Raw genomic sequence first — 531,636 nt, forward strand, 5'->3', positions numbered from 1 at the left:
ACTGAAAGACTTACAGTTTTCTAGTGAGACCTATTGGTGTTTACTTATGAACCCTCTTCATGTCCTCACATATGCTATGAAGGACTTGGTGCAATGAATGCCATGTCTGGTGATGCAGAGATTATCACCCTAACTGGCTTGTTCTATATCTGAGATATAGGGGCAAACAGGGCATTGTACACTCCTGTTTCAGAGCATTTTCACCACTTAGCATGGCATTTTACTTTTTCTCCTTGACATAGAAGTTGTTGGGCAACTACAGTGCAAAAGGGTGTCCTTTCTACCTAGCTGCCCATTGTTTTATCCCAGCCTTTGCCAAACAGGTAAACCTCAGTTCCCATCAACATGTGCTGGTTGGAGCTGATAAGAATTGTAGTCCAAAACATCTCAAGGGTGCCAGGTTAGTGAAGGCAGTTTTGTGTTCAAAATCTCTTTTTCAACTTGCTGTATCCAGCAGCAGCATGAGCCAAGAACCTGTTTATCAGTCCGAGAATTCCACTATGAACAAAAGCACATTTTGAAGATATAATTCTCCTCTTGTATTTGAAACCACAGAATAAGTGATGCAGATATTTGCCGAGGGAACAGGCAATCTGTACGTGGGAGGAGGTGATTATGTACAGCCTGCAGCCTTATAAGTTGCTCCTTTGCTTTTGCCGCTTGACAGTTTGCATACTTGGCTCATGGCAGCTCTGAGCAAATTTGTCACCCAAACTGTGGTTGTGTTTTGGTCACTATGGCCCATATACTCTCACTGTACATCTTTTTCAGCCCACAGCCATAGCTCTGATCATAAAAGACCTTGGTTGCAGAAGGGACATTTGGAATTCAGACTGGCATCTAAATTGTCTTCCTGGGCATTCTCCCATCGCTAAGTGTTTCACTAATGGGCTGGAAGGGATGAGTTATTGTCTCAGGCAGTTCCCAATTCTCTCTGCTCACACTGTAAAATAAGAAAATAAGCACCTGTCCATCACAACCGGAGTTACGAGCTGCCAATAAATTACCAAGATTGCTGCGTGTGAGCGGGCACTCTCTAATTATCCTACCCACTTGTGACAGCAAATCCATTTTGCTACATTGGAATTTGAGGACAATCAAAAGCCCAGTAATGCAAAGTGGTTCCTCACATTGACTTTACTCAAGCTTGAGGGTGAATAAAAATGGATATGTGTGTGTATGCATATATACATACATAAAATCAAAGTTGTAAAATGGAAATCAAATTATTTTCATTTAAATAAGTGTTTGTTTTTTAAAAAACAACAACAACAGTTATGTCAGTGTCCCAATAACCTGGTTTAATGCAGGCAAATATATTCTGGTCTGCTCTGTGCTCATGATCTCTTGAAACAGGTTACCTTTCTGTGCAAATGAATGAAGAATCTAGAAGAATATGCGTCTTTTGAGGTCAAGCATCTTATTTATTATTGTGGTTTAACAATCAATCCATTTTCTCAGGGAATTCTAGAAATTGTAGCTCTGTGAGAGGAATAGCAGTCTCCTAACAACTATTGGGACCCTTAACAAGCTACTGATCTCAGGATGCTTTGGGGGAAGCCACAACTGCATAAATTGGTTCGATAAGACTTTACGTGTATAGTGCAGATGGGGTCTTACTACCACACATTCTGGCTGTCTTTTGGTAACTGATTGGTCACTGTGAGAATCAATTTAGCTATTCTAGGGTTCTTTCCCCCAAGGCTGACTCTGATGGTAGAGGTGAACCATGCTTGTCAGAAAAGTGCCTGGGGAAATAGGGAAGGAAGGCAGGAGAATATTCAGTGCTCCTCACACAAGTACTTCTTTTTTCCAAAATATAGTCCGGCCTCCCACAAGGGCTGAAGGAGAGTGGACCAGCCCCCTGCTGAAAAAGTTTGCTGACCCCTGCTCTATGTGATGCACAGGTACAGTGGTGCCCCGCTAGACGAATGCCTCGCTAGACGAAAAACTCGCTAGACGAAGGCATTCGTCTAGTGGAAGGCAGCCCCGCAAGACGAAAAAGTCTATGGGGCTGCCTCGCAAGACAAAAATTTTTCGTCTTTTTTTTTCGTCTAGCGAAAACGCGGCTTGCATTGCCACTTCGCTAGACGAAAAACCCACTAGACGAAAATTTTCGCAGAACGAATTATTTTCGTCTAGCGGGGCACCACTGTATATGATATCAGCTCATGTAAGAAGGCACAAGTCAGGGTACAAGATTGAGTTTGTTGCAATGGCATACAATATCATAATCCTCAAAACACTTCCTGCTTCTTAATTCAGAGTGAGTTTTCAGGGCAAGCAGACATGCTGCACAGCCATTTGAAGGGCAGAGAAAAGGACATTGCTAGAATCTTCCTACGCCTAAGACCATCAACCACAAGGTTTTCTGAGATCGTTGTTTAAGACAGGCAGAGCCAGCTATTCTGGCTTACTTTGCAGGCTACCCAAGGAGAAAGGAATCAATAGTATGTGGAAAAGAGGCATGAATGGTGGACTGAAATGAAGAAGATAGGCACAGGAACAAACTGATATTAAAAAGTGTGCCCCCGGTGCCACCTTAGTGTTCAGGGTTTCTCTTTCCCCACTCCAATTAATTGGTTGCTCTCTGCTGGAAGTAGAAAAACTCTCGAGTGTGATGGCATCAAGGCACATGTTTCTTTTATTAGATATTTATTGGGAGAAACATAGAGGGAGATGTTGGTTGGCAGCAGCAGTGCCCCCTCATAATGCCCAACTTCACTGTAGCTCCTATCGCTCTAGAGACTGATGATCAAATTTTCCTTGCAGATGCCTGCTCAGAAATCCAGGTTCTGATTGCATGTTGGTTTCACTAAAGTGTCAGCATCCCAACACCCATACTATGAGATCTGCACTGTGAACTCCTCCTTTGATTTGATTTGATTTTTTAAGAAGGAAAAAATGTGCCGATGAAGGCTGGCAACAAGCACAACACAATCCTGAAATGCTGTTTCAAGGGTGCTATGGTCACACGTCTCCTTCCTGCTTGGGGGTGGGGTAGAGTAATTTTAATCAGGCTGATTATTATTATTATTAGTATTAGTATTAGTATTATTATTATTATTCCTTTCGAGCTCTGTTTACTGCAAAGCAATGAGTTTGTGTGTCACCTGGAGCAGAGAAAGGTTTACTGCTCTGTTTTAAGGAAAGCTGACACCTCACACTGTTGGCTAATATATTCTCAAGTGAAATACACCAAAGCGTATTGCATCAATAAATCATCCTAGGCAGAACAAGTTGGCACTATAAAATTGCAGGTTCTTTTTTGGAAGTATTAAAAGGCTGAAAGCACCTAGGTGTTTTCCATGCCACCCCCAGTCACCTCCCCCAAATCCTTCAAAATACACTTTCCTAGAGATCTGAGGATACTATCTGGATTGGGTACAGCAATTGGGACTATTTCTGCTAGTGTATCTTATCTCTTCACTACAATCCCAACCTAATTCACTGGAGAGATGTCTAAAACAACTCCACACCAAGGCCCCTACCCACACTCAAGCCACACGCCATTGCCACACTGCTATATTTTAACGAGAAGGCTCTGCTACTAATTAACGCCTACATGCCTCTCATGCCCCAGAAATCTGATATAAAAGCCAGATGGGGCAAATTGGAAGAGTACAGACCTTATACTGCAAAACCCAAGCTCAATGGTGGTTCTGGGAATGAACTAAATGCAAGACTAGGCCCAAACAACCAGACCCTATGTATACGGTTAGGTTACACCCCCCCCCCATATGAAGGAGGCGGAAGGCTCTCTCACAATGCAAGACTCAAAAGATCAGATGGCGAACTTTGCAGGTCTCTGCCTAACACATGAATGAACACCATCAAATTTCTAATTCTAATTCCAGACTGGAAGGTGAACTCAGCTGGGTGGTCCTTCCTAAGGCACTGTTTAGAATGTGAAGACTCAGTTTGAAGGTCATTAGAATGAATTAGAATGAACGCCATCGAGAAGAGAAATGAAAAATAGAATAAAAGTAGGGGGAAATTATAGATAAATCACAATTAATAATGGAAAAATTTATTCAATATTATGAAGAACTATACAAAAAGAAAGAGGAGAACACGGAGGAAATAAAACAATATTTGGAAATAATATAAAACAAGAGGTGAAAGAGATAGATACCCCCATAACAATACAAGAACTAAGAAACGTATTTTTAAAAAAGCAAATCAGGAAAAACACCAGGCCCAGATGGGCTTCACATAGAATACTATAAGAAATTAGAAGAAACGCTGGTTATCCCTTTGCAAGAAATAATGAACCAAATACTAGAAAAAGGAGAAATTCCAGAACGTTGGAATGAAGCGTACGTCACACTTCTTCCTAAAACTGACACAGACAACGAAATAATATCCAATTATAGACCAATTTCATTATTAAATAGCGATTATAAATTCTTCGCTGGAATAATAGCAAACAGACTAAAAGAAGTGGTAAAGAAAGTTATATACCCTGATCAAGCAGGCTTTATACCGGGGAGACAAATACACAACAATACAAGAAATATAGTAGACATAATAGAATATCTGGAATTTAAGACTGATAAGAAAGCAGGCCTACTATTATTAGACGCAGAAAAGGCATTCGATAACGTCTCATGGGAATTTATGAAAAAACAGATAGAATCAATTGGAATGGAAGGGAAAATATTAAAAGCCATAGATGCAATTTATAAAAATCAGAGGGCAAGATTGATAATAAACGGAAATCTTACACAAGCTTCCCAGTTACGTAAGGAACAAGGCAGGGATGCCCACTCTCACCCTAGTTATTTGTACTAACACTGGAAAGGCTCTTACAGAATATTAGGAACGAGAATAAATTAAAAGGAATAACAATTGGAAAGAATGCTTATAAAGTATGTGCCTTTGCAGATGATATAATAATAACTACCCAGGACCCATTAGAGAATATACCAATAGCTTTAGAAATAATTAAGGAAAGTGGCAGGCCTGAAAATAAATTATCTGAAAACAACATTACTAACAAAAAAAATTAGAATCAAAAGAGAAAGAAGATCTTCAACAAATAACAGGAATAGAAATTAAAGATAAGGCAAAATATTTGGGTATTTGGATAACCCCAAAAAGTATAAATTTGTATGAGGATAATTACATCAAAACATGGAGAGAAATTAAGAAAAATATGGAAACATGGAATAATTTACATCTCTCACTTTGGGGTAGAATTTCTGTTATTAAGATGAATATAATCCCCAAAATGATTTTTTTGTTTCAATTGATACCAATCTTGGGGGGATGAAATGTTTTGGAGATTGGAAAAAGGAACTCACTAAATTTATTTTGAATGGGAAAAAGCCTCGGATAAAATATCAACTATTGACTGACAGAAAGGAGAGGGAAGGGTTCGCTTTACCTAATCTTGAATTATATCATGTGGCTGCAGCACTACTATGGGTAAAAGAATGGATAACATTAAAGAACCCCAAGCTATTAGATCTTGAAGGATTTGACAACAGGTTTAGCTGGCACTCCTATTTGTTATATGATAAAGTTAAGGTCCACAGGGTTTTTTTTAACTCATCTAGTAAGAAAATCACTTTATAACACCTGGCTAAAATATAGAGGAATATTGGAACCCAAGATACCCCTGTGGACCTCACCAGTACAAATAATTACGGTTAAAAAAACAAATATTGAGGGAAGATGGGCCACTTATGAAATGCTATTAGAGAAAAAACAAGAGGATTGGTCTTTGAAAAAATACGAAGTGATAAAAGAACACCTTTTTGCAATACTTTCAAATCCACCAAAGATTTATCATAGATTAAAAAAATGGATCTGGCTAAAGAAAAATCCAGATTTGAAAAGGAATTGATACAAAGTAAAGGGAGATACATTTCATGCATATACAATCTTTTGTTGGAATGGGATCTTAAGGAGGAAGAGGTGAAATCTGTAATGGTGAAATGGGCCCAAGATTTGGCCCATAACATCATGATGGATGAATGGGAAAGGTTTTGGTAGGTAGATATAAAGTTTACAGTCTGTTACAGCCTTAGAGAGAATATATTAAAGATGATGTACAGGTGGTACCATACACCAGAGAAACAAGCTAAAATGTACAGGAATAGATCTCCATTGTGCTGGAGATGTGAGAAAGAAAAAGGATCGTACATGCACATGTGGTGGTATTGTCCGGAGGTTTGTGTTTTTTGGAACAACGTATACGAAGAATTGAAGAAACTATTAAAATGTACATTTAGGAAAAACCCAGAATTATTTCTATTAAGTATGGTGCCAATAGAACTCAAAGAACCAAAAAGGATATTAATTTTGTATGGCATAACAGCTGTCAGGATATTAATAGCCAGAAATTGGAAAAACTAAGTTACCAAGAATTTTGGATTGGCAGATATTAATGATGGAATATTTACAACTAGCGAAGAGTACCGGAAGAATAAGAGGACAAACGAGACAAAAAGTCCATAAAGAATGGAAATTATTTAAGGAGTATTTGGTAAATAATGGCGTAGGTAGTTTCCTTATGGCAGATCTAGACTGAACCCGATGGAAAATCAAGATAGAGTAAATTAAGAGATAAAAAAGAATAAAATAAAATTGAATAAATGTGTGATACTGTAGAAAAAAGAGTTATATACAGTGAGATTAATTGGAAGTCATTTTTAATTTTTTGTGAAGATGCGGAACCAATTGTAAGTTGTGTATAATATGTAGATTTTTCTTATTTTCTGTTATTTGTTTTGTTTTGTCTTGTCTTGTTTTGAGTTGCTTGATGTTTGTCAATTGTCTTTTAGTGTTATTTGTAATTTTTTAAAAATAACAATAAAGATTTATTAAAAAAACAAAAAAATAGAATGAACGCCATCAACTATATCATTGTCTCTGAGAACCTTCTCCCACCTGCAAAGAACCTAGGGGTCATATACCAAGATTTGAGAGCAACCATTTCCTGGTCTCACTCCAAGTAGAGGAGCTAACTCAGAAGGTTGTTACTGTAAACAACTGTAAGACCTCTCAACTAAATCAAAAACTAGTGAGAGAGAAATTACTGCAAGATCTGCTTCTCTCTACCTAATAATAGGGCCGGCCCTGAAGATATTATACCCCAGAGCCTGAGAGTATCTGCAGAAGTGTGGTGTGAGTACCTGGAGTGAGAGAAGCCAATTATTGGGTGGATCCCAGAATATTATTTTTCCTGCAAGAGACTGTAATAGTTTTACCAGAGTTATATGGTACACAATTTCCAACCTTGGCAACCCAGTTTGGTTTGTATATGCATATAAGAAACACAATTGCCTCAGTCAGAATGTAGACTGAGGGTGCCTCCAAATGGCTTCTGTTGTGTTCCAAAAGCATATTTGTGAATCAAAGAAACAACACTTTTGAGATCCCATAAGGAGAGGCAAAGAAAGAGCTGTACTCCCACTTGCTTCTCTGCTCTATATAACTCTCTCCCAAAGCTTGTTTTCATTTTAAGAATATATAAAAAATATATGTGTATGTATCATGGATTATTCTGAGAGAAAATAGTAGGATAATTCACTACAGGTAATGAATGATTCCTGTCATTTTAACAATGGCTTGAACTCCCTGAACAGATATTATTGTTCTGCAGCCTTATGACAAACCCGACAAATTATGCACAATGGGCCAGCCCACTTGCTCCCCCATCTCCCCCTTTTAGTAAGGAACATGAAGGGCTTGAGATGAGTTGTGTCAAATATAATCTTTCCTGTGTGCCCCAATTCACAATATTCTAATAGAGCCTTGAGCAGTTAATGGGGAGCCTATACCAGAGTGAGATGCTGCTCCGTGAGGGATGAATTTTGTCCCAAAAGTAGAAGTAGCATCCTTCTCACACGAACACATCAGCACCTTGGGTGACACTGCTTCCCTTAGATTTTGTGGGTGAATGTATGTGCTAAACACATGTAAATTATTACCGCTCCTGCTTCTCTTCCTGTTCCAGTGTGTGTGTGTGTGTGTGTGGAGAAAGAGAGTGTGCAGAGGGGAATCTAAATCTTTCCCTCACTAAATACAGCTCCCCAGAGGGTGGAGCAGAAACAGATCCCAATGAGGGGCAGAGGAAGGGGGGCGGTGGGGCGGTCCACCCCGTGTATCTTCACTGACGGGGGTGACATTTGGCGTGTGGCCCACCCATGACTCCTGAGCCTATCCCGAGCCGTCGAGGGAAGGGGGGAGCTGCGCCGCTTTGCCAGTGGCATTCCCCCCTTCCCCCTTCGTTTTGACAGCTCAGGGGAGGCTTGGGAATCGCGGGTGGGCCGCGCGCTGAATGTCTGCCATCAGCTCGCTCCACCCCCGGCTGCAGGGTGCATGCACCGCTCCATGCACCTGAGCGGCTTGGGAGAGCACCCTCCGCCCCCCACCCCCCTCGGGAGTGCACATGCTCTGCAGCTGATCCCAATGCTTATCTCTTATTATCTCTTCCACATGTCCTCTACCTCATGAACTCTACAGCTACAGAAGCTCTCACACTCTGGAACCTTTCCACCTGTGAAGAGGGAAATGGCTACTTTTGCACAGGAGCTGAACTCAAAATGCTGGCCATGGTCTTTGGCTTCTGCCTTCACATTTCTGCTGCCAACTATTGAGGCATTTCTACAGGCTCACAATAGGGTAGAAGTGGAAAGTTTCCATCCTTGTCTCAGTGCTAGGAAGGGAGGTTTTGTTTGCTCTTGAATCTTGGCGTAGTGGGAGACTACCTCTTCCAGCTTCCTAAATGCCTCATTCGTCTATATGTAATTAGGAGACCCTATATCTACAACTAGACACATCTTTAACCAGAAACAACTAATTAAAAGTAAGGGGAGGAGCACACAGCAGCGGTGCTCTTCGTGCTGACAGGATATGCCAAAAGAGAGAGGGAGAGAGAAATCAGGGAAGGGTGTCTCCGTGAGTTAATGCTGTTCTCTAACTCTTCCCCTCTATTTTGTAACATCAAGAAACAGGAAAATGGAGATTAATATTTCTTTCTTTCTAGGGTGTGTTTGTGATAGCCGTAGCTTTGGTGCATGCTTTGTAGATGGAGCCAGAGGAAAGGGAGGGAGGGAGGGAGGAAGGAAGGAAGGAAGGAAGGAAGGAAGGAAGGAAAGAAAGAAAGAAAGAAAGAAAGAAAGAAAGAAAGAAAGAAAGATGGAGAGAAGGAATATTTATTTCCTGTCAAGGTCTCACAGAGCTGCACACATGGTCCACAGATTTTATCGGTAGTAGAGGCACTGGAAATGATTGGATAGTAGTTTATGTGATCCTCAAAACTGGAAACACAGGGAATATTGATCTGAACTGTATCAAAATGTAAGCAGCTTCCCATCTGCATTGTTGCTGCAGAGCACTGTAACTTCTGCAGGAAAATATGCTCTATACTCTACATACTTGAAGAGAGGCCTACCTGTCAGTGAGACAGGAGCCTTCGGGTCAGTGATGAGTTGTGGTTTGCCTTGTTCTGGACTATTACATAATCTAAAAGTGAAAGTGTGAGGGAGGAGCCTGTTATTATGATGACTATTTTATTATTAGGCTGTCTGTTAGTATGATTTTTATTACGTTTTTATCTTTGGCATTCTGTTTTTTTAAATAATATTTTTAATTTATTTTCAAAAATATAAACATACAACATAAAACTATTCAAAATCCAAATATTGAGATTTCTCTGAATCTTCTGATTCCTTTGAGAGCCAGTGTGGTGTAGTGGTTAAGAGTAGTATACTCGTAATCTGGGGAACTGGGTTCGTGTCTCCGCTCCTCCACATGCAGCTGCTTGTGGAGGGTGACCTTGGGCTAGTCACACTTCTTGAAGTCTCTCAGCCCCACTCACCTCACAGAGTGTTTGCTGTGGGGGAGGAAGGGAAAGGAGAATGTTAGCCGCTTTGAGACTCCTTCGGGTAGTGAAAAGCGGGATATCAAATCCAAACTCTTCTTCTTCTTCTTCCTTGGGTCCTTTTGATTCTATTTTCAACTGCATATCAATACAGTACTTCTCCATTTTTTTCATCTTCCTAGGTTATCTATACATTCTATTACATTACAAGTGTATTTAAAATCCTGCTAATGTTTTTGACCTGCTTACAATGATTTTGTATATACATTATAAACATTTCCCATTCTTTTTATAAATTTCTTCTCTTCTTGATTCCTGAGCTTCCTAATTAATTTTGCCATTTCGGCATAGTACATCAACTTGATTTGCCATTCTGTAATGTGTTTTTAATGTTGTACACCAGCCTGCGATCTTTTAATAAAGAGTGGTATATAAATTGAAATAATAATAATAATAATAATAATAATAATAATAATAATAATAATAATACTTGATTTGCAAGCCATTTAGGGCTTTATATGCTAGCACTATCACCTTGAATTGGGTCTGGTACCTCACTGGCAGCCAGTGTAAACACTTTCAAGGCAGGAACCAACTATTTTCACAAGCTGCAGTTCTTGCCTCTCTACTCTATGTATCTTCCTAGGAATATGTAGCTATACTAAGGGTGCATACAGATGTACATTGTCTGACTGCCTTGCTTACTAGCCTAGCAGTCACATTCTGCACTTTCTGCAGCCTCCAGGTCAGCTTCAAGGGCAGCGCCATGCAAGGATGTTCTAGGTATAGGCTTCTAGTTCCACTGCAAGAGTTTGGCCTGGAGGGCTGCTCTCTTAACTCTTCCCCAGCTTTCTCTTTTTATATTCTCCATGTTATTATTCTAAGTTGTAGTCAGAGTGCGAAAGAGTGGGTGGGAAAGATCAACAGAACATCTGAGCGAGTAAAATCCTTGCCAGCATTTCATTATTCTGTGGCAATAAATTTTATATCCAAGTGTTCGTTTTTATTACCGTAAAGCGTAATGGGCTGTTTTCAAGTGGAAGCTGAGCTACAATCCAGCCAGTAGGTAATAAAGCAAAGTTGCTTTGAAGATTCCTTCACTGCCTCAATCAAAGCATTAGCTGCCTCCTGCTATATGTCACCGGCTCCCACTCTGCCAAACATTGCTGAGTCAGCTTGCCAAGAGCTGCATGCTTCCCAGCACAGGCAAGAACGCGATGGAGGCATTTCCTCTTCCCAAATGAAATGTATGAGGACTGATCATTCAGGGGCTGGAAGGCTCCCCTGGGAGAAAGGAACCAACAATTTCCACAGGCTACAGCTTTCACCTCCTGCTATGAATTTCTAGCTATACTAAGTGTGCATACAAAGCTACATTTTCTAGAGAACCTGGCACAGATTCTCCCATAATTATAGGGGGACAGGATCCTGGAGTAAGAAAACCACAAAGCTGATAGTTAATCTGGGCTGAAAGTTTTTTTTTGCAACCGCTCTTAGGAGTGATGAAAAAATGCCTCCCTTTGTAAATGTGCTTCCGTATTTGTTTGTGTTCTCATCCCCTGCTCTCATTCTTAAAGTACTTCAATTGATGGGTTATGACTGGTGTGACTTATCTAGAAAGGGAAAGAATGTGCTAAAATGTGTCCATTTTTGCCTTTTGCATTTCCCCCCAAGATAATACATTGTTGTATGTTATCAGTTTGCCTGCACAATTTTTCCTAATGTTGATTTTATTGTTTGGTTGGAAAACTGCATTGCAGAATTCAGAAAAGTGCGAATTTTGTTTCGCTTCTCCTGTTGTTTCAAAATCTGAATTAAATTTCTGCCCCAACCATAGTAGCTAACATGCCACAGAAGGTTTCTGACTCTTATGGCTAGTTAATTAAGCAAATGGGGCTCCTCTAGCCAGGTACAGAGCCATTAAATCAAATATTTGGATTCTACAGCTAAGACATAATAATCTACACTTAGCACTGGCAAGGCACCACCAGGGGAAATCCCATACAAAAGGAGGTAGATGTCCATGCTAATTAAATTCAAATTACATTTGTCATTGCTAAGTTTCCTGTTGAACTGAATTCAGAAGGGAGAATGTGGGTGTGCTTGCCACTACATGCACCTCCCCTTTTTATTATTAAAAAGGGGAAATCAAACAGGCTTTCCCATCCGCTGCAAGGCTGTCTCCACTGCAGCAATTCCTCCTCACTTCTGCAGCACATTTAGGAAGTTAATATTGCAATACCCATTCAGTATTGGTGTCAGTGCCATTGCAGTGCAAAAGGAAAAGAGAAGCAAGTCATTTTGATTTTGGGGGAGGTGAAGAGTGATAATGGTTTTGAGTCCAAACAACATAACATGGCTGTCAGCCAGTGGGGCTGTGGATGCAAAGGAACCTCACCTAAGGGGCTAGATCAATGTCTTTCAAGCTTCTTTTCTAGGGATCCTTGATGTTCCTGAATGAGAAGATCAGTTACTGGAATCCAAGCTTCCCTGTAAGATTGCTTTTTAGTCCATCTCCAATAACGTGCAGTCGAAGGGAATGAAGAGGGCACGATAGGTCACATTCTCAGTTCATGCAGGGAAACACAAGTAGGAAGAGTGCTGTTGCATTCAGGTCCTGCTTTTGAGCTTCCCAGGGGCTTCTGGTTGGCCACTGTGAGAATAGGATGCTGGACTAGATGGGCTGAACCAGTGGGACTCTTCTTATGTCCCAACAACAATGAAACCCATTAGGCTTGGCCAGTGCACCAGGTCCGCCAAGTGAATGCCCAAATGTACCCCAGAAACTTTTGCAATACACTGGGATTCTGTAGCAGATGTGTGTGTGAGAGAGGGGGAATCCTCAGCAATGGAAAGGGTTCCCTGGAGGGTGGGACATCTGAAAACAGCTGGCTAAATGACATCACCCCATAAGGAACACAGGTCACTGCCAAACATAAGAAAATACAGTGTCGGACCACTGGTCCATCTGGCTCAGTACTGTCTACACTGGCTGTCCAGGGTTTGAGACAGCGGACATTCCCAACCTTACCTGGAAATGCCAGATAGTGAACCTGGGATCCTTCAGCATGAAAAGCACATTCTCTACCACTGAACTATGACCCTGCCCCTAGGAAGAAATGGGGGGGGGGACTGCCAAGCAGTGGCAGGGGTCTCATAAGACGTACTATTTCATTAAGAGCTATTGTGCATTCATACAAGGTATGAGCTTGGGCATTTGGCAGGGCACCACCACATTCTTGTACCCCCCAAGACACTCCTGCATGTCTAGTTACTTTAAAACAAACAGGGCCTGTTAACAGCCCCTCTGGCATCTACTGGGGTATAGATGAATCTGTCAATTTCAGTTTCTCAGTTTCTGCACCAATTTCTGAATTTTTTCTTTAAAAAGCCTGCACAAAAATTCAGATGCATTTTTTGTGCCCATTTCTCCTGATATTTGCAAAAAAATTGCACACAATTTTGCCTAATATATACAACTTTTTTGCAATTTCCCCTAATGCGCTGTAGTTTTCTATGTCATATTTTTGTTAATAAATCCATTTTCCTGCACACAGTTGGATAGCTGCATCACAAAGTTCAGAGAACCACACACTTTGATGGACAGCAGTGTTTCAATTTGCTTGTTGGTTTGGGAAGTACACATTAGGTACTGAGCAAATAATAATAATAATAATAATAATAATAATAATAATAATAATAATATTTATTTATTTATACATACATACATACATACATACATACCCCGCCCATCTGGCTGGGTTTCCCCAGCCACTCTGGGTGGCTTCCAACAGAACACTAAAATGCAATAATCTATTAAACATTAAAAGCCTCCCTAAACAGGGCTGCCTTCAGATGTCTTCTAAACCAGTGCCATGGGAAAAATTGTGTTTATTTGATTCCTATTCAAGAGAATTACTTTATATAGGCACAGAGTTAATTTTTTTAACATTTTCTAATGGTGGTGTGCCTCGTGATTTTTTTCATAAAGCAAGTGTGCCCTTGCCCAAAAAAGGTTGAAAAACACTGTTCTAAACATCTGGTACTAGTTTTTCTCTTTGACATCTGGTGGGAGGGCGTTCCACAGGGTGGGTGCCACTACCGAGAAGGCCCTCTGCCTGGTTCCCTGTAACTTGGCTTCTCGTAGTGAGGGAACTGCCAGAAGGCTCTTGGCACTGGACCTCAGTGTCCGGGCAGAACGATGGGGGTGGAGACGCTCCTTCAGGTATACTGGACCGAGGCCGTTTAGGGCTTTAAAGGTCAGCACCAACACTTTAAATTGTGCTTGGAAACGTACTGGGAGCCAATGTAGGTCTTTCTCCCCCACCCCCATTGATAGCTGCTGTCTGTCAATCTCTGCTATCACCACGCCCCTTGTCTTCAGTATAACTAAAATCTACCATCTAGATCCTTGGAAAGTGCAATCTATACAGAGAGCATGATTTTCATTTTGAGTATTTCCCAACTGCCCTATCTGGAGACTATGTATGGCACCTGCTAACTTTTCCTTCCCCTTTAGTGTCTCTCAAGGTAAATTCCAGCCATGTTTGCACTTCTCAACAAACTTCCAACCAGGGGGTGCGTGGCATGGATTTGCTGACAAAAGATGCTAAAACTTTGTGTCTTTAATTAGTCCTGGGAAGTCCTAGGAGGGAGTTTTAGTTTTCATGAGATTCTTCAGCATCCACAGAACAGGTGTGAGCTCTTTATATCTCTTAGCAATAACAGTACAGCTGCACCAAGTAGTTTTGCTTCTTAGACTGACTATTCCTCCTGTGTGCACGAGTGGTGGTTTCACCTTAAAATAAATTACAGTGGAGATGAGTGTTCTACAGTAAACAATTTCAATGCAAAGGCACTGGGGGAAGGAATATTCCCCACCCTTCCCAATTGTTTGCCTTTTTGCACCCACTTGCTAAAGTTCATACATGCCTCAAATGTTTGTTTCTGTGGTGCCTTTTTATTTAAAAAAATGTTTTCTCTTCACACAAGAAGTGAAGTTGTCACACATAGCCAATGAGATTTAATAATCTGATAACGTCACCAAGGGCAAACAAAATTTATACAGAGTAAGGGAATTGCCCTTAGTCTGAATTATCTTGAATGAGCTTCATTTGTCCTCAGTGACATAATTGTGTAGCTAAATCTCATTGATTGTGTGACAACTTCACAGTTTGCAGGGAGAAACCAATCGAGAAAGCAAACAAGCAATGGAACTGAAGCAGCAACCAGGGCTCTGAAAAGGCTTTTATTCCCCAGCCTGTTGGGGAAAGGTACATAAACTGGTGGAGGGAGAGTGGTCCCCTGTTGCTGCAACTGCTCCAGAGAGTGCAGACTTGGGAATAGCTTCGTAGCCATTAGGTTGGTATGCATAGATATCCAGAACTGTAAGTTACAGGTGGGTAGCCGTGTTGGTCTGCCATAGTCGAAACAAAATAGGAAATTCTTTCCAGTAGCACCTTAGAGACCAACTGAGTTTGTTCTTGGTATGAGCTTTCGTGTGCATGCACACTTCTTCAGATACACTGAAACAGAAGTCACCAGATCCTTAAATACAGTGAGGGAGTGGGGAGGGGTATTACTCAGAGGGTGGTGGGAATGGGTGATCAGCTGATAGGTGTGGAAAACCTGTTGACGACTCTTAACGGCTGCAATTAGTCTTGCAGGGAAAGGCAAGGGGTGAAGAAAGGCAAATGGCTAAAGATAGCTGTGTTAAGTATAATGAGATAAGAATCCAATGTCTTTGTTCAGACCAGGTTTCTCCATGGTTCTAAGTTTGGTGATTAGTTGCAATTCAGCCACTTCTCTTTCCAGTCTATTTCTGAAATTTCTTTGTATTAAGACAGCTACTTTGAGATCTTTTATAGAATGTCCAGAACTGTAAGTGTTATTTTTGATAATAAATACTTAACTATCTGCCTTGTGCATTCCTTTGACTGGGAAATGGGTAAGCAGACCACAGTTCATATTAAGAACATAAGCGACCACTAAAGATTTTGACTTCTTGTTTGCTTGGTGTTTGTGTTATGTTTAACAAGACTGAAAACAGGCAATGCCCATGCCAACTTGATAAAACAGAGACACTGTTTCCTGTGGGGTTCACATGAGTTTCTTTTGCTTCTTTTTACTTCTCTGGTAAAATAAATTTTACGCATTATTAAAACACTACAAAAACCTGTAAACAGAAACAATAGTCAGATGAGTGTGGATACCATTTAAGATAGGGCCTCTATTAGGCCTATAACACCACCCTCTCTCTCGGAAAGCTTTTGTATGGATTCACCCTAAGAATCAGTCCTATTCCAGAGCCCTTGGAATGTGGACGGCAAAGACAGATCATCAATATTTCTACCCAATGCTAAGTTAAGAAACCCCTCAAGGCCTTCATGAAGAGACCGGAGACAGTCTTCACTTCAGCGTCCTATCAAGAAACCCAAATCTCTACAGTGACACGTCGGCCCAGCAAGGCATAACTGCTTCTTCCTGGTTTTCTTTGCCGTGTAGCTATGTCCCTCGCTAAATAGTTAATTTACATAAGAACATCTATCTCCTAAATTGTGTGTATCAAACAATCAATCATTCGAAGGCGGCAAACCTCCCGAATCTGTAATTATGGTGTCGCAGCTGATTGTGATGGAAGTGGAGCTGTCAGGGAGACGCCCGTGAGACAAGCAGACTGGCGCAAAGCCCTCACCCAAAGTGTCTGCGCAAGCGTTCCTGCCATATGGGGCTGTGATTAATAGGCCGCCTCCATGTAAATATTTAGCTGTTTAGGAAGTAACTGGATCCAATTACCTTTAAATGCGTTTCTCTCATCCCGAGAAAGCACAAAAAGACTCGGTTTTTAAAAATGATGACTTCAGCCCTGCTAACGATGCTAGAAATGTTCCTTGGCAAAACCAAGGGAGAACAGACACGAATATGCACGTGTGCATCTGTTTCATGTGCCTACGTACACATTATGTGGGGCTCCAGTTGTCGGGAGCCCCAGTGAAACAGATCTACTTGATTTCGCATTCATGAATCTAGTACTGGATTGTACAAGGCAGGCCAGGGGACAAAGTGCAACTTGGCTGTCTAGCTGAAGCTGGTGTTCTTGAAACTGCAGCATTTCTGGAAGCCATTGAACTCACAAGCTCAGTTCCTGCGTCCCAGCTCTTCTGATGCAAGAAGAGCTGCCTCGTGATACGCTTCTTTTTCTACCATTGGGCCCTAGTTTGCACAGCTCAGGTGTTTCTGGCATTGTAACATGCCAGAATGACCAACTCTTTCTGCAATGAAAGAACCATAAGGGCAGATTTCAATGACACCCTTATTCTCCCCCCAACCTTGTATATTTTTATTGCAAAAATTTGAAGCTCACAGAAGAATCAAAGACTGCAAACATAAAATTGTGATAGCTCAATATGGCAAATAAGATTCACCAGTAACACTCAAAGTAAAAGTCCCCCCCCCAATATTATTCTACCTTGTCTTCAATAATCCTACAATTGCCCCTTGGAAGATTCTGTTGTGTCATTCTGGGACTGGTCCACAGAGCAGGTTCTTCTCCCCTGCCCCAGCAAGAAATATCTCTCACTGTATAAAGGAGGCCCTTTTGATGTGGAAGTGACCAATGCAGCATTTCCTGGCCTTTCCCTAAAGTAAGCACAGCCTACACTTGAGAGATCAAGGGCAAATAAACTAAAGTAATTTAGCTAGCAATGTGTTTTGAAGTTTATTTTCTCTGCTTGCCTAAACCCTTCTCCCATTCTGCCTCTGGTAAATAAATGTCTCCTTTGTAAGGATAAGTGTTCTGCTCTGCAATTATTCTTGAAATAGCTAGCTTACCCACAATGCCTTACTGCCTAGCCTTATGCTATGAAGTGGAATAGAGAAATGAATCACCTGGAGGCTTGAAGAGCAAGAGAAAGGCAGAGTTCTTTCGCCAAAATAATTACCCCCACTGTGCTGTTAGGATTACTTGCTTGCTTGGATGTTGCACAGCTCAATGCAGACTTGTGGCAGGGGAAAAAAAAATCCCAAAGCTTGGACACTGCTCGTCCCAGGACACTCTCTATGCCCCACATCCCATAATAGAGGGTGTGAAAAGTCATCTTCCACCTAGTGGTGGTTTGATGCTTATATTGAGCCATAGTGAAAGCTGTGCAGTTACAACAGGAGCCACAGAGATCTAGACATGAGGACGCTACAGGTAGCTCTGCAGGCTGTCTTTCAGGGTGGGCTATCTTCAGAATGAACCACCATTGCAGCTGCATCCAAATATAGTTAGATGACTGTTCTCCAAATCACTGAGTGTGCTAGCTGAGGCTGATGGGAGCTGGAGTCCTCTGACATCTGGAAAGCCAAAGGTTGCTCACCTTTGTTCTAAGCCCTCAAACTGACAAATGACTTATGGGATGCATTGCTTGAAATATGAATTTGTTACACATGTTACACTTTGTTTCAGTGGGGTGCCCCATAAGTATTTTTTTTTAATGAGCAACAGTGCAACACCCTCAGCTTCTTAATTCACAGATTGTGACATGGGTCTGCATCCTTTCCAGTTAAACGCAAGAGCTTGAGTAAGTGGTGTTGGTTAAAATGGTCAAGAAAAAGTTCAGCCCTAAGAGGATATGGAACAAGTTCAGCCACTGGGAGTGTGGGCTGGGGTAGACATGCTTGATCAGCTTGGGCCATAGTTTCCTGTGATTTCCTCATTATTCCAAACATGAATTGTTCTGCTTGTTTTGCCTCCTTCAAAGTGCAGTACGGGAACTTTCGACGATCCTTGAATTCCCTGTACTTCTTCCCAGCTGTTGTCTATATTGCAAACTGAGTGATGTTATTACAGAACATGCCCTGCAGCAAGATATGAATGAGCATCTACCCGTATGCTCGCCAAATATTTACTGCACAAAAGGAGAAAGATATTATTTCATAAATCAAAAAATTGCTCCCCTGGCCCCTAAATGAAGTTTAAGAGCAGGCTCAGTAATTGCACTCCATGTTGTATAATGCAGAGCTGATTGAGTACAAGGGCAGCCTGTTGCCACCTGAGGGTTCCCTTTCCAAAGCGTTGGGCTCATTTGCAAGAAAATGGCCAAGCCATTGAACTAGGTGGAGGTGCGACATCCATCTTGCATCTGTCCCAAATGGCTTCTGTCAGCTGAGAAAGTCATTGAGAAACATCGAACTTGAGTCAGAAAAGATGTCCTACCACAATGGGAAGATCCACGTCATGAATTTAAAATATATTCAAATGCACATTTAAAGCTCACTACTTTCCTCAAAGAATCCTGGGAAGTGTAGTTTGTTGGGGGGAAATAGCAAATTCCATGCTAGGGATCCTTAAGAACGCAACTGAAAATAAAGCTGCAAATATCTTAATGCGAATCTATGGTATGGGCATATTTTAAATACTGTGTACCTTTCTAGTCACCTACACTCAAAAGGGATGTTGTAGAGTTCAAAAAGGTTCAGAAAATGGCAACCCAAGTGGTCAAGGTGCTGGAGCAACTCCCCTATGAGGCAAGGTTACAACGTTTGACTTCTTAGTTTGGAGAAAAGGTGTGTAAGAGACGACATAATGTATGATTATAAAATCATGCATGGCATAGAGAAAGTGGGCAGAGAAAAGTTTTTCTCCTCTTCTGACAATACAACTCATGGCCAACCAATGAAGCTGAATGTTGGAAGATTCAGGACAGATAAGAGTGTTGGAGATTCATTCCCCGTGTCTGCAGTCATGGGATTGTTGTCTATCACATGACGGTGTATGCTTTCATTCCACAGAGTGGGAAGTGATGGAGACACGATGTTTGTGTTACTGTGTTCTGTGAAGTGGGACTATTGTCCTTTATTCTTTCTCTTTGCTGTCTGATGCTAGAGAGAGAGGGAGCCATGTTGCAGTGCTCTGTGTAAATAAAGTAGATTAGCCAAAATGCTGAGTTGCTGAGGTCTGTTACGCATGCTGTGAAGACTCTGCGGATCCCTAAGTGTGCTGATGCTTTTTGGCATTAGTCACTGCGATGTTTGGGCAGAAGAAAGCTTTTGAAGCTCCCGAACGATCGACCAGGAGGGAGAGAACATTCCAGCCGGGCATGTGTCTCTGCCAGGGTCCTACACAAGAGTAGGATGCTCCTGCGAACAAAGAAAACATACTTTTTTATATAGCATATAGTTAAACTATGAAACTTGCTCCCACAGGAGGCAGTGAGGGTCACCAATCTTGATGGCATTAAAAGAGGATTAGACAAATTCATGGACGAGAGAGCTATTAATGGCTACTAGCCTTGTGGGGCTTTGATCTTCCTCCAGGGTCAGAGGCAGGGTTACCAATAATGGGCATTCAGAAGCATTATGCTCAAATCTTGCTTGTGGGTTTTCAACAGGCATCTTGTTGACCACTGTGAGAACAGGATACTGTTTTAGAGGGCTCTGCTGCTAATTCCCAAAAGCAACTCCATCTTTTGGAATTCTGATTTATTTCTGGTGGCTCAGAAACTTCTGTCAATAATTCCATATCAGTTCCACACCTACCCTCCACCCTGCCACCAACAAAAGGGTCTTGTGCACTATGTAATGCTTTTTTCCTTATGTGTTACTCACCTTAATCCTGCCATCAGGACTGTTTCCTGCCTCTTTCTTGGACTGTCTAGTCCCCATTACTCCTTGCAGCCCAAATCTACCACTGGTATCTAGCTCTATGGACAAAACTGGGTGTAACTTCCTGCTGCTTAGCATCTGAAATCTTGGCTGTTCATCTTATGTCATAGTTCTGCCTCTGCCTCTGCCTCTGCTAGGTTACACTGAAGGTATACTTTGGTTCACCTGACTCTGTCAAGTAAAGAGATATAGGATAGCACTGGAGTTCTGGAATAGGATAATTATCCAAAATGTACTCCTACTTTTGTATGGCCACTTGTTGCATACTGCATACTGATCTCATCACATCTAAGTGTTAGCAACAGATGCACAGGGGAGATGTGCCTGCAGAATGAGTACTGGATGTCTTCCAGGAGACAATTTGCATTCTCCCTCTTTCTGCATGAGATTGATATTGGGCTCATTGGATGGAATCTTTTGAGTGAACTGCTTGATTCCTCAGTCTGTTTGCCTGTTTTATAAACTCCAAATGCCAATGAAATAGAACAGCAGGGAGCATAAATCCACAACCTGGTCAAATAAAAGCTGGGTCTTTAGAGGGTAGTTTGCAGTCCATTGCTACATGTTCCTGGACACTAGCATTGCTGCTGATCTCTCTGTGTGTATTGGATATCCTTTGTGCACACTGGCAGAACATCCAGGTGATAGATCACAACACAGATTCAGATGTGTTCCAGAATGTAGCAGCAGAAGAAGAGGCAGTCCAACCCAAAGACAATTATTTACCATAACTGGGATGCCATATGACCAAGGATGACTACTCCAGAATTGGCTCCTGCCTTAGCCAGTTCATATCAGTGCAGGGCAGCTCAACAGCAGGTATCTTAGAGGAAGGATCTTCCTGTCAACATCAAACCACAGTGTCATTTGACTACAGTCCTATTCAGGAGTGCTTAAGAGCAGGGTACTGTGCACTGCCCCTGTACCCAGCATACACATGTGCACTGTTTCCCACAATTCCTACCTTTGTAGTTTTATCAGGAACCATGTTAAATGTGTGCAGGTGAGGTATGGAGAGAGCTGAACCACTGCTCCCTACTACATAGTTTGTGTTAGTGCATGTTCCAATGTTTCCTCTGAAATCCAGTTTGCCGTGTCAGAGGAGGGCAAGTCCAAGCCCCTGCATGCCAAACGATGTGTTCCATCAAACGTAGACAGTGCAAAACCTGTTTAAGTGCAAAATTGATATTTAGTACAATGATTCAAATCTCAAGTAGTTCCTGCAGGTTGCAGGGGAATTGCCAAATGTCTTGCCAGATGCGAAGTTGCTATACATGTTTTATTTCTTTCCTTCACTTGCGTGGCAACTCTCTGCTTGATTGCAAGCAATTCAATATCCTTTCCATCACCACCTCCAGTTACTGGGACAACCCAGGATGCTTCTCTCCAGTATCTAACAGTTCCATAGTAATAATCTCCAGTTCCCTTATTTTGTAGTTGGGTAGAATGCTTGAGTTACATACTTAGGCATATGTGGGCCAATACCTTGTATGATCACTTGTACGTCCTTGCATCTTCTTGACTCCATTTTTTGAGATGCTTTAGAACTATGTCCATGCCCCCTGGAAAGAACCTGCTTTTCTCTACTGCGATGAAATTGCTACCACTTTCCTCCTTGCTCTTGGCCCCAGCCAGAAGACCTCAGGGTTTCATCTGCTTGTTTGTTTGCTTGTTTCAGCTAATCTTTAGATTATTTATCCGTCATCGCAACAAACCTTTGGAAGCCCAGCTGCTCTCTTCTAAATGCTTGTTTAAAAAAAGAAAGAAAGGAGCAGGCAGAAGAATGGAGGGGGCAACTGCTCTTCAATGGAACCCAGGCTGGCTTCCCCATCTCCCAGGCTCACTTCGTCACAGGATGTAGCAGACATGATATAGGTGAATCTGTGGGGTACCGAGGAACACACTGCATAAAGCTAGAATGGCAGAAAATGTATTCTGCATTTCCCCAGACCACAGCGCCTTGCAAGGCTCATCTAATCATTAACTTGCAAAACTGAATTTAGAGGGTGATTACAATCCCACCTACAGGTTCTGGGTAGCATGATTAAGCATTGCTGCCCAAAGAGATGCTGCCACTTGCTTCCCTGTCTGTGAACAGCTGCAAAACTTCAGAACATCTTGGCTTCCAGCTTTTGCATCCTGCTTCCCAGCTGCAAGGGTAAGATGAGCCCAGCCAATTGCAGAAGTTCAATGGGTTTAGTCAGAGCCGTCTTAAGGGGATCTGCCGCCCTGGCGCGGCTATCCCTCCGGCGCCCCCGCCATGCCGCCTCTCCGCCGCCTCCCTCCCGCGCTTGCCGCCCCTTGGGAGGGGGGGTGGGCGAGCGGGGGGTGAGGGGCGTGGCGCTGGAGCGGCGCGGGGCTCTGCGCGCCCTTCCAGCGCTTCCGGGATGGGAGGCGAGGGCGGCCGGCTCGCGCTCCCTCGCAGCTCGCGCTCCGCGCGCAGCTGGACGGCGCGGCGCTGCTGGGCAGCTCGCGCTGCATTGGGCGGGCGGCCGGCTGCGCGCGGGAGCGCGAGCCGGCCGCCCTCGCCTCCCAGAGCCCCAGCTGGAGTGCTGGAAGGTCGCGCAAAGCCCCGCGCCGCTCCAGCGCTCCAGCTGGGGCTCTGGGAGGCGAGGGCGGGCGGCTTACAGCCCGCCCGCCGGCGCGCGAGTGCCCGCCTGCCCGTGGGGGCGGGGGCGGGGGCGGGTTGGGGAGGAGGAGCCCGGTATGCCGGCGGGCTCGCGGGGGCGCCCCTGGGGCGCCCAGCGCCCTGGCGCACCGCGCCACCGGCTTCTATGGATGAGACGGCTCTGGGTTTAGTGAAAGAAGAATGGTTAGTTTTAAAATAGAAAAAAGAGAAGTCAGAGGCTCAAGCACATATGGAGATCTTCAGAGCCTTGAACTTAGAACAGAAGCCTGGAAGTTGTCCACAGGCCTTTAGGACCTCTCTGGTTCCTGAGTTGCATTCACCTTCGGCTGTGTCTTACTTGAAGGCTGCATTAGGTAGGTTAGGCTAAGAGACAGTGACCAACCCAAGGTCACTCAATGAGCCTCATCGCCAAGTGGGGATTTAAACTCTGGTCTCCTGGTCCAACAATTTAGCCACTACACCACTTTGGCCCAATATGGTTTGGGATCTGGGATTTCTCTGGACCAGATGTGCAGTGTCTAGGCAGCAATCACTTAAATGTTCAGGAAAATCTGGACGTATGGCAACCCATGTCGATGTTGGAAGATTTTGCCTCAATGACATTGTGCCTTTTTAAAATATCACAACCAAACAAGCCCCTCACTGGATCTGATAATGCCTCTTGCTCATCTGCATGGAACCTGGAGAGGGACATGTGGGTGTGTGTAGAAACTAGCTTACTGCACAAAGACTAAATTTACATTTGTGGCTCCACACACTTTGGCCTCTGGCTCCACCCACCACCAGCATGTGGCCCTCAGAAGGTTGCTCCGAAGGGAATTTGGCCCTCAGGCTCAAAAAAGTACTCTGTTCCTGCTATAGAGGCAATTCAACCCCCACCCAGAGTGCCCTTCTCTCCTGTCATCCCCCCCATTGCTAGTTGAAAGCCTTGACGGCATATGAAAATATGGGTGTGCGTTTTGAGCCTGGGATCTATTTTATCTTTATCCTCCTTTTGTTTTAAATATGAATGGCACCTGTTAGATAGGAGTGTTTATCTTCCTGAAGATTCTCTTAAGTCTCTGGGAAGACTCGACCCTATGAATCACTTGGTAGTTCATTGAAACCTCCATGAATGCCTGCTGCCAAGGGGTAAACTGCTCCCATCAAGAGCACATTATGCTCTAACTCAGTGTAATAAGTATTTGACCACTAGAAAAGCTGATGCACCAACAGAAACACCTTTGTTCTTACTTCAGAGGTGTTGGCTGTATTTGCTGATGTGACAGGAAATGCAGATGCAGATTTTGCGGATGCAGATGTTGTGAGGGAGGAATCGCAGGCTGAGAGCTCTGTTGGGAAACGAAACTCCCAGGATTAGCATCTTCATTCATCTCTCATCCCAACCTTATTGCCTTACAGAACGTTGTGAATATAAATGGATGAATATAAATCTGCCCCGCTCAGTGCGGAAAAAAACAATTATACAGCTGATGGTTTGTTCCCTTTCAGTCAGTGGCACCATTTTAGTGTTCAGAGGAGGGGTGAAAGCTATTTCACTGAGGATGGGGCAAGGGTTCGTGAATATATTCATGACTAAATTGCCCACCGAAGGCTAATTTTAAGAACACTTGTACACACAGACACAGACACACAGACACACACACACACACACACACACAGACAAATAATAATAATTATTATTATTTATACCCCGCCCATCTGGCTGGGATTCCCCAGCCACTCTGGGCGGCTCCCAACAGAATATTAAAAACACGATAAAACTTCAAACATTAAAAACTTCCCTAAACAGGGTTGCCTTCAGGTGCCTTCTAAAAGTCAGATAGTGTCTGAGAAATAAATACATGTTGTCTGAAACATGGTGCTGGTGTTGGGATATAACTTCCCCACCAACCTACCCCAGCCGTCTTGAAATGCTCCCTTAATTTTTGGTTAATACTTCCATCGTAGAGTTGTTTTCTTATACTGTCTCTATGTTGCTCGTTCTGAACGCTCTTTGCCAATAATGTAACACATATTAACATATGATCTGAGGATGGAATATGTTGCCTTGTTAGACAATGATTATGGATGGCAGGCACCATGACCAATGAGGCAATGGTCAAAGTTTGCTCAGGATTTGTCCTGGCTTTGCAGTTATTCAGGGCTTTAGCAATGAAGCTCAACAGCCACTGCTCCCCAGAGACCTGAATTTTGCCTAGGTGCCCATAAGTCCCGAATGATGTCTTGCCATCACAACTGATTTCTCTCTTTGTCATTGTTCCATAATGGAAGGAAATAATATTCCTGTGCACTTGGTGACCCTTTCTGCTAACCGGGTATTAATGCCATTAACTGGTGTGTCTGCTGAGTCAGGATTGATTACACCATGGCTCCCACCTAACAAATGTGGACAGGCCTTCAGTATATTCATTAGCAAAGGTCAGAGTGTGGGGGACCCTGAAGGCAATAAAACCTGCAAAATAAATGAGGGAGAAAGAAAGCTGCAAAGATTTTTGCTCCTATGTTGCAAGTTGCTGGCAACTTCCTTGTGTTGGAGTCGTTGCTCCAATCACTCATTCCAATTGTTGCGCGTAGTTGTCTGAACTATGTGGAGATAAAGCACACAGCAACCTTGATGGGAGGAGGGGGAAGTAGCATGATTGATTCATAGAAACAAATGATGAGAATGATGAGAATTCATTTAGGCTGAGCAAGTTGTCATCTGGCTCCATGCTGAACAGCTTCTGTAGTTATTTCAGCAGCTACTCCACTCAGAACTCACCTTGTCTTCACCACACTGCTGAGGCATATAGTTTTCTGGGGAATATAGTGCATGATCACACTGTGCCCATTCAGAAGTCTAGTTTCATGTGATAGATATTTCCCAGCAGTGGGGAAAAGGCTCCATGCATCCATTCTATGTTACATAGCATCTACAAATCTGCTTTTCTGGAAAGAGATACTAATGGCTGTTCAATAAACACCTGGAATGCCATTTTCATGTGGGTTGGCCATTGTACTCTCCTCCCTCTTGAATGTGTCATCTAGCTCTTCTTTTCTTGTCCAGTGAAGCCTCAGTATCAACAAGCAGGCCTTAAAGATGGCAGTAGAACTCAGTGGGAAAAGGAGCATCTTTCCGAGAGTTAGAAGCCCACTTTATTAAGCACTGATCATTTTACAGCAGGGGTGGGGAACTTGTAGCCCACCTGAAGTTGTTGAGCTCCCATCAGCCTCAGCCAGCCTTGCCGGTGATCAGGGATGGTGGGAGTTGTAGTCCAGAGACCTCTGTTGGACCACAGGTTGGTCACTTCTGTTTTTTTCATTTTGCAATGGCAGAGGTAGGCAATTAATTTCCATGACTCTCCTGAAAGTCATGACAGCCGCAGTGGTGGGATTCCAGAAAATGGTTATCTTACAACCGGCAAGCACCTCTCTGTGACATCAGAACATCATCACTCAGTCGACAGTCTGCAATCCACGGACTACAAGTCTGGATAGGGATTCAATTACCCATATATTCACTGGGCTGGATTCAACTAGCCTGTTCTGCTAGTGGAAGCATGTGCAAAGGCAACAGAGCACTCCTGCCCTTGTACACCCCCACAAGCGCCCCCAAATGCACTTTGGAGGGTTGGGACTCCCCCAGAACAGGATGTGTGGAAGGAGAAGGGAGATTGTTTTGCACGGTGAGCAGAAATGCGTGCACTGATGGAATAAATGTCTTAGCACAATGCTGAATTCATCCCCTTGCTCTTCACCAGCAAAAGAGAAATACATCTCACAGGATTCATCACTGGAATATGCTCTATTTTTCTCTTCACCCCCATACCCTTTTCCTTTTCTAAGGTCAAACGCCAGCTCCATCAGCACTTCACCTGGCCCGGGAGCACTCTGCATTACATTACTGGGAGTTTAGAAGGTGGTACTTGTCTTCATATCATGGCTAATAATCAACTTGGAAGTGCATAGTCAGCAAGGAAGGGAAACAAGCAGCTAATTGCTATCCCAAATGAGCTTTCTGAAGTAACTTTCCATGATTCCTGTTTTCCAAACTGATGAAAAAGCAGAGAGACAAAAGTGGATAGGTAGAGCTTGGGTTTTTTGGATACCTGTGATCAGGGCCATGCAAAGCTGGTAGTAGGCTCAGGCTAAATGGAAAATGTAGGCCCCATTTTGGTAGTAGGCCCAGGTCAGATGGGAAATGTAGGTCCCATTTCAATAAACTCTATCGGGGAACTCGGAGTAGGCTCCCTCAAAAGCATAGGCCTATGTCAATTGGCTCCTCTACCCCCCCTCTGTTCTGGCCTGCCTGTGATTAAGTGTATTATGTGTTGACAAATAGATTCAGACACCCCAAAGTGATTAAAAATGTGTGTGTGTGTGTGTGTGTGTGTGTGTGTGTGTGTTTAAGTTTAAGTGGGCATCTGTTGTTTTCTGGCTTCTGAGAATCCCTACTTTTCTTTCTTTGGGGGGGGGGGATAACCAGGAAAATTAGAAGCTTGAAGTTTTTTTGCTTAGAAAGTTTTCGGGTAAAGGGGATGCAACTTGGATGTTTACACATGTCGCCATGACTCTGGCCATTTCAAAGTAAACCCTTGAGAGCTGACTGGTTATAAAAGCCCCCACAGGGTAAATCTGGGCAGTCCATTTCTGTGCCGAGAACAAAGTTGTCTCCTAGCCATTTCAATTGTACAAGGCTTTAACAAAGCTATTTGATGTCCTAGAGATCTTTTTGATAAATGGCTGGGAAATTACAGGCATTCTGGGAGATCTGCATGGAATATCTTTCTTTCTAAAAGAATGTGTCATTGTAGCAGGACTGTGGTTTGTCCAGGATTTGGTAGTTAGAATTGACAGTGTATCCCAGCCAGTATCCCAGGCTACTTTTGGGCAGGGAACAAAAGTCTAGAAAAATGGTACTAAAGATTAGGGAAATGGCCAAAAATGTAATTTGAAAAACAGTCAGTTTTAGTGATTTGAAAGCAACTTTCCACACTGATTTTTAAAGCAGACAATATTCTTCCTTATTCCTTTGTTTTTTGGCCCCTGGCTGCTTAGTTATTTAGTGATTTATTATGTTCAATGCAATACAAACCACTTGGGGAAGTTGTTTGGGCATCAATGGGCCTATTGTCCTATTCTAATGAGGATGAGCCCATGGTGAAGTCCGAAGGAAGGAAATCTGAACAGGTAGTTAGAATAAGGACCAGAGAGAAAGAGACTCAGAAGGTCAAGAATGGAATTGGACTGAAGACTAATAAGAGACACATCCTTCAGTACCCTGGACAGCTTCCATGGAATATGCTTGTTCTCAAAACTGTTGGGTGCTAATTGAGCCCTTATACTATTCAATACAATGAACTTCAAACTTTCCATATGAATATGCCCTTAGAGACAACTGACCTGGGTCCTTGTCATTAGTCTTTGGATTCATCTTCAGTTCTGGAGCCAACACCCTTTGGATAGGTTGCTTAATCTTCCTCAGTATTTCCACGAATCTCATTGTAGTTTCAGTGCAATATCAGAAAGAGGTGTATGATTTTGTTAATAGCCAGTTGTGTCTCCAAGAAAACACACACACACACACACACACACACACACACACACACCATGTCAGAATGCAAACCCCATTTTAGGGCTATAAATTGAAAAACCAGTTGGTCTGCTCACAACCTATCGTTGCTTCACAAAGACAGTCAAGGACAGTCACCTGTAATTGATGCATTTGGCACATCCATTCCTTTCTTCCTCTTGCTCATTCAGTTTTCTAGCCAGATAATTGCTAGGCTGGTTAGGACTGCCAGGGAACAGTGTATTCCCCAAATTTCTTTCTCATCCCCACTGTGAAATCAAGTATAGGGTTTGTTACCTGTAGTACGTGTGAGTCACAATCAGAACATTATGAGAACCTCTTGGCTCTAGACCCAAGGGAGGCCTTCCTCTCATGTTATCTTTCTACTTTATTAAGGGAAGTCCCTGGAAGGTAGAAATTTTTATGTTGTCTTACTGCAGAAGAAGAATCAGCCAAGAGGCTTTGTTGTTTCTGTCTAATAAAGGATTGTGGCATTTGGGACCCAGATCTTAGGTAGCCAAGCTTGCTGCAGCTATTATTAACTTCTAATTCAATAACATAAGGAATTGTGAGTTTCCTCTTGCCATTGGGTGATGCAGCAAGCATAGCCTGCCATAGATCATATGGCAAGTGAATTAACTAAGAAGGTGTTTTAAAGACTCTTTTGTCTTATTGCCAAAACCTTTGTGCTCTTCTGTCCTTTGAAAATGAAAATGATTTTGTGTAAACCTAAGCATTATGCCTTGCAGTTATCCTAGCAATAGCTACAGTAGCTACCCACATGTCCTTAAAGCCCAGCTTTTTACTGCGAGATAAAATACTGTAATTGCAGTGTAACAAGAGAGGTTTGGGGCCATATAAAGATTCAAATAGCAAATGAAGCCACAAGAATTAACCTCCTTGTACAGTAAACTCTTGATCAAACTAAGCAATAAGGAACCAATCAGTGGACAGAGCCAAATGTCTGCATTAAAGACTGAAACTTCCCCCCCCCTCTGTTCATGCTTTATGTATGTATATATGTGATTCCAGATTTAGAATAGGGAAAGGACTTTGCAAAATCTCTAGTCCCTATGACAAGTGCTTAGCACAATCAACTTTAGAAGCAACATACTTTTTAGAATGTTTTCTCCAGTCTCAATTTTTGGTTCCTTTGTGAAAAAAGATGCGCATATGGAACATGGAAGCATAGAAGCAAGCTACAGTGGCAAAATAAAAATGGGGTGACAGAAATATGCTCTGAGTTGTGACTTATGGAGTTTATTGCTACCAGATACAGCTTAGTTAACTTAAAAGTGGATTATTACACAAATCAATGGAGGACAGAAATTTGAATGGCTATTGGTCATGATGGCAAAAAATGGAACCATCCTACAGGAACTGCTCCAGGTTTCAGTGGTAAGAGGAGCCCTTGAGCAATGTCCTCAGTGTCCTCCCTTGAAATGTGAAGTGAGTGAAGTGAAAATACATACGACAGCTATTCCTTCTCCTTCTCATCTACCAACCCTCAGTGGGAGAGAGGATGAGTGAGTCATCTTGTGCCAAGTGCAGTACAACTCCTCTTTGTTGTTTGCTTGCTTGCTCACCCACCCTCTGCCCCAGTCAATTAGAGGGCAAGTAACCAAAGAGTGGACAGTGAGAAGGTGGAACAACAGCATCAGTAGCTAGGATGGAGGAACCAGCTAAGCCCTAGCAGGAGCCTAATGAAGCTCAACTCTAATGCTGGGTCTACCTCCATAGTCTGAGACCTCTGACTGCTTGATGCTGGGACTGGTGGGAACACACAAAAAGGGATGGCTATCTCCTTCTTGACCTGCTTTGAACTTTCTAGGGACACCTGGCTCACTATTCCTAGGGAGCAAAACACCACCTTTTACAACCCAAGGAAGAAATTGAAGCGGAAATTTTACAAAGGAGAAGCAGAGCTGAATATGATGGATGGGCTGCAAAAGCTGCTTACTGTTACCTTTCTGGACATCATAATTACACCCCTCAGGGTAGGTCTGTCAAGCTTTGGTGATGCCAGTTCTTCTGCTGAGATTAAAGCAAAGTGCTTAATTCAGAAAGAAAAAGCTGCAAAAGGGAAAGTGGATTGAGAATTACAGGAGTGGTAGAGAAAGGGCCTGTGAGGTTCCAACCACCATCCCTTGCCAGCACCTGATACTTGTGTTCATTGAGAGACAGGGTTCTAGGACCATGTTCCATATCCCTACTGTTACAAACAAGCCAGCTTTTGGAGTGCCTTCTGTGAACACATAAGGGCTATATATCATAGGTTCTGGTCGAGCTTTTCCCTCTCATGACTTCCCTAACTTGAGAAGCACTGCCTTGAGAGTTTTAAATAAAAGCTGCCCCAGTCTTTCTGGGGATTGAATCTGGGATTGAATCGGCATACAATGCATGTGCTATTCATCTGAGCTACACCTCTTCCGCAGACCTGCTCTGTGATGTCTGCTACCGGCTGAGGAGTGTTTACTGGCAGTACCGAAACAGGTCTTATCTACCCTGGGGCTACCCTCAGTCCTTGCTGTGAAGAACATAAGAATGTTCTTCCAGGTCAAACCAGGCCTGGTATTGTGCCTCTGAGGGTGGCTAATTCAAAACAATCGAGAAATTGTTAAGCACAGGAGCATGCAAGTCAGACAACTCCAGGTAAGGGCCATGCTATTTATTTACTTAATGAGAACCATAGCTCTGAACTGCAAGCATTACAAATGGATAATGGCATTAAAATGGAGTTCAAGCTGTTGAGGGAGGGAGAGTGGGATGGAAAGTCTGAATAGAGGCTGTTTCCATCCAAACCCTCCATTACAGGTGCAGGTGGTATAACAACCTGCTGAGGTCATGTGGCTGTGCAAGTTTTCCTTTGGAAGGCTGTACAATAATCACTACAATGACTTTCTCTCTCACACCACTTTGGAATCAGGTTGCCAGTGGTTCCCTCTAAAGGTGGATAAAAGGCATTTTAAAGTGCAGAACAAATAAGCAGGAGGGACAAAGTGAACCTTTCCGCCACTTATGTTTCTTCTCCTTTCCTTACTTCTTTCTGTTTAGCCATTTTTGGCCTGGTCAAGCTCAGTAACTGGAAGCAACCCTCACCAGAAGAAAAATAACTGGAGAAAAAAGCCCCAATTTGGGGGGGGGGGGAGAAAAGCTTAGGCAATTATCTGTGAACTTTACCCATATTGTATCTTGTGACTCTCTCATTGGCCCATCGCTCATCCCCAGCTGTCATCCACTATAACTTGCGTCTCATTATTACACATACACAATCCATTTCTTCTCATCTTTAGCGAAAGGTGCTGCTTGTTATGCCCATATGAGAAATCCACTTACAATACGGAAACATCAGTGGGGCGGGGGAACGGGAAAAGCACAGATCTCAGCTTTACTGCCTCCTCCTTTTAAATTGATCTGGAAGAAGATGCTGAGACACACAGCGACACTTCCTGCCACCTGGTGGCAAGAAGGAGTAAATCAACCCCCTTTATCGAAACCATCCTGTAAAGTTGCTTGGATTTTTTTAGTACGTTTATTTAGTTATTGTAGGCCCCTTAATCTATACAAATCCTAAAATACATCACAAAAACAGTTTGCACAGTGAATCTCTCTTCTCCCAAAGACTCATCATTGTCCATTGCTCTGGTTGTTTTGGCAAATTGAAAATAACTGTAGTACACAGGAAGTTGCTTTATACTGACTAAGACCATTGATGCATCTAGCTTAGTATTGTCAACCCTGACTGGCAGCTGATCCCCTGGGTTTCGTGGAGATACTGAACCTGGGATCTTTACTCCACCACTGAGCTATAGTCCTGCCTAGGGATACCTGAGAATGTTATCTGGTCCACATTTTTAAGTGAACGGGCCTGATTTGCCTTTCCTGGACTTAGTGCATGGATCAAAATGCAGCTAATGCAGTTTTCACACCTCTCCACATTTTGTAATACACTTCTCAGCTTAAAAAAGAGGTATCAAAATCTTTCAAGATGGAGGGTTCTCCACCTTCCTCTGCTTCAAAATTAATGATGCCAGGGATAGGGGAAAGGCAGAGATGGTAGCAAGGTGTGAGGTAAGCAGGTGCCTTGACCTCAAATGCTCACCCCAAACCTATTGCAAAGATTCAAACTGCTCTCGAATCCTTGCAACAACCCTAACCAATATATGGAGCAGTTTCAATATTCTCACCCCCCTGAGCTTTTTCTCTAGGTTCCATTTCCTCCAGCCATTCAGCAACAGTTTAAGATTCGTTTCCCTACAGGGGCTGTTATCTCTGGCTGACGATGTGAAATGTTAAAGTCATTGCCTTTCAATCAATACAGGGCAACTGCTTTGATGACGCCAATTGCGCCTAAAAAAAAGAGAGTAGAATAGGAGCAAAAAGGTTATGCAGGCACACATCCAAAATAGTGGCTTTGTGTTTACCAAGGGCCCACTGTGATACATCCAGCTCAGAAAATCATGTCTGTTGTTGCTTGGCAGATCAGCAGCAATCCAAAAGTTGCCTTCTTTTCTAATTTCTGAAGTGTTGGATTCAAGGAGGAGCTGGCCCTACCATTAGACAAAGTGAGATGGCCACTTCAGGTGACAGCTGCTGGAAGGCAGGCAACAGTGGCGAGGACACAGCTGTGTGGCCCCTAACCTAGCATGTTGCCTTCATGTGTGTGGAAGTGCAGTGTCCTATGGCCAGTATGGAGGTAAAAATTCAATTGCCTGCCCAGTTGACTTCTGAACATAGACTGGTGGCACGGTGGGTCCCAACCTGTCCTTCACTTCAGGCTGCAAAACCTTTTGGGCTGGCCCTGGTGGAAAGGGTAAGTTACATCCTCCAGGGGCCCAGTGCAGTCCCCAGTCAAGATGAGACAAAACTGAGTGTCTTCTTGACTGTGCTTCCAACTGAGCATCGGAGACTCATGATCAAGGCGAGACTTCGTCAAAACCTTCATTGCTATTCACACTGTAGAGTGAGAAGTGAATGAGGTCTGGCCTTGAGGAAGATTGTATTCACAGCATAGCTCATGTGGCAAAAGTCGTTCAACTCTTGCTTTGTTCAGAAAATGGACCCTGTTTAAAATCAGTTGCCAGCTGAAGAACGATGGGATGTGCCTCCTGCAAAACGCCTGTGAGATGTACGCTTTCGAAAGCAGAATTGCATTTATAAACTATTGTTCATTAACACATGCAGACATTCCCCATAGCACCGTGAGGTTTTAATAAACAGTATTGTAGGGGCCTCGAGAGATTTTCTTGAGGGAGTCCGGAATGGCTTTCTTCATTATAAATTCTTGCTCTGGGAGCTTACACGAAGAGATAAACAAACCAGCAGCCCCCTTTTCTTCCCAAAGCAAATATTTTGGAATAATTGTGAATCTGCAACAATAGGAAACATTATGTGGATGGCAGGTGGACTCTTCACTAAATGTATCCTCTTTGGAGCAGTAGCCTTTTATTGCCTTGGCGCAGACCACTCTCTCTCTCTTTCTCTCTTCCTTGTTTTGTCTCCTTCTTTCCTCTCTTTAAATTTAAAAGCAAGCTTGGAAGGACAGGAGGGGCTTGAAGCGAAGATAAAAAATATTTAATTTAATGGTGCACCAAATTTTCATGAGGTTTCGCTTTTGTTTTCGTTTTTATAACTGCCATTGCAAGGGAATTTGGGAGAGTAAAAGAAACCATGTTCCATTCTTGGACATGGTTTCTTTTACTCTCCCAAATTCCCTTGCAATGGCAGTTATAAAAACGAAAATGAAAATGAAACCTCATAAAAAATATGTTCCATTCTTGGACATACATTGTCTATACTATAGAAATGTATATATCTTGTTTATTCATGTGCAGTTACACATAACAAGTTGGGATTGTGGAAGATGGCATCTCCCATGTTGGATGGGAGTGGGGAAGAGGCATTGAGATATTCTCAATGAGGATTCACCGGAGAGCCAATGTGGTGTAGTGGTTAGAACATCAGATTAGCTGTGGTTTAAAACCCTAGCCAAGCAGGTAGCCTTGGGCCAGTCACTACCTTTCAGTCTAACCTACCTCACTGGGTCGTTGTGAGGACAGAAGAGTTGCAGCAAGGGTGAGATGTAGATGTCATTAATCCTTTGCATACTGAAAAGCTCCACAGTATGCTTGGGAATCTTTGAGAAGCACATGGCTCTTCCCATGTTGCTATCTGTCTATGTACCCCCTGATATCAAACGAGAAAAGAAAGCTCTTTTGTGTGGATGTTTTACATGCTGAAGAAAATTGACCGAACAGGAAACATTTAGGCATGAGTCAGTGGTGCAGTGGGGGGGGGGGGAGAGGACGACTACAGGACAATATAGGCTTCAAATTCTGGGGCTGCTTGCAAAGAAAACCTAGCATAAAACAGAATGCACATTTGTTATGTAACAGAAGCAAGGTGACAATGCCCCATGGAAGCATTTTGAGCTTGGCTGCACATGTGTACAGGATGCTTGTAAAAAGGATGCAGCAATAACAAAAGCCCAGCAACCAGCTGCAAGAGGAAGGAAAAGCACACTGAAAGCACACAACGTCCCAAAAGAAAGGAAAAGCACACTGAAAGCACACAACGTCCCAAAAGAAAGGAAAAGCACACTGAAAGCACACAACGTCCCAAAAGAAAGGAAAAGCACACTGAAAACACACAACGTCCCAAAAGAAAGGAAAAGCACACTGAAAGCACACAACGTCCCAAAAGAAAGGAAAAGCACACTGAAAGCACACAATGTCCCAAAAGCATCCTAGAACCTGTAGTTTAAGTGTGCTGGTAACCGTAGGTCTGTGAGAGGGCAAATGAGAATGCAGGAAGCCTTGGGCTTTAAATATATGCTGTGGATGTTTGTCATTATCAGTTCTTGGAAAGTTCATTTTTGAAAAAGGAATTAGTTCCAGTTCCAGTTTGGCCCCTCCAGAAAGGAGCTAATTTGGTTCCTGTACAGAATATATTTGTATATTTGAGAAGACTTCATTATATGTGTGTGTGTGTGTGAGAGAGAGAGAGAGAGAGAGAGGCAGGGACATCACTCACTATCAAAGTCAGCACATTTCTTCCCTAGTTACCTACTTGAGAAATAGAATGCAGGTCACACCATTAACCTAATCTCAGATTGCCAGCTCAGAATAGCTTATTGCAGGAGGCCCTGACTCCTAGTGCTTGCCCATTTTGTCAGAAGAGTGAGGAAAAGGCCACATTGACACCATACATATAAACCACTATGATCCCACTTGGAACAAAACTAAATAAAAAAAAAATTCCTTCCAGTAGCACCTTAGAGACCAACTAAGTTTGTTCTTGGTATGAGCTTTCGTGTGCGTGCACACTTCTTCAGATACACTGAAACAGAAGTCACCGGACCCTTATATATAGTGAGAGAATGGGGAGGGGTATTACTCAGAAGGGTGGTGGGAATGGGTGATTGGCTGATCGGTGTGGAAAACCTGTTGACGACTGTTAACGACTGCAATTGGTCTTACGGGAAAAAGCAAGGGGTGAGATGGCTAAAGATAGCTTTGTCATGTATAATGAGATAAGAATCCAATGTCTTTGTTCAGACCAGGTCTCTCCATGGTTTTAAGTTTGGTAATTAGTTGCAATTCAGCAACTTCTCTTTCCAGTCTATTTCTGAAATTCCTTTGTAGTAAGACAGCTACTTTGAGATCTTGTATAGAATGTCCTGGGAGACTGACGTGTTCTCCTACTGGTTTCTCTGTCTTGTGATTCCTGATATCAGATTTATGTCCATTTATCCTTTGGCGTGTAACCCACTTGGAACAGTCATTGTTTTCCTGAAAGGAAAGGTGTTGTTTGTTAAGAGTGTGGAGAGTTGCTTTGTTGTTTAGTCGTTTAGTCATATCCGACTCTTCGTGACCCCATGGACCAGAGCACGCCAGGCACTCTTGTCTTCCACTGCCTCCCGCAGTTTGGTCAAACTCATGTTAGTAGCTTCCATGGAGTTTTCTTGGCAGGGATACTGGAGTGGCTTGCCGGTTCCTGCTCCAGGTGGATCACATTTAGTCAACTATGACCTGTCCGTCTTGGGTGGCCCTGCACAGCATAGCTCATAGGTTCTCTGAGTTATTCAAGCCCCTTTGCCACGACAAGGTAGTGATCCATGAAGGAGAGTGCTAGGACATCCCTATTTTCCTCACGGAGCTACAATCCCCACAATTCCCTGTGAATAGCTCTGGGAGAGGAATAGGGGTCTCTTAGCAACTCTGTAACGAACTAGACCTTCCCATAATTATTTGGGAGACGCCATGTCGTTTAAAGTGGTGGCATGGTGCCAGAAATGCATGGTGTGAATGTAGCCAAAGGCAGTTCTGGCCTCTATGTCCCTATTGGTTGTCCAATTGTTGAAGTTATTTCTCAAACAGAAAAAAAAACACACGAGTCTGCTAAAGAGAAAGGCTTGCTTAACTCAGCCTACAGGAGCTGAGAATGCACTCCTGGCTTATTAACTTAAAAAAAAAAGCAAGGTGGAATGAGATGAACTATTAGGAACTACTGGGTCCCTTCAGAAACTCCAGAACATTGTAGGTATATGTTTTTAAACAGACATTCTATACCAATAGAGTTTTATCTTTCCCAGAGGTGGGGGAAAGGATGCAAATCCAAATGACAATTTCATTTGTAACCTGGAGGTCTATAAGCTTTTCAACATTAGTTCAGTCAATACACAATTACCGAAAGGGGAGTTGTTGCTTAATTGTCTATACAGAGGAGTGGCTGACCATCTTTTATAATGAAAACAATAACACCAACTTGTGATTGTCATTATCTTTAAGTGTGAAGAATCCCAATTTAATCCTTTGTTGCATAGCTAAGTGGAGTCTTCATATCATCACAGCCACAATGATTACAATATAAGTTCTCTCAGACATACAGTATGTTCTCATCTCTGTACATTTTAAAATTACTATATATCCACACTCATGCAAATGTACTAATCCCATGAATACAAGTTAGTTCTTGTTCTTGTATTTTTTTAAAATTCATGTTCACACATTAGATTTAGTGACACTTCCCCTTGAATTGCTGCACACTCCAACAGCACAGTCCTATACAAGTGTTTTGAGAGCTAAGCTCCACAGAGTTTTACAAGACCTACTCCAAGGTGAGTATAGGGTTGCAGATTCACTAACTTTGCTTGGATTATAGTTTTGGTTTTCTGTCTTATGAACTATTTCAAGCAAAGCAGCTTCTTAAATAAGTGTTCTCGAAGCTACCAACATGAGTCTGACCAAACTGCGGGAGGCAGGGGAAGACAGGATTGCCTGGCGTGCTCTGGTGCATGGGGCCATGAAGAGTTGGACACGACTGAACGACTAAACAACAACAACAAAATAAACTCGTAACTTTATAGAAGCATAGCAGTGCTGTCAAAGTTCATAATCACCTAATTAGGAAGATGAATTTGTACAGTTCATAATACTTGGTAGTATTACAGACTGAGCAACACTTCCTCCCCCTTACATGGAAAGTAAAATGAGATTCTGAAAATGGATGGTCAGTGTTCTGCAGACCAGATAGCCAAAGTGAGCTGTTTTGGAAGCCCGTGTTATTTAATGGTAAATTCCTTGTTCCTACTGAAATGCCCGCCAGCTGCTGTGAAACTGCATGAACTACGAAGCCTGCTGCTTTATTTATTTTTTTTCCTGTTCTGCCATTTGACAACAAGACCTTGTAGGTGCATTTTACAGGATTTCTTTCATTTACATTTCTCTTCTCACTGAAGTACTCGTGGAGTGCTCTGAACAGAACATCCAAGCAAGCAGCCTTTGATCTGCTGAACATCTTCTCTGTTTGCTCAGTTCTCTCACTTGTTTCTTGTACGCGGTTGTTGCCCACCATCACTAACCACTCTTGGTCATAGCGGGGTGTTTGTGTGTTTGTTTTGAGAGAACAGGTGGTTGACGTTCCAAGCAGCTCTCTACCGCGATGGACATGGGAAACTACAACTCCTAAGGGACAATAGGAAAGGCCACATGCATGCAGCACTATCAGTGAACGTATATCAACAGTAGAAGCCTGGCAAGAAAACAGATGACCCCACCCCCCACCCCCGCCCAAAGCACTTCCAAGAATTTGCAGTTACTATAGAGCTGATTCTGATTTCAACCAAAGGAGCTGTCCATCATCACACAACAGCCAAATTGTACAAGTAAGCTATCTCAACAACTTATTTTTTTTAGAGGGAAGCAGCAGTTGCTTTTCAATAACTTCAATAGTACGAAACCTCTATTCTGTTTCACATTAATTTTGATTGGCTGAAAGCTGGGTGTGGTGCAAGATACCCTCCGCCAATAGCTGCATTGCCATAGCAACACACAGCTGCTCCCTGTGCATCTTCATGCTCCCAAATTCCATTCTCCATGGGTGTTGAAAATGGAGGGTAAGCACATTTCAAGGGATTTAAATTAGTATTTACAATTATTTTGGTGAGGCCTCGCCTCTCCAATCGATTATTGCTGGCTAAGCCTTGAGAGGACAAGGGAGCAAGAAGGATTTCTGGGGCTTGCTTCCCTAACGAGCCCAGCCACAGCTGGGGAAGGGGAGCTGAAAGGGCATTCTTCGAATGCTGTGTCACATCAAGGGAAGCAGCTATGGGCTTCCTTCTTCCCTTCAGAACTTACACCAGGGAAGATGAGGAGAAGGGTTTGGTGAAGGCTGTGAATGTAAGAGGAAGAGAGGGTGAGGGGAGGAAGTCACACAGGTGCCGGCATCTCTGAAACAGGAAAGGGTCAGATAGACTGTGTTTTTCCTTGGAAACACATGCATCATAAGGATCAACCAGGCTTTGTTTGTGTGTGTCTGTGTGCTTGGTCTTAGGAAGATTTGCTGTATGTACATATAAAGGGTTGGACTGGAAATGAAATGAAACTATTTGGCAGAGCCTGCCATTTCATAATTAAAAGCTTAGGCTGCATTCTGAAATTCGAGTATCACATCTCAAGAGATGTTGCCACCTAACTCTGCAAAAGCAGAGACTTCCCAAACACCACCTCCCTCTCACTGCTTCTGAGAGTGCACCTCAACAAGGCAAAAAGTCCTGTTCTCACTACTCTCTCTGCATATGGCACCCATAGTTTTGAGTCAGTTGGTGATGAATTGCAGCAAAGGGTGCCACGAGCACAGACCCTCATTGGAATGCCTATGCCACACTCAGAACCAGTAGATGGTGGCAGGGTGGGATGGGGGCATCTCACTCCGCATTCTGTTCCCCCGGTAGCCAGCCAGATGCCTATGGGAAGCCTACAAGCAGGTCCAGAATGCAGCAATGCTCCATCACTTGCCATACTAAACAACTGGCCTTTCAGAGGTCTACTAGCAGTGGAGATACAACATAGCCATCATAGCTAATAGCCATTGGCAGCCTGATCCTCCATGAACTTGTCTAATCCCTGCTTAGTAAGAACTATCTGCACAAGCTTTTCACATCTTCCATGCCCACATTGTTCCTTCTTTATTTCCACTCGGGGACTGAGACTAAAATCAGTTGCTTCTCTTCGATAATATCCACTCCCTCCCCTGTCAGATGCAAGCCCTTCCCCAATGCTCGATGGTGCAGTGTGATTTCCCAGCGCCATCTTTGTTTCCTCCACTTTCCTTCTTCCTTTCATGAACTCATCCATTGCACTGAGTGGCAAAGTTTTGTTGTGCACCTCAAACAATGTCAGGCTCGGCAGAGTGCTTTGCATTACACACATATAAAAAAATTCTTCCCCGATACACAAGAGATCACTCACAACCTGACAGCAGAGAAAAAGATGTGATGCATCTTGCAAACAATGGAGTTGTTGGGGAGAGGGGTTGCAGCATCAGCGGAAAGCTTAAATTGGCTCCCTGGTGACAGCGCACAGAGCTGCAAGCGCTCCTCGGCTTCATAAGAATTCTGGTCTGGTCTGTCCTCTTCGCATGATGGGGTGAGCGGAGATTAGCCTTATGAAGGAAATGCCCCATCCAGCACATCTGCATTCATTACCAAAGCATTTATTAGGGATAAAGAAACCCAAATGGACGTGCTGTGGAATGAACATTCAAAGGGCTTGAGCAGATGAAGTTAGCAGATAAAGATGTATCCCCTCTCCAGGGCTGCTGTGCAAACACATGTCTGCCCATAGATGGTTCTGCCAACATGGCTTCCAGAACAGATTACACACCTCAGCATCCTGATGGCAGTGAATGTACTGCCTGTGCTCCATGGGGGTTTGAGACAGGGCACCACTCCCAGAACAACACCCATGGGATTGGCAGGAACCAGAGCATGACTGTCAAGGTCTCTGCTAATGCTCAAAGAGTCCATGATTGCAGTGACAGGAGAAAAATTCAGAGATCACGATCTGCCAGACCGTAAAAGTGGTCCATTGGGATCCTGCACCCGGGATCAGCATCTCTACTTCAACAGGAAGCTTTCGTAGGCAGGTCTTGAAGCCAGCATATTGCCTAGCATATAGGGTATCACTAGTCTCTTCCCATTTAGGAATGCAGAGTGGATCCGGTTTGGTTCGCATGCACACACACACACACACACACATGCATGCACACACTTCTTAGTAGCAAACAGTGACCCACATGCAACAGAACTTGGGGAAGATGGGAGAGACTCCTGATCCCAAATCTACAGGTTATCAACACAAATCAGGAGACACAAATAAGTGAGAAGCGGGTCTGAAACTCAATACTCTGCCTCAATATTTCTTACTTACTTGCTAATTGACACACTAATTTTATAAAAGCAAACATTTCTTCTCATTGCTGCAGTATAGTCTGCTTGCTCAGCACAACTGTTACTTGTTACTTTGGCCCATTAGCAACATTTTGCAAGGAGTCTAGGGGCAGAGAAGGGCTCTTTGCTAATTGATTTGGGAAATGTGCCTAATGCATGGCATAGTCAGTGGAACTTTGGCTGCTGAGCAAGGCATTGGGCAACACAGGAAACTTTTCAGCTCCCACCCACTGACCTAAATTTGCCGCCTGCATTGCTTTGCTGGTTTGTTTGAATGCCAGAGGCCTTCAGAGATGAGGGAGATCTCTAGGTCCACTCTTTCCTTGGTATCTGTCTCTTTCTTTGAGTGCTTCCAGGGTGTTGCCGTTTTCAGGTTCCCCCGTGTGCAAAAAATCCACTTCCCCCTAAAACCAGACATTTTGTGATAAGGAAAGCAAAGGAGAAATGTACTTAAAAGTGTAGGATGGCAATTGCTTGACACAACATTGAGTAGGGATATAAGAAGGTATTGATTTCTGTTCCAATGCATGTAAGTTGCATGCAGCACTGTTTCCGTTCCACTGCAGTTTGGCTACTGTCAAAGCTATGTTATTTGTCTCACCATTCACTGTGGCAGAATCTTAAGTAACTAATTACGTTATTGTGATGTTATTCTACACCATTCATTTCATTGCAAAGGGAATGCATTTGTGTGCCTTTTGAGGACTGAAAACGGCAACAATAGCCCTGGGAGACCAGGGCACAAATCCATACTCAGCAATGAAGCTCACTGGGTGACCTTGGGCTGTTCACATACCTTCAGCCTCTGTTAGACACCTTTTGCCCACCCCACCCCCCGTTTACATATATATAGTAGATGACTGTGAATGCACAGATATATACACAGGCCTCAAAAAGTCTCCTTTTTCATTGTTTGTCTCTCCTCTGTTATGGGTAGCCTGGCATTTTATGTTCCACCCCCTCCCATAAAGCAGGAAGGAATTACAAAGGGTTCAGCATAAGTCTCTGCCTGGTGGCACTGGAGACCATTAAATGCATAGCATGGCATTAGGCTGCTGCTTCTGGTAATAAAGAACAAATGTGTGAGGGTTCTGGCGAGAGCTGGGATTTAGCAAACACAGGGCTGCTAGCGTCACAGGCCTGCTTGGCTATTATGATTCAGGGGTAAATAATTCCTGCGAATCATTTGTCTACATTGTCTGGAGAGAATGCTGTGGAATAATTTGAAGACGGGAAATGTTCAGGATGTGAAGCATGCACCGCCGAGTGCATTGTACCCAGCTTAGCGTCTTCTCGCCTTTGTTTGGCCCTCGTTACGGAGAGATCTGCATGGTTTGAACTTAAAATATGAGAGTGATTATCCAATCCAAATAAAAACCTCCGCAGAATAGGAAATGCTATTTCATAGCTGCCTGCCTAGAGCAAGGCTATGAATGGCTTCTCTGGAGCTGAAGGAAGGGGTGGGAAGGGGAAGAGGGTCTCACAAGGAAGTGTCTCCTGCAGAGTCACAAATGACACTCCAAGAATAGGCAGCACCACATTTAAATAAGCCAAGTCTTGTTTATGCAAAATCAGGACTGAATTGTGTGGCGGGTCTTTTTTTGCTTGCCACACAGAGCTAATTGGGGATCTATCATCAGTCAAATCTGCTGCATGAGCCTTATCGGTATAACAACTAGTGAGATTTTCAAAATAAACAAAACACTACCAAAGTGCAAATTATTTACCTCCATGGTGTCAGAAGAAAGTATCCAAAGTAAGAAGGCTGCAAATGGGAGAGAATTCTTCTTCTTCTTCTTCTTCTTCTTCTTCTTCTTCTTCTTCTTCTTCTTCTTCTCTCCTCCTCCTCCTCCTCTTCTTTTTGGTAGGTAGACATTTCAATAGTAGAGCGTGGGGAGCAATATCCTGCGATGCCTTTCACCACATGACCCTGGGAGGGCAGTGCAGCAGTCCTGCTGACTTCACACACCATGGCTGGCAGAAGACATGGAGGTGGGAGGAATGATTAACCCTTTCCTTCCTCAGGCTGATAACTTGAGGAAAATCTCTCCTTGGATGTACAGGATTATTTCCATTTTCTTCATTATTTTGTACTGCCTTTCTTCTGGGTGGCACTCTAGCACTTGTCCATATTTAAACATCAACAAAAAACACATAGATTCAACACAAGGAAGCATTCTTTGTTGCTGAATCTTTTGATTATTAAAACATTGCATTTTTAAGGATTTCTGTTTTACTAGCCATTTGCTGTTTCCTCTTCCAAGCCTGTGATCCATCAGAATGTCATGCTACAGACATTCTGACAGAGGAATGGATGTGCATCTAGGTTATTAAAACACACACACACACACACACACACACACACTCCCCTTTAAAGCCGCAGTGCAATAAAAGAAGGAATAACATAGAATTAAACACTGTGAATGGGAAACACCTGTTTGAAGGTGAGCTTTCTGCTAACTCCTGGCATGGCCAGCCATCTCTGTCCACGTGGGAAGCTATTTGTGTGCATGTGATTGTCTGTCATAACTTTCCTTCCACATGTCACTCATCACAACTCCAGGGAGTCCCCATAGACTCCTGATTCTAATTTTTCTTTGCAAGGGCAAGGGCAATCAAATTCCATGTTTTAAAGCTCACTGTTCAATTTAGATTCTGATGCTGCCTTGAACGGAATAAATCCCAAACTGCATTGGCTTCTGCTTAATTTCCAAGACAGATTCAAGAAGCCAGTTATTGCTTAAATCATTTAGGAGTGAGGCGTTTAAAGGGGCACCCTATCCTGGAGAAGCTGCAACATAAACCGAGATGCAGCTGTTGGGGGCTGAGATGCCTGGGCTTCAGCATTCCCTGCTTCATATGTTCCTTTCCTTGTTGACGTTCCAGCATTTTATAAAGACCATAGTGTTTCAAAGCACATTTGAACAATGATTGAACTGCTAACCTCTCTATAATAATGAGGCTGCGCAGATTGCATTGTTTATTTTTGCACTGTTCTTAATGATCTATTGTCATAGCCTTGAGCATTCCTTAAATGGAAGGGACACTGCAGGATATAAACATTTAAATAAATGGATGGATGGATGAAACCCAGTATTTCAGATAATCTCTTGCGTGCAGAATGCTGTTCTGAGGAACTGCGAGCACAAGAAATATAATGCAATCAATAAAAGAGGTAGATTTATTCCTGCAACATCACTATGCAGCCACACTGTCATATCTGATGCATCGGCTGAGGAAAAGAAGCTGTCACATTGCCAAAGACAGACTTGCCAAATGAGTTTCCATTTGGTACCTTGGACAGTGCCTGCCTTCTAAGGGATAGGGCTTTCTCTTAGCCACAGGAAGGAGGCCTGCTGAATGCACAACAACTTCTACTGCCATAACTCCCCAAAGACTTAGCTTTCTGCCAATTACCTCCCTTAAAAAAATACATTTAAGGAGCAAAACTAAAAATATACACTACTGCAGAAAGCTCCCAGGACTCCTATGGATGTGTGCAGAAGTTTATTTCCATGAGAAAAATGGAGTGGTTCCCCCTTCCCTCTGCCATGGTCCTAGTTCTCACCCTGCACTCATCCCTTGAAATCACCTAACAGAGAAGAGGGAGTTCAACAAGGATGGAATAAATCTCTTCTGGAGTCTATTTCACTCCTAAAGGGAACTCCTCCATATAACTGCAATAACTTAAACAATTGTTCATCCATATTTCCTCTGCAACTTTGCCAAAGAGAATAGATTTCACATCTTCTGCTGGCAATTTGTTCCATTGCTGAAATGTTCCCACAGGTAAAAAGCTGCAAAAATAACTTCCTGTAACTGAATGCATCTGTGATTTATTTATTTCTTGGAGTGGGGGACACAAGTTTGAAATGACCCACCCTTTGACAAGAAGTCTGGTTAGGGATATAGAAAACAAACGTCAGAGGAGCCTGATCACATAGATTTTCAATGTTAAAAATATGTGACCCTTATAATTTACCATAAAGTAAGACCCAGTGGGCTCTATGATGCTTTCCCAGGAAACATGTTTATAATTAAATGTTCTTACTAGAATACCAATAGCGAAGGCATAGGAGTCAAAATTCATGGTGGGCACAAGTGATGCCTACCTACAGGTGTGCTGATCTCTACTCTTTAATCCAACTGCTCATGAAACTAAAAGACCAGCAACAGAATGTTCACTGAAGAAATGCCAGTTTGACTGAAAATCAAACCTCACTCATACCTGAAGTATGGAAAGAGGCTTGCTGAATCTTACTGAGCTCTGGAAAACATGCTGAGCTCTGGAAAACATGAAGTCTGGGACAGCAGAGAACCAGTCTCTATCCTCTTAGGCATTAGAATAAAGCTGTCATGTTGCTCTCTCAATCTTCTTATCTCCAAGCTAAGCATACCCTGTCTTTGCCATCTTTCTTCAGAAGGCTTGTTTTCCATATTCCTAAACATTTTTTGTTTATCCTTCTCATTGTACCCTGTCCATCTGGCTGGGTTTCCCAAGCCACTCTGGGCGGCTTCCAACAAAGATTAAAAATACATTAAAACATCAGTCATTAAAAACTTCCCTAAAATATCCCTTCTTAGCATAGGGCACCCGGAAGTGGGCACAGTATTCCTGATGAGGACTTCAGAATTTAGGAATAAGGGCCATGGAGCATCTGGCTTGCTTGGGTCTCAAGCTTCAATCCGTTGAAGGTTGAGAAGGTCTCAAGCTTCAATCCACTGAATCTCCAGGTAGGGTTTGGAGAGACTCCTTCCCTGGAGGACTTCAGTCAGTGTAGATAATATTCAGCTAGATGGATGAATGGTCTGACTCAGTACATTGCAACTTCCAATATTCCTAGAATCATCTGAAAGAGTTTTCAGCTTCAGTCTTAAACATACCAGGGAGGAACAGAGTGGATCTTACTTCTGAATAAACATTTGATAGGATTAGACTGACAGTGTTTTATGACAAGAGTTGCCAATATTTTATGTCCCTAACAGCTGCATCACAAGCATAAATTAGTGATGGCTTTTTCCAGCGCTGAATCTTCATGCAAGGAAAAGCTGCTGTTTTTATGCAAGTTGTTAAAAGCACAAGAGCTCTGCCAGAAAATAAGTTGGCAAACTCTTTTATGACACAACAGTAGCTCAGGCTATAATGCACCATAAACATGGTGGAAAAGGGAACACGACAATAAATCATCATCATCTCATGACAGTGAGAAGAAACCAACTCCCTGTGGGACTATAAAAATTTAAAACATTAAAAGCTGGTCGACTAGCTTTTAAAAGAACGGGTTGTAGGGTAGGGAAGGCATCGCTCAGAAATGTCTTCAGCGTGGTATTGTTTTCTGGATTTGCTTGAACTATAGAACAAACTGCCAAAACATGTTTAACCATTAAAACCATTCATGTTGCAATATTTATATGCTCTATTAATCATACATCAATAGATAATGGCTGAGGAGGCTGCATGTTTCTAGGACTGAAGGAAGCAGGGAATGTTGCTCCTTCATAAAAGAATGACCTTCATTCATCCGGGAGCATTCATTTATAATCTTGCTATATCCATCGTCAACTTTAATAAAGTGTATATTTAATTATCAAGAGTAACGCCAGCTCTTTGAACTCTCCTTGATTGAGTTATGGCTGACAGCTGATAATCTGAGCACTGCTGAATGGCTCCTGAGCAGGTCAAAGAGAAGCTTCCTATTGACTTAGGAGGAGCAGGACAGCTTCCTTTCTGTTCAACTTACTGAATTTTACAAGGAAAACTAATCTGATTTCAGACCTAACTTGTCTCCTTAGTGCTCAAATGCACACACACTTATGATCGTCAATGTCAGTTGAAACGGCCTAGACATGCAGCTATTCATACCTTTTGAAGAAAAATAAATAAATCAAGCACTGTAGGAGAATTCACTAGGCAGAGTGAAAAAGATGCAAGATAAAATGTGAGGATAGTAAAATCTTTTCTTCCAGAAAAATACTCCATTCTAACTCTCGTCGTATTCCCTCAGCTTGCTACGTTTTGTTTCCAATTCCAATTTAACCACATCTTCAGTCCACAGGAAGAGAATAAATAAATCTTCTAGTTATTTATTCAAAATATTTTCATCTTGCTGTTCCAGAGTGGCTTACAGATGTGAGTGATAAGCCCCTGCCCTCAAGCTCACCACCTGAAAGGCAAAACACAAGAGGAAAAGGGATTGGGAGGGAGGAGGGGGAAAGTAAACCCAGGTAACCCATTCTCAGGGCTTATCCACATCTCTGTTTGCAGTTTAGCACTGAATCCGAAACAGCAACAAGGTTTTCCATGGATTGCCATTTGTTCTGATTTAGCGCTAAAGAGCAGGTTTTCCAGGAGAAAGTGGCAGGGCAAAGGCAAAGCTACCCGAACCCATGCTTAGAAAGCACTGCTCAGACCCATGGTTTCTAGGCATGGGGAAAGCAGAAGTTTGAGTCCTTAGTTACAGAGTTCTTGTGGTGTCTAGCTGGAATGGAATGAGTTTAAGAAGGGAAAGAGCCAGAAGTTTCTGGTCTCTCACCAAAGCCATTGATGGAGTGATTGTAATAGTGGAATATTGAATGTCACTTTGTATATCTAACTGGGCAGTGGAGAGCAGAGGAAGGAACTTCTGAAGGACCTTTAAAGATCAAAAGCAGTTCTAGCCTCCCCTTTACAAACAGCATGAATTGCGTCTACCCAATCGGTCACTTTCTTTGGTCACTTTATTCTTGGGAATTTATTGCTATATCCTCCCCCATTTTGTCTTCTGGAGAGAGCCAGTGTGGTGTAGTGGTTAAGAGTGGTAGACTCGTAATCTGGTGAACTGGGTTTATGTCTCTGCTCCTCCACATGCAGCTGCTGGGTGACCTTGCTAGTCACACTTCTTTGAAGTCTCTCAGCCCCACTCACCTCACAGAGTGTTTGTTGTGGGGGAGGAAGGGAAAGGAGAATGTTAGCCGCTTTGAGACTCCTTCGGGTAGTGATAAAGCGGGATATCAAATCCAAACTCCTCCTCCTCTTCTTCTTCTTCTTCTTCTTCTTCTTCTTCTTCTTCTTCTTCTTCTCATCAGTCACGGGATGTAGGTTAAGCTGAGGGACAGACCCAAGGGTAGGTCACTCAGTGAGCTTCATGTCCCAATATGGATTAATATTTTGGCCCTCTACATATTTTGGCCCCACAAGCTTTCATTCATAAATAAACAAAACCATAGAGAAACGCCCTCTAGCTACTAGATTTCACCAACATGGCAGCCTTCATATATTACTGGACTACAACTCCCATCATTCCTGTGCATTGGCTGTGCTGATTGGGCCTAATGGGAGTTTGAGTCCAGCAACATCCAGAGTGCACCATGTTGGCTACCCCGGTACGAGACCATGCCAAGATGGTGAGCATGGATGTCTTGAGCCATAGTTAGAAAAGGGTATCTGATGGCCTTGCAGCCTCTGGGAACAAGAAGAGGCAAGACCACTTGGCCCAAGCTCAAGTGAATTACTGACTGTCTTTCTTCCCCCACTCTCATAGCTCCACCACCCGTGCCTATAACCCCTGCCTTTCATCTTGGCAATTTCTCCTTTGTGTTGAATAAATTGAATATGTAATTTCATTTTCTCTCTTAGAGCATTAACAACCTTGGGATTGTTCAGATTCACAATGAAGACAACAAACAAGTAATTACTGACAAACTGATATTGCTGTCGAGAGAAGAATGCAATTGATTTTAATTTCTTGTCAGTCCTGTTTACACTTCTGTTGCATTAGATATAATAAAGTGCTACGGTAGATTATGGTCTGCAATAAAACAGTGTGCGCGCGTTTTTAAATAAAAGTTAGGCCCAACAAACTGTCTCCTGTACGAAAGAACATGCCTTCCCCCACAGTGTGCCCGCCTCCACTTAATTCACTTTGGAGCAGTACATCCATTTCACATGGCTCCTGTGGGAGCCGCAATTCATACTCAGGCACTGAGAATTCTCTCTGGGACAAGAATTAGGCTAAGGTACCATCCTTTCTGTATTTGCCCTTCAAAAACTAGTGTTCAGCTCTGATTATGGGCTACTTAAGTCAACTGGCATCTATGGAGGCAAGTACAGTATAAGTTCCATCAAGTGACTGTAGAAAAGAGGTTTATTTGCATGAGTTCTGCACTGCACCAATCATATTTGTTGCTATAAACTTTGTAAATGGATGCCATAGGAGAATGGAGTACAAAACAAAACTTATGAGCAGATACTTCTTACTACAGTTGATCTCTAAACAGCTCCTCCTCTTGGTTTCTATTCTTTTGCGGTGTCCCTTGTAACTACCGGTACTTCCCTCCATGCACCCTCTCACTGGTTCCTTTCTACATGCAATAAGCAAGGTGTGGAGTGCTACTTCCTGCAGGTTTGTAGGCATACTTTACCAAAGACATTTCAAAAGATACAGTCTTCAAAACAGACACAGCTCTGAACACATCCATTGATGTTTAACACCTGACTCTCAAAAAAGCATACAGTTTCAGAATTCTGTACACACTAGCAGTACCATTGGATTCAGTTCCCAAATGTCACTCAAAATTGGTGCAGCTGGCAGTTAAAGTCTAGGATTAGGAACCAAATCAGTACACATTATAAATCTATTCAAACAAATCTCCAGCAGTGTAAAATCCTACTGTCTCCAACAGTGGTTGAATTACCAGGGGATGGGATCCTTTGGTGATGGCCCTCTTGAACAATGTTTTTTAAAATAATAATAATAATAATAATAATAATAATAATAATAATAATAATAATAATAATAGGAGGAAGGCATGATTTGGTTAAAACTGAAAGGAGGAAGAAAGTGGTGCTTGAGGAATAATTCAGGGCCCCCTACTTAACTTACTCCCCCTAAACTGAGCACCCTGCTAACTTTGAGGCAAGCAACTCGGATTCAAGAAGGTGAACCTGTCTCCATGGGGTGCCAAGTCAAGGTTAAGCACTCTAAAGTCTTACTGATTTCAATGGTTAATTCTCATCTGGGACTCAGCTATACAGCTGCAAATAGAACATTTTAAGTGTGTTTAAGTGCATTATACAAATGTGACACTAGATGGCGCTGATGAGCTAATGGTAAATTCCACATATATTTTACAATGCTTTTTTATATCTGTGTACATCCACCCCTACTGAAGTCATTGGAGCTCAGAGATGCTAACCTTTTGGCTTGAATTGTGCCTTGCATGTGTTTTCATAATGTTTCTGCTTTCAATATCAAGGAAGTCTCATTGTCCGTATGCCTCCCTCCTCCCTGTGTTCCAGCATCCTACACATGCATTAGATTTACTTATCTAATATTAAGTTTATGTCTAATACGAGATCGCCAGTATCCTAAGCCCTGTAGTGTACAGCCACTTTGAAATGCATTGGAAAGTTGTTTATTGCTGCTGTTATTGAAACAAGCATAGTTTCTCATCCGCCAAAACTAATCAGAACTGAACCAGTCAGTTTAAGAGCATTGAACAAGGTACTGAAATTTTATTGGGACTGAACTCAAACCCAAGCAGAACAAATTTAAGTCGCGGGTGAACTGGAACAAAATCTGAACATCTACTATCTTACTCCTTATGATCTGGAAGGGGTGCTGTTGAGAGCCAGCCCAAATCCTACAGGGATACTTTCATCAATTAATCAGGATTTCCCCCCTCCCCTATTCTATGAGTGGCATTTATTCCTGCCATCCCTACTCCCCATGATCTTTGATCCTAATTAATTTCATTGGCACTCACTGCGGCCCATGCGATGTGGTGCTGGCATTTGCATTACACTGTTGGGCTAGAGAGCACACTCCTCACCTGCTGAGACTTCTCCATAGAGAATGGAAACTCTGTGACTCTCCAACCCCATCAAACGGATGTGTTATTAATTGACCGGGCTTTCTTTCCAGCCGCCCCAGGAGAGCTCTCATCTCGGCTCTGCTAAGGATTGGAGGCTGTTAGAGCTAATGCACTATTGATGAGGAGGCAACGGGACTACAGAAGTATCTACTTAAGCAAGAAGTATTTTTAGACTCTTGCAGGGTCTGGACAGAGGGAGCCACCAAGACAAGGAACTTGCCTGACTGCCATCTAGCACATGCCACTGCTTTCTGGATCCTGGCAACACCAGTGGCTTTGTCTAGAGAGACTGATTCCCACCCCCTATAATTTTTATTAAATTTTCTGTTTTACATTTTAGAATATTCATTCAATCAATCTTAAGATGTCAGTGACTTCGCTTCTACTCTTTCCATGATTCATTTTACAAAATGTAAACCCTTGCATATTTTATATAAACTAAACCATTCAGTATTTCATTATTACATCCATCAGAACTTATTTACACTGTTGAATTTATCTTAATGCTGCCCACGTTTTCAAATAAACACAATTTTCCTCTATATATTCAACAAACATTTTCCAATCTTCTTTAAACGCATGTTCTTCTTCTTCTCTTATTCTATATGTTAGGTCCGCATCAGTTTAAGTTGCCATTCTTCTTTAGCTGGGACTTCACTCGATTTCCATTTTAGAGAGATTGATCCTTGATTTCGTTGGTTTGCGTGTTACCCTGAGTGTGTTTGTGTGTGTAGATGAGGAAATCTATAACCCTCTTTTCCACTGTACATGGTGTCTGACGGAAAATTAAAAGCAAAATAAAGCAATCCCACAACATAACTTGATCAAAACAAATACAAAGAAGAGAGTGGCAGCCGGAAAAGAAAAAACAACCCAGGCTGCATCAACAACAGTGAAACAATCTGCTAACCCAGCTAAAGAACCATGTATTTAAAAAGACAGTGGAAATATAGTAGTGTGGGGGCCATGCAGATCTCCCAGGGCAAGGAGTTCTGCTACCAAGATGCCACTATAGAGAAGGTTACCTCTTCAGCATTCTCACAAAACACACTTCAGAAAAACATACCAGAGAACATTTCCAGGTGACCTTGGGGACTGAGCAAGTTCATATGGGCAGAGGCAGTTAAAAGTGTAATCTACCAAATCCACACTTTCTGAAACAATATATGACCTGAAATGCAGTCATCCTTCAAAATGTACCTTTATCCAGATTTTGCAATGCAGACCTCCAACCAAACCGTGTTTACAAAAGTGCATATATTAGGGAGTGGTATGCCTAAGAATGAATATATTAGTGAAAAGAGCATACAAAATGCATTATGTTCTGGGAAATGGCTTGCAAAAATATGTACATTAGTCAAAACTGCATGTAAAATGTGATTATTCACACTAGAAAGCTGGTGTATTTTCATAAGGATGTAGAGGCACCTGCAAGTTGCTGCAGAGACACAGAGAACTGAATTTAAGATTGGGTGAAATGAGAAAATGAGAAAACCATCATCCAAAGATCCTTCCATCCCTACTCATGGGAGGCATCTGTGTTGTGGGAGCAACTTTGACATGTGGCCAAAGGGGAAGAAGCAGCCCATGATCTTTTCTGAAAATAAGTGAACAGCTTGACTGTTTTCCCTGCAGCATCCTGTGTGGTCTTTATGCATAGCGCCCAAACAACCCCTGGGAGGATCTTGGCAGGAAGGGGCCCAGTTTGGGTGGAAGGCAGAAGCAGCTAAAGAAACATCTCAAGAGGTGGGTGTTCCTCCTTTCAAAATGACCTGTTCTTCTCCAACCTCAGACTCAGGTGCATGCTTTATGCTCTGCTGACAAACCATAAGAAACTCATCTGCAGCTCTCTGTCTTGCTGCAGCACAGTCAGATCAGTTTGCAGCTGTGGATAGATTCTCTCTCTCTCTCTCTCTCTCCTCTCTCTCTCTCTCTCTCTCTCTCTCTCTCTCTCTTTGGAGATGAATGTAGAATCTCCCACAAATCTCACAGAGCAGAGAAGGTGTGGAAGTGGCTATAAAATCTGCTATAAAGCAGGTGGAAGTGTACAAAAAGGGTGCAATAAAGGCAGAGATCGCTTCCATCTGTCACGACACTGACTGGGTGGTTTATTCAGCTAGAGAACTGGCATGTCAAACTGAATATATGTCAGGATTCATTTAGGATCCTCCTGTCACATCACATCATGGTTAGTAGGACCACTGTCAATGCCACTGTAGAAGGTGGCCAGGAAGGAAAGATGCTATCCTACCTACCACCTTGAGGAAGGTGAACTGGGATGGTGGCAGAATAGAAAACAAGTATAAATTAGTTACAATGCCACAGGGTAATTCCATGAAAATGTCAATCTACAGACTCATTTTTCATTTTTATAGTAAACGTGTTCTCTGTCATTTCAAAGATAATTTCCCAAAGTTTTATCATCTGGCAACAGTTATTCAAAACAACATTTTACACATGAGTAAAACAAACAGAAGCATGGCATGCAAGATGACTCAGAATTTATCTGTTCCCCCCCCCCCCAACCCCAAAGTTCAATGAAACACCTTTCCAAGAAAATAGAGAATAGGTTAATGGATCTTTATTGTACTGATAGTTTTGCTTTCTCATTTGGTGAACTGGCAAGAAATTTTTATGCTAGGAACAAAATAAGATGAGGTTAGGACAATGACGCTTATGTTGATTTATACATTTCTCATAAACACAAAACCACAGACTTCCCTGTCCCCAGTACAAAGAAGGGCTTCAGATGATGATTGCTGGGTCTGCCGTGGTTGAGATGGAGAGAGGCAGGCAGACCTTCAGGCATTGGGAGCTGAAGGTCTCTTGTCTTGTCCCAGGGAACAGTACATCTCTGAAAAACATTGAAGGCAGTCTTGAATACAAAGTGTAAATAAATGCTAACATGAGTTAAAATAAATACCACACACACAGGGAATAATGTCCCCATGGGAAATGTAATTATAAGTATCACATGCAGAGCATCTTGCTTTGGAGGCGTTTATTTGTGGGTGTCTTATCAGTAAATTTTCACATATTATATTGGTCATGTTACATTGGTCACAGGTCATTTGCCAGAAAACATTTTCTCCACGGATAAATTCTTGAGGTTGCAAAACTCTAACATAGGTCACAGCTTTTAAAATGCAGTAATAAGAAAGCATTTGAACTACTTTTTGAATATTTATGTACAGGCAATCAAGGCAGTTAACAAACAAACAGTTTAATGTTAATTGGAGTTAAATAATAGCAGCTGAAACACAAAATATTGTGTAAAGAAGCTTAAAATGTTACATTGGTCACTATGGAATTACCCCACCATCCTATGCAGATCAACTCTGCAGTCTATCCAGCATCTTCCCTGATAGGTGTGTATATGATTGCAACCTTATTTGCACCTACCTCCTCTCTCTCTCGTCTCTCTCCCTCTCTCTTGGAGAGCACTTGTGGCCGAGTAAGATTGCCTTCCATGAACACAGCCTTAGTGGTGTATCCATAAAAGACTGTGGAGGCCAATTCTGGATCCGCACATTGTTCCACAGTGGGGACATAGGTTTCCAGGCAGGAGTCAATCATGATGAGGATTTGCCAAACTCTCAGCTCTTTAGTCCCTTTCGTCCTGAATTCATGCTTCTTCAAAATCCATGACGCCTTCAGTAGAGGCTATTCTCCAACTGGAGCGGTCACAGGCTCGTGTTTTCCAATTATCGGTGCTGGTACTACATTTTTAAAGAATTGCCTTCAGAGCGTTTTTAAACCTTATTTGCATCTACCGCCAAACTATCATTGGTGAGGTGTGAATGCTGCACCAGTAGGGGAAATATTAAGCACTACAAAACTCGACCATTGGGGCATATTTGTTACAAGAGGCAGTATTTCTGCACAGATGACTCTTGTTTGTTCTGTTAGCGGATCTGTGTGTGTGTGTGTCTTGGTGCATCCATTCCTATACGCATATTCACAGAAGCACAAATTTAGCGATCTTTAATCGGGAGACAGTTGTGTGTTACAGTATTATTTCACTATGTTACTATGGATTGAGACATCACAATACAGTGGTACCTCTGGTTAAGAACTTAATTCGTTCTGGATGTCTGTTCTTAACCTGAAACTGTTCTTAACCTGAGATACCACTTTAGCTAATGGGGCCTCCCACTGCCGCTGCGCAATTTCTGTTCTCATCCTGAAGCAAAGTTCTTAACCCGAGGTACTATTTCTGGGTTAGCGGAGTCTGTAACCTGAAGCGTCTGTAACCTGAGGTACCACTGTATTGTTATGCTGACTTGGAGGAATTAGCAAGAACCAATAAATGTACATATAAATGCAGAAAACATGTTTAATTACACAAAATGGCAGACAGTAAGTAAAACAGCTTGGGGTGAGGTTGTTAAAACACCAGTACAGGCGTATAAAATAGCAGGATGGCTAGCTGTGAAAAGTTACAAAGGCCAGCCCACACCGCTGTTGACAAAACATAAGCTTCTATTTTAACAGTTCTTATAACACAGATAGAAGGCCTCAGGTTCTATGGCACAAAAAAGCAGGATAAAAAAATCTAAGAAAATAAAATACAAACAAATGTTGGGAGTCCTAAAATTAAATATGTGGCTCACTTTCCTCCTCATATCTAATGCACTCCTCAGCTTTCTCACTCTACTTCAGTGTACCAAAGAAGCATCAAACAAAAACAGGGAATGGAACATACAGAGGTGACTGAGAATCTCCTGCACAGAATGCGCAGGAGAGCTGGAGTCACTATTATGGGGCCTAAACTGATTTGCAGCAGCTCTGGGAATGGGTCACTCTTGCTGCTCTATAAACCAGCCCCAGCTGCCATTCTGGGTCTACAGCAGGTTTGCAGGGCTACAAACTGTGAACACCAGCCCTCTACAAACTACAAATTAACAGCAGCCTCAAGAGCAGCGCAGTGGCAGGCTGGCTTCTACTGCTGAGGAGTCTCAAGCAGGCGGAACAAAAGGAGCCGGTGGCGTTGTGCTGATGCCCACAACATCCAAGGAGCTGCAGCCATTCTTTTTCCTGCAGAAGCACTTCCTATCAGAACAATTTGGTGCTAATAAGCTCCATTTATAACAGTAAGCAGTGGTTTGGCAGAATAATTGTCACTAAATACCATTCAGGGCTTTCTTGCTTTTTTTCACTGCAAGTCACTAATTATTCTGCTGCTGAAATAGCATCCAGAGGAGCCACTGAATACCAACAAATGGGGAGCTCAGCATTGATTCAGCAAAGCGGTGGCAGGGCCTGATTAGGAATTATAGCAAGGCCATCATCCCCTGAACAATGCCCCTTGTCGTCCCATGCATGTCACGTGCCGCGCCCAATCACAGTCCCCTCCACACAAGTGTCTGCTTCAGCTCCATTTGCAACTTGAGAAACAGAGCCTTTTAATAAGCTGTGTGACCCAGGGGAAGGAAAAGGCTGGCGATGAGAGGAGCAACAGCAGCACCACCTGGGAGGAGAGCTCCCAGTGCCCTCTATGACTCGGCTGTCGGGGCGTTGCAGCAAGTCCGTGACACACATTTGTATAATATTTGCGAAGCGATCAATGTGCCTCCGGGAAATTAAGAGGGTGGGTGGCTAGGTTCACATCAGCACTGTGCTTTGCCAGTGCACACATTCACCCTATAAGCAAAACAAAGCAAACAAACATTGGGGGAGGGAAAGAGAGCTGCTTCAAAAGATTCAGGGTCACTGGTGCTCTGGACCACAAGCCAGCAGCACCCCTGCTTGGCTGGCTGTAGAACATAGGTAGGTTCCTCTTGAGGGCCCTCTCAGTAAACGAAGCTCTCATGTTTGGTGCGCTTTTGAGACACCGTTCCCAAAGGTAGGTACAGTGGTACCTCTGGTTAAGTACTTAATTTGTTCCGGAGGTCCGTTCTTAACCGGAAACTGTTCTTAACCTGAAGCACCACTTTAGCTAATGGGGCCTCCCGTTGCTGCTGTGCCGCCAGAGCACGATTTCTGTTCTTATCCTGAAGCAAAGTTCTTAACCTGAAGCGTTATTTCTGGGTTAGCGGAGTTCGTAACCTGAAGTGTATGTAACCTGAAGTGTATGTAACCCAAGGTACCACTGTATTAGAAGTCTTGTCTTATTTGTATTGAATCTACCCCTTAGCCAAATTGGGGGAGGGGGAGATACAGGTTTTTGTTTTTTTTTTTTTTAAAGCACAAAATTCAGGTGTGCTAGTTTAAAGTTTGCAGATGGCAGCTCCAGTGTGGAGTATTCCCTTACTATGACCATCACTACAGCGATGGTGAGTTCCCAGGCAGTTCTGCTTGAATTGGTATGTGTTGTGAAGTTCAAATTTGTGAAGTTCAAATTATTCTGGCACCCCACTCCCTCCCCCTACCGTAAACTTTTCTCTCCTCTTCTCTACTATAATTTTGCTGCTTTTAAAATATGTTTCCTACAATGCCTTCCTTGTTCCTATGCAAATCATAGCAGCTCAGACGATTTCTTGCAAGGTGAAAGCATCTGGTTCTTGGGGAAAGTTACTTATAGATAAGCATTATGATCATATAGTGGGTCATAAACCCTGTAAAGAAACACACTTTATGGGGGGCTGAGATACTGTTGATTTATAGGACATGGGGTTTTTTTCATGAGAGATGAAACATGAGGTCAGAAACAATTTCAAACTGCCCTCAAAGCTGCGCAAATTATCTTCAAATAACCTTTTAAAATAGCTCAAACTATAATAGAATCTTGAGAAAGGATAACACACTACCTTTGGGGAAAATAAAGAATATTTTATTATTGATTTTAATGCCAGAGGGGATGTTTGTGATTACTTCCTGGTTGTATGACTGCATTCATTTCCTTTGAATTGACATCCACAGCAACCTGAGAACTCCTCATTCTAAAAACATGTAATCATTTGAGCTGACAGATCAGACCCTAGTTTTTAGTGCCTGTTTATTTTTGATGCCTATGGTATTAAACGTTGAAATATCTAGCACTCTATCTTAGCCGCATGTCGGTTTCTCTTGCCAAAGAAAGGTGGAGTTTATATATTAGGCACAAATATATCGGTAGCATAATGGCATGTCTGTCCTGACATCATATCACCAGACAGCACCAAAGAGGAAGAGCACCAGAATCCCTCTAGGGTTTCAGATCCAATAAGGAGGAAGGGGTTCAGATAACAACAAAAAGAGTCATTTGAAGCTATGTTTGAATTTCAGCATGCACATTTGTGAATGGGGAAATAATTCACATTTGTAATTGTTTAGGCAGAAAATTAGCTGCAGCTGAACTTTGCTTTGAATATTCTCTGCAAGTAATGGTTGACCTCCCCCCCCCCCCCCGGAGCCCAATTAACAGTGCAATCTTATGCATGCCTACCTAGAAGTTCAGTGAGACTTCCTGCAAAGTAAATGTGTCTAGGATTGCAGCACAAAGAACCTATCCTGCAAAAAGTTTGAGCACTCTGAATTCCCTCTAAAATGTACAACACTTGAGGGCATGGCACATCTCTAGGTGTCACCTGAGAAAATCATTATTACTGCCAGGAATCTCAGGGGCAAAAAAGAGTCAAAGTAGAACAAACATCTGTTTAGACTTCCCTGTGTCAACAACATTTCACCTTCGGGTGGTTATGAGAATGATAATACTGCTTATAATTCTACTTATTCAGGTACTACTGTGAACACAGTCCCATTGACCCAATCTTTTCTCTAGCAATAAAGCTCTCAGGAGCACACTCTCCAAAGAGGGATAGCATCTCCATGGCAGGACTCCCTGAAAATTAAATCATTTCTCTTTCTACACCATGCAGAGGTGCCAGTGCTCTGTCTTCCTTGGCTATATAAAAGCCAATAGGGTTCTGTCCTTTAGTCAAACATCTGACACAACTCTTGTGGCTCAGGAATTGGTTAAGTAGCAAGAAGCAGAGAGCAGGAATAAATAGACAGTTTTCTGAATGTAGGAATCTAGAAAGTGGAGTCCCCCAATGATTGGTTTTGGAACACAGGTGGCGCTGTGGGTTAAACCACAGAGTCTAGGGCTTGCTGATCAGAAGGTCGGCGGTTCGAATCCCTGCCACGGGGTGAGCTCCCGTTGTTCGGTCCCAGCTCCTGCCCACCTAGCAGTTCGAAAGCATATCAAAGTGCAAGTAGATAAATAGGGACTGCTCCAGCGGGAAGGTAAACGGCGTTTCCGTGCGCTGCTCTGGTTCGCCAGAAGCGGCTTTGTCATGCTGGCCACATGACCCGGAAGCTGTCTGTGGACAAACGCCGGCTCCCTTGGCCTATAGAGCGAGATGAGCGCCGCAACCCCAGAGTCGGACACGACTGGACCTGATGGTCAGGGGTCCCTTTACCTTTACCTTTTTACTTTTTAATTTGTTCATATACATGCTAGAGTTTGGAGGGAACAGTGAGGTGGCCACGTTTGCCAGTGATGCTGAATGGTTAAAGGTCATTAAACCAAAAGGAAATAGTGAAAAGTGTTAGTGTATAAGAGTTAATGCATGCAGGGACGATGACAAGAAAGGGTTAATTTAGGTGTGCTTGACCTGCACTTGCAGCTAGTTAAGTGTGAGTCAGCAAACTTGTGAGAGTGAGTCAGAGAGTGACTCAGCACAAAAACAAAGTATAAATACCCTTGTGGCTATAGCCACTTGGCCTGGGTCCCCCGCTCCTCTGCTAGAACCTAATCTGTGTTGGAATGCAGCAAGGAGGACATGATGCTGGAAGCACCTTTCATTACTTTGGCCGTAAGGACAGGCTGAAGTAGGATTACTTTATGCTACAACTATACATAGCTGCTAAGCTTGCTCAGCCTAGATAAACTTCCAAGAAATATCTGCCACCACTGCTGGGCCCCTTCCTCATTTCAGGTGTTAAGTACAAACCAAGTGCCTCCATTCATCCGAACTGGAAGGAAAACCAATTAGTTGCTGGCCATAACCATATATTGCTACAATAACCTTGTAATTGACATTTCTGGGGTATTATGGAGGCTGAAAGTCATAAACTTAATGAAAGTATGTTTATTGCACTTCAGCTTCATCTCTGATTAAATCAAATTTGCATAATGGAAAGTTATTAAATTTCCATGTTTCTAATTTCCTTTAAAAATAATTTTTTAAAAAAATAGCAATTCAAAGACTTTGTTTATAGAAAAGCTGGATGGTGCAGAGGGATGCTACAGAACACACGCCTTAGCTGAAAAATGTTTTTAATAAATTGCCTCAGATGGAGCAGGCATGTTGCACTGTTCCCTCTTTGAAACGATTCTCTCTTCCCAACAAATCGCAAAGTGTCCCTGCTCATGTCATTAAACTGTTTCTGGGTGACAGTGTGAAGGTGTGCAGCGCTGGGAAAGTAATCTATCAGTGCCAGACGAGCCATACCTCTGCTCTCCCTTGGCCTTGCCATCCTGCCACATTGGCAAAGAATGTTAAGTAGTAGGCATGTTTATTATTTTCAAAAAAACAAGGGAGCATTAAAAAAAATTTTTTTGCTAAAGGGTAAATTATTCCTGCTAAGGGTTGAGTTTGGAGCAATTTTTAATCACATATTAAACAAAACCTTGTGGGTTGGGACTGTGTGTGTGTGTGTGTGTGTGTGTGGGAGGTCAGATTGCTCTTCTTCCCAATAGAGCATTAATGTAAACTATGTTCTCTGACACAGCAGATCATCAAGCAGCCTCTGTAGAATAAAAGACATTATTGTCTGTTTGGAACACAGCATTCAATAACTTTCCAGATTTCCTTGGTTCCCCTTTCTTTCCTAAGCTGGACAAAGCTGTTGAAACATTTCAGCATCAGTTAGTTAAAAAATGCCCTCATTTGAACCTGTTCTCTCCCTTCCTCCTCTGTGTAGAGCTCTCAAAATCTAGCTACGGTATTTCTCACATCCCCTTTGCACTGGTGAGTTTGGGATGCTCGGCTAAATGCACCTCACCCAGGGACATGCCCACACTCCTCCAGGTCTCTAGAACGGAACATTTCAAAGAGCTTCCACTGACAACATTCCCATTTGGCACGGAATAAAACAGATGCCCACCTCCATGCCTGAGTAGAGGTGCCTTCCCCACCATGCAGGAATTGTGAATCCAAGCAATTTTCTATAAGCCCTCATCATCAAAGTCTGAGTTTAATATATTGATGGCTCTGAAGACCTGGTACATGCACCACAAGTGATTGGTTTTTGTTTTTATATATTCTGTATTTTTATTCCCCCCTCTCCTTCAGTAAAAGTTGCCAGGGTTGCTGGGTAATATTTATTCAACCACGTGAACAAGCCCCATCTCAAAGCCTATTAACAGTGCAAGACTATACGTGCCTACAGAGAACTTAAGTCCCACTGCGTTCAGTAGGACATGCTCCAATATATAAGATTTCCAGCTTAGCCACCCAACAACAAACTTCTTATTTAAGGGCCCTTGAATTAAAGGAAAAGATCTCCAGGGTCATTTAAATTCACCAGTGCATCCCAATCTAGGGTGCCAATTCTTCATTTTAATTCTCAGTGGCCCACCACTCTGGGTCTCTGGGTCGGAATATAACAAGCAGAGGAAGATTATGACTTTTAAGATTATACTCCACTTAATGAAGTAGATATGAAATTGCAATGTACATTTTGTGTCAATGGAAAGATTCCATCAGCCTCTAATTTGATGTACCCATCTGTTTATTTAATGCACCTGAAAATATTAAAAGAGGCTCCAATAAAATATTCAAGGCTTGAGAGAAATACGCTTTGACTTCTAGCTTTCCATTCTATCCTTTTTGCACCAGCTTTGCTCCTACTTGGATGATGCCCATGCGCTTATGGGAAAGGATTCATTAGCGCTAATCCGAGTGGTGGGCACATGTGGTGCAGGGTGGCTAACAGGGAATCCATACCGCTACAGAGTGCAGCTGCTCCTTTTCTACAGTGCTGTGCAAGCACTAATTTATGAGCCCTGAAATGGCAACAGGGGCGTTTTTAAGCCAAGCCTTTTACGGCATAGATCATAGCAGGCGGGGCGTATGACAGATGTCTTCATTAGGAAGGGCCAGAGAGCAGCCCCAGCCCTAGTCAGTCACGCATGGACATCCATGGCTGAGCGGAGGAAACAGAAGCAATAAAACTTGGGCAGAGCGGTGACTCAAATGCACAGAGAAGTTCCAGGCAGAAATGGAGCAGCATGCTGGAGGGGCAGCAATGGACTTCATCCTGCTGCTCCAGATTCTTCACTTTAAAAAGGGAGGAGTCAGCAATGAAACGGAGAATTAAAGGCAGCTTTCTCAAGATGCACGTGCTGCTATAAAGCAAGACAGAATAATCAAAGGAAGAAAGGACCTCCCAACTGGATCATAGATCTCCACCTTCTGGCAAAGGACTTCTGGACCTTTTATTGGCAGGCAAAGACCAACCAACAGTCTCAATACTTACATCTCTGGACACAATTTCAATGAGAAGAATACCTGCGTAAAGCTTTCAGTATTGACATAACATAATAAACAAAATGGGCAAGGACAAAATTACCACTTTGTTGTTCTCTCCCACCCCACCCCACATCCAGGTTCTCCCATAATATAAAAGCAATTAATTAATTTCAAATGGCATGACCCTGTGAAATTTTTAAAAATGCAAATAAATATGGCCCAAAGGACATTGGGCATTGGTTGGGCAAGTGTCTCAGAACAGGATAAAGGTCGTAGCACCCTCAGAACCCTGCCATCCCTCTGCCTGAGTGTCCTTGTTTTCTCTAGTCAAATGATATACCTCTGTTCATTCAACACAGGTGCTTGCTGAAAGCTTGGTATGAGCTGCAAAGCAAGGCTGAGCACAAAGGCCTCCCCTTTCTTCTTGAACGTGCACTGCTGACATATGGATAGCTTTTGCTTGTATCCCCAGTGGTTCACACAGTGACTGGTTCCTCCTTGGCTGCCCCAGCCCTAGTATTTATCCAACTCACTGGACAGTCAGATTGTCATTCCCAGCAGGCAAGCTGTTAAGAATCACAAATTTTAGCCTTGCCATGTAAATAGCAAGGGACAAGACACCTGGCGCTTCCCAAATTGCTTGGCACAGGCAGAGGAGACGGAAACAGCAGACAAGGAGGTTTGCTCAAATTTCTACATATGAGCTCAGATCAATGGCAAGTCATGAATGAACAGCTGCAAGTGGAGGAAATGAAACAGTGGCACTCTGCATACAGAGAGCATCCATGAGAGAAATACACAATATCCAGCAGCTGAAAGGGATGGGAATTTAGGCTGAACCTAAGAGACAGATACATAGTCACAGAACAATCAACACAGTGGAAATTCAGTCACCATGGCTGTTCCCCACATGCAGCCCCCATAACTGTGTGCATGGTTCTGAATCCTAGACATAGCATGCAAACATGGCAGCAATCTTCTGGCTGGTGTGATCGCTAGTCTGGGGAGGAACATAATTCAACCAGATCCCTACAAATACCCTGTCCATGAACAGAAGATTGGTATAGCCTGGATAGCTCAGTTGGTTAGAGAATGCTGCTGACAGTGCCAAGGTTGCAGGTTTGATCCCCATATGGGGCAGCAGCATATTCCTGCATTGCAGGGGGGTTGGACAAGATGATCCTCAGGGTCATCTGCGATTCTATGTCAAAGCTATGTTTTATTTGGCGCCAGTGGGGGATTTCCCCTCAAAGGAAATGAAAGGGGACTGCAGCGGCTGTGTTGGGGGCTGAAAAATGAGACAAAAGCAGGGTGATTCAGGCTACTTTCCTCCCTTCTCGTGCTGAAGCCTGATGTCTATAAAGCACTCCCAAGTCAGATCTGTATTCCCACCAAACCTCCTGTTGCTCTGTCACTCTGCATTTCCATATCTTATAGCTCAATGCTTTTCTAAACTGGCCTGAGTGTGGAGATTACCATTACCAGTCCAAGTTGGTTTGGATTCCTGCCATGATATCCTGCCAAGAAGTGCAGGCCCAAACTCTGGCAGCTGATTGCTGTGTGTGCGAGTATCATCAGCGCTTGGGTGTTGAGTCCCTTACGGCTGCATACAAGGAGGATACTATTTCCCCTACCTCTGTGGCTACTACTGCACTCTTAGGATTCTACCCCTTTAATCAGCAGTGCCAAGCAAGCTTAATGTGCTTTCTGAGATAAAGCACATTAAGGTTATTTATTGCTAATAAAGCAATACACACACATATAAATTAAAGGCTGCCTGCGCCTTGCTACCTTCCAATCATATCTGCGAGAGGCTCTCTGTGACCTGTTGTGATTTATGCACTCAGAGAATAGGCTGGCCAATAACCAAGAGGCAAATGGTGTCATGGCCATGATATCTAAAATGGAAACACCACATTCAGCTGCAGTAAACCTCTGGTGCCCTCTCTTGTATGTTCCCAACATTGGTCATTTCACACCCTGCTTGTGAACTTTAATAGACTGGCTTCTGTTTAGGGGGGAATGCTAGACTTTGGTGTGATCCAAAAGGTAATTCTTATGCCTTTCTTTGCTCCTGGGTACCACTGTTCTATCAGTACCACTGTCACAATGTCTGTCTCCTCCCCAAGTGACTGCTTCTAGAGATTTAAGGGTATTTCTGATGGGCAACCATTCCTATGGACAGCATCTTTTCGCGATCTCATGCTTTACATGTTGGACACAGAAACATCCTTCAGTGCTGTGTAGGATATAGGAAGGTAATGAAAACACTGGGCAGTAGCGATTCAAATCTAGACAATAGAAAGAAACACCTCAACATAATGAAATTTGTGAAACAATCCAGCCTCATTCAGCAGATCTACTTCTGCAGGCAGAATAAGCAATGTACTATATTAAGCAGAATCAAGCCTGTTAATCTTAATGGATTTTCCCACTTATGGAATCCAATCCTCATTGAAATTGCCAATACATTTGCCCTGGGCTTTCACCACCTGACCAACTCTCTTGGTAGTCTGTGTTATGTAGGCTGCTATGTGGGAGCTGGGTTGGTAGCTGATCCTATTTTCTACAAGGAGGTTGGGCTAAAAAGCCTTTTGCTCCCTCCTACCCCAGGGGGGTGGCGCTGTGGGTTAAACCACAGAGCCTAGGGCTTGCTGATCAGAAGGTCGGCGGTTTGAATCCCCACGACACGGTGAGCTCCCATTGCTTGGTCCCTGCTTCTGCCCACCTAGCAGTTCGAAAGCACGTCAGAGTGCAAGTAGATAAATAGGGACCACTCCAGCAGGAAGGTAAACGGCATTTCCATGCGCTGCTCTGGTTCGCCAGAAGCGGCTTAGTCATGCTGGCCACATAACCCGGAAGCTGTACGCCGGCTCCCTCGGCCAGTAACACGAGGTGAGCACCGCAACCCCAGAGTCATCTGCGACTGGACCTAATGGGTCCCTTTACCTTTTACCCCACCCCCCAATCTCTACATACGGCAGCTGTGAAAAAGGCAAATCCCATGCTAGGGATCATTAGGAAAGGATTGGAAAATAAAACTGCCAATATTGTAATGGCATTATAGAAATATTTGGTGCAGCCACATTTGGAATACTCTGCACAGGTCTGGTCACCTTCATCTAATAAAGCTGAATGTTGGAAGATTCAGGGCAGATAAAAGGAAGTAGTTCAAAGGGCACAGTGGATTCTGGTTGACTTCTGAGCACGATTTGCTGGTGCTTAGTTGAAACTTTGAACAGCTTTGGACCTGAAGAACCATCTACTCACATATCAGCCTGACTTGCATCAATATCAAGGTTTTCCCTAGCATCTAAAATTAGGTGTGCAGTGATTGGGGAAAGGAATTTCTCAGATGGGGCATCCTGCTTATTTGGTTCTTTCCCCAGGATCTGGCACCTATGTATTAATTCCCCTGGTCTTTAAACTTGAAGTATCATAGATCACTGTTTTTTTTATTCTGCTCTTCTATTGGTTGTCATCATGTATTTATTGTTTTATATCTCCTTTCAAAGGGTGGTCTACAATTCATTAAATACATTTTGCCCTCCTCCTCCAAACATTTTCCCTTTTTCGTTGCATAATTTAGATGGTAAGCCAGAGGGCAAGGATCACTGGGAGCTACTCTGGGAGCTTTTTTTGTTTTGTTTTTTGCCTGAAGAGCAGGCTAAAAATACTTTAAATAAATAAAATGTAAAACAACCCATTGGAACAGAATTGTTGTGCTGCTCACCTTTCAGAATCATATTAATGCAAGCCAATAGAAAAATTACTCTTCCACATTCTATTCAATGGTATAATAACAAGGTTTCTTAGCTGTGGTGATTTTCAAAACCCCATATTCTAAAGAGGCAACCACCCTAGATCTGAAACTTTCCTTGTTTTAGATTTTAGCTCTAGAACCACATCAAACAACAAGGGTAAAATTACAAGTTTTTCGCAATCTCCCTAAACAGATATTAATAAATATACCCAGTCCTTACTGAACTGCCAAGGGAAGGCAGTTGTGGAGGGATGCAGTGGCTAAAGAGGTTTGTCTCATTGAACATCCATCTGTGTCCAAAACTGAGGAATCCATTCTGCGCAATCTAAGGTCAAAGGCTCACATCAGCCCCTTTACTATGGGAAATTGATAGGAGCAAAGGCCTCTGGTCAGGCCAGTTGTCCATCTAGCCTAGCATTTTCTGCAGGCAGAGGACTTTGCTACAATCTGATTCTAAAAGAGAACTGTGCCAAGGTTTGGAGCTGAGAAGGATCTTTTGCATGCACACTTGCACCTAGGATGCTGAGTGGAAGAGAAGGGCATCTTCAACATTTCAGAGAAAGGCTCTATTCTGAGTTACTTATCTTTACCAGGTTCTTCCATTAGTACCAACAGGACACACAGCAGTAGCCTGAGTAACCACTGCCCCCTTCCCCCAAACAGCAGCAGCAGCAGCTGTTCTGGCAAAAGGAGAAACTTTCTGGATCGCAAAGAAATAGTTGCTTATGCTAGGTTATCATATCTGCAGGGAAGGAGGAACTCAGCAATGAAAAGCACAAAGCAGGCCTCACCAAACCACTGCTTTGGACACAAAGCAAAGAGGAGCAACTTGGGAAACATAAAAGCCTGGTGAAAACCTTCCCTTCCCCTGCACTGCTTTAACCCAACATTGCCATTCCTCTGTAGTCTGCATCTGCCCTCTAGTGGCCAACCCTGTAATGGGCTCGAGAGGATAAGAACACTGATGCTTGCTTAGGAACCCTTTGTTGTTGTTTTTGTTCAGTCGTTCAGTCGTGTCCAACTCTTCATGACCCCATGGACCAGAGCACGCCAGGCACCCCTATCCTCCACTGCCTCCCGAAGTTTGGCCAAACTCATGCCAGTCGCTTCGAGAACACTGTCCAACCATCTCATCCTCTGTCGTCCCCTTCTCCTTGTGCCCTTAGGAACCCTGTTGCCAATAAAGGACCAGTTACCGGTATGTTGTTCCTGTTCCTGTTTAATATATACTGCTTATATGTCAAATTGCTTCTAAGCGTTTACAGCTATAACATCTATCCATAAGGACACTACAAAAAAGCCATGCACAATAAAAGCTGCTCTCCACGAGACACACCAGAAAACCCATTGATCTCCTTCCATAGGTCCAACCCCCTACAATGCAGGAATATTTTGCCCAATGTGGTCCAGAGAGTGCTGTTCAGGAGGCAGACTCCCAACACACCTCTGTGATTCAACAAAGTGTCCTTTCAGCTCTCTTTGTCACCATCAGCTACTGGTTGTGATAGCTGTACACTGCCTCCAGGAAAAGAAACTGCATGCTTTAAAATACCAGTCACTGGGGAACAACGGTGGGAAAGAATTACTGCCCTCTTGTGCTGCTTGCTGGCTTCTCATAGGGGAACCTGGTTTGCCACCATGGGAAAGAAGGAGGCTGGGCTAGTATCGCCTTTGGTCTGTGGCAGGCAATCTGCCACGCATTTTCTTGGTGATTTTTTCTTTTCTTTTGCAGTATTCTGTAAGTGCCAAATTATCAGCTGCTGTACAATGCAGGCAACTGCTAAGTGGATGCTAAGCTGAAATCTTCACCATATAACTAAATGTTTCTTGAAAATTGAAAAAGAAAAATTACCTGTTTTTACACATTACACACACACACACACACACACACACACCACATTAAAAAAATATGGTGATGAAAAGAATTAAAAGAAAGCCAAAAGTTGCAAAATGCAAATATTAATGAACAAAGAACCAAGAAGATCACACTGTGTCTGAATGTCCTGGCTTTCCTCATCAGGCTTTAAGGTTCCAGTTACAGGTGGGTAGCTGTGTTGGTCTGCCATAGTCGAAACAAAATAGAAAATTCTTTTCAGTAGCACCTTAGAGACCAACTGTGTTTGTTCTTGGTATCTGAAGAAGTGTGCATGCACACGAAAGCTCATACCAAGAACAAACACAGTTGGTCTCTAAGGTGCTACTGAAAAGGCTTTAAGATTTTCAGTTTAGTCTCAGAGAAACAGCACCTCACTTGGTCAGTCCACACATGCCTGAACTTTCTTTGTATCACTTTCACAGGCTTAGCTAGGGCCTGTAAGAAAGCTGGCTTTCATTTGATGTCAGAGCACTGGGGCTCAGGTCACCTGTGAGACTCTGCTTGGCTTGGCTCAGCACCATCATCTGTAGCTTTTGGCCCAGGTGACTACAGAATGCCAGCACTCTCCAAACTGCATTTGTGGGTGTGTACTGTCAAGTCTTTCCCTGAATTGGCTCTTTGTGAAGGCACCAAAGAGGAAGATTTTCTTATCCACTAGTGTTCTATAATGCAAACAATCTTCTGATACCAGTTTGCTTGAAAGTCAGGCATGCAGTCATTTCAGACAATTCCAATTATTTTAGAAAGCACAATTCAGAGTACTGAAAAGCATAAAAGATCACTCAGCTGTTACAGAAAAGAAGAGAATTCACTTTTAAACTAGAAAGTTCCTTATAAAGTTGAATTTTGTTACAGGATTTTGTCTCTGCTTTGCATTATTTACACATATAATGCCTTGTACAAATTTTTTCTCAGTTTGGCATGAATTAGCATTCTGGCATTTTGGTTCTGCAAAACAAATCCCACTGTTCTCTGTGAGCCTGGTGTTAGCAAACAGTCTGAGGAGTTATTTCATGTGAGACCACTAATATACCTTTAGCCCAGCTCCTAATTTAAACCAAGCTTGCAACTCTTAACTAAATTTCCGCTTGTGTATATTCAGCAAGAGTGCTTTAAGTACCTTGTAGAATATGGCCCATTGGCTAATAAAATCAGATAGAAGTTTGTCTCATATCTTGCGTTTTCAGTAATATCCTCTCCATTATTAAGGATGTTTTGGTCCAAAGGACATCGCCCTTCCAAATTAAGTACTATGAAATGCTGTATTGTGTGGCTCTTCATTTCAGAAATGCTTTTCCAAAGGTTTCTACATATTGGGTCACAGGCTCCTTACAATTTCATGCATACTTTCCTCTGAAACAGATCTTAACAATTTATAACATACTTAAGCTTGAGCAGATTCTCTGGCCTTTGTAATGTAAAACTATGGAGCAAATATGTTGCTGCCTGGAGCATTAATCATGTGACTGTGCCCAACAGTCTGTATGTGTCTACTCGGAGGAAAGCTCCACTGGCTTCAATGGGGCTTACTCACAGGTAAGTGTGCATGGAATTCAAATTTTATATGGGCACACTCAATTCTTCAGTGGCAACTCTTCTTCTTGTGATTCTGTGTTTCAGAGGATAGTAAGAGAGGGACTGCCTGATTTATCCCTAGATTATCACCTCCTCTTTATTCATACATCTTGTGTCAAGCTACCCTATAAATCAGGCATGTCCAAAGTCCATTTTGGGCACCTAATCTGGCCCCTGTGGCAGTATATTATATGTCCTGGGGTAAAATTGAAAAAAAAAAAGCCCAACAACTTCAATCCTAAAAAAGCTCAACAATTTAGGGTTTAAATCCTTAAAAAAAGCACAACAACTTTGGTTGGCCCTCACACACGTTCACTTCATCAAATCTGGCCCTCTTTGAAAAAAGTTTGGGCACCCCTGCTATAAATCAAACAATTCCCTTGTTGCCTTTTGCTTGCCATTCATCCCCTTTCCTCCTGCCTCCTTTGTTAATGGGATCCAGGCCCAATGTGGTCCCTCCCTTGAAGTCTCATTGCCTGTTGTCCAGAGAGTGAAGATCATAGGCACAGCATTATAGCAGCATCCCACAGATAGGGTAGGCAAAGCAAGCTCTGTTGGAATGGCAGGGGAAGTTGGGGTAGTAGCAGCGCCCAGCTGGTTGAACTATTCTTAGCTAACCATCTCTTGCTCAAACTAGATCTATGCCTCTGTGCAGAAATAGCCATGCTCTGCCCCTGAATTGCATGAATTTGTTACTGAAAGGTGTCTGATGACAGTCTGATTCAGCTCAGAAATCACTTGCTTTTGAGACTGTGGTGGGCCCCACCCCCCCATTCGGTCAGTGGAGATGTGGAACTGAAGCTGCCTATATTGCAGAACATAGATACGAAGTGAAGTGGGAATGTGATCTCAGTCACAGAAGAGACATGATGGAGGGGATACTGAACAGTGCCGGCCCAGCCATTAGGCAAGGTGAGGCTGCTTCCTCAGGCAGCAAAAGCTCCAGACAGCACCACGTAGGTGCCCCCGCCTGCTCTGCCACCTCCACCAGTGGCAGAGGAGCGGCACCAGCATCAACGCCAATTTTGGGTGAGGTTGTGTCCATTTCGTGTGAGCTCTCACCCAAAACAAGGCTCGATCTTGCCTGAAATCAGCACCAATGGTGGTAGCATTTCTCTGCCAGCAGACTGTGGTCCACCAAAGAGTAAGGTCCCACAAGGAAGAATGCCAGATATAATAGAAGCCCAGAGAAAGCTACCATTGGCTATACGTTCTGGGGCTGATGGATGTTGTACTTGTTTATTCATAAAAATATTTATATACCACTATTCGGGGCGGGGGGGGGATCAGTGTGTTTTACAACAATACTATGTAAAACCATATGATGGAAACCATATAAAGAAGTTAAAAGTCAGAATTCAGATAACTATTGTGTAAAGATGTATTCTTAATTGCCAGCATAGGCCTGATAGAATAGAACTCTTTCCCCCCCCCCTTTCTTTTTCAGGACTATGCCAAGACATTTTGCTACCTGAAGTGAAGAACTTCTCCCACTTTTCCAACCACAGAAGCTGGCGGAACTGACATCTTATTTCAATACTAGCAACAGAGGTTTCCTCCACCTCAACCTGAGGACAGTGGGCTCATGGGACAGGGCACAAAGCAGCACACATCGCTCTGCCCTCCAACAGAAGGGTCCAGCCGAGGAATTCAGGAGAGGAAGTTCCGGAGAACAGACAGAAAACAGCTGCTGCCTAAGGCAATAGTCTGCTTAATGGTAGGTTTAGCCTGTTTTTTTGTTGATTTTTTTAATGTGAGAAAAGTAAAGGCTTTTAAACTGCTTTTAATCTGGCTTCTAAAGTTCTCTGTTGCTCTTACTGTACTGTTTACATGATTGTTACTTTATTTTTAAAAACTCATGTAATTTAGGAAACAAACAAACATACCGCATTTTTGCATGTATAAGACGCCTCCATGTATAAGACGCCCCCTGTTTTTGGGGACCCCAAATTAAGAAAACACCCCCTCAGCACTACCCGTGTATAAGACGAGCCCCAATTTTAAACCTATTTTTTTGGTTAAAAAACACGGTACCTGGTGGGACTCAGCCATAGCTCCTTCCTGCTCCACTTCTACACACTGCCAATGGATCGAGAAGGTGACGTCACCAATAAGGCTGTGGGAAGGATGCCTGTAAACTCCTGCAAATCCAGTCTTAACAGATGGTTGCATCATCAGTTGAGGGGAAGCAGCATCTGGACCTATTCTCCACAACAGACCATCACTATGACAGTCTCTGAAGGGAGCATTATCACAGCATTGATCATCCGTTCACCAAGTTTTCTGAGCTAAACTGCTGTACACAGTCTCATTACCAAGTTTCTGCGCTGTGGTGCTGCAGGTGGCCTTCCTTAGCACATATTTAAACAGCCAGTTATAACATTACAGAAGATAGCAATAGTCTTTCAGTAATAAATATGGTGCTAATGTCCTGTGTCAGGGCCACCAATGTGGCACCCACAGAACCTCCTATGGTACCTACAACCTATCTCAGTATATATCTCCTCAATACACCAGAGATGCTTGGCTTTTCCTGCTCAGCTCTCTGCACTGGCTCAGGCTCTCCTACATTAAACATGCACTCTTAGATTTGCCCATATATCATTGGATGCAGGACTGGATGCCCACCCTCCCTTCTGTACTGAACAAAGGAGAGAAGAACTTCTCTTTGTGAGCAAGCATGGTAGTAGGTGTCTTTTCCTCTCCCCATCTATGGATGTGATGCCTACGCCTTTTGTGGTCCTGTGTCTTTTTCTTCTCTTGGAGATGTGGCAGCCATTTTGTATTGTGTCATGTTCCTACACTGTCATGAACTGGCAGGACAACGAGGAGGAGGGGGGGTAGTTGGGACTCAGAGACACACCGGGGCAAGCAGGGGATGGAGAAGGAAGTACTCACAGGGTGATGGAAAATGGCAAGGGGATGGGGGTCAATGCACAGGAACCAGAGCAGCAGGACCCATCACCAGAGGGGCCGCTGTCTCCACGAACACAACAGGCTATGAGGTGTAGAGAGCAGCAGGATGGGCACTCTCTAGGAGGCTGAGGCAGGCAAGAGCCCCAGCTCCCTAGCTGGCCAGGTGGGGCTCAGTAGCTTTGGAAGGAGGTGTGTGATTTCTCACTGCAACAGACTTGGAACAGGTGAGGGTCACCTGCCTCATCAAGCCCAGATGCTGCAATCAGCATGCAAAGTCCCAAAGGGAAGCAGAGCTGAGGTGCTGTGTCTGCTCAAGTGTCCATGTTGATGGATCTGGGCCTCTACGGGACTGTGCTTTGGGTTTGATTCTGGATTGCTGGAATTTGGACTTGGCTTAGTAGAACTGACCCTGGACTGTGTTTCCTGACCTTTGGACTTCGGCTTGCATGGGTTGACCCCTGGAGTTTGAACTTTTGACTTGACCTACTGACTTGCTGCCAGGTAGGCCTGGGGTTCAGCACTTTTTCACAATTCTAAACAGGTCCCAATTAGCAAATCCTGTTCTCTATAAATAGTATGTTTCAGGTTAAAAGTTTTGTAAAATGATTTTCATCTTAACCAAATTCTAGATTGACCAGCACTGATTCAGATACTAACCTCTGTGTACTCTGTCTTTTCTTTACTTTTTCTTAAACTTACCTAGAAAATTTTCCATCAGCTGCACTGGGCTGTGCAAAGTAAAAAAAATATTCACAATTAAAAAGTAAAAAGGAAAGGAAAGACCATTTTGTGTGAGTGACTGATACTACTTCTTCTGTAGCTAATGCTTATTTTTCTGCATCTCCTGTCATAACCAGATAGTAGTGCCAAAAATCTGAACATAGCAGAAAGCTATTCAAACTGTTGAAGAAAATAGGTCTTTGTTGAAACATCATTCAGTGAGATCCAGTGGTCCATTTCACACATAATTAAACAATGACTTAGTGTTATAAGACTGAGGCACAGGAAACCTTGGGCTTATGAGCTTCCTTCCCCCATCCTCTGGTAAAGTGCAAGGAGTAGATTGGAAGCTTCAGTCATTTTAGATTAACCACAGTTTAATTTTATGTCTGAATGAAAAATCATGGTTAACCTTAATCATGGCTTGTTTAATGCAAACCAGCTTCATAAACTATGGTTTGAAGGTGGCTTGTTTCCCCTAACCATAGCTAAGATTAATCAGTTTCATATGCCATGGCAAGCTATGGTTAATCTAAAATGGCAGTAAAATCTTTTGAATTTATTGCAATAATACCAGAGGAGGAGGGAGAGTTATGCAAGACCATGGAGAGGGTAGATAATGCTAAACTATGGTTTACTGTTAGGAGGGATGGAGGCCTGTCCATGCAGGTCTCGTACATGGAACAGAAACCCTTCCATGCTGCTCCTGAGGAAATTGTGATCAGGTAGCACACCTTGTGAAATCCTTTCTTTCGCTTTATTTGTGCACAGAACAAAGTAATGTTGTCACAGGTGCTCAATGTTACATCAGTTAAGAGAAGCTGTCCCACACACAGTGTAAACTGCAGATAATATAAGCTGCACAAAAATGGTTAGACCTGCCTTCTGCTCAATCCTACACAATTGAAAAGAAATTGCAGTAAGCCATATCAAATAAACACCTTCATTAAATGCTTAAAGTGAAGCCATCGGGATTAAAACAAGTGTGTCAACAAGTAAAACAAAGACATCCAGATATAATCTTGTGGCAGGATGAAGCAATTACTGAGGGGGCACGTAAATAAAGAAATGCAACAAATCCCTTTCCTTTTATGCATTGACAAGTAAGCAGTAGCAACGAGAGAACAATTAATTAATGCACAAAAGCTAGTTTCAGCTAGTGGCATATTTTGGCTGCCATCCCAAGAACATAAGCAGAGCCTCTACAGACCCCAGGCCTAGGAAGCTGGATCACAGCTGGAAGAAAGCAGGTACCTACTTGGTGCTAAAATAGCACTACCAGCTCCAGCAACTTCACCACACTCTTCATAATGCCACCGTGAGGTGAAAGCCCTTAAGGGAGCACTCAGAAGGTGAATGTGGGGCCAAACACCCCCGGGAGTCAGAGTGGTTTGGTTTCTTGGTTCCCTTGAGCTTGTCTTGATGCTCTGTGGAAGAGAAAAGTTGGTGAAAGATGGGAAGCTCCAGTCAATAACTGGAGTTAAGAACTGCTGTTCACTTTTTCAGATTTTAGCAGATGTAGAAAAGTTGTTGAGTGGTCACATAGTGATGGTAATATGTAGTTCGGTCCAAAGGTGGCTGGTGCCCATTGTGACTGGTAGAGTGGAAGGCAGGGAGGCCAACAGTAGGTGGAGCCAGATCCAATGACAAGAAAAGTCAACTAATTCTAGTTTTCTCCCCATCAGCCTCCTTGCTGAGCTGGACAAGGGCAACACTGGGCTTAAGGAGGAGAACATTGCCAGCAAGGGCCACCTCCCAGTCCATAAAAAAGCAGGCAGGGGCTGGCTGAAGGCTGACTGAGCTTGGTGGGGCAGCACCCTATTTATCCTAATAGACTAGCCTCCAGGTGTTTGGTCCTGTGTGTGTAACTCATGCAAGTGGTCTCAGCACAATAGTCTGGAATTTTGGGACTCCCATACATGTTGGGCTGAACTCCCAGACTACGGCAGACTCTTACATGACATTTGCTGCCTCGGGCAAAGGACAAGATGGCACCCCTCCCATTTCACAAACAAGTGAACCAGATTGGCCGGCTCTTATTTCAACAGTCATGGTGGGGCAGCATCCTGCACTGAATTGGAGGGCAACAGGGCAGGTTAGGGGGCACAGAGCAGGCTGCAATGTGGCATGCTCATCTCTGTTCCTCCAATGCCTCACCACCACTCCCTGCCCCAGAGCACCTGCCGCCTGAGGCAGCTGCCTCACTCTGCCTAAGGGTAGGGCCAGCCCTGCAAGATAAAAAGATTCATATCGACCAGCAACTTACCTGGATTTAAGCAATCAACACAGAGCACAGTAATGTGAGCTGGAACCCTAAGCAATGTCTTAATTCAAACTCCTGGCCCACTTCCCCTCCAGGCAGCATTTACAATGGAAACATTTAACAAGTGTATGTGTGCAGCCAAATGTCAACCAAGGTTGAAAGGAGCCTTTTGCTCAGTGCCTTGGGGCTTTGAGCTCCAATTCTTTACAAATATTTGTTTGATTTTGGTGGAGGAAACAAGAACATTCCTGATAATGAAGAGGAGATAATTATCCCCCAATCAGGGAGGGAAAAAACTTCAAAAGGCTCTGCTTGATCTTACATTAGAGTGAGCTGGGCTGGGTAGCTCCCTTGTGGCTGTCTCATATTTACTGCTTTCCTTAAAGGATAATGACAGAAGCATATTGTCCCTGCTAGCTGTGTTTGATTTACTGGACCTGAAAAAGAGTGAAGCTAATGGATAAAGAAAGGAGCAAAAGGGGTTTTATGGTGCAAGTTTGCACCTTCACATTCCTGCTTTAATTGGTCAACTCATCCTTAGCACAGTTTTCAGCTCTGGACTTGGGCAATTTTTACTCAGAAAAAAAACATACAACATTGCTCCCTTTTAGGAAGGCCAGGCCATATGCTTCTCCTCCCCTCATTCTCAGTCTTTGGCTGAATCCCAAACAGTAGTTCTTCAACCACCATACATAAAAGCTGCTCTCTCTTGTGTGGAGTTTATGAAAAATATAAAACTGTGAAAATATGCATGTGTTTTCAGTGCCTGTTATTGGATAGACAATACCTAGGTTTTGTATCCCCATGATGCTTTACTGCAGCCTTCTTCCAAAACATGCTTGTCTCCTACAGAAACACCACTACTCATAGCAGCTCTGCACTGAAGGAAATAAAACTCTAGCAGCTTCAAGGCATGCACATGGTGGAGTTTTTATCCCATCCACAGAAACAGCAGCGATAATAATAATAATAATAATACAGCAGTTCCCAGATTCTGAGCAGCTCTACCCTTGGCCAGACAGCAGTGTGGTGTGATAGACCAGCACATTCACTGCCACATCCACAGCTCTACTGCTCATGTTAGCCATGGTGCAAGGCTTCATGCTATACCAACCTGGAGTTGTTACAGCAACTGGGTCTGATGGCATCAAGTAGCAGCAATAGGGTTGGCTTGGGATCCTCTCTTCCACACCTAGAACAGCTGTTCAGCAGTACTTCTGCATATTCACACTTTTGGCAGGTGGAACAGGAAGCTCCATGCTGGAGAAGTGAAATCAGCATCCATGGCCAGATGTTGGCGAAACTGTGGATTGGATGGAAGTAGGTCCTCCATCCTCCACCATCCAGTATTGCGGGGGTTGGTTGGTTTGCAGCTTATTATTAATATTAAAATGCTAAACAATATTTGAGAGAAATATGGACACAAAGAGGCCTCATAAGTTTTGGATATTAACAGGCTTCGCCCAAGACATGTCGCTACTTGTGGTGAATGTCAAGATGGTGACTTCTGCACCATGCATGGAAGCCAACTGGACCGGCAGTTGAATCTTGAACACCACCCCAACCCTTTCCCCAACATCTGCCCCCTGAGGTGGCTACCTCACTCTGCCTATTAGAAGAGCAGGTCAAGGTTCTAAAAACCAAGCCTTGATAGCTTGCATGTCATACTCTTTTTTTTCCTTCACCCTTTTCCTTTGAAATTCAGCCACTTCCTAGACTCTCCCGGTTCCCTTCTCCCTATTTCCCTCTCTTTTGTCTCCTGCTTTCCCAATTGTTCCACTCACCCCTCTTTCAGCTCAGGCACTGCCTCTGATTCCCCCACATCTGGCCCTCTGTACTGCTGTAAGGAGTCTTACGAGGCTTCAAACATCAACCAGCTGCTTTGCAGCCCCACTTCTAATCTGCCAGGGTCTGTGTCCAGTAGGACCAGGTAGGAGACAGTGCTACAGCCAGACATAGGGCTCATCCACACTTACTTTTTGACCAGCGCTTTTTAGGTACAGGTCTGTGCTTTCCTGGTCCATGTCTTGAGTGCTTCCCCCCGTCCAGCGCTTTCCCCACAAAACCCAATCTTTGCCGCTGCATCAGAGAAAACGGCAAATTGAGTTTTCTGTGAATTGCCATTTGCTCTTAATCGGTGGTAAAGACTGGGATTTTGTGGGGAAAGTGCTCGGGCAAAAAAACACACAAAACAAAGCAAAGCAAAACCAGTCCAACACAGGCTGAGAAAGCCCAGACCTGGACATGCAGAGCAAAGGTAAGTGTGAATGAGCTCATGCATTCTATGCCCTCTCGACAGACAATTCCTTTGATTCCATCTCTCTTCCCAACTAAGAAACATTCACATCTTTAAAATATTTTGGAATGCTCTAAATATTTGCCTATAATTTGTGCAGTGCATTCAGGGTGCCAAGATGTGCGTCAGAAACCTCTTGCTTAACACTGTTTGCTGTTGTCCACAGTTACTGTTTCTCCTCACAGCTGCAATGTCTGCACCACCTTTTTAAAGGGTTGCGTCTCCTTCCTTGAGTGATCCCAGCCTATCTGGGGAGTGTGCTAACAGATTTAATGATGTAATGCCCAGGGCAAGCTGAGCCAATTGCCCTAGCTCTAAATGCACACCTTCAGTGCCGCCCAACCCTATGCGGGCAGCTACACTTCAATACACTTTCAAGTCACCTTCCAAGAATTGTCAAAAGTGAAGGCAATTTTCAGTGCTGCTGAAAGTGTCCCTGAACAGCAAACCTCATTCTAAACTCATTTCTAAAAATATTATCCAGTGGTTTGTATGGATGTTACGGAAAGAAAACAGGATAAAAGCCAAGAGAAGTGTCATAGTTATTTGACTACCAGGAGTTCCACCCAGATCCCTTATAGTTCCCAGCAGCCTAATCAACTGTCTTTGGGATTCTATGAAGAGTCCTTAGGCTGGGGTTGCAGTAGTGTCCAGCAGCCAAATTGCTTTTGGGTGAGAGTGAAAAGGTAATTAAAGTTACAATTGAGATTACACTTCATAAATTTGTTTAGTAAATTATATTCCCCCCCCCCCAGTGTTTATGAAGCGTAGGTGTTAGCATGGACAGTGTCAGTTGCCGCTATACATTTTTCAGTGTTTTACATTATACTGCATAATATATACCTCTCAGCTAAGGTTGGCCATTTAAATTTTTGTGTCTAAGTTTATATTTTATGTGTTCCAAATCTGCAGCAGCCCTGAAAAAGCTAAAGGGTTATTCTCCCATCCCCATCATCAAAATGCGCTTGGGCCACTTACAGGTATCAATAAATCATTACCTCCGAGTACCAGCTTGAGGCTTTGCCTCTTCTCTCATTCTGTTTAAACCAGCAGGAGGATCTGTGACAGTGACAGGTTTGCCCTCTTGTCATGGATCTGGCCGCTTAGCCTCCGCTCTCTGCTAACCAAGGACAGTGACAGAGCCAGAAAGAGAAGTTCATAGCTAGTGACATCTCCTGTCGGTGGGAAGCAGAGTGGCCTTGTTATATCAGGGCCAAAGGGAGAGCATCACTGAGGTTAAAGAGTACATGAGACTTAGCAGGGTACCTGGCCCAGGCAAAGGAAGGGGACACTGATAACATCTTTCCAGAAGGCAATTGTGCCACATGGAAGGTGCACAATAACCTATTTGTTCACCTAGGCAGAGCCTTCCTTGGGTAGAGAATAGTCTTTCCTGCCATCACATGCTACCTGATCCTTTCAGCTGTGCTCCCTTACTGAGCAGGGGTGGGGAACCTTTGGCCCACCAGTTGTTGCTGAACAAAATCTCCCATCAGCCACAGTTGGCATGGTCAATAGTCAAAGCTAATGGGATTTGTATTCCAACAACATCTGGTGGTCCAAAGTGCTATGGAGCCTTCACAAAAAAAAACTTCCCAGCAGCCTTTCATTTTGCAGACTGAATGAACTCCAGGTTTCTTGGGATTTTTTCCTCCCGCCCTCCCATATGGATCATTAGTCCAGGAGAACAGGAGGGATGGGAAAGAGCCTGCACTCAGAATCTATTGCAAATGTCCAAATCCAACAATATTCTGGGAGAACCATTCATGTGTAGAGCCAGCCCTCAAAAGCAATACAGATGTTTGGTAGTGGCTTGCATGGGAATAACTATGTGCCCAACCACTGCCTGGAAGTAGCTCAGTGAATCACACTGAACATAAATGTGTGTGATCAAGACCAGAATATTAGTGAGATAAGCTAATATGGCACTGTAAACTACCGGTACTTTGCGTTTTCATGTTAGAATAACCAGTTTAGTGGTGTAAGGTTTTGAGAGGTTTAGCCTATTTTATATATTGAGAACTGTTGAGCATGTCTAACCTGCAACGGTTGAGGATTAAGCACTCTGAATGAGGCAGTGGTTCCCCATGTTTCAGATGACATACACGTTTGCTCAAAACAAAATAAAATAAAAAATTCCTTCCAGTAGCACCTTAGAGACCAACTAAGTTACCTGTAACGTTTGCTCAAGTCCAGCAGGGAGATAGAATGAAGGAGCTGCTTCACACAGGGTCAAGTGTGTGTGTGTGTGTGTTGAGAGAGAGAGAGAGATGTATGCCCGAGATGAATGTTTTGTTTTGTTTTTGAAATGTGGGGAAATAAAAGTTTCTTACTCCCAAAAGGAATTTTATGAAATTTATCTTTGAAAATTAAAGTAAATCAGCTTGTAATCAGTTTTAGGCATGAGAGTTTGTTCTCCACCAGCACATATTTGTTTTATAATTTACAGACTATTGATCCAGGGCTAATTCGCCATTTAAGAAGATTGGCATTAGCAAGTTCCATTATAGCATGCTGAGAATTATTATGGGTATTGGCAGCTCTGCTTCATTTACATTTCGCAGACATTCACTTTGATGCAGTGTAAGTTAAAACCCGTGATGTAAGGAAACTATATCAATTTGAAAAGGCAATTAATAATAATAGGTCACAACTAGCCATCCTTTCATGGACATCACTGGACTCATTTTTTCCATACCACTAACCATTTTTGTTTCTATTATCCTGTGGGGTGACATTTTTCTCTGGGAAAGAGACATCCTCCACCAATCTACAGAGTCCCCCCTCCTGGGGCAATTCTGTGTGGTGCACAGGTGTGGTGTATGGTCTTTTGCTCATTTTCACTCTATTTAGCTTTGGCTTGTTAGCAGTGTCTTCACTGTTTACTTTTTGCCAGGTGTCAAATATTAATGTCATAAGCTATCAAATACTGACAGTTCTAGAGATGGTTGCCAAGTACCAAAAAACAACAACATGCATGCCAACAACCTAATATTGCCAAAAAAGACAAAATAGTATTGGAAGTATGTTACCAAATGCTGTCATATGGACTTAAGAAGAGCCTGCAGGATAAGGCCAATGACCCATCTAGTCCAGCGTCCTGTTCTTACAACCGCCAAACAGATGCCTGTGGGCAAGCTGTGGGATGTGAACCACAGAGCAAATACAACATCCCTAGAGTGGACATAAAAAGGGGATGTCTGGACCAGCCAGTCGGAACTTCCTGTTTCCTCCTGGGCTGGGACGGACTTCCTCTGCATGTGACTAGAGGTGAATAGAAGAATTCAATTAAGAGAGTTCACAATGAAATGCCATTGTTTTGCCAATATTTCACCTGATATAAAATCTGACTACCGGTACTTTTTTTTTTTTAGTGTTTTCAGTTTCAGGATTTTGACAAAATATTCTGACACCTGGACTACAGGTTTATTGCAGTGATTCACACAAATAGATTTTTCTCAGTCTTTGAAACAGCAAAGAGATAGTTTCTACTCAACGAAGTTACCGGGTGGTCTTTGTTTTGCGGTGAAACTGTAATAGATAAAAAAAACCATAAATAAAGTGAATGACTAGCAATACTTGCATTGACTGCTTGCAAAAGTCAAATGAAGTTTGTTGCTGGATTAAAAGCCCTGATACACTCAAAATATGTGAGGCACGTTGCCCACAGGCCTCTCTGATTTTGCTCTAGAATTAGTAAACAGTGAGAGCATTTTTTCCCTCCTGTATTTTAGAACCAGCCCACCTTCTTTTTCTCAACAAGACACCTGTTTGCTTGATTATTCTGTGCAATGTCAGAGTGCCTAAACCTGTGAAAAGAACTTCACTGCTTCTACCTACACCGCCAAACTTTTAGCACTTTCTATGACTATTATTTTCTGGCCTTTGATTTTCCGGGACCCAGGAGGCCCACGTTTAATTTCAAACACCAATACTTCAAACTTGTATATTATTTTTTTCTTTACTATCTCTCTCTAGATCTGTCATTTTCTCCCCCTCTCTTTTGCCATCTATTGCTGTCTGCCACTTTCCACCTTTTTCTCTTATGTTCTTCCCTATCCAAAGATGTTTGCTGATGCCACTTCCTTTACATAAGGCCACGAACCACAAATCAAAGTTTAATGTTCTATTGCATGGGGCATCAGGTTTATGTAGCCATCTGTACTCACTCATGTACTCAGGATATGTCCAAGCAGTAAGGGAAAAGGACACAGGTGCCCTCAGCTTGCTTTAAGGTTGACAGCCAGGGAATGTTTAATTCCAGAAATTCAACTTTTCCTCTTGCAAAATACAAATGTTATCATTAAATGGGGCGTCTTGCTCTATTTACCCCTAGCATCAACAACTTGCAGATGTTGTGTCAACCTGCTTCTGTGCCTGTACTATTCTGATGGGCTGGGGGAATATTGGGATGATACCCCAGCCCCAATCAAAATACACATGGAGAAGGCTTGGGGGGGGGAGGAATCCCCTCCAATGGCTCACATTTTGAGAACCTGTATCTTAAACATGACCATCTTTCTCCCATCTTTCTTATTATGCCATACATCCAAAGTCCATGGCTGGTGCTCTGTTCTAAGAGTTCATCTGCCTGCTGATTCACATCGTGGCCATCCAAACCTCTGTAGTGGTGGCTTCCACAGCTGGGACACTTTGCTTTGGGCTTGTCAGATTTTTGATGTCACAAAAACAACCAGCAGATCCTGTGTTTAGGGGATGCTTTCAGGCAGCATTCCATTGGGGTCTGCTCTGGATGCATTACTGTTCCAGAGTTTCATTAATGGCTTATCTTAAAGAAGCAGCAAGTACGCTCAGATCTGACGATGGCTCAAAATGGAGGAACTACAAGCACTAGAGGGCAAGATTAAAATTCAGTGTGATGCTTAAAATAAAAAAAATTAAAGAAATACAGAAATATTAACTGAGGGAAGACTGTCTGGGTTTAGTATATTCTGTGACAAGCTTGGGAAAGGGACAGTACACAGTTCTTGCCTGTGTTTGAGACACACACACACACACACACACACACAAAGTGAGATCACCAGCAGCTTAAGACTCTACAGGCTGCTGTGCCAAAACCAGGCAGAGCAACTCACCTAGACTAAACCTTCTGCTACTGTCAAATCATCAGGATTTAAATGAAGCCATTTGTGTCCGTTCTTCTACCAGAGTTTGTTCTCTGCCATCAGAAAAGAGGATAATTTGTCTTGATAAGGGAGAGATTGGTAGTGGTTCAGTTCATCAGTGTAAATTAATGCTGCCAACCTACACACTGCCTGTTTCATGGACTTTAGTCCCTGCCTGTGAGAGAACTCAGGAAAGGCATTCTGCAATTTTAAAGTGGGGTGTGTGTGTGCGCGCCTGTGGCCCTCCACATGTTATTGGATGATGGGAGATGGAGTGCAACATCTGGAGGGTCATAGGTCCTCCATCTGTAAGCTAAAAGCGTTGGAGGTGAGCCACAAAATCCAGTTCTGAGATCTAATGACTAAATGGGACGAACGGGCTTGAAATGAATGCATTGTTGCAACACATAACCATTACAGTTTGGTAGGTGCCCTGTCTATTTCCTCCATTTTCAATTGGTTACTTCTGTTGAAGAATCTCGGTTATGTTTCCATTATTTTTCTCACTAGAGATTAACAGAGATAATCAATAAGGATAGTGTTTGAATCTCTCTCGAGGGTAGTAGGGTAGTGAAGAAGAAATGATTGTTTTCTCTGAGGTACATCACCTGGGCTTCTTCATCATCTCTCTGCCCTCCCTTTTGGAGTCTATAACCTAAGTCATTTGCTAAAAACTCCCTTGACTGCAGAATGCTCCATGAATGACATAAGTATTGATGCATCAGGGAGCAGAACAGGATGCACTGCACAGCATATGCACCTGAATCTTTTAGCATTACGTGGGACAGAGACACAGTTCATCTGTTTCAGTTCTGTTTAGAAAAACCAGATGGTGTAGTAGTATAACAATCCCCAATACAGTTTTTCAGATATTGAAGTGCTTTGTGTTAAACATTGACATCAAAGGACTTTGAAATGGCCACGCTAAGCAGTCACCATGAAATGTCATTGCTTCATTAGTGTCACTTTAAAGGCATAACATTAGATTTCCAGCGCTGCTGTGTGAGTTCCGTAGCCATATTATGCATAGGGCAGTTTAATTGCCAGCAGCAACAAGTTTCACCCATTTTCTCTTTCTTCTGTGGTTAAGTAGTCACAGTAGCACAAGTACTAGTGTAATCAGACTTAACATGTTTCCATAACTTCAATATATCCCCTACCAACTCTTTGTGTGTGTGTGGTGTGTGCATGCACAGCAGCTAAAAACATATGACATTGCGTGTGGAAAATCTTTTAAAAGCCATAGCTACTCATAATGGGGTTTTCAACTTAATTTATGTGTATATGTATGTATGTCAGTCAGACTAGTCAGAGACATTGTGCCCAATTTTATTATTCTAAACAATTTTAGGGTGCAAAAGTACCCATACTTAGTTGTCCTAAGTTGAGCTTTAGTGATACAAAGTAAAGCTTTAAAAACCCCAATCCTGATGCACAGTGACACTGAAGTAAATGCAAATCATACTAACACTAACCTTTTATGAATAATTCATTATTATTTTTTACAAAAAAAAATCCCAAGTGCAATGGTAATCTTAGTGAAAATTCAGTGTCAAAAATAGCAAGGAAGACTCAAATTCTAAGAACACTATGATGATTACTAAATGACTTGCAATGCCCTTGCAGGTAGTAAGGAGAGAGATGGCCCAAATTATTCTAATTAGGAGTTTTGCTGAGTCAGACAGAAGCTACTGAGCATGAGGTTAACTGGAGGGAGAGTCTTGTTTTCTCCCAGAAAGCTCCAGCTTTGTATTCTCAGGGCTGTCTAACACAAGACTATCTTCTTCATGAATATTACCTCAGTGGAGGAAAGCCATGATAGCCATGTAGGAAAAACCATCCTTTATGGAGTGGTGAGGAACCTTTGGCCTGGGGATCAAATAAAGCCCTCAAGGCTTCTCTGTCTGGCCTAAGACTGTGCTCAGACTATGCACCTTTCCAGGCCACACTTCCTCTCCGCAGGCTATAGCCTTCACTGACCCAGTTCCATCCTTGAGCACTTCTGCATAGCTAGAACATGTCCTTGAACTTTGATCATGCCTGTTTGCCTGGATGGAGAAGTATGTGTATGTGTAGAAATCACTGGTTTATGCATGGCTGAAATGTAGCCTACTGGTCAAAGGTAAGAGCCACATCCATTGCTCTGCCCACTTTTGCCACTGACCATCCCATTTGCTTTTGGTCCTCACCACCAACAGCTTGAATACCTTTCTCCCACCCCACCCACAGCATGCTCACAAAAGAATGTGGCCCTTGGGCTAAAAAATATTCCCCATCCCCTTACCTAAAGGTAACCAGATATTATTGGTAACAAGATATTATTGGACTCCAGCTTCCATCAGCCCTGCACAACATGGCCAATGCTCAGGAATGTTGGGAGTTGTAGTTCAATATTTAAAGGGCACTATATTGCCTACTTCTGGGACTCTAGTGTGACCCAAACCTCTGCCAGAGGGATTATGTTGTCCACCCCTCACCCCATGTTGGTCTTTATAGGAAAAGCTAGTGTTTGCTACTCAGTGAATAATCAGAGCAGAATGTTCTGAAGGCAAATGAAGCAGTTCTACTGTGGAAGCTAAACAGGTTTGGCTCTGGAAGCTGTCTGGATGGAAAAGCAGTCTAGAACAGGCATCCCTAAACTGTGGCCGTCCAGATGTTTTCGCCTACAACTCCCATGATCCCTAGTTAACAGGACCAGTGGTCAGGGATGATGGGAATTGTAGGCCAAAACATCTGGAGGGCTGAAGGTTGGGGGTGCCTGGTCTAGAAGCCATTCAGAAGCCACTCTGAGCTTTCTGGAGGAAAAGTGGGAAATAGTTTGAAAAATAAAGTAAATCATCAGGAAGTGACCCTCAGACTTTTCAAAAAATCTATGTTGCCATAGAAACCCCTTTAGAAAGATAAGGCATCCCAAGGGTCCAAGATTAGCATTTTGTTTGTTGACTTGTAGTCCTAAGATGAAAAAGACACAACTCTTTGCTGCTTTCTAAAATATGCTAAGCAACAATTCTGCACCTGAGCCACCAGTAGAGATGAAAATGTTGGTAACAGACCATGAAGGCAGGAACATCCCAATGAAAAGAGCATCTGCTGTTATGTTTCAGAGCTTTGACATGTGGCTGATGCAAACTTTGTCAGAGAAATGAAGACTATCGTGGAATAAATAGTAGCCTCTTTCCCTTCTGCATTCATTACAGCTTGAATTTATTTATTTAAAGCATTCTGCACCACACTTCATAAGATCAGGTTCCACAGTGGAGTACAATATAGAATATTTAAAACAAAATCTAGTACAATAAAGTGCTAACAGTACAACCCTCTCCTCACAATACTTTCTGATGGCTGTGGGTGAGTAGGATACTGCTTAGTCTCTTCTCCACCAACCTCCACTGGTAGCCAGCAGAAAGCCCTGAAACAGAATGGGGGTACCATGCTGGTGGCTTTGGATCTACTGGATTGCTGAACCCTTCAGCTATGCCAGCCTGCAGCTATAACGGAAGGATGTGGGCAAGGCACTTGGATCAGTGCGGGAGACTACGTGGACTCTAGACTCTTGCCCCTTGTGGCTGATTAAAATGAGCAAGGAGGTGATAGCCAGCTGAGCTACGGAGATGATTAACATCTATATGAAACCACTGAGTGATGTTATCCAGAGATTCAGAGTATTTTGTCATCAATAAGTGGATGACCTGCAGTTCCATATCTCCTTCACATCTGCTGTATCAATGTCTGGCTGTAGTAACGGACTAGATGAAAGCTAATACCGGTGAACTGAAGCTCTATCCATGCACAGTTAGTGGTAGGTTCCCTAGACCAGATGGGTGGAGTCCAGCCTGTTCTGGAAGGAGTTGCGCTCCCCCTAAATGAGCAGGTGTGCAGTTTGGGCGCAGTTCTAGATCCACAAGTAGCACAGAGTGCCCTCCATCAGCCTTGGCTGATGTAAACAGATGGTATCTTGACAAATGCATGTGGCCCCAACCTCACAATTTGTGATATAATAGGGGATACTATTAAGGGCATTTACTTACAGGAAAGGAGAAGTTGGTGGAAGGGAGGGTAATTAGAACCTCTCCCATGACTGTTTTGTAAATCCTCCCCTCCACCAGTTCATTTTCAGATGTGGTGAGAAAGAAAGAAAATCCAAACCACCTGAAAATCACCTGTAGGGTATTAGCAGCCCCTTATGCTAATATTATGAAGGAAAAGCAGGGCTAAGAGCTGTGTGTGTTTCACTCCTTTTTGACCCTCAGACTCCAGTCTTGAACCAATAACAAACTGTGGGTATGGATAGCTATTGCCATCACAACTTGCTTATGAGCAGAGTGATCTCATTGGCTGCTGCTGATGACAGAATGCTGAGTTTGATACACCTTGGTCTGATCCACCAAGGCAATCCTTATGTTCTTATTCTCATTTTTTGCTGAGATGAGGATTATTGATAAAACAACCAAGACATCAATCAATATGTTTGTGGGCCTTGCTTTGACCAAGTGGCTCTTGTTTCTTGGAACGGTAGCTCAAGGTCATAATCTGAATGAACTAGATCTTTCAGCCACATTCAGTCCATCATTTGGAATATAACTTTAGAAAAACTGAACTAGTCCACTGTTTGCTTTAATTTGCTTTTCCTTTGTCCTTATCTGAGAGAAGCACTTGGGGTCAGGGCAAAGGCAGACCTACCAATCCCAAAGCTCTCTCTCCTCCTCCACTCTATTTCTCCAATATTTTTCTGGGAAATGTGCCTATTTCCTGATTCACTAGATTTGAGATCTTTTCTCATCATATTCAACCTCTTAAATATCCCATTGAACCTCTAATTTGCTGAACCATTTATTAGAGACCAGTTACTTATTTTGTGTTTACAGGTCCAGCTCTAATGCAGGTTTTATTTTTATTTTTTATTACATTTATATTCCTTCTTTCCTCTGAGAAGCTTGAGGTGGCAAACACTTCCCAAATTTATAATAAATAGCAATCATCTAACAATCCCTTGAGGTATCTTAGGTTGAGAGTAAGTGACCAGCCCAAGTTCATCTAGTGAGCTACAAAGGTGAGTCAGGATTTGAACCCTGGTCACCCAGGTCCTAGTTCAACATACTAACCCAGGGTGGCCCAACTTTTCATAGTATGTTGGCCACAACAGTACTTTGACATGGAACCCCTAGGCTGCACAGTCTTGTAATGGGGGAAGCGACACACACACAATCCTCCTGCCTTCCCAAAGCTGGCTAAGTGAGGCGCTAGGCTTTAGGAAGGGGGCCCAAGGCTCTGGCAGTGTCCTAGAGCCCTTCCTCTTCATTCCCCAAGCTGGGAAAGTGCTAACAAGGCTTTGGGAAGGAGCAGGACGACTCTAGGACCCTGTCACGCCTCCTTCCCAAAGCCCAGTGGCCTCACTTTCTTGGCTTTGGTAAAACAGTGTGAGGGCCAAATGTTGTTAAGGGCCACCAAAAATGCTCTTAAGTGCTGCATGTTTGACCATTATGCTCTAACCACAACACCACACTGCCTACATGCAATTAAGATTGAAACCTTATACATACTTATCAGGAAGCATGCCACATTGGACACAGTGGGACCTTTTTTAAAAAAAAGCATACAAAGGATTGTGCTGCATGAGATGCGTTTCAGTTGCATTCTAGCTCATTGGGAGGGAACACCTCTCTGAACCCGTTCTGGGGTTTGGGCTCAGGCTTGGGATGCCTCCTTGCTCAGTAGCTTAATTTGCATTAGCAATTTGACAAGACCCTCAGATTTATTTATTTTTAAGTGGATCGTGATGGCGATTGTAGCTATGGAGTTTAAAGCATCCTTCTATTATATGCCTGAATTTGGATCATAATTTTGCAGTATCACTCATTTTCACCATTTGTTTGTTTGGGATTTGCTGACAGCTGCAAGGCTTCTTCTGTAAGGCCTTGGGAAGCCACTGCCAGTGGTGGACATTGCTGGGCTATGTAGACCAGGACTCCACATTCTCTTATAATAGAGCTTCAGGAAGTTGATGGTGCGAACTTCTCATTCCAGGGGCATCACCTATCTATCATACGCAAAACTCTCAGCTCTCGATAATAAAAATGTCACTAAATTCTAACAGAGAGGATTTTGGTTCCTTGCAGAACCACAGAGTTTACCTTGCCCTCTTGACAGCCCTTCAAGCATAACCATACTCCCCACTCAAATCTTTTCTTTTCCAGGCTAAACGTACCCAGTTTGTTCAAGATTTCCTCACAAGACTTGCTTTCCAGATCTCTGACCATCTTGAGAGGGATGTTTGTTACCAGTTGGGTTATAATGCATGCAACATTTACTTTAAAAGTTAGAACTTTAAAAGTTAGTTAAATTTAACACAGTAGCGAAGGGTGAGTGATTACAGGTCAGGACGGAGTACTGCTGTTGCATACCAGATTCATGCTTCACCGTTACTCCCTGCGTACAGCCTCACATGAAGGAAGATATCAGAGATATGCAAAACCCACCCAGCCCTTTTCAGAAATTTCACCCATTCATCAAAATTGTTTTAACTCCCCAATCATACCTGCAAAGGCTGTGGGCGAGCAGAGCAGGACTCTTCAGAATTGCCTTGAATTTTGTTTAACACATCTGAACTAGATGCAAATGCAACCTTTAGCAGAATCCCAGGATGCAAACTCACGAATTAGGTGCTTCCTAATGCTTTTTCATCACCCTATTGGGCAACAATTCTACCATTTGATGAAATAAGGTGGTAGGCAGAGGTGGTGGAATTCTGTATTGTTCCATTTCAGACTATAGTTGGGTAGCAGTGTGGTTTTTTATTATTATTAATGCTCCTGGTCCCCTGCACATAAAACACTCTCTGCATGAAGCAAAACCATCAAGGAGATGGCTGTGCTAACACACTTTCCCTGATGTGCTCATTTACTACAAAAAAAGGATACCCTTCTCCTTTGCAGTCTTCTCCCTCCTCTTCTGTGGGGAGCATTCAGAAATACAAGCTTTCACCTGCAGAACGAACTGACCCAATGCAGAATGCTATCACTTCGGTTTTGCTGCAGTCGTTTTCACACATTCACTGAATGTGGGGAGGGCAGAATTGCATCCACTGCCTCCACTCCATGCTAGAGTATCAAATGTGAATGAGTGGTGTAGGCTCTGTCTGCATAACCAGGGGGGGGTTAAAAAGAGAGGGGGGGGTCCTGAGTCCAGCGTACAAAGCTATGTCTGACTGCACATTGCTACCCACCTGGTTCTGCTCAGACGTTTCGCTGCATGCATAGAGAGTCTGTCCCTCCACAGGTTCAGTGAAGTGCTGGTTGTTCTGAGAGCATGGTATGTAGAGAGTTAAAACGGGGGGGGGGCACAACCTGGGTGGCAAATGGGTACCTTTCCCCACTCTTTCAAAACATGATTGAAGATGAAGTGGGAGGAGTCTCATACCTGCTCCTGAGATTGAGCGGGAAAGTGCAGCGTCTTCATTCACCTGGCTTGCCAAGGTGTGCTCGGCTCCTGCATGCGGCACGGCACAGACGCCTCTGTTTCCACAAAACAGCCTCCCCACAGCCACGCCCCGAAGGTCCAGGCCACAGAGCAGCGCCCAGGTCCAGGACCTCACAGGGCACCTTCTTGGGGCTCTTTAGACCAGCCCTCCCCCTCCCCGCCCCCCTCTTTCAGCTCCGTGACAAACCCATCCCGATATAACTTGTGGACACGCGCTCCCCGCCCCCCTCTGCTTACTACCATTCAGTTAAGGTGGCTCCGGCGAGGGGGGGTTACGCCCGCCTTTTTCCCGCCTCTGGGCGCTGAGGGGAAGAGGGGGGAAATGAGCTTATCTCGCCAGTCCTGCAGAGGGTGGCCTCTGTGTGAAGGGAGCCCGAGAGCGGGGCAGGGCAGGGGTCTATGGGCCTCGCCCCCCCCCCCGAAAGGCGGACTCTGTCCTGAGCTCCCCCCCCCCACCCCCAGCTCCCTCGGCCGCCGGCCCCTGGCGTCGCGGGGCTGCGACTCCTTCGCAGGGGGCCGGGACTGGGCGGGCCTAGAGAGGGAGGCAGGCGGGAGAGGCGGCGGCTCCTCGCGCAGCCTCTAGCTGTCCCCGCCCGCTCGACAGCAGCAGCTCCTCTCGAGCCCGTGTGAGCAGCGGCGGCGCAGGCAGCTCCGGCCAGCGCTCGGCGACGAGGATGCCCAGCCCGGCACCTCCGCAGTGCTCCCGCTCCGCCCCGGCATGGTGAGTGAGGGAAGGCAGGCAGGCAGGCGGGGGTGCGCGCAGGGTTGGCGGACAAGGGCGAGGGAAGAAAAAGAGGAGGGGACGGAAGGTGGCCGGCTAGGGCTGCGTTCAGCGCAGCCTGCCAGCTCCTGCCCAAGGGTCGCTGCTGCTGCTGCTGCTGGTAGTGGTAGTGGTAGTGGTGCTTCTTCTCGCCAGAGACGGTGCCAAGGGAATTCCCTGCCCGGTGAGCTTCTGGGAGCTGTTGCTGCCCCGCTCTCCGCTTCGGCGCTATTCTGTCCGGGCAGCAGCCACACTTGCCTGCCCTCCTCTTCTTCCGTGGCACCCATGCCAGCTTGGGCGGGAGGTTTTCCTTCCTTACCCAAGGCGACCCTCTGCCTGAATCTCTCCCCCCACCCCCACCCCGCTCTTAACTCTCTGGCCGCTTGGAGTGGGCCCCCCTTGGAGGGGCAGCTGCTGCAGCACCCGCTGGCACGTCGACCCCCCCCCCCTTTCCCTTGCTCATTTTCTCCTGGGCCAGGTAGCCTCTGATATCCTCTTCTCTCTTATAGCACATCACAGGAGGAGCTGTGATCAGCTCGGGACTTTCCGGGTAAGAAGAGCCCATTCTTGCTCCGAAGCAGCCAAGTTGTGCCTCTTGCTTCTTGCCGGGATGAAGAGGCAACTCCAGAGACGGAGGATGGATCTGGGCTGCTGCCAGTGAACCGCCACCGAGGAGCTCCTGATTCCTACCCCTGTTCACCATCCATGGAGTGGCAGAGCCGAGATCCTTGATTGGGCTGGGCAGAGCCCTCTGCCTCCCATCTTTTGCTCCTTCGGCTCACCATGGGGTGGAGACATCTCCTGTTGCTCCTGCCTCTTGCCCTGTATGCCTTGGCGCTGCTGCTAACCACACAGGCAGCTGGGCCCCTACGGACAACCAAGGGCAACCGGACACAGGGGGCAGCAGCCCCCCGGCGACCATACAAACCTGCCAAGGAGCAACAGAACCAGACGCTAGCCAGCACACCACCATCTCCTGTGGCAGCTGGTAGTGGGGGAAACCGTGGGCGCAGTCCAGCAAGGGTGCCCTCTAATGTCAGCGCAGGCAGCTCTGTGCCAGCGTATGAGACATGCATGGGCTACTACGATGTGAGCGGGCAGTGGGACAAGGAGTTTGAGTGCAACAATTCCCAGAAGGATTTCCGCTACTGTTGCGGCACCTGCTATTACCGCTTTTGCTGCAACAAGCGCTCTGAGAAGCTGAATCAGGATAGGTGCCGGAATCAGGGCCCGCGCCCCAACACAGATCTAATGACCCCTGCCACCAGTAACGATGGACCTGGAGGTATACCCAATGGGTATGACCCAAATGAGGACAACACGAATGCCACCGTCTACATTTCATGTGGTGCCGTTGCCTTTGTTGTCATTGCAGGCATTTTTGCCAAGGTGGCCTATGACAAAGCACGACAGCCACCGCAGGAGATGAACATCCACAGGTGAGAACAGGGTGTGGATTTTGTACCTATTTACTTCCCCCACAACCTATGCAATGAAAATGCATTAGTGAGAGTGAAGTATGAGCACTCAGTAATGACGGCATCCTACAGCATGGGAAGAATCCCCCTTTCTCACAGAAACACAGCTACTTCCCTCACCTTAGGTGATTAACAGTGGCCCAACTTTTTTCTCCTTATAAATGGGTTGACTGTATTCCTTGATCTTCCATAGATCTCTGCTGTCCTGCAGGGAATGGAAGAAATAGTTCTCTTTAGGGCACTTGAGCCAGTCCTTTCACCTGCTGTACAGCATAGTTCCTTCTGTGTCCCAAGGAGCTAAGTACAGATGTAAAACTACTTTCTGGAAGAGATTGCCCCATATCCAGGCACCATACAGATCCCAAAAGAAATTGCTTTACAGACAAGTAAGAGTAAGGAGTGGAGAGAAAGAGCCAATCTTTCTTACCAGGACAATTGCCTCCTTTGCTCAGAATCTTCTTGCCTCCATGTGAAGAACCATATATAGAGTCTTGCATGTTATACCATACATTCATATTTCTTCCCTTTTGTATTCTTGCTTTGTGAACAACAACAAAATAGTATACCATTTTCGTAACAAGGACAGGACATGCTATTGGGAAGTAGGTTTTCATTTCCAATTCTGGAAAAGGAGGTGGCTTAAAACACACACAGTTCTCTGCTCCTTTAGTTTAACACTGGATTAATAAAACAGACATAATGAACAGAAGTTAATTGGTACTGTAAGTGCAAATGTTTAAAATGGGTCTTCTAGTAAGAAGACTGTAATGGATTCTGAACTAGTTACACTGAGACATGTATGTGGAGAGGGAGTTATGTTTTTAAAACTACTTACTCAAACTCAGATTACAGAGAGTTACAAAGGAAAATGTATGCATCATCACTTATAACAACTGTGGTGGAATTTACTCTTCAAAGAAATAAGTGTTTTCTTTAGGCTAGCTAGGCTGGGGAGGAGAAACAGAGAATCTTCTTATCTGAGATTCAGCTATCTATATCTTGCTGTAGTTGGGGGAGCACCTTCTAAATGGATGGTGTAGGTGTCTCAATTCTCCAGCAATTGTGAGCATTATTTTATAGGCCAATTACCGTAACCACCTGGCAAGTCTTACTTCGTAGGCTTTGAATCTAAGACCTTTAAATTTACTCCTTCAAAATCCAAAGACCTTTAAATGTGCTAACTGCAACAATCTTGATAAGGTCCTAAAATTAACAGGTGTTTAACCTTTTGTAATCTACCCCCATCTCTGACGTGTCCTTCAAATCCTCCATTTCTTCCAACCTTGTATGTTGTATCTACCTTTCGGCCATTTAGATTATTAACTTGCATTATCTCCACAGCAAAGCACAGACTTACATAATAACAACCAGGCCTTAAGTAAGGAAATAGCTGCCCACAGACAACAATGCTGAATGTTTTAAAAGCACAAATGAGGGAACCCCCTCCTTTCACATTTCAGCACTGCAGCTAAATATTAACTCTACATGAATGCACTGTTTTCTATGTTGCTTTTGTTTTATATTAAAACAGACTTCACTATCTTTTCACCCTCTTCAGACACCTTTTCAGATAAACACAAAACATGGACAGGGATTTTCCTTGCACCCATCCTAGTTTGTCTGTTCAGCACTGGACAGTTCCCTTTATATTGGTTAAGTTGTACAAGAAGCTCACTGGGCTTCTGTTTTACATCTCACATGGGTTCCATCTGTTCTCCCCAAACTTAAACAACTGTTGCTGTCTACTATAACTATTCCTCTTGTTCCTCTTTCCGCCCTCCCCGTTGCCACCTGTTCATCCTTCATCACTCCACAGCCCACCCAACCCTTAGTATCTTGGCACAAATACATATCCACTCCCTGGGTTCTCTGATCCCAGTGTCCCCCCCCCCCCTGCCGGTACTTCCTTGTGGCTGGCACTCTGTGTGCCCAGTTACTTCTTGTTTGTAGTGATCAAAAGCTAGAGAAAAGGGAAAGTTTTCCTTCTCCCATGTTAACTGCAATAGGACTCACCTTACTGTGTCTGTTACCAAGCTACTCTTGTCACATACCCCATGATATTTTGGGAAGGAGACCCACCACTCTGCATTTTGATAATTTGTTTTTATATTGTTTTAATTCTACTATAGTTTAAATACTTTAAAGCTATTGTCTTTTATATGTTTTTAGCTTTCTGTATTTTATCTCCGTTGTTTTGATTTCTGTAAGCCGCCTTGAGTCCCAGTCTTGATAAAAGGCAAGATATAAATAGATTACAACAACAACAATAGTAACCTTGTATTCCTCCCTCATTAGGGAGCAACTATTCCAACTCCTTCTATTTTCCAGCACTTCTGGGGTATTATAAAGTACCACTTGAGTGCCAAAGATGACACACAGTGTTTTTTTCAAAAAGAGAAGGGTAGGGAGTGTTGCGTAGCAGGAATACATTTGAAATGTGTAAAGTCATATGTGTGCCCTTCATTTTACCTCTGTGAATGGCTACCCCCTCTCTCCAACTGACATGCACCATTGAGGCAGGACCCCAGAACCATGCCAAATTATTAAAGTTTGGGCATATGTGCCTCACAAATGTAAGCATGTAAAATAATTTATATTGAGATATATTTTTAAAATATGCAACAAGAACAATCTTCCTAACAGAGAGAAAAAGCTGTCATTGCACAACTATCATTCATTTAAGTCATCAGTTAAAGACTGTTTTGTCAAAATACTTGACCACAATTTTTAAAGTGAAAGACAAGTGTCCTTTCCCTAGTTGAATGGAATACCAGCATGCCTATAGGTAAATTCTCAAGACAGCCCCCATCCCCGCAAAGCCTCCATTTATAGTCTTTTTTCTGATTTATAAGACCTAAAAACAATTTCCTTTAATTTCTCTCTTTTGCCTACTTTCTAATATGCAGAGAAGGGCAACTAACTCATCAGTTGGTACAAGTTATCACAGCTACACATACACCACACACTGAATCTGAACCTTCCTGCCAAACCTTAGCTACAACTGCAATCTTAAGGTTTCTATTCTGAAGGGTTATACCAGGACAGAGTTTGAATCTAGAACACCCTTGGCTCTTAGTCAATACATTATGGTTGCTCATACTTATGCCACACACCCCAAAATTGACACAGTCAGAAAATGGGGGTCAAAAATTATTTTTATTGCAGTTTGGATAGAGTCCTGGTGGCTAGCAGGAGCTGAGCATGTGCATCTTTGGCATATAATACTGAAAGAGGCTCTTGTTTGTTTCGATGGCTGTTTTGTTGAAGCCAGCATGTCTCAGTGAACAAATGACATCTCTGATGAATTTGGAAACATAGCACATGTTCCTCTTTCCCACATGTTCCTTTTGCTACATATAATGCCAGGGGGTTGGAGACCTCCCATTAAAATCATAGGGAGCCCTGTCAGCCCTGTCTAAACACCTCTTGTCATTTCTATTCCTTTGAAGTTCCCATTTGCTTTTTTAAAAGATGAATTCTAAATTGTGAAATGAATCACCTGTATGCAGATGAAGGGCATGAAAGAATGAATGACAGAGTGAGCGTTTGGGGGGGGGATGACTTCAAATATCTTTGAAAAGAGTTGATTGACTTTTATTATTAGAATATAGTAGATGACAAAAGATTATGCCTTTCAGAGACGTTTAACCTAAATTTGATCAACAGTGGCACAATGGTTTAAATATTGTGAAGCACTGATCCAGCTTTCCGGATGGGGTGGGGAATCTCTTCTAGCTCAAGGGCCGCATTCCCTTGTGGGCCACATGCCTGTGATGGGCAGGGCTAGAAGTGTGAGGAGCAGTGGATTTGACTCTTACCTTCATATAGATGTTCCCCTAGATTCCATCCAGAGGCATTGCACATGTACAATGTTTGTTCATGCTACATCCAGGCAAGCAAACGGCACTATTACAGTTCAGAGATACATGGCATTCGGCAAAAGCACTTGAGGAGGACACATAGTAAGGTCTGGGGAGGGTGTGGCCTTATGACATTCCCGAGAGAGAGGGGGGGGGGGGTTAGATGGCCACATATCTGAGGTTCCCTACTTCTGCACTAGAGGCTGCACGGCCTGTTGTTTGTCTCTGTTTTAAAAGTGACAAAACTACACTTGTCAAGGCATGTCAACTCTTGATACCATGACTAGTATGCTCCTGTATCCCAGAGTTATGCAGAGGTATTGGGTCTTTAGAGATGACTAAATGGTGAAAAGTTGGGGGATAGGAACAGGAATGTTGCATCTGTTCGTATGAGCTCTGATGGAATGTTGGTGATGCAGATGTAACAGGGAAGACAGTAATGGTTGGTTGCATTCCAAACTGGGTTGGGGACTAGGCAGTCGTCCAGCAATTGCAAGCACCTTTCCAGATTCAAGTGTGTGATGAATACAATACTTGCAGCAAATAGCACAATGGTTTAACTTAAAACTGTTTTCTTAAAAAATAAAAAAGCTCATTATATGCCCAATGCTGTTTCTATGGATTTTAGTGGGAAGGATATAAAGCCCTAAATTGTAATGGATTTCACTTAGTGTAGAATTTGATAGAGGGCATGTAGGTACTGCGACAATTCTTATTTAGCTCTTTGAGGAAGCAGCATTAGCTCAGTGAGAGGAACTTCCAGATGGATACCAGGCCTTTTAGTTGCTTCTGACAATGGCAATCTCATCTGTGCATGAAGAACTGCCACTGCTGGTGGGTCTTGTGAAGAGTGCATTTCACAACTAGAAAGAAAAAACTTGTTTCTGTCATTTTCTTTCTCAAAAAGCAACACTATCCGTGTTCTTGGAGGGTGGCATTGCCCAATGAACATTCAATATGATTTTTTTAAAAAAATAGTTATAAGTGAGATTAGAGTGGCTGGGGAGACCCAGCCAGATGGGCGGGGTATAAATAATAAATTATTATTATTATTATAGTTGGCATAAGTCTATGTGCATATAGTTATTTCTATATCCAGGAAGGGTTCCAATCTATAGAAAACATAATGTGGCTAAAGTGCCAGGCAAAGCATGGATTGTAGTTTTGAATTGCCTACAGCAAAACAAAGAACTTTTAAACAATACTAAAATTTATTTATAAAGGCAAAATTTCAGGCATATTAAAAGAAACATAAAAAGCATCCTGAACATTTCACCAATTTCATCTACATTTTTTTTAAAAAAAATACTTGGGGCTCCTATGTTAATTGCATAAACATAGATACCTTTTTTATTCAGTCAGACTGGATGTAAAATATATGGGGAAGAATCATGTTTGTATTGTCATAACAGGTGGACTCTACAGTTTTTCTCTTCTTCTGGGGCATCTGTTCATAGAATTATAGAGTTGGAAGGAACCCTTTGGGTCATCTACGCCAACTCCCTTCAATGCAAGAATCACAACTAAAGGATCCCTGACAAATAGCCATCCAACCCTGTTTAAAAACTAGCACCACCTCTCGAGGTAGTCCCTTCCACTGTCAAACAGCTTTTACTGTCAGAAAATTATTCCCAATTGTTATTCAGAATCTCCTTTAGTCAGAATCTGTTACGGTTTCTTGCTTAACCATATTCATATATTTTATTTAACTTACTTCTGACTACACAGGTACTTGTGGCAAGGTGAATTGTAGAAGTCTTTTCATGCTTGTTGTTTGGTGAGCACAGATCGTGCAACCATGAAGGTTTCCTTTTAGCCTTCATGTTCTGCAATTCCGAACTCTGCTGTTAGACTTTCCCCAGAGCTTCCCCCTCCATAAAACGATCCGCATTCTAAACTAATTCTGCTACTGAGGCATGTAGCCTAGAAATAGCTGTGCAATGATCTTGCCCAAGTAAAGAAAAGATTTGCACTTGTTGGCTCTGCCATTTCTGCCTCTCTCACACGTGTTAGTTTAGATAGTGGGACTTCAGCCTTGAGTGGATTATTGTAAACAGAGTTGTTCTGCCTCAGAATCAACGAGTGTGTATGTGTGTGTGTATACCAAAAAAGTGCTCTAAATCAGGCCCCATATATGTTTAAGTCTGCACCCGAAACACACAAAACACCCGAAAACTCTAAGTGCATACTTTGATCTCACCATACTCCAGTGATACTTGGTGGAAATTTCAGGGTATGCTGCATATTTTTTGATGTGGCTATGGATGGAACACTGCACACCTTATCTGTCTTCCTCCTATCTAATTAATTTCCCTGAAATCTGGCAACTTTATATTTTGCTGTCTCTGAAGTTAGGTTTTCATTTTCTAGTACTTACCAATGTTGCTTCTTTTTCTCCTGCTTCTGTTAAATTCATATTGAAACTCTTGCTCATGTTGGCAGATGCTTCTGGGATTCCTCCAAAGCACGGATTCTTCTGTGCCATGAGCTTTTGCTCACATTTGCATTAGCCTGGGCTAGTGCAAATCCATAGGTCATTTTTATATTAGATGTGCACTGCTGCACAACAGACCCTGGTGATTTTGCATTTAACTGCAACATCCCTATTTTCACTCTCAGGAACAGTGTTGGCAGCTGGCTGCCTCACATCACTCAGCATTCCTAACTGGGCATGTATTGTATTGTTGGATCAGCAGGAGCTAACACTTCAGGTGTATCTTGAGAGAACTGTAGTATTTTTCTACCCAGAAATAAGTTTGAACTCTACCTTTTTGCCACATAACAATCAAATTCGCCTGTAAGTGTGTTACTCCTCTAAGCCATACCTTATGATTCTTAGCCGCTGTAAGTCATATGCTGATTTATTGTTAGCAATGATTTGGATATGTGTGACAGAGGAGATGTTGGTAATTTACTGGCTGTTGGACTTACCTTTATCGCCAATTGTAACTAGATATTTTTTTTTGGGGGGGGGACAGAAGTCCTTTGGCCATGCAGAAACACCAACATACTTTTATTTCAGGAATGTGACCCTCGCCTCCTAAACATATACTGCCCACAGCCATCACACTCAGCTGAGATAATTTTAGTTGCCAGCTGTGTTTTCATTTCTGTTGCTAGAGTTTGGTTGTGTAATGTTGTTGTGGACCTCTGAATTAGAGTTGCATTTCTGCGATGGTCTGTGTACATCTCTCCACAGCATCCCTTACTTGAGACTCTAGTTACAGAGAGGATCCAGGAACAAGAGATACTACAACAGAAATGCTACTAATTTTGTTGAGCCTGCATTTTTGTTTTGGGTCAGCCTTGATTTTCCCCATCAAATTATTCTTCCCTGTCATGCACAAGCACCTACATACGAGAAGTAATGGCGTCTAACCATTAGTGAGGTGCATTTCAATGGATTTCTATTAATTTCCTGCCTCTGTATAGTGCACCAAGCTAATAACATTACAAGCTGGAATTCATTCAGAGCTTTTTGAAGCTTTGCTAATTAGGAGAAAACCTGTCAGTGCCAATGGGGCTGTATTGGTGTTTTAAAGAAAACTCTGGCTCCATCCATCGCTTAAGCTTTGCTGAGGTCTACACAGTCACAGGAATGTTCCTCTCTCACACCCTGACTGAATTTTATAGTATAAGTTAACGTTCCATAGCCCTTTCCAGTTTCCTAGCCAAAAGCTGCTATTTCTACACAGGAACACCATTGACACATGATGCAGAGTGTGTGTCTTTTGTACCCAAGAATTTCAAGTAGAAAATGTATTAAAAAACAAAAAACAAAACAGTCAAATGTTTGGAGCTAGCAATGCTTGATGTCAACTGGCCATACTTGCATCTCCACTAGAAAGGCAGCTGCTCTTTCGCATGAGGTTCCCCTGGGTGTCATGCTTCAGTCTGTTTGTCTTCTTTACTAACCCCCCTTTCAAAGTGACAGTGGCTCTTCATTTTGCACGCTTATTATGATACATGAATGTGAGTAATCTCAGTACTTGAACCTGCAGCCCACTCACTCGGCACGTACATTGTGAACCACCAACGTATGCCCTTCTCAACAGCCATAAGCAGGATACAATAGTACACAGACAGATTCACAAACAGACACATGCATGCAGAGCTCTAAAGCCTGAAACATGCACCATTCAGTTACTTTTTATTTTTATTTTTACAAATGACACCTGAAACATTTTATAACATGTGCTTCCAAATCCTCTCTAGGAAACTCTCTGTAACACCGCAGGAAATGCATAGACGTTTGGGTTCTGGAGGGGAAATGGAAGAGATGGGCAGGGAAGTGGGGCATTGAACTGAATATCTGCTTCCTGTGAAGTGTGGTGTAACATACATTCAGGAACCTAGGAAGTTTTCAGTACTGTGCTGTTAAAACCGATGAGTATATAAACCAGGCCAGAATCAATTTGACAAACGGGCTGCCTGCTTGGATAGCATTTTGAACTTTCCATGACACTCGGGCAGCCTGAAGATGGTTACCAGACTGACCGATGAATGGCAGATAGTTCAGCAAAATCCTGACAGCCTGTTCCTCATCTTCCCCTCCCTCTGTTTCCCACGGGAGATGCATCCTTTCAGGTGAGCTGCCCGGTTGTCTGCATGAATAAGCTCTGACAGCCTCTTGCCTCTGGCCAGGCAGCATAAAAAGTGAGTATAGGAAGCCACTGCTATCTCTTGGAAGGCTGTGATGGATTTCAGCAAGATCACCACCACATAGGCCCAATTCCAGCACATAGATTTGAATGAAAGGACTCTTCCTACTCAAGGAGGGCTTGGTTTCAAATGAGAGCAGTTAGAATACTTTGTCTTTGGGCCTTGGCTTTTCCTGAAGTCTTCTTCACAAATTCACACAAATAGTGGGAAGTCTTCTTCACACTATCGCTACAATTGAGCAATCTCTCATGTCAATATAAGGTGTAGATTCTCCCTTAAGGAAGCAGAATCTTAGTGGAGCAGCTAATGGATGCCCATGCAAACAATAGGCAGACTATGGTTATTCACAGAAACAATCCTGTTCCTCACACAGTTGCATGGCAAAGCGGAGTTGACCAGTGATAGCTACTTAATAATAATAATAATAATAATAATAATAATAATAATAATAAATTTTTTATTTGTACCCCACCCATCTGGCTGGGTCCCCCCAGCCACTCTGGGCGGCCTCCAACAGATATTAAAATACATTAAAAATACTTATTTCATGTGCATCGACGATACACTAATGATAGTCATTGGTGCCAACTGCTCACATGTTTTGGCAATGAGCAGAAGGTGTCCTATGCACTGTCCTTATATTAATCTATGGCTTCAGTCATGGGTATATGAGGGATGCAGTGCAAATGTTATCATCCACCCAGATCTGGGTGACTTTCCACTGAAAGGGCTGCCGCAGAATAGTTAACTGTTCTGAGAAAGGTAGGAGCAGAAGAAAGATATTAAACTATGGCTTGTGGGTTTTCAGTGTAAACAGCTGGTAAATGGCTACATCTGGACTCAGAAACTGCAGCAGAGTTCTGTTGTACAAAAAGGTTACATCCCTCTCTGTGGGACCCTTTGGATTGCTAATAGGAAGAGATTAGCTGGCCTGGCACCCTCTGTAAAGTACCCTGACTCATCTTGGGGAAAACAACAAACATGTACCAGAGGTGGGAGAATGGAGTGAGAGGCAAGGAGGGGATGCTAAATATATTACACCTGTTACCTCTGATTTGTCACAATGATAGGTGTACTCATTGCTCTGAGCAAGCTAGATCACACAAACACATAGCCTTGGGGGCATGTACAAAGTTCCAGCTGAACTGAACTTCTCAGCAACAACACCCCAACTTAAGTCAACATAGTTATCTTGCACCCCGGCATTAGAATTCAGCTCCTGAGGACCTCGCTCAAAATTGGATGTGTCATGATGAGCTATTATCTGAAGAGATGAATGTGCATCTACGCCAGCCTGGCTCTCCCATCTGCTCAGATAGGTGAAGCATCCTCTTAGGCAAGATTTGTTTTTCTGATCTAAGATGTATTATTGGCACAAAATGCCTTTCAGTTGTGTCATAGCTCAAGCCTGCAGCGCTTACGCAAGTAAGTAGGCTGCCTTTGGCTCCTGTTGAGATGAGGTTGGCAAGATCAAGCCCCTCATATTTGGTTCTCATTCCCACTGCTCTCTCCTGCAGTTGGGAAGCAATCAGCTGAAATGTTGCGTGTTGCGTGTGTGGTAGAATAGACGTATCCATCAAGCGTGCATGATATCATACCAGGGAGGAGTTTGCTTCTCTTACTTAAGGTTATTGGTGGCAGGGCGTGTGTGTGTGTGTTGGAAGTTGCTCACAAACATCATTGTGATTTAATTAGAAAGCAGCTAATCATCACGCGTTGGGTTTGCATTTGTGGTTCTGTCTTAATGCCAAATGATACAAAGTGAGGAAGGAAGTGGCACAGGGAGAGCATTTCTTATTGGCTGGGCTACAGAATGAGCATGTGCAGTTTGATAGGTTATTCCTATGGCTGAGCAAGCCCGAACCATGGTTTTGTTCATAAATGTGGAATTCTGCTGACACAGGCGCTGTGCTCCCTAAGCTGCTTGGGACAGCCTCACTGCCTTCAGTTCAGATACCAAAACAAAATGTAGACTGCAGCTGTAGCTCCACTTGTGTAATCTAAAGTTGAATGGTGCAGCAGAAAAACGAGTATTACAGGGAAAGTACTTCAATAATCAAACGATCTTTTCCCGAATTAGGCTCCTCTCCCCCTTTACTATCTCTGTCACCTTTGGTTAGGCAGCTCATCTCCCCAATCATCACTTACTTTCCTTTCCTTTTATTCCATAAACAGACTAACATACTATTTTTTTCAGAAGAAGGGTGCAAAAACGAGCTTTCCTCCCCTTTTTTTGCTTAGCACTAAGTGATGTTTATCTTGTTTACAGCAGTGGTTAGTAAATTGTTCTATTTCTCCTGTAATAGTATTGTGCTTCATGTGAGAACCAGCTCCTGATGCATAGCTTTCTCAACACAGGCACAGAGAGGGAGAAAATGTGAGGGTTTGGATGTCAGACCATAGGATTCTACTTTGTGGACAGACAGTAAGCAAGAAAAATGCCTTGCTTCTCAGTGATGCCATGCATTAGTATTCCCTTTGCAATAGTTATTCTTGGCAAATGCAAACAGGCTGTCCAGAAAGACAATATGGGATGGAACCATACAGAATCCAAACGCTGTGATCTGCCACATACCACTGCTGCTCTGCCTTTACCAGCTAGGATCCTCTTGCCAGTAGTTTATATTCTCTGGTTTAGCTCCTCAGTGGATCACTTCTGCAACCTAAGTTTTAGTTCTCAGCCAAGACTGAAGGCCCTATTCCCAAGAATACCATTATAATACTAACTTGATGGGAACAACAAAAGTCATAAGGAATCAGATTCCATAAATTTGTTGCATTCCAATGTCTGTTCTGCAGCTACTGTGCACTTACTTCAACCCATGCCCTTTTTCTTTCTTTTTTTTGCATCATGGCAACTGCCAATAATCTTATCTTGCTCCTCAGGTACTTCTTCATCCCATTGTTAGTCTACTTGGGAATTAGTCATGCCGTACATCCAAAGACTGGGCATGCAGTGTTAAGGACTTACTCAAGCAATCACTGAAGATATGCTCCAATCATATTTTAGCTTTTGTAAGATAGTCCCACAAGCCCCATTCAAAGTCAAGTGTATGGGATGGTATACAATCCATGAAGAATGGCTGTGGTGATGATCTTGTTGTGAAGGATAGGCATATTTCTGTTCACTCCTTCCAAAGATAAATCAGGATAGAAGAGTACTCCAGATTTGGAGAGGAGAAGTACACCATTGTTAATTACATAGAAGACACTCACACAGACTCCACAAACAGTGGGGTATAGGGGGAAAGGAACCATTGCCAAGGAGAAGGAGGATTGTTTTAAAGACTAGTTAAGAGCTTGTGTGCTGGAGTGGCCGAGCAAGGGAGTGCTCAGACTAAAATTGTCAAGGAAAACTTTTGAAGAGACACAAATTGGCAATCATAGGGAAGCAGTGAGTTGTGTCATTGGCACTATTTATAACACAGGCAATGCCAAACAGGTGCCTATGACTACTTTCATGATTAGATTCCACACAGCGGTGACAACTGATATAGGGAAGGGATATGTCTTTGCAACAGAAGTGCAGCACCGATGAGAAATTGAGGCTGGTCTGTGCACCACTGGTGGGAAACAATCATGTGTTCATTCTGTTAAAAACAGATAGTCATCTAGAAATTCTCTAAGGCTGCAATCCAATGCACACTTATGTGTGGGAAAGCCTGATTGAGCACAGTGAAACTTCCAAGTAAACATGCATAGGGTCAGGCTGCATGACCACACTTCTGGTACTGATGAATATAGTTTATTGACTGTGATTCCTGCATTGTAGGGGGTTAGGCTAGATGACACCTGGGGATCCCTTCCAACTCTGTTCTTCTGGTGGACCCATCTAATCCTCAGGGTTGTTGATTTTAAAGATCTGGTCTAAACTTGACTTGCAATTGCCTGGCCTTGGCCCTCAGTGATTCCCTAAGGCAGCTTTGGGAATGGAATAGCAGGAGGAAAGGGGATACTTGGCCTTTCCGTTCCTGCCATTTATTTGTTTCATATGAACCCTCTTAATTATTTCTCTTCTGTTAAGGAAAAGATACAGCCCCAATCTTTTCCTTCAACATTAGGAAAGCAGATTGGGGGTGATTTTGAGTAGAAAAGTGGAAGGAAGTGGAAGGGTTAAGCAGTCCTTTCCCTAATCCATTCCTCTGCTCTGCTTACATCTGCCTGAGGCTGCTTTTCATTTAAAAAAACACAACCACCACACAAACCACTAGGGGAAAGAGGCACACAACTACATGTCACGTGCAGTTTGGCCCTGCGATTCTAACATCTCATGGGGATATTTCTAATTAAACCTTTCCCCTTCTGGAAAGTGTGTCTTATCAAATATGTGCACTTATAAATAAATATATGATGCAGCTCAGCATGGTGCAGGTGTGGGATGTAACTCTCAATTTTCCTTCAGGTTCTACAGCATTCATTTCAGGTTTGTTTTTTTTTTAAAAAAAGAATCCTGCATTTTGGGACACAATTTGTTTTTTCCTCTGTTGCTAGCATCTATGGGAAAGTTTCACAAGAAAAAATGCTTTACATTACACTACTCTACAAAAGGTGCTGTCTGCTCCTCAAGGTCCTTGGTTGTCTGCTCCTCAAGGTCCAGTTTGTCCTTGGAGGATTCTTTGCCTGGTACCAGGCTAGGCAGGAAACAACCTGGGTGAGCATTTACCCCAATGCCAACATCTCTTTCCTGAGCAGCCTTTGCTACTTCAGACACTGGTAGTTTATATGTGAAGTTAAGATTTCTTTGCTCCAGGGTGCATAACTTTACACATGCTTACATTGACTCACATTTGCCATTTTAATACCCATTCACTCAGTTTGAAGAAATCATTTGGTGGTTCCTTGTTATCCCACCCTGAGCAATTTGGTGTCATCAGCAAACTCAGCCACCTCACTGCTCACCTCCAACTTCAGATAATTTAAAAACCAGCACTGGTCCATATAAAAGCACTTGTCCCAATTAGGCAAAACCTTCAGATTTCACACATTTCCAGATTTTGTGGCAGTTCTCATCTCAAACATGCCAAACTGCATTAAAAATGTTTTAATGTAAAATACATTTAGAAATGCATACATATAGAGATAAATATCTCGTAACTACTAAGCTTACTTGGATCTTTTGATGGACTCTGGGTTGTTGTTGTTTTTTTAAGTCCAAGTCCCTATCCACATGCTTATTGATACTCTCAATGAACTTTAAAAGGATAGTTAGGCAGGAGAAAAGTCTGCCTTCTACCACTAAGCTATAGTGCTTCCCCTCTTAATAGCTTCTCCTCAAGACTGCTTCTCCTTCTTGGCTCTCATCATTTCCCACTAGTTAGCCTGCACTCCCAACACTGCATATTTGTGGGGTAGTATCCATCATAGCTTGTCTTCTCTGGATTCTCTGCCGTGCTCTTGCACCCAAATTTATATGTATCCGAAGAAGAGATGCTGACTGGCAATGCATCCTTCAATACAAGGGATGCTTTCTTTGGTAATAGAAAGCTTGTTCTTTTGTGTTCTGCTCAGTTATAGTATTTCTGTGCATTCTCAGGATTTTGATGCCACAGATGTGTGGTTTTGATATGAATGGTTTTGATATGAACCAATGCACAGAACTGGGGTTACTGTGGCACAGATTTTGATTCATAGACTTCACGCAACCAACACAGCTGATGCTTGCAATTTACTCTCATCTCTCCATCCTGCTGTGGACAAGTCCCGGCACCATAGGACACCACCCTACTGCCATATCTTATCATTATAGAATGATAACAGTGTAAAAAGGAGACATTAAGCTGTCTTTTCCTTCAAGGGCATCAGTGAACACAAGGCTTTGAAAAAGTTGAAGGAAACTACTCTTGTTATTTGTTGCTCAATGTGCATGTGGCTGGTGCCCGAGGAAAAGAGTGATTCATAATCTTGAACCAGTCTAAGAGGGATTTTTTAAAAAGGAAAAAGGGGTGGCTAACATGTTCCACTCTAGAAGTTGCTGGACTACAGCTCCCATGATCCTTGACCATTGACCATGCAGGAAAGCAGTTTGAGTCCTGAAGCAGCTGAAGATCCAAAGGATCCCAGCCCTGATATAAATGAGCTGTTTCTCGTACAACTTGCAGGCTGCAACAATAATGCATGCATTAAGGAATCTGATTGTTTCCCATTCTTCCATTGGTAACAGATTGACTCTAGGCCTGTTTCCCCACTAGAGAGAACAGAGCCCATTACATTGTATTAGCATTAAAGTCTCTCCTACTCCTTCCAAGCCAAACTCTCTTGCCCTCTCCATGTCATGGAAGAGTCTTTGTAGATCTTGGCTACACAAAGAAAGCAACCCATGTGTTTCCTTACACTCTTGTTCTGCGGAGTCTAAAATTCTCACAGATGAAATATCATTCAAACATCCACAAAAGCATCTCACTGTGGGAAGAGTCTTGATGTATTTTATTTTATTTTAAATTTTTTTAGTGCTGCAGCACTGAATGCAGATGTATTTTTCACAACGAACCTGGATATCTTGTTCATCACAGTCCAGGTCCCTTATAGGCTTGTGTTTGTTAGTTACTTCAGAACTTTTCATTTAAATCAGCATCTTCCGAAAAGCGGAACAACTGTTACAAAATAAAAATAAAAATAAAAAATTCAACAATTAAATAGATATATATTCTGCATTTTCTTTTAACCCAGAGTTCTTTCTCTTTTCACCACCTAATTTCTTGTTCCTGTCTTGCCCCCATACTCCCTCCCTCCTTTTGCCATTCTGTATCTTTTTCAGAAAGATTTTCATGTCAGCTGGAGCAAAGAGTTTGGACACTGTTTTATCTGTGTAAAAAAGAAACAATGGGATCAGAAACCCAATAGGAACTATCCCATTTGCAAATCAAAATGAGATCTAAAGAATCACTCTGTTTGAAAGCTTGCTGCACAGAAATTTAAATTCATGTGTTCTACATTATTTGCTTTCTTAGCAAGCTTCTGAAATGGAAGAAGTGATGTATTGCAATACAGCTCTTGTGCAACTCCTATGCATTTCAGAGGGATTCATACTACAGGTCTAGTGGATTGTGCCCAAGGTATTATTCATTTAATGCAGGATTTTAAGATGCTTTCAGAATAAAAACCCTCACAAGGTAGCCTACAATTTATAAAACAATTCATAAAAAATAAATAGAACAAAATCCAACAATGATTTAAAACACCATAAATTGACAGCAGATAATAGCTAATTACAGCCAAAATGAAAGGTCTAAGAAATACACTCCATGGCATCATCCTAAAACAATCAAGAATATGCAAGATGGTTTTAAAGCTTGCTTAATAACCTGAACAGCAGCATCAGTGGTGCATAAACAGGTAAAGCAGTGTTTTTCAACCTTTTTTGGGCAAAGGCACACTTGTTTCATGAAAAAAATCACGAGGCACACCACCATTAGAAATGTTAAAAACAGTGGTGGCGAACCTTTTAGAGACCGAGTGCCCAAACTGTAAACCAAAAACCACTTATTTATCACAAAGTGCTCAAACTTGTTGAGCTTTTTTGGGGGGAGCTGCCGACCAAAGTTTTGGAGTTTTGGGGGGGTGCACAAAAGTTGCTTTGCTTTTGGGGGGGCGCCCCAAAGCTGCTGGGCTTTTGGGGGGGAAGGGAGTCGATGTTGCAGGGTGCAACGTTACCGTGAGCTGCATCGAGCGGATTGGAAAGATCTGGGGGGGGGGGGGAGAAGATTGCCACCGATTGTGCTTTGTGTGTGTTTGTGTTTTCTGACCGAGGGGTGGAGGAGAGCCCGTCTTGCTGAATCAGACCGAGGAAAAAGTGTGAGCTTTGTGGCGGGCAAGGAGGAAGCAGGAGTGATGAGAGAGCAAAGGCGAAAACTAGAGGAAGGCGCTGTTGCTGCGGGGCTCTGCCGGGAGGACCGTTGCCTTCGCCACTCACACTCCTGCGCTCGGGAAGGGCTCGAGGAGCCTCAAGTGTCCGCCCCTCCCTGGCGTCTTCTTAGGCAGCCGGGACTATGGAGACTTTGAATGGCACCAGCCTCGGCGAGCCTCTGAAGTCGCCGCAGAGCCTGCACCACTCCTTCGCCGAGAAGAAGGGGCTCCACCGAGCTCCTTCCCCAGCCAAACCTTTCCTCAAAGACCTCCACGCCCGGGCAGCTTCTGCCAAGCCCCCGCCGGTGCACCCCAAATTCCCCAGCCTCTCCAGCAAGCCGCAGTCCCCGCAGGCGGGAGCCCACCCGCAGGGGCGTCGCTATGGGGGGCGGTACGCTGCCGGCCCTTTGCTGGTGGCGCTCGAAGAAGGCGAGGCAGGCTGAGGGGCGACGCCTGGCCCCGGGGGCAGAGCGGGCGCTAGCTGCGGCTGCTCGCGTTCCCGATCGCTGGAGCCGGTGCTGGATTCCGCATCGCTGCTGGCGGCCTGAGCCAGCCTCTGCTCGTCGGAGAGCGGCTCGGACGGGCAGTCGGACAGGTCGGAGCTGCTGTCCATGTGGCTGATCCTGGCGCCGGATCCGCTGCCCAGCCCAGCGGCCGGTGCCAGGGAACCCGGCGGGGCCAGGGAACCCGGCGGGGCCAAGGAGGCGCATCGCTTGCCCTTCCTGCCTTTGCTTGGCTCGCCACCGGGCTGCCTCCCGCCGGCCTTGGCGCCTGCTTGATCCGGGGCCCGGGCTGCCTTCTTGCTCGAGAGGGTGGATTTAGCACTGCTCGCCTTGCCAGGCGCGCCGGCAGCGAGGCAAGCCGCCGCTGCCTTCGCACCCTGGGCGCAGCTCCGCCGGGAGAGGCGGCTCTGCGTGGCCAGCAGCCCCAGCGAGTGCAAGCAGGCAACAGTGGACGCAAGCCTGGGGAAAAAACAACAACAGCAGCACAGATGGGCCGATGGTGCGCGTGCTAGCAGTGAGGGCTCTGCGTGCCAAATCTGGCACGCGTGCCATAGGTTCGCCACCACTGATATATAAAGTAATTTTTCAATTTTTGCCGCGGCACACCAGGCAACATCTCGCGGCACACTAGTGTGCCGCGGAACAGTGGTTGAAAAACACTGAGGTAAAGAATGCTATAAACCTGGGACCTTTACCTCACCTGGAGAGAATGAATAAGCTTAAAGATGTGGTGTTGCATATTTCACTTCTATACTATTTATAGTTATTGATTCAGCCCCCTTATGGAATGGGAACCTTGGGAAACACTTTGAAAACCATTAATGCTACCCGGAAGGAACCATGGTTCATATCCCACAGGGATATTTCTTCAAAAGGCACACCTAGGAGAGAGAGAAGGAGATGCAACTGAGATTTTCACATAACTAACGTTGTGATCTGAAGCCACCTTATTTGAATCCCAGCTTGGTATGGACAACACCAGCCTTTCGAAACCCAGTGGCCTCCAGAGTTTTTTTTTTTTCCTCCTCCCTCTGGGTTGCAACTCCTACCATCCCTAGCCATTGCCCATGCTGGCTAGGACTGATGGGAGTTGGAGTACAACAAATCTGGAGAGCACCAGGTTGGAAAAGGCTGATTGATATAGAGTAGCAGCAGTTGTCAAACAGATGCCTTGTGAAAACCACACCTGGAAACACCAGGGATTGAAACAGAGAACTTTTCCATGCAGAGTTTGTGCTCAGCAACAAAGGTATGCCACCTCCTTTCCCTTTTGTAAATAATATACTGTGTGTGGCAAATTACAGATAATGGGACCAGGTTCAAATGTGTCAGCAGAGGCTTCAAAAATATATATTGTAACATAAAGCACTGTGATCACGTTACACAAATGTGTGTGTGTGCGTGCGGTACCAGCCAGTGTGGCTGAGCAGAGCCATGGAGCTGCTTTCTTGACACCAGCATTACCACAGCTTACCTGGAGGAAGATGAGATGGGGCAAGGTTGGCGCTGTGTGGAGGCAGCAGCATGAACACAAGATTGTCTCTGAAAGTGCACTAACCACAGCCCTGATCTTGCCGCAGCAGCATCTGTAGTGGCTAGTGCTGGGAGTGGGTTTCCTTGGCTGTGTCCCATCACATCAGCTGCTACTGTGTGTGTGTGTGTGTGTGTGCGCGCGCGCATGTTTTTTCAAGCAAGAATACATACCATGCAGGAGTACGCATGGCATAAAGTTCAAACAGCTGGCATACATTATATGTGTTAAGGAGTTCTACTGTGGCTTCTACTTACGATATTCTGGCTCTTGTCCATGCATTCCAATCTTGACCCATAGACAGTGCTTCAAGTGAATGGGCAACCAGCAACACAGAGAGTCCTGCTGGGAACTTTGACACCATCCTGCTTCTGCCCTCTCTGTCTATTGGTTTTTCTTTCTCCTCTTGTATCTCCATTACATCTAGTGTTTATACAAAAGAACACATTCACACACACAAGAAAGAAAATGTAACTCCCACAGTATATTCTTTTTAAAAAAACAAACAAACAAACAATGCATCGTATCACATAGAGACAAGTTCTCTTACGTTCATTTTGAGTTGTGAACACTTTGTACTGTCTTCCATCCTTCCTTGCAGGGCTCTGGCCGATATCCTCCGGCAGCAGGGACCAATCCCCATAGCACACTGTGAAAGAGAGACTATCTCGGCTATAGATACCTCCCCCAAAGACAACACACCAATCAGAACATCCTCCAAAAATCACTATAAGCCAGTGCGCACCTCCAAGAGCAACCCAGGTAAGTGTTGCGCTTCTTCAGTACTTATAAAATCACACTGGTGATTTTATTGGGGGGGAAATGGGTCAAGATGGAGGCTTAGTGCCTGAGGATTCTATGGAGCAGCAGCAATGGCTTGCATTTGAAAGTGCATTTGTGACCATACTTTAAGAGATGCAAATACTTTTCTTAATGGACTTACTGAGACATGTTTAAATGCTCGGGGAAGGTATAAGGTGAAAACAGTGGCATTTTGCAGCAATGGACTACAATAATGAGCTGTTACAATAGAAAAGAATAATAACAATAGACAAACAAATGAAATCTGACAAAAATATGTAGGTGGGAGCACTACAAAGGGCAAGTGAATTGTGACACAAGCTTTCAGTCTTAAAACATGACCCAAATCCTCATCTGAGCACTGGAATCTTCTGCTAACTCCACTACCCACCTCCTGGGAAATAAGACATACTTTGTATTATCCATTATATGAACTGTTACAGTCATAATGGGATACTATGTAGAGCGAGATGCCCCAATTCAGTCACAAGTGATTGAGTATGACACAGGAGTCATTGGGTAAAGCCTTCCTGCCTCTGGTTATTTGAGAGGTCAAAGCAGGTGACCTTAAAAGGGTAATAACTCCATGAGGTGCTGAGGCAGCTCGTTTCTTTTGCCACTGCAAACTGCAGATTCCCAGCACAACACACAGGTAGTGTGACTGGGCCTGTCTTGGGCATCTTTTCCTCTCTTTATCTTATTGATTGCATCCCAAGGGATCTTCCTTCTGTTGAGGCAAAAGGTAAAAGAGGCGTTTCAACAGAGAAGTGGAAGAGGGGAGGGAATACCGAAACCATCTGTACCTGCAACACCTCCCAAGCACCTTTCTCCTCTATGGAATTCCAGATCTTTGTAGTTCCATGGGTGTGTGGGTGTGTGTTAGAACCAAAAAGATTCAGATGAATGTGGGCTTTCAGTGAGGAAATGGTGGGTGAGGAAATGGTTAAGCGCTTCTCTCCCACAGTTCTCCTTCTGAGCCTGCTTTTCACTAAACAGAAGTAGCCACCAACTTAAATATATGTATTTGCATGTAATGTGAAGTCTGGCCCTAAACAGGGCAGCCTCCTGAGGATCATCATAACTAGGAGGCAGGACTGCCAGATATTTAAAAAAAAGATGCTATAAGTGCATTTTGATAGAAGAAAAATGAGGCGAGAACTGCAAGTTTAAGTTAGGTGACAGACTTTGCTTTGTAAAAGAAGGGTGATCTCTGGCAGAAAAGTATCCTATAATGATGAATCGTAGAACTGTGGAGGATCATCTAGTCCAACCCCACGCAATGCAGGAATCGCGACACGACCTATTTGAAACTACCCCAGACCCTGCCTAACTTTGCAAATGTGCTAGCAGTTTTATTGTTGCACCACTAGGGAGAGCTTTTGATGGAACAAGCTCTTCCAGTAGGGGAAGAATGAGACTGATAAGGGTGCAAGGATGGATGGGAAACGTGCATGAAGAGAAACAGATAGTGATTTCTGCCATAACTTGAATAGATGCATCAACAGTGTTCTGTAGCCCCAATACAGGCATTCCCTCCAAAACATGGATGGCAGGTAGTGTGTGTTGTGGGGGGATAAATGAGTCTTTGCCATGCGTGTCTATTTTGTTTTGTTTTAAATGTATCTGCTGTTTTTGTGTGTTTAAGTGTTCTTTGCTGCTTTTGTTTATACATTGCCTGAGAAGGCAATCAATAATAATAATAATAATAATAATAATAATAATAATAACCATATATTTCTGTATAAAGATAGTTGCACAGTCCTGCCAATTCTGACCAACCAATTTAAAAGATGTGCCTCTTTCTAAAAACTCCCACTAGTTAACAGTGCAGAACAGGCAAGAAAAACAAAATACACCCCCCCCCAAAAAAAAACACCTTAAGTATTTCTTATATTAAGAAAATCATACTCAGGCCTTACGTAACCAGCTGATCTTAGGGCTAATCAACATTTCCATTTTGTGTCATGTTTTCTATGTGCAGCTCTGGGATTTCAAGGTCCATGTCCAAGCACCGCAACAAAGGGAAAAAACCCACCACTCAGACATGGACCTGGAAATCCTGGACCTATGCCTAGAAATGCAACACAAAAGGAAGTGTGGACGAACCCTTACACTATGTCCTGATGGGAGTGCATTGTGAACAGGCAAAGAAGCCCAGCCAAGGAAGTGTGAGTTTAAGTAGCCTGCCAAGCCCCACCCCATGCCTGCGTTACTGTACTAACATGCCCTCTTCACACTACACCTGATTGGTTTCACCTCCATCTGGGGCCCCTGCAAAGCTGCTACTACCTGAACCCTCTGTGGCAAGCAAGGGAGCAGACTTCCGGTTCTAAGGCAGAATGTAATCCATAGCTGTGCCTATAATCTATAACCACAGAAGCTAGAGAAATAATTGGACAAAAGCCAATGTTTCCTGCATTTTTTCCTCCCTAGCTAGTATGCCGGGCAGGTAAAGGAGATGTTTAGCAACTATAAGTTAAGAAACCACTTCAGCACTACCAGTTCATTACCAGATAACTGCAGCATTAAGTGGTGCCCCACATGCGTGAATTAGTTGTTCCAGCTCACCTATCACAGACAGAGATTTCGCATCCTCTCAAACCACAAGGCTCTTGACTGAAGTTGATGTATGCATGCATGCATTCAGCTGTGGCTGATTTGTACAGAGGAATCAAGTTATGCACAAGCATGTGTGAATGTCTTGAGCTCCCAAGCTCCTATAAAAGTGCAGTGATGGTACTGCAGGGGCAGGCTGTTGGGAGGAAAGAGGAAATTAGTTCTGTCTAATAATAATAATAATAAATGAAGAGGGAAATTGTCACTGCAGATTATCTGGGATATACACTTAGCAAATGAAGAAGCTGCCTCACACTGTTGGCCCATCTAGCTCAGTATTGTCGACACTGACTGGCAGCAGCTTTTCAGGCTTCCGTGCAGGGGATTTCTTTACCTGGAGATAGATGCTTGGGATTGAACCAGGGACCTTTTGTGTGCAAAGCATATGTTCTGCTATTGAACTATGACCCTTACCAAATTCTGATGGAATTTAAATGCTAAGAGCCAGTTTGGTTGCAGGAAGAAATGTGGGTTTAGTGGGGTCCTGGGCTTTGAGTCCATACGGACAAAACTCTCATTTCATCAGGAGCAATCAGCAAAGAAAAAGAGGCTGCAGTTTAAGATAGTTTTCTCATTCATCTGCAGAGTTTACAACATGTTAGGGAGATATGGTTGCTGAAACTATTGTTTCAATGACAGCAGTTTTGAAACAAAAAGATGTGTTCAAAAAGGGCTTTTGCAAATATCATTATTTCTTGCCTCACAAAGCAAAAGTGACATATTTGCTGATATGGATAAGTATTATAAGTAAAGCAATAGACTTCTGAGTTGTTACTCTGAATCTAAAGAGAAAGAGTGAAATAAAGACCCCTCAATTAATGGAAAAGGTGAATAATAGACCATAGTTTTGTATTTTGGAAGAAAAAATGGGAACAATGTGGTCCAACAGCGACCACCAGGGAATTGCAAAAATCATATTTCTACTGGAGGTGCCCTGAATATGCAGTGCCATGATTTGGGGAGCTAGAAATATCTACAGGGGAAACATAATGTGATCCCTGCTATAAATTGCAAAGGCAGCAGCATGCCTAACATATGGATGTCAGCAATGGGTCTCCTTTGAGGAAGTGGTTCCTCTTCTCTGCATGGCCATCCAGGGAATTCACCATTTGCTGTTGTGAGTTAGATGTAAAACACGGTATGCCTAAGATTACAAGAAATCTCCCTAATTGCTCTATCTATCAGTATTCCTTTGGTGCCATCACAGAGACGCTAATTGTTCAATCTCTGCATTAAAGCTCTGTCTCCTACTGTATGTTTTTGAGCTTAAGGTACTATTTCCTGCTATCCCTTCCCTGTGTGGTGGGCAGTTCAAGGCAAACTCAGAAAAAAAGGAAAGAGGAGGACAGATCCTGACGTTGAGGCTCCAGTACTTTGGCCACCTCATGAGAAGAGAAGAGTCCCTAGAAAAGACCCTGATGTTGGGAAAGATGGAGGGCACAAGGAGAAGGGGACAACAGAGGATGAGATGGTTGGACAGTGTTCTCGAAGCTACTAACATGAGTTTGGCCAAACTGCGGGAGGCAGTGAAGGATAGGCGTGCCTGGCGTGCTCTGGTCCATGGGGTCACGAAGAGTCGGACACGACTGAACGACTGAACAACAACAACAATAATATTATGAATGACTTGTTATTTGTACAGATCAAAGCACACGCTATTTCAGTCATCCTTATTGGGTGCTCTGGTGAGCCAGAATGTCAGTGGGCCCTCTGGTGTCCCCAGAACCTTGTTGTCCTCTGGAGCTAGTTCTGGATTAGCAGGGTGGGAGAACGATGCTGAAGCACAGTAGCTTGCTTACATCTATTTAGTGAGTCCAAGCCTGAGGTGTGGTTTGCTATAGGTTTGTGGTGGAGCACATGCATTCCGTACAATCCCTGGAAATGAGCAGGTAGCTGGTGATTTGAAAGACTTCAGCCTGGGAACACCTGGATAGCTGGTGCCAGTCAGAGTAAGGAATAGTGGGTCAGATGGACAAACGGTGTGACCTGATAAAAGCTAACTTCCTATGTCCAATCAAGATTTGAACTAAAGATATCCTGGCACACACCTCTGTGTCTTCTTAACTACCTAGACTAGTTGTAGGAGAGGGATATGGGGATTTAGGGCATCTTTGCAATCATCTGTATATTTGCAAAATATATAGACTAAGCATTTACTGTGGAGCTGCAGAGTCAGCACCAAATGCAGAGCAACATCACTTCAGCCCCTCCAAAATCTGAACCAGCTGTTAGCACAGTGAAATCCAAGCTGCCTCTTTTAGCTTTCCCTCTTTCCCTCTGGTCAGGCAAAATGGCAAGCATGAATGACTCAAGATATGTTCCAGATGTTTAGAAACAATTGGGGTTTTTTTCTGCTGTGGTCAGATTGTTACCAAAAGTCAAACCATATATAACAGGACAGGATGCCTCATAGCAATATGGACAGGGGAGATGACAGAGTTCAGTGAGATATCAGAGCGAGCACTTGCCCACCATATTGTGCAGCAGTCAGGTGGACTTGTAGAGTTAAGCAGTCATGGTCATTCCTCCTGGGAAAAGAATGTTCAAAGTCCACAGAAGTCAATTGCCAGATTCTTTTCAAATGGATCTCATGCCGGATTAATACCCAAGGTTATGAATTTGTTAAACCAGGAGCTCTGTTCACAGAGTTTGCAATAAGCAGAGGATTGCTGCAGACTTCTGAAGAGGGGTTGCTCGGGCAGACAGTTCTTCCTCCCATCAAGCAGGGAAATTATGGATCTGGGTTTTCAAATATTCATCAGAGGCAGAGCTGGCTCTGCCATTAGGCAGGCAGAGGCAGCTGCCTCAGGCAGCAGCCCCACAAACACCCTGCCACTGGTGCAGAAATGGGAATCTTGTTGAGCTCACAAATACTCATGCCATTTGGGTGCAATCTCATTCCAAAGTGTGCTAGTGCCACTTCTCCACTAGCGGTGGAGGTGGCAAGGTGGGTGGAGAAGCAGCGCTGGCAGCAGGAAGTATAGTGGTGGCAGCGGCTGGGCAGGGCAAGGCAGCACCACCTCAAGTGGTGAAACAGGACACGCCACCCCTGCTCAGAAGATATGGATTAATGTTGCCTATATTGTAGCCCCTGAGCTGTGCCCTGTGGTCTTGATGGAGTACAGCCTCTTCTTTGTTCTGTTCTCAAGAATCCTGCTCTGAGCCCCTCCTGCCCTGCATGAGGGGGGGGGGTGAGGGTGGAGGGACAGTTTTCCACCATCCAAGGGGAGAGAGCAGGGACATGCAGTCTCCCAAAGTCTGTGTCATGTGATAGAGGAGAGGCTGCTTCCTGCAGAGAGACCACTGGGTGGTAAGTACTAAGATTTTAAAAGGCTAGCGCTGCCCTTCCACTTACATTTGCAGTGCAGATCAGCAACTGCCCTTTGATGGTACAAGAATACCTGCTACCTCTTTTGTGGGGCTGGTTAGGAATATTTCCTCCTTTGGCCAGGGAGTTTGTGGTGAACATCTACTGTACTCTGCACTGCACTCAAAAGATTAGGTAGTAATGTATTCAAGCTTAGCTGAACCTGCAGTTAGTCCTCGCTGGCAGGGTCAGTGCAGGTAAAAAAGGGTGGTATAAGTGCAGGTAAAAAAGAGTGGTATAAGGAAACTGGTAAGCACCCTAAGACATCAGATGAGTGGCAATGGGGGCTTCCGTAGACCAGATTCTCAAGGGGGAATGGCCCAACTCACTCACTCACTCAAGGCCAAGGGATTGTGAACTGTGACGATGACAGGACTCCCTCAGTGTAGCTGGGAAGGAGAGGTGCTATGGCTGATGGTAAAATTCCATACGCAAGCACAAACCAAATAGCTAGCCCCAATGGGAATTGAAATTTAGGTTTAATTGGGGTTCTTGCCTCTGTACCCAAATGCTCCTTCAGACTACAGAACCTTTTAAGGCGGTGTAGCACCACCTGGATGAAACAGAAAGCTTTGCTTCTCCTTCATGGCTGGGATTAAGCTGACCTTATTCTCCCACAACATTCCCTAAAACATCCTTTAAAAGTGCTCAGCAGTGACAACAAACAACAACAACAACAGGCCTTTGGAAGGCAATCCTAGATTTCCTAGGAGAAGTTCAACTCCTGTTTAACAATAATGGTAATAGACATTTAAAGATTTGTAAACATGGAGAACCTGGTTTGCTTTACCATTCCCAAGAAACAGTTTTCCCTTCCATCTTATGTACTACCATGGCAAAAGTGGTTCAATGAGCAGGTGCCTTCTGCACCTTTGTGTCTGAAGAACAACCTATTGATGCAAATTCAGCTTTGAATGCAGCAAGCTACACAGGTTAGTCCACTGATTAGCTAGATATAGCTGGGAAGGCTTTTAGTAAGCCATTTAAGTCAGGATGCTTCCAATGTGAACACACACAAAGTGCTGTTTTCAGCAACTCCTTCTACCTGGGGGCATATTTTGATCTCAGTCTGCATGCAAAACGAGAGTGGAACATGCCCTCAATCTTTCTCTTTTCCTTACCTTAAAAAAAAAAAAGTTTTTAACAAATGTGTCCAGCCAATTTCAGAGTTCAGCAGCATGGGAAACATTTCACCTTTTAAACCTCCTTACACAGATGTGAAAAGATTTTGAAGCCAAGGCCAGCTGCCTCTGGGTTGGCAGATGAAAGAAGAGAACTATTTTGGTTAAGAGTTTTTTCTGACCCATGCAGAGAACATCTCAAAGTCGCAAGTAGTTGGTGTCTAAATAGACCAAGACCAAGTTTGGAATCTCCCAAATTGTTTCATCATCATCATCACCATCATCATCATAAATGGAAGGCAAAAGGCTTGATGATGAAATATAAATTAATCAATATATCTACATTAATCTAATCTATCCATCTGTCTACACAATCCTGTAGGCTTTTTTAAAAAAGGTGGAGCAAATTTGTTTCATGATTTTGTGAGAGTTCACTATTCTTGCACACTCTTCAATGCACACACTTTTCAAAATGGGAGCCTGAGTGGATGATGGACCCCCCCCCCACAACATTTATTTATTTATTTATTTATTTATTTATTTATTTATTTATTTTGTACATTTTCCATTTTTCTATTTCCAGAAACAGATTTTTTGGTGCAGACTTCCCAACCTTACCTTCTATGGCATTCATAACAAACCTGGCTTTTGCTGCATATCAGTTTGTTATTCCACCCTAGTTTTTCCTCCTTCTGGTCCTTCACTGTGTTTAACAGTTTGTAGAATTACCCCTACTTGTAGGTTGATTTTTGGTATCAGATTTAAAAAAAAAATATTCCCCAGAGCTGTCCCATTCACCCTTTTGCTTTTTTTGTTTTTTCCATCTTGATTTCCTATTTTTGGCTGTAAGATTTGCGTGTTCTGCAAATTCTGTTAGTTTGTTCAGCCATTGTTCTTTACCCCCCCCCCCATACTCATACCGTCTTTCTATGCGTCTTCATGTATGTGAATCTCACTTGTATAGTCTGGGGGCATCCTCCTTAGGCATGGGAAAATCCACTGCTGTCTGTGTATGCAGAATTTTCTTATGATTCAGTAGCAGTTGAAAAGAGCAGGTGTTAAGTAGTTGCAAGCGCTACCAGCTGACTCTTGTGTGAGTTTGAGCTGTGGTCTAGGCAACCCCTTGGGCAACCTTGAGAAGTAATTTTTTTAAAACATACAATAAGTAGAAAACAGAGATGTGGCTAGTGCTCCACATATCCTGCAAAGTAACACAGAGAGAAAAAGACTGCAGACTGCACAAACTCATTGTGGAGCAAGTCATCTGGCAGGGATAACATCAATACGTGTTTAGTTGGTTGGTTTTCTAAAGGAAAAATGCCTAAGAAATAATAGAGAAGAGGGACTGAGCTCCTCGTGGGTGGGTGTGGAAACATTTAGTCCTGATTCAGAGAAAACAGAAATGTACTCGGTTCACTATTTATTTAAGGCATGTGCTATACCACTTAATTATTTCTATTCCTAAATTGTGCATATAAAAGCAATCCACAGAAAATGAAACAAAACAACAACAAAAATTCGTCATAAAACCAAACACTACCCCCAAATGCCTGCTGGGACAAGAAAGCCTTAATCATGAGCTTGAAGTTCAGCAAGGGGGGTGGCAGTCTAATCTCAGCTAGCAGGGAGTTCCACAGGCTTGGGCCCACTATGCCTCACCAAATGTGCTGCTCCTAGTAGTTAACATTTAACAGAAACCACAGGAGAGCAGGCCAGGAACGGCTCCTCAGAGCTTCTCCTCGGTGGCAAATGGTGTGTTCTGCAGTGCCCATGGAAATGAATATTTTTTTGTGTTGAAGTGACAGGCTTTGTATTCAGTAATAAGTGTTTAACTGAGACAAGTTGGAAGAGGTGCCTGTGCAAAAATGCAGGTACATTATTAATACATAAGTGCTTGCATACTCAGATAATCTGTTAATTCAGGCATAGCTAGCTGCATAGGAGTCTCCCCTGCTTTCAGTTTCATGCCAAAGAGCAGAGCTGGAAGTGTGATACACGAGGCAGCATGGATGTGTTTGTCCCTCCTCAGTGCAGCCTATGCAGCTCCCAGAGCTCGACATCCCCTGCATCTTGTGTGAAGGCAGCTGGGGTAAATTCTGTGCTGCTCCGCTGGAAGTGGGTGTTCAAAATGAGCAGAACATGAGATGCCTCCCCACCAAAATAAAATAAAATAAGGAGGATGTATGGTGGGTATCTGCTCCCTGATGCTTTGCCATTCTGGGCTGCCTCAGTGTAAGAGGCATGCTGTAGCTGATCCCATTTTGAAAAACTACTTGACATGACCCCGTTGGCTTTGCAAATGCCCCCAAGCTGGGCCACGCATCCTTTCCACAGTGTCTCTTTTGGAGCCTGTGGACTGAGGGGTATGCGGCCAACCTAAGTCCACCTAGGAAGGCATTTAGCATTCCATCTGCAGAGTGTGGTCCCAAAGCTGTGAAGCCTGGCATCACGACTCTTATCGTCCACAATGATATCAGGAAATTGTGAGTTACTATGGTAACAATATCTTCCTTTTTATATAAAAAAGAGAGACTAATAAAAGTAGCAAGAGGGTGAGCAAGAGGATTAAGAATATAGATTTCCTTTGAAACAAAACATCACAGCAAAACTCAGCTGGCTCTGTGCAATACAGCGGACTGGAGAGAGCACAGGAGGTGAATGGGCTTCGCTGACAAAGGGAGGGAGGGAGGGAAGGAAGGAGGAGGGAGGTGCGTTGTAGGCAGGGGCGTAGCAAGGTAAATTGGTACCCGGGTGCAAAAAAAATTATTGTCAACCCCCCCCCCCCCGCCAGGCATGGGAAGGTCAGGTGGTACCCGGTGCAGAAAATTTATTGTCAACCCCGCCATTGATCCCCCCCAAAATGGTTTTAAGTTATTTCATATTTTCTTACAAAGGAATAATAACAAGTAATAATAAAAAAACTTTTATTTATATCCCACCCTATCCCCAGCCAAAGTCGGGCTCAGGGTGGCTAACATAAGATACGTAACATTGGTGTAAAATCAAACAATAATTAAATTACCTCCTGAAAACATCTCAAAATCAAATTAAAGCCTAATTAGATGGCTTTTCACAGGGTTAGGGTTGGGAACAGTAAGTGTTCTCTGAACTGAAAGTTCAGCCTTCATGACATAGGAAAACAGCCAAGTGAACAGCTGTTTTGGTGGAGGAGGGTCAAGATATTAACCAATATGCATGAAATTTCATATATAGCTATATAATCCCTACTATAGTAAGGTAAGACCTTCGGAGCAGGCATTTTCAAAAAAAAAAAAAAATTAAAAAAAATTGTTCCTTGATAATTTGTCACCCCCTCCATGATGGAAACAGGGGTGGAACGCCCCCACCCCCCTTGCTACACCCCTGGTTGTAGGGAAAGAAAAAGAATGCTTAATGTAAAAGGGAGCCTTTGAGACAAAAAAGGGGGCTTGTTTTCAGCTCAGTGATAATACTATGTGGTGGACAGAGAGACGTAGAGAGAGGGGGGTGTACAGTGCTCCTACTGGTGTGGAGCTGTTTGCTCGCTCACTGCACAGAGTGATCCTTTCCACACAGACATGCAGAAGAAGAGAGCCTTTGCATCGTAGTCTCAAGGTGTAAGCGTCAGATGTTAACCTCAGTGTTGCCACCCCAGGAGTGACTATGAATGAACCCACACCCTCCAGCAAGAAGACGGAAGAGCACAGGAAATGAATGAAGGGGAAATCGAAAGGTTCGCCCCAAAAGTTGTGAGCCCAGTCTTTTGTGCCGACCCAAGGCCCTTTGCTACCATAAGCTGAACATCAATTGATGCCAGCTGCCTCTCTCTGTGCTAGGGCCAAAGTGATTTACTTCGCTATTCAGACATCAATTCCTGCCTCAATCATCCCCCTAAATTTTGCCGCCTGAAGCTTCATCTTGCTGCGTGACAGAGGAGGCCCTGCAAGTCTTCTATACAGCCAGGGCTGTGACTCCACCACTGCCCTGAATGAGTATGGAACTTGATCCTAGGCCCCTCATTTGACATTTGGGAATCTTAGTTTTCTTTAAAAGCACAACACAGAAGCAATTTTCTAGCTCTGTTGACTATGCTGATAGACAAGAGTGTGGAGGCAATGTCTGGTGGGATCTCAAAATTGACAGTGCATTGCTGGAGTGGCTATTGGCAGGGCAAGAGAGCAAGGCTGGCCCTTTAATTTCCACATGATTATCAGAGACAGAATGAAGTCGGGGGGGGAGCTTCTCTTATTTGCATATATATATATATATATATATATATATATATATATATATATATTGCAGAATTCTGCTTTCTTGTGATTTGTTTGTTTAAGTGGATAGTATGCACAGACTTTTCTCTAGTCTTAAAAGTCAGCTTGTGTATTTCTTTCTTTTGTTTATTTGCTATAAAGAAGCACAGTGTGTTTGTTGTGAAGGAGATTAGTTCCAGTGGGGGGTGGGGGTGGATGCCACCCCACTGAACCGAAAGCAAATGCCACTGGAAGGTTGAGAGCTCAGAAGCTCTTGATGTATAAAGTGTCCACTATTCCTTCTTTCTTGGTTCCTGTCTCCTATAATGACAGAAACCCCCAAGGCCTCTCCGCACCATTTTGCTGTAGCTTTCTCACAAGTGAGGCAGCCAGAAGGCAAGAGTTATGGCTCTGTAGGACAGGCTGAACTCTGAGCTGCAACTAACTGCATGCCTTTTGGTCTGTGGGTTTTGCAGAGGAGGCTGGGTGTCTCTGCCAGGTCTTGTAGGAATAGTTTCTAATCTGTATTCATAGTAACACACTGTTTATGCACCACCTGCTCTAGAGCCCTTATGGCTTTTCTAGCTTCAGCTTGAGTATGTAGGCTGTGAAATGCACTATGTGTGTGTGTGTACGTGCCAGTCCCTCCTTACCCAGAATAGGAAGGCATTGGTGGTGATGGCAATCAGAAGCTGGCCATGCAGGAGAAACAGGGGTAGGAGCAGTCTGAAGGACAAAGGAAATGGCATCTCTCTCTCTTTCTCTCTCCCCACTCCGCCCCTATCCTCACATACAGAATAAAAGTTGACAGCGACCTGTAGCCTACCGGTACTTCTCTTGTTCAGACATCCCACTGTAGGCTGTGCAATTAGATCTTCCCGAGGTTCTTCCTGATTGCAGGGCTTGGAGGGAAATGATAATGAAATTAGTCTTCACTGCTTTCAGAAACCTAGATGGTTGCTTGATAGTTCTGCCGACCAGTCAGCCAGAATTTGGTCACTGGCATCACCAGTTGAATGCCTAACAACAGGGAGTGCAATTGAGTGAGCTTAATATAGCTTAATTTGCAGGATTAGTAGGATAGGTGGTGTTTCATTCATTCATTATAAGTGTTGGAGTTTTTTTTTCATTCTGCTTTCAATCGTGTTCCCTAGCAATTTGTATAAAAATGACAATAAAACAATCAAGATATGAATGCAAATAAGCATGCATGCTGTGGATCTTACTCAAGATTTAAGCAGGGTACATTGAAAGGTGGGTGGGACCCTTTATTCATTCCCTGTAATGGGTGAATTTGAGAAAGAACTCAGCGTGGTCTGCAGTCCCTTCCTCTGTGTATCACATCTGGTCGCTGGTGACATCACAATACATGACTCATTTACCAAGACCTGAGAACTTGGGCTAGAAATGCTGTTTCCCCACAGTGGACTATTCATCTGCTGAAAGTCTCAACCTTGATGTTGCCAACGTGTCTGGGTAGGCCTTTAGAAGAAATGCAGCATTGGGGTGGAGCAAATCCAAGGTACTTGTCCATAGGACTTTGACCAGGTTTCTTGGGCCCTAAATTATTGCCCAAACAACCTGTGCAACTTTAACAAGATGTACTCAGGGTACATGTTCACAAACACTTACACACTCCCCACATACCATTGTATGCATGCTGCTTATGGATGTACTGAGTGTTCTTAAGGACAGTTCATATTTTACACTGTGAGCGTGTTTATAATGCACACGCCAGCGCTTGCAGTAGTAAATGCAGCAAAGTGTTTAAGTGGAGATTCCTAAATGAGCAGGAGACACATGTCAGGAAACTGCAGCCAATCCGGAATCCCCAGCATGTTTCCACTGCTGCTTGTCCCTGAATATTTTCAAATATACATCTGCGCTTCACCATTTTATGCTGTTTACGGCTCCAAACACCTGGGTACATGTGACAAGCGTCGGCTCTGTGCCACTACGGGGATTGCTAGTGTAGAATTAGGGGTGGCAAACCGATTTTGTTTTAAGCAGGGGTAGATAACACATGACTGCGCTCTTGTATATGTGCTGCTCGAGTCACCTTTCGTTGGGCACATTTCTAATTTCCCCTTCTCTTCATCTAACCCACTTTTTCTACCCTCCCCCTTCATAACAACTATGCTATTTCTTCTGTTTCCTCTCTACTCCCACATCATGACCTAATTCCCTTTCCTCATAACAATTGTTTGCTTAGGGCTGCTTTCCTGCTGTAAGAGGCCATCTCTGATTTGTCGGATACCAGATGCCCAGTGCTGGGAGATCTGCCTGTCCAGTGGAGGACTTAAAGATGGGTTCTAGGCTGTGTTTTGTGTGTGGCTTCCGGTTTTGAGCAAATCCAAGGCACGGGGGAGAAACACACACACACCCCAACCATGTCCCTTTTGGTATGCATTGAGCTACCTCTCCCGTGACATTGCCAGGGTTTGACCCTGACTATATTCATTTGGCACTGTCTCTGCCCAACACCCTCTCCGTCATTTTAGAGCAAGTACGCAATTTGGGCTGGTGCTTCAATTGGAATCTGATAGGAGGAGGAGTGGGGGCCAGGCATCTCTTACATGTCATTTCTCTAACGGTGACATGCTGGCTTTATCCAGCTTGTGATAACCCCCAGGCTAGGCACCAGGAACAGAATAGTCTCTCCATTCATTGATGTTTTCAGTTTGCTGCATTTTCCAGTTCAGATACTGTAGGCTGAGATCTCCGGTGCAGCCAATTATGCAGCATGTGTGTAAATGGAATGCATTGGCGGGGGGCAAAATTCCTAAGCTTTTGGCCCCCATGCTGAATTCTTTGGGGGACCCCCCCCCATGCTGAGAGCTTCCCCACCCCAGCCTCTTCTGCTCCTCCACCTCTCCCCTAAAGCTCACCCATCACTTCTCCCACCCCAGCACACCTAGAGTCCCCATCACTCCCTCCGCATCACACCTCACACAGGTTGTCCCATAGCCATGCCCTCCCCCTCTCTCTTCTCAGGCCCTTCTCCTGTTGTGCATATGACTGGGAGGGAGGAGGGCAAAGTTAAGGGCAAGGTTTCTTCTTGGATTGTCTCGTCCTTGAAATGTCAGGGAACAAAAAGAGAGATTGAGAGCTGCTGGTAGGTCTTGTGTCACAGTTGGTCACTCGTGGAATAGGTCCTGCCTTCAGGAAATGTGCAGTCCTGGAAAAGATGGCTTATCCTGAGGACCAGCATGCATGGAAGATGGGAGCTAGATTCAGGGAAATTATGGTTTTTCTGAGTAGGAGGAGGCTCTGGAAAAAGCCTTTGCTTTTAACTTCCTTGCCTGGCATATCTGCTGTTTAGAATTACAGAGAATTTCTTGAGAAATGGTGAATTAATTATACTGTGGTTGCTCTGCTTGCTTGTTCACTCACTGTAGATTTTGCCTTCGCTTATCTGCTCCGGAGTTCTGATTCATAAGAGGGAAGTGACTGCGACTGAGTTCTGGAGATAAGGGATAGATGTTTGGTGGCTGAACACTGCACAGCAGGCAATCAGATGCCAGGGACATCAGGCAAGGCAAAGCCAGCGCTGACCACCCCACTCCCCCCCCCAAAAGAAAGCATAGCAAAACTAATCCCTAATACGGAGTTTGAAAATGAGCTAAAATAAGTTTCTGCCACTATCAAGTTAAATATTTCTGGACTATAGCAAGTACATAGGATGCTGGTCACTTGCAGGGTGGGGGCATGGAGAGAGACTTCAGGTTAAGCCTCTGGCCCAGCATATGGGATGCAGGGTAAAGAGTTCAGGGCAGTTCCTCGGAACAGACTTCATGGGTTAGGAAGACTCAGATTTAGGATGAGCTTAAGCAAAAATAAATAAATTGCATTCACAATAGAAGGGCTATTCTAGTGCATGCTGGTTCCAAAGGACAGAGAGAGAGAGGAGAGAGAGAGAGAGGAGAGAGAGAGAGAAGACTTGCAGAGCATGGAACGTAGGAAGCTCTGCTCCTGCATTTATCCTTTCATTGAAGTGTGTGTTTGCATGCGTAGGTGCATTTCTAAACAGGGCAAAAAGTATTGCCTATTCAGAGTGAGGGCATGAATCATTGACCACACTCTGAATTGATTTTGTGACGCTGTTGCATAGATAAATCAGATTACCTGCATGGCATGACACCATAATGCTACTGCTAATGAAACCATTACTGTATGGGATCACCCATGCAGAGTAAGGATTGAAAGTATTGCCCTCACTCTGACCTGAGTTTTCTGACATAATCCCATGGCCCTTTTGATTGGTTACAGGGCATTTTAATGATCCCTACTTGGGTGGGTTCAAGTTGCCAGCAAGAAGGCTTTTTTTTTTTTAAGAAGGAAAAAATGAGACTTCAACAGTTGCCAGCAAACAATAAAAATATGGGGGGGGGACCATGGGGGGGGACACACCATGAAAATGATTGGCACAGGTTCTCTGGGAGCACTGAAGAGCCCCCATGACCTCCTTCATACTCCCTCTTCATATTTAACATGGCCCTATATAAAACTAAGATATGGAACCAGCAGCCCACCCTAACTGGATATGTGTGCGTGAAAAAGAGAAGTTGATCTCTTGTACATAAGAATGCTTCATGTCCCAGATAAAACAGTTGGGCAACATCTCCATCCTAACCAAATAGGGCTGCTTCATTGATCCAACCTATGGCAACGAAGCCCCAAACTGAGACAGAGCCAGTGAAATGTAATGTAAAATCTGGGTCCCAGCAATTGGACACAGTTGGGTGCATCTGAGGCATGATTCATATGGCACAGTCTGCTTGTCATCTCCAGCACCTTGTTCTTATCCTGCTCTGGTAACATTTACATGGCTGAATCACATGGGGACATTAGCACACAGGTCCCAGATTGAGGAAAATTGGGGGTGTGAGTGCTGGCCCACATACCTACAATATCCTAGCAACTACAAATGATTCAGCCATCCAAAAAAAAACCACCCTAAAAAACCCCACAGAACCACAGTTAGAGGGAGCCTTCCAGGCCATTTACTGCAACCCATTGGGTGGAATCTACACACGTATTAAAAAAATTCTGAAAATGTTTTTTTTTAAGCATTAAAAAAATACATTGAATTTTCCATAAGGCTTATCACTGCCACCTAGTGTCACATTGTATATTGCACTTAAAACACACTTTAAATGTTTTATTTGCTAGATTGTTCCAACAGATGGCTGCCTGGCCTCTGCTTCAGACATCAAGCAAGGAGAGCCCTTCACCCTCCTGCACCATGTTGAATGGTTCTAGTGTCAGACCATTAAGAAGTTTCTCCTAATGTTCACCCAAAATCTATACTCATAGCTGTCAACCCTCCCTGCTGTTCCCCACTGCTATATACATAGCTGTCACCCTCCCTGCTGTTTCCCAATGCTATAATAAGGGAATTTCCCGCAAAAAAGGAAAAGTTGACAGCTATGTCTATCCTCCTGGGATTTCAGTGGTGGCTGGTTCACCATGGGATGGGTGGGGGTAGAAAGCAGGGAGACCAGCAGCAAGCAAAGCTAGAGCCAAATGGTGGGCAAAGCCACTTGATTCTAGGTTTGCCCTTATCCTTCTCCCTGCTGAGTTGTACTGAGACTGAGGAAGAGAGAGCTGGCAACCAGTTGCCATCCTCTGGACTGGTTTGGAGTAAAAAAGCAAATAGGTAGAGGCTGGCTGAGGGCAAAGTGAGGTTGTTGGGGGCAGTGCCCATTTCCCCCCTGTAGGCTAGATTCCACTCTGTAACTGAAGCCCATTCGACCTAGTCTTGCCTTGTGGGACAGCCCTAGGTGTGACACTCCGCTAGCATAGAAACCAAGCTTGAATAGTAGCGCAGGGAAGGGGGCAGGATTTCAATTCATTGCAGAATTTGGAACAAACCTCCCTAATCTGCATTTGATGAACCATGCTTAGATTGGAGCACAGGCATGTGGATTAAATAGCATGCCCACAAACCTTTCCAGAGCACACCGTCAGTCCAATTTCCTTTTGGATGCGGTGGGTCCAAAGCCGCCTTCCCTGGTTCTGTCTTTTTTTTTAAAACAGTACTTTATAGCTGCTTTTAGCACATGCCACATTTGCTAAAATCAATCAATCAATCAATCAATCAAAAACCTTTGAGTGAAAAGCCCCTGGAAGTGGTGGTACATTATAACATGCCATTCCTTCCTTTGTAATTGTAGAGCGAATCACATGGCTGCCTCCGCAGGTACATTTTACCCTTTATGCAGGAAGGGATAGCATGTCTGTAACACACTGCCATTTTTAAAAGAAAGAAAGAACCAGGGAATCTCGCAGAGACCATCTTGTAAATTCTTCTAAAATAATTTAAATATGTTGAAAGCATGCAGATTTGAAAGATGCACACAGTCCACTCATGTGAAAAGGACACGGACTGGATCAAGGCTGTTTCATCCATCCCTAGATTAGGGTGCCATATGAGTCATAATGAATCTGTGAGGTCACCACAGGAAGCAACTTTTCATTTCTCTCTATTCTGCCCTGAATGTTTCAGGCTTGCCCTGGCTCAATCGACCCTGGAGAAGACACAGAATTTCTCCTCTGGAATTGCACATAATATTTGCATCATAGATAGATGCAAGATAGGAAGTACCCTTCCTCAGCTCCAGATTCTTGCACAGCATTCCATGGGATTCCTTCCTCCTCACTGTGAACAGCAGCAGCACAATCCCATTTTCACAATGAATATCAGGACACCTGAAAAGTGTCTCCATAATGAATGGGCAGTTTAATTCTGAGCTGTATCATCATGTGGGGATAGAATGGAGTGGCCAAGTCAGAGGTAAAAGAAAAGATATGCCTCAGGCACATGGTTTTTTCAAGTAAAGGATGTCATCAGAGGCACTGAGGGAATTCTGTGCTGTTTCTCAAGCTGAACACTAGAGGGCACAATGCATACTATAATTACCCATCTCGCCTGGTTGGACTGCTAAATGATTTTTTCCCCATTTTGGCTTCTTGGTGCCTGTGTGAACACAGATCGCTGGCTGATCCTTGTGCTACTTGGCCTTTTTGCTTTACCCTGCTTCTAAGTGAAGCATACTGCAGTCCCTGCCTGTTGCATAAGCTATGTCTAGCCTGTTGCTTGAATCCGTCCTCAGGCTTGCAGTGCTCTGCTGTCCTGGTAAGTGTGTTTTACAGGGCCCTATCATCTCTGCCCATTTGCTGATGTTGATGTGTAATGTGCAGAAGTATATAATCCCTGGATGCAGAAATTTATGAGGACTGCTAGAGGGGAAAGTTGATGGAGTTTCGATCAGCTCCACACGTCACTCCCATAGCAGGCCCTGCCTTTCCCATCAGACAGTGTTTTGGTTTGTGTACTGTTTATGAAAGTCCAAATTGGGTAGGTTCACTATTACATATGAACTGAACTGAGTTTCTCCACCACCAATACTTGACAGCCACCGAGGTATAACACTGAGGAGCTCAAAGTGATTAATCAGCTTGAAGAGGAGGAATCAATCTCTTCCCCTTCCCAAATATGGCTGAAATACATTGCCAGAGAAGAGTCTTCTGCCCAGTGGAATGCCTTAGTAGAGCCAGATTAGGAATTAATGCTTTGCTAGATCCTTCTAAGAATCCCTTGGGTAAGCCCACAGTGATGGAGGCAGCTACCAGATACAGTTTTTAGCTGGCAAAGCTCAACTGTAATTAAGTCACCTTGATGAATTGGCTCCCCATCAGTGGAAAATTATGCTAGCTACTGGGAACTGAGAGGAGAGATTTGCAGTTTGGTTCTGAGCCACCATTGCCCTGATGACAGGTGGCATTATCAGGCTCATATATGCTTTGTCTCTTTGGCTAAGAGGGAGCTAAAAATCTGGGGTACTGCAATCTCATCTCCCTATTGTGTACGTTGCTCGCAGGATAAATAACTTTTATTAGTGTGTAGCCTTGCTTGATGTATTTGAGTCCTTCAGCTTGCTTGCTGCTTTTCTTATTCTGTCACACTTTGAAAATTCAGTGTAACTCCAAGAACAGTGTTGGAAGGCGGGCACCCCTCTGAAGGGTTTTCAAGCATACTCTAGTGGCTAGCCATAGTCACAGGCTCCTAGCTACCTAACCCCCCCCCCCTTACACACAGACTCACTCAGTGATGTTGAACAGCCTATCACTAGGTCCCTGCATATAGTTCTACTGCAGTTTGACAAGTCATCAACCCTTGCTTTCAGTTCTACCACTCACCCACAAACAGGAGTCAGACAAATACCATGACGTCTTTAGGCTGTGACTTGGAAAAGCAAATGGAACATTTAACTTTGAGCAGCTGTCAGAACCTTAATGGGTGACCCCCCCATTTTACAGTGACTGGCTTCCAGGACTAATTGTACTGCCCCACACCAGGTTGATTTCCTAATATCACAAGAGGGCATCCTATGTGGCATCGTGTAGGCACTGGGTGCAATCTTTTCAATGTGCGCATGTAAATCGCACAACTACAGAGATTGGATCAAAAGATGACAGCCCCTGCACCCCTACCCTTTTAATGACTCAGTAACCTAGTTCCTGTGTCACTATCAGAAACTCAGAGCAGCAGTTCCCAGGCATCAAGGGAGATAGCCCAAGTTCCAATGCTGCAATGTAAATATTGCTCTTGTTAATTTTGGGCAGTGTGATGCATCATTGCCTGCGTGTATAATTTATAATCTCAGCAGCCTGAGAAACCTTGGCAGTAAACTATTAAGTAGCTGAAATATGGGGGTGCATACTTGGCTGGCTGCATGAGCCTGTGTTCAAATGGGTTTGTTTGATTCAGAGAGCTTGTTATGATGAGCACATCTGTGGTGCTCTTGGAAATCATTCTAGGGTCAATATTTTTTAAGAAAACATATACAGCTAGTTTAGCCTTGCAGTCTGAGAAATTAGCTACAACCAGAGAAAAGGCAGTTGAGTGAAAAAAGGTAAAGGAGGGAGACCAGTTGAGGATGCCACAATGCCAGGGTGAATTGTGAAACAGGCCTTTAAACCCTGTTCAAGGCAGGGGATCTCCTTGCTGGGATGGAAGGGTTGCAACCTCCCAGTGGTCCTCTGGCCAGATTGTGACTTTCCCTTGCTACTGAAACCTCAGTTCAGCACACAAATCCATGTCTTGACTCTGCCCCGGGGCAGAGTTTCTCATCATTAATGTCTAACTATCAGGGCCGGAGCAAAAGCTCACCTGCTCACCAACACTTCCCCCACCTCTCTTCCCTCCCCCAACATGCCCCCATCCCCCTCAAATTGGCTCGGGGGGGGATTAGGAGAACCCCCACAACAGTGCATTGTGGGAGGGGACATTGTTCCATCTTGCTAGCTGATATGCTTGTACTGACAGAACTGTCTGTAATAGAGTGATGTAGCTCAGTGGTAGTGAATCTGCTTTGCATGCAGAAGGTCCCAGGGTTCAATCCCCAGCATCTCCAGGTAAAGCTAGGAGAGACACCCTATCTGAAAACCTGGAAAGCTGCTGCCAGTCAGTGTAGATAGTACTGAGGTAGATGGTCCAATGTTCTGACTTGGTATATGTTTCTGTGTTTGTATTCCACCCTGAGTGTTTTAAACACTGCAGCGCTGTGTGTCCAACAATGGAAGGTTATAGAGAACCCCCTCCCACCTTTTCCCGCCAGGCACAAACACAGAGGCCCCTTCCCAAGCTGGCACATGCCTTGGTTTGCAGTCAAATTCCTGTGCACAGAAGCAGCTGAGACACTGCCAAAGAAAATGTAGAACATCCTGTATGTGGGTTGGCAACAGCTCTGTAATGTTCATTGTATCCTTGCTGCATGGAGCCAGGCTTGAATAATCCCTTCTGTTCTCTCCTTCATAAGGCGACAAGCAGCAAAAAGGGACAAGATGCCTCTACTTCTAATATTTATGTGTAAAAGGGAATTCAGCAGGTGCAACTTCTCTCACTCCTGCATAATATGCACCTGCTGAAGTTCTATATTCTGTATAGCATTTCTCAGATCCAAACCTTTCCGTTTCTGTCTGAGAAGGTGCACCTGCCTTCAGCTCTGTGTCATTTAGCAGTAAGCACATCCCTGCTACTATAGCCTCTTATGTTCTGCTAGTTTACACTTGGCTCCATACAGCCATGATTTCTCTTGCTCTTCCAGCTCCAACTATCTACCTCTACAGGGTGGGGAACACTGAATGTGGATTAGTGCTATATTTTTATTAACGAACCAATCAGTAAATTATGAGATTTATATTAAGTTCTTTAGGCAGCTCACAAGGGTCATGAGAAGATAAACAATAATATTAAATACACACAGCAAAGCAGTAAAACACAACAATAAAAGCCAGTTAGGCTAGGCAGCCTGGACAAATAAAAAAGGTCTTCACTTGGTACCAGAAAGCCATCAGGTTTGGTGACAGATGAGCCTCACAGCACTGAAAAGACCCTTCCTCTGATCATCGCTCAGCTAACTCTCGGTATCACCACAGTATCATTCCAGAGCCAGCCCTGCCGTTAAGCAAAACAAGAAGGCTACCTCACCTAGGGGATGCTGTGGAGAGAGTGGCAGCCTACCCAGCTTCACCCATCCTCCTGTGCCTTGTTGTTGGCCTGGGCTAATAGGCTGTGACATTGGCAGCTCTGTCCTTCAACACTTCATGAAGCTGAGTAGGTGAAGCAAATCACCTGTCCTCAGGCATTGCAAAGGAACACTAGCGAACGAAGTGAGAGTTGAACTGCCCACCTGGTCAGCTTTTGCACATGGACTGGGGTCTGGGAGGATGTCATCTTGTTGTTCACCTTAGGCAGCAACGGTTCTTGCACTGGCCCTGCCTAATAAACAATTAACATTGAATATTATATATGAGAAAAATCTATTGTCCAGCAGGCCACTCCCACTGAGCTGTCAAGCTTTGCCGCTTTCCATACCCACATGTATAGGAGCAGCCCTATTTTCACCTGTAAAAAGGTTGAAGGATATGTTGCTCCTGCTGCCTCTCTCAGAATCCGATAGAGCAAAATGTTCCAAGGCCTCCTAATGGAAGGATTTAAGTAAATCAGCATAAATACTGCTCTGGAACAATTATTGCATAAGCCATCTAGCAGAGCCCACCCTAACCTGGTGCCTTGCAGGTCTTTTGGACTAGAGCTCCTGTCAGCCACCTGTCAGCCATGGCTAAATGTCAGGGATGATGGGATTTGGAATCCAAGAACATCTGGAGGGCACCAGGTTGAGGAAGGCTATCTTCAGAGTTAAGCGACAGAATTCTGATCTGTTTCTGAGTGACTCTGAGTGCATCTCCCTTCAGTAATATATTCAGCTCCTGAGCCGCTCTGTGTAAAACAAAGCCTAGCAAAACTCTATGTTCCTCATTCACTATAACTGAGAATCGTAAGAAACAGCGTTCACCTTTCCCTCTTTTAGCCAAAGTGGATGAAATTTATAGGCACAGGAGCCTCCCCAGCATGGATTAAGCCTGTCTAATAGGTCCATGCGTTTGAGAGGTAATCAAGTGATGTGTATTGTACATTTTTTAAAACTTTGCAGCCCGTCTTTCTGCAGGTAGTATGTGTCCTTTGATAGGCTCTACTGGTCTTCCTGTGGAGATCTGAAGAGCTCTGGGTTCTTTCTTCTTTTTCTTTTTGTTAAAGCAGAAGAAAGTAGGATTTAAAAAAAATAACTTTAAAAAAATCATTCACTGCTGTACTTTAACAAACTAACAAACAAAATAAACCCAGAGCTTTTCAACTGCTCAGCAGGCAACATTTTCAACAGCCTGACTTATTGCAAAACCCTTGGACCTAGAGCCACATGGAGATTTTACACAGGAAAACATATAGCTGTATAGGCACAGATAAGTATAGAAGCCTAGCAGCAGAGCACTCTGGTGGAGCATGTGTTCCAACTCATTGTGAGAAGGTGTTATTGATGTTGCACTTAAACAAGGAAGGGAGGGGGGACCCCTGAATCACCTTGCTGAATTTTCTTGTTATTTGGCCCCCATACAGAGCTGATGCAAAGTCCATATTCAATTCATCTGTTGCTCTTGCCTCTCCTATTCTCCACTTCCTCTGCTCCCTCCCTTCTATTAAATTTTAACTGTAAACTCTTGGGGCGCAGAGAATTGTCTGTTTGCTTGTTTTTTTCATTGTTACATTGATTGTGTAATATACAATGGTCCATAGGTACCAGAATCACAAGGTGACATCAGTGGAAATAGTTTAACTTTTAAAACTTTTTGAGCCCCACAGACAGCAGAGAAAAGTCTGAAGATGTAACAGCAGCCTATCCTAAAGCTAGAGAAATGAAAATGACATTATCTTTATGCTAATTCTGGGTTGTATCCACAAAGTCATCCCATCAGTGCAAGGATTTCCCCCTGACCAATGAAATTCCTCTTCCTCTCCTCTCCCTGTGTGCCCCTTGCCTCCTGCAAATCTCTGGAAGACTGGGAGAACCAAAGAAACAGATCTGAGGGTGCACTGGGGCATTCAAGAAGAGATAGATAAAGTACCATTGTGCAGGCAGAATTCCTTTAGCTAATGAGATGACTTCATTGGCTTCAACCCTCCATCTTTTTCATTTTAACATGTTTAATGTCTCTATTTAAGCTTTTGGGGTCTGGCAGCATTAGGGTTCTCCCGAAACTCAAGCTGACCTGCACAGATAATATAGGTAAGTTGGATAGAAAGTCAACACACAATGCTGTGTCATACAGCTGAATTGTACATCCAGTGTGCAGATATAGTGTTAGTCTGACTTCAAACATGCCGAAACAAAAACCTGAATGTACAAAGGACTAATCCACAAGCACCTCAGAAGTTCAGGTGGTGGTGGTGTGGGTGTGTGTAAAAGAATTAAGTTCCACCTATATCTGGCAGTGGGATCTTGTGAGTTGTCTCCGCATTTTACACTCACATACTTCATTGCAGGGGAAGAAGGGTTTGTCCCCCATCCCTGATATTAGAGGGAAACCTGAAATGCAAATTCACTTCCCTCACTTCAGCATTATATCTGAAGCCACACTTGGAGCATGTCCCCCACGCAGCTTTTACATTGGGAATCGGACACCAAGGGTGGCAGGGATAATTACAGGACCAGCCCAGACAATGGCTGCTCCCACACTAGTTCCTATACTGAGGCACTGCTTTCAGAAGTAAAATGGAAAAGATTAGTTCATATCTGGCAATGCCAATTGCAATGGCTAGAGCCTGCTGTAATGTCTACTTAGAAGCAAGTGCCATTCAACATAGGTCTCCCAAAATTGACTCTTGAATTAGAAGCTTCCTCCCTCTGGTTTCTGCCCCAGCTTTACTAGTAGCTCCTTGGTTGTCCCTTTCGGGGGATGTACTCACTGGTTTCCAGAACAATTGCTCCTGATACCATATATACCAGTGCTTTTGCAGGGTAGAAAATGAGGTAAAAGTGCTATGGGTGTCAACATAAAATGGCTGCCTTGGGCAGCAGCAAAAGAGGTGACAGTACTCTGTACCATACTATATTGTCACAAAAAACCATCAGTATTTATTATTGGAATTGTGAAATTACGTGCCTTTTAATTAACAAGCACTTGCTCTGTAATTAACCTCCAACCACTGCAAGTAATTAAGGAGTATTTAAGGGACAATTCAGTAATACTGAGACCCTGTTGAGCAGGAAGCAATAAAGGAGACAGGCTGCAAGAAGGAAACTTCAAATTAAAGGACAGTAGCCCTATAAAACCTCACTAACACTTGCCAGGTGGTATTGGACAGGGTAGCATTGTATCCATCTGAGGTGTTATCCACACTTCCTCTTGTCCTGTTGCTTTTCCCTGGAGAAAACCACTCTTTGGCACTCAATTGGAGCAAATGGCAATTGCCATTTGTTCTGATCTATTGCTAAAGAGTGGAAAGGAGCAGGGCAAGAGAAAACCCACTCAGACCTATGTCTAGAAAGCATGGTCAAGGAAAAAACACTTGGCCCTGTGCTTTCTAGGCACAGCACAAGCGGAGATGTGACAAGCCCTGAGAGAGAGAGAGAGGAGAGAGAGAGAGAGAGAGAGCACAATATAATCAGCGGCATCTCAAAATGTATGCATAGAGAAGGGTACAACAATTCATGGTCTTATGCAAAGCAGGCTTGTGTATCCCAAGAGGTTTTTTCGCTGTCATTCAGAACCCACCCTGAGGTTGAGGACTAACATACTAATTTCTGCCTGAGAAAAGTACTTCCATCCACAGACATAGATAACCTACTTACCTACTTTACCCCCCCCCCCCCCGCTTATTCCCTGGGACAAGCGTAACAACCATATTCACTATTTCAGCTTAGGACCCTCCAGCAATCTGATTTATTTTTAGTACAACATTTGACCTTGTTCCAGTTCAGCACTAGTAGTGTAATAGCCCACTCCCACACAACTGATGAGGAAGTATTACTAAATGATTGCTTAAAATCTGGCAATCATTTATGAGATGAGGATGATGAGGATGAGGATGAGGATGAGCAGGCTATCATTATCATTATCATCTTCACCCTGAGGTCCCAGGTGGGTTAAAAACATTAAAACGTGTGTGTTGTGTGTGTGTGTGTGTGTCCCCAACACTGCAATGGGATAGTTATAAGTGGAAAAGAAGGATTTTTCTGGAAACAAATGATGTCGTGGGAACTATCCCACAACTGTCTGTGATACTCGTACAACCAAGGGAACAATATTAACAGTCCACAGTGAGCACTGAACCCCCTAACTAGGGTGGAAATAACATCTTCTCCATTTCCAAAATGGAGAAGTATATTCCAAAATATCGTTACTTTGGAACAAGAAGTCCTTGCAGCAGAAGCATGTTATATCTGTGTAAAAATTGTCCGTGTATCTATCTATATTGACATTGGCTTTGCCACTAGGTTAACTTGAGGAATTAACAAAAGAAAGTTTTCTTTTCCTTGCTGTAACAACCTGTATCCCCTAAGGAGCCTCTCTGGAGGGGTCAGGAGGCCTCCTGAACAATGTAGGATGAGAGAAAATATTGGGGTGATTCTCCACTCCTCTAGCAGCTCCCACAGCCTATACGGCATTATTCAGGATGGCCACCAAACCTTACAGAGAGACTCTTCTTGGTGTGGCTGTGTGCAGGTGACTGTGAGCAGAAAGGAGGAGATGGGAAACTTTCCGCCATAAACTTTTCAAAGTTTTCTTAGCATGCAAAGCATTATCTGGAGAGGCTTTTGACATGGAGGACACTCATTTTATCAACATACATCGGCCCACACTTGCTTGCTCCCTTGCCTATCGTGCATGAGGTAAAAGTTATCTAATTAATCCTTAAAAGCCACAGCAGGCACAAAATTTATGCCCAAACCTGGGGTCATACGTTGCAGTTCAATTCATATACTAGTAAGAGCATCTCTTTAATTGTCCAACTCCTGTCTGTCACTGATTTTTGGAGGCACGGTTAACATTTGGATAAATGGAAAGTCTCACCTGTGAAGTAGCCCTCCCCTACCTCAGAACTAGTATAGCATGGGCTGCCTTCTAGTTGCATTTTATTTTTTTATTTTTTAAATGACATGGTATTTCCTCCTGGCTCATAATAAGGCAGCTTTCAATAGGAGTGATAGGAAAGTTATTAACAACTAAGAACAATTTTGGGGCTTAGCAGAATTTAATTGGACATGCCGGCACGTATTTGGTGAAGCAAACCTGACAAGGCAGTTGAGCTAATTGGGGTAGTGTTATTGTGGCCACGTTTGCCACAGAGACTGCTGGCGTAAAAGCTGCTTAAGATGGGAGATAAGCCTCCTAGCTCCCCCATGAACATCTAAAAAGCCCCAGCACCATGTCTTCTAGAAACTGCAGGAATACTCCAAGAAAAGCCTTAAAAATTGCAGAAGGGGATTCAAATTTTGGGAGCACAGCAGATCAACTCCGTCCACTGCTTGTATTTTTCCTCTCCATTATCCATTCATTTGCAATATTACTGAGCCAGTCTTTCTTTGCTAAAAACAAAAACCCAGGGTAACTTTAAAACAAAAGTTACAATAAAAAGGATTAAAATGGCATTTAAAAATAAAAAGCATTTTATGCAATGAAATCCAGCCGCATCAATACATATAATTCACAGCAAGCCCCGCTAGATGACATTGTGGAATGCCTCAGCAGATGATGAAGTTTTCACCTGCTCCTGAAAGGATATGAGGCTTGGCATCATGTGAGCTTTCCTAAGGGGGGGGGATTTCAAATGTGGGGTGCTCAAGGACCGTCTCTCCCCATATGAACCACCCCGGACCCTGTGATCATCATCTGAGGCCCTTCTTCACATGCCTACCCCACGAGAGGTCTGGAGTGTGGCAACATGAGAATGGGCCCTTTCTGTGGTGGCTCCCCATTTGTGGGATTCTCTCTCCAGGGAGGCTTGCCTGGTGCCTTCATTACATATCTTTAGGCACCAAGTGAGAAAGCTTCTGTATGACTTAGGCTTTTGGCTGAATGGGAGGGGGGTTATTGGTTTGTTTTTGTTTATCTTTATTATGTATTTTAAGGGATGCGGGTGTCGCTGTGGTCTAAACCACAGAGCCTAGGGCTTGCCGATCAGAAGTTCGGAGGTTTGAATCCCCGTGACGGGGTGAGCTCCCGTTGCTCGGGTCACAGCTCCTGCCAACCCAGCAGTTCGAAAGCACGTCAAAATGCAAGTCAATAAATAGGTACCACTCCGGTGGGAAGCTAAGCGGCGTTCTGAGCGCTGCTCTGGTTTTGCCAGAAGCGGCTTAGTCATGCTGGCCACATGACCCGGAAGCTGTCTGCGGACAAACGCCAGCTCCCTCAGCCTATAGAACGAGATGAGCGCGCAACCCCAGAGTCATTCGTGACTGGACCTTAAACGGTCAGGGGTACCTTTACCTTTACCTTTTATTATTTATTTTATGCTCTCATTTTGAATTTTTATGTTGTAAACTGCCCTGTGGTCTTTGGATGAAGAACGGTATACAGATTTAGCAAATAATAAATTATTTCATTATATAATGCAGAGGATGGTGACCAAGATGATCTAGCGTCTGGAAACCAAGCCTTATGAGGAACGGTTGAGGGAACTGGGTATGTTTAGCCTGGTAAAGCGGAGACTGAGAGGAGATAGGATAGCCGTCTTGAATATCTCAAGGGCTGCCACATGGAATGTGGAGCAACCTTGTTCTCTCCTGCTCTGGAGGCTAGCGCACGAACCAATGGCTTCAAGTTACAAGAAAGGAGATTCTGACTAAATATCAGGAAGAACTTTCTGACAGTAATAGCTGTCTGACAGCTCTTCCACAAGAGGTGGTGGACTCTCCTTCCTTGGAGATTTTTTTAAGCAGAGTTTGGACGGCCACCTGTCATATAGGATCTAGTTGAGATTGCTGCATTGCAGTGGGTTGGATAGATGACCCTTGGGTTCCCTTCCACCTCTACAATTCATACAATTTCTATGAGAACCCAAAGGAGTGCCTCTGACGAAGAACATAACATTCAAACAAGCTTGTGTAGGAAATGTCAGTGCTTTAAAAATATGTTGCTGTCAGCCATTGTTCACTCTGTTGGTCGTGGGTGATAACTGACATCACAGTTCCTGAATGAACAATTAATCTACGTAGGCTGAGCCAAAATCCTGCTCCCAGTTTTGAGGAGAGTCATTTAGTGATGAGACGAAAACAGGCAGAAGGCTGCTGAACGTAATGGTTATGACACTCCATGGAGTTACCACGAAGTTTTATTCTGAACCAGTGAGGCAATGCTTTTTGCCCACACAAACTGGAATTTTTATTTATTTGTTAAATGGCAGCTGCCAGCCACTGGGAGGAGTGCTGTCCTGATGGCTCTGGATAGGGGAAAGCAGTATCATGTGAGTTTGCTGTACACGCAGAATAATAGAATTATAGAGTTGAAAGGGACCAGAAGGGGCATCTAGTTCACCCCCTGCAATGCAGTAATATTTTGCCCAATGTGGGGCTCGAACCCACAACCCTGAGATTAAAACTTTCATGCTCTGCTGACTGAGCTATCCCAGAGGCTCTATTATTCCTGCACTAGGCTAATTTATTATTATTATATTTCTGTTCAGTTTTTGCACTGAAGGATTACTTTATAAATCTGAATGTCTGAGAATCTGGGAGATATGAGCTGCTTCGTGTAAAGGTTCACATGGCAGCCTGGACTGCCACCTAATATTGGAGGGCAAAATGTAGAAAAGAGGGGGTTCTGTCCTTCTGCTAATAATGCTGTATACATATATATGAAAACTCTCCATGCCTCTGAGAAGAGGTGTGAAACCTGTTGTTGTCACAGCAAGAGGCCTTACATGGAACCATCAGGTATTAGTAATATACATACAGGATGGTAAACTATTAAGCACTGCGTAAATCCTGAGTATTATTATTGCAGTCATTGTCGTGATTATCTTTCGCATTCAATCTCATTCAGAAGAGAATACCTAGATAGCTTGCTGATCAGCACAGCTTTACTGCTGGCATGTTTAATGGCCAGCCACTACAGGTGCATTTAGCAGAGGTGGGGAGGTGCTTCACAGTGCTTCCCTCATCCATCAAATAGCTCAGTTGGGTTGCCTGCCACCTACACAGCTTGCTTGCTTGCCTGCCAGCAGTTCCTCACACTGGAGTTGGCATGGTCACCTATAGGTGGTCACCCAAACTGCAGCACGACAACGGACTTACACTTTATAGGAAGATAAGCCATGATGTTGTCAGTATCTGACCTGCAGTGCACCACTTAGGCTGTGCACACACCATGCATTTAAAACACATTTTACTCATACATACACCTAGGAATGGTAGTTTACCCCTCAGAATAGCTACCATTTCCAACACTCTTAACAAACTATAGTTCCGAGGATCCTTGGGGGAGGGCTTGAAATGTAATGGTGTGTACGCATCCCAAGACAGTTGCTTTTTACTGGCAGAGACGGTTTTAGAGCAGCACGACAGGTGCAACCACACTGGGCGCCACAAAAATGCAGTAGAACAGAGTGCAAGGGGGCTTGCCGAATTTTAGAGTCATACAGGGCGCTGCTGAAACTTGAGAACCCAAAGTCTGCCACTGTTTTGGTGACCTTATACCCTGGTAGCATTGATTTTATTGGTGTTAGCCGCCCTGAGTCCGGTTTGGCGGGGAAGGGCGGGGTATAAATAAAATATTATTATTATTATTATTATTATTATTATTATTATTATTATTATTATTATTATTATTCACCCTGATTCAATTACCGGCATGTATGTGTTCCCTGTGTCTTATCCTCTGCATTTCAAAATAAAGATGCCACATGGCAGGCAGATTCTAATGAAAATCATGCCTGGGGTTACAGAGAAGGATTTGGGGTGAGGGTATGGATGAATGAATACGGAATAGCAAAAATAAAAAATAAAAAATAAGAATCCATCCTTGCTCTGCTATTGACTTCCATTGTATCCTTGAGTAATTGACTCTCCCATCCTCAGCCCCATAGTGTCCCCTCTCAGCAGCCTACTGGGATGCTCTTGATAATGCCTGTCACATTAACTAGATCAGGGGTTGTCAACCTGGTCCCTAGTGGGAGTTTCAGGATTCTAAGTGGGTGGTAGGGGGTTCTATGGCACAAGCTGAATCCTCCTTCCATCAAGCACTGGTGGGCAGTAAGGAAATTTTACCGCCAAGAAAGATGCATTAGTGGGCAGTAGGCATAAAAAGGTTGACTACCCCTGAACTAGATAGTCCCTGAAGAATGGAAGAGTTGGGTGATGCCAAGGATGGGTGGTGAGATGTGAAAGTGAGAAAATTAGAGCTCATTTATAAAATGGTGAGCAAGTCGAGGTAGGGAAGAACAGAAGTGGATGGGTACATGTGAAAGAAGCAGGTAGCAAAGCAGAGAAAAATGGTGAGTGGAAAAGATGTGTGCATGACCATGTGCGGCATATAGAAAATATGTAATGCATGGTTCCAATTACATAAACACAGACCACGCTACAGCAGTACCTCTGGTTATGAACTTAATATGTTCCGGAGGTCTGTTTTTAAGCTGAAACTGTTCTTATCCTGAGGTGTGCTTTCTCTAATGGGGCCTCCCGCTGCGCTCACGCCTCCAGTGTGCGATTTCCGTTCGCATCCTGGAGCAAAGTTTGCAACCAGGAGCAGCTACTTCCAGGGTAACGGAGCTCATAACCTGAAGCGTTCATAACCAGAAGTGTTCGTAACCAGAGATACCACTGTATTAAGAGAATGTATCCCTATTTCTGCAGCTGCAAGCTCAGTAGGCATCTCCTATAGCTGTCAGTGTTCTCTAGTAATGGTTGTATCACAGAAATGCAAAGTGATAGTGGATGTTGAACAGGGCTCGTGCATTATGCATGTCTGCAATATATTTTCAAAATCTCATATTTTGTTCTGGTTTTGTTGTTTTAATAAATAGGGTGGTATTGTTTTTAACCCTCATGGTTGCAGGATGAAGGGAAGGAAAAGGCTTGCTGAAGGGTCAAAACCTAAATGGACTTCTAGATGGAACATCCAAACATAATTTCTTTTTCTTGCCTATAGATCGTTTCCCCTTCTGTTCTTATAATTCTGGCATCTCAGACCTTTCCTCCTTTGTCTTTTACACACACACACACAAACACACACACACACACACACACACACACACTTGGGGAAATGATTCTGAATGCTGTGAAGTGCTCTATTATATCAAATGTCTTATGCATCTTTGAATAATCTGAGTACAAGATTTGGTTAGCCTTGCTGAAGAATTCAGAATTAATACTGTAGACTGCAGGGTATAACCACCCCAAGTTCTGTTGCCACCCCATTTCTAAAGGTGAGGCTGGAGGAGGCAGAACCAGCATAGACCAAGCTGGATCAGTGACAAATCCAGTAGGATGGAGTCAGAATAAAAGTTGGTTGGTGTACAGTGGAGCCAGAAAGAACATAGTAGGTTTGGGATGCAGGGTAGCAAAATCTTGAAGCTGCCAACCTTTCAGACTTCCAATACTGGCAACTTAATAGAACCTAAGGTGTTTGACAACCCTACCCCCACCCTCACCCTTAGGTTGAGTTTCTGAAGAAGTTACAATCTATATATATAAAATGCAAGTGTCTCTGCGTCCAGTCTGTGTGTCTCTGGGTTTGCGCAACTGAGCATGTGCCCCAGGGACACAGGGATTGGAGCAGAGAGACACCGGGCCACGAGCAGCGTCGGCAGTTCAAGCGGGGCGGTTGAAATGGAACGCCGGCTGCAGAGGACGAGGGGAAGCCGAAGAGGGAGGTCACGATGCTGCTCCCGCCGCTACAAGGAGAGCCTGTTGCTGCTGACCCCCTCCTGCCCCGTTGGCCTGCATGGCGCTGCTGCCTCTCCTCCACCCCGCCCCCCCACCCGCTAAAGCAGGCTTTGGCAGGGGGGTGGGGGGCGGGGGGGCAAGCAGGGCTTCTCCGCTTTAACGGAGAAGCCCTGCTTGCCTCTCCTCCACCCCCCGACCACCTGCTAAAGCAGGCTTTGGCAGGCGGGCGGGGGGCGGGGGGCAAGCAGGGCTTCTCCGCTTTAACGGAGAAGCCCTGCTTGCCTCTCCTCCACCCCCCGACCACCCGCTAAAGCAGGCTTTGGCAGGCGGGCGGGGGGCGGGGGGGGGGGCAAGCAGGGCTTCTCCGCTTTAACGGAGAAGCCCTGCTTGCCTCTCCTCCACCCCCCGACCACCCGCTAAAGCAGGCTTTGGCTGGGGGGTGGGGGGCGGGGGGGCAAGCAGGGCTTCTCTGCTTTAACGGAGAAGCCCAGCTTGCCTCTCCTCCACCCCCCGACCACCCGCTAAGCAGGCTTTGGCAGGCGGGCGGGGGGCGGGGGGGCAAGCAGGGCTTCTCCGCTTTAACGGAGAAGCCCTGCTTGCCTCTCCTCCACCCCCCGACCACCCGCTAAAGCAGGCTTTGGCAGGGGGGTGGGGGGCGGGGGGGCAAGCAGGGCTTCTCCGCTTTAACGGAGAAGCCCAGCTTGCCTCTCCTGCACCCCCCGACCACCCGCTAAAGCAGGCTTTGGCAGGCGGGCGGGGGTGGGGCGCCAGCCCCCTCCACATATATTCTAGCCCGTTTTTTTAACGGGCTTAAACCACTAGTATGTGATAAAGTTCTACCCTTTTGCCCAGTTACAGCCACCAAATAGTTATTCTTATGGCTTCCTATTATTCAGGTGAATGGAGAAGCCACATCAAATCTGCACTGGGACAGAGGCTTCTTAGCCCAAGAGAGAGCCTTGGATGCCCTCATAATGCCATGTGTCTGTCCTGTCCCTGTGTATTTATATAATTGCCTGCAATTTGTTCTTCAGTGAAACAGTGCTTTCTGGATCCTCTGCCTCACGTACCATTTCTTATCCAGGCAATCTGTGCTAATTTATACTCCCCATGTGTAGCAAAGGCAAAGCAGAAAAAGATGTTAAAGCTGACGGGGAAATAAAGTCCCTGCAGGAAAGGATGTTGCAGCATCCAGCCCTCTCTAGGCAGATCATTTTCCTCAAGCTGAGGTCATCCTTGGTAGTCAGCCGTGATAACAGTTTTGCCTCTGAGCCCCTCTGCACTTGAAATGCCCTTCCTTAGCCCTGGGGGATTCATTTACCATAGGCTGTGAGCTGCAGCTGTCTCTCTACAATCTCTAAGGTGGCTATGCTTGATTGACAGTATAAATAGATGCTCCTTCCCTTCCTGGGGCATGCAGAGAACCCACACCTTCTTAGGACTGCTTGTTTGTGCTGTTTGTCTCTCAAGTCACTGAAATTATCCAAACAATGGGAAACGGAAAGAAAAAAACCATCAGCTGAGCAGGCAGCTGAAAGCACAGGGCATCTCTTTTCTTCCCCTAAGGTGACATTTTGTGGTAAACTCAAATTCAAGTCCTTCATAGGTACATACAGCCCTGCAATAGCGGAGATCCGTCCTGGAATGTTAGTACCCAAAGAGAGTTCACTGTTTTATAACCTGTGTTTAGGAATAACATTTCTGAAAGGTGGATAACAAGAGCTTAGTTCAGCTCTAATAATCCCATTATTCTCGAGCTGGGAATATAAATGACATTTGCAACCATGGTTGTTCCTCTTGCAATTTACTTAGGGTGTGTTTGCAGTGGAGTGCTTCCCTTTTGAGCTGAATGCCCTGAAGAGCTTGGCTTTTGTTGTGTAGTGAGCAAAATATACATCCATTTGAGGGTTTGTCTGGCCTCAATGGGGCGGGAGTCATTTTCCTCTGCGATTTACTTCCATCTCTTGAAGGATAGCAGAAAGATGTGTGTGGTAACCTCTTCTTTTCCCAGTGTGGCACAGCTGTCTTCCAGAACCTCCTTATTTATTTTATTTTTTTTGCCTTTTGAAATGAAAGACAGAGAGAACGGAATTGATCTCAGGAGAACCAACCATAGCAATTGGAGCCAGCCCAGTTGTGAGTAATAGGATAGACCCAGGAGATGCAACCTCAGTCAAGTAGCACTGTAGAAAACCACTTTACTCTCTATAGACACATTAAAAGAGCTGGGAAGCTACTCTAAGTTGGAAAGAAGAACATGCCAGTCCATTTAAAAACAATAATATATAACTTTCATTGCAGGGCAGCCTTGCATGCTCTATAGTGGAAGCTGGAAGTTTCCTTAAGGAGGTGAATTTTTTTTTAAAAAAAAAAAGGTCTAAATATTCACATTCTGAGAATTCTAAGAATCCACATGCTGAACTAGTGGAAGATAAGGCATGTGGGAAGAGCTTTAATTTAAAAAGAAACACAATGGAAGTCTTGCCCATGTCTGGATTTTCATTTTTTCATGTGATTGCTTCCTCTGCTTCTACTCCTTGGATCCCTTTGTCTCTCACATCATGGCCAGAGGCAGAGAGCAGCAGAAGCTATTTACTGCCAATCTACCATGGGATGATGATGATGATGATGATGATTTAAAAAACCCTATATAATACCTGCTGCATTTGGCCCTCTGGTGCCCCTCCCAGCCCTTCAAAGTAAATGCTCATGTACCAAAGCTTTACAATGAAAAGAATGGTAATTGAGGATTAGGTAGAGAGGGATATATATAATTATTGGAGCATATCCTCATATGACGCTTCTAAAGGAATATGATTTCAGCTAGAATGCATGTAACAAATGATGTTTCACAATGACCCTTTCCTGAGACTCGCAGTTGGGGAAAGGGATTTGGGGAACCAACTGATTTATTTCCAGTATATCTTTGCTCAGTTCTTCTGTTTGACCTCCAATCTACCTGGTTGTTTGGGGATGGCTGCGGTTGCAGGGGTTGGGGAGGGGAGCAACAAAATAGAAGCCACAGTATTTTCTCGAAATGCAAGCTCACTGTAGTACTTGTCATTTATTCCCACTCCCAATATCATTTCATTTAGTCAATTAGTAATTTAGAAAGGTTCATAAACCTGTTAATCAAAAAGCTTTCTAAGTGGTGTGCATAATGAAATTGTAAACAATGTGCAGCTGAAATTCAGATAACAAATATACATAAAATAATTATTATTAAAATGCAGATAAAATCATTAAAACATTTTAAACAAATATAGGTAATGAAATTATATGCCTGGGTAGGCTTGCTGATAGATTATGGCTCACTTGTTCAGGTTTCCACGCTGCTCCCATCTGGAGTGTGGCATCCAGAACAGTGGTTGAGATGCTGTGATCCCTGAGCCAAATCTGCTCCCCCAGTGGTCTACTTCTCCCATCATTTATAGCCAAAGCGTAAAATAAAAGCATGACTGTAGTTATGGGCCTCCACCCCACCTCCTTCTGAGTAGGGGCACTCTGTTAAAGCTTATTTACTGGGGGTTCTAGGATTACCGGTATATACCATATTTGCTTCAAGGAACACAATAGAGGAAATGCCCAGGAAAGGGAAGATGGTGTTTCTTAAAGGGAGCATTTCAGCTCAGTCAACAAACCACAAAATATGTGACTCTTCTGGTGTCAGGATTCAACATGAGGGTTGCCCACAAAGCAGCATCAATCAAACACAGCCTTCACCCAACTAGAATATGTTTTGAACTTAGAACCATTGGCCATGCTGCCTGATGGGAGCTGGAGCTCCCCTAGCCTTAACCTGCAGCTCCCCCAGCCATATCACCCTTTTGCCTTACACCCAACCCAGGGAGGGCACCACTGCTATGTTTCTAAAACACATCTGAGCCAGGAGAGGCTGTGCACAAGTTGAACCAGTGCCTCAAAGCAGTAGAGGACTGAAGCTGAATCCTGCTAAGACAGTGAGACGTTGTGAGTGAGTACTTCCCAGCTCTGAGAATTGGGAACTTGTCCCTCTGAAGGAACAGGTACAAAGTTTAGGAGTGCTCTTGGAACAGGGTGGGCTCCGTGGCAAAGAGCACTTATCACCAGCTTTGGCTGGTGCATTACTTGGACAAAGATAGCTTGGCTATTATGACTCATGCACTTGCAAGCTCATATTTGGACTCTGCAATGCATACTATTAGTGCAGCATGGATAGCTCAGTTGGTTAGAGCATGTTGCTGATAACGTCAAGGTTGCAGGTTCAATCCCTGTATGGGGCAGCTGCATATTCCTGCATTGCAGGGGGTTGGACTAGATGATCCTTAGGGTCCCTTCCAACTCTACAACTCTATTTGGCACTTCTTTTGTGGCTAGTCTAGAGGCTGCAGCTGGTGCAAGATTCTACAACCTACATAGTGCTTTGCCAGTGCTAAGGTATCTGCTGTGGCGTAAAGCCAGTTTTAAGGTCTTGTTACTTACATATAAAGCCCTAAACAACTCTGGACCAGGTTAAGGGTGAAACCAGGTTAGCCATACCACAGTCTGATGATTGTGAGCTTGTGGCTTTTTCACTAGTAGCACCAGTGTTGTGGTGCACTCACTGGTGAAATGCAAGAGGTCCAGTTTAACTGACTTTTGAAGACATACCAGTTTACACAGGCATTCCCTCAATCTCTTGACCCAGTTGCCCTGTTTTAATTGCTGTGGATTTAATGGGATAGTTTTACTGTATATTTTTAATCATGGATGCTTATGTTTTAATGGAATGGTTTTATTATGTATTTTTTATTGTGCATTCTTTGTTATAATGTGTTTTAACAATGTTGTTTAGCTATCTGTGCATTAAGTGGAATAAAAATTAACAAATAAAAAAAATGGATAGTAATGTGACATGCTGTTTCTCATCTTTCCTTGACAGGTCACTATGGAAAGGATATTTATCGAAGCGGAGGTCCAGATTTCCATAATTTCATCTCCTCTGGGTTTGTCACGTTAGGAAGAGGACACAGCAAGGGTACAGTGGAAACCATTTTTTGCTAAATAGAAAAGATGAGGTTGAGTCAGTCTCTCACTTGGAAGTTGGTTTGTGTATGATTCCAGATAACAGTAAGAGTGTGGAAGACCATTGGTTTATGCTGGAACATGGAGTTACAAGTTCAAAAAAAGTGCCATTGGTGGGCTCTGAAAATCTGCAGAGGGGCAGGTGGCATTTTGGGTCTAGGAGAGGTATAGACTGGCAGGCAGACATGAGCCAATTGCTGTTTGCAGTCCAACAGGATAAATTGCTCTGTGTTTTCCTGTGTAAATGGATGCAAAATGCCTTCCTTGCCACCATTTCCCCCCAAAACAGAAGGGAGTGTAATGCCACCATAGCCATGTATTAGAAAGTGGCACCATTCAAAAACTGGGATGCTGCCGTAGAAGCAGAGTATACTCCACTTATACTGTACATGTGTACCACATTTGGGGGGGGTGTTTAGAGCAGATTAAGCTAATGGTTTGGTACAGATGCAAATAATTATGAGCAAATCTAACACAAATGTCTCATGCACAAACCCCACTGAAATTTCATAATAGGGAAAAGGTTTTGCAGCTCCCACGGCTATATTACACAAGCATATGCATTCTTATACTTGCCAAACATTATCTTGCAATTCTTCCAAGGCCATCTAGCCAAAGTTGGATGGATGTGGATGGGGGTGTCCTTATTCCTTTTATACAGATCAATGGGAAGTGTTTTGATGTTGGACTAGGGGCTTCCCTGGTCAGATTGTCTAGCAGTCTCGGGAGCTTTGTTTTGTTTTGCCTTGCTCTGCTCTTGAACACACCACTGGGCTCTCATGCACCTGTCCTTTAGAGATGTTTCCTTTGGCAGTGCCTTCTGTGGTTCACTTGCTCTTTGCTTGTGACATGGTGGAACCTGACTGCACAAACTGGTCTTTAGAGTGTCCATGGATTTGTGGTCCAGACAGGATTGATGGATCAATCACAAAGCAGATCACTGGACTACATGGCCTTTGTTCTCCTCTACTTCTTGTCCCCTACACTTTCAGTGGGATTTCTGCATGATATGCTCCTTGTAGATTGTGCTATAAGGTTGCTGCTCATATTATTCACTACTTCTATTGAATGTGCATCAGCATATTCAGTTTAACAGGAGTGCACTGTATTCAGATATATTTTCCCCAATATTATAAGTATTTTATAAAGTGATTTCCTTAAGGGTCAAATATTTTTGTGTGTCTACCTAATCTGTGAGAGATATAAAGATAGATAGATATATAATACACACACACATATATATAATATGCTAAAATAAGAAAACATGTCAGTATTCATATTCTGCAATATGTATGTTCTGTGTAACATTATATGTATATGCAGTTCAATCTTGAGTGTGCTGATGTGGTGATGTCAAATAGCAAATTATACCATCTAGCATCATGCTGATGCTCACAGCTGACATTCAGGAACTTGATGACTCGTCTTTTAATCACTCTGTTGCCTATTTGGGTGGGTTTTCCATTCAATATAGTGTGAATTATTATTTTTAACTTTCTTGTGCACATTCTGTTGCCTTCGGATTGTTGAAGAGTGAGTTAGCCTCCTTGAAAGACTTGAAGGGGGAGAGGGGCAGCCTATTCTGTGCTGGGCCACTCCCTGGTTCTAAGACATAGCTTCTAGGCTCACTGACCACCAAGTCTCTTCCAGGGTCCACCTCACTCTGTGGCACATTTAGCGCATTGTTGGTGGTCTGTACTGCTGGGCAGGCACAAGCCACATTGATAACCCAACATTGTTTCCTGCTGATTCACTGTGAGATTGTTGTACGTTTATATTATAGATGTATATGGATATATTATTTCTACAGAAACAATGTACTGTATGTGGAAACATGCTGTTTCATATATACCCATCCTTGTTGCTGTTGTTGTTCCCATGGATGCTCACCATTCACAAGTTGTTAAAAAGAAAAAAAAAAGAAGAGAAAAATAACACCTTTATTTTCCTGACATTTCTTGCTGTTTAACTCAATGGAAGAAAATATTTCTCTACAAGTGTCATCCAAAAGCAGTATGAGTTCTGTGGAACTGTCACAGAAGAACCAATATATGTGTGTATTGTCTGTGTTTTGTGTATTCAAATAAAGTTTACTGAGGTGGAGGCAGAGCCCATAGGATTATGCTCTCCCGTTGGGCAGGGTGGTATGCAGAAGCGCAGCACAAAATTGAGAGGAAAGCGAACACTACATATGAACCAGGAACAAACCTTCAGAAAAGGGACTTACGTAAACTTCCTGTGAGCCTGCCCTTTCAAGGATTTCATTGGGAGACAGGTCAGACAGGAATGGAAAGCACAAAGCACTGAGTTGAAGGTAATAGCCACTGGGATCTGTAGCGAGATTCTCAGAAGCATCTCTTCTTATGTCCCAGGCTTTTCCATTTTTTCCCTGACTGGCTACATATTATTGTCATTTCCACTACTCCAGAGGAAGTTACGGAGGATTTTTTGCTTAGATATGCAGGCCTGGTTTGACAGGGCAGGAAGGCAGAGGGGAGAAAATGGAGCATAAAATTGATAAGTGATAGCGGCCATGTGCAAGGCAGGAAAGTGGCGAATGAGCTTTCGCTATCTAGCTTTATCCGGTTTTGCCAACTCTCACTGTTTAATTAGGAGCCTTCCTAGAATTGATTTCCCCCCACAGAATGCTGAATCTTCTGCAGTAATGTAATCAATTACAACTATTCTTTATTTTCAAACATTATTATTTTAGAAAAGCAATTTTCAGGTTTTCATGGCCAGTGAAGGCGGCTTGAATAAATATTGTACATGAATGCTTAAATAAAAGGAGCTGTGGTTATTTATTTATTTTAATACACTCCCCAATCCTAAATGTGTTTACTCTGAAGTAGGCTCTACTGAAATGAATGGGACTTATCTTCCAAATAAGTGTCTTTCAGATTGTAGCCGAAAGCTGTGCCTTCACTATTTTGAAGGCCAGGTTCATATATTTGAGCTGTTTGAGACTTGGCAAAGCTCCTCGCATAGTTGTACCTTAGTGTGTGGCAGCTTTTCGTCCTGTGTCCAGTTGGTTTGGCCTTTTTAGGTTAATTTAGGTTAATTATTTTGAATGTTTACAAGTAGACTAGCTGTGTCTTTGGCCTGATTCAGCCATGGCATTTCTTATGTACTCAGCAATACTTAAATGTGTGTAAAAAAAGAAAAAAAGAAAAAAAAAAACCTTTTGCAAGTGAAGATGCACTGGTGGGTTTGCGGAATGCATGTCTTCTTAACCCATTAATGAATGCTGCTATTTGCATGCAAGAGCCATAACTGTATGTATACATGTTTCTCGCTTATCTGACCCATCACCGCTTTCGATGCTGTAAGTGCAGGCACGTCTCTCATATATATATATATATATATATATATGCTGCAATATCTGAGTAAGTTTACCTGTAAACAGATATGGTGCTATCTAACCCAGCTTAATTGCAGCTTCATGAAATAAGCTACTATCATTGCAATTCCCTGATATAACTCCCTCTGAAAAATTGCATCTTCATGCTATGGCTTTATCACTGGTGGCTTTACTTCGCATCAGTGTATTGTGTTTAGTACTGTGTTAATTGGAGTTGTTTGTGATTTTGTGTTCTTGTGTTGGTTTTTCTTTGCACTAGGATACATGTGCTCCCCCCCCCCCCGCTGTCCTTTGTGGTGTGGTTGTGCTGCAAGGGCTAAGTACCAATTCACTGGGAGATTGTTTGGGGGTGGCAGCATAGGTACATGATACGCTATATACCATTGAATACCAAATAGGTGAATTGAGGTTTTTGACATTCCGCAGGTTCCTAGGCTTTGGTGATTTATTTTTCTGGTATGACACTCAGCTGGATGAGTCATCTCAGCCTCACATTTCAGTTTATAAAATAGTGGCAAAGCATATCCTCCAAACTATGGGATGGGAATGTGCTCTTGTTTCAGCATAATCAACGAGAGCTCTCCGACCATAGGCCTACTCATGATGCAGGAGTTCACTGTGCCAGGATCTTCCTCACAAATGCTTCACACATTGTTCCATTGCTTTGTTAAGTTTGCTTGCACTGCTTTCATTCCACTGAGAATGCGCAGTACAAAATAACACCCACTTAAGGGAGTTTACCCTGCTTTTGCCAGATGCTCACCATTTATGTATCAAGGAACAATAGGCACACTCTAAGCAGTTAATTCACATGGCAGTTGTCTGTGCAGATGTATAATCCATTTTTCTCAGTCTACAAGCAAAGTCACCTTCTTTCTAATTATCAGGTACAGTTCTGACATAACTGCAATGTTTCCCACTATGTGAACAAGCTTGCCCTCAGGCTCATAGACCCACCTCCCCTCTCACATGCTACAGGAGGAGGGAGAAAGCTGCTTCTTTTGCTTTTAAGCAAATCATAGTTCCCTGTGATGCAACCATGATTTCAAAGGTGGAATTGACACCCGGGGGGGGGGGGTGTCACGCTCTGTCCTGGATCTTAGGCAAGTCAATTGAAAAATAGTGGTTTGGGGACATTTTTGTAAAGAGAGAGAGAGAGAGAGAGAGAGAGAGAGAGAGAGAGAGAGCTCAACAACTTTTGAGTATGATCGGAGAACAAGCCAGGATCTGAAGCCATGGTTCTGATAGTAGCTTTGTTCTCACTTACCATATTTTAAGCAAACCAAAGTTGGGTTGAGTTTCTGGAATGACAAACTGAGTATCTATACCAGGCCTGCACGTTTTGTGATGCACTAAAGCTGAACACAGCCCACCAGCAATATACTGTGGTCTGCTTTGGGTATTTGACAATCTCCTGGATTTTGCCGTACCTGGATAATAGGGGGGCAGGGACCAGGCCATTTATTGAGCCCTATTAGAATGTTTTAGGTGAATGGTGGGAATGTTTGGCTTGGTGGGTCACAAAACATACAGGTCTGGGTAACAGCTATGTACACGCATAAACACAAAAATGGTCTAAAATAACTGTAAACTTCCCCCCCCCAGAAGATTGCTTCTTCCCATTCCTTTCTTCTTCTTAGCAAAACCATGGATGCAGGTGTTCTTTGTGCCAAGCTACCCTTGGACAATCTTTGCAGGATTCTGCTATTAAGTAACAAAACAAAACAAAAAACCCCAAACTAGCATGGTTGAATATTGACAGCAGGTATTGCTCAGGTTTTGCATTTCCTTGCTCCTTTTCATTTAAATTGTGTTAACCTTATTCCGTAACTCTGCACAGTGCAATTTGTTTTGACCATTGAGATTCTTTGTTTTTGAAGAATCAGATAAAGTGCACAATATATAGCCAATGTGTTTTCCTGGTGATTCATGAAACCAAATGAAGGAGTTTATCCCCATTGGAATACTGTCAGTTAAGACACTTAAGTGCTCATCCACATTTCTGCTTGTCCCCTGCTTTCTAGGTATGGGTGCAAGCAGTTTTGCATTTCCCCCACCGGTTTCCCTGGAAAACACTTTGCCACTGAATATTTTGTTGGAAGCCACCCAGAGTGGCTAGGGAAACCCAGCCAGATGGCTGGGGTATTGATGATGATGATGATGATGATGATGATGATAATAATAATAGTAATAATAATAATTTGGTCTAATTCAGCTGTAAACTGTAGGTTTTCCTGGAGGAAAGTGGGGCAAATGGAGGTATGGACAAGCACTGTCAGAATGCTTCATTTCCTGCTTCCCCCTCACACCCTTTACTTCGCCTCACATAAAGGTTGCCTCTTTTCATTGCCCCTTTCCACTGTCAGGGGCAATTCTGCAACAAATGTCTCTAAGAAGCAGAGTCCATACTCATCCATATCCTCCCTCCCCAAGCCACACATTTCAACTGGCCTTGCTCCACACCGTCCTTGAGTTTTTTTGTGTGTTTTTTTTTGTTTGGTCTGGCTGGAATATGTCCTTGAACTCTGATAATGACTCTTGCTTACCTGGATAGAGGATAAAGCAGGCTGTGGAGGTGAATGTAGATGCTAGCCTATAGTACAAAGGTAAAATTTGCATTCATTGCTCCACCTGCATCTTCCTCTGGCCTTGCCCACCACTGGCATGTGGCCCTCAGAAGCTTGTCCAGAAAGGAATGTGGCCCTCAGGCTGAAAAAGATTTTCCACCCCCACCCCACCCCTATTAAAAGTTGTATAAATATTCACAATGGGAGGACTTGGATCATATATTATTGTGCTCACAACACTTCCAAATAGTATTGTGGTTTCTTAAGAAATATACTTTGTGAAATGAGGAATGTGTATTTCAAATTCTATTTTATATTGGGGGAATATTATATCAGGGTCTGCATCTAATCATATATAAAATAAACAACCCTCAAGTTTCTTGCTCTCTAACATCTGCTGCTTAGGTTGTAGGTTAGTGTAAATGGTGTTAGGATCACAGGAATCTCATGTGAATGGATACAAACATCATACAAGTCCTTAACTATTCAACAGCTAGCACTAGTGAGCTATAAATGAGGCAGCCCCTTTCTACTAGAGCAATCCTGTAACTTCCAGAAGTCAGTTATCTCACTGAGGATGCCTGCCATCTATGAAAAATGAGCAGGGCAATATTATGAGAGAGAAACACAAAGAACAGGAGGGAGTTGGAGCAGGAGACTTGAAAAATATAGAGTATTTTCTGTGTGTTTTGTATTGCATGTGTATATTTTTATTGTACCTACCGTAATTGAAACTCTTTTGTAAGCTGTTTTGTGTGTGTTTTGATAGGAAAAGTGGATGATGATTAAGTCAAATGAAAGTAAGCAAAGAGAAGACAGGGACGTGAAGACAGGTAGATGGGAGATGACAAGAGTCGGGAAAATGAGATTAATAACATGGCAATACACATACCCCACATATGGTGATGGCATTTGTTCCAGCACAACATAAGGAGCACATGTGATGGCATGCAAGTAAAGAGTTGCATTAGACATTGCTTTTTCAGCCAAAAAAGGATGTTTACCCTACATGCTTGTCTCTGATACACATATCCTATTCATTTCAAAGTGTAGTGGTTAACCCACAGAAACCTACACAAAATTGTAAAAACGGACAGAAAAGCTAGAATGTGGGTGAGAGACTTTTCTTCAGGGTCAGCCTGTAAAATCCACAAAGTCATGGATGGCACTCTCCGTTGTCTTTCTTGTTCTCCCATTTTCTCCCTAAGTGTTGTCCAGGGTCCTGATGTCTTCTTCATGTCATCTTCTAGTAATACAGACTTCCCCCCTTTAGATTGCAGTCTCAGTGTTGATTGCTCCTCCGTTGCATACCTGAAATAAAATAAACCAACTAAAAACCACTGTGTAGATATGATTCTGTATAAATGCATGTGTGGCTATGTCCCTCTTTGTGTCCACCCTTACCATCAAGGTTCTGCTCATAGGAATACATGATAGGCTGTCACACTTTCAAAGAGTGCAGTTAGGACCCTCTTTCGCTGTGTCACTCCATCAAATGTCCCTGTGTTCTCAAAATGGTTCATTAAGCACTTCATGTGCTGCCAGTTAGATATAGTTAAGGAAAGCTGGAAGGGGCACATAGTCTCATAGCAGCAGCCAAAGTTCTCCATGAATAAGCAATGCAAAAATTGAGATTTTGGCAAGTACACTCCCAGTTATCATTAACACTTGTTAGCAAGATCACATTGGCATGGGGAGAGCAAATTGCAGTCATCTGCATCCCAATGAATTAGTTTATTGTCACCCAATATAATATCTATTCATTGTGATTGCATGAAGTGTGTGTACCCTGTTTTCTGATTTGTTAATTAATGGAAGATTATCCAGATTCTGCAGCCAATTATATATGCTGCAGACAGAACAGCTAGACTAGGGAAGGGTGATTCACAGTTAGTGAGCATTACTGAAGAATTCCTGCTCTAGTGGAATTCTTATCACTTGCTTAGTATGGGGCAGCAAAAGGACAACAGGAAGGGAGGTCTGTTTCAGAGACAGGCCAAGGACCCATAAAGATGCTTGAAGCAAGACATGTGCTCATAAGCATATTATAAGGCATAGAAAGATCTGAAGCAGAAGGGAAGAAACCACCAACTATGTGCCAGCATTATATATTTCATATGCTCAAGGACAACAAACTTGATAAAGGGAAATGCAAAACTGAACTAAACCTAGCACCATAAGCTATCACTGTTGCTATGACTGTATTTTACAGGATAAGTAAAACTGTACAAGAGTAACAAACATGTCACTGTACCATTGTGCAGATTTTGTTTCACTGAGTGGTCTTTTTCAGATATCCTATCACAAGGCAGAACTATCATTGTACCTGTATAGTTAGCAGGTAGTGTTAGAATTTTCTCTGTTTCCCACCATTGCACTATGTAATACCAACTCTGCACTTGGAATTTCTGGGTCTTATCACTTTCTATTTTTATTTTGAAGTTGTCCCTCTTTAGCAAGTTACTGAAGATGCCAGCAATGAAACTCTGCTAGCACGTTCAGCTTTGGCATTGGGGCCAAAGGTAAAATTGCAATGAGTGACAGCTATTAATAAGAGATAGGGGGAAGCGGGCACTGGCAATTAGGATGAAGATTGTAACCTAAAATACTTGACCTGTGCACAGGCAGCATCTGAATTTCCACTGAGTGATCCCAGTAGGCCAAGGAACTCTGAGGGTGGAGCCAAGGGAGAAGTTGGATTATCAAGGTGTATGGGGAGCACCCATTAATCCTGAAATGTAGCAGAGAAGCTAAATGCAGCATTTCCAGCTGCCTTTACACAAATATCAAAGAGAAATCCACAGTTGCAACTATTATTTTTCAGATGACAAATTCCACAAAACAATTCTAGTCATATAGTAGGATACTGTCTAAACAACCAGGTAGGCAGGTAGTATTCTTTCCAGGTTTATTGGCACAAATGTTTCTGAGGCATAATTTCTTCAAACATGTCAGTACATTAAACCTTTAAATAAAGATTGGTCAAATGCATTACCACATTCAGCTAGTGTCCAGTGATGCAGCAACCAGAAGGGAGAACTGCGTTATTAGAAAGGGGGAAAGCAGTAATGTACAAAGTCTGTATAAATAAATTGTATGTCTTCAACTCTCTGTTGAAACAAATATTGTACATACAAATGGAGAAGGCATAGATAGGAGGAATAAAATGGACTGGACACAGTGGGACTTACTTCCAAGTAGAAGTGCCATGAGTTTTCATTGAAACCAAGAGATAAGCTAAAGGGCTATTAATTAATTAGTTAGTTAGTTAGTTAGTTAGTTAGTTAAATGTCTATACCACCCTTCATCCAGGGATTGCATAGTGGTTTGAAATATAAAAACACAAAAATATGTAACATGGCAACAAACAAAAAACAACACACACCTCAGTATAAAAGGCCATAGATTATTTAATTAGCTAAAGATATACAATATGACAAAGTGTTTCAAAGTTACGACTTGAGTAGGAAAAGATGGTTGAGGCCCTTCTTTATCCTTTCATATAATGAAAGGATCACCAAATATAATAAAGACACTGGTCAGAATGCAACAAAGAAATATTTGGATTTAAGCTTTTTGAAGTCAACACTCTGCATCGGATTGTGGCTCCTCAGTTTAGAGAGAGAGAGAGAGAGAGAGAGAGAGAGAGAGAGAGAGAGAGAGAGATATTGAGAGATGCTTTTGCATGCACCACACAGCACCCCTTTGAATTATTCTCCCATTACTAAGTCTGGTGGAAGATAATATCATAATTCAGGTGGTGGAGAAGAGATACCCATAGAAGACAATAACTTGAGTGACTATCATATAGCTCAACTGGGAAATGCATACTGATGTTGATGGTATTCTTGTCATCTTAAACTTGGTGAGACTGGAGGTGATGGCAAAGAGTGATGTATTCTGGTTGTAGACACTATTGTGTGCACTATTGGTTTGAAATTTAGCAATTATTTTCTTGCTAACTTTAAGTCACTAGTACAATGATCTACTGCAAATATCTATGCAGAAAGAGAAAGAGGCAAGAGACAGGATTAAGAAACTGTATCAAGTGGGGTATACAGAACTTTTCAAGCAAGTTTCTGCAAACATGGTGATTTTTAGGACACCGGTAAAATGATGTCTCATATAGATAATGCACAAATGTCTATATGCTGGAAGAGGAAGAGACAGTGAGGAATTATATTGAGTTGGGTAGATAGAACTTCCCAAACAAGAGCCCATAAACTATCATTCCCCCCACTCGTCCTTTTCATCCTTTTATCCCATACTGGGGAAAAAAAATAGCATCAGAGGCAGGTCAATCTTAATGGCATAAGAAATAGATTCAGATTTAACTTACATTTACAGGCCCATCTTATTTAAATAGTTCGTGCTGATAAATCAGTATTTGCACCTCCATAAACCACCTTGGGAGGACATGGGTGGTACTGTGGTCTAAACCACTGAGCCTAGGGCTTGCCGATCAGAAGTTCAGCAGTTCGAATCCCTGCAACGGGGTGAGCTCCCATTGTTCGGTCCCTGCTCCTACCAACCTAGCAATTCAAAAGCATGTCAAAGTGCAAGTAGATAAATAGGTACCACTCCGGCGGGAAGGTAAATGGCATTTCCATGCGCTGCTCTGGTTCGCTAGAAGTGGCTTAGTCATGCTGTCCACATGACCCGGAAGCTGTCTGCAGACAAATGCCGGCTCCCTCAGTCAATAAAGCAAGATGAGCACCGCAACCCCAGAGTCATCCATGACTGGACCTAACGGTCAGGGGTCCCTTTACCTTTTAAACCACCTTGGGAGATGGGAGTAAACCATCTTTGTCACAGTCTATAAAGCTATGGTTTATATGTAGGTAACTTGCACTAACTGGTAAACAGTTGTCAAACCCAGTAGGCTTCAGAAAAAGCAACTGAGGCTACTGATTGGCTTTCTTTTATAGCCATGTGCCACCACTTTGTTGCAAACCTGTGTCTTTAAGGCATCCCTTTCTTCCACTTTCTCTGCCAGTGGCTTTATTTTCATCTTAGCAGTTATGTAGCAATCTATTTCACCCTAATGAATTCCTCTTTCTTTGCCTTGTGTATTATGTCAAAATAAATCACACAACTCAAAGGGAAAAGTCAGTCTATTATTGAGTGCCCTTTCCCAGGAAGGATTCTTCCTACTGAGCTACATGGGCTCTCTATTGTCACTAGGCTTTAAGCGTGGGGATTGTGGGCTGCCTCATCACATTGCTTACATGTGTGAAAGAAAAAAAAGGGAGAGGGCTGCTTCAACATTGTCTTGGAAAGGGTTTCTCTTTCAGTATTTATTGATCAGTATTTGGTCATATAAGTACATCTTCTGCTCCTGCTTAGATCTCATTTAGTACCTTAAAAATGGTGCTTTACTCACAAAGGATTTTTATGAGAAATTCAATATTCTCAAAAGGAGGGTGGGGAATCTACCGGTAATGTCTTTTCCACTGCTTTGTTTGTAATTAATCCAAACTGGACTTCACAAGTAGTAATTCTAGATATTATAGAGTCCCCCACCCCTGCCTCTTCTGAGATGTCTGCTGTGGCATGTGTTTGAAAAGTGTTTTTTCTTCTTCAGAGATAATGTTTTATTCATACGCAGCTTTAAGTCATGTTAATAAAGTAATTGATTAAGCAATTAAACATTCATACAATCAACAGATTAATGTTTAAAATAACAGTTCTATTTTTTTAAAAGAGAAAATCCACTTTGAGAAGGGGTGTCAAAGTGGTAGTAGGCAGGAGGTGCTGAATAATCCCCCCCCCATCTTCTGAATCCCAAATTGCCCATCCTGAAGTGGCTCTTCTTAAGGGGGCGGGGGAGGAAGCAGGCAGCCTTCCTGAATTTGCTGCATATTTTTGCATGCCATATTTTTGTTAGACCTTGATAATCCCAAGGAAGAGAGAGGAGACTGGAAATCTTCCAAGCAGCAGCCTCACAGGAATAAACACAGGCAAAATCAAGGGTTTGCTTGCTTGCTCGCTATGGTAGCTTCACAGCACAAACTCACAAACAAATCCATGAGCCTGTAATGCTGCCTTCAGTAGTTTTCATGGCTGCTCCAGATATAATTCTTCATCTTAAAGGCACAAGTGAGGAATGTAAATAAAATGCATCAAACATATTGAAAGCATCTATGTAGATCAGGACCAGACACAATCCCCAGGCAAAGAAAGGGATTTTGCACTCCATTATGCACACAGTTATGATGTCACAGGACTAAGGAAAAGTAACCGTCCTCACCAATAAACCCAGATAGAGACTAGAGACAATAAGAATATTTACGCCAATGGTGGAACCTCTTAGACACTTTCCTGCTAGTCCCCAGAAATATGTTTATGGTCACCACCTGGCAACTATTATCTGTGGACTCCTGATCAAGGCTCCCATTTTAATGAGTTTTGAAATGTCCTGGAAATGTTATTTTTAGGTGCTGCCAACAGATGATACCTATCTCCATTCATTTTTCCTAAGCTAAGCTGGCCCAGCTCTGTAACCCTCTGAACACAAAACGTTTTGGGTCCCTACTTATCCTTCTTGCTATTTTCTGCATTTGTTCCAGTTTCAACATATTCTTCTCAGATATGAATGACCAAAACAATGCATTATCTGAGCTTAGTATTGGAAATGCATACTCTAATAATTCTGAATGCTGATCATAACTAGCAAGTCAAGGATCTCTTCAGTGGCTTATAGTTACAGGTGAAACTCGAAAAATTAGAATATCATGGAAAGGTTCATTTTTTTTCCAGTAATTCAACTTAAAAGGTGAAACTAATATATGAGATAGACTCATAACATGCAAAGCTAGATATGTCAAGCCTTTATTTGTTATAATTGTGATGATTATGGTGTACAGCTGATGAGAACCCCAACTTAACAATTTCAACTTTGGGGTTTTCATCAGCTGCACACCATAATCATCACAATTATAACAAGCAAAGGCTTGACATATCTCGCGTTGCATGTCATGAGTCTATCTCATATATTAAACTCCAGTAACTAATGAAAACAATTGCTTACATAAATGGACTTTTCCATGATATTCTAATTTTTCAAGTTTCACCTGTATTTTATGGCCAGGATCCCATCTCCAAATGCTCCACTTCACTTGTCATTTCCTGTTGACCACAACATTATGTATTTCCCAAATGCATAACTAACTTTGTAAACTTTGGGAGAAATTCAACATCACGCTTAAGTGATTATTCCATTAGGGAAGCATTTGGCTTCACTGTTCTGGGCATTCACCTGAGCTCCCGGAGTCAATATTAGTGGGTGCTGGGGAAGAAGGGTGGGAAAGCTGTGTTTTATATTGTAAATGGCAAGATGGGTCACACTGAGGGTATGGACTCCACTCTTCAATTAAAGGGTAAAAAGATAGTGGAATATTCCTGCCTCTCCCCCTCTCCAAAAGAAAAGTTCACAGGCTTTAAGTTAGTGGTACAACAATGGAGGCTGCCTTGTTTTATCTGAAGTGAATAAAGACTCATGGCTCCGTTAGTTTATTTTACCTCACTAGTACTCTGGCTGCAGACCATAATTTGTTAACTGGAATATGGGGCTTCCATATATTTTGTCCAGCTGAAGGGCCTTGTTCACCATGGAATTTTTAAATTTTCCTTGCAGTATTTTGCTGCATATAGCTATTACATCTCATGTTTCTTCAGTGATGTTGTGGTAAGCGTTGTGAAATCAGTGGTCTGCTTCAGCCACATGCAGTCACATGGGAAAGTTGGAAATAATTTGTCAAATCTTGTGCTGTTTGACTCTTGGCCTGCCATCATCACATAAACAACTCAGTTTCTCAGGCTGTGAGCGTGTGAACATTTGACACCTTCCATGGCACATTCAAGTTGCCCAGTTTATCAATTATCAGTTTCAAGAGCTGAGATCAGACACCTGTGTTTCTGAAGCTGAACACTGGCTAGTTTCCCCAGGTCATTTTGTACCTACAGAGTTGGTTGAGGAAGCATGTCTCTTAGCAGTTTCTATAACAGCTACCTATTACTTACTTGTGCAGTTTTGAAACACCAGTCAGATAATTCACAGGTCCCTGAGGACAGTGTAACACAAATCTTCAGGGAGTAGGTGAGGGAGGCAGCTGTCTTGTTTGGAGTGCTTTTCAGGGATGTTTCTTATTTTATTTTTAAAATCTTCTTCCTCTGCATTGAGACAGATTTTTCTGCTGGGATGTCCAAGTGACAATCACAATACTCATCCTCCTCTGGGTTACAACGGGAATGTAGGATCTAGTCAAATAAAGGAAAAAGCCTTGATGCTCATTTTGTCCAACCTTTCTGTTATGCTTATGGCCCTCAAATGGGTTAAGGCTGATTTCAGCAGTCAAATGTTCAAACATGTTCCAGGTTTTATGGAAACTTCAGGTTTCCTGTTTCTAGGGACCATTTCCTATCCTACAATATTTTTGCTTAATCTTGTATGAGGTTCCATTCCTAATTTTTTTTTTTTAAACTGATTTCCTTCCAATACATTTTCTGCTCCTCCAATATTCAATGATATTGTGGGTATCACCTTCTGTTAGTGATTGAGTTTTAACCAAGAAGCTTTTACTGGCGGAAAAAAAAAATGCTCAGCATTGGTACTTTCTAGTAATATTGTAATCTGCATATACTTATATCTGGTAACATGAAGTTGGACACACCTCTTCAGTGGCATAGTCAATGCGAATGTGATGGGGACTTACTTGGTATTAGTGCGGATAAAAATATGTTCCTGTTAGCTTCCCTGGTGCCATGAAGGACCCCATTGCAGAACATGCTACAATTATTCAAATCTCTGATGAGGGACATGAGTAATCATCATGCTTTTTTTCTTTCTGGTGGCACCCATGCTTGTCCCAAGATACAAGGTGCAGCCCCATCGATTTCCAATGACTAAGGACATGGCAAGCCTAGAGAAGAAGAGCTTATGGTACAGTTAAGAAGTATTTGCTCCATCAGGGTGACAGTGATGAATCACAAGATTGCCAGCCTTCTCCATAAGTTTCAATTCCTTCTCATCAAGCACAGTTTATACCAACTTTCCTGGGTCCTGCTGTGGTGGGAGATCTTTTCTACTCGTTTAGGCTACCTGCACACTTGTGAACATTGGGCCTCCGTGAATAGAAAATGTTTCCTGCTGCAGAAGTTATTCTAGGGGAAGCTGGCACAAGCTGCCCAACAATGGAAGTGGGGCTAATGGCCCTGCAGCCCTTTACTACTTACATTGCCGCTTTATAGCTCGAGTGCTGGAAAATGGCTTATGCTTCCTTCAGCACAAGATTGACTTATCCCTGTCTGACTTTCTGAGCAACAATGCAGGGAAGTTAAGGCATGATACTGCAAGCATTTTTATACTTTCTATTTATGTAATGAATGCTAGCTGTGGTAGAGCTAGTCCAGGGGTCAGCAACCTAAGGCCCATGGGCTACAAGCGGCCCATGGGGGTCTTTTAACTGGCCTCCGAACTGCCCCCAAACCAAGCCACCTGCTCAGTGAGTCCCCGCGTGCTGCACTAAACCGGCGTGGCACAGGGACTCGCTTCTGCGGCTCCAGAAATCACGTTTGCACATGCGCAGACACCGGAAATCACGTCTGTGCAGATGCAGATGCCGGAAATCGCAGGGATGCGCGTGAGCGATCTCGCCCACAGAGGGATCTCCGCTGGAGTGAACCGGCCCAGGCAAGGTAAACCTTGCCAACCCCTGAGCTAGTCTTTGAATGGAGCTAACTCTTCATGGAATAGTCATAGGGCTGGAAGGGACTAGAAAATCATGAAGTCCAACCCTTGCTACATACTAATACCCTTCATACATCATCAGCCCCCTCCCCCCAGAGTAAGTTATATCATTTGAACTGCAATGAGCCACAATAAAATACCTGTCTTACAGGTGGCAATGACTACTTTATATAGTGTGGGGAGAATACTCAGATAGCCAACAGTGCCACTGTGTGTCAATCCACACATGATGTTTGCCTCACCAAGAAGAGCATCACCTAGATGTACAGCCTTGGAGCAGCGAAGTAAAAGCCAAGAAGGTGTCTGCCAAAAGACTCAAAGGACTAGTCTGTTGCGTTTTTCAACTGGCAAACTTCCTTGTAGCGCTGCAAACCATGTTTTATCACATCCATTTTTCAACTGGCAAACTTCCTTGTAGCATTGCCAACCATGTTTTATCACATCCATTTCAGTGGCTGAGATGGGAGGAGATGCTCCTGTTGCACACTTTGGAAAGACCTGTCACTGTGCTAGGTCCTTTTTGGCTCACAGTCTGCAGCAAGCAGAAGCAGGAGACTTTGGAGTCGAAGTATCAGCTAATGTCATTCATAAGGAGGACAAAGGTGGCGAGTGCGGAGGTACTTCTCCCTAGATGCACAGTTACTGCAGGGCCTTCCAGATACCTTCAGGGCAGCTAGAAGCAACATTGACACACAGGGGCCTTCATTGTTGAATATCAATTTAAGTTTTAAATGTAGGCCACTAACATTTACACCAAGCCCGATCACTTAGCCATGTGCTCTTCATATGGCCTTGCTCCCAATGAGCAGGAAGCAGTCTCAGAGGTATGGATTTCCCACCAATACTTATCACAATGCACAGAGGCCAACAGAATGATTCTAAACCCCTTTCCATTTCAGAAACAAGCCTTCTGTTTTAGAAGGTGAGTGAGTCAAAGGTTGTCACTCTTCCATCCACATAGATGGGATCTCCAGAGGAATGGCAGCTTGAAACAGAAAGCTGCTTCTCCCCTCCTGCCAAACTCTTCTTGTGCAAGCATGTTCCTAGTTGCCGTTGCAAGAAAACCTATGGTGACTAGTCCAAACAACACAGCAAAGTCGGGGAACAAATCCCTGCAATACGAGAGTCTTTGCTACCAGACAAACATAACATAGGAACATGGCTTCTTTAAACTCTTTCTGAAGTTTAAAGATAATCCCTTGAGGCAAACCTTATCCAGCTACATTGTAGGTGGCAGACAGATGGGTGTGTGATGCAGCAGAGCTTTCAAGGAACAAATTACATACTACAGTATATGTTTATGGGATAGCAAACTGTGGAGCTGTCAGGCAATGGCAGAACATTTTCTGATGATAGGAGAGGTCCCCACACAATGTGATAAAAGTTCATGTCCTCTCTTATATTGTCTTGCATAGGCTAAATGTTCCTAGTCCCTTTGTCCTTTCCTTATAAGGTCATGCATTCTAAATTCTTCAACATCTTCACAGCTGCTTTCAGAATCCTTTCCAGTTTGAGTGCATCCTACTGAAAATATGGTAATCAGGCCTGGACACAATATTCCAACTTTTGTTGGTGTTGTTCCAATGTCATGGTATTGACTCTGCATCCAGACTATGATGCACACTAATCACTAAAGCCTTCTGAGGAGTGCTAGAAGCTGGCCACTGTCCCTCCCTTTCTATAGTTACATATTTGGCTTTTCTTTCCAATGGGTAATGTTTTGCCATTTCTCATTCCTTAATTGCATTCCATGACATATAACCCAGTTGCTCCAATGTCATTTTGAATGATAATCCTGTCCTCTGTAGTGTTTGCAATTCCTCATATTTCCCGCATGTTGGATGAGTATAATCTTCACTTCTTCATCCAAGTTATTAATGAAAATGTTAAATAGCCCTGGATTCATGACAAACATCTGCAGAAACCATCTTTTACAGAAACATATTTTGAAACAGAACCATATTCTTATTAAAGGGATGGGGAAGCAATTGCCATGAGCAGCACATGGTGAAGGCCTAGGCCTGCTTTCCAAAATCTGCCCCTTCAAAATTAACGTGAGATCCAGGCCCTGAGAAGAGGAAGGAAAATGGCTTCCTTCTACTAACTCAGGAGCCACATTCCACTCACTCCTTGTCTTGAACCTGAATTAGGGTGGCCATGTGTCCTACATTATAGAGGCCAGTCCTTTACTGGAATGCATCCTTTATTTGAAGGCTGCCAAAGCCTGGTTTGAGGATAAAGATCTCTAAGAAGGGAGAGGAGAGGCTTTGAAACTGCTCATCAACAGTTGGCAGGTGGATACACCAGTCACCTGGCCACATCCTTCTCCAAGGTATATTACAGTCTTATTTACTTTCTAGTAATTTCTAAAATTGCATCTAGACATCTAAAGTAAAGCATGCACATCTTATGAATATCTGTGTCCTCTGTTCTCTGCTTTTTGGTAATATGTTTCATTTACTTTTCTGTTTTAAGTCATGTTTCAAATGGCCATCTTAACCAGGCTCCTTGTTTGGGCGAGGTCTTGGCCATGGGAGACATTTCTCCCTCCTTCATAACTCAAGGAGTGAGTCCTCTTAGAAGAAAAGGGAGGCATTGCATTCACCCACCACCAAGCAAGTGTGCAATTAAATCTCCAGGTGAGGTGCGGGGGTCATATTGGTTCTAATGCACATGCATTGATCATCATGCCCATGAACACTAAGGTACTTTGTAGTGCACACAGCCTGTGGAGGAATATTTTGAGCTGTGGATAACTATACAGCAATATAAACTTGGGGGAAGTGGAAGGGAAGGGAAGTTTTTTTGACCTCTTGGCATGCATCTCACTGACCCTATTGGTAACCTGCAGAAAACCATAAATTGTCAGGGCATCAAGGAGACCATTTCCCCTATTCTCAGGGGAAATACATTATGCAGCTGCATTTGGAATATTATGTACCGTTCTGGTCATCTCACCTCAAAATGGATATTGTAGATCTGGAAAATGGATATTGTAGATCTGGAAAAGGTTCAGGAATGGGCAACCAAAATGATCACGGGGATGGAGCAAATCCCTATGAATAAAGATTACAGCATTTGGGACTCCATGGCATGGAGAAAGTAGATACATTTCCCCCCTTCTCTCATAGCACTAAAACTCATGGATATCCAATGAAGCTGAATGTTGAAAGATTGAGGACAGATAAAATAAAGTACTTATTCATGCAGCACATAGTTAAAACTAAGACTTTCTTCACCGCCTCTATTGCATCTGCAAAAAACAGCAGAAGGAGACTCTTTCAGGTGGTTTGCAATTTAGCGGAACCACCTGCTCCATCAGGGCCCAGTATGGGCCACATGATCTCCTGCAATGATTTTGCAAAGTATTTTGCAGATAAAGTCGTTCAGATTCAGGAAGAGGTAGACTCCACCGTGGGAGCAAGGCCAGGGCGGGAGAGTGCTAGAGTCCTGTCTAGTCAAGTTGCATAGGATCAGTTCCAATCTGTTACCTCTGAGGATGCGGACAGGCTGCTTGGACTAGTGAAACCAATCACCTGTCTCCATGATTCTTGCCCATCCTGACTTATAAAAGCTAGCCGTGAAGGGCTGGGCGATGGGCTTTGCGGGGTGATGAATGCCTCTGTGAGGGAGCCTTCCCAGACCCGCTGAGAGAGGCTGTTATCAAACCGCTTCTTAAAAAACCATCTTTAGATGCGGCCAATATGGCCAACTATCGCCCAGTCCCAAATCTTCCATTATTGGGCAAGGTGATTGAACGAGTGGTTGCTGAACAACTCCAGGCACACCTGGAAGAAGCGGACCATTTGGGTCCCTTCAAGTCGGGATTCAGGCCTCATCATGGGACTGAAACTGCCTTGGTCACACTGGTCGATGTTCTCCAGCGAGCTAGGGACAAGGGTGAGAGCTGTTTCCTAGTTCTGTTGGATCTCTCAGCGGCTTTTGATACCATCGACCATAACATCCTTCTGGACTGTCGTCTAGAGGGGCTGGGAGCTGGGGGCACTGTTATACAGTGGTTCCGCTCCTTCCTCCTGGGCCATGTTCAGAAAGTGGGGGGGGGATGAGTGTTCAGACCCCTAGGCTCTTACTTGTGGGGTGCCTCAGGGTTCTGTCCTCTCCCCCATGCTTTTCAACATCTACATGCAGCTGCTGGGAGAGATCATCAGGGGGTTTGGGCTGGGTGTTCATCAGTATGCTGATGATACCCAGCTCTACCTCTCTTTCAAATCAGAACCAGTGAAGGCAGTGAAGGTCCTGTGTGAGTGTCTGGAGGCAGTTGGAGGATGGATAGCAGCTAACAGATTAAGGTTGAATCCTGACAAGACAGAAGTACTGTTTTGGGGGGACAGGAGGCGGGCAGGTATGGAGGACTCCCTGGTCCTGCATGGGGTAACTGTGCCCCTGAAGGACCAGGTGTCATTTTGGACTCACAGCTGTCCATGGAGGCACAGGTCAATTCTGTGTCCAGGTCAGCTGTTTACCAGCTCCATCTGGTACACAGGCTGAGACCCTATCTGCCCGCAGACTGTCTCGCCAGAGTGGTGCATGCTCTAGTTATCTCTTGCTTGGACTACTGCAATGCACTCTATGTGGGGCTACCTTTGAAAATGACCCGGAAACTACAACTAATCCAGAATGCGGCAGCTAGACTGGTGACTGGGAGCGGCTGCCGAGACCACATAACACCGGTCTTGAAAGATCTACATTGGCTCCGAGTACGTATCCAAGCACAATTCAAAGTGTTGGTGCTGACCTTTAAAGCCCTAAATGGCCTCGGTCCAGTATACCTGAAGGAGCGTCTCCACCCCCATTGTTCTGCCTGGACACTGAGGTCCAGCACCAAGGGCCTTCTCTGGCGGTTCCCTCGCTGCGAGAAGCCAAGTTACAGGGAACCAGGCAGAGGGCCTTCTCGATAGTGGCACACGCCCTGTGGAACGCCCTCCCACCAGATGTCAAAGAGAAAAACAACTACCAGACTTTTAGAAGACATCTCAAGGCAGCCCTGTTTAGGGAAGCTTTTCATGTTTAACAGACTTTTAATATTTTGTTGGAAGCCGCCCAGAGTGGCTGGGGAAACCCAGCCAGATGGGCGAGGTATAAATAATAAATTATCATCATCATCATCGTTATAAAACTATGGCAGTCACTCCCACTGGAGGCAGAGATGGTCACCAACCTAGATGACTTTAAAAGGGGACTGGAGAAATTCATGGAGGAGAGGGCTATCAATTAGTCAATGGCTATTAGCCATTATGGCTATGCTCTGCCTCACAATTGGAGACAGTAATGCTTCTGAGTACTAGTTTATGGAAACCACGAAAGGGCAGAGTGCCCTTGTGCTCAAATCCTGCATATGGGTTTTCTACAGGCATCTGGTTGGCCACTGTGAACACAGGATGCTGAACTAGATGGGCCATTGGCCTGATCCAGCAGGTGGTTCTTATGTTCTTACATTCCCACTCAATTTCCCTTCATTTTTTCAACTAACATATTCAATATTCCACAAGTCAACTGTGGACTTAATTGATAGACTCAAAAAGTTGGCCCAACAAATGGTTCTTCTAGACCTCCTAGTTTTCCTTCCCCCTCATTCTTATAGTGAAAGTGAAAGTTGCCATGGAAAATAATGGATAAATCTAAGATGTTAGCATAGCTGTGATTGGGCTACCACATTTGCCACCCCCCCACCCCCCACCCCAAAAAAAAACTTCCCAAAGGATAGCAGTAAAGTCAGCAGTTCCTGTTTTGGGCGTTCAGTATGAACCAAGAAGTACCTTCCGCAAACAATGAGTTGAGCTACTGGGTTCTGGAAGCTCACGAGGACATTGTTGGGTTAAAAAAGAAAATCCTTTCAATTTACAAACTTATACACTTCTGTGTACTCAGGAGTCCCCTGAATATGAGAAAAAGACTAGCTTGTTTTTGGATGACCTTGTTTCTGTTCCAGACTGAGAGATATGTTAGTTGTTCCTCTAAATTGATACAGTTAGCAATCTTAATGCATTTACTGCTTGTAGTTCAACCAAAAGGGAAGAGACATAGCTCAGTAGTGAAGCAGCTGCCTTGCAGACAGAAAGTCCAAGGTCCAAACCCCAGCAGCTCCAAGCAGGGCTGAAAATGTTCCTTGTCTGAAACACAGGCAAGGCACTTCTAGTCAGTGTTCTGTATTAGATCTAGCTGACTTGGTATATCTTACACCCTGTGTTCATTAGGCAATCAAACCACAGTATCTCTCACAGGCATGAAGACAGACTCTGGCAATTTAATCTCAAACGAACAAGTCATACCCATCTGCTCATTTTGGTGCGAAGCAGGCAAAGCAAAAAAAATAAAAAAAATGGTGGTTCGCAGACAGAATGCAAGTATGTCAAGGTCAAGAACACACCTTGGAGTAGGAGAACCAAAAAAAAGTCCCTATTGAAAGCAATACATAAAAGGCAGGCACCTAAAACTGTGAAGTGCTGTTGACAGATTCTGTTTACCCTCTCCCCAGGTTCAACTGAAAGTAAATGTTCAGCAAAAGGATCAAATCCAAAACAGATCCCAGAAAATGTATTGGCAGCACATCAACACAATCCAGTATAATGATAGGCTGTGCTTCAGTTAACTGGTTCCTATAGATTTAAGTGCACACAATGTTTTGCCAGATTGCAGAAAAAAATACATTCTTGAAGACAAGTGTTGCAGCATGTTTGAGAAGAGCAGCAAAACCTTCAGTCGGTAAAAAGTCTTTCCAAATTAAATCATGAAAACACTGTTTGAAATATGACATGTCCAATTGTTTTAGGCCCAGTTACAGGTGGGTAGCCGTGTTGGTCTGCCATAGTCAAAACAAAATCGAAAGTTCTTTCTAGTAGCACCTTAGAGACCAACTGAGTTTGTTCCTGGTATGAGCTTTCGTGTGCATGCACACGAAAGCTCATACCAGGAACAAACTCAGTTGGTCTCTAAGGTGCTACTAGAAAGAACTTTCGATTTTGTTTTAGGCCCAATTCAATCTCACACTGACTGTGAGGTTTTGCCTTTCTGTGCAAGGACTACTGGACATTCTCCAAGAAGGCATTCTGTACAGCAATCAAGTCAACTAGGTCAAGAAGACCAGCAATACTTAATAGTTAAGCAAGCATCTTACACCAGCTATTTAATTTACTTAAGATACTGCAAGACAGCAACCCAATCCAGTACATGTTTACTCAGAAGTAATTTCTACTGCGTCAAATGGGCATTTCCCCCAAGTAAGTGTTTGGGGTCTTTTTGTTTTTGTCATTCTAAAAAATTTCCCATAGGGCGTATGTTTGTTCTGCCCCTTCTCCCAGACAGGGACCAAATCCATATCCTCTAGTTTTGAAACATCCTTCATTGAGGGAACAGTACTGGGACCAAATGCAAGGATTGGAGAAATTGTCCCATCCCCATGCTATTTCAAATGTTACTCACTGTGGATAGAGTGAAGATGAATTCCACTTGCTGCAGTCAAGTTTTAAAGTCTGGGGCCAACATAGAAATGTTGCTGGTGTCCCAGTCTTTCTTCAGTATAAATAAGTCCTCTCAAGAGGCAGATCTTTAAGGATGGTGCCCAACTTCAGAAGTAGCTGCCATTCATGTTTATCTACTCAATCGTCTTCCAAATGAGTCCCAGAATCAGACTCCATTGTGCACTTGAGCTGGGCAGAGGTACTTAAATTTTCACAGGGCTTCAATGTGGCCTTAAGGCCTTTCTGTAGATTTTCTTCCCAGCTCTTACAGAGCAGTCTTTTGTTGGTTGCGGCACTGCTTCCTGTTGTTCCTACCATTTTGAATGCATTTAGACTGAAATATAAGCACGCTTCTGTAAGATAAATGAGTAACTTATCTGTTCTTAGAGGATGACGGGAACAGGCATTCACCAAAACGACCTTTTGCCAGCTGAATTTCCACCTCGAATACTTGGAAAAGGCGCAGAAGCACAGGAGGCCAGGCACTATCTCTGTGCTGCTTCAATGCTGCTTCTTTTAATAGGTTGGCTGTCCAGCATTTCAGCACCACAACATCAAGGTGGGTGCTTCGCCTCTGATGTCAATATGGCTCCAAAATGGACCTGGGGTAAAACTATACTTCCACTGCTTTCAGGCCACTGGCCTCCTACAATAGGCCCAGCCCTATTGCATGAGTTGATACAGATCTCGACGTACACAGAAACATGTGGCCCACTTGCATCCCATCTCACAGCTGAGTGATCCCCACGCCGCTCCGTATTCGATACCTTCATTGTCTGTTGCAACAACATGTATTTCGGGTAGCCGAAAGTGAAGTGGTGATCAATCAACACCCTGGCGGCTTTCCACAGTTACCCCTCCTCTCCCTTCCCCTCCCCCCAAAATGCTTTTTTTTTGCTGTCTATGGCTCCTCTGTTCAGGGCTATAGCCGAGTAGCTGTTGCTGCTGCTCCTGCAGCAGCAGCAGCAGCAGCAGCAGCAGCTATTGCTGCTGCCGCCGCCGCCACCTCTACTGCACTCTGATGTCATCCATTTATTGAGCTGCATGCTCCAGTGAGAGACGGTGTAGGATCCCTGGTAATTGCCGTCCTTGTCTCTTTGCTATACTTCCAGCCACAGGATGAGCAGCTCCGAACAAAACAGCTTTTTTGTCTTATTGAGCAAGATCCTAGAAGCGGCTTGCGATGCTTAGAATTCCATGCGTGTGTGTGTCTGGGATGCAGCCCTGACAGCCTGTGAGTGATGGGGATAGTGATCTCCAGCATATCAGAGGAAGCTTCTGGTGCAGTGTTTCTGTGATGTTTTCAGAAAGCACCGCCACCTGTCTCTCTCCATGCCACTGCCACATCCCATTTTCTGCGCCACATCAGATCTGTTAGCATCTTTATGGAGGGTCCAGATGATAAATGCATATAAACAAAAGGTCACCAGGATGTTGAATTTCTCCCTACCCATCGCTGGAAAAAAAACAACTCTTCTCCTCCACCAGTGACCTTTACTGCAGCTTAAAATGGGGGCATTTTCAAAATTATTATTTAAGCTATTACCAAAAAAAAAAGGCTTCCTCCAAAGAATGTGCGGTAGAGAAGTGTATGCACAGTCTGAGTTTGTCTTGCTGTTTTCATCACAACCATTCCTACTGCCAAAGAAGCAATACGCTTTCCAAAACGATTACAGCAATAATGTGTATCAGTTCTTTTCTGTTGCACAATAAACAATTCACTGAAAGCTCTCGGGGAGCCTTTTAGGTGCAATATAATCCAGCAGCAAAGCAGATATTCTATATGAAGTTGATCACTCAAGGTTAATATCTGCAAGAACTAGTGATGTGTGGGAATGGCCACTTACCATCTTACTGATGAGCAGCAGTTGCGGCCCGACGTGGTGCCTCCTCTCTCCCCCCGATCTGCAGCGCCATTTTATATTGTTTTCCTGTCCCCTACCACCACCGCAGAGACTCGTGGGTTCTCGCCTAACCCATCCTTCAAATCAGCCAGTCCGTGGTGCCGCGGGGGCGGGGCATGGCCATCTACTTAGCCTGGCCGACCACTCAGCACAGCATCCATTTGATGTCTTAATCACTTCTATATGACTTTTCTAAATGCAAACTGTTTTTATTTTTCAATCAGCACATTCACAATTACAAATATAGTCCAAAAAAATCTTTAATAAAAAATACTTTTAAAAAACCCCACAAATATAGTCCAAGGGATCCAATTGCACACACTTTCTTGCCTGATGAGCCACACTGTGTTAGGGGAGAACAAACCTGAATGTGACCAGCTGCTAGTTTAAAGGACACATGTGGAAAGTAACTGGTTTACGAAAGACCACATTCTGCAACCATGGTCAAGTATCACAAAACCCCGTGCCAAAGAGCATAAGTTGCTGCAACAATATCCAAAGCATTGAGTGATCCATTATATTCCCAAGCAGCAGCAGGCCTGATGACACCCCTCAGATAAGTGCCACACCTTTGAATACGCTCAGACTAGAGATGCTTTTCTCCTCCACTAGAGGAATGTGGGTCTGTGAATGTCACTGCAGATTCCTGAGCTGAAAAGCCTTCACTATCAGTCCCAACAATAATGAAAAAAGACCCCACTGGATCATGCCAAAGGCCCTATCTAGCCCAGCAGCCTGTTTCTCAGAGGGGGAAGCTCCCAAGGAGGCTCATGCATGACTAGTAGCCATTGATAGCCTAATCCTCCATGAATTTGATGCCTGGTGGTCTTAGTGGGTGAGCAGAGAGTTAAATCTGATACTCTGGCCAGCAAGTCACCAAGAGAAGCTCTGCCACTGTCACAGCTATACAGGGTGTCCGTGTGTCCGTGTGTGTGTGTGTGAGAGAGAGAGAGAGAGAGAGAGAGAAGAAACTCTGCTTGTACCTCTGCTGCCACTGCCAAGAGTAACAACCACCACCCCATCACACAAACTTTTCAAATGATTTCACTTACTTACCTGCCCCTGTTTGGGAAAGGTAAGTTCTGAGGTTAGAACTTTTGACTCAACCTTAGTAAGATTTTGGAACGCATAAATAAAGAAAACCATAAAATCTAACATGCGGGGTACCACTTTATCTAAATTATCTATCAATTCGGTATTTGAACAATTGGTATTAATAATTGTATTATAAATTGGTATTGTTATAATGAGGCTATTATTGGACTGTAATTGAAAACTAATAAAAAATTATTATAAAAAAAGAAACTTTGGCTCAGCCTTAACGTGAACATAGCTTTCCTCCTAAAAGAAGTAGTGGTTTTTTCCTTGCTGCATGCTGACTTATGCTTCCACCTGATTGGGATGTCATTGTTCACTTGCCAAGGGTTTTGCCACTTTCTTAAGAATTTAAAATGCTAAGCAGCCCAGAGTGGCTGGGGCGACCTAGTCAGGTGGGTGGGGTACAAATAATAAAGTTATTGCTGTTGCTGTTGCTGTTGCTGTTGGCACCGTGTTTTAAGCATCTGGTTTTGCAATAGCATTTTCCCAGATGTAGCCAAGTCAAAATTAGCATGCTGTTTTTGTGCTCTTTTTTTTTCTTTTAAGCCTGATGTTATATTATATTCTGCTTTAACATCACGGTTTTGCCCTGGCTTATTCTAAATCTCTGGTTCACCAGCCAATGGTCCCTTATACTACATGGTGGTACTGAGTATCAGATTCCCAAGTCACTGAAATATTTTATAAGTTTTAAAAGAATAGGTCAGTACAAAGACATCACCGTTGAAACATGGTTGCTTATTGCCTCTGAAGTGTAAAAATGCCATTCTCGGCTTGAATCTGCACATGAGAAGCAGGCTTGTACTAATACATCGGCTCTGTAATATCAGTTGGACCTGTGCTTTATAAATGAATTCTATTAATCTTTGAAGACTCTTATTGGGGAGTTTTGCTGTTTAAAAGCAGCTGCTAGTTTGTTGGGAGCCATGTCAGATCTAAGATCACACTGATCATACCGTGTGTACAAATAACAATTTTGTAAAGCCACGAGGCAGCATTTTGATCCTCCACCTGCCAAATTCTCTTAGAACACTAGTATCTTCTTAAACAGGCATAAACAACTTTCTGGAGTAGGGGGAAATAGTAGTCTACACATATGTGTGTGTATTAAGAATATTCATTAATTTATCGTATACTGCTTGATTGCCAAAGTAGCTTTTCTCAACAAACCTTGGTTACATATAAATATAATTTCTGTTGCTTTTGTTGGTTAAATGAAAAATTAAGTGCTACAAACAATGTGTGCATAGTGCAAAGCAGGATGGGGGCTTGGGTGTGTGTATTATAAACTATAGAGGGTGCTGTGTGTGTTCTTAAAAATGCACAAATACTTCCTTCCCTAAAGGAATGAATGCAGGAGGGCATGCCTTAAGGCTCGTGCTTCAGGGATCCCAACTCTCCAGAGCCCTAGCAGGTGCTTTGTTAACAAGATGTTCCTATAGTGCCAATTTAGAAAGCAGATTCTTCTAAATAAGCTTCGTCTCTCAGTACAATAAACATTCAAAAGGATGGCAGCATCTGTATTGCACAGAGAACACAAAAGCATCCCTTTGCTGAGGCACTTTCATATCTGCTCTCATGGTCAGGAACTATTCCTGACAGCGAATCCTACATGCAGAGCAATGTTTCACGCAGAGGACAGCAAATTCTGCAAAGCATGCTCTGCAGCTTCCACTTCTTCTGATCAGGTTTGACATGGGAATGAAACATCAATACTGCTGCTTAAACAGGCAGGGATCAGCACTGTTCTTGATCTCCTATTGAGTGGCATCGCTCCATGCAAGTGTGCTCAGCCACCTCCCCATTAGAGAGGCTTGGAGGAATGCTTGTTTCAGCTTATGCCAGGCATAGGCAACCTCAGCCCTCCAGACGTTTTGGGACTACAACTTCCATGATCCCTAGCTAACAGGACCAGTGGTCAGGGATGATGGGAATTGTAGTCCCAAAACAGCTGGAGGGCCGAGGTTGCCTATGCCTGGCTTATGCATGCAGCTGCTCTCTGGGTGTATTTTTTTGTTTGTCTTCTCTCCCCGTGTGAAATGTGACTTGGCTGGCATTGAACCACGTTGCCTCAGATTTCTGTTTGTGGCCCATGACAACCCACATGGAGACTGGCTCCAATCCTGTCACCAATTAACTTATTAAGATGGGGGTTTTTGTTTTTTGTTTTTAAAAAAGAAAAGTGTGGGGTGGGGAGAGAATGTGACATTATATGTAATATTTGTGCTTAACTACTGTGGGGATGGGGCAGGTAGCTAGATATTAAAGTGAGTAAAATATGTAGGGCAACAATTTCTGATAGTAGAAGGAAAACATTGGAAGCCCCTTTCCATGGGTGTTTGTGAAACTAGTCGGGGGAAAGGCAAACCTGAAATCCCTTCAGGGTTGGTGTTGTGTATCCTTGCCAGCATGTGCAATGGAGGGACCCTTGAGCACTATGGATTGCTCCTGGCACCAATTTGCAACTGGGTACTGTTTGGCAAATGCAAGTCATGGCAGACAAAGCAATAGCCACATTCACCTGCTTCATCGTCTCTTATTCTGAAATCAGACGAAATCCAGCTCTTTCCTCATTGTGTGCACTTATAAGTCATCAGCAAATTTTTCTGGGGTTTTAAGGGATGTTACTTGTCTTCACTGATTCATTCTCTCTGAACATCAGTTGGTCAAAACAGCTCGGTGTACTCCCTGAGTGAAAAGGTCCTCAGTTAGTCATACTTACTAATGAGAAATGTAGATCTCTTCCCCTCAAATTGGGGGAATAGGTGTGGTTTGCCCTGTGCAACTGAAGCTCTTCCCCCCCTCTCAGCCCACTTTTGTTGATTGGGCATTCTGGAACATTCTTTTTAAGATCATTTCATGGATGGTGGCAATTCTTTACATAAGAAACTCCCGGACACTTAGAGCAGTCTTCAATGGGAGTCATACTCAAGAGCAGGGCAAATGACATCAGTAGACACAAGTTAATCATGCATTGTTTTCATTGGGTCTACTCTGAGTAAGACATTCTCAGATGCAACCCTTTAGGCTGGAGTAACAGTGCTGCATGGATGCAGGTGGCGCTGTGGTCTAAACCACTGAGCCTGGGGCTTGCTGATCAGAAGGTTGGCAGTTCGAATCCCCGCAACGGGGTGAGCTCCCGCTGCTCGGTCCCAGCTCCTGCCCACCTAGCAGTTCGAAAGCACGTCAAAGTGCAAGTAGATAAATAGGTACCGCTCCGGCGGGAAGGTAAACGGTGTTTCCGTGCGCTGCTCTGGTTCGCCAGAAGCGGCTTAGTCATGCTGGCCAGATGACCCAGAAGCTGTACGCCAGCTCCCTCAGCCAGTAAAGCAAGATGAGCGCCGCAACCCCAGAGTCGTTCGCGACTGGACCTAACGGTCAGGGATCCCTTTACCTTTACCTTTAACAGTGCTGCAGCTGGATCAGTCACTGGGATTTAATTAATTAGTAAACAGGCAAGGAGAAGGACTCATCACCCATAGAGAACCAAGGTGCCAGAAACATTTTTGCAAAGGAGATAAGGACTGCTGAGGGGAAATAGCAAAGCCTTCATGAAGACTGGGTGTATATCACCCTGGAAGCTAAATTAGAGTCTATCCTTTCAGAGCATCCTAGTCATGTTTAAGTTAAGAACACACCCTGAGTGCATCTCCTTCATGCTGACTAGCATGGTTGTCACTGTGATTTCTCAGCATGCTCAATTATTTCTGCAGAGGACACTAAATTCTCTCCCTTCAGCTCCCCCACAACACACAGCTTTTCCTGCTGTGACCAGCGGTCACCAAAGACCAGCTAAGGTGAGCATTTTAAGCAGAGTTCATATTAATGCTAACAGCTTACAAATACAAATAGTCCTCTTTCACTTCAGGCTTTTAATGGTAAATCCTGAAGTGCACACTCTCTTCATAACAACCCCCATAGCCACTCCTCTTCTGAGACTATGCTGCAAAAAAGACATTTTAACAATGCAGATATTAAGACCAAGCAAGCTGTCTTTCTTACCTAATGCAACAAGTTTCGTTTTAATATCCGGTGTGATGAAGACTTCTAGTGGACTCAGAAGCTTACTATTTATTTTGTGACTTTTTGGTTGGTCATAATTAGGGGATGAGCTAGTATCTCAGTTTTGATTTCAGTTTATCTTTTTTTCCTGTCTTAAGTTTGGTTCTCTCCATTCAGTGGTGTCAAGTATCCCGTATTGGCCGGGATTCTCCCGTTTTTAAACACGTTTCCCGCTGCTCTCCCAGATTAATCAAAAACCCGTATAATCCCGGGTTGTCGGGGATGAAGATACTCTTAGAGAGCTGCTGCTGCCCTCAGCAGGCCCGCTGAGGAGCGCACGAGAGGGGTAGGCTGCCGTTTGCGCTCCCTCCGGGACAATCGGCGAGGCTTAGGGGAGGAGGAGGGGAGGGGAGGCGGCCGCGCGATAGGCTTTTGCCTGGCATTGCTGCGTGTGCGCGAGAGTGCGTGTGTGGCGGGGGCGGCAGGGCCAGGGAGGGAAAGTAGCGGGCGGGGTGGGGGGAGCAGCTCTCCCAGGCTGCACTTCAAGTGACATTCAGGGCAAACAACACACTTGCTTGGAGGGTTGCGGTCTTCTGTGCTTAACTGTGGAATTAATTTCCACCGCTGTACTTGAGATGCAGGTACGGTATGTGTGACTTGATCTGGATGGCTCAGTGTGAATGCAAACTATTTTTTGAATGGCGGAAGTAAACAGTATATGCCTGGTCCACATGTGTGTGAGGGTGCGTGAGTTCTTTGGCACGCGGAGGGCGGGCGCGTGGCTGGGGGGCGCGCACGTGGAGCAGCCCGACCGTCCCAACAGCAAGCCTGGTCCCAGCCTCGGGGCGACGGCAGCAGCGCGCCGACTTGGTCCCTGCCAAGCGCATGCGCCCACCACAGCCTGGCCCCTAACGACCCTCGCCAAGCAGGTGAGGGGAGAAGTTGCGTGCGCGCAGGGGGGGTGGGGGTCAGAACGTAGACGGGAGGCGGGTGGGAAAGGGAAGCCCCATCTTTGCCACCGGAGTCCCCGTCTTGTTCCTGAAGACGCTGAGTGAGTGAGCCCTTCTGCAACTTTTCCTCCTCCTGCACCTGTTCCAAGAGGGCTCCACGGTGCCAAAAAGCTGCCCGGGACTCTCTTCGGCTCTGGGCTGTTCGCTCGTTTTTGAAACATTACACGAGAAAGACAACTGGGAGAAGCGAAGGGAGCCTGCAGTCAGGCTATTTCGCCCCTCACCCCTCTTGGTCTCCTCTCCTCCTCCTGAGAAAGAGGCTCCTGACAAATAGGAAGGACGTGCCCGGGCTTTGCCTGCTGTACTTCCCGCTGAAAAATGGCCACGCAAAAGACGGTGCGGCGGCGGCGGCAGCAGCAGCCCAAAGCAGCTTGATCTAGGGAAGAGCGCGGACGCCGCGTTCTAGCTGCTCCGCCCACTTTTGCTTCTGGCTCCGCCCACCACTGCCATGTGACTATCATGGCATGATCCCTTATTTTCAAATCCAAAAGTTGACAGCTATGCTCTCCATTTCCCTATCAGTTGGGATCCTCATGAAAATTCACCAGCATTTTAGACCAAATTTCATTTAATATACACATTTTCTATGCAGTTTTGCCTAATATACACAGTTTTGTAAAGTGATTTTCCCTAATGCAATACATTTTTGTATGTTATTTTCACTCATATATGCATTTATATGCACACTTTACCCCCACTATATGCATTTTGCTCACACTACTTGGCTGGAGACGTGCATTGCAAAATTCGAAGAAGTGTGAATTTTGAAGGATGGTTAGGTTTCAGTTCCCATACAGTTTCAAATTCGCAAATTCTCCTTCAAATGTGTGCTGAACCAAATTTCTGCAGAATTTTTCAAAATAAAAGTGGCAGCTTAACCCTTAGCCAATCTACTTCTGAGCTGAATTCAAGGTGCCTATATTAACATATAAAGCACTACACAACCGGGACCCAAACATCTGAAAGAGCAACTCCTACTATATTGACTTGCCTACGGCAATCCTGCCTATGGGGGAAGCTATGGGGCAGTGGCACTGGATTGGCCTCCTCTGTGGGGGTGCCCCACCTCGGGAGTTACTGAGGTGCATCAAGTACCAGCACTATTAGTTTTTCATCAGCAACCAAAGATGTATACAGTACTTTGGAAACTTGGTGTTTGGAACCCCACAGATAATTTTCATCACCTGCTTTCATATCCTGATGGTGTAATAGTGTTCACATTTTATTTTATGGTTCTTGTGCAGTGTACTTCTGCCCTGGAACCATATAGTGAAGGGCTGACTATAAATAAGGTAGGTAGGTAGGTAGGTAGACAAACAAACAAACAAACAAACAAATGCTTTCGGTTCTGCTCAGTCAAGCAATGCTGTATTCAGCACTCACTTCAGTGGGGTGTGGGCAGCAACTTGCACTGTAACACCATTCACACACACACCCCACTCACCCCACCCCGTTTTCTTTAAATCAAATTCCTTTTCAAAATACTCTGATATGTTCTGAGAAATGCAGACTGGATGGCACAAAGGGAGAAAGCAGAAAGCTAAGGCTTTGAATAATAGGATTATGCAATTCAGGCATCTAATCACTCATGAAAGAATAAGATTAGTTAAAGCACCAACCATTGTAATCTGGGGAAATGCCTGTTAACAGAATGCATACCTGGATTTATTAGCTTCTGCTAATGGGCATGTAGTTGCTTTTAGCCTGGACTGCTGTTTGTTGTGTCCTAAAGGCACCATGGCACGTGTAGTCCAAGGATGAGCACCCTGTGGGCCTCCAGGTGGGAAAGGCCATAGCTCAGTGGTACAGCCACTGGTCTGGAGGCAGAAGGTCCCAAGTTTAAAACCCAGTGAGAGACCCCCTGTCTGAAATCCTCGGATACTGCTGCCAGTCAGTTTAGACAACACTGAGCTAGATAGACCAACCGACTGCTGTTCATGCTGGATAGGGATAGTGGGAGTTGGAATCCAACATCTGGAGGGCTACAGGTTGCTTTGCAAATGTGTCATTGATTGCTGCTGCCCAGTTATGAAAATTGCACTAGTTGCATATGAGAACCATTACCAGTGCCTCCTTCCTGCTATATGGAATATATAGACTGCAAAACATGAACCATTATCAGCTTTATTGCACCAGACACATAACCTATAGTATAAAGTAAAATGTGACCCAATTACCGCACACGATAAAGTACAGCAGGCGTCTTTAGCAGCAGAAAATTGACAACAGTTTCATTTTACTCATTTGTCTCCGACACACTCTGTGTAGGATATTCAGTGGAAACAAGTGACAATGGAGTATATTGCTTTTCATGAAAAACAAACCCTTAATCTCAAGGATATTCAGCAGCTCTCTTGAGCTTTGATTTTCTTCTTTGGATATTCCATATAGCCTTAATAGTCAAAGTGTTTCATTAGCTGTTTACACATACATTCCTACCCTGGCCTTACTCTGAGAAGCACAAGGAGGTACATATAGTCCTAGTCCACCTGTTGCACCTATTTTACTTCTATGACAATCCTGTGAGGTAGTTCAGGGTGAGAATGTAATTGACACAAGTTCACCTGATGAGCTTCATAACTAAGTGGGATCTGAATCTGACTCTTCCTTGTCTAGTCCAGAATTTTAACCACAATATGCAGCCATCCATCCATGCCACAATATTTTGCAAAGGTCCTGGGCCATACAGTTTAGGGTGATAATCCTAAGAAGGGAATGACACAAACTACAGAAGACGGTATGAACCTTAGTTATTGATGTCAAAAATCTCTTCACCCTCCACCTTGGTGAGCTGTTAGCCAGGAGCAATAACAAGGGTTATTCTGAAGCCTTTCCTCATTCCTTATCCGCAGTATGCAAGTTGGAACATTCCATTAGATAATGGCATTCACATAGAAAATTGCCTGCAAAAGCTCTGGCTTCCTGGATTTAGCTTTTGAGTTGACACTTGCCATTCCCTTAGGTGCCTGGCAGAAAATCCCAATTGGAATAGGGATTTCCAGACCCTTAAGCTTCATTCCTGCTTTAACAATACATGAATGTAATATGCACAGTTACTCATTTCCTGTAGCGATTTTTTAAGTAAAAAATAATAGGAACGTATATAGCTATCTCTTGGAACAAACATGACTTGAGGTTCCAAAAAAGTTGGGATGCTCATAAAGTGGTCATGGGTCATCCTTTACAGGTGACAGTCCACTATTTGCAGGCATCCTCTGTTTGAAGGGCTATCTGGTGCAAGTCCCATTTAAGGATAGCCCTACAAAGGGAAAGCAGCTAGGGCCTTGAAGTTGGTCATCAACAGGTAGCACCTAGGCAGCAGACTGAACAGGCACACAGGTATCACCTGGTCATGGTCTTCCCCACTATGGTGCGATGTACTGTATTTCTATTTAAATTGAAATAATCATTTTTAAATTTGCATCTCTAAATATAAATTAACATGTGCAAATTTCATAGAAATTATCCTCTTTTTTTGGTGACATGTAAGTGGCCACCCTGGAGGTGCAGTTTATTTTAATGGAAATGCAATATCTGATCTTGCCCTCTACTCCTTTCACCCAATATACTTCATCTAGCCAAGATCCCTTTGACCCATGTGGAAAAGGAATGCTGCCCAGCAAATTTCTAAGATTTTTGCACAAGTCAATGCCATACAGGCCCATTTCCACTTAGCGCAGTTGTTTCAGGGAATGTAAGTATTGATTGCTCAGCAGAACTGCTGATCTGTGGCTGTCACCTCAGTGTTCTCACGGGAGATTTTGTGCCTTTCCTGCCATAATTTTTTAACACTGTAAGAACTTCCCCGTAAGCCATTGTCTCTCTGGGACCTTCTGTTGAGCACACCATTTACCTGGGCTCCCAGCAGACACTAACCACAGATCAAACATCTCTCTTCTGCTTAATAGAGCCTACTGGACCCTGTCACCATTGTTAGGGCAGGCTCCACTATAGAAGCTTCACCTCATTATGCTGGTGATTTATTACCAGCCGCAGCAAGCCAAAGGTTTTCACTAAAATGAGTGTTGCACGGATGGATTTGTTGAAACAACTCTGTGACTAGTGGGATGAATGATGAGAATGAACCCTGGGCTCCAAACAGCAGCCAAAGCTCTTGCTGGCGTCATCCATCTAGTCCTCTCTGTGGGACTTTGCCCTAATTGGCACAAAAAGAAGCTAAAGATGACATTAACACTTCCCGCAGACAGATTGCAAAGACTGTTATAGATTTCTTCCCCCAACTCAGTGACCACTTTAAATGCATAGAGGAGACAAAGTGGCGTGAGCCACAGAGAGGATCCTGATAATAGGCATAAAGCTAGCGTCAAACTGAACCGATACATTGAAATGTCAAATTAACCTTTCTTTGGCACAAGTCTTCACAAGATGGGCACAAAGCTATGCAGATGGCAGTGCTGTAAGCACAAGCCGTGTAGGTTTGACACAATGGACAGTAATAGGACTTTAATAGCATTAAGGAACCAATCAGCTCAGTTGAGCCTGAGTGACAAACAGAAAGTCTGGTATCCAAGAGATTAAAGTATCAACAACATATTAGAAGGCAGCTGTGAGTTTGGGTCTCAAAATGCATGGCTTGAAGTACCTGACTTTACAATGATCAAGTCCTGCCTCTGTACATATAAACAAGCTTGGCAGTATTTTACAGATATGCAGTATTATCAGATTGGAAGCAGCCGTCACCTCTGCGGTGTGCATTAATGGCACCAACCAGAGAGCTTAGAATTTACTTTTATTGTGCATACAGTAAAACAACGCCAGGCAGAAGAAAACCCTGCAGAAGTGGTCAGTGTGTTGGTAAAGTGTGTTGCTGCTGCTCCCCCTTCAAAAAGTTAATATAATTACCAATGTGTTAGTATCAAACTAGCTGTGATGGTAGAGATACGTGAATAGAGATACACACTCTCTAAATGGGAAACCGTGTGGGAGGGGAATCTGAATTTGGTCTCTAGTGGGAGAGGGTTAACCCTTTCCCCCTTGCTCCATTTTACCATTGCAAATAACACAAACACACACACACACACACCTCACAGCTACTTAACTCATTAGGAACACATTGGTAAAAGCTTAATCTAACCTACCTCCCCAGAATGGAAGATCAGCAGGTTTCTTCTCCACTTTTGCAGAAATCCTATCTACCACAAAGGACTCTTGCCCATCTTGCTGTTGGGGTGAAAGCCCAAATCAAGCTGTTGCAAGGGCTTCCTTGATCCCACCATTAGTGCTGGCCCCTAGGAGCCAACCAAGCTCCAATAGTGTGTGTGTGTGTGTGTGTGTGGAGTAATCTGCCTCATAATTTAAGGAGGGCTGTGGGTGCCCCTCCTTTTCCTTACCATCTTGAGCTTCTTGAGTTCTCCCATGTCTTAAACTCATTTTTCCTTGGCTCTCTCATTGTGGCACTCCACAGTATGAATGAACATAAGACTATATTCTTGCAGTCTATGAGATCCTCTACTTTCAGTAGTTACATATGAAAGATCATTCCACAGTACCAAAAGTTTCACTATGCAAGATTGGGATCCATTGTAGACTTACAACTCTCATGGTTGTTTTAACACATAACTATTATTTAGAATAAAAAAGGAAAGCAAAACATTAGTCACCAGCAATTCAGTATCAAGGCTTCTTGCCATTTTTGTCCCAACAATATATATGAAATAAATTGTAAGCTACTATTTATTTATTTATTTTTTAATTTAACTGGGACAGTTTGAGTAGTCAAAGGGTATGTCAGCTTTCCAATAATACTGTACTGCTTGGGGGGCAAAATCAAATGGCAAATCATTGCCAATTCACACGAATTTGCATGATCAAGCAGGGGTGCTTGACCTGTATTACATTTTGCCTTCATATTGCTCAGATCATTGTTAGGTGTACTATAATCCAATCCACTTTTTGAGGTTCCTGACTATATACCAAACGTTTGCATTGCTTTGCCTGAGGCCAGCATAACTGTTTTTGCCAGAGATTAGGACTTCAAGGATTCATTTCCTCTCAAATATTAAACTGTGACAGGAAGCAGGGCTGCTAACATTGATTAGATATGGAACGGTAATTACTGTACTAGGAAGTCATGCATAAATATATATTACCCAAATTTTCAGTATAATTAACTGATTGGCATCTTTTAAAATGTTCGTTCAGGTATGATATTGTGCAGAGCTTATGATGTGGTGTGAAAGCAGGCACCCACCAGTCAGATGCAATTAAAGTGGATGTACTTACATTGAAGTCAATGGGGCTAAAGGCCACTTCAGCCCAAAGTTATTTAAAAACAAACAAACATGGAAATCACTTCTGTGCAGGAGATCTTCCTTACAATGGGGGAACAAATGTAAAAGTGAGTACACCTTCTGGGAAACTATGACTGGTGGTTAGTTATTCGTCACTTGCGCATGCGGCAAAGTATATTGAGTGTGGTATTCAACACTAGTCCTACTTAGAGTAGACTCATTGAATTTAATTGACACGGCTTAGCTTCATTCACTGTAGAACTTATTTGAATATCGTCTAGAATGAATACCATTGACATTTGTAAGAAAATTACTATGTGTGGAATGGCCTTTAAAACCAACACTACATCCCAGTTGCTCCCAGTTGGGGAAATTCAGCCATACAATCTGACCTTTTGTAAATACTAACCAGATACCATCAGTTAGGCTTGCAGGTGGATGCATCTCATAACAGCCATGATATTAGGGTGAAGAAAGACCAAGCCGTTCCAGTGGCATGCATCAGAAAGAAAGTTCATCTTTTTAAAAGAAATACCACTGAATTAAACTTAATTACATGGAAGGCATATATATGGGCCAAAGTAGGCATGAAGGCTGCAGATTTGTGTATGTACTTAAATGTTGCGTATGGGATGTACCACTTCAAATTGGATGTTGTGAATGCTCCCCATACAAAAAAATTCCTGGCAAGGCAAAAATATGGCAAGTCTCTAAACCGTTATCCTTGACCTCTAGTTTGTTTAAATGTGGATGCTATTTTTTTCATGTGGGAGTATCCAGTCATGTCACATGAGCCGACAAGCAGCCTGCAGTTGTACATGAGGTTTATCAACTTCATAAGAAGACATATTTGGGGTGTGATGTGGTAGAAGCAGAAGCCCAAACTACACATTATATCAGGAGTTAATGTTTGATTTTGATTTTTTTTAAAAATAACTAAAAGACATGAATGAGGGCTACCAATTTGATCTGAGCAATGGTGTGGGGGAAGGGTGTATTTAAAACTTTCATTCCAGGCAGCGTTGTGTAGTGGTTAAGAGCGGTGGACTCGTAATCTGGTGAACCGGGTTCGCGTCCCCGCTCCTCCACATGCAGCTGCTGGGTGACCTTGGGCTAGTCACACTTCTCTGAAGTCTCTCATCCTCACTCACCTCACAGAGTGTTTGTTGTGGGGGAGGAAGGGAAAGGAGATTGTTAGCCGCTTTGCGACTCCTTAGGGTAGTGATAAAGTGGGATATCAAATCCAAACTACTCCTCCTCCTCCTCCTCCTCCTCCTCCTCCTCCTCCTCCTCCTCTTCCCAATGTTTACCCACCCAGCTGTTTTTTGCCCCATGGAGGGGAAGAGAGAGAACCATGCAATGATAGACACCTGTATATTTTCCTGCACAGAAAGAATAGGTTTTTTTGGGGGGGGGCAACGTAGAAACAAGGCAAAGTAAAAGGTTAAATACTGCAGCTCACCACACTCATACTGCCACTTTCCAATCAAATGAGGGCTTTTTCTTCCCTACATCTGTATTTAATTTAGGGGAGAGGTGGGAACATTGGAAGCCCAATCATTGATTTCCTGTTGTAACCTTTTGTTTGTCCCCAAAGTGTTTGGATATATGGCTTGTAGTATGTATAATTATGTCTAAGTCAAGCAATCTTGGTAGCTGTGAACCAAACACCCCTTTCTCCAATGTAATGCATTTCAGAGGGAAGAGGGATTCTATATAAGCTGTTTCATAAAACTGAGAGAAAGGGCTTGGATTGATGTGCTATGGCAGCTTAGGATATCAACACTGAGCTTCCACTTGACAGTCCATTACTATGCTTTTAAAAAAATGTTGCTTCAATTGTAGTTTTTGTTACTTTGTGAAAACTGAGCTGGTGACTTGAAGCATTGCAGTTGGCAAACAGTGCGATCCTACGTGTGCGTCTGTGTGTGTCTACTCAGTTCCATTGAGTTCAATAGGACTTACTCTCAGTATTATTGCAACCTAAGTTCCACTGAACTCACTGGAACGTACTTCTGAGTAAACATGCTGTATGGGACCTGGCTGTATGATCTTCTGTGCTACACCTATATGTGTGTAAGCACCAATGAATTCAGTGAAAGAAGCATAGAACCAGGCTGCTTGGACATTTATGTTACTGTCTTACAGAACAATCAGACACTGCACAATGAATGTTCATGGAATGATGGTTTGCTTCAGGCATACATATTCTAAAGTAGAAATGTTTCAGGCATCTCATGCTATTATTGCTCATGCCATGAGTCAGTACTGATCAGCAGTTTGTATTTAATTTCTTAAATGGAGGAGAAGAGTGTTTAATGATCAAATCTGTAAGTGATGAAAATCTGGAAAGGGTGACAAACACACTCTGGATCAGACTGAATTAATAGAAATGAGGAATTGCTTTTCCATTTCCCCCGTGTTGTTAAATACTACTACTGCTGCTATTAACAATTCAGCCAAAGTTAAGTACCTTTAAGCCTCATTGATATCATTGAGAGAAATCTGAGCACATTCTAAACGCTTCCACTGAAATCAATGTAACATAATAGGATTTATATTTGGCTTGATTGTGTCTAAAATTATACTAGGATTGGGATTCAAAATCACATTGATTCAGTGAAGAAGTGGATTTAAAATAATGCTAAAATGAAAACCAAGGAAATAAAGTATTAGCGTTAAGATATGACCAGGATACAAAACGAGGGATCCCAAAAAAATGCTGTGGTGTCAGAGATGTGAGTTACTGTAGTTGCATGATCTTTTTCTAGATTATTTTCCTAACAGTGCTATAATTCTGGAAAATCACATACCACCCTTTGCAATCATGTGAACTGCTGACAACCATGTGGGTATGCTTCTGTGCACAATATATGTCCTTGGAGCCTTTTGTGGGGGGCCCTCTCTGTAGTTTGTGTGTCATGTATATGCCCTTACAATATATAACAATACAGTATTACATGCTCACCTACACCAATGTTTAAGGGGATAAGTTTGGTTATATGCTTTTCTCTCTCTTTCTTTATATTTGTATTCTACCTTGAAAATCAATAAATATATACTTTTAAAAATGTATACACCCTTGAAACATTCATGTCACCTGCAAAGAAATGGCCACTCTAAGCTCGTTTTCCTTCCCCAAGGTTATCACAATAAGCTCTTTTTAATATGCTGCCAAATAAAAAGTTGGCTGACACCTTCTCCACTCCTCTCATCCTTAATTTGGCATAAGTGCCTAAGTAAAAGTGCCGGGATTCTGCAAGGGTGTCATGCAGCTTCCGCTTTATTTGCTATTATTGTTGCTTTCAAGTGGAAAATTGATATAATAACAGCCTTCTTGCGGCACACAGCAGTCTATGCTTTTGTACAATGCTCTGTAAGGATGATCAGCATCCACTGGCAGGACGGGGGTGGGGGAGTGACAGATGCTGCCTGCAAATAATGAACTGATCCAATTTCCTTTGGAAAGGAACTTTGCAACAATCTCTTGAGCTTGGCAAGTTACAGTGCTGTCCAGGGCTGCTTATGTGTATGTTTGGAGCAGTGGGTGTTTCCCTAGCTCATTAGGTTTGACTATTCCATTAGAAAGATGGTAGAGGGGATCTAAATATATATAAAGACCCTGATGTTGGGAAAGATGGAGGGCACAAGGAGAAGGGGACGACAGAGGATGAGATGGTTGGACAGTGTTCTCAAAGCTACTAACATGAGTTTGGCCAAACTGCGAGAGGCAGTGAAGGATAGGCGTGCCTGGCGTGCTCTGGTCCATGGGGTCACGAAGAGTCGGACACGACTGAACGACTGAACAACAACAGAGGGGATCAGCTTCCCGGCAACAATAGCTTATCAAATGAAGAATAGGCAAAATAAGAAGCTTTATATAATACATGCACACACATTTGTTAAATACAAGATGTGATGAAATAACTGCCAAGTGCATGAATTTGCTGCAAACATCTTAGGCCCTTGCCTGAACGTCTGTCTTGAAAAGTCATGAGCAAGTTGAAAGTCCAAGACATTGCAGAGAATCAAGGACTGTGGAGTAGGAAAGTAGACTTATGCTGGTATTGATATTTGTATCTCTTCTTAGCTGCAGTGACACCAACGTATCCAAAGCTATTCCTTCTGCGTGAGGCTTTGGAAATACCCATATCAAGGGGTATTCTGCAAGTGCAGAGACATAATGGTGTAAGTGTATTAAGTGTAGAAAATTCAGTCATATTGTATTAGTAATGCTGTAGCCATTTTACTTTATTCCTTCATAGCCATTTGCATTGTGCCCAAAGATTAAGGCTGCTATTATAAACATACTTACTAAAGAGTCAGTCTCTTTGAATATAGTGGGAATTACCTCTGAGTAGACATGCTTGGGATTGTTTTGCAACTCACAAAGACCTAATTGGATAGTCTCAGACAGTCATTCAAATATATTGAGCAATATTTAAGTTGCAAACCTGCTCTTTGATAATACTGCATCTTGTTCCTTGGCAGGTATGTGCCATTAAAGGCCAATTAAAGGCCTGTGCAATATGAAATTCCCCACCAGCCTCTCAAAGAGGGAGAAATTGTTATTTCTTATCTTCATCCATCGTTGCCCTAATGCACAGCACAATTCAATGCAATTTTACTCAGAAGAAGAAGAAGTCCTATTAGGGTTAATAGGACTTAAGACTGAAGCTGGGTCAGAGTGATCCTAAAGTGAGAGAGGGGTTGAGATTCCATTAAGGAGAAGCCACCACTTCCTAAGACTTGCTAGGTGGTATTTTCCACCACCAATACCCTCATTCACCCTTTTGCCCCCCCCCCACACACACACAGAGAGGGGGGGGGAGGGAGGGAGCGCTTTGCATTGACACCAGGGCTAACATGCTTTTTCAGCCTTTATGGAGAGTGTCAGGGAGATGAGTCACAACAACCACAGAGAGAGAATGCCCCATTATTGACTTATTGGCCATGCAATACAGTAACAAAGATAGGGCTTTCCGCTGCACAGGGCTCTATCTATAAGTGTCCCAAGGTGGGGGAATTTCAGTCACCCCTCAGCTGCCCTCTTTGGAAGCTTATTAGTGCACTACCCATGTGTTCTCCAAAGGAAATATATTGAGATTGAACTCATTGCACATGAGTTTGATGACATCTCAAAACCATTTAGATGTCTTTCGATTGGCATAGCTAATGAATAACTGACTTGTGGATTCTATGGTGCCAATTTCAGCTGATTTGTAGAGGGAAGTTTGCAGGGTTCTTTGATTTGTCCCAGAGAATGGAGACCTGAGAGAATACTAACAGGAAACTAATTGCGTGTTTAGACCTTTTACCCTCCCCAAATAAATTTGGACGGGAGACAGATATTTTGTTTGGTTTTTGGCAGAATTTAGGCCACAACTTTATTGATTACAATCAAGTGAGTGGTTGCACAGGTTCTCGTTCCATTAGCTCCTTGCACCGTTGCAGGCATACCTGTCCCAGAGCCACGTTCGTAGGACAGGCAAAGATGAACACCAGGGACAGCTGCTGGGAGGAGTACCAATCAGCCGCCCTGATGTCCCCTGGACTCAGGCGCAGGCAAGACCCCATTCGGGGAACGCCAAACCAGTGAGTCCCTGGATTCCTTTACCGGAATATGCTGCATTTGCATAGGCATGGCCACATCACGTGCCACGCCTATCACCTGAACCAGAGCCTATCCACAACTTACAAGTTGTGACGATTTGCTACGTGGCAGGTGAAACCCAAGTGGCACCAGCCAATCAGCCAAATGGGGAAAATTCCTGCCGTGCCCCTGCCCCTGCCCCTGCCCCAACGGCAGATGACACACAATGGCATAGCAAGGTCAAGCGCAAACCCTAAATATAGGGAGAGGTGGGCGGGTGTTCCAATGTGAAAGCCCCAAAGAGGAAGCTCAGTAGCCTCGCATGGGCTTAAATAGGTCCCGCGTTGCTGCTTCTTTGAGGCGCCCCATTGGCCAGATTACACCCCAGCAACCCAGGACTGACCTATCAGGGGTTGTGGCTATCTTTCCAAATTAACCACCCACAACACTGGGTCAGATAGCCAGTCACACCGCAACTCATGCACTCTTTTATGGAGGACACACTCTCCGGCACACAGTTGTGAAGTCTGCCAGTATCAGGTGATGAGATGTTGTCTTTCATGGACATACCAGGCCCAGGCACCTGCAAGTGAGTGGGGGTTAATTTAGCAAAAGTATTCAATTAGTCCCTTCCCAACCCAAAGGATGCCAAGTGTTGGGGAGTTACTGAGTTTGCGAGGGAAGTGGGCAACTTTGAAATGGGACTTCTGAGAAGATATACATAGGATTACACCAGGTGTGAGGAACCATTGGCCTGTAGATATTCCTGAACTACAACTCCCATAAGTTCCAAAAAGCATGGTCAAGGATCACGGGAGTTTTAGTTCTGCAACATCTAGAGCAGGGTTTCCCAAACTTGGGTCTCCAGCTCTTTTTGGACTACAACTCCCATCATCCCTAGCTAGCAGGACCAGTGGTCCTGGATGATGGGAATTGTAGTCTAAAAGCAGCTGCAGACTCAAGTTTGGAAAACCCTGCTCTAGAGAATCAAAGGTTCCGAACTCCTGAATTACACTGTAAGATATATGCTTTGTTAACAAGTTCATTAAGTTAGTTAAGTGTTTAAGTCTAAAGGCATTGGCATGGGTTTTTCTGCTTATACATTTTAGTGATTTCTCTTGAATTAATATCTGGTATTAAAGTACGGTGACCAGATGAAAAAGAGGGGAGGGCTCCTGCTCCTTTAATAGTTGTTTTGAAGAGGCATTTCTAATGAGGAAGCTGGTAAAATGTGGGTTGAACAAGGTAACTGTTAGGTGGATTTGTACCTGGTTGACTGACCAAACCCAAAGAGTACTCATTAATGATTCCTTGTCATCCTGGAAAAAAGTGACAAGTGGGGTGCTGCAGGGTTCTGTCCTGGGCTTGTTATTGTATACCATCTTTATAAATAACTTGGATGAAGGAATTGAGGGGATGCTCATCAAATTTGCAGATGACGCCAAACTGGGAGGGGTTGCTAATGCTGCAGAAGACAGAATCAGAATTCAAAATGACCTTAACAGATTGGAGAACTAGGCGTAAGCTAACAAAATGAATTTCAGTAGGGACAAATGGAAGAACCAGATGCACAAATATAGGATGGGGGACACCTGGCTTACTAGCAGTACATGTGAAAAGGATCTATGGGTCTTGGTGGACCACAAGCTTAACATGAGTCAACAGTGTGATGCAGCAGCAGCAAAAAAAAAAAAAAAAAAACCCTAATGCTATTCTAGGCTGCATCAACAGAAGTATAGTGTCCAGATCAAGGGAAGTAAGAGTACCACTCTATTCTGCCTTAGTCAGACCACACTTGGAATACTGTGTCCAATTCTGGGCACCATAATTTAAGAAGGATGTTGACAAGCTGGAACGTGTGCAGAGGGCAACCAAGATGATCAAGGGTCTGGAAGCTAATCCATATGAGGAGCACTTGAAGGAGCTGGATATGTTTAGCCTGGAAAAGAGGAGACTGAGAGGAGATATGATAGCCATCTTCAAATAAGGGCTGTCACATGGAGGAGGGAGCATGCTTCTTGCAATAGCTTCAAGTTGCAAGAAAGAAGATTCCAACTAGACATTCAGAAAACCTTTCTGAGAGTAAGATCTGTTCAGCAATGGAACAGACTCCCATGAGAGGTAGTGGACTCTCCTTCCTTGGAGGTTTTTAAGCAGTGGTTGGATGGCCATCTGTCATGGATACTTTAGCTGAGATTCCTGCATTGCAGTGGGTTGGACTAGATGACCCTTGGGGTACCTTCCAACTCTAAGAGTCTATGGTTCTGAGATTGTTTGCCATTCTAATTAGATGCTAAAGGTGGCATTTTAGCTCCCTGAAGATACTTTGTTAAAGCTCAGTGTGTTTTACAAGTTGAACCTATGAAGTCAGAAGTAAGGACTACTCAGTTAAATGGGGGTGTACTCCTATGAAACTTAAGTTTGCAGTGATGCTGATCCTAATAAATTGGGTATTATGCTATGCACTGCTGCTTCTTTGCAGTGTTTGTATTTATTTTAGTGGGTCAACATAGCTATCTGCATTTCTCTACTCTCCTTGGCACTGTGGCTATGAAGACTGCCATAATAAGCTCCTGTACTACACCCCTGAATGGCACACAGCAATGGCATATCACACTATGATCCGAATATCTACTTTCTTTTTCCTGTGTAATCTTTTTAGGTGGCAACCCTGTACCCATCTATAATACATTTTACTTAGTTTCTACTACTTCTTTTCAGGGGGAAGTGATATGTAAACTCAATAAATCCTAATCTCCTCATCTGAGAGGAAGAGTCTTATTGCACCTTTAAAATGAACTAATTTATGGTGTCATAAGCTTTCATGGACTGCATTCTACTTCATCTGTTGTAGTTTATGGAAACATGCCATAATAATTTATTAGTATTTAAGGTGCCACGAGATTCTTAGGATGTAGCAGCAAAAACAGCAAACATAGTTACCCCTCTGGAAACTGTTAATTAAGTTGATTACACAAAACAAATAAGGTATCAAATATCTAATGTAACAAACGACACACTGAGCCAGAATTTATGAAGGTAGCAGTAACGATCTTGAAATGGAGCCGCACTCAGTAAATCTACACAGAACTCAACTCATGTGTCACACCAGCAACTATTTTATAAGAGTTTGATACATTATCACTCTGCTCACCCTCGGTCATTTTGGGGCAATCCAAACAGGGGTTTCCCACAATTCAGCCTAGGAAATACTCTGTAATAAAATGTATAATAACTATCTAAAAATATTTTTATTAGGGGATACTGACAAGTAGTAGTAGTCGTACATACATACATACATACATACATACTTTTCATTAGACAGCTATGAGCATTTTACTATACCACCTAGAGATAACTTTTAAAAGGGGAGGAAAACAGAGTTTTCTGGCACCTTAAAAACAAATTTATTGTTACATAAACTTTGGTGGACTTCAAAAGAAACATGGATGGCATCCAAGAAAGCTTATGCAATAATGAATTTGTTAATCTGGAAGCTGCCACAAGACAGACAGCCTTCACAACAGCCAAGTATTCCTTGTGGAGGTACGCAAAAATCCCATAGGGCCTGCACAGGACAATGATGTCACATCCCTTGAGGCCTGCTAGATGCCTCTGTGCAAGCACAAAGCTGCAGCAGCTACCAGCCATGGCATGTGAAAACTGCGGCACCTACCATTGCGCAGGCCACAGCTGTACCTAGTGTTGGAATGGGTTGCTTGTTTCCACGAAGTGAAACAGTGGACCCATAGAGTTAAAATTGCAAACACTGTTTCCATTAGGAAAAACGAAAGACACTTATAGGATTGTTCCATGGAAGGAATATTTACATATTCTTAAGAAATTACAGCATTTTCAACAACAAAAATCAAACACAACCATGTGGATAAAATTCAGGGTACTGGATGAGTTATTTCAACAGACAGAGGGTTTGCCAAGCACGTGGCAGAGGATGTGGTAAGGTAATATATCCTGCTCTGCAGGCCGGGGGCTGTTTGGTATGCTAATCACTGTTCTCTGCATTTTCCACAGTCATTTCTGAATCTCTAAAGCTCTGCCCATTGTTCCTGGACTAGCAGCTACCTGGTCAGGCGCTGGTTAACCACACAGAGCAGAAATAATCTGAAATGCAATCCTTACCTTACATGCCATGAGAAGGAGAGCCTGCATGGAGGGAAGATTACATAGGAGTGGGCCCTTCACTCAGCAGACCTCCCAGAGAGCTAGCACTTCATTTACTGCAGCATCACTGACGCTGTTGGAATGTGGCTCTCTGCAGCAGCTTGCCGGAGGTGTGCAGAAAACACACATTCAAGTCACAGAGCCAGCCATGTAAAACCGCTGCAAACATCTCAACTAGGAATGGGCCAAGCAGGCTTTCTTTCCAGGAATAAAAATGCCCTCCAATCCAGTTCTGCAGATTTTTGTGCTCATTATCTCTTCTCCTGATTGTAGCACTGCCACCCCGCAAGGCAACTATCAGCACAGCTGGCTGCCAGAGATGAACCAAGGGGATCAATGTGTTCAGCTCTCCATTCTCTTCTCCATAGTGTGAATCAGAGCCTGCGCCTCAGTGATGGGTGTGAGAAGAGACAGCAGCTCTGGGATATTGATATCGTGTCACTGACTGTCTCCTTGCTTCAGGAGGTTATGCTGCCTCCCTTGCTCCCTCCCTCTCTCCCTTCCCAACCCCACTCCCCACACTCACTGCTTGTGTGTAATTATTGGAAGCAGGGTACATTAGATTTGATACACCTTCCCAAGCAGATGGTTCCCAGCATTGAGATGTGGAAATATGTGCCCAGGGCAGATTGTCCCAACTACTTAAAAAGGTGGAGAGATCATACTGTCTCTACCCCCATTCATTTGATGAATAAAAGAGAGGAGATTAACGCTCAGGGGGGATGTGTGACGTGTGTGTCACAGATTTAGAATTTGATCACTGAGCTCCACAAGCATCTTTTGTTGTTAAATTAAACCACTCCATCTTAGTGTGCCACAGGCTTTGAATGTTACCTTGCTGTTGCAGATCATTTGGATGGCTCTGAATCTGTCCTGCTCTTGTGTGTGACTACATGATTTTATTTGACATCTGAATTGCTCTAGCTATTGTAATTAGCTTCAGTGTGTGATCACTGCTAACAAATCAATTACATATATATAAAAAAATCTTCTCATCCCTTTTACCCAGGGAGCTAAATAGGAAACATAGAACAATAGAAATGCAAAATACCTAGTCTAGTCCCACAACAAAAGCCTGTTACCCAAAACAAAAAAGGAGAACTGCCCACCAGCCCCTTTTACTGTTCAGTGTCATAAGCAGGGTGTAAGTCTGCTGGTTTGTTTTTAAAGTGCCTGCAGAGTCCAGGCAAGTGAACCAAAGTGCACACACTACATGGGAAGGTAACAAAAAGAAAGAAAGAAATGTTCGTGGAAATCTGAAATTATTTCTGACAGATTCTGAATACCTCCACCAAGTCTTCCAAAAGGATTTTTTTTTTCATTTAAAAGATACACAGCTTCACACTACCCAACATATTGTCTCAGTAACAGTTCCAGAGGATCCAAAATGATATTGGATGAATCTGTTCTGACCTCCACAGAGAACCAGAGCAGAAAATTACAAGGTAGCCTTTACAAATGTTATCTAACATGTTTGACTGTGTTATGTGAACCCTGTGCAGGCTGGTGACTCACAGGGAGGGCAGAGGGGTCAATCGTATAGAGATTCAGTGTGTCAGTACAGTGCAGTCAAGGCCAGAGTATGAGTTGGGACTTCTGAAATAATGGCCTCTTTTTCACAGATTTTGTCCAGGTTATAATGTGCTAACTCCTCCAGTCCCCATTGTTTCCACTAACAGAGGAAGGTCAGGTTTGCAGTGAATACAATACAGGAAGATGCTTCTTATATGCAAATGAGGAATTGTAATATTTTACAGACATAACTACAGTACAAGGAAATCAGGAAACCCTGCTTGACTTGGTGCGGGGCGGGATCATTTAACGGTAGTGAATAAAAATGACAGTAACTGAAAATACAATGTTGTTCCCTAATGAGTTTGATGGTTGCATTGTCATGAAAAAGCGCTATTACATCTGAGGAAACCTGAGATCACTTCTCATTAGCATGAGACTCGTATGTATGTGTTAAATTATTATTTCCCCCTTAAGTAGCACATTTCTAGTCGGCCTGGCGCAATGTCCTACATTAAATGATGCGTTAATAATAGTTTAACAGATGTTGCACAATACAACATTGAGAGGCAGTTGGAAACATCTCACATGTCCCTGTGTAAGTATCCTGGGACTGTCTCTGCCCCTCTACAGCTTTTACATTCCTGCTAAACCAAATGAAGACCAGAGTTCCTATTCAAAAGAGCTACTATGATTCCTCAACACAGCCATGGCTGCATCCGGAGTCAAGGCTAGCACAAGACAGCAGTCCTTCCTGTTTGAGGGCTGCAGGCATGGCCTGCATTCATCTAGCATCAATTAGCACTTCAGGGCCCCAGCCAACTCCCATAAAAGTCAAGGTGATTATTTTAATTAGCTATTTTCCCACTTAAACCCCTGACTTTTCTTGCTTATTATGGCAACTGATTTCAAAGTTAAATCATTAACACAAATCGCAGCCCAATTATAAACTCCAACATTAAATCTTATAATTTTTTTAGCATCTTGGCTTGAGATAATTAACATACACTATAGAATAATAACCATAAGTCATTATCCCCACTGCCATATGCACATCTTTTATGGCACACTCACATTAGGAGATGTTGCTCGCAGTTCTTTCTCAAACACAGAAGGCACAAGAAGTTATGTCTTCACTGCAGGGGTTGCTAACCCAGTGTGGGCTACTGAGAAGTGGCAGTGAGATTTATCAATTGCTTAGATTTATATTCCACCCTGTGCAGGAGTCTCACAATAGGGTTAATATCTATTTTATTACATTTATATCTTGCTTTCCTCCATGATGGAACTCAGGGTGGCATACTTGAGTTTCCAGGTAGTCTGCTATCTAGGCACTGCCAGAACCAGACTTACTTAGCTTCTGCAAGGTGGCTGCATCATGTGACATATGACATTGTCATGTTTAAATAGGCAGGGGAAGAGAGAGAAATGGCCCACATAATTTAGGGCCATTTCATACATTTCAGAGAGTAGATTGTCATGGAATATAAGCTCAAAAGAGAACTGCATCCAAGCACAGTTATCTGGTAAGTGTATCTGTATGATGCATGCATTTGCAATCCTTTGCTTATTACGGTACATTTATGTTTCTAGGTGTAAGCTGTAGGTGTAGGCTTATAAATACAACGTGTGGTGTGCTGCTTACAAAATAAAGGAAGGAAGGAAACCCTGCAGAAGTGACCAACTTGGGACAGGTTGAGCCAGCAGTTATTTTGAATCTCTGGCTTCTTAGCTGACACCCCCCAAAGCATCTGAGCTTCCCTGTAACCCATGCTGGAAGTCCTGGGCTCTCTTTGAAATGGGAACCTGTGGTAGAGAACCTGTGGTCCTCCACATATTGTTGGACACCATATCCAGTCAGTCTTAACCAGCATGGCCAGTAAGGTGATCTCAGTTGCAATCCAGTGACATGTTATGGACCACAACTTCCCCATCCTATCTGTAGATAAACAACCAATATCTGCTCCTCTCTTCATATACTCCTTCATGCACATAAACACTCAAATGCAAATGTGGTACAGGCTCAAATGAAGGGGAAGGACCTGGAGCCACCCAAGCTTCACCAGGTGATTTCCTTACAGCGTGCATAATGTAGACATTGCTGAGCTTTCTTGTACGTACTCTATTCACTAGCTTTGAAGCTTTCATCTGCTGCTAGTTGGAGATGCTTGTTATGTGTGAGTCAAGGCATCCCAGCAAGTTAGCCATGCACAGCAACTTCCTTCTTGCTGCCATGGGCACAGAAGATTCATCGCTATGACTCTGAAACAGCACCACCTGAGATTAAATACAGAATAATTAATTGGCCACTGCAGAAGCTGAACAGCAACACTCAGAGAGATGTTATCTGTTGTCCTGTTTGAATTAAGAATTCATAATGGCACAAATCACTCTGCTTACTTTGTTTTGCTTTGAGTTGTACTGTACACAAATGAACTTGCTAGAGAAGTTGATTAATGAGAGGAAGTCAAGAAACACAGAAAACGATCCATTAGCCTATCTCTCCAATCCATCTTATCTTTCTCCTCAGCAGCCCGCCAAGAGGATGGCCAAATGAACAAGAAATCAGGTTAAAATCAGGCATCCTGAGATTTTCATCACCCTAACAATATCCTGTTCCGTATATACCTCATTTGCTTTGTCTATACTGTACTAGAAAAGGGGGGAAATGAAGTGCAAAAGACTAAATACACATACACACAACACACCATGAGAATATAGTGCATCATCAAACACATGGAAACACTAGGGGTGAATCTTTCAGTTTCATTTCTCTGTTTTTCATTTCTCCAGTCTAAATCCACTTCCCTACATTTCTACAGTAGTTTCCATTGCCGTTTTAAAAAATCCTCATGATAATCTGTCAGCAATTTAGTGCAAATTTCTTCTTATATATACACTTCTGTATGCTGTTTTGACTAACGTACACATTTCTGAGAGCAATTGTTGTTTGTTATCTGCACTAATGTTTTATAAACTCTCCAGTAAAATATGCTATATAGGGTGTGTGCAAGTACACAAAGGGATGAATTCAATGCAGTGCTAAGGAGATCGTACTGTCGCCACAAGCATTGTTGCTTGCCTGATGGAACAACCTTCACTCTCCTCCCCTCACATGCTGTTCTGGGCATTTTCCCAACCCACCCTCCCCTGCAAGCCAATTTGAGTGGGCACGGGGAGAGGGGAATACCATTGCATTAGCAGAACTCCTTGCAAGGGCTTCAACTACCAAGACCAGTTAGTTGAATCCTGCTCACATTGTTTGGAGAATTATACTGAAAAATTCAGAGAAGTGAGAATTTCAAAGAACACTTATGTCTCGGTTTTCATATTGTATTGCTTTGAAAAATGAGAATTAGATAGTGTCTCATTAAAATGCAAACCAAAGCAAATTTCTCCCCTATCCTAAGGTAACCCCCCCCCCACAAACATATTAGATCCAACTGACTGACTCATAGGTTAGCAAGATGTTTAGGATGTTTCTATAACAGATATTTGGTGTATTTGTTTGTTTGTTCCAAGGTGCTGTGCTGGAAAAGTCTGAAAATGAGACATTGTGGTGCCTCTCACACAATGCTTGAGACATCTTTGTTACCATGTAATTGCAGCCTGCCAGTGCACCAGCACAGAGCAAGCCAATACACTTCATCCACTGTGAACCACCAAATTACCTCCACTGGTTTCTGTTTTTAAGTCTCCTTATTAAGACTTTTTTGTTCCTGTATCTCAATAAGCATTGGCTATTTCATAATACTCATTTTCTAGAGGGAAGATGCTTTGATTCAGAGTGATCAAAGTCAGAAAGCCATGCAGGACATCACCAGGCATAAAACATTGGCTTAGAGTTGTCCAACAAAGTTGACTAATGATAGGCAGCTTATATGAAACACAGGGACATAAGCAAGAAGACACGTAGTGTGATTAATTAGTTAAATCACCACCAGGATTGTCTACAGGACTGTCCTGCAAGAAGACTAGAATGTGGACACGATTGCTCTCAGTAGAACAGGGATGGAGAACCTCAGGCCCAGAGGCCAAATGCCATCCTCCAGCCCTCTCTATCTGGCCCTCGGGACTCTCCCTAAGCCACACCCCTTCCCCAGGTCTTCTTTGCAACCTCCTTGAGTGTATTTGCCTGGCTAGAGTGTTTCTGAACTTTAACAATGTGTCTTGCTTGCCTTGATGGAGTAAAGAGAGGGGTGTGTGAGTAAATTAACACTAGCATGTGCCTCTCAGACAGTTGTCAAGGAAGGGAATATGGCCCTTAAGCTGAAAAAGGTTCCCCACACGTCCAGTAGACTAACTCAAGCCTAGAAACCTCAAAAAATTGACCTGATATAGGTTTGGCAGTAAAGATGGATGTTTTTCAATTTAAGATGGCTCCAGGCTGGATTGCCATATTTCTATATTTCCATTGCATGGGAGCATAGTAATTATGGACCCAATATTGTTGATTCCCTAGCAACACAATATTCCTGATACATACAGCACAAGCAGAAGTAAGTCAAGAACGCCAACATAGTAGTACTATTGAGAATCACTCGTGGCATGCACCATGTTTGCCTGATTCTGTGATTCAGGGGAGGACTGAAATGCAGGCGTGACAATGGGTTATTGTTAGTCCAAGGTATCACTAACAAACCTTAGTTTAATGGATTCACACAACTTTAGTGTTGCTTGTCTAGGTGGCGTCAGTGTTCCGTGACACCACCTAGAGAAGCAACACTAAAGCTTGCAGTTGCTTCTGGAGACTTTCCCTGGCAATCTTGGGAAGAAAAAAAAAGTGATGGCAGAAGCTCTGCTCTTGGCAGAGAGGACATGGTGGGTATGTGCTCTTCTTACAGGACTGCCAAAGTAATTAGTTCAATAAATAGAAAGCATGAGTTATCCCTGCTGGGTGACTAAGTTAGAATAAAAGGGCACGAGGGAAGCTGAAGTCAGCTATTACCTCTCCAATTTAAAATTAAAACAATTAATCAATTGGCCCTGCTGGAATTAATAGAAAAGGCAATGTACCTGCAATATAATACATAAAAGTTAACATCTAGAACCCTGGTTATGGATATGCCCAGAAATATAATAAAATCATATTATATGGTAAATAAAATCATCTAAACATGGTGTCTAGCACATTTTTTTATAATGGTGAGCGCCTTATGTTTCTACAACATGATATAGTTTTTAAAAGAAAGAAATTTCCAAAGTTGTTGTTACTTTGATTTGAGGACCCAAGCAGTGGTGCTGCATCTGGCAGAAATATTTATTCAAGATTTTGTGGGCAGATGAAGGAGATATAAATCTCAATGTATTTTTTCCATATTGATGATTCGATTTTCACATGGTTATTGGAGTGCTCAGCACATGGTTTATGCCCCTTCTTGATTCCCATTTCCTCCATGCTCTCCACCCAAGCTGTGTAGATTGATCAGGTTGCCAGAGATACTGTTTCGCCTAACAATGATTCTTGCTCATCCCAATATATTTGACTGTTAGTTTGAGACTGGAGCCCTATGCAAACCCCATGTTAAGTCCCAGGTTCATGGGAGAATGTTCTCAGATCATCTCCAAAGGTACCTGCATAGTGAAATCTTAGGTCAACATATAGACTGCTTTAAAATAATTACCCACATTTTTCCAAAGCAGTAGAACATACAGCAGGCGATTGGTGTCATGCAAGAACCATAAAGCCAGCATGAAGATTGAGTCATGTGACTATTTACTCTGTGACCATGGGTTCTGATGCCCATTTATCCAGCGAGATGTATTTGAAATGCAGGGATGGTGCAGCTTATCATAGTGCTGAAGAAGAAAAGGAGCAGAAGCTTTTATTTCCCCCTTTTTTGCTGCAGTCAAGTTTATACTACAGAGTTCTCGCTGTATTAAGGCGTTTATTCCCTGTCTGTCTTTCAGCATGTGCATCTCCCCGCCCCACAACAACAGAGACTCCCTGGAGACAGCTAGAAGATCAATTTTGTCTTGTAACTTTCTGGTATAACAAGTGAGATTTATGAGAGCTACCTATTAATAGAAAGCTCGGAACACCAGGGGAACAGAATGACACGCATGAAACTATCATGGTTTATGGGTCCTGCTTCATAGTTGATAGTGCCTTTCCAAGGTCAGACACCTTCTTGGAGGAGGACGCATCTCCTGCCACTCCTGCCAATGCTGTTCTAGAGCAATGTAGACCCTCTTAAATGTGGAGTCCCTTTTAGCCATCAAAGCAAAGGATGAAAGCATGCAATGCCCAGTCTTATTTAGTGTTGTTTTTATTTGTTCTTAATATATTTATTACCCTCCCTTCACCAGCAGGTCCCAGGACTTAGCTCAGCTCCAAGCAAGGACAAACTTATCGAAAGGACAAATAGGCCATTATCTGAAAATAAGTTGTAATTTTGAAGCCACTGGGGTAGCTCTAAGACAGGAGATTCAGTATAGTGATAGAAGACCCAACAGACTTGACAGAGGGCAATCCTAGAGCACTGTGCCACTGTGACTACAGGTAAAATGTCACACCACTGGCTCATTAATTGCCTCCACTTCGGTACAAAATCTTCATAAAGAAGATATAGAATGGCATCACCAATGAGTGATCTGCAGATGTGCAATATACTCTTCTCAAAGCCTGAGCAAATTCTACGGCACTGTTAGAATGTCCTGTTTGGAATTAATTAGAAGATTAGAGTTACCTGTGATTTTTATCTGTTTGGGATGTTATCCTTGTTTTACACATTCCAATTCCAATTTTGGATTATGAGTCTAAGTCAAATACGTTGTGTCTGAGCTCTTCAGATACAGCAGATGAAAATGTGAAATGACAGAGTTCTTCAGAGTTTGAGCTAGATGTTGCATTGGGTACATATTTGCTTTAAACAAAATGGCAAGCTTTGTGAGAAATCTTCAGACTAAAGGTTATCGCAATTACACCAGACATTTAAAGATATGCTTGAATAGTTTGGATGCTTCCTTGCTTGCTTCACTACGTAGCACCAGTACAGCTACCCTCCGTATGCAGTCCCACAAGGTGGCATGGCAGAGGCACACCCTTTCCTTTAAAAAAAAAAAAAGAGTATCCAGTGGTTGTTGTTGGCATCTGTTTGTCTTGAGAGACAATGGAGTGCACCTCTGGGGGTGAAGTCGAACCACTGTGTTAGCAGCACCGAAGTGATCTCCCTGAGGCACAAACCTGGGCAGTGTGTATGGAGATCCTGGCCTTCCCAGACAACAAGATCTCCCCCTCTCCAATGGTGGCAGCACTGTATCTAACCAACAGCCCATGAGCGACCCAAATCTAATGTCATAAGAAAAAAAATCTGATTTACATGCTGCTTGCTAACCTTTATTTGAAACGCTTGCAATGGCATGTGAAATAACAGTCTGCGCCTATGATGAATGATTAAGATAATCCACTCAACTCATTTCAAGAACATGGTGCAATTGAGGCAGAAAATAAGTAGCTGAAAGACCCTGATGTTGGGAAAGATTGAGGGCACAAGGAGAAGGAGATGACAGAGGACGAGATGATTGGACATTGTTCTCGAAGCTACCAACATGAGTTTGACCAAACTGCGGGAGGCAGTGGAAGACAGGAGTGCCTGGCATGCTCTGGTCCATGGGGTCACGAAGAGTCGGACACAACTAAACAACTAAACAACAACAACAAGCTGGCTGTGTGAGCTGTCCCCAAGTCCCCTTGAACCCTCAGTCTTCAATGCATGCAGAGTGGAGTCATACTGCAGAGCCAAATTTATCCATACCCCGGGAGAGTAGTAAAAATGAACTGTCGGACACTCTTCTGTCCTCACTACCAACAGTCAATTTTCTGTTGATTTCCAAACCATGCTTAATGTTGCAGAGGCTTCCTGGAGTCTATGGCAAATGTACTAAATAACTGTAGATTGGTTGGTGACATACCCCAGCTCTTTCCTTGACTCCTTCCCTCAGTGATATGTGAAGTTCTGATGTGACACCACAGCTTGTTTGCAGTAGGTATCAAATCATAGTATCATAGAGGCATGTTGAACTTTGTGTCTCCTGCTTTCCATCTCAGGTGTTCCATGATAGTTTGGCATACTATCCTCCTCAATGAGAAGTGTAACATTTACATTGAGTTCACATGGTACATGGCTTGGTAGGAAGTTAGGTCTCCAGTAGAGCACTTTTATTTTATTTTTTGCAGTGGTCAGAGTAGCTGATCTTGTAGAAGGTACTTAGTAGAAAGAAGAGGATCATTAGTTTGTGCAGGCAAAGTTAGTATATTTTAAATGCAAACACTATGTCAGTGTTGGTTGTGACAGGATAAGCCTCCCTGGGATAGTAAAGAGAAAAGGGAAAAAAAATCAAAGCCAACAAACCACACATTACAAAAGTCATGCCTAAAGCAAATAACAAGCACGGCATCATTGCACCTCACTTCCCATGCCAGCATCTAACAACATAGTAATTGTAATATGTAGATTTGGCCTTATACAGTCCCTTTAGCACAGTATGAAGAATTTTACATTATACTGTACTTCTGTCCACAGTGACATGCCAAGAGCTTCATTGTAAACTAAGCTTATGGGTGAGCATGTACTGAGGAAAGACTTCCTGGCATCGTCTCAGACCTCCCAATGGATTTTGTTCTTCACAGCTGTCAAATATTGATTGTCACCATTATGTTTAGTACCACTCGGACTCTGTATACAGTGCAATGTCTTCTTGCAAGTAACTGAACTCCACGCATCTGTAATCTAGACCAGCATTTTACATTTCTGCAGAAATTCCACATATAAAATCTTGCATTGAGCATGGGTGCACATTAGTGCAGGAGTACTATTTTCACATCCACTGATGTGACCAGTTCTCCTTCAGTGGCCTCCTTATTTTGTATCATCGTCTTCTCTAGGGCATGTCAGAGCATCCGATCTAATATATGAACTGATTGCCTCTGGCACAGCAATGCCACCATGAAACAATGGCAGCTGCGTGCAAGCCAGAAGCCATGTACTGCTGTGGCCTCTGCATTACTACCTTTGTGCAGGGCAGACCCCAGCAGCTGACAGCGTATCCCCAAGGTATGACATATCTAAGGAGAAATAAAGCCACCTGTCTTGCAAAAAGGACAAGGAATCATTGAAGCAAAGCCTTTAGTGCAGAATGATCAACAACAAATTTGTAGGTTTTTTCTCTCCCATTCTGCTCCAGTTTGATTGCTATCATCTGCTTCTTTCTGGTTTGCCCCTTCCTCAACTTCATCTTCTCTTTTCTGTTCCGCCTGTTTGGCACCCAATTCCCACTCCAACTTCAGTATCATGCTTTGGCCATGTACTGTATTTCCTTCATGATGGACTCCATTCATTCCCGTTTCCTTTTTTTGGAAAGCAACTATCTACTCCCAAGAAGCAAATGCCCCTTCCCCTTTGCAAAAGTTTAAACTGTGCCTGGAAATGTCTCTCTCCTCCCAAGCCACTGACTGACTCCCAAACTGCCTCTCCTCCTCTTCCCTTGTTCTCCATTCCCCCTTTCCTAAAACAAAAAACCAACTTGCATTTCTTTAGGTTGCAAGCCTGCAGGCAGAGTTGGTTTGTTTTTCATTGAACTATTGTACAGCATCTGGTGTGGTTGTGACATTTTATTTCATTTATTTGTTATTTACTGTTTGATACAGGAATGGCCACAAAAAATACTAACTGAGAATTGGAGGCACTTGTCTTCATTTATTCCAGAATAAGGGGAAGAAAATGGGGACCTGGTTTGACCCAATTTGAAAGTTTCCAAAGGAGCCAGTATAATAATAATAATAATAATAATAATAATAATAATAATAATAATAATAAGTGGGCTTGTTTTCTGGGCTGGAATGTGCAAATATGCTCATTTGTTGTTCACATTGCACAGGAGAGTCCCTGATCTCTCACCCATATGAACTTTCAGTTCTGAAAGCTGACAATTAGGTGCTCCCAGTCCAGAAGGTTAATTGCCTGGGTTGCTTGACACTGCCTATCAATTTGATTGGCATTAATTACCTGTGTCAGTGGAGAGTTCTATTGTATAAAGATCTGGTTGCTGTGCATACCATGGAGGCCTCCACTCTCTTCAGTCCTGTCCTCCATTAATCCACAGGAGCTAAAGGGCAGCAGCAAGCAGGGTGGGGAGGAATCAAAAGGCAAAGCTAATAGATGCACACTCTTAGCCTTCTCCAACGTTATGTGCAAAATACAGTCTCCTCCAATGTTATGTCCAAAATACGGCGTATTGCAAAAATAGCTTTAAAGTGTGTGGGGGGGGGCAGCGTAATTTTAAATACTGTCATTGCCCAATGTATCTTGAGCCACAACTTTCTTCATCAAGGAAGGAGCGAAACAGGGAGTAGGAATCTATAGATATGCTGATCCCCAGGCTTTAGCATGCTTAGTTCATAGTGTGTTAATTTTCTTAAAAGTGGCAGGTGCATAATGAAATCTGGCTGCAAGGGACTCAGAGTTGTCATTTCAGGAAGGTAGGGCTGTGGTAGACCAGCAATGAGCACTCAGTGAAAGCAGATTTTTCACAAGTATTACAAGGAGCAGAAATGGAGGTAGAATCTAAAAGCAATCAAAGAGCAGCCAGGTGGCTTTTGCATGTAGCCTGTTGCTTGTTAAAGCTGAACACCTAACCAAGCAGAAAGATACTAGTTTTCTTGGTTTCTTGCCAGAAAAACAAGTAGCAAGGCTATGTTTGTCTCTTCCCTCGCCCCACTTAAATGTGGAGGCAGCTTTGCACTGGGCTCTACCTCAGGATCCAGAAGAAACGGCTGAGCTTCACCCTCCAAACCTGACAGAAACAACTAACCTCTACACCAGGCTCTACTATGGACCTGGTAGGGCCTCTGTCCTAGGACCCTTTGAGTTCTTGTACCACCAAACCTACCTAAGCACAAACATTTTTTAGAAAGAAAGAAAGAAAGAAAGAAAGAAAGAAAAGCAAGAGTTATCAACCTTACAAGTAGTTCAAACTGAAAAATAACTGCAGGTGCTGAGGTTTAGATAGAAAGAAGCAGGAGATGACTGATTCCCTGTTGTCACCTGACTAGCAAAAAGGGTTCTACTACTCAGCTTAAAGGACTTTAAGTTTCCCTTGGGATTTTTAGAGCTCCTGGAATGATGCCTATGCAGCCATAACTTGCTTTTTTGCAGTTTATGGTGCCTCCTGATCTTTTACAGTGTCACCCAGGCGTTGTCAAACTGCAACTCCCAGCAGCAGCAGCAAGCACGGTCAATGGCCAGGGATGGTGGGAAATGTAGTTCTGCAACATCTGGAGGGCCAGAGTTTCTCGCACCTGGTGTAGCTCATCCCTGACCACCTGTACAAATGCCTCAGGCTAATTCATGTCTCAAAAAACTCTGAAATTACCTTCGCTTATCCTAGACTTGGTGGCTGAGAATTCGCACAAAGTTGTAGCTGCACTTTTGTTGTTGTTTTTTGAATCCTTTTACCAAGGTCAGAGGCAAGGCCAGGACTCCCGGTTCCTTTGGTATTTTAGGCGGAGAGATTTATTGTATGGAGCAACTACCCTAGTGTATTGTTAAAAAAGAAACCCAGTTCCTGTAGATGGCTCTTCACATATCTTTGTGAGTTGCTGGCTGCAATTTTCATAACCAGATTGAATGCATCAATCTAAATGTATAATTCTCTACTTAAGCACACAGGCATTTGAGCTCACGTGTCATATTGTCTGGTTTCTGAATTGGCAGGTAATTGGAAATAGCTGGCATCCCAATGAGCTGAACAGTCAATCATCACAACATTATGCAAAACTCATTAAAATGTGCGCTTGCAACTAACTGGGACAGGCTGAGGCATTCTAGCCTGTTCCCATTCCCTGTGAGGTCACTCAGATGTTCTCTGATTATTTAGTCTCTCTCTCCCCCCACCTAACAATCTACCATTGTGGAGATAATGTTCCACTTTATAGTAGTTTACAAGAAGATCCGTCATTCCCAGCCTCATGTTCTTCTTCTCCAATGCAGAGACAACATTTGTTAGATGAAGATTTGCTGCTGTTCGTACATATTTCATAATAACTGGTAGAAAACATTTTTCAGACCAGGTCACAAAACATTCATTACAAATAAAAGGCAGTTTTTGCTATATTTCTTTGAAGCACTCTGCAGCTGCAGGTATTGATTAGCTGGCTTTTTGAAGACTGCCAATCACTCCATCCAAAAAAATAATGTTTTGTCTATATAAGTGACAAGACATTACGCCGTTTATATCCTAAAACAAATTTGTGAGCAAGACGGGCAAATTTCTCAGCTCTTTCTTTTATTGGAGGTTTGGGGAGTGGGATATGATGGCGCATTCCAAACCTGGTTACCCTTTAGATGAGATCATGTTGAGTAAGGAGCTGAAACAATTGTCAGCAACAGGAAGCAGTGATCCTTGTGGTGATCAGAGGTGCTTCGTGGAAATCAGAGCATTGGAAACACTAGTGGATGGGACTCAGTGGATGTTTCCAAAAGTGTTTCTTAGAGGAAAGGGCTCAAATCCTGATTGTATTATTTACTGCAATATCCCAACTGCTTGAACAATTAAGATCTTCATTTGAGGCCCTTCTTAGAAAGCCCTGTAATCAAAGTTCAGGCAGATGGCCACAAATGAGAGGCTTTCAACCAACCGAGTAACACCCTCCTCAGGAAGGTTGCCTTGCACCCATTTCATTATTATTATTATTATTATTATTATTATTATTATTATTATTATTATTTCAGTTAAGGGTTCCCCCCCATCAGGCACTTTAGTGTGTTTATACTTCAAAGTATCACCTGAAGTTCAGTTTTCCACTCTGTTCTTTTATTGATTTCTAATTGCTGTGTTCATATTTTATTGCTCCTGTTTTGGATTTTAATTGCATTGTAAACTGCCTGAGATAAATGTTTTTAAAAGGGCAGTATATACCGGTAAATGCCTTAAAAATAGGAGAAGCCTTTCTTTATTGGACTTTTATATAATTTCTGCACTTCTACTTTCCTCTGGGAAGTTCAAAGCTGCTGAAATTTGAAATGGGGTTCAAAAATGAAACCCCCCCCCAATTTAAATGACAAGAATCCCTTATGAGCTGAGCCCAGTCCTCTTATAATGTCCAGCACCAACCCTCCCCATATCTGCTGTTCGTATTTATCATAGCTGGTCCCTCCTTCTTTCCCAAAGCTTGCAAAGTGGCCAGGGTGGGATGGGGAGCTTGGAAACAGTGGCAGAGGCTTCAACTTTAAGGTCCATGTGCTAATATGAAGGATCCATTCATGCCCAGAAATAAAAGAAATAGAGATTGCCAGTGCCCTTCAGCTTAATGGTTTCAGCAGTGTGTGTTTCAACAAAAGCTTTTCCGTAGTCCACCCTGCTCCCCTACAAACACTTTCGGTAAACCCCTTCTAGGGAAAATAGGCAAGACCAATCATTGCTAGTGTTCAAGAGGTATTTAATAGCATTTGTATTCTATTCTCTGTTTGGCTAATCGCAATGTGCTGTGCTTTTTATTGCTGCTTATAAATTAGTACGGTTGATGGGGTATTTCATTGTTGTTATTACATTATATGTTTTAACATTTTGCAGGCCACCTTGTGAGAACAATGTGGCCTGAAAGGCATGTTAGATTTTTTAAAGAAAGAAAGAAAGGGCAGAATTCAACAGACTGCCTTTGGTTCCTGCTTTTCTTGGTGAGTATATTAAGGTAACCAATCAGTGAAATGTCACTATCAGCCAAAGCCTGGCTGCAAGTAAGGCACCTCCTGTTATGTACCCATCTGCACTAGGCACAGCAGAGACTAAGGACTTTTTTTCTCCTTCATGCTCACAATCTCTTTGGGTTTCCCTGCATGTATTTCATGGGTTCATAGGTACATTATAGAGCACAGCACAGAGTAGCCTGCTCTAGGCGGCAGGATCTGCTCTCATGAGAAAAGCATTTGAGCATTTCCAGAACAGCAAGCAATTGGGGGGGGGGATTCCTCCTGGGGGAGATGGAGCGTCTATGAATGTATCCATCTCACCCACAGTATGAAAACGGAGTGAAATCATGTTATCTCAGCTTTGACACTGAGAGAACAGGCATGAAGCTTTGCATAATTGGCAGGGTTCCAATATGCTAACCAAGCCTAGGTGCTTGGTAGCATCAGTGTGTCTATGAATGACATAAGGGGGGGGAGGCAGGACTATATATATATATGGGGAAATAACACATATCTTGAGTGCTACCACATTCCCATGCTGGGTAACAGAGCTATGGGCCACTGCCTTGACCCTAGGCTATAATTACAGGAGATAATACTGTGTCTGATAGGAACATACTTTCGATAGCAGACCTCTCCCCTGCCCATTTGGCCACCATAGCTCTACAGCTTTTATTTGTACAATTTAAGTAGTTCTGAGCATTTAGTACCTGCTGAACAGGCTTTAAAGGAGCCTATTTCTGAAGAAGTGTGCATGCACACGAAAGCTCATACCCAGAACAAACTCAGTTGGTCTCTAAGGTGCTACTGGAAAGAATTTCCTATTTTGTTTCGACTATGGCAGACCAACACGGCTACCCACCTGTACCCAGAACAAACTTAGTTGGTTAAGTGCCCTGCTGTGCACAGTCCCAGCATGCAAGTTTCATCCACAGTGGGTAGCAGACATGGGTCTTGGGCTTCTTCAAGCTGTCCTGGGCTCCTTTAAGAGGAAAGGGAAGATAGAAATTTGAAGGAGGAGGGGGAAGAAGAGGGGAGTGGGGAGAAGAGCCATCTTCACATATTCTAGCCATTCACAGTGTATAAATTTCCAGCATAAGATTGTAGCCTTGTACATGGGGTTGTACTCAACTGCATCCGTCTTTGATCCACCAGGCGCTGTGGCAATGGAGGAGCCAATTTCTCCCTGGATTTCTCTTTCCTTCTGAAGCCCCCTTTGTCCCCACCCACATCTGCTCCTTTGGAACAGTGTGGTAGCCACACATAAGAGACTGCAAAAGAAAGAGGAAATATATGAAAATTGCACACACACCCTTCCATTCACGGAAGCCTCTGCTGGATCAAAGAGCCATCTATCAGCAGAGGGACACAACTGGTTGCAGCACATAAGGGGGTTAGAGTTGTTCAGTTGAATCTCTGATCTGGATCTTGTGTAGGGATTAATTCTCCCCACCACAATATTAAGTTTCAAAGTTTATTACTGCAGAACAGTCTTAAATACTAGTTAGAATATGATAAACATTACAAAGTAACAAAGTAACACACTGCAGACAAGCAATGGGTTCAGTCCTCTATGCAATCCCTCTCTGGTCCCAAGCTTATTCATCATCTTGTTCATGTGTAGGCAAACTAAGGCCTGGGGCCCGGATCCGAATGTGTGCTTTTATTTAAAATGCATCTCTGAGTTATTTGTGGGGCATAGGAATTAGTTCATTCCCCCCCCCCAAAATACAGTCTGGCCCCCCACAAGGTCTGAGGGACAGTGGACCGGCCCCCTGCTGGAAAAGTTTGCTGACCCCTGATCTTGTTCCTCATCATCCTACTGCTGCTGCTGCTGCTAGTACTGTACTAACAATCTCCAACAAAAAAACAACAACAAACAAACCACATAGGCTTCTCAGGTTTCAGCTTCCTGCTGTGAGAGTTCTGCAGTTTCTGTTTTTTTTTTTCTGATGAGTCATCAGGTGGTTCAGCTCATTGAAATGGAAAAGTACCACCCTTCTCTGCTGCTTTTGCCATAGTAGAACCTCCCACCCAAGGCAAACATTCCCTGTACAGCATCCCAAATACAGTGCATTCAAACAAAGCATTTTATCTACATTAAACTTATAACTTTAACAAGGCTGCATGTGAAGTTTCAACCAGACCTCAGTTCACAGCATTTAATTTGGCAAAAATGAGGTTTTCTGTTTTAGAACTCCAGTTGCATCATGGGTTCTATTCTCCCCACACACCCACACATCCTTTAATCTCCAGTAATTGTGCTATCTCTCCCTCTCTCTGGCCCTGTGTGTATGTGAGTGTGCATGCAAATCCTCACACAAAGTACTGTTTCTTCATTTGTGCAATTGTTCAAATCAAGGCAAAGACAAAGGGGAGGAGGAATCAAACAACCACATAGCAAAACCACCCAGTGATTGCTTATTTTTCTTTCTTCTTTCTTTTTAAAACATCTCGTTATACTGACTGTTGAGGGCTGAAGTTTTGACACAGTGCAAACCTCTCTTTTCTAAACTAAGGTGAATTGGTATTTCACAGAATTTCTGCCGAAAGAAAGAAAAGAAAATTGCCCCTCTTTGGTCCAAAGCAGCCCACAACATCATTTATTGTCAGCTGGACATTATGGTAATAGCAATATAGGTTCAATATATGCGCAGCCCATATGATAGAATTAGGGACTTGTGTAATTAGCATGCATTGTGGACATGCTCTAATAGCTACAGGTCCCTTGGCTCTATTGCAGCAGAACAACATACTTATTGGAAAAGGGTTCAGAAATGTATAAAGATGCTTCAGAATGTTTACAAGGAAGAGGGAAGATGGGATAGCAGTATTGGTGGTGGTGGGGATAAATGTAAATAAAATGTGTGGGTGGTGCTGAAGTACACGTTTAAATAGATACTAATGAAATGTCCTTATTCATGATGTATAGGATGAATGGGGAGTGGGCATGTATGTTATGGATCTTTGCATGACATCTCTGTTTGCTTAGCATACAAATATACTTTGGACTCTCCACCATGGGATCCCCAAGTACATCATTTCACTTTACAGTGAATGACAGCCATTCATTTATAGGGAGAAAGTAAAGGGATTGCTGCTCTGCCCCTTTTTTAAAAAACATAATCATTGTTATTATTAAACATACTAGTCACTTGTTCTCTAAAAGGCCTCCAAGGTGCTTACATTTAAAAATATATGCATACATATGTTATTCCTGGGGTGGGGAGGAATAAATAAATAAAACATTAACCGCTCGTACAGCATTTCATGCAACATATAAAAACAAAAAACTGTGCCCCATAACAATTAATTATTAATAATGCAAGCCCCTCACTATTGTGACCAAATTTCTGGATTTTGGTTGATGGTACCTCTGTTGTTCTGTAGGCCTGTAAATAGACAAAAGAAGCCCCCAAATATGAAAATATGCTATATTATGCTCAGTGTGTGTGTGTGTGTGTGTGTGTGTGTGAGAGAGAGAGAGAGAGAGAGAGAGAGAGAGAGAGAGAGAATAAACAATACAGGTAGGAAATACAGGTAGTTACTTACTGGAACTCAATTCTGGCACCTCTCAGGTGGGCACCATTGCCATTCTAAGAGAACGAGGGAGGTGTTCATGGCACCTCTTTTTTTGTAGAAAAATAGCACTAAGTATTATACATAATAAAAGACAGAGCAGCATAATTATTAATAGCTGTGAACCTGCTGCCCCATGAGAATAATAATTAGGAGTCAGAATTCTAATTATTAGAATATATTACTGGAATGCTGATAGGTCAAACTTATCCTGGAGCCTGTTAGGGGAACAGCATGGAACCAGCCTGGCTAGTGAAGCTTCTGCTGGGAGCTCCTTATTCATACTCCATTGTGGTGCATTGTCCCTGTTTGTTTCCTGGGGGAAATCATTGGGATTTTGAGATCTTTGGAGAGTTGCAGGTTTTGGCCCTCCCCACAGGCTTTTCCCAATTTGCAGCCTAATTTTATCCGAACAATTAGATCAGAATGATAACAAAACGTGAGACATCTGGTTGGCCACTGTGAGAACAGGATGCTGTACTAGACAGGTGGGATCCGGCAGGCTCTTCTTGTGTTCTTAGCCTTTATTTGTCTGCTCTGCCTCCTGTGAGGGAACATCTTGTGGTTGCTCTAGACTGCACCTTTGACCTTACAGATCACCCAGTTCCTTATCAAACGGCGCTTTCTTGGCTTGCTCCTTCTTCCCTTACCTGAGCTGGGCTAGGAAATGCTAGTGATGCAATCAGAGTTCTAGTGCATGAGCTGCTTGAGAAATGTTTAATTCATCTTTGGAAATCCTGCTGTTAAATTCCCTTGATTCACTCGGAGAGATAATAATGCTCTCCTTTATAAAGGGAAACCAGAATCTGATTGTGTCTTTATCATTCTTTTAATTGTGACTTTTGTTCTTAAACAAAGGAGTAAGGATGAAAGGAAGCAGAGAAAAATATATATTTACATAAAAGTAATTCCAATAGATGAGTGAAATCAAACGAACCAATTTACAAGGCAGGAAAGGTTACTACTGATTAAATGCCCTATAATCTTGAAAATCTCTTTGGAACTCAGCTTGCTCTGCTCAGCAGTTACTGAAACAGAAATAGCTTCATGGTTTAAACCTCCACATCCTTTTAAAGCTATTAAAATGGCTCTTTTATGCACTTGGGAAATGACTGGTTTACATTTAGATTTGTGAGAAAGGGCCTGGAAGAAAGGTATTATTACTTTTGTTGTTATCACCACTGTGTATACCATTTTCAACATTCAGAATCTTTATAACTTTTTGTTTGTTGGTTTGTTTATCCTCACAACAATACCCAATATCATGTCACTTTAATTTACCTTTTCGCAGATGGGGAGTTGACCAGCCCACAACTACCCACTGAATCTTTGACTGCATTTAAGAGCACAGTTGCAGTCCTGATGTAATTCCAGCACAGGTAGTCAGACCTCATCCCCCCCCCCCTCAGTTGTATCTAGTTTTACAAATCTTTGATGGAACTGTGTATGCATTCACTGCTTATTGGACCCCTCACACATCCACCTCCAAGAGCAAGATAGGACCTTAGCTGAAAATGTGATGAGAACTTTTCTTAAGTGTGCCTGAGTGAGATGTGACCCAAGAAGATACAGACACACCCACACCCAAAAACTGGAAAAGGAAACCTTAATTTATTGAAACTAAAGAATAAGAACAAATAAATAACACAGTGTAGTGTTGTGACTAAATTATGTGTGGCGGCACGGGCATACATAATATTGCAGGCGCATTTGATTATAATTCTAAGACATCCATTCTAGACTGGATAATTTAAGATGCCCTGTGCTAGGAGAAGGAAGATAGGAAGATGGGAGGGTTGGGAGTATGGGAGTCTCAGAAAATAGAGATAGAGTATTAAGATTTAGCTTTTTCTGGCTAAGATTGAGGAACTCCTTGACACTAGAAGGAAACAAATGGGTGGAAAAGAGAGCTCTTAGACAGAAACAGTAAGTAGTACCCCATGCATGCAAGGTTCTCCCTCTCCCCCCCCCCAGCTTCAAACCTGAAGCATCAGAAACCCCTCTCTCAGGTTCCAAGCCCCTAAGTCCCATGAAAGCTGTTCTTGTGCGCACAGAGTGAAGGAGCTGAGGTGGAGCTCAAAAGCCAGCTCTAAATAATTCGAAGACTAACTACTTAAACACACTTTCAACTCTAGCTGTTTATAAGTGTTGTTTGATGTTTTGGTGACATCAAAAATCTGTATTTCTTTAATGTAGTCAGACCTTACCAAGCAGTGGGGGGGGGGGAGTACTAAAATAATCCACACCCACAGGTCTTGTCCAAGATATTCTGCGCCAGAACAGCAGACAACGCCCTTCTGTGCATACACACATGTCAAGGTGCAAAGAAGCCAAATCTGCTCAAATTATTTTGGCTTCTGGGGCATAAAATTCCACATGTGTTTCTCCCTGAGCATAATAATGCAGCGGTTTGTATCCAGTGTGGTACTAAGTAAGCATCCTTTCAGCATAAGCATTCCTGCTTGCTCAGTGGGACTTCTCCCTCTCCTCCCTCTGTTCTGAGGTTTTCCACCAAGACTCCGGAACAGATTTTTTTGGGGGGGGCACACATACAGGGTGAGGGGAAGGGGTGAGTCTGTGCAAGCAGGGATCCTTTAACTGATGTGATTCTTGCTTAGCACGGCATTGGAAACAAGCCAATAATAATAAATTAAATAACCAGCCATTTCCTACCCTTTAGATGACGCTAATGTCAGCTGTCTTAGGTAGTCACTTCACTCTTCCTAATTATAGGACCGACCCTGCATACCCACTTAAAAATAATTGCACTTCTGGCTGAATTTCATAGGTACACTACGCAGCATTATGAGAACGAAACTCCAATAGGGAAAGACTGTGTATGCTCATTGCCTTTGGAATGGAGCTCCTAAGGCTTTCATGTCAGGAGTGCATTTTCTGGGATCCTTGAGAAAGAAGGATAGTTCACAACATTCAGGCTTTTAACATGAGTACTGTGCTATAGAAGCCTTCTACAATTGTACTCCCTGCTTTTAGCCCCTCTCCTTTGTTTAGCTAAGTTTCCTCTTTACTAGGTAACTTTTGAAAAGGAGGAACCAGCCAGGCCGCAACTCACTGTTTTATGAAGTGGGCAAATAAATCCCGGAACCATTCAAATTACAAATTTCAGTGCCATCACTATTAATAGGCCCAGCATCTATTTTATACTTGTTGTACAGGTTGAACAAGGTTTATGCTTAATATTTGAGCTCACCTCTCATCTCCAGATGACTTGATACTGTCTTACTTGCCAGTTAGGTCATCTTGCAATTTTAAAAATTCCAAAAAGTTTCACAACAATTATTTTTATTTTTATTTTTGCTAATAAATGTACCAATTTGTTACCCAGCACAGTGACACTTTCTATTGATGTACATACAATTTATAAGTGATGTTCTCATCAGCCCACTGACTAATGAAGCAGCCATTTGAATAACAAGCAATTAAGAACTTCATTAAATGATGCCGCTCCATTGAGGCAAATACCATAGAATATAGCAAGTGAAGGAAAGTATACTCAGCAACTACTTTGAGGGAGGATGTAGGATTGTAGTGGGGATGGTTCAGTCCAATGATATAGCACTGCCTCCAATCTAAGTAGTACCTTGTATTTTTGTCGTTGGCATCCACCTGTCTCAAGACTTCATGGGGATGAAGTCAAACCACTGTGTTAGCAGCACCGAAATGACCTCCCTGGGTATGGAGGTCCTGGGCTGCCCAGACAACAAGACACCCCCTCATGGCCTCACTGATGTGGTCCAAAGGAAAGCTGAGCAATATGTTTGGCTGCAAGAGTTGTTGGAAGGAGGCATACAAGGTGCCATCCAACCGTCTTAGGGACCCCGATCCAGATTTGTGTTGGGTTTACTCCTTGGGCTTTTCTTCTCCTGAAGATATCCTGTAAGACAGTGGAGGTTTAGGATCAGAGCTTTCCTTCTCCTAGATGGGCTACCTCCCCAGGTTGACGAGCGTCATCTGTCCCTCACTCCTTCTATAGCATGTGCAAAAACCACCTTCTTGGCCATTGAACCCACTATTGGCCTTCTCTGCTCAATCCACCAGACCCTGTCTTTGTATGCAGGGGAAGTCCCTAACTCACTGAGGCTACCCTCACCTGGGCAGTCAAAGCAGTTTCCTGGAACATGGCTACCGTCGCATGCTGAGAGCTTCTAGGAGCCACAGGTGAGAGCTGAGTGCAGGGTGGGGACAAAGGTGGACAATGTACCCCAAAAGGAGCATGACATGTCCCCACCAGAGGTACTACACTTCCCCTAACACTCCACACACCCCAGTACCTTGTCAATCTGATTTTTTTCTGCAAAAGAATTTTCCAGGTGAAAGGGAAACAGTGTCTTCTGAGCTGTTTCTTATCTGAATCCTGGTATGGCCTGTCACTAATGACACATCCAAAACCTTGCTGGAATGAGACTTTTTAATATTGAGAAATGCCTAATGTAATAAAGAAGAGATAAAACTATGTGCAGAAGTAATGCTCAGCCTGGTTGCCTTCCCTTATTTGAGCTGCTGCGTGAAGTCTACACACACACGAAAACTCTCCTTGAAAACTCTATCCATTGCACACTACCACAGCAACTCATTTTATAATATTTTATTAGTGAAATAAACAGTAGCATGCTGGCTCCCTCATTGCTGCTGCTGCTGCTTCCAGTTATATTGTGCCACATCTGGAAAATTAGAAAAAGTCTTGGCAAATCAGCCTATTGGGCTAATCAGCATCCTAAACATGCTGTAACAGGAATGGCTTAAAGGAGCCATGGAGGAGCATCTTCTCCTATGCCTAGTTAGCTGTGCAGGCTTTGGCACAACCCCTAACTTCAATGCAAGACTTCATAACTGCCTTATCGGGTCTTCCCCTCTACATCTCCTAGAACTCTTCTCCTCCATGTAGGAGCCATTCCTGCTTCTTTAGGTCAAACTGATCAGCATATTTTGGGAACGGACAATTTTTTAAAAAAGGAGTGGGGTGGGTGGGAGAGGGAGGGAGGGAGGGAAAGAGAGAAGTGAAGCAATGCTGCGGCTTGCCTTCTGATAGGAATGGCTTCGCACTTCATACCAGTGCTCCATTGCCTTCTCTATTGCTTCCAAGCTCAATTGAGGGTGCTGGTTAAGATTTATAAAGCTTTAGGTGGCTTGGGCCCAGCATCTCTCAGAAACCATCTCCATCCCTATGGTCCACTATAACTTTTAAGATAAACTAGAAATACTGACTTAAGTATATCATCTACACATCGTCAAAACTACAAGGATATTTGGAGAAGTGTTCTTTGTAGGCTTCCACTTTGGACTGAACTGCCCCAAAGACTCATCTAGAGTCTTTGTATCTGTTCTGGAAAGCTGTATCTATTCTGGAAAGCACTGAAAGGCTTCGGTGTCCACATGTAGGGTGAGTTCATGTGTATCAGATGGTTATCTGTCCCAAAGCTTAGGAATGTGGTGGGCTATACATCTACGTAAATAAAGAAACAGTTTGAAATGCAACAAGACGTAAAAGGAAACATTGAAAGCACTGGGCACAATCAGCCCAGAGAAACATTTAAGGGCACACTGGGTAACAATCTCTAAACATTAAAAGTATAGAGTGGGTTAAATAATTGAAAGATTTCAAAATTAGTATCTATGAAGCTCTTCACTGGGTTTGCAGCCCTTAATCCAATTTACTCTGTAGTAATCCTGGAACACTCTGGTTTGAGTAAGAGTTCTCCAGAGAAACATCTGGACAATGAAACATGTTATGAACAGGTTGTACAAAAGCCGTTGAATCACCTGCGTTTGTAGGATTTTGAGAATAATGTGGATTTGATGGCTTTGGAACAGTTGATCTTGAAATATAAGCCTTGGGAGGACTTTCAGACGATTATGATTCAACAAGTAGAAGGCCATGACATTTCATGATAATAGGATACCACCCCATTGGTGGTTTACTGGTGTAGAAGTGTGAGGCCTCATGATCTCATTTCTGCATTATATGTTTGTTTGTTTGTTTGTTTGTTTGTTTGTTTGTTTGTATGCATGCAGCTTATCCATGATCTACTAAAGACCTTTCTGCACAATTGCCTATCCCTTCCTCCTCTAGTCCCAGGAATAAAAAGCAATACACCCCAACCTCATTCATGGAAAGGGCCATTTTTAAAATTTGCTCTAACTAATTAGTCTCTTTACAGTGTCCTGTTCCCTATGGAGTGCCTGAAGTGTGCAGAACCTTCTAATCAACTTGCTCCAAATTCCATTCTAAGTCTCATTAGAGCACGCCAGGATCTTTCATCTTTGTCTTCCTTGTTAAATTTCTAATGCTCTTGAACAGGAGTAAAGTGCAACAGGAAAAGATGGCATAATATGAAACCTGCAGGTGGCTTTGCCATGACAGGGGTGGAAAAGAATAGAAAACAAATATGTTAATTTAGTAGCTTTTTAAAATTAGGTATGAAAATGCCCAATGGCCACATTTGTAAAGGAGTTTGATGCTGGGCTATATGTTCTTCACATATATTTAGATTCGACCCCAGGTTTTGGGGGGAGAAGAATGTGGATCAGCAGGCAGGGTGTTCAGAAACTGCTCACTAACTGAAAGTGTTTATATTCCACTCATTTTCAACAGATAAATGTCCTATTTACATACAAATTTGCTCCTTGCATTGTTAACTCTAGATGTGGCTGCTTTGTAAGGGAACTCCATGTAGACATTTCTTGCATCTCAGCATCTTAAAATACTTCTACTCACACAAAAGAATGGGAGAAAAAGTATCACAAGGTACATAATCCCCCCCCGAAAGGTGGAATAGGGACACACAAAGCAACGGGATTGCAACAAAATGCAATGGGTGGGATTCAACTAATGAATGTCAGCACAAGCCCTGTGCAATGACTTCCATTTGTGTAATGGGGTTTCCCTTGTTTTTCCCCCATGTGCCCTCCACATACCCTAAAATTGGCTTGGGGGATTGGAGAACCCACAGAATAGTAGGGGGGAGTGGGGGATTGTTTCATCTGGCAAGCCAAAATAATTGTCCTGATAGAACGATAAGAAAAGCATGATGTTTCCATTCAAGGGGTAGAGATTCACTGAAATTAATGAGCATAACTAAGTCAGGCCCATTAATTTCAATGGGTCTACTCTGAGTAAAATTTAGTTGATTTGATTTCTCATTGAACTGGCTTTATGGATGTAAAATCCAAAGTAGCATAACATTGTCCAAAACACAGGCCATTAAAAGTCAGCAAAGCAAACTTCATTGGGCAAGACTTTAAATCTTTCAAATGTCCTTTTCAGCTCATGATGACTGTAGGGGTGTGTGTGTGTTGATAATCCTTTGTTAACCTGCTTATCATGTGACTATTGCCTTACCACAGTCTGAATGAGGCTTTTGCACTCAAAAGAGAAGTGGTTGCAACTGAATGCAGAAGTACAATCAAAGATTGGCTCAGTGCCTTGTGGGTGGCAGTTCCACCAACTGCTCAGCCCACTGTTTATTTTAAAAATTGAGGCCATCACAGGCTGAAACAGTCCTGTGAATGAAGATCAGCCAGTGTGATCATTTTATGCTGTAGCTTCAAGGTTGTCAAACTAGCTTCTTCAGGCGTAGTTCTCCAAGCAGCCAATTAAGACAGTGTGGATAACATGGGATTAATTACTTTGTGAAAAGAACATTAGAGCCTAATAATGGACAGAACATACTATGAAACCACTGCCCATCTCATATCAATTATATTCTCATTATTCTGTGTGTTATCATTATTTGTGTTCATTTGATTTTAACAGCATTGTTTATTAATTTGCAAAACAACAGAAGTACAATTATTACTTTTTTTAAAATGACAGGCATGATTAATTACCTTGTCAGCAGGACATTTTCCATTTATGTAATCAGTTAATATGGTACGCTAAAGCAGCAGTGGCCATTCCATTTTTTTGATAGTTTTTGTGGGTTACCTGTGCCAAGACCACACTGGAACTTTCAGGTGTTGGTCTGTCTCTGATGGCTACAAACAGGCTGCACACAGCTGCTGAAAAGAAGCAGGGACTCACTTAGCATGGCAGATATTGTAGATGAAATGATGGGGTAGGTGTACAATGTACACCAAGGTTAATAAGAAAGCTTAGCACTTAATTTGTTAGTGCATAAAGTGTGTCCTTCTCCATAAACACCGAAGAAGAATGGGCAGAGAAGAAATGTCTTCTCTCATTAGGAGTTGGAGGTTCCAAGGCTCTCTCCATTGTCCTCACACAGATATGCTCAGGATCTCATTGTTACCTAATAAGAACACAATCTGTCACTCCCATTCTGCAGCTTCCTGGCAACCGTGTTTCATTTCCTTTAATTTCCCATTGAGGAACAGAGCAAGTTCATCATGATGTGAACAATCTAGAGGGGCCTTCAGTTTCTGTATATGCTTCCAGCAGTTTCACATGGAGCATAACAAAACTATAACTGCCGCTCAGTGCAGAGTGAGCAAAATGAGAAGCCTTTTGAAAACCAACACAAAAGTTCAAAGGGCCATTGGAGAGCAGCATCTAAGTTTACAAGATGTTGTTGTAAACCACTTGGATATATTTTTATGATATAGTGGTATTTAAATATTTTAATAAATTATTGAATAAAATGAAATTGCAAACTTTAGTAGAGAATCGTTTCACAAAATGCAGCATAGTTAATAAATTTGGTCTTCAACACAGGTTCCTAAATCAGTGTATGGAGCTCTTCATTTTGTTTCTGTCAGTTCCAAATCTTAATTTTCTTAGGACGTACACCAAGTAATAACAAAAATAAATCCCCAATCTAATGCATAAAAAACCCAGCAGCTACTTTTTCATCATATTAAGAAAAATATGTCTGCACAATGAGCATTTAGCTCCTTTAAAATAATGCATCTCAACTGTCTCTACCAGGCTTCCTCAACCTCGGCCCTCCAGATGTTTTTTGGCCTACAACTCCCATGATCCCAAGCTAGCAGGACCAGTGCTCAGGGATGATGGGAATTGTAGTCTCAAAACATCTGAAGGGCCTAGGTTGAGGAAGCCTGGTCTCTACACTATCCCAAAACAGCTGGGAGGTTCAATTTACTGTTAGCAACTGAGAGTCTGGGTCTTTCTGGGAGATGGGTTGTTAGAGCCATGCTCCCCAAGTAGCTTCTTTAGCTCTATACCCAGTTCATGCCTTTGTGTCTGTCTTTTTTTATTATTATTCATTCACAGAGAGACACACACCCTCACACCATGCTCTCCCTATCTGCATATTCAATTTGTTCAACTGCGGCCAAGTTCAAAGCCATCAGTGATGACACCATGATGCACATCCTTGGGTTAGTAATCTGACAGCACTCACAATCACTGCAAGGGGTACACACACACACACACACACATAGAGAGAGAGAGAGAGAGAGAGAGAGAGAGAGAGAGAGAGAACATTGTGAATCATCACAGTTAAATAAACATTTTGTTGTTGTTCAGTCATGTCCTACTCTTCGTGACCCCATGGACCAGAGCATGCCAGGCACGCGTATCTTTCACTGCCTCCCGCAGTTTGGCCAAACTCATGCTAGGAGTCTTTTAAAAAGAATCTGGTAGAGGAAAATGGACTCTGAGCCAGCATAGTCAAATCTTAAAATCCTATGAAGGAATGATGTGATACATGCCCATTTTGCTCTGCAAAAAAAGAAACAGTCTAACTGGCATGATGACAAGGATTTGAATGCAAACTTGGAGACTGTGAGGTTGGTGTCACACCCACAAATATATAGCTTTCAGACAAAAGCAGTAATGATAAACTTCCCTTATCAAGAACTTGCCAACCATTGCTCATTGTCTCCTTCAACGCACAGCCAAAGAAGCATGTTGTTTGTATTCTATAGAGCAGAGCTTTCCAAACTGTGTGTCGCGACATGTTAGTGCGTCGGCTGCAGTGCGTAGGTGTGTCGCGCGAATGTTCCCCGCACTCCTCCCGGAGCTGGAAAGGGATTAGTTAAACCCCCGGTTTGCTAGTGAAACTGAATTACTGTGTCACGAAATGATGGATATCTAAAAAGTGTGTCACCAACAAGAAAAGTTTGGAAAGCTTTGCTATAGAGTATACACAGGACAAAAGCGCGAGTCAGCACTGAAGTCTGTGAGCAGCATTTAGGGTAAACTGTGCATAAGCAAGCTCCAGAGTCCTCAGCAATATATAGGGATATAGTAGCAATCAGTGTGGTATAGCAGAGCTGCCCTCCAAACACTGGCTTAATTAGTGCAGGGCACAGTAGTTGCAAGGTTTGGGGCTCCACAGGCATGTTGATGGAGCCAATGCCACCAGTGTGTCCATACAACCCTGAAATCACTGACGCTCTGCCCCACCCCAGTGCCATCCAGGAAAGCTGTAATGATACAGATGTTGAGAAGGCAGCTATGCTCCACCATGGCAGAAGCTGCTATATGGGGGTAAGATGGCACCCTAGAGATGGGAGCCCCTCAACCTCCCCCCATCAAGATAGAAAATCTGAAAGCCACTGATTTAGAAAGAGCATGTTTCAGTGATGTTTTCAGTGTGATCCTCTTTGGCGAATTAGCATTTTGTACGATGAACCAGGGATGATGGTGTGCTTATGCCTTGCAAGGAAAAAAGCTCCTAAAGACACCATCTCATTTCATGATTCCCCAACAGCACGGCAACGTTATCACAGAAATGTGTAATATTGCTTTCTTGGAAAATCAATTAAAAATTAAAGATACAAAAGCAAATTAGTCTCATGCTGACTCTCAGGACCTCTTGCAGAATTGAAATTTTACGGCTGCTATAAAACGGAGTTTATAGGATGGCATCTTCACGAGTATTGTACTTTACAGAAGATGCTACATTTTCATGGAAATGAGGCTTGTGGGAAGGATTATGGGACAGGAATGTAGAATGGAAGAAACCGTGATGGGGGTGAGAAGGCTGCAAGAGAAGGTTCTACAGAGTGGAACAAGATGCCGGGAGAAAGTGGGTTGCAGCCTTAAGCCCCTGGTGTTCAAGTTTTCAACATTGCACTAGCAGTCAGTTCCAATAAAAGTACAGATTCTTGCAGAATTAGAACCAAACATCAGCTGTTCACTAGTAACCTTAAGAGGTTTATCATTTCTAATAACTTAATTTGCACTTTCTGAGCATCTTTCCCTGCATCCTTTTCCTTTCTTTGTTTTTTCTCTTTCAAAAATAGATAGCTTTTACTTTGTAGATAAAAGCTTCAAAGCTCTGGCCTCTGATAACTCGAGCACCGTAACACCATTATTTTATCATCTAATGGACAAGGGTTATTTAATGAATAGTTTATTATTTTTACAAAGGACATTAAAAACCTGTCATTGCAGATACCTTGCAAAAAATCTACACAAGTCCTCAATGGAGAGTTCAATCCACAATGATTTTGTCCCTCTCCACCTGTGAGGCATTTAAGACAACTAATCCTAGATGCCTCAGAGGTTAGGAAGGACTGCATCTATGTAGGCTGAGCTCTCTACAGAGGGAAGGGTGAAGCCTGTTAAAGGGGTCTTGAACATCTGATTATTCCCTAAATTCAGAAACAAAATCACAATGTTTGGGTTACTGGCAATACTTCATCAGATATGAAGGGTAGTATTCCACAAAATGTTACGCGAAGGAAACCCACTGAAATAAATGAACATGACTAAGTTAGGCCCATTAATATCAGTAGGTAAACTCTGAGTGAAAGTTCTATCTCACCTGTAATCAGTAAAACAATGGGTGTTATTCCAGTTATGCAACAGGACTCCCCCCGCCCCGGCCACACATGCCCCATACTCTCCCCAAATCTGTTCCAGGGGGTTGAGCAACAGATTTGAGGAACAGGTTGATAGAACAGATTTAGCAGGCACGCAGGGGGAGGAAAGTCACATTGTGCAAGTAGAAATCTGATGGGGCCACAACATAGCGCCATTTTGGATACAACTCAATGATTTGGGAGAATTATGATGGGCCCTTAACTGCAATATGATAATTTAGAAGGCATGATGTCAAAGAAAAGATACAAAACCAGCCAGAAGATTTCACAAACATTTAAAGACCATGCAAGTTCCATGGACAGAGCATGGTCTTATGAACACTGGAAGCTGCTTTATAACAAGTAAAAGTGATGGTCTTAGTACTTACAGACTGCCACTTGCTCTCCAGGACCTTAAGCAGAAGACTTCCCCAGCTCTACCAAGAGATGCTTGGCACATTTTGCATGCAAAGCATACACTCTGCCACTAAGCTTTAGTCCTTCCCTTCATGGACAATTGCCATTTGTTAGAAAAGTGTGTCCTTGTAGGAAAATAACGTATATTCAACCAAGTAGCGGGTAATAACATATATTGCTGAATAAAAAAAACACACACTGGTGTGTTGTAGGACACATCAGGGTTTTTTTTAACCTTCCATGAAGTCATTGGGCTGTTTCACACCTGAAAATTCATCATTTAGTCACTTGCAGCCAACTAGGAACACAGAAAGCTGCTTTATACTAGGTGAGACTGTCTTCTCCAGCTGGCACCTCCCCAGGGTTTCAGTTTTTCATGTCACTCTACCACCTAAACCCATTGAATTGGAAAAGCCAAGGATTAAACCTAGAGTCTTCTTTCTGTAACGCCCTTGATATACCACTGAACTATGGTTTTCTCTCTGCGTAAACTAACAACATTTTTAAAAACAAATAATTCTGCAGCCAACAAGAGGTGAATATGGGTTGGTCAGGGCTTGGTAATAAGAACTGTCCCAGGAACCAAAGGACAGCTCTAGCCTGGGAGATTTTGGTCATATCCACACCATACATTTAAAGCAGATTGGCTTTCCCTCAAACAATCCTGGGCACTGTTGGTAACCTCCTCACAGAGCTACCTTTCCCAGCCCCCTTAAACTACAGTTGCCAGGATTCTTTGGAGGAAGGCGTGTGCTTTAAATGTATGGAGCGAATGTGACCTTTGTTGGGTGCTGCAAAATCATTTGCAACCTTACACATGTTCTTGATACAGGCAACCGCTGATTTGCAAAGGGGTTGTGTTCTGGGCCATTGTGCATGACAGCGGAGCACGCATAAGCCTGCTCCACCCTGTTCCACCCCATAATGCCCCTGCCCCACCCTGCCTTTGTTGCGCCCACTTTTCCAGCCATTTCCAGGTCGTCGCAATGTATGCATGCGCAGTCACGGACATATCAAACATGCATAAATCAGTTGTTGTCTGTATAGAAAAAAAAGTGCTTTAGAAAGTCTTGGGAACAAATTGCTCACACAGGCATGCCCCATGCTTACTGTTTTGCTTGCAGAAGTGTGAGAAGTCTTCAAGGAAATATGGGTTGCATCCTGTGCCCTGTGTGGCACATGAAATATTGATATCCCCCCCCCCCTTGCGCATGGTCCAGCATGCTCCTGCTCACCACCTAGCCAAAAGTGCCTTAGAAGGCAAGTTCCTATTTTATTTTTCATTTAATTGGTCAAGTTCCCTTCTTCTGAGCAAGTATCCCCGAGTCTCGCATGAAGCATCTCTTCTTAGAGCCTCAACAGTCTGTGTCATAAACAGAGGAAAGTGAAGGGTTGCATAATGTTTGAATAACCTGAATTATTTCCTTTGGTAAACAAGTAGGTTTTGTAGTTCTTCCCAGAACTACAGAAGATTTTGACATTATCTCCACACAGTAATTGCACATTTCAAAGCAGAAGGCTCTTTTAGAATAAGGCAGGATGCAAGGTGACCTCTCACAACAATCTTTCACGAAAATTCTGAGGAATGGAGAAACAGGCTTTATTGATGCGTTCTCCTTGAATGGATTTGCTTGTGGCAAAAGATGCCTCTTTTAAAGAATCTGCTTCGCACACTGGTCCTCTTGGTGCTCCTCTGTGCTTTCGTGGGGGAAAGGGTCCATTTTGACTGCTCAACAGTTGCTTCATAATGCCACATCACTAACTCATCTTCCCCAGAGGTGTCTATCACTGCGATTGCTTTAATCCCTACTTTCACCTCCCACTTTCTTCCTTTGTACAGCCACCCACTCACAAGGTTAGGCCACTTTGCATTATACTGACCAGAACAGGTTCAGGGGTGGCAACAGGAAATTGGAACTGCAGCAGATGACAGGATCTTAAGTTGGAATGGATGCATCTGTCAATTTCAGTTCTCTCTGTTTCAACATTTCTGCAGTGGTTGGTTGGTTGGTTGGTTGGTTGGTTTAAAGCAGAGTTCTCATGAAAATTCTTCAACATTTATGTGTGGATTTCTCCTAACAAACACATTTTTGTATGCAGTTTTGACAAACACACATATTTTTGCACACAATTTCCTGTGATACAATGTTATTTTCACTAATGCATGCATTTACATATGCACGCCTTAGCCTAATATATGCACTTTTGTACACATTGCTTGGTTGGAGAAATGCACTGCCAAAATCAGAAAAAAGTACAAATTTCAAAGGATGGCTACATTTCAGTTTGTATATTGTTCTGTAAGGTGTGAATTTTGTAAGTTCACCTGGGGATGAATCACCTACCCAGTGGATGTTCCCCCTCTGCAAACCCTGCCAGAGAGGAAACTCTCCTACGGCAGGCATTCTGTCTTGCCACTTTCTTAGCTGTATTTACATAAAAGTCAGTGGTTTGCAAGGTCTTAACGAGATCAGGAGAGTGCCCAAGGTTGTTAATATTATGTTTGCTGGAGAAGCAAGTGCTGACTCCTCTGCATACATAAGTTATCTTTATTTTAATGCCAGACTGGTTTTTAAAAGACAGCAGGTCCCATTATTAGAACTCTGGCTGTGCAATTTATGAACTGTCACATGCTGAACTATGCACAGTAGAGTTTCTACAAAGCTTTGACTTTCTGATGCATATTTAATGCTAAAAGCCCACACATGCCATGATTGGGCCTGTCATGGAAAGGGGATTTCCACCCCCCACCCCCCCTTTCAGGCTAGGAAGGTTACATTTTTCCTATATAATTAAAACCTTGCTCCCACTGGAATATTAGCAGCCACCCAATATTATTATTATTTGAAAGCTGTGCAACACCCTAGATCTTAGGAAGTTGTCATACACAAAAATATAAATATGAACTGCTCTTATTTCTAGACAGAAAGGTTGGCTAAGAAACTCACACCATCACCAGAAGCATTCAAGCTCCATCCAAAACGATGTGCATGCCTGCCCCCAAGAAAAGCTGATATCCTAATGGAAGTGAAATTTCTACCAACATTTTGCTTTAGCTTGACTTTCCAAATTAATCGGGCAGGAATGTCAGTTTAGGGCCTAAGGGGCAGAGAGCAGGGCTGAAGTCACTACCCATTAGATGAGCGGTGAATTCAAGCCTGCTGAATCCCCATAGGGAACTCAATCTCTGCAGAAAGGAGCTTGGCCAGCCCTTGGAAAGCACTGAGTGTACCACTGACCAAGTCCCTTGCACTGCAGTTCACAAGCACCTGACAACCAGCTGCCTGCATAAGGGACTTAGGTAGACAGGGCAACCTGTCAATCATCTGAGGACACCAGGTGATGGACAGGTGAGTTGTCCTGTGGGGATGGGAACCGATAAGGAACTGAGCGACTGGGCCAAAAAGTTTCCCCACCCCTGCTTTGCACAACATGATTGCACTGGAGATGTGAAAAACCACTTGAGATATACTGTTGATATTATTAAACATACTATTTTAGCTTCTTCAGAATTCCAGTAGAAGTGTCATTTGAGCAGAATCCTCCAGATTCATGGAGTGTTCAGCTTCTCTGAAGACACAAGTTCAATTCTCCATTCAGCCACGAAATGTACCTTGGGACAGTCACCATCCAGCAGGCTAACCTGCCTTGCAAGGTTTTGTGAGGATAAAAAGGATGGGGCATGTGTGTCGCCCTGAATTCCTTGGAGTGGCAGGAGGAAACTGTAATAAATAAATAGAATATCATCATCATCATCATCATCGTTAATTTATTAAATTACTATCCCATCCTTCCTCCCAAAGGAGCTCATGACAGCAAATAGCAAGTAGCAAAGCAATACAATTAAAATGAATTAAAATATGATTAAAGCACTTTCACAAACATCCAGTGACATTTTAAAACATTAAGAACATCTAAAAACATTTTAATACAGTCATGTATCCTCACAGCTAATAATTTCAGGGTTGCTGATGTTGTGTCTTTCAGGCATCAAATGCCTGTGTGAACAAGAATGTTTTAAATGCCTCCTGAATGCTAATAATGGGGCACAGGAACATCTCACCCAGCGGGCCATCTGCAAACATACATTCATGCAAAGAGGTCATGTATGTACAGAGGCGTAGGAAGCCATAGCTCGGGGCATGCCGGTGGAGTGGGACAGGGCACCCAAGTGGCACCCACCTCCCCTGGAACCCAGGGCGGACCGCCCCCCTCGCAACACCGCTGTGTATGTATGTGTCTGCAAATGCATGTGTGCAACACTTGTATACTCAATTGTCTGCAGCTCTCCAGAAGTCGTACAAACAGATTTGCTGTCAGATAATGGGCTTATCCACAAATATATATTTACCCCACATTTTCTAGGCACAGGTTCATGCTTTAAAGTTCTGTGTCCAAGTGCGCTTCTTTTGCCCTACTGCTTTCTCCAGGAAAATCTGCTGAATTGGAACAAACAGCAGTTGGGGTTTTCTACAGATTGCTGTTTCTGCTGATTCAGCAGTAAAGAGAGAGTTTTTGTGGGGAAAGTTCTGGGGCAAAAAAAGAAAAGAAAAAGCAATCAGACACAGAACTTTAAAGTTCCTAGAAATCAGCACAAAGGGAAGTCTGCATGGGCCAAATGTGTGAACTGGCCCCTAGAGTACTGAGAACAGAAAAGCTTGTAAAGAGAGAGAGAGAGAGAGAGAGTTGGATCTCTGCTTCCTATTCCTTGAAACCTCACGCTTATTAGCTGCTGGAGATGTTGTCCTGCAACCACCTACTGAGTGTGGTTTGGGAATGGGAGAGAGGCAGAGGGAATTGATAATAATATTACAGAAATAAGATATTAACTTTTTGAAAGGCAAGAAGGAGGGAGATTTATTTGTTTACTACCAATTCTCCTACCTTCCTCTGTCAAGTGGATTCCAGGTAGTCACCCATCAAGGCACTGACCATACCTAGACAAATTTAGCTTCAGCACAAGGTCATAGCCTTAGATCCCTTTGGTCCAAACCCTGGAACAAGAGCCAGTGGCTTAAGGCATTAGTGTCATCTGTGCGACTGTGCACCAAATGCACTCTAAAGCACTATTATCGCTGTGTTATCAAGCATCTTTCACATTAAAATACAGTGTTCTACAGGAAGGAAAGTGAAAATCAGAAAGATAAAGGCAGCTCCAGTGTTGATAGGAAAAGCTGCTGCTGCTTCACTCTGTTCCCAGTCCCTTCTTCTCATTTAATTGTTTCAACACAAAGTAATAGCAAAATTTAATTAGACATTTTCTTTGCAATAATTCATGAGGCTGGATTCTCACTTCAAGGTCATCAGAGCAGTAGCAACCTCACAAGCTCTGCTTCTCAGCCAGTGTCCAAGGCCCCCCTCCATCCCAAAGGGTGTTAAACTCATCCAGGCTCCAAGGTGTATGGAAATCAGTTGCCATGGGACATCACACATTAAGTAGTTGAAAGCCCCAGAACAGGTAAGGAAAGTTTGCTTATCATGAGATAAATTGATGTTACAAATCTGTGTTGCTGAAAGACAATCTCATTACATTGTTGTCATATCTAAGAGTCTCTATTCTTTTTTTTAATAAAAATTTTATTGGTTTTTTTTACAAAACAAAGAACAACAAAACACATACAACAACACAAACACAACAATCAAAACATAATGAAAAACAAATACGAACCACCACTAAAACGCCAATAATTCTTTTTCTTGTTTAGAACAAAAATAAATAAATTCTTGTTTGAATCTGTACTGGGTGACTTCCCCCGTTTTCTCTCCTTTGGTTCCACTTCTAATTTACTTTAATAACTTCTCATCTCTAAAGTTTAAATCATCCAAAAAATCTAAACATACTTCTTAATATTTATTTTTACTTCAAACTAACCTATTACTTCTTAACTCACATCATACATCTTATTTCACTTAAACTGCTGCTAATAAAGAAAATCAACATATCTCTTCACTAGTTCAAAATCTTAAATTCTTAACACACTGACTTCAGGGTACCATAATAAGCCATCCTAATTATATTTTAAATATTTCACCCTATCCCTTTTCTGACTATTTTCCTTCGCCATCTCGGGGTCTCCCCCCAGACATTTCTCCATCTCCCACCAACACCATTGTCCAGAATGTCCTCTTTTTCTATAAATCCACAGGTCCAGACGCAGTCCATAAATGTCCTTGCAGGGAGCTTCAGGATACACAAATCATCACCTTCCAGCATCTCCATTTCAAAGTTCCAATCATCTTCTGATCGTAGATTCACAAATCTTCTTCCCATCATTTCTGGGCTCTCACCCCAGAAATTGGATATAAATTGTCTTCTAATCCTGGGTCTCTCACCCCAACAGGATTTTCCATCTTCTCGGAGTTGCATAGACACTGTAATTTGCTTTTCAAAAATTTCCTTAAGTTCCCTACCAAGGTTTTCTTCCAGTTTAACAAAATTCTCAAGAGTCTTTCCTGTGGGATATAACTTTCCCTCGACATCCTGGTTCAACAGATTTAATTTCTGATTTAGCAGTTCTAACTTCATAAGAATAATCCTTTGTTCATGGGTCAGTCCTGAGTCTAAAGCCAATTTAAAAACGAAACCAAACATGGTAGAAGTGGGCATAGGGTATCAGGTTTCAGTATTTTTCCATCTTTAACCATAAGTTTCAGCAGCCATTTTCCCCGGAGTCAGGGTGAAAAGATTGCATTCCAACAACTTCAAGAAGAAATATTTCCACCAACTTAGTTCCCCTAAAAGGGATTCAGCCAGTCTCACTTGTCAAAAGAAACACTCCATCGAAACTTTGTATCCACTACTACAGCAGTAGTCACAGTCAGAAACAGTTATTTTCTTCTTTAAACAAAGAGAGGAACGGGCTTCCTTTTTAACATACCTCCCGGAGCGCCAAATGTCAAAGAATTTAGGTCCAATTATTTCCGTACTCACGGCCTGCGGGTTTCTTCTTTTTTTCATCGGAATCAGGTAGAACAAACTCGCTCAGTGCAGGCGGCGGCCGCCGCTTCACCAGCCCGGTTGGGGCATGCCTCCACAGCCCGGCGCCGTTGTCCCTTCACTCCCGCGCCCCTTTTACAAGGGGAACGGGAGAAGGGTTCAGCGCCATAGTGGGCTCGCTGGAGAGCCCATGCCGTGGGACGCTCGACCCGTGGTTTGACGGAGCCCCACTGTGCAGTAGCGGGGCTCCTACCCCCGGGCTGGCCAGGGTCGTCTCGCTACCGAAACGACCCACGACCGCCCGCAATGGCGTCCTCGCCGGAAGTCCTAAGAGTCTCTATTCTGTCCTCATTTCCCTTGAATTTCTACTCCTGTTTCTACATCTATCAATGCACCTGTGGGTTTTGTCTGTGGCTGGAGACAGACCTGGGTAAAAGCTGCTTCTTGTATTCCCAGAGATAGGAGGCCAACGCGGTTATGTTTCACCACTGAGCAGATGATGGTGCAGCCTGAACCCCTCGTAACAGTTAACAGAGCTCTATCTGAATGTCCGCTACCCAGTAATGGTTGATGAGATGAAGTGGCATGGCATACCTGACCTCCCTTCACTACAGTAGCACACTGGAAGAGCAACAAGGAGAAATGGGGCAGTGGTAAGGTCAACATAGTGCAAACACACTGGCAGGAGGGTTGGATTGCCTCTGCTGGTGTATTTGCCCTTAATGATTGGTCCCTACCAGAGGTGTATGTATGGGTGTGTGTCTTGTATGAGTGTGTGCTGTGTGGTGCATGTGTGCATGCATGTTAGCTTTGTCCCAGCCCCTTTTGCAACCTCCTTACCTGAAATGTAGCCCCATAAGTTTGGCCATGAGGCTGTAGTAGAATCATAGAATCATAGAGTTGGAAGAGACCACAAGGGCCATCCAGTCCAACCCCCTGCCAAGCAGGAAACACCATCAAAGCATTCCTGACAGATGGCTGTTAAGCCTCCGCTTGAAGACCTCCAAAGAAGGAGACTCCACCACACTCCTTGGCAGCAAATTCCACTGTCGAACAGCTCTCACTGTCAGGAAGTTCTTCCTAATGTTTAGGTGGAATCTTCTGTCTTGTAGTTTGAATCCATTGCTCCGTGGCCGCTTCTCTGGAGCAGCAGAAAACAACCTTTCTCCCTCCTCTATATGACATCCTTTTATATATTTGAACATGTCTATCATATCACCCCTTAACCTTCTCTTCTCCAGGCTAAACATACCCAGCTCCCTAAGCCGTTCCTCATAAGGCATCGTTTCCAGGCCTTTGACCATTTTGGTTGCCCTCTTCTGGACACGTTCCAGCTTGTCAGTATCCTTCTTGAACTGTGGTGCCCAGAACTGGACACAGTATTCCAGGTGAGGTCTGACCAGAGCAGAATATAGTGGTACTATTACTTCCCTTGATCTAGACGCTATAGTACTTCCCTTGATCTAGCTATAGTACAGCTTGAGCCATAGGCAGAATCAGGTTTGTTCAGCATGAGGCTTTGGTATGGTTCCTTGGCATATTCTTACGCTGATGTCAAGGCTACCTACATCCTAGTTTAGGGCTGGCTTCAGGTTTGAGCACCCCATTAGCACATTACCCTCTAGTGGCGCCCCTGCTACATAAATGAGACTGTCTCTGCAGGCTTACCTGTTGACAGAAGCATCAGCAGTGCTGTGGTCTGCACTCAGTTCCCCATCATTTTAATTTCCCAAAATGCCTAGAGTGATACTATGTTGGGGGCATTGTGAGTAATTAAAATGGTTGGGGGCTGACTGATGCAGCCACTGGTGTGGGGGATTCAAGGTTCGGTCCACATCCCTGCTAGACCCTGTTGGGGCCTCAGCAGTTGCCCAATGATGCATGTCCTGGCTTATAACTGAAAGTGACTAAATTGTACGTTACAGGAATAGTGTGCAAATCTGGCACAGCCATTAGGCTGGATGAAATGGGACGTGCCACCCCTGATAGTTTGGTTGCTTCTCCTGTAGTCCCCTCCCATGCCACTCCAGTAATGTAACAATGCAGAATAAATTGTATTGGGTCACATTGCAAAAACCATGCTAATGTTGCCTCGCTGCCTTCACCTCAAAAAAACCAACAAAAAACTGGTATCGTCATGCAGCATAAATATTTTAACAATAAATAAAATGTAAAAAATGTATGAGCAATCAAGCATTTCCTAAGTGAATGTGTAGAACTAAGCAGTCAGATTGTCATTCTTTCTGTGGTTTAAAAGCCTTTTTACCAGGAGTAACTTTTCCAAATGGACAAACAGCACAAAAAGCAGCTTTAAAAAATGGTCTCCTGAAGGCCACCCACAGGAAAGAGAAACTATAATGCTGTAGGAGACAGGGCTGGAATTGCATGTTTAGAACAGGGGCAAGTTCTCTTTTGATATTTCAGTGTTCCTGGTATGCAGCCCAAACAAGGGGAAAGTACAATCTACTGTGCAGCAGGTGTCCTGCCTTCTACACCATTGGGTGGTGTGTGTTTTTTCCTATCGCTTGCGGCAGAAACAGCAGAGGAATGCAACCTTTTTCAGCTTAATCCTGGCCATAGAATACGTCCAATTCACAAAGACAGCTTGCTAGCAATTCACCATGGGAAGTGAGGATTTAAAAAAAACCTGTGACTACAGAAAAGATATCTAAAGAGTGTTGTTATTTCCCTACAGGGGATCTTGTATTGCGACTGATGTACCACACAGATTGAATGGCAAGTGCTGTGGTGAAGGAGGGTGGGCAGGAAGGCTACCCCAATCTGAAGCTATCAGGTGATTCACAAATACATGTGGATGAGTTTGCAGCAGTAATCACAAGTGCTCAGGCCTTTTGTGTTCCTCTCTTTAGCTAACAAGGAAGTGGTAAGACTTCAGCCTTTTGCCTGCAGTACATGGAGGCAGGAACTGGCAATGGTTATACAATTGGGTACCCAAATCTAGACTCTGGATCTGCAGCATTCCGTTTAATACCCCGCACTTGTAGTTAGTGCACCTGGATAATTGCTGAGTATTCATTGAAGCTAGGTGCACCATTAAATAATTTTACAGTTGATTCCTCAGGGGAATGCAACTTTATATTTCTGTGCAGGGATGTAAATATGTATCTGCATCAATGACTTTTACACACAGTGGCAAATGTTGTTAATATACTCACAAGTGAACCCCAGACAGAACTGTTTCAGTAGAACAGCGGCTCTTGCTCAGAAATGCACCCTTTGAACAATCAGTAGAGAAGAGTTGAAAGGAAACAAAAACCAGAGAGCACTAGATCAAGAAGTGCTACTTACAGGTTGCAAGTTCCACGTCATGAGGCATATATAAAAATGTAGACTTGAACACTGGAATCAAGTTGAAAACATTCCGCAAACCTCCAAAGAGTTGTTCATGTAATAAAACATTAGTAATAATACTTAGTATTCAAACAGTATCCATGCATATCACTAGCCTCGCAATAACCTGTAAGGTAGGCAAATATTATTATCTCTATATTAGAGGTTTGCAGCGGGGGGAGCAGAACTGAGAAATAATGGTCTGTCTATGCCTAAAGTCATCCTGTGAATGCTTGATTGAGCTGAGAGTTGATACCAGGGTTTTCAGCTCACAGCTTAATCAATCTTAACCACTATGGTAAACCAGCGATTGATTGATTGATTGATTGATTGATTGATTGAATTTGTATCTTCTCTCAAAGGAGTCCAGGGTGGCAAACACCAAACAGTACAATTTAAAATAAAATAAAAACATATTTAAAATTAAAAAAACCAATTTAGAAATATCTAAAAACATTTAAACAATTAAAATATCTGAAAACTTTTAAAAGAAACTACATACCCTGAAACACTCACACAAACAAGATCAACAAAGAAAAAGAGAGGTTGGAAAGACATACCCATGAATTGCTATCTCTCTGGGCTTGACCAAGAACAGCATACCTTTTCAGCCCCAGTGAACAAATGGTGCCCAGCAAGACAGGCAAAGAAGAAAGATTTCCTCTCCATCCTCAAATCCTTGGGGTCCCTTTTAACTCTACAATTCTATGATTCTATGAAATATAACATAATGCAGAGGTTTTCAACCTTTTAAAGTCCACGGCTCCCTTGACCAACTACATTCTCTCGGCAGCTCAGGAGCCCAGTTATGTCACCCCTTGCCTGCAGAGCTGGCAGCCTCTCACCCCCTTTCAAACACCCTCCCTTGTGGAGAGTTCCCTCAGCCTCCTCTTCTCTCCCCTCTCCTTGGGAGTCCTCTGGGCCTCTGAGCTGCCCCCCACCCCCACCTCAAAGAGAGGTGCCTCCTGACATTGCCTCATAGGGGCCTGGGACTTGTCTGTCCATTCCCAACAGCAAGGGGTGGCAGGCTGGCTGGCTGGGCTCTCTCGCCTGCTTGCTTGCTTACTCCAAGCCTGCCTCAGCTCCTGGCAACCAGCAGCCCCTGGCCAGTCCCAGAGGCACCATTCTCCTGTGGAGCTTGTAGCCAAGGCTGCTGCAACAAACAGCTGTGCAAGCCTTTGGGAGGCAGAGACAAGAGAGGGCATCAGAGGAGGGAGGGAAGGAAAGAGGGACAGAGGCCACAGGGCAGTGCTGCCCACGGCACCCCTGACCATCATTCAACTCACCCCAGGGTCCCACGGAACACTGGTTGAAAACTACTGGCCTAATGGAACAAAATACAAAATTTGCTCTTTTTTAACCTCCAGAGGCTCTCAGTTTATATGTCATTTTATCTAGTGGTGCTGGTTCCCATGCCTTTGTGTACCAGTGAGAAATATCTGCTCTGCCCTTCAAAACCAGGCTATGGTGGCTCTGGCTGCAGTTAGCATATGGATAATCAGTTCCTAACAGTGTAATCCTTTATCATTCTCTTCAAAGAACCCATTTAGGTGAGATGGACCTAAATGGGGGTTTGTTCCATATTTCCCACCATTCATCTTCCTCCAGTTTCAAACTGAGTTCTTGCTCCCACATTATTTTAAGGCCTCCTGTACCATTCACTTCTGATTCCAGTAAGATTTAATTGCAGAAATTTTAATAGCCGATGCGTTTCGAATATGTTGTTCCTCAAGGCTGCCTGGGTGCACATCATGTTCATTTTGTTATAAAGCCCTGTTAAGGACATAGCATGTGCACCCAAGTGCTCCTGAGGGAGAATATATTTGAAACTAACCAGGCTGGTAAATCTTTTGCAACTTTAAGTCTCCATCTCTCCTTTGTTTTCCTCTGGTGTGGGTGCCTTCCCTCCTTTTCCTTTTTTGAGTGCAGAGGAGTGAGCATTCCTCACATAGGAGATATGGAGCTGGGGACTTGGCTTAATTGAGTCACTAAATATAAGGTTGAAAAAGAAGCCATTTGTGCTCCGGGGCCACTGAGACATGTCATTGAATTGTACGTGGAAACACATTACGCACTGACTGAATTGCATGACTTGTCACCACATCCCCTGCTGTATCAGAGATGAGGGGGAAGCCATTCCTGGGAGTTGCTCACAAGCTATAATGGATGCCAGATCAAATGGAGGTCAGCACAAGCTGTGTAATTAGACATCAAGGAAGAGACGCGTTCTGATCATAGAGGAGTCGATGACAGGTCTTCTGCATGAAAGCACAGAGACAGGACCAATGAATAGGCTACTGTGGCTGCAGTTATATGCACATTTTCCTGGGAGTAAGTCCTACTGAACTCAGTGTTGCTTACTTTGCAGTAGACATGCAGTTGTAAGGCTGCAGCTTGAATTATAGCGGCATCGCCCACTCATAAATGTAAAAGTCACTTAGCAGCTTGCCCCCAGTATGACATTTCTTAGTGATTCACCCAGATTTAATTCATTTTCCCAATATGCTTCAGTCTTACTCTCCAAAGCTGCAGCCACAAAGGTATACAAATAATTCTCTTTGCCATGAACATCCATTGTGGAGCTTGTTAGCGTCTTCCAGAAATTCTCAGCATTTTTCATTGATATATTTTCTGACAAAGTGCTGTCATTTATAACAGCGTTTTGTCAACTAAATCTCCCTCTTGGTATTTTGTGAAGTGACTGATTCTCAGATTGTCTGAACAATTAACAGGATCTGTTGCTTAGTATGCTGTACTGTAGTTTTGTACAGTTTCATATTGCAATATGTTGCTACTACTTGTGCCCCCTTTCAGCAGTCTGCTCCTCTTCCTGCTAAGCTTTGCTGAGCTGCATTTACACCATACAGCTGAATCCTCTGTGGAGGAGCTTCCTTTTTCGTTACGCTGCTCATCTATTCATTTGGTATGGAGGAACATACAGAACAGACAGCACTAGTTTTGTCAAATGGAAGGATATGAGTGTGCTTGGAGCAGGAAAGTGTCCGCCTTTGAGATTTTGGGTACCAGTAAATATTTTTTTCAAAATTGCCTGCCATTTCACTTGCCTTGGTTTGCTGTAAAAGTCCAGCTTCCATTACAGCTTTACCAACTGCCCGAAGAGGTATAGTCAAAGAAAAGTTTAGCTGCTTGTTTTTCACTTGAACCAAGTATTACTACTGGAATGTGTCTGCTAAACAGGTCATTTGAAAAATGATTAAGAACAGCATGTTATGCCTGTATGCTCTGTAAACTTGGCCCCATAAAAGTAATTGCCTTTTTGTTTTTATCTCCATGCTTTTGGACAAATGTAATTACTTCTGCATATCAAACCATACAGATCTGGCGCATTCCTCAGACTGTGTTTCTATTCAACTCTGTCATAAGGGACACAAGGAGGAATTTACTTGAATTCAGGTAGCATAATAGGTTGAACAACATTATGCAACTTGCTTCCTTTCCGAAGTCCCTGTCATCTTTTCGGTGCTGAAACTGCTTAGAGGCTGTGATAGGAGGTTAATCTTTTAATGGGATTTTAAGTGTTATGTTGCTGATTTCAAGGAAGTAAGTAAAAAACTCAAGATCATCCTGTATTAGTAATATGTCAACGATGTCCAAAAAATGCAGATTGTAGTTGTTATGGAAAACTTTAAAAACCAGGAGCAAACATCAAGCAGATTTGGGTTAAAGGTGAACAGAGCAATGATCATCCCACTGATATTTCCTTTTCCCATCCTAGGCTCTCCTAATGCAATGAGATTAGTGTAAAGCTGGCCTCTATGCCGGTGCATGACCTGCTTTGGGATGTATTAAAATGGAAATGCTTTGATGCAAGTATAATATGGGAGCTACTATTAATGCCTCCTAACTAATATATATGTAAAGTTATGAGCATGCATGTAAACAAGGGTACATTGCAGAAATAATGTTGCGTTCTTAATTACAGGCCCTGCTGCTGTCAGCAGACACTGCCTGATGATATCAGATCGCTATTTCAGAAGCAAAACTAATACGTCAATGTCAAGGAAAATGAGTTACTTACCAACAAGTGTATGAGAAGAGTTGGCCCACGCCATTAATCACACCAGGCATTTGGTAGCTGATCATATAATATCTGTATAATAATTTGTTATTCCTTGTTGTACTATCAGATGAATATATTTGCTGAATAATTTGGCAAGCTCCAAATAGGCTGTAATTCCTTGGAGTGACATATATTTAGGATCTGTCTCTATTTCCTTCAGTCCTTGCTGAAAGGACTGAAAAAACCCAGACACTGTGCTTGCTTTTTCTCTGGCTGTTGCTTTGAAAACATGGACTATACAGAGATATGTCCAGCTGATTCCAGCTGCTGTCTGAAATTTGAAAGCCTGCAGGAAAATGCAGCTCCCTTTCATCACCACCTCCATAATTTGTCTCTCCATATGAGAGACTGTAACCCATTTGCATCCCCTGTTAGCTCTTTTATTAAGTCAGAGTCCTGAAACATCACCCACACATGCAGGAGTCCAAGCAACCGATCCTCAATCTTTTTACTCAAGAAGTCCCCTCTGTTTTCAGTTGTCCCCTCTGTCCCAGAGGCCAGTTGCCTTTCCCTTCTGAGGAAGAAATCCTTAACACATCAGCTTGGCCCTTTTATATACCTGAGTAAGAAATGGGGAAGGGCCACAGTTCAGTGATAGACGACACACTTTGCATGAAAAATGTCCTAGGCCTCAAACTGTGGCATCATCAAGTAAGGCTGGGAATGACTCATGCCTGAAACCCTGGAGAGCCACCTCTAGTCAGTGTAGACAATACCAAGCTAGATGGATCAATGGTCTGACTTGGTATGAGGAAGCTCCCTATATTCCAAACCTGCTCCCATTATTTGTCCCTGGTTAGGTACAATAACTATGCTATCAGTCCCCACTCTTCATCCTGCTAGCAAGCCATCACCCTCGCCCAGTGATGACTGCCTTGACTGCCTCACCTTAGAGGATGGAAGACTCCATCCTGTGACTACAGGCCCCCTCATAGTCCCAAACAAATTCTACTTGAGCTCATTAATATTATTAACTGCATTTATATCCTGTTTCTCTTCAACAAATGAGCCCAAGGTTAATAGGGATGGTCATTTGATGTTTCCTGAATATACAGGGATGATGTAATGCTTTCCTGGATTAACAATTTATCTGCCAAGTCGAGTTTGAGACCAGTGGAGATGGTGTGGGAGAGAAATAAGAATAGTAACCATTTTTCAGCTTTGAGTTGGGAAACACTATGGCGGACAGACATTGAACTGGGAGGGGTTAGCTGGGATTGGCTAAAAGCGCAGCACTGTTGGTATTTAGTTGCTCTCTTTGGAACTGATGCAGGATTTGTGGTTTTGCTGCCTGCTCTGAAACCCCATTTGCTTCCATGCATCCCCAGCTTGTGCATTCTTTCAGGTTAAGAATGGACCTCCAGAATGAATTAAGTACGTAACCCGAGGTACCACTAGAATAAATCTGCCAGAATAAATATAACCATAGGAGTGTAGGTATGAAACTGCCTTATAGGAGATCATACCATTGATACATCTAGCCCGGTATTGTCTGTACTGATTGACAGTGTCTCTCCAGTGCCTTGGCATCTTTTTCATCAGTTGCTACCTTATCTTTTTAACTAGAGATGCCAAGACCTGAACCTGTGATTTTCTGCACACAAAGAATCCATCCTCCCGCTAAACTATGGGGTCCTTCACACCAATGGAAAGGGTATGCTCTGGCATGGTAAACACCAGCTCTTACCATGAGTCACTGCATTCAAACAGCATTTTCATCACATGAAAAACAGCATTTTCATCACACACACACTGCTCCTCCCTCCAACATGTAGTCATGTGCTCACAGTTCCTTTGCTTTCAGTGTGACCTAGGTGCACTTAACTTTCTCTGATCAGTCCCTTTCAACTTTACTGCATACATATAAATAACTGTTATTGTTTTAGTAGGAATAGATGGGGCTAATTAGGCGTATAAATTTTAGCAAAGGAACTAATACAGCTCTACAATAAGTTGTATAGTTTGGGGCAAGGGGTAATCGGTTTCATATTTCCTCTCTTTTGGGTGTCTACTGTTTGGAATGTACCAGTATTTTGTTGTCTTGGTTTCCCTCTGCCAGAATACATGACCCAGGATGCTGTTACTGGACAGATCACAATATCTTGGCCTTTGGTTATGTGGCCCTGTTCAATTATTTTTCCCTTCTGATTTCTGGTGGATGTTTGAATCAAGGGTTCTATGACATGTACAAGACAACATTTACAGCTGCCACATCTTAATGTTCTTTCTCTCCGTGTGTATATTTGGTCTGTTCCAAATGCTAGAAGAAATTTAGCAGATACAGTGGTACCTCACAAGACGAATGCCTCGCAAAACGAAAAACCCGCTAGACGAAAGGGTTTTGCGATTTTTTAGGTGACTCGCAAAACGAATTTTTCTATGGCCGTGACTTGCAAAACGAAGCATTCGTCTTGCGCGGTACCACTGTTAGAAGAAGCCGGAACCTGCTGCTGGAAGGAGAGCGGCAGCGGAGGCGGGAACCGGAAGCGGCAACTCACCTCCTCCCACCGCCGAGGCTCACAAGTGCCAAGGTGGAGCAGCTGAGCCTGCCCTCGGCTCCCGAGCCTGCCCTCAGCTCCCCGCAAACCCCAGAACACTCACCGCTCCGGGAGGGAGGAGGTAGGTCCGGGGCCATTTTTTGCCTCGGCTTCTCCCTGACTGCGGCCCCTGCTCCCCACACCCAGCTTCCTCCTGCTGCCACCTCACCCGCGATCCTGCACTTGGCCGCTGCCACGCCCGGAGCTCACGCCGCCCAGCCCGGGGCAGGCTCCGACCCCCGGCAGGGCCGCTTCTCTGCCCCGCTGCGGGCGGGTGGCTGCGGGCCTTTGCGCCTCGTCACCCGGAGGAGACCTGCTCAGCCTGTTGGAGACTGGCGGCAGCAGCAGCCTGCTGGAGGCTGGTGGCAGCAGCAGCAGCAGTCGGGCCCGGCCTTGGCCTCGGCGCCCTGCAAGAGCTCGCCGATCGCTCTCGTCGATTGTCCTCCCCGCTCGCCCTTTGCCCTCCCCGCTTGCTCTCCCCGCTAACCGATTGCCGCTCGCCCTCCCCACTCCTCTCGCCGCTCGCCCTCCCCGCTTGCTCTCCCTGCTTACCGATCGCCGATCGCCTCCCCCACTCCTCTTCCCGATCGCCGATCGCCCTCCCCGCTTGCTCTCCCCACTCACCGATCGCTCTCCCCGATAGCCGATCGCCCTCCTCGCTTGCTCTACCCGCTTGCCGGCAGGAGGCTCCGGCTGGGCCCAGCCAGGCCCAAGCCCCCCCCTGCTGCTGCCGGCAACAAGCCCAGACTTTTTCCCATAGGAACGCATTGATTAAATTTCAATGCATTCCTATGGGAAACCGTGCCTCGCAAGACGAAATTTCCGCAAGACTAAAAGACTTGCGGAATGAATTAATTTCGTCTTGCGAGGCACCACTGTAATGTTTTTCAAGCTTGCAATATAAAGCTGGCTCAAGTCATTTTGCTACCTGAAATGCAACAGGAAATGGTGCCCCTCCCTCAAGTCAAGGTGTGTGGTAGCCCCAATTATTTTGGTATAACAAAAAATCCACAAGCACCTCTTCGTGGGAATAAAAATGATACATAACTGTTTTGATGTCCTTTCATGACACCCAAAATCAGCTGTACCATTTTTCCTAATACTGGGGCTTGCCTTGCATGAAGATACAGTGATTTGAAAATATTCACCAGCAAAATTTCTGCAGGTCACATATCTGTTAAAGTACAGGAGTGCAGCCAGAAGAAAATATTACACCAGCACTAAAAAAAAGCTGTCAATCATCTTCCCTTTGTCCTCACCTAGAGCTGCCTGAGCATGTGGGAGCCAGACAGAGTTGGTTTGGATTTCAGAGAGGACAAATCCTGCAGATGCAAACTGGAAGGTGATACAGAAAGGCATGGTGGGATTGTAGTCATGATGGTTTTGTTATGTTAAAGAGAAATTGAGTAAGAACCTGAAACAACCCCAGTGTATTTGTTTTATATATATATATATATAAAGAGGAGGTGGAATTCTGCTTTCCAGGAGATTAGAGCTAGGGTTGTCAAAGTGCTAATTTTACTGAGGATTACGAACAAGGAATCTCCATTGATTGCTGGCTTGTTTTGTTTCCCCCCCTTTTTTTCTTTTACAGAATTAATAGAAGCCTGCATTGCAGGGACTCACTAGCTGGTAGGGATGATAAGGCTCTCTGCAAACATTAACATGAAAGTTTCACTTGCATAAAATATTGATTTCTTACAGAATCACTTGCTGGCAAGTGTGGAGAGATGTGGGGAGGGAGAAGGAATGAGTGAGTGAGTGAGTGAGTGAGTGAGTGAGTGGAGGGGGGGAGAGAATATTGCATGATAGTTTAAAAAATACTAGGAGGCCAAGGCAGTAATAATAAAAATAATAATAATAATAGCAACCATAGTTAACTTAATACTTTAAGTTTATGTATAGTTGTATATATTAGGGCTGCACTAGATGTTATCCTTTTCCATTTCTGGGTCAAAGTACTGCTTCCATGGAGAACCAAGTTGTTGTCGTCTCGCCACAAAACGTAATGAATGAGAATTGTTTTTTAAATCATTTGTTGCCATTTGTTTCCCCTGTTACTGTTTCTTCACCATTGCCCCCATACTAGGGCTTATTTCTCTTTTTTAAAGTGATCCTGACTAATCAGGAATCACATACAGAATGTGTAGCCAATCAGATCAGGCTATATGTGATTGTTGTTGAGAGCAAACCCAACCAATTGAAGGTGTGTTATGGGGCCCAGATCTGGGTTAGGTCAGTTCTGGGTCATCCTGGGTTGAGGTCCTTTGAACTCCCAGATCAGACCTTGGATGAGATGAGGAGGGGTACAGAGCCCTTGAGATGAGCCAGCTGAATGAGGCTTCTGTGCAACTTACTGGAGGAGTGAACCACACTCCTGTCACAAAGCTTGAGCCTGGGTACAAGCACAGGACAGGGCCCCACAGAACTAGAACAAAAACGACCCCCTGAGCCAGATAAGTTGACTGCCTCTTGAACTACTATGCCTGTCCAACAGCTCAGGGAGTGGCCACAAAGAGGAGGAGGAGGAGGAGGAGGAGGAGGAGGAGGAGGAGGAGAAGAAGAAGAAGAAGAAGTCCCCATTTTCAGGCCATGGGATTGACCATTTAAGAATGTCCATTAGGGTGTAATTTAGAAGGAGTTGGCTGAAAGCAGAGGCCCATAAGGAGCCTTTGCAGTGCCTTGTTAGGAGCTGTCCATAGTGCTGCAACCGCTGGCTAGCCTTGCCTCTTGATGCTGTGGATACTGGCAACACAGAGATCATAATAATCAGATAGCTTTACTGTAGCATTTAACTCTGCACCTGACTCCGCTGCCTTTCCTTTCAGAAGAAGATATTTTGATTTATTTCAAATCTAAAAGAACCTGGGGCGGTATTTGTTACTTTTGACTCAATTTTCATTCTTCTTTATTTAAGCAAGATTTATACCCCTCTTAATTAACCAGAACCTCTAATAAAGCAGCGTAAAATAGTTGTGAAGCCATCAAACCAAAGGATGCAAAAATCCTCAAAGCACCAGATCCTTGCCCTGAAACCAAGTTTGGAGTTGTGATCATAGGATCTCTTCTTAACTGAAATTCCTCCCACTCAAGCTACTATTACTTAAGAATCCCATATAACAAACCTCCGTCCAGCACCTGCTTCTGGCCTCAACCCTGGGCTGGTTTATGTCACTACTCATAATTCATTATTTCCCCCTCTAACCCATCAGAAGTCCATTTGGGATAAGACTTTCCTGATTACTTCTGGCTCCCCTGCCTTTTTCCTCCCTCTGCTCCCTGGCAACCTTTTCCATGCCAACTTTGCTTTATTTATCTCTTCTTCTTCTTCTTTTATCTCTGTTCATCCCTTCCCGGCTCTGTGAGTTTCTCCCTGGAAATGCTCAGCTTCACTTACACTTCCCTCTGATGGTGCCCCAAGTTCTCCTTCTTCTTGTCCTTAATCTCCCAGGGACCTTCTGCAGCTGCTGCTCTGCATGCTTTGCCTTTATCTAGCTGCCAGCCAGCCAGACTGCCTCTGCTTCTTCTGCACCGTGGCACTGCCCTGCCCCCTCTGATTCCCAACAATAGTCACTAAAAATACCAATCAAATCAAACCCTGAGAACAAATTAACATAAAATTTGTCAAAATATAAGTGAACGCAACCCTTTTAAAGCAAGTATGCATAATAAAATTATATGTTGAAATTGCATGTTGAAATTGCATTATTCCACTCTTCTTCCAAGGAACTTGCTTATTAAAAAAAATCTTTCTAATCAGCCCTTCATTGCAAGCGATTCAGTCCACATTTTTGCACATATCCCTCAAACAGTTTGACGCAGGTTGAATCCACTTCTGAAGGATTTTACCTAATTCACGCCTGCTTCACCTTCAGCACCTCGTCCTCTTTCTTAGTGAATTGAGTTGTAGCCTCTCCTTCTTGCTAAGAAAATTATTTCTCTAGGGCAATCCTAGGGAAATCTGTTTGAAAGCCCTCCCTGCTAATCCTGCATTTTGTTTGTTATCAAATTCTTTTAATGTTTCAATTAATTAGCTTTTGCCCATATAACAGCAGCTCCAGAGGCTACAGCCATCTAATTTGTCTCATCATGTCAGCATCATATAGACTTCTCAGTAGAGCTGAAAAGGGTGGGGCGAAAACAAAACTACTGCCATCTAGGGGACTTGGATGCGACCTGTAGGGGTCACTTGTGGAGGGGAAATGACTTGCAGTAAAATCCTATGCATCTTTCCTGGTGTGTTTAGGATTGCAGCCTTAATTTCCCCAACAGGAAGTGATGATTTACAGGGGATTTTTTGATGCCGTCCCCCTGCTAACTCACAAGGACATTGATGCTTAAAAAACAACAACCCAGCAACTCCTGATGAAGGAAGAAAAGAGCTTATAAAACTCCAAATAATGATCCTGGGAGCTAAAGACAGTAACAGCAGCACCCACAAAATCTGAGTGAGAAATTTTCTTAAACGTATGTTTTAATCCATACATTTCTTATCTAAATTAGACCCTTAGGATCTAAAGCACAGTTTTAAAATTGCAGCTCCTGTTTAATATTTTCATAAAGGGGTGGTGTTTTCCAAGGCAGTCAGCAGAGATAGGTTGTCTAAAAGGCTTCTTAGTAAATACTCATGATGCAGTAACAGTAGTAATAAAAATAATAATAATTTTAGTTTAGTTTTTATTTTAGTTTTTTTCCTTCCAAAGGGGCCCAGGATAGCAAAACAAGATATTTAAAACATTTTTAAAACAATTCCAACACAGATGCATACATGGGGAAATCTCAACTAAAAGGGTTGGTTGGAAGATGAAGCTTTTTAGAACCCAACAAAAATACAAGAGGTGGGAATAATGTAATATTTTGTATTATTCAATACAATACAATACAATACAATACAATACAATACAATACAATACAATACAATACAATTATTCAATACAATACAAACTTTGTAATATTTAAGAAGTGGGAATTCCAAAGCATAGATGCCACAACACTAAGGACCTAATTCCACCACTGAGCAGAACAGACAGTGATTAATTGGGTATATAAGGGGTGAGGAGATGTTTCAGGAGATCTTTCAGCTGTCCTGGTTCTAAGCTTTAATAGTAATAATGATTTTTTAAATTTTTTTTTTTAATCCTTCACATATGTCAACTCTAAAAAATTTCCTCCCAGTAGCACCTTAAGAGACCAACTAAGTTTGTTATTGGCATGAGCTTTCGTGTGCATGCACATTTCTTCAGATACCTTTCTTCAGATTCTTTCATGTGCACGCACACGAAAGCTCATACCAATAACAAACTTAGTTGGTCTCTAAGGTGCTACTGGAAGGAATTTTTTGATTTTTGTTTCGACTATGGCAGACCAACACAGCTACCTACCTGTAACTAGAAATATGTCAACTCTGTAATTCATGCGGCAATCTTGCAAGGTATGCCAGTATTTTTATCCCCATATTACAAATTAGGGCTGAGGCCAAGAGACAGTGTTTGTCTAAGGCCATGCAGTGAGTTCATGGCAGAGGTGACATTTGAACCAGGAACTTACTGCATTATCATAGAATCATAGTATTTCCTCCCATGCATTGGCAAATGAATTCAAAAATGCAAGCTCTTCACTCAGAAATTATAGCCATTACAGGCATTTGATCTGTATAGAAACAGTGTGAATAAAATGCAGCAGCATTTCAGACCTCTGCCCCCTATGTATTCATTTAAATATCTGAAGAAAGGCTATGTTTTGCAGGGTTCCCAGTTGGCGTGGATTGGTCACCATGTAGGAGCGTATAGACTCTCTTCTGCCATTCAAATGAATGCATGCTAATTTCTGAATAAGATAGACTTTTTCCCACCATGTATGACAAATATCTGAAGACCTGTTTGCTTCCTGAAAAGATCTGCACTGTTCACTATGAGCACAACAGGCAGCAGCATGAAAAGCTTGGGTGGGTTACAGCTCCTGCCTCTCTTTTATGATGCCTGCAATGCAGAACAATTGCAATTATCCCTTGTTTTCCCTGAACATATTTTCATGTTTTCTTAAGGAAAAAATCCGAGTAAATCTGAATCATAAACAGGGCCAGGAGTGCTTGGTGGCTTTAATATATACATTGTAATGTCCTCTGCTTTGAGAACTTGGCTAAGAAGCGGATTAAAAATCAAAGAAGCAAGTAAATAGTTAATCCCAGGCATCTGGTTGTCCAGGTGTTTTTTTTTAAAAAAAAATGGGTTTAGGAATTTGATACATTTTTTAAATTCTGCCCACAGCTGGCACCTAATAGTTTAGTGTTGGCACCAAACATTTATTAACTCAATCACATGTGTTTTGGAAAGAACCTACATGAAAGAGAGGTTATATTTCCCTGTCATATTTCTGAAAAATCAATTTATTTTGAGTTGTGGTCACAATGTGCAGAAAGTTCTAAATACTATAGTCCAGTGTTGGTCAGGCCAGGTATGTGGGATCTGCTTTGTTCTTTAGTAAAACCCTGAGGTCTACGTACCAGAGCCATGTGTAAAGCAATGACTCAGGGGGTGGGATAGTGCACTCTTACAATTAAACTACAGGGTGACCCTAGAATTTGTTTTAGCAACAGAACTGAGCTTGTAGCCCCTTTGAGCAAAAATCCGCTCCTAGTTTTACCTCAAGCTAACTTAATTTCAGGTGTTTATTTTTAAATAAGTCGAAGAATTGATGCTTTTGAATTATGGTGCTGGAGGAGACTCTTGAGAGTCCCATGGACTGCAAGAAGATCAAACCTATCCATTCTCAAAGAAATCAGCCCTGAGTGCTCACTAGAAGGACAGATCCTGAAGTTGAGGCTCCAGTACTTTGGCCACCTCATGAGAAGAGAAGACTCCCTAGAAAAGACCCTGATGTTGGGAAAGATGGAGGGCACAAGGAGAAGGGGATGACAGAGGATGCGATGGTTGGACAGTGTTCTTGAAGCTACTAACATGAGTTTGGCCAAACTGCGAGAGGCAGTGAAGGATAGGCGTGCCTGGCGTGCTCTGGTCCATGGGGTCACGAAGAGTCGGACACGACTGAACGACTGAACAACAACAACAAATCTTAGCTGTTGCTGTTCTTAAGTATTCCAGAGTCAGAAACCTTTGCTGATCTAATGCAAATTATCTAGAAATTTACTAGTAGATTCTGACGTACCTTCTGCTCATTCTTACTACAGCCCTTTTCTAAGCAGGCAGAACAAATGTGTGTAAGCACGGGGCGGGGGGGGGGGGCATCAAGGCAATAGCCCCCCTGCGCATTCATTTCAGCATTTGTATGTTGTCACGCGCTGACAAGCACAGAATCTCCAGAGTGAGGAATTAACTCTTTATTGTCAAAAGTACACTTACAAGTTAGGGAAATTCATGTCTGTCCGTTCTGTGACTCTCAGCTACTCCTAGGTGTGCACTTGCCGCAGCAGAGAGAACCCACCCCGACCTTGGCTTTCCCCTATTTGAGCTGCGTACAAGCAGGCAAAGACTCCACCTGCATGTAACCTTGTGCTCCTCCCTCTTCAGTCCTCTTCTGGTCCTGTGAGACAGTGGAGCAGGAGAGGTGAGGGCAGGAAGAGGTGGGGGAGCCCTTGACTCTACATCAGCTGGTGTGCCTGTTCTTCACTCTCCAGTACTGCCACTTCTGCTGCCTCTGACTCTAATCTCCCAGCTGTTACAGCACCCCCCCTCCCATTCACTGATCCCTTCTTTCAAGTCAGTCTCAAGTACTGCTTCTCCCAGTGCCCACTCCTCAGTGTCCAGCCATTCCCTGACATCTCTGCAGGTGCTCTAATGTTTAAATCAATGTGTGCAGGTTGAGAGCAGAACCTGCCACACGCCCTACGTGTGTTACCTAATCAGAATATTTGAAAAAGGCTCAAATAGAGCTGTGTTTCTGCTGCTGTAATCTTGAAGCAGCGGAAGAGTAATGCAGCTGTATTAGAAGTGCTAGATTACTCTATGGTAGTGGATCCCAAATGTGTTTTTTCCCTCCCACGGACCACTTGAAAATTGCTGGGGGTCTTGGAGGACCACTTAATTATTCCCCCCCCCCGCCTTGTGTATCAATTGGATTGCATGGTGCTAGATGCTGTGCAATTTTTAATTGTATTTTTATTGCTTCTTTTATTTCCTATAAATAAAATATAAAATAGAAGGAACAATGAATAATAATAATACTAATAATATATTGTTATTATTTATACCCTGCCACTCTGGGCAGCTCCCAACCAAATATTAAAAACAACAATATAGCATTAAACATTAAAAACTTCCCTAAACAGGGCTACCTTCAGATGTCTTTTAAAAGTAAGATAGTTGCTTATTTCCTTGACATCTGATGGGAGGGCGTTCCACAGGGCAGGTGCCACTACCGAGAAGGCCCTCTGCCTGGTTCCCTGTAACCTCACTGCTCACAGTGAGGGAACTGCCAGAAGGCCCTCGGAGCTGGATCTTAGTGTCCGGGCTGAATGATGGGGGTGGAGACGCTCCTTCAGGACCGAGGCCGTTTAGGGCTTTAAAGGTCAGCACCAACACTTTGAATTAGAAATTATTATGAATATTTAATGCAATGGATACGCTATTTGTTGTCTTCAGTCACAAATAGACAGACATGCTGTGGGCCACCTGAATGAAGTTTGAGGACCCCAGTTTGGGAACCCCTGCTATACAGCATTAAGTTATTGTTGTTAATTTTTATTTTGTTGAGGTTGTACGTAATTTGAAATCCAATCCACTCCAAACCCCCTTTGCACCAGTGGAGCAGGTGGCTGGGATTGTATTAAGCGCAGATAACCTTCTGCCTAGCACTGACAGCCTCTGCCGACCTCCTGCTGGATGCTACCTGCAGAGAGACGCTGGAATCACCCGAGGCATCTATCATGAAGCAATTTACACATGCTGATCGCAACCCAGCACAGAGTTAGATGTACTTTAAGCCCACTTTGAAATCATTTGGTCTTGTTCTGCCTAACCTGTGCTAAAGTGTGGCCTCTGCTATGTCCCACTGTTACTAGGCCCAAGCCACATCTATCCTTTTAGCCGCTTATCTCTGCAAGCTGCAAAATCTAGAAATAAACCAAAGTCACGGAGAGTTGGGCGTGGAAAGTGGGTGAGACCGCAACAACCTGCATCAGTGCAGCTTTACTTGAAAGCCAGGCTTGGTAGGTCAGCTGCTTAGGCAGGCCTGGTATTTGCACTGAAGCTACAGCAGAATTTGAAAATGCTTTGAAGATAAAAAGCATTTCAAGGGCATTTTTTCAAAAAAGGAATGAAAGGAGCTGTGATCTCCAAAGCCTCTCACCACTCTAGCATCTCTCCAGACAAAGAAGAAATGCACAAACGCGCACACACACAAGCAACAGACCCCCTCAGTATCATAATCTGCAGCCCAAAGCCTGCCACAAAGTAGAAAGTTCAAGATAAATGTCACAGATGGTTGACGTAGTTTAGCGGTGAGTGTGTCTGACTAGGGCTGTGGCAATCCACATTCAAATCCCTACTTGGCCATGGAGGAATTTGGACCAGTCACTACCTCCCAACCTAAACTCCCTCACAGTTGTGAGGTTGTTGTTGTTAAGAGGAAAAAAGGGGAAGCTCCTTGGATAAAGGGGGGCGGGTTTGAAATGTAAAATAAATAAATGAAAAATGGACATCAGTCAAAGAGAAATGACATTTGCTTCTTTCTAGTTACACTGCACATTTTCTTGCCCGTATTGCCCATATAACAGACGATAAACTGTTTTCCTTTAACACACGGTTTATCAGCAGCCATCAATTCAACAGCATTTCCTTTCCAAATAAATATGCAGCTCATCTTGTGAAGGAAAAACTTTTTGGAAAATTGATGGAACATTTAAAAGCTGTTATTAGCAGAATAGTACCAAGCAGATACCTGCTGGGACTTCGGGAATCTGAATAATTTATTCTGGGCATGTTTCTAATATGTGAACAATATTGTATGCAAATTTATATTGTATGTGGATTTCAAATCCCTGCCAAGATTGCAAGATGCAAGTAGGAACACTGGTGCATGAGTGGACATTACTGCTTTGGGGGAGAACATTGGTCCCATTTTATAACTGAAGAACACTGAGGCACAGCAGTAAATATTTAGCAGTCAGTGAATGCATGGCACACAATTCTTAGGCAGAAATAAGAATTTAGTTATTTAATGGAGTGTGCATCTCAGCGTATGCAGAGTGCTATCCTCTCACGGCTGAATATTTGCAGCCTCCCCTTCTCCACGCTGTTAGAATTGGTGTTTATGCATGTGTGGAATGTCTCCCATGCAAATTAAAGTCTAGATGTTCTTTCTTTATAAATTATTAAGCACTGACCCCCCCCCCCATCCTCTCCATTACTAGAATGAGGTTTCATGGGGGGGGCGGTGTGCATTCACAGCACACACTTTTGTGTGAGAGATGAAGTCACTTACTGAGAGGGGGAAGCGAAAGAATGAAAGAATGAAAGAAGAGTGCGCTGAAGTTATAAAAGAAGAAGAAGGCTGTACAGTATAGCCAATTCCCATACTAGGAGAAGCTATAATTCTAGGTTCCGGGATTGCTTTAATAGGGGACAAGCCTTTTTTCTCTATTAAGGGAAGGTGGTTTAAATATGTTATCATAGGCTAAGCTGTTCCTTTGCATCACTTCTTTGTGTCTGTCCAATGGCATCTTCATATACCTGTAACTTTCTTTTTTTTTTTTTATTTATTTTTTATAAGAATTTATTGGCATTTTTCTATAACAACATATACCCACACCCACACCTACAATTAAACAAATGCAAAACAAATAAAACAAATACAAACAATGTCAAGTTTTCTTATTGCATCTTTCTAGAAAAAAAAAAAAATTCTATTTCCATATCTTGACTATTGACTTCCCCTGCCTTTTCACCTTCGAGTTTATATCCTTAATCTATTTTATAACCATTTCTCCTAAAAAAGAAAAAAGAAATTAAATTCAGTTGTATAATTACAATCAATTATATCTTCAACATTTTACTAAAAATACATCATCATAATAATACCTCGTCATAATTCTTCTTCATTTATTCTTATCGATTTCTTATCTTAATCTACATCTTGATCTCAATCCTCTTAATCCATAAACTTAATCCACTTAAATTCACTTTACTTATACTCCCCCTCACAGATCTTCACAACTCATTCGATCAAATCTATCTCTTCTATCCTTAAGATTGCTGCTAATAACATGATAACTTGAAATATCTCCTTTCATGTTCAAATAAAAAATATAACAGAAAATTGTTGACAGTATTCACCCTCCGATTTCAGTTTACCATATCAGGCTACCTTAAATTTTACTTAATGCTTCACCCCACACCCCCTCTGTCCATTATTCTTCTCCTGGTGGCTTCAGCACTAAACTTCCATGTAGCTTCCCTCTCCAAACGTCCACAGATCCAGGCACAGTCCAAATCTCTCCTTGCCACGAGATCAGAGGTATCCATCTCATCATCTCTCAGCTTCTTCGGTTCTTTGTAACATTTCTTTTCTTCTTGTAAATACCTTAATTCTCTGTCCCTGGCCCCCGAGCTCACACCTCGGGGACTGGATATAAGAAATCTTGACGTCGCCTTGGGGCTGCCACCCCCAGAAAGCGAATTTCTTCTCCGAAGTAGCTCACTCATTTCTCTCCAACTTTGCATCAACCCTCTCAGCTCCTTGGCAAGGCATTCTTCCAAAATGTCAAAAGTTTTAAAAGCCTCCTCTGTGGGCAATTGGTTCCATTTCAGACCCCCACACAAGACTTTGACTTTTCTACAAAGCAGTTCCACCTTCAAGGCAGTGAGTCTCTGTTCATCCGTTAGTCCAGAGTTCAATACCAGTTCAAGGACGAAACCCAACATACTGGCAGAGGAGGAGGAAGTGGGTGTCATATTTCTACTCCCCTCTTTGTTCGTCGCCATTTTCCTGAGCTGGAGCGCAAATACCGCAACTTTAAATGGAGATATTTTCCTCTAGTTAACTTCCCGAAAGAAAAGTTTGCCAGTCTCATGTGTCGATTTTAAATACATTGTAACCAGTTCTGTAGCAGTAATCACTCAAATTGGTTAGATTCTTGAGCTCGAAGGGAGGGAGGCAGGCTGCCCTTCTCCTTCCCCCCGGATCGTCCCAAAAGCACGATTTCTACTCAGATTCTTTACTCACGACCACCGGGTTCCTTTAGCTCCATTCTTCACAGGTAGAACTTAGACGCTCACCGCGGGCTCTGTCGCCGCATTTGCATCCCGGTTGGGGCATGTCCCCGAAGCCCGGCTCCGGTTGTCCCTTCACCCCCACTCCCCCTTTACAGGGGGAGCGAGGGAAGGGTTCGGAGCCTCCGCGGGCGCTGCCGGGGAGCCCAGGGTGCGGGACGCTCTTCCCGCACCCCAACCGGAGCCCCGCTTTGCGGTAGCGGGGCTCCTGACCCCCGGGATGGACAGGGCGCTTCGGACCCGAAGCAGCCCTCGACCACCCGGCGATTGCGTCGCCGCCGGAAGTCCATATACCTGTAACTTTCAATCCTTTGCGGGCTCCTTGTTTGAAGCCTCGGTTGTTGTTTTCTGCATGGTGACTATGATCGTGTCTGTCTGATGCATTATAAACCACATGTACATACTCACACAATTCTAGCTCTCTTTGTATGTTTCAGATTCTGAAATGTTCCCATCCATCTTGTGACCTTTTATGTTCACAGCATCCCCTATCTGATAGACATGCCATTTTGGGACTTTTTTTTTTTTTTGCACAGCTACAAACTACCTTCCCTTTCCCTGTTTCCTACATTGCATACATCTTGCCTCAGAGAACGACATATGTTCCTGACAATCTCTCATGCAGGGCAGTCAGGAAAAAGCTGTTCCTTGTGAATGATAGTGAGGGTGATGGTTGAAGACGTGGTTCTCCAGAATTCAACCCTTGCCCACCTCTGAACATTGTTGTTGTTGTTGTTGTTGTTGTTGTTGTTGTGCCGCCCATCTGACTAGGCTGCCCCCAGCCACTCCGGACAACTTCCCTGGACAATTTATAAAACCACAGTAAAACATCAAACATTAAAAACTTCCCTATACAGGACTGCCTTCAGATGTCTTCTAAAAGACAGATAGTTGTTTATTTCCTTGACATCTGACAGGAGGTGTTCCACTGGGCGGGCATGACTACCAAGAAGGCCCTCTGCCTAGTTCCCTGTAACTTCACTTCTTGCAGTGAAGGAAGCACCAGAAGGTCCTTGGAGCTGAACGATTGGGGGGGGGGGGTGGAGACGCTCCTTTAGGTATACAGGGCGGAAGCTGTTTAGGGCTTTAAAGGTCAGCACCAACACTTTGAATTTTGCTTGGAAATGTACTGGGAGCCAATGTAGGTATTTTAGGACTGGTGTTATATGGTTCCAGTGGCCACCCCCAGTCACCAGTCTGGCAGCCACATTCTGGATTAGCTGTAGTTTCCAAGTTGCCTTCAAAGGTAGCCCTGCATAGAGCACAATGCAGTAGTCGAAGCAGGAGAGAACCAGAGCATGTACCACCCTGGTGAGACAATGCACAGGCAGGTAGGTTCTTAACCAGTGTACCAGGTGGCTATGTGCCATCTGTGTGTTCATAACAGAGAGCATTTCATAAAAAGGGGGGCAGAGCACATCTCTATTTGAATATTATGCTTTACATTTTCTAAGTGGGATACATGAAGCTGCGTGTCTTCTGTCAAGTTTGCAGCCACCTAAAGGAGTCAGTAACAGCCCTGAGCCATTTGTGTCTAGCACCCCTCCCTCTTTTCCCATGCAAGCACCTTAGGCAGGTGTAAACAGTTTATCAGTCATTTTGGGATTACAAAAAAAGACACTGAAACATTACATCAGAGAATTAGAACAGGGTTTATCCACAGATAACAGTGAGCGGGATTGCATGCAGGTGATTGTAGAATGGGAAATCAAAGAAAAAATATTTCCTTCAGGAAATAATATTTGTCTAAATCTCCTTTGATTAATAACCCCCCAAAAGATCATAAGAAACAAAGGAAGTATTTCTGCTTGAAAAGCTGGCTTTGAAATTCTGCCGTACAAAATCCCTTTCTGAAATGACTTTCTGTTTAGACCCAGTGGTGTATACTTGACATTTTGAAATCAGAGGATCCATCCTGGTCAATTTCACAATTTTTCTCCTTGCAAAATCTCATCCAAGGCTCATATTTCAGCAGCTAAAAATAAATCTGTATCCCAAAACTGATTCTTCCTCTGCAAACAGTGAGTGAGAATATAGGCTACTCCTGTATTAAAAGTACAGATCCAGGTCATGGAGCTGACCTACTTAGGGGATATTTTAGGGCTTCCCAAAAGGTTTTATGCCCTCTAAATGTCAGTCTTATTGCTGTTTGTAGATCAGCAGAACTCTGCATACTATGAAAGAACTGGTTATTTAGATGACAGGGTTTGTTTTTAAAAAATAAAGTTTTCATTAGTACAGGATAAGAAGTTTAAATAGATCGAAACCTATTGCTCAGCATAAGGATAGGGAAGTGAAGAGAAGATCAAGTCAGCAGAAAGTCTGGATGTGCCAGGTCTCTTCATGCTCAGTGTGCAGGAAATTACAAATTCTACCAAGAGACACCACTGGAATTTTATGCTCTTGTCTAAATCTATATATGAATATTGGGGGAGGAGACAGGTTGAATGGAAGAGTTTAACTGGATTGCAGTTACGTATACCAGTAACTAAATGCCACTTCAAGCTGTTTATTCCTCGTAGGTTCAGTGTCAGACCTGTTGTTTCCTAATCTAAAAATCCCTATTATTCCTATGTAAGATTTTCTAGAGGAGGACGACTCGTGTTAGTCTGTTGTCACAAAAGCAGAGTCTTGGAGCATCTTAAAGATTTAACAAATGTATTGTGGCATTAGGTCCTTCCAGTCCTCCTCTGGCTGATGGCTGGATCTAAACATATCTCCTCTTTGCTGTAGTCCTGCTCCTGACAGAGACCTTCCATTGGGTCTTGGGCCTCTGGCACTGTAGTCACCAGGCAACTCAGTGGCTGCCAAGAGGTGGGAGGTGAGGCTTGTAATCTTCCCGTGTGATAGAGAATCTACCCTTCCATAAGCAGCATCTACACTGATCATTGGCCATTATAATGTTATGGGGAAGCTCATTTTATTTCAAATTTAGGTTCCTGTATACCAAAGTCTTTGGACAACTCCATCAGAAACAGGAGTGGAAACCCTGAACAGAATAGACTCATCAAGACATAGCCCAAGCACTAAGTGCAATTTCACCCATTTTTCCGAATTACACCAACACACTCGACCGTGGAGTTATAGTGTCCATTTGCAATGCAGCACTGCATTTAAAAAACAAAGACAAGTTAACGCATAATACTGAGACCAACCCTAGCTTAGCATGAGTGTGCAGGTTCCTAGAGATGAGATCTCAGTCACTTTGCTCATCCTCCAGTGCTCCTAATGCTAGGCATTGCTGGGAGCTAAGCCATGGTTTGGACTAGTGTGCTGTGCAAATGCAGGCTTGTTTGTCTTTTATGCACATGAGTGCTGGAAGAAAGACCTGCTCCCTGCTGCAAGGCCCATTTCCACCTGGCTTAGGGAGCGGGGGCCAGACTCACCCTGAACAGCTAACAGGGACATTGCTGGAACTCTTGGTTTGTGGCAACTGGCTAAAATGTTTTAAAATGTTTTGAATGGTTCTAATTTTGGTTCCTCTGTTTTGTTTTTGTCGCGTTGGTGTAGGTTAAATGTTTGGTTGGAGTTGGTGGTTATTTTAATTTGGGTATAACTGTAAACTGTTTGTTGCTGTTGTTATCAACTTCTATTGATTTATTGGTTTGTTAGCTGCTTGTAGAAGATATTTTGTTTTTTAATGTTTGATGTTTTGTTTTTATATATGTTGTAAGCCACCCAGAGTGGCAGAGGAAACCCAGCCAGATGGGCGGGATATAAAATTTAAAAAACAAAACAAAACAAATTCCAAGTGGTTTGCTTAGAACATGACACACCCACAAGCTGAGGTTCAGACAACATGCCAAACCATAGTTCTGTTCACAGTAGTGTAGCAGCAAAAGGACCCGAGATGGAAAGAAACAGCTGCAATCTCCTCCCTGGGAGCCTGTGCATTTGTGATAAACTGTGATTTGGCCTAACGTTACACGCAAACCAGTCACAATGTGAGAGGTAGCCTTCCAACAGTGCTTCTTCTATCATGGCTGCGTTCAGAAACAGAACCATTCCTCAGCTGTTAGTCTTAGATGCTATGTTAATAATACTTGGCAAAGCTATTTTCTTTTGAAGTGTTTAAGGGCACAGAGACCACAATAGAAATTTATATATAAATATAAAAAAGTCAAACCAATTTTTGACCATGCCCTTTTCAGTAGCAATAATGGAGTTGTTAAACCTGAACTGAAATCTTTATCTGAAGAGAGGAATGAATGTTTCTAGGGCAACACTCAATGTGTTAATAAAAGGTGATGGCAGATAAAAAGTGTGTCAAAAATACCAGCCACAGTTGTATTGCTAGTTGGTACCGAGTCAAATCTCTGCTATACTCTCCCTGCGGTTTGAGTTACTTGCAGCAACTTGGATCAAAAGGGCCACTAAAGAGTGTCTCCATCCTGATAGGTCACCCATTAAGCTTTCCTTACTCATTCCAGCTGAGTCACATCTTCAGACAGAATAATACTTTAATAAGCCCTTTGCTGGAATGGATTTTCTTTATATGTCAGAAATTAAAATCAAGACAAAGTTGGCGGGAAGCTATTTATCAGGGACTAGGAATTAGCAGAAACCTTTCTTGTTAGTCAAAATTGGATTAATTTTTGTGTGTGCGTAATAATCAAGATCCATATGACATTTCATCCATTTTATTAACCAGGCTCAATTTGCAGCATCTGTAGCAATTTTTTTCATACTAAGATTCATTTCAACACAGGCACTATTAGGATGAAGTAGGTGCATGCCAGCACACTCCATTTGTATCACAGCATGGGGCAGGTATGTGCTAGCAACAATGCACTAAAGAAACTATTAATAGAAAAGAAGAAATAACAAAATAACTGCCTCAGTGGTGTCACCCCAATGAGACACCACTCTGGGGTGATTACAGGCAAAAACAAAAGCTTATGCTATTCAAGTCTGCATCAAAAGAAGATCAGGGGAATCATAGTACCACTCCATTCTGACTTGGAGTACTGGGTCCAGTTACAGGCTTCACAATTAAAGGATATATAGACAAGCTGGAACGTGTGCAGAGGAGATCAACCAAGATGATCCATGGTCTGGAAACCAAGCCTTATGAGAAACGGTTGAGGGAGTTGGGTATCTTTAGCCTGGATAAGAGTAGACTGAGAGGAGTTATGATAGCCATCTTCAAACTGCCACATAGGAGATGGAGCAACCTTGTTTTCTCCTGCTCCAGAGAATAGGACCCAAACCAATGACTTCAAGTTACAAGAAAGGAGATTCTGACTCAATATCAGAAGGAACTTTCTGATGATAAGAGCTGTTTGACATTGGAACAGACTCCGCTGGAAGGTGGTGGACTCTCCTTACTTGGAGGTTTTCAAGCAGAGGTTGGGTGGTCATCTGTCATGGATAATTTAGTTGAGATTCCTGAATTTCAGGGGGTTGGACTATATAACCCTCAGGATCCCTTCCAACACTACAATTCTATAATTCTATGATCCCAAAGATGATGCATGATCCTTATTCTTATATTTGGCATTGGGATCTAAGTTGGGAGGCAGTCTTCTGGTCATTGCCCAGTTCCTACTACCACTACTATGTGGCTTTGATTCTGTTCTTATATGTCAAAGAGGTCCAGAAGCAAGAACAAGGGAGCTTGCCCAACAGGTTACAGGGAGCTAGGCTAGATGAGGTATAGCATAAAGAGTAGCTAGGCATCTGCTAGGGACTTTATAGCTGCCCCATCCCTTTATTGAACATCAGCTTCACCTTCATCCAGAGCACACACTGGCTTCTTCTTCCCAAGTACGGCTGCTCAGGATGGGAAAGAAGGCCTCACATGATCAAGTGAGCTTGGCACCTTCTGGTCTGTGCAGTTTCCTTCAGCTGTAAATGTTTCTAGCGCTTAAAATTAATTCCACCCCACAGTGGGTCCTGCCAGAGCACTGGGGTGATGGCAGCTGACCAAGGATGGCAGGTGCTGATGCTAGCCCTGGCTACCTTAATTACTTCATTTATCAATAAGCAAGCAGGAGTAATATTCTACCCTCGCCCATTTCCAAACCAAATTTTCTAGCAGTATTCAGCCAAAGCAAAAAAATACCCAAAGCAGGAGGTATCCTCACATTATTTTGAACAATGTGAATCAGAGTTTAAATATCTGATGCTATGGGGGGGGGAAACTTCTGCCTCTCTCACACATAGAAATATTTCACTCCCAGAATTTTCCTCACATGCAATGAAATCTTTTCTTCATAGTTTAATCTCATTGATTGCCAATGTGAAATAATGGTAATTGACTATAGAGCCATTTAGAGCATCTCCTAAATTAATACCAAGCTTTGTTTGAAAACTTGCTATGTCCTGAGAATTTAAATAAATCGCTTAAATGGTCCAAAAGTTAAAATAAGTTTTAAAATGTGCTTGCCTGCTTCAGAGGCATTTTAGTCTCAGTTTTCAAACAGAAGAATAAAGCTGACTATAAAGATAAAATTTTATATTGATGTTGTGCTCATTTAAAAAAAAAAGTGACATCATTCGTTATCTTTCATTTTTAAGTAAGATTTTGGTGCAGAGAACATATCTTAAAGCTACCTTTTTCTTAATGGGTGCTTTTTTCTTATTGTTCTTCATAAAACTGAGGGCCTGAAATGCATTCAGCGTATATATCCAGACTAATCTGCCTTTTACCTTTTCTTCATGCCTTCCTTCTTTGTGACTACATACAATTACTAAAGAATGGGATGTTACCATGCACAATTGTGGTCTGTCCATCCCCTTGCCAGTGCCGGATTTATGTATAGGCTAAGTAGGCTGAAGCCTAGGGCCTCTAAATCCAGGGGGCCTCACCAGTGTGCCCTCTCCCCAGTGTTGTGGTCTCCCCTCTCCCAAAATTGCAAACTCAAGACTTCATGCGAGGGCAGGGCAACTCAGGCCCAGCAACTATGAGACTCAGGGCTAGCCAGCGGGGCCCAATTTGAAGCAGTGGGGCCCAACATTAGGGTTTTTTGTGGGGTTTTTTGGGTAGGGCCCCAGTTCACAGCCAAAGTCTGCAAAATCTTAGAGATATAAATAAAATCCATCTAGATTGCCCTGTTGCGGGGGCCCAATTAGACAATGAGCCCAGCCACCTTTTACTCACAGCCGCATAAGCACTACACTACAGCATGGCCATAAACCTGTACGTTCAACCACTGAAATACACACCCAATATGTACCGTGTTTCTCATAAAATAAGACGTGCCTATAAAATAAGCCATGGCAGGATTTTCAAGCGTTCACAAAATATAAGACATACCCCGAAAATAAGCCGTAGTGCTGGGCTGTTCTGGAGGGCGCCAAGGAAGAGGAAGAGGTCTGTCGGGTTGGCGCCCAGAACCGGATGTTGCTGCTGCTGCAGCCCCGATCCAGCGGGACCCAGCAGGAGCTGCAGTGTGCGCCGCATGGAGCCCCGATCCAGCGGGACCCAGCAGGAGCTGCAGCGCGCGCCGCATGGAGCCCCGATCCAGCGGGGCCCGGCAGGAGCTGCAGCACGCGCCGCATGGATCCCCGATCCAGCGGGACCCAGCAGGAGCTGCAGCGCGCGCCGCGTGGAGCCCTGAGCCAGCAGCAGCCGCAGTGTGCGCCACGTGGAGTCCCGAACCAGCGGGACCCAGCAAGAGCCACTGCGTGTGCCGCGTGGAGCCCCGAGCCAGCGGGACCCAGCAGTGCTCTGTACGGTAGCAATTTGAATCCTCCTCCTCCTGTCGCGGCTCGGGGCGATCTGCGCGGCGCTGCTGGGCGCTTTGTCAACACTTCAGCAGCAGCAGCAACAGCCAGTTCCGGGCGCCAAGCCATGGCAGGAAGAGGAGGAGGCTTGCCAGGTCGGCGCCCAGCAGCCCCCCGAGCCTCCGGGAGCCAGCAGGAGGAGGAGGTGGCCTGCTGGGTCGGTGCCCAGCAGGGCCGCGCGCCCCGAGCCAGCTGGACCCAGCAGCAGCAATGCTGGACACAGCAGGAGGAGGCAGGCGCCCAGAACCGTACAGTACTTAATAAAAAAATAAGACACCCCCGAAAATAAGCCATAGGCTTATTTTCCTGAGTAAAATAAATATAAGACGGTGTCTTATTTTAGGAGAAACACGGTAGCAATGGAGATTTATATTACTGCTTTATGAATGAACACTGCATTTTATTAATGGACTCTGTATTTTGGAATTACCTAAGAACCACCAATAGGGAGCTCTAGAATCTGACAGCTAACCAACTGGGTACAACCAAACAGATCAGCCTTTACACTGTTGACTGTGCAGATAATGGAGAAAGCTTGTAAATTGTATCCCTTCTGGTGTCCTGGCCAACTCTATTACGCTGGTGTAAACCCTGGTGCACCAGGAGCCCAGAATAGCAGCAAATAAAATACACTCATATGTAAGTGACTGATAAGACTTGTCAACCGGTTCTTCCAAAGTCTTCCTAAATGATAAAGCTCCAAAATACAGGTCAAAAGAGAGCAGGTCTGGGGAGAGCAAGCTATACAATGGGTACCACCAGTGAAAAGGCCCTGCTTCGTGTAGCTTCTGCCCTGTCATTTGATAGGGTGCCCACCTGCCCTCCTTCTTGACATGGAATGCTCTCTATTGGAGTCTCCAGGTCCAATATAAAGACCATAAGAAGGGAGAGCAGGGACCTTGAAGTTCCCAGCAGCTGTTAATCAAGCAAGCACACACATCATCTTGTTTTTGTACAATCTTGTTTGTTCTCAGTAACCATAAATACATTATCAACATAAACAAGCAGAAAAGTTGTTTTCCTTCATTTGCAAGGAGTCGTACAAAACAAAGGGGCACTAATAAAGAAAAGTTCCAGGGTGGCAACAGAAAGCAAACTAAAAATGCTTTTGCAGTTCATCAGAACTATCCAGCAATATCAAGTTATAGGAAAACTGGTGCTATTAACAATAATCCTTCTAGTTGGTTAATTGATTTGGCAACTTCCATGTACATGATGTCTGATGCTAATTCCACCCCCGCCCTTCCGGCAGAGAGTTAAATGATAACTCATCAGAGGCAGCTACAGTTGCAAATAGAAACAAAATATCTGTGAAAGGAAGAGGAGCAGGGTTGCTCAAGTGTGTTGCAGGTAGAAATACTGTTTGTAATGAAGTGAGAGCAGTAGTTGCTCAAATTAACAAATAAGAAAGTCTTGAGAATTCACATGCTAGATTGAAATTGATCAATTCATTGAGAATGGGGTTGTAAGAAAAACACTGGCACCTAATTTGAATAATAGAGTGCCTGGTATCTGGTGGGAAATCTCTTCCTTTATTTCAACACTGTGGCTGCAGACCAAATCACCTGTCAAGAGAGCTATGAGATTCAGGTGAGGGCCATATGCCTTGTCAATCCCAGCAGGTATATAACAGGAAGACCAGACCTGCGGCCTGCCCAGGGCCTCTCTTCATTTAAATCTGGCCCTGCCCCTTGAATTGCAATCACACTTAAGTAATAAAATGAGAATTGGGTCTTCGGCTGCAAACCTGTGCCCACTTGTCTTGGAGTAAACCTCACTGAATACAGTATGGCTTTCTTCTGAGTAACAGCTGTTAACACTCACTGCACTTTACTGCAGCATTGAGTACTGTTGAAAGCCACAGGACACAACAATCATTTTGAATTTCCTGCCACATCTGGCCTTGTCAATCTGCTTCTTTACTCCTATAAAAGAACATTTTTCAAGAATCCCTAAGGTGAATCCTGTAGGTATTTGTCCCTGTCTTAAGCAAACATGGTTACTTGGACACAAATTAGATATTTAAAGTGATAATGTTCAGAAATGAGGGCAAGCTGCAGCAGATCTTTAGAAATCACCAAACTTTGGGGGGAGGTGTTCTTCAAAGAGACATCCCAATGTGAAGTTGCTGAGTAAGAATTCATTAGCAATTATGATGCTATGAACCCGACAGTGCAATCCTATGCATGTAACGTCAATTACTATTATGTGTAAAAGTGGATCTATAATTTATGTGCATTCTGAATATGCGTACTTCTTATTTAATTAAATCTTTTCTACTCAGAATAATGTTTAATCTCTGACCAGAAGGTATATAACTGGATACTGGTGTATAATCTAAATTGGGTGGCAGAGTCCAAAATGTATTTTGTGCAAGGGCCCACAACAAAGTACGGCTGTCATTGTGACATTATCTATTGCCATCTTTTCCACTGCTTGGCATTGTTATGGCTGTGATCTGTGCTTTGGAAATCAACTCATTTTCTCATTTTTCACTAAGCTATGGTTTGGCTTAGCATTACACGCAAATCAGGTCTTAAATATATTAGTCTTTAAGGTGCTACTACACTGTTATCTTCAATGAAGTGTTTATAAAACTAAAATGGTACATGTGGAATGTGACAGAAAGATATCAAAAAAGCAAAAGCAGAGGCTTTGTATCACTCAGCAATTTAAGTGATCTACAAGGAATAAAAAGGAGGTAGGAATCAGCGAAATGAAAACAAGAGCGTATGAATAAAAGAAATACATCAGAAGCAGAGTCAGTCCACGAATGGTGCAGATCCCAAATGTAGAAACATTAACAGTGTGGTTCGCTGTCAGCAGTGGGTAGGAAAGAACATGAGATGACCTAGAAGTTGCCCTCTTCCTCCAGCTCCTCAGCAAAATTGTAATAGATATGTGTTTTTGCAGAATTGGGGACTACAGTCATATCTGTCTGGTATTCATTAGGAATCTAATTAGCATCAATTAGTCAAAGAGATAATACTGAGTCGGATTAATTTCGCCCATTGTGTGTGTGTGTGTGTGTGTGTACATATGCATGCTTTTTTCCTCCTGTAATATTGCTGAAATATTTGGCTGTTCTGAAACACTTCAGAAGGAACAAGAAATGGAATAGGTATAGGTTCAGCGTGTGCTGAAATAAATAAGAACATCGAAAGTGCTTAACTTTGGATGGGTGATTATAACCAATGAAATCTTAATTGGGGATTTCTACAGAAAATAGTGGAGAGAGCTACTCGTAAGCTTTATTAGCTGGTTTTACTTTTGATTCCTGATTCCTGTATGGGGCTGGGGCCTGAATTCTTAACCTGCATTGAGCAACATCTGGCTGCTTCCACACTAGATGTTTGAGGTGAAACAGTCATGCTTTGTAGAATCACTTCTTGGCGGCACCAACATGAAGTCAACATCCAGCCCTAGTCATCATATGTACTTTCCATCTTTCTTCAGACGGCAAGAAATCTGACTGTTTTTTTCCTGGAAGACAGAGCAATAGCACTTTGTTTCCCACCTTGTGACTTTGAACCTCTTCGAGTTCTCATCAGCCCTAGTGACAGCATAACATTGGTTCCACCTACACTCCATTAATTTTGTTGCATTTACCAAGATTTATGTACCGCTTGATTGTAATGAAACCTCTAAGGGATTTACACTTGGTTTTCTTCTTTACTGGTGATGTGCATTGTTGTTGTTGTTCAGTCGTTCAGTCGTGTCCGACTCTTCGTGACCCCATGGACCAGAGCACGCCAGGCACGCCTATCCTTCACTGCCTCTCGCAGTTTGGCCAAACTCATGTTAGTAGCTTCGAGAACACTGTCCAACCATCTCATCCTCTGATGTGCATTGGGCAGTGCATTTTGGTCTCTTCCTATGCTTTAAAGAAAACTGAAAGCATGACTCGGTAAAGCCAATCCTCCATCTAATGACATACTCCAGAGGTTTGGCCGCATGGAAATAGAAGCATTAATCTACGATCAGACTATTCCAGACCTTATTTGGGTAGCCCAGAGTATCCCCAGTGTTTCCTACTAGGTTGAAAGCTTGCTTAGAAAGGGATGTTGGGGAGCCAAGAAATGTTGAACAGCAAACCCAGCAGAGTCATTCCAATAAAGGCCTCTGGTTTTAATTGCACTCCATAGTACTCTTTCCACTAAAGAAAACTCCAAGCTCACTTGCTCTCCCTTCTGAATTTTGTTTTCTTTTGCTAAAACAACCACAATAGGCAGGGGTGTAGTTTGTTGAAGAAACAACCTGGACTGAGTTAATAAGGAAATTGCTTTGATAGCAGTCCAATTGTTGGGCCTGGGTGGCTGTGTATGAATTGCACACCACTTAAAGAGCAGGGATTATTACACTCATACTTCAGCCCAAGACTGCAGTGATGTTCCTTAGACCAGCTGCCAAAGAGTTAGCTCTGCACGTCTCTCTCAAGTGGCCTAAAGGTTTTTAGTACAATAAATGCACAATAAATGTCTACATATTTTGTTGAGGGGGATCCAAATGTCTTTCCTTAAAGTAGCACTTCTTATATGGAGGCATCCATATATATATTTTTCCGGCACTCATGCTGCAGCATTTTGTCACTGGGAAAGTGCAGCATCTCCTGCATTTACCATGTCTGTGTGACAGTTGTGTCAAGTGTAATTGTGCCAATGTCATGTACACCTGCTGAATAGTGTCTGCAATATCACTGAAGGGGAACAGCATAACTGTACACACAGAGACCAGCCCACATCGTTTTCTGACATTTCACATTAAAATGGTTAAATATTTTTTATAAACTTGTAGAGCACTCTCCTAGCCTTTTAGCATGCACCCCTATTAACAAATACCAGTAAGGTCAAGCCAAAGATGGAAGGGTGGGTGGAGGTAATAAAATAGCTTAAGAGTGTTTCTAAGCTTTCCTCCCCTAACAGTGATGTGCAGAGATTTCTGTACCCATCAGAGCACCCATCCCTCCACAAAGGAGGATCCTGCCAGGCTATATTGTGGACTTTCAGTAAGTGAACTAGGAAAGTCTCTACCTGACATAAATCAGTGGCTGCAGCTCCTCATTAGTGCCAGCTTCTCTGCTTATCTGGCTGCCACTTCAAGAGTTGCATTGACTCTCGGATAACACATAGTGTGCAGCAGGTGACAGTAGTGTGAGCCAGTTCCACACTAGTGACTTTTCTGGGGTGGTTTAGTTCCAATCTGACATCTGCAGACAGAGCCTGGATTTAGTGTGTTGCAATTCTTACTGTCACCAACTCATGCAAAGCCTGGCAACAGCTCTGATCTCTTGCAGGCAATTGGAGCAGTAAATGGTGTCTTGTGCTTCCCTTTTTTGCCCAAATAAATGATGGTCACACAGAGCCAACAAGAGACACTGGGGCAATAAAACAGTTCACTTTAGCCTTCTTATGCTCCGGTTGTCAGCATCCTTACTCCCTTCTACGAGTAGTTTCTCTCTCTCTCTCTCTCTCTCTCTCTCTCTCTCTCTCTCTCTCTCTTACACACCCACCCACCCCACATGTATTAGTGTATTAGCTGACAAACAAGTAGTGTGACACAATCTAGCCAGAAAGACACTAGGTCCAAGGCATTGTGGGGATGCAAAATGTTGGCCAAATTGTAGCAGCAGCAGGGGTGCGAACTTGAATAAAATATTGGATGGGGGCAGGTGAGCCCCGCCTGCATAATTGATCACATCCATGACATGGTGCACACACACACCATTTGAATGGCCCCCTAAAATATTTTATTGGGGGGCCCAAAGAAGTTGGATCCTGTGAGCATTAGCAACTACAACAAAAAACATTCAGAATAATAGAAAGAATTAAGCCATGCTACTGCTATTGGTAATGTCAAGCCCTGTCTGACAAAACTGTTGGATAATTTCTCCTCCCTCTGGAATTCAGTGAAATGGTCAGCCCCTACACACATACGCACAGAGAGACAGAGAGAAAGGAGAATTTCCAGATACCATTTCTGCACAGGCCTGTCAGCCAGTCAGGTGGACATTTTCACTTTCTTCCTATATTTCATTTGTTTACTTTAAAAAAACCCTATGATTTTGCCCCTGTTGGAAGAGACAAAAACCCATGAGGATGTTATTGATGTCATACACAGTTAGTGGGGCAGTGCCTCATTTGTCCTAATGGACCAGCCTACAGTAGGCGCAGAGCAGGAGACTAAGGATTTTCCAGTTGCCTATTTGAACTGTAAAGCCGGGGATATCATTGACTTTACAGAGCAAGTGGTGTTGGGGCTCTCTCTGGGGTTTATTGCAATAAATTGGTCATGTGCAATGTGCAAACTGATGGGCAAGATTACCCTTAAAGCACCTTCTGTCTTATGCTCTATGGTTCTGTAACACAAGCAGACTGCATCTTTCACGTCTTGTGGCTAAATGCTGCTTGCTTTTCCAAAGGGAGGGGGATTGGCATGAAGCTAGGAAAAAGTAGTTCATTCTTTACTGCAAGGTTCACACACACACACACACACACACACACACACACACTTCTGCTGCCTCCTTCATCTTGCTTCAAGTGCATCTATGCACTCAGCAGGGAGCTCAACAAACTTCAAAGTCCTCATCCCTACATTGCTTATCCACACAGCTTTTCTGCTTTTCTTGGCTCAAGCAGACCAAATGATTCCAAGCTGAATCTCCTGCTTCAGGCAGTTTCCTGATGTTCTCAAGCTTCAGCTGCATTCATCCTTGAGGGACCAAGGCTGCCTTTAACCTGTTCAACAGAAGGTGCATACAGGAGGGTGGGGTTGTGCATCCACTCATGCCCACTGGGCCTGCCCCATGCACACATTCAGGTGAGGATGTGAAAAAGCCTATCTCTGTGCAAACCATACAAACCATTAAGGATCAGCAATTGCATGGGCGATGCCTTTATACTTACCATTTGTGTGCACATAGTTTCTTCTGTGCAGTCGCCTGAACTCAGATCAGGGGCTCTCCCCTCCGTAGCCACATTCAGCTGAATGTGTGAAAGGAGATCAGTTCAGTACTGCCAACAGAGGACAGTCCAGTCTTTATTTGAAAGGGCTGTCAGATTACAGCCTTCTCTTTGAAGACAGCCTCTGTTTGAAGGGCTGTGTAGTCAAAGTCTGGTTTAAAGCTAAGGAACCATAAAAATGGGGAGCCTTGAATTTGCCCATCAACAGACAGAAGCCCCCTGGTCAACCGAATGAATGGGCGCACAATCACCCAGTAAAGTGAGATTTATTTATTTTTTTGTATTTCAATTATAGTAATTATTTTTTAAATTTGCATCTATACACAAGTTGCCATGTGCAGATTTCATGCAAATCTGTGTCTTCTTTTGTTCACTTTTGGGTGTGATGCATTTTCTCTTTTCTGACAATGGTCACTATACTTACATCCATAGTGATACTTGACTGCCTATGGCCATCAGGTAGGACTTTACCTTCCCACCCTATACTCCCAACTGCCTCCTGTTGATAAGTTAATCACAGGCACAGCAACTCCAAGAATGGACCCAGTACTGGCTCAAGGCATTTTGGTGCCTGAGGCAAAAGTATGAAAGCCAACTGGATTAACATTTGAATCTTATTTCAGTAATGTCAATGGGGCAATGTCCCAAAATTCTGAAGAGTGTAAACCAGGCATAGGCAAACTCGGCCCTCCAGATGTTTTGGGACTACAACTCCCATGATCCCTAGCTAACAGGACCAGTGGTCAGGGATGATGGGAACTGTAGTCCCAAAACATCTGGAGGGCCGAGTTTGCCTATGCCTGGTGTAAACAGTACCGAGCCAAGTGGGCCATGAGTGACCATCAACAGGAGCGAACCAGCCATTTCCATAAGGCAGGGTTGGGAAACCTGTGGCCGTCCAGGTGTTATTGGATGATAGTTTCCATCATCCCTGACCACTGGTCTTGCTGGCTGGTGCTGATGGGAGTTGAAGTCCAACTGCATCTGGAGAGCTGCAGTTTCCTCAACTCTGCCATATTTCATTTCCTGAATGAAATAACTGCAGCAGGCTGGGTTCATTATTCAGTAATGGTTAATTAAATATAAACTTGCTTGCTTCTTGCCTGCATTCCCTGAGCTTTATTGTTTTTATTTCCTGGTGGATTATTTATTTGTAATATTTAGAAACCATGCTCTTTCTTTGCAAATCTCATGTACGGCAGCATAAAATCCGAAATGGGTGAGAATGAATGTGGAGGCACATACATGCACATGTACTCATTTTTATTCCGTATGGGGATCCTCAATAGGCAAAAGAGAAACTTCCACATACCCTACCTGCAAAAGAGGAGTTTTCTGCATGAGAGAAAGAGTCCCAATTAATGTTTTGTTTTGTTTGATGTTATTCCCCTTCCAAACATTTCAGTACACCAAGGATCATGGGAACCCAAGGGCTTGTAGGAACAGAGATCTGCATTTTGTCACCCAGAGAAACCTGTTTGTGCAACCACTGACCCTGATGTGCAAATCTGCATTTGAGGTTTGGAATAGACTGTGTTTTTCTCCCTAGTGGGAATTTTAACACTTTTCATGAGTGATTTAGACTATTTTATGGCTGCCTTTTAGTTTTACTTTACTGTCTGGCTGGTTTCCAAAAATGAAAAGGGCAGCGTTGCCACACACACACACACACACACAGTGGCTGCCAGTTGTGCATGTTTTGTATTTATTTTTGAACATCTTTTGTTTGTTTAGATGCACATGAATGCGCAGCACACACACACGTTTTACTGAGCAGGGGGAGATACTTACTTGTAAGGTGTGGGGTGGACCTGATGTGAAAGCATTAGCTGGAGAGTAATGCCCCCTCTCTCCTGTTCCTATGAGTCCCATGTCTAGGCTGACATGGTGAGCAATAACAGCACAACTTTCTGGCCATGTGAGGAGCTTTGGACAACTGTGGCAGATGGTTGCCAGCTGAGGCAGCGTGGCTATCATGCCCAGGGTCAGGGCAGCTGCAGTTTGCTGGCTGATGACAGCAGCAGAAGCTGTGAGAACCTGCGGCAGACATGACTGAAGGCTGAGGCATGGGTACACCCAACAGCCTTGAAGGCCAGTCAGATCTCAAGCTACTGTAAACAGGAATGGATGTTTTATAAGTCCTATATGCTTGATCCCATGGACATCTATTGCATAATGTGTGCCTTAGCCTGTAGTCAGAGGCTTGACTCTCTTTCTTGCAGGGGGGTGGTTTCAGATGGCATTGCTTCCTGGGACATGATTAGTAAGGAAAGCAGCAGGTCAACAATGTTGTGGGCAATTCATTAGGGACACTCATAAAAGCAAACCCCTCTGCTTGCAGGTTGCAATTAGCAGCGCAAACAAGGCCCTGCTGGCCTGGATCCTATGAGCTGCTGCCACCTGACACTTCCTTTGCCCCAGTGTCTTAGAAACTTAGCCCAGGGTGGAGAGTGTGTGTAGAGGGACACTCTCCAGGGCTCAGTAGAGTGTCTTCCCCCCTGGTATTAGGGACTACAATTCCTAGAATCCTCTGTGAAACTGCACACAACATTTCCACCAGGAATTCTGATGACAGGTTGATAGTCAAAGTCTTCAGTAGGAGAAGACTCTCTGCTAGGGCCTACAGAGTTTCCCCTATTCTTCAGCCTCCTCCTTCCCATGCCAGCCTAAGTTAAGTTTCCAGGTGCTGGGGGCAAGGGAAGGGGAAGGTATTAGAGACAGGCACATTGGCTGTGAGCTTTTGCAAGTGGCCGCATTGAACGCTAGCCAAGCCCTTGAGCCTTTGTGCAGGCACAGACTTTGGTCTTTCAAATTTCACCAGCGCCCTGTGCGATGCCAAAATTCAGCACCCCCTGCCTCTTGTCTTCCGATCTGCTAGATTCACTACGTCATAGTTGCGACTCCCCCTAGGCTTGGCTCCCAGAGCAGTGGAACCAGTTACGCTGTCCTAAATCCACTACGGTTTTGTGAGTGTTCACTTGGAATGCTCACAAGGGCTCAGTATCTTTCACAGTGAGCAGCAAGATGCTTTTGTGTCCCTAGAATAAACAGGTTTAGTCCTGGATTCTGCCCGATTACTTGCCCTGGACCTACTTTAGGGCTCTACCCAAGTATCAGAATATTTTTATTTTGTGAGCTGACAATGCTACTAATTTGGGGTTTATAGGTGTTAGTCTGTTGGACGTCTGTGTCCCTCTTAATCACTTTTACAATCTGTTTACACACTGTTTCACTTTAAGTATTGATAGCAGTATGTGGCCAAAGTTCACTGTAAGAGAGAACACCCCCCTTCTTTTGCTTAGGATTACATGTTCTCAGCTACTGTCTGGAGAGCCCAAGAACTTGGCTTTCCTCTGCCTTGTCAGTTAACTGGAGCATGGTGACCTTTCCTTCAACAAGCATAAAGTGCTATCTATCCTGTGACATCCTGCTCAAAGTGGAGAGGTGACTAAGTGGCATCACAGTGCATGAGCCACTTTTGGAGATGCTTCGGGCAGCAGGAAAGCAACCAAACAGCTTTAGACATAATGCTGGTCTATACAGTCTTCTTATTCACCAGAGCAGAGAGTGCATGCTGCCGCTGCTGCTGCTGCTTTGAAAAGGGGAAAGTCACAAGACTTTTACACCTGAATATAGAGATCCACGTGAGTGGCGCTGTAGTCTAAACCAGTGAGCCTTTTGGGCTTGCCAATGAAAAGGTCGGCGGTTTGAATCCCCGCGATGGGGTGAGCTCAAAAAGTGCAAGTAGATTAATAGGTACAGCTCTGGCGGGAAGGTAAACAGCGTTTCCGTGCGCTGCTCTTGTGTCGGTGTTCCGTTGCGCCAGAAGTGGCTTAGTCATGCTGGCCACATGACCTGGAAAAACTGTCTGCGGAGTGGACAAACGCCAGCTCCCTCGGCCTGTATAGCGAGATGAGTGTCGCAACCCCAGAGTTGTTCGCGACTGCACTTAACTGTCAGGGGTCCCTTTATCTTTACCTATAGAGATCCTCTCCCATTAGTGTCTCAATCTAGACCTTGGTACTAAGTATCTCTTTCTCTTCCCCTATCTCCCTGCTTTATTATTATTATTATTATTATTATTATTATTATTATTATTATTATTATTTTATTGTCTTTGGTCACGAGCTGCTCACCTGAATGAGTTTGATCAGCCTTTTTTAAATTGTGGAAAATAACGTGGAAACAGAATGAAGCAAAATTATGGGCAAAAAAGATGTACAAGCGACCCAGACTGGAAATAGGCCAATTCCTCCACCTTTAGTTCCAGGTCAGTTTCTGTGGATTCCTCTTTCTCCATCATTGTTCAGCATCACATCGGCCTCTGTGCAATCTGCCAGGCTTGTCAATAACAGTCTCATGTCCTCTATTCCATAAATTATTAATGGCTTTGTGCAGCTTTGTCCCATTTGCATTGTGCCCATTTGCAAAACCATTTTCCTGGGCACGGTGTTTTGACAACGGAGGCACTGATCTCCATTTAACAGAAGGTATAGTGCTGCCTTGTACAATGGGCAGCACACCAGGCTCCTTATAAATAAATAATATGTGGCCTATTGATTTTGCCAAATAAAGTTTTTCAGCGTTAAACATTATCCCTGTGTTCAAGATGATCTTACTTATCTTTGCCCTCTTCTTCCATCCCACGGGAGTAGTAAGGGTCAAGCTAGATGTGACGTACAAGATCCGTGATTCGACTTCTCGGTATTTTCTTTAAACTTAAAAGTAGCTGCAGGAGTTTTATCAGAGCAGCAGCAACAGCACTGGGGAGTGGTCTTTGACCTTTCTCCCCTGCACCATTTTTCAGAACTGAGTTGTCTTCCAAACCTGATGTTAGCCCTACTGAGGGAAGGAGAGAGGAGCGGAGGTGGGCATTGCCCCCCCCCCCAAGCAGGGCTAATAGCAGCATTGTAGGGAAGTGAAGGGAAACACACACAAAACAGGATAAATAAATGGGTCCCCAGTGGCTAGTGCCACTTCTCTAATTGAAAGTATAACACTCCCCACCCAACATCTGCTTTCAAGGGAGAAAGCAGTCAAGGGATCTGATCATGGATCTGAGGCATTACTTCTGTTTTGTCCATAAAATGAATGCAAATGTGCAATGCACAGAATTCCTCTGTTATGCCTTCCCCTTCTGCTTTGCTTCTGAGAATCCAATTCATGTTCTATATACTAATTCCGCCTATGTTGCAGACTTCAAATTTAAAGTACATAGTAATAAAAATACCAATTCATGCACAAAGAAAAGGAAGGGAGAAGTGGTCAGTTGCAGCCTGGTTAGTTGCAGCCTGGTTAAGGAATGTTAGGTAAAGGTAAAGGGACCCCTGACTGTTAGGTCCAATTGCAAACAGCTCTGGGGTTGTGGCGCTCATCTCGCTTTACCGGCCGAGGAAGCCGGTGTACAGATTACGGGTCATGTGGCCAGCATGACTAAACCGCTTCTGGAGAACCAGAGCAGCGCACGGAAATGCCTTTTACCTTCCCACCGGAGCGATACCTATTTATCTACTTGCACTTTGACATGCTTTCGAACTGCTAGGTTGGCAGGAGCTGGGACCAAGCAACAGGAGCTCACCCCGCCGCAGGGATTCAAACTGCCAACCTACTGATTGGCAAGCCCTAGGCTCTGTGGTTTAGACCACAGCGCCACCTGAATGATACCTGGTCTCAAATGGAACACATGTGCCGTAAGCTTCTTGGGCTAAGTCAACCTGTGTGGCCTATTCATTGCCAATCTTTAAAGGGGCCCCTTAAACATATTATTACTGGGAAGGAGGGAGGAGTCTACAAATCCTAGTGGCCTCCTAAATCTCCAATGTGCCCCTTTGAAGATTGCAACAGAACCTTTTATCTGCAGTTGTGAATGTTTATTTACAATTGGGGGGGGGTGGAGCAGAGCGATACCCTCTGTGACAAAATGGGTAGATGTGGCACTGGAGAATCCTCATGATCAGTCACAGGTACACTGAGGGAGGCCCACTCCTGATCCTTGGGTCCTAAACCTCCACTGCCTTGTTGTATATCTTCAGCAGAAGAAAAGCCTAAGGGGTAAACTCTACACAAATCCAGAGTAGAGTCCCCAAGACAGTTGGATGGCACTTTGTACGCCTCCTTCTGGCAACTCCTGCAGCCAGGTTGGTGCCAAATGTATTGCCCTGCATTCCTTTCGACCCCATCAGTGAGGCCAAGAGAGGGTCTTGTTGTCTAGGCAGCCCAGGACCTCCATACACACTGGCTAGACTTGTGTCCTGGGGGAGGTCACTTCAGTGCTGCTAACACAGCAGTTTGACTTTGCCCCCAGAGCTTGAGGCAGATGAATGCCAACAACAATTAACCAATCCTAAGAGTCCGTCCCCCCACAATCAATCCTTAAGAGTTTTTCCCTTTCCCTAAGGCTGCAGTTCTAACCAGGTCTACTCAGAAGCAAGTGCTATTCAGTTCTGTTGGGCTTACTCCCAGGTAAATGGGGTTAGGATTGCAGCCTAACTCTCCAATGCAGAAAGGGCCGTGTTGCTGTAACTGTTAATAAAATATTTTTGTTTATTTATTTAAAACATATTAACATACATAAATTTTCATATATTGTTACAAAATTGTATAATTTGCTTTAATGCGTACATCACATTTGAACATATGCAGTGATAATTAAGCATATAAATAATAGATCAAGACTTCTTATGTACTTTTCTTACAGCACAGAACACAAATGACCTGTCCTTGGATTAAATCTATTAATTCTGTCACAAAATCTGTAACTATGGGTGTATTGTTTTTTCTTTCCGCTGCAGCTGATATATAATTACTAATTTTTAGTCCTCCTCCTCCTTCCATTCCATTAGAGATATACCCAGTGAAAACCCCTAGATAAAAGGATAAAAAGAGCCAGAGTTGGGAAAATAAATAATTTGGAAGAAGAACGCCTATGAAAAGAGAAAAGTCTTTGGGAGCTATCCTAAGCTTCCTGAGAGGGCAACTGAGGGGCTGTGGGATGCTGTGAACTTCCTTCTGGACTCAACAGGGGGATGGAGAAGTCCGAGAGCAGAGAAGTTTGACAGTCCCAATGGCAGTAAGAGAAGAAAATAGTGGATTGGGAAAAGGCCTTGGATTCAAAGCTCTCCTGTTCCTGCAAGACACTCCACATAAAGGGGAAAACCTACAGCAGTTCAGGAGGTGGCAAAGTCACCTTAGTGACACCAACACGAGAGGTTTTAGGAGGGGGAGCAAAATGGAGGAAGATTGAGAGAGAAAGTTTGTCCTGGCTAGTACAACCTTGGAAAGACCCAGGTTGTGGTGGTTCCTTCACCTCCCCACTGTAGAATTGGTCTATTTGTAAACTGGCAGAAGACCATCAGAGAGAGGGAACGTCATGGAGATTCACAATCTAGGTGCAACTACTTCCTGCTTCCCAGACCCTAAGGTAAATTTCTGGGCTGCAGGGGGAGGTGTCAGTAGTTTCACAGATGTTCAGTGAGCAGACAGGCTCACAGGGGAAACACTTTATTGGTGCAATAAATTAACCAGAAGCTCATAAGTCTGTTGCCAACAGTTGTTCACCTTTCTAAGATAAATCACTTAATTTGGTAACCTGCATGACGCCCTGGTTGTTCAAATTCAACATGTGATCTCAGCACTAACCATGGACAAAGTTCAGCATTTAACACATCTCAGATAAGCAAGGAAAGAAATGTATGGCCAGCTAGAAATGAATACTAGGACAGAGGATTTTTTTTGTGCCTGTGGGCTTATTAGCAAGCGGGAAGGGGAAAGGTCTATGGTACATCCTTCACCTTTGATACAGACAACCAGGCTTGTGGGGGAATTTGGTAACATTCCTTTGCTGAGTGTACAAGGAGTGCCCTGGGCAGCAGAACATCTGGACCAGACGGTGAATGCTGTGAGTTTGATTGCTGGCAGTCACCAACAGTCTGTGATGAAGGTGACCTGCACACTTGTCCCATTAAATGTTTCAAGTCCTTAGGGTGTTCTCATCATACAAAGGAATTAAAATAGGTTCTTGGTAGTTGACAGGCGGCTTCAGGTGCATCAGAAAATTAAGCCCTGGCAATTGAATTAACTCTTTCTTTCTAAGCTTCGCTTCCCATCTCACAAAGTAAAAAAAAAAAAGGATGCATTCGAAAATATGGGCACAGAGACTAATTTTTCAGAAAGGTAGCTAATATGTGTAAATAAATTATGGTGTGTGGGTATATGTGGAGAGAGAAGCAGAGACACCAGAGCAAAATTATCCTGGATGCATTTCGTTGGGTATCTTTAAAAACGATCACTGTTAAAATATTGCAGATACAACACATCAGGGTGGTACTAGGTGCTGTACAAAGTATAGCACTGAAACAGCTCTTGATTAGATCTATTGTATCTACAATAAAATAGAGGACAGGCTCAGGATGGGCATCTGAGTCACAATGACTGATACCATGAGTCAGAGGAAAATAGAGAGTAGTGCCATATCACTGCTTTTTTTGCAACCAAGATAGTAATTGTTTGGAGGGAGTTTATGTAGATTCTTAGCTCAGCGCTGGACATAGGTATCAGTTAATTTGAACCATACAGCACTGTGAAAGCATGCTTGTCTACCAGTGATTGGGGGGGGGGGGCACTTGACAAGTTCAACATTCTTGGAAAGTTGCCAATTTGTTTTTCATGTTCCAACCTTCATTGTCAGCACAGACTACATTTGAGGGTAGCTTGGATGCTGTTGAAATTAAGGTTCTGCCTGGTGTCTGCATGGTATTTGTACAAGAACTCTGATTTAAATATATGGTGTTTGTATTTGTGATGTACTATGCTTTTAGGGCTTTGAAGGGGTGGAGTGCATTATGACTCTGCCAGCCTGGTGGGAAAAGACAGTCGCAACTACTAGAACTGTTGTAGACTTACTATCTTCTATAAATATGCAAGGGTTTTCTGTTTTTATAAACTGCATTTTCAACTGAATTTTTTACAGTAGCCCAGCAATGGAAAGTTAATTGTAACAACACTGAAGTCCCTATTAGTTGCAAAGTTAGAGAGATGCCTGGATATTACGACTTTGCCTGCTCCTGGGTTAGCAGCCTGACTGACTGCTTGTTCATTGGCTCTCTGACTGGCAAGCAAAAAGGTGGTAGCAGTTATGAGGAAGAGGAGCAGCAGAAGCACCTGTTGATAAGGGCAGTAAGGAAGGGAACCCGTGGAAGGTGCCTTGCCCAAGGTCCCTCCTGAATTTAGAGCTGATGTTAAAGGACAGACCTGTCCTCCAACCTCAACCCAGCACTGGCAAATGCCACTCCAGCAGATGGTGTCATCAGTGCTGCTGTGAAAAAAATGAGACACACGCCTCCCCATTCTTGCTCCCATTGTATTTCTTTTACCATTCGTGAAGGGCATTAAATGGCTCCCACTGTAGTTCTGTTTTTCTTGGAACAGCCAAGATTGGAAAGCTCAAAGGGAAAGGGAACGTCACAAGGAAGCAGGTGGCAACAGGTAAAAGCAAGGAGGGGGTTATAAGTATGCCCATGCCAGAGCCTTAACTGGAAAAGGCCAACTGGTGAGTCCGGTTGTAAGGGTGCCTGTTGGTGAAGGCTGTTTGGCAATAAGGGTGAAGTGGGAGGTGAGGTTACTTGGTGGGTCGCATATACGTACTGCTGTATGCCTAACCGAGATTTGAAATGGGTTCTGTAGTATTTCTAAATAAAACCAAGTGTTTTCAGTAATCTTATCCATATGTGTGAAAATAGCATTGGGCTTTATGAAGCTGATAAATTTGGCTAAGGTCGTTTTGCAGAGTTCTGTTTCAATGACTCACCGAGAGAGTGTTTGCTGGAATGCATCAGTAAATATAAACTATCGTGCTGGCAAATGTAGTACGGAGGAGAAGTTGTTATCAGTGCTTCTTTGCCAGTCTCCCCCCCCCCCCAGTTTTCGCACACCCATTCTGCACTGGGAAAGAGATCCAGAGATTCTGAAGCAAATGCAGTCATTTAGTTGAAGTTAATTAATCCTTGCTGCTTTCCATAGTGACATGCTGGAGCTATCAATTGGGCAATAAGGATAACCTGCAATTCTCCCACATGGGGGGAGGCCCCGAACTTCCCTCTGAGACAACCCTACTCCCAGTTCTTTGCTAAATACAGCTTTGACTGCCAAAACATTGTCTTTAATTAAATACATGGGGGCTCTCTGCACAGCTGGTGAGGGTGGAGAAAGCTGCTCTCCTTCAAGCTCCCACTAGAGCGCTTTCTACATCTTCCGTCCCTGGTGAAAGAGGGGCATGTAGTTGCTTGCTCCTCAAGCACAGCGCAAGCATGTAGATAAGCCATCTGCCACAGGAAAGCAGGGTGGGTGGAGAGAAGCAAGTGCAGCCAGCCAGCCAGCAGCCTCTGGCTTAAGCAGAGTATATTTGCCAAGATGTTGGGTTTTGTTTTGTTTCCCCCCCCCTCTCCCTTTTGCAGGATCCTCAAGAGATACTGGACGAGCCTCCCAATTACAGTATATCCACGTTTATCTCTAGTATGCACTTGCACATGTTTCAAGCATGACCCAGTTCACTTGTTAATTCTTTGGGGTACGTCAATTCATGAAGGAAAAGATAGGCTCGGAAAGGAAATAAGGCAAAACCCATGACACTCTCACAGCCTGCATTCGCATGCAACACTAAGTCAGAACATGGTTTTGGCTTGTTCCTGGCTATAGACTGTGGCTAAAGAGGAGCTTAACCAGGATCCCGGGTTTGGCCAATATGCTCAGCCAAACCTTGCCATGTCAAGCTGAGAGGAACGGAGGAGAGTCAAAGTGGGTGTAAGCTTCACACAGCCCCAGTAAACCATAGTTTGGTTTACCATAGTGGCCTTCATCCCTTCCCCAACCATTTACTTAATATTTGCCTGTTGAAGAGGAGCCAAGAGGCTCTGTTTTGCACGCCCGTCTATGCTGTGCTGGGTTCTCTTCTTTGCTTCTTTGTTTTACTTAGTGTATCTGTTATAACAAAGAGGAACGTGGGGTGCTGCAGGGAGGATCATTTGCTGTTAAGGTGCAAAACTGAGTGTCCCTTGCAGAATAGATCTGCTGTATGGCACATGTGCACATTAATGTTGCGTTTGCCCCTTTGCTCAAAGGGAACAAAAACAAAATTCACTGGTCCTAAGCAAGAAGTTTAAGATTGGAGTTGTTGGTTCAATCTTCCAGAGCAGGCAATATATTGGTGGCACCATGACATGTCATTTCAGAATGCTTATAAAAACAGTTTCCCTGCTGGAACTCTGGGCTAAAACATCTCTAAATAGAAATAGGCCTGGGCACAGGAACTAGGATGTCTATTTAGATCTCTAATACTTATGTTCTAGTGTTTAGGATGTGAGGGGGGAGGTGTGGCTCAGAATAGAATTCAGAACAGTAGAATCCCTGCGTAGCGACAAAAGCCTCCAGCAGCTCCTGCTGCCTTCACTGCTGTCTGCCTACAACCCAGCACCATGCTTTCCATTATTAATACACATTTCTAACAGAACCCAAAACATGGCAAAAGCAGTAGGAGCTGGTCTAGAGGGAACAGGGGAAAACAGACGGCCTGGACGTGCTGCATCTTTGTGAATAGGTTTGGATATGCACAGGACCAGCATCTCAAGGAGCCCTCTGGCAAAGTGCCATCCAGCACCATTGCATGAGCATCTCCACCAGCGAACTTAGTGCCAGTGGCAGCATAGTGAACAGCAGTGGGGTCAGAGAAGGCAGATGTAGTGCTGCTGTGCTCTGTGGTGAACTCCTGAGAGCTGCTTGCCATTTTGATGTTCTCACATTGCGCTGGTGTAGCTTCACCCTGGGGGCGCTGTGGAAACATCAAAACGGTGGTTTCCATCCTATAAACATGGGCTGCTGCCATTCAAGTAACTTGAAACCAAGGACAGTGGACAAGACAAGACCCAGTTCAAATGCAGATGGGCCTTCAGCAGCTGGCCATGTATGACAGGGGCTGGCCTGGATACACAAATCATCCCAAAACTGATGGAGTTTGATAAGGTTGCTTAGAATCTGTGGATTTTTGGAGGATTCTACTAACTTAAGGATGATGAAATCTGCCAATTTCAGTTTCTCTTTCCACCCCACCTCCCGGTCTTTCGTTCAGTTCTCCACATTTCCACATCAGTTTAATTTGTTTTGGTGTTTTTTTTAAGTCCGCTTGAAAATTCACCAGCATTTTAGTGTGAATTTAGTGTGAAATACACATACCTGTATTTGTAAGCAATTCTAATATTCATATTTTTTGCCAAGCAATTCCCCCTAAAATAATGAATTTGTGTATATTATTTTCAGTAATACATGCACTTTTATGGACAGTTTACCCCAGCACATGCATTTTTTTTTAAAATACATTACTAAGCTGGAGAAGTGGATTGCAAAATTCGGAGAAGCATGAATTTCAAAGGATCACTGTGTGTTAGTCCCATACTGCTTTGGAAAGTGTGAATTAGGTAGCTTCTCCTTTAAATGGGAACTGAATCAGATTTCTCCCCTACCCCTGCCCAAAATTTTTTTTTAGAGAACAATCAATAATCCTTCCCTCTCCCCACAACTGTCACAGCACCAGCAAATCATAGACATATATAGGAGAAAGGGATGACAGCCATTCAACCATCACTGCCCATTGAGAGTTCTTTGACTGCTGTTTCTGGTCAGGAGATACTACCACTGATATATTACCACCAGTTGCATGATTTCTTGCTTGGGGCACAGAATACTGTGGGTTCACCAGGGCATTTTTTTCAGCTGGAACCAGGGTTGGGTTTTTTTCAGCCGGAACTCGCCAGAACTCAGTTCCAGCACCTCTCAGGTGGGTGCCATTGCTATTATAAGAGAACAAGGGAGGTGTTTGTGGTGAGTTCCAGCACCTCTTTTTCTATAAGAATAGTGCTGGGTGCACCTTATGCCTGAGAGGCTCTTGAAACATCCACAGCAGCTGCAGGAACCACAGGGAAGCAGGAATTCTAATATATGCCTGAGATCTGATGGGGTGGTGAGGGTTGGGGGACAACAGCACAGCATCCTCTGGTGTTGAGAAGAACAGCCTGTGGATTTGTCCTTCTTCCAGGGGCCATTCTGTGCACAGAGTGACAGACAGGCTGCCCCTTTCCTCCTCCCTCGCTGCCCCCTTCCCCTCATCTCTCATTATCTTTTCATGTCTGTTTAACAGTATTTGCTTTAAAGCTTTCATTCCAGCTTGTTTAGTGCTGAAATGGATAAAGTGCCCTCTTTCCCCATGACCCCTGTTAGAGTCGTGAATAAAAACAAATTACAGTAAATTACAGAGGTGTTGCTGGGTATTACCAGAGGAGTGATGAAAATATGATGGCAGTTAATAGAGCATATTTAAAAAGATACCAGGCAATTGTTGTCTGCTCAGAGGCTTTGGGGGATGTGGCAGTAAACAGAGAGAAGAAGTGGCATTGAAGAGCTTTGGGGCCTTTTCATTAAAAATGTCCCACTGGCACAGCAGCCAGGGCTGTTAAACTCTTCAACGACAGGCATCAGCTGCACGGCGGTTACTCCCTCGGGGACTGTAGATGCCGCCAAAAACCACACATGGGTGAGGAATGCCACTGCTAGGATTACGTTTTAATTGGCCATTTACAGAATTCCATAGGAAATCTTACCAGCCAGTGCATTATACTTGTAACACAGCAGACTGGCTTCCAAAAAGATGCTGTAAGGCTACATCTGGGTTGTACCACTTCAGTCAGCAGCTGGGGGGGATTCGTAGGTTGCACCTGTGTACAATAGAATTCCCTGCACAGAGAAAATGAGCCTGTTGGGGAGATGTCTTCTCTCCGTGGAGGAATTATTTTAATTTTTGCATGGTGGAGTAGTCAGCCATGTGAGCCCCCCATCTGCAGTTTCATTGTGAAGTGCTACAGCCCAGAAACAGGTTTGACGTTTCAGTGAGAAACAGTGGAGGCTCCTCTGTTGGGCATTTCATCAAAACTACCCAGCAATATCAAGTTATAGGAAAACTGGTGCTATTAACAATAATCATTCTAGTTGGTTAATTGGTTCAGCAACTTCCATGCACATGATGTGTGATGCTAATTATTTCCCCAAATTTAAATGATAACTAATCAGAGGCAGCTACAGTTGCAAATGACAACAAAATATCTGCGGGGAGCAGGTTTGCTCAAGTGTGTTGCGGGTAGAAATACTGTTTGTAATGAAGTGAGAGCAGTAGTTTACTTGCTCAAATTAACAAATAAGAAAGTTTTGAGAATTTAAATTCTAGATTAAAATTGATTACTTAATTGAGAAGGGGATTGTAACAAAAACACTGGGACCTAATTTGAATAGTAGAGTGCCTAGTATCTGGTGGGCACACTGTGGCTGCAGACCAAATCACCTGTCGGGAGAGTTATGAGATTCAGGTGAGGGTCAGATGCCTTGTCAATCCCAGCAGGTATATAAGAGGCCTTTGCCCTGGCCAGGCCAGTAGTTTCAAATATCAACTACTAAAGAAATGGCAAAATAAATGGTTTGAATGAGGCAGGTCTCTCTAGTTTCAGGTTTCAAGGAATCTTTGTAAGGCAAGGAAAAGATTAAGGCCAAAAAAAAGAAGAAGCAAAGAAGTAAAGTGCAGTAGGTAGACTCAATTCATTTCCCATTTGGGCATATCATCTTACAGTTGGACGGATCAGTGTGTTTAGCTCTTTTGGAGCAATTTATCAGTGGTCAGGCTACAGGGCGTGCAAGCTTCTTTCCAGGAGACTGAACCTTGCACTGACCAGAGAGAGCTTCCAAGCTAACAGACCACGAAGGAACATTTCTGCTTTCAGTACAATAAGCCCAAGAGGCAATCACTGGGGTAATCCTTGAGGCCTTTGTCCCAAGGAATTACTTGTTGGGCCATTTTAAACAAGGCATTCACAATAATGTGCAAGTTCTTTGGTACTAGCTTTTCATGCAGCCTTCTGAAGAAAGCCATTCATGCAAAAGCCCCAAGCACCAGTCTATTAGATGGTACAAGCAAGAAATGCAAAAGCAGTGAATTCCACTGCATGGCAGTTTCATCCCAAATACTAAAGAGATGCTAGAAGAGCCCTTTCAGTTTCAGGAGTAGGTATTTAGGAAGAGATGTGGCATCTGTCCATATGAGATTATTCCTGAATAGCTTGGCCATGGGACCTGCTTTCCATAAGACACTCAGAGGAAGTCCTCTCTTTGAAGGAGTCCACTGAATGGCTGTCTGGTCAAAGCTCATACCAAGAACAAACTTAGTTGGTCTCTAAGGTGCTACTGGAAGGAATTTGTTTGTTTGTTTGTTTGTTTGTTTCGACTACAGCAGACCAACACGGCTACCTACCTGTAACTGGTTGAAACTGTGAGAGATAAAGAATCCTATGAAAGGAGGGGAACAGGGGTCTTGAAGCTGCCCATCAGCAATTTTCACCTGGGCAGGAGACTGAGTAGGCATGTGGGTCACCAGGTCATAGTTTTCCCTGCTATGGTGAGATGTATTTCTGTATAAATTATAATAATTATTCTTAAATTTGCACCTATACATATAAATTGGCATATGCTGATTTTATGCAGTCCCTTTCTTTCTTTCTTTCTTTCTTTCTTGCAATGCTTGCATGGCTATCCTAATCCTTGGCAACATCTACATATTTGGTCAGTTCATTGGCTTTATTATATTCTGACTGACAATTGTTACAAAACATTCTGAAATACGACCATGTCATAGGTTTGCATGAAAAAAAGCAACTCCCTCTGCTTGCTCTATGTCAATAGCATTGTTGTAGTTGGTATCAGATTTAAAACAATAACACAGTAACAAGTGTTCTAATAATAATAATACACTGATGTCTTGTCTTCTTTTTTCAAAACAATTTAATGACTAGAGCAGGCATTTAGACTTTGTTGAGAAACCCCAATGAAATTTGAAATGCTGCCCCTGGTCAGGCCTGAGAAATGTATCCCATAAATAGGCGTCCACGTAAGGGTATTTGCAAGCAAATGAAGCTGACCTTGCAATAGGAGCATGCTAAATTACCCACACACAAGCTTTGATGGCTGGAAAGAAGGTTGCCTTGGCTGTTGTACATCAAGTAGATTAAGGAAACTGACTGCTACCAAGAACTGCTGGCAGCAAAGCATGCTTGCTTCCACAAATGAGGTCAGCTATCCCCCACCATGACAAGAATACAACAGCTGCTGCCGTGCCCTAAGCAAGAAGAAGGTGATGATGAGGTCTAGTATCAGGATTTACCATTGGCGTGTCTTTCCAAGACTATTCCTTTAAACAAGTAAATCTATGAAAAGCCTCTGCAGGACAATGTCATAAGTTAGGGACTTGGTGCAAACTATACTCTGTAAAAACATTCCAGTTTATTTTGCATAGAATCATAAAATTGCAAACTTGGAAGGCACCCCAACGGTCCTCTAGTCCAACCCCCTCCAATGTTTTCATTTGTTTTCATTTCTTTTGTTTACCTTTTGCTTATTCAACATCAAATTCCCCTTATAATTTAGAGCATTACAGCAAACGACAAAATGACAGCAAAGTAATTTGTTGTTGTTTAGTCATTTAGTCGTGTCCGACTCTTCGTGACCCCATGGACCAGAGCATGCCAGGCATTCCTGTCTTAAACTGCCTCCCACAGCTTGGTCAGACTCATGTTGGTAGCTTCAAGAACACTGTCCAACCATCTCGTCCTCTGTCATCCCCTTCTCCTTGCGCCCTCAATCTTTCCTAACACCAGGGTCTTTTCCAGGGAGTCTTCTCTTCTCATGAGGTGGCCAAAGTATTGGAGCCTCAGCTTCAGGATCTGTCCTTCCAGTGAGCACTCAGGGCTGATTTCCTTCAGAATGGGTAGGTTTGATCTTCTTGCAATCCGTGGGACTCTCAAGAGTCTCCTCCAGCACCATAATTCAAAAGCATCAATTCTTCAGCGATCAGCCTTCTTTATGGTCCAGCTCTCACTTCCATACATCACTACTGGGAAAACCATAGTTTTAACTATACGGACCTTTGTCGGCAAGGTGATGTCTCTGCTTTTTAAGGTTTGTTGTTGCTTTTATCCCAAGAGGCAGGCTTCTTTTAATTTCGTGTCTGCTGTCACCATCTGCAGTGATCATGGAACCCAAGAAAGTAAAATCTCTCACTGCCTCCATTTCTTCCCCTTCTGTTTGCCAAACAAAAATTAAAATCCAACAATAATGGAAAAGAGTGGCACAGGGGGAAAAGATCCCACAACACAGAGTGGGTCATTTGTGAAGCCGAGCTAAAGCATAAAGCTTTTAACCTGTTTTTGGAAGGCCAGCAAAGAGGAGCCTCTATGAACTTCCCATAATTTTGGGGCTGCTGCAGAAAAGGTCTACATGGGATGGGATCTGGGGCAGGGTCTCACTCTGAGCTACTAGGAAAACACCATGGGAAAAGATGTTCCTTGAAATAATCAGGCGATTTCAGGATTTCAAGGTTAAGAGCCAGCACTTTGAATTGGCCTGGTTGTGTTTTGACTGCAGTGACCTCAGTCAACCATGGAAGCTAGAAACTTGAAATGTGAGATGCTTTTGCTTCCAGGGACAAAAAGAAGATATGTTTAAAAAGAAAAGGGGGGAAAGCAGCCCTGCTGATCCAAATCATTTGCTACAGGCATGGATAGGCAGGATACCTCTTGTTATGTGGTCTTTTGCAGTTCCAGGACAGCAGTCCAACGGTTCCAAAAGCTGGGTCATCTCCACTGCCTGGCCCCATGAATGAATGCACAGTAGAATTTTTCTGACAGATTAGTGCTTCGGAGTTTGGTTTTGTCAAGGCTTGTAATTTAAAACCAATGTTTTCTGGCAGAAAGCTGGCTGTGTGCAAACAAGATAGTGATAGTTGATTGTATTCTGCTCAAGGAGCTGAATGGGAATTGGGATAGAGACTATAACCACCATCCCTGGGTGCAGAAAGCTGATCGAGGGGAGGCTGCAGCTTAACAGCTAGCTCTTGCTGACCGAATTTGACACAGGGGAGTAAGGTCTCCCTTGCATTTCTCGTTTTTTCACCCCAAATTATGATCTGTAACTATACAGTACAAAACTTCGGGGGGGAGGGATGCCATTAGCTTTTCTCACCTATGTAGACATGTAGTTTGCCCCATCCCAAAGGCTCAGGTATTATTGTGGACTTGCAGTCCAATTATTATGAATTAGGCCAATCACTATGGTTTTGCCCTAAAGCAATACATGGTCAGAGTGTGGGGGGAAATGGTGTGCTTATGTTTCTCCTTGTGGACTTCCCATAGGCATCTGCTTGGCCACTGTGAGGACAGGATGCTGGACTATTGGTCTCATCCAGCAAGGCTTGTCTTTTCATATTATGTTCTTCAGGGCTGCATTTGGGTAGACCCAAGCATTAATATCTGCTGATATCCTGCTCTTACCCGCCAACTCCCCCTGCCCCATCCCTCTGTGCTATTAGTTCTCTTTTATATATAGAATTATTTCCCGGGATTCGTTTTGCCAGCCACATGGTGCTGGCACTGTGTGGCTGTGTCATCATGGGCATCCTTCCTGTGAAGAGTAAATGGGGTATTTGAGCATGTTTGTGAGGCAATGGCACAGTGACTGGTGCAAAGACAGAGCCCTGCAGGAATGTACCTAGCTCCATCTGTGATGGTAGAAAGTAAGTATTTGTGACAGCTTCCTTCTTTCTTCGGGGAAAGAGATGAGGGACTGGAACCTGTGGAAATAAACACAGCACAGCAAGCTCTGGGGTGTGGGTGCCTGAGTGCAGATGGGCAGCTTGTTCTCCCGTCAGAGTTTGCTCTTGTGGAGCCATGTTTTATTCAGAAAGCATCTGCCAGGTGTTGTGGGCTCCTAATAGGAATGAGCCACTGGGACAGAGATAAGTTGTTTCCCATCCAGACAGCACCATCTCTTGGGGTTTTCTAGCCCTTATTCCCAAATCCTCTGAAACAAAAGAATGTTTAGCCACAAGCTTCCTTTGAAACACATCCATTGCCCAAAGCGAGGTCATTTGAGCAGCTGTCAGGCTGCCCAAGAGAAACAGTTCACCATCTTCCCCCCGCTCTGTGCTTCAACAGTAAACGTAGCAACTCCTCGCTGCCATTCTCAACAGCAGCTGGAAGCAGGAGGCTGTCTGGATTTTATTGAGTATTTGTTCTGCTTTGTTTACAGGGCAGGCAATCACACTGATTACTTGTGGGCTGTTTACACACCTTCTCATTAATCTCCTGTTCAGTGCATTTCGCCATCACTTTCCTACCTGCAGAAATCCATTTCCTTCCACCAGTGCTTTTTTTCTGGGGAGACTTGGTGGGACGCATACCCCTAAACATTTTGTAAATCTAAGTTTGGCCCCACATTTTTTTTGGGGGGGAGCACTTCCTCCCACCCACAAATGGATTTGATGCATTGGGGTGCTTTAATCCAGGTTAATTGTCCAAATTTAAGGTCTAGTATGTACGGTACTTGAATCCCTTGAGCCAGTGTGGTGTAGTGGTTGAGAGTGGTAGACTCGTAATCTGGGGAACCGGGTTCGCGTCTCTGCTCCTCCACATGCAGCTGCTGGGTGACCTTAGGCTAGTCACACTTCTCTGAAGCCTCTCAGCCCCATTCACCTCACAGAGTGTTTGTTGTGGGGGATGAAGGGAAAGGAGAATGTTAGCAGCTTTGAGACTCCTTTGGGTAGTGATAAAGCGGGATATCAAATCCAAACTACTTCTTCTTCTTCTTCTTCTTCTTCTTCTTCTTCTTCTTCTTCTTCTTCTTCTTCAAAATACTTACAGCCTGTAGGCACCCTAAAAGGGAAATGCATTTAGCTGAATGCCGGGGGTGGGGAGTGGCACAATTTCAACTGGCCCAGTAGTGCATGTCATTTTAGGGGATGAAACTTAATTTTTGAAAATTTCTTCAGTGAGGGGTCTTAAAAATATGTTTCTGTGTGTGAGGAGTTCAAATCTGCTATTAATTTTGTGATTGGAAATTCTTTAAAATTGAGAAATTTGATATGGTCCCAAAAGAACAGGGATGGGGAGAAAGAGGGGAAAGGAGAAAGAAATATATCTTACTCAACATCATAAATGCTAGTTTTCAGCGAAAAGCCTGTGGGAGGTGGGATGTTGAGAATCAAATCCTGCAGGTGGAAATTCAGCCTCCAGCTTGAGCATTTTGCTTGCCATGGGAACAGAAAAGAGTTTACTGTAACTCGCTACAAATTTTCTGCCAACTCCACTTTTCTAACAAAGGGAGGAACTCAGCACTGTGCTATGTTGAACATTCTGTCAGTGCATTTCTGCTTGCCAGGTGGAACAATTCCCCAAATCCACACATCATGTGCTATTCTGGGGGGGGGGGGGTCTTCTGACCCTATGACGCTATTTATGGCAGCATTAGGTGAATCCTGCCCAGTTTGTTGAAATTGAATATATGCGTATATAAAAGATAGGACCTTATGGCTGAAAAGGCAAAACAAACAACTTTTTGGAAGTGAGATGCCAAGGAAAGGCTAAACATACATAAAACAGGAGTCACTTAGCCCTGGAAAGTAGATCCATTGTATATAATCTTCTCTTGAGGACCATGCTAAGAAGAAACAAGTTCTAGTACTTTGAAGCAGAATAGACTGTGCAGAACACTGATTGGCTAGACACTGCCAACAACACAAAAACATCCAAACACAGATTTTTTTCCAACTTAAAACAATGAGGGAGTAAAAAGAAAATCAGTCAACAAATTATTGTTTAATAATTTATTCACAATCGGATGGTGGTTCCATCATCATACAAGAGCATTGGCTCCTATGGTTCAGATGATTTGATCCCTCCTTGCTCCCTTGTTTCTTTAAAGCACTGTGCTTTAAAGAAACAAGGGAGAGAGGAGGGGGTCAAATGACCTGAACCATAGGAGCCAGTGGTCTGTACAAGGTAGCTTCCTATGTTCCTATCCTCCCATCTTCAAAGCACATATTTATCTATTTTATAAAAATTAATACACCGCTTGATTGTAGAAAAAACCTCATCACTGGCATATCCTGTGGCACATTCTCAAACTATATGGTGTACTTTTCATAGTCCTTCCCAATGCCTTGTTTTCCAGGAAGAAATCATTCCTGTCTGTTGACTTTCCTCAGGAACAATAGCAGAACAAGATTTGTACAGTTGGTTGAAACGAAAACTTGAGTCAGAAGTAATGGACAGTGACACATATTTTTGAAGTTGCAGTGGAGAAATATTGCTTCATTTGAAATGGGTACCATTTCAGCGTAGTGACTTTATGCGACTAGACACCCATGCCAGTTTCTTTTTCTTTTTCTTTTAAAAAATATTTTATTTAATTCTTACCATATCACAATAGTACTGTACAATGGTGTGAACAAAAATAGATAAACCTTCTTTTGACACTTTAACAATACATTAACATACATATATCCAAATACTTATTTTCCACCCTCTTTTTCCCCTGTGACTTCCCTCCACCCGTGTTTGGCGTTATTAGCTTTGTTACGGTATCTTTAAAATTGTGTTTGAACACCCATGCCAGTTTCCGCGTGCCACCAGTGAAGGTTGTGTATGGCATAGGCAGCACAATCGACACTGAGTCATGAGTAATGAAACTGGTACAGACATGCCATGATTGCAATTCAATGTGGAATCTTCTTTAGCTGTTCCTTTCCAAAGGCACCTCTGGAAAATTGCTTCATATGTCTTCTGACATATCTCCGTCTGAGATATGTTGATAAGCTCAGATTGGAAATGTCTAGTTGGCTGGAGTATCCCATTGTCCTCAGGTCTCCTTTGGGGTGTGGCCAGGACAGAGAGAGAGAGAGAGAGAGAGAGAGAGAGAGAGAGAGAGAGAGAGAGAGAGAGAGATATCGCAAGCCTCACAATTGATCCTGGGTGGCATAAGAACTCATTCCAGCCTGATGCCTCGCAAATGTTTTGGAGCACAGCCTCCATCACCTCTAGTCAGCTTGGCCAATGGCCAGGGCTTAGAGTCCAAAACATCTGCAGAACACCAGGTTTAAGAGGGCTATGATAGATCCTAGCCTCAGACCTTGTTGCTGGCCTTCCCTGGCAATGTTTGCATTTGAACACACTTTTTAAAGAAGAAGAAGAAGAAGAAGGAAGAGCAGTCAAGGGACATTTGTAGAGAGTTTCCCTGTTTACAGACAGCAGTTTGTCATGCTGGCAATCTTCAAAATAACTATCATTGGGTGAAACTGCTCTCCATGGCAGACACTACATCAAGCGGCTCTGTGTTATTAGCAGGGCTCCGAGGCATTCAGGGAGACAGAGCTCATGCTGCTCGGGGAGGTTTGTTTGCATTTAAACACAGGCCTCGATTCTAACTGGTAGACTGACTCTGTGCCTGAGAGAGACTGGCTCCCAATTATATGGAGACATGTACTGCTAGCACTCTGTAAGCTACCATGGGCATTTTTGAAATAATAATAAGTTGGCTCGATGTACATTTGTGAAATAAAGGCAAAATAAATATTATTAAACACCCCACAAGCACACAGACATACTTTCAATAAGACGTTACCAGCCCAGAGACTGCATAAAGACACTCTGAGGACTAAACTAGTTGTGATGCTAATTGTGCCAATAGAAGTTTCTCTCCTAATGCAAAAAGTAATTTGGGAGAGAGGGAGTTCGCTGGGACCACAGCAGCAGGGAGGGTTTGTTTGTTTGTTTGTTTGTACGTACAATTATACCACCTTTTGGCCTTAACAGGGGTCAAAGCCTTCCCTCCCCACCTCCTGCTGTTTCCATGCCGCTAGCACAACTGTTTATATGGCCCCATGAGTTATTAAAAAGGTAAACACTTAATAATGTTCTTTAAAATGCACTGCTGTGCTGCTGTTTAATACCGAATAAATCCAAGATCATGCCTTTGGGAAGGATATTCTGTCCCAAACCCAAACGATGGGTGTCAACTGGGTACAACTGGAAGCAGTGAAGGTGGGGTGGGGCCAAGAGGTTTCAGTAAATCCCTTCCAACCTTCACCCCTCCCCAATCATAAATCAAATCCTGAGATTACAGTTTAAAGATATGGTTACAAACAACTTGAGTGAACCATTTTCACAGTCTCTAGATTCCCATTCAGAAAAGAAAGTGGTCTGCTTAACAGATGACCACAGTTTCACAGTAATGAAATGCTATCATCTCACAAATGTTTTGTAAGCAAGAGCTGTATCTGCTAGTTCTTCGATAAAAAAATAGCAGCTCATAACAACATATCCCCCCTCTAAAATCAGCACCTCTGTTTTCTTTTTCATAATTGCTGCATGGTAATGTCATTAAAAGGAGACTTACGTGAGTGAGGAAATAATTTTAGGTGGAAATCGTAAAGAAACCTTTTAATGCATTACCTTCTCATTGTGGTGAGTGGCTGGGCGATTTGAATACAAAATAAAAAACACATCTCCAATGTCAGTCAAGGTAATTTATTTGGGCTGAAAAACCAAATAGCATGCAGCTATTTTGCCAGCATAGTACATGTCCATTTCGTGAGAGTGTACAGCAATCTTGCACTGGGGATTGGTGACACAAGGTACTCCAGATTGCCAGAATTTTGCAGGAGGGATTCAAGTGCAGACTGGAACTTTAGGTTTGCACAACTGAAGAGCATTAAAGTGCTCTGTTGCCCTTGCATTTTTTTGAAATAAACAAAAGGGCATTAAAGTGCCCTTGCATTATTTTGAAATAAACAAATAGTTTTTACAGGTTGGAAAGTGACAGGAAAATGCACTGAAAAGTGTAGGATGGACAACTGATTAAAGGGGTGATATGCAAACCCCTGCAGGCAAATGTGGGATGAATGTTCATTGTTGTATAACCACCTCATAAACAAGTCAAAATGAATGCTCAATAAAGACCAGGCTGTCAGGGATTTGCCTTCTCCTCGTGAGGAGAGCCCGGTAGGAGGTCCTACTCATGAGGAGAGCCCGGGCAGGAGTACTCCTCGCAGGGAGAGCGGGGAAAGTGATCCTGCTAGTGGGGAGGATCAGGGTAGGGAACCTACTCGAGAGGAGGTCTTGCTCAGGTACAGGGAGCCCCAGCCACTGCTGACATCTGACTCCTCTCAAAGCCCATCACCAGAGCTCTCTCCCACAGAAGAGGAGAAGGAGCTGAGGGTCAGGGATGCTGGGCAGAGACCCAGCAACGCCAGCCAGAGGCAATCAGAGGGGGAGTTGCTGGCACCAGCACAGCATTGGGGGGTCAGGAGACACAGAAGACGTCGTTTCAGGGTGCCGAGGCTTTGGTGCTGGGCGGGAAACAGGAGAGGGGCACTTCTGGATTCTGCAAGTGACTGAGCGGTCATGTTTTTAGCTAGCTCTGCACTGTAAATAGTTATGCACAATAAAGTAGTCTTTAGTGTAAGAGGACTCTGTCGTTACTCATGAGCAACACCGTGGTGTACCCTGACAAGGCTTTGTGGGGAAAGGACATGTGAGAAGTTTGCGCTGGATGCTAATGAGCTGAATTGAGGATGGCTCTTGAAAAGGCCTCCTGGCATCCTTTTTGATACCTGGGTTCCAGTCTATATGCGGGAAAGTGGCTAAACAGGGCTATAAACAACATTACAGCCAGACATTACAGTCTTCCACAAAACTGCAGGTTATTGTTTTTCTATGGAGAGGAAATAGAAAGGCCATTTGTACCCAGCTTCCGACAAGTCTTCAGTTTCACATTTGGGAAGGACAATTGTATCCCCATCACAGTTTCTGAGGGTACCAGTCCCCCTCTCCCCCATGTAAAGATAACTAATGCCAAGTGGTGAGTGCCTATAGCATGAAATGATGTGGCAATAGGACCCATTGACCTTGAGAAACATGGCAGTCCTTGACCACCTGGATACCTGGTTTATTTGTCACAGGACAAGTGAGACTCACTCATGCCCAGTTGCGTACTTGGTGTAACAGCCCTTGAAAGAGAAAACCAGAGTCCTTTGACCCAAATGTTGTCAAGGGGAGTAAGTCCTTTCACCAAGCCAGACCCTTTTTTTTCCTTTTCCTGCTCAGCTCAGACAGTTGTCCACTCTACTCCCCTGTAGACAGGAAAAGGAAAAGAAAAGACATGATGATGTTTAATGAGGACTAATTGATCCTTTGTTTTGAAAATATGCCTCCCAAAGCCCAAGTAAACAAGTGGGCTGGAATAACTTTGGCATGTTTAATTAGGTTCTGTAGCAGATTTTGGCTTCAGTGATAATTGTATGTATAAATAATTAACAGGCTATTTTTGTCTTACCAGCCATGCGCCACAAGAAAGCAGGATTCCTGCCGCAGGCGCCACAATTGCCCAAGGGGTTCAAAAGGGTGTGTGGCCAGAGAGGGCGCTTAAAGATATAGATAGATAGATAGATAGATAGATAGATAGATAGATAGGCTGCTTTTTCTGGGGGGACGCAGGGGTATGCATACGCCTAAACATTTTGTGAATCTAAGTTTGGCCTCATTGAGGGACAGTATTTCAATATGCATAGGAAGATGAGAGTACCTCTAAACAAAGAAAAAAATCACTGGATAGATAGATGATAGATAGGTAGGTAGGTAGGTAGATAATAGATAGATTTTACATATGGTCTGTAGAGAAGTTGTCAAAGGAGGGTGTGGCAGGTTTACCTCCCTCCCTGGGACTCAAGCATTAGGGAAGGCAAAGCTGGCCCACCATGATATTTTGTTGGTGGTGGTTTGTTGTTCTTAATTTTATTATGTATTTTGTGGTTTTTATACTGTGGTTTTATGTTGTGAACCATTCTGAGATCTACTGATGAAGGGTTGTATACAAATTTAACAACAACAACAACAACTTCCTGACGCTGACAGGACCACCCAGGCATTGAAACACTGGCTATAATGTCCCATCTTCTGCTTGATCTTAGTGTGCTGCCTGTAAACACACTAGTATGCCCCAGCACGCCTGAGGGGAAATCATATAGGAAACAATTTAAAATGCAAATACTCATGAATGTCAACATCCAGGAAGCCAGTGTGAATGCATACAATGGTAGTGCTTTGGGTGTGTTGAGATGGGAAACGCGTATTTTTAAAAACACACAGAACTAAGTGCTATTGTTGCTCTGTATTAGACAGAGGAAGCTCTTACCTTCAAAGGCTGGGGCAGGAGAGCACTGCAGTGTAAAGATGACCATGTCCTATTGAAACAGTGTTGGTGGTTGTCTTCATTTTGAATACGTTTCAGCTATCATTTTAAATTCTGAACTTTCATTAGCTACCTTGAGTGAAAGAAAAAATAGGAAGGGTGGGATCAAAATCTCTAACCTGCATGTATGTAAAGGTCAAGGTACCCCTGACCGTTAGGTCCAGTCACAGACGACTCTGGGGTTGCGGTGCTCATCTCACTCTATAGGCCGAGGGAGCTGACGTTTGTCCGCAGACAGCTTCCAGGTCATGTGGCCTGCATGACTAAGCCACTTCTGGTGAACCAGAGCAGCACACGGAAACACCGTTTACCTTCCCGCTGGAGCAGTACCTATTTATCTACTTGCACTCTGATGTGCTTTCGAACTGCTAGGTGGGCAGGAGCTGGGACCGAACAACGGGAGCTCACCCCATCGTGGGGATTTGAACCGCTGACCTTCTGATCGGCAAGCCCTAGGCTCTGTGGTTTAGACCACACCGCCACCCGCGTCCCTCTGCATGCATGTACTCGTGGGTAAATCCAATTCTCCATTTTTGGCTTATATTTGTTGGAGGGAAGGAACTTCTACGAAGCAACATGACAGGGTAGAGATACCTTGAAGAAAGCAGCCAGAGCTTTTGGTTCTGGATGCAGGAAATCCACATTTTGGATACTGATCAGCTGCAGCTCCAATCCAGAGATCAGAGAAGCAGGCAAAGGTCATGGGGAGATGCTGGTAGCCCACTGTTCCATCCCCAGGGCCATGGCTGCTGAGAACTTAACCAAAGCTAGAAAGGATAGCAGCAGAGAACCAGGCAGGCCCCTGGCACTGCAAAAGCTGACATAAGGCCTCAAGCTCTTTCCGATGCAATCCTGGCTGACACGGCTAAGTTGGGGAGGTGGCTCAGGGCTTTGTTTAATTTAATTTAACCTTGTCACTGCGCCACAATAAATTATTCAGCAGAAGAATCTCCCCATTGTGAGAAACAATTCTCATTATTTAGATGCAATGCATATTGTGGGCTGGTTGAGATATTAGGATGGTGCTACATATTCCGGCACTGAGTTGTCAGAAGGTGGCAGACTCAAGGTGGGCATATTTAATTGGTGTCTTTGGAGGCTCAGCAGAAGCAGGCCTGCACAGAAACGACAAAACCCTTCCTTAAAGAAGGAAAGGATTTAGTGTTCCTATCTGAATTACATACTTAGGGGGATTTTAGAAACGTCTGCTGGGTAAAGACAAGGCAATTAGACTTAGTGTGGTTATGTGTATTCCTGCAACAGACTGAAGTTCAGTGTTTTTGCTGTGCATTTTATACCGCATCACACATAAAGGCACACTTGTAAAGGGGCTGTTTCTGTGAGTGTGCATTCAGATAACAGAACCATGGCTGCTTCTCAGGACCCAATCACACTTACAACTAGTGGCATGGTTTTCAGGCTAGAGTGACCAGGGCTCAGCACCCACTGACTTGGAATCCACAAGCACATCCTAAAGGACAAGAAAATGAACTGTTGTTCCTGGGATGGGAAGGTAAGGGAGTGTGTGCCGGAATCATATTCTCTGCTATTCTCTCCAGCCTAAAGCTGAGATCGTAAGTCAAGAGAAACGTGTACGATTTCCTGGTCCTAGAGCATATGATGATTCCATTACTCTAGCATCATAGTTGGACGGATTTCATGGAGGTTAGTCAGGTCATTCCTGGATAGGATTGCCAATACTTACAGCCTGCTGGGTTTTTGTAATCAGCCTGAATGCAAGGCCATGATCTATTTGACATTTAATGGAATTGACATCTAAATGAACATATAATATAAGCAAGTATTTTTTCCCCCCTCGGGAGAGATGGTATTCCCTCCCCCTCCCAGGAGAAGTACTGGGAACCATCTGTGTCGAGGGAGTGTTATGACTTAGCTTTAAAAAAGAAAAGAAAATGCAAGCAAAATTAAGCTGGGGGTGCTGCCTTGATTTATATGATCCAAAGTCCTCCCCGCCTAAACAAACAAACGAACAGACAAAACCCTTCCTGCTCTCAGTCAAGCAATACAGGTGGCAGCCCTGCAGACACTTCTTCCTCTTTCTGGAGAAAGCAAAGGAATCCATGCAGCAAAGGTGGCATTGGATATATAGGCCAGCAATTAAGGAGCTCACACTTCAGAGTGCTTCAGATTCCGCTCCTAATCAGATCCTATGCTTAAAAGCCAAACACTACCAAGCACTGATTCATGTTCATTTTCCTAATGATATATCCCACAGAGAAAGAACATCACAAGGCAGCAAAGCTTAGGAAGGAGCCCGTGCTGTTGCATTGATCTGATCTGGTTCTCTTGTGCCTTGAAGAACAACAGAAGGAAGGAAGCCATAAAACCGGGAATGTTTTTTCTTAGGCAAGACTCAGAGCCTTTAAATGCCCAACTAGTTCCTTTTCTTTCATTCCACTGACAGGACCCAACATGAATCACAAATGCCCAATCTGAGCACCATAAGAAAAGCATAGCCACGTGCCATTCCATCCAGCTAATGCTTTGCTTAAGAGTTGAGCTGATATTCCTCAGAAGACCTTTTTTTATCAATCTGGGACATTGCAGAAGGTGCTAAATGGTGGTCAGGCTGACAGTGCAGTTGCTGATGTTCCCACTGGCAGTGACAGCAACAAGTACAGCAAAAACCTTAGAGAGCAGGAGGAGAGAAAGAAGCTGTGCTACTGCCACGGTGGCAAGTGGTGAACCCCACCCTGAGAAACTGTTGGAGAATTTCTGCTTCCCCTGGAGAATTTCAGTGAAATGGTCTGTTTGCCCCTGGCTCAACTTCTCTACCCACAAATGGAGTGGGGGGGGGGGGGAATTGAGAGGCCATTTGTGCACAGCTCTAGTCTGAACCAGGCTGCCCTGCATCTATGCATGCAACATTAGCATGCCAGGGATCCAGGGCAGGAAGAGGCACACTACTCTGCATGTGCCATGGCTGACTGCCAAGTTTAATCTTGAAGCTGTAAGGTGTCAAGTTTAAAGCGAGCCAAAGTCAGGGTCTGAACTTGACCGAGCTTCCTGGAAGAGAAGGGCTGTGGGGGAGGCAGGAGAATCGTAGCAATCTGCAGCACGTCGCCATACAGTAATCCTGCTGCTGATGCTAATGATTATCTCCTTGCATTGCTGCTGTGAAGCTGCCAAGTCTTCCCCAGCATCCTTGCATCCTCTGAGTCTTTGAAGGAGAACATGACAGGATGAAGGGAGGAAGAGGCAGGAGCCTGCACGACAGCATACTAAAATAATAATGCCCTAGGACCCAAGCTCAGGAGGGAGGAAGCTGAAATGAAGGAAAGCTATCCATTGCAGTACAAGCGGTTTGAAAAGGCACCTTTGCACCCCCTAGTGGCAATTCGCTGACTTTGCACCACTTACCAGGAGGGGGAGATAACCAAAGATGTGCCTTTTTCCTTATCAGAGATCCATGTTTCCTACAGTGCCTTCCCTGCAGTAAAGGACAGGGTATGTTTCAAAGGGATGTACTGCTATAACAAAGTGCCAATGTATCTGGAAAGTCTTTTAAAAAATGGATGTTGGCTGCTGTCAGTTTGAAATCCATGCAGCATTTGGCCTCCTGCAACGATGACAATCGTTGCTGGGGGTGGGGGGTTAGCTTCAGTCTTAGGCAGGCTGGAAGAAGTGCTGCAAACAGTGTCTCTGGTCACTTCCACCATGAGCATGTTTGACTATATCATTTTCAGGCCCTGTGTATGTGCGCACACACCGTTTATTACGGAGAGGAAATTGCCCAGGCCACTAAGTGTCTCTGCAAGGGATGTCCCTGCAGCCGTGCAAAGTCAGAAGTCGTGTCTTACATACTGCTCTGGAAACATGTTCCTTGGTGCATTGGGTCCTGACATCATCCCAAGGCTCTGAAGACAAATTTGCATGCAGCATGTCTCAGAGCTCCCCAGCCATTGAGCCTAGGAGTGCTAAAGGAGTTCCGGATCAGTGCTTTCCATCTGGTGATGCTTCATAGAATGCCATATGTCACAAGAACAGAAACCGGTTGATTCCTTATCCCATGATGCAATGTACTGTTCCTTTAAGGCTGTATGGATGGATGGATGGATGGATGGATGTTTTGTAGTTACATCCACCATACATTTCAAGCATATGGCATCCCAAAAAGAATCCCAGGAACTGTTGTTTGCACAGGGTGCTGGGAACTGTAGGGGTAAACTACAGTTCCCAGGATTCCACTCCATCCAATATTTTGCTCTCGCGAGACCAAAAAACGAGTGTCTTTTGATCCAGCACTCTGGCATGAGCCAGTTGACTCGTGCCAAAGCACAGGACCAAAAAAATGGGACATTCCTATCGGAAGCCAGGATGGCTGCTGTAATTCCAGGATGTCCCACTTAAAACGGGATGGTTGAGGGGTATGGGACTCATTGGGCAAAGTCGTGACTCTTAAAGTGATATACATGTCAATTAAACATATGATGCGAATGTGACTTCAGTTCAGGGGAATGAAGTTTACCATGGCTGAAGATGGGATGGGAAACCCGTTTTTTCCCCTGGTGAGGGACGCATTCTAGAGACAGTATAGCATAGTGGTTTAAGTATTGGACTAGGTCATGGCAGACCATGGTTTGAATCCCTACTCAGCCATTGTGTTCACTGGGTGGCCAATCACTGCCTCTCAGCCTAACCTACCTCACAGGGTTGTTGTGGGGATTAAATGGCATGGGGGAGAACCATGTAGCTCCTTAGAAAGAGAGAGAAAGAAAGGTGGGATATAAATGCAACATATAAATAAATCCCCCCAGGAATAATCAGTCAGGGAGCACATGCCAGTGGTAAGCAGAGATGGAGCCAAGGGTGAGTGGGGCCAGAGCCAAAAAAAGTAAGCGGGGTTTTCTTCCTCACCACCCCGGCTTCCTCCATGCCTAGCAGCTGGAAGTGGAGGGACAGATCACTCTTGCTCCAGGTCTGAAATGAACACTCTTGGAAGGCTTGCCCACTCCTTCCATCTGTTTTGGCTTTCCCTATCCCCTCCTCCCCCCTCTCTCTCCAGGCTTTCCCTACTCATATGGATGCAGTCTGAAGGCTGCATAAATACACCCCTCCCTTGGCTCGCTCGCTCTCTCTCTCTCTCTCTCTCTCTCTCTCTCTCTCTCTCATCTTGAGTATCCAAATGTCCATGCGTACTAATGAAGTCAAAGAGGGTGTGCACTACCTGATGCCTAGCTTTGGAGGTCACAGCAGACAGACACTTAAAGTCAATGAAATCATTGCGGGCTTTGCTTGGGAAACCACATCCCCTTGGACTGAATGCGGGGGCTTCTCACAAGCTTACACAGGAGGTTCTGTCCTGGGAAGGAAGTTCATTCTACATCAGACTTTCAATGAGCTGCTTGATATGGAGAAAGCAATGCCCATTGAACAAGCCAGTCCGCATTGTGCTCCTAATTACCTTCCAGCATTGGCTTTCAGCTTTCAAAAGGCAAACAAGGGTGACACTGAAGTTGGATCATTCAGTGGCAGCAGATGCTGATCTGCAAGGGACTTTATAAAGGAGGTAGCCCACCACTACCACAGAATAGGGAAGGAAGAATGCTGCAAGGCACTGTCTAAGTTTCTGCTGAATGTGCAGCCCATAACTACCTACTACCTTAGAATACATAGATGCAGCTCCCGGCCATGATAATTTTCCAATCATTCCAGCCTGTTGTTGTTGTTCAGTCATTCAGTCGTGTCCGACTCTTCGTGACCCCATGGACCAGAGCATGCCAGGCACCCCTATCCTCCACTGCCTCCCGCAGTTTGGCCAAACTCATGCTAGTCGCTTCGAGAACACTGTCCAACCATCTCATCCTCTGTCGTCCCCTTCTCCTTGTGCCCTCCATCTTACCCAACATCAGGGTCTTTTCCAGGGAGTCTTCTCTTCTCATGAGGTGGCCAAAGTACTGGAGCCTCAACTTCAGGATCTGTCCTTCTAGTGAGCACTCAGGGCTGATTTCTTTAAGGATGGATAAGTTTGATCTTTTTGCAGTCCATGGGACTCTCAAGAGTCTCCTCCAGCACCATAATTCAAAAGCATCAATTCTTTGGCAATCAGTCTTCTTTATGGTCCAGCTCTCACTTCCATACATTACTACTGGGAAAACCATAGCTTTAACTATACAGACCTTTGTCGGCAAGGTGATGTCTCTGCTGTCTAGATTTGTCATTGCTTTCCTCCCAAGAAGCAGGCGTCTTTTAATTTTGTGGCTGCTGTCACCCTCTGCAGTGATCATGGAGCCCAAGAAAGTAAAATCTCTCACTGCCTCCATTTCTTCCCCTTCTATTTGCCAGGAGGTGATGGGACCAGTGGCCATGATCTTAGGGTTTTTTTATGTTGAGCTTCAGACCATATTTCAGACCTGGAGAAGGAACTGGCAAGCCACTCCAGGATCCCTGCCAATAAAACTCCATGGACATAGACAAAGACATTCCAGCCTAGAAGATCTCAAACTTAGTTGGGGGGCTTTGCCACACCACAAAAGCCTTGTAATTTTTCCCCTTCCACATCACCTCCTTCCCACTTGTCCAGAGTTGGAGGGATTGGGCTGTGTAAGTAACAGTTTTTCCAGATAAGTATTTAAGTGGTTAGATCGTTTCAGCAGACAGAAAAAGAAGAACCAGCTTTTAAACATTGGATCTGTTTCAGAGGCTTGTTGGGATTATGGGACCTGACCCTTCCATATCATGCACCAAATGATAGGGGCAGGATTTCTATGCAGGCTCGAACCTTCACATTATTTTAAGATCAACTGTGGCTTCCTCATAGCACAACAAAGTTTGGTATGTCCATAAATTATATTGAGAGATTCTGACCCAACAGCCTAGGAAATTCAGCCAAAATGCTATGCGAGCAAAGAGATTAACATATTGCGTGTTTTGGATGTGCTGATCTCATAACTGTTGGTATCACTTAGTCATGTTGGCTGATCGTGTAGCTCAGAGCATTAAAGAACTGGCAAAACTGAAGGCAATGCTTTCTTCACCCCCAGCTTCTTCTGTAGGTTATGAGGATAGATTGACAGCTCTTTACTGGCCATAGAAATGATACAGCTATTCTTTTAAAAAGGAGGCATTAATGCTCACATGTCAAATACACACTTTGGGGGATGAGAATGAGGGTAGCCTTACATATTTTTGAACCACATTCAACTCTGTGGCTTTTCTTATGCATTTCATATCTGATCATAGCCACAGGCACACCTGTAACGGGGATTGTTGCGACTGATTCTAGAGCCATGGGCACTTCACAAGCTCCTTTCACACTCCCTGCGGCATCTTCCCATTCCACCCTGAATACAGGAAAGCCCCTTCCGCCCATAGAAAGGAGGGGGGTTGCAGGCATCACGAGCCCTTCACGTGCGCAGGGGATGGCTCCATCCCCTGACACCATTGGCCGAGCCCTGGGCGCAGCGCCTGGCTGGCCGACCAATCGGTGCGGCCGACAGGCATGGCTGGTTGCATTTAAATGAGAGCGCGGCCAGGGCTTAGCCTCTTGCTTCCTGCTCCCAGCTGACACGGTTTTCCCGCCCACCCTCCCTTTAGGCAGAGTTTCTTCCTGACCTTGCTATGGACAACTGTTGGTCGCCGTTGAGGGGCCTGGTAGGAATTTTCCCACTTGGCAAATTGGCTTTGGCCTGGTGGTTTTCGCCTATCTCATAGCAATTCGTCACAACTTTGGTCTTGGCGATTATCTCGGGAAGGCTGAAGGTGTGTGTGTGGGGGGGGGGGAGGTTGGGACATCACCTGCCCCAAATGCTGAAGGGTACTTCGTTAAATGAGTCCGAAGCCGTGGTAGGTGAGGCACGCCCCATATCGGTGACCACAGGGTGAGTCCCTAGCTGATGTGCAGCAGCAGGGCTCTCCCATCGGTGGTTAACCCTTCCCAGACTGCCAGCACGACATACTGGAGTCGGATATAGTCGGTTTGTTCCAATGCCTAAGCCAATACCGCTCAACATCCGTAACCAATAAAGTTGTGGCCTTTTCATGCCCATTAACCTTACTTGTGTCTTTATTTCACCACGGGAGGGGTCGGGATATTGACATGCAAGCATATGAAATGCTCTCCCCAGGGAGGCTCGCCTGGTGCCTTCGTTACACATCTTTAGGTGCTAGGCAAAACATTTCTCTTCTCCCCGCCCTTTGGCTAATCAAACAACCTATGACCTTTTAAACTGTGACAAGGGGTATTGTTTTTGTTTGTTCCTATGGTGTGTATTTTTGTGTTTAATATTGTAAAACACCCTGTGATCCTCAGATGAAGGGTTGTATGGATATTTAATGAATAAAATAATAATTATAAATAAATAAAAGATGGGTAGAGTCAACCTCGTGGTTCCTTTCTACTCGGCTGTCACTCTCCTTCCAAACTAAACAATGATTGAGTAGGAAGGAATCATGCAGTCTCTTCATGTGTTTGTTTCCTGTATAGAAATGTTTGCTAGGCGGGCATAGGGAAAGACCATAGGTTACTGTATTCCCTGGAAGTAAAATTGGAATATTGCTTCACTGATACAGTATATGTTTACACATGCAATTAATAATGACCCCATCATATATGACTTGTATGCACATAGGGAGGATAAAATTCCACGTGGAAAATCACTGACTTTGAGGTGGTAAGTGAACATGTGAATCCACCCTAAGATAAAGGCATATCAGCCACTCCCTACACTGCAGTGATTGCTGGGTTTGCAGCATGACCCAATTAAAATGAGACAGCCACAGTTCTCTTGTCAGAATTGCCCATAATGGGATGTTTGACAGATCAGTCCATCCCTGCTCAGAAGGGAGTCTTGGAATGGGGGAGCAGAAAGAAGAAGGATGATGTTTGCGGCATAGCATTTACGCAGCTCATTTGGCAAGGCCTTAAGTGGCAGGCATTGTGCACTTCAGTGAGCCTGGTTTGCAGAATGCTTTTGACAGCATTCAATTAATGTTGAAAACTCAAGGCAACAAGTGAGCCCCCTGAGGTTTGCTGCAAAGGTCAAGAAATTTCACCTTGGGGTGACAAAAGTCCAAAGAGGAAGGTTTTGGCAGGCCTTTGGTTACAACCCCAAAGATATCTGTAGGATTAAAGAGGAAGAACACAAACTTTGGCAGACGTCCAGGGAGTATCGATTCTGAGCACTGGTAGGCACTGTGCATGTGAAACAACACATACCCAAGTACAGGTGGATAGATGGATATGCTAAATTAGGATCAACTGGAGCTAAGCAGATGGAATGAGAAACATTGTGACTTAATGGACATAGGATGAAGTCTTTCCCCTTGGTGCTGAACATAGAGAGGTATACAGCCACTACTGCAGTGGGTCAATAGATACAATCAGGGTCAGATTTGGAAAGGCATTTTTTTTCCAATAATGTTTATACATATGGTTCAAGTGCATTTCACAGTCTATGACCAGGCTTTACAATATACTCCTGCAGAGCACTGAAGTTTTCCCCTCGAGCCTAAAAAACACACACAGTCATTAAATCTCAAGCTAACAGAGAACTGTGATGGCTCACAAACTTAAAGGTAGAGAGTTTCTGGTGCTTGACAAAGAAAGAAAGACACAGGGAGAATTCAGGCACCTTAGGGGGTGTCAGAAATCACTTAGAGAGCAGCCCACAGCTATGATTTCTAGATCAAAAGTAGGGAATATTCAGAAACTGTGGTGCCACCCTGCTGTGGAACTGCACTGTTTTAAATAAGGGAAACCAAGTGTATAGCTTTGTTGCCTTGAAATGAAGGCATGAAAAAAGTCAGCCTCAGCCACATGGGTGCAGCCAGTCATCTGGTTGTGTCATTGCCCTTCCAGATTGGTTTTCAGCTGCCTGGGAGGGTTGCTTCACTTTTTTTTTTAAAAAAAAATGGCTTATTAGCGTTTTAAATAAATAAAAATGAGAAATGTTGAAATGCAAATAAAAAGCTACTGGTAACTTACGTAGGTTAAGGTAAAATCAGTAGGAACTCATGCCCTCCAAGTGTCCCGATATTACAGGGACAGTCCCAGAATTATGAAAGCAATTCCAGCTTCTGATTTGAGCCTGGAATCTCCTTCTTTCCCCTGTCAGTGCTGCTGCTGCCAAGCTCAGGGGGGGGAGATGAGCTGGCGCTTGTCGTTCCCCCCCCCCCAAAAGGCTTTGTGCATCCATGTCTAATCTTGCCCCTTTCTGATATTTAGATGTTTCTGACGTTCCTATTTTCCTCTGAGGAATGTTGGAAGGTATGGTAACTAATTATGCACATTAAACATGTGACATTCACCATAGATCATTTTCTGTTGTGTGAACTGGCGTTGCAGGACAAGCCATTGTAACAATGAAATATCTGAAAATCTGCTCACGCGTTGCATATCAGACAGGTCAAGAGCAAGCTACCGCTGGACACAATCAGACCCCTTTCCATTCCTTAAAATGGAAAGAAGTCTTCTTCTTCATCACCTCCTCTTTTTTACTTGTTAAAAATGGGCCATACATCCACCTGCTGGCACAGCAAACTCAAAATGTTTGCCAGCAACTGCAGAGCTGTCGGTGATTAGTTTCCATTAGTTGAGTTGCTCTCCAAGGAGAATTCTCTCCATTGGCAACTGTTCTACAATGCTGTAGGGAGCAAAAGCCCTTGAAAGCCTGGTCATTGGTAGAAAGTGAAGATTTTTTACATGACTAGAGATGTTTTTAAAGAGTAATTGAGAAAGGTAGAAAATGGCAAAGAATATAGCCAGGAATAGTGTCCATCATGTTGTGGTAAGTCCCAGTCAAACTAAACGTTCTTGTTTTGCAATTTTAGCCATTTCTGCACTGAAGGTACCCTAGCAAGGCCATTCCAAGGAATGCTTATGCTGCCCTTGTGATATTTCTCAAGGATGTGGAGTCATATAGCTGGGTCTCCCTATTATTAATTATGTTTGTATCACTTGTGTCGTAAGTCAGAGAATGTAGGGGGTTGTGCACTTTAAAATCATTACGTACTCATTTTTTTACACAGATTCTCTGCTTCCCATGAGTGCAGGCAGATCATTCAAGGCTTAAAAATAAACCACACATTTCAAAAGCTTGCAAGGAGAATAGAGCTTACCCTGAAACTGACTTTTCATTAGAGAAAATCTTCTGCCCATGACAAATATTGTCCACAACCCCACATTAGAACTGACCTTCAGTGGCACTATTGAGCTTAAAAAGAGGGAAATGGTGGGGTAGGGAGGGACATTTTCTCAAGGAAAAAACATTGCAAATGTCTAATGAAAACCTAGCCTTTTTCTGCACTTGCAGCAGTTGTGCTGAACATGTGAGGGGGACAGCATTGAAATGTCTGGGTTTTTTTTTAATTTAATGCACAATGTTTTCATGACCACGCAAGCATGTGGTATTCCAGAGAGGAGCTTGCAGCAATTTTGCACCCCACTGAGCAAAGCTCCTCTCTGGGAGCCTACAAGCTCAACGCAGTCTGGCTAAGCCAAAGTCTAGCATACTATGTTGTGCAAACTAGCCCAGACCACTGCCTACCTATTGTTGTGGACTCATGCTAGCAGCCCATGTGACTGTAATAAAAGATAGTATTTTGTTTTGTTTTTTACCTAAACTGCAAAAAGCCTGGCCAATTTTGCCCAAAATAAGCAGCAACCAGAACACCAGTCAGTGAAATTGCTTACGTTCTTTTAATACACCAAATATTGTTGCTCTCTAGGTTTTACTAAATAATTGTTGGGTATGAATACAGCAGGTGCATCCTGCTGTTTCCCATATACAAAAACCTACTATTTAACATTATTTCCCTTTCTTCTTTGCTTCCTTCCACACTTCTTTCCCACTGTGTTGAGTTTTGTATCAGAAACCATTCAGGCAGTGGCTGTGGCTGCAGTGTATGAGAACGTGGTGCTGTATAAAACACAATTTCAAGAGAGAGAGAGAAAATGGCAAAGAACATGGAGCCACTTATTTTGTGACTCCAGCTCTACCTTAAAACAGTATGCTTAAAGCATCTCTGGTTGTTGTTTCTTGCTGTTGTTTTTTAATGTTTGGACAAGTTAGTTGTGAAGCTGCTACTCAATATTATGGAGAAAAACACTGCAAAACCTCCCTAAACTGCTTAATGCACCACTAAATCGCCATTGAAAATAGGGACATAAATCTATTCAGCTGTATTTTAAAGCTATTATTTCCTATCTTGTCATCCTTGAATCTGCCCGCTCAGCCTCTTGCTGGGTTTCGTTTCCAACTTTTTCCCTGGCAGGTTTCCTCTTCCCTTAGGCAAAAACATGTACCTTGTGACACCTTCCCAATCGTTTCATTACCATGTGTTACTTCTAGAGTTTTGCTTTCGAATAGTTTAACTTAATCTACCAAGGTGGGGAGGAGTAGTTCCTTGAGGGAGCACCCATTGAGCACCTGGCTTTTCCCCACAAAACAGGCAGAAGCAGATACATAAGCCATTGCATTTACCAACTGATCAAGGGGGGGAAATTACCTATTTGTGTGCCCTCAGCTTCACATCTTGATCAGCAGAAACCACCAGTTAAGCCTTTCACAGCTCAGAAATAAACATCACTCCTTGCTAGTGCCTGCAATCAAATCACTGTCATAATGGTATGTTTTAACCATAGTAGCCATAGGGGCTACTTTCTCTTTCATCAGATTCACCTTTGGATCTCTCCCTAAAGCAGCATTGCATCAGGAACTGCCTGGCATATAATAAGCAGCCTCCCACCATTGCTTTTAAAGCAGCTGCAGAGCCACAGGTTGTGTGTGTGGATCTGCTCTAAGAGAGCTTCTGTTCTGAAACTGAACCTAGGATTGAAGCTTGACAGTGCAACGCTGTGCATGTTTGCTGAGACTTAGTAAGGGAGCTACTCCCCAAGAAGTGTGCATAGGATTGCTGCCTTCATTGCCCAAACCAATAAGGAAAAGGATTCTGTTTCTTGGGCTGCTACTGAGAAGAGGATGTCAGTAGGCAACGCTTTCCCTTCCGCTACAGCACACACACACACACACACACCAATTCCTGCCTGTTATGCAGCAATCAGTGGCACTGCAGTCTTATTCTTTGCTGAACCTTGGTGGTCTAAGTTGGCGAGGATTTGTCAGTTGCCTGCACAGGGCACTAGGCATATTAAAAACTGTTAAAATGCCAAATGACCTGAAAGATTAGACCCAAGAAACTGCCTACTAGGTTTCAAAGGGTTATGATGACTCTTGCAAATTTTACTTCGCATCAGTTCCCTGTCTCACAAATGCAAATTGACGACACAGTGAGGCAGAAATCTTCATTATTCAGCACAACAGACAAAAATTCAGGAATGCTGTTTACACAGAGTTACTTAAGCAGGGAAGGTTACAATCAATTCATGTGTGTTGTTGGTATCCTGCTTCCCCAGGTTACAAGAAATATTGAGTTGCAGTCATTTCCTCTGGGCCACCCTTTCACTTCTGGTTCCTCACATTCATTCTTTTATTCCAGAGTTTAAGGGGGCCATTGACAAAGTGCCTTATGGTGGGCCTCACCCTATGTCAATAGGCCCCTCCTAAATAGATATCATAGAATCGTAGAGTTGGAAGGGATCCCTGATTATCATCCAGTCCAACCCCCTGCCACTGGCAGAGGAAGAGGAGTGCAGTGGGAGCGCAGCACCCCCAGCAGCACGATCCTGGTGGGGTGCTATCGCGGCTACCCCCCCCCCCCCGCCGCCGTGCTGGGTGCCATGCCCCCGTAGGCAGCGCACCACGCCCCCAGGACACATGCCACACCCCTGCGGGCACTGCATCACGCCCCCAGGACACACGCCATGCCCCCACCTGCTCTCTGCCCCCCAGTGCCGGAGCATGAAGCTCCACCACTGCCCCCTGCAATGCAGAAATATGCAGCTGTCTATTACGAGGATCAAACCTGCAACCTTGGTGTTGTTGTCACCACAATCTAACCAACTGAGCTATCCGCCTCCACAGGGGATGAGCCCTGACAAGTTTTATATGGTGGTAGCAGTAGCAATCTGATTACCACTGAATGACTGGGGACCGCCATCTTTATTTCCCACAGTGCTCCCAATATACTATCACTCCAAGACATTGTAGGAAATTAAAATAGTGGGTCCCAGGCCCAGGAAATAAAAGTGCCAGGGGAGGTGTGAGTGGTGACGCTTCTGGCACCCTCGCAGCTGCCCGAGGGTGTCGTGTGCTCATGCAGCCCAGTTCATTCATTCAATCATTTGTTTGTTCATCACACTTTTCCGCAGATAGCTTGCAACGCAGCGTGCAATAAAACTAGTAGTGCTATGCATATTTAACTGTTAATGTGATAGCTGTCTACAATATTTGCTGTGTGCCAACTGGTCCCCAGTGGTCCCCATTGTCAAGGAAATCAGAGGACAAATGCTGTGATTGGGGGAGGTTGGTAGCACATCTGCTTCACGTGCATAAGGTCCCAGGTTCAATCCTCAGCATCTCCAGGCAGGTCTGAAACTCTAGAAGATTGCCATCAGCCACTATAGACTGGAGTAGGGAACCTGTGGCCCTCCGTATGTTGTTGAACTCCTGCTCCCTACCTAGTTTTACCCGTCATCAGGTATGATGGAAGCTGTATGCATGGAAGTCCAGCATAGGTTCTCCACCTCTGGTGTAGACAACACTGAGCTAGTTGGGCCAATGGCCTGACTTACTATAAGGCAGCATTCTATGTTTCTGTATTCCTGTTGGAGCATAACATACATTGTGCACCATTCCCTGGTTGTAGCATGAATCAATACAATGTAAATGCTAATGTGCACCTCCCTGGGTGTGTATGAACAGGAATTATTTCCATATGTATAAGCTCCCCCCTTCCTCCCGTATTGTGCAGATATTCTGGATTCAATCCTCTCTCCTCTGTTCTTTCCCTCTCCCTTCTGAATCAGATGATAAATAATAATTGAACACAATTCAATTGGGGGGGGGGGTGCTTATGCATTGAGCAGCATTAGCTCCTCCTTTGCACTCCTGTTTCTCCTGTTTGTGTATTACAGAATGCTAAGTATGTGCAGTGCCGTAGCTGGGGGGGGGGGGGTTGGCCGGTTTTTTTGGCCCCAGGTGCCATTGGGGCTCATAGCCTTTCTCTCTCTCTCTGTGTGTGTGTGTGTGTGTGTGTGTGTACGTGGAGGGGGGTGCCAAAATGGGTCTTTGACCCGGGTGAGATAAAGCCTAGTTTTGCCCCTGGCATGTGAGAACCCTCATTTCATTTGAGAACATAAAACAGCCTTCACCAAACTGGTGCCCTCCAGTTGTTTTGGACTACAGCTCACATCAACCCAGTGGCTTCTGCTTCTTCTGTGAATTCCAAATAATAAAAGACTGTTGGGGGGGGGGGTAGCTAGAAAGTGAGCATAGGAGAACCAGGGGGAGAGAGCATCTCCAAAGAGGAGAGGAAAGTTAATTTTTGTCACCAAATGGATTTTATCTCCTTAGTGTTATTCTTTTCTTTCCCCAGTTTGGTGTAGTGGTTAAGAGCGGCAGACTCGTAATCTGGGGAACCGGGTTCGTGTCTGCACTCCTCCACATGCAGCTGCTGGGTGACCTTGGGCTAGTCACACTTCTCTGAAGTCTCTCAGCCCCACTCACCTCACAGAGTGTTTGTTGTGGGGGAGGAAGGGAAAGGAGAATGTTAGCCGCTTTGAGACTCCTTCGGGTAGTGAAAAGCGGGATATCAAATCCAAACTCTTCTTCTTCTTCTTCTTCTTCTTCCCCCTAGTAATTAATTTCCTCTATGAACATGCCATGGAACCAGCTGAAAATAACATTTGTCCTTTGCAGACACATCATTCATCTGTGGCATATTTGACAACTGCAAATATTCCAGCTTTCCATTTTCGTTGGCTTTATTAGCAAAGACAAAGTACAAAATATGCAGCCTCTCCTCTGAAGAAACTGACACTTGCAATTTTTTATGTTATGGATCAAAATAAATCCATTTCATTCCAGTTTAGCTATCAACATGTAGGAAATCACTGGGGCTGAAAAAAAAATACAAGCTCTAGAGGATGTGGAGATGCACAAGAGAGTCTCGGAAGGAAAGCTGGAAAGTTACCTGGTGAGATGAGAAGGGTGTTTTCTAGGGAATATTATCCTTCCGTGGAAAGTAAAACGCTGGCCCATTGGGGGCTATTTAATGTTTTCTTCATCAATTACCAGGAGTCCACAACTTGGGAATGGGAGGCTCAGTGAGTGATTTATGTTGCAAATTAGAACTGTCAGTCTCAACCTTGAGGAAGAAGGGCTGCTTTCAAAGTTCAGATCAATACGTCAGCATCTGAAAAGATCTTCTTCTGTCAAGAGTGGGGATGAAAGGTTGCCAGGCAGCTTCAGATCCTGCAATGTTTGTCAAAAATGCTCTGATCTGAGCTGCTTAATTAAAGGTCTCATGCTGAAAGGTGCTGGAGGAGCCCCACGCTCACCATAGTCGTCAGAGATGCTTACACCTGCTTCTCTGACTGAAAAGTGTAGGGCAGGGTTTCCCAAACTTGGGTCTCCAGCTGTTTTTTTGGACTACAGTTCCCATCATCCCTGACCACTGGTCTTGCCAGCTACGGATGATGGGAGTTGTAGTCCAAAATCAGCTACAGACCCAAGTTTGGGAAACACTGGAGTAGGGCTTCAGTGGATCTCAGGGCTTAGACAAGTTGCTTCCATTAGATTGGAAGCTGCACAGGTGCTTGGGAGAGAAGACACCCAACACTCAAAAGGACTAGACCATGGTGAATTATGTCAGGCTGTGAGAAACTGTTTGGGAGGGATTGTCTCATTTTACCCTGTTCTTCTGCACTCCAGACACTGAACCAGATTCAACAAACCTGGTGTGCTAGCAAAAGCCAGCACAAGGACTCCCACTACCACAATGGGGCTTCCCTCCTTTCCTCCCCCAACATGCCCACCTCCTGAGGACCGAGGGAATAATCAGAACAACACAGAGTGGAGGAGAGGGGGGTGGTTCTGTCAGACTAGCAGAAATGCTAGCGCTGATGAAAACATTCTCCTTAGTGCTATGTTCCTCCTTATCTTCATAGAAACATGAGCTGGCTGGTGATGCATACTGGTGAGGCTGGGGGTGGGCGGGGAAGTGGGGAGAAGCAGCGGAAGGCAGACGGCCCTGAGGCAGTTCAGTAATCACGGGGCGGAGGTGGTTAGCTGCAAAACATGCTAAGGCAAATGCAGCACTAGCTTTTAATCATCATTTGTTCAGCCCAGCCGCACCAGACAGCTCATGGGGATATGTCAGCAGCATGGGCACCCCAGCAACAATTTAAGTACCAACCAGGCATGTGCAAAGATCCCTGCCCAAGAAGTGTGCAAAAGCAAAGAGTCAGGCAATGGTAAATTCTCCAAACACAGTTTTTAATGTAGTTTGCTTGTACAGTTTTCTGGTTTTGTGTAAATCTTGAGAGATCAAAGGAATATATATTTATGGCTCCATTCAGGAGAGCGCTGGAAATAGCTATATGAGCGCAGCTGGAAAAGAAATGAAAGCATTTGAGAAGTAGTGGGCATGGAAAGAGGAGTGGCGAAAAGTGGCAGCAGATCCACCCACTCGAAAGCACAGCGGGCGTGGGGATCTATGACCCTGGGTAGAGTGGTTTAGAGCTCTGTTTACCCTCTAATCCCCATACTGTCATGTAAACTCAAATTCACAGTGGAACAGCCTCGAGATTGGTGCTGTTGGAGGGCAATTAAATGGGAATGCAAACACACAGTAAATTCTGTTGTGGACAAGTCCTCGGTATCACAACCTGGCAGAGTGCCTGATTTATGTAGAAGCTGTTATTGCCAACTTTTAATGAAGAGCCAGCATCTGTTAACATGAGAGCAAAAAGATATATGGAGCTAAAAAGGTAAAGGACCCCTGACAGTTAAGTCCAGTCGCAAACGACTCTGGGGTTGCGGTGCTTATCTTGCTTTACTGGCCGAGGGAGCCGACGTTTGTCCACAGACAGCTTCCGAGTCATGTGGCCAGCATGACTAAGCCACTTCTGGCGAAGCCAGAGCAGCACATGGAAACACCGTTTACCTTTCCGCCAGAGCGGTACTTATTTATTTATTGACGTGCTTTTGAACTGCAGGAGCAGGGACCGAGCAATGGGAGCTCACCCCGTTGTGGGGGTTTGAACCACCGACCTTCCGATCGGCAAGCCCAAGAGTCTCAGTGGTTTAGACCACAGCACACCCGCGTCCCATATATGGAACTACATTACACTAAATACTAGGGGTGTGCATGGGCCTTGGTTAAAGCTCTTAGAAAACAACAGAGTGAGTTCGCCACCCCAGCTTTGCCCTGGTGACTTGTGTAGCAGCGGAACTTGTGTGCCGCCAAACGTCTTGATGTTCTGGGTGGATCTGCAGCAGGCAGCTCATAAAGACTGCATCCCCCCTCTCCCCCCCCCTCCCTCCCTCTCTCTATCTCTGGATACTGTTTTTCAGTATCTTTTCCAGCTGCACCCAGAGGATTCTTATTGTTATCTTTGGAAAACCAAGAGCTCTATTAATCTTTTATTTCCTTAATGGAGCTTCCCAGTAGACAGATGTGAGCCCAGCACATCATCGGGACGGCTGCACAACAGCCTTGCTTTTCCCTGGCTGACTTCAAGCCGGTGCACCTCCATTAGCAAAATTATCTCATTAAACCTGCAAAGAAGCAGAAGAATCTGCCACCTCTCTCTCTCTTGCTCTCTCTCTCTCTCTCAACATACTTTATTGCTGTTAGCACTCTTCGCTATTAGTTCTATTGAGCATTGCCTGCAAAAGTGCTGCAGAGGGGTCAGCTGTGCAACAAGAATGCAGAAAGCATGGGCAGCAGCAGAATAGCTGGAAGTCGGGATAATTTAAGGGAAAGAAACTATTTAAGCAGCTACAGTTTCATGAACTAAATTAGAGAGGGGTCACAGTGGATGGCCTTGAAGAGATCTCCTGAACTTGTAAATACCAGGAATCTTTTTTTCCTTTAAGCAAGCACCATGATAGGAATCTAATTTTGCTCATCATATATGCCACTGCACAGCAAGCATGTGAGGTTCCTATGAGCTTCTGCAGATGGAGCAAAATTGCTTGTTTTATACCTTTCTTGCATGAAACGTACGATGGCATACAAATGGCTCTCAATCGATCTCAGTTCCAGGCACCTTACTTCCAAGCAGCAGCCAGACCCAGACTTGGTTTAGCTGCTTCAAGTTTGTTACACATTGTGGCTCCATGTTCTGCTGCAGCAGTGGCACTGCACTGGCATTGCAAGCAGACTCACTGCAAGTAGACATGGGATGTTGCCCTGAGCAGAGCAGCTGACTGGCATAATATGCCGGTCACAGCCAGCATCACCAAATGTGGCATTGCAGTGTTTTGCAAAGCATACAGAAGCAGTCAGAGATGAGGTAAGGCTGGGTAGGACCTGCAGCAAATTCATTCAAAAAAACACTGACCACCACAGAGCCAGTGACAAGAGAACAGCCTACCACAATGAATACATGGAAGTACTCGTATACCAGGACGTTGCAAAGGACAGGAGAGCAAAGCAGGAGGGGCTAGAGGCATATTCCAGAAGGGGTGACTCCCGTTCTTGCCTCCAGTTTCCATCTCTGAGTACCGATGAGCTCCAGCTGAGAACAGAAAGAGTTGTTGCTTTTCTTTGATGTGCCAAAATATCTAAGGGCATCACTGGTCCCACCTGTCCAATACAGTACAACTAGCTGCATCAGCACAAGGAAAACCTGTTACTTTTGTACCTAAGAACTGTGAAATTGGGGTGTGAATCATCAGAAATGCCAGGTGGCATCAGAGTGTTTCTTCTTCCTATCCCTAGAATATCATCACTTTACAAAATATATTTATGACCTTTACTACAGATCAGACCCCACACTTCCAAATCCCAGGCCAAATCCCTCTAACAAACATCATTTGCAGGGACAGGCAAGTTATATGTGATACACCTGTCCTGGGAGCTTGTTACTCATGCTTTAAAAACAAAAATGAACTCAAACTTCCTTTTCTGCTTCCAGTGAAAAAGCACGGACAGTGGGATATGTAGATCTGTAAACACTAGGTGTCATCACCATGGAGAAAATTGGGAGGCCCCCCTTCTATTTATTGACAGAATATGAGGACAAATTGTTCACCTTTCTTCTTCTCCCTCCCCCCAGCAGCTTCTTTGACGCCCCCCTCTCCAATCAACTGAATTTTGTTTTTCACACATCCTGTGTTCAGTCACAACTTAAGTGCTACAGGCAAATAAATAAAAAAAACAGTTCATATCTAACTGGCACTGTGGTCAATAGGAAATTCTTAATCTTTAGGGAGTCTCATTTTATTTCTCCTTTAACAGGTGGTTGGGAAATAAGAATATTTGGGAGCATTATCTTAGCTTATCTTAACAGTGGATCCTTAGTACTGAAGGTTTGCTTCTAACTATATCCTCTTTACCTTTTATCCATGACTTGATATATAAGTGTACATATATTTAGTCAGCATCTGTCTCCAAGATAGCATCTGAAATGTGCTAAGCTATCTGGCTTACCAGCATTAAAATATTTCCCTTGGGCAATTTAATCCTGTCTGGAACCAAGAAATCGGCATATTAAGAGTAGAGTATGAGACTCTGCAGTCAGATAATGCAATCAGTGGCAGTGATTTGGCCCAAGTGAGGGCACTCACTTAGCCACAGCTTGTCTGCAAACTTATGCAGATATAGTATAAGATAAGGAGGAAGAGTAGCTGCCTTTGTTTGTATATAGTTTGCTTGAAATAATGCCATATGCAGTTCTTCCATATTGTGTTACATCAGGGTTTGCACTTACCAGTTAGTTAACCACAGGCTACTGTTACCTCATAACCAGCACTGACCTGAACACTACATTAGGAAAAAACTTTCTGACAGAGCAGTTCAACAGTGGAAGGGACTACCTCAGCAGGTGGTGAACTCTCTTTCGTTGGTGATTTTTAAACAGAGGTTGGGTGGCCACCTGTCAGGAATTCTCCAGCTGCAATGAATGAATGACCTTTGGGTTCCCTTCCAACTCTACAGTTCTATGATTCTATAATTCTACGGGCCCAGGGAGCCAAGGAGATGGCATGTGGGAGAGAGATAATCATTTTCAACATCTGCAAGGGGTGAATTGTAATGCAGGAAGGGGAAGTGTTAGAATCTCCTTTCCATAACCACCACAATCAGGATCTTCACAACTGCTTTAAGAATGAAATCATACTGGGACTTTCACGGGTCTCCCATGAAACATTTCGTTTGGTTCTCACGGTCTTGTGAAAATCCAGCACCCTTTGTCCTCTTAGACATTATATTGACAATGAAGGTTTGTGGAATCAGGGAGGTGGTGTGGTAGTCTCTGTCTTTTCCTGTGGCTGTTCTATCTGTATGTTGTGATACTGTGCTGCCAGGAGTAGAGGCACGTGCGGGCCTGGTGTCTTCTTAAGCTGTATTGTAAGAAATGCAACCCATTGTCAGAGCTTAGGACAGGGGTTGAGACTCAGCTGAACCCAGGAGTACTCCCAAAGCAGGCCATCTTCACACCACCCAGATGTTTGCAGACATCTTTGTAACACTGAGTTGGTCTGCCAATGGGCCTGGTACCTGAAGCCAGCTCCCTGTAGAGCACATCCTTGAAGCAATACCACCCAAATGGCTGATATAAGAGTTAACTGGTAGCTTGGAGAAAATTACATGATCCTACCTGGTAAGCCATTGCCACTAACCACCTGCAGCTATATAATTTAAAGCAGCTTCTCTGAGATGCTTGTAACATGTCCACCACAGGCACTTTGTCCCTAAAAATAATGAGTTCTCACAATCAAATCATAGCCTAAGGCAGCGTAGATGCACTACCTTTAAAGCACAACTGAAGCACATTTTCCTCCTCATATATTCCTGTAGCTTATCACCCACAGGGTTAAAAACTCCCAGGAACCCTTATTAAACTTACAATGCCCAGAATTCTTTGCGGGGAGGAATGTGCTTTGAATGTGCTTTAAAGATGTAGTGTGTGCTATGCATTCCAGATCATGTAGGGCAGCTGCTCACACCTAGGTTTCCTCTTTAAAATGCCCATGGTCAATATGTGGATATCAAGGGTGGGGCTAGTCTAGACTTGTGATGGGAAAAGTAAAGTCCTAATCCTTCTTATAATTAAGCAGTATATCAATTTTATTGAATGAATGAATGAATGAATGTTAATGGCCTACACAGATATAATGCGTGAATATGGCTTATGAATGTCTGCAGTGTGGGCATGTAGAAGCTGAAGACTGCTCAAAAGCAGAGGCTGCCTTCTGCTGAAATCTATGTCATGGTTTGCTTATGCTTTGGATGTGCTTCTTATTTTGCTGAATATCCCATTTGTGGCCTCGGCACAATGGGTGATGTTATTCATTAACTTGTTTCTCTTGCAACTGAAATTTTAAGAGAATAACATGAAAGACACTTCCGCTTTGTTAAGCATTTTCTTCTCCTTAATCGTGTAGAGATTTCCCATGAATAATGTGAGCTATAATTATTACCTGCAGGTTGGCAGAGCCTTGGCGAGCTGTTCCTAAAAAGGAATCTTATTTTTTTTCCATTGAATTTCAGATGACCAAGAACAAAATTATAACCACCTGATATTAGGCACTACAAACCAGACACCTTCCAATGGTAAGCTAATAAACAAGGGAAGATCAAAGTTACTGGTGCTGTAACTTTACTCTTTCTACTGGCATGGAAGCCAAACAAATATCAATAGAGTATTTCATGAGCTGGACTCGCACATGAAAAATATTTATTCTATTGATCATATTGTATTTGGGCCATATTGTTTAACAATGGTCCAGTTTCTCTTATGCAGAAAGGAGAGCATTGTGCTACGTTTCCTGATGTTTAGAAACACAAATGCCTCTATTTCTTCCTCAGTTGCTGCTGTCGAAGATCTCTTTGATTTGTAGTGTCTTGGGCGTCAAAAGATGCACAGCAAGAGCAAAACCTGCTTGCCCAGATAGGAAAGAAATTTGCTTTGAAGCCATATAATCCACACATGCCAGTGCATTGCTGATGTTTCAGCGCTCATCATCAATTGTGTTATTTTACTTTATTTACAGCTTTTACAACGTAATCAAAGACAATTTCATTGCTGGCAGCCAGCTGCTTGGGACACAGAGCCTAGAGGTGGGCAGACAGCTTAGCTGCCTCTGCACAGTATCCATGCTGTCAGAAATACACATACACATCAGTTGTGTATGTTGTTTCTTTTAACAAGGTCACCATCCCTTTTCTTTCCAATATTTGGCTGTGCATGCTATCTGACTCCAGAATGACAACTCCTCCCAGGTAACAATTGTGACCAGCACAGCTAGGGCCAGATTCAGTAAGTTGCCATAGTAATTGTGTGGGTGATTTTTTTTTTAAAAAAAAAAGCAAATTGCATGTGTGGGACCTCCAATCTGGATGGGAGCTAGAGCAGGGGGCATAGCATTAAAGCCCCCTTACCCCTTGCCAGGGTGCCAATCTGTATCAGACCTCCTCTACTTCCATTTTCCTTCTAAAAGCAACACATGCTTTTGTTAATTGCACCAGGGTTGGCATTTCTAGTTTGGCCCTTAGTTGACTTCTTATATAAGGAGGGTCAAGGGATTATTTTTGTTTAATTCTGCTTTCTAACCTAAAGAGCTCAGATCTCTTGAGTCTTTGTATTTTCTTTCCTCTAATGTTTCCTATACAATGCAAGATTGCTTCTCTACCTTGGACCTCTCTCACCACCAGTTCATTTCATCTAGTCTTCATCTGGTTGCCCACTGAGCTTTTGCAGCTTATTGCTCTTAGGTTTCCTGTGGTGTCTGTTTATAGAGACGGATAGATGTTTTTGACTATTTCCAGCAAATGAAGAATAAAATCATCTACAAAGTCAGAGCCCATATCCCCAGACTTTTCTGTTGGCTCCCAGGCAACTTTGCTATCCTTCACTTCAACAGCATATCAAAGAAGAAGAAGAGTTTGGATTTGATATCCCGCTTTTCACTACCCGAAGGAGTCTCAAAGCGGCTAACATTCTCCTTTCCCTTCCTCCCCCACAACAAACACTCTGTGAGGTGAGTGGGGCTGAGAGACTTCAGAGAAGTGTGACTAGCCCAAGGTCACCCAGCAGCTGCATGTGGAGGAGTGCAGACACGAACCCGGTTCCCCAGATTACGAGTCTGCCGCTCTTAACCACTACACCAAACTGGCTCTCAAACACTCTCTGCCAAAATATTTTGGCCTCAGTTTGCCTATTACCTGCATCCCTTGATTCTTCGGTGCCCCCCCTGCTGTTCTTTTGCCACCTCTTCCTTGGTGCCACAACAATCACTTTTGCCTTTGCGTGATTTAGGTCTGCAAAAGCACTAATATGCGGTTGTCAATATTAGCTTTTCAGCTTTGTGCAAATACCGCATGAACACATCTCTATATATTGCTTTCTAGGCATGGTGCCTCCAAGTTGTTCTTTCCCTAGGGCTGTCATTTATAAACTAGCTTTGCCGCTGCATCGTTCCTAGTGAAGAACTCTTGGATACATGAAAGCTGTGCTGCATTTTAAACCGAGGCCTCCATAGCACAATCACTTGTGAGAACAAACAGCCTTGAAAAGGTTACCTTGGCACTCTGCTAAATTATCTGTTTTATTGCTCAGTGTTGGCAATTGTCATTCCACAACTAAAATAACAAGTCCTTCTCTCTAACACACTAACCCCAATTTTTGTCCTTTCCATTAACCTCAACAAAAGAAGAAATGCCAGCCACAAAACTGTTACGTTATGTCTCTCAGCAAGGCCAAATATTTATGCTATATCTGAAGTAAATTTGTACAAGAGAAAAGCTAAGTTTAAGCATCCTTTTTTAAAAAAGAAGAAGTCGGGTTCAAAAAGACACCTTCCATTGTTGCACCAACACAGAACAGAGGAGATGTAATAAATAAGTGCAAGAATGGATCAAGCACAGAGAAGGTAGTTTTTGCAACCGACAATCCACAATGAGGAATAAAGGTTCTGTTCAAAGTTGGGTGGCATGGTAATTATGGCACCTGCTCAATGGACAGCCGTGACTCATGGGGCAGGAGAGAGGCAGAAGTTAGTGGCATCCCCACCACAGCAGTGAGCCAATCAGAACAAGGATGAGATGGGGGAAGCAGCAGCAAGTCAGGAGAACTGTAGATTGCCGGCTGAGGTCTGTAGGTACACTCACACACCAGTGACACCCCAGAAGTCCCCTGATCTCACCACCTCACCCCATCCTTGTCCTGATGAGTATAGCACTACTGTCTCCAAGATGATGATGTTGACTACACACACACACTCATGAGTCACTGCCAACATTGGACCATGCAGTGGACCAAGTTTAGACCATCTCAGATTCAAATTAGGCCCGGGTTTTTTCATGCTCATGCATCACTTTAAAACACAGCTTAAACAAAATTTGTCCAAATTCCTAGTCTTCCATTCATGTTTCAAATGTGAAATTTTACTCCAGAATTCAAAATACAACAGGCCATTTATAAAAGATTATCAAATACTAAATGCCATTGCATATCAAATGCCAAATACAGCCAAATAATATTACTGTAGTATGCCCAATATAAAACAATGCCAAATTCTGAATATCGCTGCATGCTAGCTGTAAAATACTGTTAAATATCAACTGTTTTATATCAGACATTGAAATAAAATACAATCAGATTCAGGGTGACCTTGGTCCAGTCTCTATGTCTCAGCCTACTTCACAGGATTATATAAGAATTAAATGGGTGAAAGACAACCATGCTTCTTGCTACCTTGATTTCCTTGCAGAAAAGCTAGGGTATACTGTACATGTTCGACAATTATTCATATAGTTTTATGTAAACCACAGTTTAAAACAGAAATACAAAATTTCTCACTTTAGCGGGGAAGATACCAGGTGAGTTGTGTGCCTACTCAGTTTGCTGATCAGGTGCTGGTCTCTGTTGATGGGCAGTTTCAGGGCTACTGCTCTTCCTTTTTATGGTTCCTTATCTATAAACCAGACTTGGACTGGACAGACCTTCAAATGGAGGACACCTTCAAATAAGAGCACTGCCCTCTGGCACCCCTTTCAAAATAGAGGACTACATTTGAAGGAGGTTCTGCATCCTTGACCCAAACAGTATGGAGGCTGAGAACAGTCTCTAAAAGAAGACTGCAAGAGTAAGCCCAAGAAGCTCCCACCAAACCAACCAATGTAAAGACCAGTATTCTGAAGTGTGACAGAACTGGTATCACAAAGTACTTTTGCTGCATTGTGATGCATTTGCACTCAAGATTTAGACCCTTTGTTCAAACTATTTCCTTCTCACGAACTGGTATTGTAGTGTTTTTGTTCATTAGTTCTAGTGCTTCATGACAGCCTGTGGAATTTTTGTTTGCTTGCAAATAATGCAAGCCATAGTTCATGATGAGATTTTTGTATTGATGAGTGTTTGCTGTAGGTGAGCAAGTGAGGCATCATCGTACAAACATATTGAGTCTAGGTTGTAAGATTAAGATTTCAGGCATGTCCCCACAATCTGAGGATGCTGGGGCAACTGAGTCATATAGCGTGGGCTCAGGTAGTGATTGGTTCAACTAAGGCAGGTTTTTCTAGCAGAACAACACCTATTAGTATGCAGAGAGCATTCTATCTGCTCAAGTAAAACCCTATTGCAAATATTCGCATGAGCCAAAACCGAAAGGGAAGTCAAACAGAAATGGGTTCTTTGGGGCTTTTCTGTGAATACCCTCCCCATACCTTGTTTGTCTCCAGAAATCAGTCTCTGAATAGATTCATAGCAAGATCTAGAACACTTTAAATGGCCTCCCCAAAGGCATTAAGGAAATGCACAGCAGAATACCATGCTATTTCAGGAAAATCATTTGGAGCACCGCTTTGAACAGTTCACTAAGATCAGATCCACACACTGTAATGGTCAAAGGAAATAATGTTAGAGACTATCCAGAAACAGACACCAAACAATATAGAAAAATCATAATGACCTCATCTAGAAATCAATGATTTCTTAATAAATTTTGTTGCTGTTGTTTATTACCCACCCTCCACCTTTAAATACATTTAAAACTGTTTAAGTTCCAATCACAAAAATAGGATTGCTGCTAAAAAAAATATGCATGTCAAATTAAAAAAGCCGCGATAAAGAGGTGTGTCTTCAGCATATGAAGACACACCTCTTTATCTGCATAATGGAGATACTAGATGCATATGAAAAAGTTTCATCTTGGAAGTCCAACAATTGCTTCTTCTTCTTCTTCTTCTTCTTCTTATTATTATTATTATTATTATTATTATTATTATTATTCAGTTGCAGTGGAGCAATGGAGACAAGTTTTTCCTACTGTCTGGGGATAAGCAATTTGTGGTAATATCACAATATTATGGTCTGTTTTTTAGTATACCTAAAATCCTTTGCTTGTTAGGGGCCACCCCACATTTTCTTCAAAAAATTGCTTTGCACAGGTAACTACCATAGAGTTATCAACATTTTCAAAAAGTAGGGGGTCCGTGGCTTGGCTTTTGAAAAATAGGGGGTCGTCAGTAATTAGTTAATTGGGAACCACTCTGTTAGAACATCATGGTCTCTCAGATTTTACAAATCCTCTGCTGTTTAGAAGATTGCTTGAAAGACTTCTGCTTATGTACCTTCTTCACCTTTACTGCTGTACTCAACTGCTTAAGAAGATCTTCATGACTATGGCAGACCAACACGGCTACCTACCAGTAATTCATACAGAAATGCAGTCTTACTAGGTTCAAAATGATGGAGTAGCCTATCTTTAGCCTTGCAGTCTAACGCGAAGAAATTCCTAGCCGTAATCAGCAACCCTGTTCTAGAACTCTTGCACTGTTGAACATTATCCCACAGAAGGTGAAAGCCTGAACCAATCTCTCCACACCCCATCCAACAATACTGACTATAATTTGGGTATATTAGGTGAAGCTTTGCAGGGGTAATATACCACCTACTGAGAACTTTGCACTGTGCTTTCTTTATTTGTGTGTTTGATTGATAAGGTTGCAAAAGAGGTCCAGATACAATGCCAATCATCTCCTTCCAAAGAATCACTTAAGCCATTCTCTGTGTCTGCACATCCCAAAACGGTTTGCTGAGCGCTGGATTTTATAAGGACCAATATGAAAAAGTTTATATTTAATTATGCTGCCCTTGTTTTAAATGGGTTTTAACCAATTGCTCAAGCTGATTAATTAGTTAATGTTTGGTGAACTTTTATTATAATTTAGCCTAAAGACCAGTTTCCATTCAAAAAGGCAACATGGTACACTTTGCCACAATGCTTTGCAAATAACTATGAGGCTACTGTGGATGCTAGCAGGATTTGTGTGTGCACACACAGGCATAAGAAGACACCTTAACTGTACAAGCCTATATATACATGTTTATTTGGCAGCTCCCAGGTAAGTGTGCCAGTCTTAGCCTGAAAGCTAATTTCAATGGTGGGGAACCTGTGGCCTTCCAGTTGTTGTTGGACTCCAACTCCCAGCAGCCAGTATGCCTAGTGGTCAGACATGATGGGACTCATGGCCTAGCAGCACCTGGATGGCCACAGGAGGACCTGGTGCTAAAGGAAGCAGACCACGTGCTCCCAGAGCATTTCTGCCATGCCTGGAAATAGAAAGAAGCAGTAAGAATGTCTTTAGGCAGTATTCAAAATCCAATGCTTCAAGCAGGTCCTCCACCTAGGACAAGAGAAGTCTGACTGCTGAGATTTGATTGCACTCAATTTTGTTTGAATGTCTGATGAGAGATGATTGTTAATTAACAAGGGATTGTATTTAATCTGTTCTGTGCAGCTGCTGTTACCCTAATTATAATTAGGTCATCCTGGTTTGATCCTGCCTGCCAAAGGGGCGAGTGTTTGTGCAAGCAGGAGCAATCACCTGAGGCAGTGCACTTAGCTTCTGAGAGAGAAGCAGCAGCACACTTTCAAAAGATGCGTGAGGCCAAAGGGGGCATGACAGCATGCTTGTGACTCTGCAGACATAGTGGTGTTGTGTGCTTGAGTGAAAATTAACATTTCATTTAAGACAAGGAGTGCACAGCTGTTGAGAGTACAAATGTTCTCCTAAGCATTTATCAGAGACAAATATCAAAGAAAACTGTCTACATTTGCTAGGAGGAATGTTTGAGTGAACAGATATGTGCATTGTTACTCTAATGAGAGTAACGGTAAGAAGCCAAATACGCTTTTGCAGCTACTCCTTTCACTGCCTTTTTCTCTGTTTCAACTTATGCCAACATAGTAGTGTGCCACGGATGTGTGGTGTGGCAGAGCCATGGTGTTCTCCTCCTGACACGGAGCCACTGGGGAGGTTGTGAGATTGGGGCTGTGCAAATATCATTGCCCCCACCTCTTGCCTCTTGCTTTAGCACCGTTCAGGTAAGTTTCAGTGGTGTCACTATCAGGAGGACTGATCTGCAGCTCTGTCCCACCACACTAGCTGCTACTGCCAACGTTGGTTCAGTGTAATGTGCGCACACATTGATTGGAATCACACGTTCCCACCCTTCACTCTTCCCCTTGCATGGCTGCAAGGAGGATATCACAACTTTCTGCATCCATTTTCAATTTTCCATAGTTTATCTTGAAACCAAAAGAGCCCTCCCTCAATATCAACCACCTTGGGCCTTATAATGGGCATAGGAGGCGTTGCTGGGGGTTCCACCAATGGGAGCTGCCTGGTTGGTGTTGACTTGTGACAGGGCCTCCTCAGTAGTGGAACGTTCTCCCTGGTGAAGTACATCTCTCTCCCCGATTGTTAACATTCAGACAGAATGCAAAAAAAAAATGCTGTTTACCAAGGCGTTTGATTGCTACATTATACTGTTCCTGGCAATGTTGAAATTCTTCAGCTGTTAGTATATTTGATTGTTCCAATTTCTTTTTGAAATATATACCATATTATTGTATTGCTTTTCTGTTTTGTAGCTTTCTGCCCCGGGGATCCTTTGGGATATAAGTTTAATTAATGAATAAATTAGTCAAAAGCCCTAAACTGTACTTAATCTTAACTATGACATAGGGCAACATGTCTATTTCAGACATTAGAGTTTGAAATTAGTTTGTTTCCATAATAAGCTACAGTTAAGCCGTAACTACAGTTTGTCCAGGTTTGTGTTGATGCAAAATACAGGAGAATTCCTGGATGCCAAGATCCAAGTTTGAGGCAAAGTACTCCTTGGTGAGAGAACCCCAGCAGATATTTAAAGTCAGAAAATATGCAGCAAAGTAAATCATGGAAGTATAGGCTGTTAAGACCTTTAAAATACGCCCTTCTAAGAGTTTCCAAAATGTCCCCTTTAAAAGTTTCTTTCCAAAGTTGCCTTCATCCCTCAGTGTTTCATTTTTTCATTTTCATTTCACTTTTAATTTGTATACCGCCTTTCTATTTTCCTATACGCAAGGCAGTTTAGAAGCTGAAGCAACAACAAAATGTACACCTTTTAACTATCTTATCCAATGCAAGTCGTAATAAAAACATAACTTTAAAATAAGCAACTTATATCAAATAAAGTAATATTCAATAATCCATTAGAACAGTACAGAATATTAAATATCAGCAAATAAAAATTAAACAGAAATTCACTATTTAACAATTACAATAATTTCTAAACTATAATCAATAATAACAACGGCCAGTCACAGTGCATAAAATAACACAATACAAATCGAGAAGCAAAGACGCACAATTTAGAGAATTATTATTATTTTTTAATATCCCTGAACTCCTCTCCTCCCAACTGTTTCTGGTGTTCCTAAAGTCATAGTCTGGAAAAGGCTCCTAGGCCTGGAGGGTGGGGCAAGGCAGGTGGGGAAAGCCATTGCCTGATGGACAGCAGGAAGTCCCTCCCCTTACAGTCCTTCCTCTAGACACAGCTCCCTTATGAAGACTCCTAGGCCTGGAGGGTGGGGCAAGGCAGGTGGGGAAAGCCATTGCCTGATGGACAGCAGGAAGTCCCTCCCCTTACAGTCCTTCCTCTAGACACAGCTCCCTTATGAAGACTCCTAGGCCTGGAGGGTGGGGCAAGGCAGGTGGGGAAAGCCATTGCCTGATGGACAGCAGGAAGTCCCTCCCCTTACAGTCCTTCCTCTAGACACAGCTCCCTTATGAAGACTCCTAGGCCTGGAGGGTGGGGCAAGGCAGGTGGGGAAAGCCATTGCCTGATGGACAGCAGCTAGTCTCTCCCATCACCATTTCCAGCATTGGAAAAGACTGCACACTTGGTAAGTTGAAAAATGTTTGTCTTACAAACTCTCCCAAGATTCATGTGCTTCAGGAAATTTGCACAAGCAAGTAAAACTAGGCTTGGTTACAAAGTGGTGAAAGTTATAGGAACTAAAGAGCAGCTGGTGAGAGCCACCAGCTCAATCCTCTTCACATGCTGAATTTCTCAGGTAGAGTGGAGGATACAATAGCTTTGGTTACCTATTGCCTCCCTAGGTAAAGGGAAGTGACACTTTGGACATAGCAATAAACTGTTTAGTTTAAAAATGCAAGTTAAAGTTTCCACTCTCTTCCTCACAGCCATACCAGAGAAGGGGAAGGTTGTTGGGAGCTGATATGTCCAGGCATGTTAAGGAAAAAGGCAGGGAACTGGCTTTGTTTGTTTTTTTCATATGGAAGAGTATTCAGACTTGTATTCTCCCCCTCCCCTCCATGCATACGGTAATCGTTCCAGTGGAATAACTGTCTATCTGCAGTATTAGAAGTATTTCAATTTAGGTTCTTCCCAGAAGGTAAGAAAACGATTCCTCATTTTATAACATGCCCTGTAGCGATTTGTTACAAATGTGCCTGTTTTTGTTTAAGATGCCATTTGCTTAGAAATGCTTGAAAATCAGTAGCATCAGAGGAAGAGTACAGTATATCTCATGCCTCTGCAAGCAGTTATGAAAGGAAATGACAAAATTGCATGATTTCTAATTTACAGTGAATGAATAAAAGAAGCAGAGCATTTCCCCCTGAAATGTTCAGGTGATACTGAAAAAGTCAAAGGGAAAGAAATGCCTCACCAAACCCATGCAAATGTATATAGCAGTTTCTCTTCAGAGGTGTCTGTAATGCTTCAGTTGCGGGTGAGGCTGAAATCTCACATTAGAGACTTCTGTCAAGTAATCCTGCCTACATACTAAATTTGGGATTTCAATGCCTGCAAGGGTGAGGGAACCTGAAGTGTGATGAGTCATGTAACACATTTTTGTTTACTGGACATTATGGGGGAGAGCAAGGAGAAAGATGTGCTATTGGATTGGCCACCTTCCACTAAATTAATTTTTTTGACATGGTAGAATCACCACCAAGTGATTCGTGCTGGGCATCATTTTCATGTAGTAAATAAATCCCATGGATTGGCTGTGCTTTCAGAGTAAATGTTTGTTGAGGGCAAATGGCACTTCATCATGCAAATTTTAACACACTGTTCAGAATGCAAGATCTGGGCTGTAGAGGAACATGTGTTCCATTTGTTTCCTTTTTTGTGTGTGTGCAAGGAAAGCAAAGGTATTGTTATAGATTTATAGGTGCTAGAATTTAATTAAGATTTATGGGTGTCAAAGCTAATTTCCTTGGAGTAACTAACCAGACTCAAGTGTGCATTTGGGCTAGTAAGGCGTGTGATAGACCCACTGATAAGCCTCTGTTATTAGCACATATAATAGCTAATTAAATAGGCACGCTTCCTGGGTTGTGTATTGGAATTTGTAATCCTAGCCAAATCAACAAGTGTTGATGAAGTCAGGCAAACTTCTTTGCGAGGTGACCACCTGGAAGGATTAACCATTATGAGTTGAAAGCATCAAAGGAAATACCCTAGGTGTTAGAATGCAATAATAAAAAAAAAATCCTCCCTCCCTCTGTACATAAAGGGGCTTAGGTTTTTTTAGGGGGGTTTATTAAATATTCTTGGGTTACAAAAGTACATACATCGACTCTGTTTACAGATCATAAAGTCCTTTCTACAGATCAGTTATATTTGATGTGAGACTTTAATCCTGTAGTCAGTAGAAGGTTGGGGGAGAAGAGAGGTGGGGAGGGAGAGCATGGTAAAGAGAGGGGGAGTAGTAAACTTTATTCTCCTACATAATGTCTGCAAGGTTTTTGTGTCAGTGTCACGTGGGTAGGTTCTCTTTCTATTCATTTATTAGTTTTCATTGGTTGTGGGAGAGATTGGGGGCCCAAGGCATTGTTAGTTGCCTTCAGTTGGCTGCAGTGAGTTTTGGGTGGCAAGACCCCGAATCCTCCCCCTTTGTTGGAATAAAGACACCTGACACCAATATTTTAGGTTAATGGGCTAAAAAAGGCCACAACTTTATTGCTTACAGAATGTGAGTGGTAATGGCTTAGGCATTGGAACCAAACCGACTATATCTGACTCCTGCCTGCCTGCAGGAAGTCTCAGAAGGGTTAACCACCAGTAGGGGGAGCCCTGTGATACACATCGACTAGGAACTCCCCCAGGGTCACCGATAGGGGTCGTCCCATGTGCCTAGCCCCTGCCTGGGCTTCGGACGGGGCCATGCCCTCCGGATTCCTTTAACGGAATACCCTTGAAATAGGGGTAGGTGATGGCTACTACCATTGCTCACCTCCAACCGAATACTCCAATGCCTAACCGCCAAACCTTATAAAGTTGTGACGGTTTGTTACGAGGTCGTCGAAAAACCAAATGGCTGGTGCCAATTTGCCAGGTGGAAAAAAATCCTACCAGGCCCCTTCAACAGGCAACGAACCGAGGTCCATAGCAAGGTCAAAGGATTAAGAGCCTAATCTTATGGAGGTAGAACTGCGCAAGTGGGAACCAGAAGAAAGGAGCAAGTTCCCGCCCGCGGGCTGTTTAAATGCTGCACGCCATGCCCCCTGGCCGACCACATTGGCTGGTTTAGGGCACGGCGCAGAGGGGACTCCTTATGACGCGGGAGCTAGCCACACCCCCATGCACGGGGCTGGATCGTGTCCAGCCTACAGCTCCATTTCCCCGGGGAAGTGAAATGGCTTTGTTTGCATGTGCAAGGGGGAGGGGTTGTTGGTTCAAGTTATCCACATCGATCCGTGTGCTGTCAGTGGGTTCTCATTGATGTCTTGTTGGGCTGTGTGTAATAAAGGAAGGTGTGGGGAGTTATGTAACCAGGAAGCAGAGAGGAGCAGTTGAGCTGAGATGTGCCCTGCAGAGCACGAGAGGCTGCTGAGAAAGGATGTTGATGCTGTTACTATGGAGTAAGCTAGCGCATTTTGGGGTGCTGTGCTGTGAGTTTCCTCCATTGTAGGCTCCAGTTTGTATATAAAGCCATATATCAAAATGACACTATAGCCTCCATTTTGCCTAATTTTCCAACTCCTGGGTGAGTGCCTGGAATTTTTGAAGCCTTGTGCACTGCTTGGAGGAGATTGGGATGGCATTACAGTATACTGAGAAAAACTTCCCCAACATCTTGAAACTGTTTGAACTGGATCTCATCACTAACCACTTTTTCATATGCAGTGGTACCTTAATGTTGTCTGTTCGACTCCCGGAATCGTTCGAAAACCACGGCTTCTGATTGGCTGCAGGAGCTTCCTGCACTCAATTGGAAGCCTCATCAGATGTTTGGCTTCTGAAAAACGTTCGCAAACCAGAACATTCACTTCCGGGTTTGCGACATTCAGGAGCCGATTTGTTCGGGAGCCAAGCCGTTTGAGAACCAAGGTACCACTGTACAGTGGTACCTCCGGTTATGAACTTAATTCATTCCAGAGGTCCGTTCTTAACCCAAAACCGTTCTTAACCTGAGGTGCGCTTTCGCTAATGGGGCCTCCCGCTGCTGCCGCACTGCCGGTGCGCAACTTTCGCTCGCATCCCGCGGCAAAGTTCGCAACCAGGAGCATCTACTTCCAGGTTAGCAGAGCTCGTTACCCCGAAGCGTTCGTAAGGGGGACGGTACATAACCCGAGGTTCTACTGCAATAGGGTTCTGCAGCTGAGCATCCAGAAGGGTGTGTGTCTTCAGGGTTATCTATGCACACAGTTTTTCAATCCTCACTTCACCAGGCTAGGTCTGAAAAGGCACAGAACAGACAGAGTAGGCAGGGGAAAGCTCCCTTTTCACTTGAGTTCTTTTTCTTGGAATGTTTTTGGAACATGCTCCCTGATAGCTAAGCAGGAGAGGACATAACCAAAGAAGAAGTTGTGCTTTTTGAGGAGTCTCTTACCACAGAGGCTGAGCAGTAAGAAACAGGCTTTGTTTGTGTGTGTGGTGGTTATTTGCTTTTGCTGACAGACACAGATGGTCTCTGTTGAAGGACTGTGCAAAGTCTCAGTGATGAATGGGACATTTGAACAAAGAGCTGGTTCTCCCACTCACACTTCCAAGGGAATCTGCTCACCAACTAGCTGTTGCATCACAAGTCCCTTTCATCTAACCTAGGGATGGGGAAGGTGTGGCCTTCCACATGCTGCTGGACTACAAATCCCAGCAACCCTCATTTTTGGCTATGCTGGTGGGAGTTGAAGTCCAACAACAGCTGGAAGGCCACAGCTTTCCCATAGCACCTCTAACCCTTAGCCAAGTTCCTGGGCTTGACAGGTGCAGTGCAGACCACTGGGCGATGCAACACTTCTCCCAACATAAACATGGCCAGAGATACAGGGGCAGGTCCCTTTTCTCCATTCTGCAAGGCTAAAGCTTTAAACTGTAGAAGCAGTGGGCTATCGTCCAAGTCAGTTGTTGCAAAGGGCAACCTCTGCTTGAACCAGGTGATTGGTGAAGGTGTTGGCTCCTCATGAAGCACATTGCCCTCCTGAGTTTGCTTTACTGCGTCTCTTCCTTTTCTGTACTTTCAGTGCAACTGAGAGCTTTAAAAAAACCCAGAAAGCATCCTAGAAATGTGCATGCACCTGAGAATCCTAGCCCAGTCGGGGTCCCAGACGTGTGTCAATGGGTATGTGCCCAAACTAAGATGCACATTTGTTGTTTAAGTGTTTGCTGCAGGCAACATCAGTGTGCATTCAGCAGCTGGTTTTGCTGCATAAAACATAAGAGCCCCTCTGAAAGGACAGAGAGTGCTTAGAATTGTGTTGCAGAGGACACCGGCTAATCTTCACTGTAGCAAATTGAACTCGGTTCATTTCAATTCCTACTAGAGCTTTATAGCTGAATTTCCAGAGGGATTGTAATCCCTAGCCTGGTACGCCACCTGCAAACGCTTTTGCAGTAATGATGCAAGGCCTTGTGTGCTGCCCCTCTCCTGTTGTGTGAACATGGGGAGGAGTTCACACTCTTCTGATCCTCCTGTTAGGGCAAGCTTTTAAAAAGAGAAAGGTTATGCCAAGAGGAAAATGTGACATCAGTGGTGTCACACATGCAACATCAGGCTTTACGTGCTTCTCCAGGCTATAGCTCTGAAAGGCTAGCTATGGCATCTGTCTCCACGTCCTCTGCATTGGGTGTTGCACCCAATTACATGAATGCAGAATAGTGGTTCATTGTTTTCCTCCTCACTGTGTCTCTTAATGGGAATCCTCTTAGGGCTGGTGTGAATTATGTCAGGGTCTAAGAATACAGAATACAAGGAGAACAAGCTTTTCTCTGTGAGAAAGAAATTCTTGTTTGGGCTACAAAGCTCCCTAAGCAGATGTGTGCAATTCAGTCTCTCAGCCAAAACTACCTCACAGGGTTGTTGTGAAGCTAAAATACTGCTCTGAATGCCTTGAAAGAAGAAACTAAAATAAATATGGGGAAGGTAAAAAGGAGGGATAATAGAACTGTTAGTGGATGCCCTGATCCAAAGTAATCTTCGTATCCCACAAATAAAGACTGTTATAATGTAAAGACTTGCATTAAGGACTCCATCTCAGCGTTTTGAATACACATGGCTCTTCAGGCAAATAAATGCCTCCTAAAGTAGTTGGCAAACTATTTAGCAACCAATACACAATTGAAATATAATATGGAAACCATTTATAATATCCATTTCCTTCAAAGCGCTATTAAAGTCCAGGATAAAACATACAACAATAATAACCCGACGTGATATTTCAGAGCCAGGTCACAGTACCATTTCCTACAGTCATGCTCAACCACTAAAGGCCATGGTTTATTTTAATTTGTATTTCAAATGGTATTATCTGTTTTAGTACTGTACTGAAAAGGAAAGTTCAATAATTATTTTTAAATGAATTTAGCAATAAAAAATAAGTGCTATATAAATTATTCATATTAATCTCTGCTGTACCTGTAGGTTTTTCTTACATTATCAAACAACGCTGGTGGTGCTGTGTAATTAGAATTACATCTGCAATTTTCATTTGCGTGTGTGTGTGTGTTTTAAGATAAGTGAGGGAAACCTCTTGCAAGTATGCTGTTTGAATGTGAGGGATAGAAGGAACATAAATTAAAAGCAGCAAGAATGAATGTGGCTTATCCTGAAAAACAGGCATTTGAACACATCTTCAAGTGAGAAGAAAGCTCGCCGTTTACCCGGCAGCTTTATAATAGAATGCATGTACTGTCTCTTCCAACACAAAAATCTATCAAGGCACTGACCTTGACTCTCAGCTACATTATGCATATGGTAGCTCCTCAAGCCATTTCAGTTTCTTCTCTGATGCTGCTAAATATTGGAAATAGACTTCAAGGTAACCTCTCATTTGCAGCCCCCATCTAGCCATGCTTCTGATTGACTACCAGTACATGGCAAAACAGATGGCGAGAAGCTGTTCTGATTTCATGCAAGCCTGTTAGATAAATGTGGGGTGCTTAATTTCACATGCTTCACGCAAAGAAGGCAATTAATTGCCTTGCTCACTTTTGAAATGCAAAATCTCTGCATTCAGCCAGGTATGCCCTGCGTCCCACAGAGCTCTACACACGTTGCAAATTGCATGATGAGCTCTGATGGTGAACTTATTTGTCACAATTACCAGCACTTTAGCAGTAACCAGTATTTGCTTCCACAGCCCTCCTAATCAACTTCATTAACGCGTAACCCTGAAATTTTGGATGCCCTCCAAACCGATGCCAAAGTTTTGTGACCAAAAGCTCGGGATTATACATTAATGAAGCTACAAATGAACACTGGCTTAAGATGACCTCAAACCTCTTTTGTGAGAACTTTGGTCCCAAACCTGGAATATGCTTGTATATTTCAGCCACTCTCCTCAAGGTTTGCAAAGGTACACACTTGCACGCAAATTACTTAATTGCTTAGTGCTTGATGATGCACAGAGGAATGCGTGTGCTGACACCACCATAAAGCACTATGATAATGAACATTCTGTTTATTCTGGGGTAGTTGATCTTGCTTCCCTATCTACTTGCTGTGACTGGCCATTGTTGTCACTAGCCCATTGGTACAGCCACTGCTGCTTCTACCCACCCAACCAATTTGCAATGCATTGTTGGCACAGCTGCCTGGAGTGTGACTATTCAACTGCTGCTTTGCTGCAACCATATGCCGGAGAAAGGGGGAAGAGGAGGGGGGAGGATGGTCCACACCCACAGGCAGCACCATGTATTGTACTGGCACTGGTAGTGATCTGAACTGAATGTAGAAAGATTTGAATATGGGGCCTTCTGCATACAGCTCCTAACCATCTGTGATAGCTCATTTACGCATGCAGATCACCCCTTGATACTACACTCATCAAACGGTGGCCATGCATCTTGCAGCCTGTCCCTTTTTCAGATCTAAGGGATGTCCCCAACAATTGCAGCTCTTCCGGTTTCATATTTTGATTTAGAGTCCTCTAGCTGAATTCCTCTCTCCTCTTGCTGTCTCTGCTGTGCTTTTAAATCACAACATTGACATATAAGCTTGAAAGGAACTACTGTTTCGAATTATCAATAATCCCAATGCAGATCACTTATCTTTGTGAGATGTGACTGTAATTCCTTTCCGGTGCACTGGAGCAGAGACAATGTGCCCATGCTGATGAAGTCTCTGTTTACAGTGTAATTTTGAATCAATGGTTCCTGCTGCCTGGTAAGTAGAAGGTGTTGCCTAATCGTGGAGCCAGTCTATTAGATGCAGGCTGAAGTATTCAGAAGAGAAAATTGACCATGGGGAGAAAACAGTTGCTATATCGAGGCTGGCCCAGCCATGCAGTAGGCTGAACCTACCGTGTGCTTTAAGGAGCACCAGGAGAGGAGGAGTTGAAAATAGAAAAGGTCAGGAAAGGAGTCTGAAGCAAGACCTTTAAAAGTCTTGGACCTAGTGGGGCAGAGGTGCATTTGTGCTCTGCTGCAATCACCGGAAGCCATCATTTTTGATCCGCTTCAGGCAGCAAAATGTACTGAGCAGGGAAATGGGGCTGCTGTGTGACTTCTTCTGGGGACATTTAGATTTCCCTGACCCTTTCTCCCTTCCAGAGAGCCAAGAGGGCTGGAAGACCTGGTCACCACAAGTTGGGTACTTGCTGTGTTTCTTCAACATTCTGGGTGGCCTTGATGTGCTCAGTTGTATTAAACTAACTTTTTCTGTTTGTGCCTGCAGAATGTAGTTGGGCGGGAAGGAGGAGCAGGAGAGGATTGGTTACTGGATCATATGATGTGGCAGGCAGGGACTCTCACAGCAAGTAGTCTGGCACACTGTTACTAATGGAATGTGCTGCAGAGATGAGCCAGGAGATCTGGCAAGCAAAACCAGTTCCACTCTGACATTGCTCAGAAGTGCTAAAGCTATTCCACTGTGTGTTGTGGTAGACAGGTGACATACTCATGACCAAGCAGAGAGAACGCCATGAAATTCTTAAACACATACACATGGGTTTCCAGGACAATTTTTTTAACAGGACTGGAAATCTCTTGATGTTGGGAAAGGATCATAGCTTCCCAAGGAAGCAGCTTTCATTTGAAATGTATGTTTGGCTGCCTGCATGCATCTCTGAGCCTCTCACATGCTCCCTTTGTCCAAGGCACTTCATTAGTAGGTTCTTATCTGAGATCAGCCACTGGGATTTGTACAGGGCAATGATACAATTGAATTGATATCACACACCAAACCCAAAGAAATGCTCCATATGTTAGCAGCAGGTAGTGCCTGCGGGCAGTTTCTTCAAATTTGCTAGATTTAAAAAACAAGAGAGTTGAGGCTGCATAAATGACAAGCACCATCCTTAACCCTTGATGGCATGAGTCAAGACTGAAAAATCTGCACAATGTGCCTGGTATCCTTGCCTAACTTCAGATTCTGCATTTTAGCATTAGGATTCAGGACTAGGGGCTCTGCCCACACCACATCCCCAGGGTATACATTTGTGCAAATCCTATTTGCAAACATGTCTGAGCAGTGTCTGCAAGAAGTAAGTTTGGAAGTCTTGCTGAAAATATTTGAAAATGTACTGTCAGCTGTTAGTTGAGGGCCAATTCCCATTATCACTTGGCAAGTGGAGAAATATGGGTCCAGAAGTCACTGGATCAAGGCTGAGCTGAGCATGTGGCGAAGGAAGTAGGCAATGTCTTTGCTGAATACTCAAATCACACGCACCCCACGATGGTTGTAGTATCCATCCATCCACTCTTGGCAACAACAAACATGGGTTAGATTCATGAGCTGCATGTGTAATAAAGCAGTCAGAGAATTGCTTAATCGGATTGTAAGAGCGGCCCACCAATTTCCAAGGGAAGCTCACTACTCTCTTGTTGTGCCTGTTTGGTTGTATGAATTATCCCTCAGAAACCCACAGTCAGACAGGAGCGATGCTGCAATAGGAACCAGCATGAAGTTGCCCTCCATGTCCTTTTTTTGTTTCCCCGTCATCTGGGGATTTACTCACAGTAGTTGCTGCCGCTATTTTTAATGTTCTTATCTCTGCCTATTTTAATACCTGAGCACCTGGGTGTGATATAGAAATGTTATAATTTGACAGGCCTTTCTCCTCTAGCTTGGGCTGATGAAAGACAATTTTAAACTCCGGCTTCAGTCATTTGATCTGATTTGCAGCAAAGGGATGTGATTTCAATACCAAACAAACTCTGCAGCCTGCGCAGATTAGGTGGCAGGCCCTATGGAGCTCCTCCCCAATTCTGTGTTGTGCTGGCACCCCTGGGACAATCAAAGCTTGCCTGACTCTAGATCACAAGGTCAGTGTGGTGCACTGATTAAAGTGTTGGTCTAAACTCTAAAGGGGGGGGGGCAAATGGCTACGAGTCACAATGGCTGTGTGCTACATCCATTGTGAGAGACAGTATGTCTCTGAATCCTAGATGCTGGGGATCTGGAAGAGGAGAGTGCTATTGTGCTCATTTCTTGATTGCGGGCTTCCCATGGGCATCTGGTTGGCTATTGTGGGAACCAAGATTCTGAATTAGATGGGTGTTTAGCAGACTCCAGAGGGGCTCTTCTAATATTAATATGGAGAGACCCAGGTTTAAATCCACACTTTAGCCATGAGCCTGGATGGGTGACCTTGACCCAGTTACTACCTCGTACCTCAACCTGATAACTGAGGGAAGAATATGTACACTGCTGCGAGTTCATTGGGGAAAGAGTGGGATATAAATCAATGTGATAGATAGGTTTTCTTTCTTCATGTACTCTCTGCTACCATAAGATGTGAGATGATGTTAGATTTGTACTACACTGTGCGGTGATGGAGGGGGGCGGATGTTCTGTGAGTTGTCTGGATTAAGACCACCCCCCCCACACACATGCCTTAAGATGAAGCAGCTGACCCAGCAATTCTGTGTTGAAATTTTGTGGGTGATGAGCACTGTTAAGGTCTTGAAAGGGTTGCAGGAACATTTTGTCTTTTCTCTTGTTCTTTCTATAATATATTGGGTGTGTCTTTGCAGTGAGTGAACCTTTTGTGGCTGGAATCCAACCACCAAAACCTCAGTCTTGGGTCTTCCTGTTGACAGCTTGTGCTTTTGATCAGCAACTCAGTAGCCCCTGTCCAAATCCTGTGAGCCAGAGGAGACTTGGGGGCAGGAAGTGTGGCAATGTAACTCAAGAGGCACTCTTCAGTTACATCAGCACAAGCCACTGTAGTTTTTTTTCCCTACCCAACCATATGATAGACAGCAGTGTGGTGGTGAATTGGTCACTGCATGACTCCAGTTGCCTCACATTTCATTTGATCTCTATGGGTTCAATGATTCTCACTCGCAGTAGCCTTATATGGAGCCAGGCAATTGACTCACCTAGCCCAGTATGGTATCTATACTTGGCTAGGTCAGAGAGAGAGGCCTTTCTCAGTGGACTTGGAGGTACTAGAGGTAGAATCTTTGACATTCTGCATGCAAAGCGTGTGCTCTGCCACTGAGCTATGGCCGCCCCAGAAGATTGCTGGTACAAAGCAACCATTGCTAAGCAGGTGTTCTCTTTGTATATATTGGAATCTTGGCATGGCTTCAGACGCACAATCATTTGGTGTAAGGCTGTCAGGAGATGCTGAGGCTAGAACTTGGAACCTTCAAACATGTGATCTGCTGCCACGCCTGGGAGGTGTTCATCCTATAGGCATAGAAGAAGAGACACGGTTGATGCAAAAGACCCAGTCTGATGCTCTCCAGATACAGAACTACAACTCCCATCAGCAGCCTCAGTCAGCATTGACAATGGTGAAGGATGGTGAAATTTGTGGTTCAAAATACAGTGGTACCTTGGGTTAAGAACTTAATTCGTTCTGGAGGTCTGTTCTTAACCTGAAACTGTTCTTAACCTGAGGTACCACTTAGCTAATAGGGCCTCCCGCTGCTGCCGTGCCACCACCGCACGATTTCTGTTCTCATCCTGAAGCAAAGTTCTTAACCCCAGGTACTATTTCTGGGTTAGCAGAGTCTGTAACCTGAAGTGTCTGTAACCCGGGGTACCACTGTACTTGGAGGGCACCAGTTTGGAGAAGGCTGCAAAATACTACGGGTATCTTTCTCAGAAGTGTGGGATCATCCCCTAATCCCACCAGATGCTGCGTCTGCAGGCAAATGCTATTCTCCAACACATATGGTGATGTGATAAAGCCCATGGCCATGACTGCACTCTGTGCTGATGTGTGGCCATGGTTTTTCTCCAACAACCCAAGCAGAGCTGTAGTCATTCGGATTTAAAAATAACTCTGATGGTGAGATGACAAATTACAGGGCACATTAATAGAAAAATTACACCACGTTCATATTGAAAGCACCTACGGGCTCCCTTTGGATATAATCATGGTCATTATCACTGTAATTAAGAGCAATAATATTTTAATAATGAATTTTCAAAAATGAGTAATGAAGGACCATTTGTCTAACCAAGCATTAAAAATGAGGGAAGGCAGGTATGGCTGGTGCCAGTTCCCCGAAATGGGGATACAGTGAGGCTAGGAGTTTGGAGAGGGAAAGTGAAGGGTAAAGGCTCTTTTGGGATAGGGGTAGAACCAGCAAACTCCACAAGAGGGTGATTGGCAACTGGAAGGAGAACCTTCAATATGCCCTTCAAACTGGTCTGCCAGTTTGCTAGAGTATATATGCAGAGGAAATAAAAGAATATTGCCCTAATTGGAACAAAAAGCTTCGGTTACACGTTATAGCTCTAGTGTTTATTGCTGTAGTGTGAATTTTTTTTAAAAAAATTGCAATCTGGTTGGTTTGCCTCTCTATTTCCAATGACACAGGCTCCAAGATGAGATGGAGGTGATCATTGGAAAGGGGCCTAAGGGAGTGGGTGTTGATGGAGGAAGGTGGAATTTCTTTCTGCTTCCATCAAGCAATTAAAGAAACATGGGTCTGAGCTGCACTCAGTGCATTTTCCGTAGATTAGAGAAGGGGTTGTGAAACTGGTGCCCACAAGTGCACAGATGCCAGCAAAACCTTTTGCTGGCACCTACAGGGTTCCTCCACCCCACTGAAATTAGGCTTGAAAGGAGTATTCTGTTGTGGTCAATAGAACGGGTTGTAGTGTGTGCTTGGCGCGTGTGTCATTTCTCCGGTTTGCAAATGTACCCGCAGGCTGAAAAGTGTTGGTCAAGAGCAACGCCCAGGCAAGAAGAAAGCAGAAAAGCAGCTGGCCCACTAGTTGGACTCAGCAGACAAATGCATTTGTTCATGACTGTGTTTGCAATGGAGCCAACGGAATAGAGAAATGAGCAGCCCATGGCTTGTTCACCTACATTTACAGTTACATAACGAGATGCCTGTCTTCTTAGCATCAGTTGGGTGAAGGAGCAAGCATTCTGTATCAGCACACTCTGCCTTCATTAATAATTGCAATGGACACTGAAGAAACAAAGCCCTGGGTTCCTTGTTTGCAGCTTGGCTGGTGTCAGTTTGAATTACTTCTCAGTGCAAGACTGGGTGATGTGATGGGTGTGCCCGAACTTACTGCACGCCGAGTGCTCTTTTGTTGTTCTTATGGCTCTGTTTCGATGGAAGTCTTTTTTCTCCCTGTATTGCAGAAAAGCCACGGATGAACAGTATCCTCACCTCTGCCACTGAGCCCTATGATCTGTCCTTCTCCAGGTCTTTCCAGAACCTCTCCCACCTCCCACCATCCTACGAGTCTGCAATCAAGACTAACCCAAGTAAATATTCTTCCCTGAAGAGATTAAGTAGGTGTCTGCTCATTTCATTCTCTTGCTACTCACTGTGCATGGTTAGGCTGAAAGCCCCCCCCCCCCAGTCCTCCCCTCTTGCTGTAAGAATCTTTGGCTGGGTGATCCTTATTTCATTGTCCTTTCCTTCTGAAGTGAGCTTGCTCTTGCACACCAGAGTCAAGGATAATCTGTACAGATATCACCTCAGCAGCCTCTTTTCTAGGCTGTTTTTTATTGACCAAGCATTTGCTTGGTGTCCCTCCCTGTTAAAGCCCACCCAGCTTTCCATTCATTTTTTAAAACTTCAAGAGTAAGAACAGTGCACTTTAGCCCTTGACACGCCCCTTGTCTGAATAGATCCCTGCTATTTTTAGCTCTTCCTGTGTACTCTGGAGCAGGTCGCTGCATCCAAAATTGTGAACTAAATACCCTGGTCCAAACAGTAGCAATTGATTTGTTTCACTGCATTAGAGACATTGGGTTGGCATGAGGCCTAAGCCAAAATATTGCCACTTCAGTAATTTGGGGCTGATTTTGGGGGCAGGGTATGAAGTGTGGTATACCCTACTCCCCGAGCTCTCACAATGTACCCTTCATTTTCTTTTTTCTTCTGTGACAATTCACAAATTTTTCAGTGGAAGTGAGGCTGTAGCACACCAAGAGCAGCTATAGGGAGAAGAGTTTAATTGCCAAGACAGTTGAGTGGAGTAACTCAGCCTATCTTCTTACACTGTGCTCAGAGTCACTAAGAAGGTGGGGGGGGGGGTTGCTTCTGTCACCCAGTTACCTGGATGACAGAGGCAGACTGTCCTAGCTTCTAGCACTATGAATTGGCTCAGTGTCCAAAGAGTCTCCCATGTTGCATAGGCCAGGGGTGGGATGGAATATGTTGCCCTCTAGGTCTGGAGGGCCACAGGTGCACCATAGTTGCAGCTCTCCATATTTTTCAGCTGTGTCTTGCAAGTTACTGCGCAGGAAGTTGTGACGTTTGCCCAATTGCCCAGGCAATGTGTGGGGCCAGCTGTAGCACAGCATGGAATCCCCACATTGTTTGGAAACACAAGGATGCGTTTCTGTCTCCATTTTCCTGGCACAATGAATGAACTTTGCCCATTTTTTTAGTCCACTATTCCCGCCCACCCCAAATATCAGTATAGCAGCTTCAGCTTTACAGCCTGTAAATGAGACTGCAAAATTGGGGCTTACGTTTCAGCTCAGCCCTGTTTCTCACTGAGGCCACCAAGTATCCTTCACAGCATCTTAGTCTGTTATTGATTAATGCTTTGACCTTATCACTGATAACGCTGTTTATGCTCTCTCAGGTATTCAATAATTTATCCAATGCAAAGGCTTCAGAATAGGTGTCTCCTCCCACTGTTGTTTTTCCAGCCAGTACTTTTCTTGACCCATATGTTTTTAGAGCACAGCATTGTAACTCTTTGTTGTGTATACTGCTCAGCAGAAAACACTTTAGCAAAAACAGACAAGTAGAAGTCCCACTGGATATATCCATTACTGGTCTATACCATTTCAGACTGCAGGTAGGGGATTAAATGTTTTATTCCATGCATAAAATACTTGCTGTATAACTAGCATGTCCAGGAGATTATTCTAGGCAAGCCTTTCCTCCAATGTGACAATTTTGCATTACTTTATGTTGATTTCCCACCTGTGGTCTGATTGGTACAGCCCCTGCAAGAGATACATCACAGGAGGCTTCTGCTCATCCCTTTAACTCTAGCAGTCTGATGGCCACTACAAGATCCCCTTGGACTAACTGTGCTTTCCAAAGTAAGTGAAACCTTGTAAAGGGTGATACAGAGTGAGGTGCTGCAAGTGTGAGCTATAACTGGACTAGGTTAAAACAGAAATCTAAATCATGCATGCATGTCTGTGTTTTTGAAGAAGTTGTTGTCTTTAGCAGGGGTGGTTGTTTCCGTTTGTTACCATGTTATGTGTTTTTGTAAACCATCCTCGGATGAACTTTTAGCTGGGCTCTGCTTCAGAATGACTGTGGGATCTGATGGCCATGGAGACGGAAGGGAGGACCCATGCCCCATTCACACCATGCATTTAAAGCACTATACCACCACTTTAAACAGTCATGAGTTCCTCCAAAGAATCATAGGCGCTGTAGTCTAAGGGTCCCCTAAAAGAACTACAATTCCCAGAGTTCCCTGTTGATTATTAAACCGCTCTGGAAATTATAGCTATGGGAAGGGACTGATCAGCACCCTTAACTGACTACAGTTCCCAGAATTCTTTGGGGAAAGCAAAAACTGTTTAAAGTGGTATTCATAGTGCTTTAAATGTATGGCATGTATGTGGTCCCAGTAATTGATGCCTGAACTGACCTATGAAGGACGGTGTGTGCACATACCATAAGCAAGCAAGCTATATGTTCAGAAATTAGGGGGATGGGAAGCTGAATTTCACTCTGCTGGAATTGTAGGGGAAGTGGCTTAAGTTGATGGGTAGGGATTTTGTAGAATGATTCAGAGAAATTCATGTTAGGAATGATCATGTGTAGAGTCATTCTCAGAACTGGAAATTGAATGCATTTTGAAGATATACTGATGCAAGATGGGTGGCAGTGGAGGTGGTAAATGCATTTTGTTGGGTGCTGACTGGGGTGGCCTGTTTATTTCCCCCCACCAAAAAAACCATTTAGTTCTAGAACAGGACAGATTTTGGGGCACTTGTGAGTTTATGATTCCTCCACCACATCTCAAAAACCCCACCCACACTTAGCCCAGAAAAGAAAGAACAAAAAATGCAGTTTATATTTTTGCATGGGTTACTATTGAAAAGTAATAAGCATAACAGCATCATAGGAAAAAATAACTGTTTATTATAAAAATATGCATCAGACTCACATTAATATAATATTCACATTATGACAAAAGACAATGACTGCACTTTCTGTGTGTGTTTGCCTAAGTCACAGGGGCAAAAAGTGAGAGACAGGTTAACAATAAAGCAGTGAATGTTAATGGTGGTTAATGCCAACATAGTCACATCAACAGTGAAAGTGAAAATGCAGCACCCAGGGAGCAGATCAAACGTGATGATTAAATAGCATTAGAACAAATATTGTCATTTTTTAAAAAAAGAAAAAATGGTATCGGGGAAATCCAGAGAGTTGCTGCAAGCAAGACCACTTTGCAAAGAGCTCAGACAAGTCGATTATGGGCGAGTTTGATGCTTGGTCCACTTGTAGTGAATTCCATCACATCCCTCCTTCCATTTCTTCCATAGTTTAGTGCTGCAACGCGGCCTGGGAGGGGACAGATTCTATCACTAATACAGTTGAAATTAAGCACCAGTGAAATATTTCACAGGGAATATAACTGTCTTCTGCAGCTTTTTTTGTCTTAGCAGTTTAAATAGTTTTTTGTAATAGCATATCATAAATCAGGGATGGTGAACATGTGCCCCTCCGGACATCTCTCAATCACCTCCCTAGTCATTGGCCCCAAGGGGATCCAACAGCAACTGGAAGGCCCCAGGTTCCTCATCCCAATTGGAAGTGGCAATTAATAAAATAAAGATGTGGGAAAGAGCTGGTCTCCACTCTAAGGGGTTTTACTGTGATTTGTAAAAAAAATAAAAATCCTCCATATGCAAAATTGCATATTCCACAAGTGGAGTAGCCATTGATGTTCTGCATGATGGCAGCACTCTAAATTACTACCTGCATTGCACATTTACCATATCAATATATCTTTTTTTTAAAAAAAAATTGCCTTCCACCCTTCCTTGATCCTTTGCAAACCCTTAACATTATCTTTCCCATCTCCTTCCTCCACGCAGCTGACAAGGAAGCTGAGGAGTATTACTCCAGAAAGAGGCACCTCCCAGACTTGGCGGCCAGAGGGACCCTCCCTCTCAACGTCATCCAGCTCTCCCAGAAACAGACCACTCAGAGGGAGCGACCACGGCGCGTGATGCGGGCCATGTCCCAGGACCGAGTGCTGTCCCCAGAGAGGATCATGCCGGAGGAGTTCAGCATGTCTTACGAGCGGATCCTCTCTGACGAACAGCTGCTATCCACCGAGCGCCTCCACTCCCAAGACCCGCTGCTGTCTCCAGAGCACTCGGGTTTCGGAGAGCAGTCCATGTCACGGGCTTTGTCGCACTCAGACGTCTTTGTTTCGACGCCTGTCATGGATCGCTATCGGATGACTAAGATGCACTCCCATCCCAGTGCCTCAAATAACTTGTACAACACCTTGAGTATGAACCAAACGTCTGCCAAGCGCCAGGCCTTTGCCTCCCGGCGGCACAATACAGTGGAGCAGCTACACTATATCCCAGGGCACCACCACCATTACCGCACAGCCAGCAAGACAGAGGTGACTGTTTGATCAGAGACACTGTGCATTGTAGATAATCCATCTATGGACCGGGGTGGCTTCAGTGCCCTACACTGCAGTGGCCTTATGGCCAAGATAACCTCTAACTTTATGTCTGAAAAGACAGACTCTTCCGACAGTCCTGTCTGTGTTGTTTTGGAAATTCATCTACATGTTATTGACATAAAGAGGAAAAAACAAAACCTGAACAGGGAGAGGTGATGCAGGTAAGGTGTCCTGATGTGCCCAGTTTCTGTCAAGGAAAGCCATTCAGATTATGGCTCCCTTCAAGGGCTTGCCTGGAGCTACTCTCTAGGGTTGCCAGGCTAGGACTTTAAGACATACTGACAACAATCTCACACAAATTTGGCATAATATGGCCAAATCGACAAACCTTCCAATCCTGCGTAATGGGATTTGGTTGTGATGCTAGTGCTTGACAGAGGTTTAGAGTTACCAGGACTGTCAGCTGCAGTCATGACTGAGGCCGGTTCCAGCCAAGGTCCATTCTCTAAGATAGAAAGTAAAAACTCCAGTCCACCTAAGCATGGTTCTTCCAGGTCATTGGGCAACTTCCAGTGGCAAGCACTGTTACCCAACACCTAGACTGAGTGACAATGCCTGCCACGGTTGGAAAACCGCATTGTTATACAGGTAACTGTAGAACAGAACTACTCCAGTGCCTATAAGATTGCCAACCTCCAGGGTGGTAGAAGGAGTGAGGTGGATTTGTTTATAAGCACAATTCTGCTGATAGGTGTTTGCCAGCCCCCCACCTCCTCTTCTTCTTCCATCCATCCTCATGTATGTAAATTCCCAACATGTAAATATTTTTTTATAAAAAGAAATGGGACAGAATTGCTTCTCTCTGCAACAAGAGGCACCAACAACTCGCATCCATTTTTACATCCAGGATGTGGTCGAAGATAAGACGAGTTGCAAGAGATGTGGAATAGCTGTAGCCTGATTGTCATGCCATGAAAAGTTGATCACAGCTCAATCTATGCTTGGCTTCTTGCCAGCCTGCAGCTTTCAGCTACCCCTGGGAAATCTTCAGAAAGGCTAGTTATTTTACAGGATTTCTTAGAAAGACACAGTTTGCCAAAGCTTTTTCTTTTCATCCCTCCTGCCCAATAACATTTTGGGGCTGCCAGTCTTGGTGCATCCTAATCTCATCCTGCAGGTGCTTGTTCCTCTTGTATACTAATTGGGCACATTGTACAGCCACTGTACCGTGATAATTAGACACTGGGTGTCTGTAAACTCTTTATAGGTCCAACTTTAGTTGGAATTTGAATATTTGGAACAGATGTAAATTCAAATTGACATGTACACCCCATCTCCCTGCCTGGTCCTGAACTCTGTCCCAACAGCTACATGCAGTGGCTGAGCCTGTGTAAAAACCATGGACTATTGGCTCATTCCACTGTGTACTTGCATCCCCATGCTACAAGGCCTTGCTCTAGTTCTGCACAATGAGATGTAGAGCCCCTGCATTAAATAGGATCCCACAGAGCAAAACAGTCTAAATATGTGCATTGAACAATAGTTCCTGACATTAGCGGCCTTCACTGGGCAGCCTCAGGAATTTCCCTTCATGAGCTTTTATTTTCTCTGCATTTTTTCAGAGGCACGCATTGGAAAAGTGATATCCTGTCCCTTTTTACCAATCAAGTTTAGTGTACCGCACCAGCCAAAAGCAACTGCAGAGCTGCTTTTCATTGGTGTGTTGTGTTCGTAGGCCACAGATCAGAGCCATAACAAACACTGTACTTTGCTTAACAGAAACTGGGCTGAGAAGGGAAGAAGGCAAAGGCCACGAGCCATCATTACTCATGTTCTATTCCTGAGCAACAGGCATACACTCTGAAGTGTTTGTCAGTAGCTGCAATGCACACAGGTATGGTCACACAGCGGGAAAGGGAGAGGCAGTTTTCTCCATAATTTATGCTGAACATAGTCATCTTCAAACATCTCTGGTGCCCAGCCATATGGACAATAAAAGCTGTTGACCTATGAGAGGGTCTGCTATAGAACCTCTCTGGAAAAACAAGTCTTGTGTGCCATCTTGAATATGGTGTCAAATATATAAGGTGTGTCATTCTGATTTGCCATGATGTAAACCAATGCACCATTGGTTACCTGGGTGAAGCAGGCATCGGAGAGGAGGAAGGATACAGACCCAAGAAATGAAATGCTACAGGTAGACAAGACAGGCCTAGTTATGAGAGCACAGGGGCACATAAAATAGTACTGAGGGGGACTCTGTTTCCCAAAGGTCACCATAAATCTATCTGGCCATCTGTACATTTCCCACTAGAATGGTGTTCTCTTGTCCAATATTGTATGGCTCATCTTCAGGCCAGTTCTTGGCCTGTTCTACTGAAATAATGATCTGCAAAGCACTGTTGATCTTCTCCTTTCCTGCCTGTTGGGCCTTCTTTATACAGGATGCAAGCACTGTGGTTGCTGCTAGAAACTCCAGCTGTGTGACCACAAATCCACTCCGTTGCCACAATGTTATGGGAATCGCATGGCCTCAGAAGTGCCCTTTTGTGTGTGCCGCAACCATGCAGCCTGCATACTATACAAAGTAGGCCTTGGCCTCCCAACAGCTCATATACCATACTGAGATCACCAGTACATCCTTCTGTACAAGTCCTCTGAAGAAAATGCAGAGCCATTGTGTTACCCTAAGTGAGATCTCCATGGAGTCACATCTGCCTGCAATTTGGCTTGATGTGTTAAGAGAGGTGTTACAGGATAGGTGGACGAGGGAAGAGAGTGGTTCTGATTACTTTGTCTCCTCAATTGTGCTCTGAAGTTAGATGTTTCAGCTAGCATCCAGTCTCAGAGCCACTTACATCTGGATGTAAGGTCTCCTAATATCAAGCCCATAAAAACTAGTGCTGCTTAAGACAGAGGGAGTTGATGCACTAACCTTGTGAGAAGTGTAGATAAGCCAAGTGTCCTTCAAGTTCTGAGAATACCAAATCTTCTACATATTGCCTAAGTAAAGCCCCCCCCCCCCCATTTATATCCCTGCCTTTCCACTAAAGAGGGCAAAACCCACTGTCACACGAGCCGAAGTCAACCTCTCCTTCCCCTGCACTCTCCCCAAAATCTACACATGAAATCCTCTTCAGTTGACCTCGGAAACATCTAGGATCATACTGTGCAAAGGGCACTCCTTCAAGTACTCTGGGCTCAGTCCATTGAGGGCTTTCAAGATAATAAGAACCACACTTTGAATTTAGGCAAGAAATGAGTCACTACTTACTGCCATTGAAACAGGACCCACATGTTCATTTCAGCATTTTGCAGCCATTCAAGTTTCCCCAGGGTATCTCCAAGTAGTAGCAGGTGTTGCTGTAGGTTTAATACAAATATTATCAGTTACCTGAATTTTACATCCTAACCCTAAGAGAAGGTGTGCTATTGACTTTTTTTTTTTTACAATGGTTATGGAGTGGTCATCTTGTTCTTCCATATGTTTTCTTCCTCCTGAGATTATGAAGGCTCAGTTCCTGCTTAGGTTTAACCTAAGGACTACTCGGTGATTTCAGGAAGAAGGAAAGGCAGCCCTGACTTAATCCAGTGCTGCAGCAGGACAACTAAGACTTGCAATGCAGGTGTGATATCTGAGCTTTTAGCTTGGTGGGAAATACAATAATAAGTCACATGAACATGTTTCCTCTAAGCAGAGGTCTCCGTCATCACATCTCACTGGTTCAGTTTCTTCTGCCTAACACAGAGCCATCTCCTTAGCCTTCTCATTTCAGGAGTAATTCCCCTACTCTAAGAGCAACAAAGTCTTTCAGGACTTCTCAGGAAGGTGGTGTTGTTTTTTAACCTGCCAGTTTGCAGAAAACATTCAGGTAAAGGTTTGCTTCAACAGGGAATCGATGGGTGGTTCCAAAGGCAACAGACAGCAGGAAACTTGGACTGCAAACCGCCCCCCCCCCCAGCTAATACACATATGGCTGGATTGTGAACCTCTCACACAACGAGAAAGAGTGGGGTGGAGTGGGGTGTATCCCAGCTCCTTACCACCACTGTTGTTGCTGTCATGCTCCCTAAGTTGGAAGGATAGAGCTCACATAGGTTCCCCAATCAAGTTAGAACTAAATTGCATGGGAAGCATACATGAGTAGGACAGTTTACTGGTGGAGATATTTGCCTTCAACTTATGGAGGGCAATGAGAACGTGCATTAGTGATAAGGGAGACATTTGATTCTATTTGCATTATAGGTGAACCAACCTAATTCATACTTTCTGAAACTATATGAACCGAAACATAGCCAACCTTAGAAATTCAGTTCTCTGCATTTTGCAATGCAGTTGTCCAGCCAAGTAATGTATACAGAAATGCATACATTGGAGGAGCATAAAAAGGCATGTATGGGTGAAACTGCTTTGCAAAAATGTGTACATTAAGGAAAATGGCATACAAACACATGCATATTAAAATGGGAAAAATCAGAAACACTTGCCCTTCCCAACAGCGACAGAGGACAAAGCTAGAACATTCATCCCCATTATCTCTCTCATGCAAGTCTACTCATGTGGGGAACTAGAATGAATATTTTTTTATTTTTTTATTTGATAGAATTTTATATGCTGCCTGATTATTAAAACAAAAACATCCAAGTGTTTTACCAAAAAAAAAAAAAAACCACCAGGGTGCTCAAAAATGACATATGCAGCCAGAGGTGAGGTTTGGGAGAAATTTGTAGTTAAAGGCAAACCAATTTTAATTGAAATGTGAGCTTGTCTGTGCAGCTGAGTGAGCAGCTGCAGTGCAGATTTCAAAGGCATTTCTGGCTACATGGACAGTTCTTCCCCCAAAATCAGTCAGACAGCCTTTTTTTCAGTTGCTTCACCTATGTTCAGCAACATGTGCACACATGACAGGGAACCCTGCGAAGTATCCCTGTATAACATATTTGCTGCTTTAAAATTTCACATTTTAAGGTGTGCCCTTCCGTTTTTAGTGTCTATTTAGCCTTCGTTTTATCACTTTGACCTTCCAACAAATTTTTCCAGGATGGCTAACATGAAATCAATATCTTATGTGTACACAAACAGCAAGCCCTGACACAGGGCCCATCCACACTTTCGTTTCTCCCATGATTTCAAGTTACAAGTCTGAGAGGTTTCTTTCCCAAGGAAAACCTACTGTTTACTGCTGAATCGAAACAAACACCAATCCGGAACTTGATCAAAATGTCTTCCAATTCAGCAGCAAACAGCAAGTTTTCCCAGGGAAAGGGGTAGGGGGGGGAGGGGACGACCCCACAGCAACACCTCTCTGAGCTGTGACTTGCAAGTGTAGATTGTCCTACAGCTGCCTTGGTTGGTTCCTCCTGTAATTATAGCATCCCCTGTAGGTCAGTTCTTGCAAAGCCCAAGCCACATTACACTCTGCTGGGTTGGGTTCAAGTACATAACAAGACTGGGAAGAATGAGAAAGAGTTCAAGATGAACTCATAAAATTGTGCATTCCTCAGAACAAATAGACAGAAGGAAGTAAGTGAAACAGAAAACAATTTTAATGCATGCACAGGAAATGTCATTTCCTAAATGAAGCAATCTTGTGTTTCACTGAACAGGGCTAATACAGCTGTTCAGCTCCCCCCCCCCCCGGTGTGTATGTTTTAGGGTTCCTTTCTTAAACATCCCTGGTTTTCAAAAGTGTTGCAGAGTTAAAGGGGAAGAAGTCATTCTCCCCCTAGTTAGGCTGAACTGCAAATGCCACCTTTGCTTAACTGCACTTCTGGACAATGTGCACAATGCAGCCCGTGAGCCACCCAGCTGACAGCCTACATTCAGCAACTATTGAGCAGCCAAATCCTTCTTCTTAGGTTTTGTTTGGAGGGCAAGAGTATGAACGCAAGAGGTGCCCCAGGGCTGGGGGGTAAGAGTGGTGAAAGAACTCGTCCAGCTTCTTTACAGAATCTCTTGCCTTGAGATACAAGCTCCTTAACACACTTCAAATTCTCATTTCTTCCCATGGTCAAATGTTAAATCAAATGTTAATCACAGGCTGAAGTGAGCTGAAAGCAATGGGAGAAAAGCCCTGGAATAATTAGCCTCCGATTCTAGTTTATTTTGGTATAAGTGACAATGTGCAAATATTATCATCTTTGGCAATGCAGAGGTGGGTGGCATGCAGTGACATGAGAGTGGCCTTGAAGTTGTGAGTGTGGTTAAAAGACCCTATGGCAGGGAAACCTTGGAGCCTTCAGGTGTTGCTGGGCTACAACTCCCATCATCCCTGACCCTTATAGCTACGCTGGCTGATGAGAGTTGGTCCATAAATACCTGGGGAGAAGAAGGACCCCTGCCCTGCCCTATGGTTTCCTATTCAGCAAACAATGGTTGTTGATTCAGAACAACAAACTATATCAGTCATCCTGGCCTACCCTGACTGTATGGAAGGCACATTTCACACAATAAACCATCTCTTGGATGCTGAGGAACATTAACAAAGGTAACAGTTCTAACTCTATGACTTGTTAGCCAGCTTGAGATTTCTTAGCAGACCTCCACTGGAACCATCAATTCCCTGTGTTAATTTTTCACAAGGGTTAAAACTTCAAAAACTAACGCAATGCTTTCCCAGAAACATCTCAGCAATAACTGGATTGGCTCAGTTCTCAAATAATAGCTACCTGTATGTTGTATGTTTACTGCTAATCAACAGGATGGTTCAGCATCATCTCTGAGGTGTCTTCACTGAGTTGTAGAGGCAGCAGGTGGAATCAGTTCCAAACATTATACTTCATCTGCCAAAGGCCTGTGAGAATGAAGGGAGACAGACATATTCTGTTCTTATTATATTTATGTAAATCTGGGGAGGGGGGGGGGACTAAAAAGTCCATTATCTCATTAGTTAGCGAAAATGGCATTTGGTGTCTCTTTTGTGACCTTTCATGATTTGTGGAAGTTCTCACCAATGGTGTAGAACTGCGCCTTACTGTTGCTCTAACCACATGCTTTGCAGTCGCTTCTTCAAGCCTTCATTCCATAAGCTGACAAGGAATCCTTTAGCAAGAGTTTCTCTTCCCCAAGGAAGCCAAATCTTATTGTAACCAGCTTAATTTGGGGGATAGCTATTCCCTGAGGGGAAGGCTGAATGTCCAGCCCTCTTTGTGCTTTAGCCCAGTTTATGGAATCCATGTTTATTCTTCAGTAGTTCTGACAAGAAAGTACATTTGTTATCTGTATCTTTGCACAGACTCTTGGTTACGCATTAAGCTTCAAGGCAGCAGTATTTGACTGTTTTTCTCTGTATTATCCTTGTTGTTATACTTACCTGTAAAAGCACATTCTGTAGGTACTGTAAACAAAACTATTACCAGTTTAGTAAAAAAAAAAAAAAAGTTAGAGTCTTAAGGATTTTTTTCCACTTTTGTCAGTAACAAATATTTATGGATTCAAAAATAAAGCAATTTCAACAGAAAAAAGCTGTGTTTGCTTTTGGTACACATAAGAGGTCATCTTTCTTGGCTGGTTTTGCAAACTTTGTAAGCAGAGAGGTAGGCTTGTGTGTATGTGTTTGTGGATGTGTGAAGAGCAACTACTGTATAAAATCTAGCGCTTCAAATTCTATAGTGTCCTTATTTTACTTCTTTGTTAATATGTACAAAAAAATGTTGTACTGCCTGCACACAGAGGGCTATTGAACTGCAGGAAGGAGTTATCTTGGCATACATGTCAGCCAGCATGCACACACCAACACATGGCATTCCACAGCAGAGAAATCTCAAGACTGCACAGGAAGAATCCACCTCCTTCCAGATCTGTACCATGATATACAATAAAACACGATCCTTTCACTCCTGCTGAAAGATTATTCAAACAAAACCAAAACACCAAACTGGCTAGTAGATATAAGGAACAGTTTACTCAATCAAACATACTAAAATAAACACATTAAAGTGCAGCGTGCAAATCCAAGCCTGTCGATACTTATAAGCAGTTAATAAACTGATGGCACTATACTGCCAGTAATGATAATGTCCTAGCGTAGTGCAATTACGCAAAAGTGTTGCAGATGGTACTCTACCGAACGCGCAAAGTCCTGTACGAGGGAACAGTCACAGGCAGGCTTGAAGACGCGGTCATGCGTGGTGGTAGTCACAGACAGGCCCTCCTCACCGTCCCTCAGCGAAAATGGATCTGAAGACCTGAATCCCGGATATTGATCAGGTTTTGCTAGAGCTTCTTCAGTTCATTGTACTATTTGTACAACACCATCCAATAAAATTATAAGTTCTTCACAGGCAGTATTGTGCCATCAGTTTATTAATTGCTTATAAGTACCTAAAGGCTTGGGTTTGCAAGCTGCACTTTAATGTGTTTATTTTAGTATGTTTGATTGAGTAAAGTGTTCCTTATATCTACTAGCCAGTTTGGTGTTTTGGTGTTGTTTGATCATAATCATTATAACACCTGATACTTTTTTGTGTGTTCTATTTAAAAAAAATGTTTAGGGGTACTCAGTTTCCTACTCATATTGAAATACTGCCCCCCAATGAGGCCAAACTTAGATTTACACAATGTTTAGGGGTATGCATACCCCCACGTACCCCTGTTTTAAAAAAACCACTGGTGTTAGACAATCTTAAATCAGCAGACTGAGTGATATATCAGTATGTCATCCAAAACCAGTTTGAAGTCCATATCATGATATCGGCTTCATAATTCTTACCTAGCAATATATCGTGAATCATGATGTTTGGGGGGGGGGGCACTATCCAAAAATCACCATGTGGGAAAAACTGAAAAAGGCGCATAGCCTCTCTTGCTAGCTAATCAGCACCAGGACCTTCCCTCTTCCTCCCTCCAAATCCTCCGCACGGCTCCAGGGAATGGCTGCGCAGCAAGAGGAGCAAGCCTAATGCTCAGTGACCCATGTAATTCAAACTCCACTACAGATAGCAATCTGCTGAGGCCAGAAAATGCTCTCAGAGAAACCCAGATGAAAATGAGAGGGAAGCCACACCATTTTGTGCTACTAAAGACCAACAAAGGGGGGGGGGGTGGATAGGTTCCTATGGGAAGAAGGCAGAAAATGAATGGGCAGGCGCGCGCACACACACACACACACCATTTCATGAATAGGCTCTTTGGTGGCGAAGAATGTGGGGCTGGGGGGACCTCAGCTTCTAGAAGTTGGCTCCTGTGTCACAGGCTAACGGTCTCCTCCCCTACTGAACTCATTGGCTGGCCAGAGGCAACCTGAATGTTAGGACAGAGCAATGCACAGACCCACTGCTGTAGTGTTGCAGTGAGGCTACAGCCTAGGAAGACATCAATGAGAGCCATTGTACACCCATTCCTCGGCAATTATCCCACGCCTGCACTGCAGTGCCTGAATTCAAGGCAGAGCCCCTGTCTCCTCATGCAGCTGCTACACCTCCCTTGTTCAGTCTATTTCAGGCAAAGCAGCTGGCAGGTACCAATCAATGTAGTTCATCATCTCTTGAAAGGTTTGCCCCCATTGCCTTTCCTCATTGACCCAGCATCAAGAACCACAGGTATCAGAGTGCTGCTTCACACTAGGTCTGCTGGATTTAAAGCCTTTTTTGCAAGTCAGGCTCCTTTCGGATAATTGGATGGATCAAAGTGCAATAGAAGCACACCAAATGAAACCTTGGAAGTGTGATTCATTCCCCACCACCACTCCACCCCCATCTCTTTCCCATATTCAATCTCGTGCCTGTTGAGCTGCTTCATAAAGTGAGGTGGGGGTTCAATGGTTTTCAATATGGAGAGAGAGAATGTCTTGCTAGGCTAGCAGGCAGGAGGCCACTATGACCCTAGGCCATCAGTGGTGGTGAGCGCATAGCTCTAAATGTGCAGGGTCAGCCTTTGTTGTCATATCCATCTGCACAATGAAACAAAATGCAGTTTCCAGTAACTAACCAGCAACTAAGTGGCACCAAATAATGCAACCATGAATGTGATCTAGAAAGGAGTTGGACAGACTCTTCTTCATAACTGGCCATTTCTACTAGCTCTTCCCATTGCCCATGCTATGACGCAACACTGCTATCACATATGGATGACTTTGGCAAAGCCTCACAAGGAGTCCAATACAAGTCCACATTTCATGATGAAACAGAAGCCATAGCGCAGTGGCTAAGCTGGCACCCTCCAGAGGTTGTTGGACTACAACTCCCATCAGTCCCAGCAAGCACAGCTAATATTCTGGTATGATGGGAATTGTAGTTCATTTTTTATTTTATGAATTTATGTATCTCTGTCTACATTAGTCTCGAAGGCAATTTACATATTGTTCCCAACTTCCAGACAGCCACATGGGTTCCCCATCCCTGCTTAAAGCATAATATCAGCCATTTGTAATATGCAGGGAAAGGGAATGTGTTAGAAATGACAAAGGTTCATGGCATGAGGTTGGCATGCAAATAGCTTCAAACTTTTGAAAGGCTACTGTATTGTTTTTGAGCAAGGAGCCATGCAGCCAACGACTCTAAGTCGCAAGAAAAACCAAGTGAACTCAATCTCTCCAAAAGGGAGATTTTTAAAACCTGCATCTTTGCTAACTCAAAAATTGCATGATCCTTTTTGTAAGTACTTTTCTTTTAAAGACATTTGGAACCTTTTTTTCTTACTTACTTTTATTGTACTGAGCAAAAGATGGAGACTTGTTTGCTGTTACTTCTGAAACTATGTGAGTAGAACATTCACTTATTTGCAAAGCTAAGTTTCTATGATTTATTCTAGCCTAAATATTTTCATGTGGAACATTTGTTTAAAGGTGGATGAGGGCAGATGCAAATCTAACCAAGTTTTAATTTGCTTGGAGCAATCACCATTGTGCTAACTTTGTTACAATGCAGTAACAATCTCTTTTCCAAACCTCTCTCTCGAACATTTCTGTGCCAACCCCCATGTGCTGCGAGAGCAATTGCTGACACATCCTGCCTTGCTATTGGCCATCTTTGCCCCACCAGGACATGAATTTCAGCTTGTGTTCTGAGCAGTTTCCTGTTACAGCTCTCAAGCTCCTGTATGTGCCACACTCCTGAAGGACACCTCATTGATTTTGTGTCTGGCACCCACCTGGACTCTCATTACAAACTGCTTGGCAGATGTTCTTTGGCATTGCTCACTCTCTTGGGCCAGGGCTTTATGACATGATGTGGACATTTTGTGCAGCATTTTCCCACAGTTGCTGGCAAAGGGAGGAAGAACAAGAGAAATGAATGAGGGATTTATCCTGACATTACCTCCACTGCAGCCTGGTGCCAACATCAGGCACAGAAAAGCCACATTCAATCTTTCTGCAGGCCAAGGAGGGACCATGCCATGGGGGTCCCTTTGAATCCACTGGACATTGGGGGGGTATTGTGCATTGCTCAGAGCTGCATTCCTGCTTCAAGTTTAAGATAGACATCATAGGGCTGGAGGGGATAGGTCATCCATTTCCATTCCTACACATCCTCAGCAGATCAATCCACATCTTCCTATGTCTGCCATGGGTTCAGTTTTCTTTGATAATCAAAGCTATTTAACATCCTAAATGCCCAGATCATTAGATTTGCTGGTAAAAATGGGGTTCTGCTATCACAAAATAATGTTCCAAAACTGGGATGGACCTAACAGACCCTGAAGTCCAAACTCAAACAAAAGAAGAGTGTGCTGGATCAGCTCCATTGCCCACCTAGTTTACAGTATCCTGTTGTTACAGTGGCCACCTTGTATGAGCCAAACACTGCACTCCCTTATTCCCTACACCTCCGCTTGCTAAGGCCATCTCTTGTGGGGTTGCCAACTTTTATTTTTGAGAGGATTCTGAGCTTTTAATGCTGAGCATGACTGGATGACATTCAGAGGATGAAGCTCATCAACTCCCTGCTGAGTAAAAAAATCACTTACTTTCTATCTGTAACGCAGCCCAAAAAGGAGTTGTCCTGGAAAGGGGTGGGGAAAGTTGGTAGTCCTATGTTCTGTGCACTATAGAACTCAAAACCATTGTGACTAAAGAGGCTGGTGACTCAGGCAAGCCTTGTGTGGCCTGTATTTCATCAACTCTGCCTTTCCCTAGTTAATTTCCCAGCAGGATTGCATGATATAAAGTGATGCAAGCTAGCTTCTGCCTTTTGGGGAGATGAGCAGAAAATTAAACAGCCCCCAGCTGGCAAAAATCAGCACTTTCAGAAACAGATTTCCCAGTCTTTTCCAGAAGAGCATGCCGAGCACGATTCTTTGAGAAACCTCCCCCTGTGGATGCTCTTTTGTGATAAATGGGAGCTGTGCGGCTTCCCAGAGGATCATGTCCATTCTCATTGTGTTCTGGAACAGGCAGGCTGGTTTCACATAAAAAAAGAAGAAGGATGCGTAGCTTTCCTGTGCAGAACCAATTGGCACAGTCAACCGTATCTGTCATTTTCATTGCAACCCTGCAGCTGTGCCTCTGCTCTGACACTGTTGTTATACTGTTATTACCGGTATATATTTATTTATACCCCTGCCATCTTCCCTGACAGGGACTCAAGGTGAACAGCTAAGAACCAATAATTAAAAAACAGTTGAACATTTATAGGATTAAAACTATATATACACATAGTTGCATTATAAAAGATCTCCACCAAGACAGAGGTACAAAACACCCATCCAAGTAGTGTGGGTAGGCATCCCCATCTTTTGGCAGCCCCTTCCTCCCAGAAGCAGCATCATTATGCAACTGCGTTAACCCTAAACACCTTATCTCTCTTGACACCTTATTATCAGGGGTAGCCAAAATGGTGCCCTCCAGATCTGGCTAGCTTTGCCTTTCGTGTTTAGGAGAAATCTATATACTTAGACCCCTCTCACAACTACATCAATTATCCAAGTATCTTACTACCTTCAACAGTCCTCTAGCCCTGGAAGACCATTTTGTACCTATGCATGCTTTTGCTTGCTTAGTTTACACTAGAAATACAAAATCATCTTTATCTAAAGGTGTTGGACTTCAGGCCTAGGAGTGCGTGTTTGCAGCTATGGTTGGTTCACTAGTTATGGCACCTTTTGGACAGAGAGGACTTGACCACCACATTCTGTGCACTGGTAGAATCCTAGAAGTATATAACTGCAGGGTTGGAAAGGAATAACAACAAAACCGTGCATGGCAGATGGCCATACCACCTCTGCTTAAAAACTGCCAAGGAAGAAAAGTCTTCTAGCAACTCCCACCACCGAGAAAGGGTGATATCTATGGCAACCCCTAAGTTGTGGAATTTCTGCTGTATGCTGGAAATACATCTCTTTACACTCGCCTTTGTCCTGAAACTCTGGCCTACCTGGCAGCAAGTTATGCCGAGTCCAACATTCAAAGTCTGAGGGGGTCCATCCACACAAGCAGAGTCCAAAGGTCAGGAAGCATGTTCAGGGTCAATCCAAGTAGCCAAGTCTGAAGTTGAGCAGTCAAGATATAGTCCAGAGTCAAACCCGAAGCACAGTCCCATAGAGGTCCAGGAGAATCCAAGCCGAGGTTCATCGACAAGGGCAGTTGAGCAGACACAGCACCTCAGCTCTGCTTCCCTTTGGTGCTTTGCATGCTGATTGCAGCACCTGGGTCTGATGAGGCAGGTGACCCTCACCTGGTCCAAGCCTGCTGCAGCTGAGAAATCACACACCTCCTCCCAGAGCTAGCGAGCCCCACCTGCCTATCTTTTGTTTGTATAGATGTGTTTTTGCTTGTGTTTGTTACAATTGGTTTTAGTATTTATACTATTTTCGTGGGTTGCTTCAGGTCACTTTTGTGAGAGAAGGAGCTTATAAAGTTAAATAAACAAAGCAAGCAATGGAATGGAATGGAATGCAAGGCATAGAATTTTCCAGGAACAGAATTGCTAATTTGAGCAACTATGTTTGGATCCTCCAATCACAGAGAGCTAAGCTCTGATGTTGTGGTATGATGAGAGTTGTAGTCCAACAACACCTGGAGGCCACAGGTTCCCCAACCCTGCTTATAAACAGCTGGACAGCTGGAAAGATCCCAGTATCAGTCCTTAAGCACAAGCCCTGATCTAAGGCAGCTGTGCTCCAACTGTGTTAGGAGGAGAAAGCAAAATGCCCCATTAGTATGAGCACAGAAGAAGCCGCTCTGGGAAATATCAGGAGAGAATCATTGTAAGGCAGTATAAATTTTGAGTTTAGGAGTTGTCAACAGTTGCAGTACCGGGGGAAGGTTTCTTGTGGCACACTTTGGTCTCCTGTGGTGTTACTGTACAAAGTATACATCAGCAAAGTAACACGGGGTCCAAAAAGATACTGAAAATGAAATGGTGAAGCAAAAAAGGGACTAGGACAGTTGTCAAATGAAAGACATGCTGCAGAGAACTGGAGAATGTGAGCTGTACTGCATTGTTAGGGGACCAGACTAGAAAGATGAAGAGACTTTAGCCAGCATGGTTTCTTTATGTGGCAAGTGGAGAAGCAAGAGAGGTATTTAATATTTTTCACTTCAATGACAATGCAGATAAAGCAATGGGGTGACACAAGTTTTGATTAATAAATCTGCAGCGTACTGTGCACCCAGCAGAAATGTTACATATGAAAGGCACACATTCTTCACTAGAGCTCAGAGTAAAGAAAAAAGTGAAGACTCATATGTGACTAATTTAAAGCAGTTAGCAGGGAGTGGTGTCAATCATGTATTAAAGATCACACAGTTTGTGACATAAAGTCAGGCAGATTACTGAGAGTGACTGGTTTAACTCTGGAGTGGTACATTTGCTAAAATGCATAAATCCAGAGAACAAAAATCTCAAGAACCCAAGAGATATGAAGAAAGCAAATCTAAAAGAACACTTTCAACTGGCTACTGTAGACAAAATTACCAGGGATAGGCGTGCCTGGCGTGCTCTGGTCCATGGAGTCACGAAGAGTCGGACACGACTGAACGACTGAACAACAACAAGGAGAACTACATAAATCAATACCAATTATCAACCAGTAACAAAGGGTACTAGCTGTGTAAATTCCATTCACCTTTTGGCAAATACAGTTTAAGAACATAAGAACCACCCTGCTGGATCAGACCAGCATTCTGTTCCCACCCACAGTGGTTGACTAGATGCCTCTGGGAAGCCCACCAAGACGACATGGGCACCCTCTCCCACCATTGTTCCCCAGCAGATGACATTCAGAGGCATTACAAGAACGCCTTTGTACCCATGGCAATTTCTCTTTTTGCACAGGCCCCAAAATGCTGGCAATGGAAGAGTCAAAATATGCTTTCTAGCATGAGAGTAATACTTATTTTATTGAAATCAAAATTTATAACACACTTTTCCCCTCTAAGAAGTTGCCTATAGTGGCTTACAAATTTGATGAGCTATAGATGCTTTTCTGAGATGGCAAAGGATAATCAACTGAGAAGGAGTCAATTCTTATGAAGCAAATATATTGCTATGTATCTCATGCTGTCTTATTTGTCAGCTTCAGAAACAAAATTGAAGGATTTTCAAACAGCTACTACAAATGATAGAGGTTTACAATCTTAAAACATACAATTTAGCAAGGCTGACTAGAAGTAAGAATGAAAGTTCCCAAAGATAGCTATTGGTATTGAAATTAGAAAGAGGAATTCGAGGAAGATATTCACCTTTTTTTTAAAAAAAGTGATAACCGTCATAGTAGCACAAGTTCTATGAAAAGAAATTCTAAATATCATGCAACACAAAAATCATCATCAGAATTACATTTTGAAAAAGAACTAGTAAAGAAAGAAAGGATAGGGCAGACATATGTGCTCTAACTGATGATTTGGTATCACCATGTAGATGGCATCAAACATCTAAAATAATTTTTTTAAAGCCTATGTTATTTTCTCCCTGTGACATCCAGCAGAGCTTTTGCAGGTAGTACAGGGCCTTTTACAGGGGGCGGTAAAACTGCTGGTAACTCATTGTAACTTGTTTGCAAAGCATTTTTTAGGATAAAATCGCTTGCATCTGCCAGGACGTTGCCCTGCTATAGCAGATGAATCTCAAAAGGTATCCAGAACACTGTCTAGTTCTGTTGTGTTTGATGAGTTTCAGTTAGCAAGGCTTGAGGATGTGGACAATGTGCTTAATGCCTCCTTGCGAGAGGGGTGCTCCCTGCTTCTTAAAGGAGGCAGTGCAAGACCACTCCTTAAGAAGCCCTCCCTGGATACAGAAAATTTATGTAACTACTGACCAGTCACCAGTTTCCCCTTCTTGGGCAAGGTCCTTGAGCAGGTGGTCGTGGGCCAGATCAAGGCTTTATTAGATCAAACTGAGAGTCATGTTTTCTTTAGCGGAGAAGGGGGGGCCATGTAATGATAGCAGAGACCAAAGGTTTCCATGAGTGGATGAGGTATTCAAGAAAGTACCAACAGAACTGGAAGGTAAGGCAACAGTAAGTCAGCTATCATTGTGGTCATAACTGCACCGTGTTACGTACATTTCAGTCTTCTGTAGCATTATTATAAAAAGTTTGCAGCAGGAGGAGAGGCAGGCTTGAGTTTTCTGAAGGAATGAGACAATTGGGAATAGTGGACAAACTGCCCCAAATGATATCACACATTCACCAGTACCAGTTTCTCCTTGCTGTGCGCAGAAGCATATGATGTGTTTGAAGATACAGTCTCAGATCACCCAGGGCAATGCTGAGGTCAATGGCCTACCCAGTGCCCACATGGACTGAACTGTGTGCAGAAGGAAATTCCCTCACACAGAATTCCTTAGTAGACATTGTTGCTATGGAAAGACATTCTTTTGAGCAAAAATACATTTTAAGCCTGCTGAAATAGAGCAGTAAAAACAACAATGTCCCATCATTTAATTTATCCTGAAACACAGGCAAGCTATTCCAGCTTCCTTATCTAGCTCTGCCACCATTACAGTTTGAAAGTAAAGTTATTCCACATCCCCCAGGTTGCACTTCTTTGCCATGGTGACAGTCACGGTCTCACCCAGGTGAGAAGAGCTGTAGTCGGGGGGGGGGGGCTGCTGCCAAAGCCCTCATTAATCAGCGACTCAATTATCTCTTCAAAGCCAGACAATCTGCAGAACATATTCAATAAGGTCCCACAAACAGCAATTTATCTCTAATTATCTAATCATCCTTCTCTAAATCTGCCACTTCTTACCAATAATCTTATTACTGTAATTAATTGCAGAGCTCATTAAGTACACAGAGCACAGTAAAAGTGTATACAACAACATCTAAACTCCACCCACTTCTTAAACCGGGGAGCAGGATGCCTGGAAAAGATTTTTCTTTCTTCCAGAGAAACCCACAGCAGTATTTCTTCAATAATAATAAAAGGGAGGAATAAGAATAGAATGGCAAATCTCTCAGGTCTCCAGAAGGACTACCCAATATAATCTCCACCCTTAATGAAACCTATGTCAATAGTTAAAACTAGGGCCAGCCCACCCATAAGGTGGAGGCGGCGAGTTGCCTCAGGGCGGCAGGCTCCCGTGAGTGGCAGTGCCATTGTGCACATGCTGCTTGCTGCCACCGGGCACTCATCCCTGCCAGGTGCTTGCTGCCTCCTCCTGCTCCTCTACTGCCACAGCCATGCTGCCACCTGGAGATGGCCCAGGTAAGCCCCGGCACAATGGCAGTGGTGGGTAGGCCATGGGGCAGGCCATAGCAACAAGGGTATCTGGCCACAGCTGAGGGGCAGGAGGGGGTGACAGGGGGCAGCAGCAGTGTGTGAAGAATAAAATCCAGCAGTCTGCCCAGAAGGACAGGCTAGAAGTAATGGCAGGAGAAGGCTCTGCCTTCCTCAGAGGAATAGAGCCATGGCTGGGAGCAAGATAGGGAACGGCCCCAAGTATTACAATTGCTAAACAGGAAGAAAAACAGTTACGTGGTCTGCCAAGACTCTCAACTATTTGCAAGTGGCCCAGGTAGGGGGGAGTTCTATATATCCTAGATGTCATGCTTACAGACAAAAAAACAAAACAAAACAAAAACAAAAACCACATAGGACAAATGAGGTAATTTCTTAAGGATAAAAACCAGATAACAAACACCAGGTACAAAATTTGCATAACATCTCACACTAATTGCTTCCAGAACAACCATTGGAGTCACTCTGCGGCTTCCTAACTGTGGTTCCTAAGGGTTAACACATTTATAGCAGCAAAAGCTTGCATTAATGCATTATTTCAACACATTATTCACTAGACTAGAACCACCGCATTACTGCTTGTATAGACTCTGCTCAGATCTCCACAAAAGGCCTCACACATTCAGGAAACATTTTAAATTAAGTGCATTTGTAAATGCATGTGCTGAGTTGTCTGGCCAATTACAGGCATTTAATAAACCACTCATAATAAATAAACTGCATGAGCCTGAGAGCCAATTTCAGGATAAAGGCGCAGCAGTAACCTTTGCACAGTAGGGAACATGCCCGCAGTTGAGAGTTTTGTTGCAAATAATCTATAAATTATGTATAGCATTTACCCATCAATGATCCTGCACTGGAAACACATCCATGTTCAGTGCGAGAGTGCCAAATAGAAAATGAAGAAATAAATCCTGTTTGTCCCTGAAGAACCCATCTCCAGCACTATGCAATTCCACAGCAGTGCTTCCTCTTGAGAAGCTGTTATGTACTGAGTTGAATAGGAAAGCTGATTAAAAAGATTGTCAAATTCTATCAGCTTTCCTTCTGTGGGCCGGGGCGGGGGCGGGGGACCTCTTTTGCAGATTTGACTGTGGACTATTAACAGTATAGCCCAGCTTCCCGCAACCTGCTGCCCTTCAGTCATCAATGAACTACACCTTCCATCAGTCCCAGTCAGCATGGCCAATGATCAGGGGAGTTGTAGTCACACAACATGCTCCAGGTTGTGGAAGTCTGGCACAATTCTATTAATGCCTCCTCGGTAGTCCCACCAAGTTCAGTTGTGCTTACTCCCTGCTAAGTGATATGCTTGCAGCCTAAATACCTGTTCAGCAAGTGAGGAACATCCAGGAGTTTAAATGTAGCCACAGTTAACTATTTCAATAAGGAATAACGTTCCATATTTCCTGATGTGCATGGGTTGCAAGATGGTTGTTCACATGTTATTATGGTGTTGTTAGGGCACGTTGCCAAAGATGAGAGAACAACGGTGCTGGACTGTAGGGAGCCCAGACTGACCCAAACTTTAGCCGCCAGCATTTCCAGCGAACACCATGAGCAGTTAGGCTGAGGTTCAAGGCAGGAAGAGGCAGCCCAAAGGAAAGCTGTGCCAGTTGAGTTAAAGCTGGGATGTCTGCCCAGGGGAAGTATAATGGAGCATGGTAAGGAAACAGGCCCAATAGCCGACTGACAGGATTCTAACCTACTGGCTGCCTGCTGTTTCACTGCTACATGCCTTGCAATGCAGTTTTTCCCCACCACAACCTTTGAAAAGCTAGTCGATGCCTTTTTCATAATGGATTTTAACAGGTAGGGGAGGGAAAGTCTGAAGCAAAAATGAACTGTAGTGAAAGTGCACCAACAGCAAATATATGAGAGAGAGAAAAAACTGTTGCAACCTTGATTTGGGATTGCAGTAACACAACGCCCACTTTGTAATGGGGGTGGGCTTTGAAGATTTGTAATATAGTGTTATGTGAAAGTGCAGCAAAAGGATTGCTTCCTGCTGATTACAGAAGAGCAATACTTCTGCAGTGCCGAAAGATTGGAGTGTTGCAGGGACCTTTCCTAGCCTTCTATTGTGCTGTTCAGTTTAATGCGTACCGTGAGTGCATTCCAGAAGTTGACAGTTCAAAACTAATCAAAATCCACTGGAAGGGAGCTTGCTTTTAATATTCAAATCCCATTAATTAAAATTCCAGGAAACTCTTAACACTACAATGCTATATATGAAGGACACTTAATGCTGACTGGGGGGGGGGGGTTAATAAAGGCATCTTACTATTTCTATTTAACTGACAGTGAATTTGCGGGAGGGGAAGTTTCAGACAATAAAGCTGTGTCACTGTGCCAGCTTAAGTCCTAAGTGAGTTTCATTATCAATGGCTATTAAATTTTCATTAAATCAGTGAATTATAACAATGAGCATCACATATCCATTTGGTTTAATCAGTCATACTGTGCCCTTCCTGCCCTTTAGCCCCCAGTTCCCCCCCCCCAAATACTCCCTCTTTTCCTTGCTGCATTAGTAAGACTGGAGGAGGGAGAGGGAAAGGCTGGGGAGCTACAAGTCAGTATCTTGAGCAATGGGGTTTATAATGTTGGGCATATTTTGCTCCCCCCACCCCAAGTTCTTTTTGTTATCTAACGGCTGGGATGGCTTATCACACAACATTAAAGCTAGTGTTTGCACTAGAGATGTTTGCCTCTCTGAAGATGTACAGTGGGGCATCACAGAATGGCCAGGTGCCAACACTACTTGTGGCACAATTGCACATCATTAAACAATTCAAATTCCAGTGAAGCAATTGTACGACCAACAATCTCACTGGCCAGAAATTGATTGATGTCCATCGACCACCCCATGGATTTACACAACTGCCAAGCAAAGCCTAGGTGTCTTTGCCCATTGCTGCTTGACTCCTAGCACCTGAGAGATCACCTTAGAGCTGCCAATATATTGTGGGTTTCAGTAAGTGTTAACCAGCTGGCGGTACATTGGTTTAACTGGCAGGTTGTCCTGAGATCAGCTACTTCCAGTCAACCCTGTTAGCATTTGGAAAAAAGGCAATTACCAGACACAGATGAAATGTTATTATGAAACTTATACCACTCATAAATGTTAAGTTTACTTCCCTCACTACAGGTTTCATTCACATTGTTTAATAGATTTTGTGAAAACTCACTTCCATCGCAGCGTTCCAAGAGTGCAATCTCCTGTAAAAATGAACCATCTGTACAGTGTGCCAGGCTTTGCTCTTTTATGCCTCTAGATGTTGTATGATGTGGGGGCCAATCTTTAACTGGATTTGTCTGGCAAGATAATCATTTTTCAGGGATAGCTGAAGTAGAATTAATCCTTCCTCTGTGTGGGGGACGATCCAGCATGTTATCCTACAGTGTACATGACCAATTCCATGGAAGTGAAAGGAAGAAGCACTTTCATTTATACAATCAGGGATTATCACCTGTATCTATACTTTCCCTGCAAAAGTGTTCAGTACCCTGCAGCCTCTTTAAACGAATCTTGCTACATCAGATGGATGCACTATTAACTAAAGTTCAGGGCAATGCCTCCCAGGATGAATTTATAACATCTTTTTACAGGAAACAAAAGTCTGAAACTTTTTACTTGCATTCTCCCATGGTGGCATTTTTTCATTATGTGTGGTTCCAGGCTTGTAAGAATGACATTTTTTAATCTTCCTTGAGACTGTGGTTAAATATGAAAGATGGTATAAAGATATCCTTGAAGGCAGTTCACACATGCACGCATATCACTTGATTACTCAACACTTCCTGAGTTGCAGCTTCATGTGCAAGCTTGTTTCATGGGAAAACTCTGAGTTCGTGGTAACGGTTAGAGAGGGTACAAAAGTTGTGTGTTATTTCCAGCCACAATTCAAAGTACCTTCATAACCCGTCATGGCTTATTTTTAGTTACATCCTGACTATTCCCTGAAGTCACTTATGGGGGCGCTCTCTCACCAAATAAAGCAGAGCAGGTGGCAGCTAAGAGAGACCTTCTCACTGATGATGCTCTGGCTGCATGGATAGTTCTCCGAATGGGTGCTCACCCGCTGCCTGTGTTGTCACCCCTTCAGCACTTCAGCAAAGACTTTTTTATTTAGTTTCCTATTACTTTAAAAAACTTTTAATGCTAAGCAGATTGGTATTGTTGGTTTTTGTCGTTTACCAGCTGTTCAAAAAGTTTTGTTCAATTTGTTCTTGTATTTTTATTGTACATAAGTCACACAGTAAATTTGATTTGAAGGGCAGATTTAAAAACAATTGAACTCGAGGTGTGATCTGAGATGACTCACACATACATATATATGTCACCATATCACTCTTGAGCACACACGTGTGAACCAGGACTTGGTATTCCTTCATGCTATTAAAAAAAAATCCAACTAAGAAACGGCGACTTTTCTGATGAGTGTCTGCTAGGAGAAGAGCATGTGAATTAAGAGTCTAAATCTGCAGGAGCAGTGCCACCCCTGCTAAAACCCACTTGGATGGTTTCTCTTTAGTCTTCAGGTTAAAAGTCCAGACATAGGTTGGACCCCGTTGGCGGGTTTTGTACACAGGACATGGGTACATGTTGCGGACATCTTGCTTGTCAACAGGGATGGCTTTAATGAAAATAATCGGCATTGATGGAGTCAGGTCCTTTAGTCGGGCATCAGCAATCAACCCTGTCTGTGAAGGATAGCAAAGGGAAATGTGAGCTTATTTGACCAGCCACACCTTTCTTGTACCATTAATGCCAGGCCCACATTTCTCTGTCTCCAGCCATTCCTATATAATCTACTATATCCCATTATCAATGGTTTACTCCCTAACCTCCCATAGAAAAGGCTACTGCAGAGAAGACAAGAAGCCCTCTGCTTGGAGCTTAACTGATTGATCCTCCTTGCCACTTGCCCTGCCATGGTCCAAGGGGGCGGGGAGAATGGTCAGGTTATAAAATAAATAGCCATCCTATTACACAGCCCCACTGTGCAGAAAAATGTGTCCGTGAAGCCACTGCAAACAGATTGCCCATTGGCATCCTTTTCCCATGCACCCTGTTGGAATGGAGGGAAGGAGGAAGCAGGACTGAAGATGTTGCGCTGCCACTGCTCTCTAGGGTGGGGAAGGAGAAAGGAAGCTCCACTTAAGGAGGTGTCAGTCAACAAGCTGATCTTGCCTCCTAGGCAGCAGGAGGGACAATCCCAGGGGACTCTCCTTCCTCAGAGAACACAGAAAAGCTACATGCACTTTGCACATTATACCTTACATCCTCACATTAGTGCTGCATAGTGATGAGAACTTACCATCAAATGCAATCTTCTGATCAGTTTATTCACCTTGAGGAAGACCATTAGCATTCCAACAGGCATACACAAATGGTAAGCAATCCTGATCCTTTTGCAACACAAACAATACGTACACTTTTTATATTAAGGTAATTCTGATAATAGATAGCGCCTGCAGAGCTTAAGATTTCCAAAGGAGCAAGTAAACATTAAATAATCCTTGCAACAGCAACACTTCTGGGAGTTGGTGTTGCAACATTTCAATTAGCAGTTACATTTAGTTTTTTTAAAAAAATATTTTTTGAGCAGGCACTTGTCTGGATGAAAGAAACAAAGGGAACCAATCCTTCCATGAAATATGCCCCCGTCTATTTTTAGATTGACAAAGTTTTCAATCTCTCTTAGAGCATTCCACAGCATCAATTAATGTTTTTATTTGCATGCCTATCTCCCTGTTGATCAAAAGAAGCTTTGACTTGGATACAACCATTTTCACTGCTTAGGGATATCATTTGGTTTACAGATTGGTGGAGATGTACACCTGCACACACGCCTTCTCTCTCTCTGCTGAGGTAATCAGCACCAAAATAATTCGTGGGAAAAGCCTGGCACAGCTATGTTTATTCTATTTAAAGCATTTCAATGCTGCCTTTCATAAAAAAAAGACTTCCTAAGCGGTCAACAAAAGAGATTATAAAACTGATCATTAAAACTTACACCAAAGCAAAAACAATGATCGCTCCCCACATCAAATGGGCGGCAACGTTTGTGTGGTCGCGCGCAGCCCCTTGAGCTCCTAGGCGACACCTGGTAGTTCAGACTGGCTGCGCCTTCCCCCAGGAGGGATACCTGGGGTGTCCGCCTACCCCAGCTAAGTGCCCAATCCCGCCTGGGGGAGGCGTCGCCAGGGGATTGGCCAGGTAAGGGGAGGGACTACCTAGCCCACAAAATAGAAGGTGTAGCTTACCAGGAAGCAGCAGTCGGGCTCCAGAGCTTCTCCCACCTTCCACTCCCTCAATTAACGCTTATTTTTGCAGGTTAACCTCTTCTCCACAGGTACACAGGCACTGCTATGTCAAGGCCACTGTTGAAGGGCCGGAAAGGAATTTCCCTGCATTGGCAGGTTTTGCCTTTCCTGTAGCAATTTGTCACAACTTTGGTGGTTTCAGGCCTTGGGCAGAATCCTTTAGTCATCTTCCTAAATGAGGGGGGCATGGGGCAGTGACTCCATGCCCCCAATGTGGCAGCAATACCAGGGTTCCCCTTTAAAGGGGTATTGGGGGGAGGCATTGATCATACGCCAAGAGGTTGTCATTGCTCTCCCCCACCAGTGGCGGCAAAGGGGGGGGCTCTCTGCTTGAACTTATGTTCTCCAGGGCTACCCCAATCCCCGCACATTCTGGATAACCCTGCAGTTTCCCAGATCCCCGGCTGGAGGCCCAATGCCTGAGCCAAGGTCTCCCTACATCTGAATCTTAATTAAGTTGTGGCCAATTTTAATCCTATAGCACGTTGTCTGGTGTCATTATTCTGCTTGGGGGTCGCCTGGGGGTTGGAGGACTCCACCTGTCCACGCCAAAAAAAAAAAAAATCTAAACAGCAATGCAAAGCAGTAAAGCAACAAAGAAAAATAGAAAACAATAAAATTGTGATAGGACAGGAATACAATGCAGCTTAAGAAATTATATCTCATATATATCCTGTTCCTTCTCCTAGAAGCTTAGGGAAGTATATGAGGAGTTCCCCCCCCCCCTTGGAATGTGGGTTGAGCTGAGAGACTGTGACTGCTCCAGTGCCATCCAGTGAGTTTTAACAATGGGTGAGGATTTGAACTTGAGCTTCCCCAGTCCAAATTGAATGCTGGCTTGTGAAAACACAGAGGTTCATGACCTAGAAACATCACCAGCTAGGTCTTTTGCCAATGGACTGCCATGCTTGGAGAAAAGCAGCTTTGGGGTGGGATTAAAGGTAAAGGTAAAGGACCCCTGACAGTTAAGTCCAGTCGCAAACGACTCTGGGGTTGCGTCACTCAACTCGCTCTATAGGCCAAGGGAGCTGACGATTGTCTGCAGACAATTTTTCCAGGTCATGTGGCCAGCATGACTAAGCTGCTTCTGGCGAAACCAGAGCAGCACACAGAAACGCCATTTACCTTCCCGCCGGAGCGGTACCTATTTATCTACTTGCACTTTGAGGTGCTTTTGAATTGCTAGGTTGGCAGGAGCTGGGACCCAGCAACGGACCTATGTGCTTGCTTGGTCTGTGACCCACATACTAGCTGGTGAAAGGCAACTTTAAAAGCACAGCTCTCCCTCCTCTAAACTGGGCTTGGACAGGACAGCCTTTAAAATAGAGGGCTGTCCTCTGTAAAGTAGCAGACATGGCCACCCTGGTGTCTGGGGCTTTCCCTGAATTGCTTCCCTCAGAAATCTTGCTCTCTGACAAACCAACAGAAGGTAAAGTGAAAAGGGGGAAGTGTCCCAAATGAAGCTGTCAAAGACACACACTGAATCCTTCCCAGCCGTCCCCTCCCATAGCCTGGGAATAAGGCAGGCATGGGGAACCTGCGACTCTCCAGGTGTTGCTGGCCTCCAGCTCCCAGAATCCCTGGCCATGCTGGGAGGCACTGATGGGAGCTGCAGTGCAGCAACATCTGGAGGGCCACAGAGTTCCCCACTCCTGGAAGGCAACCTTTTCTTCCATAAGGGGCTAAATGTTCCACACACATATCGGTAATTTATCTGCCTTTGGCGAAATGAATACTAGCAGGGAATTCAGGACCTTGTAAAAACCTGTCTGGTTTTCTTTTGTTAAGTGGGAAGCTGATATAGATTGGTTCATAAACGTAAGCCACCCACATAATAATATGAATTTATACATAAATATAGGAGATTCATCTCTGAACAGGGCAGATGGGGAATGGCTGCCTTTAGCTGCAGCCATCACCTTACAGTGAAATTTCTTTTCTAAATTGGAATAGCTCCCTAAAGCGATTACCCTGAACTTCAGAGCTTCATGGTTCTTACCAAAGGATTAATTTCTAGTGGCTATGCAGCCCAGAAAGAGTGAATGTGTATAGCAGAGTTAATAATTCTTTACACTGTCACCTGCATTTGTCCCCACAAGAATACGCACATAGCTAACAGAGCTATTGAATGCAGAATCAATGGGTCCATTTCAACACAGAAATGTCCCTGCCTTCCTTCCCCAACCTCCTCCCTCCTCCAACCTCTATTTAAAAAGACATGTTCAGGCACAGAGACAGAATATCATTATTGCTGCTTAGTGCTTTGCAGCAGAGAAAGGAATACTTCTAGAAAATGCATTAAGAAATAGCTATTGAAACTCTTATTTGAAATGCCAGTTAAGCCCCCATATCATGCTGCCATAACTGCTGCGCTGATGACCCCAAGTTAGCCATTCTGTGATTGCTGGGTGCGGGGAGGGGGAAAGTGGTTGTATAGATATGAGAAAGTCATTTTTGATTTTCTGATCTGCTTGATTACATTTGATTAGAATGTTTCACACATTGCAATGCAGGTTTGTTAAGTTTCACTGCTTGCTATGATGAGGTGTTTTTTACTTTAAAAAAATGCAGAAATAAAGAATTCTGAAAAGTACTGTGCTGCTGCTGCTGCTGCTGCTGTGCATATACTATTAGTAACTTGTACAAAATACACCTCAGTATATCCTCTCCAAGTTAGGGTTTCACTTCTGTTGTTTTGTTTATTTAGCCTGAAAGTCAGCAGTGTATTCAACAGATACCAACTTTAAGTAAAAATAACTATGCCTTCTTGGAAAAAGGCTGTATGTATGTATTGGGGGGACCCTCAAAGTTGTTTACAAAGAGAATAAAACAACATTATTGATGAAAACAGTTAAAAACAACTACTTAAATATTAAAAAGAATAAAATGAGCAATGAACTAAAACAGACTTAGTGTACAAAAAAGGAGAGAAATCTGCCAGAAATGGCCGCCTCGCGAAGAAAAGGATAAACACCACACACACAGCTAACAACAAGCAAGAGTCTGAAGAAGCCATCCTGAGGGAAACTGGTCTTTGGCTTGACTTCTCCTATTCTACAAAGTCTATCAGTTTATGGTTACCTCCTGTTCATAGCAGAGCAGAAGAAGCACTAACTACCCTTTCGGTAGAATAATGGAGGTAGGTGACAGCCACAACCAGTGCAAATCACTTCAGGTCCAATTTACACACCCATCCACACCCACCCATCCACTCCATATGCTGATGCTTCCTTGAAAGCCCCACGGGTTCCCTGGCCCCTCAGCCTCAGCTCATACCCTGCAAGGGCCCAGGGAGGGTCTGTAAACATACCAGTGATAAGGCTCTGACCTCTGGTGCTTTCAAACAGCTAAGTCTAGTGAATCAAAGAAAGACATTGATTTGGATGCATAAGTTATGGGACATGAGCCAATAAACCTTTTAGCTCCAAGGCTGACAGCACCAGCTGCTCCTTTTGGCAGGGTCTTTAAAAATAAGACTGTGTATGCTCTGTGCAGAAAACAAAAACTAAAAAGGTGGGTGGGTGGGAGAGGAATCCCGATTCTGCACAAGTTGTAGCACAAATCATGCACCACAGAAATGCAAATTCTGATATCAGCAAATTATGCAAACTAATTTTGCTTATTTTGCTTCAAAGGCCCTGGTTTTCAAAGAATTTAAAATAGGCAGGCAAAGATGGGGTGGAGGGGGGGAATAAAAATAGTGAGAATGTATCAATTGGAGCCAAAGCCATCCTTTGAATTGCATGGTTGTTGGTGTCTTAAGTTTTCAGCATGCCATTTTAACTGCCTCCTCCAAATTTAGGTCCCTAGAGCCTTAATACCCAGCTTTCATTGACTTTTGCACAGTTCTGTCTAATCTTCGCTAGCTGTCAAAATCAGAGAACGGTTTCAACATCCATGCCATTTGTTTATTTATACTTATTTATTTATTCATTACATTTATAATCCCACCTTTTTTACCTAAGGAGCTCAAGATGGCATGTATGTGGTTCTCCCCCTCCTCTTTTAATCCCCACAACAACTCTGTGAGGTAGGTTCATCTAAGAGGCAGTGACTGGCCCAAGGTCACCCAGTGAACTTCATGGCCAAGCAAGGATTTCAACCCAGGTCTCCCAGGTCCAAGTCCAACACTCTATCCGCTACATCACTCCAGCTGGTTGACAAAACGTTCTCCCTCAGCAAACATGAAAATAGGAGCATGAAAATCAAAATCCAGTTGGTCTCAAAGGTGCTACTGGAAGGATTTTTCTATTTTTTATTTTGTTTCAAAATCCACCAAAGTTCTGCTCAGCCTGGCAGGCGCTAAAGTCCATTCTCAATTACCCACCCCATCCCATCACTTTCCTCCTCCTCCTCCTCCTCCTCCTCCCACCACTAGAAATACTGACCAGCCCCTACTTCAGATTTCAGGCTTCAATAGAAAACATTCCACACATTTTAATTCAAAGTTGTTTTTCTATGATATCGTACATGATTGTTAAAATGGTCCACTTACTTAGTGTAGCAACAAAATCCCAACACTCATATTTACCTGCATATCCCAGCGCGCACCTTCCATAAATAAGCCATGAACATATGCGCCTTCCCGTGGGGGGCTGCTGAACTCCTCACGGTTCCTCTTGGTCACATCACACTGCAGGGTCATTTTGTCTAGAGGCCACTCGTTCTTTCTGGCCATGGACTGCATTATGGCCGTCAGGAAAGACTGTGGGTTGAAGAATCCTGCCAGCCACACCACAGATGGTAGCAGGAAGTCCCCAGTCCAGATCTCCAGCTCCTTGATGCGGTTGAGAAGGTCAGCAAACCAACCGCCTAGACCAGCCATGGAAGGATAAGCCCTCTTGGTCCATGATTCAGGTACTGTGTCTAAGAAGATGGCATTCTGTAAGTTCTCCATATCACTGGTCATGGTTAACTCACCCTTTTAAAAATGTATGAGAGAGAGGAAAAGGCATTGGTCTCGGGCAGAAATGCAGCAAATATGTCAAAGCAACATGTTTATCTGTCCTGATGTCTTGTTTAGAATGGTTTTCAGGTGACCAGAAACTGTCATGTTCAACCAGCAAACAACGTTGGTGGAGACAGGACGAACAGCATTTTTGAAGAGTAAAATCTAGAAATGTATTCATATCTCTCTTATTAAATCTTTTTTTTCTTTTTAAACAAAATAAAAATATGTGTTAAACTACTAGAAATGTTTTAACATTATTTCTTTCCTTGCTAATCCTGGTATGTATATATAATTTTAAGGTAAAGGGGGGAAAGCACATAAGAAAGAAGGCAGGCAGGAAGGAGAGGGCAGAATGGGCAATAAATGGAAGAGGAGCCTGAAGGAAGGGCAGGTGGTAGAGGGTTGGAGACAGGGGACCGCAGCAAAAGGGGGCTCTGAAGGCACTTCAGGGTGCTCAGAAGATAATGTATGCTACAAGGCAAAGAGGAGTGCTGGGCAGGAGGGTGGTCAAGAGACCGAGTAGCTAAAGGAGACAAAAGTGGGGAGTGATTTGAAAAACAGGGACAGACGAAACCAAGGTGTGCCCAATTTCCATCTTACTTTGCACACCTACCTAAGAGTCAAAGGGTGTGATAAACAAACAAATGAACAGTGGAGTTGTGAAGTAGCCCCCCATGGGCCCCTACTCTCACACAAACTGCTATTGAAACCCTCCTTGCTATCAACAAGGGTGTCACATGCAGCATGGAAGATGGCAACTAGCAGCATTCAAGTTCACAGAGCTGAAGAAAAGAGGGCCAAGGAGACAACATGGCTGAAGTATAAGCTACACATCAGCCTACGGAGGGGGCAAAGGGAGACAATAGGGCCCTGTGTGTGAGTTCCTAATATTTATATATTGCTTGGCACATCCACAGGTATCCCAAAATGATTTATAATAATAAAGTACATTAAAATGTATTTAAGTTTACAGAGAGTCACAGGGGAATTCAACTATCATTACAACACTGAGGGCCAAAAAACAAGCGAGAGAGAGATTAATTTCACATATTACCCCCTGGAAATCATCAGCCAAATTACCGGCTGCTAACTTCTTGGAGTTTATATTGTTTCTATTACATGTTACATTTTATATTCTGAGCTTGTCCATCATTCCACTGGCAGTACTTCTTTATCATTTGTTATCTTTTTAACAATAGTGGGTGGTACCCAACTAAGTCATACCTCAGAGCAGACCTATTGAAATTAATGGACTTAAGTACTAACTTATGTATGACCAGCATCTGATATCACCCACTGATGTTACAACTTATTTGCCTCCTTGTATACAAAGTTCCCTTTCAGGATGTAAAATTTAGTTACACAGGACACTCATCCCGGACTGGAGGGCTGCAACGTATAACTGGGTCACTCGCCCATTTTCACACTCAATGTTACACAACGAAGAGCCTCTACCTTGAGCCCCAGGTCAAGTTCTCGCAGCGACCTCCTGATTTCACTAGTAAGGAGGTTCATACGCTCACATTCCTGGAATGCAACAACAATGTATGGCGTCCTCTCTTCCACCTTGGCCATCAGCTCAGGAATGTTAAACTCATCAGTTAGCTTCTCCAGGATATCATCCAGCAGCGCCTTCACCTGCATACCAAAAGGAGGGTTACTGAAATTTTATTGCAGAAAGTGGTGGCTGGGGGCCCATTGGGACAAGTAAGGTGAAAGGCAGGTGGACCAACAGCGGTTGACCCAGAGCCACTGGCAGCCAGAGCCAACTAAATCTAATTTTGTCTCCTCCTTCCTCCTTGCTGAGTTCTATAAGGGCAATACTGAGACTACGGAAGAAGAAAGTGACAGGCAGTCCTATGCTCTGGACTGGATGTAATTAAGAAGGCAGGACCGGGGGGGGGGGTGTGGCTCAGGGCAGGCTGTAGTTGGTGGGGCAGATTCCCATTCACCCTATTGGATCAGCCTCCACTGCCTGCAGAAGTCAGGGAAGATAATCAACTATTCATTGCTGCCTTGTGAAAGTTAACCTGCACCTGCTGAAGATAAAGCTGAGCCGACATGAACCTGGCTCCTCTAAATCAACCCATCCAAGTGGGCTATTACATTCTAAATACCTACAAGCATTCAAAGTGGCTCTTTTTACAGAGATGATTTAGAAACGGCCACATATTATGCAGGAGCTCACTCCTCTCCTCTCCTTTTCTTTCTTTCTTTTCCCCCCTTCTTCCTATTTTCCCGTGTGCCTCATTCTGAGGTTGGGATGGTTCAGTGAGATGGATGAAGCTATAAAAGTAAAAATCAAACAGCGGAGCATACTGTATTGCACCATTTATGAGCAATTTTATTCATGTATTATTGACAAATGCAGGAGATTATTTTAAATGGAATTTTAAGGTGAACTATCTCAGCACATTGTAAACAAGACAAGAAAAGTCCGTCAGCTCCCAAGGTCTCCCTGCAGCTCAGTTCAGCAGCATGGTCACCAGAGTTTGGAACATCATCTCATGAGACGGCGGATATTAATATATTTAAGCCACTAAATCATTCAAAATGTATAGAATGACCTTCGGTTCTTTCTTCAAAGCATTCTTTTGTATTCCCTGCACCCTTGTCTTCTCTGTCACCTGCCAATCAATCAGATCTATTGGCCACAAACCAGCAATTCTATCAGAAGCTTTACTTCTGCCAGATTCAAAAGGTGTCCATGTATACCAGAAGGGATAGAAGTTTCCTTTCTGCACCAAAAATAAAAGTAACTCGCTCTGCAGACATTTTCCCTGGTAGATTTCCATCCACAACAGGAGGAGGAGGGTCAAGATTCCAGGGCAGTAAAAGAGGAGAACTTAACATCAGAAAGATTGTGGTCAGCAGGTAAGTTGGTACACTCCAAGGATTCCCTTTGCTGTAGGCTGGCGAATCTAATTATCACCAGCATTTAAGCAAAATACGAAGTAACAGTTGGGGTTCTTCCTTCAGCCATAAAAGGCAAAATCATTTAGAGGGAAGCCAAAAGAGTTTCTCTAAGCCTGGGAAAATTTATCAGGAAGGCTGAGCACACCCATAACTTTTGCCACATTTTACTTAAAATGAAGTTCAAATTTGGAGGCCCTTCTCCTGGTGAAACAGCAGGGAAATTCCAAGGGAAGAAAAAGGTAATTGATGCAAGAGCACTGGCATTAATTGTGGAGGGTGGGGCTGCACCTCCCCAAGGGTGAAATTGTTTCCATGGGTTCAGGTCTCTCTGCTCCATGACGTTAAGTGTACATCCAACCTGCAATAACCCATAAAATCACAGGCACAAAAATGAAGTCTGGATTGCAGGGAATCTGCCAGCCAATTCATATTCCTCCTTTTAATATGTCAGCACACTTGATCGTATTTCACTCAGAGTGAGGCAGTCGCTTGAGTAGTTAACCAAAAAGCCCAGACCATGTGTCTGGTTCTGGCTGTGGTCCTAGAAAAAGAAGCCACGTGCACAGGAACTTGAAAGCCAAAAAGATGGTGAGCCTTGGCAGCAACAAATGCAAAAATTAATTAACCCAAGATTGGGATTAACCATTTTAATTTTAGCCTCCGAGTGTAAAGAGGAGGAAATAATGGGGCTGATCCTGAGCTGTCCAGGAATCGCAGCCAGAAAAAAGTGTTCCTAAACCAACTTTTTAATATTGACCTTCCTATACCTTATAGGCACATACTGGAGTTTTAATGAAGTAGATGTTTACCTTAACAGAACATGAGGAAATAGGTATCTTTGTTTTTATTGTTACTGATAAGTCTTCTACAGATTTAAACTATGTAAAGAAGGCATCAGAGTTTATTTAAAAAAGGAGTAGTAAACTGCATACCCCCCAATCTCCCTTGCTGATCTTAATCTAGGATATTCCAGCTCTTGTATACCTATTATTATTATTATTATTATTATTATTATTATTATTATTAATATCCCACCTTTTTCTCCATGGAGCTCAAGGTGGCACAGGTGGTTCTCCCCCTCCTCCTCATTTAATCCCCACAACAACCCTGTAAGGTAGGTTTCCCCCCCCCCAATAAATTTTATTAAAGTTTGAAAGAAAATATACAAAAGTTAGTATCAAATATCTAAGAAACTAATCTAAATAAAAACTCAAACCAAAAAAGGGGGGGGGCAGAAGGAAGGGAAAAAATGAAAGAAAAAAGGGGGGAATGAAACTAGTAAAAAGGGGGGGGGGAGGGAACTTCTGATTCTTTGTCAGCTATATATAGAAAAGAACATCCACACCAAAACAACACCCAACAATTCCAACTTCTATAAACCAATATTTTCTTCAGTCCTCAAACCAAACCCTGTGAGGCTGAAGGTTAGGCTGAAAAGCAGTGACTGGCCCAAGGTCACCTTGTGAGCTTCATGGCCAAGTGGGGATTTGAACCTATATCACCCAAATAGAGTTCTGCAATCTGTATGGCAGCTGTCTGATTTTTTCCAAGACATCCTCCTGGGTTGCACCCTGCGACTACAAACTAGAAAGGGGAGGAGCCACTGTCTGGATGCTCTCCCTCTTTAATCTCTAGGAGGAAGTCAAATCTAGGCATGTAATGGATTGTACTGGCCCCTCTGTATAAGAACCATGGTGTATTTCCACCATTATTAATTTTGAATGACAGCAGAGGTCATAAGCCATATTTCTACAATGCCCACATCACTGTGGACATTGTACTGGAATTGTACAGTTCCAGGAACTCCCTTGGAATCAATAATGGCAGTTCCTACTGCCTAGCAAAAGCTAACTGGGCTGTATGAACTGCCCATAAACTGAACAGGATTCAGGCTGAAACTAAATCAAGCACTGTCTATCTGCTGTTGACTCACCTTCTCTTCCCGGGTGGCCCCTGAACCTTCTCCAAGGCTGGTGTCCCGGGGCTGCAGCTCCAAAACAGTGCGGAAGAGCTTTTCTGAGGTTTGGGTCAAGAATCCAATTTCTGCATTGGGGTGGAGGCCATAAAGGTACGGAGACTCAGCAGGCAACGTATTGTCTATATACTGGGCAGCAAAATCACATCAGGATTATCAGCAGGGTTTCAGGCATTTCACACAATACTACCAACAGGACACATGTCTCCCATTCATCTGTAGTGCTAGTGAGCCATTAGAGCTGCAGGTATGCTGCACTAAAAATCAGACCAGCCTCAGCCCAACCAGGTTTTGCAGCTGTTATACCCAAACCTTGCTATAAATCTCCAATAAGAAGCCATTTCTTAACTTGGTTTAGTGTGTCCTTTGGGTGCAACAGTTTTTGCTTGTAGCTAGGAAATGGATAATGAACAGTGGCACTGTTAGCCCTGAACTTTGGGGCAGAAAACAAGGCCCTCAAAATGCACCTGTCACTGCAATGACTTTTGCTTCCTTGTGAAAAAAAACAACTTTTTACACAGAGGTGTGTTTGAGTGCACTAGAGAGCAAACCGACCCCTTCAAAACCCCCCTCTTAAGTGATGGGTGGGAAAGGACTGATTAGGCATTAGGTGTCACAGCTGGAATGGGTTGCTTTTTCTTTCATACATTTTTTTTGGGGGGGAGGAAGAAAAGTGTATCTCTTTCTTTCATTCCAGGTTGGTTGTGGAAGGGTAGGTGGGGAAATGAGCAACCAGGGCAGCACATGGAGAAGAGAAAGCAGGGTGGCAGAGCAGTCAGAGGAACTCCTGGTGCACATCTTGCCCTGGGCTACCTCAAGCTTGGGAGCACCACTATCAACAAGTACTCACAAGTCCACTTATTTTCTTCTAAAATAAAACAAGACTTGCTCTTCATATCCTGTTGCTAGCAACTCCCCCTCCCTGCCTGACAGAAGATTAAACAGCTCTTGAAGATCCAGAGGTATTCTCATAAAACCTTAAGATAAAAAGTGTCCCTGAGCATACTGAAGGAAGCAATATATGAACAAAAGTATTAATAATATAATGAACAGCACTGTCAAAGTGTGTGACAGTGCTATCCTCTACTTGTTCCCCCTGAAATAAGCTCCACTAAGTTTGGCAGGACTGATTCCCAAGTAAGTGTGTACAGGGTTAGGATTGCAGCCTCAGAAATGCTTTCGAGCAAACAGGTGCAGTTTTCCATTAGGTCTGCTGTGGTTGGAAAAAGAATAATTCCTATTAATGCATTAACTGAAAGAGTGCAAGGTGCACTGTCACCTTTAACATTAGAGTGGGCTCTTTGGGGGGAGATTGTGAACAACTGGCTGAAAAAGAACCACCACCAGAAAATAAATAAACAAAGTGTGTTCAGCAGTGATACCTGGTGATAGCTGTTGTAATCCATGTTCCCTGGGAGGGGAAATCCTGGGGCCAGCAAGAATTCTCCCTCCAACATTTCAGGCTTGATGAACTCTTCCAAGTAGGTCTTGCAGAGACGTCTGTCCCAGTCATCTGTGATGTGTCCTCCATACATGATCTCTCCAAAGAGGTATCTCAAATCGTCATAGGGAACCTAAACAACAATAGGCACTGAATCAGACCAAAGGCCTACCTAGTCCTGTTTTCCACAGTGGCCAGCTAGATGCCTCTGGGATGCCCATAAATCAGGACAGGAAGGCAACTGCTGTTGTTCCCCAGCACCTGGTAATTCAAGGCATCGTCCCAGAGGCAGAATGCAACCATTGTGACTAATCACAGGCTACAGGTTGCAGGAGGTGCTGCTTCCTAGGAGCATAGTCACCCTGCACCCTTTTAAACCTGAAGTCTCAGGGAATGCTTTCATGTCACTACTTTTTTTCTAACAAATTTAATGTAACACAGCAGTTAAAACTGCTCCATGTTGCACACAAGAGATTTGCTCAGAGAAGCCCAGACTGCAGAACAGACTGTGTGTATATGTGTACATGTATGGTGAGGGGAAGGGAAGGGAGAAAGGGTGGGAGGATTGCTACTTAAAACAAGGATTTTCCCGGTTCCCTAGACTGAACACATTTATCTTGACAGCCAAACACTTCCAAATATTTTCTCAGAAATGCCATGGTGGAGACACACACAGGCCAGAAACAAAAGTTCATTGGAATGGGGATTGTAAGATGAAAGATTATGCCCTTTGCTTGGAGCTACAGTAGTAGATCAGTCCCCAAAACCAAAAAAGGTCACTGATAATCTATTAAACACCCAGGAAAAGGTTTCATGATTTAATGTATGAAAGATATGATGCCGCTCACCTTTGAACTAGCCTCCAAGTAATTGTACAGAACATTGACCGAAATGGTCAAGTCCCCAGTGTTAAAGGGGTATGAACGATTCCAGCCCTGTGGCCCAAACTTGCGTCTTTCAGCTACCACAGCATGAAAGTAGCAGAGGGAAAAAAGGATGCTCTTAAATTCATTCTCACGGGTACACATTTCCAGGGTGTCCTGCAAGGCAAAAGCAGGGGGTGGGGGAGAGAGAAATAGGTGTCTTCCTGGTAAGCACCATGCTAGGTCCTCAGCAAGGGCCTAATGAATTGCAGATTTACCAAACACACATACACACTGGAGCACTGGACTTGGGTTATGCAAGTATCCCCCCCAAAAAAATTATGTTAGATTTATTTGTGTGGGAGGTTATAAGAGGGTCAGAGTTGACTTCCTAGACTTACCAGAATTATGCCTCTTCATTAATCCATTTTAATGGGTTCTAATTTTTTAGGATATACCGGTAGCCTATTTGTAATCCAATTAATTTTCCTACTTTGAGAGGGATACCGTATTGGCCTGAATATAAGCCTCACCTTTTTACCAAATTCTGAGTGTGAAAAGTTAAAGCGCGGCTTAAATTTGCGACCTTACAAAAATGGACTTTTACAATATCGCTGCTGAAACAGACATACAGTAAAACAGAATGGGTGTGAGTGCCTGTGGAATTTTAAGGGAACAGCTTATATTTGGGTATTGTCTCTCCACCCCCCCCCCTTGAATTTTAAAGGTGCAGTTTATATTCAGGTGTGGCTTATATTTGGGTCAATACAGTATTATTATCAGGCCAAGTAAATAACATTTTAATTTTTTCAAAGTGTTTTACATCTGATGAAAACCACAACTAAAAATATCCCAAACAGAAATAAATCTTTAAGCTTGCCTCCAGAACTTATGTAGAATAAGCAAGCACAATCCCACTTGTCCCATCTTTTCCTGTTTTATAAGCATTTCTGATGTGGCGGATCTTGGCCATTTCTGTACTTTGCCTTATAGTGTGCTGCAGACCGGATGACTGCAGGAGACATATTCTTTTACTGTTTACTACATCTGGTGGGACGCAGGTGGTGCTGTGGTCTAAACCACTGAGCCTAGGGCTTGCCAATTGGAAGGTTGGCGGTTTGAATCCCCACGATGGGGTGAGCTCTCCCATTGCTCACTCCCAGCTCCTGCCAACCTAGCAGTTCAAAAGCACATCAAAGTGCAAGTAGATAAATAGGTACCACTCCAGTGGGAAGGTAAATGGCGTTTCTGTGCGCTGTTCTGGTTTCACCAGAAGTGGCTTAGTCATGCTGACCACATGACCTGGAAAAACTGTCTGTGGACAAAAGTCGGCTCCCTCGGCCAGTAAAGCAAGATGAGCGCTGCAACCCCAGAGTTATCTGCAACTGGACTTAACTGTCGGGGTCCTTTACCTTTACCTTTACATCTGGTCACCATGCTTTCAATGGAATCAATCATCCAACAATACAAAGGGCTCCTCTGTATTTGACCTTCAGCCCAACAATACTGCCATCTTCAAACTAACCCCGTGAATTAAAGAGAAAGCATACGCCCACAGCTTGGAGTTATGGCCAGTGCACCTTGTCTCATTATGACAAATTGCAGGACAATAGAGAGCAGGACAATAGAGAGCCAGCATCCATGGATACATGGGTTTAAAAGTGTAACTAAGTGAGAGAAGCAGCAATCGACTTCTTTCCCCAAATTTTCCAAGCTCCAGGATGCAAAAGGGAGGGAAAGGCAGTTCTAAGACAAATGCACCCTGTCCTTATTTGACTGCACATGTCTCTCTAGTTGCAAACCCAAAACAGCAACATGATGCTGATGCAATACCAAACCACAGTCTTTATATAAAATTGATACAATAATAAGCTCTTTGTGAGACTCTGCTCCTTGCATTAGTTCTAACAGCAGCTCAAAGCAGCCAAATGAGGTGTGAAGCCACTGCTCCCACGTACAGCAGGATTTCGAGGATAAGATACATTTTGTAAGAATCCAGCCATTTCGAGAACATTAATTACTATCTGATTTGCAGAGGCAGGATGGGAATGAGGAAATCCTGAAAGTTCCACCCCCTCCTCTCTCCTCAGCCTGGGATTATGAAAGAAAATAGATGTAAACAAAATAAGCCAGAGTTCCAGCATTGGTCCTCACCCAACTGCACCTGCCCAGAGATTCCAGCTCTTACACAGGAGAATACTGCAATGGAATGGCAAGGCCCATCATCAGAGTTCAGCAACACACATCTTTCCACTAAGGGAGTGAAGCCCCAGATCATGCATCCTAGGTAGTGCTGGCTTAGACCTATGGGCAAGGGGACCCACTCCTCCCTCTCCTCCTTCTGGCAGACTCAGGATGGCCAATCAAGGCATAGCAGCCTTGCACAGAGGGTTCTTGCTGGTCTCCCTGCCAATGGGAAACCATCACAGTAATGGTGTGACAAGCACAAAGTGACCATTTTAAGGGATGCAAGAAAATGCCTAAGTGTGTACAGCTTTAAGGAGACTGCGAAAGTACACTAGCAATTTCCCCAGTTCACATAGACACTGGCTCCAATTGGCAATGCTCAAGGACACACACAGCAGCACAACACAGCGGTGGAAACATGGCACTTGGTTTTTATCTCAGTGAGTCTTTGTAAAGCCGTTCCCAGTCCAGTGCACAGCTATGCATGCCACGGTGGGTGTACTGGCTAATTGCTAGGCTAATTGCTAGGCAGAACACTGAGATTCTTCCTGAGATGGTGGGCCAATACCTGGTTGAAGTTGTCCAGAGCCTTGTGGAGGTTGGCATGCATTCCTGTTGGGGGCTCGTTGGTGATTTTGATGGAGTTCTCGAGGATGCCCTGTGGTATGATGTGTCCTTCAGGTGAAGCCGCAGGCTCTGCACTAATGAAGACATGAAATGCAGGGTGACTGCCTTCACTGTGCTGCTCTAGCTTCTTCTCCAAGGAACTCAGCCACTTGGCCACCAGGTGGATGTTCTAGCAGGAGAAAATGGGGTTATTACCGCAGCTGTCTTGAACAGGCACCACACAGACCCCTTCCAGGAGGTGAAATGTGCTCTATCCTCCCCTCACTTCACAAGCAAATACCTTGCCTAATAACCCTCAGCACTGTAATCCACTTCCACAGACATTAGCTGCACATAAAAGGATGCGAATTTTATACACTTTGAAATGCAAAATAATCAGGACAAATAACTAGCAATTAAGAAAACAGCTCAGTGTGTTTGTTTTCTTAGGGATGATGTTATTCCATTTGTTAGAATAATGTACTGCTGGTGAAGTGACGCTATTTCTTCCAGACAAAACAAAGTTCCTGTATATACAACTGAAATGAAACTGCTTGATAATTTTCAATCAAATAACTCAGCCTTGAAATCCAAGCCAGTTCCCAAAAAAATCACATTTCACATTGTGCTCAACAACAGTGTAAGTGCCTTTGTTAAAAACTGGTTAATTTCAGGCTAGTTGTGCCTCCCACTGCCAGCTGATGGTCACTCTCTTGTTAAAGATTTCATCAAAGGCCATATTGATGAATGAAGACATAAAAGCAAAGAGAAAGGTGGGGGCGTGTAGGAGGATAGGTAACCTGCTGTTATAAATTATCAAGCTGGCATATCTGCTGTTCCACAGATACTGTATACATAAAAGTTTGATTATTTATTTGTTTGTTTGTTTGTTTGTTTTAAAAACTGGATAGAGCAGAGGAAGGAAGGGGTAGAAACTCTAGATGATAGCTGGGAAACAGTCCAATGTCCAATGCAGCACATCTATCAGGAGATCCACTTGCTGAATTTCTGGTTCTAATACTTAAAGGCAGTGCTTTATTGACTGCCTCACTTATGTAAGCTGCTTTGGAAGACTCCATTTTGGAGAGGGAGAACTGGGATCTAAGTTTTTGCATAAAGATAAATAAGAGGTTAATCTGTTGTTTTCAAGTGAATTGTAATGTTAAACCACAGAGCCTAGGGCTTGCCGATCAGAAGGTCGGCGGTTCGAATCCCCGTGATGGGGTGAGTTCCCGTTGCTCGGTCCCTGCTCCTGCCAACCTAGCAGTTCAAAAGCACGTCAAAGTGCAAGTAGATAAATAGGTACCACTCCAGCAGGAAAGTAAACGGTGTTTCCATGAGCTGCTCTGGTTTGCCAGAAGCGGCTTGGTCATGGCTGGCTCCCTCGGCCAGTAAAGCAAGATGAGTGCCACAAGCCCAAAGTCGTCCACGACTGGACCTAATGGTCAGGGGTCCCTTTACCTTTAATGTTGTGCTCTTTGTGTGTTTTAATTGTTTTATTCTTGGTACTTTAAATATTGTCATTGCATTGCACCAGGGAGACAGAATAAATAAAAATAATGCAACTGTGCAGGAATGCATATGTGGACACACACACACACCTATCACTTCTCCACCTCTCCCTCTGCCCAGTATGCATGAATGTGCAACACATGTATCCACAAAGCAAATGAAATAAATAACAACATGATAATGGAAAGCTGGACAGGAACAGAAAAATACACCATTGCTGGCTCTTGTCTAGCAATAGGGGTACAAACACTCTAAAATTACTTAGGGTGATCCCAGACCCTTCAAGTGGTTAGCAATCCTATTACTGATTCACCATCTTGGGATTACACTGACACTTGGGTAGAGGGTAAAGTAGCTCTGTGTGTGTGCATAATACAATACCAGTTTGTTCCTTGTAGGCCTGGATACCATTTTTTTCTACGCAAACTCCAAATGTTGCTATGCCACCACAGAAACATCCAATGCTGCACAAATATGTTCAGCAGTGGCTCAGTAAAAATGTGGGTGTATGCTGCACACACAAATCAGTGCATATAGGAGCAGAGTTTTACAAAGTACTTCACCATGTGCACTGCTTGGATACACAGCCAGCCCGGTTCACATGACTGAATGCTGGGCATGAACCCAGGATTGGGTGCATTGGATCAATTAAAGACAACTGGAGCACAGAAAACATTTATGAAGCAAATGGAAGACTGCTGTGAAATTTGACAGCACTGCAGTCTTCTTCACTTCAACTGAAGCTTCAAAACAGCTCCCACAGAGCCCTGTAATGCAGGCACCTTATACTGCTCTCCATGCAGTAACTCAGATAGACATGACAGATTCAGGCACAAGCAAGATAGTGTAAAAAAGACCCCAAATTTCTATGGATAAAATTTGACAGAACAGAACAGGCACTCTCCACAGAGCATGATGAAGATGGATTCTTTAGGAGATTGAACCTTGTGCTGTAAGGATATGGCAACAGCTGTTGCTTTTTCTTCCCATTGCATCTAGGTGCTAATTTATTTATTTCTATTCAGTTACCTTGATGAGATGTGGCTGATTAATACTGTCTGGATAGCAAGACTACTCTTGCAGCTTGTCGCTGCTCAAAATGCAATACATGCACAGACATCTCAAAACCCCACTACAGCCACTTTTACATTTACACCAATAATGGCATCAAGCCCATCAATTTGCAAAATTCAACTTCCTGAACTTTCTTCTTCTGATTGGTAGAAGAATAATGGCCTAAACCTGAATGGCTACAAGACCCATGGTGCTGCAAAGGACTTTACCAAGCTCTTTTAGTAAAAACCACCTGACATTAAACTGTTCTAGCTGGGTGCCCCTTGATGATAAAAGTCTCAGCAACTTTTGTCTTAGTAACTTGCCTAGAATCCTGTACACACTTCCCTAGGAGTAAACTCCGCTAAAGATAGCAGAACTTAGTTTGGAGTAAAGTTGCATGGGATCACCCTGTTTTAGTGTTCTATTTCCTTTAAGAGAAATGCTTTGTAATATGTAGCCCCTACTTTCTGTCTTATCCCCCAACACAGTGTTCTCTCAGTAAAGACAAGGCGGTGATCCACAAGCACCCAAGGTTCTTTTCCTGACCGTAGCTGATAAAAAGAGAGCTGTGTGGAAATGGCCTCTCAAAATTCTCCGCTCTATTTGTACCCAGAGAAACTGGGCGATAGGACCATATCTCTAAACTTCTCCAGGAGGAAGAGTAGTTCTCCTAACAGGTCCTTGGGGTGTAGCGGTGGGCAGGTGCACTTTCCCCCATGAAAGTCCTCCCCAATTGCTCCTGCAAGAGATGACAGCAGCAGCAGCAGCAGCAGTGGTAGTGTTGGCAGCCTGACCAACATTCTGCATCCTTTGCAGTGCCCCAGACCTCGGGTTATCTCAAGGCCCTGCAGCGCGGGTGGGGTAGTGTCAACAAAACTGGGGAGGGTATTTAATTCTGCAAAGCTGCCTTCTTTTATTGGATATGGGGGGATTAAAATCTCAGATATGTTCTCAGAAAAGTGGGGCTTTTCAGGCTGAAGGCAGTAGTCTATGCCCCCTCCCTTCATCTTATTTCCAAATGCACAGTGGGTTTCCTAATCCATCTAAGGCTTGAAATGTGCTGCATGCAACGGAAAGAAGTGCTTGGTAATGAAGCAACCCGCAGGAGTTCCCTGCCATCTTTTTTAATGTAGGGCTGGTCCTTCTGGATGCCATGTTTATGTTATGATTCATCAGAAGTACCTTGTGCTTTTTCAGTAAAAGTATTTTCATCACCCGTTCTGGACTTTGGGTTTTGAAAATCGCGACAAAATGTGCATATACACACACCTTTTGAAAATTAAAACTGCCATTTGTGCAGCGCTGAAGGTGTGAGTAGGAGTGTGAGCATATGTGTGCATGCTCCTGTCAGGGAGACAGATTGTATATAGCAATCAAAGGAACGAGGATGCATATGTAACAGACTGGGAAAGAGTCCAAGGATGGATAACACACACACACACACACACACACACACACACACACACACACCAACAGTATGTGTAGGTGTTTGAATTTTCCTTTAAAAAAAAAAAAAGAAGAAGAAGACTCCCAAACATCTTTAAGCTTGTACATCTTACAAGGTAAAACATGGATCATAAAGACGTAGGTGTTGCTATGGTAACTCCTGGAAATAGTACCGTACGAACCAGCAATTTAGTTCACCACAGATTCTCTCCCACACCAGTCAGCAGAGGTATACTGTAAAAGTACCAGGAGGTTCTCTTCCCCATTTTAGAGACACTTTTCCAGGACCATCTTCCCAAGGTGTGTCACAAAGGTGGAAGTAACCCATTCTGCAAATCGGCAGGGTAACATCAAAGCGTAACTTTTGAGGCCTCCAATATCTGCCTGGAAGGCCTTGCTGAAGATGCTGTGCAGTCAGCCGTGGCAGACAGATTGGCTCTTGCTGGCATTTCAAAAAGTATATTGCAGAGCTGGGAAAGGTGCAGAAAAAGGGCAACCAAACCAATCGGGGGTCTGAATCAACTCCACTATGAGATAAGGCTACAGCATTTGGGGCTCTTTTGTGTAGAGAGAAAAATTCAAGGAAGGAGAGATATTATAGAGGAGTATGAAATTAGGCTTGGTGTGGAGATAATACTGGGACCTGGGGTCATTCAATGAAGCTAAATTGGGAGCTGAAGTGGGATAAAATAACTTCCTTACACTTAAACTATGGAAGTCAATACAAATGATGGCCACCAGCTTAGATGACTCTAAAGGTTTAGATAAATGTGATTCCCAGCAACTGGTATTTAGAGGCAGTAAATAGGTAAAACATAGGCATCGTGGTTGGTATCTATTTATAGGCTTATCCTCAACAAATAGGTCTAAATTCATTTTAAAGCAATCCAAGCTGGTGGTCATCACTACAACTTCTTGTAGTTTTGCTATGTGCTTCTTGAAGTACAGGTAAAAAGGTAAAGGTAAAGGACCCCTGACAGTTAAGTCCAGTCGTGAACGACTCTGGGGTTGCGGCACTCATCGCGCTTTACTGGCCGAGGGAGCCGATGTTTGTTCCAGGTCATGTGGCCAGCATGACTAAGCCACTTCTGGTGAAACCAGAACAGCGCACGGAAATGCCGTTTACCTTCCCACTGGAGCGCTACCTATTTATCTACTTGCACTCTGACGTGCTTTTGAACTGCTAGGTTGGCAGGAGTTGGGACCAAACAACAGGAGCTCACCCCGTCGTGGAGATTCGAACCGCCAACCTTCCGATTGGCAAGCCAAGGCTAAGTGGTTTACACCACAGCACTACCCACGTCCCTGGGATACTGCCAGAGCCCTCACAGTGCCTTCCCAAAGCTGGGTAAGCCCACAATCACAGCTGTAGGTGGGTGGAAACAAACAAACAAAGATTGGGTTTTCTCTGCCCTGCATTTATTTATTTATTTATTTACTCATTCATTCATTCATTCACCACCCAAGCTAAGCTGTGAGTTGCCTGTACTTCCTTTTCTCTGTTCTGAGTCTTCCAACATTCGATTTCACTTGATGGCCCCAGGTCCTAGTGTTATGAAAGAAACAGGAAGAAGTTTTTCCACTTTCCTAACCACTTTGTCTGCAATATACTGTATATTCTGGCGTATAAAACTACTTTTTAATCCAGGAAAATCTTCTCAAAAGTCATGGGTTGTCTTATACGCCGGGTGGAGAATCTGCGGTCGAGTATATCTCAAACTCTGTATTTTAACTGGAAATTTGGGGGTCGTCTTATACGCCCAGTCGTCTTATACGCCGGAAAATATGGTACATAATTTTATGCACCTTTTTGAGGTGTGGTGACTAGAGCTGAGCACAAGTGTTGTTTCTCTATGTGTTGCAACAATTGTAGCTTTATTTTCCATCCATTTGTTAAGGATCCCTAGCGTGGAATTTGTCTTTTTCCACATCTGCTATACACTGGGTTCAATGTTTTCATTGAGCTGCTTCCCCTGCCTCCATTAAGCATTTGCATGATTCCCATCTACCCAAGATGTCTTTCTGAGTCAGTCATTGGCCGTTCAGACCCTATTAGCATATATGTGAAGTTGCAGAGGCTCAGATCAGTTTCCAAAGCATGGCTCGCTATCCTGCCCAGTAGTTGGCAGAAGCAGAAAAAAAATATGCAAAATAAGCACATGCACATATGTGCAAATGCATTTAATCTGACTAATTTCTACACATCAAGGAATTCTAATTTGGTTGGCAATGAACCCAAGGTTACGTTGAAGGTAATTGTTGTTGGTGGGGTTTTTTAAAGCACATTGCACATGGCACAGAACAGTTCTGCCTTGGCTTGTTTGTGTAAAAAAAAACTCCTTACCCTCCACCCCAAGCATTTGACATGTAATCCAATTATTTAACATGCAATAAGGAAATCTCTGCCAAGCTTTTGATCAGTGCATTGCTCTGGTTGAGCAGCTCATTGTTATTTAATTTAGTACATGAACCCAGCTCAGTGAAGCAACAATGTATGAAAATGAAAAGGCACTCAGGAATTCAATTAAGTCAATCAACTGAGTGAAGGTGGTGACATCCTGACTAATGGATAAAGACTGTGGTTAAATTAGGACGAGCTCATGTCTGGACTTTTCCCAGTAAAAAAATGGGATACAAACCAAGGTATTTGCTTTACTTTGCAGAAGTTACAACAGTGCTTTTTTTTCTGGAGTCGGGGTTTAAAGGAGAAAAAGTTTAGGTCAAGAGCTAAGTGTGGCATCAGCGGTATCACATGTGCAGCATCAGGCTTCACGTACCCCACCACACTAACAGCAAACAGCTATGGAAGCCTAGTTACGGCATCTCTCTCAAGGTACTCTACACGAATGCAGAATGTTAATGGGGACAAATACTGCTTCTTCCTTATCGGACAGCGACTGCAGGGCACAAGATGAAAGCTCAACCATATTAGGTAAGGTGGGGGCATGAGGAAGCACAGAACTGTACAGTTGGGACTCCAAGAGTCATCTAGTCCAACCCCTGCAATGCAGGAATCCTGCCCACAGTCACAGCCATCCCTGGGTGGACTTGAAGAATCAGAGTTACAGACTGGGTGGAATTCAACGTCACATTAATATAGTCATTCCATCAGTGCGAGCATTCCCCGCTCCCCTTTTCCTGTATTCTCTCCTGGGAGTTCTCCTGACCCTCCTCAGAGCAGATTTGGGGAAAGGTGCAGATGGTGTATGGTGGGGAGGTGAGGGGAAACTCCCTCCACACTAGAGGAATTCCCTGCACTGGCTTCTGCTGGCACACTGGGCTAGTTGAAACCAGCTTTCCTATTCAACTATGAGCGTTTGTTGTGTTTTCTTACTGCTTTTCCTTCTTCTGTGAAGGAACGGACTGTTTTCAATATTGATTGTTGTTTTCATTGTTTATCATACTTCATTGAAATTTACAGTGGGGACCCTTTTTGTGTAAAAGTTGACATAAGAGCATAAGATGAGCCTCCACTTCTTTTGAATTCTCTAAAAGAGGGAATGTATTTGACTAATCTTAAAAAGAAACTATGTTGACAAGTAAGTGTCCAATCTCCAGCACCAGCTGCAACATGGAAGTTAGGACCCTGCTGTGTATTTGTGAGCAGCATGTACACATTCATCTGGTTTACACATAACTCTAAGCCATTGTTTGTTTAACAAACCATGAGTAAGCACAGGTCGCTCGTTTCTCCAAAGTTTGCTTCATTTTACAGCTGCTATTGCCTCATGCCTTTGTAGTTTAGTGAGCATCTGGAGTGTGGTGGTCAAACCAACCATGATTAAGGAAGGGTGCTAGGTTCACACACAAGAAAAGCCCTGCTGGGTGAGGCCAAAGGCCCATCTAGTCCAGCATGCTGTTCTCACAGTGGCCAGTTAGGTGCTCATAAGCAGAACATGAGTTCAACAGAATTCCCCGTAATACAATGCCATAGTTAAAAGAATCCAAGGTTCACAAGCCAACAACAAATCAATGACTTCAGATTGCTGTTGTTGTTTTTTTACTGCCAACAGACCACATAGTTAAATTGGTTTGCACATAATGATTTAATTAATGGTGGTTTAACACTTCCCAGCAAAAGCTGAAGAACCAAGAAAATATGAAGAGAAACTGCAGCCATACAACAGATACTTTAAGAGAGAACACAAACCTTGAAGAAAGAAAAATAGCTGCCTTGCTGCCACCCGTGTTCAAGGGATCACAATTCCTTGGGCAACTCCAGCCCCTCATAGTTTGGGAAGTCAAATATTAAAAGGAAGCAATCTCTCGGCAAATAAATAAAAAACTTAAAATGGTCACATTTACAGGATTCCATTCCTCCTCTCTTCTCAACACCAAGTCAAGCCCAGAACAAACTTTGAAGTAAAATCACAAATCCCTGGCTCAGTGCAATCCAGGTTTAAATTGATCAGTAACCACAACACTGACAGCATATACAGCACCTTTCCATCTCATTTACCATCTCTGCTGAGCCTGCTGGGCTGGAAGAGAAATGCAGCCTGGAAAGCGCATTGGTGATCAAATCACCCACACTCTGCAAACAGGGGAAACAAGGCACTGAGCAGCTGCCTGAGTTCCTCAAACCTGGGCAAACAGCTAGAGAAAGGGATTAGAATTTGCATACTGTTTATCTGGTTACAACTGAACTTATGAAACAAGCTGCCCTTTTAAGGACAGTGAGGCATTTTTGCAAGAACTAACAATGAGGGCTGGTACCCCCAGGTACCTTGCATCAGATTCCTCTGACTGCATCAGATTCCCCAGTGGAAGAGCCTGGGCAGGGGAGGGGGCAGGCAGGAATTAGCTCCAGGATGGCGCTAGGAAACCCTGCATGAAATTACCAGTAAGTACCCAACTTTTTACACTGTCATATAGCAGCTGGATCCCATGTGTGTCATGCAACCAGACATTCATGAACACCAGCAAATGTGCATTCTTTAACAAGTGCTCCCCTGGTGCTTAGTGGGTAGGGAAATGCAAAGTTTTCTGTGGGTGAGAATCTTGTTTGAAGGGTGTCTTTTCTCCAGGAAGAGTATCCTGCTGCAAGTATATTGCCTAAGACACCTTTCAAACATTGTCAAAATACTGTTAATTGGCAAGTTGTCCTTGCAGTTGTTGGGCTAAAACAGGCTTCCTGGGCTAAAATGACTGATTTTGCCTTTGGTTTTTACTTTAAAAATCCGAGACATTTGAATGAATTGGCACCTTCAAGTGAGCAGCGGAACGCTCAGGAAAAGGTGGCAACTCATTTTGGAGTAGTGCAAGTGTAGAAATTGGTACTTGTAAGAGAATTCGACATCCTGAGCAAGTGTCTACCCCTAGAGCTCTGAAAATAAGTGGCATCGCCTGACTAAACATCAAGAGCTGGAGAGGCTGCGGAGCAGGGTTTTCAGTTTTCAGAGGATGGGGCTTCAGTGCTACACACCTCATTGCTCCTCCCCATTCCCAGCAAGAAACGCAGCTATGAAAAATAAGTATAGATATGCAAGTGAGCTCAATTTGCATACAGATATTGCAGACTCCGTATTTTTAAGGCCATGCTGCCACAGGTGTGTGTGTGGGGGGGTGTTTACTTACGCAGTGTACACAGCAGGGGCCATTAGGACTTGCAACCCTTGAACTGACAACAGACACATCTGTCTATAACAAAACTGAATTCTGCAGTAAGCATTTAGGGCAAGCCTGAGGAACCTACAGCCCCTACAGAGGTTGTTGGACTCCAACTCACTTTAGCCCCAAGACAGCATGGCCTATGGTGGGGAATGATGTAAGCTGCAGTTCAACCACACCTGGAGGACCACAAGGACCAGGTTCACAGAACATGAAACAAACACACACCTTGGTACTGTGCTCAAAGGGTCAGCTGTGCACCCATGAGAGATGTCACCAGACATGGTCTTGCTGCCATTTCAGTGGAAACCCACACAAAATCTGCAAGCTGCAACAGTGACTTAGCTCAATGTATTTGGCCTTACTGAGAAGCAGCTGACTTGTCATACTGCCAGCCTGTTCCCTACTTCAAAACCAATCATCAGTTGCTGCTGATTTAACCTGTTTCTGCAGCAGTTGACTCGGAAGCAAGGAGTGGTTTTCATCAAAAGGAAGAGAGATTATACCTGCAAGATAACCCAATGTCCCTCTGCTGCTGCAAGGTCCAAGGCTTTCTCAGCCACTACCTCCTGGCCTTGTCCAAGTGACACATTGTGGAAATTCCTGTTGTTAAAGGTGTAGCCAAGTTTCTTTCCTGAAAGAGGAAAGTAAGTTTTTTCAGCACAATGAAGCACACAGCACCACAGCTTGATCTCAGGGTGCTTCTTGGTGGAAGTTTATGGTAGAATCAGTGCTACTCATGTGCACAAGTTTCTCGCACCATCTACATGACATCATCATTACATTACCTGCCCTTCCTTTTCTTATGTATAACCTAGGATTTCATGTTACCATGGAAAATCCAGTAAGTAAAAATAACCCAATGAGCATCCACAGTCACCATTGGCATAGAAGCTAGTTCCATATTTTTTTCCTTTAGAAGTTTGTGGTGTGTGGGTTTCCTTTATTGCCACACCCGAACTTCCTCATGCTCCTCATCTGAGCACTGTGTGCATGTCTATTTCCACTCAGTGGGTGTAGGGAGCCGCTTTGCCGCCCGGAGCGGCAAACACGGGGGCACCCCCCCGGGGGCGGGGCACCACTCCCTAGCGCACGCACACACACACGCACCCTGATGTCACGACGCATGTGTCGTGGCGTCATGATGCATGCATAGCATCCAGGGTGGAGTGCGCATGTGTGGACATGCACACTCCACCCAAGATGCAGGGCGCGAGCGGCCAGCACCCCTTCCGTGCAGGCGTGGCGGAAGCAACTTTTAAGGCTGCAGCGCGCAAGCAGCAGCACAGACACGTCTGTGCTGCTGCTCGCGAGCTGCAGCCTTAAAAGTTGCTTCCGCCACGCCTGCACGGAAGGGGTGCTGGGCGGTGGCTTGGGAGTGGGGGGTGACGCCGAGTGTCACCCTCCCCCCAGACTGCCACCCGGGGTGTTCTGCCCCCATCCCCCCCCCTCGGTACGCCACTGTTTCCACTGAGTGCCAAAGGCAACCCAGTTTGGAGAAGCCATGCGCACATGTGGGGCACTACTTTGAGGACTAAGAACATAACAGTTGTTGGGACTTTACATTTTTAATAGTGAGGTATTATGCAAAACCTCTCATCTTTATCATAATTTCAGCACAGCTAAATGTAAGCCTTGCACAATACCTTGGTATTAAAACTTTTTTTTTAACAAAACCAAAGGGATATGGATGTTACCCCACTCCCAAATACACACACATCCACAGGAAGGATGGGTGGGGGAATTAAAAGTGTGTGGGCATTACAGAAATGTCTGTGTGAATGCCCAGAACAGGAAAATGTAATCAAGGGCACAGAAGAAGTCATTCAGGGGAAGAGTCAGAACACACAGCATGGAAAAATTCTATCAATGGCTGCTCATTGATGTAGATGGGAAACAATGGTTATAGCTATGGAACTGCACATGTGCACTCTTGTGTGCCAATTGCACACACAGAAAAATCAGGTCTGAATGACCTATTTGCAACATATCAACCCTTGTCTGGAAGCACCCTCAAACTTGATCTTAAAAAGTCGTAGTACCTATGAAAACACACAGCAGCCCAGGGTCCCGTGTAGGGTACATAAAAGCACCCAAGCCACTTTCTGTTATCTTCACCTTAACTTAAGAGCCTTACTGTAGGTGAGCTGGTGGAATGGAAGAATCCCGTTAGCTATAAAAGGTAGGGAAGGTAGCTGAAAGAGCACTGCTCCGTAAACATATGCTGTAGCCAGCCACATATTTAAGGTTTGCTCTTCAAGCTATCATCAAGATGGGTAGGAAAGAGCAGCACCCACACATACCCATGATATATATAGGCTGTGGCAACCCAATCAACGTGCATTAGGATCCTGAGATTGGAATGACAAAGAGCTAAATTTCTCTTTTGTAGTTGAATAATAAACGCTCCCATCAAAATCAAACTCTTAAGTGTGGATCTACACTGTACCTGGGAAATAATGGGAATGTGCCATAGGGCATTTTCACACATAAAACAGACAACTGCAAGGATTTGTAATGCAAACCTATTTGTATGCTGAGCATTCTGATTTGCATATGCAAACACCTAAGGCAGAATTTTGGCACCACTGCTTGGCACAGAAACTGTGCTTTTCCTCTCTCAAAGGCACTGAAGTTGCAAGTTGAATAAACAACAGAGATAAAAGGAAGGATTACAATACTCATGGTTATGAATATGGCACCGAAATGCTGTGTGTTTTGCACACTCACAGGCTGTTATATCCAAGGTCTGTTGATAGAATCCCTTCCCTCAAGTCTCCACACTGGGCCTTTAGGGGTGAATAAAATCCCTCTCTCCAGTTCACTGCATGAAAATAATCATGCTTCATACACTTCATAGGGATGGACAAGAATCTGAAGCAAGGATGCCAATCATGTGAAGACCCCTGCTTGAACTGAATCTGAGGTGGACACAGTCTACTCCTGCTTCAGTTGTGCTTGCAATCTGCAGCCCTTTAAATCAACTCATGCTATAAATCGATCAAGAAGACACCTGGATCCATTTATATATGGGGCATTTGGGGCAATTTGAAGGACAATTTCAACACAAGCTTGTCCGAGTGGCTACTAGAGCAGCTGGGAGACATGGAAGCTGGAAGGAACAACTTGGAAGGGATGCAGTTCAGTGACAGAGCACATGCTTTTCATGCAGAAGGAACAATTCCCAGCATCTCCAGGTAAGGCTGGGAGAGACACCTGCCTGAAATCCTGCAGAGCCACTGTCAATCATTGTAGGCAAAAGTGAGCTAGATGGACCAAAGGTCTGACTCAGCATAAGGCAGCTTCCTATGTTCCTATGGAAGCTAGACTGCTGTGCTTTAGCACCTAGTGTCTATCAGGTGAAGGAAGTCCAAAGTGTAGTAGATGCCAGCAAGTTGAGAAGATCTGGTGGAGGTAAACTAGTCCAACAAGAGGCATTCCCTGCTTGACTGGGTCATAACTAAGAAGAACAGAAAGTAAGAAAGACCTTAAGGAAAGGAGGAGAGATATGAAATAAAAGTGGAAATGAAAGTATGAGCTTACGTTTCTACAGGAGTGCTGCTAAAACTTTGCTTCTTCTATCCAAGCCAAACAAGCAGACCCTGCCTGCTGCCAAGGGGAGATGGTTTCCCAAGAGTAAAGACTGCCCCACCAGAGGCTTCCTTCTTTCCCTGCTGTAGCTAGCACATTGCCATGGGTTTGGTTTAACTGATGCAATTTAACTGACACTAATTATTTACCATGCTTCTCTACATCCTTCAGGGGGTCAACTCCAGGTGAGAGGATAAAGAACATCGGGGTTGCAGGTCCAGACTCCTCAAATGATGTTGCAAAATCCAGAGATCTTCCTGCCACGTATTTATTCCCAAGCTTTTCTTCCACAAAATCTCTGTTGGAAGAAATTGCTGAACCTATTAATATTCAGGAAATACAATGCATTTATAAAATAGTGTGCTGTTTGACTTAATCAGAATTCATCTATATGGCCTGGGAATTTATTATCTTAGACTAGAGGTTCTTGAACCTTTCTCTCACATCTCCCTTAGTCTCAGAATGGAAACAGAGAGACAGAGAATACATGGAGAATTAATAATGATGGCTCAGGAGCAACCCTAGACTTCAAGCATTCAGGTGGATAGTCTCTTCTGAACGAGAGAATTATTATTCTTTATTAAATTTGTATACCGCCCTTCATCCAAAGATCACAGGGCAGTTCACAACATGAAAACACAAAATACGTAATAAAACTAAACCAAAACAAACCAGTAACGCCCCCCTCCCCACAGACACATTTAAAAGGCCATATAATGTTAATCAGCCAAACAGCTGGCTGAAGAGAGAAACATTTTTGCCTGGCGCCTAAAACAAGCCTCCCTGCAGAGAGCATCCACAAATGGAGCGGCATCACAGAAAAGGCCCGTTCCTATGTTGCCACCCTCCAGACCTCTCATGGGAGAGGCACCCAAAGAAGGGCCTCAGATGATAATTGCAGGGTCTGGGTCAGTTTCTATGGGGAGAGGTAGCCCTTGGGGTATTGTGATCGTATGCCATTAAGGCTTTACAGGTCAAAACCAGCACTTTGAATTGGGCCCATAAATGAATTAGCAGTCAGTGAAGTTGGGTCAGGATTGGTGTAACATGCTCAAACGCACTTGTCCTGGTGAGCAATCCGGCCACCGAATTCTGTACCAGCTGGAGTTTCTGAACTGTCTACAGCTCATGATTAGTGAGAAGAGCCCCAGTTTGAATGGCATGAGCCCCAGTTTGGATGACATGTTAAGTCAAATGATGGCTTAGCTCAGCACAGTAGCAAGAAAGATTGGGGAGGAGCAAAGAGGATGCACATTCCTCTCCAGAAGCCTGCATGTTCAAATATTTTCATTAAACCATAGTTTATCTTAATGTGTTGTGGCAAACCAGTTCACCCTTTTGTTTAGTATGCTTATCTCATCTGTGCATCTCTCCTCCCTTTCACTGTGCAATGAAAACTTCCACAGGAGGTTTTTAAGAAAACATGGCCAACTTGGATCTTTAGATATTTGATACTTTCTCCTAGAACAAAAGTTTAGACTTGATTTTCCAGCTTCCAAACTTTGTGATTCCATGATACATGAGTGCAAATTAATTTTTTTGTTCTTTGCTGGGATCATGTAGCTGCTGAAAGTCAAATCAGAACCTTCAAGCCCATGGAAATTATCAAATGTCACTCAGATGTTGAGCAACAAACAAGTCCTGATGGAGCAAAAGACCTTTTGCTTTACTTGAAGTACTTGTACTACTTTTACATGCCTGCCTGAAGTTTACATCTCCTCAGTCTGCTTCACTAAATAACTTATAAATACATTAACAACCATTCACATCAGCTAAAGTTTATTTATTTTTTTCTGTAAGAAAAATAGCAGGCACAATTTACTAATTGAAATAGCAATGAATTATAGAGTTTGTTTCTGCTAGAATGGTTTATTCTTAAAACTTGAGAGACGGGGGCAGGTGTCTTGCACTAGGATGTGTTAAAATGCATGAGGCTGATATTAATGAAGTCACCAAGAGCTGTTGTTCTTCTCCTTGGATAGGCAGCATTTGTCTCTCTCTTTATGACAAAATTGATTGCACACAACAATGTTTTCTAATGAAGAAATATAAAGCAAAGTCTTAAGAGAATGTTTTGTAGTGTTTTGTAGCAGGCAAGGAGTTGGAAATAAATGATAAAAGCAGCAATTTATTATAAATGTTAAAAGATTGTCTCCCCTTCTTTGCTCTTTTGCCCAAAGGATGGTTCACATTGTATTAAGCATCCCACAAAGAGTTTCAAAGCATTATAAAGCATAATGAAACCCAACGATAAAAGGCAAAACAATTAATTAATTAAACACAACAATAAAAGGCAAAATAATAAATTACAACATAAAAGTAGTTGCAGTTGTGGTTTAATAAAGTGATTGATGGGGATTCATGTTAACAAAAGCTTTGATTTGATTTGGGGGGGGAGCAATGGGAGCAGGGGTTTATAATGAAATATCCTCCAAGAGATTTCAGAACTTTGTGATCATTACTATCAAATTATCTCATGCTGTTCCTGTATAAGATTGCCTGGCTTCCCATCAAGCACAGGCACTTTTTTTGAAGTCAAGATTTGATGCAAAATAGTCTATAATTCAAACACAGTCTATGCTATTCTACCATTACTATTGGCTAGTAAGCCAACTTAAAAAAACACACAAACAGGAAAAACACACTTTAGAAATTATTTGCCCATTTCAGGGCATAAAATCACACAATCGTGATGCAATAACTGAGTGCCACAGGAGTTTCAGCAACTTTCTCAAGGTCCATTCCTTCCCTAGCAAGAATAGAAAACAATCCTAAATATAAGGTTGTTGTTTAAAATGTATTTTAAGAGGGAAGATGGAAGAAATATTTTTTTTTAGAAGAATTCACATGTTTGGCACCAAATTAACAGAAAGTTAATCATACAACAGTTCCAGTGAAATCAATCAGGTAATTTAGTCATTATAACTTAAGTTTTGTACTTTGGCCACCTCATGAGAAGAGAAGACTCCCTGGAAAAGACCCTGATGTTGGGAAAGATGGAGGGCACAAGGAGAAGGGGACGACAAAGGATGAGATGGTTGGACAGTGTTCTCGAAGCGACTGGCATGAGTTTGGCCAAACTGCGGGAGGCAGTGAAAGATAGGCGTGCCTGGCGTGCTCTGGTCCATGGGGTCACGAAGAGTCGGACACGACTGAACGACTGAACAACAACAACTAGGTAATGGAGGACTTCCTGGTTTGTTTGCTCCCAAAGGGTGGAGGTGTTTATGTCCCAAATGTTTCTGTTTATTAAATCAAGATACAATCTTTGAACTCATTGATAAGCAGCTTTCAGGGAGTACAGTGGTACCTTGGGTTACAGATGCTTCAGGTTACAGACTCCGCTAACCCAGAAATAGTACCTTGGGTTAAGAACTTTGCTTCAGGATGAGAACAGAAATCGTGCAGCGGCGGTGCGGCAGCAGTGGGAGGCCCCATTAGCTAAAGTGGTGTCTCAGGTTAAGAACAGTTTCAGGTTAAGAACGGACCTCCAGAACGAATTAAGTTCTTAACCTGAGGTACCACTGTACAGAACTCTCTTTTAAAGAGAAACAATGCAGAACAAAAACAATGCAGTTACCAAATACCACTACAATAAAACTAGGGTGACAGAAACATCAGGATAAATCAGGTTCTAATTGTGCCAAGCACTGATCAAGAACAATGTTTGATTTCAGTTTACTCTCCTGAGCAAACTTTTTATCACCGAGGATAATTTTAGCAGTGCACATTTATCTATCTCCCATACAAATCAGTCATTCACAATGAATCGTTTTGAGCCCCCCATTATGAATTATATCTTGCTTTAGACTTGAAAATGAAAATTGTTTAATCTTACATTCAAATATCAATCTGAAGTCATGTTTTACTTGTGTCATGTCAGGTAATTTGAGTATTAAAAAACTTGTGTTTGGACTAGCTTTTCCTATTTATTTATTTATTTATTTATTTATTTATTTGAAAGCTTTGGGGAGTTTTGAGACCCCTTTAATTTGCAATACAAAGAGGTTATGTGTGTATCCAGGTTTGGATGTGCTGAGTTCCAATTTATGGACAGATGCTCAAAAGGTAATGTCTGAAAGATGGGCAGGAATTTTATTTGAAGTGGGTGGAAGGAGACAGGCTGAAACACCAGGATAGATTGTGCATCATCAGCATTCTGTAGATGGCAATCAATGTTGAAAGTGGCTGAGGTTAAATGGACATCACTGATTGATTCTGTTCTGATTAAGTGGAGAGAAGAAAGAACGGCAAGAAACTGCACTGTAGAATTAAGCAAGCTGCACTCTAAGCCAGGAATATAGATATACATTAAAACATTTAAGCACCTGTTCTGTGACATGTCTGGTACTTCTTGGACACACTATTGAAAGGTTTAGTTTTTCACATTACTCGACAATGCTTGACTCAGCCACCATGTGTACAGCACTTACCTGACAGCATATGTCATGCGGTCAGGACGTATGGCTCTCATCATACACAGCTGCTGCAAAGCAGACTTATTCTTCCATTCCTGAGGAAACTTTTCCTTTTCAGGGCATTCAGACTCCACAAACTTTTTCCAGCGTTTGGCAGAACCCTCAATATCCCGGTCCAAGTTGCGGAATTGTTCCATGGATGACAGTGCCTGGAAGAAGAGAGCAGGACATTACTTAGAATGGGAAGCCCCACATGGATGGTACTTCCTGGAGCTGCTTCCTAAAAATTCAAGTGCCAGGAGCCCTTCCGAGGCCGGCACTATCTTTACTTTTCATTAGCATATTTATTGAAACCTGTTCATAGATATACAAAAATGTATACCCATTACCCAGTTATCTTTTTTATAATATACTAAGATAAAGCAGCTACTTAGTCTAAAAAAGAACAAAGAAAGAAAGAAAGAGGGAAAGAAAGGGAAAAAACTAAGGAAAGATAGAAAAGAGTAAAAGGACTCTAGCTCTCTGCCTGCAGCTACATATAATGCTCATTCCTTAAAATCCAACCATTCTATCTTCCATAAACCAGCATTTTTTTTCAATCTTCAAATCCCCATATCACAAGTTCATTTTCACAAAAGGTCCATAAGAAATATCCAGTCCTTAACAAATGTCAGTAATGATTTTTCTCTAATTAAACATGTTACCTTTGCCATCTCAGCCAGATCCAACCAAGGTCAGCACTATCATTCAGCACCTGATCTATATTTTTTTTTAAAGTAAGCATCTTACTGCATTTCTTTCTTTCAGGGGAAAAGAGAGTAACTGTGGGTCTCTGACATTTTTTTAATGCTGCAGAATTTTATGGAATCTCTTTGCAAACTTCCTGTTTCTGTGTTGTTCTCCATAACACCCAGACTTCCTTGCACTGCTCCTCTGCTATATGGCTTTGGAATTGTGTATCTTTTTGCACAGGGACACTCAGAAATAACACCAAGGCTTGAAGCTTTAAAACAACCAACACACTGCTGATTCCCGCCCTGCCCCTGCCCCCATCTCTAGGATCCATAGAATCAAAGCATTTCTTGCTTGCTTCTTCTTCTCAAAATGCCCTCTTAATTTATTGCTCCATCATAAGATGTGAAATGGATTAAACTACAATCAGGCTAAGCCAAAGGAATCCAAGCCAAGACTATATGAAAATGAAGTATTTGGTAATAATGGTGGTGTTTTAAAAGAGTATTTATTAAAACAATTCTATACCACCTTCCACTCAAAATTCCAAGGAGGGCTTAGGATAACTAATAAATAGCTACCTACCTGTAACTAACAAATACATTGTTACAGTAAAGAGCATCACTAAAAAACAAATGCAGCAGGGAAAAATACATCAGATGTAAAAGCATGGGAAAATTTAAAGAGTTTTGGCTACCATGTGAGACACAATAGCAAATGAGACAGGTGAGCTTCCCTGGGAAGAGAGTTCTACAAGAATGGTGTCATAGCTATTTGCCTAATTTCAGATGCGGGGGGGGGGGGGGGGCTTAAGAAAAAAAGAGACTAACTACAGCAGAAAAGTATATATATCACTTCCTCTGTTTTGGAGTAAAAGCAAACCCTTCTTCGGTGATCCCACTTCCCCCGCCCCCCGCAAACCCCCCTCTCAGGTGACTGGACATGAAAAACAGTCTCTCAGGCACTGTGGATTTTTGAGGGAGTATTTACTGAAAGCATTCGCCACAGGCACCGTAAGAAACACTGGAGGATGCAGTATTGGTGAAACCCCCATATACAATCACCAGGTAGCAATTGTTTGTGTTCTAGAATTTGAACATTTGCTGGCCTGCAAAGAACCTTGTAAATAAACACCTATCCACAACTTTCCATTAATCAGCAGTGGGAGATCAGAACAGCTACATGGTCTTATTTATGATAGTTTTGGATCACTGTATTCTGCATAAAAAGTGATCAGGATAGACAACCAATACTTCTCAGGTGTTCATACATTGCAATCTGCCTCTGTGCTTATAATTTAAGAATATAGCATGGAAGGATCAGGATGAAGAATCTAACCCCACCCCTCTCCAGTATCCTTGCAGCTCTTCAAAGCTGACAGCTAGGAAAGAATATTGACATGGAGTGCTAAGACAACATAATCAAGCTAGAATGTAATGGGGCTCATACTTTTTAAAAAATATTTTTATTAAAGATTTTCTTGATTTACAAAGGTAGTGCAATGTCTCTCATATTTTTCCATATAACAGTTTTACAAATCAGTTTTTGTTGAGACATTAGGAAGAAAAGGGGGGGGAGATGGGTGGGATGGGGAAATAGGTGGGGTGGGGTGACGATGTTTCTTTGTTACTTGATATGAGTAGGGTTTGGTGTCAGCATTGTTTGTATAGGTTCTGTTGTTCGCTTGTGCTCCTTTGACGGCGAGAGAGGTCGGGGCTCATACTGATGGAAAACTATTCCATTTGGGAAGCAAGCTGTTAACTCAAAGGATTGGCATAAACAATGAATTATTTGCTTTCCTCCAGACTACATTTTGTTTGATATAATTCATTTGCTGGAGTTGGCTCTTTGTTTGGCTGCATTAGCTGAATTATTCAACTCATGAGCACAAGTTTAATGAAAGTAAAAATAAAGTCATGATGGGTATGTAAAACTTCAATCAGCATGTCACGCAAGATCTACATTTTAATCACCCTTATTACTATTATAACGTCTGACAAGCTCACTAACTCTGCCCACGCCAATCATTTCTCTGATTATCTTCCTACTATGCGATTTCTTTAACAGAAATCTAGAGCATAATTAATTTATATGATACTTTGAAGACATGTCCATGCCCCCGTTCTAGACGATCAGCCCCATCAATGAGCCACTGGTGAGTCTTAAAAGCTATGGCTCTAACTCTGCAACAGGAATTCAATGAGACTTCTACTGAATTCCCAAGAGACATATCTGATCTGATCTCAAGTAAAACCAGTCATCTCTAAAGGATTTCACTTGTCCATGATTGGTAGGCAGCCTTAAGGGGGGAGGGATGTTTAGACAAATACATTCCCTCTCTCACTGAAACTAGTTGATCCACTTCCAGGTAATCAAGGGATGGTTGTGCTCCTGACTGAAATACCACTTCCCACCTGACCCCCGTTTTTACCTGCTATCAATAAGTAGGTGCCTTGTTACGTACCTAGGACCAAGCTACAAACAATGATGACCTGCAGTTCTAAAGCTAAACAAAAAAAAAAACCACACACCCAGGATACAGTTAACATCTTTTCATATAATTTCACTTAAATTTAGATTCCTCCATTAAATAGTTACACTAAGTATTGGCTCTTAATGTTGTTCAAGGCAACACAAAGATGTTGTGGAACAGGAAGATAGATCAGGATCTACTGGTAGATCACCAAGTAATCTGCAGTACCTGTAGATCTGCAACAGATTATTGCTCCAACTTGTTTAAAAATAGTGTCAAGAAAAGGCTTCCCTCTCTTCTAAATTAGGCTGAAATGAAGGAAGTTGGGCAGCACGGGTAGGACTAGGAGCAGATTTTCTATGACAGGATTAAGAGTTCAGTTTGGATTCTGAAAATTTGTACTTATGTACTCAGAGGCACTCCAAGTGGTGTTCACTCTACCATCTTGTAACACAGTGGAGTTACTACTACTATTACTACTACTAGAATTTGCAAACTGCCCTTCATCCATAGATCTCAGGGCAGAGTTGCTATTTTGGTGTATTTCACAGATATTTCGCCCCAGCTTTCACATCAGCACACCTTTAATTTGTTCCTGCTTTTGTACATCGACAGGGTGGGGGTGTCTTTATCCTATGCTAACTTGTTGACATCTTAGCTGCAGGCAGATTAGGAATGGTTTAAGGACTCCAATCAGTGTGAAGCTGGTTTGAGAAATGACACATCAAACAGTAGTATTTTATAACAAAGCACAGGGTACATATGCATTTTGGATAATGTCAGCTGAACACAGATAAAAAATCCAGCTCAGGAAACACAGTGAGTGCACAGCAAACACAAGCATGAACAGAGCCTAAGAGTACAACTATTTCACCTGGCCCTAGTTGGGGGACCTTTGAATTCTAGTAAAAAATATGGAATAGATCCTGCAAACCTACTGCTGCCCACTGCTGTTCTAAATGGGAGGGATTCAGTTATGACGCTGATACCACACTAATATTTTAAACATGGGTACTCAAGTAAACTGTAGGCCAGTCTTATCAGACCATCTTGATCAAAAGATTGTGACAGCATTAGCAAAAAATATCATTGTGCATTGCATATATTCAGCAGATTGTGTCAAAATCAATCGTCAACAAGAATAGAAACTTAACAGAACTACAAAGTACACAGGGCGGGAGAAAGAAGGGCCTTTGTCAAAGAAATACTGGTTTTTCTTCAATGCGAAATACATGAATTGCTATTTTATCTTTTAGCCACACACACAATCTTATCATCTGCATTCTGCAAAATTATAAATACAACATTAATATGCATCTTTGTCTCTGCAGCCGTTCTCCTCTTGAAAGCTGAATCCACTATTTAGAACTCATTATTCAACACCACGTTTATTAAACAATGCCTTTTCAGTTGCTTTTTCATATCTACATAATGAATATTCTTCCTCTTCAGAAATAGAAGATGAAAATGATTGGGCTTGGGGAGGGGGCTAGGGTGGAAAGATTAATCCAAGCTAGCCAGGTGTATCCTCAACTCATAACAAGCAGCTTCTCTCTTCTTGGCTGAGCCATTTACATTCAGAAAAGAAAGCATAACAGAAATGAAGAAAGGGCCACAACTCAGTGGCAGAGCACATGCTCTTCATGTAGAAGGTATTTAGTTCTTTAAGTCTTTAGCTGGGGAAGGGTTCATGCCTGAAATCCTGAAGAGCTGCTGCAAGTCAGTGTGGACAATACTGAGTTAGGTGGAAAACTCAAGAGTTGGGAACTGGGTCTTTCTGTCAAGGAATTCAGGTGTCTGGAGGCAACACTGATAAGGGAGTCATAATAAGATGGGGGGGAGATAAGGATTAAGATACATTGGGGCCCTGGCAGGGTCACAAATGGAAACAATGGGTGCCTTACCTGTGGCAGGAAGAATAAAGAGAAGAAGCTACACATGGCAAACATGTTTGATGTTAACCTGTTGGTTCTTTGTTTGGGGAGGGAACAGGGAGGGCAATGCTTGCAGGAGCTGTGGCAGACCAGATATAACAAACAGACTTGCCACTCACTGTCTACTTGTTGCATAACCTTAAACTCTTAAGAAAAGATGATTTCTCATTCTATCCTCCACTGTAGAATAAATTGGAATCTGAAGAAGGTAGCAATAGCAGGTATTCGTACATTCTCAGCACTACATTTATTACTGTGTAGAAAAATGGCAGCATTGGTGGTTGAAGGCTCCAAAGAGCTCTGCATCATGAAGCTGGTTTACCTTTTTGCTTTTTCAGTTCATCAACAACAACCTAGGTGAAACACCCTCTCTCTCTCATAAGTGGGTAAAGGGCTTGAGAGATTTCTGCTGAGAAATGTGTACTGGTATTTAAAGCTTCCAGTCATACATTGCAAACATCAGTGTGATTTTAAAAAAAGAAAAGAAAGCCAGCTACATTATTTTATTTATTTTTTACTGGCCCTTAATCGAAGTCCCAGGGTGGGTTACAACATGATAAAAAGAATATAGTAAACAGTAAACAAAGCAACTAATAAAATCCTATGCAGAAAGTGAGCAATCACTGCATGTCCCCCAACGTGTGGATAAATCAGAGATTCCCTTCATGGTCCAGACTATGACACACAGAGTAATATGAAGCAAAGAAGGCATCGAGGTGGAGAAACACAGCTGCAGTTCTGAAATCTGCAGCAACAACAAAATTCCAACCCTAAAAAAACTATGCCCATCATAGCTTAGGGCTGCTTTGGAAGGCATGAGAGAAAGGAACGTCATTCAAGCAAGGTTTAAGATTATCAGAGCCACACCTCATAGAAGACAATCTGGTAACAAGCCCTTGCAGAGTGTTATGACCGCATCACCTGAGATACAACTTTACTTCCCACATTTTTGCTAGCTATAACATAAAATACAAACTACAGTGTGTGTGAATGAGAAGCTTTATGTACCGCACTCAAACCAATAAAAAATTATATATAAATTTTTTTAAAAATATAATAACCCAAAGATGGCTTCTAGTGCATAACTAAAACATATTTTTAAAGATGTCTACACAAGGCTAAAAATGAAAGATTGGTCTGTCTAAATTTCTGCTGAACCAAAGATTAATGGACTAGGTGTGTTTGTTCTCCCAAACAACTTTTTGGGGAAAGATGAGTGAGGCTATTTTAGTCTCGGAGTTTTAGCAACTTTCTTTGAACAGGGCAGCCTTAAGCAGAGAGAGCTAGACAGCCTGAATGCATCCAACCTGAATCACAATGACAACTTGGCAGGAGCTCAAATCCCCCACAGAATGCAGCAGGGTGTGTAAACCACCTCCTCCTTCACATTTGATTTCTTAAAAAATACTTTATAAACTGCTAGGGAATTATATGTGAGTAAGAAGAAGAGAAGGAAGAGCCCTAAGATTATTCAGCAAGGAGTGGCAAAAAGTAAGGGAAAAGGTAGGTGTTATTCCCCCCCCCCCGAAGATGTCCAGATCTTGTAGTTGAGAGCTTTTGCCTTATGTACTATCTTATATTGTTTTGATTGATTGATGACATTTTATTGTACTTGGTTGCTTTAAGATGCTGTTCACTGCTTTGGGCTGAAAAGTGATATATATAAATGAACAGTAGCAATAATTATGTTACTGTAGCTGACATCACAGCATTATGGCAATCCTGCAGTTCCTCTCTGCCCTTTTAAGATGCAACCATCTCTCTTCATTGCTTTATGATTTGTTGTTGTTCAGTCGTTCAGTCGTGTCCGACTCTTCGTGACCCCATGGACCAGAGCACGCCAGGCACGCCTATCCTTCACTGCCTCCCGCAGTTTGGCCAAACTCATGTTAGTAGCTTCAAGAATACTGTCCAACCATCTCATCCTTTGTCGTCCCCTTCTCCTTGTGCCCTCCATCTTTCCCAACATCAGGGTCTTTTCCAGGGAGTCTTCTCTTCTCATGAGGTGGCCAAAGTACTGGAGCCTCAACTTCAGGATCTGTCCTTCTAGTGAGCACTCAGGGCCGATTTCCTTGAGAATGGATAGGTTTGATCTTCTTGCAGTCCATGGGACTCTCAAGAGTCTCCTCCAGCACCATAATTCAAAAGCATCAATTCTTCGGCGATCAGCCTTCTTGATGGTCCAGCTCTCACTTCCGTACATTACTACTGGGAAAACCATAGCTTTAACTATACGGACCTTTGTTGGCAAGGTGATGTCTTTGCTTTTTAAGATGCTGTCTAGGTTTGTCATTGCTTTTCTCCCAAGAAGCAGGCGTCTTCTAATTTCGTGACTGCTGTCACCATCTGCAGTGATCATGGAACCCAAGAAAGTGAAATCTCTCACTGCCTCCATTTCTTCCCCTTCTATTTGCCAGGAGGTGATGGGACCAGTGGCCATGATCTTAGTTTTTTTGATGTTGAGCTTCAGACCATATTTTGCGCTTTCCTCTTTCACCCTCATTAAAAGGTTCTTCAATTCCTCCTCACTTTCTGCCATCAAGGTTGTATCATCAGCATATCTGAGGTTGTTGATATTTTTTCCGGCAATCTTAATTCCGGTTTGGGATTCATCCAGCCCAGCCTTTCGCATGATGAATTCTGCATATAAGTTAAATAAGCAGGGAGACAATATACAGCCTTGTCGTACTCCTTTCCCAATTTTGAACCAATCAGTTATTCCATATCCAGTTCTAACTGTAGCTTCTTGTCCCACATACAGTTTTCTCAGGAGACAGATGAGGTGATCAGGCACTCCCATTTCTTTAAGAACTTTCCATAGTTTGCTGTGGTCGACACAGTCAAATGCTTTATGATTAGAAACTCTTTAATCTGAAGTAGATTTCTTACTGAAGGTTTCACAGGCTCCCCTGTTTTAGGGAATGTCTCTCTGGGGCTGCTGAGAAATTTCTATTGAGATTATCCTCAAGAAGAGACACTAGCAAAAACAAAACAAAACAAAACCCACATTGTGTACACGCATGCGCGTACAGACACACAACTCCCACATTTCCTTCCCTGATAACCCAATTATTTAAATGGGACGCGGGTGGCACTGTGGGTTAAACCACTGAGCCTAGGGCTTGCCAATCAGAAGGTCAGTGGTTCGAATCCCCGTGATGGAGTGAACTTCCGTTGCTCGGTCCCAGCTCCTGCCAACCTAGCAGTTCAAAAGCACGTCAAAGTGCAAGTAGATAAATATGTGCCGCTCCGGCGGGAAGGTAAACAGCGTTTCTGTGCGCTGCTCTGGTTCGCCAGAAGCGGCTTAGTCATGCTGGCCACATGACCAAGAAGCTGTACGCCGGCTCCCTCGGCCAGTAAAGCGAGATGAGCGCCGCAACCCCAGAGTTGTCTGCGACTGGACCTAATGGTCAGGGTTCCCTTTACCTTTACCTTTAACCCAATTACTTAAATATCCCACAATCAACAGAGAAATTATACTTTCCCTTTAAAGGGGTAGTAGGCACTCTCCGTGATGCGGGTGGTGCTGTGGTCTAAACCACAGAGACTAGGGCTTGCTGATCAGAAAGTCGGCGGTTCAAATCCCCGCGATGGGGTGAGCTCCCGTTGCTCGGTCCCTGCTCCTGCCAACCTAGCAGTTCAAAAGCACATCAAAGTGCAAGTAGATAAATAGGTACCGCTCCGGCAGGAAGGTAAACGGTGTTTCCGTGCGCTGCTCTGGTCCACCAGAAGCAGCTTAGTCATGCTGGCCACATGACCCGGAAGTTGTCTGCGGACAAACACCGGCTCCCTCAGCCAGTAAAGTGAGATGAGCGCCGCAACTCCAGAGTCGTCCGCGGTCAGGGGTCCCTTTACCTTTACCTAGGCACTCGCTAGCTCCAAACCTGCTCCAAGTCTCACCCTGAGGACAACTGAAGGGAGAGGGGAAAATCACATCCAAACAGGCCTAATATCTTTGTTACCTGATATGGTCTTACAGAACATTCCCCTGCAGGGCTTTGATAACTTTTGCTAAGTTCCCCAAAGGCAATGCATGCACACCTAAAGCCATGTTCAGCTTTAATTGCTTTGCAACAGAATCTTGCTTGGCTTGGGGATTTTGGCCTTGTTTTCATTTTCTCATTCCAGGCTTGACCCTGTGATTCAGAAGTCTTCAAAGAGCTGCAAAGTTATTCCTATTCTCTCCCGACTGCGTAACAGTAGGACTAGGTCACCTGCAAAGAATACATTCAAGTTGCAAGTCATTTAGACACAGCCCTAGATTTTATGACTATTCCAATGGGGTCAAAGCATCACTGATGTAGTTTGAAGCGACTCCGTCTGAGGGTGCTTCCCTGCTTTACACCTCTCTCTTGTTTGATTGCCTTTGTTTCCGATCCATATCCTGAATTTGATGGATTGGAACACAGATATGATGAGACTGTATATATTTTTGCCAATTCCATTTTGTAACAATTTAAGGCTTAGCTCCAAGTTGTCAGATAGAGTCAAACACTTTTCTGAAGTTGATGAAGCGGGAAAATATCTCCCCCTTTTCTTAAAAAAGAAAGAAAGAAAGAAAACATGTTGAAAATCTTATTGTAAAGATGTGATCAGATGCTCTTTTTTCCAGGGATCGTTTTTGTGCTTCGTTATTATCCTTTTGTGGAGGACTGTGCAAAACCATTTGCTGATATTGCTGTTAATATGCATAATTCTGCAGGTCCTTGGCAGTCCAGTTCAGCTTTATTGTTATCATTTAAAAGGTTGATATAACCAAGTTTCTGCAAAATGGTGCACTTGGAAGGTGACAGGAGACTGTATATTTAAAAAAAAAAAAACCCTTCAAGAATAATCTCAATACTGTATTTCAACATTGTACTTGTAACTGCTTAAGGACATTTTTTGGATTTCATTGTTCCATACTATCAGAGAGTTGGAGGCGACTATGTAGGTGAGCCAACTGCCTCTCTAGGTCACTGCTTCTGTTGTTCCGTTGTTGATCTGCTCTTATCATTAAGAAATTTCCCCTAATAGGAACATAAGCAGAGCCTGCTGGCCAATCTAGTCCAGTATCCTGTTCTCACAATGGCCAACCAGATGTGATGGGAAGCCATCAATCAGGACCTGAGTGCAGCAGCACTCTCCACTTGCGATTCTCAGAAACTCACATTACATACTGTGGGCATATCCACCACACATCCAACCAGTGAAGGCTGGTCCATTAGGGTAAATAGAGCACTACCCCATCAACCTCAGTCTGCCTTCAGACAGCTTACTCTTGTTTGCCTTATTTCGTACATCCAGTCCAGAGGGTGGCAATGGCTATCCACTTTAGTATCTCAAGTGTTGCCCTTGTTGAAATCAACACAGTGGGGAGTTTACCTACAGGTGGCCTCTGTGCCTTCTGCCTCACCAGTTCCAATGGGCACCAGCCACCACTACATCCAATGCACATTTAAAGCATGTGGCCTCCTGCAAACAATCCTGGGAACTGTAGCTTCCCCTCACACAGCCACAATTTCCAAGACCCTTAAACTACATCACCAGGCACTAGGAAAATGGGTAAATTCCCTCAACTATTATGTTGGTAGCATTTCAGGAAATTGGGGAAAGGCAAAAGAACACACAGAGAGAACAGTTCTCAAAGAATGAAAAACCCTAAGAGTTTTATTCTGCAGTACTTTTTACTAACTTCATTCTTTGTGGCTAAGCAATGCCATCACCCCCTGGTTCACTTGAACGATTTGGTCCTGCTAGGTTCTGGGAAGGGCCAACATAACTGAAAAACTTTTTTTACATGGAAGATTAGGCTACATTTAACAGTAGATAATATCCATTGGTTATACATATAAAAGGCTTTATAAGTTAAAAACAGCTACCTTGATGCCACCCCACGACTGACTTGACAAAAAGTCTACTGGACTGGTGACTCCTGGCTGGGCTGGATATCTTAGCAGGAAGTCAAGTTCTGTGGCGTTAATTTCTTTATTCATCAGAAGTATCTGCAACGACAAACCCACACAGCACTGTAAGAAGTTGCAAGGATTTCCTGAAGAAAAGGCTTTTGTTTGCAGGGGAGACCAAAAAAAAAAAAAATTCCAGCAGCATTCTTTCCAAAGGCAAGACATTCATGAATGTTAGGACTGGTGCTAGAATTGCAGACATTTTGTACTTAATTCTTTCCTTTCGAACTTACATTTAAAGATGGACCTGAAATAACTAAAGCAAGTAATAACCTTTACAAATAAAAGCACCAGTATAACCTATGGATGTTTGTTCCACGTTTGGGAACAAACCTACCCACTTTGCCTCCTTAGGACCAACGTGCAGATTAGAACATATTCCGAATAATCACCAAACCAATCTGTGCATTGGTCCATACTGTACTTACAAGGTTGCCCGAGGGCTACCTTTCTCTTCCTTTAATATTTTACAGCTGCTTAGAGCAGCTCACATCTCCTTCATGGCCATGCAGCCAAAAATATATCTTTTGAAAATGCTCCCTGGAGCATTTTACTTCATACTGTGTACAGGGGAATCCCCACTTAAGCAGGGGCTCTGTTCCTGGCTGCCATGTGCATCAGCAGGACACAAACAAGTCCCTTCCAGTCCAGTCCAGTCCAGTCCACCCCACCCCAGCCCACTCCATTTTCGTTCCACCCCACCCTCTTTCAGAGCTGAAAATGGCACACGTGTCAGCGGTCATGCACAACTCAAATGTGTGCATGGGGGAGTTGCCTGTAGTCACTTTCTGGAAAATTGTATGGAGAAAATGATGGCTGCCCCCATGTACCTAAGGGGGAAGCATTTTCTTTTTGCATATCCTGGTGGCCAGAGAGGAGGTATTCACTGCTCTAAGCAGCTGTAAAATATTAAAGAGAAAGAGAGGATATCAGGTAAGTACTTTAAACACACACACACCTGGGGGGCAGGGAGAAGAGGGCAACATGGAGCTGGTTTTGTGAGCACATGGCACTAACACAGGACATTACTAGATTGCTCTGTCCATCCCTAGTTGTACACATAACTTATATATGGATATGAGGGTCTAACATTGGACAAGTCACAGACATTTCTACTCTGTAGGTCCCAAACTTTCTTCCCATGGAGTGCTTGGTAATTGATGGAAGTCTTGGAGGATCACTTAAGGATTTTTCTGCTTGCTGTAGCAACTGTAATGTGTTGTGCTAGATGCCGTAGGATGCTCAGTTGTATTTTTACAGACACATTTTGGGAACCCCCTAATGCAGCTGATGAGCAGAACATTGCCACAGAGTGAGTGTGGCTCACCAATCATTACTCCAGAGGGCCCTATGAGGGAATAATCAATTTACCTGGAAGGTGACTTGGGCCGTGTAAATCAGTTTGTCACATTCAAACAACCCCCGAGTTGTGTACTGGAACACAGAGCTGGTGATGCTATCAATAAGGTTGGCTACTCGCTCTTTTAGGTTTTCATCTGGTGAAGCCCTTGCAACAGCTTTCTGAAAGACAACACTGAATGCCTAGATGTGAAGAGAAAGAGAGAGACAGGGAGAAATGAATTACATGAGACACTACAATAATACCTCAAAACATTCCAGGCTTCAATAATACAATGCTCACTCCATCCAACCTTGGAAAGTATGGGTAAAACATTATCCATCAATGGGATTGCAAAAGTTGGCACATAGCACTAGAAATCTCCCTCTTCATTGTCAATCTCTTTCAAAAGAAAATGTTCCCCTTGCTTCCCTTCAATTGGACATGTGCAGGATATAAACTGAGATTCTGTGGGTGCAACTAGACAGGGTATGAGTGATATGCAATTTCAGGAACGCGTATGTACGTCTCACAATGCCTTGGTCAGAATCTGAGCAACCCAATTTTCAGTTTTTTAAAAAGTATTAGAGGTTTAATGTTGTGTCACACACTGCAGTCTGGAAGCAAGGAAGGTAAGGCAGTATTAAAGAGGGCCATTCCAGTTTCTTCTTGCTCTGCCTGCAACCTTTAGCTGTGCTTTTTAAAAAACAGAACTACCACCACAGTGGGAGGAAGCAAGGCAGAGCAAGTCTCATACTATGGGAACCAGCCTGGAGTGACATTCCCACTCAAACTATATGGCAGATTCAGCTTGTGTCTTAAAAAAAAAAAAGTTCCGGGTTGAAAGTTTAGAATGGATCATTTTCACTAAAATTGGGGTGGGGGTAGCAGCAAGTTTTTGTAAGTACCCGGTAACTGATGTTCTCAGAATTTTATCATAATGATACAGCAATGGGATAATTACTGGTTGGTTAGGTTTTTTTCCTCTTTCTGTGCCATTCTTAAAGCCACAAGCTTTCCAAGTAAAGATCTGTCAATCTCCTAACCCCCTGAAGCTCCCTAGCCTGTTCGTTCTCTTCTTGCCAATAGATCACCATCCCTGCTGTCACTGGAACTCATCTTCAGTTTTGCCCTAGCTCAGTTTTCTCCTTGGTCCCTCCCTTCTTGCCTTCAACCCACATTGTTTCACCACCCTGACCCATCGTCAGGCTCCCTATCCAATGAACACACTGCCTCTTTCCCAACTTCATACAGCCTCCCCTGTCCTTTGGTTCTGCCACAGCACTCTTTCCCATCAGTCAATTCATCATCAGTTTTGTATTCTTGTTGTTTTAGCCTTATAGCTGAAAATTTGAGGCAGGGGAGCCTAGCATTTTTTGGTCCAAGGGCCACATTTCCCCTTTTTCCAATCCTCCAGGGGCTGCAAGGCAGCAGTGGATGGGGCTTAAAGTGGATGGGGCCACTCCATTGTCTTGCATGCACACTCTCACATGCACAGAGCATCTGGCTCCTCAACTGTACAGGTCAACTGAGGGTGGGGGTTATTGTTCCCTCTCCATCCACCAAATGATCAGCCCAATGACTGCAGAGGGGGTAATTTGCATCCTCATCAGGGTACTGGTCTTTGCCCACCCCATCACAGTGTTTAATTTATGTTTGTCCCCATTGCCAAAACTGGTGGGATCTTGCTTCGTATGTGTGCAGAAAATCTGCAGATCTAGTCTCCAAACAGGAGCACGTCACCTCTGATTTAAGGGGTGATTAAAGTTATATCTGAATGTTTTAACTTCATAATCTTTATATTGTACACCAATTGAAACAAAATTTGTCAAATGTAAGCTTTCTGTTTCTGGAAAATAATATGAGCATTTCAGTAATGATTTCCAACTAAGGCACACATTCTGTTTTTTCCATGTCTTTTTTAAAAGATATTCCACAGAACAGAATGCCTAGCCCAAACCAGATAAAGAAAGTAAATGAAGATATAAATATCTATAACACAAGGTTTTCAAAGACAGACAAAATATTCATTTTCCCTAGGCAACAGAAATGACACTTCTCTGAAAATGATTATCTGAAGGACACTGGCCTCCCCGGGGAAAATGCGCCTCTCATTATATCCTCTCTAGAGGAAACTCAGAAGATAAACTCCAGTAAAAATCTCAAATAAAAAAAAATATTTCCTGCAGCCAAACCAATGGACACATGCTGTCCCAGGCCATAGGAACTGAATGTTTCATAAAGGTTAGAGTTGGGATTATTAGAAAGAGAAAAACAAATGAGAAAGAAACACTTGTAAGTCTTCATCACTTGAATAAAGGAAAAAATACTATAGGAAAAATCATTGAATGTGTTTTCAGATGGTAAAAACTGGTTCTCAAGTTAAATTTCAGCTGGAAACTAGTTGTTTCTTAGGACTTGAAGAGCCTCAGCAAGTAAAATATTACTAGTTTATAGCAACACAACATCTAGACATGCAATATCACTATATTACTCATAGGAAAGTTTTGTTAATTCTCGTGGGGGGGGGTTGATATGATAAATTTTGAAACCAATGTTTCAGCAATCTTCTGCAAAGCAGCCTTTATCTTTGATTCAGCAGATTTCTACAAGTACCTTCAAATCTACTCAATCACTTGAATCAAAGAGACTTCTTAACTAACCTATCACGTCCTGGAGGCTGTAAAGGGTTTCCTTTTGGTATGATTTGCAGCTTGAAAAGGCACATAATTTGGGGCCAGGTTACTCCCCTCTCCAGTGCTACTTACATGACAGAAAAAGATGCATGAGAACTTTCTTCAGTCCGAAGACCACATTCCCTGATGAAGAACCTTCTGGAGGCCAGGTGCTAGTAGTGAACAGGTCCAGAAGCAAAATATTTGACCCTGACATCCCAGGCATGTTAAAGTTAAAGATTCTGCATGCACATATGGCCTCATCCAGCCAAACAAGGGGTATTCCAAAGACACCTTCCACTCAAGGAGGACACAGAGCAAGACTGGGATGGGTGTGGCCAAGGGACAGGAGAGGAGATGCAGCCTAGTGAGAGCCCAACAGGCCAGAAGGAGGGGCCTCAAAAGCTGCATCCAAACCCTGGAAGTGAGGTGCCTCACACTCTTTAATTTTTTTAGAAGACTGTGGGGACACACAAGCTACGGAACAGTCTGGAAAGCACTTTTGAAAATGAAAAGCAAAATGCACAACATTTGAATATGCAAAAGATTGCACAGGCATGGGAAGGTTGCACATCTTGTCATCAACAGGCACCACCCTAGGATGTGCCAGTGACGTTTGTATAACCATCTTACACAGAAAACTCTCAGTGGCAAATGAGGTTCTTCTAGCTCAAGGGGAGAATCACATTTCATTAGCAATATGTAACTGCAGCTTGATATCAAGCTCCCTGCAACCTGAAGGGAAGACTGTGGATCTTTTGTAACCAAAGTGTCACACAGCACACACATTTCTTTCTTATTTTAAGTCTGTACAAGCTCTAGGACACAATGATCTGTCAAAAGATTCTGTGTGGGATGTTGGTTTTAGATCAACATGACTATATTAACTGGGTGTATCAATAACTAGAAGATACTAAAATTGGTCTATTATGGGCACAAGCACGAGTGAAGTCATTGTATGTGCATGGCTTTTCTCAATAAATCTGTTCTCAAAAAGCACACACAACCTGTCACAGATCACACTGCCTTTACTTTACTGAATGCTGCTTCTGAAAGAGGAATTTCTTTTGTAAGGCTGCATTATTTATTTAAATATTTTCATCCTGCCTTTCTAGGTAGACCCAAGGCAGTCTTCAAAGTGAAAATGGCACAGCATAATGAACTAAAATACAAGGTTAAAATATGGAGGTTAAAATAGGGTTATGGGGAGCATACAACACCCTTGTTACAACAGCTCCACTCAATACCAGCCTGTTTCCTGAAACAATTCAAATGCTGGTTTTGACCTATAAAGCCTAATACAGCTTAGGTCCAGGATATCTGAAAGACCATATTCCCTCATATGAACCTGTTCAGGTTCTGATACCATCAGAGGAGATTCTTCTGTCAGTTCCACCACATTCACAGGAACGCTTGGTAGGGATGTAGGAGAATGCCTTCTCGGTGGCTGCTCCCAGACTTTGGAACTCGCTCCCTAGAGAAGCTAGACTGGCTCCTTCCTTGTCCTTCCACCAGCAGGTGAAGAACTTATTCCAACAGTGTTTGGGGAAATGACTGCTTTTAATGAAAGAGCTGGTGCTGTTATGTTTTTATTGAAATTATCTGTATGTTTTTAATAGATAGTTATGTTTGTTTTTTAATGAATTAAAACAAATGCTTTTAGTTCTTATTTTATCTGTAAGCTGCCTTGAGTCCCTATTAGGGAAAAAGGATGATGATGATGATGATGATGATGATGAAGAACAACAACAACAACAACAACAACAACAACAACAACAACAGTGAAATAACAACCAGAAAATAGCAGGAGTAAAAATACACCACCTGAAGGTCATAATATAAAGAGTTTTAGAGAAAACATTAAAAACAGGTAAAGGATTCACATACCACCAAAATTTAGGTGCTGCAACCCAAATGCTTCTCCCTCTTGTTCAGAAGCAAAAAGCAAAGAAAGATATTGAGCGGGTTCATAGGGGAGGAAGCAATTCCTGAGATCTGTTGGTCCCTGGCTGCTTAGAGCTTTAAAGGTCAAAACCAGCAATCCTGTAGCACAAATGCTTAGCGGTTAAAGTACAGAGAAAGTAAAGAGCCACTGAAATCCAGCTGTCACTATATCTGAAAAGCAATGGGGTACTCCTGCAATTTGACTCGTAAGATTTAGCACAATTTAAACTGTCTGGGAAGTTGGAGGAAGTCCCCAAACACATAAATGCTGTACCTTCAGGGAAAACTGGTACATGGGATGGATGGTATTGAGGTCATTCATGATAAAGTACAGCAAGGAGGCACGAGCTGCCGCAGGACGGTAATGCTCCCTTGCCTCATTAATCTTTGTTTCTGTCACCTTCGACTCCTGGACCTAGAGGAAAGGAAAGGCAAATCCAACCAGGAAGATGTAAGAGAACCACATTCGTTTGTGCAAACTTTGTTTCCATAGAGATGACATAAGCTCAGCTGATTGGTTTACACATAACAACATGCCACGTGTATCAAGAGTGCCTCCTCTCTCCTTACCTGCCTGCTTCTTCTGGCATTTAAAAGCTCCAGTAATGTAAATAAGGAATAAAGAGGAAAGGTGTTCAAATGTCATCTTACTTGCAATTTGGTCATCAAGAAACTTAAGGTGGTATCTGGCTGCACAACAAAACTTCCCCTCCCTCCCCACTCTCTCCTCTCATAGGCAATCAGGGTTTCCCCCTGTTGGAGGTGTTGGGATGCAACTCAGCTTGCACTGGAGGCTGATTTGACTATATGAAAAAGAAGAGAGAGGGGCTAGGGGAGCTCTGAAATTTCTTTGACTGTCCTTTCAGACCTAACCTGTACTGACCTTCCAACAGATGCTAGGCTGATACTTAGGGTTGCTCACTTAATTTCCTACGCCCTTCTTTATCCTCACCTTGGGAGAGTAGAAATCTTCTGTGTGTCTCCTGCTGTAACGCAAGAGCATGCCTGCTATCAAGCTATCAAAAAAGTATTACCCGTAGAATCTTTGCTGTCCAACAAGTATTTGCTGTAAACTTGGATTTCTTATTTTCCTAGCCTCTCATTGTGATCGTATCCAAGATAACCTCCAGAGCAGGTTTGGGGAGAGAGGAGAGGGACAGAAAGTTTTGTTGTGCGGCCAGAAGTCCTTGTAGTAATGGAATTCCTTTGCTGGATACCATCCTGATTTCCAACAGATTTCTTCATTCATTTGCAAGTTCCTCAGAAACCAATGTCTGAAATGCTTTCTTGTGAAATGTTTAAGTTTTTTTTAAACAACTTTGATACACTGAATCCGAATTCTGTAGCTGACCTCCTTTGTAATGTTTTATTTTGAAATCTTTAAGATAATATTTAAGTTTGGTAGAGCATGAGACTCTTCATCTCAGGGTCATGGGTTCAAGTCCCCAGTTGGGCTAAAGATTCCTGCATTGCAGAGGGTTAGATTAGATGATCCTCATGGTCCCTTCCAAATCTATGATTCTATATTGCTTTGAATGTAAACGTTATATTTGACTTTCTTCAGTAATGATTTATCCTGGATTGTTGTATTTGAGGTTTGAATTTAGGTTGTAAACCACTTTGAGATTTTTTTCTTTAAAATATAAAGCAGTATAGAAATGAAATGAATAATAATAATATTTTCCCACATCTTATAGTACAGAAGTGTGCAAGGCCTTCTTACAAAATTACTTGGCAAGGAATTCCAAAAGAAGATTGATGCACTAGCCCCTACAAACATACATCATGTATATGTTTAAGAACCATCCATACAAACAGCATGTGAATTTCTATAGTGTGTACATAGATACAGCTTGGAATTACCTGCTCCTATGGCTGCAGAAAGCTACTTGTATGTGAAAGATGCAACTGAAATTTGCAAAGCAAATTATGTGTGTCAGATGACTATCAAAGATGATGGTTTTAAAAGACAGATTTTTACCCAGGGGAGCCACATCAGTGCCAAACTGCTGGAATTCCTGCCAATTTAATCTGGACCACATAAACTTCAGTGGATCCTGTCATGCCGCCTCTGCTAAAATCCAAGTTTAATTGAGTTAATGTAATGCATGTTGAATTAACTGAAGTTAAATAAAAAGCCTTGGTATTAAACTGGAATGGTTTAAGGCATCTTATTATAGTGCTAAAGTTTTATGGTCTTTACATTGGATACTGCTATTTGTACTTCACTTTAAATTGCCCATTTAATGCCCATCTATTCTGAAGCCGGAAGATTCCTAGACTTGACCAGAACAGAAGTGTGTGTGGCCTCCTAATGATTTCTAGTCTCCAAGCAGAACAAGATGACCTAAGATACATTTTAGAAGTTCTAATGAACTTCCTAGCTCTTAAGACAAGATGCATATGGAGAGGTTGTTCCCCGCATATCCACCCAGACCCAGTTTGCACTTTTACCTTTTCTTCTATTTCTGCAGCTGTCTGTTTGGTGACTTCTAGATTTTCCACTAGAGCTGTATCCCCTAGGAAGTTCCCTGAGGCAGAAGAGAGGCGGGACAGCAAGTTGTCTTCCAAAGTTTTCAAAGTTATTTTGAACCCATTCTGCTGCTTTGTGAGATCAGACTGTAAAGAGTTGAGGTACAGACCCCCCCAAAAAACACAAAATACATTAATGCCTTGATTTCCACAGCAAGCATTTTCCTAACACCACCAGCAGGATATTTTTTTCTGTAGACTTTTCCACAAAACCACCCACTATCTATCTTTTCTCTCTCTCTCTGTTTCTCTTGTGCACACCCACCCACCCACCCACACAGAGGGGGATGTGCAACACTGAACAACAACAACACACTTGTCTGGACAGAGAGATTCATGTGCAGAAACCTCCGACTTTAGTGCAGCAGGAATGTAGCATACTGTACAAAGGTAAGAAGCAGACCCATTCCTCTGCACACTTTTGCCACTGGCAAACCAAATCATAATATCATATACCGGCCAAACTTTTTACTGTGATTCATATTTTAAATTTACAAGCTGCCTTTTCAAGATTGTAACAATTTTATGCCCTTGATAGATTTTCAGTGGACAAGTCATGAAGATGCCACCATAAAATTTATAAGAAGTCTGAATATTAAACAACAAATAAGGTCACATTTTTCAACAGGAAACTTTTTTATTTTCTATTCAAGGAAGCATTTGACTCTTTGGCTATTTGTAGGATTTTTTAAAGGGACTTTGTTCAGAGAAGTCTAAAATGGATGCTTTTATATCGGTACGCTACACTCTAAGCAACTTGATAACCAAACCCCTCAATATGTTCTGCTACTATTTTTACCTAGCAGTTAATTAAGTGTGTGGTTCATAACTATTTAGGTATATGATTCACAGATATTAAAACCAATGGGAATTTGTTGACACCTTTCCAACGGGCTTACATATTATGGCCACCACAGGGAGGCTACCCAAAATACCTGTTCAACACCATTGGGTTGCAACATATACAGCTTGCCACTATTATATGCATAATTTTCATGCCATCTCCAGACATTTTAGGGGGACATGCCTGAGGCATGGAAACTCTCCCAGCAAAGGGAGCAACCTGTGCAGCAAATTTATTTGTTTATTTTGTTCATTTTGGTATTTTTATACTGCCCTTCACCCTACAATCACCAGGTGCTGTACAACATATTAAAACACACCGACACATATTTTTGAAACCAATTTAAACATCATCAATACAATGTAATGTATTGATCAGGTCCCTTTCCCTTTACAATGTAAACAGCACATAACAAGGGGTTACAATAAAAAGAGCTCTCAACTTGCATCTCCCCTCACCTCCAAAAGCTTGATGTAAAAGGTACGTCTTCACGTTCTTTCTAAAAGCATTTAAATTTCCTCAGTGGGCAGAACATTCCCCAGTTTTTGCTCTGCCACTAAAAAAAACAAAAAACCTTACTGCGAGTGTTGTTACTGGGTAGCCCAAGAGAGGTCTGAGCCCCAGATCAGTGGAACCCTGAATATATTTTTTGTGGGCTGCAGTGCTGGCCAAGCCTAGCAAGAGTGCTGTTGTACCAGATGGAAGTACAATAGCAGATATTATTCAGTGTGTAATCTAGGGGTAACTTCTGTTGTCAGTAAGTCAACTAACCAAGGGTTGGGGGGGGGTGCTGCATAGCAACTAAGGAAGCTGCCATTATCTTCACTGAGATGATGCACTGGCTACCTAGCTGCAAGGCAGTTTTCTTCTGTTTAGTTGCATGCTGCCATGCAAGGCCTTGCAAAAAGACAAAAGCTCTCTGTTCCTTCCTGATGAAGCTATATTCTGCTTTGTTCTGTTAACTTTTGCCAGGCTTTTCTCTCTGGGCTTTGTCTGCTTTATTCAAGTGTCTTGTTTTAAATTATTGTATGTAAGCCACCCTGGGAGACTTTTTGGCTGAGCAGCAGGGAACAAATGCTCTAAATAAATACATGAAGTGCCTCTGCAAACAGCGCCCTCCCACCAGCTGTCTGGCTGCTGTTGGGGTTGAGGGAGGAAAGGGCACAACTTGCCACCAACACACCAAACAACTGTGTAGTGGAATGAGGAGCACCAACAGACAGAGAGCATTGAGATTGACTAGTGGCCTTTTTAAATGAGTGAATGAGCATGAGTAGAGGGACCGTTCAGGTTTTGCAGCCAGCACAGATGCAGTTTGCAATGGAGACAGGCCAGTCTGCATAGGGCAGTTGCTGGGAGGGGAAAAGAGGCCAGAGGCAGGTCAAGGAAGGCCTCTGCAGTGCCTCAAAGCTGCTTGAGGGGAGAGGTGAAATGAGGCCAGCTTGTGAAAGGCCTCTGCAGTGCTGTCACTACACATGGGAGCAGGACAGGGAGAAGAGGCCAAGAAAAAATGGCAATGCCCCACAAAAGCATAGCAAGCCCAGGTGGTACCCGGTGCGGAATTTTTGGTCACCCCACCCCCACACTGCTTTGCCGGGGCACTGGCAAAGCTGCACCCTCTTGGGAGCTACGGCTCCTGTCCGTCCCCCTCCCTCCCTCCCCAGCTCGCTGTAAAGCGGCAAAGCAGGAGCCGCTTACAGTGAGCCAGGGTGGGAAGGAGGCTGGGGGGGGGTCCCGGCTCGCTGTAAGCGGCTCCTGCTTTGTGTTGCTAAAACCCACAAAACTGCATGACAACAACCTATTAGGTTGTGAAAAGGATGTGAGGAATGTGTGGTCCTCCAGATGTTGCTGAACTACAATTCCCATCTGCCCCAGGAAGCATGGCCTCTGTGTGTGTGTGTGTTTGTGTGTGTGTTTATATTATTGTTTTTATCATGATTATAATAATAATCATGATAAAAACAATAATAATATCCTTCTGAGTAAAAAAAAAAAAAACAGCTCTGGTTTGGGATTGTGGTATGCATGTTTTAGAAACCCAGCATCTGGGCACAGCCTTAGCTCAGATGCTTGTTTTGGATCAGCTAATTAGAATAGCAGAATAACAGAACTGTCGTTGGAAGGGACCCCAGGGGTCATTTAGTCCAACCCCCTGCAAAACAGGAACCTGCTGCTCAAAACTGCATTTTTACTTTGTAGTGTTGCAACTCGCTCTGGGGCCTTGGGATGGAAAGACGGGTGTCATGAACAGCAGGAAGTACATTTTAACTGTACATAATTCATTTTGTAGAGGAAGGCTCAATTGGAAAAAGTTTCATTTTAGGCTTGCAGCCAGCCTGCAACTTACCTTTAGTTCTTCCAGGTCAGGCCTCTCCATACTGACAACTGCTGCCAGCAACTGGTCTTCCAGGCCATCCCGAGTCACGGTGAAGTTGATGAGGGTGCACTGTGCCTGCATTTCCGGCTGGTAATGGGGGTTTGCAAGCTTGGTGTGGAGAATCAGTCGGAAATTGGGGTTGAACTCACACTCTTTATCTCCAATTTTAATGCACCTGAAAGGAAAGCAAGAGTCCTCATCTATCTTCAACTTCTCTCCCACAAGTTGCATATATATATATATATATATATATATATATATATATATATATATATATATATATATATATATATATAAGGTTGTGGGAATGGGTTTTTCCTTTAGAAGAAATAAACAGAAGTGCCAAATTGAAGTGGAACAACTATTTTAAAGCAACACTATATCACTATGAAATGAAAGGTATTCAGTAGCATGAAGATAAGAATGCACTGTACCTCTCAGAATTAAAAAGCACGACTTTTTCAATAAGGGAGTGCGCAGGACACCTCAAGGACTACTGTCACACAGGCCACATTGTACATGGTGGCCATGGCATAGTTGTCACCATAAATGGTTCCCTTTATGATCAGGACTCCACAATAATATACTTTAATGGCTAGGCACATAGACTGGTGTCATGGCTTGTAACATCTCCACTTCAGTGACAGAGGAATGTTGTGGAAGGACCAGAGGAAATAAACCGAGAACAGAAAAGACAGGAGCGTACCAAAAGAAAAAGGAGGAATGGCAGCTGAATATCAGAATGAAGAAGCTTGTCAAATAAGAGCATTTTTCATTACTTTAATATAAAAGGATTTGTTTGCTTTTTTATTCTTCTATCAAGTGAATGAGGCTTTGCTTTATTTGACTTGCCTCTTCTATTTAAGAGTACAGCAAACCACATCTGAGTCTTCTATGTGTGACTGCTGTTATTTTTATTATTCTGCGGTGATCTCTTTCCCAATACTCACTGGACCTAATAACAAAACAAATATTTAAAATAGAACCCCATGATATAAAAGTAATGGTCTGCTGGATTATTTTTTCCTTATCATTCAGGACACCATTTTTCAAAAGCTGCTGCAACAAAAGTGTTTTAAAAGATGCCTCCAACTGGACTGAGACAACATTTCCTGGGGGAGGAGGCACACCCCATCACTATTGTACCATTATTGAGAAGGTCCACCTAACTCAACCATTACAATATTTTGGTTCCTGAAATTTGGGCTTGGAGAATAATTTCCTCTGGTGGCCTCTAGGAAAGTTCACCAGAACTTGCACACATATTGCCCACAGAATCGACAGCAGCTCCTGTCAGACAACACACAAGCTTTTCTGTCAACTAGAACTTGACAACCGCAGATGAGGAGCCTTCTGATTCGCCACCATCTTACCTTCCTTTTTTAATTGTCTCACGGCCAAGCAATGGACCTAGAACTGGGTCAACAGATTCTTCCAAGTTCTCAATCAGAACAACTTCACCAGCAGCAAGAGCCTGCTCTATCATATCCAGATACCTAGGAAAGATGGTACTGGGGTGACATATACAGCAATAACCCACACAGACTTTTAAAGCAAGGAACATTTGCCTTCATAAATGAAAGTGGGAGAAGCAGAGTAAACTCGGGGATTTAAATATGTTAATACTGGTTATATGGTGGGGGGGGCATTGAGAGTAAAAGAAAGCGAACAAAGTGTCTGCACTATGTATGCATGATTATGCTGGACCAGCAACATAGGGTAGTGCTTCACTTGCTAAAAGAAAAGCATGTTAGAGGCACAAAGTTTAATTAAATTCATAGGATCCACAGAGTGATCAGCACCTGTAAGCAAAAAGTTTGGGGATACAGTCATGCCCCAGATTCTCTATGCACAATGTGCTTTTCTGGGACACTTAATTTTATTATGTGCAATCTGCAACCAGATTCAAATCTCTCTCTATTTTCCCAGGGTTCTTGCTGGCCAAGTGTGTTAGATGAGAAAAGTAAAAGAGAAACTTTTTGAATTAAACAATAATGGCTAAAACTGGAATGCTATTTGGGGGGCGGGCAGCGGAGTGTACTGATAATTTAAAGATAAATGACTGCTCTAACAGAGGGAATCTTTACTTTCACCTTATTCAGGTGTGACCATAAAAAATAAGTCCCTGAAGATGGGACTTACAAAAAACAAACACACAAAAAACTTGCAAGCACTGGACAGCTTTTTGTAATCTGCTGAATGATTTGTTCTTGAATTTATGGGATGAAGTTGTGGGATAAACCAGTCTTGTTTAAGACTGATAAATCAATCATGCTTAAATCTAATGAATGCATAAATTGGGTTAATGTGTTTTGTGTTTTTTTATGTTGTATTTTTATGTTGTGAACTGCCCTGAGACCTATGAATAAATGATGGTATAGAGATAAAGAAAGAAAGAAAGAAAGAAAGAAAGAAAGAAAGAAAGAAAGAAAGAAAGAAAGAAAGAAAGACTTCCTGCCAGGCTTAGCAAGGCCATTCCCCCTCACCTTTGTAGGAAGGGTTACCAAACTCTTTGTTCTCTCACTTTCACCATGTGAACCCTACCATTCAGGAGGTCTAAGCTGGATGCTCCAAGCTTAGACCACATGACTTCAGCAAGTCATCTTTGTGTGTTTCTATACAAATAATTTAGAAACATTTACCATTTTGGAACCTAAGTCATACTGCCTGTCTTTTCTTGCTGCTGTATGGAAAAGCATATTGATATAACTTTTGAAGAGTTTGTAAGTAAACCATTTTTAACTTACAAAATGTGTGGCCTCTTTCTATGCTAAGGAAAGTGAGGAACTCTGGAAGCAACTTAGAAGGGATATTTTAAAGGTCTATCAGTCTATACTTCCATGCTGAACTTTGCTGCATGCTTTGAGATTTTAAATCTCTGCTGGGGCTCTCTGATTACTTACTGCACACTTGGATCTAGACACCCAGGGAATTCTCCTTTTATTATTATACTGTATCTATTTTTCCTTTTACCAAATTAACCAACAAATTGTTTACTTGAGATGCATTTTATCAAACACACATATTAACAGAACATGCAAACATGGTGATTTCTTTGAGGAATGTGAAATTGCTGCTTCATTATCATAACCTGTGAGAGTTCTTCTAAACTGACCCTCTTCATTGACAAGACAACACGCACAGAAGACAAAAAACAGCTTCTCATGTGTGCCTTGCCTGTCTATGAATTGTTTCCTAGGTCTTTCGAAAGATCTGTGAAAGACAACTCCTTAAGAATCCTCAGAGCAGGGGACCATAACAGTTCTATTTTATCACCCCACCCCTGGACCTCTTCCTTTTGAGAACTTGCAACAGTGCAGCCTGGAAGACCGCTGTCCATGAGGCCTGAGTCTTAAAGGCCAAATATCAGAGGTGAAGCAACAGAACAAGAGACTAAATCCTCAGCACTGAAGAACTGCAGTGTGACGCACAGCCAGCTGGTACCCAGAGTGCAGCCAAACCTCCTTCATTCTCCTCCTCCTCAGTACATTCACAGTTTCAGTGACGTTTCTATGGCAACCATGCCAAGTTCTGCACAGCTCCTCCCCATTTAATCAGAAATCTCTATAATCTTGGTAATGAAAAAGGCAGGTTAATACACAAAAGTTCTACATAGCTGCAAAATTGGAGTGCTTTCCTTCCAAACGTAATTGCCTCCTACGATCTTTAGTCTGAAGCAGAATATACATCAAATCTGACACTGCAATTGAACACATCAGGTTTTTTTTTTTTCCAGCTGCAGCTTTGCATGGTCCTGCCTGCTCACCCTTTCTGCCCAATCCGGGTCACTCGGAGAGCTTCACCATACTTGGTTTTGATCCACTTGATGCCCTGGAGCTGGGGATCAACCATGAGCGGCCAGCGCTCGCAGTTGCTGAGGATTGTGGCATTTTCAGTGGACATGCGGTCAGCCGGTAGCCCTTCATTCTGCCAGGCTGCTATGTCAGCATCATCAGTCAGCATCATCAGAGGATCCAAAGAGGGAGTCACAGGGATTGCAACCTAGGACAGCAAAAGGCACACAACTTGCAGATGAACAGTAAACACCTATGTACTCCAAGTACCAGCAAGCTGAATTAATATTGCTTTTTCTGTTATTTAACAGCAAGTCTCTACTATCGCCTGCAATTTCTTAAGATTGTATAAAACCTTTAGGTGAAAGACTGAGAGGCACAAGAGGGATCTCAAATTTCTTGCTGCATCATTGAAACCGGAGTAAGGGGAATAAGGTATTTTCTGCCTCCTAACCATAAATGGAAAAAACCCAGCTTGGGCAAAGGAGTACTCCACATAGATACCAAACTCACCATTGTGTGCACCATCCAAACCAAACAACCACCACCTGGAACCCCTTACAGCAGTGGTTTTCAACCAGTGTGCCATGTCACCCTGGGGTGCCTTGAATGATGGTTGGGGTGCCACGGGCAACACTGGCCTCTGTCCCTCTTTATTTCCCTCCCTCCTCTGATGCCCTCTCGCTTCTCTGTCTCCCAAAGGCTTGCACAGCTGTTCATTGCAGCAGACCTGGCTACAAGCTCCCCAGATGAATGGTGCCTCTGAGATATGGTTACCAGACATCCCCGTTTCCCAGGGACAGTCCCCGGATTTACAAATCTGTCCACAGACAAAATCCCCAGAATGCCCCTGGATTTCATTTAATGTACCCGGATTTATATTTTAAGTGTTGTAGATTTATTAGTAGGAAATGAATGTTGTGTGATTGGTTCAACGGCACAAGACACATCATATGGGGACTTCTGGCGAGGCAAAATGGCAGGCGCCATGGCAGCGAGCAGCTCCTGAAGCCAACCAGAGCCAACTGCACTACTAGGCTGGCTCAAGGCTGCTGAGACTGCCACTGCCAGCACCACCGCCAAGGAAGAACCAGGGGTGCCCGGTGTGTCAACTGGGGGAACCACTGACACACACACACACCCCGCGACCCAAATCAAGCTGGGAGCGAGAGCGCCCGGCAACCCGGCCAACTGCCAAGCGGTGCTCTGGGGACAGTAAAACCCCAGAGCTGACGCAGGGAAAAGGAGGAGAGGAGAAGAAGGAAGAGAGAGAAAGAGGAAGGAGAAAAAAAGAGGGGAATCCTGAACTTGCTGAGCTGCTGCCACCAGTGAAGAGGAGAGGTAGGAGAGCACTGGGAGGGCAAGGACACGTGGCCAAGCCCAGGCCCAACCCAAGCCTACTCCATGGTGGCTAGCGCTCCGAGAGAGCAGGCCGGGGCCCAGAGGAAGGTCGCGTGACAGAGGAGACCACAGGAGAGAAGATATTCTTTCTTTTTTCAATAACTTTTTAAAATAACCTTTTTCCTCTTTTTTTTTAAAGTGTGCCCAGATTCTTTGAAAAAAAACTGGCAACCTTACTCTGAGAGGCATTTGTCTTTGGGGTGGGTGGGGGGACAGCTCAGACACCAGGGATGGCAGCTGTCCAGAGGACTAACGAGGAGAGGGGAGAGGAGAAGAGGCTGAGGGAAAACTCCACAAGAAAGGGTGTTTGAAAAAGGGTGAGAGGCTGCCAGCTCTGCAGGCAAGGGGTGACATAACTGGGCTCCTGAGCCCCACAGGGGTGCCGCAGAAAGAATGTAGTTGGTTAAGGGAGCTGTGGCCTCAAAAAGGTTGAAAACCTCTGCCTTGCAGCATCAGTTCCAGGGTGTAATTACCCCTTGGGATCATTGTTCTCAAGCTATTCAAGCTACACCCACTTGATCTTCAGAATGCTGCCAGCATTCACATGCATGTATTATTCAACAATGCAGTTTCACCAAATGAAATATGTCACATGTATATGTATATGTCTTCATACAAGTGTATATTTACAGTATTTTAAAGTGAAAAATTTGTGTAAAAGCCCCAAGGTTCAAGAAGGTATTTTCCAAATTTAAAACTAATTTTAATATGACCCATTGACATATGCCTTGCCCTCCAAAATGTGAATCAGCGTACATAGCTGAAGTGGAAGCAAGGGTCCTGTCTTTATTTCCTAGGAACTGAATGGTCGGCCAAAGCTAGATATATTATATTTTCTACATTCAACATTCCACTATCCTGGCTACAGGATAGTCACCCAAAGGGAACACAACTTTGAAGGGGTTACCATCTGATGATAAGTACGATATTCAAAGCTTTCTGCAGAGGATTAAATATTTTTGTGCCATGGATTCTGCCCTCATGACCCATGATATGGAATGCTTATCTTAACCGGATGCATAAGGGTCCCCAGCTAGCCAAGTTACAGAGTTCCTAGATATTGCCACCACCAAATTTCTTTAAGAGAAATGTACTTCTAAGCTGAAACCATAAGATTTAAACACAACTGGTTTGTGTGGGGGTTTCGGTTTTGCCCTTCTTGTATCTGAGCCAATGGGGAAAGAACATGCTGCACTTACAGTTTTCAAACTTTAGTCTTAGAATACAGTGGAGTAGAACATCAGTAGAAATACAGCTAAGCTAAGTTTTCACAATTTTATCAAGGAATCATGGGCTAAAATAGGGATCAGGAGCTTGTGGCCCTCAGGGTAACGTTGGACTGCAGATTTGGCAGCATCAACATTTGAAACATCTAGGAGTCCAACAACATCTGTAGCCACAAGTTCCCCATCCCTGGGCTAAGATAAATTAGCTCATTGGCAACCCCTCCCTCTTCTACTTCAATACATCCTTTTGTGTACAAAAACAACAACAAGCAATGACACAAAAACCTCAAAGAATGAGGCCTGGGGCAGGTTAAGCTGACAGCTTGATAGAACAGGATCAGATTACACCTTGTACTTTTGCAGAATGTAATTAACACATTCACAAGTCTGCTGTGGTGCTGCAAGGCAGCATTCACAGTTCCAGAACGACTTGTCGTATACACCAGGCGACCCTAGAGCAAGCTTTGCTTACCCAGAAGGCTTGGAACTAGAATCCCTAAGGGTACGTCATATATCTTAAACACAGGAGCAATATAACAATAAATCATATAGAAATGCTTTTTTTAAGGATTGTTTGGCATTTTAGAGAGAATAGCAGACAGAAGCAAACAAAAATGGAAGATCCAAAAGCTCTCTCTGTGTGTGCATTGTGGACATTCACAACCTATTAATTCAAAGCCATCTGGGTAAATAGTAACAAATGTTTCCCAAATGTCATGGTCAACAACAGGGCGCAGCGCTTTCAAAAGTCCATTCTAAACCTGGTTCCAACACAATTATAGACTGCCTTTGATTTCGAGCTCATGACAGAACAAAAGTTCAGATTGGAAAGCAGAGATGCATCTGAAAATGTGACAATTATCTTGTGCTCACTTTTAGCTGGCGCAAGTATGGTTTCCACACACTGTCCATTAGGTCCTGCCTGTATTTCTTGCTGAAGTAACCCAAGTAAGAGACGAATGCAGTTATCAATAAGACATCTCCACACAGTGCACTCTCTTGCTGCTTGAAGTCTTTCACTGATTCAGCCCACCTCACATTTTCAGAGGCTAGGCCCCCAACCTAGAATGAGCAGTGGAAAACAAACCACACAATTAAAGCTCAAGAAATAAATTCTGGCTTCAGAGATTTTTCATTCCTAGGAGTGCAGGCCTCTTACAAAGTACTGGTTGGGAGTAAGCAAGATGTCTATACTGGCAACCTAAGAAGTCACAAAACTGCTGTTGGTGAAGAGTGATGCGGTACGGAGCTTATAGCCATTTTTCATCTTTGTGCCTTTCTTTTTGGAGTTTTTTTTTTAGATTTTGCATAGGTCAGGAAAGGAAAGTTTGAGGAATAATTCTCCCAACTGACCCTGGCCTCAGAAATTGACCAACGGTCTGGGCCTAGTTGAACTAGCATGCTTCTCACACTGGGACCCAGCCCTGATGGGATTTTAAGTCAGAGAAAATAATGTTTCCTACTGCTGCTTCACCCAGAGGTAAATATGAGTAATATCCTATTACTCTACCATATAAGTTTATAGTCAGACTGAAAATGCCTGGTTAAGACCTTTTAAGCTTTTTCTGATTAAATAGACAAAGGAGTCTTTTCCGAGGAGAATGGTAGGCTATCTGTTACAGGAAACCACAGGGGCAGCATGTCCGGCTTTGCGACTTGAGGCAAAATGGAAAGTGCCATACTGCACTGCCACTGCCATGTCTGCCCCCAGTATCAATTTTGGGTGAAATCATGCTGAAATCGTGAGAGATCTCATGCACTCTGCAAGATGTCATGTGATCTCAGAGATCTCGCCTGAAATGCTGGTGCCGCTTCTCTGGCAGAGCGCCTGCAGGAACACCACCTTGGAGACTTCTGCTACCTGAGGTGTAGGCCTCACTCTGCCTAACGGCTGCACAGGCCATGGGAAACCATCTATTTAATATTTTTTTATAATGATAATATTTTTCTCTCAGAGCTTTCTACAAAGTATTCAAAGTATTCAAATTGCATGTTGGGGACTTCTGGTGTGAGTGCCATTCCGTGCAGTCGGGAGCTGTCTCGGCTCCGGTGTTTTCAGGGTTTGGAGTGACCGCAACCGCACTGCGGGCTCCGTTAAACCTCGGGAGGGGCGTCCCGAGGGCTTGGGTTCTAGCGGGCGCCAGACGTGCCGACCTGGCTCTCGAGAAACCCTTGTAAAAGGGAGGCTTGAGCGAGCCAGGCTCCGGTGCGGCGCTGAAGAGCCATCGCTAACCGAAGACACGAAGCAGCGGGTACTGCTGGATTTTGAGCGCTCCGCTTTTCCTCAATTTGGACTTAAAACAAGGACTCTGTAAGTACGGAGCATAATTTGAGCTTAAAAGATTGAAATTCGGCTCACAGAGAGAGATCAAAGAGGAAGTCCGTCTCTCTCTGACAGCGGCAAGTTTAAAGTAACACCTAAAAACTGTAGCTGTGAAAGATCTGTCTATTTTAAGTGGAAAGCTGATTTTGTATACCTTAGAAAACCCTGTTTGGGGGGTAGACTGAGAGTTCGATTTATTTCTTCTTGTGGATTGCAAAACTAAAAGGAAAGATACCGTTAACCCCCTGGCCAAGGAGTCTGGGTCAGGCAGGGAATGGCGGCTTTGGACTGGATTGCGCAGTTGGAAAATTACTGAGACCTCATCACTTCCTGCTTATCCAAATCCCACGGTGTCCTTGAAGATTAAAGAATGCCAGACTCAACACTGACACCATTTCAGCAAAGGCTATTGTTAGAATGCCAATTACTTCAGCAGAGAGTTATAGACAAGTTTACCCAGATTGGAACTACTTTAGCGAACTGTTTCTTAAACCCACTCGATGGAAAGGATGGAAAGGATGCAGATCCAGAGGAATTTTCTGAAGAGGAGGATACACAAGTTGGAAAACAAGAAAGGCTCCCTTGGCGTGAGAGGTGGGGAGCTCACAGTTTGGACAGCACAATGAACCCTTGGGGTAAGAGCCCAAGGGCTCGAGAACAACAAATATGGAAAATGCAATATGTACCGGAGAGTGGAGGAGAGATACTTTATGACAATGTTAGAGTAACTACTTATCAAGAAGAAAGCTACAATCTGGAGGAGAGGAAGCTACAACGAAGAACACCAAGTTTAAAACTGAACATGAAGGAAATAACAGAAGAAGAAGAAGCTGGAAAGGGTGAATTTTGGGGGGTGGACTTGTGGGGGATGGGAAAGGTAATGGGAAGGGTTGTGATGGACAGGAGGGGGTGGGGTAAAGGAGGAATACTTAAAGGGGATATCATAAAGGCTGACCACGGAACTCCGAAACCAGAGGGGAAATGGTGTATGAGACTGGAAGAAACATTTAGGTAAATGATAAGATGTGATTTTTTTTTTAATATTTGAAATTGGAATCAGAAGAAATATAGGCTAGAGTATAACAAAGTTTAGTTAAGAGAGGATAAAAGAAGTTGAGATGTGGAATTTGGTGTTTTGTTTGATAAGAATAAGATTTAAGATATGTTGATTATAATTATAAGATTAAGATTAGGTGTAAGAAAGTAGATTTTACAATGTTACAAAGTTACTAAAGAAGATTAGAAATGAACGCAGAAGAGAGGACGCGAAGAAGTCCCAAATTTAGGATTATAAAGAGTATAAGGATGGATAAATAAGTGTTTTGCTTGTGTGTATTTTGTTTTGTAGTTTTTGTAGTGTTTGTATTTGTGTATGTTTATTTTAAAATCCAATAAATTCTTATTTAAAAAAAACAAATTGCATGTTGGAAAACATGATTAAGTCACTTTTTTGCATATTCATTTTACTGCAATAACTGAAATATGTCTGTCTAAAAAATATTCCGAGTTCTCTTAATCAAAACAGCCATTTTACCTGAGTCGCTTCAAGCTTTTTCAGTAGTGCCGTTCTTTGTATTTGATTAACATGGTAAAATTATGTAAATCTTGGTTCACATTACACACAAAAAATACCCGGAAATGTTGAGAAACCTGTGCCCTAGTTGAAGCCAGGGTCTTCCCAACTTCACCATTACTTTCTTCAGAAATATTACATCCAAACAGTGTGGTACATAAATCCATTTGTTCTTTGAGATCAATAAATTGAGGCCTCATTATATGTACTGCTAATGTTCAGTTAATGTCTTTTTCTGTGGCATCTATCACTTAGAGAACATCATCTTCAAGGCAGGCAATTCTAAAACCTTTTTTATTTTCTCAAAACTTTTATACTCTTAGCTGATGCTGTTGGGTTGTGGATCAATTGTTGGGTTGTGGGTCAATTGTTTTAAAAGAATTTTATTTTGTTGTTTTTAAAAACATGACCACTGCTATCGGGCACTTTTCAGTGGAAAAGAAATTAAGGAAGGAGAAGCTGCAGCACTGATAGGTCAGAGTATCAGAATAAATACTAAATGAAAGAGTAATCCTAAACAGCAACAAAAAGATTTATTTGGAGAAAACAGAACAGAATGTGAGATCAGGCATGTAAGACAATAAATACAAAAATAGCATGCTAATTTAGCTACAATTGTGAGAGATGTATTTTGAAGGTGGAAAGTGCTGGCAGGAGAAGATACTTAGCATTACAAGATTTCCTAAATTATTGCACCATTGGCAGGTTGTCTGTTTGTTTTAAATTGAAAGAACAAAACAAATGTTAATTGAAATGAGTATCTCTAATTTTACTATCCCAAGCAAGGCAAACACATAAAGAAAAGAGGAATATTCCAAATAGATAATCATTTCCTGAGACAGGTGCACCAATATAAAATCATGAGTCATCTTGAAGATGGGGGGGGGAAGAGAGAGAGAGAGAGAGCTACAAATTAATGGTGCTTCTACACAGCAGTTTATTGCATAGCTGTCAACTTTTTCCTTTTTTAAGGGAAATTCACTTATTCCAAATAGGATTCCTCCCAAGAAAAGGGAAAAGTTGACAGCTATGGTTTATTGTGGACTTGGTGCTGCTTATGCATGCAAGTTTTTCATAGTGTCCACACAACACTGTCCTCATCAAAATACAGTTTCATATATCACCCCTCCTCAATCTAATCAGCCGTGATTCCTCCCAGAAATAATATGGACTGGCATTTTGGTAATGATGATGTCAAGTGCACGCTGCTCAAAAATTGCATCTGTGAGCAGCACCAAGTCACAATAAACTGTCCTACGGAAGTTCCCTTGCTTTAAAGCATCAGGGAGTATGTGTCGTTAAGAGGAGGATTATGTGAAAAACTATACAATGTCCATATTAAGAACAATACAAAATCAGGTCTGGCGGACTAAAAGCTTAACTTTTAGTTCTACCCTGTCCCCCCAAAAGCTTGACTTTTGGTCTAAAAGTATTTCAAAATTAATACATAAAATAATATCCCAGGTGTATGGAAGGCGGGATAGAGTGACATAATGTTGAAAATACCACACACCAATAATTCTCACCTTTCAAGATCGAACCATGACACAGAAAAGCACATGTGCTAACTTAAACTTGTCAAATATAAACTGTATGAATTATGCTTGCAAGTTTACAACAACAAACTGGAATGCCTAATTGTAAGAAGTGTTAAAATGCACGTTTTTCATCTGCTTCCAGAAATACAAAAATAATGCCATAGGTATTTGGTTGGCCACTGTGAGAAGAGGAAAAGTGATTTCCATCTCCAATATTCCACTTCTGCTCACCATGGGAAGCTCAGACTGGTTTCCCCTCTACATGTTTGCAAGGGAAATTATTGTAAGACATCTGAGCTTCTGCTGTGCTTGGGGTGCAAGTACCCTCATTTTTATCAAATTAGTCCAAAAGTGCATAAATCATACACAGATGCCAGGCAGGACAAGAGGTCAACCTAAAAATAGAAAGTCTAAGATTGAAAAACATCCCACATCTGTGCTATAAAGCAAAATCTTTCATTTTACCAGTTTCCATCTTAATTAAGAGATCACCCTCCATGCTAATTAGTTGTTATTGTTCTTTTCCTTCTTTCACTTTTTAATTGGCTTCTCTAAGAGTGACTTCTTTGGTAACAGCCTCAAAAGCTAAACTCTCAATCCTCTGTAAATAAACACAAGTAGGAATGTGGAAATGACTAGCTCCACTTGCTGGTGAAAATGCAGAATGGTTTGATACTTGTGTTGGAAAAGCATGACGGGAAAAGTGTCTCCTATTAGCCGCTTGCCGCTTGCCTTAATTATTCTCGGATGCAGCATTTATCTGTATGAAAATTTATGTTAAACTTTTTAATTAAACTAGACTTTGAATGAATGTGCTCGGTTTAAATTAGCCATGACATCATTTATGGCGGTACAGGAAAGCATTCTAAGCTTTAGTGGCAGATACGTTCCAGTGCATTAACAAATTTGTTGATGTATTTTAATAATAAATAATAATAATAATAATGTAGGAAATAAACTAGTTTGTAGGGTGGCCTTAAATCATATATAATGAATTCCATGAACTATTTAAGGCTTAACCCATTGTACTTGCCAACAACACTGGCTGGGATATATTAAAATACAACTGTTCATTTGTAGCATTTAAAGCATTTGTAGACTGTATCACTTTTCTAATGCACATAGCTATAAGCTGCAACATCTCTTACTCTGGGTGAGCGCTACTGAAGTCAGAGGAAAACTTCAGTGTCAGTGAATACAGGACTGCTGCTCTAGTCATTCTATATGATTATGTCCCTAACTAGTTCGACTGACTGCTATATTTTTTTAAGCAACCAGCAGGCCCTTACTTTTTGCTTCTTGTTAAACAAGCAAGGCAGGCCTTTTGCACAACACAATACTATTACAACTACACACATGAATAGACACTTATTGCAAAGATAAAGGGCAACAGTGCTCATTAAAAACCCATATGCTCATTAAAATCACAAATTAAAGGTTTCATTTCACAGCAGCTGGAGCTAGTGAATGGCTGCTATGCCAACAGCCATGTATCATTCACAAAACCAGACAATACAGACATATACTGCTATGAATGATTAAAAGTGAAAAAGGCACGGGGGGCCGGATTGTTGTCCCAAAGTTTCAAGGCTTTACATGCAATGGTTGCATTGTGCATTTGTGGCTAGTTCATTAGTCCAATCAGATATGGTAGTCAAGGAGTTTTATGCTCACAGTAACTAATAACTGCTGAATCTACGCTTGCACAGAACCACTAAGGCATTCACTACAACGCTCTTCTGATCTATTCACATGCTACTATTCCTTGGAGAGATCAAGAATCCTAGCTGTCACTTGATTTTTCTCCCTGAAGCAGCACTCCACACCAGGAAACACTTCCCCTAGAAAAGCAAGACTGATAAATAAGAAAGGGGCACGTGCTGTACATATCCTGGCTGAATAATTGCTCTCTTCTGCAAGTCTGATGTAATACCGTTATGCTATTTGCTTTCATTCTGAGCTGGACAAACTTTCAGATACAGAAGCACAGCTAGTTGTCCATATAGAACTAAACAAAGTTCTTCCAACGCCCACCCACAAGTTGGCCTTCACATGGTAGCCCAAACCTCATCAAGTGATTCTCACCAGGCGATTTGCAAGGGAGATGGTCTTCGCTGTGGCTTCGGCTTCCTGTTGACATTTTAGCTTCTCTGCTGTGGCCTTCTCAAATTTGGCTGTAAGCCTAGCCAGGTTCTCGTTAAGGTGCTGTAGCGTGAAAAGAAGAAAACCGTAGGAGAAACTAAAGATCATGACGTGATGCAATTTGAATTTATGTATTCACACACCCCTGGTCAGAAGGAAGTGGGCTTTCTTCTGTTACTCAAGAAGACACACCTAACAGAGGTTATATATTTCATCGCTGCTGGAAATAGAAGAACCAGTCTGACCTTTTAAATTCACAAACCCACAGAATCCCCTTGAAGCATCAACTATGGTGCCAACTCTGTGGGAAAAACAACATGGTTAAAACCCTCTCCTCCCATGGGGAATCTGGGGGGGGGGCAAGCTGATCTAGGCTTGACCTGGGGTTTCTAAGGGAATTTTCCATCACTCTAACAGCTGGCCTCTTCCACAGTTAACAAAACTTACCTCACTTATTACACACCCCTTTTTTAAATTCACCCCATTATTTGTGCCTTAAAACATCCATTATACCATATATACTTGAGTATAAGCCTAGTTTTTCAGCACATTTTTGTGCTGAAAAAGCTGCCCTCGGCTTATACTTGAGTGAGGCGGGCGGTGGGGGCGGCGAGAAAGAAGCCCTTTCTCTCCGCTCATGCCGCCACCCACTCTCCCCAGTCAACCATTCCTTAAGAAGCGTACAAGAACGGCGGTTCTTTACTCTCCCCAGGCAGCTTGTTCCATTCCTGAACTGCTCGCATAAATGCAAACTTGGCAAAGGAGGAAGAGGAAGGAGCAGCCCAAAGGGCTGCTTTCGGGCTGCTTGTTCCTCCTCCTCCTCCACAGCGGCAAAGGTGAATCGGCTTATACTTGAGTCAATAAGCTTTCCCAGGTTTTTGTAGGAAAATTAGGTGCCTCGGTTTATATTTGGGTCGGCTTATACTCGGGTATATAGGTAATAATCTTAACCCCTTGGACATAGCTGCTAGGGAGATAGCGGCATCCTGTACCTTTGACAGTTTACACAGAAAAGCAAATTTTGGTAGGCTCAGCTCGCTATGCAGGGGTGACAAAAGCTGCACCTGCCAAACTTCCTTGTTCTCCTATGCAACTTTGCATCTTGTGACCTATCCTGTGCAAAAAGCGCTGAGCAGAAAAGGAAACTGCCTCCTTGCCAGTTAGAGCTTATTGCCCTTGAGATTATTTTCTCCAGGCTTAATACTTATTTATCAACATTATTTAGCAGCCTAAATATGGAGGGCTGTTTGTGTGAAAGCTACAGAAAGGGCTGTGACCAAGGACCCAAGCAAAAATGCCCTGTTTAGCTATGCTTCAGTGGTCTGGCAATGGACTTTGAAAGGGCCACCCAATCACTGCCCATATATGATGACATTCTCTTCCTGCTTCTCTGTAAAACGAAATCGGACTGTTCTCAAAGTTATTGAAACGTTTCACTTCTGTGACAAAAGAACTGAAGCTAACAATTGATTTTTATCTGTATCCAGCACAAACAGCTTAAAGCTAAGTGCCTCTAAATCATTTTAACACTGCTTGAACAATACACTAGAAATAAACCCAAATATGAAAAGGGACTTCTTTTTTTAGTAGAATCTGGAGTTACTTGATCAAATGCCTGTACAGAATACAAAATGCAGCCTTTTCAAGCGTTGTTTGTCATTAAATCCCAGAGCTGTAACATTTAAAATGACTTCTATACATTAATGTTTCCTCCATTTCTGAAAGCATGTGCATGCATTTTCATTTATTTATTACATCCCAGCTTACACTCAGCTGGGTTTCATTCATGCAACACTCTGTGAGGAGAGGCAGAGGAGGTTCCTCATTAGGATAAAGTGAGGCAGTGCCCTGTTTGCTTAGGGTACCCCCTAGAAGGGTGGGGTAGGGCAAATCACACTGGTCCCACTGTTGTCTTCACTTCCCCCTGATCCTTGCCACCCACCCATCCTTCCCTTCATGCCAAGTCAGCACACTTCCTCTTCCTGCTACCCACCCTCCTTCCCTCCTTCCTTCCTTCAGCCAAATGTTTCCTCTGATGGCTGTTTTGTAACCGTTATTGTGTTCTCATTGGATTTTATGCTAATATTTCAATTAATGTTTTTGGTGAACTATGGATTTCTAAAAAATATTTTTGTTACTATTTTACTCACTGAGCCTTGGCATTCTTATTAAAATAGGCAAGATGTAAGTTTTTATTTATTTATTTATTAAGAATATTCACATCCCACCTTTCCAACAGAATATTGCTCAAGGTGACTAAAAATAAAAGGAAATTTCATCAAGCTAGAGACTTCCCCTGATTATGAATGGTTTGTATCATCACCCAAAAACTCTAAGAAAAAAAAGTAGAATAAATGGGTTGGATTTGAAGTAGCTTGGTTCATTACTGCTCACACTACAAATGGTTTAGGCAGCAGCTATTAAGTTTGAAGATTTTCAAACATGGGTAAGTCTGAAGAACGTACTGTATATAGAAATTACTTTGTCAGCTGTCCAATGTTACCATATTTCAATGTCATTTTACGTTGGATTTTAACCACCCTAGAAAGTTTTGTTGTGATTTGTAAAGAAATTATGCTGTGACACAGATTCGTAGGTTTTCCTAATTAAAGAACACATTTTAATTGACAGTTCTGAGCAGTTTTCAATTCTGTACCGCACTGTGCTGTGAAGCTGGAATGATTTTTGTTATTCAGTGTTTATGAGATTGATTTGGTATAAGATGGTGATGATCTATGAATGTTTTTGTTGCTGTTGCTAACAATAGTGTGCAATACTTAACAAATGGATTCCCCCCCCCCCGGTTTAAAGCTAGTTTAAAGGTTAGCAACTTCAATTAACAAAGGGATTCATTATCCCTTAGTAAAAGTCACATAATGTACTGTACAAAAGAATTAGCTTGGATCCAGCAAATCTTTAATACAAACTTTCATGGGCGTAGCCAGGATTTTTATTGGGGGGCAGGCCTTTTGTTGGGGGGGAAGAACCTCAGTTAGCTATGGATTGGGGCAGGGCAGCTGCCACTCCCTGCCCTCCATTGGCTACACCCATGCAAACTTTAGTACTCATTCCTTACAAGTGCACGGATCTCTAATTTCTGCCAAACCCATACTGTAAATCATAGCTGAGTGGCGCACAGCACAATGGCCCATCTACTGGCAAGAGACAGGCAAAGGAACATCACTCAGCAGATTCTTGGTTCACTACTGGGCTAGATGGCAAAATAGTCTGCCCTCGTATAAGGCAACTTCTTATACTCTACCCAGTGCATCACAGAACAATGCTAAGAGAAATGTAAACCTGTTTTACAAGCTGCCTTGGACTTTTGGACTTACTGCAATTTTGGCCTTGATGCTAGCCAGCTTTTCCTGGGCAGCAGCAAGCTCGGCATTAGCTTTGTTGAGAGCCTGCCGCTTGGGCTCCACATCGCAATACACCTCATGGAAGTGCACTATGTTGATGACCCAGGAGCAGAGGCCAGCAGCTGCATAGGACTTAGACGTCACCAGCTCAGGCTTGAACTCCGGGTCCTGCAGATAGGGCTGAAGGGCTCGGAGGCAGTTCTCATGTATATTCTCTTTGTTGAAGTGGATCAAGGAATCCAGGAAGCCGTCCACTTTTGTCATGGCCACTTTGGCTGCTTTCCAGGTCCTGTCCTTGGGCACCTTCCCGCCAGGAGCCATGAGTACCATCACGGCAGCAGTGACATTGCTGACAGCGGAAGGTGGCGATCCAAACGACTTCAGTTCTGTCAGATTGGTCTGAAAAGGAGCGGGGAGGAGAAACCAAAGTTGTTAGATGAAAATGAATGGGTTTTCTTTTTACTTTGCTGGTAATGGAGTCAAGCTCCAGAGCCATCAATCTGAGAGAGGAGCTTTGAAGCCAGGAGCAGCACTGTGAATTTTAAATATTATGACTCATCGGACGTAAAGCAATGAATCCCTCTAGTGGCACAGGGGCCTCTGCCGGCTTGTTAGATAAGAGCCAGTCATGTTCCTTCAGCATTTCAGCCCAACTCACAGGCCATTAAAAATGCACAATATTACAGATTTAACCAGTATGAAAAACAACAATGACCAAAAAAAAACTACTATGCCTTGAAATCAACAAGATATGTCTGAAGCTGCAAAAGGGCTTTAAAATGTGCCTCTTAATTGAGAGTTCTCATAAAGGTGGCTGCCTTATAAATCTTTATGCATTTTAATGCAAGGTGGATTCGGGCCAATACAGCTCCACAGAATGGTCTCTGAAAATCCTGCTGTGTTGTGGCTACATCCACAGGGAGAGGCAATTGTGGGTAGCATCAGGCCACATGCTGAAACTGATCCTGCAGTGTCCTCACACAACCCCCACCCCTCCTGCCCATGTTTATTTGGTAGCAAGGCCACCACAAGGTTACATACGCAGTGCGGTCAGTCACTACACACAAGAAACTTTGCATGTGAACCATATCCAAGATAAGGAAATAATGCCATCTGGTGCTGGGTCATCTAAATCCACCCTTGCAATAACATTTTATTTAAGTAGGATGCTTGAATCCTAGATAAAATGTGGGGCTGTGCTCTCTGAGCATAACCCCAGAAAAAGTTAAGCCTTTTAAAGTTCCATAGATTTCAGTGGGGGGTGTTTAAGCCTGTCGGGCTAACTCTTCCACTGAATCAATGCAATTTAAAATGTGCTTAATATGACAGACGTATGCCCTCCATTTGAATGTCCCTTTCACTGATTTTTTTTTTTTTAGCTTTTTGCCTTCTGTCATAGAATAACCTTTCTGCTGTGCCACACACATACACCCATCCCTGTGTAACAAGAAAGCAACAAACTAAAGTGCTTGGTTTCATTTCTACAGTGGGATTTTTAAAATACAAATAAATAAATAAATCATATTAATACAGCCAAGCTATGAAAGGGCTGCCATTTTAAAATCACCACATGATACCTGTTTCTCATTAATTGACCCATAAATTTCCTCAAAGCCATTTTTAAATTCCTCTGCGCTGGAAATAGCCAGTGTTAAGGCTCCTCTTGTCATGCGCAGGTTAATTCTGAAGCAGAATTCCACCTACCCATCATGGAACTGATAGCACAGGATGCTAAGCAGGTAACCTCCAAAGAACAGAGATGGCTGCAACTGATATAAACACACAGACAACACTGGCTATATTCCAAAGAAGCGATCCTGCCAAAGATCTGTCACATCAAACTGAGAAGAAATGTGTGCATAATGCTGACATCCAGCAAATGTGAAAGCCCTGGCAGAGCAAGCCATACACCACACTGGGGATTCCTGCCCCAATAACCTCTCGGCACATTTGTTCTTCATATATCATCTCCCCAATGACACTGAGGTCTACAGAAGAAAATTACTTTATCCCTGAGGGGCAGGGCATGGTGAAGCATACCTGTAGCATGGGGTGGTCACTTGAAAATCCTTAGGGTCTCTCCGGATTATTGTGTCTGGTGCCAGATGACTATGTCAATTGCTTGGTATGTATAGACTTACACAATTTGAGCAGCAGAACCAATTTGGTCATGAAGATAACCTTGATTCCAGGACTGAGCTTGGGGGAAAAAACCAATGCTACCAATTAACACCAGAAGTTCACTATGGGCAGCATCAAATGGCTAGTGCCAATGGTATCATAGATCTTCCTGGCTTTGGTCATGATGACTCTATGATGCTACCTCTGGAATCAGAGGCAGTATGCCCCAATTGTCAGTTAACTGGTGGAAGTGGTGGGCTGTTGCCCTTGTGTCCTGCTTATGAAATTCCCAGCAGCATCTGGATGGACTCTGTGGGAACTCAATAAGCAGAGACAGCATTATAGCCGGATCCAGTAGGGTTCTTCTTATGTTCAGAACCTGAGGGAATATGAGCAAATCTGCATGAAACGAAGCAAGGTGTGTAAAGCCATTTCCAGATCCCAACATGCTCACCACTGGAATTCGTTTCAAGTAGCTCTAAGAAATGATGCCTCTGTCACTACTAGTGAACGGGGGAAGTGCCAGAGAGAAAGCAGCTTGAGTTGCATTGTTAAGTTGAAGTCCTGTACCTGAAACCCTGTCATGGGGTGGGGGGAGGCGTTTCAGCTGCAAACTGACTACATGCTCCCCACTCAGCTAAAACCCTTCTGGCAATGCCACTCCTGAACTAAGGTTTGAATTATTTGCCTGACAGCAGAGTCTACCTGGAGCTGAAGCGCTTTCATTTATTTGCTTGTTAGGAACAATGACATCTGTTTTAAGGCCACACAGACAGCAGCCTGCTGTGCCGCGGGCTTTGAATTATTTTGCTAACAGATTAACAGTATGAATGGGCTGGGTGCAAGCAGCAGCCACCTACAGTGCTGGCTGCAGAACTCAATAGCTCCATCTCAGGGCCAAGACAGACTTTTACATTTTAAATTCCCAGCGTGGGAGTGGGGGAAATCTGGCACTAACAGGGCTTACCTGCCTAAAGTTAATTGTGGCATGGGAGCAATTTTCATCCAACTTGCAGCTTGGGGGTGGGAACTTAAACCTTGCCTCCCTGTATTGTGTTATCCCAATGAAAAACCTCTCCTGAGAATGCCAAATAAATTCTAAAAACAAACAAACAAACCTTAAGGTGTACACTAGCCATGCAATTGAAATAACACCTGTTTTGGCTCTCAGCAAAGTCCTTTGGGTGAGAGAGAGAGAGGGTGTCGATGTCTACCAGTCTGACATTCGGTGTGAATCTTTCTGGAAAGGGGAGAGAAAGTTCTACAGGTCTGTTCCCACAACCCTTGGTACACAGCAGCCCCGAGACCAAGTGAATGCACACTGCAGCTGAATGGGTGGCAAATCAGTCACTTCCTTGCTTCATCATGCACTCCAATCAGCACACAATGAAACACCAACTGAGTGCTGAAGCATCCAGCCACAAAGTGTGTCACTCAACCTTCATACTGATTAGGAACAGTTATCTGAGCTGGCCATACATTTCTCCCCCCTTCTTCCTGAAATATCCCTACTCCCCAGCTGGATTTATTGTTCATATCGTCCTTAGGACGTAGGGTAGATTACACCACTTTGTGATGTCCAGGAGTGAGTGCCAATCCTTAATGTATCCAAAAGGGGACATATCGGCAGGCACAAGGAAACCCCATTTGAAGAAGTACAAAAAGAAAGGGAAATGGAACAAGGAATTTTGGAAGGAAGCATGGCTGAGTGACTCAAATACTGATCAGAAGCACTCCACATTGCAATGTTTTGTTGCAGATCTCACTTCTATTTTTGAATACCAGCTACAGATAACACAGCATGGCCATTGCCTTCTTGGTCTGCCTGTGAGCTTCCAAGCACATCAGCCTTGAAAACAAATACAAGACCAGGTGGAGATTAAGGTGATCCAGCAAGCAATCCTTATGGTCTTAAGAGCTTTGTACCAATGTTTGCCATTCATTTTCACCCAAGAAACTGTGCAACTGGTAGAGTACACCCATTCCCATAAAAGCAGCAGGGAAACACTGGCCAATTACCAGAAAGCACCAAAGGAATATTCATCTTCACAAAGTCCAACTATCTTGAAGGCCAGATGAAGAATATGGGGTAGCAGAGATTTCTCTTTTTAAAAATAAAAATAAATCCCCATTATCAGACTAATACGTGTATTAAGGAGAAAATATGGGTGGCATTTTTCTAATTGAACTATGTATGCCTAAAATTGATCAGACAGCAACACAACTGAAATGCAAAGCCCAGATAATCTATTTGGACACCCACCAATCTTCCTTGTTCCAACCTCCCTTCCTCAGCAATCTATATTTCCCACTGCTTTCTACTAAAGAGCAATGCATATTCATTTTGCTCCGTATGAAAGCACAATGTAAACATATCTGCACTAATGGCTGAAACTTCTTAATAAACACACAAATAGAGCCAATTATTCATGTCAACGGATGGGCTAAACTCTCTGACGCAGGTGAGGAGGAGGATGTGATTTCTGGTGCTCTGTAAATGCTGCTGCCTTGGTCTCCAGGGAAGCTCCAGGCTTCCCATTAATCTTGCCTTAATGAGATGTTATACAGTTTCAGCATGAAACCCAAATTGACAGGATCCAAACATTTTCCTGCTGCATTAGGATTTTGTTTCTAGGCACACGGATCCTGTCAACAGAATCACCATGGCTGCCCTAAAAAACAGAACCAAACAAAAAGCTGCTACTTGCTTTTGTTTGTTTTTAATTGCTTGATCTTTGGGCATTTTTCTTGGTTTAGCCTAACCATGATGGAAGACAGGGAACAATTCAGTCTGTGCATATGCTAAGACGCATTAGCAAATAAGCCTTGACATAGGGATCCTCTCCCCTGCTTTTGGGTATGTTGCAGTCACCCTACAACCCGTTTATTCCAAACCCCATTTTTTTGCTTAAATAGGTTCAGTTATTTGAAATGATTCCATTGCCTGGTTCATAAATCACAGTTAAAAATACACTGTGCTTTAAGGGGAATAAGCAGTGTGGGGGGGGGGTTCATTGCTCAAAAGCCCCTCTTTCACTCCTCTTCTGCTGCTGCCACACTTAGTAAGAAGCAAACCAGAAGCTAGCTCTGCATTATGTGTGAACCAGTAAACATGTGAACCGGTTTGGACAGAAACAAGCCATTACTTTGTACATAATGAGCTAGCCAGCCTCTGGTTTGTTTTCTGCCTGGTATGGCCACAGCAGGAACGAGGAAGAGTGAAGTGGGACTTTTAAGCAGCACGCACTAGCGCTAACATCCTGCTCATTCACAACAAACCATACTTCATGTTGAACTATAGTCTAATGTGACATCCAAACCAGGCCCATGAGTGCAAACACAATAGAACCGATTCTCTGCAAAATATTTCCCAGGTTGGCTTCCTGAGCAGCATCTTTATATCTTGTGTCACCTTTCTTCTTCATTGGGTTGGTTCTGCAATAGATATATGGATGCATAACCAATTCTTACAATGGGACCTCAACAACTAAAGGATGACTCCTTCTCATGTGTACCTATCTAAGCCCATCTTTTGACAGACTGTTCCACTTGCCTCCTCATTCTGAAGTGTGGAGGGCAGCTACAAGAGAGAAGATCTTCTCATTAGTGGTTCTTCCCCAGCTGTAGAGCGCTCTCCCTAGAGAGGCTCACCTGGCCTCCATATTAACATCCCTTTGGTGTCAAGCAAATACCTTTTTCTTGCCCCAGACTTTCTAATGTAGCTTTAACTTAGTTCACTGCTATTATTTGAGTCTCTGCTGTTATAGAGATTTGGTGCATTTTGCACTGTGAGTTTTAACTCTCCGTGTTGTGGTTTTGAAGGATTTTGATTGTTCTCAGCAAAGTGCCACAATTGTTGCATTTGACTGATTTGTTTACATTTGTTTAAACTGCATGTCACCCAGACAACATGGATCATGAGGTGACTCAGAAGTACAATAAACAAAATACATAAAGGTTTCATGTTTACTTGTTCATAGGATTTCTCTCTCTCTCTCTCTCTCTCACACACACACACACACACATAAACACACACACACACACACCACTATGAGCACAAAGCATTATATTGTGTGAAAGAAAATGAAACAAGCATTTCCTGAGCTAAGGTAAGTTATTGCTATGAGTTCACAACTGAGTGATAAATGAGAGGGAATCCACTGGTTTCAAATTTCATCTCAGATAACTGTTGCTACAAATCAAGAGAATGTGCAGTCTGACCCCGCACATGACCTAGAAGTCCCAATGTGTTAAATGGGGCTTCTTCCTAAGCAGGGGCACCAACTTAGACCTCAGGTTATGGGTGCCCAGCGCATGTGACATAGTGTCATGATGTCACATTGTGACGTGATGTCACACACTCCACAGCCTTCGACAGCATTTCTGAGGTCTCGCAAGGCCTCGGACATGACTTCCATTGCTTCGCGAGGCACCAGAAGTTGTGTTGGAGGCCCTGTGGTATTGGTGCTGAGCACCCACAACAAAAATTGTGTGGGTGCTCAGGCCCCCAGGACCCCCTATAGTTGGCACCCCTGTTCCTAAGTAAATATGCACAGCTCCACAGCCCAATTATGAAAATCCCATTTTCACCACCCCAATACCTGTTGCACTGATGTTCAGCTCATAGGATCCCCACAGGCATCTGATTGGCCACTTTAAGAACAGGATGCTGGACTAGATGGGCCATTGGCCTGATTCATCAAGCTCTTCTTGTGGTCTTACCCTGTTGAGTGTGTTGAGGGCTTCCTGGGCAGCTGCAAGGGCTGGTTCAGCTTTTGCCAAGTCCTCCTCACAGTCCCTCTGCTTCTGCTGGACCTCCTGCGTGATCAGGGCTACCTTCTGCTCCTCATCGTCAGCAATAGCCTTCTCCTTGCTGACTTTCTCTGTCTCAATGCCCACCACCTGGATCAGTTTGTCTGCATCTTCATTCTTCTGCTTCAGCTCCACCTCCTGAGCTGCCAACTTTGCCTTTAAATCATCTACCTGGAGTAAAGACGATGCAAACCCAGCCAGAGGGCATGGAATTAGTATTATGGGCACTTAGAGAAAAGGAATGTCTGAAAAGCGGGAGAGGGCAGTGGGGGAGAAGACAAAAGCTCTCAACAGATGTCAAGCCAATGGATTCATTTCTATACAGATGGAGGAGAAAAAAACTGGAACCAGTATTTGGTTCTGGATTTTTAGTGACTACATCCTGGGAACCGAACTTGATAAACTGGAAAGTGAACATCTGCTATGTCACCTGTATTTTGATCTGACATCTGGCTGATAGCTGCATGTAGCATCATATATTTAGGGGGTTCTGTACCTCTTGACCCACACATGAACCAGAAAGTTGTCCCATCATACCTTTTCTATATTCACCCTCTCAACACCTGGCCTTCATTTAATCCTCCTACTATTTCCCCACATAAGGGCAACCCTGCTTCAGCTTCACCCTAATCCTCCTCCTTGAGCTTCTTCTGTCTCCTCTGTACTGGGACAGAAGCTGCTGTATGGGTTGGGTACCAGTGTGTCCTCATCAGTGATCATCTGCTGAAAATATTGGTGGCTTAATTCTGCAGAACAAAAAGAAGGGTTATCAGCATGTGCAGATAAACACCTTCCAGATGCAGCCACTTTATGAGAGCTCAGGAGGCTTGGAACAGCCTCAGCCAACTTAAGCTGTGAGTACATTTCACCTCCCCATTTCTGGGAGAAAGGCTGTCTGCTCTTTCCATCTCAAAACCCAGCTTGACCTCCCCAAAAGCAACCCAGACAGAAACTGGGATATTGTGATTTAACTGTACTCTGAGATAGCTTTTTTCTTGCCCCATACCAAAAACATCCTCATCTCAGCTGACTTAAAAACAACAACATTATTATAGATCAAGATGGTTTCTAACTCCAAGCTGCTATGGAATTTGGGACCTCTTCCTAATAACAACAAACACTCTTCCTTCTTCATGTCACATGCAGCTCTTCCCGCGGTTGATGATGCACTTTCTGTCGTTGGAGAAAAGGTGGGATGTGGCACAATGGCTGAAGAAGACACAAAAAGCAATCTCTTTGGAGATGTGTTTTTTTTTAGGGATGTAGAACTAGTTTCCACATGCTATGACAGCCATACTGCTTTAAATGAAGAACTCTTTCTAGACCCTGTGACAGCACCAGCTTCAATTCCTTTATAAGAACACAACAGCGCTATACAGAACAAATATTCTTTTTATTTAACCTGCAAGGGTAAGCTCTGGAGCTCCAGGGTAAACCTTTGCCTGTCGGGAAAGGCAGACATATAATTGGCCTGGGATTCCGTGCCATTTTCAGCACTGATTTTAAACACCCTGTAATCGCCCTAAAGTAAGTGGCAGGCATTTTGTGTAAGCTCTGAATAGAGCCCTATCCTTTGTATATGCCTTTGCTGAACGGCTAATCCATTTTCATCTCCTGTTGTTCTGCTGGAGGAAGCAAAAATACCCTTAGCTTACTTGGGGGTGCATAAGCACTTTGGTCAGCAAAACTCAGTGGCACGTTTGGCTCATTTACAATTCTTTGGAGATGTGGGGAAATTGAAGGAGGAGAGATTTGGGGGTTTTGGGGGGGGTTTGGAGGGGCTGTTTTTAGATAAGGCTCAGAACCTTCTGCCTATGATAAGTAATTGCATGCTGGATACATGTATGAATAGAAAGTTTATCGGGCTTTAAGTGCTCCGATGAGGCAACCAAGGGATTGACTTGTCAGCTCTACACAACCCTTATAATAGCTATATAAAGGGAGAGGATAGAAACGCAATCCACTGGCTCTCATTGTAAGATGCAATGGCATTTCCAGACAAAGCCTTCTTTTAAAAAATGCAGAGTATACAACAGTAATTGAAGGTTAAAGATTTGACATATTTTTAAAAGGAACGGAAAAAAACCAAGAAAGGCTCCAAAGTATTAAGAACCAGGGTTGTGTTTGAAAGCCAGGAAAATGCAACAAAGCAGAATAATTGTCCCTGTGTATAGATCCTCTGACAAAGGATGGGAAACTGTTTTTAAAGTAGAATAAGCATCATCACTCATGAAAAGCAAACACTGAAACCTTAATACTTAACCCTAAACTAAGCATTGCATGCAAAAATGTGTGGTGAAGATGTTATTCCAGTGGGCAATGTTTGTGTGTGGAGACGCAGCAGTGGAAGGGGCATTTACACTTTCACACCCATCATGTCTTTGTTCCATATTGCTTCCTTCAATGACATTTCCCCCATGAGGCTTCAAATGCATTTCTGTCCTTGCAAACACACATTTGATTGGGGGGGGGGGATATGAAGCAGTGAAATAATGGGTGGAAAAGTACAAATGCCCCCACTTCACTCCCAAATACTGCCAACACAAAGCAGCTTTTCTTGTTCTAAGAGCACCATCAAGCAAATACTTGTAATGTGAAGTTTGGGCATCTAAACCATGTCACTAATACCAAACCAATCTGAGGTGGGGAGTTGAGATGCTAAAATCTGCACCGGTGGCCATAATATTGGGCTAGGATTTGAGCTGGAAACTTAATGTAGGTTTCAATGAAGTATTAGATCTTTATTTTGAAGATGAAGGAGAAAACAAACCCCACATGTTTTGGTCTTAAAACTCTTCCATGAAGTCATATACATATTAGTTTGTTTAGTTCTTGTTTTTATTATGTATTTTGTGTTTTTATCTTGTGAACCACCCTGAGACCTACAAATGAAGGGGTATACAAATTAAACAAATAAATAAATAAATAAATAACAATGGCTGACAAATCATAAGATGACTAACAGGGGCATTAACTGAGGGAAGGTGTGAGAAAGCTTAGTTTCTTTTATGTGAATAGGATTATCTTTTCAACGTGGTCAACAATGGTTGCAAGAGTGTTCAAAAAAAGGAAACAATTTTTTGTTTTCTTCTGGGCTTTCACATAAACTGGTCAGTAAAGGCCCTTCCAAAGACATTGTGGAGGATATGGCTAACAAGCAAAGCAATATATAGGAATGTAGTGGAGGGTAATCATGACCAGACAAGTGGCACAACTTTGGTATGCTTCTTACCCTCTGTGTCGGCCCACAGGGTTGAGCTAACAACCTCACAGCAACCCAACTTGCCTCCACACAGCTCTTCAACCCTGAAAATTAAGGCCTGACCAATCCACATGCTTTGTTTTCCCCTCAACTGAGAAGGGGGAAGATGTGTTTTCTCTGAGGGAACCTTAGATGGATTTGTGGATATTGATGGAAAGGAGAACAAAGCAAGCCAGATACAAGCAAGGCCAGCACTATATAATTCCCAGGGGGACAGAAGGTAAAAATCCTGCACAAAGAGTAGGAGCATTAAGAACAGAGAGGCTTCCCAGTAGGCTCCCAGCAGGCCCTTTTAATCCGATTACCTGTGCCAGGGGTTTCAGGACTACTACATTCACTGCATCAGAAAGGTCAGCAATTAATTGCTACAGCAGGAGAGACTCAAGTCTGGAATTCATTGAAACCTTTTTTTAAAAAACAAAAGAAATGCTAACAGGTTGCCTCAGGGCAGGCACAGGAAGCTAAGTGGAATGCAATTCCCTTCTCATAGGGAGAAGAGTTCTGAAAATGAAATGGTTGCCTGAAAGCTTCTCCTTCCCTGCATGTACTAGCAATACTATACTGTGAAGATCAGGGAAGTCAGGGTTTTTTTTCAGGGGCAACTCACAGGAACTCAGTTCCAGCACTTCTCAAGTGGGCGCCATTGCCATTCTAAGAAAAAACACTAACTGATGTGGAAATAGGGAGAACCAAATTTAAGATTGGGGAAAATGAGAAACTGAGAGAAACCAAAATTGACAGTTTCATATTTTTTGTGGACTGGAGTCCACTTCATTAAATACATGATAAAACAATGCAGCTCTAAAAGATTCACAAAGTGGGGGTGGAATGACCACTGAGAATAGAATTCTGGGTGCACATAGGACTTACAGGGCTCATAGCTGCTTGAGATATTTTCTCTGGCAGCCTGACCCCAGCCCTTGGCATTTTCAGTATGCCAGCAGATGTTCGTAAGGCATACTGTTCGTAAGGCATTTCTCAGTCACAAAGACTGTTCCATACATTATCCAGGGAAGAGACTGAAATATTTAAAATGTATTGATGGCGTCATTTTGCAAGAGTGAACAAGTATGTGGGTACGAAGAGCAACATGTGAACCTGGGCTTGTGGTTCATTCCCCACAAAACAACAACAACTGGTAAGCCAAGAACAAACCTTGGTTGTAGAAAAAGTAACTGATCATGACAAGATAAAGGGATAAAGATTAAGAAGTCCTTTTTCATCTGGTACCTTTTTACTAAATTTGTAACTCATCGAGGTGGCTCTTTCTCCTTCCCCCACCTTGCCAGATTCACATTGTCCTCTGTGGTCTGATATGATACTCAAGAATTTCTACTCTCTTGCTTAATTTCATATACATTGGTTTATGCAGGTTTTATCCAAATGTAGGCTAATGTCCGCAGTACAGTACTCGCCTCTACTTTGCAATGTCTCTTACTTGTACCAATGTTTTCTTTTATAATGTTATGCTTTATATGTCATGGAATACAATATTCTATTGGGGGGGAACTTTCAATAAATGTCTATTGCAAAAGGAAAAAGAACCAACTTTGAACTCACAGTTTGTTTGAAATGAGGCAAACCACGAGGCTGACTTTGCATACAACTCTAAGGCAAACCACAGCTTAGCTTCCAGTAGTGCCAGAAGAGGAGCAAAACATCCACAATTTATTGCTTTGCATACACACATGCTTAACTTGTTCATGCGTAGCTGTGGTTTAGCTTAGTGCTATGTGCAAACTGGGTCTTAATAACTTCCATCTTCAAGAAGCATAGCAGTTGCTTCAGTAAAAAGAACAAGACGATGTTAGAGCAGGAATTAAATTCACCCTACGTTCTGGCACAGCTCCAGTTTTTTTAATCAGCCCACAGGCCCATCCACCTCATTATCTGATCTGTGAAAGCAGTAGGGTGCAGTGCTTCTGGGAAGAAAGCATTCAGCTTGACAATGGCAGGGGTGAGGCAAACTGCCATGTTAATGTATCACGCACACACACACCCCAAATTCATTACAGATAGCAAACAACAACTTATATAAATCCAATTTATATATGTAAGGCTGAAGGTAGTCCTCTTTGCACACACATACAGGCAAACAGCAGTCTAAGATACACAGTAATAGTAATACAGAAAAGACCCACACATATAATGGTTTGTTTCATATGTGCTTCTAAAGGGTACAGGATGCCATAATGGAGAAGGAAGTTGTGTGTGTGTGTGTGTGTGTAGATAGATATTCTTTTCATCTCCTACCTTTACAATATTTGCATTATTTTGCATCCTACTTAGCAACAAAGGCCTCCTCACCTGTGCAGATGTGCTGCTAAGCTTCTGCAGGCCATTCTCTAGCCGCTCCATTTTTGCTGTCAGTTCCTTCTCCTTTTTAAGCAGCAAATTCTGATAGAGCTTAATCTGTTCCAAGAATGACTTGGGGGTGGTGTAGTTATAACGGCGTTCATTACTCAGGTAAGAACGGGACATTTCATTAACACTGGTGTGCACATAAGCCATGAACTTGCTTATGGATTCCTTCACTGAAGCCTAAAAATAAAATGGAAGAGAAAATATTTTGAGCCAAATGGCTAAGTGCCCTATGAACATGCCTGAAATAATATGGCAGCTTAGTTACCAAGCCTCACAACTACAGCAATGACATTCCAGAAGCTGGGCCTTGCGTGAGTCATCTTCTCAAGGACCTCCTTGGGTTTTGAATCTCAGTAAAGGAAAGAAGTTATGTGGGAAGCAGACCTCAAATAATTGCTTACCTCAATAGTTTCTGTCCCTTGCAAGAAACGCAGGCTGACTGACTCCAGAGCTTCTCGGGGCCACTCATGGAACCAATCTATTGCTGTACAGTTAACAATGGCTGGGAACTTCCGACTACGAACTCTCAGCTTGTTTCCCACTGGGGAAAAGCAAAGAGCAACCTGAAGGAACGGAAAACAGGTCCTGAGAAACTGAGAAAGCAAGATTTGAAGGAATAGGACTTTCAGCCATTTTGTGTTCAGTATTTGGTTGTAAAATGGTGACATTTGCTTTAGACATTCCCCTGCACTGGCAGATCAAAAGCTCAGAGGAAGGTTAAAAACACAAGAGGAAGTTTTTGCTCAGGATGTTGTGCACAGGAAAGTCAAAAGTTCAGCCTAGAGACAAGGTAGTTACATGGAGAAAGAAATTTAATCAGAAAAACGTTTTAACCGATTGTACATAACTAAATGCACAAATTTTGTACAGATGACAATCTAGAAAATGTAGATACAAATATGTGAAGAGCTGCAAGAGAGAGAAAGGGCCAAAATGCTTTAAGAGGGCCCAAGCTGTTAGAAGACAGCAGGAGAAACAAAGACCACAAACAGACAGAATCTGTTCTGGTGGATGCAAATGGTTAAATATTAGTTTGATAAGGAGCACAAGTCTATAATAGATACAGCTGGATGTGTTGATCTCTGTTTACTTTTTATTTGCTCTCTTGGGTATCTACTCAAGCTGTAAAATTTTATTTCTCCAACAAACAATTTTTTAAAAAAAACTTGTTGCCTTACTAGAAACATCAGTAAAATCATTGTGGGGGAGGGGGGTTTAACTGAGAGTTAATTGCCATACCACTCTACCCAGTATAGGAAGTAAGTAACAAAAGGTTAAATGACTATTTAGCAGAGGCAAACTGAGGGAAAGGTGTCAACCTGGTGGCAGCAATACACTTATCAAGTAGGGAAGGATTTGTTTGACTGGTTTGATTGCCTCCCTTCTCTCAAACAGTGCAGGCTGCAGTCCATGCCAGTGCAAGTAGATAAAATAGGTACTGCTGAAGTGGGAAGGTAAGCAGCGTTTCCATGCCCCCTGGCACTCGTCACGGTCCTCTGTGTGTGAGAAGCATTTTAGTCATGCTGGCCACATGATCCAGAATGATGTCTGTGGACAAATGCCGGCTCCCTCTGCCTGAAAAGCGAGATGAGCACCGCACCCCATAGTCACCTTTGACTCGACTTAACTATCCAGGGGTCCTTTACCTTTTTTACTTTTACCACGCAGTAACACCACACAAATGGGACCCAGGTGGCGCTGTGGGTTAAACCACAGAGTCTAGGGCTTGCTGATCAGAAGGTCGGCGGTTTGAATCCCTGCCACGGGGTGAGCTCCCGTTGCTCGGTCCCAGCTCCTGCCCACCTAGCAGTTCGAAAGCACATCAAAGTGCAAGTAGATAAATAGGGACCGCTCCAGCGGGAAGGTAAACGGCGTTTCCGTGCGCTGCTCTGGTTCGCCAGAAGCGGCTTTGTCATGCTGGCCACATGACCCGGAAGCTGTCTGTGGACAAACACCGGCTCCCTTGGCCTATAGAGCGAGATGAGCGCCGCAACCCCAGAGTCGGACACGACTGGACCTGATGGTCAGGGGTCCCTTTACCTTTTAACACCACACAAAAACGTTACAGTGGTATGGCTTGTCCTTACGGCTTTCCAGCCATGCCAGAAGCTGACTTACAGCAAGTTCCAAAAAATGCATGGCACGGAAACACAGTTCAGAAACAAAAGGCACACTTATCTAAGGGCTTCGCCACACAGTCATTTCGCTCCCCCACCCCCCAAATACATGTGTGGTTCTTACTCGTGTTTTAGGTAGGATCCAGACAATTTCCCTTGATTTAATGTTTCTGTTGCAGGGATATCACATTTTCTTAGCACTCAAATGTGAATACATTTGGGAGGAAATTGCTTAGTAAATTTATTGCAAAAAGCCAGCCAACAGAAATAGCTGTTGGAAGCGCAAGATCCTTTATTTTTCAAAGCATAACTGAAAAGCATCAGCAGATGACTGGTCCTTGGGGACCACAGTCTTACCTTGAGCTGCCGTCTAACTCTATCAATAAAGAATTTCCAACAGGCCTCCCTGGTGTCCATCAATCCTTGGGCTTTTACTTCATTCCTCATATTACCAATGATATTTTCAACTTCATCATCAGGAAAAAGATCAGGAATTTCTCCTGGAAACAAAGAGGTAATTTTACCCATTGTGATCTTTGCATCATTGGTAAAATGACTTCTGCACAGAGCAGAACATCTGCACACAGCTGTTGAGTGGGAAAGAGTCTAAAGCAAAACAGTTATAACCATACTAACAAGCCCACTTGATTTCGTCTCAATGGGCCTCTAGGTAAGCCCACAGGGACTAACCTTGCAGCTGAATTATTTCTACAGTAGGTATTTGATAAAATAGAAAGAGTACACCGAGAAGCACCTTGGGGCTGTTAACACATCTCCCAAGATAAAGAAATAAAGCAAAGAAACAGAAGAAACAGTGAGGTGCAAACTGAAAATCAGCATTATAGAAAGAGCCATTTGTCATCATTCCACATCCCGGATGTAAATCGTTTCTTGCAGCCAAGGCAGAAAGATAACCACCCAAAGTTACCACTACGTCTATATACCAAATAGGCACCAAAGAGGCTATGTTTATATTCTGAAATTATGGAAAAGAGCACTTTGGGCTCATGAGCTCCCTGGTGTGGCCACACGGTAAAGACTGGAGCCCTTTGCTTCCGTTATCTGCCAACCCAATCACTCATTTCACCTGAATCAAGAACTTTTGTGCATGAGGGAATCAAGCCGGGATCATAAATCACAGTCTGAGGTTGGCCATTTTGCCAAACTAACCACTCTTTGTCCGGATTCAGACATAATGAATAATCTTCCTCATGGCTGTGCCAGAGAGGAGGCCACATATTTTAGCATCATGTGAGAACCAGGCCTGTATATCTTTTTATCTTTCTAAAACATTCATATTCCTATTAAACACCAGAAATAACTTTCTGATAGTAAGAGCTATTTTTCAGTGCAATGGATTCCCTTGGGAGGTTGTAGACTCTTCTTCACTGGGGGGGGGGGGGTGGGTAAGCAGAGGTTGGATGGCCATCTGTCATGGATGCTTTAGTTGAGATTCCTGCATTGCAGGGGCTGGACTAGATGACCCTCTGGGTACCTTCCAACTCCCCAGTTCTAGGATTCTACATCAGGCAACTTACAACCATTAAAATCATATCACAACAGCGATATCACAAACCAACCAACAGTAAAGCACAATAAAATTCTTAAAACACAGCTCAGCACGTTGATAAAAGGTAAAAACAGGAAGATGAGAGGGGAGAAGAATACTTGGAGCATGCAAAGTCAGTAGGGGAGTAAAAATCTTCAGGGTTGTTGTTTGAATTAAGATAGCAAGAAAAATGCTATTGCTATCTGAAAGGAATGGGCCGTATGTTTAGGGACATAACAAAAACCCAGTCACCAGCTGATCTAAGCTGATCTGAGTGAGTCTTGAATATAGCCATAGCATCTACCATGGATGGCCTTCTCCGGGGTTTTATCTAAAGAAGTCATCTCATGAACATAAGGACTTCCACTTGCACAACAGAACTTCCCCTCTATTTCCTCCCCCCCCCCCGCTCTAATCTGCTCTGTGGTTCCCCAACAACTCTCCAGAGCTGATTGGAGGGGGTACAAGGAGAGGATAAGGAGGGGACAGCCTGATGAGGAAGCAGAAGACCTTATGGTAAAAGGAGAAGTTAACTGGATGCAACTCATTGTGCTCACATTCCAAGAGTTTACTTCCAGGTAAGTAGGTAGCACTCTGAATGTGTGTGTGTGTGTGCATATCTGCGCACCCGCATGAAAGATGGATTCTGAAATAGGAACAGGAAATCTGTGGCCTTTTAGATACTGTTGGACTCCGACTCCTTTTAGCTGGAGTCTGCATAGCCAATGATCAGGGATGATATGAGTCGTAGTCTAACACATCCAGAGGGCTCCCTCATTTTGCTATAAAGGAAAGTGTTCCTGGGAATAAAGTTGCAGCTGGATCTGATTTATGTGTGTTCTCTGGAAAACATTTCACAATTTTGATTTGCTCTTGCTTTGTCTGCCTAAAAATTCAAATTGCCAAGATCCATACCTGAAGCAAGCAAGTCATTTACCAAAACTAAAAACCTCTCATCGGCCACTTGAGCGTCCGTCATGAGGAAGACGGTACCAACATTCTTTAGTCCTGCTGTAATGTACTGTGCTGCCAGGTCTGCCTACAGATACAAGAAAGGAAAAGGCATGTATATCGAAGCTCCAAAAATTCGGCTATCTGCTATGAGGTGAAATTCCAGCCATGCTGATGACTAAATTCAGAATTCAACCAAACATGCTGGTATGCCTGCAGAATAAATTGCATACATTTTTAACCACATTGCAGATCCTACGGAGTATTGTTGTACACACATGAAACTGTGGGAAGGAAATATATAACCTCACATTCTATCCCAAGAAACATAATATCAAACCTCAGCATTATAGCCTGAGTCACAATAGTCATTAAAGTCTCCTTGCAAAGCTTTATTAGAAGATCAATAACTGGACAATACCACTACTCTGAATATTCACATCTTCCTTATACACTCCTCTACAACACTGGTATTTAAAGAAAAAAATAAATGTATAATTAAAATTCTCTTGTCATTCCATCTGCCATTCAATGACGAACTATCCTTGATGACTGATCTTTCTTAAAACAGATTCAGATGTTCAGCAAGGATCTGTAGTTCCGCCCATGAGATTATACCACCACAGAATGTGAGTATGGGGTGAATGCTTACACTGATGCTCTCTACAAATGGAAGGTTTCCAGCCTAGGAATCTGATTAGGTTAGGAATAGGCAGGGAGAACTCAATTCAGGAACACTTTCAAACTAAAACTCCTCACATGCATTCTAAGGCAGCACGGTTGTATGGACCTTTATGTAACTTTGGATCAACTCTTATTGTCTTGAAACTACTGAAGTTATATGACTGGGTGGGATTCAACTAATGAGTCCCATCAGCCGAAACCCTGTGCAAGAACATCGCCTTGTGAAACAGGGCATTCAGCATAAGTGTTTCTTTTGCACAGAGCAATTTAAAACACATTAGAATAAGACAGAGTCTTATTCTAAGCTAACAGATAAATTTAAGTTTATTTTCACCCCCACATTTATGAGCTGCTCACCTTCAGGTCAGGAATCCCATAGCCTTTCCTCAAGGTGATTTGAAAAACCTCCAGTGAGCTAATGAAAGCTGCCAATCTCGTCAGGCTCTGCTTGCCACTTCCTCCCACACCAACCAGTAGTGCATTGCCTCTGGGAGATTCCAGGATACGATTGATACGGCAGCTAAATAGGACAATATACAACCACTTTGCATTAAAGTGTTTTTCCTCTGTGGTACATTTCAGTGTATGACATTAGGGGTATCTTCTGTTATACTCAGAACTAGGTTCAAAATTTCAACCCATTATGACACCTGAATAGAAACACCAGTAAATCTATACCCACTTAGTAGCATTCTGAGTCCTCTTTCATCACTTTTTCTGCCTCTTAAATGGGATTTGTGGGCCTTTGCACCTCTCCAGCATGGAATGAACCTAATTGTGGTTTTTTGGGAAACACAACTATAAAGATCTATGTAATCCAGTATGCTAATAAGCAGTTCAATTGCCAGTGCCTTTGGTTTACATATCTTGCGGAATCTGAAACTTAGCGAAACCAGAGTTCTTGCCTAATGAACTTATCATGGTTGGGGTGAGGCGGAATCCAATTTCTGGAACCAGCAGGAACTACCCACCAATCTCAAGCTGGTAATAACTCATCTAGGAATTTTCTCCTAGGCGCAAGAGGAGAACGTATCATCTATATCCCCTTGCAAGCAAATCATTGCCATTCAGGCTAATGTCTCTGGACTATAATAGTTTAGGGTTTGAACACCATAATAATCCATGATTAACTGAAAATAGAAGCAAAGCTTTCCATTTTCACCTCCTCTTAGCCACACTGGAGGAGGAAAGGGGAGTATATGAGACCAGGTTTGTGCAACCCAAATTACTGGGTGGCAGAACAGGGAGCTACATTTGTTCATAGGCATGGAGGTGTGTTGCTGTATCGGAACATTTTAAGTATGATGTGATGTGGCCCATAAAGTACAATCTGGCCTTGAAGGACATTGTTCTCTACCCTGTCCTTACGTTTTGCTGCCTTATAGTCACTACAACTCCATGGTTGGTACATAGTAAACGAACCAGTAAATATCACAAAGAAATCACCACTTTCATTCACTTGATTACACTGTCATTCTTGTAGTGCATGGCACTGATGATGTCTATCTGCCTGCATACAAAGCCATTTGTTTTGCCTGGAGACATGAACAAACCTTGACAAAGCCCAGCAATTATTAAAGTTATGAGCTTGCAAAGGAAGGGCTCCAAACCCTTTCGTGGTTAGTGAAGATGGATTTCAGCTTCTGAGCTACTGATTCAGCTATTAAAACTTAACTTCACTTCTTGTATGTCTAACGTTCAATTCATACCTGCTAAGGGTAAAGGAGGTGTTTATTTATAACCCAGATATCTGCCAAGGCACTCAAGGCTGCATTTATATGAAAGCTGATATGCAAAAACAAAAGCAACAAATGCAAGCAATAAAGCCAAATATCATAAAATAGATTGTGCTCTCTACAGAAAAGGAAATAAAATCAAATACAGTAAGAACAAGAAGGTGTGGGAGATTTAAAGAAAGGTATTCATATTAAAAGCCTGTTTTTCAAAGCAGCTAACAATGATCTTTATTTCTCTTGAAAACTTTTGCAGGAATGGATTTTGACGGGTCTCCTTAGACAAGGAATGCCAGAGGCCTGGAGCTGCCATCAAAAAGGACCCAGCATTGGGTCCCCACAGACCAATCTAAATAAATGAATAACCTCTCATGATGAGGGAGCCATAACATAACAAGGGTCTGATCTGCAAATCTTTTATGGGCAAGTTTATAGACTTTTCCAGCTGTCCAGGAGCTGGAATAAGCTGCAGGGGCCAAATCACTTGGCCGATTTTGTGGCCACCTTCTTCAATCCAAGCAACTTTTCATCTGCTAGGAAGCCGGTCATGTGGCCTATGCCTTCTGCCATTCAATGCAAAAAGAAGCATCTACTAGCATGCAGCATTGCAGCATGAGATGGCAAATTCATCATTTTACATGATTAATTTGTGTAAGTACCAGTAGCTTCTGCTACCTTTTTTTTTTGCCAGGGTTGAAAGATAAGCCCATGGAAGGGGTCACGTGACTCTGACCTCAGTCACAACTTTCTGCTCTTCAAGGAAGAACAAGAACCCTTCACCCTCATCTAAGCCCAGGTTACAACCGGGGGGGGGGGGAATAGGATGGGTCTGGTACCTGTCTGTAACGTGCAGGGAGGCTCTGTGAGCGAACGTGGCAGCTTTCCTTTAACAAGCCTGACACACGAAGTCACTGTGGATGCCTGCCTTTGTGCACTGAACACCAGATTCTAGTACAGCCTGGTCGGCACGAAACTACTCAAGATAAAATGCTCTCTAGTAACCAAATGGAATAAAAGCACTGTGGCATGCAGAGCCGCTACAATTGTATTAAACATCAAGGCCCTCTGGTGCGGGAAATAAAAGGACGCTACACTCCCCAGCACACAAAGGAGGCAAGCAGCAAGTTTTGTATGCATTGTTCACTTTTGTGACAGTGATTGAATTTGTTGCCTGGAGTTGCAGAAACAGTTAGACTGCCCCTCCCGCCCCTTTCTAATGAAAGAAATATCATTTTGTAACAGCTGGGAGAGTTGGTGTGTGTGTGTGTGATCTGGCGTTCTGAAACACATGCATTTGGGGCTGTCTCAGCATCCTTGCTTCTCAAACAACTACTATAAAACCAAAGCCCATAGGCAACTGGAAAACCACTCACTGCAAGTATCAAACCATCCTCAACAAATATATCTCTTATCCTGCTGTTTATATAATGCAGCCTTCCTGAAGCTCCAGATTGACAAGCAGTAACATTTTAGTATCCACTGCCCAAACAAAGAACTTGAACATTGTTTTTCAAAAGCCTTTGTCCACCTGTCTCCCCACCACTTTGAGGTGGGTTTGCAGACACACCACCATGCCCACCCCCAAGCGAAAGAAAGCTCACAAGCACTCCAAACAAAACATCTCCCTTACACATGGCACATGGCATCTTCAAACAGCACCAGGTTCATAGTAGAGTTGACCTCGTTGTGATTCTCTAAGGCTTCCACCAGAATTTGATTAAGTGATTCCCAGCTCTGAACAGGCATGTACTTGGGCTCTCCAATGCCTTTTACAAAATGGCAAAACATGTTCATCTTCCTAGCCTGTTCCAAGGTGTCCTCTATTTCCTAATGAGAAAGAACAAAGAAACATAATGTTCGGTTTAAGAAAAGATGAAACCCATCCAAATCCAGCAAAACAAAAAAACAAACAGAAATGTGTGATCTGTTGCCTGTTGAAGAGAAAATAAATAAATAATAATAAATAAAATGCTTATGACCAGGCTCTCACCCACCCCCTGCTTTCAGACACAGCACAGTTCACCTCCCTTTTACATTTCTTTGTAATGGTCCATTCTGTGTGATGGTTACTTGGACACAGAGACACACAGACACTCAAATAACAAGATGCTTATCCAGGTCAAAGATTATGTTCCCACAATGGAGGAGAAAACAGGCATACCACCTTCTTCATCACTCCACATATGACTTTTGCTTCAGGTAAGTGACTGAAGTGGGCCTGCATCACTTACATCGTAGAACTTCTTCACCGTCTCTGTCTGCAGTTTATCAAAGAGGACAAAGTCCTTTTCATCAACCATCTTATCCCGGTAAACACGACTGGATTCATGCAAGTACAGCTTTACTAAGTCATGGGGAGCCTTCAAACATTCAGGAGTTGAAAACAGAATACCCTGGAAGCAAAGAGATGCATATGACATACAGATCATTTTTGGCACAGATGCAGAGCTGCAGGTCTAGCTGTGAAAGCAAAGTGAGAGATTCAAATGGCAGCTTGTGCAATTGCCATGTCTGGGAAAGTGTCGGTCCCACTTTATTCCATGCAATGAGGTTCTTGTTTTGCATGACACAGGCTACCTTGCAACCCCTTCCTATCATTTCAGGCTGAGTTCTGTGGATGCTAGCCTACTCACAACTAAAATCACAAAGCAACACATGCACAAGATCTGTATGCTAAAAGGAACAAACATCCCCCACGCCACTGGGATCTTTCTTGATCAATTACACTTGCTGTTCCACAGACAGTGAAAGAGTGAGGGGGCATGACTCTGAATGCTGCAAGACAAACTGTTTATTGAGCCTTCTTCCTGATTTGTTTGCAGTGAAGTTATATAATGTTGATTCAACCAATTGTTATCCCACACTTTCTAGTGTGTTTTCCCATCACTTTCCTTACCGCAAAAACTCCAGGGAAGTGGTAAGTTTGTTGGACAATTGCACCAAATCCACTTTTATTATGCAACCTGAATTTGCTCATTGTAACCTGCTAAATAGCAACAATCTGGAAGCAACCCTAATCATTTGACCCTTCTTATCACAAAAACAAAAGGCATTTTAACTTGTGTGCTAAGGGGTAATAAGCCCACGTGAAGTGATCTTGTGTGCATACTCTAGCTCAAGTTGCCCCTTAGGAGCAACTTGTAATGAGAACAAAATAGAGAGAGAGAGAGAGAGAGAGAGAGAGAGAGAGAGAGAGAATGTTGTTCCCACAAGAAGAATAGCCCATTACAAAACCTTAAGCTTTCCAGAAGTGAGGATTGGCCGTATTCTATTAGATCCACCCCAAACCTAGTCCTATCATGAATTATGCACAGATACGACTTCTGATTTTAGTGGAATTCACGCCCACTAACTTGGTACACCAATTAGGATTACAACGAAAGTATAAAGTTGTAATTAATTGTATTCATTGTTCAGGAACCTCCCAGTGCTTTCCTGATTTAACTTGTAGCAGACAACAAAAATGCAGGCCATACACACTACCTCATATGCAACCATTTCCTGCAGACAATGCCATTCACATTTCTGCAGGACAAAAGCAGCTTGGGAATAAAACTGGATGATTTTTTAAAAAACTGACTTTAATGAGGCAGATATTGCCTCAAGAAAACATTAATTTCTGCCAGGTAATTGTGGCATGCTTATGACACCTTCTAAAAATGCAAATGGAAGGGCCTCTTTCAAATAGAAATCCTTTTTAACAAAGTCCATTAAAAATATCTATGGGCCTGGTGACATTAAATTTAAAAGAAAACCTCTATTGAGTTATTCAGAAATTCTAAGGTGCACTTAAAAGTAATTGAAAACGCCTTGCTTCTTTCAGCTATTCCACATTTTGAGATTTTAGCATAAATGGACATGCATTCCTTCAACTAAAATGCTGTTAAAAACAACAGCCTGGCAGCCTTACTATCTATCTATCTATCTATCTATCGGCTGCCAGGCTCTCATATATATGAGAGAAAGAATGTCGTAGCAACTCCAATTGAAAATAACAAGGATGATTAGATTTCCTTGAGGACAGACCACATCCTTTTTTAGTCTGTAACAAACCAATTTAATGTCCATAGTGTGCCATACACTCAACACAGATATGAATGGCAAGAATAAGAATATGCAGTGAAGAACAGATAATATTTTGTTAACAAATCTACAACTATAGGCAGTATTCTATTTCTTAAGGGAGGTGCCACAAAATTGCTCCCTCTGACCTGAAACATTTGCCCTGATCCAAATTATTTCAGGATCGGCAGTAAGGGAAAGACACTCTCAATATGTTCAGTGGCACTCTGTTCTTTATCACATGGTCTAAGGCTGAGGCATTTAAGTACGCTTTGGAGCTAAGCCCGGCAAAGCTTTGTTTCACTACATCCTGAACACTATACAAATTCCCAAAGAAACCAATAACAAATTCTACACTCCGTGCCTTCGACTCCTTTCCAGAAACATTTTTATTGCAAACCAAATCCTATCAACCAAGATAAACTTTTACTGCTCTCAACAAAATCCCTTTAAAAAAAAACCGCCCAATACATATTTTAGAATAGGTCATTCCAATCTATGCTACATGCAGGTATTTTTTTTAAAACCAAACAAATATTGTGAATTTTAAATGGATGGTGCAATCCAAAAACCAGGTGAAGTCACCACCATCTTGATTCAGGTGTGCTAGTGAAAGTTATTGTGTGGGCTTCCACTTGCTGGACTGGTGATCTGAATATAGCATGATATGGCCAAGCTGCCATTGTACTATTCAATGGTTTCGTTCCTTTCACAGACTTTTTCAGCATGGCCAAAGAAAAGTTCTCCAGAGTTGCAATCTCTCTTAAGTGAGCTTCCAGGGCATTAACATTTCACTGCACATCCTCTACAGGAGTGAACTAGAGAAACTGATTAAGAGATAAAGCTGGGATAAGTCTTCACCAGAGAGTATAAACTTCAGCACTAGCTTAGCGAGTGGTTTAATAACAATTAGTCCGGGGAGCAATACAATTTGAGCAGTGAAGCTGGGTAATATGGTAATTATGCACAGTAAGAAATAATTTTTGCACTTCCGCTGTGCTTTGGAGCAACATCAAAGAGCAAGGATAGTGCTTAAGTTTTTTACTTCTGCAGAGCAGGGATGCCGCAATACGGATCCCACGTTTTTAAACAAAAGATTTGGGCTGTCAAATCTGCTGGAAGCAAGGCTTCCGCCTTCACCCCATAGGTGCTGAGACCTTTAAAAACTTTTTGAAAGCTTCAGCTGGCACAGAATACAGTAGCCAATTTATTTATTTTTAAGAGGTCATCATAAGAAAGGGAAAAACATGGCAGATTAAACAGCTTTAAAATATCACATAGCTGTTAACCGTAGGGCACTCCCTCACAGCAGCAATGACCTTTACAGCTCCATATGGTCTGTATTCCTCAGGCAACCGCAACACCTTCTCCTGTATGAACCTCCCACAACTGTTAAGACACCCACATGAGCTTCTGTGCTCACAGAACAGGGCTTTCTCTGTTGCAGCACCACAATGATACAGTGTGCTTCTAAGGCCCTGCTCTGTCTTTTTTTACTTTGAAATATCTAAAGACAACCTTCCAGTATCCTCAAACTTTCCTGTTTAATGACTGGTGCAAACTGTGGTATATTGTTATTTCTTATGTTTATGTTCAGTTGCTGCTGCTGCTGCTTGAACTTGTTTTAATCATTTGCACTGCCATTGTCTCACATCGTTTTCTTTCATTTTTTAAACAGGAAATGGTATAGAAGTTACATAAATGTACCTGTGCTACTCTGCATCATTCAAGAGAAGAAAATGGGGGGAAAGGGATTGTTTTACAGCAACAATATGCTTACACCTTGCCTGTACTGGTTTCCACTGTATCATCCAAATGAGCAATCTGGACAGATGCACAATACAGTGTGCATATGACAAAGGTCTCAATTCAGCAGAGTTTTCTATTTCAGATAAGCTGAGATATCAGACCACACACCTGTATCATGGATTTCACCATACCAAGTTTCATTCAGCCTAGATGTCAGAGGCAAAGCACAGCGGTTTTGTAGTAAAATTGAAAAACAAACATTCCAAGTAACACAAGAGTCAGAGAAAGCAATAGCATCCATATATTTCACTCTCACTTTATAAATTTCCCAAGGACTGTTATTTTATAGGTGTCAAAAATCTGCCAGGAGCAGATTATATATGGGGAAGTCTCAGTGACTTCAACAGGGCCAAGAGGACAAGAGAATGGCAGCAGCCAAGTTCTATAATAAACTTTCTCAATTCTTTGCTTTTACAACGAAACATTAATTTTCTCTCTCCTTTTCTCTCTCTCACACAATCACACACTACTGCTGACAATCAGATGTGCAAAATGCAACACCCATCTGGAAGGTTTCCTTTATACTCTCAGTGATTTCTGTTCCTGGTAATTTGAAACATGTCAACTAAAGTAACTAAGTCTGGCTATTTTATCAGATTGGGGATGATTTCAAGGAGAAGGAGGAACCTTATGCAACCAGCTTTGCTCACACACAAACCATCTTTCAGCTCTTGCCGATGCTGTAGTAATAAATACACAGTGGCCCTTTGATTACTTCACGCAAAACGTGCTTGGGACTTTTCGAAATAAAATCCAGCAAACCCTTTTCATACAGGAAATGAGCAGAACTTGGGGGCAATTATTCAAAGTAATAATTGTTTAAATTCTGGTCTGCCTTAATCAGTTTGTAGCCATCCAGAGAGCTGGTGCTGTATGAGAGATATATGGATGTAGCAATTAATTAATACAGAAAGAAATATGAGAAAATAATGAACAAATGTATTTCTGGGACAGAACACAAAGGGAAATCAGTTTACTCATATCGGCACATGTACTAATGAAGCAACAGATATGAAAAAAAAAAAAAGCCACAGGATGCTTGAACTGAGCAGGCTGTTGACTATCAGTGCTTGGATTTGCATGCATTTTGTGTAAGATGCACTTGAATTGTGAACATCTCAAGTAACCTGAAAAACAGCTGTTGTAAGAGCAACCCTCAAGTGTCCTCAATACTGAAAGTCGTTAAACACTGAACCACTTGATTTCTTGCCTAGGATAAAGGAGATGTTAAAGGGCCACTACATTTTTGCATTTGCATCAACATTAGCAGTTAAAAGGGAGTTTCTGGGGTCTAACACCAAGCAAATTGCAAAACAGGAAGCGATAGCCTCAAACCAATTTTAGCATTATGTTCTTTCCAGAATGAAAACGAGAGCCACTTAATGCAACTAGGTAGAAAGACAATCAGAGCTTCTTATGACACAAGCACATTTGTTGTTGATTATTTCAAAAAACCTTCCACTTTACAGTCTCTGCAACATGACAACAACACAGAAAGCAAAGTGCAGTTTCCGGCATTCTCAGGAAAGGATCAAACAACGTACAGTGGTACCTCTAGATGCGAACAGGATCCATTCCGGAGCCCCGTTCGCATCTTGAGCAGTCCGCATCCCGAGCACCACATATGCACATGTGCGCGACGCGATTCGACGCTTCTGTGCATGTGTGTGGTGTCATTTGACGTGTCTGTGCATGCACGAACGGCCAAACCTGGAAGTAACCCGTTCCGGTACCTCCAGGTTTGGCGCGTTCGTAACCTGTACCGTTTGCATCCTGCAGCGAACGCAACACGAGGTATGACTGTATAAGACAACTGCAGTACTGAAAAGTTGGAATAAAGCATAACTGCTGTGGGGAATATAGCCAAAACATTCTGTCTGGGTATATGTGAGCAAAATCCACTTGACAGTCTCCAGTGAGTGAAGTGTCACCTTAGGCCTCTACACACATTTGGGGAAGACAAGACCCCTTTGACCACCGGGCATCCCATTTAATCCTAGGAAGGACGAACAATATCATCGGGCATACATCATGTATTACCATGCTATGTCATGTCATGGTTCTATACAGCATCAGCATAACGCCTTTTCATTTCTAATTTCAAAGTCTAATTTAGCTAAGGGAGCACACAGCTCCCAACTGGAAGAACTACTTACTTGGAAGACATTGGACAAATCTCTCAGGTTGAAGTTGTAATGAAATTTGATAGCTGTTGGCAGGAATGTTGTCGCCACTTTCACGTGCAGGGCAAGAGCCAGACTTATTAACTGCTGTGATGATTTCTGTAAAGCTGCAGAGAAGTTCCCCCGCTTCAGGTGCTGAGTTAGGATGGTGCTGTAAATCGTGGACAGAGCATCTGACCCAGGGAATGAGAGGGCGAACACACTGAAGTGGCGCTGCATAAAGGAAAACACAATACAGACTAGTAGGTATTGCATGTAACAGAAATAGGATGGGTTTGGTCAGAATCACTTTCACTGGTGCAACTTTCCCCTTGACCTGATAATAGCAAATGCATGAGAGTTTTCATACACCTGTCTCTAAAGGGAAGAATCATCAATCACACCCAGTGGGCCACAGACAACTACTCAAGTGAAACTCATAAATAAAACACGGATAGAGATGGTGATAATGGATCATAGGCCCAAGGCCAGATGTAGAGCAGTGCTTGACCTATATTGCACACCTCATTCTTCCTAACTCCCAGGTGTTGGACACTGGGAAATCTGCCTACCAGAAAAATAATGGTATCACTAGATAATTCTCAGCTAACTTCCTGCTACAAGACTACTAGTACTACAACTACTACAAAGGACATGGGTGACACTGTGGTCTATACCACTGAGCCTCTTGGGCTTGCTGATTGGAAGGTCTGCAGTTCAAATCCATGAGACAGGGTAAGCTCATGTTGCTCTGTCCCAGCTTTTGCCAGCCTAGCAGTTCAAAAGCACACCAGTGCACATAGATAAACAGGTACCGTTGCAGCGGGAAGGTAAATGGCGTTTCTGTGCACTCTGGCTTCCATCACGGTGTACCGTTGCACCAGAAGCAGTTTAGTCATGCTGGCCACATGACCCAGAAAGCTGTCTGTGGACAAATGCCGGCTCCCTCGGCCTGAAAAGCGAGATGAGCACCGCACCCCATAGTCACCTTTGACTGGACTTAACCATCCAGGGGTCCTTTACTACAAAAGGGCAAAGCATTTGACATGACACTTAAAACAGTAGCAGCACTTGTACTAATAAATAAAGTACTGCTTTAAGAATGTTGAAATCTGCCCCTATCCATTATTACAGGCATCCAAACAACTCTGCAAGATATCTAAGTATATTCCTCCTGTGTTGCAACTTAAGAATAGGAAAGGCTGAGGTTGCAAGACAGTGGCTTTTGCCATAGACCATCTTGGTCTTTGAACAAGGAATTTTCCAGCTAATGCAAGAGGCACTGAACTATGCCAGTTTTCAGGTGCCTTATCCCTCTCCCTAAAATAAAAAATATCAAAGTCACACTTTTAAAATACCAAAGTAACAAAAAGGTTAGAAAGGTCCTGTGATTCTTCGTGTAAGGGATATTTGCCAAGCAATTAGCGTATAATCCCACTACAACAGGACACCCACTGCAACCTATCACTTGGCTGCCTAGTGTTTACATGGCAAAAAGCCAATTTCACCTGTGAATTCAACAAGAATCTTCATACCCAAAAAGCTCCAGCTCTTTCAATATGGGCTTTGTAATCAGGGATATGGCCTAGATGAAAATGCTTGAGGAAGTGTTAGAAAGTGTGGAAGAAAAAGTAGAAGCCAGTGAAAAAGAAACAATGCTGTTCAAAGTTCCAGCAAAACAAGCAGAACTACTCCTTGTAGTTCGCCTTGAAAAGAGTTTGCCACTGTCCTTGGTCCTGAAATATCATTATATTTGGAACTGTATTATGAAATCAGATTCCAACACAGGGGCTGCAATATAAGATTTTCTGATGTTTAATAACAGCAAAGCATTGACAGGGGTATGGATGGGCTCTACACAGGGAAGTTGGTACTAAAAATAAAATAAAAAATCTCCATCCTTTTTTGCAGCTGTGTAAGTTCAGTACATCTTACACCCCACTTTCTTCTCATATCCAGAAAACACTTGCTAAGTTTTATTTCAAAGTTTTCATTTCTTAAAGTTTGTCATCACATGGAGACCCTCTAGGATAGCTTGCAAAGAAATGAGTGTTAATCCTTCCAAAGATGGAGTAAAACCAACAGCGGCTTTCTCTTTGCCAGGTGAACAAGCAATACCTGCAAGCGTGGGTTGATAGTGAAGCTGCCTGCTGTGGGATTCATGCACGACACGTACTGCACATTCATGATCTCCTTCAGGGACAGCTTGTTTCTGTCATACCTTTGCCAGAAGAAGAAGAAAGAAAAGAATGCATCACCCTAATCACATCCTATTAGTGACAAACAAACAGCAGTGTGCCTGCCGGACTTTGCCAAGACTCAAGCAGCATGTCAGATGCGTACTGGGCACCTGCTGTATCCCAGCTGCTTTCAATTAATATTCCAACAGAGGTTGCACAATATTGGGGAATGAGGCTAGGATTTGCATATGTCTATGTAACATCTAGCATAGCAGGGACTTTATATCGGGGAGAGTATCACACTTCCGTTACAGTATTTACAGGCAATACTCTAGGGGCAGGGGTTGGCAACCTGTGGCCCATGGGCCACAAGCAGCCCACGGAGGCAGTTTAACCGGCCCACGAGCCGCCCCCGAACCAAGCCACTTGCTCAGCGAGTCCATGCGTGCTGCACTAAACAGGCGCAGCACAGGGACTTGCTTCTATGGCACATGGCCAGATGCCGAAAATCGCGTCTGTGCATGCCCAGATGCCGGAAATCATGCACACACATGATCCAACCCACGGAGAGATCTCCACGGGACTTGACCGGCCCAGGCAGGTAAAACCTTGCCAACCCCTGCTCTAGGGCATGATGAGTGGGTTAGAAATTCAGCAAATAAATACTAATAAATTAGCCCAAAGGCAAATTTGAGAGAAAATACACATATGTCTTTTAAGAGGGTCTGAAAGTGATAGGGAAACTGAACAGAATTATGGCTAAACACATGCCAAAGTGATTAGGACTGTAAATAGACAGATCTATCCCTATTTTACCAGTGCCCATAGTCCAGATGTTGCCGAATCAGTGTATGAGGCTGGACTGTTCCATAAGTGTCTACTTCAGGCATATTCATGTCATCGATGAAGTAGATAAGCTTCTTGGTCCCAGGAGGGCCGTAATTCCTTCCTGCCTTTTTATCCAGCGGCTTCTCAAGAACAGCTGTGAAGAAACAAAGGCTCAGAGTTTTCAAAAGTGTTCTTTCCAACACTGTGATACTAAACCAGAATGTGAACTGTAAGGCAGCTAGAAAGTGGTGACTCCCTTTGATGAGGAACCATACTCCTGGTACCTGTACAGGTATGTGGTGGAAGTGGTGTGTCGCCTTACAATTATTTACAGAAACAAGAGAATGAAGATGGGAAAGGCTGATGAAAGGATTGCAGTGGCTGAGGTTTAGTAGACTGCCAAGGCTAAAAGAGAGAAAAAAATGTTAGGCAGAACCTAAAACAGGAATAAGAAACCTACAGCCTTCCACATATTGTTAGACTCTGTCTCCCAACAGCCCCATCTCCCAACAGCTGAACCTTGGGCCAATGTTCAGCAGTTGTAGACCAGCAACATCTGGAGAGTTGTACATCCTTGGTTTAAGTTAGGAGTGACTGAATATGGGAAAAGAAAGAAGAATAAAATGTCTCATCCAGAGTTGTATCCAAGCTAACGCTGAAAAACACAACCTACCAGCGTAAGGATTTCTACTTGTGCACTGGAACCTCCACCTTCTCCTCCCCATGAATGGCCCCCTAAACCAGTTCTATGAGTTCCCCCAACCCTCTGGAGCAGATTTGGGTAGGGTGCAGAGCACACACTTGGGTGAGGAGTAGAGGAAGTTATGTGGTGCTAGTGGAAATCTTTGCACTGACTGGAATATGTGTGGTGTTTTGTTTTGTTTTTTAATACCACCCTCAAACTGCAATCCTTAGGAGATGAATCAAAAGGGACATGATAAAGAGGGAAGACACACAAGTCACTTTTGCTGCTGCCAGAGAGTTTAAGATGCCTCATCTCTAAGGGAATGCAGGGGTGTGGGATTTTACCCTGCACATATTTAAACAATACTTGGATTGGAAGAGGGAACATGCAGTACTAACATATACTGAAATATACAATGCAATGATGTCATATCATACAGTTTCCTTACTGGATGAAAAGAAAAGAAGAGAAGGGGAACTCTATGCAGAGCTGCTGTTTTTTGACAGAGGCTCCACAATCAGCATCATGTTTAGACCCAATATTGGGCAGCAGTCTTAGATGCAACCAGTTCTGACTCACAGGAGAGTGTTTTAAATGTGGCATGTGTGTTTCTCAAGGGGGGGAAATGTTTTTTTGTTTGCATCTGCAAAAAAGTGAAGCAGCCTGTAGCACTGGATAAAGACCAAAGGGTAGGATAAAGACTGAAAAACTGAGATGAAAAACCCACTAAAATTAGTCAATAAAACACTTTTGGCAGCACAGTTGTATTTTTCAATGTGTAATGGTTCTATGGTGCAGATCATAATTCATCCAAGATATTGATCTATTTATCCTTGGCCCCTGAACCATATTTTGGCTTATCAGAAACAATGAGGAGTCACTCACAAGAAGAAAGCCATTGTGTATTGTGGCAAACAATTTATAGGGGCCCTAGAAGATATTGATCAGAACTGTCAAGCAGCTTTCTCTCAAAGGCTTGGAATGCAACCCTATTTTTCCGGTAAGAAGATGACCAAGTTACACGCTTTGGTATTTGGACATCTATATGCATGTTTATTACTCAGACGGTCAACAACAAGTTGTATGAAGCCGTGTAAGGAATATTTGAATTCAAAGCTAGTCAGCTGAACACATGAGGGATTAACCTGTGCAAATATTGCACAAAACCAAGTGATCAAGGCTGCTAAGCTAGAACGAAGGGCGAGTTTGGCCTGAGAAACATTCATCAAACTGAAACCTTTGTCACAGAAAGGTAACACTTTGTCCAAAGTGAAATTGGAAATTGTACAATACAAGCTTCTTACTAGTCATCACTCAAACATGCTGAATCTTACGCATGGACAAGAGGAACAGAAAACAGCTTGATGTCAAGGTAAGGCGCCACGGGCAAATTAGAGGTTTATGTAGATGGACAGAGGAAAATCATCCAAATGAATACCACAATTTCTTTTGCACAGTGCAACAAGGCATAAACAAGTCCTTTCTTCAAATCACTGAACTTAAGGCATTCAACAGTTAGCAACAGTCATGATTCCTCTTGCATTGTGATTATGGTCTAAAATACAGTCTTGGGCTAGGGGAGACAATATGGGCTAAGGTGCCCATATTGTGTGAATAATCCCTGGCTGGTAAAACCAGGACAAATTGTTAAGAAGAGAAAGAGTAGGATTAAAAGGAAGTGGTGCTCACTAGAATAGGATTTGCTTCTGGGAGGGCTATGCAAGAAGGCAGTTTGCCAGGTGGTACCGTAATAATAAGTTCTTAGCTCATTTTATTTGCCCCCTCCTTGCCCTGCATTTGGTACACAACAGAAATGTCTGGATGTGTACTCTTTTTTAAAAAAAAATCATCAATGCTTTATGTCGACAACAAACTGATGTTTTAAAAAGTGCCAAGGTTTGCTTCTCCCACGTTTTCATCTCTCTAGGCAAATTGCTTTGCCAAAAGCATCACTATCAGGTCAACTTCACATATTCATTCTTTGACATAGTAATTGCGGTGCCACCAAAAGCATGTACATTTTCATGTATGTGCAACAGTACAAGTGTTTACCCTGAGTGCAAACATCAAGAAGTAGCTGCATGTATCAACATATCTATGTTGAACAAGATATTTGCAACGGCTTATATACATTACAAGATACAAACTGCTAATTTTCTGTTGCCTTATTAAAAAAAATAAAAATAAACTGGCAGTTCTTAGTAGCCTTTCATCACAGTAGCAAAGCCTGCAAGAATGTTTTCAAAGATCAGCATCTTGCAATTGACAATGAACTTCTCAACAATCACCAAGCTATTAAGGGCATGCTATCATTTGCTTTTCACTAAACTGATCACATATTTGCAGGTTATTAAAAATTCTTTTTGTTTTGTATTTAGCGTCCACTGCTAAGAATCCATCTCATCTTGACAGTTTGTGGCACAGAAAGATCCTGAAATGATGAGTGCAAGATAACACCTCTGTCCGTGAGGAATATTCCTTTTTAAACAACCCCCCCCCCAAAAAATATTAAATTTCTGGAAGTGAGAGAATGTCTTTCAAATATGCATTTAATTAGAGCCTAATTAACATAGAAAACATCCCTTTTAGGGATTTAACAAGTATGCAAAAGATATATCAAATTGAAATGCAATTACTGAGAGATCAAATGACATGTTCGTAAAAGCAGCATTTTAATTTGAGAATGTCTCTCACAATAATATCAAAAGCCACCATGTCTCTTGCACAGATACTCAGACCCCAATTATACTGGAATAAACAATCACTGTGTTTTAGGGTTATTAAGCATCTGCTGTGCTTTCCCAGAGGCTGATAGGCTGAGAGACATCTATTTCTGTGGAATTCTCTGGGGGCAGGTTTGCCACATGAAGAAACCTTGCACAAGGCTCCATAGCTTGAAATGGGATTTAGATGGCTCAGTGGCCTTTTTCAGAATCTTTCCAGGATTAAACGCATTATGTTCTACAGTTAATTGCATCTGGAAATCTGCTAAGCACCATAGCCGTGCAGGGGAATGCAAACCTTTTGTAGAAACACAAAGCTCTTTGATGCCACATGAAGCATCCCATCATGTTACCTTTCCCAGGGTGGAATTACTTGCACCTAATCACTAAACATTTGTTTGGACTTATCTCTTGCATGTGTGGGATGTCCCATTCACTAAACGGAGAGATCCGATCTGCCAGCATTTGCCCTTGCAAGGATAGATCAGGTACTTTTCACCACAATGTGTGGGGATCTCTTGCCAGCAGGCAATACTCTATATGTGTGTTAGAGGTGTTATGCTCATTAGAGATTTTATGCCCATAAACAATCAATCAATGGTGGGGCCTTCCATCTCCATTTGCAGCATGCATCAGAACGTGACAGTGCTTTACCAATGCAAGAGCTGTCATGTGATACTAAACGTATTCTGTAATCATGCAACACAGAATCTAGTGGCATGTGTAAAACCACAAATAATTTCAGTTTTATTTGAAGGCGCTAACTACTGGTACATGTCACATATATAGACCTACACTAATAGAGGCCCCAAACTCGTGTTTTCCTCCAGGGGGAAAAAATCAGCTTCAGAAAATAGCCATTTTCAACAAGTGGTAGTAAAGAGGAGAGGGGGTAAAAGTTCAGTGGTACAGCACTTGCACTGCATACAGAAGGTTTCTGGTGCAAACCCTGGGATCATGTGTAAAAAGGGAAAAAATCAAGTAGCAGGTGATGGAAGAGACCTCTGCCAGAAAAGGTGCAGAGTCACTGTGACTCCCTGTAGACAATACTAAGCTAGATGGACAAGTAGTCTGGGCTGATATGAAGTAGCTTTCCAGGTTCCTTTGTGATGAAGGCCTTTCCTCACCAGCCATTTCTACCCTCCAAACACCATTTCCAGCTGCTCCTCCTTCCAGAAGAAGAATTCTAGATACGTGCTGGCAAGGGCAAATATGCGCCTTAAACCCAATTAAAAATGGAATTTGAGAAGTTACAGGAAGCAAGATTATTAAATATATGCACCCCAAGATGGTTCTCCACTCCAAATCCCTACCTCAAAGCTGTTTTTCTATTAAGTGCATCTGCATGCAACCTGTAAAGAGTTTTTGCAGATAAAGTCGCTCAGATTCAGAAGGAGGTAGACTCCACCGTGGGAGCAGGGCCGGGGCGGGAGAGTGCTAGAGCCCTGTCTAGTCATGTTTCATGGGATCAATTCCAATCTGTTACCTCCGAGGATGTGGACAGGCTGCTTGGACGAGTGAAACCGACCACCTGTCTCCTAGATCCTTGCCCATCCTGGCTTATAAAAGCTAGCCGGGAAGGGCTGGGCGATGGCCTCTGCGCGGTGGTGAATGCTTCCCTCTGCGAGGGAATCTTTCCAGACCCGCTGAAAGAGGCGGTCATTAAACCGCTTCTTAAAAAAACATCTCTAGACCCGGCCAATATGGCCAACTATCGCCCAGTCTCAAATTTACCATTCTTGGGCAAGGTGATTGAGCGGGTGGTTGCTGAACAACTCCAAGCACGCCTGGAAGATGCGGACCATTTGGATCCCTTCCAATCAGGATTCAGGCCTCATCATGGGACTGAAACTGCCTTGGTCGCGCTGGTTGATGATCTCCGGCGGGCTAGGGACAAAGGTGAGAGCTGTTTCCTGGTTCTGCTGGATCTCTCAGCGGCCTTTGACACCATCGATCATAACATCCTTCTGGACCGGCTAGAGGGGTTGGGAGCTGGGGGCACTGTTATACAGTGGTTCCGCTCTTTCCTCCTGGGCCGTGTTCAGAAAGTGGTGGTGGGGGATGAGTGTTCAGACCCCTGGGCTCTCACTTGTGGGGTGCCTCAGGGTTCTGTCCTCTCCCCCATGCTTTTTAATATCTATATGAAGCCGCTGGGAGAGATCATCAGGGGGTTTGGGTTGGGTGTTCATCAATATGCAGATGACACCCAGCTCTACCTCTCTTTTAAATCAGAACCAGTGAAGGCGGTGAAGGTCCTGTGTGAGTGCCTGGAGGCTGTTGGAGGATGGATGGCGGCTAACAGATTGGGGTTGAATCCTGACAAGACAGAAGTACTGTTTTTGGGGGACAGGAGGCGGGCGGGTGTGGGGGACTCCCTGGTCCTGAATGGGGTAACTGTGCCCCTGAAGGACCAGGTGCGCAGCCTGGGAGTCATTTTGGACTCACAGCTGTCCATGGAAGCGCAGGTTAATTCTGTGTCCAGGGCGGCTGTCTACCAGCTCCATCTGGTACGCAGGCTGAGACCCTACCTGCCCGCGGACTGTCTTGTCAGAGTGGTGCATGCTCTGGTTATCTCCCGCTTGGACTACTGCAATGCGCTCTACGTGGGGCTACCTTTGAAGGTGACCCGGAAACTGCAATTAATCCAGAATGCGGCAGCTAGACTGGTGACTGGGAGTGGCCGCCGGGACCACATAACACCGGTCCTGAGAGATCTGCATTGGCTCCCAGTACGTTTCCGAGCACAATTCAAAGTGTTGGTGTTGACCTTTAAAGCCCTAAACGGCCTCGGTCCCGTATACCTGAAGGAGCGTCTCCACCCCCATCATTCAGCCCGGACACTGAGATCCAGCGCCGAGGGCCTTCTGGCGGTTCCCTCACTGCGAGAAGCAAAACTACAGGGAACCAGGCAGAGGGCCTTCTCGGTAGTGGCGCCCGCCCTGTGGAACGCCCTCCCGTCAGAAGTCAAGGGAATAAACAACTACCTGACATTCAGAAAACACCTAAAGGCAGCCCTGTTTAGGGAAGTTTTTAATTTGTGACTCTGTATTGTATTTTGATATTTGTTGGAGGCCGCCCAGAGTGGCTGGGGAGACCCGGCCAGATGGGCGGGGTATAAATAATAAATTATTATTATTATTATTATTATTTCAGATCCAACGATCAGAGAGAAAATCCTGAAAATATGCTAGCAATATAAAGGGCTGTGAGAACCTACAGGTGGTATCTAACGCCTAGAAAACTAGCACTAATACGCCCAGGAAACTCACCAAAATGCTGGAGAGGGTGCACCTCCACAGGCACATACTTCCACATGTGGTGGGAGTGCCCCAAAATCCAAACATTCTGGACAACAACCACACGAGAAATATGTAAAATAACCAAGCAAGTGTTAGAAATCACCCCAGAATTGATCTTACTAAACATCTTCCAAGACAATAATGCCCACTTACAACACAAAGAACTCAAAATCCATTTACTCTCAGCATCCAGAAACATCATAACCAGACACTGGAAAGACCTGTCAGGAGTAAACATGGACCAATGGTACCAAGCAGTATGGGAAACAGCCCTACTAGAAAAACTAACCAGTAAGCTGAAAATGACACGGGGACAAACCGAAGAAGACACCTTCACCCCGGTATGGTTCCCCTTCATCACTACACAGCCCAACAAGACAATGACAAAATCTACCGACAGCATACAAATCAATATGGCTAACCTGACCCAAATACCCACCAACCCCACTCACACAGGAAACCAAAGATCACCACAGCCAACCACAAATGAACAACCACATCCCAAGCCAACTCCGACTTCTCTCACCGCCAAACGAACACGAACAAACAACAGAGAACCTACATAAACTAAACAATGCTGACACCAAACCCTACTCATATCAAGTAAAAAAGAAACACAGTCACCCCACCCCACCTACCTCCCCGTCCCACCCACTTCCTCCCCCCTTCCCCCCCTTTCTTTTCTAATGTCTCACCAACATTGACTTAAAAAAATGTTATATGAAAACTTGAGAGAGACATTGTACTACCTTGAAAATCTTTAATAAAAATATTTTAAAAAATAAAATAAAGGGCAGTGAGGAGTCTCATAGTTGTGGATTATTTTGCACTTTCTCAAAACGCCACAAATTCCCCTATAATGTTTGCAACCAAGAAAGCTAAGTTGGAGCTGCAAGGAAAGAAGGCAGGGCTGCAGGTGGATAGTGCCTGTAAAAATGTGCCATTTTCCCTCACAGACTTGTTACGTTCTGTGAACTCCTGCAAGGGAGTCTCCCAGTCTTCATTACTGGGACATGGTCCAGCACCCTTTCACGTCCATGCCAATACACACATTCTTGGAGCAAATGGTGACTAAATCAGTCACTCTAGTGATGAGGATGTCAGTTCTCCCTGATAGGACAGTGAACAGATAGATATTATCTGTGGGTCACAGATCCCCTTAGGTCATTAATGCAGCACTATAGGAAAGTATTAGTGTTGGCAGGCATTGGGTAGTTTCTTCCTTCTCCTGCAACTGATGCTGGGCAACGAACGGTGTCTCTGAAGCTCTCTGGGATTTCATTATTATTCTGGCTGACTGTTAAGTTTTTAAAAGAGTGAAACAAACACCCGTTAGAAATAGCCGCCAAATGATAAACTGCAAAACAGAACCAAGTAAATCTAAACACTGAGCAGCATAAACCAAGGTGCAAGGGGTATAAATCATGTTCAGCACACACCAGCAACCATGTCTGAGGCACATTCTTACACTAACACAGCCTGTGGATAACTTATTCGAATTCTGTGCCCCAGCCTCTGGCCATAACTCTCAGTCCAAGTAATATGGGGGGAAAGTTGCTGTCATTTATCTGTATACATCTCAACAGCAAGAAAAGCTTTTCCCTCTGTCACTAAATGTGTGTGTTGGGCTCATTGGTGCTCTAAGGTTTTATAATCTTGTGATGTTTTTATTATTTTATTGTACACCCTGCTGATATTCTTCTCTTAAGTGGCAGTTTATAAATTTTCCTACAAATTAAAGATATACAGAAACACCAATGGGTTTGGCTCATTATGAACTCTCACAAACTCCAAACTCTTTCAAGCAGAATTTGGAAAATGAAATGAAGCAATTGTTTGCAGACGCAGACGACAGAAATCACGAGCGTGCACATGCAATCCGGCCCCACGGAGGGATCTCCGCTGGAGTGAACCGGCCCAGGCGAGGTAAACCTTGGCAACCCCTGGGCTAATCTCTCGCCTTCCGTTCTGCTCAATTCACTATGTGATACTTGCAACACCCAGCAGTGCCCCCTAGGCTCAGCAGCCAGTAGGGCGGAAGCAGTTGCGCTGCCCCAAATCCACCTTTGCAGTGAGCCTGTTCAGATTATACATACTCAGACTCTAGAGTTATGCTGAAATCAGGAGCAGGTCTCAGGCATATGCATATTTTCTCCACCTCCTCCATACACCTTAACTGAGAGACACCAAGTTTATTTAATTCAAGATCTCCATGACCCAACCATCCAGATCACAATATGTCTATAGCTTTCAAAGGTGAGCATAGTCTGGACATCACCTGTCCCCCCTCCAACTTTAAGATATATTTATCCCAAACAGATCTGAATGCATTGGTGCCCATAAAGGCAGGTAGATCCCTATAAATGATTCAATATACACAATAGACCACTGTAATACGGACATTGGAAGAATGATACAAGAATAGGCCCCTCAGGCATTTTCCAATATGCATGTGCTACCTGAAGCTGCGTTGTTTACACACCATTTATTAAACTATGACCAGGTTTCCAGCTGGGATTATTAAAAGACAGAAGAAGCTATGCGCAGCAACAAATCACCTGCAGCATTCTCCATGCCTAAATATTTCTAGCTAGAACTACTTATTCTGTTGCTGCAAAATTTATGAATTAGTGGCATTCCTGTTTTCACATATGGCGCATTTTGTACTAAAATATTTAACCTTGCATATTCAATTAGAGCCAAACAATGTGCTGTTAAAAAAACAACAACAACCCTCCACTATCTGACTCCCCAATTCGAACAATGCACTAACACTGGGTTCCCGCCAATGAAAAAGCCATTTGAGTGAAGTGGCATATGCACACTTCCTTCAGGCCCATTTTAATCTCAACAGCACTGAAGTGTAGAACAAACAAAACAAAAAGGAAATTGTCTCTTATTTAGGGCACTGTTGCAGGGATATGGATCAAGCTGACATCATTTATCACAGAGAGGTTCCACACATAAAAATACAAAATGAGAATACAAAATACATAATAAAACAAAAACTCCCACAAATGCTTTTAAAAGGCCATAGAGTGTTTATCAGCCAAAGGGCTGGTTATAGAGAAATGCTTTTGCTTGGTGCCTAAAGATATACATAATGAAGGTGTCAGGCAAGCCTCCCCAAGGATAGCATTCCACAACAAGGAGCCACCACAGAAAAAGGCCTGCTCATGTTGCCACCCTCTGGACCTCTCATGGAGGAGGCACATGAAGAAGAGCCTCAGATGATGAATGCAGAGTCCGGGGTGGTTTATATGGAGAGAGCAGTCCTTGAGGTATTGTGGTCTTGAGCCATGTAAGGCTTTATAGGTCAAACCAGTACTTTGAATTGGGCCGGAAACTCACTGGCATCCAGTGCAGTGAGATCAGGATTGCTGTAATATGCTCAGTCTTGCCCCAGTGAGCAGACTGGCTGCTGAATTCTATACCAGCTGAAGTTTCCAAACCATCTTCAGAGGCAGCCCTATGTATAACACATTGCAGTAATCTAACCTAGAGACTATCAGAGCATAGACAAGAGAAATTAGGCTATCCCTGTCCACATAGGGATGCAGCTGGGTCATCCGCTAAAGCTGATGGAAGGTACTTGACACTACTGAGGCCACCTGAGCCCTCAAAAGTGATAACAAAGGATCCAGAAGTACTCCTAAGCTACATACAGTTATACCTTGTTTTGTGACCTGGATCCATTCCAGAGCCCCAGCCACTAGCCGAAATGACACACGTCAAAGTGCCAGTCTGCGCATGCGCATGGAGCAGTTTGCGCTTCTGCGCATGCATGAGTGGCAAATCCGAAAGTAACCCGTTCCAGTACTTCCGGGTTTGCTGTGGACGTTCGCCGGAATGGACGCTAGACGAGGCAGACGTTCGCGGAAGTATTACTGTACTTGCTCTTTCAGAGGGAGTGTAACCCCATCAAGAGCAGGCAACCTCCCATCCATGTGGTCTAGAGAGGTAAAGGTAAACAGACCCCTGACCATTAGGTCCAGTCGTGTCCGACTCTGGGGTTGCAGTGCTCATCTCGCGTTACTGGCCGAGGGAGCCGGTGTACAGCTTCCAGGTCATGTGGCCCAGCATGACTAAGCCGCTTCTGGAGGACCAGAGCAGCGCACGGAAATGCCGTTTACCTTCCCGCCAGAGCGGTACCTATTTATCTACTTGCACTTTGACGTGCTTTCGAACTGCTAGGTGGGCAGGAGCTGGGACCGAGTAATGGGAGCTCACCCCATCGCAGGGATTTGAGAGTGGGGGTCTAGAGAACCACCCACTAAAGCCTCCTCCTTTAAGACTCACCACTTTAAATTAGTCTGACTTATAAATTGACAAATTTGATGAAATTTACCCTCTCCTTTTAGGGACGCGGGTGGCGCTGTGGTCTAAACCACCGACCCTGTTGGGCTTGCCGATCAGAAGGTTGGTGGTTCGAATCCCCGCGATGGGGTGAGCTCCCATTGCTCGGTCCCAGCTCCTCCCAACCCAGCAGTTCAAAAGCATGCCCAAAAGTGCAAGTAGATAAATAGGTACCGCTCCGATGGGAAGGTAAACGGCATTTCTGTGCGCTGCTGGTTTCGGTGTTCTGTTGTGCCAGAAGCGGCTTAGTCATGATGGCCACATGACCCAGAAAAACTGTCTGCAGACAAACACTGGCTCCCTCGGCCTGTAAAGCAAGATGAGCGCCGCAACCCCAGAGTTGTCCTGCGACTGGACTTAACTGTCAGGGGTCCTTTACCTTCCCCCCCTCTCCTTTTATGTATGGATTACTCTTCAACTTGATAAAGGATTCCGTTTACACTCTGAGTTGCAATTGTTATACTTCCAGTTATTAGTTTCTGTGAAACTATTTTAAATGCAAAAGCAACTCAGAACAACAGCTTCAACACTTCAGTTCAGCCACGCAACAATTTCTTCTTAACCCCCTTTGATATGGAGTATGCATTTATTTTGAGCGACTCATAGCACAATTTATCCTATCTTAGTAGCTTGCCTTTTAATTTACTCTTTTCATTTCACCTACTTATTTACCTTGCAGCATGGCAGACGTGGTGTAGTAATTAAAAGGAACGTTCTTCACCAGGTACTCCTCGGAATCCAGCAGAGACAGTTTATCTCCTACAATCACAGACTTCCCTGTGCCTGCATTTCCCACCAGCATGACTGGTCTGCGTTTCTCCAAAAGCTGATCCATGAAGTAACGCACCCGGATGGTCTCAGTGGTGTGTACCAGGCAGGCCTGATGGGAGAATGAGAGGCATATGAAATGAGCCCCACAGCACCCTACATATCTAAGCAGGGCAAGTCAGAAACATGGAACTGGTAGTGGGCACTGTGTGGAATCAGCAGAAGGGTGGCCCCTTCCCCCAGCCCTCCACTGATAACGATACCAAGTGGTGGCTGTTGTGCTTAGGGCTGTTTCCAATGTAGCATATGCTTCAAAACACAAGGAAGCAAACAGAAAATATTTACAGACACCAGAGAGACGTGTGTCTTTTAAATGTGGAAACAAACAGACCCAACCACTGAATACAAGCAGCTTGTTGAGAAGGTATATTTGGAAACACAAACAGCAACTTATAGATTGGACTGGTTCATTAATGCCTCCAAGTTAATTTCCAAGTAGGCCTGTTTGGCTTGAAAATCCTCTCCCAGGTGTTCAGTATCAGGAAAGGCCAACTTGCGGAACTCACACAACTACTTCCACCCATTATGCTTCTTCACACCAGCAACATTTGCTTCCTTTCATTGCGGACAACACTGACTTGGATCAACTGTAGGGCCTTAGGCAAAAGCACAACAGCACATGAACCACAGCCCGCCTTCCTAAGAAAAGTAACTTGCTATGTGGAGTACAGGTCATGTGCACACACTCTTTACCTAGCATTTTAGGGAGCCTGGGGAATAAGAATCTCAGAAAGGCAAGTGGTGACCCCATTTTGAGACTTTAATAATCCCACAGCCCTAGACAGCAATATAGCCATGTGATGTGCACCAGGTAATATCAAACCAAATGAATGCTTATATTGCCAGTATCCCTTGTGAACATCCTGACACACAAAAATAAGAACTGCATTTTCTAAGTGTGTTGCAGAATGCCAAAATGTGGGGGGGGGGAGAGCAGAGGAGAAAAACAGCAAGGACATACTTCATCTGTGTCCCATACTGGGCTCTCTTTTGAGTAACACTACTTGCCACAGTCAGATGCCTGCTCTCTGCAAACAAAATATTGTGTGTGTGCATGCGTGTGTGTGTGTGTGTGTGTGTGTATTTCCTTAAGGAATAATAATAATAATAATATATAATAATAATAATAATAATTTATTATTTGTACCTCGCCCATCTGGCTGGGCTTCCCCAGCCACCCTGGGCGGCTTCCAACAAATGTTAAAATGTGATGGATAAGCCAGATGCTGTTTTCTTATTAAACTCAGTTATAATTTCATTTGGCTATTTCCAACTAGATGGAATCAGAGCCTGTCATTGTAAGCATTTTTGCACAACATTAGTCAAAGAGGCCAATACAGTGAAACAATAATCCCACTGAAACAAGAACAGAGAGATTCAGTTAAGAGCCTGGGATCACAGGCTGTTCTCTGTGTAGAGACCTTTTTTCAGGCAAACTCTGCCCCCCTACGGCCTCCAGGCCATGGTACAGATATCCAACTTTCTATCAAAATGACAACTTCAAAACCAGCCTATAATAAATATACGTGAAAGAGGATAAATCAGACCTGCCTCCCATAAGTGCTCAAAAACTAGGAACTATGCATCACAAAATGCAACGATTGGCTTTGAAACAGAACCAGTAAATAAAATGAATTCATCAGGGGGCTTCTTGCCTATCTGAATCCTTGATTATCTGTGAATGCCCTCCAACACACACACAGTTCCATTCACTGCAATGTATCTGATGCTCTGATCGGAAAGCTGTTAAAGGTGCTCCACAGCCTCAGTATATCAACTGTTTCTCTGGGCATAAAGGCTATTCACTTAGTGTGAAATGGTTATCCACAAATATCTGCAATCTCAATATTTGGTCAGAGACAACCATTCATCCTCCATGCAAGAAAGGATGCTCCAGCACACTTCTTTTCAATGAACACTGCCCAATTCATTGAAAAGGCACTGTCCAATCATTATAACCACCCAAAAACAAGGAAAAGCACAGCTACAAGCAGCAGCAGCAGCAGTATGGAAGTGGCAGCAGAGAAGGGGATAAGAACTGAACAGCAACACCATGAATGACTGGAGCACAGGTGATGGTACCACTCCTACAATAGGTGATTGTATGGCCATTCTAGTAGGCGTAGCATCAATTCTCTACTTATAAAGCAGCATTCAATACCAATGTGCAAAAATTAATGGAGACAATATGCTTACACATTTTTATCCAACCTCTTTGTTTAACATTGTCTCACAAACACACACTTAAGTATAATTACCTACCTGTAATGGCATTTCTGGATCAAAGTCAAATTTGGGGATGAGCTTGGACCAATGCTCAAATTTCTTTGTTTCTGGGTCAATGTAAAAGTCAAAGACTGTTCCATGGGAAGGAAACTTGATGGTCTTGAACTCCGTCACCCACCATTTACTAAATTCGACCCTGTAGTCTACAAGCTGCCAAGAAAAATGTGGAAGAGGATTTAATGCACAGATAAATCACAATTTTATTAGCATCATCGCCATTACTATTATATTATCAACATTATTACAGTTTGTTTATCACCTTTTGGCCCAAGGGCACCCAAAGTGGAGAACAGCATATTAAAAACAAAATATACAGTAAAGTAAGATAAAATGCTATTAAATCAATGAAAACAATATAACACATAAAAATCACAACACAGGAGGATCAGAAGAAAGCCTTCCCAAGCTAGAGGATTAAAGAATGCTGTCACCAACCCTGCATTATATACTGAAGGGCTAAAAATCCGAACAATGAGAAATACTTCTGCAGGGGGAAAGCTAGCTGGTGAGAGTGGTCTCACCAGCACCCTAACTATTCAAGGGTTCAGGGTGAATGAATAATTGGTGCCAATAGGTGCCATTTTAAAAATAAAATAAGATTAGGAACTCTTGCAATATTAATGGTTGTCACAAAGAGAAAACATTCAAAACTTTACCTCATGCTTTCCTGGCAAGTGCAATCCTCCACAAAGGTTAGGATAAAAAGTATGTGGCCCTCAACCCTAACCGAATGTCCCTAAGATCCTTGCATTAGCAAACCACCCTGATGGGGTGGATCTACTATGAAACTAATGAAGCTCAAGTTTCAGGGCCCCTAATCCCAGAGGGGGCCCAGAAGGGACTTTATTCATGCATACATTTCCCTAATATTCATCCTCCCCACATAACCTGAAAACTATAAGGCATAGGGAAACTTTATTCACACCAGTGACTTTGACATGTGAGATAATCCAGTACAGCAATTTTAAACAAAGTCTGGGATGTAGCAGTACATTTTAAAAAATTAATAAATCTGGTGATCTGTCATGGAACAACCCACTGAAGAAGATAGCAGTAGTTACCTAGACCTCATTGCGAAGGGGCACTCACAACAGTTCAAGCTTCAGGGCCCCCAAAATGTAGGTCTGCCACCGCATCCTGATGCCTGCTGGTGTCTTCACACAGCAACCTCACATGCTGCTTGGTCTCCACGTGTGGTAGAAATGGAAACCTGCAAGCTACACCTTGGCAAGTTTTTAAGTTGCATACTTTTCCAACTTTCTTCTCTTCTGGGAAAAAAAATCCTTCCAGAACACTGCTTTCCTGCCATTCGAGTTTTTCTTTCCATTTTTAAGGGGGGAAATATCAGTACTCTTATGTCACTAAACAAATAATTATCTATGATGGGGCCTGATGCAAGATCTATCAGAGTTAATTAAGCTTGTGTAAACAACTAGGCAATCAAATTGATCAGCCAAAGAAAGCAGAAGGCTCACATCAAACTGTTCATAGCAAAATCTTTCTCCATCAATCACCACTAGCTTGCAATTTACTTTGTCAAAGTCCTTGCCCCAGAACAGAAAACAGATGCCTGAACACAACCAGTGCGCATTTCTTTCATGACACAGTGACAGTGTACGCCTACCTTAATTATAAATCTTACAGCTGTAAGATTTGTAAATATCATGATTCACTGAAAAAGCCAATTGCGCAGGGCAAAGTACCGTTCACCAATAATCAGCCTGCCTACCAGAGAAGGGCATCACTTTTATGTGTGTCCTTCACAGCAAAGCATCTGAGATGTATTCGCAAGGGCACCAGATGATTGCTGAGTAGAGCTAAAAGTGTCAATTATCTGCTACTCAGTATCATGTGAAAGTGTTATTGGCTGCCCGATTACTATTCAAGGTGGTGTAGAAATGCCATGACCTGTTCTGTTGCAAGTTGGCTAGTGGCATACGCCCCCCCCCAACACATGCACATGCACCACATACACAACACAAACACAAAACACAGAGAGGGAGAGGGAGCTTTGCTGCCTAATCCTAGGTCCTTTTCATTCACCAAGTGCAATTTCAATACTAACTGCAACCAACAAAACATTAAGACTGAAGTTTCAGTCTTTGAGGGCTGGATCACACACGCGTATTACGTCACTTGTTTCTGTGCTCAACATTTGGTAACTCACAACCTACGTATCCAATGCAACTGAAAAACCTTGTGATTTTGGAGTGATATGCGTCAGCATGAAATTATTAATGCAGTGGTTGATCTACGATGGTTCATTCACACATGCTCACTGATGCTGAAGTCATAAAATTTGTTTAGAAAATGTGTATGAGCGTGGGTTGGGTTTTTTTTAAAAAAATCTATTGTTGCTGTAACCTTTTGTATGCTTTAACTTATGGTTGCACATTTTCAAGTGACAATTGTATTGCTTTATCTTTTTTGTAAATTGCTTTGAAGTTTTATCTACAATCAAGCAGTATGTAAATTTTATTAAATAAGTAATAAAACGATCAATGTTCAGGTCTTTTAGTGCAGGCAACAGCTTTGCTTTCACTAGTCCTCACCAAACTTCCCAGAAGTGATTCAAAGAGAAATCCACCTACCGTGAAGGTAGCACACAAAGGATGATGAATGAAACACACTGAACATTGCTGCCTACGCAAGCTCCAACTCTCAATGAATTCTTTATAGATTATATTCCCCAGGTTTATCAGCTTCAAATGCTTTTCCAATACAGCAGATCAGCTGAGGCCATGAGTCAATTTCACTGAGGTTAACCAACTTCCAGCAGGGAGCAATATACACTCCCCCCACCCCTACAAACATGAGCTATCAAAGCTTAGTCTTCCTCACAGATAATCCAGAGGGGCTGTGTTCTCACCTCACATATTATTCAAAGCCTCCGCAGATTTGTTCTTCCTTAAAATAATGCTCATTCCATGTAACGGGGACAGTACTTTTTTCTTATTAGTTGCAAAGGGAGCCTTTGTTGTAAAGAAGATCTCTCCCTTAAATAAAATTAAAAAATGCCACCACACAACTTCTGGTGCTCTTCCAGCTCCTTCCTCAGCCCACCTCACCAACTCGCCTCTCCTCTCTCTTTTACCATTACCTATTAAGATTTTTATTGATTTTAATTTTTAAGAAGCAACCAACAGATGTTACCCACATGATCTACCAACTGCCCTTCCTCACTTTAGACCATGTAAAAGAGGGCAAGGAAAAAGCAGAAAAAAGCAGATAAGAAAGAAGAAGGCTGAGAGAAACTGGCTCTCTTTTTACACTAAAATAACATTAAACTGAAGGAACTCAAGTAACCCTCACTGCCAGAGGAGTGATAAATTTCAGCTGCTCACGTAATGGAAGCTTGCTGATCTTAATGCTTTTACCTCCATCCCTGCTTTTTAGAGAGGGACCTTCCTGCCCACCTCCCAGCCTGCAATAGTGGGAAGGCATTCATATTGTTTATTCTGACATTTCAGCAGCAAAAGGTCAGAACTAAGGGCAATTTCTATGGCGAGCAATAAACAGATTTTATATTGGATCATTTTTCACCGGATCTTTGCTTGTTCTTATTCAGACTACAGCACTCCGGATCCTTAGCTCTGACATTTACAGAGAAGCATAGAAAGAAACATGGAGTTCACCATTAAGAGCAACGTTGTGGGGGGGGAGGAGATTGTCTGATCAGAACTCCAAATGCACATTGCAGAATAGTCCTGCAGCAAAGCATAGATGCTTTCAGAGGATTTGGCACACTAGAGCAGAAACCCACATGGCAACTTGGAAAATTTCGGAGAAAATCATGAATTCAACCCATGTCCTGTATGAAAATGGCTCTCATTCAAGCAATAAGAATTCATTATGTTTATGGGTGAAGGAGAGTTTGATGCAGCAGAAAAAGCTCAAGGATATCAGCCTCATAGGTATCAACGAGGTCAACTAAACTAACTGCAATGGCTGTGATCCTGGTTATGGCAGAGGCGTATCTTTATAATTGGTACAAGCTCTTGCAGCAGCCTATTCCTTCATTCTGGGGCACCCAATTCCTTCCTCCTTAGTGGAGAATCAGCCTCTGTCAATGTGTTTACAGGAAAAGATTGGCCGTTTGAAGGCCAAAATGAATGGGGTGACAGATTCAGAAAGGTTATTTTTTATAGAGTTATTTTAAAAAGCAAAAAAAGCACATGCCAATTAAAATATGTATGATCTGCATGTGCAATTAACCAGAAAAAACACATACAATCAATATGCCTGTATACTACACCACACACACACACACACACACACACACGAAGAAGATAGATAAGGGAACTCCTATACACTGACAAAACAGTGGTATAAGAAACCTGAAAGTCTCCTCTGCAGTTGGATGTGCAAGAGAAGAAAGGAAAGGAGGGGGAAAGACTCAACCTCATCAGCCATACATGGTCAAACAAACTGTGGTTTATTCAGCAGCCTTATTACATATGAAGTGGGCCTCTCTCACACACATATTACCCTCCTGTTAGTTAAAACAACTGTCATCAGTCATTTGTTGCATTAATTTTTTTGATTAATACATACTACCTGAAGTGATCATAGTTCTCAACACTGCATATTAATCTTACTATGTACACAAAGGTCAGGATATCCTTTTGTTTCTTTTTCTGCTTAATAATAAGCTTTGCAAAGCGCAAACACATAAGCCCCTTTCACAACTGAAATGTATATAGTAAAATGACTTCGTCTGCTTTACCCTACAGTATACAGTGGTACCTCGGGTTACATACGCTTCAGGTTACATACGCCTCAGGTTACATACTCCGCTTCAGGTTAAGAACTTTGTTTCAGGATTAGAACAGAAATTGTGCTCTGGCTGCGCAGCAGCAGTGGGAGGTCCCATTAGCTAAAGTGGTGCTCCATGTTAAGAACAGTTTCAGGTTAAGAACGGACCTCCGGAACGAATTAAGTATGTAACCAGAGGTACCACTGTAAAACGAACTGAACCAGAAAAACTGCTCAACTCAGATACCTAGGTTCCAAATGAAGAGTGGAATTAACTGGGCCTTACCAAGAGAGCTAAATGTTGGTGCATACTCATCTCCACTCTACTATGGAATAATGCAAGCATAAGAGTAAGTCATGGGTTATTATAATGTGTTGTGATTTGTTTATCTATAACTAGGTGGAGGCATGCAAGACAGCAATAATCAAGTAAGTCAAATGAGAAAGAATCAAGGCATCTTGTCTCATCTTTGAGACAGGAGCCTGAGACATAGAAAATAGGTGTTGGGAAAATGCGGTTCCCTCCTGAAGAAGTGTTAGAATCCATTTCCACCAAACAAACTCTGGAGCAACTGAAACACCAATCATTACTGTCATCAAAAATTGAGAACATGAATACTGAAATGAGGAATGGGCCCTAGGCTTGCATTAATGATATGAAATACTAAACTAATGACTAAATACAGAGGTGAAAAACAGGATTATATAAATAATTGGATAATGAGGCTGATTTAAATACAGAATAATCAGAGAGAGAGAAACCCTCCTATCTTCCTCCTGCCAGTCAAAAATTGTGAAGAATGAGCTCTGTTCTTCCCCTGTGCCTAAGGGGAGACTGTTTATAAAGGCAGGAAAATTAGAGTTTCAGAGCCCTCAGAATGATTTAAAAAAAAAATCTCGTAGATCCTACCTCATTTTCAGAGCAGAGATATGCCTGGTCCTGGGTTCAAATTGTATGCCATCTGAAACCATGCTGTTTGGTTACTATAATTTACTAGAACCCATCATTTCATGCTGGGAATGAGTGACTGGACTGGCAGGGAAGGGAATGGGAATGGGAATGGCTTCCCCCAGAGATGAAAAACACATCAAATTTACTTAAGTGGAATAAACCTCAGTCTGGAGACCATCCCCTCTCAGATAAAAGTTATGGGCAGTTTTCATCCAGGGCTCATATTTGCACACTAGAGTTCCTTGGCTCTGATATCTAACAAAAACAAAATTTTAAATCCCTGAATGCCAAAGCTGGATAAATTCTAGAATAGTGATGGCTATTCAGTACCTCCAAGGAAGTGGCATATAATGTCCCATCTCTGTTATTTGGGAGATGGGGAGAAAGGAGCATGAGCAATAACTCACTGCAGCCAGGCTGGCTCAACAACAGTATTTCAGGATCTTCCTTACATAGAAGGTCTTGACAAGGACACCTGCCTCCCTAACAGAATTTAGCAGAAGTAGAACCACTGCCCGGTTTAGTTATACTGCAGTTAGCAACTGTGAGCATACAATATGATTGCAAGTTCAGGGCTACCACCAAGTCTCATTTAAATCTGGAAGTTTCTGCTAACATAAAGGGGGGGGGGAGCTGAGGAAGCTTACATGGAACTAAAGATTTCAATAATCCTAGTCCTTTTTTTTTTTAGGGATGTCCCTGCCACTGGGTGGAGGCTCCATCTCATCCCACCTCCCAGTAAGGGTCACCATTCACCTCTGGGGTTCCTCCAACAAGCAACTGATCACCAGTCACCACATCTGATCATATCCTCTGGCCCATCCATTTTGGGGGTGAGGCTCAGGTTTGCAGTCAGTTGCTAGTTGTAAATGTGAAGATGTATTAAATCAGTATTGCTGTGAGAAGGACATATCTTCTTACCTGGTCTTGGAACATAGACCCACCAAAGGCCCAGACAGCAGCAAATACAAAATACAGTTCGTAGAGCTCTTTGGGGCAATCCGGAGGAGTGTTTTCCTTGGTGAGGAGGCATTCAAGGAGGTAACACAACATCTGAACCATGCTCTGCTCAGGAACTGGAATAATCTTCTTAAATCTACAATGGGAGAATTGAAAACTTATGAAGTTTAATTGGATTTAGCATGACTGCCATTTAACAATATGAGGAGATAGGCGTATAAATCCTCTTTCCGAACATTAACATTTTAAAACTTTCATTGTGTATATCTTTCTTATCCACTGCTACAGAGAGCTAAAATACCATCAGCACACAGCCAAGTAATAACTGTAATCATAAGTTTGAGCCATTCTAAAACTTTGATCCTCTTGAAAGAAGTGAAATGGAAGCCTTGCTAAGGGCATTGATTTGCCACAAACGCAATGAGTTCAGAAGTGGTCAAATAACAGCGTAATAAAATAATCCCTTTCATCTCATATTTTACATGGGTTTAGGCTACATTTACAGAGGTGTGAAGCCGGAAGAGACCTGCAGTTTGCTAAAAAGTAATTATAGTTATTGGAACGGACGGCTGTACAAAATATACTTGTATTTGGAACCATCCTGAAATCTCCATGTGAAGCATACACAAGGCATCAAGCGGCCCTTTCTCCCTCTACCTACACTATTTGTGGCTATAATACAGCCTTACTGACTGCAGCAGTTAGAAAACGTAGTGATAACAGCTGCAAAAAATAAAATAAAAAATCCACAATTCTTTTCATTCTGAACTTCAGCGCACTTCTAGCCGTTGGTTTCATTATGGCCTGGGCAAGTGTGTGTGTGTGTGTTGTGGGGAAATGACGATGGGGATGAAGACAACTCCCCGGCCATGAATCAGGAACACATCCAGCCTTGTCTCCCACGATTAAGGACCCATGCCTTTGATGAGCCATTGGCACGTTCTCCAATACGCAGAGTCAAATAACACAGCAGAATGAGCCAGAAGTATGTACTACATTCTACTTTTATTTCTAACTACGAAGGACAGCATAAAGACATGCCTGCTCTCTGTGAGAACAGTTCAAAGAAGAAGGAACAAACAGGAAACAGTTTACAGCAACATCTGTCTCCTGCGTCCTGTGATCCAACAATCAGTGTGCTGGAATGTAAACAGAGTCCTGTGACTCCAAAAGCTGCACAGTGGAGAAACAGAAATCCAACGTGTGTGTGTGTGATGGTCCCTGCTTTACCTAATTGGAAAAGCAAGTTGTTACTCATTCACCTGCCCTTTTTCTGGCAGAGGTCTCTTCCATCACCTGCTACTTGATTTTTTTCTCCTTTTTACAGATGATCCCAGGGTTTGCACCAGAAACCTTCTGTATGCAGTGCAAGTGCTGTATCACTGAACTTTGACCCCCTCTCCTCTTTACTACCACTTGCTGAAAATGGCTTTTTTCTGAAGCTGATTTTTTTCCCCTGGAGGAAAACACGAGTTTGGGGCCTCTATTAGTGTAGGTCTATATGTGGGACGCGGGTAGCGCTGTGGGTTAAACCACAGAGCCTTGGGCTTGCCGATCAGAAGGTTGGCGGTTCGAATCCCCACGATGGGGTGAGCTCCCGTTGCTCGGTTCCAGCTCCTGCCAACCTAGCAGTTTGAAAGCACGTCAAACTGCAAGTAGATAAATAGGTACCACTCTGGCAGGAAGGTAAACAGCGTTTCCGTGCGCTGCCCTGGATTGCCAGAAGCAGCTTAGTCATGCTGACCACATGACCCAAAAGCTGTATGCCGGCTCCATTGGCCAATAAAGTGAGAGGAGCGCCGCAACCCCAGAGTCGTCCGCGACTGGACCTAAGGGTCAGGGGTCCCTTTACCTTTACCTATGCCAACTGAATCCCACCTTGATCTGTTCTGCAGATTTTACAGTCAAACATCGGCTGTCGAATGTAATCCATTCCGGAAGACCGTTCGACTTCCGAAACGTTTGATAACCAAGGCATGGCTTCCGATTGGTTGCAAGGGCTTCTTGCACTCAAGCGGAAGCCGTTTGGGTTCCAAAAAACATTCAAAAACTGGAGCATTTACTTCCAGGTTTTCGGTGTTCGGCAGCCGAAACGTTCAAAAACAGAGCCGTTCAATAACCAAGGTTTGACTGTACTAGGTGTCACTGTAGTGCCTTGCGCAGCAAACAACCTTAGGGACACACCTAATGGCAAATTATTATTTACTGTACTTATGACACTTGTACTCTGCTCTTCCTCCACAAAAGCATTAGAGTAGCTTATATGCTACAAAGAGACATCCTTTGAAGGCAGCCATTCTTCATTCATCTTCTGTGACTGGAAGAAGCTCTCAAGTCCCACAGGTACGATGCTGAACTTCTTTTAATACAAAACAAGAAACTAACATGGGGAAGCTAACATGTACCCTGTTTCTCCTAAAATAAGACATAGCCATAAAATAAGCCATAGCAGGATTTCTATGCATTTGCGAAATATAAGCCGTTCCCCGAAAATAAGCCATACCCCGAAAATAAGCCATAGTGACGCGGCACCTCCCATTAAAACAGCCTGGAGAGGCGTGGCTATGCAGCGTACCGATGCGACGCGGTTAAAATAAGACATCCCCTGAAAATAAGCCATACTGTGTTTTGTTGAGGGGAAAAAAATATAAGACGGTGTCTTATTTTAGGAGAAACACGGTAGTACTTAGGACAAATGGTCATAAATGCACATGTGGTAAGCAAACCTGTGTGAATTGTTCTGTGTGCTCGACTGTACCTGGTTCTAAGAGTGTCCAAACAAATTGGCAGATACTTGTCAAACAAAATGGTCAGGTTAGCTCGCTCTGACTGGACTTCTCGTCTGTCAATCCAGCTACTCACGGGAGGATTCCAGCCCAGATCAGCTGGATTGATGTAAAGGATCCCTGGGAATGTGAAATTTCAGAAGTCAGCAAGAGAGTTACCCAGTTTTTCCACATCTAAGTTATAGGTAGTTGAAAGATGATAATAATCTCGTATGATTATGCAGCGACAGCAGCAACTGGGTCTTTGGACAAGGTGTCTGCCATCACTAGCATGGCAGCCATGCTAGCTGGGGCTGATGAGGATTGTAGTCCAAAACATCTGGAAGGCAGCTGGTTGGCTACCCTGGCTCCCTTCATGAATCTTAGGCCAAAGCTAACCCCCATTCACTTTCTACCATGCCAAAATGAAATGCCACCCTCTTCCTCTCCCTTGCCATCTACCTGCTCTAGAGACAGTGGCAGGAGTGGCAGTCCGCAGGTGACTGATTTCGAACAGCAGCCTCATGGTGGGATTGAGAGGAATCCTTTCATTGCTTGCTAGTGTCAGCACCTGCAAAAGGATAGATCCAGTGAGGTTGGGAACACAAAGAGCACTGTGATCCGCAGAGACTTCTCAGAAGCCTACAGAAGCAACCCAGGACAATACCTTCCCTGAAACACCAAAACTCTTTATATGGAGTTGCAAAGGTTTCCTCTAGTTTTCTCCCAACTGCTCATTTATTTAAAGCATGAGAATAATGCCACTTACATAAAAACCCCGTTGATACTATGTCAAAAAAAAACAATAGAGGGCTTGATTGCTGCTCCTGCCCCTGCCAACATCCCAGGAAGGAAGTGTGCATTCTGCATTAAAGGCCCTTTCAGTTTCTGGAAACAATCTTTTGATAACTCACAAAAGGCGTAGGGCACACACCAAGTCTCTACCCTGAACAATCTTCCCAGATTGCATTCAGCTAGGTGCAGGAACCATATGGGGTGGGGACTGCACAAATACCAAGCGGTAACATTTTCTGGTTATAGGTTTGTTTGTTTGTTTTTGTTCCTGAAATTGCAGGGTTCCCACCCTCAGATTCTTGAAACAAAAAGCGTTGTGAAAGTTTGGTCCTACGTTTTACATCTGTGTGTCTTTTGGCAAAGGACAGATTATTCTATGTACTCAAGAACAGTCGTTGCCCTCAAACTTGTGTCTTACCTTATTATCATCCATGACAGTATTAAGAGACTCAATCCACATCGGATCAATATCACCATCCAACACAATCCATTTGGGGCCGTCATGTGTAATATTAGCTAGGTCTCGCATAATTGATGAGAACAATCCTAAAGAGATCACAGGCACTGAGTGGGATCCTCAGAAGACTCTGCACGCTCCCTTTAATAACGTACGAGTGTTTTTGTCGCTGTTGTTAATTCAGCTTCATACGAACAAGCAAAGCAAAATCTAGATGCAGTTAGTTAAATTTGATAATTACGAAAACAACAGGGTATGAATGGAATCTCCTTCAGGAGATAATGCATAAGTGTGATCAAATAATCTCATTGAAAATAATCCCAGACCACTTAATACTGCTGAGAATGGTTAAGGACCGAGAAGTAGAAGCAACCGCAACAACAACAAAATCTCGGCCGCCCATTCAGAACAAAAAGGGGAAGAAGAACTGTGATTATGAAAAGCATTTGACTATGACTTTGCTGTTCTCCCTCTCGCCCTCAAGATGACACCATCTTCAAAGAAAGAACATAACCACAGCAAAAGTTTCAGAAGTTTAGATGACAAAGGAGACATAGTACACAGTGGGCTGCCTTTTTCCTATTTGTCCAATATAATTTCCCTGAAAGTTCCTTTGTAAATGCAGGTACAAACCAAAAGGAGCTAAGATGTGTCTGTCCAGATGTGGCTGAACTATGCCCACCAGTCCCAGCCAGTATGGCAAGTGATCAAAGATGATGGGATTTGTAGTTCAGCAACATCTGGATCAAAGATTATGGGATTTGTAGTACCTCTGTTTTAAACAGTTAGGTACTAACAAAAAGTTACAAATTTAGCATGTACTTGCTTCTGCCCTACATTCTGCTCTCATACTACAATGTAAAAGCAAGCATACTATGCAATGTTAAACATATTTCCATGTCTACAGGTCCACATATTAAGTAGCTCAGCACCATAGCAAATTTCTTATTTCAGAGTATCTTTCAAATATTTTGTATTTCCAAGATAACCCAATTGCCTTTTATGAGTATGAGGAACTATTATGTACATGATGTTATATTCCTCAATATTTTCATTGCTAATGACAGAAGTGAATGTAATACAATAGTATATATATTCTCCTCATAATCCACAGTTGAAAATCTGAGCCACACCCCATCAGTCATGCTCCTGAGCTGCTTTTCACTCACACTTATTAAAATTATAAGACACATCAGGGATGCCAGCTGGCAAACCCAAGAAGATAACAAAGCTTTGGCCTATACTAGTGAGTCTGTCATTGAGAACAATGGCATGGTTATATAGTATTGAAAAGATACAACATCCAGTATCTGTTTATATAAGGGAGTGGGGGGAAGGGATAGACAGAGAAGATACTTCAGCAAAGATTAGAATTGCAGAAACTCCAGAAGGTCTTGATGCTCTATAGATGGTCCTGGAGTTTGACAATCCCACAAAGAAAAGAGGGTGTTAGAACTAGGGCAGAGATATTATGCAAGGTTCATTCTATCCTGCTTACACACAAACAAACACACACACACACACACACACACACACTGGGTAAGAACAGTGAAATGGGCCTGGGGAAGCCCCAAACCTCTATATAGGAAGCCTGGGAGGGAACTGGCAAGTCAAAGTTCACATGTCTCAGAGGGTAGAAAACAGACAAGAAAGCTCTGGAAAGGCCATTTCCATTTAGATATTTTGGGGTGGCCAAGGAACTCCATAACTGAACAGAAGCACAGACTAACTTCCATGAAAGAGGACTGGGAAACATACCCTGGTAAGGCCTCAGGCTGCTGTGTTCTCTCTCTCTCTCTCCCTGGCACCTCAAATTAGATTTTTTTTTTATTAAAAAAAAAACCATGCCTTGCCTTCTTTCCAGGTCACAAAGGCCACCTTCTTGCAACAGCTACACTTCAGGGGGCCCAGGCACTGAAAGTGTGGAACCATACAATGCATTCCAAAGATTACAAATCCAAATATATTTTTCTTGCAAAAAAGTTGAGTAATATGCAGGGGGGGTGCTTATGAAACACAAGGAAATTAAGAAAACAAAAGTGCCTCTGGAGAAGTCTGCAAGAAAGTTCAGATGAGAAAAGTACGCAAAAACAATAGCAGCCGTACTGCACAGCACACCAGAGAGAAACACGAGTTATTACTTTTCATGAAAGCCTCATCTATGAAAACAGAAAGCGCTAGAGACATGCAAGAGAAAACGCTGGAAAAGTTCTGACTTGTGATGAGAAAAATCTCATACCTGCAATGAACTCTCAAAGCACACATTCTGGATAATTTTTATTTTTATTTGTTTTTAATTTATTGCAAGTTGAATGAAAAGCGTCTCTCTTCCAAGGTTTTGAAGATGTGAGAAGACCCTTACCATCCTTCCACTCTCTTGTAGCAGGATTAATGATGCCAAAGAGTTCGTCATTGGTAACCGCCTTTGGATTGAGGTCCGTCCAAACAGGCCGCCGCTTCATGATGTGATAGGTCTTGTTGAGAGATTTCAGCACCTGTGACTTGCCTGTACCTGCATTTCCCACCACAAAGACAGAGTGCCGAACTGCCAAGAGCTCTTCCAGCTGCACCACCTACACAAAAAAAGCCAACAAGATAAAACCACCATGTTGTGGACAAAAGTACCCACGTCCCATTTTACTAACCATGCCAGACTGCTCTCATAATGTAAATTCAGAACAATGGATATGCTTCTCAAGGACTGCAAAAGCTCCACAATAGGCCGCTCGTCATCAGAAGAAAAAGAAAGGTCCCTTGCAATGTGATGCACAAATGGCCACAAACCAAGAACAGGAAACAGGCAACAAATGATAAAACAGATATGGGAAACCTGAGATCCTCCAGATGATGCTGAACTACAACTCCCATCAGCCCCAGCAAGCATAGCCAATGGCCAGGGAAGATGGAAGTTGTAGTTCAGCAACATTTGGGGGGGGCAAAGGTACCCCACACATGCAAAAGAGGTGAAAAGTGGAAAAACCTGAACATGTGACAAAAATGCACCAGGGATGCCTTCATGCACACACACCCTTAGCTAAGTTCCTTTTTACAGTAGACAGAGGAGACTCTTTCACAGAAGCATAGAATTGCAGAGTTGGAACAAAGTTAAGTAAAGAAGATCCCAGAGGACTCCTGCAGCCTAAAGCTTGGGTAGATGAAAGCCGCAACCTTACTTTGAGCACAAAGTTGTCCTCTGGTTGCAGCTTGAGTTCCAGCACAGCTTGCTTCACGAAAGATTCGAAACTGAGATCTCGCTTTCTTGGAACATCCAAAGCAGGAAAGAGGTCCCCAATCAGACCCATGAACACTGGCATGTCATCCGTCACAATCTTAGGGATGTTGAAGTCCCGAAGAGAGCGCATCAGCACCTGGTCTTCGGGGCGGTCTGGGTCTCCTCTCTTGAGAGATCCAGCAACAACCAGGACTGACTTAATTGCACGTAAGCCCCAGTCATAGTGATCCTAATGCGAGAGAGGAAGGGATAATGTATTTTTTACAAGGCCCACACATCAAACACTGGAAGTGTACCTGCAGATATCAGCATGTTATCAAAGGAACACAAATTAACTTTCCTCTAACTCTGATCCTCAGCTTCGTGCTGGAATGACTTGAAAGTACAGCCTCTCTAGGCAATAAGCAGTCAATACAGAAACAGTCAGGTGGAAGAAGTGAAGCAAGGAAGTGGAATCCCAAGGGGCCTGACCCAGAAATCCTGAGAACCAGTGAGGTGCGCAGAAGATCCCAGGTCTAGGAACACCAGGACTCACACTAGCCCGCCACCACACACCCCATGCATTTGGCATGGCAACGTAATCCCAGGCAGGAGCAAAATAATAATGGAGAGCAGCAGTTCACAAATGTATATTTGATTGTAAAAAGGGAAGAAAGATGTAGATGTGCATGAGATGCATCATGGAGATGTTCACAAAAGTAGAACATGGCAATACCGTGTGATATCAGATGTTAGAGGACAGCTAATGAAATGCAACTTACCTGCTTTGACAGCAGTTCTTTGCATAACTGGTAAAGGGTGATGAACTTCCTAGCTAACAGCCGAGCCTCTATGAATCCTTCTGCCACCAGCATAATTTCACAGATCAGCTCGAAGTCTGGCACAACCATTGCACAGGGCCTAGGAGAGAAACTCAGTGTATGTAACCAAGCCTTATACAAGGTCAGGCCATTTGTCCATCTAGCACAAGACTGTCCTAATCCAGACATTGGGTGGGGGGTGTTTTATTTTTACCCCTCAGGCAAAGCAACAGATGAAGAGTTCTGCTTCTGCATAAGAGGCCTGCATTTCAGCCACACAAAAGTCACGGGCTTCTACTCACATAGAATCGTGGAGTTGGAAGGAACCCTGAGGATCATTTAGCCCAGGCTTCCTCAAACTCGGCTCTCCAGATGTTTTTGGCCTACAACTCCCATGATCCCTAGCTAGCAGGACCAGTGGTCAGGGATGATGGGAATTGTAGTCTCAAAACATCTGGAGGGCCAGGTTTGAGGAAGCCTGATTTAGTCCAACCCCCTGCAATGCAGGAATATGCAGGTGTCCCATACTGGGATTGAACCTGCAACCTTGGCATTGTCAGCCCCACACTCTCACCAACTGAGCTACACACACACACACACACACACACACACACACTTACCCTCCATCACAATTTAGGGGCAAATTATTTAGTTACTTATTATAAATAAAAAAAAAAAAAATTCATTCCAGTAGCACCTTAGAGACCAAATAAGTTTGTTCTTGGTATGAGCTTTCATGTGCACGCAAGAAGTGTGCATGCACATGAAAGCTCATACCAAGAACAAACTTATTTGGTCTCTAAGACTGGAAGGAATTTTCTTTTCTTTCTTTCTTTCTTTCTTCTTTTTTTTTTTTTTTTTTGACTATGGCAGACCAACACAGCTACCTACCTGTAACTTATTCATTATACTTATCATCATCCAGCCAGCTGGCCAGAGGAAGAGCTGCTTGTGGGATTTTCTGCCTCAGGGACCAAAGTAACTCTGCTGGCCATAGATAAAGTGCACCTTGACCTTGGGAGGGGGCATTTGCTCAAGAACTGAGTATCCTGAACAGGAGCTCTCACTGAACCATTTTGTTCCAGGCCCCATTTATAGTGATCACATTCAAAATACTATGACTTCCTGAGTATCTCCACCAGCTCCATAAGCACAACTTCAGGGATACTATGCGACTCACACAGGTGTTTCCTGGTATTTACATAGAGAAGCAAGAGCCTTATATGCTTGCATAGTCAGGACCCGGATGAAAGGCTCTGACTGAGTCACTTATATAGCCTGTGTACTCCAGAGCAGCCCAGACTGGTCACTTTCTTCCATAAACCAGAAGACTAAGCACTGGGCTACACCTTGGAGGGAAAATACTGTGACTGGTTCATTTGCCCTTGCCCAAGTATAATAAAATACACATGGCAAAGCGAAATATCGTGATGAATAGTGTTGGGTATGGAGCAGGGAGTCCCAGGTACAATTTCCAGTGCAATGACAAGCTGCCAGATTGTATACTGAAAACCTCAGTTTACGTTCCATAAAATGGGAACAACAGTTACTTACCACAAAATACTCTTGCAGGAAAGAATGAGGCAAATGTTTTAACATACTAAAATGTCGAAGGCTAAAAGGAACGTGATCCATATCTTACCTGAAAAGAGCTTTCAAATTCTCAGGCAGCTCCGTACGACCGGCATAGCCAGGATTCATGGTGATGAAAATGCCAACAGAAGGAACTAGTTTAATGTCTTCGCCAAGGAAATTAAAATTCTGCTTTTTGTCCCTTATGGCATCCTGTATGCTTTTCACCTGAAAATGGAAGAAGATGGGGCTTTTCACTCTCCAGCTCTACGGATTTTATAAAGCGAGCTTAATAAAACGTGTGCTAAAAAAGCTATGTGGTACTATGGTACATACAGTGGTACCTCAGGTTAGGGACCCGATCCGTTCCGGGGTGCCGTTCGCACCCCGAAAAGTCTGTAACCCAAGTGGCGCTTTTGCGCATGTGAGAAAGCATGATGCGCATGCGCGAACTGCGCAGAATGCTTCTGCGCGTGTGGCGAAACCCGGAAGTAAACACTTCCAGGTTTGCCACTTTCGCAACCCAAAAAAACGCAACCCGAAGCAAATGTAAGCCGAGGTATGACTGTATTAGAATTGAGCACTTATCTACACTGCAGTATATCTAAGCAAGAAGATGCCTCCTGTTGGTTGAGAGGGCTGGCATCATCTTTTTTTTAGTGATTGCTGTTCAGACTGCTGCCACATTATGAGCAAACTGTATCCTTATGAGCCACTGTACTCCCTTAAAAAGAAAAAAAGAAAACCTGCTCCATGGCTCTGTCATTGTAAATTTTATCCCCTACGAAAGATGACCCCTTCTGCATCAAACCATTAGGGCTCCTCCAATCCTGTTTTAGACAGTGGCTAACTAACTGCATCCGGGAAGCCCAGAAGCAGGGCACAAGAGCAGCAGCCCTCCCCAATTTTTTGTCCCCAGCACCTGGTGTCCAGAGGCACATAGCCTCTGAAGATTTTCCACTTTATTCCAAGGTTAATGAGCAATTGATGACCTACCCTTCATGAATTCGTCTAATTCCCTTTTAAAGCCACCTCAGTCAGTGGCCATATCCACCTCTTGCTTCAGTGAATTCCATATATGAATTATGCTTTTAGGTGAAGAAATCCTTTCTTTTGTCTGTCCTGAAACTACAGCCAACTTCATCAGGTGGCCCTCAGTTGTAGTGTTGTAATGGGGGGGAGAGGGCTGAATAATTTCTCTCTGCCCTTTTTTTCCCCCTGCCACGTGTAAGGTTGCATGAACATAAAATACACGCCAGAAAGACCCCTGCCTAATATTGACAGAACCTGACTGTTGATGTGAGCAGTTCTCATGCAATCCAGGAACAAAATTTAGGATGGGTCCATGGAAGCAGGAATGAGGAAGCCTTGCAAACCAGGACTATTCCAAACCAGCCGAGGCAGGAGCAGCTATATAGATTTATTGATACTGGGATAAAAGAAATGAAAATCCTTCATGCCATGAAAAAAATGTCTCTAGCATACATTTATCCCCCTGTGTGGTGGCTCTGCATAGCCAACATCATAGGAGTATATTCAAGGCTAACAGCTAATTAAAACAGAACACCCACTGCTTTGGGCCAACAATGCAATATCTATACATGCTAAGTTATCCAAGGTAGAATTTTAATTGACCTGGAAGTTAAGTGAGATTTTGCAAGTGGCTGCCTTGAATGTTTAATAGCAAGACTAGCACATCTACAGTACTACAACATACATGACTTGCTAACTTTATGGCCTGTTTTGTTCTGCTGTGTGGCTTGCACCTCTGAAGCACAGATTCATCGTCTTGACTATTATTCTTTGGAGGGCTTAATGTCAAGAATGTTTTTCCTGTTGTGCTGCTTTCTGAGAGGAGAAACAGATCATCAATGCCATGTTTACTGGCTTGAGAGAATCTCTGTATTAACAGGCTGTCTTCAAACACAACCAACACTTGACAAGACACTCAACACTTGACAAGACAAGCATCTGATTAGGGCTTTCCCCACCATCACATTAACATTCCAAATTGTATTTAAAACCACAATGATAAATTTACAGTGGCACCGCTTATTTTATTTCAGTAGTCTAACTAATGGAGAAAAAACATGTAATGTTGAATCGACTAGGGACTTCTTGTCTGAGGATACCGTTTCTCCTTTAACCAGATAATACCCTTTTGTATCTTTTCCTGGGCAGTGCACATTAACAGGCTCAACAGTGTCTAATTATCACTACGTGGGCTTTTTAAAATGCACAGGCCTCATATTTTCACAGAGCACTTCTGTACACAGCACTTTGCAACTGTACATACCTTTGCCAAATAACACTGCCTAAAGCAAGAGTTACTGTCCATGCTACCTGTCCAGAAAGGAGGAAGGGCATATAGCTATGCTACAACTGCCATAGAAGCATTATGATCTCTATTTCTACTGAGTGTGTCCCTATAGCAAGATCAAATGTCCCTCAGCTACTGTTCCTCTCAGTACCCTACAGCTTCCAGGTTCTTAATCCATTTATGACACCAGTTCTGCACCTGGAAGCAGGCAAAGCTGATATACAGAATTCCTACCTCACCCAACAGCTGTCAAGCACTGGAACGCAAAGAAATAAAAGAGGAATTATGCTTATAATGGGACCGAATTGCATTTCCAAATAATACAACCACAATACGTTAAAAGCAATATTAAAACCAGTAAACCAAGCCACCCCCCACTTCTTCTGAATCCAGGTAACCCTATCTTGAGGAAATTTGGTAAGTGGCAACCAGGCATAGGGCTTTTTCTGAGGTGGTGCCCCAGTCATGGAATACCCTCCCAAGGAAGATTAACTTGGCGTTAACTCTTATGTTTTAGATGCCAGCTTCAGACCACATCGTCCTCTCCAGCCTTTGGTGGTTACTTGCTTTTCTGCTCTTGTCACTGTTGTCCTTTTCCATTGGATTGTGTTTATATTTTATTGTTAATCCGTTTTTATTGTTAGCTCTCTCAAAGACTGATCAGTGGAAAGGTGGAAATAGAACGAATAACATAAAAACAGTGGCCATTTCTGGGCAGCACACTAATATGTGGTTTAGCAAGACATAAAGGAGCCTTGCCTCCTTCCAGGCTTGCACTCTCTCTTCCTTCCATGCAGCCAGGAGGAGAAATAGCTTGAAAGCCTTTGCTTCCACTCTGCTTTACCCACAGCATGACACATTATTTGGACTGCAACTGTGGTTAAGATTTACTATGGCCAGTTTTAACAAGCCTGCTTCAGAAACCGTAGTTTGAAGTCGGCTTATTTTAAATGAACCATAGTTAACGTTGCCCACAGTTTGTCAGTCTGGACACAGCAATAAACCATGATTAATCGAAAGCAGAAGCAGAAGGCCATGCAGGAGGCAGGGGAGGAGAGCCCGGGAGGAGGTTAGGCTCATTCATGTCTCACCAAACCATAGTTTTGTGTGACATCCAAATGCAGACAAGATATCAAGGTACATTTCTGCCTTACACTACTTTCCTACTTATTACTTACCTGTACAGCCACCACTGACAAGACTTCAACAGAAATTCTGTTAAACTCATCAAAACAGCCCCAAGCACCAGTCTGGGAAAGGCCTTTGTAAATGTTCCCACAGGACTGCAACAAAGAAGGGGAAAGGACAGCAGAATTACCCACCTATTTTTTTTTTCATTGAAAAGTGTATACAACCAATTTCCAGTCTCATGAGCAATTTGTTCTGTAGGCAATTTCTAAAGAGCAAGGGAACAGAAGGCGGAAGCTAATAACAGGAAGGATGAACTTGGATGGGTTTCTCAATTGTACAGTTTTATTACCTATATGCAAACCACCCATTTAAAGATGATTGGTACTGGCTGACAGCACTCCGAGCTCAAATAGATGAAGGAATAATTCTAGGGTCGCTTACTTAGATCAATGAGAAGCAATGAAGAGCCATTTAGACAAGGGGTGGGAAACCTGCGGTCCTCCAGACATGGTTGGACTACAACTCCCATAAGTCCCAGGAAGCACTGTCAGTAGTCAGGAATGATGGAAGTTGTGGACTAGCAGGCAGGGGGGGAGAGATGTTCCTCATCCCTGCTCTAGTTTAATGAAATGTTTCTTAAGCTTTGATTTCAAAACAGGATGGCGTCCACCTGTGAAAGGCTGTTGTCTCAGCACCTGACTTGAAAGTGAAACAGACCCACCTAATTTTGCTGTGCTGCTGCCAACACACAATGCTGACTGCACTGAAGGTAGGTGTACTTGGGTCTAGCACTGTCTGTTGGCCACGATATAGCAATGGTAGGTGAGGCAGTTTCATTTCCAGGTAAGATGCTGAGGCAATCCCCTCAGAATGCCGCAATTCCGCTGATGGATCCTGCAAGTGTTTCAAATATTTTGGGAACTCCGTTCTTTAAAGCAAAGAACTGGATAAGGCCCCACAGCTGATTTTCCCACAAGAGGGAAAATAGTAAGCTTTTGGGAAATGGAACAGAAGTGAACAAGGAGAATAAATCTGCCCTGGGGAGAACTGCAAAGCTTGAGTGTTGTCAGAAACAGCCATGATTCACCACAGCGCTACTCCGTTTTTGTGCAAATCCCACTCAAATCAATGCAGATTGTGCAGGGAAAAAACTTCCGAGTGGGATTGCACCCCCAAGAAAGTGGAATGCAAAGTATGTCAAAACTAACTATATATGCGGTCTCTCCAAAGAAACAAAAATGTGTAGCAGTGATTATATTTAGCTTTCTGCAGTTTTGGATTTCTAGTCCTCACCATACCTTTTAAGAGAAACTTCCCTAATGAACCAGCATTTAGTTGAGTTACCTCTCTTTCTCTCTACATAGAATCTTACTGGTATGCTATTATTCTTGACTTTCTTAAAAGTTACCTTGTAGTCCATTTGCTCTGAACAGTTGAAAACATACACCATGATGCCAAGAGCTCGCCCAAGATCCTTGGTAGTCTCTGTCTTCCCAGTGCCAGCTGGCCCTGCAGGAGCCCCACTCATAGTTAGGTGCAAGGACTGGGTGAGGGTGATGTAGCATCTTCAGAGAGGAAGGAAAATATCATCATTATCATCATCATCCTGCCTTCTTCCCATATTGGAACTCAAGGCAACTTACACAAATTAAAACAAGACAGAAAAAAGCACATAAAAGCCTAAAAACATATAAAAGATAATCATTTTGAAAAACAATTAAACTGTAATAGAAATCAAAACAATATAAAAACAAATATATTGAAATGCAGATAATAAAAACAGCAAAAACAGCACAGCACTATTAAAAACCTTGTCCTTAAAAAAACAAAATCCTTAAAAAAAAGAAAAGAATGGACCTGCAAAACCATCAAGGCTTTGTGAATTGCACATCAGAAATAGCAAATTCCTGCAAAAACAAAATAGGAGGGTGGGGAGAACAGATTCTGCAACAAGCTGCCAAACTAAAGCTCTGTCCCTTGTCTGAGCCCTTCCAGATACCCACCTGTCTGTCAGAGGAGTGATGACCAGGCGGGGTGTGTTCCCAAGGTACTCATAGGAATATAGAAACTGTGCATCACAAATGTTTGCATAACAGTGCTTCTCCTCATCTGCCCACCTGTGTCGGAGTTGAGACAGCCAAAGAAACACCTGTGCATTGTCCACCTTCAAGAGCAGAGCAGAAAATCGACATAAAACAGCTTGTGGAGGGGCAAATGGTGCAGCTGGAATACCAAGGTGACCTACATGCTCCACAGTGATGGTGAGTGCACTTGGGGGCAATGATGTCAATGGCTTTGTACATCTCACCATTCCACAGTGAGACGAGTGCCAGTCAGGTCTGGTGGAAAATCCCCTAGAGCATTCAGGAATCCATCAGCCTCTGAGGGCGGACCAACACAGTGGGTCCCCCATCCCTGAAAGTGGAGTAGCTACATTCAGGCCAAACTTCTCCAGGGAATGGTGGGCTCTCCAATCAATGGAGCATTAGCAATCCACTCTAAGGCAAAGACCAGGTCAAGGGCATGCCCAGCTACACATGCTGGAGCATTAATGTACTGAGAGAGCCCCATGGTTTTCATGGAAGCCATGATGTCCCAAGCTGGTCCACTTGAGGCAGCTTCAGCATAGATACTGAAGTCCCCCCCCCAAAAAAAACCCCACTGTGTAAGGTTCTCCAACACCACATCCAAGACTTCATCCACCGGCTCAGTCAGGGAGGTTGCAGAGCAGTGGGGTAGACGGTACATTAGTGACATCCCCGTGCTGCCTCTCTCTCCAAACACCACAACAACCCCTCAAACCCACACACATTGCCAGTTGGTCTCCTGGTAAGGACAATGAAATTCTTATGGATGACTGTAACACCTCCTCCCTCCCCTTCTGACCTGGAATGGTGCTGCACCGAGCACCCAGCTGGGTCAGCATAGACCACCCAGCCCATCTGCCAAAGCCGAAGTTATGCATGACAAGTCTACCCCATCATACACAATCAAATAATGGATTATCAATGATGTATTATGGACAGGCCTGGCATTTAGCAACTACATGACCAGGCCAGGGGGCCAATTGACCAGTGCCCCCAGATTCTGAAATACAGCAGATAAAGCAGAGTGGGCAAGGGCTTTGCTTTTACTTGCCTTCCTCCAACCTACTCTACTCTTACCTGCCACCACAGGGGTGACAGCCCCAATCCCATATCCACACTACCTTAGCTAAGACACAGAACGCCTTTGACCCACCTCAAAGACCCGAATCAAAAACTAGACGTGACTCACACCCCAGCTCTCACCTGGAACAAGAACCAAACATTCCCTCCTGTATCCCAGGATGAATTCAGTGTATCACCATCCTAACTTTGAGAAAGCTGGCCTGAGGAACCCTGAGTTAGGATGTAAAAAGGGCAAACAGCAATGGCAGCATGGCTTCAAAGTAATCCCATTGCTGGTTTAGCCAGCTACTCGTCTTCTCTAGCAATGCACAAGCTCCCTACTCAGTAATCCTGAGAGAAAACAGTATGGAAGAGATCCAGCTGTTTGTGTTGTGCGACAAACCTTCTGAGCGATCATCTTGGCCACCACATCTCGAGCATGCACGTCAATGGTGCAGATGGTCATGATCTTCTGCCTGTCGCCCTTTGAGAGATGCCCTATGAGCATGGTGATGAGGGTGTTCAGCTGGGTCACTTGCTTCTTGTAGTACTCCTTCATGGCATTCTCGTAGCCTTCTTCCAGCCTGGCAAAGGCAATCCCAACCTCTGTGGTCCACCAAATCTGAGTACAGGTGAGTGCCACCTCGGAAAGAGAAAGAAACTCAGAATACTTTGCAAAGACAGAAATAAAGGGTGGATTTCTAGGCCACAAGGGTCTAAGGGGTGGGATTCAACTAATGAGTGCCGTCAATGGAAGCCCTGTGGAGGGGCTTCTGCTTCAGCAACAGAGTTTTCCTTCCCTCTCCTTCTGCCCCCCCCCACACACCGGAATTGTGTCAGAGGGGTCAGGAGAATCCGTGGAACAGCATATGGAGTGGGGGAGGAGATGGGGGTTATTCTGTCCAGCAACCCAAAATATTTGCCCTAACAGAGGGATCTCTGTGTATAGGGTGGTATATAATTTCAATAAATTATAATAATAGTAATAATCTTCTTAGCATGATGCTGAATTCCTCCCAAAATGATTTTTTTTCATTCATAGAAGAATATCCATGAAGAAATATGTGGTAAAAAAAAAATTGTGTCAGAAAACAAAAAGACAGCAAAAATAATTTGTGGATAATTCCTGAAAAGGCTACAAGGATTTCGTCTTGTGATACAATGCTTTACTACAGGAGTACTGTATTCCGCCATTGTATAAAATTGCTACAGATGAGTAAGTCCAGAGATACTTCGGGAATTTTCTCTGAGACATGAGCTGGGACAGATTGTCTTTTTCCATCACTACACCCTCTCCAGCATTAACCAGTGTTTCCCAATTTAATGGGCAAATGTTCCCAGGAGATGGCAACTCATCAAATAAAAAAATCCACCAAAGGAAGAAGATAAATTACAGTTACCCTGAAGTAAAAAGATGCCTGAAAGGCCATACCTTCCCACAGGGTTATGGCCACAAAAGATCATGCAGTCATGGCCTAGAATAAAACCTGGGATTTAAACATTGCCGATCCCAAGAACATCCCCACTGGCCACCTGCATTAGGTAATCTATGAGAAGCCATAAAAATGTGATATATAGAATTATTGCCACTTAAAGGTCAAAAGATAGGAACGGTAGGTTAACAAATATTGCAAGTCAAAATAAATCATCAGGAGGGGGTGCTTTTTCATAAATGAGGGTAAGCAAAAGACCTATGCCATAAAGCTTTGCAAATGGTTCTAAAGCAAAAAATATTTTCAACTTCTTAAAAAAAAAACAACTGGTGAAAATACCAACCTTTTTTTTCCAGTGTCCAATTTCTTAAGAAAATTTTGATTTCCATATTGGAGAAACAACCACCTCTCTCTCTCTCTCTATATATATATATATATATATATATATATATATATATATATATATATATATATAAAAAGGCAAAGCTATGTCCTCCAAGCTTCTATTTATTACATATGGAGAAAATGGCTTTTCTTTTCTTCCTTTATAGCAAAACTAAAATCCTCTGAGCTGTAAAAACCATCTGATAATCTTTAGTCACTGGCAACCCAATTCTTAAAGCACTGACCCAGCTCATAAGCTATTAAATTGGAGCGAGTGTTTGCAGAGGGTGGAAAATTATAAAAAGTTTAACTGTTAATGCTTTACTGTTAGCCATCGTTTCTTCCAGGGTAGGCGCTGCCTTTTTCACCCAGTTTGCAAAGATCTGAGATATGCAAGCTCCTTGTTCTCCCACTGGCTTTACCCCACAGCAAGGCTCTTGTGCTAATGTTCTTTTCAGACTACAGAAGCTTTTTTGTATTACAGGAAGCTTCCATAGGACTCCTACTTCCCAATGATCCATTAGGCTGTACTTCATTCCTGAACTCTGTTAAGCAGACCACTGCCAAGTAAGTAATCGACGCTTAACAACCAGAAGCAGCACCTGATGAGAATTTCGCAGCAAGGGTGCAAGCGGGTGCCCCAGAGCACTGACAGTGCTTTGAAACTCCCATTGTTCTAGGCACATTTTGCGGATAGGGAATTTCATTAGTGCGAGCCGTTTCTGAGCTCTGGGTGCTGTACTGGGCCTAAGATTTCAGGTTTAAATGCAGAGTGGAAGAAAAGGAGAACCTGTTTCTGCCTCCCCATTTCCAGCTACTATCTGAAGACTCGAGAAGAGACCCTCTTAAGAATATTTTTTAGGGGGTGGCAGGGGAAGGACTAGACCATGTGAAAATGAATATTATTTCAGCTGCAGTTCATTCATTTTCTGCTTTGTATTATGGTTATAAAAAGTGCGCCTAGACATTCCGTTGTTGCACCAATAACCCAGGTTTAAGGTGCCATTTAGCTCCTAGCTTTCATACCTCAATTTCTAACACTGCCCATCAAATCAGGAAAAAATGCACTAGTTGCCTATTATCTTCTGGGACTAATTGAAGGTGTTATGGGGTTTAAAGTCCAAAATAACCAAAAGAATGCCTCCTCTCATACTGACCTTCCCAAGTTTTAAAATCTGCAAGGAACCTTTGCCGAGGGTCCCTACACCTAATGAGATTCTGTGGGGTTAAAGACCTGTGGGAAGATTCTCTGTGGTGGCCTTTGAAATGTCCTCTGCTCTGAGGTGTGTCTCACCAGGATACTGCTGTGATTTCATCAGCATGTGAAATTTGCCCAGGCCTTTGTGTATATTGGGCTTTTTCCATTTCTGTCACTGTTGCTTGTTTTACCTGCAACTAAATTCTGTGCAAGCAACTCCCTGTCTGCTGCTGTTCAGAGAATGGCTACCACTGGTCAGTTATCGTAAGACTGACCAGGGCTGAATCTACACATATATTTAAAAAAACGCTGTGAAATGCTTTAAAAAAATAATTTAATGGAATTTATCATTAGCTCACCATTGCCATCTAGTGTCACATTTGTATAATGCATTTAAAACATTATATTTGCAGCTGTACAGCTGAGTCCCAGGGTGCAGCAGAAATGACAGCTACTCAAGCTAAGAAGGCATAAAATGGGATTTGCCCTAGAACCATGCTTAGCCCACCCTACACACCACGGATCGTGCATCTGAAGAGGAAACAGAGTAGTACCTGTGCTGGGTAGTCAAAAAGCCACTGTTCCCTGCCTTTTCCTCATAAGCCATCACAGCCTCTGTCATTTCGTGTCTCACAGTGGCCCGCATGTGGTCCAACACCCGGTTCAGCCAGCTCTCCACCTAGGGGAGAAGAGGAATCCAGGAGGCAATTACCATCAAGCGTACTCACCCTGGAAGGTGGTGGTTTCTTCCTCCCTGAAACTACCAAAAAAAAAAAAAAAGATTGCTGCTCAAGGCCAGAGGCAAGACACTTGTTTTGTCCCCTGTTATCCTCTGTGGCCCCTAGAAGCACCTCACCACCATTCCCACCTTCGTGCCATGCTTAAAACAGCCAATACAGAGGGGGGCAGTCTTCGTTATAAAAACTCTCCCACTGGAAAGTGCCCAAAGCGTGAACCTAAGCACTTTTAAGGCTGGAACACTAGTTCATCTAGTGACACTGACAGCAGTAGCTCTCCCAGGGCTTCAGATGGCTCTACCTGGAGATGCTGGGGTTCAAACTGGGGCCTTGAGGTGCAAGGCATGTGCTCTGCTACTAAGCTGCTGCCCCTTCTTCTTCTTCTGAAAGACTTGCCTTTTGGGTGGCCAGAACTTGCAGGTTTCATTTTCCTGCTTGAAGTTGACCTCTTGCTTTATTCTATTTATTCCATTACAGTGGGGGTTTATGCTTATTTTCCCGCCCACAAAATTGTAACCAGACCCAACCATTCGAGATGGAATCGGGTTATAAATAAATTACTTTTAAAAGCAGCCTTTCCTCTTGCAATGCTCACCGATAATATTAACATCAGGGTCACTTCATACATAAATGCATTTTCTACCAAGAGACAATATCACTGTCGAAAAATACATGTGTATTAAGGGTATTTACATAAGTTAAGAGTTATAGGGAAATTGACTTTATAGATCTGAAGATATGTTATCAGAAAATAGGTTTTTATCAAGCAGTGAAATTAAAAAAGGAGAGTGAACATCTCTCAGGGTTTAAATTTAAAAAAAAATCAGATGGTTTGTCTGCTTTTCGTGGAATTGCTCACTGGTCAGTTAAAGGAGGTAACATAATTTGAAAAAAGGTTTGATAAACATCTCTCTCCATATTATACACACATATAAGGTATTATGGAATTGTGGTTAACTGGAGCAAATAAATGAATATAGGCCTACTGTGTGCTGGGTTCAGGATATAAGTGACAATATCCATAAACAAGTTTCAGAATATTTATTAACAACAGTAAGGAAGCCTTCCTTTTAACAAGATGCTACTATTTTCTTGATTATAAAGGCTGTTTATACCAAGTCAGAGAATTAAGTCCATGTAGGTTCAGTATTGTTAACACTGACTAGCAACAGCTCTCCGGGGCTTCAGGCAGGGGTCTCTGCTAACCCTATCTGGACCAGGGTGTCCTTCTGGAGTTGGCAGCTACTGCTTTGCAGGGGTTCTGCTCTACTTGGATGGCCAAATCTAGGAGGTTTTGGATAGTACTTCCCAGTCCTGCAGACTCTCCGGTGTGGAGTTCCACAACCGTCTATATCTTGTCCTCCTTGCTGCATAACATCTAACATGGAACTGCTGAGTGGGGTAATCTGGAGTTTGGAAGTGCCCTGCCATAATATGCTGATGACACGTAGCTCTGCTTCTCATTTTCCTCTTCTCCAGTGAGGCTTAGGTTACATTGAACCAGTGCCTGGCCACAATAACGTACTAGATGAAGGCCAACTTACTGAAACCCAGTCTAGACGCCGAGTCGGCGGGTCTTCTGACCAAACGAGTGATGTTCAACTGGTCCTGGATGGGGTCAAAACTCCACACTGAAGGAACAGGTAAGCTATCCTGTATCCATTACTGCCACTGGCCTCAGTAGCCTCAGTAGCATGGTGTGCCCCCTACCAGCTTCAGCTATCCTATGAGGACAGGGATAACTTGGCTTCAGAGGTCTAGGCTTTGTTTACCTCCAGGTTAGATTACTGCTATTTGTTATATGTGGAGCTACCTTTAAAGATTGTTTAGAAACTGCAGCTAGTGCAGAATGCAGTGGCCAGAGTAATAACGGAGATCAGATAGTATGACCATATTACATCGGTCCTAGTCCAGCCTCAGCAGCTGCCAACATGTTTCCTAGCTCAATTCAAAGTGCTAGTCTTAACCTATAAAACCTTATACCGCTCAAGACCCCCCAAATCATACATAGCGCCACCCTAACAAGAGCATGCCCAGACTCAGAAATGATCAGCTGATGTCATGGTGATGTGGGAGAGGGCCTTTTCAGTGGTGGCCCCCTGTCTATACAATGCTCTTTCCAGTGAGGCTCACTTGGCACTGTCATTAATATATTTTCAGTGCCAGATAAAGACCTTCCTCTATTCCCAAGGCATTTGATGGTAACTGTTCTGTTGCTCACATGTTATATTCTCTGTTGTGCATAATTCATCAGCTGTTGTAACAAAATGTTATAGGTATTTTGAAGGATAAAATACGTTTTAAAATTGCATCGCTTTGTTCTTCTGCTTCAGTTTTCCCGTGCTCACTGTTTGTAAGCTGCCTTGTGATTGCTCAGGTGTAAGGCATCAAATAAAAAAGTAAGTAAGTAATACCGAATCTAATGTCACCTCAATCCATGCAGAAAAGGCTCAAATTGTACAGAGAACTCTTAGGCTGATTGAACTTTCATTTTTGCTTGAATCATGTAACCGGAGTAGGTACATCACAAGGCAACCTGTTTACAGCACCCATTCAATGTGCCAAATAGGAAATGCTCTGTTATAGTCTGAACAAAAACCACAGGCATAGACCTCGTTCACAGAAGGAACATGGGTTTCTTGACATCAGCCTAACCTGCCCACTGCAGTCACATGGCTCGCTGAAGTTAACATATTCCTCCTCTTTGCTGTACATCCCTAAGCCCAGCTTGGTCGAATTTTGGTCTGAATCCACCTGAAATTTCATCTTGGCCATATTATCAAAGAGTTTTGAAAGATGTCGCTGGACCTGCAAAATATATATATGTATACAATTAGGACCGAGCACCATGCAGCTAGAGCACACAGCACTTTTCCATATTGCTTCCAAGAATAATTGGCCACAGTTAGGAAGACACAGGATGATACCAGCTATGAACCCACATTCTCTTGCTGCTACCTTTAAAAATAGTACCATTGAACCCCTGCATCAAAGGGAAAGACATATTACATTTATTGTTCATTGTCTTTAGTTAATGCTCTTTCTCTTAGAGACCTAAGTTTTGTGAAATGCCCAGCAGCCATAATTGGCATTCAGCAGCTTACAGAACCAGCTCACTTCAATCCTGAAAGCTCCTTTTATGTACAAAACATCCCTCCTTCCATTTGATAAACTGTATATAAAGCATTCTCATTCTCTACCAACTTGTCCCCTAAAGCTTTCAATTGGACTTAAATCATTGCAAGTCCAACACTATGCCCACTAAGATAAAATTGTTGTGTATTTAATCCTCCTCCTGGAATCAGCAGATGGAGCTCAGAGACAACAATGGAAAGGCCACAGGTTTATCCATATTTGATTCTACCTGACATTTATTTTGATTTTACAGCAAATCGCTTTAAATAGGAATAACAGACATAGCTCAAATAATTCCTCCTATATCAGTGAGCTTTTCAAGGCAATATTTTCCTTTGTGTTTTCCCGTGTTTTCTGCTGTGTTCGAGGCATTGATCAAATTGAAGTTCCGAGCCCAATAAGTAGCTGAGAAGGATTCTGTGCTGGAGTAAATCAATGCCTTTTTTTTTGCTTTTGTCTGTGTACAGAAGCAGTTAGTTATATAACTGCAATAGCTTAGAATCCAGTTTAACAGGTGCAGACCTCTAAACGGCGTAGGCCTGTGATATTGACGGTATAAATGTGTAGGTATGGCGACATTTCACCCAATCAACCATTCTTCTCTCATCACAAGATACTTTTTCCAGGTGTACTTTGACAAGCACTAAACAAGTGGTGCTCAAACACAGATAGTGCTCACTTGATATGCTACAAGACCAAATTCTTTACTTTTTCTGAGTTTTTGTATCAGAAAGAGATTCATCCACAGTGGCAAACAAGGAACGGACTTAGGACTCTGTCCTGCATTGTCATCTTGAAGCCCTAAAGGGGTGGAGAACCTCAGGGCAAGGGGTCTTTACCCGACCCTCAGGACTCTGCTTGACTTACACCCCCTCTTTCAAGGAGACAACACCTCTGGTTCCAATCTGCACTCCCCCTAAGTGCTTTTCCCTGCTGGAATATGATTTCCTCAAACGATGATTGTGCCTCATTTGCTTTGATTAACACTGAAGATGTGTTATGTATTGGGGGGATATATAGAAACTTTTGACTTTTGCATGGCTGCAATGTAGCCTACTGTACAAAAGTAAGAATCGCATCCCTTGCCACACCCACTTTTTCTCCTCTGGCCCCTATCCACCACTGGAATGCAGCCTCTGAAAGGCTACCCTCTAGAGTGTGCGGTCTGGCTGGAAAAGATCCCCACACCTGTGCTAAGCAAAAGAGACATTCATAGCGCTTGAAAGAAACATGAGTCTCAGCTCTCCGAATTCTCAAATATGTTCTGGCTGTTTGCACTTGGTAGCCAGAGATGCCAGCACAAATGTAACTGGCAGGTCATCTGCCAGGAGTGGAAGCAGTGATTGGATTAGCATCATTGGAGTTCCTTGCCACCTGTATGTCCTCCGATACCTTCCAACGGGTTTTTACTATGTGTGTTCTGCATATTAAATATACATTTCTATATGGCAGAAGGAGAGTCACGGCCTGCAGGGACAGAGGCAACCATCATCAGTAAAACACAGCAAGCATGGAAGAAAAGGCCAAGGGGCGTGGGGACAGTGTTGTATATTATTATTATTATTATTATTATTAGTTCAGGGGGCGAGAATGTCATTGGATGAACCTCGTGGATATATGTACACTCCATCAATACAAAGGGAGAAGCCATCTTCTGCTCTGTGCAATTCTCCAAGAAGAGACAGCATTTTGCGATGAGCTGTTAGAAATTGTTAAAAAGAAAGAAGACAAGCAGCCCTTGGAACATCCTGTAAGTACAGGTAACTCATAGCCTATGTGAGGGTTCGGTTCTGAAGGTCCACTAATAAACTCAAAACTGCATAAAGCCAGGAACCCCTGGAAACACCATCTCTCCCACTCATGACCATCCCTACCTGTATGAAGCAGGCCTTGCCCTGACCACCTCTGGGAAGTAAACAGAAGGGTTTTCAGAGCGTCCCAGAGCCCCATAAGCAAGGCAAAGGGCTTTAAAAGCTCCTTCCACAGCAGGTCCCCCCCCCACTCTCTTATTTTCCTGCTGCCCGTGTAAAGTTGCAATCACATAAGTGAAATCAGCTTACACTGCAAGTTACTTTGGACTTTAGCTGTTTCAAAATTATTATTTGTTTCCTCTTCAATAAAAGCATGTTGGGTTTTTAAAGGATGCTTCTTCTTAAAAAAAATAAATCAGAAAAACGCCACTCCAAAAGTGGATGGACCTGCAGGTTAACACATAGCGAACAAGTCACAAACCAGCTCAAGACCACCCTGTCTATTCCTTGCTGCTTTAGGGTCTTCATGTTTTGTATTGCTGTACGCTGCACTGTATTTGTGTAAAAATTCCTTTAAAGTAAATAAATGAGAACAACCATTCTGAAGGGCCATGGGTTTCCGCCCCCCCCCATCCCTCCATTACATCCTGAGGGTTCTTTAAACACCAGCAAAAACCTTAAATTGCACTGCTCTCTTTCAATCTCTGTGAATTCCTTATTCTTGTCCAGGCAGAAGCTCTTCCTACCCCACCTGAGAAGAGCATGAGAAAGCAATGCCAAGGAAGAGTCACCCCCCAAAAAGTGGGGATGATGGAATCACAATGTAATTTCTGCTTTGGACTTTGCTATGTTAATCCTGCTACTTCAGTCTGGACTGGCATCAATCAGCAGAAAGATCGGCAGAGTTTCTGTGAGGCTTGCAAATATTAGGCAGTTGAATCTTTGTGCCCAACACTCAATAAAAGCCTTCATCTGCAAGCATTCTGACACCTGGGTAAGCCCTTTGCCTATCTCCTTTTGTGTAAAGGATGCACTGACTATACTTAACAGAGTTCCATAATAACCAGGAGTACAGGATGTAGATGCTGCCATCTAGTGGTGTTTCAAAGACTTGCTGCTTCTCGAAAGGAAGGATTATGGTCAAGGTCACAAACAAAGCACTGATAGAACAGCGTCTCCTTTCTACAGCAAGTACCTCACAGCTGAATCAAGCACATTCTTCCCCCCCCCCCAAAAAAAAGGCCATTTCCATAGGTAGAAAAGAAGCTGAGGAGTCTTACCAGCTGCGGGTTGGTGCCATTCGAAAGAATATCCAGTAAGTCGGCCGAGGAAATAAAGTAAAACCTAGGAAATGCCAACCGCTTGGTGTCCAAATACTCCGCCAAAGCTTTTTCACACAAAGACAACCTGGCAAAATCAAGCACGAAAGAATGCGCGCGCACTTAACATATATAAAAGTGCAGAAAACTAAGAAAAACAAACATGCCTTTAGAAGAAGCACATACTTTGTCTTGCTAACTTTGGGAAGGGAGACACTTTTTGGAGAAGCTTCACTGCTTTCATGGGTTACAAACATGTGTTTTCTGCCACCTGTGCACATCAGAGCCACAACCAATCCCTGTTGGACGGCATATGCACCTTTAATATGCACACAGTGGACTGCTTGAGATGGTTGCACACATATTACTTTCTGGCAGCGCCACTGTACATTTTAGGAGCACAGTTTCAGAATATAACGTGTGAAACAGCTTGAATGTCCTCAAAATGGCTCTCTCTCTCTCTTTTTTTACATTTTTATTGGGTTTCTTTATTATAACAAATTACAAATACAATTATCCAAATTTTCTATTTTACAGTCCCCACCCTCCCATTGACTTCCCTCATCTTCCCTTTTTGGTTTATTACATTACTTGTTATCTTCTGCATGTTAAATAACTATACATGTTAATGCTATCTTTCATCATATTCTACTTAAAAGTTGTGAATGTTTATTCAAAGCCTTCCATTGAGTCCAACTCTTTTTGTTGTTTCTGTAAGTAAATTGTAAAGGGTTCCCATTCTTTTTTAAGGTCACTACAGTGGTACCTCGGGTTAAGAACTTAATTCATTCTGGAGGTCCGTTCTTAATCTGAAACTGTTCTTAACCTGAAGCACCACTTTAGCTAATGGGGCCTCCTGCTACCGCTGCGCTGGCAGAGCACGATTTCTGTTCTTATCCTGAAGCGTTATTTCTGGGTTAGCGGAGTTTGTAACCTAAAGCGTACGTAACCTGAAGCGTATGTAACCTGAAGTGTATGTAACCCAAGGTACCACTGTATTGTCCTTTTCATGTAATTTGTCTGTTAACTTTGCTAATTCTGCATAATTCAACAATTTGATGTCCTCAAAATGGCTCTTAAAGAGATGTAGAACATTTATGATTCACTAAAACCAAAGTTTCCATTACATACATGCAAAAGGAACTTAAAGGATCCATTCCTAACCAGGAATAGCATTTCAAAAGCTTCTGCCATGCGAGTCCTACCTACCTGCTTTGGATATCTTCCAGTTGCTCATAAAGACCAGGCTTGTTGGTTGCTTCCACTACATTTGGGGTTCTTTCAGCATCATATGCCAGCTCTTTGAAATGAACATCAATTCCTTCAAAACGCTTGGAATGCTATGGAAGACAAGAAAGACAGAAGGTTCTGCTGCCTTTCCATATATCCCTCAGCTTCAGTATATCCCCTTTCAGTAGCCAGGCAGCTAGGTGCAGCCTGTATAAATTTGGGTAGAGAATGGTGCCCTAGGAAAGTTGATCTGATGGTTGAGGGAGAAGCCTGAGGTCACATGATGGAGGATTTCTGAGATTCAAAGGCTCCGGGTCCTATGTGGGGCCTTCAAGGGGGCCATGGCTCCCTCCCCACTGACTTTGTGGTGCACTCTGGACAGGAGGGCCGAGGTGGGTGAGAGGAGAGGCATAAAGGAGGCCTGGAAGCAGAGGGCCCTTGTAAAAGACAGGGCAAGAAGCTTAGGGTCACAAGGCTGGTCCAAAAGTTTGTTATGTATTCCCTGCCTTCCTGCATGACTGGAGGATATAACCCAGCATATCTGAATGCCTCATCACTCCTCTCGGCCCTGGTCATTTCTCATTTAGCACAAGAGATTTCTACAGAACTTAGCCAATGGTTCAACATGGTATACCAACTTCTTTTCATTCCCATCACTTTAATTAGCAGGAGTGAAGTAAACTATTTATATTACCTTTATGTCACTTCCGCTGTCATGACTTCCGCTAAAACAAGGATAACAGGGATAGATAGCTAAGCTGTGCCCCATCTGATGTTATGGGACTAAAACTCACATTAGCCCCAGCCAGCAGGGCCAATAATCAGGGGTGTTGAGAGTTGCAATCCAGAAACATCTGACACTAACACATGTTAAGTCACTCCTCCACTAAAGAATCACGGGAGCTGCAGTTGGGTAGAGTACTGATACTTCTTTATTAGAGATCCCCAACCATAATACAAGTTTCAGGATGCCCTAGTAAACCAGCTTAAGCCTGTAGGTGGGCTCTCCCCTAAATAATAAACAGCAGCAATCCAACACATGATTTTTTGGGTCTGTGGGAGGGAACTATTCTGTAATTGCAGCTCACATAATCTGTACTGGGAGCCAGTGCCATGGAGTACCTTGAACAATTATGCAATTGAGTAAGCAGGACTCCCAGAACAGCAGCCTCCCTTAGGTCAATGCTCCCTAGAGAATGGAGAATCACCCTCGGCGCTTTCCTGTAGAAAGCAGATAGGATTTTTATTACCTCCGGAAGTTGTGCCCGGATATCTTCCGATCCAATGAATATGCTTTCCAAATGAGACCAAGTCCGCTGAACCTCAAACCAGATGGAAATGACAGAGTCTGCCGTAGACAACTTTCTCTGCCAGAAAGACACTTCCTCTAAGAAGAAAGCGATGTATTTGGATGTCATCAGGTTCTGCAGCTGGACTTGGTTGTCTTCAAGGGTCTCAATGAGCTCCTCATCAGATTTCAGCAGGGGGACATTTGTGCGGGGGTGAGGTTCGTACTGGAATTCCATGCTGGCCCAGGTTGTCTTCAGCTCTTTCACAACCTTCTCCATGCTCATTTCTTTAACTGCTTTGTCCACTATGCTTCTCACCTCATCCTCAAAGTTATGCAGGTTCAGTTTAAGCAGGTCTGCCAGGGTGGTGTCTGCATCCATGGTGAACTGCACACCTGTGGCTTGCATCAGCTGGTGCCAATGCCTCTCTCGGATGGCCGGATTCTGCAGTTCTGACACAGCCCTAAGAGATGTCAGGATGTTTTTCACTTTGTTGTCCAACCCGGAGAAAGCATCCCAGGCCCTCATTTCCTTATCCAGGCTCCGCGTGTCTTTGGCAAACTTTTTGCACTCCAGCTCCATGTTTTCAATGTTAATCTCTCTCCATTTCGTAGTCTCCCAGTCATTCATGCTAGAGATCACTATGGAGATCATATCCCAGAGTTCTTTAAGAATACACACTTCCCTCCGGCACTGCTTGAGTTGTTTGTATTCTGGAACACTGACTTCAAACAAATCAGCTGCATCATAAATTGAGGTCATGGTAACTTCCATCTGCATAAGCTCTGTGTGGGATGCATCCAGCATTTGGTAGGGATTTGTTGCGTCAAACCTAGGAAGCAAGTTTTAAACTGCATTCAATCACGACTAATTATTTCCCTACAAATGCACTAGATCCCCAAACACTAGCAAGTATGTCTGCAATGAAACATAAAGAGAGAGACATACCCAACTGCAAATTGTAAAGAGAGGGCATACACATTCCTGAATCTTTCCCTCAGACTTTCAGACCTAACTTAGCTGCCCCGCCCACTCTCTCTCTCTCAAGGCTCAACATTCCAGAACTATAAGCCTTGGACCATACTTCCTATCCCCTAGACCAGGCATAGGCAACCTTCGGCTCTCCAGATGTTTTGGACTACAATTCCCACCATCCCTGATCACTGGTCTTGTTAGCTAGGGATCATGGGAGTTGTAGGCCAAAACATCTGGAGAGCCGAAGGTTGCCTATGCCTGCCTAGACCATAAAATGAGAGGCAATAAAAGGCAAAAACAAATTTTAAAAAGGTCACCCAAAAGTGACATTCAGCTTCTATAGAGGCTGTCTCTCATAATCTAACACAGGCATAGGCAAACTCAGCCCTCCAGATGTTTTGGGACTACAACTCCCATCATCCCTGATCACTGGTCTTGTTAGCTAGGGATGATGGGAGTTGTAGTCCCAAAACATCTGGAGGGCCGAGTTTGCCTATGCCTTATCTAACATGACCTGAAGCAAGCTGAGCCTTGCTGCTCAAACATTCTGGTAGGGTTGCCGTATTTTAAACAGCAAAAAAGAGGACATATTTGGCAGCGCATGGGGTGGGGGTGCAGTAGAGAAGATGCCTTACTATGGTTTGGTCATGCAGGATCCTTTGTATGGCCCTGTGGGCTCAGCCTAGAAACTCTAACCACTGTGTCATGTTGGCTCTCAGCTTAATTGTTGAGATAATCCTGTAGGGCCCTGTTCCCCCTCCATCCTAAAAACAGTACATGAGCCATAGGATAGGGCAGGGATCCCCAAACTCAGCCCTCCAGGTGTTTTGGGACTACAATTCCAATCATCCCTGACCACTGGTCCTGTTAGCTAAGGATGATGGGAGTTGTAGTCCCCAAAACATCTGGAGGGCTGAGTTTGGGGGTGCCTGGGATAGGGGCTTTCTGATGTTGACGTTAAGAAAGGATGTTCAGCCTCATCACAGCACTCCTTTTGTTGCATAGGTTCCCCCACCAGCCTATTGACTTCCGAGTTTATTGTTGTTTTAGCCTAATTGCATGCATTTTATTGTCTGATACTCTTTTAATTTCCTATCATGTTGTTTGCTGCCTTGATTTATTTTTCTTTTATGGCAAAGTAGACAGCTGTTGAAAATAAGTAAAGGAATAACCAAACACGCATGTCTGAATTAGCTCTTGTCCAATTTTAACACTCCTGGAACAGCAGTTCCCATGCATGCACGTGCTCCCTTGGTACCAAAGGGGGGGAAAACAAGGACATTTTGGCAAATTCAAAAAATCTGCCAGGACAGAAATTTTAACCCTGCAAAAGCGGACATGTTCTGGAAAAGGAGGACATATGGCAACCCTACTTCTGGTGAGAAGACAAAGGGGAAGAAGTTTTTGACCGAGAAGGCAAAGATGTGGTGGTGGCCAACTCAGGTCATTTCATCAACTTAGAATTTTCACTTCAAGCAGTGGCTTGAAAAGGTGAAGGACAGATCATTGTTTTCACCAACAATTCATCAAGCTTGTGACCTCACTGTAGGGTGCAAAAAATGGCAATGCAAACCATCCATGCAAGAGGCTTAAACATACATAAATATTCACTCTTCAATGGCTCCTACTGAAAAAAGGGTAAGCAAAGATTATTGTTTTTCACAGTCAAGAGTTGGGCACCAAGGGCGCAAGAGTTGTCATAATAATAGCATGCTATTGTAGGGAACGGTCCTATTAGTGGCCTTTGTTATTTGGCTGGTTTTATCTTTCCTTGGTAGCCGAGATGAAAAGGTAAACACTGCCACTGATGAACACACAAGTCCTCCACCTTTTACACTTGATATCTGCTCCAACCTGAATGGTGCCTGTTGGTGAAATCGTTCCCTGAATTTATGTTGCTCCACATCAAACAAAGCACACTTCTTGCGGAGAACCGTCACTTCATTTCCCTGCAAAGGAGCTACATGATGCTTCACAGTTATTGCCAGCTTCTTCACATGGCTCCATTTTTCTGGCAGCTCCTAGAAGCAAATTGAGATTACAACAAAGAAAGATGCTGGCAGAGAGGAATCTCAACTTGAACTAACATGTCTCCAGCCTGTTTGTGTATAGCGTGCACAACCCGCTGGAACACACCAAATTTTACATTTGCAACAGCAAAACCATGATAATTATTTTGCCAGGATATAATTGGCAACACAATCCCTTGCTAATCAAGACATTGTCCTAATTTGATTGTAGTTCCTTTCCCTGCTCCCCCGATTTGGAGACCACTGGTGACACGCCAAAAGAATTATTTTAGTCCTATATGAAGATGAGGAGTGTATTTGTCATGGTCTTAAGTTATTAAGCACCATACCTGCATTCTCAATAGACTAGTACAATTCAAGCTTCAGAATCCCCAACCCACTTAAAAGTTGTTAGAATGCTAATGGGTGAAAATGCATGTTTCAAGAAGAACACTGAATAAAAATAAAATATTGCATTAATACGTAAGTGAAAGCAAGTGTTTCAAGAATAGTAATAGGTAAAAATAAAATATTGAGCCTAAGCTAAAATTCAGCAGCGTCTCTTCAAAATATTTTTAAAAGCATCTCAAGACAGGCTTAAACAGTGGCATTTCAGCAGCTGAAGTGCAACAAAATTAAATGGACAGCAATGATTTGCAGTCCAATTCTAGGCACATTTCTCAGAAGCAAATCTCACTGATCTCAATGGTACTTATTTCCAAGTAAATTTGCTTTAGGGCTCCAGACTCAAGGTGTAACATTCAAATTGCTTATTCCAGAATACTTCCCAAATACTTCAATGGAGCTATTATGTGATATAATCACATTGAGGTGTGTAACTAGGATTTATTATTTTCATATAAGTACTATTTGGGAATGCCCAGCGCTGCCTGAGATTGTTTAGAAACCAAAAACTACTATGTTTCATAAATAGATGATATAATTTGCAAGCTTGGGCCCATCACACCCGAAGGTGGGTGAAGTCATGTTTCTGTCCGCCATCTTGATTCAAAATGGCCCCTGGCATCCAAACATCAACGAAAAACCCCACCCCTACCTCTGGAACTCTTGTGCCGAATTTGGTAACAATATCTTTAGAGGCAGCTGAACCTAAGCCAAGAAAAAGGTGAAGACACACTAAAGCCACATTTCAGTCAGCTATCTTGATTCAAAATGGCAGCCAGAGTCCAAATGTCAACAAATATCTCCACCCTAACCTCATGAACTCTTGCGCCAAGTTAAGCAATTATATCTCAAGAGATGTCTTAATGTATATAAAACAAACTAATGGACAGACAGACAAACAAACAAACCACTTTACCAAATATATAGTAGACTAGTGAGAGGGTACAGAAGTGCCCAAGAATTTTTAGAAACCAAAAATTTTAAATGGATTGTATAATTTGTGAGTTTGGACCAGTAATGCCAAATATTAGGCGAAGTCACATCAAAATTACATGTTGGTCTCCCATCTTGATTCTAAATGGCGCCAAGCATCCAAACATCAAAGACCCCCACCCACCCACTCCCCACTTCAAGTATCCTTGTGCCAGGTTTTGCAACAGTATCTTGGGAGGCGGCCAAATTATAGAAAACAAATGTCCAAACATACAAAACATTTCCCCCCAAAATAGTATATTGTGGATTGTATCCAACAGTGTTCATGCACAAGTGAAAGGGGCTTCCACATATGCAACAAAACTTCCCTTTCTTCTCTCCCTGTGTGCTCTGCAAATATTCTCTGGAGGGTTGGGGAATCCTCTGGAACAGATTGGGAGGGCATGGGAGGAGGGGAAGTTTGTTTGCATACATTATATTTCTTACCTATTCCTCCTGCAGAAAAAAGCTCAGAGTTGGTTACTTCCTAACCAGATTCTGATCAGTTCCACATATTTGTAGTTCCACCAGTGCTGTAAGATTGAGTCTTCCCTGAAAATTTGCTTGGGTCATGTAAATTAAAAATATCTCAGTGAAACTTTGCATTATGGAATTAGACTAGCCCTCCAACAGTTTCTTGCATCCTCCATCTATCAGAGCAATCTTCCTACATGTGCTGCATACCTAAAGAGCATGTGTTCTGAGAATAACTCTGTTCACAGATGAATGTAGTTCAGTTTTTAATCTGTCCACACATTTGCATATTAGCAGCATGTTTCCACCTACCTCCAGCTGCTTATAGACTTCCCCTGGCAATTCTTGCTCATAGATCTTCAGCAATTCAATTGTTTGTTTCAAAGGCTCAAACATCTCATCAGTGTTGGTCTGTCTATCTTTAACAGCCAATAGGTGGCCCATAACTTCCACCAAGCCCTCATAATCTCCACTCTCCACCATTTTGCTCAAACCAATCTCAGCAACTTTTACAAACTCTTCAAGGTCAGCCAAACTAAAGACAGTGAAAGAGAACATACACTGAAAACATGTTGAGGATTGTGAATATTAAGCAGCTCTACCACTAAAAAGCAGGAGTGGGGAACCTGTGACCCTCCAAATGATGCTGGACTCCAACTTCCAATGGCTACAGCCAGCAAGGCCAACAGGTCAAGGATGATGGAAATTGTAGTGCAGCAACAACTAGAAGGCCGCAGGTTTCCAACTCCCACCCCTAAAGCAAATAACAGGAAGAAGCAAAGTAAGAGTCATTTCTAGTTTTGCCAACCCTGTATAGCCAAAGGGAATCACAATTTCCACAATTTTTAAAATGGGATTTAAAATGGCTAACTTTAATAACTTAACTGTTATGTGGCCTTTCTTCTATCCTTAAACAGGAATCACACAAACCCTAAAGACTATTTAAGTGGTGCAACAGAGAAACAATGATACCTGTGAGTCACATGGTCAATGAGATGCTGCTTGAACATAAAGCTCCACTTCTTAATTATACTCAGAAGGGACAACTTGAAGGGGCGGGCATCAACTTTCATCCAGCTGTCAAATACAATTACTGGCTCCAGGCATCTTACTTCCTCATAGACCTTCTCATAAGAGTCTATCTGCTCTTTGAACTGCTGCAGTGTAGGAGGGCTCTCTGGGACGCCATCCTCAGCATGGGCCTCTATCTCCTCTGCAGTGAGGACATGGCTGTACAACAGGAACTGGCGCATGAATTCTTTCCTGTCATCCACATAGAGATATGAGTAGTGGTCAAAAGAGCTGCGGTAGTCACAACAAGTTGACATCACCTTCCGGATGCGATCCATTAGGATGTGGCGCATGTCAGCAAGCTCAGACATCTCCTCCATGTCATCCTGAAGAGAGAAGAAATACAAAGCTGGGTCACTAAACAGGACTGAAAACAATCACCCAGATGCAAAACAGCACAACAGCTGGCCAAGGGCAAGACCTGATAATGGGAGAAAGTGCTGTGGTCTGCAAGCCTGGGAACCAGGGAAGACACTCGATATATATCATTGACCAGAGCCTCAACCAAATCATAAAAACCATCACTGGCACCAGCATCCAAGGAAGGACGGAATATCATCTCTGGAACAGACAAATCCAGCTGCACTTTGAAGAGGGGAGCAAGGCCTGCCTTGGAATCTGTAAGACAGCATAAGAAGGTGGACTAAGTTTCAGACAGTTCTTACCAACCTCCCCAATGGAAATTACTAGTGAATATAGAGACACAGACAGACACCAGCATAATGGCAATGACAGAAACATACTTTTTGATTTGAATATATAATTTTCGCCATCAGCAAAGTAAATTAATTTATTTGTGGCATTTCTAGTGAAAGATCCCAGGGTGAGAATGCAACATCCTTAAAATGCAGCAGTAAATAAATCAAGATGCAGAGGAAGGTGAGCAGCTTTTACAGGACAGATATCTTACTTGCATTCAGTGATTGTATATTGTGTCCAATCTCTCTCTCTCTCTCTCTCTCTCTCTCTCTCTCTCACACACACACACACACACACACACACACTACTTCTGCTATTCCCACATAATCCCAACAGCAACAGAACCACCCTCCTACCCAAGATAAATTGATAAGTAGCTTGCGTGAGTCACAAGGACATGTTCACCTGTGTTTTCCAAAAGGTACTTCAGTGAACATTCAATGACATTAAAGAATCCATCAAGGACAATCTCATCCACATGCTCCAAATAAGCTTTCCAAATATCAGAAGTTGGATCTGCTGCAAACAGTCTCAAGTTTTCCTAAATATATAGAAGCCACAATCAAATGAAGGTGATCTCAACATTTCAGCATTAACAAAATGTCAGACGGTCCCATCAGCTCTTTTGGCAGTAATAACCAGTCACTTGTATTTCTCCTGTTGTCTCACATCGTTCTAATATTCTCAGCCTATGTGCAACTTACTAAGGCTACACAGACTTCACAGTTCAAAAGGTTATTGGTATTTATAAATACTTGGAGAATATACCAGTTCTAGTGCCAACAGCTTGCTGGAATGCACTACTTGCAACATCTGGGGAGGAATTCAACATAGCTGCACATATTGGGCATGCCTAAAACAGTCGCTGCCTGTATAGGCTGAGCAACATGTTGAATGCAGATGTCAATGTACAGCAAGGTGATAGCAATTTAAGTCTGACTTATTCATGCCCCTAGGGAAAACCAGACAGCCCCTTTGACATTAGCCATTTATGGCAAATTCTGTAATGATGGAAAATAAATAATTGCACATAGCATTTCCTGGGAGAATCCACATTATATATTTTTTTAATTAAAAAAAAACCTCAACCTTGATTAGTAAATGGATCTTATGCCCTGAATCTGTGATGAGTCGGTAGTGTTTGTCCAGTCGTTCATGTCGACCATCTAAGTACAGCAGAGATTCTTTCTTCCCATCTTTTCTTTCAAAAACTGGGAAGACCCAAGTTTTCATGATATTCTGAATTTCCTCAATGTTGTCCTTGGTTTTCTGGATTCTTTGCTCAAGATCTCGCACACCGTCAACTAGCCGTGAAACATGTTCCCAAAGTCCTTTCAACACCAATGGAGAGAAAGTCAACAAGCATTTAATTTAATTGACAACCCAGAAACAAACCAGATAGTTTTAAGTGTATTGGTTACTGAATTGCCATAGAGAATCCAGGTAGCATTCCTACCATGAGTACATCTACAGGAAG

General features: G+C 43.3%; 2 protein-coding genes and 2 long non-coding RNA genes across 10 annotated transcripts; 1 reads left to right on the forward strand and 3 right to left on the reverse strand.

Annotated features, from left to right (window-relative positions):
* Nucleotides 1-91,227: 91,227 nt before the first annotated feature.
* On the forward strand, nucleotides 91,228-347,959 carry SHISA6 (shisa family member 6). 6 transcript variants are annotated; one of them, XM_033139590.1, is made up of 8 exons: nucleotides 91,228-91,378; nucleotides 91,927-92,856; nucleotides 111,895-112,055; nucleotides 149,558-149,653; nucleotides 320,397-320,459; nucleotides 342,204-342,329; nucleotides 344,031-344,132; nucleotides 346,155-347,959. In XM_033139590.1, exons 2-8 carry the CDS (start codon nucleotides 92,201-92,203, stop codon nucleotides 346,706-346,708), a joined length of 1,758 nt encoding a protein of 585 aa, XP_032995481.1. In that variant the 5' UTR covers nucleotides 91,228-91,378; nucleotides 91,927-92,200; the 3' UTR covers nucleotides 346,709-347,959. The 6 variants fall into 6 exon arrangements, with proteins under 6 accessions (XP_032995481.1, XP_032995484.1, XP_032995478.1 ...); XM_033139587.1 differs by having other exon boundaries at nucleotides 91,229-91,378; nucleotides 342,204-342,356; XM_033139593.1 differs by lacking the exon at nucleotides 344,031-344,132.
* Nucleotides 156,691-173,687, reverse strand: LOC117041162. Its single transcript, XR_004425938.1, has 3 exons — nucleotides 172,817-173,687; nucleotides 158,243-158,359; nucleotides 156,691-156,939 (listed from the first exon to the last, which is right to left on the reverse strand). It is a non-coding gene; the product is annotated as an uncharacterized LOC117041162 (long non-coding RNA).
* A 1,922-nt stretch (nucleotides 347,960-349,881) lies between the features above and the next one.
* On the reverse strand, nucleotides 349,882-358,317 carry LOC117041161. Its single transcript, XR_004425937.1, has 3 exons — nucleotides 357,792-358,317; nucleotides 353,372-353,496; nucleotides 349,882-350,065 (listed from the first exon to the last, which is right to left on the reverse strand). It is a non-coding gene; the product is annotated as an uncharacterized LOC117041161 (long non-coding RNA).
* Nucleotides 358,318-368,711: 10,394 nt separating this feature from the next.
* On the reverse strand, nucleotides 368,712-514,767 carry DNAH9 (dynein axonemal heavy chain 9). 2 transcript variants are annotated; one of them, XM_033139585.1, is made up of 46 exons: nucleotides 514,648-514,767; nucleotides 511,482-511,721; nucleotides 509,933-510,093; nucleotides 509,338-509,494; nucleotides 507,977-508,081; nucleotides 504,549-504,706; nucleotides 502,868-503,006; nucleotides 502,048-502,335; nucleotides 501,237-501,447; nucleotides 498,836-498,963; nucleotides 498,085-498,193; nucleotides 497,616-497,763; nucleotides 494,819-494,993; nucleotides 488,167-488,340; nucleotides 485,749-485,956; nucleotides 474,002-474,167; nucleotides 473,124-473,226; nucleotides 471,000-471,239; nucleotides 465,204-465,365; nucleotides 464,603-464,799; nucleotides 461,597-461,759; nucleotides 460,520-460,643; nucleotides 458,413-458,555; nucleotides 456,340-456,501; nucleotides 455,882-456,115; nucleotides 450,223-450,483; nucleotides 443,353-443,778; nucleotides 439,961-440,080; nucleotides 433,315-433,503; nucleotides 429,787-430,022; nucleotides 427,394-427,516; nucleotides 425,991-426,195; nucleotides 422,722-422,886; nucleotides 420,542-420,682; nucleotides 415,681-415,851; nucleotides 414,226-414,348; nucleotides 403,241-403,434; nucleotides 398,957-399,105; nucleotides 395,723-395,850; nucleotides 385,555-385,782; nucleotides 382,785-382,976; nucleotides 381,878-382,069; nucleotides 380,454-380,624; nucleotides 377,060-377,242; nucleotides 375,185-375,574; nucleotides 368,712-369,027 (listed from the first exon to the last, which is right to left on the reverse strand). In XM_033139585.1, the coding sequence occupies exons 2-46, from the start codon at nucleotides 511,635-511,637 to the stop codon at nucleotides 368,800-368,802; spliced, it is 8,226 nt and encodes a 2,741-aa protein (XP_032995476.1). In that variant the 5' UTR covers nucleotides 511,638-511,721; nucleotides 514,648-514,767; the 3' UTR covers nucleotides 368,712-368,799. The 2 variants fall into 2 exon arrangements, with proteins under 2 accessions (XP_032995476.1, XP_032995477.1); XM_033139586.1 differs by lacking the exons at nucleotides 443,353-443,778; nucleotides 450,223-450,483; nucleotides 455,882-456,115; ... (22 more) ...; nucleotides 511,482-511,721; nucleotides 514,648-514,767 and adding an exon at nucleotides 441,010-441,038.
* Nucleotides 514,768-531,636: the final 16,869 nt, after the last annotated feature.

The sequence above is a fragment of the Lacerta agilis genome, chromosome 2, assembly GCF_009819535.1.
Source record: "Lacerta agilis isolate rLacAgi1 chromosome 2, rLacAgi1.pri, whole genome shotgun sequence".
NCBI classification, from domain to species: Eukaryota; Metazoa; Chordata; class Lepidosauria; order Squamata; family Lacertidae; genus Lacerta; species Lacerta agilis.

Excerpts from the sequence above, each read along its gene's own strand:
- SHISA6 (XM_033139587.1), top strand. The coding sequence starts at position 92,201 with ATGGGGTGGAGACATCTCCTGTTGCTCCTGCCTCTTGCCCTGTATGCC. Across the intron at positions 149,654-320,396 it reads AGGAAGAGGACACAGCAAGG|ATGACCAAGAACAAAATTAT; the intron begins GTACAGTGGAAA and ends ATTGAATTTCAG. Across the intron at positions 320,460-342,203 it reads AAACCAGACACCTTCCAATG|AAAAGCCACGGATGAACAGT; the intron begins GTAAGCTAATAA and ends CCTGTATTGCAG.
- DNAH9 (XM_033139585.1), bottom strand. The coding sequence starts at position 511,637 with ATGAAGGAGTACTACAAGAAGCAAGTGACCCAGCTGAACACCCTCATC. Across the intron at positions 508,082-509,337 it reads CAGAGCAAATGGACTACAAG|TCCTGTGGGAACATTTACAA; the intron begins GTAACTTTTAAG and ends TCTTTGTTGCAG. Across the intron at positions 503,007-504,548 it reads AATTTGAAAGCTCTTTTCAG|GCCCTGTGCAATGGTTGTGC; the intron begins GTAAGATATGGA and ends TTTCTCTCCTAG.